Source organism: Emydura macquarii, unplaced genomic scaffold (assembly GCF_026122565.2).
Source record: "Emydura macquarii macquarii isolate MOO-44397 ecotype Brisbane River unplaced genomic scaffold, CSIRO-AGI_Emac_v2 contig_1253, whole genome shotgun sequence".
Classification (NCBI taxonomy): Eukaryota; Metazoa; Chordata; order Testudines; family Chelidae; genus Emydura; species Emydura macquarii.
This window is the reverse complement of record NW_027131390.1, coordinates 97009237-97585952: the sequence shown is the minus strand read 5'-3', so window position 1 is coordinate 97585952 and position 576716 is coordinate 97009237. Positions and strand designations below refer to the sequence as shown.

Sequence of the window (576716 nt, the reverse complement as noted above, 5' to 3'; positions counted from 1 at the left end):
GAATTAGTGAGGAAAGGTCTAAAATGGTGGGAATCTCTGAACACTTGACAAAGAAATGAGGGAGGGGTTGGAATTAGTTTTATGTGATAACATAAAGAAAGTAGGGTATTACCATAAAAGGCCACTATGTTGCTTTCTGAGATGCAAACATATTGGAGTAGGGCACTGTTTTAGAATGACAGGAACCCCTTTTGGAACAGGGTCTCTAGGCAGTGTTACAATCCAAACACAGTAATAATATTAGTCCTTCACACAGTTGTTTAAAATAAACTTGATTGTTCTATATGAGCATATTATAGCGTGCTGTTGCCAGCTGGACATCAAATATGATGTCTTTCAAATGGTTACCTTTATAGTCATAAAGAAAGAATAATAGTACTAGTTGACTGTGGCTTCCTTACGCAAACATTAATTAGGCTTCACAACCCCTCCGAAAACCTCAGGCTTGTCATACATTCTAACTTGAGTAATACAGAGTTTTGGTATCTAAAGAATTTTTTTTCCAGAAGTGACTGGTTAGAGTTGTCATAAGTACAGTCTGGTCAGTATTCAGCACGACAGAACTGAAGGGAGAATGGGGTGGAGGGAGCACAACAGAAACAAGGAAGGCAATAAGATCACAGGAGAACAGTGAGAAAATAAAATGCTACTTAACTTGGCTATGGGCTTTTTTCCGAATCCCTATACACCCTACTCAAGTTCAAGCAACTGTCAGTGTTGCAGATGTATCCTCTGAGGGACATATTTACTGTATCTGATATTTGTCTCAGCTGATTTTAAGCCATCAACTGAATGTTTTTGGGCATCACTCTGACGCATCTCTAGTAAAAAGGTGGGAGGTGGTGTCCCCATTGTGAATATCAGAAGCCGTCCTCTCTGCATCCCTTGTTAGCGGCATTGTTTACAAAGAAAAAGTGAGATGTTCAACTTTAGCTACGTTAAGAAGGCTCCCACTGTATTCAGGGCTGTTGGTAGCTGTGTACCTGCTGACGTTGGGTAGGAAAGATGGAAATGGGATGCATGTTCCCATCCCAGGAGGTTTGTGATAAGTTTACATAAAGTTTGGTTAGCTTCCAGACTCTGGGGCATGTATCTGAATGGAACGTTTAAAGATTTACCTACCATACACAGAGAGAGAAAAGTACTTATTTTTAAATGGCTTACTCTGGATTAAGGAAATGAGGAATTATATAAAAGCTCAGTGAGAGAGAAAACCGAGTTTAGGATCCTCCATCTTGAGTCGCCTCACAGTCCCAATGGATGGGTAGTCAGACTTCTAACATTTAAATATGCAGTGTATAGGATATGGGTTCATTGCTATGTATACCACAGTCAATTATATTGTGATTTTTCTGTTATGAGGAAATATGATTTCACTTATCAGTACAGTTTTGATGTTGCAGTCAAATGTCTTCATGAGCTCGACTTTCCAAACACCAACCCATATCTCAGTTTCTTTCTTCTCACTTATTTTGTATTATGGTATGAACTACCTTGATGGGTTCCCTTTAGCACACTAGACCAAATAATGGCAAGGTTTTGCACTGAGATTCCCTAGGCCTGGATAAAGAATCCCACCATTATCACATCCAAACCTTGGTAGCAGACGCACTCTGCCGATGCAGGGCTGTGGTTGTTCATTCAGCCAGTACACTATGACTCCTGGGAGGATACTTTACTAAGACCTGTGCTGTTCAACATATTTATAAATGATCTAGAAAGGGGGGGGGCGGTAAGCAGTGAGGTTGTAAAATTTGCAGATGATATAAAACTACTCAAGGTAAAGTCCAAGGCTGACTGCAAAGAGGGATAAAGGGCTCTCACTAAACTGAGTGACTGGGCAGCAACATGGAAGATGAAATTCAATGTTGATAAATGCAAGAAGTATGGGTTGGATGAATCGACTATAAAATGGATAGAGAATTGGCTAGAGCATAGGGCTCAACGAGTAGTGATCAGTGGCTCCATGTCTAGCTGGCAACCGGTCACAAGTGGAGTGCCCCAGGGGTCGGTCCTGGGGCCGGTTTTGTTCAACAACTTCATTAATGATCTGGAAGATGGGGTAGATTGCACCTTCAGCAGGTTTGCAGATGACACTAAGCTGGGGGAAGTGGTAGATACCCTGGAAGGTAGGGATAGAATACAGAAGGACCTAAACAAACTGGAGGATTGGGCCAAAAGAAATCTGATGAGGTTCAACAAAGAAAAGTGCAGAGTCCTCCACTTAGGAAGGAAGAACCCCATGCACAGCTACAGACTGGGGACCGATGAGCTAGGCAGCAGTTCTGCAGAAAAGGACCTGGGCGTAACAGTGGATAAAAAGCTGGATATGAGTCAGCAGTGTGCCCTGGTTGTCAAGAAGGGTAATAGGATATTGGGCTGCATTAGCAGGAGCATTGCCAGCAGGTCGCGAGAAATGATTATTCCCCTCTATTCGGCATTGATAAGGCCGCATTTAGAGTATTGTGTCCAGTTTTGGGCCCCCCACTACAAAAAGGATGTAGACAAGTTGGAGAGAGTCCAGCGGAGGGCAACAAAAATGATTAGGGAGCTGGAGCACAGGACTTATGAGGAGAGGCTGAGGAAACTGGGCTTGTTTAGTCTGCAAAAGAGAAGAATGAGGGGGGAGTTGATAGCAGCCTTTAACTACCTGAAAGGGGGTTCCAGGGAGAATGGGGCTAGGCTGTTCTCGGTGGTGGCAGATGACAGAACAAGGAGCAATGGTCTTAAGTTGCAGTGGGAGAGGCCTAGGTTGGATATTAGGAAAATCTTTTTCACTAGGAGTGTGGTGAAGCACTGGAATGGGTTACCTAGGGAGGTGGTGGAATCTCCATCTTTAGAGGATTTAAACTGAGGTTTGAGAAAGCCCTGGCTGGGTTGATATAGCTGAGGTTAGTCCTGCTCTGAGCAGGGGATTGGACTAGATGACCTCCTGAGGTCCCTTCCAACTCTAATATTCTATGCTTCTATGATTCTAAATTAATACACATATATAATATAATCCCAACTATACACACAAAATGATGGGGTTTAAATTAGCTGTTAGCACTCAAGAGAGAGATCTTGGTGTCATTGTGGATAGTTCACTGAAAACGTCTGCTCAATGGGCAGCAGCAGTCAAAAAAAAAAAAGCTAACAATGTTAGGAATCATTAGGAACGGGATAGATAATAAAGAAAATATCCTAATGCCTCTATATAAATCCATGGTATGCCCACACTTTGAATAGTGTGTGCAGATCTGGTCACCCCATCTCAAAAAAGTTATATTAAAATTGAAAAAGATACACAAAAGTCAACATAAATGATGAGGGGTATTGTTCCATATAAGGAAAGATTAAAAAGAATGGGACTGTTCACCTTAGAAAAGAGATGACTAAGAGGGGATATGTTAGAGATCTATAAAAATCATGAACTGGTGTGGAGAAAGTAAATAAGGAAGTGTTATTTACTCCTTCTCATAACACAAGAACTAGGGGTCACCAGATGAAATTAATAGTCGTCAGTTTAAAAAAAACCAAAATAAGTATTTCTTCACACAACGCACAGTCAACCTGTGGAACTTTTTGCCAGAGAAAGTCTATCCTTGCATAGACTTCCTGCAAGATGGTATAACAAGGAGCCTTTTAGAGTAGACCTGTCCCCAAATCCTATCCCTGTCCCTCTCTATGCCACACACCCTCCATCTGATTGGAGCTAGACTAGTTCTGTTCAGTTAGGGCACATGGAGAAGGAAGCAATGATTTGGCCATTTATGAATAATGAATAATGGTAGCACAGACAGCATGGTGTAATCATTGTGCATTATATAGTGAAACAAACACACACTACTCAATTTATTCCCTGAAAGAAAACATAAAACCAATAGCTCTCAACTTCAAAAACTGAATCACTCCGTAAAGTAAAACTTTCTTTTTAGCTTATAACTTTATCAAACACAGGTCTGGATCTCAAGGTTGAATTAAGGAGGGGGAAAATGCTTTCTATAAATATTTAAACATGACCTACAGTATATCTAAAGCCTATTTTGTCTTCCTTTGCTGTGATGTTATTTCATCACAGTAGACATCATTTTCATGCATCAAGACTACCCAAAAAAGGCAGAAATAGAGAAGTCACAGATTTCAAATGAAAGCAGCTTGAATAATTAGTCACTGAGGCTGAAATGAAATCAATAATGTAAATCAATGTGACTTCAGAACAGATAGCTTGCTGGAGCTAGCATATTGTATACAAACACTTGTCACACCTGGGATCATTAATGTAGATATTGGGTGACAACTGACATTAAGAAAATGCTGAATAAATTACCAAATACAATTCTTACTTACATTTTTTTAAAGCAGCCATTTGTTCCAGTGACAACTTCAGCAAATCTTTCCGAATAGCATTTGGTGTAATAAGAGGTAATTGATTTCAGCTACAAGAAGAGCTGCCAGAATTCTGTTCTCCTTCTTATGGACTAATTACTAAAAATTATGTTTCAGATCATCTTCCATTTCTATCTATCGCTTCCATCAAACAGTGTCCCTACTCAGTGTCCATACATGGTATTCCTTTACATCAGAATGTGATGTGGACATGTAACAAGAATGTTCAGTAGATATGAATAACTTTTGTTCAGATGAGGTGATCATATTCCTGCAAATACTGCCCTTCATGACCTAGAAACTGTATCTATGCACCATTATGAATATTTGTATAAGAAGCTTTCAACCTGCTGTGCGTGTGTGTGTAATATGTAGAGAGAGCACATGAGAGAACATATAGGACTTTGTGGTTGTGGGAATGACAGTAGCAGACATTGGAGATAGGCTACTGACTGAGAAAATAAGACATTTTAAAAGAAACAAAATTAAATATAATTGAATAGCAGTGAAGAGGGGATATGGCAATTTATACTCAAGGTGCAGCATGAGCTGGAGAAAGTGGAGAAAATCCTTAGACAACTCACCAATAAAAACAAAATGTTGAATTTGGCTGATAAGCTGTACAAATAATTTTAAACTGTCTCTAGTTGTCCTGGTGGTCGGCTTTTCTGAGTCTCCCTATGGCCTCTGAAAGAATATAAGCCAATTCAAGTACTAGACTTTCTCACACTTATTTTATCTTCCTGAACTGGGGAGCATTTGAGGCATACCATGGAAGTGACTGCTGGCTCTGCCATCATATAGGTCTAGTGATGAAGAATTCCAGATGACACACTGCCTTCTGGGATGTCAGCGAAACTGGACATTAAGGTTAATTATTGCATCAGATTTCATTAGCGTGGACTGCTGTGCTCATAGGGGAACCTCACTGTAGTTAACGGGAGCTCTCTATGGACATGGGGTGGCATGGTCTGAGCTAGTGGATCCCAGTGCACGATCAGAGCCTAAAGGTACTTGTTTGTCCTAGCGAAAAAGGGAAACATCATTGGCAAGAAAATGCAAAATTCTTTGTCCTTTTTTAAAAAAGGAACAATGATGGCAGAAAATATTTTAAGTAAGCCATTTTCATGAAAATGATAGTCAAATAATCTGTATTTTACAAAAAGTCATGGAACTCATGCCCATGACAAACTTACAACTTTATTTGTAGGGACAAACCAGTGATGCTCCTATGAATCATCATACACTACTGTCCTCTACTGTCCACAAGGTTTGAGGTTGCAAAGTGCGGTCAAGAGGACACACATATTTAAGTTCTTTGCTGGATAGAGGGCCAGAGTTTTCAATAATTGGCAGATCAAAACAAGGACACCCTGGGAAGAATGGGTGTGCTTTTATCTCTACAACATATGATATGTAAATGCCATGGGCCTTTCTATTTCCAGCCAATCCAATCTCCTACGCAGTTATGGATAATCTGACAGTGTTTCAGAAACAGGAGAAGAGAAGAGCAACGTCTCTGGCTGAAACACTGAATATTGTGAAATAAGATTAATGGACTGATGTTCCATCTATGAAACAACAGCAGGGATTTCCACCTACAAGACAACAACTGGCTGCATTTGGCAGAATAACAAAATGAAGAATTAGATAACTCTGTCAGATGCATAGAGCTGTGTGTCTGTGAGACATAACAGATCCATCTGTAGTTCAGGCAACATACCAGGAACTTTACTTTCTCTGGCTGAGAAAATTGATCCACTTTACAAATTCAACTTTGTAAATAGCCACAACTCCACCAACATCAGCGAAGTTGAACCTGCTTACACCATGGCTAACTTTAGTCCATAGTATTACAGAATTAAGGAGAAAAGCATGTTTGTTTCATTGATCTCCTGGCTTTAGAATACAGGCCACACTGTGATACTCCCCAAAATTTCTGCAGACCCTAATAGTGCTGAACATAGGGCTTGAGCTTCAGACTGACTTCTGCAAGATTGAATTCAACTGTGTTATGGTCGTTTTCACCATCTGAGGATCTGGCTCATACTTTTTGTTTTACTAAACCTAAAAAACTAGTCATTGACTACTTTATACTTGACACATCCTGCCTCATCCCATGTATCAATGATAAATAGATAAATAGAGGCCATTTTGTCTTCACTAGGATTGCTTTTATCTGGTCTCGTCTTCGTCATGGAACAGGCCAATCATCACAAGACATTATAGCTCTCATATTTAATTCTGAAGTCTATTTTCATTAGTTCTCTCACAGTGAGTATGTTAAAGAATTGAAACATAAATATAACTCCCATTTAAAAAATGATTTAACCCAGTATATTATAGTTAAATAATAATTCTAAATTACATATCAATTTACTCGAATCTAAGTATTTATACTCATCAGCATCACACTTCTCAAGCACCAACACAGAAGGAAATATCCAGTCACCTCCAAGACAATGCTAAGGTTTCTAAGCTTACTAAATATTACTGTTCAAAATACCATATTTATCTTTTGAGACGGCCACAAAAGGTAGCGTTTTCATTTTGTTTACCTATGAACTTTATCGTAGATATCCCAAAATATTTTATATTTCCCTAGATAACTGCAGATATTGGTGCACTAGAAATATACAATGGGTAGATTAGAAAGATATCACATTGTACTCGGAGATGAAGGCAGAATTAGTCTATAGACGTCCCTAAGCTTACTTGTGCAGAAATGTATTCTGAAGAAAAGGGTCCTTTGAAATACACAATATGAAGAAATTAATAGACAATTCTCATGCAAAAATAATGTTGAAAAGGATAATTAATGATGCAAATTACTATAGTTAGCACCCAACTAAATATGTTTAAACACTATACATATATTGCTCCTTCTTCCTTCACTCACAAAGATTTTGAGGCGCATTTCTGTTAAGTGATCTGGTAATCCCGCCCATTCCCAATTCCCATGCAACAATTAACCATTCACTGTCTCGGACCAACTTCAGCTGCTGACTCAACCTTAATTTTGCCTCTTTAGTTGTTTTAGACTAAGTTTCCAGGATGGGATAAAGGAGTCAAAATCATTCTTTATAACAGGAGCCTTGTTTCAACCTCAGTCATATAGAGTTGACATGTCACTCCATAATACATTTAAGATAGCACTGGCAGTTTTTCATAAGAGATGAAAACTGGGATTAAATTGTACCTATCAAATGATTGTGTGAAACCAGAGAGGACGGATGGCACTGTATGTATTGAGAATGAGAATTATCTAACAATCAGGTACATCAGAAATGCTAAATAATATATCTAGAAATCTGGTGGTTCTGTACATCCCCCTTGCTACGAACATTGCAAGATTTTACTTGAAATGCAAGATCTGCCATTCAGACATATAAAATTGATAAGATTCAAAAAATCTTGCCAAGGGTTTGAATAAATATCAGATGTATGGTGGGACATTCATTCTGTTGCTGAAGTTTTCTAAGTAGAATTTAAAGACGTTTTTTTCATTTCTAAAGGTCTTTGTTTCTGTGTTTTTGGGTTTTTTTCCTTTTATCTCCCCTCCTCCCGCCCTTGTGTCGTTTTTTTACATTTTTTTTCCCACTTTGCTACTCAAAAGGGGAAAAACAAATGAAAGAGAGGAGAGAATCAGGGAAAATATAAAAAACCTAGATACTGAACATGTTTTTTGAAAAATGAAAAAAATTGGATTTTCTTTTTTTTCCCTTGAAATACTTAAACATGTCATTGGAAACTTTAAAAAAACCCACCATTCTAAACAATTGGAATTTTAATCACCTCTGGTAATGAGCATATCTCAGCATCCAAGTGCAAACTTTGAATTCCAACTTTCTTATTCTATACCTAAAATGTGCAGATGAAATGTGATTTCTAAAATCCAGTGATCCACATAAGGGTTGAATAATGGAGGAGAATATAGACAAACCTGCCTTCTGATATGTTAAAATTATTGTGGACTATGGTCACTATGTGAAGAAAAGGGTCTTCAACATGTGAATAAAAGATTATTGTGGCCACTATGGCCATTTTGACCCATCTGATTAATTAAGAACCAATTCGATTTAGTAGGCAAAATCTCCATTTACACATTAGATCTTGCTGCATCTTACTCCATACCAGCTCTGTCATAGTTTTTTGTCTTGTTTTGTTTCCAGTAACTTAAATGGAGTTACTCCAGATTTACAGTGGTATGAAAGGAAAAACAAGTCCCTTTGTTTGTCAGTTTAGCAGCATTACTTCTCTGTAACGCTAATTCTGAGTTGGGGAAAACATGTGTTTAAATAATTATTTCCATCAGTTTAACTGTTTTCCTTTTGTTCAGCTGTAATTGTGAGACTGAAGAAATGTTTGCGAAGAGGAAGAAAAAAAGTTATGTAACATCACAAGTAGCAGAATAGTTCTACATTATATACATTAAAATAAAATAAAAAAACAGTTGTTGCTGTACCTAAAAATAATATTGATCATTCATTCTTGGGAATAGCTAGACACAGAAAAATTTTCATTACTTACCTACCTTAGAAAGTATGTGGAAATATCTTTCAGCCTATTGATGTTTGTAAGATACCAGTTATGATGATTCTTTATTTGCTTTTATTTAAATGCATGTATACGGGATGCTAATATTACCCACTGACAACATTATATGAAATATTTGTAAAAATAGTTGTTCATTGTGGGTGAAATTCTGGCTTCCTGAAGTAAGTGGTAAAACTTCAGCTGACTTCGGTGTACCTATTTCAACCAATGGGTATTCATTACTCTAAAGATGTTACAGAACAAAGGCTGAAGCCCAGGTTTTTAAAGGTATTTAGGTATTGCAATGGTGAGTGCTGCAATGCCTAACTGACTTAGGAGCCTAAATCTTATTTTTAAAAACGATTTAAGCCCTGAAGTCCCTAAATCCCTTTTGAACATGAGATTTGGGCTCCTAAATCATTAAGCATCGAAATATCGAGCACTGAAGTGCCTAAATACCTTTACAAATCTGGTCTCAAATCCTTACCTCTGTGTGTAATTCTAACTCACATGAGTAGTCTCACTGTCATCCATGGGAACACAAACATGAGTAAGAAATATATAGGGGTTGCATGGATCAAGTTCTGAGATTGACAATGCAATTAAGGTTTTTTTCCACCAAAAAAAAAAAAAGACATTTTACATAGGCCCTGGCTTTCAGAGGTGCCATAGCTCTGATTGATGACAGTTAAAATTGCTGGCACTCAGCATCTCTGAAAATCAGACCCATCGTGTCTTTCATTTTCAAGCCGTTATACAAATCTGTACATTATCTCTGTGAGATAGTGAAGTATTTTCCTCACTATTTTGCATATGGGAAACTGAGGCAGAAATGTTGACAGTGCCCCGACATCTCAGAATGCATCAGGTTCAGAGCCAGCTTTAGAACTCGGGGATTTCTGGCTCCCAAACCATGGCTCTAATCACTAGATATATCTACTCCACCCAAACAGAGATTTTTTTCCCCTTTCATGAGATGTAGATTTCAGGAGATCTGCCAGTTCCATTGCTTCCATTTGCACTCCAGAAAAAATATCTGCAGTTCATGCCAAAACCCCAAAATCATTTAATGCCAGCTGTGATGCTGTGTATAAGAAAGGATCACTGTCGTTACCACTGTTACATTTTGTACAAGATTTATGGAAATTGTGTATCTCAGTGGAAAAGTTATGATTTGCCAAATATGATTTTCCTATTTATATGCAAGTATCATCTTTGTATCTGAAGTTATGGATATTGACTATGTGCCTGTTGTCATGCTGGTTAGATTGGGGGGGGGGGGGGGCATTTACTGTATTCTGTAACATTAATATGTCAAAACCATAACGATTCATGTAAGATATGCCATGTCAGGTACTGTTAGAAAGGATGTAATGCGCTGAGTGAGATGATGATGCTTATGTTCATGTATTATATGTGAAATGGAAGTTATGGATGTATTTGACATTTCTGTATGTCAATTTGGGCTGGCTGGGAAGTACCCCAGACAGAGTGGTGGCAGAACAATAGCCTGCTTAATGGCCCATTAAGACATTCACCTATGCAAAGGGCCCAGGAAGAAACTAAAGGCATATCTGAAGAGTTACCAGGATTGGCCCATGTGACTCTGGACTCCATTTTAGTTCTTGTAATATTACACAAGACATCATGGCCAGGGCCAAAGGGTATATAAGGCCAAGCCACAGAATCCATTTTGTCTTTGTTCCTGTTCAGCTACAGACACATACCCACCTCTGGATTAATTCATTTGCAACTGAATCGAAGGACTTAGACCCATTAAGGTACTGGATGTGTATATCAGAGGAACTGTACAAGCCTGCAACTCCACAATTCTTCTAGAAACCTGATGTGTATGGACTTTCAATCATTTGTATGTATCTGATTGCTGTAATCCTTTAACATTTCTCTTATGGTTTCTTTCTTTCTTTTTGCAATAAACCTTTAGTTTAGTTACTAAAGGATTGGCTGGCAGCATGGTATTTTAGGTAAGATCCAAACTTATATTGAACTGGTACTGTGGCTGACCCCTTGGGATCAGAGGGAACCTATTTAGTAAAAAGCATAGACTTTAAATAATTGGTCTCTTTACTGGGCCTAGTGCTGATTTGGGAGCCAGAAGCTGAAATGCAGTAAAGGGGGCTGTGTGTATTTGTATACTGGCTTCTGTGGGGATTCAGAAGCGCAGTTTGTGGCTGTAAGGATATATGATATGATATGCTGATGTGACCCTGGACGCCATCTTAGAGTAACTTTTCACAAATCAGGGCTGTGGGCTTTGTTTGGGACAGTAAATTTCCATGCACATGGTAGAGGATATAAAAAGACATCTGAAACATCTCCATGTTACCTCTTTCCTGTTCCGATTCTCTGGACTGTAGATTTACAACAAAAAGGATCATCACTATGGACTGCGGACCGTCCAATCTTTCGGAAGTTACCAGAGAGACTGTCTATTCAATCACTGCTACAACCCTGATTTAAGGACTTTGAAATCATTTGTATGTATATGAGCTATTAACCATTTATAAATCTCTTCGTTTCTTTTATTAATAAATCTTTAGTAATTAAATAAGGATTGGCTGACAGCGTGATATTTGGTAAGATCTGAAATATATAGTGATCTGAGAGTATGTGTCTGATCCTATGGGATTAGTAAGAACCTCACATACAGTGAAATGGGTTTTCAAAAACCTCTCACTATATTAGATTGGGATGGCTGGATGGGAGCCAAGGGCTGGAATGCCTAAGGGAGACTATGTTTGGCTTCTGGTTAACCAGAGTGGTAATGCAGAAGATATTTTTTTTACTGATTTGGTGAATCTATTTATAAGAAAAAAAACACCTGTTTGGGGGATTGTCTGTACTGAGTATGGCATTTTCAGTGTGGCCCATCCCAGGCACCCAATCACACCAGCCAGTGACAGCGTGCTAGCTGTAACACCCTGATCACTTAGGCAATTGTATAACAGAGAAGATCACTGGCTTCCTTGGAATCAATTAACCTGTAATGCTGGAGATTGTTGGCACTTGGAGGCAATAGTTGGGCTAATTAAGTAATTAGCTGAATAAGGGGTAGATTTCAGCCAATAGAATGCTCTGTTACAACTCTTACTTTCCCATTTAAAGCTGTTTTAAGTGCACATTAGAATGACCCTGGGGCTCAGAGACAACCTATGTCTGCTGATAGTGGGGGCAGGCAGAGTGAGGGCAGCCAGCTTCAGCAGCGTTACTGAGCATGCTCAGTCCAAGTGAGCATGCTCAGTACAAGCCAAGCAGCAAATCTGGGCAGGGGAGCACATGACTCTGCATGTTTCCCCACGTGTCGCCTCTGATATAGTTGGTAACGTGTACTGATTTCAGAGTTCCATTTGTAACTAGATGAATCCAAAAGTATGCCAAAAGGCGGTATTTTGTATAGATAATGTAGAATGTTCTATGACTAATATTAGTTTTCTACTGTTGTATCATCCCTTCCTTATATATATGCCCCATGGCACCCACTGTCAAATTAATATGGTCATTCAATGTCTTATTACTTAATTGTTAATTTTTAAATGAGATCGTTTATTTTTACTACAGACCAAGCATGTAGAATTTATAATTGGTTTTCTCCCCAAAGGTAAAATAACTTGAAATAGGTGTAAAAATGGAATTAAATCAATATGTTTTATTCTGCTACATTGTTCTTGCTCCTATTCTATAATTAATAATATAAGAGGAATATAATATTAAAGGTATAAATCTTGCAGTCCTTGCTAAGGCAAAACTCCCATTGAGGTATATATATCACACAGATAGTAGTGTAATGTCTCTTTAAGTGGGTAGGTACTATAAAAAATGTCTTCTTTAACTAATCAGCATGAAGGCCCCAATTCAGAATGGTAATAAGCATGTAACATTAAGCATGTGAGTAATTTCATTAACTTCAGCAGGACTCTTACATGTGATGCTTAAGTTCTTTGCTGAACCAGAGCCCATAGCTGCAAGTTTCTTCACCAGTTATTACGCTATTTACCATCTCAGGAAAACATCTGTCAGCCTGCCAATTATTCACAAATGATTTGGATTTAGAGGAAAGAGAGCTCCTCGAACAAATTCAAGAGAGCTGAATACCTGCGGCCCCTATTTGCCACACTGAAATCTGCAGGTGCCCAGCAATTCTCAGGATTTGACTCCTAAACCTATTCCCGAAAACAACTTGCATCTCCCTCTCTGAGCTTCCCACATGACTCTTTCCTTTGTGAGTCCTTATTTACCTGTCCATCATACCTATTTGAAGTCCTTACTGGAGAATCTGCAAATAGGGTTCACCACACAAACACTACAAGATCTTTTTCTTGGTGCAGAGTTCCCTTTCCTCAAGTAGCTTAGGAAGGCAAGTAGGGTATCTTCTTCTCTCCTCTTCCTTCCTTGCAGAGGGCAAGACACCACCAGGATAATCAAATATTCAAGTTATCTGTATATTTGTAAGGCACCCATGCTCTGGTGAAGAGACATTATGGACCTGACTTTCAGAAATTCTGAGCACCCACACTCCCATGTTGAACTGCAGGTGCTTGGTTTCTCTACAAATCAGGCATCGTGCAGGCACTAAGAGCTGCAAATCAAGATACGGGGAGAAGGGAGTTTCTTTTCTCCATTTTGTAGATGGAAGCTAGGTATGAAGATGTGTTGAAAAACTGAAGAAAAAGGAAGTGACTGACTTGAAGAAGAGGTGATCTCATAGGGATATTAGCAGTTGCTGAGCTGTGTTCACAATTGGGGAAGGGAATCTAAACTGATGCTAAGGGAAAGTGCTAGTGCTCAAGCCTGTGGATGCTTTAGACTCCAGTCCAACAAAACACTTAAGCAAATGATTAACCTTAAAGCGTGTGAGTAATCCCATTGAATCCCACGGAACTTGCTTAAAGATAAGCATGTGCTTATGTGCTTTGCTGAGTCAAGGCCTTTACTTTTCTCTGTTTCATCTCATCTCATTATCTTTAAGTCTGCATTTAAACATGAGCCATCTATAAAAGGGGAGTTAATATACTTACCTAAAGAACGTCAAAGGCTAAATTTAGCTGATGTTTGTTTTAAAAAATATCCAAATTATTCAGAATATTCAAATTATTATACTGATTTGACTTGCCTGCTCAGGATAGTATTGAGTTTAGCCCAACATTTAATGATTGTATTTGGTTTTTGGAGGATTTGCACAGCACATAGAGTTCCAGGAAAGTGCAATGCTAACCACTATATGGAAAATGTCAAGGATGATTTGTTTAATTGTTCAAGGTTGAATGGACCAATTATAAGAACATTTTGTCTGCAAATGCAGAATGTTCATCCACCTTCAGGCACAGGCTAATAATGACTTTGTTTATAATATTGTTTTCTTTCACCATAAAGGAAAATTTGGATCACTGTTTTCCATATTCCCATTGGTTCATAACCTATTCTGCAATTAAATAGGTCTATAATTTAGCAGGTAAAATTCTACATAAATGCTTGATATTTTCTCTACAATAAAATGTCTGGGGCATAGTGGGGAAACTTTTCATAGTGCTGTGAGTATCTCAGCAACTGAATGTAATCAGGACTCGTATTATTTTGTTATATTGTCATTGTTAATATATTTTGCCTTGACAGCCATGTAGAGATAAAGTGTCCATTATTCATTGTATAAAGTAGACCTGATCCCTGCCAAAGATCCTACTATACAAAGCAATATCAGAAATGCATCTGGCAGCATTAGGATATGTGATCTTCTAAACAGTAAAATATATATTCTAGATTAAAGCTATATGCAGTTACTTAAAGGCTCAGTAAAAATTGTGACACTATATAACAATATATATATTTGAAACTCTATGACATTGGTCTATTTCTGCATTCATTTTTTCTATCATTAAAATGTCTAAGACACAGCTTTTGTTTACATACCTGAGGCAATGTAGTCTGGAAATTACAGGATTAGAAGTTAGGAGCTCTGATTTTGATTCCTGACTCTTCTAGATGAATGGGAAAGAAACTCATGTTAACATCTCTGAATACCTATGTTTTCTAGTTATAAAATGAACTATCAATGCTTAGCAATTATGCATGCTAGGTTCTTCAAATAAAAAAGGCCTTATGCATGCAAAGTATGGCAATGATACAATTAAAATAGAATTGCTCAGTGACAAAAAAGACCACCACCAAAAAAAAAAGCCCAACCCAACAACCAATTCATCCAATTAGTATAAAATACCCCCATGTCACAGCCCACTGCTCATGTATTACCAATACCAGTCAGATAGCTATAAGAAAAATTCCAGCCCAGCTGTTATGTGCAGTGCTTAAGACACAAAACTTTGAGCCAGCGGATGTGGGTTTTATTAAGTTTCCTGCCACTAACTTACTCTGATCTTGACTATAAAACTGAATTTCTCTGTTTTTCAGTTTCCTCACATGCAAAATATTAACAGTACTTCACAGAGTTATGGTGAGGCTTAATTCATTGATGTCTGAAATCTTTGGAAGGAAGGCAATAGAGAATCACAAGTATTTATTCTTACCTATACAGGACTGCTCCTACAAGATGTTTCATAAAGTTTCTTTCTGAATAAACATGATCTTTTCACTCTGACGGGAAAAGAAAGCAACCTTTCATGACTGTGCAAGAGCTTAGCACTGGTACCTGTGTAACTCCTATTTTAAAATACATCTGCAATGGAGAATCCACCAGGGTGTATCTGATCATGCCAAGGTTCCCTAAGTGACTTGAGTTCCCGAGAACATGAGCCTTTGACTCCATTCTTCAAGGTATAGGACAGACATGGCTAGAACCAGCTCCTCCAGGAACATCTTCTCCTAATGAAACTGATAAAGCTAGTCAGTATCAAAATATTGTGTAGAATTTTTTTAAGGTATGCACAATATGAATACATATTCACATTACAGCAATTGCTATAATGTGCTATAGAAAGTAGTTGGAAAACAAGGAGACACTATAACAAGGTGATTGCAACAAATACATTGCAAAGGGGATTAAACGGAAGCAGAATACTATCAAATACATGAATTCCATTTCACACTGTGCATAGAACATATGTAACTGTAAAAGTTTAAAGCATACTGCATTTGGCAAGTAAAGATTTCCATTGTACAGAGCTCTTTCAAAACAAATATATGTATGTAAATTAACTGAGACTGACAGTTTTTAAAAAAATTCAAGATAGATTTTAGATAATCAATTTTGTTTGATTATAGCAAAAGGGGTATCATTCAGATAATGTCTTAACTGACCTCCGGTAGCTCTATTAATTCACATAGTCTCTTCTTTAAATCTGGTATTTAAACATCTTATATTAAATGTTAAAGGTTATACAAACAGATGTAAAATAAAGAAAAAAAAACATTGCAGAAACCTTTCTTTACAGGCAATAAAGAATTTGGATAATTTCACTATTAAATTTCATTTACCAGACCCTTAGGAAATTTAAAAAGTCATCACATTTTTGTGCACTTTTTATGGCTTCTGACATTTGTAATGAAAAAAGAATATAATCCAATAGCTTGGGAGGAGATAATCAACTGTTGAGGTCAACTAAGACTTCCACCTCCCACTTCTCTTTATTCACAGATTTTCTGGATGATAGGAAGAGGATTTTCATCAAACAGCAATTTTTATGGGATTAGTACAGTCAGCTTTCAGCTCACCAGCCTCTCGCATTGGACCAAGTTGCTATTTTTCTTGTCTGCTCATCTGTTTACTCTCACGGTGTCTCAAAAACCATTTGGAGAAATTCTGATAATTTGCAGAATGCTAAAAGGACCTTATGTCATATATTTATTTAGTGGATTTATTAGTAAATGACTAGGAGGTAAAGGTCAATTGGTTTTCTTTTGTGAAGGATTTCCATTTGCACACATAGTCTATAAATGATCATCTATTTTATGCAACTACATCTTTTTAAAGGGATTAAAATTACTATATCTATTTATTATTACTTGTCAGCTTGTTACCTTTCAGGCCAGTAGGGCTATCAACATTGGATTCTGTGGGGCATTTTGCCCTCTCTTGGGAAATTCCAATTCTTTAATGCTTCATGTTTTTTAGTTTCATTATTTTAACAGCAGAGTGTAGCCTGTAATCAATAAAAGATGCTTTTATCTTAATCATAGATCTTTTATTCATAAATATGCAGCTTTCCAGCCTCCTAGGACACTTCATGGTTTTTCAGAGTATGGCAAAAATGGAATGACGTCCAATTAGGCTCTGATTCAGAAAAGCACTTAAGCACATGCTTAAGTCCATTGTCTTTAATGAGAGCTAAGTAGGTGATTTTGTGTTTTCCTGTACTGGGGTTTAAACACTTAAAACACTGTCAGATAGGTGACAGGTTAGATTAATATTGAAAGAACAGGCTGCTGATGCCTTAAAAGTTATAGAAGTTCCAGTCGGTGTCAGCAGTGTTTGAGGTGAGATCATGTTTATTATAGAAGTGCTGGGGCTCCATTATAATTAAGATTGCATCATGACTTCTGCTTAAAGGTCGACCTTTCTTAATCTTCTAAAATCAACATAGACAGAAGGCTACAGAATATAGGTAGTGACCCAAATTTGTAGTCATTTCTGGGATGCCAAAGATATAAGCCCCCTCAAAACAACCAATTTTTTAAAAAAAGTTTCTAGGTGAGCTTTTATTTGCTCAAAGCAAACGATCAAGTTTTTGAGAAGTTATGGGTCAACATGACTTGACTCTTTCAAGTCTTACCTTGAACAGTAAATATCGGTAAACTTTGATTAAGGCAGTACACACACAAACCTTTAATGATGTTAGATGAACTCCTTTGGATGAGAGTGACTGGGTTGTAAAAGAAGGTGAACTCTTTGCAACTGTGGGGTTGACAGAGTAAAAGTTAGGTGTGTTAATGGGGTGTATTGGAGTGTTGCTGAAAGAGGACATAGTTAAGATTGCATCGGTTCGGGTGCTGTGCTATTCCTCAACGGAATACTGTGCCCCTGTGTGGTGTCGTTTGCTTCACACTAACTTGGTCGATGTCAAATTGAATTTGACCATGTGTATCAGTTCAGGAACCCTGCACCCCTACTCCTATACCATGGCTACCAGTTCTCAGCAACAGAGCCCCTCCACACATTTGTCACAGGGAATCTACAGCCAAATGGATGGAAAAGCTGTGTGCCAATCCAGGTCTCCCACTGTATGTGGACTTTTTCAGTCACCCCAGAGCCCGACTTACATCAAGGTGTCCATTGTGGTCTCAACTGCCAATTTGGAATTTGTCAGCAGCAACCCTATGTGTGGTGAATGGTTGGCTAAAGAGCTTTAGAATGGTTTCCTTGTCGCTGATCTGACCGTTCGAGTGCCTGGATTTGACTTGTCATGTTATCTTTGGATTCTGCTGAATGGGATCCAACTTAGCCAAGGAACATGCGCAGCCAACCTCTACACTTGGAGTCTGTGCGATGACCCACTTTGTCCCTGTGGCCTCCATCAGCCAATGGCACATGTTGACAAGTGTCAACTGATTAGATTTCATGGTGGACTTGTGCTGATGAAGCTGCTGTTGAGTGGCTTGGCAAGCACTGCAAACACTAGAAGGAGAACTCTGCATTTCCAGAATTTCAGAAGTTTAAGTTTTGCTCCGAGTTCTGCAAAGGGATGACATATCATCAAGTACTTTTAACTCTGTTAACGTAGGGTTTTTTTGCCATTTAATTATACTTATGTTTTGTTAATAACAGTCATATCAGATCATGATAAAAAATTCCCAAGTGTAACATAAGCAATGATAGTTGGAGTGGAAAGACTTTAAGCTAACTACAAATGAGAAGGGTGATAATTGGGCAATGAGGATACAAACACTCATATATGTAAATAAGCCTGGACGAATCATGTGTAGGTCTTCCTACCTAGCTGTTAAACCATTTATCTTTTTTGACAGAATTACAGGTCTGGTTTATAAAGGCAACTGTGTTGATATACTATACTTAGATTTCCCCAAGGCATTTGACTTAAGTACCACATGACATCTTGATTAAAAACTTGCATTATATGGAATTGACAAGGCATATTGGAGAGATCAAAAACTGTCTCACTGACAGATCTCACAATATAGTTGTTAATGGGGAGATATCAATGAGCAGATTGTTTCGATGTGGGGGTTCTGCAGTGATAAGTTCATGGTCCAAAACTGTTTTATATTTTTATCGGCATTCTAGACAGTGATGCAAAATCTTTGCTGGTTAGTTTTTCAGATTACACAAACCGTTGGAAGTAAATAATGAGGAACACAGGTTGCTATGAGGCAGTGATCTGAGTCATCTGGTTAAACAATTGCAAGCCAAGACAATGCATTTTAATACAGCCAAATTCAAGGTAATACATTTGGGAACCAAGAATGCTGGTTATACCTACAGAATGGGAGACTCTGTCTTGGAAAACAGTGACCTAGAGAAGGATATAGGTGTTTTCAGAGATAATCATTTCAACATGAGCAATCAGTGCAATGCTGTGGTGAAAAGGAGTAATGCGATCCTTGGATTGTATAAAAAGGGGACTACTAAATAGAAGTAGGGAAGTGATCTTGCCTCTGTACATAGCTGATAAGACCGCTACCGGAATACTGTGACCAGTTGTGGTCCACATGTCAAGAAGGTTGTGAAAATACTGAAGAAGGTTCAAAGGAGGGCCCCAAATGATTCGCAGTCTTGAAAACAAGCCTTACAATGTCAGGCTTATGGAGCTCACGTTATTCAGCTTAATGAAGAAAAGCTTGAGAGGCAACTTAATCCCTGTTTATAGATACCTACTTGTGGAAAAGATGTCTGATAGCAAGATGGTTTTAACCTTGCTGAAAAAAGTGTAAGAAAAGGCTAGAAGCTGAAGTTAGATAAATGCAACCTTCAAATAAGATGCAATTTCCTAACTGTGAGGGTAACTAAACATTGGAACAGATTGTCAGGGAGGTGGTGGATTTACCATTGCTTGGAGTCTTTAAAACAAGAATAGATACCTTCTTAAAGATAAGGTTTAATTCAGTTTCTGGAAGAAATTCTGTGGTCTGTGTTAGCGAGGGGTCTGGCCAGAATGATGTTGTGGTTCCTGCTGTCCTTGGAATCGAAGAGTCTCCCTATTCATGCCCTTCCTTCTTCAGTATTGTCATCAGCGTGCTCATAATACAAGCACATTTTATTAAGATAATGACTATAATCAAGTCTCATGGTTCAGGGCTTCAGTTAGTAACTTGCAGGGGAAAAGAATGACTCTTTTCTCCTGATGCACAACTGGGTAGATGTATTCTGGTTTTTTGGGTGTGTTTTTTCCCTTTCCTCTGAAGTAGATTGGCCAAATCCGAAGACTGTAAAGGACCAGGGTATAGGCGGTCTGCCCTAGTGGACACCAGCCCCTGCGAGCATGGATCAGTGTAATCACTAGAGCCAGAATCAGTAGGCAAGAATCAGGCTGGGGTCAGAGATCAGAGACCAGAAAGCAAGGTGAAGTCTGGCATCACAACAATGCAAAAGCCTGTGTGGTTACCCAGAGAACTTCCTGGGGCACCCTCCAGGGTTAAATAGTGAGCATGGGCCAATCAAAAGGCTGCAGGGTGCTGTCACTCTGGTCTCATTGAGCGGTATTCCCTGTACCACCTACTCTCCACAGGGCTCCTTGGATGTGGCTATCTAAGGCCTCCCAGTAGTGATGTGGGAACACCAACTGTCTCAGATTCCACACACCCAGGTTCTAGTCTCATATATCCTTACAGAGCCAGGACAACTAAACCAGTGCTCTGAGGTGGTACAGAAGTTCCTCTTTTTAGATGCCTCATTGGTGTGTCTTGCTCATATGCTCAAGATCATACTGATCACCAGATTTGGGGGTGGAAAGAATTTTCCACAGGTCAGATTAGCTGTGTTAACCAATATCCAATAGAAGACTTGGGTGAACCATACTCCCAGAATGCTTTGCACTTATGGTAAGCTTTATTATGGAAATATACTAGTAGGTAAACTTTCAATAACCCCTATTCTTTGTATGTGTAGGAACTGTCTGAAACAAGATGCATGTTCTGTTAAGAGAAGTTATATGTGAATTGTTGCTAGGTACCATTAGGACAAAACAATTCATGTCACTCTAGTCTGATGCTATTTGTACTGTATGGTTTATTAACATCTGGAATGTTGTGTATGGTTGGTATAGCCGTCTCTCTATTTTGAAAAATAGATAAAAATAGATATGAAACTAGATAAGATAAGGTGAGTAAGGTGTATTAATCTTCTACTTGTCCTAAACAAGTACAGTATAAATATAAATCAATTCTGGGACAGATTAACTGCTACAAGACTGTCTTCCAGAGATTGGTATGTATGAACTTTTCTGTTTGTGCTGATCTATCTTTAAGTAACTGATTGAGCTGAGTTAGCCAATGTTTCATTCATCAATAATTTAAACTGAACCCTAACATCGGGGCCTTGGTCTTTCCACCTTCCACTGCAACATGGGGCATGGCTCATCTGCTGGGATCCGTTGAGCATATCTCACCTAATCAATTTTCTGCCTTTACAGGGGTCTCACGCACTGATGACTGAAATACTTTAGTCTAACTGATGTTTTGGGGCTTAAAATAGGGGTATCTGAGTGGAAAATTAATGGCCTGTTATACAGGAAGCCAAACTAGATAATCTCATGATCTCTTCTGGCTTTATACTGTATGAACCTAGGAAACATACGAATTCCTATGAGCAAAATAATGGCCTCCCATGAGCAAAGTAGATGCATGGAACACTGAGATCAAAATAATTTTTGTAATAATCTTTTCAGTAAAGACTGATTCAGGAAAGCAGTTGCTTAGCTTTTAAGTATGAAAATAATCACATCCCTATACAGCAAATCACTTAAGAACATGCTTAATGTTCCCATGTATTTAAGCATGTGTTTAAATGTGTTTTGCTGAACTGGGGTTAAAGTTAAAGTCATTCCTAGGTGAACACATCCAGTGTTTCGATGCCTACATGTGTATGATAGTCCGAACTCCTACAACGCTTGTCTTTACAGGTTGTAATGTGGGGGTCATGGTTAGTGACACTAACCAGTCTTTGTGCACCAGTGTGGGATAGGTAAAAAAGCAGCTGGAAAAAAATGAGCCATAGAAATATTGAATGATTTGCACAAGGTCATACAGTAAATCTCTGACAACGTAGGGAATAGAACCCAAGAGTCCAGGCTTGCAATCAATCTTCTTACCACCAAAAGGTGCAAACTTGGATAATTTCTTCTCTATATTATGAAGAGATGTGGAAAATCCTATGCGTATGTAGAAGTTAAAATTTAAACATTTCCTTAATAACTAAAAATAGTTTAAAGAGATGATTTTGTGCTTTTATTTTATAGCAGCTATTTAGCAATGCAAAGGGACACTAAACATCCACTGATGCTTTTTCAATGAGATTTGGTGTTTTGGTGCCTTTGAAAATCACACCCCAACCAATGAAATAATGCATTAAGTCCTTGATTCAGGAAAGCACTTAAGCACATACTTAACTTGAACAAAAGAAATTTCCCTCCATTAATCAGTTATAATTATTATTTGCACCATTGAAACTATTTTTTCCAGTGTATTTAAGTTGATTTTTTTAAATAATTTTTTTTAAATAAATAAAAGAAAACTATTATAATGCAATATCTATACATGAATGTAAAGATCAACTACTGTCCTCACAGTGCTAAGAAAATACAAGGTGTCTTCTAGACAGTGACTGAACAATGCTGCTTTCAAAGTAAAACCACTTTTGCTTAGAGGGAAAATCCGCAAGTGAGATTTAAGAAAAATCACAAAGTCCTAGGTTTTCAAGTGAGAAAAATACCTGCCATTTTCTTTTTCTTCAAACCAGGAACGAGGTTCTTACTCGGGCCAAATGGATCAAATTGTGTCTTTGCATTAAAAAGGAATCTGTGTAATCTGGATACTGAATTTTCTCTTAGTTTCAGGAGCTTTTAAATTGAACTCTACCATTTTCACTTCCTCAAAAATTCAGAAAAATCTTTATTCTCTAAATTTTCCATACAGTTTAAAATGATTTGTTATAGAATTGTTCTCCACCTGTCTAAATCAACTGTTTTTCACAGAGCCCAAAAGTCCAGCTCAACTGAAGTTTAAACCACCTTTCCCCCCTCCCACTTCTGGCAGTATTAATCTACTAACATTAAGTGTTGCACAGAGTTACGGTTAGTGTATTGTATAGCAAACCCCATCCCCAGTCTCAAACATTGCATCCACACACAATAAAAGCAGACATTTATTTATACTTTCTCCATTACACGCAGCCTGAGAGGGACACAAATGCACTTAGTTATTCGTTCATTAATAATTGGTAATATAAATAAGAATATAAAACCTTCAACAATGTGACTTTAACCCTGATGAAGCTTGGAAAGCTGAATGGAGTTCACAAGAAGTCACAAATAACACCTTGTGAAAGACCCAACACAGAATATTCCTGACTTCAATCCACCACGAAGCTTATGGGCAACCTTAAACCTCATCCACACAAACCATGGCAGATGCAGAAACTTGATGCACAAATGGAAAATTAAAAACTCTCCAGTGTATGACTGTGCTCACCCAGAACAGACCCTGGAACATATAACAACTCCATGACCATTCACGAATATGAAGGAGGCATCACAGCTATACACTCTACTATTCCTGATGCAATTACTTGGTTTAACCATCTAAATGGTTGCGCTACATTTACATTAGCCATACGATGAAAATAGGTTTATTTTTAGTAACCATAACTGTTTCACAACAATTTTTGTGTATTTTTTAACATATACAGTCCATTTGATGGTATTGGATAGAAATCTGCCATCCAGCCTAAAAACTATAACATATATCCAAAAACACAGGGTATGTGAAATCCTTCTGAGGTAAGTGATTTCAAAAAGTCTCTCCTATCTTCTATAGAGATCATCTCTCACTCAGATGGTTAGCATACCTTTTATTTTACTATACTACCAAAATTAAACTTACTCTTTCAGCAAAACAATAAATTTAACAGATGGTTTTCCGTTATTGTTTTACGTGGGGAGCTCTCTAAGTTTTTAAGACAGTATACAAGTAGTCCCAGCATGCAGCTCAAATAAACAAAACATGCTCATTCCTATAAAGAACAACAAATGTAGTGATTGCTTCCAATGTCATTACCATAATCACACTGAAAATTCCATCCCACCCAAAAATAGAAGGGAAGAGAAAGACAGGACAGATGTCTTAATTGTTAGGTTAGTAGCATTTTCCAGGTACCACTGAAAATCACTAATTTATAATGTTTTCCTCCCAGCGATTGCCAGATAGAGACGTGCTTCTTATCGTCATGAGGGACTCAGCAGGAATACATCTATCCAATTTTATCCCATCCTCCTTTAGTACCATAGAAACAATAATATAATGCAAGGTACTCAACTAAAATAGTAGATTAGTACTATAATTCCAGTTAATTTTACAGTCAAAAAATTAATGAAAGAAATTAGATTTCTTATAATCAAACAAATGGGCCAGGTCTTCAGCTGCACAGAGGGAGATGAGGAAGGCACACATAGCTCACTAATTTTGGGGCCGGTTCTACATTGGTCCTGGCATAAATTAGAGGAGCCTGGGGGGTGCGCTAAGGTACATGTGCTAGGGGTCCCGAGTAATATGTGCAGCACACACATTCTTGTGCACATTACTAAATGCAGGGAGGTATTAAACTGTATTGCCAATTCCACACATTCAAAAACCATGTCAGGCCTCAAAAATTGGCTTCAAATCATGAGATTTTTAAAAAGATAAATTTTGGGCTGGTTTTAGTTTTCTTCTGCTTTCTGAGCCTATACGATGCATTTACGTCCATTTTAAAACTTTTTTCCTCTACCACAAGGACTTAAAACATACTGATTTTAAATGAAATCTGAGATTCTCACCAAATCACATGAATCCAGGAGGCAGGGGCTTTAAGAAAAACATCAAATATAATGAATTTGCAATAGTATGTTTGTCTGAAGTTCAGTGTCTCCAGGAACTCCTCGAGGGACAACAAAACCTTGCATTGCCCCCAATCTGGGCCAGTACCTTCTAAACACAATCTGGCCCCATATGTGCTATGCAGTTAAAACAGGCACACGCTTTTTATGGTGCTTTCTGAAATTACCAGGCCACCTCCAGTGCTTGGACATGATGTAATAATTGATGGGTGGGGAAGAAACTGGAAACTATTTCACTTAGGAATTTTATAGAAAAGACTGAGTATTGCAATCCTTGAAAACTGGGAACAGTGTTAAAAAAAGCATTTTTGACAGAAAATAATGGAATATAGTCGTTTCCCAGAAAATTGTCTATGTAACTTTTATTAACCTAATGTTCCCTTCATTAATTCACCACCTCAGATTCAGTTTGATCAGTTTCCATGTTAGTGCCTGAAGTTGATACATTTCACAATATGCATTGTGTCCTCACGGTTAGTTAAGTTATACGTATGTCTACATGTGACAGGGTGTACCAGGCCCTTTGCTGGAGACCTCACGGTCCTATCACACCCCACCCCAGAAAAGATGCAGTGATAATCAGGATACAATCTTACAGAAGTACCTTTATACACTGTCTACTCTATTTCACAGCCCTCAAAATCTGGTTTCTAACACATATCGAGGTGCAGGCTAGTAATATTTTAAACAAATCCAGAGGGGTAGCCATGTTAGTCTGTATACAGCAAAAACAACGAGAGTCCTGTAGCACCTTAAAGATTAACAAATTTATCATGAAACAACCATCTGGCGAAGTGGGTTGCAGCCCATAAAAGCTTATGCCCACAGAAATTTGTTAGTCTTTAAGGTGCTGCAGGACTCTCGTTGTTTTTATTGTAAACAGAGATTTCTAACCCTCCGTTTTCCTGTGTGAGAGAGGGATAATGGCATCAAATAGCGAGTACAGAGGCACATGTTGTTTTCAAACCTCCATTAACCACAGAAAATCCTCCCAGCTGACCTTATGGAATTCCAGTAGTATACGTACATTTCATTCTCTATTCGATCAGTTTTAGCTCTAAGGCTTTCATTATCCTAGCTAAAGCTGCAGTTTGTATTCTGACTTCAAAATCATCGATTTTTTTCTGTGTAGCTATAAATTGTGACCCCGCCATCTGAAAACTAATCAGACCAAATTTTGGCTCAGAGGTTCAGCCACTTTGCAGAGCGACTTGACTCAATCTGCCATAGGAAGCATCTCAAGATGTAGCTGGAGGAAAGGAAGGCATGGCTGAAACTCAGCCAGACCCAAAGATCAAGGCCATGATGCTACTGCAATTACTGTTTCTCATAAGGAGTCAAGTCTCTGGGTTGTTCGCATATTGCTTTTCACTAACGTATCAGAGAACTCCATTAAATATTTTATATTGGTCAGGGCTTAAAGTGGTAGTGTTACAGCTGACATAATTGCTTATGCTGTCAGGAGTTAGAACTGAAGAATTGACTATTTTAAAACAGCCTTCTTTTCTGTCCCTATAGTGTGATAAGGATTTTCAAAAACAAAACGAGGGGAGAAGATGGCCACTTTAAAATTAAAAGTATAATAAACGGTTGGGGAAATCTCCAGCACAGGACCCCAGACACCTCCACAGTCTAGGCATGAAACTGGCCCATTAAAAATCTCTCCCCCCAAAAAAGTTAATGGTAATCACCACTCTGAAGAAAGGGGAAGTGGCCAGCATGATGCTGCACTCTGGTTATCCCTAGCTACTCATCCTGGAACAGCCCCTTAGAATCATTGCAGGTGGGGGGAACCTTCAAGCAGCCCTGTGAAGCTGATCTAAATTGTGCCAGGGCTTGAACCATCCCCAGGTCTGGTTTGACAAAGTCCTGGCTGGGATGATTTAGTTGGGGTTGGTCCTGCTTTGAGCAGGGAGTTGAACTAAATGGCCTCCTGAGGTCCTTCCATCCCTAATTTTCCATGATTCAAGACAGCCCTAGGATTGCTGAATGGGGTTTTAGGCTAGCAGAAATTTACCTTTGATCTTTCTTTCTCTCACTCATGCACTCATCAGGTGGTGCTAAGGCACAGCCGAGGAATAAGCCATACATTTCTAAATGTCATTGAATTAACACCCCCAACCCCCACCAGAAATACTAAAGTATAGTCAGCGTAATATGTACAGAAGACTGTTTAAGTGGGAAAGACCAAAAATCAGTCTCAGAAGGTAAACAAGCAACAGGGTTGTCCCTACTTTTCCCCCACACTCCCTGCTCAAGTCACAATTTTCCAAACAACTTATATTCCAGGAAGGATGACTGCTGAGATCAGACTCCTAGATAAAGAGGAGTCAAAAAAAGCTTTAAAAAAAAAGCCAAAATAGTGAGTGATGGGAAAGAAAAGAACGCTTTAAAAAAAATCTTCTTAGCAAGCCTAATTAGCACTGTACTGTGCCTTCACCTGTGTATGGTTGAATTTCCTTCTGTGAGTCTGGTCCTGCTCCCCATGAAGTCTGTGGTTTTGTCCTTGATGCCAGTAAAGCAAGGTTGTTTCTTCCAGTGGGTAGTTACACACCCACACACAAAGTGTCACAAAGTTGCTATTTGGTAGATGATTCATTCTGAATAACATATACAGTCCACATTTGCATCTACTGCAGGAACCAAACTTCTGAGGTTTGGAAGAATTATTTTCTGTTGTTGTTAATACTGAACTAGAAAATGCAGGGCTTAATGTCCTGCAAGAGTGCAGAACATGAAGCCTGATTTCTGACTCCAAGGATTTCAGCTACATTTGGTGAAGCTTCATATTTCAAAGCAAAATGTGAGTTGCTTTTTCATTCAATTATTCCCAAAAGATATCAGATTCACTCCTTATTCTGTTTTTGGGGAGGAGGGGGAAACCTTTTATCTCCAAATATCACTGTGTTAATACCATACAATTTAGAATCTCAGGGCTTTGCTTTGTTTTTCTTTCTTTCTTGGCTATGCTGCAGAGTGCCAGCTTCAGAGAGAAACTAGACTAACACGTACTTTTTATCCTCATAATGCCATAAGATAATTATAACATTCCACATCTTATATCAAAGTCTAACTGCCCAGCGGGGCCTTATCTTCTACAAAGAAATTCATTTTAAAAATCCAGTGGCATATCAAACAGAGCAGGGTTATTTATTTATTGTTTTAAGTATTGAATCTCAAAAATCATGTCCAGAAGACAAAAATAATTAATGGCTTGTTTTAGTATAATTTATAAAGGAAAAAAAGTCAGAGAAAAAATATGTTTTTTTAAAATCTAGGATCTTCCGCTTTGCTTTGGCAGTGGCACTGTGGAAGAAGAGAATAGCTGACATTTATGAAAAATATAACCTCTAACGATACATTTTATGGTTTATGATTTTAGGCTCTCATCCTTGAGTATGCATAATGTTTTGGATCATCGTTGTTTTGACATCAAACCAAGATTGATATGAGATTTTATGTATAGTATTTTGTCACCTCCACAGTGCAACATTAAAATAGGATCAATTCAAACATTTACCACTGTACTTTATTATCTCTTGTGTAATGAATATCTGGATAACTGGGAACTCAGAATCTTTCATATTAAGATTTATGAATTGGATAAAATTACTTTCTGCAACATGAATTTCTGTGAGATTGGGATTTTGTTATAGGCTGAAAAGCGTCAGAATTTATAAAGTATATAAACCATATGTAAACTAAGAACAACACTTTTTCACATTATGCATTAATATAAAAACTCTGTTCCTCTTCTGTGTCTATGCTGGTATTTAGTCTAACTTAGTCCAGTGTAGAAAAATCCTAAAAATAAACTCTGCACCAACTTCTGCTCTGTTACACCTCTTCTGGTCTATTGAAGTAGAACTCCCTGACCTCTCTGAGTTCACCAAGTCATCATCTCATTTAGATCCATTTCATTTTTCCAGTGTCAGTAACCTTCTTTTATGAACAAGAATCTCTGTATCTTATGGCAATGCTGAATTTTCAAAAGATAATTGCACCTTTCTCAAGTCTATAACTAAAACTGGTGTATTCTTCTCAACCACTTTTGTACCCCAGAAGTGAGATCCTAGCCACACTGAAGTTAAGGGCAAAACTCTCATTGACTTCAGCAAGACTAGAAATTCACCCTAGAACTCTTCTGCTCTCTTCATTACTTCCTTTCAGTTTAAATACCTTGATTAGTCATATCTCATTGACCAGATGGGGCACTTGAGTACTGAATAATTAGAGGCTTGATATTTGAAGCCATTCAGCATACACACCTCCCCCTGATTTCAGTGACGGTGTGTGGGTACTTTGTAACTTTGAATATCAGGCCAGACATCAGTGACTTAAAAGGAGTCCACAGAACATAAATTAAAAAGCTTCTAGGGTCTTTCCACACAAGATAACTCCTTCTTTATAGATCTGCTAAATATTTTTTAATCAACTTAATTGCAAAATATCACGATATGAAAAATGATTCAACTAATATTATGTAGTTAGCTCTAGTCCTGACACAGTACAGATTTGGTACCTGCCATGACTTGACTATATGCATCTTATGTGCTGCAACTCTAATATCACAGTCAGCAACCCTGAAAGGACACTATTTTTTCCCCCAGCTGTGTTTCTTCACCCAGAAGTCATACCAGTTAGTGAGGGGGTCTTAGTTACATATGTCCCATTGTTTCCCCCTAGTTCATTGGCCCAATAAAAGTTAACAGACCTCCAGCCAAAACAAAAAAAAAGGGGGGGGGGGGTAGATTTTTCTTTGGCAGCATTTCAGGTATAGTAGGGGATTTAAAAATTATTTTCATTTGTAAATCATGTTTCTGCTGTGAAGAACACTCACAGCCAGAGCAATGACAATTTAGATTTAAGCTAGGGTAGCTTTCTGCTTCTAAAAGTTCAGTGCTGCATACGCTGGTGGATGTGAGGTGGAACGTTCTTTCAGAGGAGGTATTGTGGGTGATCTCTGGAGAAGGTGCACTCACTCTCACATTTTATTTGACAGCGAGTTCTGCTGCTCTCCCAGGTTTTTATGTATTTTCTTGTATGTGTTTTAAAGAAAAAACAGACAAACAGGCTGTCTCAGGTCTGTTGATTTCCTCCTGAAACAGCTGGCTGAGCTCAAAGCCAGTTTCTGTACCCTGCACAATCTTCCAGACGTGTCTGTGCTGCTGAAGTCAAGAGATGCTTTTAATTGGCTAGGGTTTCTATTTTGTTGCACTTATTTTATTATACAAAAACCTCTTGCCTGAAGTTTCCTATAGCTTTGTCACACCATCCTCTGGAGGCCTGGATCAGGGCCTTAATTCCTTTGGCTCTATCTGAAAATGGCCAATTAGCCTGCACTTCGCTCATTTGGCTTCAAGTCCCACATTATCAGATTTTATTTTCTTCACAGAAGTTAAGATGCCCATTTTTGACAGTAATCATAAATCTGTATCCAAAACATAAACCAGACCTGAGCCTTCACTATAATAATTAATCATCTTATATCTGCAGCTATCTGTGTTTTCTTGTTTCAGCTTGAATAAGACAGAATTACTGATATACTCTCCTGGAAACAATGCTTTATGTAATACTTTATTTCTAGCTTTGACAAAACCAGGGAAGTTTATTGCAGGATTTCTTGCAAGCTTGATCTCCTGCAATTTCCAGTTGAAAAGATACATCTAAACTACTGATTGCTCAGCTAAACTGATTTTCCTCTTCAGCATTAGTCTTCACATTCTCAGAGGATTGTCTATTATTCAGATCTCCCGACTTCATGCTCTGATTCTAATTTCCTTGCCAGGTTGTGACACAGATTTCCTGTATCTTGGACAAATAAAATAAAAAATAAATATTGAGTTTGTGTCACTATCTCTAAAATGTTCATAACATTTGGAAAATTCTTTAAAATCCTTGGAGGGAAGGCTGAGAAGGAACTGGGAAATATTATGGTAATATTGACCATAACTTCACTTTTTCCTTCCTTTGTCAGCCACCTGTTCATTTCCCGGGACTACATTTTATAGAGCAACTTTTGACATGAGTTTTCAATTCAATATGGCAGTGAAAAAAGGGTCACTGCAGTTTTGGGCTGCACCCAGAGGCACACTAAGGTAATAGTCACTGTACTGTAACCATAGCAGGAGCTGGATTTGCTTGCAACAAGATAAATGTGGTATGTGGGGATATAACTTGGACTAAATGAATTGATATGAAGAAAGGAAAGTCTTGGATGAATGCATAGCACACATGTCATTCTATAAATAATATGTAACAACCAGCTAATCTTCCCTTCAACAAGATGGACTGAGATCTAGCAAAGGAAGTGGTGGAAGCCTGCAGTTGGGACTCTTAAAACTGAAGTGGGCAAAATGCATTGTAGGGAGCACGGTTGCATTAGGAGGAAAATATACTGGGTGATATCATAGGTCTTTTTCATCTCCAACATCTATGATTATGCTACCTTTAGTTGTTCCTCCTTCAAAGTGAAGTGCATCTTTCAAGAATTCCCTGTTGAGCCCAATGCCTGACTTCCTTCCAGACAAACTACAGTAAGGAGCATACCAAAGGAAGAGCTTTCATTTGGTCATGGGATTAGGCACTTACTTTACAAAAAGTAACTGCCGAATATGTTCCAAGACTGATCCAAGAAAGTTGGGAGATGTACTTTTAACCAAGAACATTGTTACACTGTGAGTTATTAAAGGGAGTTCAGAATAGTAATTGGAAATTACTGTTTACAAATAGAGTTTAATATGGGGGGCAGTCTATCACTAGGCAAGTGCTTTGACAGGCTTCACAGGGCAAAAAAAATTAGGTTGCATTAGCATTTGGTGTTTGACAGTCTAGATAGTTTGTCTTTATTGGTGATAAGGACATGTGTAATTAAGCAAAATGTGCTATATTGTATTTTGTCAGATGTCTAAATAATGACATCCACCCACAGACAATTTCTTTTCTTGGATCTGTTTTGATGTAAGGTACATGCAGTTTTAACTCCTGATAAAAAGACAGTCTGTAAACTGTAACTTTTTAATTACCTGAACCAAATCCCAGTATGAAATAACATTTTTTTCAGCATAGGATAAGGAGCATTTCCATCTTTAAATACCTAGATACTGTGAAGAGCAATGAATGGGCACTTTTTGTTATACATCACAGCAGAAAGAAGGTTCATCTTGTGGCTAAGGCGCTGGGTTGGGATTCAGGCGGTCTGGGTTCAACTGCTGGTGCTTTCATAGATTTTCTTTGTGAACTTGGGTAAGTCACACAGGTCCTTTCCAAGTACCCATTGAAGTCAATGGGTGCTCCATCAGGCTCTTAATTTTTCTTTGACTCCATTTCTCATATGTAAAATGTAAACATTTTTTCCCCAGTCTTTGACTGTCATGTCCATTTTGGTTTGTAAGTACTTTGGGGCAGGGACTGTCTCTTTCTATATGCATGTACAGCACCTTTTAACAATAAGCCTCAATCTTGATTGGGTCTTCTAGGCACTTCAGTAATACTACTAATAATAACAAATGTCACTGTTCTGTGCTAGTTCTTCTCCTAGAGGTGAGTTTCACCATATGTGAATCAATATAACTTATTGATTGCTCACAAATTATTTGTAATGGTTGTTGCTTTCTAAGTTTGCTATTCATATCCCACCACCAGCAACAGTGTTTGGTTATCTAAGTCATCACATGATAGTCTCCCTGCTTTCTGAATCCACAAAAAGTTTTCAAAATGACTGCATGAACACTTCTGGAATGAATACATAGTTCCTTCCCAGACACACACAAATGTGCTTGCAAGGAAAATAAATGGGGTCAAGAATATTTCATTAATCGAGTCAAGCATGCTAAAGTCAATTCTTGATTGGAATCACATTCATACATACTTTTTTCTGAAGCATTTACTTCTTGGAATGCTGGGTAAATTTTTGAACCTACTATAAAAACAGAATGAAATGATACAGAATGTATGAAAGGGCAACAAAGTTTCTAAAACAATGACAGAGTAAGATCTACCAAGAGAGATGAAAAATTAATATATACAGTTTAGAGCAAAGATACATAATGCGAATATACTTTTAAAGGGCAAGAAGTTACAGAAGGTTGTTTGTGGTAGTAGAATAGTACAATAATAACAAAGAGTAAAGGCCTGAAACTAAGGGAAAGTAAAATTTTAACTATGGTAGATCTGATAAAAAAAAATCCAATGGTGTAGCAAAGTCAGTTAGAGAGAGAATAATTTTTCAAGAAATGTAATTAAGGCATCAGCACTAGAAGTGAGCAAAGACAGTATTGAGAAGCACTTAGGAAATTAAAGCAACTCCTGCACTAATAACACAGGAGATGAACTAGTTGACTTAGGAAGAGACCTTTTCCAATTATACTATCTAAAGCTGTAAAGTCACAATATAGTTATGCAACTAGGCATTCTTCCACTCTTAATAAGATGCAAACACTTCTATGAAGGAGTTGTTAATAGGGGAAGAGAAGCAACAGATGATGAGACAAATCCTGCTGACTTAGGCTCTGATCCATTGCTGAAGTTAAGGCAAAGACTGCCTTTGACTTAAATGAACCTTATATATGGCCTACAGTCTGACCAGCTGCAAGGAGAAGACTTAAATGTGTAAGAACGGTAGGATTTGGCCCATTGTCTCCTGATCCACTAAGGCTAACAGCTTTCAAACCCAGGTATGTTTCTTTGAACATTTACTTTTGTTTTAAACAACTAAGAGTGGTGGTGTTAGAATACGGAAATTGCCCCCTCCCCTGGGGAAAGCTCTTGCAAGGGCCTGTCACAGTGCTGTTCAAAGGAATGCACAGATTGTAATTCATGTGTCCCAGGGACATAGAACACACCATTGTGTTGGAAAACATACTACATCACCCCATCAGCAGAGCGAACACTGCATGCTCTCCATGTGCCACCCAGGCAGGGCTTGTGCTTGTACGACATAGGCCCTCTCCTGCCTTGTCGGAGAAGCTGGATTTGGCTCTACAGCAACCTCCACTCGGTCCAGTGGCTAAAGTGAGAGGAAGGATGGTTTTCTGGCTCAGGCTCTAGACTGAGTATCAGAAGACCTGGGTTTATTATCCAGCTCTGAAACAGACTTCCTACGTGACCCTGGGAAAGTCATTTGATCTCTCTGCTTCAGTTCCCTGTCTGTAAAATGGGGATATTAACACCACCTTTCTTCCATCCTTTGAATTCATTGTCTATTTAGACTGTAAGTTCTTTGGGGCCAGGACTGTTTCTTGTCATATAGATGTACAGTGCCTAGCACAATGGAGAACCAGTTTTCACTGAGCCCTTTAAGTGCAATATTAAAATCATCATTAATAATAATAAATACAGCAGTTTGGGCCTAAATCAGCAATTCTAAATAGTTCTGGAATTATTTTAATAAAAGTGAAAAATTATTGAAATCTTGTCCTCCGCCAACAGCCACTTGCTTTCTTCGCTCCTTTTTCTCATCATGCATTTCTGAATAAATCATGGAACAAAGCAAAGATGGAGAAGAGAGGACATCAGTTCCAAGAAAAGCAAAAGTCGCATCATCTGATGCAAATCCTGCATCAGTGGGGAAAGAGGAAAATCATATAAAAGATGGAAATAGTAGTAATTAATCAGCAGAAACTAATGGTCTCCTTCATATTTCTCCTTTTCCAGCAGCAGTATCAGTGTATGCTGCTGATAGCTACAAAATGATGTGCATTAGTTCATACCAGAAAGTGAACATGCCTACTTGTGGTGACTGTGGGAGGTTCTGGATGTTTGGAAAAATGCAAATACAGTGTCCATCTTTAAAAAAGAGAAGGAGAAGGAGCTCATTTCCTGTAAAAATCATGAAGCAGGTCCTCAATGAATACATTTTGAAGCACTTGGAGGAGAGGAAGGTGGTTGGGAACACTCGGCATGGATTCACCAAGGACAAGTCATGCCTGACCAACCTGATTGCCTTCTACGATGACATGAATGGCTCTTTGGATGTGGGGAAAATGGTGGCTGTGATATACCTTGACTTTAACCAAACTTTTGGTACAATTTCCTACAGTAGCAAGTTACAGAAGTATGGGTTTGTTGGATGAATGGACTATAAGGTGGAGAGAAAGCAGGCTAGATCATCAGGCTCAACAGGTAGTGATCAACAGCTCGATGTCTAGTTGGCAGCCAGTATCAAGCAGAATGCCCCATGAGTCAGTCCTGGGGCCGGTTTTATTCAACATCTTCATTAATCATCTGGAGAATGGGGTGGAGTGCACCCTCAGCAAGTTTGCTGATGCCACTAAGCTGAGGGGAGTGGTAGATATGTGGGATGGTTGAGATAAGGATACAGAGTGACCTAGACAAATTGGAGGATTGGGCCAAAAGAAATCTGATGAGGTTTAAGAAGGACAAATGCAGAGTCCTGCACTCTAGGATGAAAGAATCCCATGCACTGGTACAAATTGGGGACTGACTGGCTAAGCAGCAGAAAAAGACCTGGGGGTTACAGTACAGTAGACAAAAAGTTGGATATGAGTCAATAGTGTGTCTTGTTGCCAAGAAGGCTAATGGAATATTGGGCTGCATTAGTAGAAACATTGCCAGCAGATCGATGGAAGTGATTATTTCCTTCTATTCAGCATTGGTGAGACCACATTTGGATTATTTTGTCCAGTTTTGGGCCCCCCACTACAGGAAGGATTTGAACAAATTGGAGAGAGTCCAGCAGAAGGCAATGAAAATGATTAGGGGGCTGGAGCACATGACTTCTGAGGATAGGCTAAGGGAACTGGGCTTATTTAGTCTGCAGAATGGGAAAGTGAGGGCGGATTTGATAGTGGCCTTCAACTACGTGAAGGGGGGGTTCCAGGGAGGATGGAGCTAGTTCTCAGTGGTGGCAGATGACAGAACAAGGAGCAGTGGTCTCAAGTTGCAGTGGGGGAGGTCTAGATTGGATATTAGGAAATAACTTTTTCACTAGGAGGGTGGTAAAGCACTGGATTACCTAGGGAGGTGGTGGAATATCCATCTTGAGAGGTTTTTAAGGCCCGGCTTGACACAGCCCTTGCAGAGATGGTTTAGTTGGGGTTGGTCCTGCTTTGAGCAGGGGGTGGACTAGATGACCTCCTGAGGTCTCTTCTATGAATCTATGATATAATATTTATCATCTGACCCATTTGCTCCAGGATGACAGGGAACATTTTCTAGATTTCAGTCAATACAAGAACAGCATTTTCTGTAATAGTATCTGCCCAGCATAGTGATCTTTGCCTCTGTGTCCTATATGCAACTGTTGTCTTTCCACTCATTCCTTCTACATTCACACTGTCCCTCTTCCATGATTATATATAATCTGGTTGATTGAGCCTCCCAGCCATGTCAGCCCTGGACTTCTTGTTCTGAATATTAGCAAGTGGGATGTACTGATTCTTCATGGCATGGCTCCATAGTTGGTGGTAGTTCCTCCTTTCTGCTGTGTTTCAGCCAGCTTTTCGAATGGGACAAGAATCCTCCAAATCATCAGTTATGACACCATCATTGTCCTTGTATTTAATACACACTGAGATGGATGTCTTCCTGAGAGTGTCACCAGTGCAGTTCACATGCTTGCATCTGTGCACGAAATTGTGTGCATTGTTTATGCAAAGATACCTTTTTTATGCAATGAGATGAACAGATCTTTTAATTCAAATTAATATAGTCTGTGTTTTGATAGAGATACAGGAGAGTGAATAGAGAAAGAGAGGGTGTATGGAGAGAAGAGAAGTATCTTATTTACTTCTTACAAGTTTTTCCTAACATAATACATATCTCAGAAACCCAGAGGTCATTTATTGTGAATGTAATGAACACATTCATATCCAGCAAGGGTAATAAATATTGCAAATTAAGTTGAATAATGACTATACTGTCTATTTCATTTCTACATGAGAAGCACACATGGGACTTACTGTAAGTCAGTATTTATAATTCAATATATGGCATAAGTCTCATTCAAAGATGGAATTGCAGAAATGTCAGAAACACATTAATTTACTGTTACTGCCTGAGGAAAAATAAAATAATAAAAAAAATGCACACAACCAATGTACACAGAATTTATAATGGGCATTTTAATAATGAAACTATCTTTTCTTTTCAGACTTTACTCTTTTTTTTTTTTTTTTTTGGTAGGAACGTCTTGGGATTTTAGAAGGCAAAGGCAGAAAGGAAATGAGGTACAGCAGTTGCCTTGAAAGATGCTATTTGACATGGTTTTAACTGGATTGATTTCCTCAGATATGCTTTAGCTTGAATGAATCTTGAAAAATATTTCTATAAAGAACAACTGTAGAGTCAAAAATGGAATCACATCTTGTTGTGGTAGATTAGAATGGGGAAACAAAGTAGTCTCTGCCATAAGCGAGCATCTACTAATCCTGTTCTCAAATGAGTTTCAGGCAACTGACGTAACTCAGTGTACCCAACTCAGATTCCAAGATTTGTGGTGACATAAATGGAGCACATAAAAGCATACAGCCACTGTTCAAACTAGTTAGTTATGTTAAGCAGGTCTGTGGCAAGCTGGTTGACTTTCACTGGAGCAACAGAACTAACAGAAAAAGAAAATGTGGTGAACAGTGCTATTGTGAATTAAACTAATTAGTAGGGAGGAAGCATAGAGAGGGAAGGCCTTAGCTAAAAATCTAAGGAAGATAGATGCTTTCAGAAAATCTAGTTGCCTTATTTATCCCATCAAATATGTGCATCTGAATCACTTCCATGGCAGATTTGTGGTATGTCACTGATCAGCTAGTTAGTCCACAGATGTCCTTCTCCTGTTTTTAAAAATTTCTGTTATCTTGTGTATGTTATGTAGTGAAACCTTTACTCAGGACCACACTTAATTGGCTATTCTCTGTGTTAAGAAATCACACTAAGTATTCCCATGGTTTCCTATACACCTGATTACACCTGGACTGTTCCATTGTTTTGAAGAAGCCTGGCTGGCCAACCTCAGAGGTAGATGAATCCTGTTGGGTTCCAGAATCCTTTTGGGAATAGGGCTATCCTGTATTTGGACAGGTGCACAGTTATGTTGGTGAGAAACTACAACAATCAGTTGTCCAAGTCACAGATGCCATATTCCTTAAGTATCTCTATCCTTCATATTCTCAGTTCCCCATAGTTTACCTGTGACAGTTAGAACCAGGGTATTGGATTTCATAAATTGACTACACGGAGTTATGCAAGCTGTGGATTTGGCCTTAGTGTTTTCATTGGATCCAAATCACCTGTTTCTGGTCTTTTTGGGATGTCTGGTTCAGTTGCTGTGGGGGAAACAGAGTACATGAATTAACTTCTGGTAAATATTCCATGCATATATGTGAAGTGCTTCTAGATACTATGGCGATGGATGTCTTGTAAGAGTTCAGAATAATAAATAGTAACATTTACATTTATGGGAACACATCTGCAACAAAAATGCAGAGTTTTCCCATTTTCAACGAAATCACCAAAGATATGGTGATTATTGAATTAATAAAATGAAGACATCCCTCTCATATTACACACTAGGGGGAGTGCATGGCAGAATACACAGGTAATTTAAGCATTCCTCATAAATTACACTGAATCAATAAAAGCATACGTACAAGAAAATAAAGACTTTCAATATTCCTATTCCAAAGATTTAACTTCTCCAAGATGGATATCTATCTTTTGATTCATGACAGCCACCATAACTTTGGAAGACATTTCTAAAGAAGATGAAAATTTGATCAAGGATATTATGGTCGTAGGCTTTGCTTTTTTTTTTTTTTTTAAGAATTAGGACAATTGAAGAGGCATTGGTAGCAACTCAGTGTCTCCTGTTCTTTGCCTGTGATACACTAGTCTCCTCGGAACTGAAATGCTTTAGTCTAACCCAATTTACTGGGTTCAATATAAGGGCAACTGGGTGAACTTTAATGTCGTGTGATATACAGGAGATCAGATTAGGTGAGCCAATTGTCCTTTCTGGCCTTCAGCTCTCTAAATCCTATGGAAAGTGGTAAATTCAGTCCCGCTGATAGAAGAATACCAGAGTGCAAAGGGGATTGCAAAGTTCATTCAGAAGTACCATTGTAGGAGCTGCATACACCAGCTGAATTTGCACCCTACTCTATTTTACAATAAAACGTCTGGCCTACTTCCGGAGCTATGAGCAAGGAGTGCTCAGTACAGCTCAGGATAGTCATGGGGGTTGCAAATATGGCATTTAAGTCACCTTTGCTGTTCTTCCAGTTACGGACTAAGCTCTTGTAGGCTAGTTTCCCAGCACTGTTTAGAATAGCTTCAAGGCTTCTCTAAGTAGTCACTTGCCAGCAGTCGCAAGGAGCTAATGCAGCCCTTGAGGATCACTGGAATATAGGCATGCCTTTGCCATGGCCCTTCCCCCAGCCATGCCCTTTGATTGTCTGAAGGGATTGACAGGAGTGCGGGCCAAAGAGTTGATTCGTTGGGATGATGGTGGCTGGTTACCTGAACTTTAGGACAGCTGTGTGCCTGGTTAGTGTTGCAAAGATGCTCTAAAACAACAAAGGAGCTGGTCTCCTGCTTCTGTTTCTAAAGAAGGAGCAGGAAAGTTGGTCTGAAATGGAGACAGCCAGATGTGTCCATTCCTTTGGCTAGTTTTAGGAAGCTTCTTTTTGAAGGACAGTTTGAAAGACTTCTTTTGTGTATTTTTTTTATACATGGGATAATAGTCTTTCCTTGAAGATATGTTGGCCATGCAGAAAAGTGAGCAAGCATTTATTAAAGACATTCTCTAGAGCACCTGTGGTCAAATCAGGGCTTGTCAGTCTTATGCCTTTCCAACCATAAAGCCAAGTGCAGTCAATCTTCCTGGAATCCAGAATCTGAGACTTAAAGAAATTTGACAACTGATTGATGACAGATACATGTTTGAATTTGGAAACCCAATTACATCCTTCCATTTCAAAGTAGAGGTCATTCCAGTCAACATGACTGAATTGCCATATTTTTCAATTCATTCTGAAAGGGTTGTATAAGATTCTGGTTTTCAGTAAAGGCTAACCCACAGTGACAGCCCTTATGGTAGAGGCTGAATTCCTTCCACACAGTTCAGTGGAACATGACAATGGCCTCAGTTGTCTGCATTGAGTTAGTGGCTGAAACACCGTTGAAATCTGATGCAGCTGCACCATTTTACACCAACATAGAATTTGACCCACCGATTGTCAGAATCAAGCGAGGGATGACAGGAATCAGCATCTCCAATATTTCATCCAACTCATTTAGGCACCTCTTTAGGGGCATTATGTCTTGAAAGGAAATGCTGTGATTTAATCTGCGACACTGCAGACAGGAATATTTCCTGATTCAGTAATAGCTGCTGACTACAATGTTGCCCCTTTTTGACCCGAGCAGCTAGTCAAACTTCAAGGCACTGAAGATGTTCCAGTTAGAAGTAGAAATTGATGGAGTCTGGTATTTTCTTTAATGCAATCTTGTTTGTTTACAAGAAATGTACAAAGTTCTATGTCTCTAAATGCTGAAGAAACCAAGAACAAAAGAAGACATTTCTTAGCTTACAGCCCCGAAGCTTCTTCAGCCAACATCAGACCCAAAAGATCTCTTTCTGTATTTTTCCAGGACCATACAGTGCTTACAGACTCTTGTTTGGATTTCTTGCTCTCCCTCTCTGTTTCTAGTCTGGTCTCAGTTTCTGTGTGTTCTTTCTTCACATGCGCACTCACACAACCCACCCTCCTACCCAAAACAATATTAATCTAAAAGCTCATAGGTGGGTTCACACACACATACACCTTTTATATTATCTGGGAGCTTTTGCTTGCAGTTATGTTAGTTGAATGGTGAGTTCACACCTATCAATCTCAAAGAGATTTGAACTCAACTAAACAAGGTTTCACTAGCTCATAATAATGTTTTTTCTCCTTCCTAAACTTCTTAAGATCCTGTTGTCAACAGAATGGACTGAGAGGTTAGTGCTCTAGGATGCACTCCTACGTGGCATCATCTCTGGATTTTGTTGCTATTCATTTTTTGCCATGTTTACATTGTGCTGGAGTGCTAAAATTTACAAAAACAAATCAGGAAAGTAGTGGAGGAGAACAAATACACATCTGAGGAATATGAGGAAAGAGTAGATTGTTCTGGCCCAGTGTAAGGGAGGACCACAGCTGTTATTTCCGGTTTCTCCAGGAAATTCGATGTGGCCACCAAGTGTGCTACTCTGTAAAGAGTAGGGCTGTTGTTTTATCACAGACATTTTTAAGAAGTCACAGGTTGCTCATGACCAAAATTAATGGGCCAAAGTAAAAAAAGCCAGGAATTATTCTACTCATATTTGCACTAGTGTAAATTAGGAGTAACGCCACTGAATGGAGCTACCTCAATGGAAAACCAGTGTATATAAAGGGAGAGGCACGTTAGTTAGTTATTATGGACATTGTTTTGCACCTTAATAAACTTTAACTCCACATTTTGGTGCAGATAACTAGAACTGTGCTTGTGCCATAAGAACAAGGATTTGCCAGACCATAACAAATCTTTATAAGCCCTTCCTATTCTAACTTTTATGTCTGCCTGGGCAAGGGAGAAATTTCATCAGTCTTGAAAGAATGAATGCTCTCCATGAGATGTCACTGTTCTGTAGCACTGGTCTAGTCTTGTGTGCTGGTGCAATATTGTTGCTGAGCTCTTGCTCTGTATTAGACTCACATGCAACCTAGGATTAACAATCTGACAGCTCTCAAGATTCCCAATGGGCAATGCATGAGCATTTACCAATCCATTTACCCATAACACATTACTTATACACAATACTCATAACACAATATCCATACACACAACCACCAGCTGTTAAAAGCCTTGGATACAGCTTGAAAAACATAATCCATGTTTATTATGACAGCCATATGCAGCCCTAGTCTCTAACTGCACTTTGTCACTCATGGACAATGGGATCGTGACTCAATGGGTGAGCATGACCCTACTGCAGACATAGAGGGCAGGATTTGGGAACCTTGCAGGGTTGACGGGAAGGGAGTTTGGATTGCCTGTAAGCCACACAGCTTTGCGGGGATAGATCTATGATTATATGGATCCACCCATTATTGAATTCCATAGAAGTAAATTTATTATCCTTGTTTAACGCTTATATTGTGGTAGCACCTAGAGGCTAGCCAGGCCAGGGCCCTTTTGTGCGAAGCATGTACAAAAATACAGTGAATAATAAACCCTTCCCCAAGAGCTTACAATTGAAAAGACATAACAAGTGGATGGGACGTACAGCTGGATGGGATGGGAGAGTGGGGGAAAATGGGGTTAAAATATATAACAGAGTGCATGTAGTTCTTAAGCAATCAGGAACAGTAATGCAACTCCCCACAGGCCTACCCACTATCAGTTGGCAGTACCTTGACCACAGAAAGGAGCTACTGCAGCCATGAAGTTACAGCAGTGGCTGCAGAACAGCTCCATGTCTACTGTGGCTGGTGAGGTGAGGATTCTATTCTTCTCCTGAAGCATCTCAGTCTGCAGCTCTGCCATTTAGGTAAATGCCAGTTCCAGGATTCGGCCCTTAATAACTGTTATCTTACCTGGAAGTCCCTTCTTCTTCTTCTTCGTCGTCTTCTTCTACTCCTGAATAATTAAACTTGTCAGTTTGTTGATAAGCCTTTAAGCATTTAATGGTCTCCAAAAATCATGTTAAGAATTCTACATCCAAGTTAATTACTGAAATAGTCAATGGGGAAAACATTTAGAAAAAGAGCAGGGAAAATTTAAAAATTAAAAAGGTTTTTTAGAGTTTTGATCCAATATTAATTTACACATCTGCCACAAGATTCAGTCAAAAGAGGAGATGTGCAAAATTAAAGGGCGATGAAATTATATTAAATTTTTGTATTTTTTCTTCAAGTTTTAAAATAAATTCCAGGCCACCCTGGTGGCTTCACGGTAACGCTGCTTGCTGCAGCACAAGAGAACTGGCTTTAGGAAAAATACCATCAATTTTCAGACTTGGGAATTTAAGCTTAAAAGGAAGTTTCATAATTGGATGCTGGAGTTGGCATTTAGACCTAATCCCTTGGGTTACTTTCACTTCGTGGACGGACAGGTCCTCAGCAGGTATAAAATTGGCATCAGAGTGAAATGAAGGAATTAAGGACTCTGAAGTCAATGGAGAATGCTGGTGTATACAAGCTGAAGAGCTGACCCAGAGACTTCTTTCCATATGCCATGATTATACAACAAGAGTAGCAAGCAGAATTGGGTACAACTAGTCTATAAACTGTCCTTCCCACCCAGCCCCCCCTCACACCAGAAACACCCAGATGGTGCCATTGTGAAAACTACACTAAACAGTTTATCTAGAAATAATTATATTATATAAAACCTTAAGCGAGTCTCAGAATATTGCAGTTATTTGGATAATCAAGCACAATGTCAGAAGCTTCTCTTCAGCCTACAAAACATCAGAGAGATACCTAGGAACCTGACATGCTTCCACTTCCTTTCTCTGCATAACAACTCTACCTCCACCTCCACCCACTATAACAGGCCTTGGCCACTCCATTATTTGATCATCCACAAAAGATTTCAATAGCTGTGGGACTTCAGAAATGCACACTGCAGTGTGAATGTTAGGAAAGTCCAACTGTTCTGCTAAGGTTAAAGGGAACTGTTCTAGCAGGGGTCAGTGAAGAGACTACAGACACTAACTGCTAGCTGGTGTCACTGAATGGTTTATTCACCTAGAAGACCTGTCACACTAGGGGGTGAGTAATCTCTTGGTTTTCCTCTGAAGAAAATCAGCTGGGAGTCAGGGGGTCTCAGTTAACGTGATGGTGGGGTGCAAAGTCAGACCACATTTCCCTGAATTTAGACGGGGAAAAAAGATGATTTAAACTGGGATAGCTGGAAGTCTGAATCTGATTTTTCTTTAGTGTGTGTATGTAAGATTGTTCTATTCTTCCTCTATTATTTTATTAATACATATATTTGTATTGATACAGGGTAATAGCCATCTACATGTGCTGCTTTTCCCTCAGTTGAAATCATAATCCTCTCCAATGATATAATTTCTATAACAGCTTATTGTGTTGGCATAAAATAGAAGATAATATACAAATGACATATATATTTGTACCTTCAATCTCAGCCCTGGGCAGAATGTATCTACGTGTGTTGAATGTGTGTAGAATGTATCTATGTGTGTTGTTTAATGCAAAGTATGTTATATAAGATGTTTTTTGGAATGCACGTGGCATAGTGAACCTTATTATTATAGTAGTATGTTTGTTGCAATGTCATATGCATGGTTATGAAGCTCTGCTAGTAATATTCCCAAATATGTGCCTCATGGCTTGAGGCAGATCTAGGCAAAACACTAAAAGCAGGGAGGTAGTTCACACCTCACTAAGGATGCATAAAATAAACCAGCTCTTCCAGGAACAATGGACTAGCCTAAGCATCGATAAGGGGCAGAAGCCATGCTGGACACTATCTGTCATCTGATCCGGAGACAGGGGGCAAAGTATCATGTTAAAAGAAGAGATGTTTTGAAATCGCTCTCTCTCTTCCACTTCCTTCTACAAAGAACATCAAGCACCTGAAGTACTGTCCACAGGGGGAGGGTCTGGCTGAAGGAGATAGCCAGCCTGTGGTGAGCATTATCTGACTTCGTAAAGTTACTGAAAGTGTTAAGCTTAATTTAGAATGCAATTTGCTTTTACTTCATCCTGATCAATCTGACTTATTTTCCTCTGACTTATAATCATTTAAAATCTTTCTGTACTTAATAAATTTGTTTGTTTGTTTTATCTAAAGCAGGGCGTTTAGTTTAAGGTGTGTCAGAGACTCCGTTTGAAGTGGCAAAGCTGGTGCATATCAATTTCTTTGATAAATTGATGAACATATGATCTTGCAGAGTCCAATGGGCAGCACTGAACACTGTAAAACGGCAGTTCCTAGGGTCGCATCTGGGACTGGGGATATTATCTGGGGTCCTACCATTGCATAATCCCATGAGTGGCTGTCTAGAGGCTCTCACTCACTCACTGAGTGGGAGGGGGAAGGTAACTCGCTTGCTGGTGGCTATGCGTGAGCTGCCCAGGAGTGGGGGTTCACACAGCAAAGCAGAGAGAAACACGCTCCAGGAGTGGGGGTTTGGGGTGACACCACAACATACCAGTCCAGATTGCACAGGGGGAAATCACAGCAGAGTATGTGGGATTGTGCAATTTTACTTTTATGTTTCTTGTGTTTGGAAATAATTATGCTGTATGCACCGTCTTTTGAATTTACATTTGTATAATTAAATATTAAGGAAAAACAATGACCTGGAAGAAAAACTCTATAGCCCCATTACCTTATTATTTGTTAATGTTGTTAAGTTCTTTGCAAAGGGTATCTGCCTTCTCTTTAACAAATATGTACTGTAGCTAATTAACTCAGATAAGAATGTTTCCTTCATAGACAATCAGTCTTCAATGTCTGATACAAAAATCCTTTTGCTCATTAAAAAAAAAATAATCCAAAGGTCCAGGTCATCTTTCTGGATGCATAAGAGAGACTCTTCATTGACTGTGCCTGAATGTGTCTATGTGCCTTTCTGGCAAAGTTTGTTTTGGTTTATTCATGTATTCAGTAAAATATCATTATATGCAATGTCCTTTATCCATTATCTCAGTATGAAAGGTTTAGGGTTAGCAATGTTTGCCCTCAAAACAGGAAACCCTCACAGCCTTTTCTCTAGGCTTCCAACAACTTTGATAAGTTTTTTAGGGCATAAGGTAATTTTAAGAACTCAGAATCTTCTTCCATTGCCAGGGTTTTAGAATTTCACCCTATACCAAAATGTCACTTTTTCACTTAAATCATCACCTTTAAGATTTACAGACCTGGGGATACAAATGTATTCATTTTTAAGCAAAGGGTGGAATTTGAATATACTGCTTCACATTAAAATATGCAAAGGCTTAACTAGATGGCATAATCTACCCTTCTCCTTTATGAAAAAAAAAATCATTCTGAGCAGAATTACTTTACTCTTAGCATTCTCTGTGCTATACACAAATTACCAGTATAATTTCTGCCATAGATATTAATCATTTTGAAAATTTAATCTCTTGGAAAGTCCTGCTTACAGTACACTAAATTGCATTTTCCAAAGGAAAATGAGGGAATAACTTTTTTTCCTGTTTAGACTGCATTATCCTGTTGATTTTTAGTTTACTCATACAGTGACCAGATGTCCAGATTTTATAGGGACAGTCCCAATATTTGGGGCTTTGTCTTATATAAGCACCTATTACCCTCCACCCCTTGTCCAGATTTTTCAACTTGCCATCTGGTCTCCCTAGTTACCCAGAACATCTCAAGAAAGATTGCTTTTTCCTTAGCGTATCTCATAGTTGATATCAAGTGTTACTTTCCCACACCATTCAGTGAACTAGCTAGTAAAGTAAACCCTATATTTAAAATTCTATCATATGTGTTATGACAGTGTGACATGCTATTCATTTGCTTAGCACAGTTACATCTTAACAAGGAATGACCCTGCATGGGAACAGTCATATTAGTAGCAGAAAAAAGAATTCCTAGAAATTAGGAGAGGTCATTTATCTTGTAAAGTAAGTAGAGTTCTTCAATAGAGTTTATACTTATGACTGCTCCATGTGAGAATTTACATGCGCCTATGCATTGTTGACCAGTGATATTTTTGTTAGTAATATCTGTGGGTTCATACCTGCACCATATGCCTCCTCATGCCCCATGTCACTCCAGTTCCTTCTCAACTTCAGACCATGGTAAGATTCCAAAGCAGAAGTGATGGAGTACCTATAGGGGCAAAAGATCTTGAAGAACCCCAGTTACTGTACAAGGTAAGTAACCTCTCCTCCTTCTTTGAGTTATTGTCCCTTTGGGTACTTCACCCAAGCAGTACTTTAATGAGGAAGAGGGTTCTAAGGAAGCAGATTTAGTACAGAGTGAAGAATAGCTTCACCAAACGCCATGTCTACTCTGGAGGTATGTATTAAGGCACAATACTGGGAAAAAGTGTGACTGGAGGACCAGGTGCCTGTGTTACAAATGTCTTTGGTGAGTACCTTTCTCAGGAAGGCTATGGACATGAATTGAGCCTTAGTGAAATGAGCATTCTTTTTTGGGGGAGGGGGACTCCAGAGGACTTGTAGCATGCCAGAATATACCCCAAAACCCATTTAGATAGACTCTAAGTAGAAACAGAGTGACCCATAATCCTCTTGGTAAAGACAATGAAGAGCCAGGGGGAATCCTGACGGGTTTAGTTCCATGCAGGTAGAAGACCAGAGCTCTTCTTATATCCCGAATATTGAGGCTGGGCTTTTCTTTTGACGAATGAAGCTTGGGATAAACGACCTTTAGTTGGGTGTCCTAATTGATACAGAACTTTGATGCAACTTTAGGGAGGAAATGAGGATAGAGATGCAGGGTAACATTGTCAGGATAGAACACTGTGCTCCCTGAGGAAAAGCAAAACAAAACAAAAAACCCTGTCAGTTCCCCCAATCCCTGGGAGCTCGCTGACTGAGGTTTAAAAAGATTCGAAAGGAGTTAATGGGTTTTACGAGAGTACAGCACATCCATCTGATACAGACACCACGCTTTATTTACCTATTGTATTACAAATTGCTAAGCATAGATTAGATAAATGATAATACAGCTACAAAATTCTAGCTCACCAAACCGGTGTTACACTCTCCAGATGGATCGTGATGGACAGTCAAGGTGCCACTCCTGCTCTGTACCTTCCTTTAGTACAGGATGAAGTCAGTCTTCAGACTTCAGAAGGCTCTCTTCATCCCTCCGCAATCAGACTGGCTAATATTTATATGCTTCTTCTTTTTCATTAAAACTTGAAGCACCAATAGCAGTGGAGCCAATTTCCTTATTGCAAGCGGGTCAGTGGAAAGGGAGGGAGAGGAAGGAAACAGCACACCCTGACCACTTCCTATGTACCTACTGCCTTCACATTTAAATGTCCTTAAAAGTGATCCACAATTTATCTAGGTTTAGTGGTGAAGCTCATTGTTTAGGTGTCTGGAATATCTTGTGGTTAAGGTTTTTCAGAAATTTGTACTATTTTTCGGACACCCCAAAAGGTCACGTCCGTTTACCATTTTTCTTATGCTCTCTTGCTGGCGAAGCTGCTAATGCCCCTCTACAAAGCATTTCAAACTGCATTTGCTTTTCTTGCATTTCTTGTTGTATGTGTCTGCGCAGGTGGAAGCTAGACAAATTCAGACTAGAGATAAGGTGTGAACTTTTAACAGCGAGAATAATGAACCATTGGAACAGTTTACCAAAGGTCATGGTGGATTCTCCATGTCTGGCCATTTTTAAATCAAAATTGGATGAAGTTTTTTTAAAATATATATTCTAGGAATTATTTTGTGGAAATTCTATGGCCTGTGCCATACAGGGGGTCAGACTAGATGAGCATAATGGTCCCTTCTGGCCGAAGAATCTATTAAGCAGGTGCCACAAAAGTGGCCTTTTTAATTGTACCTAGTGCAGAAGCCCTAGACACTTTTAATCGTTTCTAGGATACTTGAAGCTAGTGTTCCCAGAAAGACTGAAACCTATGAAAGATTCCTCCTCTACAAAGCACAGAAGACACAAGAAAGTACTGATGATTATGTTACATTCTTGAAGTTAAAGAGCCAGTCTTTCAATTTTGGTCATTCTAGTGATTCTCTGATTATAGACAGGCTAGTGGTGGTCTGAAAAGTATGTGAGACTTTGCACAGAGACTCTGAAATAACACTAGAAATACTTGCCCAAATCTGAAAAGTAACAGAGCAGGCAAAATTGCAGGTGCTGACTTTATGTAAGGAGGAAAGTCAAGAAGCCATACATGAGTCAGAATAAGAAAGATTGGCATGAAAGGAACTCACATGAGGAAATCTGACAACGCAGTTGGTGGATGGCCAAAACATTGTAACAGACAACAGCATGGGAAAGATGTAAGTGATGTGAAGAACAACACACTATGCAACTTTCAGTGAACTTTGATCATGGATAAATTCCCATAAGAACATAACCTGATGTTCTTTGTTCATTGAGGCTGTGATTGTAAAGTTGTCTTGTCATATCACACAACTTTATTTAGAATCTGATACATGCATTGCAGTTTTAGCCTTATCTGTAGCTATAATTACAGGGTGTGGAATTAATTGCACATAGTGCATGTACATACATTAGAAATTATTTGCAACAGTTCTTAAGAGCTAACACATCCACTTTTTGTATGGCTGGCTATGCATGAATTTACATGCACATTCCTTTCCCACGTTTTACCCATGTATGTAGCACATAGAAGTTTGAAAATGTACCTCATAGAATCATGTTAAACCGTAGAACAAGGCAGACTGTTCAGCTTATCAGGGAGAGGCTCAGCAAGGGCAGGAAGAGGAATAGCGTCTCTGGGCTGGGACCACGGAGAAAAAGTGAGACAAAGCAGGAGGAGGCAGGGGCCTCTGGGCGGAGCATGGGCAGCACCATGCCTAGGTGTTTGGGGAGGCTTAGCGTTCCCTGGCCTATGATACCTGCCTCCCATGCCCTTACTTCCCCTGATTAGTACATTAGTCCACAATTAGTTCTATTGTTTTCAGTGGGACAACTCCCACAATAATATGCTGCTCAGCATTAGAAAATGAGTCAGAATCTTGCAGTCCTTTAAGAAAAGGAGAAAGCCATTCAGCCAAATGAAGCTGAGAAAGTGAGAGGTTATATTAATCAGATCCAACGATTCCCTCCACCTCCAGACACATCAGTGAGGAACAAATCTGTTTCTTTTTTTCCTTGTTCTTTTTCTAGTGATCCCTCCAAATCAGTGATATGGAACCTTGCCAATTAGAAATGCCCATAGTTACACTGACAAATTCTTACTTATTCTGCTATTGACAATGCTGTGTTAAGAAAGAGAAACAATTTTACTAGAGTTTTTTGTTGTTATATTTTTTAGGGTTCTGTCCTGCTCTTGCCAGCATTTACAAAAGCTTTGAATGTTTCTGCCACTACTTTTGATAGTACATCAACAGTTTGCAAACTTATCCCTGTTAGCACTGGAATATTTCAGTGAGTTTATAATAGCCTTGATTAATGTTCTGGTTCTCTATAACCCTCAGGAGATCCTGGTCTTGCTCACAAATGGCTTATTTATAACACTGTTATTTGAAATCCTGAATTTATTTAAAACAAGAATGCAAAGCTTATTTAATTGAGGTCTACATTACTTCCTGTAAATCATACAGTATAATCCAATACTTATGTGCTTCTAACACATTACAAGATTGTTGGGAATTCATTTGGTATTTTTAGTCTGGAATTTCTACTAAATCAGGTAACTGGAAGATCAAACTACAAGAGTGAAAATAATTACAATGTAAATACAATATAGTTAATGTATATGAATTATAAATGTTATATATGTAAACTATGAAACCAAAGGTTTAATAAGAAATTCTGCAATATGCTATCAAAAGGTATAGCTACAGTATAATTACACTATAACTGCAGTGTTACTACAATGTAATTAGTCTTTCTATTGTAAAAAGTATTCCAAAATTAGAGAGGTGAACATGTAGGCAACAGTACATTAGCAAAATAAACCAAACATAAATATAAATAATTCTTTAGTAGCGATTCCTGAACATACAACTGATGGTGGCTACCTTACATGAAAGTGAAAGTAATGCCTAATTTACTAGAATGAATTGTTATCTGGATTTTAGTCAGGAAGCTACATGCCTTGATTAAAGTTAGACAGATGCTTAAATACTTTCCACTGTATGCAAAATGAGTTCTGTAGGTGAAAACCAGTTGTGGACCAAATCTATTCATCCTTCACGAAGTCTGAGTGGTTGGGCTCCTGGAGGGGATTGCACAGTGTCTGAGAAAGTGAAATCCAGCCCCTAACACAGGACCGGGATGTGGAGCTCCTGCACAGCCCTTCTGTCTGGTATTCTGGGGATTACAATAGATGCTGAAGTCCTTCAGAGTCAATCATGCAGGGTACAAGGGCACCACTGAGGTTCTATTGACTTGCCCTTGACCATTCTCCATTGTGTCCCTGCACTGAGACCTTCACCTTGGTGTATAAGGATTACTCAGAACCCCTGTGCAGCTGGTCCACTAGCAGAACACAAGCACAGTCCATGAACCTGCCACTCTACCATGTCCAGGAATACTCATTGAAGTCAATGACAGTTTTATGTGTACATCTATCAGCAGAATCTCAGCTGATGTCCCAATCCAACAAGATACTGCAGCCACCATCAAAGTGAGTCTCAGATATGCCAATTCTAGAATTTTAATGATAAATCTTAATATGCCATTAACATCTATATGTGCAGGAAAACAATTTGTGTCTGGTATGGCAAATCATGGTAATAGGAAGCAGAGTCCACATGAGTAAAAACCTGATGTGAAAGGCTTCCTGAATTTGCATATCTTTATTTGCTAAATAAGCAAACAGTAATGTCTTGGAAAGTTTCCTTCCAGCTGAGATGGGGCTATTAGAGGCATTTTAGTGTGGATGCCCACCAACAGCATATGTGTTCAGCAAAGTAAATATTTTAATTAATTTAATTCTGAAATATATTAATAAATTAATAAATCCAGGAAGCACTCTGAAATACTACCCATAAATATATATTCTTTGCAATTACATTTAGCAACCACACATTCACATATTTCCAGGATCCTGCAAGAGGAGAAATTACTATCCTCTGAATTCTCCATGTATACTGCACTCATAGCACCTTAACCGCTTAACTTTAAGCTATTGAGATCTTGCAGTTTGTGACATCCACAGCAGAACTGTGCAAAGATATTGGCTTTCTTTGCATAAATTTCACCAGAAAGAAAAGGAAAATGCTGAGGCTCCATACTGGAGACAGTAACTTATTATTAGGGAGAGCACTTTATTTAATTTAAATCAGGTTACAAAAAATGCAGCCAAATTAAACAACACCAATTTTGCCCCTTGAAAAAGTCATTGCACTATGATTCTACAATTAATATCTTGTGAAAAGAAATAGAATTGATTTTGGCAAATACTGACATTTTTTCTTTTTTTCTTTTTTTTTTTTTTTTTGTCTGACTTGACGTGCACATCCTGTTTGTCATGTTGCTTCATTGAGGGGTTGAGAAAGACCAGGTCTTATCCCTAATAGAGATGCAGGCTTCAATCCAGCAGATATATGTACATACTTAACTTCATGCTCTGTGATAGCTCCCCTTGACTTCAATATGACTGCACACAGTGCATAAAGTTAAGTACCTGAGGAAGTCTTTGTTGAATTGGAGCCTTATATTTTTGAAGGTCTGTAACTGGGTTTTAGCAGATTTAACCCTAGAAGTACTGTCCTTATTTAAAGTATATTACATAGGCAGGCATCAGGAGCTAATGTTCTGTACTGGACCATAGGATGAGAACTCTTTTGTTGTAGAGATGTAGTAAAAAATCTACATAATTGAATAAATATGGCTGAATGGCCGGCCTATTGAGGCAACTTAAGGGGCAAATTTTATCCCATAGGAATTGACAGAGGATGCTGATGGATCATGGAGATGAGAGGGAGTATTTTTGTCTGATGGCCTAATCTTGCTACCATTGGGTCAATGGCAAAACACTCATTGACTTCAGCATAAGGGTCTTAAGAGAAACAACTCATCAATGTTCTGATGGGAAGATCACCTTTAAAAGAATGGCTAGGTGCATGTGAAAGTTTGCATAGGCAAGGAGTCATAAAAGTAATCTGCCTCACTGCATCCTACGTCATAAGGAATTTAAAGCAACCATTGATTTAACTGCAGCTGCTTCCGCTGCATTCTTTCTTGACACGTTGACCTCTCTTCCATTTATATTACAATCTATTTTATGCAAAAAGTCAATAGTTAGCTACAAGTATTGAATAGACCAATTTAAAGGGATGCTGTCAAGGCTGACAGATCTAAAATTTACCTAGTGTATTTAAATATAAATACAGTGACATATCTCTCGCTTTCTCTCTGGCTCTGTCCCATATAATATATAAAAGCTTGTGTAATTTCTTTAACATTGATTTCAATGGGGCTGTGCCAATTTACACTATCTGATAATCTGACCTCATGTTCAGGTATCTTCAATGAGAATATTTCCATTGACTTCAGTGGATGTCAGATTATACTCATAGACAGGTTTCTTAGCTTTGGCCACTGGAACACAATAAACAGAGGATTCTTTCAGGTTTTCTTTGCAACTGAGGGTCAATATTATAGGGCTGGATTGTATTATTAACACACTGTTCCATGTTGGTGTAGGTGTGGAGCTGTACTGTCCCTGTGGGAATAACCTATTGTCTCCCTGTCCTCCCATCTCCTTTGCAATGGTTGAAGGAAAAAACCCTTGGGATCAGAGGAGCACAGGGACTACAGTTGTGCTTTGTACATGCACAGTGGTGGGGGAAGGGGACTGGAAGGTGGGGCCCAATACACTTTTTTTCTCCCATATCTCCTTTTCACAAACATACAATCTAGCCCATGATCAATCTTATCGTTGTGTTATATTAGTTCATTTGCATGCCATGTTTTCATACCAGTGAAAATGAGGTAGAATATGAGGCTAAAATATGAAACGAACACCTTAAAAATTAGTTAGACAAGTAAGATGTCTTCAAGTCACCAGAGCCTGATGAAAATCATGCTAGAATACTCAAGGAGCTACTGAAGAGAAATCTGAACCATTGGTAATTATCTTTAAAAAGTCATGGAAGATGGGAGAGATTCCAGAGGACTGGAAAAGGGCAAATATAGTTCCAATCTATAAAAGGAATAAGGACTATCCAGGGAATTACAGAACTGTCATCTTAACTTCAGGACCCAGAAAGATAACTAAGCAATCAATTTGCAAACACTTAGAAAGTAATAAGGTGATAAGTAACAGTCAGCGTGGATTTGTCAAGAATAAATCATGTCAAACCAACCTTCTTAGCTTTTTTTGACAGGTAAGAAGCCTTGGGGGTAGAGGGAAATGGTAGATGTGGTATATCTTGAGTATAGTAAGGCTTTTGATACTGTCTCACATGGCAGTCTCATAAACAAACTAGGAAAATACAGCCTAGATGGAACTACTATAAGGTGAGTGCATAACTGGGATAACTGTTCCCAGAGAGTAGTTATCAGTGGTTCACACTCAAGTTGGACGGGCATATCAAGTAGGGGCCCATGGGGATCAATTCTGGGTCTGATTCTGTTCAATATCTTCATTAGTGATTTAGATAATGGCATAGAGAGTACACATAAAGTTTGTGGACAAAACCAAACTTGGAGGGGTTGCAAGTGCTTTTAGAGGATAGGATTAAAATTCAAAATGATCTGGACAAATTGGAGAAATGGTCTGAAGTAAATAGGATGAAATTCTGTAAGGACAAAAGCATAGTACTCTACTTAGAAAGGAACATTCAGTTGCACAGATTCAAAATGGGACATGACACCCCAGGAAAGAGTACTGTAGAAAGGGATCTAGTGGTCACAGTGAAACACAAGCTAAATATGAGTCAACAGTGTCACACTGTTGCAAAAAAAGCAAACATCATCCTGGGATGTATTAGCAGCAATGTTGTAAGCAAGACATGAGAAGTAATTCTTCCACTCCATCCGCGCTGATTAGACCTCAACTGGAGTATTGTGTCCAGTTCTAGACACCACATTTCAGGAAAGATGTGGACATATTGGAGAAAGTCCAGAGAAGAGCAACAAAAATGATTAAAGGCCTAGGAAACATGACCTATAAGGAAAGATTGAAAAAACTGGGTTTGTTTAGTCTGGAGAAGGAGAAGACTGAGAGAGGACATAACAGTTTTCAATACATAAAATACGTTTCAATATGTTGTTACATGGAGGAGGGAGAAAAAAATTTCTCTTTAACCTCTGAGAATAGGACAAGAAGCAATGGGCTTAAATTGCAGCAAGGATGGTTTCCACAGTGAGAAAAGACTGGCAAAAATCAGTTGCAGCCTCTACTAAGGCAGTGATAAAGGACCAGAACTTTTCACAGATTTATAAGTTTAAAGCCAGAAGGGACCATTAGATCATCTAGTCTGACCTCCTGTATAACACACGTCAGACACAAGTGTTTGGGCTCAATAAAGGGGTAAACTGGGTGAAATTTAATGGGTTGATATACAGGAGGTATAACCCTGTATTCGGCTAACGTATATCTTCCAGAAAGGCATCTAGTCTTGAGTTGAAGACTCAAAAGATGGATAAACCACCACTTTCCTTGTTAGTTTGTACCAGTGATTAATCACCCTCATTTTAAATGGGGTTTAGTTTCTAATTTAAATCTGTTTAGCTTCAATCAATGCCTTTCTAAACTAGAATAATGATATCTGTAGTACCTGGTATTTTCTCCCCATAATCAAGACACTTCTCAATCTTCTTTTTGATAGTCTCTTTCAGTGTCTCTCTGTAAGGCATTTTCTCCAGCCTTCAGATAATTTTTGTGACACTTTTCTGCTCCCTCTCCAATTTTTCAACATCTTTTTAAAAATCTGGACATCAGAACTGGACACAGTTTGCACCAGAAATTAGTCACCTCTGGAAAGAAAAAGGGGGCATGACCAAGACAGCTGTGGGATGCAATTCTGATTCTATGCATTCTCACAGCAGCCTCCTTCAATGCAATACCTACTCTGGCTGCAAATGTAATGCCTCCCATCCTCCACAAAAACTATGTGGAAAGAACTATGGCATCCTCCTAATATTGTGATCCATAAGAAATATGGTTACTTGTACCTAAAACATATATATGGGTCATTGAGGTCCAGTATCCATGAGGTGAACTTGACAGGAGTGTGTGCATATATTCGAAAGTGATAAATTGAGAAGCTGGAGTTAAGCTCCTGCCCAAGACATTCCGTTGTGCAAAAACAACTGATGGAAGGTGATGGGTGGCCTACCTGGGACTTCTTGCTGGAAATTGTGGGTGAAGGGCCAAGGCCTTAAAAGGTAATCATAACAACAAGATGGGAAAGATGACAAAGAAAAGCCTTAAAAGGCGAACACAACAGCAGGATAGATGATGCGTTGGAACAGGCTATAGAGAATGGACTAAAACATCTGTACTTTGGAGTCTAACATCAAACCAGAGCCCCCACTTTCAAGAGGCATGTAGTGCCGGCTCTCCATGCCTTAAGACTGGGTCGGACCCCAACTGGCCATCAGGACTTCATCCTGCCTTCGGACTTCGGTGCAGTATATTTGTGGTGTGAATGTGGAGTGAGTGAGTTTACATTGTAATCAATAAAGTTAATCAAAGTATTATTCACCAACACTGTGTCCAGTGTTTGGTCTTTTTAGCCTTCCCCCCCATCCCATAGGGGGGGCTCTCTATCTCAAGCCTAACAGATTGTGGAGAATGCATCAGGGGGAGACCTATAAAGCTATAGGGTGTAGTGGACTTGAGACAGGGTCTCATAGTGTTGGGAAGAGTCAAAAGGGAGATTCCCTTATTTTGGAATTTTGTGAGACAGAGTTTCACAGAGTTGTGGAGTCTACAGGGTTACTCCCAGGTGAGTGTAACAAGAGCATGCTGCATGGCGTTATTGGAAATAATGTTCAAAAAGGGGGAAGACATAGGGGAAATGCCCCAATGGGCTAAAGTGAAAGCCCCTTCTCTGTTAGAGAAGGAGATCATTGCATTTGGGACATGTCTGTCGAATGAGGGTGCAGTGGACTCTGGGATAATAATGGATACGCTGGAAGAGATGTGTGAAAAATATGTACAGCTATAGGAGCCTAATGCCAGTAATTAGCAAGCAGCTGTAGTATGGTAGTATATGGCAGGATACAAAGAAGGTGTGTGTGGAGTTACAAGCTTTGTAAGGGAAATCTAAAATCTGTCAGGAAAATTTGGAGCGGGAATTGAGGAAAGCACAAGTAATGCAAACTCACTTGGAATAATTAGAAAAACAAAATAAGGGACTGGAAAAAAGAGGGATAGAAAGAGAGAGGACTAAGTTAGAAAAGGAGAAACTGGGAAACCAGGTAGTAGGAATGAAAGAATTGATTTGAGAATTGACTAGTAAAAAAGAGGGTGAGGCTAGAAGCACCTCTCACAGCTGGTGTCAGAAAAGTATCGTAACATTAAAGAAACAGTTGAAATTGAGGGGACTACAGGTGGTGGCTGTATGCCAAAATGAAGGAGATGTGGATTGGGACCCTAGTGAGAGGTGGGATGGGGATATATGGTATGGAAATGATTTGGAAGATCCAAATCAGGGGAATAGGGAGCCAGACTAGCCTCGAGACAGGCCTTATAGTAAATTAAGCATGGTTTTAAGGTTAATAGAGAAAATGCTCAACTTGTACAGAGAAAGGTAAATTATTTAGGAGTGACCCTAGGGGAACAAGGAATCCAAGTAGACCAGCAAAAGGTAAAATCATTGTTAAATTTGCCAAGACCGGAGCATTGAGGGTAATGCTGGGAGGGTTCAATTATTTGAGAAAGAATATATAGAATTTTGCCATTATAACTGGGCCCCTTTGGTGCTTATTGAAAAAGAAAGCAAAGTGGCATTTGGGAACTGAACAAGAAGAAGCTTTTGTGTTTTAAAGCAAGCCTTGGTGTGTGCTCCAGCGCTGAAGTTCCCTGAAATAGACAAACCATTTGTAGTAAAATTGGCAACCACCCAACAAGGACTTGCAGCTGTGTTAATGCAAAAAAATGATGAGGGTAAGCTGATTCTGGTAGCATATGATTCTAGAAGATTAACCCTCATGGAGCAGCAATTTGGAATCTATGAGAAAGAATGTTTGACTTCTGTGTGGAGGCATTTGCATTAACTATGGATACAGATGCCCCACTTCCCTTTAAAGTATATTTTGTCAGGAAAATAACAGGGAAAAGAGGTATTAAACACTAGGATGGCCCAATGGACCTTGATGTTAACCAGTAGAGATGTGATATATGAAAATAGTAAACAAGTAATGATGCTGCCATATGCCCTTTTGGCTGAGGGAGAGGAACATGAATGTAACTACTGACCAATGTGTACTGTGTGAAAACATAACATAAAAGGGGCCAATAGAGCCATGTAAATATAATGTAACAGAAGTTATTAATGGAAGTATTATATATCGAGGTCCCATATTCCTGATAGATAAGATCATTTGGGATCCTAAAGATATAAATTGGTCCTTTGATTTGGGATTACATTGGGAACAATGGGAAAAGCTGATTGATGAGAGCAAAGGGATATCATAATATGTGAAAGTAGTATCTAAATCTGCCCAGTTGGGCAAGATAAATATTCTATTGCACAATGGTCAAATAATAAAATTGGGAAAGGAAGGAGAAAAATTAATAGTCCATCATTGGTATGATATCTTTAAGGGATGGTTCCCAAGTGTGAATGCCTTCCTAAATCTAAGGTTATACCCCCATTATTGTACTATTTGCATTAATGATACTACTATCCATGATTATGCTGCACTTATACTGTCAGATAAGGAAACACCAAAAAGCTTTGGAACATGTAATATATAAAGCTGAAATACTCACTGTAGTGTAGGATGATACAGTAATTAATGTTATTAATCACGTATCAAAGGGGGGACTGTTGGGATCCATAAGAAACTAACTAAAATATATATATACGGGCCATTGAGGCCCAGTATGCATGAGGTGAACTTGACAGAAGTGTGTGAGTATATTCAAAAGTGATAAATTGAGAAGCTGGAGTTAAGGTCCTGCCCAAGACATTCCCTTGTGCGAAAACAACTGATGAAAGGTGATGACGACCTGCCCAGGTCTTTTCATGTGTATATCCAAAACAGCTGGTGAAAGATGATGGCGGCCTGCACAAGACTTTTTGCTAGAAATTGTGGGTGAAGGGCCACGGCCTTAAAAGGTAAGCATAACAACAAGGTGGAAAAGATGGGAAAGAAAGATTTTAAAAGGCGCAGGATGGATAACCCGACGGAATGGGCTACAAAGAATGGACTAAAACATTTTTACGTTGGAGTCTAACATCGAACCAAAGCCCTGACTTTGAGGACGCGTGCCGTGCCAGCTCTCCATGCCTTAAGACTGGATTGGACCCCGACTGGCCATCAGACTTCATCCTATCTTCGGACTTTGGTGCAGTATATTTGTGGTATGAATGTGGAGTGAGTGAGTTTACACTGTAATCAATAAAGTTAATTAAAGTATTATTCGCCAACACTTTGTCCAGTGTTTGGTCTTTTTAGCCTTCTCCACTATCCCGGAGGGAGGCTCTCTATCTCGAGCCTAACACTAAGAGGCTGGGGTCTTGCAGGGACAGAGAGATGTAATTTATAACTCTCTGTGCCCCTCATGAATCTGTCCACAAGTGTTATAAAACCTAGAGATAAAATATTTAGATCTTTAAGATGCTGAAACATGTATCTCGATATGATGGAATGTGGCTCGAGAGAGATTAAATCTCATATTTGTAGTTGGTGGTACATAAAAAATATTTGTGTTTGTCATATTCTCAGTCCCTGCTAATGCCTTCTCATGGTCCTTTTTCCCCCAAAGAACTTAAATCTAATTTTGTACACAGTGCAATGAGTCAGCATAAAAAAACATCAGGGAGGGAACAGGAAGGGCTACTACAATAAGATCATGTAGCTAGTGAGTTTTAGGTGGGTCCAAACCATCTATTGAGGCTGCTTTTATAATCATGTGGGAAGTACTTAAAAGCTTCCTGGTTTTGCACCACTTTTGTATAGCAGTGTTGTTGATGATCAGATTAATTCTTGCCATTGAGGTAAGTTCTATTTTAAGGCATGTAGATAGAGTACTCAAGCAGATGGGAAGAGTCATCTATTCTTCAATGGCAGGCCATATTGTGCCTGAGTCCCAGCATGTAATATAATGCTGTCATCCCCAAACACATCTCAGTGAAGTGGCTAGATGATAAATCTTTCAAATGAAGAGATTTCAAGCCACCTCTTATCTTTATATAGTTGCATTTTTCTTGGACATGTTTGGTGCTTTTGCCTTTCCAGAGGAAGTTTTATACATATGATCTGTCTTCTTTTTTTCCCCTCAATATGTTAAGTGGAAAAAGAATTGGCAGCACTTGAAAAGGACATAGCATGCATAGGTGGGGGGGGAGTATATATCGTTAATAGATTAATCCTGTCCCACAGCAACAGGAAAAGAGGTCTTCCTGTTGACAAGGATTCCACTTAGTATTCTGAAGCAATGGGAATGTTATTCTGAAAGATGTCTTTTCAACTGGGCACACTTCCTCATCCAAGTACCAAAAGTCTGTTGGGGAAGAGTTTCATCTGAAAGTCATCAGGTAGCATCTCTTTTATTTATATTGCCAGTGGGGCTGCCTGGAAATTTTGCAGTTTGATTTAAGAGCCAAGCTTTCCCCATGCTGTTAGCAAAGAATCTGATAAAATGAATAGTGCTGCTTTTGGTGAAGAAATAATGGTCAAAATTAATCTGCAAAAAGGGGAGGCTTTCTGTCTGTATGGACTGATTATGATCCCAAATAAATAGGCATGGAACCAAAGGGCAACAGGTTCATTCAAAAATGTATGGTGTTAAACAAAGGAAACAGAGGTAGCCCTATCTCCTGCTCTCATTTAAATAAATAATTTGGTATAATAATCATTGCTAAGGGTCAGATTGTGATACCGTCATTCTGTTTGAATAGTACCTTGCACCAGGAGTGGTCTCACAGAAGTCACTGACACTGCTTGTGTAGTAAGGAGTTGTTCGTTGTGACTAAAGGTACTGGAATCCATCCCATGCCAACTTGACCTCCAAAATTCGTTCTAAAGTGAAGTCTTCCAGAATCTGGAGTATAAAGTTCTCAGATCCTTAGCCAAAGGCTTTCTCTGGACTGATATTGAGGAGAACAGCCTCCAAGTTGTTTGCCTGAGATAGCAAATAATATATAGGGATCTTCGAATATCGCAGTTGACTGCTTAATTCTAAATGAATGTAGGTCAAGCCATGTGAATGATTAAGAAGGATGAGTGGAGCCAGCAAATGTGCATATGGCTATCGCTATGATTTTTCTTATTCACTTTAAGAGCGATGTAAGACAGAAGGAAGTACTTTTTCAATGGCCCTCTCCCTTTTTTACAGGAAACAGCTAGCACTGGATAATTTAGGGGAAGAGGAGCTGTGAATGCCAATATACTCACATCAGATGAGGGAGCATCAGGATTTTTCGTCTTCTTAATGGAGAAAGTGATTTTTCTATGGCTGAGATCTTTGATGGCCTTAGGACCTTTGGTTCTGACAGTTCATCTGTATCTGCTGTTCTTTCCATGCCTGTGAGGTGCTAGGTACCCCTTGGTAGTTGTTAATTGGTGATTAACTATGGAACAAACTATAAAAGAAAGTGGTGGACTCCCTATGCCTTGAAGTCTTCAAATCAAGAGTGGATGTCTTTCTGGAAGGTATGCTTTAGTCAAGCAGAAGTTATTGGGGTCAATACATCAGTAACTGAGTGAAATTCTATGGCCTGTGCTATACAAGATGTTAGACTATCAAATGGTCCCATTTAGCCTTAAAATCTATAAATTTATTAAAGCAGCTGAAAGTCATCAACCACCACGTCAATCTGTCTAGAGTAACTCATGAGCCAACTTCAGGCTAGACTGTCAAGGAACAGAGCACAACCCCAAACTGGTTGTATGTTCTATAATTAGATTTTACCAAATAAGTAACAAGTGTGAACACCTAAAGCACTATCGCAGCCTTAATGTTGAGTCACAGACAGTCCCCTTGGGCATTCTGGTCTATCTTGACACACAAGCAAGCCTGCCTTTGTGATAGATGGTCCTTAAACAAAAAATCACATCAATATTCAGGTTACTCCCAGTCCCAAAAAACCAATTCCTTACCCCAGGTTAATTGTTCCTTAGATCTCTCACCAAAGACAACACTTCTAGCCAATCATGTAGTAAACTAACTAAAGATTTATTAACTAGTTACAAAGAAATGAGAGATATTTACAAGGTTAAAGCAGGTAAACATACATACACAAATGAGTTGCAGTATTAGGTTTTAAAAGGTAATAGATGCTGCTGTAATAGGCAAGCTATCAATGTCCTCTAGGGCTAACTCAAGCTAAGCAGCTTGGGGATCCCTTGCTTATGCTTTGAATTATTATTGTCTCTAAATTCCAGGTAGCAAAGTGATAATTCCTCCCTGACAGGGATTTTAATTCCCTTCCCCCAGCATTCAAGTTATGATGAGACAAGGGCCTGTGCATATCCCCTCTCCATGGGAGTGGTGGGGGGGGCCGTCAACCAAGTCTTTTCTTTACTGATGTTCCATGTGGTTCATCTGGCATCTATAGGCCTTCTTTTGTTGGGCAGGAGATGAAACCTCTTGTGGTAAACTAGTATTTCATACTTGGTAATGCTACTCTCCTGACTGTGGGGGTTTATAGTCTTAGCAAACATTGTTATAGTTACAGAGCAAACACTTAACTATTACTTAATAACATGGAATACAGATATTATAAGTAAGATGAATATGTGCAGACTGGTTTCCAGCTATGCATTTGTCAGTGTCCAGTGAGGCCTAGGGGCCTTGCTATGAGCTGGCACCAAGTCTGTCAGCATCACACCTCTTTTGCAGGATCAGGGCCCCTGTTATATCAGTGCTCACTCCTGTGGAAATGCTTATTGCTGTCACGATCAGAGGATTATGGCTTCGATAAGTAATGAAGAGAAGATGGACATGATCATGCCCTCTTTTGATATTCATGTTCATAGTCCTAAACAGATCTGACCAAAATTTTGTATCAGTGTTTATTGGAACAAAATGGCACTTTTTCTCATGAAAATTTCTGTTTTCACCAAAACTATGAGGTGTTTTGATGGAAAAGTGAAAACTTTAAAAGAAAGTTTGGTTTTGGTTTTGGTTTGTTTTTTTGACAGAAACCTGGAAATTTCCACTAACAAATGTGCTTTCCTAAAAATGTTCATGGAAAATAAAATAAAATTTCCAACCAGCTGTAGTAACAAATCATTTTTCTTCCCTTATTTATTTATTTATTTTAAGAAACAAAAGCTTTGTCCCTTATTCTCACTCTCATCAGCAATCCAGATATAAACCTTCTTTACAACAATTTTGAAAAAGGTGGTCTTTTGACTGACCTCAGTTCACCTACCCAATTCAAACAGATCTTCTCCCCCATGTGCTTCCTCTTTCTACAGCTCACTGGTATTTTCTTATCATGTAGTTATGTTCTGGACCATATGCAGGATAATTACCCCCTTACAGTCATCCTGCCTATTTCAGGAATCTTGGAATCCCATCTATAAAATCTTCCCTTAGCCTGGCTTTTTATCCTGATTTTTCCCTACACTGGCAACTCGTCAGCTCAGGCAGGTGGGGCACAACCTAATCAAACATTGCCAAAACCGACAAAATACATTTTGCACATTTATTTTTACTCACGTGATAAATTTGTACAGATTTAAGGGCAAACTGTGATTTAATTTAAATGTCACAACTCACTCTCTTAGTCGTGAAGCATCACACCAGAAAAACGTAATGCTGCACGAGGCTCAAATCTTTGTATAGTTAATAGTGCCTAGTCACCATGGCGATTTACCACACCCTGGAGTCACTATAAAGGGCATTGCTGTGGTAACCACATCTTGGAGAGGCTACAGTGGGATTGTAGCAATTACCCCTGGGCTGCAGGGGGCTTGCAGGGAGCAGGGATAGGGGGCTACATCCTATGCCTCCCCAGCTTCCTTCGTCATGGGGCGGGCCCATGCATATGCATGAGGAGCCACTGCCAAGCACCAGGCCTGCCTCATGCTTTGCCCCCCCGCACCAGCCTGAGTAATAGCTGCATTGCTATAGTGGCTCCAGCTCCCAGGTCTGCTTGCTGCTTCTTCACTATAAATAAGGTGAGCTTTGAATAGCTATTAAATGATCATCTGTCAAAAAAGTCACGCGATACCACTGTTTCAATCCCAGTGTCTGCTTTCATCTGTCATTGTCTTTTCAGATCCAGTGCAAAGTACAGGAAGGTGAGAGACTCCCATATTTGGAGTCTTTTTGTTTTAAATAGCAATTTAAAACAAAAAGTCAGCTATGTAACTGGGAGAAAGGTTTTATACCGTCAAAAAATAGAATAAATTAGTCTTTAGCTCCTAATGGTATTGTTGGAATTATAAGAACTTGTATTACAGCTCTGTGGGATAAATCCTTCTCCCAGTTTTACCAGTGCAAATCCAGAATAACTCTTCTTAAATCAATGTAATTATTTTGGGTTTAAATTGGTGCAATTGAGAGCAGAATTTTGCCTGTTAGGGATAATTTTACAAAAACTGAAATAATATTTTTCCTTTTGTAGCTGACAGTGCTTATCTCCCTTAAGGCCCCAGTGAAGTCACTAAAGCCTCTTGTTCCAAGTCCCCAAACTCCAGAGGAATGTCATTATAATGCTGCACATCGGCTGTTAAATCTGTAATTGAAAGAACTTTTGGTGCACTAAAAATGAGATTCACGGGCATGGAGAAATCTGATGGGATATTATAATACAGCCCCTTTGAAATGTAGAAGGATCTCTGCACAGTAGAAGCTTTCTGCACAGTATGTGACACTGGTGCAAATTATAGATTAAGGGAAATTGGTATTAAATGTGTATAATAATGATGATTGATTCAGAGGAAATGTACATGAAGGGCCAGGTGTGAAAGTGGCATAGCTCCACTGAAGGCTGAATCACATAGTAAAACTTTCACTATAAAGGGCCAATCAGGTCCAACTTCATTGTAGTTGCAACCATTTACCCCAGATCTGAATTTGATCCAAAATTTGTAATAACACAGTTAGGATTTAGATATCAGGAAGATACTTAAAATATGTGTCTAATTTTAAACGTTACTAGTCTGACTGAAGCCAATAACATTATTCGCACCATTCGTTAGGCATGTGCTTAAGTACTTTGCTGAATCAGGCTTTGTATAATGATTATTCTATGCAGACCTATATTTTTAGGGAAGAGAACACACTTTATTTACTACATTATACACTGCATTTTAGGAGATGATGACTTCTTTTTTTACTTTCCATTTGGTGAATCAGTCAATGCCCAGTGATTGAGAGGATTGATTTTTATGTACAGAAAAACGTAATACATATAAGACTTTAACAAAGTTATTTCCTGCTTTCATTGTACTATGAATGACTTTCTGAAGTGGCACTCAGATACCACTGTGAAATGTGTATGAGGTGGGGAAAAGATACATTAATAAACATTTCAGGTAGTTAAAGTCATTTACGTCTAGATCCTCAGCTGCTGTAAATCAGTTTAGTTCCACTGAAGGAAATAGTGCAATGCTGCATCTGGGCCCTGGAGCTATAGCAGAAGTAGAGGATAAATTGATTCAGTCTGGCTCCTTGTGAGAATTGATGGCACAAATTGGTGAATGGTATTGGGCTTTTCAGTTTTCCCCCTATTCCACTTCCCTCCCTCTGTTGCTCTTTTAGACGTTATCTTTAAAACATAAAATGTACAGAGACAATAGAATTGCCACACTGGCTCAGTGCAACAGTCTTTTTTGTCCAATATCTTGTCTGTCACAGTAGCCAGCACCAGATGCTTCAAAAGAATGTGCAATGAACTCTGTAAGTGAACAATTATGGAATAATTTGGCTATCACGGATGTTCCTAGCCCCTTCCATTCATTGGTGGTTGATTTAGGTTTTGAAATATGAGTGTTTATTTCCTTTAAAAGGGAGGTGTGGGTTTTAGAGTATGATTGAAGCTAGGGCTTTACATTACTGGAATTCCTCTTACATCAGCAGAGTTCCTCCTGCTTTAAATAAGGATAACCAAGAGCGAAATCAGAATATATTTCTCTTACGTTTGATCTGCTGCTATTGTGATGGCTACCGTTTTAGTTGACAGCAGGGATTGAATTGGAGTTCCCAAGAGGTAAAAGCATGTGCTAAGGAGATAGGTGCTGTAGATGGTGTTAGTGGCCCTCCCTCAGTTCTTGGTTTGCTGACAGAAACAGAAGTCCAGAGTCCAGCAGCAGACAATACTATGGGTTTATGGAGGGTAATCAAGCAAGAATCCCAATTCTTCACACTAGTAATTTTTCTTCTTCTCACCTTACTTCCTTTTTGACCTCAGTTTTTATAGTGTATCTTAACCAATCATTTTCTTAAAAATATTACAAGAGAGTTCTTTAACCAATCCTAACATATTGTAACATAATTCTCTAACCAATCATACCCCATCACCTTAGCTGATTACAATTAGTTATGGGACAGACAGAAACAATCAAAGAATCAGACAGAAATGATCAGAACAGTGGGTACCATAATGACCAAACAATACAAAGTGTAGATTCTACAACCACAACTGTTTAAACTGCATTTAGAAACCAGACACAATGCTATAAAACAATGTTTTCTTTAAACATTCTAGAATCCTCCCTTTATCTGAAGGTGTTAGACTGGATCGCCTTCTTAACAGCTGGCTATTGCCTTGTTTTAATGTAATTTGTTTGGAATGTGTGGATGTGACCACACACTTCCACCACACGCTTCCACCCACACCTAATGCTAACTTGCACAGTGGACAGTAGCAGGGTGTGCTGTTCTCATTTTCCCAACCTGACCAGATCCACAGTCCTGGGAATCTGAGTGGGGGCATATGGGTTGTCTAACCCTTTCTTATGCACCTTCATGCCTATTGAAACCAGGCCACAAGCTGACCCTAAGTAAGCATGGTATATAATCAGCTTGCACCTTAATAGCTTGAATAATGGGGAAAAATGCATCTAGCTGAAGAGAAGAAAAATATGTATCAGTTTGAGTGGAGTTTTAAAAATGATTATGTTAATTAGAGCTGCAAATCCTAGTAAATAAGCACTTCTTGGCTCACTTACCTCCTTCAGTTATCTCCCAACCCCCCCTCCCACCCAAAAAAATAACAAACAACAACATAGCTTCATGGTTTTGAGCTGAACAAAAACTTTTCAGTAGCAGTCTTCTAATTCAGTAATCTTAATCCCAATTTGACTATTCAGTTATTACAACATACCACTTTGAACTCTATCAGCAGCACTAATTAAAGCATGAGAAAGTATTGGAATTTAAATAACAAGTAAAACAAACCCTTTTAACAACTGTTTAAGTAATGCTCTGTGAACACTCCAAGACCATGAGTAAATTAATTTTATATTGAAAGTGTTTCAGAATGCTACATTATTGAAAATCGTAACACTTTCAAAGAAATGCAAATTGTGGTTTTAAGTGACACTGTGTTTTAGAGACAATAGGCCAGCTCCTCAGCTGGTGTAAATTGGTGTAGTTCCATCAACTTTAACGTTCTTCAATGTTAACATCAGCTGAGGATCTGGATGAACATTTACTTTTGGTCCTAATTAAATTTCAAATATATGATTTCATCACAAATTACAGCATTTTCCCAAAGATTTTACTTCAAAGATTTTGCTTAAACTCCAAAGGATATCTCTGGAATTTGTCTTTTTGTCTATTTGTTTGCTTGTTTGTTTTTCATTTTCCATATACTTTCATTGCTTCCTCACCAGCTGTCTTGTTGTATGTTTTCTGGTCAAATGCAATCAAATCATATTGCATTACTCAGCTATATATCTCCCTTTATATTAATACATATTCTCTTTACAAACAGATTCATTTTTTAATCTACATCTTAAATTGCTTTTCTTCTAACATTTCTACCACTTCTGTGGCTACATACCTTTTTAACCCTTTTTTCTCAGGCAGATTTCTGTTGTGCTTTGCTAAAGAGTGGATTCTTCTCTTAGAGTCTAAGAAATATTCTTTCAGGCACCTTTAAGTTTCCTAAATTTATTTTTTGCCTATTTTCCTTTCAACCATTTATATCTTCATTCTCTTTGAGCAGATCTTTTACTAAAGCTTACTATGACTATGCTTAAGTCATTTCTAATAAATATGAATACATTTAATTTTGTTATGTATCCTATCAGCTGACTTAAAATCAAAATATTTTTGTTTGTTTTATTTTGTTTTGCATGTCCTGCTCCTAATCCCCCACTTCTGGAGCCCATCTTACTCTGCTTTGCTGTGTAAGCTCCTAGTCCTGGGCAATTCACGCACAACCTTCAGCAAGCAAGTTGTTTCCAACTCAGTGAGTGAGTACCTCTAGCCAGCCACTCATGGGATTATGCAATGGTAAGACTCCAGCAAATATCTCCAGTCCCAGATGCAACCCTGGGAACTGCCATCTTACAATGTCCAGTGTTGCCCAATGAACACTGCAAGCTCATATGTTCGTCAATTTATCAAAGAAATTGATATGCACTAGCTTTGTCACTTCAAATTGAGTCTCTAACACACCTTAAACCAAATGCACTGCTTTAGATAAAACAAACAAATGTATTAAGTACAGAAAGATTTTAAGTGATTATAAGTCAGAGGAAAACAGGTCAGATTTGATCAAGAGAAAACAAAAGGCAGATTGCATTCTAAACTAAGCTTAACTCTTTCAGCCACCTTACAAAGTCAAATGATTCTCACCACAGGCTGGCTGGTCTGCCTCCAGCTAGGCCTTCCACCTGTGATCAGCGCTTTAGTTGCATGGTGGTGTTTGTAGATGGAAGTGGGATAGTGAGATTGCAGAATGTCACTCCTTTTTAAAATGTTCCTTCTCTCCTCTGGGGCTTTTCCCCCCTCTTCAGGGTCAGGTAACAAACAATGTCCTTGTATGGCTTCATCCACATCCTGAGTCAGTGAGCATCCCCTTATCATGGTTCCTTTGTTGTTGCTCAGGCTAGTTCTTTGTTCCTGGAAGAACTGGTTTGTTTTATGCATGCCTTAGTGAGGTGTGAATTGCTTCTCAGCTCTGTAGAGTTTTGCCTAGATCTGTCTCAAGCCATAAAACACATATTTGGGAATATTACATAGCGAAGCCTCATACCCATATACATGACATTACAACAAACATATTACTGTAACAATAATGTTCAAGCATCCCATGAGCATTCCAAAAACATCTTACATGACATACTTTGCAATACACAATACACAATTACACTATAAGGGTGATCATGGGGGGTGCAGTATATCATACAGGGTCAATCCCTAAATTTGATAGATACCATTAAAATTGACAACACATTATGTGGAAAAGGGAAAGTTCGGAAACAGAAGAGAAAACTAGTCTAAAGAAAATGTTGTTTACAATGGCCCAGCTCATCTTCTATGTTTCAGATATGTGTGAGAGACTATGGAAGAAGGGTTTTACCATGATTAGTGCCAGGAATTGGATGTCAGAGACTGGGCTTCTTGTCCACTTTCTCTACCACCTGAAGAGGTGCTCTCTCCAAGCTTTTCAATCTGTGGACTACTGTGTAAGACACAGAACCTTTCAATGACTGCCTCCATGCCAATATTCCCATGCCCATATCATTTTGTTCAAAATATCTCATTTTGATGGCCATAAGATAGGGCTCAGAACCACTGCAATAGACAAATCTGTCTCTCCAAATTAACAATTTCATTTTCCCATATGTTCTTTGAAGAAGATCATCAATAACAACGTAACTTAGTTAATGTAACATTTAGTTGATGCATACTCCTCTGATTTTGAATCACTAGGGCCTGATCCAATCCTCACTGAAGTCAGTGTGGATGGATTCATATGGATTACAGTGGAGTTAGGATCATGCATTAAAGCCAACCAATTTTTTTTTTATTCAAACTGTGGAAGAATTCATATACTTCAACAAATAAGAGAAAATAAAAAATTGCTTTGGATTTTCTCTGCCCTTGGTCATGAGGACAGCATGTACATTTTGCCTTAAATAATCAACCTTTGGTCTGCAAGGTCATTGTTGTACACAGCTATAATATCCCTGACCAGCACTAAAGCTTTTGGTAGTTATGTAATTAGACCCCTGGTAATCTTAATTAGTTTTAATCTATAGCTTTTAGAAATTCTGTGGCATTTTTGAACTCACAAATATCATAGCTGTTGCTGCACCAATTCTGCCATGACCACCCCTCGCCCCACTCCCCTACCCATTCAGTGCTAACAGTCAACCCACGACCTGACCTTATTAGAGTATGCCTATGCGATCGGCTGTGCCTTGGGCTCCCACATCATATATGGGAAACAAAACTTAACTGACCATATATGGGAAACAAAACTTAACATCAACTAGGAAACGAAACCTATTGCACGTATCCCCCGGCCAATCTGGTGCTGGCATGAAGCCCATAAAAGGGGTCCTACCCAAGCCCCTGCTGAGAGCCTTCCCGAACTACCAGCTTGATCACTTGGTCTGGACTCTCCCGCTCCCGTGTGTCCCCCCCGAGCGCGAATTGTTTGTTAGCCGGCCGAGTTTGAGTTTTTGCATTTACTATGCTGTGTCCCCTTCTCGTCTGGATGGTAAGGAGTTAACTGTCAGGCCGTGTTCTGCAGCTAGCTGACTGTTTAACATTCCTTCGTATCAGTCTGTGCCTTACAGTTAACTGTCTGTTTAACATTCCATCGTATTAGCTTGTGTATTGTAGTTAATTGTTTGTTTAAATGTGTATAAATAGTTAAAATTCTATATTATTTCTGTTGTCTTATAATAAAATCCAATTAATTACTAACCGACTCATTATTAACTCTCGGGGATCATTAACCTGTCGGAACAATAGCAAGCGTCTTTCAAATCTGTACATAGTTCTTTTCACTCCTCATTAAAGTTCAAGCCATAAAATCTATTGGTCTTCCTTAATTTTTTATCATGTGGGACTCTACTGCACTCGAACCATATGGTGATGTATAATTGGTTAGCCACAATGGGCTTTCAGGAGTCATAACACACTGCTCTAGTATTATCTAACAGCTGTCAATTCTGTTTATGAAAGGCAAGCTCACATTCCTGCTATCTGTTCCGTGGACTGACCCTCTCAAACAATTCTTGTAATAGTTTTTAAGGTACTTGGATGATTTTCTACAAGAATCAATTATAATATGGTTGACCTGCAAGAGAGAGTGAGTTTGGCTGTATTTAATGTCAAATTGTAATGCCCTTTCCCTGGTGAGTCATATATTTCAGTATCTGAGCACAGGATCTTAGTAGCCACTACTGTCTTGAGATACTCCAAAATGGTATAAAACATGCCCTTAGTAGATTCACCCAGTACTCAAACTAAATATGTCCACAAATGAATTAGGTCATGTGGTGCAGGCCATTTCATGATTAAAATGCTACTGATTCTAATGAACAGATTCCTGAAAAATGTAGCCTGTTATGGAGTTGAATAGAATCCCTTAAAAGTCATGGAGCAGCTTTTGGTACTTGTAAAGTTCTGTAGGAGAACTTAATGTCAAGGAATTTTGCCTATTAGAGAGTGATAAATAGAAACACTTGCCACCTCCCCTCTCCCTTTTAGCACTTGCAGAGGGCCTTATGATGACTTCCTGCCAGGTACTTAGCTGAATCAGAGGTGGGGTGCAGGTGACAATGGGCACATTTTTTTCATATAACGTAATAGATATTAGTTTCATCAGCACTTTGATTACTGTCTCCTAAAAGAACTAGATCTTTGTACATAACTGGAGGAGAGGAATGAGAATAAAGGCCTGGATTCTTAAAGATGAAATTGTTTGCTTTAAAACTATTTATAGAGACTTCAGTCTGTTAATATCCACCTACCAGTCATGCGTTAGCGTTTACTCCAGGAGTCCCAATGCATTCATATGAAATAGGCACAGTTTGAACTAATTCCTACCAAATAATACAAACTTACTCTTTTTTTCCCTGCAACCAAGAGGAGCAACTAGATATATAGTCCTGATTACTATACCTGATAATAAAGACATAATACACTTAGCACTTACAACGTTTCCTTCTTTTGCACATCAAAGAGCTTTACAGATGTTATAACTCCTTGGGGAGATAGATATTATCAGCCCCAATTTACAACTGGAAAATCTGATAAATAGATCAGTGAAGTGATACAACAAACTATTCCTGAAGCCCGCAAAGCTGTACAGCAAGGCATTGGCAGGGCCGGGAATGAAATTTAGTCATCCTGCCAACAATTAGCCATGCCTCAAGACCCAGCTTTGTGTGTCTTTTATTTATCATGTAATAGTCACTTGTTTTCAGGAGACTGTTTTCCACCAACTAAGTTTTAGGCAGCAGTGGAGTGCTTTCCAGGCATAACTGTGACAGATAATGCAGTAAACTGTTTCTGGCATGAAAAAGAGCAGTCAGTTTGTTGTCTTATCAGAATGCTCACAGATATGCCATCTCCACGGATTTTAATATTTATTCATTCCCTCCCCTTTCTATCAGTGTTTACCAACCATATGCCTAACAAATCATCCTCAGCAGACATAAACGTCGCAATGCCCTCTTCAAAAAAAATGGGGAGCAACTGGGGGCTTGGAGTCTACAGCCCAAAATGACATTCCTGATTTTAAAAACAAATGTAATTCACTCTTAAAATCTGAGACATTAAGCCTACATTTCCCATCACACCAACAGTTTTGGTGAATCATTGCTATGTCTTCTTTTTCCCCATATCCCTGTGCTCTTGATCCCATCAGAGACCTGTACTGTTGTTGACATGGTTCCTGGCTGAAGCAATAGGCCACATACTTTATTTATGCTGACTGGCTGTGTGACAACTTTTTCCCCTACTAGTTCCAGTGGAGGTTTTTTGTGCGATATGATATGCCAGGATGGCCAACTTACTGACTCGCTGAGCTGCATACAACAATCTTCAGATGTTTGAGAGCCAGGGTGCACCTGCCGGGCCTTAGTGCTTCAGCCCTGTGGCGGGGTTTGGAGCTTCTACCCCGTGGGGAATGCCTGCCAGGGCTCAGCGCTACTGCCCCATGGGGCACATCTGCTGAAGCCCCAGACCACAGCAGGTGCTTCCCATGGGGCAGAAGCCCCGAGACCCTCCTCCTTGCAGTACTGAAACCCTGGCAGGTGCACCCCATGAGGCAGAAACCCTGAGCCCTGGCAGGTGACTCCCGTGGAGCAGAAGTCCCTAACCCCACCATCCCATCACGGGGCTGAAGCCCCAAACTCCCCACCCTAGTTTAGTAGGTGTAGAAGAGGAGGTGGGGGTGGGGATTGAGGGCTCCGCTTTATCTGTGAAAGAGCTACATGTGACTCTGAAGCCACAGTTTGGCAACCCCAGTTATATGATGTCCAGATATAGTAGTTAAATCATTCTTACACAGCAACTCTCCATCCCCACAAAAAAAAAATCTACTTTGCATAGATGTCCAAAACAACCTCTTTTGTTGTGCCTCATTTCTGTACCCTGTTAGAAAAAGTTTTAAGGTAGTATAATCAAAAATAGCTACATTTGTCCCTCCCCCCCACCCCATGGTGAAACTGGAAATTCTATGCAATTATCAGTGGCTTGGACTGGCGGTAGCTCATTAAAATTAGAGTGAATTGTCACACCATTTATCTTTTGGTCTTTCTGCTATAAAAATGTCTAAGCTGACGGGCCTATCACAGAAAAGAAGAGAAATAAACTTTTTGACAGCTCACTTTCAATTATCCTTATTCAAAATATATCTCATAGGGTTTTTGTTTTTAATCTTTCAGCTCTTCCTGCTAAATTATCTTGGCCATATGCAAAATAATTTCAACTTTCGAAAGTTGCATTTAGGTTAACTGATTGCTTCTGTTGTTTAGCAACAGTGTGTTTCAAAGGTTTATTGTTATATTTAAAGTTAATTACCTACATATTCATAAGTGACCCTGGTGTATGGATGTCTTAATTTGTGGGTGCCAACTTGAGACACCTTTCTCCAGTGTGAATTTCAGAAAGTGTTAAGTGCCTACCCTTTGAATATTCCCACTTTTGAAAACTTAGTTCTTAATTAATATGACCAGCTCATTTGAGTTTAGCTTAATTAGGACAGCTGACCATACTTGTGAGGATACTGTTCCTTTAAAACTGCAGTAGGAAGTCAAGCAGATGTGGAACCAGGGAAGATACTAAGCAAAAGTTCTTTGTAAGAGAAAGAATGAGTGTAGAGTGTAGTTTTAGGGCTAATACTGTTTCCATTGGTCTAATAAGCTTCTTTGTCTGGTGTTAGAAGAAAATGACTTTGCTATACCATTTGTCTCATGAACCATCAAAAGTAAGAAGATAAGAGAATGCCAACGTTCAGGCCTCAGCAATTTGGGAAGTGTTCAGACTGAGGATTGCCACAACAGAGTCTAAACCACGAAGAGTAAGGTTACCTTAGCAGTGAAAGGGGAACAGAAATCACAATGCCATTGCCCTTTAAAAGCTGGATGGGTATTTCATTCCAACTGCAGCTCTCTGCTATGTTTGGGTGGTTGTTATGGGGATCAAGGTGGGCATGTGTATATCAGTTAGCATTTAATTATTTCTGCACATCCACCTAATACAACAGATGCCACAGCCTGCTCTCGGTTCTGCTCAGCATTTACAGAGCCCAGCATTCCAGTATGTAGGGTGACCCTTCAAACTCTCTAGCCTCCTCTCATCTTTTTACACAAGTATAATAGCAGGTGTCAGTAAGAAGGACACATAAGAGATCATTGCACGGTATTTTTCCATTTCACTTCTGCGACATTTTTACTCAGGGATTTCAGTGTTTTTAGAGGCATTTTTGCAGTGTTTTTCTTTTCCTCCTGGTTATAGGCTTCTTCTATTTTCATATTATGCAACTTGCATTGATCCTACCCACAGACTACCATGTCATTTGGACTCCTGTTCCAGACTTAGCACCTTTTTCCTGGTCAAGTTTGAATTTGGTGGTAGGTGATACGCAGTTTTCCCTAGAGGAGAAGCTTAAATGTAGTGTCTGAATCACTTGGTTTCCATTTGAGTCCTGCCCACTTAATGATCAGGGCTTATTAACCCAATGAGAAGACTGGCAATGGAGGAAGATAATGAGGATATCTCGTGGCATATACCAGTGAGCATTGCTACTGTAACCATGAGGTAAATGAGCTATAAAAAAGCAATGTTTGATTTTTTGATTGCATTATAGCAGACATCATGTCTGGGAATGTTCCAGGAGGGGACATATGAGGTTTTATATGGGCATGGTCACAGAAAGAATGTTATGTTCAATCTCTAAGGAATGCACTGGGATCCTATTACAGCAACATCTGGATACAATTCAAAGTGTTGATTTTTGTCATTGTTAGTTAAGCAATGCCATAAATGTGCACAACGCTTTACAGACAAGTTAACAACAAGGTTCCTGCTCTGTGAGGTTTTATATGGACTTGGTCATAGAAAGAACATTATGTTCAATCTCTAAGGATCGTACTGGGCTCCTATTACATCAACATCTGGATGCAATTCAAAGTGTTGATTTTTGTCATTGTTAGTTAAGCAATGCCATAAATGTGCTTGAAGCTTTATAGACAAATAAACAACAGTATCCTTGCTCTGAAGATCTGAGGCCTTATCTTCAATGCATACTTAACTCTGGTTCAACCACCTCGCAGGGTCCCAGACTTCAGACTCCCGCCCATGCCCTAACATCTACACAGTGATTTTTACTCCATAGCCCGATCCCCAGGAGCCTGAGTCAACTGACTTGGGTGAGCCCTGAGTTTTTTATTCCTGTGTAGACATACACATAGAAAAGAAGTCATCACACCCTGAGATATGGGGCAAACTCTGAGTTTGTTTATCCTGAATACTGCTAACTCAAGATAACGGCAACGAAAATGTGCAATCACAGCCAATCACACAAATCAATACATGTTAGTTTTCCTGTCCTTTCCACAAAACCCGTGGGCAATTATTAATGTATACTACCTTGCTATCTACCTGTGCTTTGGCCCTTGAATAGAAGTGGTCTACCTTTATATGCCTTTAGTCAGTTCCTCAGTTCTAACTTGTCTGCATTTTCTTTAGCTTCACTCCTCTCAACTGTTTGATACAGAAGAATGATGCCCAGATGTGAGTGTGCAACCACCTGACCAAATGATCACACAAGAATTTCAGTACAGTTTTGGGCTGATGTGTGCAATATCCATGACTTTTACTCCTGAAAGAGGAGCCTGTATGAGGGTATGTCTAAGCAGCTGTAATTAATCACTGGAACAATTTATCATGGTGGATGCTCCATCACTGACAATTTTAAAATCAAGAGCGGCTGTTTTTCTAAAAGATATGAATTATCTAGGAATTATTTTGGGGAAATTCTATGGCCTGTCAGACAGGAGGTCAGACAAGATGATGATAATGGTCCCATCTGGCCTTAGAATCTTTGAATCTATGTTTGAGAGACTATTCAGGCTCATTAGTAAGTTTGGGAGAATTCAATTTTTTTACTATATAATTTTGATGAATAATATTAGTATTGCTTTTTAAGCATTTTTATAGTTTTTATTGAGGTAAATTTTTACTTTTGCATGAATTCTGGACAGGTCAGACAATGTGAGAGGTTAGATGCTAATTATCTAATGACAGTAAACACTGAGATTAAAAAAGTTACAACTCTTAGAATATAAACTGTCAACATCAAATGGTACAATATATAAAGTAAATATCCTTAGATCAAACTCTAATGCATCCTCAGACAGCATTTTTCTTACTTTGTCTATCTGTAATTTTGATTAGCAGCAATGGAAATATTTCTTTTATCAGTTTGTGTGAGTAGGTGAAATCAATGTTTACCAATAAAAATTGAATCCTGCCAAAGCCTATTAATGAGCCAAGGGGCAAAACCATAAGGTACATGAGCCCCATGGATTCTCCTCAATGTTACTTTCTCCTATAATTATGATTCCCAACAATGCTTGGAGGAGCCGGTCAATGAACCAGTCTTTTAGCCATAGAATCTCACGCCAATAGCATCAGCTCCATTTTACACCTGCTCCATGCAGGAGAAAGAGAAGCCAATATCCTCAAAAAATTTTCTTTTAGTTACATGGTTTAATGATTTGTCTTTTGTTGACACATATCTGAACCATGTTCAGGCAGCTGGTATGCCACATTTTTAGCATAGCTGAGTTTCAATAAAGGTAAAGAAGGCATCTTTATTTCTTTAATGTGTATATAAACACTACATTTGATTTCCAGGCAGCAGCGCAGTGGTCCATACAACACTACTAATCAGCCCCAGTGTGCTCACCATGTAACTCCAGAAGGCAAGTGCACAAGGTGTCCTTTTTGGCCTTTGCTGTTATAGATTCAGTGCCACTAATAGGTCCCTTTGTTGGCTGTCTCTAAGCAGACGCCAAAACAATAATTGTCAGCAATCCATCCCATCCCATAATATTCTCCTCACATATATTGAGAAGCACACAACATCCCTCCAGCATATGTAGGCATTAAACACACTGCAGTGCAAACCAGTTAGTAAACAGCACCATCTTGCTTTCAGTCACCCAAAAGCATATTTCACCACCATCCTGCACTTGCTTAGCATGTAGTCAATCTACCTCTTATCTGGTTACTGCATATAAGGGTAAGTCATCATTAAGCAGGGAAGCAAAGAATAGGCTTAGTCACTTAAAATTACAGTTGGCATGAACACCTTATTGATTGTATTGTTAGATGGCAACAATTTACCAGCTTGCCCACATTGAAAAGCAGGACATCTGAATGGCATCATATACCTGGCCAGTGCATCCAATGTAGATGTTCATCAATATGCCATGGTGGGCTATTGTTGTATACATAATGAAAGAGTATCAGCCTTTCCTGTTAATGTACCTGCTTGCTTGAAATGACAGGTGTAAGTTGGGTATATGCATGCAATCAATCAATGCGGGAAGCCTATCCATTCATATTTCAATTATTTAAAATAATTATTCAAAATAAGCACCTTAATTATTGCAGGAATATGTCCAATTTTTACAATACTGGGGGACAAACTGAGTTCTTGGGAAGCCAAGTGGAAAGAGATGTCAGAGGGAATCCCAACACATCTCCACCACCTCCTGGTTCACGTCTCTGTGTTTCTGTTTATAAACGGCTACCTACGTCTTCCCTGGACCAAAAACAGCCTCTGAAACTCACCACTGTCTATTGTCATCAGCTTCTTCTACAGAGGCATCAAAAACCAACACTGCCTCCAATAAAAGCAGCAGTTATTCAGCTGAGCAGATGTGACCCAGGGACCTCTTGATGACAATTGGCAAGGGCACAGGTGGGTCTGGTCTCTACATAATAGTTCATCAAAAGGTATCATATAAGGTCTCTATTGAAAGTCAATGTCACACTGATAATCATAATCATTGTGAAAGTATGTACAGTCAATAGGTGAGTAGTTATGTGTTTTTACTGAAAATAATGCTCTTAAGATCTGTGAGTTGGAGCTGGTCACCAGAAAGTAATAAAATTTTCTTTCAGGTGAAAGCTGGTACTCTAGCTGGCTGGCTAGATCAGTAAATTGAGTATTGTATACTTCATGGTGGATGCTTATTTACAGTCTGAGCAAAATGCTGATCAAGAGATTGTGAAGTCTTCAGGAGAGATTCTCCACAAGAAAAAAAAAGCCAAGCAGCAGAGGTACCTATTTACAACTTAAGACAGTGGATTGTTGCAATTGTTCAGACACCCAGGTATCCTTAATCTAGGCGACAAGCTGCCAGCATACTTGCCTTACGAAAGGAGGATCTGATTGTTTAACGCTGGAATGAAGACTTTGGGTGTGCTAACCTTTATGAGACAGGAGAGGTTGTGTTAATTTAGTCTCTAGAAAGTGTGTAATGATTTTATTTTATATTTAATAATTTCTTTTAATTCATTCTATTTGCGTCTCTGGCCTCCATTAAAGAAACTTATACTTGTTTTCACTATAAAGTGTTTACGTGCTGAGGTTAATTTCACGGTTATTCCCGATCTGTACTGGCAAACTGAGGTGTTCTGTTCCTTTGAGTATAGCACATCTGTGATTTCTGTGTGAGTGTCCAGTGGAACAGGTGTTGGATGCTCCAGGGGGGACGTGTGGAGTGTTCAGGGATTAGAGTGTCCCTTTCAGTTACCTGTGGGGGCTAAGCGGAGAGAGCTTGTGTTGCCTGTGGAGTCATAGATTTCAAGAGAAGAAGGGACCATTGTGATTATCTAGTCCAGGGGTGGCCAACCAGTCAGAGACGAAGCATCAAAAATAGATGTAGATATCACAAAGAGCCACATGTCTCTCTTACCCTCCGCCGAAAATTCACTCTGATGTGTCAATTTTGGTGGCAGCTGGTCGATTTCACTTCTCTTACCCTCCACTGAAAATTCATCTAATGCGTCAATTTCGGAGGCAACTGGTCAATTTCACTTACAGTCTCAAAGAGCTGCAAATAGCCGCATGGAAAGAGCCACTTGCAGCTCGCGAACCACATTTAAATAAGCAAAGAGCCGCAGGTGGCTCGCGAGCCATGGGTTGGCCACCCCGATCTAGTCTGATCGCCTGTATAGCACACCATGAAACTTGGTAAATTGTTTCAATGGTTAATTGCTCTCACACTTAACAATTTACACCTTATTTCCATTCTGAAGGATCATGTTATACTTATCTCTGCCAGATTGAGGAGCTCATTATGAAATACTTGTTCCCAATGTAGGTATTTATAGACTATAATCAATTCACCCCTTCACCTGCTCTTTGTTAAGCTAAATAGATTGAACGCTTTGAGTCTGTCACTACAAGGCATGTTTTCTAATCCTTTAATCATTCTTGTGGCTCTTCTCTGAACCCTCTCCAATCCATCAACATCTTTTGAATTGTGGGCCCCAGAACTAGACACACGATTCCAGCAGTGGTCACACCAGTGCCAAATACAAAGGTAAAAATCTTGACTCCTACTCCAGATTCCTGTTTATGGATCCCAGGAGCACATTAGCTCTTTTGGCCGTGTTACCCAGGGAGTTCACGTTCAGCTGATTACCTGCAATTACCTCCCAAATATTTTTCAGAGTCTCTGCTTCCCAGCATAGAGTTTCCCATCCTGTATGTGTGGCCTACATTCTTTCTTCCCAGATGTATACATTTACATTTAGCCATATTAAAACACATATTGTTTGCTTGTGCTCAATTTACTAAGTGATCTAGATTGTTCTGTGTGACTGACCCATCCTCTGCATTATTTACCACGTCCTCAATTTTAGTGTCATCAGCAAACTTTATCAATGATGATTTTATATTATTATATTATCAGGTCAGTGATAAAGTGATAGGGCCAAGAACCAATCCTTGTGGGACCCCATCAGAAACAGAACCACTCAGTGATGATTCCCAATTCACAGTTACATTTTGAGACCTGTATTCGAGCCAATTTTTAATCCATTTACCTTATGTCATATTAATTTTATATTGTTCTAGGTGGTTTTTTAAAATCAAATTGTCCTTCATTACCAAGTCAAACACCTGGCAGCCACAGATAAGGTTTCCTCACACTAAGGACAGGGGGTAGAAAGGTGCCTCATAACCCTGGGTACCTGCCAGAAGTTTTACAGCAGTAGCCATCCATTTGGCCCGTAGCCACACTCCACCACATCTTCTTGGGTCCTGCAAGGAAATGCATTTCTCAAGCTTACAGCATGTCCTCCCATAGCTCCAAAGACAAGTCGTCCCACAAGTCCTTGTGAATGCCAGCATAGAGTAACACAGTTGGTGGTGGTGCTATGATAGCTATATTGCCCAGATAGCTGTATTGCTTGTCATGGCCACATACCACAACAGTGTGGACACAGTGCATGACAGCAGCATTCTTATTTCAACAATGTGGTTGCACCACAGTGGGTTATCCTATGGTGCAGTAATGAACCCATTGTTGCTTAACATGTGGTCAGCATGCAGTGAAGCCAGGCCCTAGAGTTAGGGGGCTCAGTCTTCCAAGGTATTGGATAATTTCAGCACAACCTTAACTCCCATGAACTCAATGGGATTTTAATATAACTTGTGCTACAATGTGTCTGTGCTCACAGAGGCAATAATGTTAGACGCTTCCTTTTGAAATCCATAAAACTGAAATGTTCTTACTTCACTTTCCATCACGGCGCACCTCAATATGGATTTGTCAGGGCAAGAGCTATGAGAATAGCACAAAACATTGTCCATGAATGTGATCTTGTATTTATAAATCAGTTCACTTCAGCTATGTCTGTGTCATGTAGGTATTCACTTTCCACCAATTATTGAGTGAGTTTCACTTACTAAGCAATGTTTACACAATGCAAACTTCCCAGTCACTGTAATTAGTACATAAAGAAACTGAGTTTTAAAGGCACAAAGTACTTTCACTAGGATTGCTTGCACATTCATCCAATCAGATGACAGAATCAATGTGTGGCTTTTCTGGCTAATCAGAGCTAAGCAATGCACCTCAGTTATCAAATATTTCCATTGACAAAAAGAAAAAAAAATAAAATTATTGAACAAATAAGCTATAGGACCAATATCTGCTCTTGGGCATTCCATGAACAAAAAAAGACACCTTAGAGCTATTGGATAATGTATTTGTTGCATAAGTTTCACCCAACTCCAATAAACAGTCAAGAAGCTGATAGTCTCAACTAAATTACAGAGAGTGTTACAAAATATGTTTGGTTGTAAAATTTAAAAAGAACGCAGCTCAGAAAAGGGAGATTTTTTATTAATGTTCACATTCTACTATAGTAATTATTGTCTCCTTTAGGTGATTATTTCCCTGTTCTGTAGGCCAATAGGATGTAGAGAGATTTTTAAAATGTGACGCATGACATACATCAATGTTACTATGGCCAATCTCCACAATGAATTTGTATAGGATAGTTCTGAGACTTCAGTAAAAAGAATGTACTTCCCAATGTTTATGGCAGGCTGCCTGGTCTACCTCCAGCTTGCAATATGTTTAATTAAGTAGCAGACTTAAAATGGGCCAATCCCTTGAATTCTTACTCAGGCAAAACTTCCATTGAAGCAAGTGTATTGGGTGTTTAAATTGAATAACAATAACTCTTCAGAACTATTTATTGTATTCCTAATTAGAGGCAGCAATATAGTCACCCAAAGCAGTGAAAAGACTGAGGTACTTATATTAACATAGCATCTAAGGACCTTACATTGTGTTTACGGTCTCGATCCACACCCTTGTGAGCTAGGGCAGTGCTATTATCCCCATTTAACAGATGGGGAAGTGAGGCACAGAGAGACCAAAGGTATTTAAGCACCTACCTCTCAAAGTCTGTGGCAGAGCAGGGCATTGAGCTCCAGGCCCAGGCTGGCACCCTAACCACTGGACCGGACATTCTGTCAAAGGCCTAAACCACTAAGGCCTGCAAAATGTTGCTGCCAAAGCTGAAAACATGCTGAGGCTTGGTTTAATGTACATGTGTACACAGAGGTTTAGCTCCTTATAGATATTTTGGTTGGTCAATTTATTTAATGAGAGAAGGCTTTGTGTAAGATTTTCTGCACTCCTGAGTGTTAATCAGGTTGAAGTCACTGAGGCTACTCCTGGGGTAAGGTGCCATCCAAAGCCAGCAAGGGTATCAGACTCTGTGCCCTTGAAATAAAGATATTACTCAATAGGCTAAACTATAATTTTATAATTGGTCCTTAGTCAGAGGCAGCACATAGCTGCATCACCTCATGAGTGACTCAGAAAATAAATTTTGATGGAAGGAGTTGCAATTCCTCCCCTGCTTCCCCTGTGCTCTTGGGAGAGAGTTAGGTCACTAAGTCCTTACTCCTTCTTATTCCCCTGTGCAGCTGAGTCTGGGCTGTGACAGTCTGTGAGTAAGGGTGGCAGAGCCATGGTCTAAGGATGACACTGGGAACCCTTTTCTCATTCAGGTGAGCAGTTATTTAAGCAAGTAGGCCTACCGACGTCGTGAGCCTTGAATCATGGTCATCGATGTGAGCAAGGGATTCATAGACTGGGTCTAAATCAGTAAGGTGATGCCCTAATGTAGCCTAACGTAGGTGGGGAGTTATGTCACTTATAACAGTGTAAATCAGGAGCAATTCCACATCAGTGACGTGAAAACCAGAATAAGTGAGGTATCTGGTCCCATTCCTTCACCTCTAGTCATCCATTCTACTTTGCTCTGCATGCAGAGATACTTTCATTAAAAGTAAAAACTCATACATTTGTTTTCCAAGGTCAAAGAAGACATTCTATCAAAATGCAAAATGAACTAATTCAGCCATTGCTAATGAACAGTCTCACAAAGCAAAAAAATAAACTTTGCCTATCTCATTTAATTTATGCTGTTTTGTTTCCATCCTTGACTACACTCAGAAAACAACTTTACTCATCCTCCAAAGTATTTAAATGTTATGAGCGGCAATAACTAAAACAAAAACAAATAAACATTGCTAATTGCTTGACAAAACATTTTAAATAAGTAAGCAAATAAAGAAAACAATCCGAATTCACTAATGTTTACAGCTTCTGGACCAGCTACTCAATATGCATTTTAACATGGCCAAATGTACAGGATGGCTTATGCTATCCTGGGAAGAAGAAACTGAAAAATTTAAGGAACTCAAACTGTTTAGCTTAACAAAAAGAAGGGTTCCCCCCCTCCCCCCCACACACACACAATCTGTAAGACCTACATGAGGAGTAGCACTGTGTTAAGAGAGTTCTTCAACCTAGGAGGGAAATGTATAACAAATTCCATTGATTGGATGTTGAAGCTAGATACATCCAGATTAGAAATAAGGTGTAAATTGTTAACAGTGAAGGTAATTAATCATTAGAACAGTTTACCAAATGGTTGTGGTGGATTTTCCATTACTGGCAATTTTGTGATCAAGAGTGGATTTTTTCTCTAAAAGCTATGCTCTAGTTCAAACAGAAATTAATTCAGGGAATTCTTATGGTCTGTGTTATAGAGGAAATCAGATTAGATAATCACAGTTGTCCCTTCTGTCTTTATAATCTATGAATCTATGAATTTTCCTTTGGGGTGCATTTGAAAAACTCCCATGAACTGAAAGTAGTGGCAGTCAAATGCACATTTCTGAGTACAGAATTTGTCCTTTTCCATATACAGGCAAACCTTGTTCTTCTTGACTTCTAGGGGTATCAAGAACCTTTGCAAAATTAAGGTTTAGTTTAAATGGATTTTGGCTTTGATACTAATGATAGCTCCAGGACCAGATAGAAATTCCAGATAACGGAGTCTTGAAGTTTGCAACTCAGAGTAATTAACTAATGCAGCCACTTCATCCACTTGTGTCTCAATTTTCAGAGCTTTTTCCTCCTTCTGGTTTTGTCAAGCATTTTTTCTTTATCCCCGCAGACCTACTTCTACAAATGAATTATCCTTAAATTAGCAAGAAAAAAGAGGACACATAAGGCTTCTTTCTCTGTAATTACAGCGGAAATCCTTTTATAGTGAAGTTGCTTATTTTATCACAGCAGAATTTTTACACACCCTGAACAGGGATGATTTTAAACTGCTGTTGGCAGTCTCAGAATAGAAGTCAAGGACTAACTAGACTTCTAGGGTGGGAGTTCCTCCAGGTCAGGGTTGAAGTGTGTACTGTAATGTTAGAACATTTAATATTGGCCACGAAATAGTCATTAAATAGTAAACCAAAATTGGTATGTCACTAATTGCACTATACGTGAGACCAGTCCTTTCACTGAAAAGCAGGGGTAAGAGTCACCCATTTAGTAAGAAGTGTGCATTGATATTTCATACATAGAGGAATTTTCTTGTGCTTCATATGCAGTGGAGCCAAAGTGTTCTTCACTGCTATCTTTGTGAAGCATACTGATTATTCTGCCATTTTTAATGCCTTTAATCCAAGATCCATTTCTCATTTTGCACCTGTGATGCGCTTCTATTTTTACTAGCATATTAATAGCACCGGTAAGCTCGTGTCAGTCTGAAAGGCTGTGGATTATCAAAGTCTACTTTCTGTGTGCAATAGCTTTCCTGAAATACCATTTTTTTTCTTTTTTTGACCCAGGAAAACATGTATCGAAAGGCAGCAATTAAAAAATACCTCTTTTGCTTTCTTGCAAACAATATGAGTTTGCCTCTGGGGATTGTGTCTATGCACAGGGATAGCAAATGGTTCAGCTCTGACTCACCCCTAAGTAAGAATTAGAAACAGTACACACAGCAGTTACATTTTCTCTAGAGATTTAGCTTATTATCAATTAAAATGTTTTGTCAATGAAACTGGGACTGTTTCTTTCTTGTGAAACCATAGAAAGAAACTCCAGTGTATGTACATTGCACCTGTAAGGCTCTTTTATATGTATTGCACCATTAAGAATAAACCACCCACTCCTCTAGTATGACAGCAGAAGAGTGTTAATTCAAAATGGCTGTTGTTGAAGAGCGAGTTGCACATAATATGCTCTTTCTTGGAGCCTTGAGGTGGGATTTTTAAACATGCTACACAGTTGGTAGTTTTATCGTGGACTTCAATGGGAGTAGCACTTGGCCTGTGAAGATCTGAACACCATAAGCCATTTGCGGTGCACAACAACTTTTATTGGTCCTACAAAACCTCAAAGCAATACATGCAATACAATGCATATTCTTGAGCATCACCTACAGGCACATATTCTATTCACTAGCTACACATATACATACATCGCTCTTCTGCAGAGCACTCTTATAACAAAGGCAAAGCCAAATGGTTGTGAAAATCCCATCCTAAAAATCTGTCCCTTTTTTCTGTTGTTGCCTTTAATCTCAAATAAATCATCCAGACTGAAAATACATACTGGTTTTTTGATTTGAAGAAGCACAACATGAACAAAATTATGATTTTCTTGACCATGAAAATCCTAAAAGTCCCATCTTTTTTAAACATGTGATAAAGCTGGATGCTGTCTATTTAGTTGTCCTCTTTTTGTCCTTCTTGAATGATTATTTGTATTATCTATTTCTTTGTAGGCATACAATCACTAAAAATGGTCATATATCCTTATACTTTAGGCAGCCCAGATGTCATTTTAAAATACATATAAAATAATACTGGAGCTAAAGTACAGCGCGACAGTTCAATATAAATCACCACCAGAAAGTCAAGCAACTTCAAACTCAAATCCCCATCTCCTTCCAACCATTCCCCATCTTTACAATCTCCTCACTGTTGTAATAATTGGGCCTAAAATTTACCTTAATTATAAGCTCAAATGTAAACAGTGAGTAAAAGTTCATGAGTGTCATAACTTATAATAATAAATGCTGATGGGAAAATTTGCAAAAGGGAGGCATTGTCAAACATGCAATCTACTAAGGACCATTGTGGCAGCCAGAGTGACCATGGTTGATGGTTTTGTGCCCAGCACTATGAATTGAAATTCCCAGATCTGGCTCAATCCTGCAAATCCATGAATCTCTGGGACGACCCCATGGGCAGTACCAGACAGGGTCAGGATATGCACCACTTTGCACTTTGAAGGAGAGTGTTTTTTGTCCTTCCTGGCAACAGACCAAAGTGTAGTTCAATGACCCTTTTGAATATAATGAGCGATTGAAGGAAGGCCAGATCTTTTGTGACATTTCGCACAATGTCAATCCACCTTTGCTCAGGATTTGATGCTGACAGCACATATGGAATGCCTCTATCAGCTCCAAGTCTGTCTGTCTGTAAGAGGGTCCAGGTTTCTGACCTGTATAGCAGTACAGGTAGTGCACAAGTTTCATAGCTCTGAACTTCATCTCAGTGCAAAGACTTTTTGTATCCATACGAAAGAAATGGACTTCATGCGGAAGTGGCAAAATCTAGTCGTCGAAGAGCATCTAGTCTCTGTGATTGTTTGAATGCAGCTTGCAGTCTAAGTAGATGAACTCGTCAATGCTCTCCACAGTCCTTGATCCCACTTGCACTGGAAGACAAAAAGACTGAATTAATGTAAACAGAAAGGGTCTACTGATACCACCAAAGGCTGTGTTAAGATTATGACTGGTAAATTAGAGGAGTAGATGAGCAGAAATCAATAACCCAAACTTATGTTGGAAATTAGGGCTAATAGGTGGACAAAATAATTCCATAGCCTTTTTGAGACTCTTTAAACAGCGACTTGGGGGAGGGAAAAGGGGGGGGACAGAGAAAAATCTGTTACAATCACTGCAGCTGTGGTGGAAAGATTCGTGCTGTGACACCAGACCTTGATACTCTAGTTGGGATACTTGACCATCATCACTACACCAGTGAGGACCCCAACCCAATACATGTGAGATCCTGCTCTCTCTTCCCCTTCCTCATGAGTCCCATCTTTCTCCTGTCCTCTCTCTCTCTTTCTCTCCACCTGATTCTTAAATCAACTGTACAGCATGATAAGATGAAATGGTCCATCCAGCCCTACTCAACCTCAGAAGGACCAGGGAAGGAGAGGGACTTGAACAGAACAGCCAGAAGATGTCCCTGAGTGGGGCAGTGAACTATGGTCCAGAGCAACACCTGTAGTGGCCAATCTGGTAATCCCAAGGCATCTGTCTGTGACTGATCAGCGGCCCTGTATCCTAAAAACATGAAAAAAGTCATATTTCCCCATCTTTAGTCTCCTATCTCTTCTCACTTCTGTGTCTGTCTGTTTTGTCTAAAGCAGGAACATGATTATCATTCCCAGTTCAGAATTAAACAGCACTAACCCTCCCTTCCACATTAAAAAGGACAGTTTTACTGAATCAGAGATGCTAGTCAATATTCACTGTCTCCAAAAAAGGGGCTTTTGATAGGTTTTGATTGTTTTGCATTAACAATAAATTTCAGTTTCAACGCTCTGTACCTCATTGTGATTCTTTTCTTTTATGTGTTTTACTTGATATATGTCTAATCTTTGGCATGCATTTTATAGTGTTTGCCTTAGCATGAAGCAGGCTAAACTTGTTTAAATCTGTTTCATGTTGGACATTGTTAACACTGTTACCCCATATATTTAATCTAAATTAATACACCACCTTCTTTCAACCTCAAAATTTCTGAGGAAAAGGACTAGCTTTCCAGCATGTCTCAGAGAACATTGATCCTGTGGTTAGGACACTAGCCAAGGACTTTGGAAATGGAGACCAAGGAGAGTTGCCTGCTTCTCCCCAGACTTCCTGTGTGCCATTGGGTAAATCATTTAGTCCTTCTGACCCCCATCTGTAAAATGGGACTAATGAATCCTACCTCCAGGGAGTTGTGAGGCTAAATACATTACGGATTGGATGGTGGATTGTGAGACATGGTAGCCATATAAATAGTGATAGTTAGATACAAGCTTGTCGGATTTGGGCCATTTCAGACCGACAAGAGGGACTACATTCCAAAACTGCAGGCTCCCTGCCCCAGAGAATACCCTACTAGTAATAGTAAGCCCTTCTTGTTTATATACCAGCAGGGCTTCAGAGCGCTGGCTAAATAATGGCACACTCTATTTCCATATGTACACACTTTGTTCAAATGCCACAATATGTGTCTAGTTTGCTTTGGCCTGCAGTAAAAAGGATGCTTTAAAGTCCACTTTAAAGTCTATGTTTTAATAATTTGTTTGCCTCACTTTACTGAATAGCACTTATCTATTATGAGGTAATGCACTTGAAAACATCAAGATTTTGCTCTAATAATGTTTTAACACTGTTTAACAGCATGATGGAAGATCCAGTTTGCTGAATGCTTCAGTGTTTTTTCTCTATATTTTTTATGGAATGGGAAACATTTCCAGTTATTTAATGTCATATTACCTTCCAGTTTGTCTCATCTAGTTTTGATTTATTGTATGAATCTTTGCCAGAGCTGCCGATTCTCTATAAATCATACCATGCAAATCAATAAAGTGAAATTGAACAAATCAAGGTACTAAACAATATTTCGTTACCTAGATTTTTTCTGTTTCATTTAAATTTAATTAAAATCTAAGTTTAATTAAATGTAGTTATTTCTACTACTGCATTCCCAATGACTAATTCACAGCTCTTTTCTTCCTATCAGGTCTGTTTCATTTTTGTTTACAACATTGTCATAATTTATCACAATCAAACTCACCAGGCCAGACCTCTGGCATTTGTTAAAGAAGCCTCATGGCTGCCCAGAACCCCAAGCAACTATTCTGGTAACTGGGGACCTCTGGAGTGGTAGGGATAGATCAAACACACACTTCAAACATGTCCTCTGTGTTATTTGCAGTGAAAGTGTCATAAGCATCAAGAGGGCAGCTCTATACCACCTGCAAAGTCAGAGAGAAAAGACTTAGCCTGAAATAAGATTGATTGGGTTTATACTACTTTCTCTCCTGTTCTATGAAGCCTTCTCTGATGCACTGTAGTGTTTGAAATAGAAGATTTATGTTTTTAAAAAAATGATTAGAGCAGTTTGGATACAGGATGTCTGAGAAATCACAAGTTTACAGATTGATCATTTGAACAAGAAGGAATTCAATTGACCCCCTTGTGCCAGTTTTGTTGCTCTTTTTATTACAAGACTATATTAACTACTCATTTTGCATTCTTTTTACCACCCCCTTTCCCCACCCTTTTACATAAGTAATCTGTACTTACACAAGTAGGCCCAAAGCATTTTAGAGGCTTAATCATATGAGTAATCCTTACTCACGTGAATAAAGGATGAGCCAAAGTCATTAAAATAATGTTAGAGAATTGTTGGGCCAGAACCTGGGTTGTAGCTGAACTGCAGAGAGTGAAGATTCCGAACGTGGGTACAGAGGTAAACTAAAGGTACCCATTTCTAGTTGATGCCCTGTGCAAAGCTGGTCTCCTTTCTCTGTGTTAGAATAGCTAGAGGGCAGCTCTAAAGACTGCAAAGACCTAGAGAGGCTGACAATAATTCAATGTGGACACACGGCCACGCCCTCTTTCCCTGCTCCACCAGGCCACATTTGAATCACTGCCAGTAAAATTAAAAGAGGAAAACCTTGGCTCTTTTTAAAGATCCTGTTATTATTTTATTCATTCTGAAGTGGTCTTATTAGTCTTATTAGTTAAAGCTTTGGCCCACATGAGACTTGAATTAAATTTTATACAATCTGTAGTAAATTAGTTGCTCAGTCATTTTTTCTACCAGAAAGGGGACAACCGTTCTCCTTCCAAACACAACACATCATCTTCAGTTAATGGTTTCTTTTCGAGAGGAAACTTGAACAATAACTAAGCTATGGTTCTAACACCTTCCTCAGCATAGAGAACATTCCCAGGTGAAAGGATGCATGATCAGAATCATAGAATCATAGAATATTAGAGTTGGAAGGGACCTCAGGAGGTCATCTAGTCCAACCCCCTGCTCAAAGCAGGACTAACCTCAGCTATATCATCCCAGCCAGGGCTTTGTCAAGCCTCAGCTTAAAAACCTCTAAGGATGGAGATTCCACCACCTCCCTAGGTAACCCATTCCAGTGCTTCACCACCCTCCTAGTGAAAAACTTTTTCCTAATGTCCAACCTAGACCTCCCGCCCTGCAACTTGAGACCGTTGCTCCTTGTTCTGTCATCTGCCATCAGAATACATGTTCCTCCCCTCCTGGACAGTCATCTGCTAGGTCACACTTTGTGGTTATGGAGAACTGCAATGATTTACAGCAGCCATAAAGTAGATGAGTAGGTAGATGTGGGATAATTTTCCCCCGCACATTGGTCTCATCTTGATCTCTAATAATAATAGAGATATTAACATCACTTTTAGCACCAAGGCCTTTCTGACTAACCTTCTGATTGTTTCTTTTCTAGAATTTAGTGTCACTTTTTAATACCCTATCTGCCCCTTGGTTGTGAAACCTTATTATATTGTGGTCACTATTATTTAGTGGCTCAGTTACTTCTTGAATTAGCTCTTGCTCATGAAAGCAACGGCCTTCATGCACCTGTCCTTGGCATACGACATGGTTTGGTGAGATAGCTTGCTTTTGAAAATGTTAAAAATGGCATGAAAATAGTGTGTTTATTGCCAGTTATGCTCACCAACTGCAAGTTTCGCATACATCTAATGGAACAGACCAGCAAACCCTGTTTACTGAATATCAGGCTCCTACCAGGATCAATCTTGGCACCTTGCTGTTCAATATTTTTAGTAGTAACATGCCATCAACCAAGTCATGGAAATTTGGATATATGGATAATCTTGCACTTGCTATCCAAGCAAGCGCTTTCACCCAAACAGAACATAAGCTCACAGAAGAGCTGGAAAAAAAATGGAGGCATACAACTATTTATGGTGACTCTCAAAAAACAGCTGACTCAGCATTCCCTGTGAGCAACCAACATGCTAAGCAGCACCTGAATGTTACCTCCTGTGACATCAAACTCAAGCAAGAGGATTTCCTGAAATACCTTGGAGTGGTTCTGGATTGCAGCCTTACATTTCACCAGCATCTGAAGAATACTGCTACCAAACCAAAAGCTAGGAACAATATAATCCACAAATTAGCCAGGACCAGTTGGAGAGCAGATGCTCACACCTTTACGGCAATCACCATGAGCCACTTCATCTTATCAGCAGTTGAATAATGTGTCAGTATGGGCAAGTTACATACGTATGAAACTTGTTGATGTGCAATTCAGCACTGCTGTGAGTATTGTCAGAGGAGTGCTGACAGTCTGGCTCCCCGTTCTCGTGCATATTTTACCACCATCCCTATGAAGAGAAGCACCAGAATGCATCTGTACAATAATGATTCCAGATTTTCCCATCTATGAAGATCCCCAACTCACCCGAGATGCCACCGTAAGTCCAGGAACCCCTTCTGGTTAGTGGCCAAAGCTCTGAAAACCTCTGGACTGTCACTAAAAAATACGTGGTGGAGGCTGTGGGAAAACAGCAGGGTCAAGAATCAAGATCTACTGACCAACCTGCTGGCTTCACCATGCTATGTAAAATATGGAGTACAGCAGAACACATCAGAATCTCACATGAATGCTGTAACTCCAAGTGGGGGTTACAAGGCGAATAAACTTAAATCCTTTTCTTTGCACCATCTTCTCAAGCATGTATTAAGACGCTGAAGTGTCTTCTGCCTAGCTTGACTTGTTCATGGACGGGGAAGAATTTCGGAAGTGTTAATTTGTGGTGACTTTAAAATAATGCACTGGACTCAATTAAAGCAGTATCTGGAACTACGAAGTTTACAGGTGAAGTCCTGGCCCCACTGAAGTGAATGGCAAAAAAATCTCTTCATTTCAGTGGGACCAGGATTTCATTCAAGATGTCCTAATTCTTGGAATAATTTGTTATAGGGATAATTTAAAACATGTCAGTGTGGGAAGAGGTTGGAAATTTCAGACTGAAGAAAATTTTCTATGAAGCACAAACCTCACAGCAACCTTCTACTGCTCTTCTCTGCCACAAGGATGAAAGTGTTCAAGAATGAAAGGGGAAGGAATGTACTAAGAATATGAGCATGATGGTTTGCTGTAAAATATGTGCACTGAAGATTTTTTTAATCTTTGTTCAGAGTGGTGACAACTGCCAAGACATATAAAGTTCCTCGGGAGCAAATGGCTGGGGTCAGGTTAAGATGAGAGGAAAACCAAGAGCAAAGCTGTAACCTTCAGACTTTAACTTCAAACTTTAATGTTTCCTTTCTCTCTTTAGGACTACAGTTGAGACACTGTGTAATATTTCTGTACAAAGAGTAGTACTCTCTAGTTCTACTTTTAATGAGTCTTAGTTTTACCTTAAATTTTTGGGAGAGAGCCTCAACTGGCGTAACTCATTTTTGCTTCATTGACAGCAGTTGAGTTATACTTATTTACATCAGCTGAGGATCTGGTTCTTTGTAGACGCTAAGGATCTTAGTGTGCAGAATTTATCTGGTAGTTTACAAAACCAAGGCCATTATATTTAGATACTGTAGAGATTATAAAGACAGAGGACACTTGTGGTTGAGGTGAATGCAAGACTGTCTTTAGTTCCTGTTTGTACACAACCTTACCGTCTCCTCTTATGCGTCCTAGCGGCCCATCTTGAGTAGTGGCCCTAAATGTTCACAACTAACATTGCTGTTACTTATAGGTAGCATTTAATCTATACTCCCAGTTAGCTGCTTGGCTACACTAAGGCTCTTTTAAAAGCACTCCTGATAGCTGTAGCAGAGGTACCTGAATTCTCCATTACATTGCATTGGAGCTGCCACAGGTATAGTGCAAAACAAATTCATTTAAACAGCCTTAGTGATATGTGAGTCTTCAAAGGCAGTAGACATCTCAGCCATGACTAATCTCTAACTACCAACAATGAACAGAAAAACATAGGGAAATTTCCTATTTCCTGGCCTGCTCCTTGGGCAGTATGACATCATGCTGACTGGGAATGGTGCGTTTGTCCATATATGGAGTTCATCCAAAACTGTGACTGAGCCCTGAAATAGGTGGATGCCAGCTTTCACTCTGGCCTCTTAGTCTGCAGCACAAAGAAATATAGTTTATATAGTGGGAAAATTTGGGTAATCATAATAGTTAATATTCCACAACACTTTGCACAGTTAAATTTTGTGAGGTAAATATGTCAGTTTCCTTAATAGTGGTTTTACAATGCTGTGAGCATATTGGCTTGTTTCACACATTATAACATAAGCAAATGGAAGTCGTAGTGGTTAGATGCTCTTTTTATTGTGTTATAATATAAAATGTCAAAACCAAATGCTCTGATATATTTAAAATTTTATGATGTGATAAAGGTAAATGCTTAGAAACTAAATTACGTCTAGCTAAATTCTCTCTTTAATTTCATCAGATATAGTGGCTCCGCTTCTCCAGTCTGGGTCAGTGCAAGCGCAGTGATTTGGCAGTAAAAATATGGCTTTAAACCTAAGTAGGCTCAAATGAGGACAGCTGGAGACATGGGAGAGCATCAGTAAAAGTCAGCTCATCCTAAAGGGTTCTCTGATGTACTGGGCCAAATCTTGACCACCCAACTCACATGGCATTAGTGGAGCTGAATACATTAAGAAAAGTAAAATTTCAACCACTCAGTGTAAATTGTACTCTGATTCATTCTGCATAATTTTTGTTTGGGCAGAAAAATCATGTGTGATATGCGCAGTATATGAGCCAATAAGTCTCTCCAAGTTTGAGTGACAATAAGCCACCCAACAACTTAGTGTTTCACATAAAACATCTTTTGCCTTTTCGCTCAGCAAATGAACTATCACTTTTTCTATAAACTCTCCAAATTCCCATCAGAGTTTGTACACTGTTAGCGTACAGTTCACTGACATCCCAAAGTTTCTGTCTGTTCTCCTTTAGCATACTTGGACTGGGAAAGTACACTGGGCAAACATCATTAAATGATTTCCATGCCTTCAAAGGGAAGAACTTGAGCCTTTCTCCATTAGTTTGAAAAAGAGAGCAACACATTACTTCTGTACAGTTGAAATGTTGTTACTTGACCTTCCATATTAGCATTAGAATGAGCGTTCCGGAGAACTTTAGGCCTCATTCAAACCCATCGAATTCAATGGAAAGATTCCCACTGACTTCAGTGGGCTTTGAATCCAGGCCTTTGATAACCACCGTGACTTTTTATTTTGAAACTACTGTTTTTGATTACTTACAAAAAGAAATGGGTCTGCGTTTGCAACTGAAATTAAACTAAGTCCCTGACTCAACAAAAAGCATATGTCAAAGTTTAAGTCAAAGGAACTAAGCATGTCCCTAAAGTTTGGTAAATGTTTCATAGCCTGGTAGAGGTAACTCACATATGAATGATATATAGGCATCTTTGAGTGCTCTTCCCCAAAACTGACATAACTACAGTTTTTCACAATTTATCAAATTGGTTAGGCTTCTCTCTAACATCAGTGAGTTTTTAAATGTAAATATATTTAAAATACTTAATTATAAAGGTCAACATATTTTTAAATTAACAGCTTGCTAGAAACTAATCACCTCCTTTCAGGCACAGCCATTCACCCAGAGTGATCCCTAGTATATTTTCTTTGTCTTGTAAAATAATGAGTTTAGATCTAGGTGACAGGTCATATTGGAAATTTCTGTTTTATCACTATCTCAATGCTCATTCTATGGGTATTTGCCGTGGTCACCATATTTAATCTATAACTGAAGTTTTCATTATTTATGGTCTAACAGAACTTTGCAATTTCATGGTGTAAGCATTTTTAAATTATTCCATATTGTAAATGTCACTTCATTCACATGAAGAGTCACATAAATTAGATGGTCTAGTTCTTGTGGAGAACTTCGTGAAAATAACATTTTTCACCTCTGGAGATGAGAGTTTAACATCTTTCAAAACTTCATAATTTTAGAAGAAAAATGTAAAGGTGTAATGCAAAAAAACCAAGAAACAATCTAATCAGAGCAAAGACGATTATTGTTGGAAGTAATTATTTCCATTAGAGTAGTGGCTAAAAGCCCCACCTGAGACTGGAACCCAAATGTGGTAAGCACTGTACAATCAAGTAGCAAAAGAAAGACCCAGGCCAGAAGACCTTGCTATCTAAATGGACAAGACAAAAAAAGGGTGAAGACGGGTAGGATTATTATCCCATTTTACAGATAGGGAACCAAGGCACAGTGGCTCAAAAGTTAGATGTCTAATTACCTTGGAGGATCTGGACCAGAGAAATTAAATGATTTGCCCAAGATCACACAGGCGGTTTGTGATAAAATTGAATTTACCTCTCTCTGTCCCTAATCAATTCCTGAACCACAGTTCACCATACAAGGCTGCAGAGATAATATTATCATCTTGCCACTCAATCAAGTTTGGGTCGGGTTTTTGTTACACTTTTAAAAATAAAATAGTACATATGATTGGCATATGCTGAAGCAAATCTACTACTATAAGGCCCACACCATTGCACTCAATGAAATTACTCTAGCAAACAATGGCGTGACACATTGGTGACTCAGGTTCCTGTTATGAATTTGCTTCTGGAACCAGACCTCTTTAAAGTGTGTGTCACTTGAAATGGAAGGTCTGAAGCTCCTGTCTCTTACACTTCTCATGTCCCGTACACTAGTGTAAACCAGAAGTAACTCCGCTTGTCAGTGGAGTCATATAGGAGTGACATTGGTGTTACGTAAGCTAATCAGGCCCACAGTCTGTAACAGCCAGGGGCACACGTAGCACCTTTTTCAAAGAGAGCCACAATAGGTGCTTCCTTTCAGTCTTCTAGTAAAGTAGCTGATTTCAACAAGAGATGGCATAATATTGTGAGGGTCCTGGCCACATCAGTCTCAAGTTTCTGTCAACCACCTAGAGACATGTTGCTCTCTAATTTATCAGTTTGTTCCAGCACCAATTCATCTGAAACCTCAATTTCTGACAGGACCTTTTCTCTATTACCTGAAAAGATTAGGTCTGGAAGCAGGTTGAGACTTGAGAATATGGCCATCCATCTTTATCATCAAGTTATAAGCTCAGGATTTTTGTTGATTTTTATTATTTAATTATTTAATTATTTAACTCTATACCGTAGTGACAATTAAGTGAACTGTCTACTGTCCCTTCCGTGCCAAACCCTTTTTCAGTCCAAGCTCCCCTTGTGCTCATTCTGCCTGGATCCTATCTCCTTTTCAGACCTAAATATCATGGCTGAATGCCATGTGTAAGTTAGGGCTTAGTCCTTTGGCAGCATATTACATAAAGCATCTGTTCCCTAACTCTTTCACCTCCTCAGCTGATCCCGGTTCCCGTGTGAGCAGAGCTGAGCTCACACAGGTTTTACAGAGGAGCTGCAGTCAATAGGCAGTGGAGAAGATGCTATCACAATTTTTTTTTCCAACATCCCAATGTCCGTTCTTTTATGCCAGTCAGCAAAACAAAGGAAAGAGGAGTGCATGGACCCAAATAAATCTTAATGCATCTTTCTGATTACACTATAGCTTTAAATATCTGCTCCTATGCCCTCCTACTCCCATAGTACATGAGCACTTTGTGTTCATTAATGAATGTGTCCTCACAAAATATTCCAATGAGATAGGGAAACATTATCACCCCATTAACAGATGAATATCTCAGGCAATGGTCAGATTTAAGTCGACAGGAAACTTTCCATTGACTTCACTGGGCTTTGAATCAGTACCTCGGAGTTTTTTGTGTTAGACCTCAGAACTGATCTCACGTCCCTAGAGTCCCAATCTATTAGCTTTAACATGAGACCATGCTTCCTTCTCACGCTGTATCCTGTTATTGTTTTATAAATTAGTATATTGTTAATGACTATAGTTATCATTTTCTTAATTAAAAGAAGTTTGCATTTTTCACATAACAGCATTGTCCTAAAGAGATTTCTCATGCAGCAATAGCAATGGATACAACAATGCATTCATTTTGCAGTAGCATCAGCAGTGTAACTATTGTATGCTGTACTGGTGGTACCAGAGTCATCTTCAAACTCAGTAGAGGTTATTGTGATATGATATGCATCTCTTTAATAGTCATGTGTCTCAGCTAATACATTGCAGCATATAGTCTTAGCCATTTAAATGGAACACTGGTAATTTGGACAATCAATTTTGTTGGATAACCTCAGCGAAAGAATTTTTACTCCTATTAAATTGACTGCGGTTTTTTTTTTTTTTTTTTTTTTTTTTTGCTTTAATGGAACAATTGTAATTGCTCAAGCCACTTTGTTGGGATATTTTTTCAGCCTTAATTGCCCTGTCATTTACAATTAGGGACGTTAATATGGCTGTTAAATGTCACAGATAGCTTACAGCTTTTGCGCTCTGCCTGGCTTTCAGTGTAGCAATCAGGAACTGTCCAGGTATATGTTGTTGGGTTTTTTTTAATGTTTTGATAGGTTTTAAACTATGTTCAATGGCACTTTAATCAATTTTATGCTATAATAAAGGGCACATGAAACATGACCAAGCTGCTGTTGAATGAACTAAGCTTCAGTGACATTTGGTGGTCATGCGTGGTAACATTTGCACAGACTTCATTTAGATAAGGTGGTAGGTTAAATAGGGCAAAACTGAATCTAGTATGGCATCTCTAATAAGTCATTTTTTTGTGACCTGGAAGTCAGAAATGTCTAAAAACCTAGGCCCCTGATCTTTGTAGCCATACACTCAGCAAATGATATTCAGCAGTAGCAAATGCCTATAGCTAGCAGAGAGACATTTAATATTTTACACACATTTTTCTTCTTTCTAGTAGTGAATTATTTTATTTCCCTTCAGTAGGACCAGTGGCAGCTCCAGACTGATATATTTTACTATGACATCAGAGGGCACCACCAATAGGATGGACTAAGTGAGGGCATTGCCTATACCATCAGTTCAAAGTAAATATACATCTGTACTTGCTGGACTCGTACTCGACTTAGGGGGGGGGGCTTCAACTATGTGAACTGGAACCACGTTCAAAGGATAAAATCAATGTTTTTGTGTCAATGGGGCATGGGGTATGATACCACAGGCAATAATAATTCCAAAGGGTCAGAGATGGACTGAAACATCAAAAAGCTCTTACAAATTTCCTCCTCAGAGCAAAACCTAAAATGGGAGCTAACTAAAAATTGAGCAGTTCTGCTAGCTCCAATAACTTTTAGGCATTGAGCTGTGGAAAGCCTATGCCTGTACCCCTATAAAAGTATCCTTGAAGCTGACAATTGTATTATAAATTGAATTGCTCTCCTAATTGCTTGGTAGGTATATTTTATAATGCAGCTTTGTACTTCAGTATTTTGTGATACATCCCTCTTATCTTCCCAGGGTTCCAAACTCACACTATGACAGCCACAGAGAAACTAAGAATGATATGCTGAATAGCTATCAATTAATTCTCATTTGTTTAAATTAGCTATTAGGATGAGTTAGACTTTAAGATTTATATTCCAGGATAATATTTCACATTAAAAACATGGTTATCACTCAATTTATTTAGGGTGAAGTCTTCAAGTCCTCAAATTGACTGTTATTCATAAAAATATCTCTCTAAATTGAGTTACCAGTATTGGGTTTTTTTTTTTTCTTTTTTTCTTTCTTATGGAGAGAAAAGGTCTGTTACTGTAGATATCCTTAAACCATCAGTTCTTTAGTACTGCAAGAGTGGTGAACAGGGATTTTTCTGTCTCTTATATAGTAAAAGACTGACAAACACAGACACTTATTGACGGGATCCAAAGACTCTTTACTCTATGACACTTATAAAAAGCTCTCAGGCCTGGTATATACCATGCGCTGTTCACAGACTCCCTAGGGGCGTAGAAACCTACAGCCATCCATGCATGGACTGACAATTTGCCCTCCCCAAAGGCAATGAATCCAATAACAGTATAAGGAGCATTATAAGGTTCCTCAGTGGATTCAGAGTTAGAACAGAAAGAATTGTGGGCCAGATTTTGCTTGCAATTACACCAATGTAAACGCAAAACACCTCTACTGTCTTCATTTGAATTACTCTGGATTTTGATTATCACTTATTTGCATTTCATGATTCTCGTTCTCTCTCGCTCTCATACACACACACACACAAACACACACACAGTTAGAGTGAGTCCATGCCCCAAAGAGTTTATGAGCTAAATTAAGACAAAATGCACCAAGTTGGTGTGGAAAGGGAAGACAAAGACAATATTGACAGGAAGGCCAGGTTATATACATTGGCTACATGCACTATATGCAGATTTGAGAGATGTTTTATTTACACTGTCTCTATCACCTATTATCTTCATCGGGGTGGGGCGGGGTGAGGGGGTGGAAGAAGAGGTTTGTGCCCCCTGCACGAGAGGCTGGTTGGTAGGGGAGTCCAGGCCCTCCTGCTCCACTGGTTGCTGACCCAAGACCCCATGAAAGGCAGTGGTAGCAAACACCCCAGAGTACTTCAGGACTGCCTGTAGCCTAATCTATAGCTTATGTATTAATTTATGTAATTACTTAATAATCCCCAGTTATCACTTTGACAGGCTCTTGGCCCAAGATCAGGCCCAGTATTATTCAAATTATTATATAGTTGCGAACCCTGAGTGCACAGTTGCAACAGTTAGACTATAGTAACTCTTCTATATTTACAGATAGGTTTTTTTTAAATACATTTTGCACAGTTACAGACACCCCAACTCAGTAAGGCAGATGGAGCGATGATAGAATGTACATCCGCACTTACATATACTCACACCTTGTAGAACAACCTGAAATGTTAGCCATCATCTTCCACACCACCATCATCTTCCACACCACCATCTTCTTTCCCCTCATCACCAGTGGCCATCATTCTAGCTCCTTTCCAGGATTACATCTTCTTCTCCTACTGCTCCAAAACTGGAATGTAACTGTTATAATATGATACGCTGATGCCACTACGTTTGATACATATTCAGTAGGGAATTTTTCCCTTTTCCTTATTTGTATTTTTTCACCTAACTGTTCTTCTCCTATAGGTTAGTATATCAATGATCTCAACTTATCATGATATACATCAATTCGTTACCATGACCCTTTTGTGGTTAGGTATCTGCGGATGTAACTCATGTATGTCAATTCGTTGTCATGACACTCTTGTGCTTGGATCATGTACTTGTGGTTAGAAATGCACCCTAAACACTCTATTTTTAGCTCCCCAAAACTTGGGGTTTTCCGTTGAGCCATTTATCTGTCTAAAGTTTAGCTGTACAAACTATGCTAACTTGCTGAAGCCAATGTCTTGCAGTATACGTCCTCTAGGTACTGTACATTGCTGAGGAATATAATGGAAAACAATGAATATAATAAAGGCAAGCTAGCCCTATGGGCTCCATGCCTCTCTAGGCCTCTTCCTACCAGCTACTTCCCCAGTCCCGGGCATGATCAAAAGGCTCTCAAATGATCAACCAGAAATTAGAGTGCATGGTTACCTAGTCCTAGGGAAAGGTTAGCTCCTTCCCCACCACACCCATCCCTGCAGTTTGCAGACTTTTCCCACCACCCATCCTCTAGGGTCTGGAGAAGCTGTGGTTTTCAAACCTTTCCCCCTGCATCCAGGACTCTTGAACCCATGGGGACAAGCATCTTGAAGAACTCCCAATTTTGTACAAGGTGTGTAACCTCTCCTTTCTTTGCTTACAGTTCAAAGACCCTTTTTAGCTAGCACTTAGCCCAAAAACTCTCTCTCTTTTTCTCTAGGCTTTTTTCCTCAGGGCCACATTCCCAGTGCTTGTGCTGGCTGTGTCTTTGGCTTTCCGCTGCATCTCTCTCAGCTTCTGTGGTGTTTTTTCTGCTTCACTGACAAACCACTGCAATATAAACAATCCCCCTGCATTAGTAAAGGGATCACAGTGGAACTCCATTTATCTGCATGATTCAGTTTCTATTCCAGTCAGTGGTCTTGTTTTGGGTAAGGCCTCCATTTGTTTCATAAAAGCTTAATTGTTTCTTCCATTTATCCCAAATATGGGGTAACTGCTACATCCACCAGTTTCAGCGCGGTTTAACAAAACACAAATAAATAATAATAATGCTATCCCATTCAAACTTATGCTCTCCATATATCTCTTATTGTCCACCAGCAACGCCCACCTGGCTTGGTACTTTTTTCTAGTTCACCATTCACACATCTGTATGTGGCACATTGCCCAGTATACCCATTTCTGTACATAGGATGCATATATGCAACTCTTGCAGCTGCTTAGATCGCACCATATCTCAAAAATTATGTTTGACAAAGATATGGTGGTTGTGGTGGCAAATGGTTTTTCTCTTCTGGAGCTTAGGTCCCTTCTTAGGCAGTATGTTGGAAATGGGACTGGGTCAGGCGATGTCTGTGCCATCTGTGATCTGCTGAATTTCTTTTTATTCCCCAGGCATGTGGATACAGAGGAAGCCGAGGGCAGAGACTTTCAATCCTTGAGGGTACAAGGACTCAGCAGCGAACTCACTGAAGATCTTGAGCCCCATTGAAAAGAAGGTCCTCAATGGTATTCTGGCTATCTCTTGGGATTTGTGACAACTGCAGCCAAGAGGTACAGCATATGACAATCCTTGCAGACATAAAGCAAGCTGCCATGGCAGCTGCATCCAGGGAGGCTTGTAACAAAGTTCTTGCTAGTAACTGACCCGCTACAATGATCACCTGAAATTGCTCTTGAGGTAGATGGTCAATAAAAGACAAACTTACCATAGCTGGTGTGGTTATATTTTCTTATCAGCGCTTGAGAGCTGGCTATTCTAAACTGAAACAGCACAGATGAGCAACCAAAAAGAGCCAGGAATTTTTTGGTCTTTATCGTCTGGTGGTGACCTTAAAGGATGTTGCTTACTACTCTCATTCACAGCACTGATAACCATGGTGCTGGCTGAGCAAACAGAGATTCTGAACCATTAGCAGGAACATAGGACTTTTTAATCTGCCCTTTTACAAGTTGGTGGTCTGGTGGCCAGGGTTTGCTGTATTGTTTTTGGGAGGGTCAAGTAAAGCCTATGAGCAAGGCTACCTGACCTGACTTTGCAGTATGGGGAAATGTCCAAAAGTTCATGATGGGTCTCATAGACCTCCTCCAAAGAAATATGGAGGGAGTCAGCAGCCCTCTTCATAAGATCCTGAAACAGTTGAAATTATCCATCTATGGCAGGGGCATGAGGTGTCACTGCCTCATCTGCAGTGTTAGTCTGTGGTGTAGTTTCCTCATCAGCCTTTTTCTCCTGTGCCTTGAAATATTCCTCCTGAGGTGGAAACTGATGCAGAGGAACACGTGATGTCTGCCTCTTGCATTCCCCATGGGTGTAGCTGGGTGCGCTGGAGATTTGTTTGCTGGTACGCATCCCAGGGGTGCCAATATAGCGATGTGGGGGGTCATAAAGGTAAGGAGGGGGCATCCAAGATTGGTCATACCAGGAGCAATGTTTTTCTCTCAGAAAAGATGTCAGGAAAGGTAGTTCTGAGCTAGTAAGCAAGCACATTTTGAATGGAAATCTGAGGGAGAGTGGAGATATCTTGCTCATATCTTGCCCAAGGGAGGAGCTGACAGGGGTTGTGTTGAGGCAGGTTGATTGTTTGTTTTTTTTTTAAGTGGGTACTGGGGAACAAAGTGGTACCAGAGAATGATGCCGTATTGATGACAGATGAGGGTTTGGGACTGACATTCTTTCCATACTCATTAGCAAGGGGGTAAATGTGTAACCTCAGATTCAGCCAAGACCAACAAGTCCCTGGAGAATTTAAACTCCTGCAGGTGACTCTGCAGAGAAATTCAGAAAGGTTTGGCAGTGAGAGGTAACAAGGAAAAGCCTGGCTTTGATGGCACCAGTACTTGATACAGAGTCCTTAGAGTGCCTAGGACCACAATCATGGCTGGGTGGTACCAGGGCTGGTTTTGGTACTAAGTGGTGCTGGTACCATGTAACTTAGAAGAACCTGCAGCCTTAGACATGGAGGGGCCCTTGGGACTGAGAGAACTTGTAGCGTCAGCAGTACACTTTCTAACAACCAGTGTTTATGGTGACCCAGGCCTCTTAGCATCAACTTCTCTCTGAGGGGATCTAGAACGCCTCTTTCTGGAAAGTCTAGTGGGTGAGTGGGCAGCAGAAGTTCACAAGGCACTGGAAGACCACTATACAGGAGGCTGTATCAGGTCTCATATTTGAGGCAGGTCAAAGGGAGCACGCCGTCATGAGACACCAAGGCTTATCTCAACTGTTTATTTGAGGACAACTCTCAAATCCGGAACAAATTTTACACTTGGCTGGGCCTGGGTGTTTCCTATTCAGCAGATACAGTGTGAGTGGCCATCACTAACTGGGGTAGGAGCCCAACAACGGCAGCAATATTTAAATCCAGGGGATTTAGGCATAATCCAAGCATAAACTCTGTAAAAAGAAGGAAAGACCCCTGACAGGCAGGGGAGAAGTAGGAATTTTTTGACGTTCCCTCAAAAGAAAATGACTAGAAGTAAAAGGGCTAACTAAAACCTAAACAACAGAAGTTAAACTAGAAAACTATTCCCTCAGGGAAACTAGTGAAGAACAGGGCCCTGCAAGATGCTGCATCTCACTCCAAGGCAGTTGGGAAGAAAACAAGAGCACTTTGTCTTACACTTCCTTATGTACTTTTGGACAGGACACAAGGATTGTTAGGGCACGTGGACTGAACCGTCACTGCTACCAAAAGTCTCTGATCAAAGGTGCATGGGCATGAGCACCTGAAATGGGGCACCCCTCATCACCTTCCTTGAAGAACTGTCTCCTCCTGTTTTATTCCTGCTGCATTCAAGGAAACAGGACCGTCTACAGTATTTGTAAACATACAGGATTGCATCGAAGAAATACCTGATTCCAATATCAGTTTTTTTATTCCTAACCAACCCACGCTGATGCGGAATTTTGACTAGCTGCTGAGGTTAAAAAAAAAGGGGTAACCAGGGTGTGGTAGCAACCAAAAGCTCCAATCGAGATAGAGGTGCTCAGCATGCTGTGTGTTGTACAAGACAGGAAGACATGGCCCCTGCCCCAATGAGCACAATCTGAAACAAGGGCGTATAACAAAGACTACGAGGAAATGGTGAAAAGAGAAACACAGTAACATAGGCTAACTATGCACCCTGCTTGATGGTTCCAAATCGTACTGAAATATTTTAAAGGGATAAACGTAAGCTGCCTCTTAGGTCAGCTATCGTTAGTTATGTGAGTCCTTTGCCTACAAATCAGTCTTTACTTACGAACCAGCAACAAATCAAAACAAAAAACTCAATGGCAGCAAGAGTTTTCATTTGTCAATATCAGTGTGTGTGGATGTCAATATAACATTACAAATTTTAAATGACAAACTTTAATGTTAGGGTTTTGACACAAATGGGCAAAGGTCAGGAAATTCAAAGTTAAGTCTCTCTCCTAACCTCCTGCTATTATCAAAGTGATATGCATTGATGAGGCAGTTCCAGCTTTATCCTGACATTTCCTGGTCTTTTGGGGTGTAATCTTAATGTTATGTAGACAGTTAATTATTTGAAGTTGAGTCTTTGATGTCAATAGGAAACAAATCTTTCCAGAAAAAATATAAAACACATCTTTTGCCTGAGAGGTTCCTAAAATATACCACTATTGATGTGACTTTTCATTGAGAATACCTCACAACCTGATACACATTAAACTATTTAAGCAGTCTAGGAGGCTATGGTCTAGATGAACAGGGGAAATGTGCACTCACCCCCTTGTGGGCAGAGCCAGGACATCTGCGCCCACCCCACTGGAAGCAGAAGAGTGGGACAGGAAGAGGAATTATAAAAGGGAAGCCCTCTAGCTCAGTTTAGCTGGAGATGCTGGAAAAGGATGTCTCTCCCACACTGCCGGAGCTTGAGCCCAAGATGCTGGAGCTGCCTGTCACCTACCGTCTGGGACACTGAGAACTGTTGGGGTTCTGCTAGCTTTTTACACTGGGGAGACTGATGATCTCGAACCCCAAGTACCCCATCGGGGGAAAGTAGGAAGTAGCCCAGGGACACCTGACCTTAGTTCAATTGGTGTGTCCTGATACTAGGGCAGCATGTTTCAGCTGGGACACCACTGACCCAGTGGCACAACCCTCTGACATTGATAGGGCCCTAAGCTCGGACCCAGTGGAATAGGGTGGACCTGGGTCTCCCTATCCCATTCCCCGCTGCCGACCTCAGCCCTGTGGGGCAGCTATCTCACTGTAGGCCAGGAAGCCAAATTACTGGCTGGGCCCTGCCACTAGACCAGAGCCCCTTGGACTATTTGGTGTTCTGCCCTGACCAAGGGCCTGAGTCTGTTGGTGCTCCACCCAACCTGAGTGCCTGAGCCCCTAGACTATCTACAGCTCTGCCCTGCCTGAGGGTCTGAGCCCATAGACTTCCTATTAGCTTGGCCCCACTTGTAGGCCAGAGTCTCGAACTAGCTAATTCCCCATTTTCGAGGCTGTCTCTTTAGGTGCAACAGCGAGAGGGTGTGTCCTCCCTCCCAGACAGGAGAATATGTGTATTTTCAAATATACATATATATATTTTAAAATGAACATTTTGATTTTCTTTCATTGGTAAAAGTAACCAACTTTTTTTTTTGCTTTAAAGAGCAGCTGTTAAAGCAATAATACTTTGTACTTCTCTAGTACTCTCCATTAGAACATCTTAAAGTTGTTCATGAAAATTAGTGAATTAAGCTTCACAACAACGCTACTGAGGCTGGTAGTATTAAGGCAGTATTATCCCTGTTTGCAGAATAGGGAGTGGCAGATCTGAAGGCTTAAGTGATTTTGTACATTCATACAATAAGTTTCTGGCAGTGGGAGTTATGGATCTTAGATCTCCCCAGGCTTTCCTAGTTCTGTGCTTTCACCACAAAATCATCAGTCATTAAAAAACATCCTTGCTATAATTAACTAAATGAAACTGACAAACATAATTTTCTTTCTTTTACATTCTTGAGAATATATGTTTCTTAAATGGTATCCAGTCTTACATGTTCAGATACTTATGGGTGTGAATACAAACATTCATGGATCAGATCTTAAGCTGATGTAAAGATGTCATAGCATCATTGAAGTCAATGGAGTCATGTCAGTGGACTTCAATGGTGCTGTGTCAATGTATGTTAGCTGAGGAACTGACTCAAGATGTATAACTCTTGGGAGTTATTTCCATCTATAAATCCCATAAGCCAGATTTTCAGCCATGTTCCAGCTTGTATGCAGACTCTCATTCCCCACATAGGAGAATCCCTGGAGGACTAGAGGATCCCCAATGACACCAGCTGCCTGACCAACCCATTGGTGCCATAGGCAACTGGAGTAATGTAGACCAGCCATGAGGGCTTGTAAAAGAATTTGTTCAGACTCTGAGAGCTTGGGCTCTTCATTTCTGCCTGGAGTAAGATTCAAGGTTTACAACAGACGTGCTGACACATGTGAACACATGACTAATGAAATGTCATTTTTTAAATATTATGATTTATGAGCAAGACATGGGAACATAATTACCGGTCTAGGTGGAATTACAGATTCACCCTTTAATGCACAGTTATGTGGCAAGAGTCAGGTGGCATCAATTTCCCCCCAATTGTGGAAATGTGTGCATACGATCTTCACAGTTACCTGCAGGGCTCCAAAGAACTTGGACCCGTCCTTCACCTCCCTGATGGATGAGCACAGTGGCAATCCTCTTTATTTACAGATCCTAGATTGGAATTCTTGAGGTTTAGTGCCTCAAGGGCATTCCCAGTGAAATTCCTTGCCTCAAATTCACAGTACTCAATCAGTTTGCCAGGGCTTGGGTTTGCTGACCATCAGAACACATTTCAAGGCTACTTTTTTCACTAAAACATTTGATTAATATTATGTCAAAAAAGAAAAGGGGGTAGAAGGGAGTTTATGTGGTGGGTGGGTCTGGATAACAAGGTGGATGATTGTTTGCTCCTGTTCTAGGCAGTACACTTTTATTGTTTCAATTTATGTAAATATAGCCAGCTGCTGTAGAGGTGAGCACATAAATCACTGTACAAATAAACCTCTTTGGATATGTGTGTGTGTTTTTATAGTAACTAGATTTTTCACCTATTATGCTTGAAAAGATGTAGCCAATCCCTTTCCCAAAATATGATTTAACCCTACGTAAAATTATTGTACATAATATTCTGATGTGATTAGGAGTAAGATTATGAGGAAAATTGAATTGTACAAATTACAAATACAATACGCAGATTCTCGGAGTGGGTTAATATTTTATGATTGTTTCATATTTTATAAAATATGAACATTAAAGTTATTTACCTTTTGCAATCCCATTTAGCCCAGGAAGTAGAAACACCAGCCAAAAAAGGAAAAGTGCAGAACCAGTCTGAAGAAACTGTATAATTAATTATCTTACCTTTTCAAAGCAAAGCTTCAGCTAACTTGTCCATATACATTATGTTTCAGTCTTTAATTACATGATCATATGCTGAGCTCTACCCTCAACTGGTGTAAATTTGAGTAGCTCCACTGACTTTAATGGAAGTATTAAATGGATGGAACAAAAGGAACAAAAGGAAATATTTCTTCACACAACGCACAGTCAACCTGTGGAACTCTTCACCAGAAGATGACTCCAAGACCTCTTTCTTGTATGATAACAGCTAATTTAGACCCCGTCATTATATATGTATAGTTGGGATTATGTTTTCCAGTGTGCATTACTTTGCATTTATCAACATTGTTTCTATCTGTCTTTTTGCTGACTAAGTTTTCTAAGATCTATTTGTAACTCTTCACAGTCTGCTTTGGACTTAACTGTCTTGAGTAGTTTTGCCACCTCACTGTTTACTCCTTTTTCCAGATAATTTATGAATATGTTGAACAGTACTGGTCTCAGTACAGATCCCCGGGGGACACCACTATTTACGTCTCTCCTTTCTGAAAAGTGACCATTTATTCCTACCCTTCATTTCCTATCTTTTACCCAGTTATTGATTCAAGAGAGGACCTTCCTTCTTATCCCAGGACAGCTTACTTTGCTTAAGAGCTTTTGGTAAGAGACTTTGTCAAAGGCTTTCTGAAAATCTAGGTACACTGGATCACCCTTGTCCACATGCCTGTTGATCCCCACAAATCATTCTAGTAGATTGAGACATGATTTCCCTTTACTAAAACCAAGTTGACTCTTCGCTAACAAATCATGTTCGTCTGTGTCTGATAATTCTGTTCTTTACTGTAGTTTCAACAAATTTACCTGGTTCTGAAGTTAGGCTTACCAGCCTGTAATTGCCAGGATCATCTCTGGAGCCTTTTTAAAAAATTGGTGTCACATTAGCTATCCTCCAGTCATCTGATACAGAAGATGATTTAAATGATAGGTTACATACCTCAGTTAGTAGTTCAGCAATTTCACATTTGAATTCCTTCAGAACTCTTAGGTAAATACCATCTGGTCCTGGTGACTCATTACTGTTTAATTTATCAATTTGTTCCAAAATCACCTCTAATGACACCTCAGTTCCTCAGAACAGTTCCTCAAACTTGTCACATAAAAAAGAATGGCTCCAGTTTGGGAATCTCCCTCACGTCCTCAGGCATGAAGACCAATACAAAGAATTCATTTAGCTTCTCTGCAATGTCCTATTCTTCCTTGAGTGTTCCTTTAGCATCACAATTGTCCAGTGGCCCCACTGGTTGTTTAGCAAGCTTCCTGCTTCTGATGTACTTACATTTTTTTTTGCTGTTACTCTTTGAGTTTTGGCTAGCTGTTCTTGAAATTCTTTTTTGGCCTTCCTAATTATATTTTTATGCTTCACTTGCCAGAGTTTATGCTCCTTTCCATTTTCCTCAATAGGATTTAACTTCCATTTTTTAAAAGACACCTTTTTACCTCTAACTGCTTCTTTTACTTTTACAAATGTGGTTGTGGCCAAATGGCCTAGGAGTTGAAGGCATATATGTGCTGATATGTGCGGACTGGTTGTCACTGAGGAGCTTAGTGAGAAACCTGTTCGTTGATAGTGACTCTCTGGCTTTCAAAGAGAAAGAGGTGGGCACCAATGAAGTCCAACCATTGAATGGGTTTTAAAGTCAGTTTTTGTATATTTATCTGTAACCCTAGATTTTGGAAAAGGAACATTATCCTGTGAGTAACTTCAACAGCTTCTGCCTGAGTCTGAGCTTTTATCAGACAGTCATTCAGGTAGGGAAATATTATTACCCCTTGCTTGCACAGGTATGCAGCTACTACTGTGAGAATTTTGGAGAAAACTTTTGGTGCTATAGAAAGGCCGAAGGGTAGTACCTTGTATTGGTAATAGTCTATTCTCAAGGTAAATCTGAGAAATCTCCTGTGAGTGTGATGAATTGTTATGTGGAAGTAGGCGTCTTGATGTTCGAGAGCTGAGAACCAGTCCCCCCAATTCCAGTGCTGGTATTATCATTGCCAGTGTGACCATCCTGAATGACTGGAGCCTCACTCGTGGAGCTTTCTGAGATCTAAGATGGGTATCCATCTTTCCTTTTTTGCTTTGGGTTCAAAAGTAGTGGGAGTAAAAACTCTTCTCTCTATGTTGTGGAGGAACTTGTTCCATGGTACCTAGATGTAGAAGGTGGTTTACTTCTTGATGTAAAAGGTTTTCGTGAGAAGGGGCCCTAAAGAGAAATGGGGAAGGGGATTGGGTGTGGGGGATGGAGGTAAACAGGATGAAGTAGCCTGAACATATAATCTCTAGGGCCAACTTGTCTGTAGTAATGGAGGCCTGCACTTGGTGTAGATGGTGTCCAAAGTGAGTGATGTTCGGTGTTTCCAGCATTGTTGGAAAGGGAGGTTGTTCAAACCCTCGACCAAACCCTCAAAACTGTTACTTCATGGATGGCTATTGCGATGTTGAGTTTTGTGGCTGAGGTGGTCATTGTCTCTGAGGTCTCTGTCTTTGTGGTTCATACTGCCATTGTGGTTGGCTGTATTGGTTGTATCTGCATTGGTATGGCTGATAGCTGTGTTGCTTTCTCTTTGTTGCAGTGTGGAAATACCCAGTATTCAGAGGTGAACCCATGAATCTTTCATAGTGTGGAGGACTATTGTCCATCTTTACATCAAATAATTTTTGTCTGTCCAAGGGGAGACCCTCCCCCGAGGGCTGTAACTCCTTTGGTAGGACTGAGCAGTGGAGACAGGAATCCCTGCACAGAACAACTGTGGTGGCTGTTGATCTCGCAGTGCTGTTGGCCACATACAGGGACACCTGAAGCGCGGTTCTAATCACAAGACGTCCTTCACTGATGAGTGATCTAAAATACTCTCTCTTGTCCACTAGAATGTCATTAATAAATTCCATCAACTTGGTGTAATTCTCATGGTCATACTTGGCCAGTAGTTGTAGGTGGCTACCCAGAACTGCAAGGTTGCTGACAAATATACTTTGTGGCCAAATCGGTTGAGTCTCTTCCATTCTTTGTCCTGGGATGTGGATCTATATTGGGGTTGTTTCCCACCTTGGTTCACTGCCTTCACTATAAGAGAATTGGGTGCAGGGTGGGGGGAAAAAGGAAATCCATGCTGTTAAAGGGTACATAATAATTTGTTGTCAGCCCTCTTACATGTGCGTTACTGGGGTTTGCCAGATGGTTTTGGCCAGTTCCATCAGTACATCACTGGCGGACAGCACAATTTTTGAAGGGGTGGATGTTTGGAGGATCTCCAGGAGTTTGTGCTGAGTTCCAGAAACGTCCACAAGTGGGATCTCTAGACCCTCAGTCACCCTTTTGAATAACTCCTGAAACTGCTTGAAGTCATCTGCAGTCATGGGGAGGTGGGGAAGGGGCAAGGGAGACATTATGGCATCATCTGGGGAAAGTGAAGAATTATGAGTGGGTGGTGTAATTTCCTGATCTATACTCGCCTGCCTCTCTTTGGTCATTTCATGTGGTGGTGCTGAAGTAGGTGGTTTTGACAATGGTGGTGATCTAATCCTGTCCCTCTGTAGAGGTTTGTTATAATGCCTTATATAGGCAGACCAGGCATCCCAATGGGACCATTGCATGGGTGGAGGGTGTCCATACCACAATTGCATGTCCTGATTGTATTGGGACCTTAATCTTATGGGTCCAGAGGTTTGTATAGGTGAGGCACGGTGGGAGGAGAAGATGGCCTCTTCCTCTTCCTCACTGGAGAATGGAGGGGCTTTCAGTGAGGTAGATTGTTCCAGTGCCGGGTGCACTAGGGAACCATTGGTGCTGAACAGTGGTGACTCAGGTGTTGAGAATATTAATAGATTATTCTGCTGGAGGACGTCAGTGCTGAGCTTTTGACGGTGCAGCAGATGGTGCTGAAGGTTATGTCGGTGTTGATGGTGTTGTCGGTGCCGTTGACAACGCTGAGGATGCTGTTGGAGCGGGAGGAGGTGGCATAGCCTGTATTTGGGGGGGGGGGGGTCTCGGTGCCATTTCCTTCAGTGGTATTGATGGTGCCATAGTAGAGGACATAGGCTTATTTTTGCCTCTTGATGTTGTACCAGAGCGCTGGGGTGTGGCAGGTGCCACTGAGCAGGTGGTGCCAGAGGATCCCAGTGTCTCATAGGCACTTAGCCGTGGTGCGGTTGGTATCAACGAACATGATCTGGTTGACAAGCATTTCTTTTTGGCCAGCTCTCGCTGAGGCAAGGTTGCAGCTCATTTCTTTGATGATTTTCTTAAGGAATGAGCCTTCATGGAATTGGAGGATGAGGTTTCCAGGGATCTTTGTCTGGAACGAGTCTGCTGGATGGGGTCTGAAGGCAGGGGCAGCGACTGTTCCATCAGTCTGAGTTTGAGTCAGTGGACCCTGGCCCTCCTGGCTCGAGCTTTCAGATTGCTGCAGTGAGTGCATTTTGGGGGTATGTGTGACTCACCCAAGCATCGGATGCACTGTGACTGTCCATCCGATGCTGGTATGGCGTCCCTGCAGGATGAGCAGCATTTGAATCCTGGTGAACCAGGCATAAGGGGGTAAATGGCGGTTCATTCCAGGGTAGAATCCTAACTATTCTACGAAGGAAAAGAAAAAAACATTAAACTGTGGAAGAACAGGGAAGGTAAGTAACTAAAACTTATATTAAGTAAATTCTTCAACACTAACTTAACACTAAAACAAGCGAATGATTTGGGACTGCTGGGAGCTCCATCTCAGACCAAAGGTAGTTGAGAAGGAACTGAGGGGGGTCTGGTCACACACTCAGAACAAGGCACCAACGCACTGAGACACCCAACCGGGCACTGCTGCTGAAAATTTCTGGTCAAGGGCACAGGGACATGCCAATACCTGAAGTGGACCACCCACAGGGACATCACTTGAAGAAGAACTATGTACGTTCTTGGAGGATAGGTCCAGCAATGGCTATAAGCCAGGATGGGCAGGGATGCAAAACCATGCTCTGAAGTGTCCCTAACTTCTATTTGCCAGAAGCTGGGAATGGGCGACAGGGGATCACACTTGATGATTACTTGTTCTGTTCATTCCTCCTGAAGCACCTGGCATTGGCCCCTGTCAGTAGACAGGATTTTGGGCTAGATGGACCATTTGTCTGACTCATTATGGCCGTTTTATTGTAATAAGATGTGAATTTATGCATTTCACAACAGTTGTGAAGATAGCTCACTATATTTTCAGTAGGGACGCTGCATTAGAAATGTCCCAGGTTGGTCAGTGTACAGTTAATGAAAGAACTTTTCAGTGTTTGTATTTTATTCTCACTGTTAAATACACAGGTCCCTGCCTCATCTACTCGATAATGTCCAACACTGCAGTGACTGACTAAGAAGCCTTCTGCACCATTCTCTACATAACCCCTTCTTCATTCACTCCCCAAGAAACAGAATGAATCAGGCAGGGTTCATGCAAAAAAAAATGTGATCATGTAAATAAAGACCACTGTAAGGCATACATACAGGTGGCACAGTTAAGGTTGTACAGGTATGTCCTTATTTAGCATTTCCTGATTTATTTGAGTGAATCATTAACCATAACGTTCTTTTAATAGTGTTTTTTAAAATACAGATGTTCCTAGCTTTTAAAAAAAGAAAATACAAATAAAAGAATAAAAACTCCATTATGGGGAGTTGTTCTCTAAAAAGAAGTGGAATGTTGTGTTGCTTATTCAATAAGTGAAGACCTCCTGTCGAGTTCTGTCTCACAATTTTGAGCCCTGTCCCATTCAATGAACATATATTACTATATCACAAAGGAAGACAGCCTTTTCATTTCATTCTCACTGTAATGCATTGAGCTAGGTAATAGACTTGCCACCTAGCACTATTTCTACAAATGCAGAGCCAGTTTCCAATATCCATACTCATATTAAATAACATCTTCCTCCACATATAGTCCCATAAAGTGAACAAGGGTAAGCGTGAAGTAAGGCGCTACCCAGCATGAGTAACAGAATCTAGTCCATAGGAAGTTACATGATGTGCCTGTGTGGTTGTGCTCTTGGTTTATGTTCCAAGCTTCAGAGTTCTTTTTGTATGGAAAGTATAAGAATAGCTAAGGATTCTCTCTCAGTAGCGACACAGCTGGATTCCTTTGAAAAAGCTTTCTGATCAGATGGTCCTGATGGCTTTTATACGCCTTCCTTTAATAATGTTGCTCCCACTTCAATTCAAGGGGCATGTGCTTGAACTATATATTCGGCTGCTAAATCCAGGCTATGCAGGATGGTTACAAATACTCATTTTGAATGCCTGGAAAGCCTGTTCAAATTTCTTTGTCCACTCTACTTTTTTTCATTTATTCTGTTTTGATTAATTCATGGAAGGGTGCTGCCAGTGTTCAAACATGTGGAATAAACCTCCTCCATCACCTTATAACGACTAAAAAGGATCTTGTTTTTTCATTTGTGGTGCTTGTCTAAGGGTATGTCTACACTGACCGGCGGCAAAGTTGCTGCTGTCAGTTCGACTTATCTGAATCGATTGAGCAGTCAGTGTAGACCCACTCAATCGATCATGAAGCCGACGTACTAAAACCACCTCCTCAAGTGGCAGTGCAGTGAAAACGGCATGCAGAAGAGAAGCACAGCAGTCGACGGGAGTTACATACTCTGCGTAGCTTGTGTAACTCCCGTCGAGTGCCGCCAAATCGCCGGGTAAGTGTAGACCAAGTATCTGATAACGTGTACATTTTCCATGTGAGGTTTCACAAGACCATCTTTTGGAATGTATCTCTAGTATTTAACCTCTTTGTGCATACTTAAACAGCCCTTTGGGCATACTGTTAACCTCACTTCTTGGAACCTTGGACTATTTTCTCTACCTGCTCAAGATGCTCAGCCCTGGTGGTATTATAAAGGAGTATGCTATTCAAATAGGCTGTTGCCTACAATTTGCAATCCATAAAAAGTACCCATTAACTTCTGGAACGTAGCCAGTGTTCCATGTTGTCCAAAAGGAAGGACAGTGAACTGGTGGAAATCATTAGTAATTTTAAATGCAGTGTATTCCTTTGATTTCTGCAACAATGGCACTTAGAAGTAACCTTTGCCTAAGTCACTTATGTCAAGAGTTGAGTTTATGTAGCAGTTCCTATTTTTAATCACTTTATCCATGCAAAGTATGGTAGTCAGATCAAATGTTAATACTGCATTGGAAGCTATACAGAATCATATTGTTCCATCTTTCTCTCATATCAAAGTTATTAGTTTAGTCCAGACTCTATTTGAAGGTTTATTTACTCCCACAGAGAGCATTGCCTACATTTCCTCTTGTAAGTCTACTGTCACTTTCTGTGGTACACAATTACGCTGCTTACTAATCTGAGTGGAGTCTTTTGAAGTGATTTTGCACTAACATGGTTCTCCCTTGTCTCACCATAAACAATGTTAAAAACTTGAACAGGATTTACTGTCTGGCTCTTTTCCTGTTGATTCTGTAACGTCCAGGAAAAAGCTGCACTACACCATCTCTGAATGACACAAATCCATTTCTGTATAATCACAATCCTTCAGAATTTCCAGAATCCTCAGCTTCCTCTAGGAGTCTATCCAGGGTTCTATTGATTTGTGTAGCATATTATATTTCAGATGTGATTGGTGAGTATACTAGCAGGCACAGCTCCTCATATGTCTTCCTTAAGAATTCAGAAGGGCCCTATCATTTTATCAAAACTTAGATTTCTTGAGACATTAACAGGAGCAAAACATTTTGCTGCAGTGTAAACTCTCTCTCTCTTGCTTTAGGGTTATATTGGAACTTCCAATTTCTCTGAACCATTTTACAGTTTTGGGCTAAGTCTTTCATTTCTGCTAGCTGGTGTTTCATGTGGAATACGTAGGTAGCTCACTCCAATAGTTTGATCAAACACCCTAGGTTTTTTTCAGGATAGATCAATAAGGATTTCTACAGGACCATCAATGTGTGGGTTATGGGTGTTATTTTTATCCTTCTTATACAAAGTTCCTGAAGTAGGCATTGCATAACTTAAAAATTAGTCTTCGTTTCAGGTATAATCTCCTCAACTATCCAAGAGGACAGTTGCACTAAGTGACTTAGTTCCTGGGGGCTTTTTATGTTTCAAGTGGAAAAATCCCTGCGTATAGGGTACTGTAGATGTTTACCACCAAAATACTGTAACCTTCTAACCAACTTCACTCTAAGAACATCTCTAACTCTGACTGTTCAAGAGAATGGTATTTCAGTTACTGGTAGCATTAGGAAAGATGCATAGCTTATCTATATCAAGTACTTATAGGGCCCCTCTTAATCCTCACAACTGCCCTAGGAGATAGGGAAGTACTATTGCCACATCTTACAGATAAAGAACAACCTAGATCCTCAAAGGTATTTAGGCTTCTAACTCCCATTGAATAGCTTTTAAAATCTAGGCATAAGTGACTTTGCCAAGGTTACATAGGAAGTCTGTATCAGACCAAGGGTTAAACCCAGGTCTCTGCTGTCCTAGGCTAGTGCTCAGAATCACTTTATGCTGTGGGCTCTGGGCAGTTGTTGATACATACAAGACCAATAATATACTTTAGCTAAATTGTTATTTTTCTCCAACAGATTCCCTGTGTGACTTTAAACCAGTCATTTAATATCTCTTAGAAACTGTTCCAAAGGTGTAAAATGGGGATAATATTATTTTTCTCCCACTCTCTGTCTCTCTTTATTTAATTGTAAAATATTTGAAACATGAACTGTACATTACTAAGAGTTGTAAGTAAAGCTCTGAGCAAAACAGGCCCTCGTCTTAGTTAAGTTCTTTAGGCACTAATCTAATATAAATAAGAACAAGGGGCATTCAATAAAATTGAAAGGCAGCAAATTATGCAGAATTAATCCATGAAACTCATTAGCACAAGATGTTATTGAGCATAACAGATTAGTAGTGTTCAAAAACTATTGGACATATAGACAAGAAGAATATAGAGTTAGAATAGTAAAGATTCATTGTGTCAAAAACAACAGTACACAAAAAAAAATACAGGTCAGCGCCTCAACTAGTATAAATTTGCATAGCTCCACTGACACCATTGCAGATTTTGTCTATAGGTCCGCTCTTCAACTAGTATATATTTGCATAACTCCACTGACTCCACTGGGGATTTTGTCTTACGTGTTTTGGAAGAGATATAAACACTTGCTTCAGGACATGATAACCTCTAAGCAACGGGGGTAAAGAAGAAATATTCCTTGAAGGCAGGGTATTCCATAAGTCTTAACAGCAGTGTTATTTGTACCTTCTTGTAAACAAGATTCCAGTCTGATGTACTATAGCAGTGGTTTTCAACCTGTGGTCTGTGGACCCCTATGTCTAAGATTTCCAAAGGGGTACACATTCCCATTCGACATTTTTTAGGGATCTGCAAATGAAAAAGGGTTGAAAACCACTGTACTATAGCATTTCTTAGGTTTCTAAGCCTTCCTCTTCATGACTTTCTGTTCATCTTAGCAGTCTGTAGCCTTATGAAAGGGGGTTTATTGTTTGTTTGAATATGCTCTTTTATCATTACATATTTCACGAGGTCTTCAGCAATGGGAATGTCACAATTAAAACAGGAACTGCATATTCCATTTACGTACTCAAGGGCTACAACAATAATTCAAGAAATTTTGGTTGATTCAATCATATATAAAGGCAGAAATTTGTCTTTGGCAGAAAAGTCTTGACCCTAGCATAAATGGAAAGAATGGGTCAGATCCTCAGGTGGTATAAAGCACTACAGCTCCCTTGATTTCAGTGGAACTATTCTGATTTATACCACCTGAGGATCTGGCATAGCAAATTTAATAGCACTGTATTCTTCAGGTATAAGTCTTCTCCAATAACATAGGCACTTACCTCAATCACCAAAGCAGTACTGACGTAGGATTCTGATAGCTTGTTGGTAGAAGCCAAGGTGTAACACCTGATGGAGTCAGGTCTGATACTTAACCTCCTTGAAATCAATTAAAGAAAAGAGGAGTGTTCCTATGTGCATAAAAGGGTTTTCTATGGAAGTAGCTCCAGTTATCAATGCCTGGAAAGTGCTCTTTTTCCCAGAAGTGACTGGCAGTCAGCAGGAGTCACTCAAAAGCAGACATAAATGGATAGTGCTTCTAGATGTCTAAAAGATACTGATAGAGGGAATACAGGGTTGCTTCTCCCTTGTCTTCCCCCCCCCCCCCCAGCCATTATTCTAGTTTTCAGTGACTTTCGATATGCCTAATACATCTGCAGTGAAGGATTTTCAGTTAAATATCAAGAGTCTTCTGCATTTGATTACTTCAGCCAAATCAAAACCAACACTACCCAATCTCCTTTCTGGAAGTCTTTGGCTCAGGACCAAATGAAAGCCCTTCTGTCTTAGAAGGCACAGACACTAAACTACATGAATACATTGGATTATATTTTCAAACTGAGTCTCAGAGCAGAGTGAGTCATTCTCACTTCTCTGACGTATGAGTAGGCCCACATATACCTGCAATAATAACCTGGGGTGCTTGACTTTAAAAGAAAAAAAAAACCAATCATCATGAGACCAGGCTGCAGGTAGCATACACTGGTCAGGTTTCTCCTAAACAATCCACTTGCCTGACTGCATTTAATATTAAAGACTATATTTCTAATTAATCAGGCCAGATTGTGATATCTATTATGCCGTATTATTCAGGAAAAAACTCCTCTGACATAAATGGTATTGCTCCCGATTTCATTGTACAGTTCAGATCACAATCTGACCCAAGATTCTTATAGGTCTTGCAAGTCCCAGTGTTATAGCCAGGAGAGAGATCAGGAACAAGTTTTGAAGACTGAGCTACATAAACTGTTGGAAAGCAAATGGATAGATTCTGATTTTTCTAGGCCTACCCTAAATAGCAGTCTAAAAACAGGCCATGTTGTAAAAGGCAAATTAATCTAGTAGTAGTTTTTCTGACCTTACAATATTTCCAAAGAAATGACTGTAAGCTCTTTTGACCATTCTTTTGTTCATGTGTACAGTAACTAGTACAATAGGGTTATAGTTCCTGACCTTGGCCTTTAAGTGCTACAGGAATACAGGTAACTGATAATGCATTAGTTACCTACAGGCTTCTATTTAAATAACAATATCTGGATCTGCCAATAGAATTAGTGAAAGGAAGTGAACATTGTACAACCTAGCATAATTCTGAAGATGTTGATAAGATTAAAAACTAAATCTGATCAAAGATAATAGTAGCCAAAAAAAAGTGTGTGTTTGTTTTAGGTATATTCAGAGACTGGATGTATAATCACCGATGCAAAACCAAACTTGATCTAGTGGATAATTATTTCAATTCTAAACCTGTAAACCTTCTCCCAAGGTCTGATGCTTACCTTATGTCTAGTGTTAGAATATTTTAAAGAACAGTCAATGGTAATGTATGTATTTGTGATTTAGTAAGAAAAATATTGAATGTGTTAAAAATGAACATCAGAATGCATGCCTACTCTCTCACAGATGTTCAGAGGGCATGATCAATTCAGAGGGCATATGCAGACTGATGGCATGTGAAGGCATAGTGGGGTCCCCAGTTATGAGCGCATATAATGAGTGCACTTGTTTGTGCATGCAGATGCAGGCTTTATGTGTGGACTTACTGTGTGGAAGCCTGGCCCTACTGAAATCAAATTCCCATTGACGTCAGTGTGGTCAGGATTTCACCCATTGTGTTCAATTAGGAAAATTCGATTCATGGTAGTATATCAGAGGAGTTTTTGTAAAATGAGGAAGGACATAATCAGGGTAAATTTATAAGAACAAATCCCAACTGTTTAATAAGTTGAAATGCTGCTCCTGTAGCATAAGCAGAATTGGTAGGTCTGTGTTAGATTCCTTGCTTGTTGCTGCTGAAGAAATTGATGCTCTCAGATTTTTCATGACGTCTTTCCCTAGTGCATAAAAGAGTTTCCATATCCTCTACTGCAGATATACTCAGACTTTGCAGTCGCATTGGGACCCAGACAAGATGTCATTGCACATTAAAAGTGTATTAAACTAATTGAAAATAGATAAAAATTGCTAATAAAACAATGTAAATACTGAACATTAATATTCAAATATTTGACAAATATTTAAGTGCTCCATAAACGCACATCTTTCAAACAACTTAATTATCTGCACCATAAAAAAAACTCTAGCAGTTAAAGAAGAAAATATTCTAGTGGAAAATACTGATTAAAAAGCTTCAGATGAATTTTCTTGTACCTTAAAAAACAATTTTCATTCTTCATAAAATATGCAAATCTTTGCATTTTAAATAGTATGTTACTTTCCAAAAATTATTTTGATTACTTTCAGTTTAATCTTGCAAGAAATGAGACCCTAATCATGTAGAAAAGCATTAATAAATAATATCCAGAGAAAAAATTGCATCTGTATTTATGTGAGTTGCACAGTATTTGTCAAGAGACTTCAGATACGTTCTGCAAGATACCTAATATTAAATGAACATGTTTGATTTCAATCACTGAAGATAATATTCTGATGACCTATGTTGACTGGCATGTTTCTTTAATTTTGTCAATTTCTAATGCTATAATTCACCTTGACAAATAAATGGATGTATTTCAGAGTCTCCATCTGAATAAAATTACAAAACTTCATTTGTCAGGAGCTTCCTTGGCCATGGATGGAAAATACTTCATTTCTTCGTAACACTGTTGAATTTAAATCCTTCTTATAACAGGCTTAATGGACAGTTGTGGAATATCACATAAAAACTGACCAGACCATTCCAGTTACCTGCTACCTCATGGAAATTTGAGCAAAGATTTCTTTGTTAGAGTGAAGTATTACTCAATGGCATTACATTGTTAATAAAATTTCTTTATCTGAAACTATAATTTAATATTTATGTATCTAATTTACATCTGACAAAGTAGCATATTCTAAAATTAGAGTGTAACCAGCAAACTATTAACTACTATAAACAATACCAAAACACAACCCAAACATTTCTTATGGAAATGATACATTTTAGACTAGGGAAGTATTTCAATTGTAGACATTGTTTAAAACACAGCTGTTAATTATGGCTTGAAAAATTGTTCAAGCATACAAAGATTTTCTGCTTAGGAAGTCTTGTGTATATACATAAAGACCAATAGTGCACTCCCAAAAATCCTCTTATTGGTTACTAACAGGTACAATGATAATAATAATAATAATAATTAATAATAATAAATGGCTGAAATTAAAACAAACAAAAAAATCAAATCAGTTTCTATACTGATGTTATATGATCCACTGGACAATATTTTCCCTTTAAACAGAAACTATAGAAAATATCACATCCTTTATTAATTCAATGTTTTCTTATGCTTAATAGACAGGGAAGGAATTGCACTTATTGTAATGTTACAGTAAAGTGTTAGATTGCAACTCACCTTTTAAAATATTAGTGGCCTTAATATTTATGATTGATTGTCCATAATGCAAAGATTGATATAGATGTGTATTTAAATTAAAAACAGAGCAACTACTTACAGAACAAACAGTGAGGCTTAACATAATAAACATGCACTAACTCTACACTTATGCAAAACTAAGTTCGTCCAGGAAACTGTAACCAACTGTTGTCCTTCCACAAAGGTATAGGTTTTGTCTCTCGGTAATATGGTTGGACTTTGTATTCAAATTCCAGTTTATTAGCTCAGAGTCTCTAAATGTGCTGTTCCACTGTTATATCTTTTAGCTGCCCTTAAGCTTCCACAGAATCTGCAATCTCACAGTCACTTTTATTTAATGTTTTATTGAGCTCCAAAGTAAGTCTCCTTCAGTATTGTACAAATAGGCTTCCTTATTCATCCTCTTCAGGTTCCTGTGGTAAAATTGGTGCTTCCTCCTTTAAACAAGCACTAAAAAACCCAAGGATTGTGCTGTAAAGGTGATATTTACTTTTCTCAGATGCAATGTTATGACCTTCATCTGGGTAGATCTAGTGGAGGAAAAGGAGAAAGTAAATAGTCATAAAAATCAGTTCATATATTTAGGGCTTTAATTTTCTCAGTCTGATTTTCAAAGCATTTTAGTTGACAACAGGAGGAGGATGTTAAAACATTTTGATGGTATCAAGGAAATTATAAATTTCAAAGCAAAATTCATTTTGATTGGGATTCAAAACCAGCACTAAATGACTGCACTGTGATCTTTAGGAGTAGAAAACTATTCTCAGACATTGTGTTCAGAAAAACATTTCTGGTTGGGATTTTCAGTGCAGCCAAAGGAAGTTAGATGCCTGACATCGAATGAATTTCAGTGGGATTTGGGCACATCACTCCCTTTGGTTCCAATCCCAGTCTCTAAGTATTCAATGAAAGACCTTTTCATATGTGCTACTAATTATTTCTCTACCTTGTGCAAAGCCCAGCACTCCCCTCATGGTGAACCTAAATAATCACTGTTGCCAACCCCCAAATCAATGGGAGCTTTTCCTGTGCAAGGACAGAGAAGGGACTTCAAGATCTGAGAGGAAAATCCAGGCCCCAGAGCTCTGCCTGAGTAACCATAGGCTAGTTGCTATGGAGATGCACAGTGACATGGACAGGAATTCCCACCCCCGCCCCCATTTCCTCAGAGTACAATGTCCACAGAACTTCTCCATTCTGGTGCTTGGGGTATTACATGCAGGGCCTTTACCTGTGGATGGATGGGAGGAATATAATCATGTATTACTTGTTTCCAGTAAAAGGCACAATGTGCTAGGTACTTTATAAAAATAGAGCACAAGCTAGGTCCCCAAAATCCCTTGCCCTCTGCCCTTCCCCCTCTGTTTCTGCAGAGGGGTTTGCCCATGGACTCCTTTACTCTTAGGGCATCAGAATTGACTGGTGGCATTGTACAGGGCCCTCTGCAGCCATGGAGGAGGGGATTAGATCCTCGGTAAAGAAAGTGAATGCTCTAGATCAGGGGTTCCCAAACTCTTCCATGATATGAGACACATCTTCACAGTCTTTCATGGACACCTCCCATCCATTCCATTTCTAGTCTTGCAGATCACCACCCTCTCAGATACGATCATGTAGACTGCATCCTATGCATTCCCACAGACCAGGTCCCGTCCCACTTGGGAGCCTTTGTACCACTTTCCCTTTGTCAATCACAACAGTGAGGCCCACCTCTACTGATCCTCCCCATTTCTGATTCTATACATCCCTGTGGTAACTACAGCATTTTTTTACATGGACAAGTAACATGAGGGTTTGTGATGTATCGGAGCAGCAGGAGTATTTGAATGAATGAGCCAAGAACACGTTAAACATCCAATAGACTTTAATGCAGCCAGTGCCTGCCTTCTCTAGAGCTGGTGACCAGCAGCTCCACCCCACAAACTAACACTTTGTTCCACATTCCATTCCCCTAGCTGCTCTTGTAAACGACACCCATCTGCAGCCCAGACAGTGGGCATGAGGAAGCCCAGTACAGCTGCCTTTTAATGCAATTTAACTGGTGAAAATAAGGAGAAAAACCAGTATCAGATGACCAGTACCATATGGATCATCAGTGACCACAACCCACAGTTTGAAAACCTCTGCGCTGAGTGGCATACATTTGGACTTTAATAAAGCATTTTATATGGGAGAAAATGGTTTGGATCCACTCTGTTGTCAATTGTAATCCAGCCAAAGGACAGACACCAAAGATAAACGGTCATGTTCTAACTTGGTCGAAGGGGTCCAGTGGAAGTGTCACAAGGATCCTCCTTGACTTCTTTACTAACTATCAGGAAAAGGAGTTAGATAGCTTTCTAACTGCAGTCACTGATGATCCTACTGTATGCTAGTGGGACACAAGTTATACAAAGAACCCTACATAGATAAGAAATATAGGTAAGAAAGAGCAAAATGAGATTAAACACTGAACAATACACCTGAGAGACACCTGAGCATTACATACCTGCATAGTGTAATTAACTCCAGCTTTTATTAGATGTTTAATTAGTTCTGCTGAGTGTTGGAAATGGACTTTAGCTATGAGACAATAACATCTACATATTAGTGAACAACATTATTATAGTACTTATCTATTAATTTTACTTATTTATTTATTTTCCTTGTAAATAACTTCAACCAAAAAGTTTCTTTATTTGGCAAGCGGCTACCAGATTTGCAGGTGGCTAGAGTCTATCTACACTGCAATCAGAAGTGTGACCGCAGCACATTTAGACACTCCCAAGCTTTGATCTAGCTAGCTAGAATAAAAATAGCCATGAAGCTAAAGAAGCATGACCTAGCTGGTTGAGTACATACTCGGGGTCCATCCTAGGCAGGCTTGTATAACCCGAACTGTTGCCTGTGTTGTCGTGGATTCATTGCTATTGTTATTGGAGTTACTTAGTTCAAGACTAACTCAAGTATGCCTACATGTGCTGCAGTCACATCAATGATTGCAGTGTAGACATTCCCTTTCTGACGGCATCTGAGGTGCATACCATAGAAATTAACAACAGTGCTGCAGTGATGGACAGCACTGCAATACAGTATACTTTCTGGGCACTAAGTGGGGATTCTTGTTTTTCCTCCATTGTTTACCAAGGACTGAGACAGTTTAAAGGTGAGTAGCATTGGTGTGTTCAAATGCAATGAATGTTTGTCAGTGTATTAAATGGAAGCATGCATGTCAGATTTTCTATTGTTTGCACAGGATTGTAAGAGACTGTGCTCATTTAGGTAAGGCGCCTTTTGTAATGTTATTTCAATAACCTAAACGTGTTGTGGTACAAACATGCAGCCCTGTGACCATGCTTCCATTCATTCAGAGCATACATGAAACTAGGGATCAGTAAGTATCCGATGGGCTAGACTATATTATGAGGCGCCGTCCAGGGGAAGGGGACTACATAAACTGCTCAAACCCAGGAGTGCTCCCTGGAAGGCACTATACTGCACAGATACCTCTTATGGGCATAATTCCTTCCCTACTTCCCCCTTGCCCCGGGAGATGGAGGGGTAGTACTTTGCTGCTGGCCTGTACCAGCAGCAAATTCCAACTCTCCCATGCCAGTTCCGCTGGGCTGACCAGCACGTTGGCTCTGTCCACTTCCACTTTTCCCCACTCACCTGCTCTGAGAGGAGGAGAATAAATGTGTGTGCTATCTAGGTATCCTGTGCAAGGCATAAAATGCATTTTTACTCTCCTACATGGGCTTGGAATCCAAGTGATTATCTACTCCTTTACCACGCATAGCATAACATACTAAAAGAAAATTTCATGTCAACTAGCACTGGCCAAATAATTTCCATTTCAGGTGCTTACTTAAGGATTCTCCATTGTTACATTTTAATTAATTAGCCAAAAGAGGTAATTTACTGGCAGATATTGTTTGTCACTGATTATGCTGACATTTATTATACTTCCAACTGTAAAATCAGGCTTAATTTAAAAGACCATTAAAAATGTATGTCACCTTATTAGTAATTGATACAGTGCCTTTCACTAGCAACATCATGCTTCATACGATTTAAACAAATTAGAACTTACAGCAGCTAAGAGTTACAAATATGTAGCAAAGGAAAATGTAATCCATTTAGATTTAAAATTGACAACTGAAACTGACAATCAGATCTCTTTGGATGAACAATTCTACTAGAAGGGAGACAAAGATTAACGGTATAAAAATGTCCATGCTTCTATGTGCATAATCCTTCTTTGAGCATCTGTGTATTACAATCTGCGACTGCAAATTTAATTACATTTATAAATACTTACTATCAGCTGTCCCATGAACTATTAGCAAATTCTCTTCTTTTAAACCATGAATATTGTGCAGTACACTGGATGCCTATTAAAAAAGAACATATACAACGTAATTGCAGTATATTTTAAAAGCCCAACCATTATTTTAAGTTATTTGTTAAACTAACTTACCTGATACATATTTTCCTCTTTAGATGGAATGCCGAGATATCTTTCTGAAAAAGCTGATGCTACATAAGGAAAACAGGGAATTCAGAATTAGTCAAGATTGATTCCATTTTTAAAAATCTTATGGCTTAAGTCATAAAGATGGCAAGCATCTTCATCTTGAAAGAGGTTAATAGACTTTAAGCCTAAGAGGGAGCATTATAATCATCTAGTCTGAGTTCTGCATAATACAGGCCACAGAACTTTACCCAGCAGTTCCTGCACTGAGCCCATTATTTTGTGATTGAATTAAAGAATGGTGAAATCCTGGCCCTATTAAAGTCAATTAGAGTTTGCCATTGACTTAAATGGAGCCAAGATTTCACCTCATAAAAAGACATCTAATATTGACTTAGGTTGGGATTTTTAAAGGGGCCTAAGGAATTTAGATACCCAACTTCCACTGATTTTTATGGAAAATTCAATACCTAAATCCCTTAGCATCTTGAAAAATCTTGAAGATCTCTAAGTGAAAGAGAATCTACTATATCCTTTGCTTTACACTGCTCCAGTCATTAATTACCCTCATTTTAAAAATGGAAACATATGTCCAGTTTTCCTAGCTTCAATACAGTTCCATTACACTACCTGACTTTAGTTAACCTGAGTTACAGTTCTGCTGTATAGATATTTTAAACAAATCTCTCAATAAAAAGGGCAGGATGGGAAATACTCACCATACAACTTCATGTCTGTAATTGGTGCAATAACGGCTCCACATTTAAAAAGTCTTTCATTGGATTTCAGGATCATTGATGCAATGTACCCACCATATCCCTATCAAACCAGATAATATGATTTGCTGTTTGTTTGTTTGCTGTTGTTCATTGTTCCTTAATATAGACGAAGTTAAAGAGTATCATACTACTTTTGTCATGTCATTCCACAGTATTTACACCTGCAACTATTGCTTTAGGATGAATTAAAAACCTACGAATGAAGAGTGGAAAAAAAGGTGTGGTAATTCTGTCTTGCTATGAAGCCTGAGGCTTTAAAAATATATTATAATTTATCATTTGTTTAATAATAAGAATAAGAAGAGGTATATTTTAATTGAAGCTACCATAATCTCATTGTGCAGACTATCCCATAACCTGCCGAAGAACTGGCCAGTGATACAAACAGGAGAACTGAAGGTAAGGGTGTCAGAGACAGGGCTTAGATGGGAGAATTTTTGTTTACATTTTAATATATTTTGTGAAGATTTTTTACTTATTGCTGGGTACACAGTGAAGATGTGTTGCTGCTGTACATTGACTCTAAGGAAGAAGAGAGAGCCGAGTGTCACTTGTCCTCTCTCTAAAACGTCAGTCTTTACAGATGTATTTCCATTCCCTTCAATGGGGATTTCTTCCTGAAGCACTGTCACACTCCCTTTAGAGAGGGTCAGAGTCTCTGGTATATGACAACTACTTTGCCCTACAGAAACTAACTCTAAAGCGGCCTTAAATGGAGCAGAAATCACCCATGTGAATGGGAGACTCTCTGGCAATATGTCCTGCCATGAGAGCTCTTCTGCCCTTGCCAAAAGGGTATGCGCCTAGAAGAAAGGTGGCCAGGCCAGTGAGCTCACTGCTCTGCATTTCCGTGACTATAGCAGCATGTGTTCTGCACTGCAGTGCAGGGAAAACTGCTTGCACAGAGCAGCAGCAAGATCAGAGAGTCCAAAGATGAGGTTTAAGCCCCCTCTTCACATCTCACCACCCTGAAATACACTTTGTGCAGAGTGTCTAAAATCCATCCTCCATTGGAGGAGAGGGGTAATATGCAAAGAAAAGTGTGAAAGTGAGTCTTCTTATTTGCGACTGTCCACCAGAGTTTTGTTTCCAATGAATCTGACAATCTATATGAAATACTCGTAGGCTAACTCCAGAGTCTTAGGCTATGTCTACACTGATGGCTGCAAAGTCGCCACCGTCAGATCGACTTATCTGGATCGACTGAGCAGTCAGTGAAGACCCGCTCAGTCGATCCAGAAGTCGACGTACTAAAACCACCTCCTCAAGTGGCATAGCGCTGCGTCGACAGGAATACGGTTCTCGTTGGCGCAGTGCAGTGAAGACGGCACACAGAAGAGAAGCACAGAAGTCGACGGGAGTTATGCAAGTTCTTTGTGTACTTTGCGTAACTCCCGTTGACTGCCACCGAATTGCCGAGGTAAGTGTAGACCAAGCCCCAAAAGATGGAGTTCAAGGTCTTGCTGTCCAACTTTAAAGCTTTTACCACATTCATTGTGTTTCTCTTAGAAGGGCTGTTATCTTTTCTCTCTCGATTATTGATGAAAAATTGACCTTCTGAATATGGATTTTTTTTTTTTGCATGATAATTCTCTGCAAAAAATAATCCAGCAGAAGGGGCACTGAACAATGAAAAAGGAATGGAGATAGTGCGCCGGGGTTCATCTAGGCTTTTCTATATCTAACCCTATCCTTTTCTTCAGTTCTAAAATGGTTAATTAAAAAAAAAGTTCACCTTTCTGGAATTCCTGGAGCATTTTTAAAACATTGTGGAACTTTACTTAAGGAAAAATAGACAAATAAGGAAGTGTGTTCTTGGACTCAGAAATTATTGTCAGTGCTAGCCGGATACACAGAAGGAACTATAGAATAAGGCTGTCAGGCTCCTTTGAAAAATCCCATAGTTAGGTGCCCAATTCCCCTAGTAATCCTAGCCTCAATTGCTAAAAACAACACAAAATTGCCTACACACAGTACAAGATTTTGGCTAAGAAAGAATGTTGATGTGGGTGCCAATACCTTGTACAATTCAAAGAGCTGAAGGGAACAGTAACTTTTTTCTGCCTCTCGGTTCTCTTTGTCTTGCCACTTATTTAATATTCTGTTTGTACCTTTCATAGTAGTTTCACAGCACAATTTTAGTGCTAGAACAGATATTGCCAACTTATTCACTATTTATACCATGTCTTCATTAAGAACCTGGTTTAGTTCTCTTGGGATTTTTTTTCTTTGGGTTTCTGCCCTTGCTTCCAGCCAGGATTCCCAAGACATACATATAACATGAATAGTTTCCCTCAGTGGCTATACAATATTTAGTTGGTATTTTATGATTTAAGAATCTGGACTTCTTGTTCTTAGGTTTAATTTCTGTGGCTTCAACTTTACTGCCAAATTTTCCACAAGTTGGTTAGCTAGGCAGTCGTGCTTTCAAGCTTATTTTCAATTTCCATGACAGAAAGTTATAAACTATATATCACCACAGTTTAACATGTAATAGTTCAAAGAGACTCTTCTGAGGTGCTTCATCGGTAGGATTTGTAATTTCCCTAGAGGTGAGCAAGATAGTTTTGGTGGGCTGCCTGAAAGACAGTAGTGTGTGTTTTTTACATTTTGCCCTCTTGACATTCCAACTGTTTTTATTATTCTTGCTAGTAGTTTATATTGCAGAATTTGCCAAGACATTGTTCTCAGTAGCTCAAACGCCTGTTATAACATTCAAGTATGCTAGAGAGCTCCAGGACAATGTGTGTACCCCCAGCTGTGTTGAGATCAGCATAGATAATGCAAGGACACACAATTCTCAGCCTTCCAGCAAAGGGTATTTTGTATTTTTTTCCTTAGTCAGATCATCAAAAATACAGTGCATATATAAAAAAAGATGTTCTTAGTCAACGTTTCATATGGTAGAAGGCAAAAGATGTTTAATTGGCTCTAAAAGAAATACAGTGGAGTCAAATATGATTAGTAATATTTAGCAGTTTTTCTATTTCTAAATGGCTATTTGGGTATTTTGAATATTTTTATTAGTGATGGGTGAACCTCAGAAGCTTTGAAATTTGTAAGTTAAATTGACTGAGGAGAAACACTCCCAAATTCACAACTGCTCTGAAGTTTATCTAATTTGCCAATATTTCCTCTTTACTGTCTCACTTTCAAAATCTTCACTGTGTACCACACTGTTCTTTCAGCCAACATATGCACAAGTTCTTCCAGCAATAATGTTTTTGAAAGGACATCACAGTTGTCCTCCAGTGGACAGAAACATGTACACAGCACCAACAGTGTTCATGGCCCTATGTAGAGATGTAAAAGCCTGCTCAAATATATGCTATTTTGTAGTTCTCGCATCATCTCATTGTTGGTTTAGAAAGATGATACTTATGTCTTCTACCGTTCCTCTTACTGAAGCAGTAAAGGACAAGGGACATTTTTGAGCAATATCAATTAAAGATTTAAGGAATATAAAGAAAATGTATTACTTAAACCAGAAGCAACTGAATTAGCTGACTACTGTGTTTGTGTGACTGCATGCCATGCTATAGGACAATTTCTGGCCCACTTGGAGTGAGATGTGTGTGTATATATGATGAAAGATAAAGGTTTATATTCCTGTGTGCATGTATTGGATACAGTGGTGCTAGGCACATTAAAAATGGCCAAGAGAGATGTGCACCGCTGTCCTCTAGTGAATGGAATCAGTCATGCTTATATTTCATTAATTGGAAATAGAACTGGTTGACACTCAGAATTTCCATTCTTCTGGAAATTCTGATATTTCAAAAAGGTTTTTGTTCCATTTTAGAACAAAACCTAGAAATTTTCTTCAAAGGAAATTACAAAAAAATTAATTTAGGGGAAAAATATCAAACAATTTCACTTTGTTTGTTTCCTGAAACAAAATGAAGCAGCTGACTGCCCTGACTCTCACAGAATCATGAGGCTGACCCAGTCCACCACGGACTAACTAAAATATTTCCATAAAACATTTCACTTTGATGAATCTGCATTTTCTAACTAAACATTTTGCCAGAAAATTCCCATGCAGTTCTAGTTGAAAATGTTCTCTTTTCCGTAATCGGCCTGACAAACACAATGTAAACTCAGATGCTATGACAGTGATATTTTCTTTTTTTTTAGCTCAAGTGGTACAGTAGGAGCTCATGTGTTTGGAGAGGAAAATCTTGTTGCATGTGGAACAATAGTAACAGTCAGCAATTTATTTTCACTAGGCTGCACAAACATTAACCAAGGGTATGTCTATACATACAGCTCTGCAGCGGTGCAGCTTTAGATACAGCTGCATCACTGCAGCGCATCTGTGAAGACACTCTAAAAAGCCCACCTACTTAAGCAGCAGACACTATGTCAGTGGGAGAAGCATTCCCACTGACATAGTATTATGCACATGAGCCCTTATGTTGGTGTAACTTATGTCACTCGGGTGGTGGAATATTCTCACCCCCGAGTGACATAAGTTTTGTCGGCATAGGCTGTAGTGTAGACATAGCCTAAGTCCCACAATGCTAGCTCAGAGGAAGTACTAGTATCCCCATCTGACAGACAGCCAAAGTGAGACACAGAGTTTAAATGGCTTGCCTACGGCCACACAGCAAGACAGTAGCGGAGTGGAGATTAGAATTTAGGGGTTTCATAGTGAATGCATAGTGCTTCAATAACTGATGACCGTGGCGCCTGTATATGTGAGCAGCCATGGTCTGTGTTTGCTTTCACTGTGAGATTTTAAAACATTAAAGACACAAAATATTGACATTTTCGAGGTAATAGTTTAAAAATAAATATCACTAAGGAACAAATGTCAGTTTCCAAAAGATACAACTTTTTTGTGTTCAACTTCTAAAAGCTTGTTTTAAGCAAGATAATTAAGATTCTCTTTAACTTTTTGCTAAAGGTTAAACCTTTGCCTGAGTCTGTATGATGCCAGAGGCAACAGCATACAATACAGTTAACAGCTGACAAAACAGCAAAGAGGAGACTTCTAACAGATGGCAGAAAAAGGGATGCTATTCATAACACTCTAGGATCTTATCTCAAATAACTCAAAAGGCTAAAAATGTCTGCATATAAATCATGTATTAAAGGGACACTGTCAACTTAAATGTGGAATAGAATTAAAATAATGCAAGAAATGAGCTTTTGCAGAAACTAAGACCAAAAGAAATGCTTCCACACATTTATTTTAAAAACTTCCAATGAAAAAAACAGTCTTTTCTCAACAATTACATTTCCCCTGCAGTATCTGAAAGGCAAATATTGCAGCACTAAGAACTTTAAAGTGACTTTACACAAAAATGAAACTGACTTGTTAATGTTAATTGTTCAATATGAGAAAATATAAGTAAACAAAGACCTTAAAAAAAATGACAAGCAAATATTATTTTAATTTTTTCATTTTTAGTAACTGGAATTGTTATTATCAAAATAGGTACAGAAAACTGTTTGCAACAAGTGATTTTAAAATTGACAGTGTCCTCTTAATGAAATCAGGAAGATACCTCCTGTGATTTTTGCAAGTTACCTTTCCAAATATACTCAGTCGTTTAGGATCTATGAAAGGTTGTTTCAGTAAGGATCTGAAAGAAAAAAGGAAATGTTACATTCTGGAAAGTCAAATGTGTGGAGTGGTTTATTTGTAGAAGAAAGAATTGTGATAAACTGTAAGTGACATGCAGATTTTAAGATTTCAAATAAAAACAATAAAGATATTATTACAGTGAAGTCTTGATGTTTGTTTTGAGATCCTTATTCTACACAATGGAGGCCTTGTGTTTTGGCAATGATCATAATTATGAATCTTTCCACATAGGTAATTCATTAACTGTGCTTCCAGAAGAATAATATACAGAACAGATTACAAACCTGGGGTAAAATTGTAAATTTGTATCTGCTTCTGAATAAGCATCAAGAGAGAAAGAAAACAGAGCCCCTCCCAAAAAATGCCCCCTCCCCAGAAACCAGATAAAACACAGAGTAACAACTCTGAACTCATGAACACAAAACTCTGTTTTAGAAAAACCCTTAGAATTAAGATGTGAAGCAAATTAGAACACTCATTAGAGCTCCATGTTCCAAAGGATGCATCATCCACTCATTTGGGGATGTGGCCATGGCTCGTCATCCTCCCTGAAAATCTGCCCATGTGTGGCAGCAAGTGAAGAGTGGAGAAGAACAGCAGGAAGAAGCATGATGCTTCTTTTAACAGCCTGTGAGGCACTTGGTGAAGATCTCTGCTTGCATATGAAGAAAAGAGTGCTTCCACTCAACCTCGACAGCTTTGCCACTCCACTAACATTTCAGAACATTTGACCTCTAGTCAGTTCATGTCTTCATTGTCTTCAGGGATTACAGATGACTTTGAGAAATGTAAAACATGCCATTCTCAAATTGTCTGAACAATACATGAGCATGCTTAGTACATGAATGTAGGTAATAATCAATCCATCTCTAAAATACCATGCAATCAATGAGATTAACATATCTAGCAGTAGTTCCTTAATAAAAAGTGATATCAAATATGTTTATATGTAAATATATAGTAAAAGCCTGATTCTCTTCTTGATTAAATTGGTATAAATTTGCATTTACTTTGTTGCAGGTAATGGAGTTACACATGCTAAGACTGCATCTGACGAAGTGGGTTTCGGCCCACGAAAGCTTATGCCCAAATAAATGTGTTAGTCTTTAAGGTGCCACAGGACTCTCATTGAGATGCTAAAACTGATGATACAAGTGGGAAGGTAATAAGCCCTTTGGCCAAATTCTGCTCACATTTACATCATTGTAACTCTGGTGATTTAGTGGAATCACTCCAGATCTACAGTGGTTTAAGTGAGAGCAGAATCTGACCCTATGTGTCAAAGACATTATATTTCAGTTGTAATGAAGCAATGCATATCATGCCATGAGTCATTTTTCTAAAGAAGCTAGAAAAAATGTAAACTAGATTAGATTACATATTTAGATTAGGCCCGGAAGGACACCTTTATCAAAGAGGAACACCAATACAAAACATTTTTCCCTTTGCTTTTTTATTCGTTAAATCACACTTTGGAATGAAAAGCCTAATGTTTCAAAATGTGATACTGCACTAAAGACAAGCATGAACATATTTCATTCTGCAAAGGAAAAACAGCGATAGCTGGAAATTTGGTTAGATACATCTACTTATCAAGGTAAAAATGGATTAAAATAGAAGAAAAATTTGCACATACGTACTCTACAGCTGCTATTTGGTCCTTCACTTCCACTGAACCTAAGCAATGATGGACTTCCTGTAGAATTTTAAGGCCTTGAAATCCACTCCCTCTGCCATCAAATCGAGCTACGATGACATTATCAGAGTTGACAAGTACCGAATCCCAGTCAATGTGAAACTTATCTGTAACCAACTGGCTGCCTGGAGCTTCATCACTGAAAATACCAACACACCAGACACAAACACAGACTATTGACAATGTGATACACTTTGCAGTTCCTCAATATTTTATTTAATCTAGACAGCAGAGTTCAGTCAGTTTGTGCAACCCAGTTGAATTATTGTCAGTTTAATCTATACCATCACCTTAACCAGTGTTGTTATCCCTCATGGCAGCAGTAAGCATAATAATTTCTTGAACTGCACAAAGCAAACCCACTATGACTATAATGCTATGCAGTAAGTGGGATACTTGGATAATCTTTGCAGAAAAGAGAAAGGAAAATGAACCACGTGCTTTTCACAGGGTGATCCTGAAATTAACATTCTGCCTTCTGGTTATTTGAATTCTGAAAATTCCATTTTAGAATTTGTTAAGATGCTGTAGAGTGACAGAAGGGAAAACTCATTTAGCATCCTGATAATAACTGAACAAGAAATAATATACTTCTGAGAATGACGTTTTCCTAGGGAAACACCCATCCCCCCAAAAACATCTGCATTATCTCATCCTAGAATGGATTTTTGTGAAGTAGACCATAGTGGGGAATTAAGTACATTTTGAGGGAAGTTATTTTTCACTGGCAATGTTTCGAGCAACAAAAAGATGCAGGCATGAGTTGTAAGTTGTTTTTGTTATTGTTTTTCAGTCATAAAATAAAGGTTTTACAGCAGAAAAGGTGGAAAGGAATGGGAGGAAGGAGGTTTCTAGAAGGCCAATAAACATTTTACATTGAAGGTAAGTTTATTTTTTTCATTCCAATGAAAACAAAATGTCAGTTTTAAAAAGGAGCCTTGTCAATTTTTTTCCCCAAAGATAAACACAGAATAAGAAAGCAGGCTACCATGAAGTTGTACAACATGCAAAATGCCTCTGTGCAGACTTCATCTGCCAGTTGAATGCAAATTAAAATGTAAAAGTGCTTGTGCAGGCTTTATGGAAATTAGATTGGACAGTGTATATGGGAATATTCTAGGGTGAAAGAAAGATGGAAGCAGAAATTTTTATTTTGCTGAAGAAACCTAAGCTTGAAAGAGTTATAGAAATAGGAAAAAAAATGATACACAGCCCTCTCAATCACTGATGTGTCCTGGGTATTGCTGTCTGATGATTCAGTTTTATTTTTGCTGTGGGTAATATTCAGTTCAGCTGCAAAGTAATCTTTCAAACAACTTATTAATTAGATGTACATGATAAATAAATCTGTTTTCAATTTTACATAGGACCCACCATATTTATGTAACTATAATTTCAGGAAGAGCTCTGGATAAATTATTTTTGGATGGTATGTCAATAAGTTACGTTTGTTTTTTCATTCTTTTGTGTCTCGAGTAAACAACTGAATTTATAAAAGAAAACAACAGCATATTTTAAAGAGGCGTTAGATAGACACTGCACCTAGCCATAACTGCAGTGTGTAATCAGATTCATTATTTCACACTTCACAATTAGAGGTGGGCTTGAGCTCCAAAATTTGCATTGCAATCCAATCTTTCCCAAAGTACAACAGCATTTAGATCTGGGGTCCTGATTTAGCTCCATCTCTGCATACAATCAACTTCTGTTCTTTGTTAACCTGTTCATATGCAGAGCACTGTAGAAGCACTCAGTACATTCCATTGCTATGCCTTTTTACAATATGCAAGTGTCTTCCTTCCATGACCCTGACTGGTATGGAAGGGAATCGGGACCAAGACCCACGGCTATCAGTGCAAGCCTCCTACCTGAGCATGGGTAGACACAAGTGAATTCTCTAATAGGCAAAGCATTACACATATTTCACAGCCAGCAAAATCAAAACACACACTCAGAAGGGCAATATCCAATTACATGCCTTTCTCTGTCTTCTAGGAACTTCATTTTGCAGTGGTGCTGGTGTATTTTCAACAACGAAACAAGAGCAGTGGGATTCGAGTGAAGGAGTTATCTAATAATTCTTAACTTTATTTTTTCTATTTGTACAGGAGCAGCATCTGAATCTGCTCATTTTTATAAAGTTCAGATCTACCAAGTCTGCATCTTAGGCACTAACAACATGCATCTTATGGGTCTGCAGTTGTAGCAAGGCTGAGAATGATTCAGAAACACTGCTGAAGTTCACCATTGAGGTGCCATTTAAATAGACAGAAGCTATCAATAATATACCAATATCATTGACCTTAGTGGGTAATTTGTAGGCATCTTGCAATTCAGTCACATACACCTCAGCCTGTCTGGAGAAAGAGGCAGCTCATCATCTATTACAAAGGAGAAGAATCTTTTCAACAGGGATCTGAAGCTAAAGCTTTGGCTCTCATTAGAGCCTGGAGGGGAATATGAAGTGCTTATCACAGTGGCTATTAATATTATTATTTACTAATATTATCATAGTGGCTAGGAGCCCTAGTCATGGACTTCTGCCACACACTGCAAACTCCCTCCCAATACAAGCTCACCAATCTGAGTCAGAATATGAAAAAGTATCATAGTAGCAAATATGAAATAGTGAGGGAAACTGCAGCTCAGAGGATAAATTCTATTTATTGAATGCAAAATTATATCACTGGCAAAAGAGTCACTAATGGTGAAAATGCATCAAAGGAAAAAAGAACATTTTGCAAAACTGACATGGGGGGCAAAATTCATCACACATTCATTTTGTGTGAACAACTTCTCACTTGGCCCTGCTACCAACCACACCCTTCATCAACAGTGTGAGATCAAGACACCCATAACAATCCCAAGCAGTGGTTCCACAGAATGCCAAGCACTCCACGTTATCCCCATTCATAATTCCTGCCAGAGCCTGTCATATCTAAAAAGCAGACAATCCATTTGCAACTGTGCAAACCAATGCATTTGCCACTGGGGGAAAAACTCCCCCTGAAAAGATCACATTATCAAAATAGAATCCAGGTGATAGACTGAAATGAAATAAAGATAGTAATGCAAAAGCAGCATGAGTATTCTTTAAACAGCCATAAAAATATGAAAGGCCAGATTGTGGCTTTTAAGCCACAGCTGTGAGTATTGAAGATGCAGAGCTGCCCTGCACAAAAAAAAACAAAAAACAAAAAAACCCAGAAAAGAGGTTGTGGTTCCACGCTGTGCTGTTCCTAGCACTCATGCAGGGAGGGAGATATCCTCATCCATTGCTCCCCTTGCTGTGTCATCCCCATTCAGGGGGTTTACAGGAGGATTGAGCCATAGCTCATCTTCTCCCCATTCCATTTTTGGAGTCCTGGTCCCTGAAAAGGAGCCAAACAGCCCTTGTATTTCCCCATAGCACGGGGAACACCAGGGAAGCTGTTGTCAGTGAAACAACTGGGGAAAGCTGCTTGCTTGTCCCCCTGCTCCTGTATGGCCTGTATTGGGCTGTGGGACAAAACAAAATGATTAGAAAAAGGGGAAACTCCTAGAAGACTGAAAAGAGCAAGGTTTTCACAAGACTTCCACAAAACAGCAACCCAAAAAGGACAGCAGATCATCTTCATTCCAAAGGGGAAAGAATGAAAAGAACTAGTTGGCAGGACAGCATGCAAATGCACAAGAGTTATGTAGATTTTATTTATAATGATCCCTCCAAAATTGACCCTCAGAATAACTTCAAATACAGCCAGATGAAAAAGATTTCTGGGATTTCCTGCTTCTGAACAGGGTGTAATAAAAAGATGGAATCTACCATATATTTGTATTTTGTACACATGTGGCAATGCACTGTTCTATCACTTGCAACAGACACCAATTAAAACGAACAATGTCCTCTACAACAAATGAAAATTCCACAAGAGATCCATTAATGCAAGAGTGCTGTCATGCCAGGGGTCTTAGGTAAATATCCATAGTTACATTTTACCTCCCTAAATTCCTGCTACTGTTTAAAGGTGATATGACATTCTTCATTGTTGGACTTGCCCTGTTAAAACAATTGCCCATTTCCACCCTATGGTCTGGAATCCTGGTATCAGATTCATGTGATGCTCAGTTGGCTTGAGTGAGGTCTAGATCTGGCACCATTTCAGAGTTTCCTCTACATTACTGAAGTATAAGCAAACATATAAAATATGCAAAGCTTCTAGGAGAGTTAAGCTATTTGATGGCTCTTAATGAATATACAGTCTGATGATTTTTTTCTCCAAATTTAGAAGAATCTCTCTACTCATTCAGTTACTATATCCTCTTAAGAGTTTGTACAGTTTTAAATGACATTAAATAATGAATGCTGACATTTAAGATGCATTATCTACAGATTTTGAAAGAATGAGGTTAATTATGTTCAAGAAGAAATAAAGAATGATTATCACCTCTCATTTTATTACCCATATTAAATGCCTTAGTCTATACCACTTAATCATTTCCTGTGTATTACCAAGGACTGTATTATCCAACTTTTTTAATGAATAAGGTGAACCATAATGAAAAAAAATCAAGAACCTGAAATTTAAACTTTGATACTAGTTATATAGAAAAGAGATAATAACTACTCTTTAAGGCAATTATTGTACACCTTTCTAATCTATAGGCTACAGCGCATGTGTTATGATTTTAAGGAAACTACATGTGAAATGTATTAGTGGTTTAGGAGGAACAAATGGAAGAATGGGCAGTGTTATAATCTATTTAGTATTTTATGGCCTATGCATCACAATTCATGAGAGAGACATAGAGCTAGCACTGTGTAAGGCCTGTGTATCTGCTAAATAGCCAGGTGTTCTGACCCCGTATAAATTTGAACAATACTGCTATGCACTTCTGTCTAATGGTCTCAATATACTTTACAACTATTAATGAATTAAGCTTCATACCACCCTTAGGATGAAAGTGAGTCTTACTATAATTTCACATCTAGGGAAATTTAGGCCCTGATCCTAGAATAGACTCTCTGAGGCTGGGCCTTGTGATGTGTGCAACTTTACTGAATTCAGTGGAATTCTGTGCAGATTCAGGGGTTGTCCAGCATGGAGTCAGATTCAGGACCAGGGCCTTAAACACTCTGGCCCAAAGTTTCAAACCTGGTTGCCTAAATTTAGAAATCTTAATTTAGGCACCCAAGTTAAGCCCGAGAAATTGAGTGATTTGACCAAGTTGCACTGGAAATCTGTGACAGCAGAAATAATGATTTCCAGTGTATTTATTACTTGAGCTGTGATTTTGGGACAGGAGATCTACTGAGCCATGCACCGTACAAACACAGCATAAAATATGGTCCCTACTCCCAAAAATTTACAATCTAATTCGGAGTCATAGTCCAACATATTTTTTCTGCGCCAGTAATGAAAGCCATCAATACCAAGAATAGCTGGACCAGGCACTGGGTATATGCACGACATACAGAGCTATAATCTTCTGCAGAAGCCACAGCTGCGACAGCACAATGGCTGGAGTTCCTGGGAGGCTTTACACATACCCTTCCGAAGTAGTAAGACTGTGAAGAATCAGCATCCTGTGTGCACTTAATTGTGCATCTAAAATGGCTGAAACCCTGGCCCTAGAGGTCCAATAAATCAGCTGACTCTTGCCTTCCCTCACAATTGTGCCTTTCCCAATCCTCTTTCTTTCCTCTCCCTTTTCCTTAATTCACTTGTATATTGCTATGCTGTTGGTATAAACACTTTAAACTGATTCATGTCTACAGAGGAAATATGCTAATGACATCTCAGTTATTCAAACTGGATCAGGAGAAGTCATTTGCTTTGCAAAGAAACAGATAACACTAAACATTGTTATTGAGGATTACAGTGAACATTCCTTTTTTTGCCTTGCAATTCCTAGATAGCTTGGTGGTTAGATCACCCCTTTGAGACCATGGACAAGGAAATAAGTGTAGCTGTTCAGCAGTACTAATGGTTCCTCTGGTGATCTACCGCTAAAATAACCTCTGTATGGACACTCCTAATGTATGTGCAGAAGGGACAAAGTGACTCTAAGTCAGTCACAGAAGTACCACTTTCAGAAGGTAGAATGTCTGGGAAACGACATCACACAATCAGCCAATCAGTGTTACCTGAAACAGCCTGATGTCCTTCCTGGAAGTACAGTACTGCTTTTTGGAGGTGGTACTTCTGGTAATGAAAAGAAGCAAGATGTCAATTTTGAGTTGTACGGGTGGACAAGATACCCAGCTTGCATATAGGCTTCCAACCACACTTGTCCTCAGGGAGTGGAGCGATCCAAAGTCTGTATGCAAATCCTGGGCTCAGTCCTTCAACTGTCTCACAGACAGAATCTACATTGACTTCAGTTGAAGTTCTGCATTCTCAGGTCCCATTTTGGCTCATCACTAATTCTAAAGAGATTAATTTGGCAATCTCAGTGCAGAGTTCGTCGCAAGCTGGGCTGAGAAATACCACCTCTTTCTCTTCAGTTGATGGCAGAGGTGAGCCACATTAAATGAGCTATAGAAGGTTTCTCCTGTCAGATTTTCACTATTGACTTTTCATTACCATGTAAAGGGGGATTTCTAAAAATAACTCCAGTTAACACTAAAACCGAAAATTCAGCACTGCAAAACAAGGAGTTTCACGGAAGAGAAGTGGAAGTTCAATATTACAGAGGTAGAAAAACCAAACAATTGTATTTGTCACTGAGATCCTTTTCCTCCCATTTGCAAATACCACAAAATAATCACTTTATAGGCACAACCGTCTGATCTCATTAAGGTATCACTGCAGCCTGTTCACTGGAGACCTTTAGATCTCTAATCCTGACACCATGCACATCTGGAATTCAAACCCTGCTTCAGTACCACTGAAACTTCTGCAAAAGAAAACTTTTTAAAACTATCTCCAGACATCTGTCTTTATAAATGTCAATAATGTTCAGTCATAGTAGCACCTTCTCTTTTGCCTTAATTTTTTATTAACTTGTAGCACAAAAATTAAATATATGTTGAAGATCATTTATTTACTCAGCTTTTTAAGTCACTTTTTAAGGGAGTTACATGAAAGTCCCCGAGTTCCCTTATTTACAGAAAAACAAGTTTTTGAAACTGCATATGATACCAATTGTGCTGGTGTCAAATGATTTTATCCCTTGACCCTCAAGAACAACTGCCTATAATACAAATATGATCCACCATATGCACTAGCAAGTACTAGAGAAAGAAATACATATATAATTTCTATCCTCTCCTCACTGAAGAAGATGCCACGTTTTACATCAGCCATTGAAAATAGAGATACATCCACTAGTCTAGCTGAAATATAGTCCAGGAGCCCAGTTTTCAAATGTAGGCTCCTAAATGGAATGTCCAAATGACATATTGGGCATTGAAATCAGCATTTACTGTCTGTTACCTATTAATGCATAAGAACTGATCTGGATGCTTAAGCGCAGAAATTCTGGACAACTTATTTAGGGGCTCTTGCTTGCAAATTAGGCCTTCAGTGTATCACTAAAAGTATCTTTGGAGATTTTCATTAAACAGAAGACACTAGTTTAATGTATCTTGTTGTACTGCTCACCAGGGATTACATTTTCAATATGCTGCATGGGGATTTAGCTGTGTAGCCCCATTCATTTTAATATGAGTCACATTGTTAATTCCCTACATACAGTACTGATGGAATATCTACCCCAAGGCTGTAAATATTACAAAGCTGCCAATGCTGTAAGCAAGTGGCATAACACAGACATGAGACACATGGTTTCCATGTTCGTTAACCAGAATATGAAATCCAGTCTGTGGGGCTCCAAGGGAGAATACATAGCCTGGGTACTGAAGAATATCAGGATGAACCCCTGAGTTGGACTTTTCTAACATGACTCCTTTTAACCAATGATAAACCAGTTAGTAATCACTGATAGCTGAGAAAAAGAAATATGGCTAATTAGACATTCAGGGACAAATTATGGCTGCTCCAGTGTGGGTATGTGGAAAGAGGAGATTGTGTGTACTGGGAATCCCTACTTTAGGTCTCCTGCATGAGACAGTCATGACTACGGCACACTGACTCCCTGGGCAAAAATGGAGGGTGGCTTATGCTGATGTATTAATCACTGCTGACATATCAGGGTGGGTTGGAGGTGTGATCATTGCCCTGCTTCCCTCCCCATGCCTCCCCACCATCACTTGCGTCCTCCTTCGCTCACCCCCTCGCCACTGTTCATCATGTCCCTCCCTGCCCCATTCAGTCCCTCCCCACAGCTGTCACTCACCGCTTGGGGGAAAGCGGAGTGTGGAAGGGATGAAGGGGGACGAGTGCGAGGTGAAGGATGCGGTGGCAAGTGGGCTGAGTGGGGGAGGGGGCAGGGCCTAGGGTGGAGCAGGGATGGACTGGGGGTGGTGTCCCAGGTGGAAGAGGTGGGACAGAACTGCTCTACCCTGGGGCCTGGAATTGCTGTCGGTGGGCCTGCCCCCCCCCACACATCTAATGCATGAGTAAACAGAAGGAGGCTGGCTCTGAAAGAAACAAAGCTAACTTTATTTCTGTAGACATAGCATGAACTGCCAGTGACTGCGTCAGTCCTCCTGTAGTCTTTCCACTGACTTCCGTGGGCCGTGTCTCAAGCCCATAATGCCTTCAGCCACCGGTGCTCTGGTATTTTATCTTCTTTCTGCTATTCCTAAAGCACGTGGGCTCTGGAAGTCTTAACTGACCCTAGGCAGTACCTATTTCTGTCAGTGATAGAAGAAAAAAATTATACATCTTGGATCAGCGTCTCTGCTGATGTAAACAGTCATGGCTCCACTGAACCCAGTGGAGCTACTTTAGCTTACACCAGGCAAAGATCTGGCCCCGCATGTATAGCTATATATAACTTGAACCATGTTCATATTGACAAGCTCACAAACCAGGATTTTTATCAGACAAAACATAAAACAGCTTCTTCCTGATGAAAAAAGCTTTTGGTTTATCAACTCGACGGCTGTGTTATAAGGAAAGTGATATTTTCCCTACAGTCACCCCCCGCCCCCCCCACACACACATATTTTACAAGTGCAAATATAGAAATAAATCCTCTCTTTATACCCCCATTTACCTACTTTTATTTTTTTTAGTGATCCTAAATAGATACTTACATTATTAACAGCACAGCATACTGGTTTCGATCTGTGAAATCCTTTGGAAATGACAACTGTAAAGGAAGTTCTTTTAAGAAAAGAGCAAAACATTAAAGTCTGGTAGATGCAAAATAGTAAGATTTGAATAAAGTTTTTTCTGTGTTAAAGGAACATTTTGCTAACTTTACCATAGTCCTCAATGTGAAGCATTTTAATTTCAGTTTGGAAAATCTTTTTCTTTAAAATAGTTTCTTTCAACACCGCATTATTTTCCAATATGTAAAATTCTGTAGAAAACAAATAGGAGGAATCAGGGTGGAAGATACAATGCATCACCATACAAGAGAGAAATCAAGATACCGATAATTAAAGAAAAATTAACAAATATGCAATGCTAAATCTTTGAATCATTTCTTTCTTTTAATAAGTTTTATAATGCACCTACTTTCTTTCTTTAAATGTGTTTTATAATGCACGACCAGCTTAATTCACAATGTGCAAGGGAGTGTTAATGATTTTCTATTCTCTGTTCTGGCTTCAACAAGGTTTGTTTTCATTAAACACCAGGAGCTAAATTTTGGCTTGTGTTACATGGGTAGAAGGGGATAGTGATACCCATCCACTTACCCTCGCAACTCACTCCATTTAGGATCCAGGCACAATGTAGATATTAGCATTCCTGATACACAATGAGAGTGTGGATGGTTTTGTGGGAGATGCTACTATACAGAGCAATGCTCTGTGTGTCCAAGAGGGCAGGCATGCAGCCCTGCCAAAATGGATGCCTGACAGTAGGCAATGGGAGAGGGATGAGAGAGCACATGATGCACCTATCACCAGCAGAAGTAAGGACAGCCTCTGTCTGTCTAGTGCAAGAAAATTATCTAGAACACCTTTACTTGGTTACTACCTTTCTGTATTCCTCCCTCTCCCATACTTCAATGAGGAGCCAGGGCACAGTTTGGCTTAAAAACTGAAGCCAGATTTGAAGCAACCCTTTTGCATTTGGATGAAAGATCTTACTGTTCTTGTTTTATCCTCCAATCTCACACCCTTAATGTGGATTTTTGAAATCATATATCCTCATTTGGGGCAACAAGGGATAATCTAACTAGAACCTTAATTCTGGGCAGTCAACCAAAATGTTATAATTATAGTCTTAGCCTATAATAATTTGAAGTAATCTTTAATCGCACTCTTATTCTTTTATTAATAGAGAGGGATTATTTAATCTTGCATTGAAATATTACAAATAAATTATCTCTCATTATTGGGGTTTTGTTGTTGCCAATGGTAAGCACTCTCTCTCTAGACCTACTGCCTTGTCTTCTTTCCATAATGTTCTACATAAGTCCCTCTCACATTTATCCTTTGATTCCTCACAAACAGGAATTTTAGAAACAAATAATAAAAAGCCAAATTCTACTCTCAGAAATACTGAGTAGCTCCACTGAAGTTAATGAATTTATATTGAGTCCACCTTTTAGGGGTTCCGCAGTATAAAGTTTGACAACTACTGTAAACAGTAATATTGAAAATATGAAGGAGAAAGGGAAGTTGTTAGCGTCTCCTTAATTAAGTGTATTAGTACTGTTTTCAACATGTTTTAACTCTATTATGTATTTCAAAGGTCTGATCAGTATGACACTTTGAAGATGTAGGGCCAGATCCTCTGCTGTGGCTGAGCTGTGCATGGCCCAGACTAGAGCAGAGTGGACAACGATGGCTTCAATATACAGCACAGGCACCTGGCACTAGTTAGTCCAGCCTCAAGATGCTCTAACTTGTGTTGAGAGTCCAGGCCAGTGCACATTATCTCCCAGATTCCTGGGCTTCAAGCCATCTTTGTAGCCGTGGGATCTGGTCTAACTAGCGCCCGGTGCCTGTGCTGTAGATTGCCAAAATGGAGGGATGTCCACACCCCCTAGCCACATCCTTATGCTGGATGGATCTAGAGGGACTGGCTATCGTTGCCATAATGGATCCTATGCTACTAGAAGTTTATGGCTGGTTTGCATTGTCAGAGCAGCAAAGCAGGCAAGGAGCAGCAGAGGATCTGGTCCATAACATACAGCATAATTAGCAAAACTTGAAATGTAGAGGTCATGGACCTGATCTCAGAAGACTCTATTCTTGGAATGCCTATTTAAAATAGAAGTGGAGGCACTCTGGATTTGGACCAGTATACTAAGAGCAGGACTTAGTTCATTGTATGTAGGTCATATTTGATGATCAGCACTGGGAGGTCTGTACCTTAATCCAAAATAATTGGATTATAATTTTAGAAACATTTTTAAGACTACAGAAGACAAGCCATAATAGAAACATAATTTACATAGTGAGTGAAAGGGATGAAGAACATCCTGCCACCTAATTAACTCAAGTGTAAATAGTAGATGAAAGATATGCATCTAGCATAACATGAATCTGAGAAATCCTGGGAATGTTCTAGTCAGTTGATTAAATGTTTTCTCTTCTTATCACTTCCAGCCATGTTAATTAAGACAGGTTTATGGAAATGAATTACATAATTTTTCTTGTACTTGTGCTGAAACAAAGACTACAATAAGGAATTTCTCTGAAATGGGGCTTACTCACTTCCAGGATTACTTGTACTGTGCACGCTAACAACTGGAACTCCCGGCCCTATGTTTGTGGAGGAAAAAAGTACAAAAAATAATTGAAGTAGAAACTGTTTATACGTTGTCCTGTACTTCAACCAATAGCAAGGATCTCTGTATTTGAAGGAAGGTGAACACAGAGATGACAATAATCACTTTCTGATGCAAATCTACAAAAGTGTAGCAAAAATATCATATAATTGCAAATAGCTCCATAATTAAGAAACAACTTTGGTATCCCATTTCTGTCAGAGAAAAAGTATCACAGTTAAATGTAGATTTAACATATTATAGTGTTTTTATTTACTGTATTAGTAGTAGTGCCCAAAGACAGAAAGCACCAGGATCAGAACCCCATTTTAGTAGATGCTGTGTAAACACACAGGAAAACATGAGACCAAATTCTGCTGTCAGTTAGCTTGGTGTGAAACTCAAAACAGCTCCACTGATTTAAATTACTCATGCTCTTCAATGGTGCAATTGACAGCAGAATCTGATCTGCAGTCCATTGTCTGAAGAGTTTACAGCCTAAAAAGACAAAGATGAAGAGTGGAAGAAAAAGGGGAAATGGTTTTAACCAATGCACGTGGCATATATGTCTAAAAGATACATCCTGAAACAGGAAAGAGCCAACAAAGAAGGTAAGAGGGTCTTGTATTAAGGAATGGAACTCAGTAGATTTAGGTTCTGTTCTTGGATTCACCAATGACTTCCTGTGGGACTTTGGGCAAGTTTAGTGTAAAAAAAAAAATTCTGCAAAAAATCTAAATGTTTAGTTTCGATATTTTTAAAATGAGGTATTTTGATTTTTTTTATTTGAAATTATTTTTTGTTTCAAAACCTATTTCAATTTTACTTCTGAAATTAAAATTTAAAAAAAACTCAAAAGCAAAACATTTTCTTTGACCTGAAATGATTTTGTTTTACTTTTCAGTTTACCAAAAATTAGAAAAAATGTCACTTTGGATTGACCTCAATGATTATTTCCCCCACTCAAGTCTCTGGAAGTGCTTGGGAGATGAAAAGGGATGGGATAATGAGACTGCGCTCCGGACTGAGGACAAACAGGAAGTAGAAGTTAGCCTATAAAATGTGCTCATAGGCAGACAGAAGGTGAAAGAACTGAAACTTGTAATGATCAAGCTAAAACAGCAGCCCCCTGGGAGTTTAGCAGAGATTTCATTTTGTTGCAGATTTAGCAGGGCCTTTTGTTTGTTTAAAAATGTGTGTACAGGTTGGGGGATGAGGGGGTATTTGTCTGTTCAAGGTGGTTTACCTCAAAGTCTGGAAAATAAACAAGTGAAAAGCTTTTGTTGTTGGAATGTGCTGCTGACTCTGCCATCTTAGAAATGCTGTGCCCCCAATACAATCATTTTGCACTGCTCTAGGGGTCCCTTGGGGACCACAGTGCTGCCATAACTAGACATCTGGGGATTCCCAGGTGGAGTAAAAAAGACTGTACTCCACTTTCACACAGGGACTGTGCTGGAGATATACCTAGAGAAGAGGCATGTGTAATCCCAAACTCTAATTTATATTGGGAATGGGGAGAACACAAAGGTGGTGTGAACTCATCTCTGCCCCCCCCCTGCTCTATGTTCCCCTTGGGGCTTGCACCAAGTACATTGTCATGCTCAAGGTTTGAACTCATAGAACCTGATTTGCAGACATGCTAAGCATGAATAGGGCCCATTAACCTCTATTGGAGATATGGGATCTCTTTATCTCTGAAAGTCAGAGCCCCTAATGGCCAGTCCTACTGCTGGTATAGTAAATGTTAAAGCTGGGAGCAGAGTTAAGGGCATTCTCATTTCAGGTTAAATACATTTTGCTAAATCATAAGAACAAAGGCTACATCACCCAGCACCTCTTTGTACCATGCTGGGGAAGTGGTTCAGTACTGACTGAGAAGTAAAGATGACTTGCCCATATCACTTCCTGTACCAAGAAGGGATTTCCCAGGTCATCTCCAAATCAAGAACTAACCAGGGAGAATCCTGCTTAAACCATGAGGTGTGAGCAGCACACTGGTATGCAGCCTTTACTCTTGAATAAGGGCTGCAGCATTGTGCTCAAAAGGAGGTAGCATGTCTAGAGCCCATATATAGATATGGGAAACTTATGGTATGGGAAACGTATGGTTTAAACCCACTCTGAATCCACCCTTTTGAAGCTATGCTCTGGGGAGGAAAGCACATTGTCTGAGAACCTGCTCCTGGACATTCCAGATCAAAGATCCCTGAACTGTGTAAAGGGTGGATTAAACATCTTATGAAGGTGCTTGTTCTGAGCTGAAGCTGTGATGACCACGAAGGAAATCCCTTGGGTGGGGTATGGAAAGACTGCATCTGCCATAACGTTTGTTAGAGTTGGCGTGATGTCTGGTAGGCTTGTTAGCATGTGTGTAGGTTGTTTTAATGTTTTTAATATGTTTTTTTCTGCAATGCTTTCATTTTAAGAATAAAATACGCTTGCATAAAAAGAACTGCGTGGCAACTCCATTATCAGTTTCTGAAGAGAAAGCAAGCATGTGTGCTTGGGCAACCTGTCTCCGTTGGGAATAATGTAGTGAAGGCAGGGAACTATGCAGCCTGGAATAACCCTGGTCAAGGGGGAGTGAGACATGAATCTCCACCCAAGAAAGGCAATGGCTGGGGAGCTGGAAGCCTGAGAGTGGGTGCCCTTGCTAGATCACTGATGGGAAACACAGGTGCAGTTGCCCTGATCTGTGATAGAGTGTGCATGCATGTATATTATATGTATAATATACATATGCACATATGCTTATTTCTGCATAGATAGTACACACATATATTTATTTATTTACAGTTGTGTTTATGAAAATATCACTTATTTTATGCAATATACATTTTTCCTATTTGTATTAACATATTCTATTTTCAAACCTCATGGATGTTTGGGGTTTTTTTGTGAAACAGAAATACACAGCTGCAGAGAGAAGTAGCTGTATGTTAAAAGAAGTGGACTGCTCAAATGTATTGTTGGATGGATTCCATCATTTTCTACATGCTGCTAGATGGGCAGCAAAACAGATGCTCATAAAAATGTAGGCTCCAACCTGCTATTAATTACAGGATTGGGGGCCTACCAGTCCCTGTAACTAGATTATAATAATACATGTTCTGTTTGTCTCATCTCCTTTCCATGATCCTTTCCTACTGCTTGTTTACATCCATTGCAGTCTTGTCTGGATTTGGAGTGTAAAACTCTCAAGACAGTGACTGTCTCTTACTCTGTGTTTGTATAGTGCCTAGTACAATAGGGTCTTAATACTGGTTGGGGCAAATTTGCTCTACAGGAATAAAACTAATAATAAATAAATGAGTTCTGTTTTTTAACATTCCATTGATAAAAAGGGCTCTGCTTACAGGGGTTGAACCATACCATACTTTTGGTAAATACATTCGTGTCTAAATGCACAAGCGTATTAATGAATTAATGCTTATATAAAGCAAGTCTTTAGTTGTGATCTAGAATTAACTGCACAGGATTAATCCACTACATATAATGCAAAGGTCAATTTATTTGTCAAATAACCATTGCTCTGAATTACAATAGTGTCACTTTAAAATTCCATATTTCCAGCACAGTCACTACCTTGCAACATGAATTCTAATGACTGCAAAAAGAAAAAAGAAATCCATTCCTTCCTAAAAGGATACAAGAAGTTTTAAAAGGCCAGGAGCGTAGGAGCTACGAATCATATATTTTTACAAAGATGGTCTTAGGCTCCAAACCTCCAATGAGTTCTCCAGAGGGGAACTCTGTGCCTGCACAGACATAGTTATTGAGTTTGTTGCTAGATTAGGGTCTAAACCACTATTCAGAAGAAGATATTAATAGAAATATAAATAAAGCACTACTTTAAGTAATTTATATTGTGAACAATATATTTGACTTACCTTTACAATGTAGTAAAAAATGCTTGTTCATAGGACTAAACTTTGCACTGAAGTATGTGCACTGATCTTTCATGAAGTTGCATGAAAGACACTGGCGGTTCAATAATCCAACAGTTGATACACTGAGAACAAAATTGGTTATAAACATCAGAAGAGTTTTATTTGATAATATAACAAACTCCTTAAGTGACGCCATAGTCCCACTAGACAATAATAAAGTTTCTTCTGATCTCCACTCTTCTCTTGCTAAAAAAATATTAATTTTTTGCCAGTTTTATACCCAATATGACAAGCTTTTGGTTGCTCCATTAGGCGACAACTCTGCAAGCTCTTCTGGGTGGGAGGTCTCCTAAACCTGCATGAAGCAGCTTACAGGACTAGGACCTTAATTATTAAAAGTACTCTGGAGTGAGACTAAAAATCAGAATTTAATGAGAATTAGGGCCTCATGGAATTGTAGCTTTTAGAACTGGGGTTTCTGCATGGGTGAGGCAGTCTGCCCACATATTTTAGGTTGAAGGATTGGGGCCTTTGTAAATATAATTTTAGCCAATTGGAGAAAGCTTTCTATACAGTACGCCAGTCTGAAGAATACATGTGCACTATGCCATTGCATTTAGAGTTTGCCTAATTTTTTATTTTTATAATATATTCACATAAATATGATTGGCAATTTTTGAGTATAAGTAAATTCTCTGTAGTAATAAGCAGGCTGATTCCTCACTCTTTGCACTTTCTCCAGTTATTTATCTCTGTGCAAAGTGGGTATAAAACCTTATCACTCAGATTTGACAGTAAAGCTCATCAAAAAGAAAGGGAAATACTCTGGGGGAATTTGGTTTTTTTCAAATTCCACCTTTCTCAGTTTTTCCTCAAAATCTGAAATATTCAACATTTCATTGCATTTTTCAAATGGCAAAAATTTCAACCAGTTCTCTAGTTAATTTGGGGGAAAATGGTTAAAATATTTCAAAATATTGTTAAACTTTTCTCAGTATTTTTTCTGCATGTTGTTTATGTTTCAACTTTCATAAAAAAGCTTCATTTTGAAAAATTCTGACTGATTCTGCTTGGCAGCATTTTACACCTTGACTCCACTCATTTTGTTCAAGTGCAGGTGACTAAACAAGCTGCAAGACAGCAATAGGTCTGGTGAACAGAATCTCTTTCTAGTTTATAGTACTTGTGTTCGAGCTATTGTTAATTTTACTCTGTGTATTACTTACCTGTGTAGCTGTCTTCCTCTTGGGGAATCTTCAGTGCTTAAAAAATAACTGCCCAAGAAAGACAAATAAAATTTAACTCGCTTTCCCTGATCTATGTAATATTAGGAGCAGTGAAGAAGCCCAAATCCATGCAAAGCCCATTATGCGACAAATAGAGTTGAATGAAATCTTTTGTGCTTTTTTTTTTTTTTTTGTGAAATGTTTTGAAAATTCATGTTAGTCCCGCCAAACTGTTTCAGAAAAAATACAAAAAACAAAAAAACCCTTTTAAAAATAATTCTGAAAAAGTCTACATATTTCAATTTTTCAGTTCAAAATGACATTTTGTTTCAAAATTTCCTTTAATTTTATTTTAAAAAAACAATTAAAGGTTTTAAAAATGCTGGAAATCAAAATGTTTTGTTTCAATTCAGGTCAAACAAAATGTTTTCCCCCATCTTTTTGCTTCACTGAAATTTTTGAAAAACGCTTTCAGCTTGAACCAAAACATTTTTGGGTTTTTTTTGAATTGCCAATGAGCCAAAAAAATACATTATTCACCCAGCTCAAATTACAAATTGAGCCCTGGTGTGCAGAAAACTCCACATCTGGGCTGATGTATGTTTTCATACCAAAACAATGCTGATCTCTTGGAGGCACATTATGGCTGCCTCTCTGTGGGCATAAGACACAACAAGCCTCTTATCTCAAAGTCTCTTTGCAGAGGGGCAGCCCTAATTTGGCTATCTGTGCTCTCCAACTGTAGAGATGGCAGCTAGTGCAGTGAGCAGTTCTTTAAAGCCAGGGCATGTCTGGGTAGGACAAGGGCTGATGTGTCTTCTGCAACCACAATGGGAGCCCTATGTGGGCCCACTCAGAGGGCACCTGAGATGAGCTCTTCAGAAAGTTCCTGCTTGGGGTCATCATAATCCACATAAAGGGCAGAGGTCCTCAGAAATTCCACACTGGTGGTTGAATCACTGTACCTCCCACCCCAAAGCTTCCTGAAAGCCCAGGCTGTGTAGCCTGCCAGTACCAGCTCTGTAGATCCTTCTCAATATTTCCTTCTCCACATTTCCCCATCTATGCCCCGAACAGCATCTAGAGAAAGTTTCTTTTTCAAAAGCCATATCAGGATCTGTCTGTAACTGCATTCCCCAATAATCCTGGAGACAAGGGTACTGATTCTAATCTCACACAGGGTCTACCACTGCTCCTGAAACAGTGGAGATCAGCGTCAGGCACATTATATTCATTTCTGCCTTATACAGATATAAATAAGGCCTGATCCAAAACCCATTGTAGTCAGCTAGACTCGTTCTATTGACTTCAGTGTGTTTTGTATCAGGCTCATGCTGTCTCCAGGCACTGCCATTCAGTCAGTGCATTTCCTTCCCATTTAGGAACCTTAATATGGTCCCTGGTTTGGCTTCGACCAGGTTTAAATAAAAAATGGTTAAAACACAGTGATTTTGGCTGAGTTCTCCTCTATTTCCTGATTTGAGTTTTTGTACCTATTTGAACAAGAACATCCAAGTGAAACTTGGAAGGTTGGAATGCCCACAAACTGAAACCAAAGAATAAGTTTGTACAATCCCTGTGAACTCAAACCTCTGAGTTTTATCAAGTCTAATAATTTTGACAGGCTTTCTCTCTTGGATTCCAAGGGAAAAATACATGGAAGGATTATTATCTCAGATAACTAATGGGGATATGCTGTGTGATCTACTGACTCACTCTGTTGATTAAATAAGAGGAATTAAACGACAGCATGGAGATAATAATCTTTCCAGTACTTTGGCAGATCAAATGTATGAAATTGCTCTTTGTACTATTAGTTATAATTTATGTCTGTGCTTGCAAATGAAAAAAATATTGTTATTAATTTTACATACACTATTTCCAGTCAAATGGATTCCATCTCAATAATTCAGATATTTTATCTGAACAGACAAAGAAAACTAATACTCACATCTTTTGAGTATTTTCATCATATGCCAGGATTTTGATAACTTCCCAATTTCCTGATGTCAAGTGTCTCACACTCATTTGTTCGGTTCTAGCCTGCGGAGAAATGGTAAGTATTGACTTTCATCTTATGTCTTACGTTTTTCTTTCCCTAACAGGATTGTCAGCACATATCATTACTGATTACAGCTCTTTAATCTTTTAATGTACAACATAACTCACTTAAATCTCAAAATCCACATGCACTGAAAGGCACGGACTGTAAGGATCCTTTCCTTCTCAATATATTAACTTTTCAAAGGTAGTAAAATCACGTCAGTTTCTATTGCAATGTTTTTTTTTTCAATTACCCATATGCAATATCAACAATAGAGGTTCTGTCTAGGTTGCCATATCTTTAATTTTGATGCAAATTTGAAGTCAGCTAGAGGATATCACAATACATGCAGAAAATTTCACTACATTACAAAAAATTTTTAAACTAACAAATAAATGTTTTTGCTTCCTGACACGTGGATAAAGGTGCAGTTGGTCAAAGGGGAGCTGAAAATCAAGGATCAGATCCTTATACAGAGTAAATTACAGCAATTTACACCAGCTGAGGAACTGACCCCAAAGTTGCAATAAGCCAAATATATATAAATATCACCTGTGCTATTGAAGATTATCTTTTCCTTTACTGGCTGGAGTGGCACAAAGGGCCTTAGCCTGGCCCGATGCATTCAAAGTGCTGTACAAATATTAGCCAGTTACTGCTCAGAATTTACTATATGCTTGTACAGAGCAGAGCACAGTAGGACCCTGATCTGGTCTAGGCCTCCAGGAATTAATAAATACAAATAAACAACACCAACACCACCCTGTGAGGTAGGCAGATAAGTCAGTGTTTTTATCTCCATTGTTATTAGCCTGCTAGGAGTCAAGGAAAATAACCGGCTACTAGTGGAAGTACTCACCCTTTCATGCAGTAGTGCAATGGTTGCTACCTTAACCAATACATTGGGGTTTGAGCTAGGAACCTCTAGAGCTCAGTGAATATATAACTTGAGGTAAAACCAACTTCTCAAGATTCACAATCTCTGTGTATCAAGTGCAGAAAGAGGCACGCAACTGACATTGGCCATTAGGTTATATACATCATCTGGCACAGAGGAAGCTCATCCCAAACGTCTGTGAGCCCACCTCCTGGTGTAGAGGTAAGTTCCTTGTCTAGGCTGTTCAAGGTTGAGAGTACAAATTTCACTGCTGCTGTGCCAGAAGATGTGCTAATTCGAAGAGTAGCTTGTTGGGCTAGTGGCATGAGTCATGCTTTGTGGTAGAGCATTCTTGGGTTCAAATCCTAGAAAAGCTCCTGTAAAGTCTAAACAGTGTGCTATACCTTTAACTTTTGAAAGGTATGCTTTAGTCAAACACAGGTTTTTGGCTCAATAAAGGGATGACTGGGTGAAATTTAATGGTATGTGTCTTACAGGAGGTCAAAATAAATGAGCTCTTCTGGCCTCAAATGCTATGAATCTGAGATCCACAACATTTCAAATCCCAGACAAGTCCCCAATTTATGCATCAGCCATTAACTTGACCAACCCAAGGGATTCACTTGGGGATGCACAGAGCTAGAAGCATTAGTGGCTAATGAGCCAGGGTTTCCAGGTGAGAGATGTAACAGATTCACAACCTCTGTGGCTTGGGCAAAGAAGGGGACACATAACTCACACTGAGCTAGAGTAACAACTTGGGTAGAAAAGCAGAGGACAAAGCCTTTGTCTTCTCATATTTCTTTATAATACCCAGCACTACAACAACAGCTAGGAAGCTGAAAAACGCTTATGGGCAAATTCAGCCTGAGCGATGTGCCTGTTAATGACAACAGAGCAGAACGTGGTCCCTAGAATCCACCTGTGTTAACTGCCATTTAAACTGACTGACTATCAGAGCCTAAACTTCCAGCCACTAGAATTACAGTGCCTTACCATTGAGAAAATAGAAAAGACTGCTCAGGAAAGAATTGTAAGGTGTGTGTAAGTTATTTCAGTATTTCCTATAGGCCCCAGCTGAGGTCAGGGCCACATTGTGCTAGGTGGTGTGTGTACACACACACACACACACACACACACACAAAATGAAATATTCCATTTTAATGGGGCACTGGTATTAGTTGGGACCTCTAGAAACTATTGAAATACAAATTGATGAAGATGATAATAAATAATAAGTGAGTGTTTCCTATCTGCAGAGGTGGTAGGGGCCAGAGGACTTTTCATTTATCACAAAGTTCCATCCACGAAGCGTGGAAGGGAATTTTTAAGTACTGAAATCACAGATTCAAAAATAGGCTGTGGTTTATATTGCTGATAAATATTAAACAATATGGCTATTTTTCAAGATTGCAGTTGTAATACATCATTTATTATGCTTGCTGGCAAATTTTGCCCCAAACCATTTCAGTTCCTTTTAAATTATCATACTGTGGTTGAAAATAAGAGCCATTGTATATTTGGGGTGGGGGGCAAACTAACTAAGAATTTCCAATGGACATATCACTCCTGGTTCAGTCCAATTTTTGAATTAATTTATTTTTAAACATGATATAAATATGATGTAAATTACTAGAGATATTTGGGAACATAGCACTCCTCAGATGGAGTGCTTTACATTCAGCAAGTAAATAAATTGTGGTAGGTTTATTTCTTTTTTAAACAGTGCCCCAAAGAGATTAAAATAGATGCTTTTGATAACCTGATTTGGTTATATATTTGACATTTTATGTATTATCTTTTCCAAAATGTAGCATTAATAAGATTGATTTAAGATGACCTAAGCAAAACCATCATATCTCGCTAGTTGTACTTAATTTGGATAATCAAACCCCAATGATTAATTGAAATAGAAGTGAACTGATCATTAAAGTTTAATTCTGTGTTATTAGACTTTTATGTTGGGGACAATAAAACTGCTTAACCTCTCCCAAGTCTGCAATGCTTACTTCTGTTTAACACTAGCCAGTGAAAGATCTTAAGTGGGAAATTATACATAAAAATTCCATTGTTTACTGCAAATGTTCATGGTGGAATTTGGTTGTCAAGGTGCTGGATACCAACCACCTATTTACAATTCTGCTAAGCCAACTGTTATACTTCTGTGGCTCTCACAAAGTGTGACAAATATCTGATGTGACAAAAGACTTTATGTGCAATGGTTAATATAATTTTTATGTCTCCATGTTTACTTTAGAAATAATGGACAATCAGATTAATGCAGTGTGCAAAGCACAGCATATAAACACATTTCCTGTCCTTTATTGCCCCATATCAGCCCCATTACCATACAGAGTGTTGCTTAGTGATGAATAATGTTCAGTAGATGGAATATCTGGTTTCCTCTTATATATGTAGATAAAAAACAAACTAACTCCAGGGAGCAGCTATATACTAAAAAAACCCAAATTCATCACTGGTGTAAGGTAGTACAATTCCACTGAAGTCCGAGTTCGATATATTTATATTAGTGGTGATTTTGGCCCCAACAGTCAGAGGTATTTGCCACTTTGGAGTTGAATATTATGTCCCTATTCTGCTGAATAGGGATGAACTGCTAAGCATTTAAACGCATGCTTAACTTTAAGCACATGTTTAAGTTCCATTGAAGTCAATCCTTAAAGTTGAGCACGTGCTTAAGTTCTTTGACAAAGAGAATGGATTTCAGCATGTGCTTATATGCTTCATTGAATTGGGGCCTGAGTTTCCCAAAAACTTTGGTCGGGTCAAATGAAACAGCCTACAAGTTTACTGCAAACTTGTTATCACTAATTTTGATACACTGTACCTCAAAATAACGCTCTGTACCCACATATTCACCACTTGTATATGGTTATGGTATTTTATACAAAGTATGCCTTGTGAGATATCATTTGAAAAGTCATGACTTGCTGAAACTCACTATCTTGTTAAAATGTGTGTGTCATCATTATATGTGGAGTTATGAGATTCTGCTATATATTTGTTACTGAAACATGTTGTGAGTCTGGAAATTATCCACAGACCAATTTCTTGGAAATAACAAAGGAACTGTGGAGAAAAGCTTTACATTTCAAAGCTTCACGTACACAAAAGATGTAAGCAAGAATTTGCAATTCATATGAAAGACTGAATGTTGGACATGAAGCAAGGATTTTGTCAGCATCTGGAGGAAAGTATAAAATAAGGGACAGTGACATCATCAATCCACTTCTTCTCCCCCACCTATACTGAAGGCAACAAGATCATTTGGAAGACAGAAATATCATTGAACTGGGAGCTGTGGTCCTAACTAGAAAAGCTTTCCAGTAAGCACAGACTGCTGTAGGTTTGCGGAGAAGAGAAACCTTATTGCTTCAAGTTTGACTTAGCTTGCTGTTTGTATCTTTTTGTAACCAATTCTGATCTTCTATGTCTATACCACTTATAATCACTTAAAATCTATCTGTCTGTAGTTAATAAACTTATTTTAATGTTTTGTCTAAGACAATATGTTTTTTATTGAAGTTTGGATAATTTACTTGGGTTATAAAGGCTAGTGGATATTCGTACCCTTTGATGGTATGACAAACTAATTAATGAGCTTATTCTGATCAAAGGGGTCTCGAGCAGTGTAAAATGCACATTTCTGGGGTGCAAGGCTGGGACTAGGGATAGTGGGTGTTGCTCTATACATAACTCAAGAGTGGCTGGGCATAGCAGTCTGGTAGTTGTCTGGGGGATGACCTGCATGCTAGACACTGGGGTGAGTGAGCCGAGTGGCAGTTCACACAGTACAGCAGGGCATAGTGCACAGTAAATGGGAGAGTTTAGGGGAAACAACGATCCAACAGTCCAGATTTACCCCAGGATATGTCACACTAACATTTAGTGTGATATTACAGGACATTTTTTCCTATATTTTGTTATTTATTTCAATTTTTTTTTAATGCTACACAGCACTAAATAATGGGAAAGAGGCCTAAATAGGACTTCCTTGATTGTTAGTGTAATATTCTCTGATTTTCATGCACATCACTGGTTTATTGGAAGATGGAGGTTTGACACATACACTTATGTTTCCCATTCTAAAATCTTAGTGACAGATGGATTAAGGTAAAACTACTCTTTCCTTCTCGCACATTGCTTCATACGTGAGATCAACATGAATATTGTCAAAAGGGTTTAAACCCAAGGAGCGTTGACCTCATGGATGGCTGCTATTTTAGCTCCATAAGGCTCCTTCAAAAATTGCAGCCTAAATAGTATGCAACATGCCCACCTCTCTCCTTGTATTCTACTGAGATCAGCAAAGACGCTTGAATTAGCAGCTTCCTGATTTAAGTGGGAGCTGCAGGAATTCTCAGTTCTAGAACTTAGGCTCAGATTCTCAAAGAGTTTTAGGTGCCTAACTCCTAATGATTTCAATTGGAATTAGATGCCGAAATCCGTTTGAGGATCTGAGGCTTACTTTCTGCAGTAGTTCACCACAGTGCAAATCTGCTGGAACTTCCGGCCACACTACAAAAGCTCATCCTTTCTCCCAGGCTCTTCCCTGGAAGGAGGGGATAACCTAAAGAAGTCAAAGTGACTGGAAATGTAACACTGGGAAGTGGCAGAGTCCTAGTTTGCGTGAACTTTGCAGGGTTTCAGATTTGGACATTGGTCCCCATGTATGTCTCATCAATTACATTTCATGAGTGTGCCCAGAGTTCTGGATGGACAATTAAAAAAAATAAAATAAATATATAAATAAAGTGAAATTGGCATCCTAAAGATTTCCTTGATTTCTGTATTCATGTGGAACTTATTACATTAATGCTGAGCATTATCTTGCTACAGAGGACTTGGAAAGCAAACCATGTCTATGACTAGTTCTAGACGCAGGTAGAGAGAATGACTGCCAGGTGCTGTGTGAATGCCTTCTGTTGGCAGATCTATTGAGTATCCTTGGCATCAGCTTATGGAGAGATAGTTCATCCACCCTTCTAGTGTGACCAGTTAGCAAGTGTAAAAAATCGGGACGGGGGGCTAGGGGTAATAGGCACCTATATAAAAAGAAAGCTCCTACGCCCTAGTCACCCTACACTGTCCTGGCTACATGGTGCTGCAAATGGGTCCTACAGAAGATCTGTGATCACAATAGAGAAAGGGCCATCCCCATGACATACATGCGGAGGCTCTCAAGTCTGTATTTAGGGCCGACTTTTGTTTGTGTAAGGCATCACCAATATGCCTGGGGGATTATACAACTACTCCCAAAAATATGAATTGAAGCAAAAACTTACCTGAACAATAAGCATGGCTATATGGTGGAATTCACCCCGGCCACCTTGTTTCACTGGGACAATCATGAAGAACTTACTTCCATCTTTGGAGAAAACTGGCTCCTCATTCTATAAACATAAAATGGTTTCAGTTGTCTCAAACTGTGCATTAAACCCTCCATCACATAATCAGCTTGGATATCTAAATCTGTAGTTGTCATTTCTTACAAGAAAGTTACAGAGATGTCCTTCCACTTTCAGCATAACCATGTCTATATACCGTGCTAAAAATAGTAGAACTAAAATAGCTATAGCTCAAAGGGTTCTGAGATACGGTTCAATTCATCAGCTATAAATTCAGAGGCTTTTAAAAAACTCTTTTGCCTTAACATTTGAAATCTCACAAAAACTGGCTCTCTGTTGTCCCCTTTCGCTAGGGTTGGAAATACTACAGAGTTTCCTATACAGGATATGTATAATAAAAGAAACAAGTTTTATTGATGATGATGACAAATGTGGTCTATTGCCTCAATTCAGCAAAGCAAACTTGGCTTTAAGAGGACTTAAGTCATGGTTTCTGAATTTGAATGGACAGAAGCACATGTAAGTGCTTTGATTAATTAGTGCCCTATCATTAATTGTTGAACTGGTGTAAGTAACTTTGCTTGTTATGTATCTCCTAGTCCATTATCATATGGAAATGTTAAAGGGACACTGCCTACCATAAAATCATAATTTTTAATGATTTTTTTACATACACCTTACATGATGGAACCTGAAATGTGTTTTAAATAAATATTTTTATCCATTTTTTAAATCAGTTGGATGTTTTTATCTGAAGCTGTGAAAGTGGAACCATTTGCTGACTTTTTGATCTACATACAATTCATGTGCATGAACTTTGTTTTATTATTCTCAAGCATTCCTCTGGAGCCCTACATGCTCTCTCTCTTCTACTCTTTTGCATCAGGTTCTAACAGGATGTAAAAAAAGGAGTAAAAACACATTTTTATCTGAAAAGTCAGCTGATCTTAGTGCACACAGAGGTCAGATTTGCAATGCAAGAATATGTATGTTAGATATATTATATGTTAGATTAATATGGGTGTCCTAAAAAGTGACAATTTTATTTTAACAAAAATGCAATTTTACATTTCATTAAAGAAAATAATCGAATAACAAGATAAAAGTAACAATACAAGCAGCTATGCATTACACATTTAAGGCATCATTCAGACAGTACCTGTTTAGAAAGCCACACTTCAGAGGTAATCTCATATTTCTAAAAGAGAAGAATTATCTTTGTGAAATATTTACAGACCCCCAAAAATCCTTACATCCATCAAAATGACTCTTTACATTTAATTTTTGTTTCCTGTGTTACAGAGCTGTAGCCTTCCCATTGCCATTATCCCTAAAAATGTACAAATAATTAAAAAGTTATAACAAATGATAATTTAATTGTAAAGGCAGCTGCCTTTCTGAATTCCCAGCAGAACTAGGACCATAAGATCTTTCAAAACCCTTTTTTTATTAGTTATCATCAAGCAGCTTCGAATACGCAGTTGTATTTGGTTCTTAAGTCTAGGCATCACTTGACAACTGGAAATGTTTAGGCCCTTCAACAACATTGGGTAAACAGCCAGTACCAGATTCCTATCATTAGTTTTTAGCTGAACATGCTTTTCATGGGCCATAATTTAGCTTAGTTCCATGGGTAATAGTTTAATGAATACATCAAAAGCTTAGTATCTACAATATCATGCTTCATATTGGGCCATTGCCTCTACACCATACCACACCATTATGTACTCCATATATCTACTGGTAAAATAATACAGGGCAGATGTGCAGCTGGTATGAATTGTCATAGCTCCACTGAAGTCATGACAATTGACACCAGCTGAGGATCTTCCCCTGTAAGTGTGGTCCCTCAACTGAAATTCAAGTGGCTATCATAGTTTGATAATTTGTTTTGATATACATCTTTTTGGAACTGCAAATGAACTCTTGAGATATTTACAAACATTGTATATGCACTAGCACTGAAATGGTAATATGTGCTGTAAAACATTCTTGCACTGAGGATTTTTCAGTTCAATTAGAAAGACATGAGTCTAGTCCCACTGTGACTGAAGTCAATGGCTGAACTTTCCCTCAGTTGAATGGGAGCTGATACAGTGAGAAATATCTGTGTTATTTTTTATTGTGCATACCTCTGTGTTTGTTTCTGTGGGCTACTTGATATGGAGGTAGATCTAAAGGAGGTTTTAAGAGGGAAACCAATAGGAAACAAAACAATGGCAAAGATAAGGTGCTATCATAGCTATCTAAGCCTCTATCGAGGCTGCATTGCTTTACTCTTCCAAAGGCTAAGCTTAGCACATACAAGGGGATCGTAAATCTTAAAGATGCTGACCTCAGAAAACAGGCGGGAGGAAGGTGTCAGCTACTGCAGGTTGACACAGATTTACTGAAAGTCAAAATCTGCAGCAAGCAGGCTGTAACTTGCTTCCCAAAGAGAACAAAGGGCATGAAGGCTAAGATATGTCTACATAAGAGCTCCTGGTGAATGCTAAGTGTAGGTAAGACAGTATTTATATAGGTCTCTTTGTTGTTTTTAATGCACTTCTCTGAGTGCTGTGAACCTTTTGGAAAATAAATCCTACTTTGTTCTGAAGAAGTTGCTTCTGTGTTACTGCATTTTATTGCTGCCCACAAGCTCCTGAAGGGAAACTCTTGCAGGTGACAAGTGCATTGGGCCTGCTAGGTATCACAGTTGGCAACAGAAACCCATTCAGAGAGTAGTTGGATCATCGGGTTTCACCCCAAGGAGAAGAGGAGGTGTTGGCACTGAAAGGAATGCATTCAAGGGACTGGACACAGCTACCTAGAGACCATGGCAGGTGAAGGCTGCACCTTTTATGTTTGAGATTCACATGTTTGAGATTATGATGGCAATCAAATGGAATGAAATAAATATTCTTGAGAGGTGCTACAGAGCATTTAGTGTATATGTGTTATACACTATTCTTTTTTTTTTTCTTGTACATGATCCAATCACCACAACAGCATCGAACTTCCGTTACCTGTCACTCTCTGTGGCACATCTGGTGGTGTACATTCACAGATATTTCTGAAGGCACCCGTCCATATATAAAGTAAGTATAAAGTGAGATGGGTGATGGGTACTTGTGTTTTTGGAAATAGAGATTCAAGGTAATCACAGCACCACAGCTCCTAGTCCTGCTTTTATTGACTCATAGACTTTAAGGTCAGAAGGAATCATTATAATCATCTGGTCTGACATCCTGCAAAACACACGCCACAGAACCTCACCCACACACTCCTGTAATAGACCACTAACTTATGATTGAGTTACTGAAGTCCTCAAATCATGGTTTAAAGACTTCAAGGTACAGAGAATCCACCAGCAAGTGACCTATGCCCCATTCTGTAAAGGAAGGAGAAAAACTCCCAGGGCCTCTGCCAATCTGCCTGGGGGGAAATTCCTTCCCGACCCCAAATATGGTGATCAGCTAAACCCTGAGCATGTGGGCAAAACTCACCAGCCAGGAACCCGGATAGAATTACCTGTAGTAACTCAGAACCTACCCCATCTAACATCCCATCACAGACCACTGGGCATATTTACCACTCGTAGTCAAAGATCAGTCAATTGCCAGATTAGGCTGTCCCATTATAATATCTTCTCCATACATTTATCAAGCTCAGTCTTGAAGCCAGCTAGGTTTTTTGCCCTCACTGCTCCCCTACAAAGGCTATTCCAGAACTCCACTCCTCTGATGGTTAGAAACCTTCATCTAATTTCAAGTCAAACTTTGTGATGGCCAGTTTATATCCATTTGTTCTTGTCCACATTGGTGCTGAACTTAAATAACTCCTCTCCCTCCCTGGTATTTATCCCTCTGATGTATAGCAATCATATCTCCTGTCAGCCTTCTTTTGGTTAGGCTAAACAAGCCAAGATCTTTGAACTTAAGGGGATTTTTACCATCGTCTTCAATTCCAGCAGGACCCTCCAGGTGTGCAGACGTGTTTGTGTGAGGGGACAACAAGGAACTGTTTCCTGAACCTTTGTGATTTTTTTTTCTATTTTGAAATGCTGCCACGTTCTATCACCATACAGATGCTGTTGTCAGAATCAGCAGCAAAAGTATTAAAATAAGAATTCATTTTGGTGAGAGCTGCCACTTTTTAGAGCTGTGTTATCATTGCTAAATTACAGGATTAAAAAGGGCAAAGGTCACTTCTTAGCAATGGCTTTTTCTCCCTGCAGGAAATTTGGAAACAAAAATGATCTTCTTCATTTAAGGTTCTGAACAGTAACTGCTCTTCACACACACTTATGGATCCATGACAGTCACATTCTTCCTGATGAGGAATGGACGTGATTTCCTTTGAAGCCCAGGAAAGCCTATCCTGAGTCTCCCCAGAAATGTCAATTTCAATAAAAATAAATTATGTTACTTTAATCATAAAATATATTGTTTATGTACGATGAGCCTCCAAGGACTATCAAAAATGATGCATCTTTCTTTTAAATCAACGCCAGCCATTATAGATACTAAGGTCTGGAATGTATGTAGGGAGAAAGAACAGTGGCTGGACAGATGAGACTACCTGAAGGGATATGTGTTGCCTCTGCATTAGCTATATGTATAATGCTTGATTTTCAGAGGTGCTGATCAACTGTAACTCCCACTGAAGTTAATGAATGAACAAAGCACAGGAACTTTGAAAATTAGGTCCCTGGATTTTAGTGATTGCATGAAATCATTTCATCGTAAAATCTGGAATTCTATCACTTCATTATCTCCATGTTATTTACTTATTTTTAATTAGTAATTAATTAGTAAAGACATTCTGAAGATCCAACTCCAAACATCTTTTTCTGGTCATAAGGATAAGTATCAGGAATATAATCCAGGAAAGAAAGCAACAAGGAAATACGACTTACCTTACTACAAGCCCCAGTCGTGGTCTCACAAACCGTAAGGATGGAAATGTTCTGTGGTCTGTTTAACCATCTCACCACAGTCTTGGTATTGCTTACCCACTTCACCATAGTGATGTAGTATTCTCTGAGGTAAACATAAGTTTTAAAATATAGTGGTTTATATAAGGTTATGTAATGTTTGAAATTATAGCAGTATGTGGACCAAATCTGGGAAACAAAGCTTGTACTGAATTGCGCCATGTGAAAACATGAGTATGGAGGGATGGAATCAGGTACACAAATGACAAATATATTAGATAAGGGATGCTACTACTAGGAATATTGGTTACGGCATGTTGCTCCTCTGGGAAGTTTCTGTTCCTTTAGCAGTTATATTGCAATCTTTTAAGTAGCTTTGCACGTTTCAAGAGCTTTTGTCCCACATGACCATATGCAATAAATCATTCAACGAAGATTTTAACTGTATAAAATACAGATTGTAAATATGTCAAATTCCTGCCATATTTAAAATAAGTTTTCCAAAAATATATAGTGTCCATTTTGGCGCTGATCCAGCAAAGCACATAAACATGAGCTTATCTTTGTGTAAGTGAGTAAGGTCTTTTACGAGAGAGAAGACACTAGTGGTTAGAGCAAAGTCCTGTAAATTAGATACTGAAGGCTAATCAGGACTGTGCCATTAATTCATGGTCAGAATAAAAGGAGAATAAATTTACTATATTCTTGTTTGTCTGTTAAGTGTTAGAAGCAAATAAATTAAAGTAAAACCTACTTAGAAAACAGATGTTGCACCTGAACTTTCCTAAACTAATCACGTGTTTATGAATGTGTTTGCTTTTTAAAAATAGTCTGCAGACTGCAGTGTTTCTTTGCTGTGCCAGATGTTTTCTTTCCTGGACAGACAGCAGACATAAAACTAAGAGAAACAACATTCTGCACAAACACACAGTCCATCCCTCAAAAAAATAATAGTTACAAGGTTTCTGGGATCATTTTAAAATGCCACCTATACACTGTAAGTATTCTTTGCTGGGGCTGAATGAAGAGAAAAGTCAGACGCAGTATCACTGTTAGTCAACTTTCACTGTAGCAAATAACTTGTAATACCAGACAAACTGTCTGTCCCCAGACATGTTTGGCTCAGCAAAAGAGTCCAACACACAGATTTTAATAGCACAGAATATCTACCTACCTCTTCCTGAAACCCTGTTATGCTGTCAAACTAAAGATGTTACTAGGAAGGCCTGTTGCAGCTTGTCATCACAAAGAAACTTGGAATGCTTGCTTCAGTTCACTGCTTATGACAGTTAGCAGCTTCCCCCGTCCAGTTGAGAAACGCTCAACACTGGGCTTAAAGAAAGTGTCTAGAAATTCAGTCCCACATTAAACCAAGGGTGTTAGCTTGTGCTTAATTAGGTTTTTAATGTAGTTTTGATGGAAGCTTCATTACCTGTCAACAGTAGATATTTAATTATAGAGTCAAAAGACATTTTACTACATCATGGATGGCCAATTCATGTCCTGAAAGGGAAAGTTGTGTGGGATTTTTGATGCTGCACACAAAGGACAAGGGACCCAGGAATGAAATGCAGATGCACCAGGTCTGAATTTGACCCCATGTTTATGGGCATGTGATCGAATAACTAAATCTGCACTCCTTGCCTGGGACTACCCATCCCTGCTATTCCACCTGACTCAAGGCGATATGGATGTTCTTCCAGACCAGGGTTACATTCTCTGCTCCACTGAATATTCAATTATTTATACAAAGTGGCACAGCTTTTCATCCCAGCCTCCTTATCCAACCAGTCCTAGTCTCCCCTTATGGTTCCTTGTCCAATATATCTCTTCCCTCCTCTCACCCCACCACACTGGCTCCAGTCCTAGTCTCCCTCCTCAGGCTCCATATCCAATCGCGGTATCCCACCCTCCTCCCAACCCATCTCCTTGTCTCCGTTTTCTCCTTCCCTGGATTCTTGTCCTAAATCATGTCCAGTATTCCAGCTCCTGTCAAATTAGTCTTCCCTGCCATCTGCCCCTGTCCCCTGCCTCCCTTCACTGGTTACTCAACCCAGTTTCCTTCCCTCCCACAGCTCCTCATCTAATCTATGTTCTTTCTCCCCGCCAACTAGACCCCTGTTCCTTTTGCCATTTCCCTCACTGGTTCTCAGTGCCAGCCTCCTTGTTCCACCAGTTTTAACTACATCTCTCCCCCAGCTCCCAGTCCCAGCCTCCACATCCCTCCTGGCTCCTAGTCACTGCTTCCCCTCTCCCTCTTCCCCTGGCTCCCAGTTAAAGCACGCATCCACTCCAGCTCACAGTCTTCTTGCCCAGCCAGTCCCAGACTCCTTGTCCCAATCTTCTACTCCTTCCCCTGCAGTCTGGCTTTTGTCCCCTCTGCATTTGAAGCAGACAGCTTCATCTCCCACTCTGCCTGGGTGCCGGAGAATGGGGTGGAGGTCATTGAGAGCACAGGAGAGACTGGTTCCCTGCTCTTCGTTCCAGTGCTTGGCCCCACCCTGGCCCACGGCAGCTCAGACCAGCCATTAGAGAGAAAGTCTGGCTTTGCCCCCACGGCTCTGGGCTAGAGCATGCTTAGTTGTTCTGCAGGGATGATGCATCTACAGTCTGGTCACATGTTGGAGTTGTGGGGGAGTGCACATGCTCAATCACTCTGTGGGGATAGTGCACACACAGTCTGGTTAACATTAGAAGCTGAGAGAGGCTTGAGCACGCATAGTGAGTAAAGACTGTTCATAGTTTTAGCTGCTAAAATTGAAAGGGACTCTACAAAGCTTGTGCAAACTGCCATTTTTCAGAGGTTTATAAACTGGCCAAATTTGGGCAGATTTCACGGGGACAGTAAAAGTCACATCCCAGACACAAAGGCCACCCCTCTTCCAGATGTCAAGTCTGTACTCTAAAGCATGGGGGCATTAGAGATGTTGAAAGAAAAGGTCACCAGAATTTTTTTATATGGGGGAAAACAATGTATTGTCCCTAGTCTCATTATCCGAAATGGCTCTGCCATTTTGGCTGAAATTTTATATATCTCAGCCTCAGGTAGACACGTGCCATGTAAACCTTCAGCCTGAATGGTTAAAGTTTGACAAAGTTATAAGCAACTGAAAACAGGGTCTTATAATGGGAAGTGTTGGGCAACATAGACAGGACTAACATATAGATATAAATATACACATACATATATATTCACACATATATATTCTCTCTCTCTCTCACACACACACACACACACACACACACAATAATCCATCCTTCTCAGATACGCTCAGTTGAAAGCGTTCTTTTGTATTTTCTTACAATTTTTTCCTTTAATTTGGTGGTCTAAATTGAGACACTATTTTATGTCCATAGCATAATGATTTGCTATTACATTAATTATCATTTAAAAATGTATGATCCTCCTATCTCACTTGTGAGTTTGGGGAACCTAGTGAATGAGAAGATATGTACATTATCTTACTGCCTGCTATGCTAAGTGCTTAGCAAAGTCAACAGAGACAGTAATCTGAACAAAGAAAAGGGATTTGCATTGAATTACACAGGATGCACAGTTACATTCACAATCTAAATTTGCCTGAAGAGTGGATACTGAGATTTGAATTAGAATAGTTGGAAAACAATGTTTTGAGCTTTAAAATAGGAATCCATCCAAGAAAAAAATCCAATTTTGCAAATTCAGACAATTTGCTATAATGAAGTCATTGTAATCTAATTTAAAGCCAATGGATAGGTTGTGAAACATACCTACCTTTTAGAGTAGTAGGAGGTTTCTGATACTTAACACTTCTGGCAATGGAATGATGGTGTACATCTAGCCTTGGTGACTATAGGAATAGTTGTGGATTTGGTTGAATAAGTACAGTGTGTGCTAGCTTGAAAAAGCTATGCTATGTTGCTCTGTTAGTTTGCTGGCAGATTGTCTGCTAAGAAAGGTAAACACTAGATTCTTGCCCTATGAATAACTTTCTAAAATATTTATTGTGTTTTTAAATTATTTATATTGCTGTGTATTAGAAAGAGGCACGATGTGAATTTATGAGTACTAATGGGAAATTTTTGCACTTGTGGACACTAGTGCAAAAGTTAATACTTTTCAACTAGAAATGAATCCTGCAAGGTAACCAAACTCATTAAAATTGGATATTGTTGCATGCTATATTGAAAGAAGGCTGGTATTTTGGTTAAGTAAAAAGACTGGGACTCAGGAGATACAGTTTGATGGATCTACCACAGACTTTTTGAATGACTTTGAACAAGTCACATAGGCCCAGATTCTCAAAGGTATTTAGTTAGGCATCTAAATGTCTTTGAGGAACTGGGCCTTAGGGCCTGATTTTCAGAAACGATAGGCAACTGTTGCTCCCATTAACTGTAGCTGGAGTTGTGGACGCTAATTATCTCTTATCTTAATATGTTTGTTCCCCATCTGCAAAATGGGGGAAATAATACTTCCTATCTTCCAGACTGTGTCTTTTTTGGCACTTAGATGCTAAACTCTTTGGGGAATGGGCTGTCTTTTACTATGTGTTCGTACTGTGCCTAGAACAATAAATCCCCAATCTCAGCATGGACCCCTGGGTACCACCCTAATAATAAAAACATCCTTAGTATTAAATAATAAAATTAATTAATAATAATTTAAATAGGAAATTAATGATAGATGAGGGCTTAAGGACTTGAAAGCATTAAATGGGACAGGTCAGATGACCATAATGTCTATGATTGAATTACAATACTTTAGTTCTTTGTATTTTTATAACATGTTCCATCCACCAACTATGCTGATATTAATGGATTACTCCTTTATAACAACCCTGTGAGGTAGGCATTCTTATTACCATTTTACAGATTAGGGGAGAGAGGGTGGAATTGATCATCCCATCCCATAAGAAGTTTATAAGCAGAGCTCAGGCTAGAGCTAGAGCTGTGGAAATAATTAATTTGTTGCTTTGCTGGTAGTTCTGAAAAATCGGGGGAGGGAGAGACGAGGAGGGAGAATCAATGAAATGAAAAGTGAAAAAAAATAATAATAATTTCAGGGCAAACAAAATGTTATTCAACCTGAAACAAAATATTTCATATTGATTTCTAAGCAAAGAATCATTTCAAATTGAAAAATTGAAAGGTTTAATTTTGAAAATGTTAAAATGAAACATTTTGATTTTTGTTTTTAATTAAACAATTTGACAAATTCCACACAAATTTCCAAAATGTTTCAGTTGAACCGAATCTGCATTTATAGATGAAAAAACATTTCAGCCAAAATATTTTGCTCAGTTCTAAATAGAACCTAGTTTTCTTCACAACTGATCCGGTGATTTCACCATAAAATCATCCTTCCTATCACTGGTTATGTAGCCCAAGGTCCAGTGTGCTTCAACAGCAGTAGTGGGAAAGGTGCTGGCTAAGAAAAAGAGGCATCCCCGAAGGCCGAGCTCCGCTTACCTCAATCCATACTACTAGGCCCTTGGAGCTAGTGTGCATCGACTTTCTCACCCTGGAACAATCCCAAGGGGGCATCGAGAAAATTCTTGTAGTCACTGACCACTTCACCCGGTACGCTCAGGCATACCCTACTCGTGACCAGCGGGCATCTACTGTAGCCAAGGTGATATAGAAACAGTTAATCTGCCACTATAGCATCCCTGAGAGGATACATACAGACCAGGGGTGAAATTTCTAAAGTAATCTCCTGGTCCAGCTCTGGAAACTGTTGGGGACTTCAAAGAGCAGAACTACACCCTATCACCCTCAAGGGAATGGGACCACTGAGCAGTTCAATCGAACACTCATGAATATGCTGGGAATCAAAAGATCAACTGGACGGACTATGTTGAGTCCATGACCCATGCCTATAACTGCACCCGGCACGAATCCACTGGGTTTTCCCCATTCTTCTTAATGTTTGGTCGACACCCAAGGCTGAAAGTAGACCTGGCCCTGGGCTTTCCCCACCGAGGAGATGAGGGTGTAGAGGAGGAGGAGTATATCTCCCGGCCGAGGGAATGCCTAGAGAGAGCATATTGTCAGGCTTGCACGTGCGTCTGAAGCTGCCAAACTTCACCAGAAACAGTACTATGACTGCAAGACACAGGAAGCGCCACTCGCTCCTGGAGATAGGGTGCTCGTGGCCAGGGAGAAGAAAGGGAGACAGAAACTGGGAGACAGATGGGAATCCTTTCCCTACATTGTGATTAGAAAACAAGGGGACCTGCCTGTCTATGGTGTATAGTTGGAATCAGGAGGAGGGGAATGGGTGATACACTGTAAAACAGGGTTACTTACCAGTAACTGTTGTTCTTCGAGATGTATTGCTCATATCCATTCCATTACAGGTGTGTGCGCGCCCCGTGCACAGATTCCCGGAACTTTTTTCCCTTAGCTAGCTCCGTAGGGTCGTCTCCGGCGCCCCCTGGAGTACCGCGCTCATGCCGTGGTACATAGGGCACTGCCGACCCTGCGGGCCCTCAGTCCCTTCTTTCTGCCGACTCCAACAGTGGGGACGGAGGGTGGGTTTGGAATGGATATGAGCAACACATCTCGAAGAACAACAGTTACTGGTAAGTAACCCTGTTTTCTCTCTGAGTGATTGCTCATATCCATTCCATTATAGGTGATTAAACAGCCATACCTTGGAGGTAGGTAGGAGTCAACGGTGAGTTGCTCTCATCAGGACGGCCCTGCCGAAGCCCGCGTCCTCTCTCGCCTGCTGCACGATGGCGTAGTGGGATGTGAAGGTGTGGACTGACGACCAGGTTGCTGCTTTGCAGATGTCCTGCAGGGGCACTCCTCCCAGGAAGGCCGCAGATGAGGCCTGGGCTCTGGTTGAGTGCACTGTCACAGCTCCTGGAAGCGGCACCTTCACCCGCTCGTAGCAGGTTTTAATACAGGCGGTAATCCAGGTGGAGATGCGCTGGGTGGAGACAGGTGAGCCCTTCATCCGGTCCGCCACTGCCACGAACAGCTGCGTTGACCTCTGGAATGGCCTGGTCTGCTCTATGTAGAAGGCCAAGACTCGTCTGACATCCAGCGAGTGCCATCTCCGCTCCTCCTCCGAACTGTGTGGTTTGGGAAAGAACACGGGGAGGAAGATATTCTGCTTATAATAGAACTGAGACACCACCTTAGGTAGGAAGGCTGGGTGGGGCCTCAGCTGGACCTTATCTTTATAAAAGACAGCGTAGGGGGCTCCGAGGTTAAAGCCCTGAGTTCGGAGACCCTCCTGGCCGATGTAATGGCCACTAGGAAGGCTACCTTGCAGGAGAGGACGAGCAGCGGGCATGTAGCCATGGGCTCGAAGGGGGGGTCCTGTCAACATGATGAGGACCAGGTTTAAATCCCAGGGAGGCACTGGGTCACGGACCTCTCCCTCCCTTTGAGGAACCTAGCTGACATGGGGTGAGAGAACAGGGTACACCCTTCCATCAGCTGGTGAAAAGCCGAGATAGCTGCCAGGTGCACCTTTAGGCACGCCAGTGCTAAACCCTGGAGCTTCAGGTGGAGCAAGTACTCCAAGATCGCCTGTATGGGCGAACCGTCCAACAGGTAAACCGTTTCCACTTGGCCCGGTACACAACCTGAGTGGAAGCAGAATCTGTTGGACCTGCGCCAAGCAGGCTCTCTCTCCCTCCGTCAGCCACAGTCTCCCCATGCCGTCAGGTGGAGGGAGTCCAGGTCCGGGTGCAGCAGGTGACCCTGGTCCTGCGAGAGCAAGTCGTGACGTCTCGGGAGCGGGATCGGCTTGTCGATGGACAGGTCGAGCAGCATGCTGTACCAGTGCTGCTGCGGCCAATCCGGCGCGATCAGTATCACGTCCGCTCGGTCCCTCTTGATTTTCAAGAGGACCTTGGGCAGGAGCGGAATGAGGGGAAACATATACATGAGGGGCCCTGTCCAGTCTAGAAGCAACGTGTCAGAGACGGAGCCCGGCTCACGACCCCAGAGCGAGCAGAAACTCGGGCACTTCCTGTTCCAGGACGATGCGAACAGGTCCAGTTGGGGATCCCCCCATTTCCGGAAGAACGAAGTCACCACCTCCGGGTGCAGTGACCAGTCGTGGTGGGGTAAGAACGACCTGCTGAGGCGGTCCGCCTCGTCGTTCCTGACCCCTGGGAGGTGAGAGGCCGACATGTGAAAATCGTGTCTCACGGCCAAGTCCCAAAGTTCGGTAGCCTCCTGGCAAAGAGCCGAGGAGCGCGCTCCCCCCTGCCTGTTTATGTAAAACATGGCCGCTGTGTTGTCCATAAGGACCTGAACCATCCTGCCCCTCAGGAATTTGATGAAGACCTTGCAGGCCAAGCGGACTGCCCTGAGCTCCTTGACGTTTATATGGAGAGCTCTTCCGTGTGGTGACCGTAGCCCCTGGGTGCTCAGGTCCTTGCTGATGTGAGCCCCCCAACCCTCGTCTGAGGAGTCCGTTATTAGAGTCACTGAGGGGGCCAAGTCCCGGAAGGGGACTCCCTGCATAACCTCCCCGGGGTCCCTCCACCAAACCAGGGAGGACTGTACCTGGGCGGGAACTGTGACCACCTTGTTGAGCTGGTGTCTGGCCGGTGCATAGACTGAGGCCAGCCACCTTTGGAGGGCCTGAGCTTGAGGCGAACCAGCCTCACCACGTAAGTACATGCTGCCATATGTCCCAACAGCTGGAGGCAATGACTGGCTGTCGTCGTGGGGGACCTGTTCAGATTGGTGATTATGGCTGAGATGGCCTCGAACTGAGCCTGCGGGAGGAAGGCTCTGGCCTGCGTGGCATCCAAGATAGCCCCTATAAACTCTATGCGCTGCACCGGGGTGAGAGTATACTTCTGCTCGTTGATGAGCAGCCCCAGTCTGGTGCATGTGGCGCAGGTAAGAGCCAGGCTGTTCCTCACATGGGCCCTGGACTTGCCCCGGATCAGCCAGTCGTCCAGGTAGGGGAATATCTGGACCCCCTTGCGGCGCAGGTGGGCCGCTACCACTGCCATGCATTTTGTAAACACCCTTGGCGCGGACGAAAGGCCAAAGGGTAGGGCCGAAAACTGGTAGTGGCACCCAGCTACCATAAACCTTAAAAATTTTCTGTGACCTGGAAGGATAGTGATGTGAAAATACGCGTCCTTCAGGTCAAAGGCGGCATACCAATCCCCTGGATCTAGGGTAGGAATGATGGAGGCCAGGGAGACCATATGGAACCTGGTGCGCCTGAGAAACTTGTTCAGACAGCGGAGGTCCAGAATCGGCCTCAGGCCCCCCTTGGCCTTGGGAATCAGGAAGTACCTTGAGTATAGTTCCCTTCCCTGTTCCTGTGGAGGAACCTCCTCCACAGCCCCGAGCGTAAGGAGGGAGTTGATCTCCTGCATGAGGAGTTGGTCGTGAGAGGGGTCTCTGAAGAGGGACTGGGTAGGGGGAAGGTTGGGTGGGAAGGCTGTAAACTGCAAAGCGTAGCCCCGGAGGACTATGCGAAGGACCCACTGGTCCGTAGTAACAGGCTCCCATTTGGCGTAGTATGGCCGAAGTTTGTGGGAGAATAATTTGGAGTGATCCAGGGGGGAAGAAGAGGTGCCACCCTCGTGCACCCCGTCAAAACTTCTTATGGGGGGCACTGCCCTTGTTTGGGCCTTGCTGGGACCCTGCAGGGGGCCTCTGCCGATCCCGGCGGTTGGGCACCCGGTAACGCTCCCGACCCCTTCTGGGCAGAGCGGGTCTGGGTGGCAGCCTTGGTGGGGGCTGCGGCTGCCTCTGGGGCTGAGGGTGGCCTGGCGCCTCGAGGCCTGAGGGGTGTATAGCCCTAGGGATCTCAGGGTGGCTCGTGAGTCCTTCAGGGCGTGGAGCTTTTCGTCTGTCCTCTCGGAAAAGAGGCCGGCGCATTCAAATGGGAGGTCCTGAATTGACTGCTGGACCTCCAAAGACAGACCAGATGCTTGCAGCCAGGAGCAGCGGCGCATGGCAATGGCTGACGCTATTGCCCTGCTGGCAGCATCCGCTGTGTCACTGGCTGACTGAAGTGCCGCCTTAGCCATCGCCACTCCCTCCTGCGACACAGTGGCAAAGTCAGTGGCCTAGTCCGGGGGCAACCCCGAGGAAAACCTCTTCAAGGAAGACCAGAGGTTTAAATTGTACCTGCCAAGGAGGGCCTGATGATTAGTGACCCTCAGCTGTAGGGCCGCTGTAGAATACATTTTACGCCCGAAGAGGTCCAGCTTTTTGCTGTCCTTGTCTTTCGGGGTATTGCCTTGGCCCCCCTGGCGATCCCGCTAGTTTACTGCATCCACCATGAGGGAACCCGGGGCAGGATGCATGTACAGGAACTCGAACCCCTCCTTGGGGACATAGTATTTGCGCTCCGCACCTTTTGAGGTGGGAGCTACCGAGGAGGAGGTCTGCCAGAGGGTCTTAGCAATCTTCATCACCCTCTCATGAACGGGGAGGGCCAACCTAGATGGGCCTGCTGTGTCCGAGACCCCAAAGAGGGGGTCCTCCTCCTCCGAGAGCTCCTTAATCTCCAGGCCCAGATTGTCTGCCACTCTCCTCAAGAGGTCCTGCTGGGCCTGGAAGTCAAAGAGGGGGGCCTTGCAGTCCCTGGCCGGTGCCTCATCAGGGGAGGAGGAGGAAGATTGAGGAAGGACCCCTGTAGAAGGACCTTCCTCTGGATCAGACCCTTCCTCCGAAGGGTTACCCTCCTGTGCCCTGACAGGAGGGGGCACTGGTTGGGCCGCCGAGGACTGAACCAAGGCAGTCCCTTGACCCATCTGAACACCCCAAGGCCCCCAATATGGCCATTGCCAGGGGCCTTGAGGCCATGCAGGTGCCGACGTGGGAACCTGCTGGGTCATCTCCAGGCGTCCCCCCTTGGACCCAGAGCCACTTGAACGGTGCTTATGGGCCCTGGGAGGGGAGCGGCTCCGGGACGATGAAGACCTCTGGTGCCGGCGCCTATGGTGTCCATGAGGGGAAGAGCTGCTGGAGGAGCTGTAGCTGGAACGACCCCTCCCTCGAGAAGACTTGCGGCGACACTTCCCAGATCTGGAACGGGAGCAGTGTCACCTGCGCCGTTGCGATGCTGATCGGGAGCGCGACAAGTCCCTCGGTGCCGAGGCGCTCAGTGCCGGAGCAAGCGGTGCCGGAACAGGCGGTGCCGATGCACTCGGTGCCGGAGCAGATGGTGCCAAGGCAGACAGTGCTGATGTACTCGGTGCCGAGGTAGTCGGCGGTGCGAAGGCAGGCAACGCTGGGGATCGGTACTGAGCTGGGCTCCGCACCGGAGTACCGGAGCCCACACTAAGGTCCCCACTCGAGGTGGAACTGTAGCGCCTTTGCCTCGAGCATTTGCCCCTGGACTGTCCTCGGTGCCGCGGTGCTGGGGAGCTCAACAACCTGGAGTCGGAGCTAGGAGGGGAGCCCGCACTCTCTACCCTCCTTGACCGTCTGGGGGGAGATCTCGACTCCCGTCTCCTCCACCCACCGGGGCCACCCAACGCGGGTTTACCCCGAGACACCGGTCCCGGAGCCCTCGGCCGAGGGGGGGATGGAAGCATAGGCAGACCCATGAGGGCGCATGCCACAGCAAAAGCCTCCGGTGTCGACGGCCCTTGCAGAGGCGCTCCCCCACCCCCAGGAGTCGGGGGAGGCTCTCTGCGAGGAGATGCCGGTGCCGGAGTACTCTCCATGGCACGTGGCTGGGGCATCTCCTGCTGCACCCCCTGCTTTCCCGGTAGCAGGGGAGAGTCCATGGGAGCGGCTTCCCGCCGCTTCTTCTTCTTTGGCATCGCAAGTGGAGCTGGTGCCGGTGCCGAGGACAGTGCCGGTGCCGAGGACGGTGCCGGTGGGGAGCTCCGCACCGACGAGAGAGTCGGTGCCGCAGGTGAACGCAAAGGCTCAGAATCCGGCCAGAGCGCGGACTCCATCAGGATTGCCTTCAGCCTTGTGTCCCTTTCTTTCTGGGTCCTTGGCTTGAAGGACCTGCAGATCCTGCACTTCTCCTTTCTGTGTTGCTCCCCGAGGCATCGGAGGCAACGGTCGTGAGGGTCACTCACTGGAAAGGACTTCGCACACGCGGTGCAGGCTTTAAAGCCTGTAGAGCCAGGCATGGCTCAATTCTAGCCCCTAAGGGCACTATCTACTTAACTACTTGCTAACTACCGTTTAACAATAAACTAGAACTCAGACAGTAACAGCTAAAACTAAGGGATGCTACTTGCGTTTGCATGCAAGAGGCAGATGTTCCGGTAACCGTCACAGGCGGAAAGAAGGAACTGAGGGCCCGCAGGGTCGGCAGCGCCCTATGTACCACGGCATGAGTGCAGTACTCCAGGGGGTGCCGGAGACGACCCTACGGAGCTAGCTAAGGGAAAAAAGTTCCGGGAATCTGTGAACGGGGCGCGCGCACACCTATAATGGAATGGATATGAGCAATCACTCAAAGAGAGAACAAAATGACACCATGTCTGTTCCTATGTATTGGGGGAGCCAAACTAGAACTCGAGAGAAATTTCCCATTGGGGTCAGGGATAGGAAAGGAACTTACTGGGGGCTCTATAGATAGACCAGGCTGCTATAAGGGAAAGCAAACCAGTAGGAGGATGACACACACAGGAGTACATGGAACATGAGGGATGGGCAGTACAGTGAAGGGAAGCCAGGGCCACAGTGTATTGAGTAACCAGACCCAGACCCAAACCCAGACCATTTTGATTCAGAACCTCACTACTCTGACCTGGAGGACCCTGACCATACCATGAGGACCACAGACCAGACTGACCAGATGGAGAAGAGTCCGAATGAACTTCATTGGATTGGAGAATGGCAGACAGAGTGGGACAAGGCTGAAGAAGTGCTCAGAGACAGTTCCCCAGCTCCTCGACGCTCAACCAGACAGTGAAGGGCACCTGTCCGGCTCAATCTGGAACAGTGGGCTGCCTAATGGTAGAGTGCCAGAGACTGGGGGTTTTGCCATGCTGTTGTGGGGCGACATGCAGCAGGAGGCTCTCGGAAACACTTAAAAAGGGTTGGAATACAATATTCAACCCAAGAGGTTGTTGACTAGGGAAAGGGACGAGAGTTCCAGTGTGCTTCAACAGCAGCAGTGGGAACTACAAGTTGTGGACCACAAATTGTGGCATTTTGGGAGAACTTCCTGGCTCCTGCCAGGAAGCACGCTCTGCCCCCCCAGCAGGGAGTTTCTGCACTGACTGAGGCTGGGAACACATGGCAGACAAGCAGGGAGGAGGCCGATGGACTGCAATCCTGTTATACGTTTCCTTGCAGGAAGGACCAAAAGGAGCTTAAAGAGCACCTTGAGAGGAGTTTAAATGAGACAAAAGGGCAATGCTGGCTTGTTTGTTTTGGGGTTCAGTTATCGTGGGAGTTAGGATTGATTTGTAAGGGGATTGCATTATACAAAGTACCCTCTGCTCTCCCAGGAGAGAGTTTCTGCATTGACTGAGGCTGGGAACATGTGGCAGACAAGCAGGGAGAAGGCTGTAATCCTGTTATGTGTTTCCTTGCAGAATAAAACCTTGTTCTTGGTGATCGGTCTGAATGGGTCTGGTCTGAGTGAATACACACTGACACACAATGCAGAGCACACAGAGGAATGGGTCTGGTCTGAGTGAATACACACTGACACACAATGCAGAGCACACAGAGGAATGGGTCTGGTCTGAGTGAATACACACTGACACACAATGCAGAGCACACAGAGGAGCCTCAGGTCCAGTTTCCCAAAGCTGTGTAAAAAGTCACAAGGCAGACTTTCCCTATCTTGAACACCCTCGTGCTGGATTAGTAGACAGGAGGGGTTACACCATCAAATAATCTTTCTGTTCCAAACCAAGGATTAGGCAAAGAGACTGACATAAATATAAAAACAACCCCTTCCCACAAATATCCAACTTCCCCATCACCCGGATTTAGAAACAGGAAATACGTGTATAAATGCCTCTGATGATGTGGAAATACTGAGAACAATGAAGGAAGTTGTGGAGACTGGTAACAGTGTTATTACATTTTATCTGCATTTACATAAATCCAATTTTTCAAGTGATTATAACTAGATTAGAAAAAAACTGGAGAGGTTGAAATTTGTCATACAAAGTCTCAGCCTGGAAGTACTTGATTATATGCTTTAGCAGGTAAATACAAAACCTGCTTATATAAAATTATATACAAATCAGACATTTAGCATTCTGTCAGGCATTTAAAATTATATTGGTATTTAAAGAAAAAAATAAAAAGGAGCAAACTGATTTAATTTCTTGCAGTATTTTTTAAAAGTCCAATTATCCAAGGTAGGATCATTAGCTCTCCCCAGACCAGAAGGGAATGAGAGTGCCATAGAGACTGAACATCCAGCTCAACTAGGTTAAGAAAAGGAGTGGGTGATCCCAAAAAAGGAAACAAATTAAATAGCTGAGATATTCTGGGCCTAGTGCACAGGTCCAGCTCAAGTCCAAGACTCTAATAAACCCATGTAAGACCCCTTACGGCATAGCTCTATTCTAAAGTGTGATTATTTAACAACAGCGTTATGTGGTTTTGTTTATTGCTACTCAGTGATTTCCAGGTCAAATTTACCTGGCAAATAAAGGATGGTTCATTGGTTTTTTTCCCTCCCCTAATTGCCAGTCCTAAAACTCAATCTGGGATTTGAAAGTGTAGCTGTGGTCTTTCCTACTTCCATGTCACCATTTATTGAGATTCCCCAACTGCTCTCTTGGACTTGAGCTGCTCTCAGTTACACCTTCTCTACCTGACAGTGCAATTGACATCTGTCTTCAAAGACTGCAGAGGTATGGGGCAACTGAGATTTGGCCTTACAATTGGAACAAAGGACCTGATCCTAGTCCCATTAAAATCAAAGGCAAAACACTGTTCCATGGACAGAACTGGGTCTTTAGTCTGTGTATTACACAGACATTCCTCTTCGTATTTATGCGGTCCCAAGAAATTGAGAGACATACAATGTAATAAAAGCTATGTCATTGAAGAAGAACAGATCTAATTACACATTTTCAATAGAAACACTGAATGACACGATTTTTGCAGTTACTTTTCAGAACACAGCCACACTTTAAGAATAAGATTGTTGGCACTGGGTCTCCAGGCCCTTTGTACCACTTTAGCGGTGCAAAGGGGTCATTAGGTTACCCTAGATGCACATCTGGGACCCACTTGCGTAGGCAAATCCCAGTCTCATATTGTCAGTCTATACCACCCCGTAAGGGGAATGTCCAGAACACCTTAGCAATTCTGGACTGGTAGAAGGCTCCAATGGGGCTTTTGCAATCAGAATAGGTTATAGCAGCCCTGAAGCTGTTCTCACTTATGCTAGAGATCTAACAAGATTGTAGATGCTCTCTAAATCAGGGACATGCTTTGTCACCCTCTCAAGTCCTGCACTGAGCATGGTTCAGCTGGACTCAAGGATCTGAACCTAAATTCCTAACTGTAAACGAGGCTTTAGGGAGCACAGAGAAGTGTATTTCACCTTTAGTGGTTAATGCATGCACAATATCTATTTTCAGAAAGATTTTAACCCTGAAAGTTCTATTAAAAATCCCTAAAGGTGAACCAAACTCCAGAGAATTTTTAAAGGCCTGCATTACCTTTTTTTCACAAACACTCATTACAAATGGGACTGCAAAACACTGATTGCTGGAACAAGCTAATACAAAAAGGTCAGAATCATTAAACAACCATTCTGGATTCTGCCTTAGAAAAGGCCTGCCCAACCCCCTGGCTGCTCTACATGTTTTATGTGCACATACAACTCAGACTGACAAACATACAGATTACTTAAATGCAGAGTTGCAGATCACAACTCTCAAATGATGCTTGTCCCATACCCATGTAAACATTCTATTTTTGATAACCTAAGGCATTATGTTTTCATAGGTAAAATAAAAATAAAAATTGATTTTTCCAGGTTTGCACAGCCTTGCTCAGGTTTCCATGATGCAACAGCAGAATGGTTTTTTTTTAACTGAATGTATCCCAAAGCAAACAGAGGATGCTAATGTTAGTCTTATTAAAGCTACAGGCAGCATCACACCAAAGACTCAAACTCTGGGAGTGAGCCTCTGTAGGACCACACAGGACAGTCTGTGAATTCAGTTGTTACAGTTCATGATGGAAAGAAAGACTGAACAATGTCAATATTCATTCAGTTAATTCAATTTTGTTTTAGTCTGAGAGAAATACATCACTTAAGGAAAAGAATGAATTCACAAAACCTACAGCAAAACTGGTAAATGTATGTGCTGCTGCTTTTTCTTTTCTTGAAGATTGCTCCATTGTTTTTAAATGATACTTTCTCTGGCCCCTTGTAACATTTAAAGAACTATTTTAATCCATTTCATTTAAGTGTTTGTTCTCCAGGTTTTTTATGGAGCTCATTTAGAGAGGCATGTGCTATCGCTTTCACCAGTGAGCAGTTAGCAACCAGTGGGAGAGATTGTTCACATTCGGTATGTGTTCATGCCTTTCATAAAAGGCTCCACTTTCAGAGAGAAGATACATTTTCAGGAAGCACAATTCAAAATGATTCCTGTTATCGAAACTGTAAGTGTTCATGCCAGCATGCACAACTGACAGGGCCCGATTCACCACTGAATTACTACCATACGGCTCTGGTGAAACTCTACCGAGGTCAATGAAGTTATACCACTATGTAACTGTTACACAGTGATGACTCAGGCTCATAGTGTTAATATTATGGCCATTTTGGAGAACAGTTAAGAACTGTAAAGGTGTAAGGCTTTGTAGAAACTGCACAAACAGCAAAATGTATTCCCCTGTTTTGGACTAGTGGTAGTATAATTCTTGATCTTGTTTACCACATTTTAGCTGGAGATCTCAAACTATTTTAATAATATAAATAACCCTCAAACAAACAGATCTATGGTGGAAGGCAAGGTGTTGATACACAGTGAGCGCTTCCCTCTCCTCTAGAACGCAGTCAACTCTGCTCAATGCACTAAATAATATTACTCAACAATTTAGGGCGGGAAGTGAATTGGAATATCATGGCTAACTGAAGCTGCAATGAGAATTTAGGCTGGCAAAATATAGTTACATAAATTGGAATTTGACTAGAAGACTTTAATTAAAACTCTCCTATCCTTAAAGAAAGTTCCAAAGAATCTTTAATAAGCTGGTCAGGAGCTCAGCATTAAGCCTTATGCAAAAGACAGTAACTTCGGCAGGACAATTCCTTGCAGAATTCTATTTTGTTCTATTCGGGTTTTTATACTGCGCTCACCACCATGGGGGCAAAGAGTTTTCCAGTTAAACTGAACAGTTGTGTTTGTGTATAAAGGAAGAGACGGTCTCAGAGGTAGCTGTGAGTTTCACAAAACATTTAAATTACACACCTTGATTTAAAGCTGTCTGGTGGCATGAGTTCCAGTGTATGCGTTGGTCCATAGAGATTGACTACAAACAGCTTTATTGTTGGGTTTGTTTGACCTGCCTTTGAAAAGAAAAAAGTAGAAGTTTTACCATGTCATGTAGAGGCACTAGAAATAATGACAGCTAAATGTACTGAGGGAATACACATATCTTAATGTTTTTTCAGAACCTGAAAACCCTTAAAATGACTTTCAATTGAAAACAATAACATTCCTTCCCACTTTCTATCATGAATCACTCAGTCACAGCAGCCACACACTTGAAAATGTAGCTCAAAATCCACAGTACTGATCACATAATATCTATCAAGCTGCCATTCACTGCAGACAGATACCATGATGCAAAATTATTGACCAGTCAAGTGACACTAATTGGGGAAGTATTTTTTGAGTTCTGTATATTGATGGAACTCCCATTAACATTTTATCAGAATCATGCATGTTCATCAAAAGCAGAACATACCCCGGGATGTTTCGGATTTAGGACTGTTTACACAGCACAGCAAAGCATTTTAGAGGGATGTGATTTGTAGAGCACTCAGATGTGATGTGCTGTAACTACCCTCTGCAGATCCTGATGGTATGCTCTAAAAGGTATCTAGTTTGCATTAATGTAGCGTGCCAGGAGGATTTACATGGAGCATTTACAATGCAACACCTTACAGTGCTTTAAAATCCACACACCTCGGGAGTGTTTTGCTGCACCGTGTAGACTAGCCCTAAGCTTCCAGAACATAAGACTATGAGAAACTGTAGCATGAATATGCTTACACCCCAAGAAAGCACAGTTGGCATTCCTTCTTGTTGGGTAGTCAGAAGTCCAGTTTAAATGAACTTTATAGCAATGATCTAGTAATAAATCTAATATTCAAATGTGTAGATTCATACTATTGAACAGCCAAGGAAGAACTGCTAGGATCTGTCATGTCTCTAAAGACTGCTGCTGACAAAAAGCTGAACAACCAAAGAGAGCTTGGACTAGATGAACTCCTGAGGTCCCTTCCAACTCTAATCTTCTGTGATTCTATTATTCTAGAGTGATAAATAAGATTCATGGTGGTGGATGAGTTGTCTGGGGGAGTAAAGAAGGTAGGTCAGATGGTATCCTGAACCTTAATGATACAGATATTATTCAAATCACTGCCTATCATGCTGACCAATATTGTCTTATTGTTTCTTTGTGCTCCTCCATTGACTGTTGTAGTCACATGTTGTCTTTTGTCTTATATTTAGATTGTGAGTTATTTGGGGAAGAGAACATCTTTTTACTCTGTGTTTGTACAGCACCAGCACAGTGGAGTCCTGATTCATGACTGGGTCTTGAAGGCACTAACACGACACACAAATAAATAAATAAATAAATAATACTAGACTAAAATTTTATAAGATTTTGTAAAACATAATATAATAATAATAATAATAATAATATCTATTTATAGTTTGCCAGGTTCTGAGTAGCTCTGAAATGGTCAGCTAATTTGGAGTAATAATTGGATTCCTGCTTGCACCTTCCAGGAATTTAAAATTATATCATCTTTTTATTTTTACAGAATAAAATGGTTTTTTTAGATCTGAGATCAAACTAGTAGGTATCTATGTTGGTTCACTCCATAGCTCCTAGAACGGTTAAAATATTACGTCATGGCTTACTCTTGACCCTGTGTCTCAAACAGAAAAAATTTACAGTCAATAATTCTCCTTAAAATAGCATCTTTAATTTAATCGTGCTGGATAATCATCTTGTTGAAAAAAGGATACAGATAATTTAAGGTTAATAGCAGGGAGCTGGGGAGAACAAATCTCCACTGGGAAATCCTGGTTGGATTTCTTCCCAATTTTTTTCTTTAGGGTGAGGGGAAGGGTCATAAACCAAGGCCATAAAGACTGAGGATCCAAAGGAAGTCAAGACCCTCTTTATGAAGTGCCATACTTGAGTCCACTGCAGCTCCAAAGTTCCTCTACAGGCTTCTCCCATCTCTATTCTCTGGCAACATACCCCCAATAAAGCTTCTCCAGATGGTGACTGCCACCAGGGTCTCCTTACTCCCTTCAGGTGGGTTGTGTGTCGGGGGAGGAAGCCAGAAAAGTAATGTCAACTTTGGCTCTGCAGGACCAGTGGGAAGATGCTGTAAAACCCCTTAATCCTGCTCTACTCCCATCTTCTCCAACCCCTTTTCATTATGCAGATTCTAGGACCCACAGTGGGTTTTCCAAGGGGTCCCTGGGAAGCAGAGGAAGGGGCAATGCTGCTGCAGAGGAGGCAGACTTCCTGTTCATGCAAAATGATTTGTGGATCAAGAAAAAATTATCAAACCCACAATTTTTACCACTACTAGTTAAAAACTAGCTTGTGGGCGTTGGACTCATTTTAGGGATATTTACAGACCCGGTGTGGTCTTTAAAAGATGCCTCACTGAAATACCAACACAAATTTTCTTTGCAAATTGCACTTATCACATTGCTAGCTCAAACCCCATGTCTGCACATATCTGAGTGGTGAGGACAGGAGACAGACACATGTATGTTTGAGCCAGTGACAGGCAAACATGAAGTTTAGAGGATCACTTCAGTTGAGTTGCTAGAAGTTCACGTGTCTGCAAAATAAGAGACTGATCTTTGAAACACAAAAGGACGTGGGTAACTTCCTCATATGAGTAGGCTCCATTGATTGCAAAGGGATGACAGATGTGAATAATGATGCGTAGGTGTATAATTGAAGGATCTGGTCTTGGGTGGAATTATTTTGTGTGAGGTTTTGAGTTTGTCCAGCTTTCAGTCAGGCCACAAATGCCACTAGAGTGGCCTTTCCACATTTCTGTCTCTGGCAAGAACTTGGAATTGAAACAGCAGTGAGAATGCAAATATATGCAAAAACATTACTCAGGTTTTTTTTTAAATACAAAAATGGTTCACTCTACATCTATCTCTGTCAATGGTTTATATTGTCCATTATATGCATCTAGGTGGAAAATATAATGCACATTTATTTCCATGCATGTCAGCCTACACGTCCTTATTCTGTTACCCTTACTCATACTGAGTAATGCTTACTCCTTTGCATTCCATGGGATTATTGCCATGAGTAATTACTACTGTGTGTGAGTAAGGATTGCAGACTGAGATTTTAAGTCAACAGGTCACAGTTTCTGCATGAAGTAAAATGAAATCTTGTGATAAACAACAGCTTTATCTATCCATGTTGCCTAACCAGGAGCTTCATTAATAATTAATGATATTTCACTGGCAGCTAAATTAACATTGAATAGACACATTAAAGGAAGACAATGTTTTCATTAATGAGGTTACTGAAATAACATTGTGCATCTCTTTTCTGCCGAATTGCTAATGTTTTGAGATTTTTCACTGCTTTGCAGAGCTTATTATAATGTTTTTAAAGAGTTCCTTGTATATTTTTTTCTTTGTTGATTAATTTCTTTTTGCCAGTAAATCTGACAGAACTCTGTGACTGGGGCTTCTATGTACTATGATACTACAAACATTAATGCTCATTCTAGAATGCTGTTTCTTAAGAAAATCATAGGTATTTTTAAGGTCTGATTTTAAACATCTTCCTTTAAAGATAGTGGGTCAACTCTAACTGATTTCAACTGGAAAAGGATCCAGGGTAAAATTTGAGTTGGGAAAATCAATGGGACTTAGACTTCTAAGTCTTTAAGTAATTTTTTAAAATGAGACTTAATTATTTTTGAAAATTAGACCCAAATCTTTAATTTATACACTTGAAATATTGCTGCTTTCTTCAAGGTTTTAAAATTTAACATTTTTATGAGATTCCCCACCCACTGTTCAGTATGCTATTTTGGTGTTTCGGCAATCATTGCACAACCTTCATAGAAGACAGCTCCCAGTCTACATATTTGTATTTTACTGTACAGGATCCAACAAAGGAGAAGCGAAAACCAAATCAATAAAGAAAAACATCCCCTTAAAAAGGCTTCCAAATCAATGCCCTTAGTTTTCTTATTTTTCTAGGATGCAAGTGGGCCTTCTCCATTTCCCTTATGCAGCAGATTGGGGAAGCAGTAACTTAACCAAATTTCTAAGGCTGTTATTTCAGTACAACCAAACTTATAGCTAGAAAACAAAGTCACCAGGGCCTAGATCAGGCTAGTGAGAGGGGGCCTACAGCCTATAGCAACCAGCATGGCTTCCAGTCCCTTCTCTTTCCTCCTCAGCTTTCTTTTCCTATTTATGAATAGCCTCAGCCTCCAGGCAGAGTAGGGTGCTTCTTGATTGTGCCCAGGCTCTTTCGAATGTAAGCTGCACATTGTCCCTTAAAGGGGCTGTATACCTCACTAGCATTTTGTTACCCCTCTCAGAGTTAAAAAATAAGCCAGTTTTGTATATATGAGTCTGATTCTCTGCTCATGGTTATAAATCTGGTATAACTCCACTGAAGTCAATGGGGTTAGACAAATTCTTATGCTTCATCCATCTATAAACCTGTAGCTAAACACCCACTGCAATCTGCAGCTGTTCAAAGGCTATGCTGACAGCATTCTTTCTTGACTCCTGATCATTTCATTCTTCATTCAAAAGCTGTACCGTATCCCAATCATAAATTAGCATGAATCAGACTGTACATCCTATCCAGACCTAATGGTTTCTGTGCAGCAAAAAGTTTTATAACCCTCTTTGAAATAGCATAACTGAATGCTATTCCCTGTACGGCCACATCAACACAAACAGCTTCTTTTACCATTTAGAAATAGTCCTTCAGCAATGCAGAATACTATCAGTTGGTTCACTGAACCATGCACAAGGACTGAAGATTGCACTTAGACTTTACTTACCTTAGGATATGGATACTGCTTTCCTTTGGGATACAGACCGCCAGTAAATCGAGGAATAACCATATTTGGTACCAAAGTGTCATTTATCATCAGGAATGCCAACCTTTCTCCATCTGGGGACCACCAGTGCGCAATGTGAGAGTGAAGAAGCTCCTCTGAAAGAGAAGCATATTCTTGGGAATCCATAAAAGTAGCTATTAAGTGATTTAGATTACCAATTCATTCATTTGCATTTTATATTGTTTCTATGCTTTCTTGCAATGCAGCTGTTGTAATTATAAAGAAATATTGAAAATTATCCTGGATTGATATTGCCTGAATATCAAGGCACATTACAGGCCAAATTATGTGTTTTTACTCAGCTGAGTATTCCCAATGATATCAATGGAATTACCTGCATAAGTAAGATGATTATAATTGCCTTATATTTTGCTCTAGCGTCATTCTATCCTGTTTTTTATGTTTCATTCTTTTTTTAATGATCTGCACCAATTAAATGTAAAGGTATTTTTAGCACTAGTTGCATTCAATCCAGTTATTTATGATTTATTCTTTAATTTGGGGAAAACATTTCAGTTTTATTGAATCCCATTTTGCAGGAAATATTTGATTTTTGGATTTTATTCTGTTTTGGAATGGATTTTTTTTTCTTCAAATTACTGAATTCCCTGCCAGATAAAAAATCCAGTTCATGCCAGCACTAGATCTGACTAATTTAGCTCTTTTTCTTTCTGCTTGTGATCAGACTTTGATTTTTTTTAACTAGCACATTTGCTACTTGTATTTTTTTCAGTGTGTGTACACAAATTTCAGATGTGTGTCTGGAAACCCAAATCTGGGGTATTCCCAAGATGTCCATTTGGAATATTCACTAATTGCTGTTCATCTGTGATCGATTATCTGAGTTATATAATATTTTTTCTGCTCCCTGATTGGATAATTGAAACCTTTTTATAAAGGAAAATAATAGATAATAAATGGGAACAGCAATGGCGTATAGCAAAGATTTTTTTTTGTTCTAAAACACTACTGTTTGCATTTAAAAATGGGTATTCACACAAAGAACAGACACTCCTAAATATTTCTGTAAAGCAAAACCCAGGAACATGAGTATTTGTGAATTGCAAATGAAAAAGCCACACAAAGAAGGTCAAAATGCATGGCTAATCAGAATTTATCAGAATGTCCATTAACATAATGGTGCAGTATTCAATCAGCTATATGTCTGATGCTACCACACAATATTTCGTCTACATCTACGGCTTGTAAAGTGCCGCTTAAATTAACAAGTTACCTAGGAAAGAAGAAAAAAGTCAATAATACCGTAAAACAGCCACGTTGTTTCTCTGGGATTCGTGCCTGGAAAGGCGCCCATGTGCACCCTCTTACCACTCTTAAAGAGATGGGTGTGGGAGGGATGGGGAATCAGTGTCTTTCATGGTACCATAACCTAATCCTAGGAATCCTGAAGACCTCTCTCTGGGAGCAGGACCTGCAACAGAGCTATGGGGCAGAGGATGGATTGCCTGGGAGTGGGTGGAATCACTTCACAGAGGCCTCACAGAGCTCACTGTCTCAGGCTCCTCCCCTCCCCAAGGCTGTATAACCTTTGCTGGATATTATCTAATCCACAGAGTCCCCTCTGTGGGTGCGGGAGTCCCTCACAAAGTGGCTTCCTGTGGCTGTACTGACAGGGATTAACGAGGAGGAACGGAAGCAGTAAACTGGAAATACAGGACCTCTACATCCATGTGCCTGGCTTCCTTAATATTACATTGAGGAAAGGTTGTGGCCTTGCTGAAAATCAACCTCCACATTTTTTTTGGAGAGGTTAATGGGCCTGATTTCCAAACCTACTTATCCACTTGCATGCAAAACTGCACATGTGGATAGCCCAGATGTCGCTCCCTTCCCTCCACCCCAGTTTAAACGGTAATCAGCTGTTTAAAACGTTTAAATAGCTGATTACCATTTAAATGGTTAACCTTTTACATCCCTAGTGGATACAAACATGTATTTGCCAGTGCAAACAGTCACGTCCCAGTGAGTTTTGGGAATGGAAATTCTAACTCCTCTGAGAGCACATGCTGGAATTTTATAGTGCACCTTCAAAGTGTGGGCACATGTATGTGCACACGTTATTTTACATACACACATGTAAACCTCAGATAGAGTACCAGCAGGAAATGTAACCTTAATATATGTGATTTCAGCTAGTTACTTATCTTTCTTCCTTACCATTTTTATTTCTCATCCAGTCTCTTAATGCTTATGTAAGAAAGTAATCTGTAGTGTCAACAATTCTGTTTATCTTTAATAAAAATTTAGTTTCTAAAAATGCACAGCAAACTTTTTTTATAACGGATCATTTTCTGAGATGCACAATCAAGTTGAAATTGAAAAACACCCCATTGGAATGGCATGAATGACAGAAATTCGTTTTTTTATTCTTCTGTTACTGTATACAAATACAGAGGCCCTTTGCAGTCAATATACTTATTATACTATGCTAATTTTAACATATTTATTTCTCAAACAGTATCTGGTCTTAACAATAATCCAGCTTTCCATAAGGATCTATGATAGCCTTAGAATCTCCGAGTTCACTCCCTATTAACTAAGAGCCAGATTTTGTAATCCTTACTTACACTGAGTGTTTCCTTAGCAATAAATTAAATGACGGGCCAGCACAGTCATAGGAACAAGATCATGCTAAAAGGCCAGTGTTACATGCTAGAGCTCCGAAGTTTGTCTGTTATCAACTTCACCCCAGTCCCGCCAGAAATCTGACTCTCTTTCCCCAATTTCACTCATCACACACCACTATCTCTTAGCCTTGTGAATTGGTTCACTCACTACTATGCTACCCACAAGTATATATGAGTAACCTTTACCCATGTTTAGTATAGTACAATTGACTTCACCGGGGCTTCTCTTATGCTAGACTTTGCCTAGTCATTAGGTGGAGCCTCCCTCTCCCTCTCATACGGCCCAAATAAATGTCAGGCAGAACTGCAGTCAGTGGCTGATCCTTAATTTCTCCCCACGGTGCATGCTGCCCACAAAGGGGTGGAGACCTGGCAGAGCCAGAGCTGGTCAGCTGCCTGGGGTGGAAGGTGGGAAGGAATATACTGCACTCCCAAAAGGGGTGCAGTGTGAATCCTGAGATCTCCAGAAGTCATTCAGAATTACCTTTGGCACAGTGCAGCTCCACACTGCCCCCAATCCAGGGTATGTCACATAGGCTCCCCTCTTGTGAGTATGTGCTATTCATCCTAAGGTTAGCAGAATTTGGCCCAAAGTTGCCTAACAAAGTGTTGAATAACCATGAATGTGACCTGAGCAATACTTTGTTTTAGCAAAAATGTCATCTTCTATGTCAAATTTAATTAACTTTATATGCTTAAATACTCCAATTTATATGCAATCGTATTAGATTTGCAGTATCTGACGTGCATTTAAAATGATCTTCCATGCGAAAGATGCCTCTTCTCTCTAGTTTTGAACTTCACTGACCTATTAAAATACTTACAAAACATTAATGGAATCCGTTAAAACCTTGAGGTGGGTAATCTTTTGAATACAGGCATTTAAACTTCTATAGAATGCAAATTACCATTCTTATTTCAGAGAGTCCATTTGAGCTGGGGTTTTCGAAGAAGCCTAAGTGTATGTCTACACAGCAACTAGACACCGGTGTCTGGACCATGCCAGCCAAGTGTGACTTGGACTGCAGGGCTGTTTTATTGCTGTGTAGACTCTCTGGGACCCTCCCACTTCACTTCTAGGGTCCTAGAGCTCAGGATCCAAAGTCTACACAGCTGTGAAACAGCCCCGCAGCCTGAGCCGCCATTGCTGCTTCCCCCTTCCTCTCCCAGAGTCCAAGTCAGCACAGCATTCTTCGCTGTGTAGACATACCCAAAGGGAATGATGTGCTCAAACCGCTTTGAAATTCCCAGTCTCACTGTACTGCACCACTGCACTCCAAAAATACTCTGATCCCTGCCCTATATTTAACTCTCATGGAAAACTTTACATTTATATATATATATGGTGTTTAATATATTTGGATGTTTTTTAAACTGATATTTACATGTTAAGGCATTTGCAGCATAAAAAGCCATATGAGCTGGAACTGAAATGTTTGGTGTTAATGTCATAATCTTTTTCTTGTGTTGGAGAAATTGAAAATGAGAGTAGATTTATTTAAGTTAAACATACTTGGAGTGCAGAGAGAAATGCGACATATTATGGTGCAGTTGAAAGCTGCAGAAACTCTAGGAAGTTATGGAGTTTTGTGCCGAGGCAGGTTGGCGTATATAACAGTAAGGATCGTTTGCCATCTGGAGCAATTTCTTTAAAATGCACAGGTGTAACCTATGTTGATCTTAAATGAAGGGGAAACTCCAAGTTCATGCAGTTTTGGAATAAGAAAGAGAGTTGCTCATTTAGGCTCTCCAAACACTCAGTTGGACTTAAGCATGTTGCTTAAAGCTGTGCATAACCTTGGAGCTTTGCTGAAAGAACTGGATTCTCCTACACACAAACTGAAGTGAGGAGATAAAAAAAAGTCACCAACTAGTCCCCATCCTAGGGCTTTCTAATGTTCTTTTCTCATTCCTTCATGAGGATAACTATGTCATAGTACATTTTATATCAACATTATTTAAAAAAAACCAAAAACATTCAGCTAAATTCTGCCCTGATTTACGATTAGTGTAAATCCAAAGTAACTCTAATGTCTTCAGTTGAGTTATTCTAGATTTACATCAATGTAGGTAGGATCAGAATTAGACCTACTGGACAAAATTCTGCCCTTATTTACATACATGCACCCTAATTGATAAGGGCGCTTCCCATATGTAACACAATTTGGCCCTTTCAGGTTCTGCAAGTATTGCATATTGTTTTGGATGAACAGTCTCTATATACAACAAAATGAGTAATGCATATGTCTGTGTGTATCATGCCAGAATATTAGTATTCCATGGGATATATCATTATATAATAAATGTGAAAGACTAGCCTTAAGATGCATCAGACAAATTAGTAGACTTTTAGAAATTATTCATTATTGTGGAATATTTAATTTTAGAATTGTTGTATTGAAGGAGGTGATGGGTTATGTTTCCATACAGATCGAGTGAGCAAAATATACAGAATATTCATAAAGCCACTGACTGAAATCCTGGCTGCACTGAAGTCAATGAAAAAACTCCCATTCACTTCAATAGCGACAAGATTTCACCTTCTGTTCATATACATTAACTAATCTTACTCATAAAATAAAGGCTGTCTGGGTTGACAATAACCTCTCCCACTCTACAAAATATAACTATATGCAAACCAAGTTGTGAGTCAGTATAAAATATGAGCAAAGATCTGAAGGCAATTTTGCAAGAAAATAAGAAGAGAAAAAGCAAAACAACTTCAGATAGCATTGTCCTGGAATGAATAGTTTTCTCTTGTAGGCTTTGTACAAGAATCTTTCCCCTGTATTAATAAACAGCTATATTTGTCCACCTTACCTTCATATAGCCAGTCTGCAATTCCATTAAAAATGATTCCTTCTTTTCCTGAGGACGTCAGTCGCAATGAGCTACTCTTTACATCAGGTTGATAGTAGATGTTATTTTCAAAAATATAAATCTAGATTAGGTAAAAGGAATAAAAGGGGAAAATAACAAGTTGGTAGACATAAATAAATATATTCATGCCAGTGATAGAAATACAATTTCCACAGTTTCAGAACAGTCTAAAGAATAATTCATCATAATTTTCATTGAAATCTCTTTAGACATTCTGGTATTGTCAATTTCTAAGAAACTTTTAACACTCATGCTGACCTGAATACTTTCTTTTTAACTATTATACCAACTCAAATATTTCTACTCCCTTCAGCAAACTTTCCCACAATCTCCAGACCCACACAGGTTGTAAAAAGGCTAAAAAGCCAGTTTTTTTTTTTTTACAATGATCTAGATTATGAAATATTTTGTTAATCCGATTTTTATCCCGCACAAATATCTTGATTTCCATGTATGAAAATAGATATAGCTCTATAGCTATAGATTATAAATATAAATTACAGACACAGATCACTGGTGTAACATTACACATGTGAAAGAAGTAAAAGAAGAATGAGACCAAAGAGCTGAACACTGTTTGAGTCTCTCTATGCTCTTATACTGTGCACGTCATAGGTATCTGAACTTCTTACAGAAAGCACACCATAATAATGACGCTCCTAATGTCAAGTTTGGCTTCCTTATTCTTTCCCTGTAGGTATCTGCAAAGACTTTTATTTCTTTTTACTTATTTTTCTTCTCTCCATTATTTTCACCCCCACCCTTCAACGGCAAGAAAGTAGGGAGAACACAGGCAGAAATTAGAATATTTTGGCAAGTGGCTGAACTTTAACTTCAAATAAGATATCTTCTGCCAGTAATTTGTCCTGGCAGCCGTGAATGGGGAGAAGGCTCCAACTGCCTTAAGCTGTCAGTGGTTTTCTCCTTCCTCAATGCTAAAATATAGCGCACTCTAACATGTCCTGGATTTAACCCAGTTGAGGAAGGAGAAGCAGGAAGAGGCCTGCAACTGTTCTTTTATAATATCGTCCTTTGCTATATCCCAGCCTACCCCAGCATTTTTTATTAGAGCTGAGATTGATCTCTCAGAAAAGAGAGCTGCCATGGGCTGACAGGGGCCATGACTCATCTGGAGGGAGGGATCCACCTTTCTGAAGCCTGTTAATGGCCAGCCCCCTCTTTCTGTCCACATCCCTCATCTTGTATCTTATTCCTTTGTTGTAGTGACATTCAGGGAAAGCTACGTGACAGAAGTGAGTCTTACACGTTGCTCTGATAACAGAGAGTTTTGAGGCTGTTTTCATCTTATTCATTCTCACTCCATTGCTGTTGCTAGTGGTAAACCACAATGATATTTAGTTCAGCCTCCTGGTTTATTCTGATGTATCTAGGAAGTAGATGAAGGAGCTAGTGGGTAAACAGCTGGGAAGGGGCAGAAGGGTCTAACCACTTTTTATGTACTCTAAGGCTAAGTTTCAGGTTTAGAATGCTATGGCACTAAGATGTGCAAGGAAGAAGGAAACAGACCAGGAAAGAAGAAATAGAACAGACAGTGAACCTGGTAGGTTTATATGATGAGGGTTTATAATGGAAACAATGACACAACCCTAAGTATAGCACTGTGTACTTCAACTACTACAGAACACTCGTCCAAGTAAGCACATCAAACCTGTCTTCTACTCTCTATACTAACTTCCCAAAAGTTTTTGAATCAATTTGATTAATAAGTCTCAGTCCTGTATTTCAAAGGTCTCCACAGCCTGGGCCCAGATATCTAAAAATTTGCCTAAAGCTCTGAGATGAAGACCATAGTTGACAGCTCTGTTCCTCTGGCACAATGGAACTCTCTACAAGAAGGGTAAAGCTCATCTGGGTGGGAGACAAAGAACTTTCTCAGGGACTGGTCTGAGACTATGGAACGAACTCCCTGAGGAACTAAGGACCGTCACAAACCGCACCACTCTCTACTCCCAGAGTAAGCCACATTTCTTTGACCTTGGTTTCTCTTGCATAAATAAATAGCAACGTGCATATTTATTTAAAAAAATTAACGAAACAAGACGCTCTACTGCACATGCTTCTTCCCTTGGGAAGAGGAAGAGAGAACAACCAACATGTGACTGATGTTAGTCACATTACTTCACACACTTCTGGAAGGCACTCAGATATGCTGTTGATAAGCATGGCATAAGAACCTGTATAGAACAGAACAGAATACAATAGAATTCTACTTCCTTTCTCCTATTAGACAGGGTCCTCCTCTCTGCTTTCAAATTCTTCTTTGGGAATGATCTATCCCTGGCTCCCTCTTTCCCACCTGATATTAATAACAAACACACACCACTGAAACTAACTAACAAACAAACAAAAAGAAAAGGAAAATGTGGAATTACAGCTGATGTGAATTCCTGTAATAAAACTTCTGCTAAGCGGATTTTCCCAATTCTTTAATTTTTCTGTTCTCCCTCCCTCTCACCTGTTGTCAACATTCAGATTTGCCCTAATTGTAAACTCCTCAAGGTTTATCATCTTGTTTATTTTTACAGTGCCATAGCCAGGTATGTGTTTGCCAAGCAAACAATAATAAATAATATTAACAACAACAATTAATAAGAACGTGTATGCACCATAATAGGTTTACAGGCAGGAAAATGCAGATAACATAGCAACAGAAAAACAATGCACAATAGAAGTTTTGATGCAAACATCGCTCAGTGGTTGCTAAATTGCAGTAAATGCATTTCCATAAATCATCTAAAAGGAATTTATCATATGCTCTCGTGAGAGAAATACCAATCTAAGGTTAAGTATTGTTGACCTTATCACTGCTTTCCTCTCCTATTCCCAATTATCAGTTGAAACAGATTTCCCTAAGCATCCTTACACTACAGACCTTTGTTGATATTTAATAATATCTGTATCAGGATTTCTACTTTATAAAGCAATAAGATGAAGAGTTTCATACCACGAGCACTGAAGCATGATTTAGCTATTATTAGGAACAAAGGGTGACTTGGGACAACGTTACTTTATGGTCAGAAATTCAAAACCCCACGTGAATTCAAACTTGAAGTAAAACTAATTGATGAAATGTTTTATGGTTTCAGCAGACACATAAATTATGTAAAAATATTGACCAGTAATTAAATTTATATTTGAAGAACTGAGATTGGATGCCATTCAGAATTGCTATGAACCTGAAAAATATGACCCAACTTTAAAGCCCGGAGAAGATATGGAGTAAGAATTTTGATGATGACAACTTTTTGAAGAAGGCAATGATAGACACTGTAATCAGTGTATATTTCTAAAAAAAAATAATGAGAACTTAATGTTTTTTCTGGAATAAAGAAATGAACATAAGGAATGTTAGGCAAGGTGGCTTACTTAGTTTTTTTTAAGGAAGCCTATACGAAATAATATCATTTTGTCAAATGGCTGCTCTTTAAGACAGTTAAAAGCATTTATTTATCCCAGGATAGATCCCCAGGCAATGTAAATGGGTGTGGCTCCAATATCTAGCACTGTTTCCAATGGAGCTATTTACACCAGCTGAAGATCTATCTCAGTATAAAGAAATGCTTTTAAACTGGCTAAAAGAACAGTAACTTGGAAAAATGATTTTATTTCATTCAGGCTTCTTTGATCAACAAGTTCAATCTTGTCCATTATTGTAGAACAATAATAAAGACAACCTATTAACTGTATTTCTATTTTTCTTACCATTTAGGTTGTTTCTGTCTCAGACTGTGAAAACATCTTCAATGTCTGGGCGCTGTTCTGAAAAGCTTTCATTTAAACACTGCTCTGTCAGTCAGAATGCAGGATTAAGAACTACTTTTATAAACGAACCATAAAAAGGGTCTTTAATCTTGTTACTACGATTTAGTATGTGTTGCTAGTTACATATGATACATTGCACGTAAGTAAATACCTCACAAGGAATATCCAGTTGTTGGTTCCATTGATCACATAGTTATTAATTCTTACTCATTAATTATTTAACGAAGTGCCCCCATCCCCATCCTCCCTCACCACACAACCAACCCTCTGTTCATCGTTCAAACATTCCCACAAATGTCATAGTGTAATCGCTCATCACCAATCCCCCATTCCTCTTCATTGCTCCTGATGTTAGACTCTCACAGTCGTGAAATCTGTGCCTATCTTGTTCCCTCGGGAAATTCTTTCTCCCCATTGCACATGAGGGAGTGGAGCTGCTGGGGACCTGCACCCTCCCTCCACCCACTTGCTCACTGCTAGACTCCAGGCCCTAGGGATGACTTTACTTGTTAGCTAAAAATGATGAGACTGTGTTACCCTTCACACTGAATGCAATACAGATATTAACATATTAAGCAGGATTTAAACCCATGACTTTGAAGATCTAAAATCAACAACCTAGCCTAAACATGCTGCCTTCTACCATCCCCTCCACTGCCTAGGCTGTGCAATGCTGTGCAGGAATCAGTCCCAAGAAATACCTTGGAATAAATCACCATTAAGTTCAGTCATTCAACCCCAGCCTGTAACGTTGAGCACTTGTTATAATTCATCTGGTGTCATTTTGAGTTATAGGGGCCCATAAAACGTGTTTGAAGCCAAAGAAATTACTCTATGCAGATTTCTTACACATATGTAAGAAACCAAAACCGCAGTCATTAGCTTTAAGATTTTTCACACTGAGAGCATTTATTTTTACAGATCAATTGACCACATTCCACCCCTTGAAAACAAGGCCTTTGAATGAAAATGTTCATATCTGCTAGCACAGCAAAGCAGATAGCATAATTACAACAACATTAGCATTAAATCAATTAGTAGTAACCTTAACGTGGAAGCTGATAACATAGGTCTTAATCATGGCTTTGCTATAAGCCTTGAACAAAGCTACATTGGTATGGTGTCCCAGGAACAGTCAATGACTCTAGAAGCCAGGGTCTACCGCCTGTTTTTTTTTCTAGTCTGTGGGGGAAGTGCATTGTGCCAGGTCTAAAGTACCCTGCCTAGTGCAGCATAATTCTCCTGACATGCCCCACATGACCACTTGTGGAACTAGCAGCTGGCACAATTGAGCAAGTTAGTGCTTTATTCCCCTTTGTTCAGCTACACAAGCCAGCCACAATCTAGCCGACAGTTATGATTATAGTAAGAATAGTAATGTAATTTCCTAGGACAACTGAAGGCTGGAAAATGAATGTAATGCAGATTATTTTTTGTTCATTGATGCACTGCATAATATAATAAAGTAAGTGTATATAATACTCAGCAACAATGGATAAAACCATCTGCAATGTGTCTTGCAACCAACTGACACTGATCATCAGCTAAGTGTCTTGGTAATGTGCTTCTTTAAAATAGTTCCAGCAATTGAAAGCAGGCGTGATGAATGCAATCAAATGGGAATCCACTTCCTTATAATTTCAAAGTAAAATTGAGTTCTAACTGTATGGGAATGAACGTATTAATTTGCTTCCTGACTGTATAATTATGCAAGTGTGAACTGCCATTTGGAGAGCAAGAGTACTGGGAATTATTTTGCGTGGCATGAATGCCACAGCAAAGAGTAGATGTGGGTAGCAATACTGAAAATCTCAAGCATTCAAAAATCATAAACCAGTAAGGTGATCAGGTAACAAGTATGAAAAATCATGATGAGGGTTGGAGGTAATAGGTGTCTATATAAGACAAAGCCCTGAATATCGGGACTATCCCTATAAAATCAGGATATCTGGTCACTCTATGAACCAGGCCCCAGAAAAGCATGATATTGGCTTAAAAAAACAAGACATTTTGTTTTCTTTTGCTTTGCTCTTTGGATTTTGAGAATTTACATTGGAACTGTGCAGGAAACAGTTTTCCTGTCCCACAAAATTTTTGAGATTTCAAAAAATTCTCCTGTCCCGAATTGATACAAAAAGGTGAAATCTCAAATACTTGTGCAAACAAAATATCTGAAAATAAATTTGGTTTGGGTCAATCAAAATGTTTCATGTAAATAACATCAACATATTTTGTTTAGATTTTGACCACTTTTTCTTTTTAAAAATATTCTAATTAGGTTACATTTTGAAATGAAAAGTCATTTAGAACTAGAAGCCCAGAATGTTTTGTTTTGAAATGTTGAAACACACACATTTCAACAATTTCGACATATTTTTCAAAGTGTTTTTTACTTGAAAAATTTGTAAAAACCAATGCTTTCCCACAAAAAAATTTCAGTTTTGATCAATCAGCATCTTCTGTTAAAAAATATTTTGTTGCAAAATCCCTGACCAGTTCTACTTTACGTTGCATACAAGTCACATTTTCAAGCTTTCCTCTGCAAACACAAGGTCTGGAAACCTCTTTTATTATTGTTATTACTTATTATTATTTGCATTGCTGTAGCACCTAGGAGTCCCAGTCATGCACCAGGGCCCCATTGTGTTAGGAGCTGTACATTTTTTTAAATAAGAAACTCAGATTCTCATTTAATCACAAGCCTCCATGAGGTGAGGCTTGAAGAAAAACATGAAATATCACAAGACTCATGATAAAATCATGAGAGTTGGCAACTCTAGTAGTTGGTAGACTACACCGTAATCTGAGGTCTGACTGTAGCATAGGTAGATATGCCCATGCTAGCTTTATCCATGCTAACTTTACCCATGCTAACACAGCTAATAATATCAGTGTAAATGTGATGCCATGGGCTAGAAATGGAAATATGTATCTAGGGTCCCTGGAGGGCTGTACAGCCAGTGCCTCCATGTCTATACAGATATTTTTAGCCATAGTACCTAAATTATAGCTAGCAGACCTATTTCTACCCTTACTGCATAGCCAAACCCTCACTTAGCGAAGATTTGGGGGGCAGGGACTACCTTATTGTTCTGTGCAGCACCTAGCACAATGGGGTTCCGGTCCATGACTAGGGTTCCTAAGTGCTATAGGAACACAAATACATACATAAATAATAAAAGGCAAGCCAATCCTGCAAACATACACATGCTTCATTTTACTTATGTGAATCGTCGGGACTATTCAAAGTAGTAAAATTAAGCATGTGTAAGTGTTTCTAGAAGCAGGGCCTTGGTGCATACTCCCTCCTTTACTCAAAAGGGTCATGTCATGTATTTTAACATCGTCCCTTGGAGTATTATCTCTAGAAGGGTTTGTGGGTATTGCTGACGTTCACATCACTAGGCGTATATTGACGGGTTTTTCTTAATACATCCTCATGTCCAATAATTAATATTATGGTTTTACAGGCATACACTGAACACTAAAACTTGCTGACCACAAGTACTGCACCGTTCAAAATTATTAGAAGAGGAATTGCTAAAAGTATATCAGAGAGATATTCTCATAAATTCATCAATGGCTTTTTGCCTAAAATGCTTTCCCAGCTTTTAGGCATGATGATAAGAAAATAAATTGAAAAAGGCACCAGGTGGAACCAGGCTACGCTATCTCACCTGAAAATTGCATTACTATTTTTTTAATGGCTTCACACCATCCCCTTTAGTATTTTTGGGCATATAACACTGAGTGAATAAAAGTTCAATGTGTGTAAATATCAAACTCTAGCCTCAAAGTTGCACAACCTATTATTTTATTAGAGTGTTATTTGGCAAACCTATTGATTTTCAAATGTAATAAGCCAACAAAATCTATAAAGTGTTTAATTAAATCTTTGCCCTTAATGAAATGCATCTTTAGGAATAATTTGGATTAGTAAGAAATTAATTTCTGATAATCAAATTTATTTTAATTTACTGTGAAGAATTGAAGATTCTGTTAACTTTAATGTTTTATATGTGACACTAATGCTTTTCCCCCTTCTGCTGCATCTTGTTCAGCTCCTAAAAAAATCTCCGTTAATCCCTCAAGTAAATTATCTTCTTTCAAAACACTTGTTTTACGGCTGTTTTATGTTGGTTTGTAAAATGTTTCTCAATATCTAATTATAAAACATTCTAAGGCCTAATTCCTTTGTGCAGTCCACCCAGTCCAGATAGTTAGGGCGAGGTAACAGGCAGTTGTGCAAAGGTGGAAAAATCTTCTCTTACAGCTGTGAAGGCTAATCTAGTGATAATACCTGGAGTAGCTCCTGTGCCTTCTTAATTACTTCCACCAGTGCAGGAGGAAAGAGAGGCTCCATGTAGAGGTAGAATCTCCAAACATACCCCCAACCCCTCTTTCAGTTCTGCAGCTGCCCTGCCTGCAGCCCCCTGTGTATTTCAGAGCAGGGTGTTTGTATAGAGCTGGATTTTGTGCTATGGTGAGGATGTACACCTTTCTCCTAGTTGCACTGTCAGCAGCTCCTTTTTCCCACCCTGTGGCCACAGAGGACAGGGCTGGATTTACCCTGAAGAGATCTGCACGTGTTTCAGAGACATGTCTGTGCTGCAAAGTTTGAATCTGCCTTTAGAAACAAATCCAAACTTGCTTGAAGTGCAAGGGTGCTCCATTTCAGCCCACTATAGATGTACATACAGCTCCATGCGTACTCCTTACATTACTTATCTCATTCACTTCATCGGGATGATGGACATCAGCAAAGGTTCCAACATCAGGCACAGAGTGCAAAGTTAAGCTGCAGAGAAGAATTTCCCAAAAATTAAGGGTGAGGGGTTGGAACTAGTGCTTTAGTTTAGACCTACTTCTAATACTTTCGCTTTGGTCTAGAGTGTAATAAATAAATAAATAAATAAATAAAGGTTCTGATAATAATCAAATAGAATTCTAGCTAGCACATCCTTTAAGATTATCTGAGTATTTATCATAACGTCACTGGAAAACTAACCCTGATCACAGATGGATTAACATAACAGGATATCCTATTCAAAGATAATGGGTGAATTTTTCTAATGACTTTTCCATAGTTTGTCTTTGACCAATTTGCATGACTTCATAATTGATCACAACAGGACAAGGAGAGTGCATCGTCAAAGATAATAAAAATAGACACTGCAAGCTGTGAGGGTCAGTGGGTTCTGCAACAACAATTTACTCTGTGCACACTAGTTTTAATAGCCTCCTGAAAAGATAATAATACCAATTGCCAGTGTCTTGTTTTGGGGAGTCAACAGCAGTCCAGACCCATGAAAACAGAGGTTTTTCACATGCTACAAAATATAAAATATGTTAGTACCTCTGGCATACTTACAATGCTGAAAAATAGTGACATTGTGGTTAGTGAGACTGGGAAGATTGATTAAATTTCTCCATACCCTGGACTTGTTTGTGCTCAGCTAAAGTCCACTGTAAAAGTTTATTTTTTCCCAAAAAATAATTTTTTCTGTGTTCTTAGCCTCCGTGTGTTAAAGTAAATCACTGTTATAAAATTAGGGAGGGGTAATTATGTTAGAAAGTATGTCTGACTACCTCCCAAAATTAAAAGGAAACGGATCACAAAAAACCAGTTTACAAGCACATTTAAATTTTATTATTTTATTTAAGAATTTGTGTTCTCTGTACATAGCACCATGCAAGATCCATGTGAGAATTTCAACATTTGCCACTAATCTTTAAAGTTAATCACACTCATGTATATCTACAGTGCAATTGGAAGGTGTGACTTCAGCACTTGTAGACATATCTGAGTAGGGTGACCAGATAGCAAGTGTGAAAAATTGGGAAAGGGATAATAGGCACCTGTGTATGACAAAGTCTGAAATATCAGGGCTGTCCCCAGGGCCATATTATCCATTAGGCACAATAGGCACAGTGTCTAGGGCCTATGAAACTTTCAGGGCCTACAAAAAAAATTTTTTATATATATTTTTTTATTTTTATTTAAAAAACTATTTATTAATAGCTTAAAATCAAATCAGTTATTTCAGTCGGGGGGCCTACGAAGGCAAGTGTGCCTAGGGCTTACGAAGGTCTTTAAACAGCCCTGGCTGTCCCTATAAAATCAGGACATCTGGTCACCCTATACCTGAGCTATCTTTGATCTAGCTTACAATGGAAGAGAGGAGCCTCAATACCTTTGAGGAACTGGGCCCATATGCTGAAATCATAGAGAATTTGTGGGCAATTGGCATGCCAGTGATCTGTACCTAGCTCAATCTCTCAGCATAAGGTGGGAGAAGGGTACAGAAGCAAGAGGTAACTGCAGCCCAAGGTTACAGCAGCCACAGTGCAGCTCCCTTAGTGTTTCATTGTCTGAAGGAAGAGATTTCCTCACTGACTCCCACAGAACTCCCCATGCCCAGTTCTTATTTGGGCGACTTGCTGACCAAGACTTACACTTATGTCTTTCTTGCCAGGAAGAACTCATACATTTCTAACTTCAAACTCAAGTACTTCTCTAGCTCCTCACAACACCCCTGTGAGATGGGGTGAATAGATAGAGCCTGTAACAGGGTGGTTTACCTCCTTATGGGCCAGGAGGGTGGGAAAAAGCAAGCTTTGTTCTGGAATAGTGCCCAGCAGGCAGGTGCTGGGAATCCGCCAAGCCAACTGGCTAGGACCAAGTGATTGGGGCTAATGACTACCAGCCGAAGGATATAAAGGCAAATAGGTCCTGTGGACCCTCACAGACTGGAAGAGATCCTCTTTAGTAAGTTGCTGAAGGCCAAAGGACACTACAAGATAGGTGGGGAACGGGAAAGGGGAATATTACTTTACGATGTTATTCCATGTTTACTTTATTTTATGTTGAAGAATAAACTGAGCCCAGATGCACGGGCTATAAAGTTGGAAGTGGCCATTTCATTGTGACAGTCTAGTGATTGAGTCCACCAGCTTACAGAAATCTAACGGACCACTGGCATTATACAAATAATACATGATAAACAAAGGCAGCATTATTTGTTGTCACACACCAGCATTGTGCTTGATGTTGTAGGAGATACAAAGACACAGTTGTTTCACAATATCCCATCCTGAAGGGTAAACTCATGTGCTTAACTTTGTCTTCAATGCCCCAATTCTGCAATGACATGTGAACAACAAGAATAGAACAAACACTGGGAGATCCAGATGAATATTTTTCTTTTGTTTCAATAAAAATGGAAGTAGTAGTAGTGACGTATTTAAATGGCTTTGCATCTGAAGGCATCATGGAAGAAATGGAATGTCTAAAAAGAAGGTGGGATCACTGGGAAAGAAAGGAAAGTGGGAAAGGGATACAAAAGGAATATGAGCCTGACACCATTAGCTGAGTGAAGAGGACAAAGTGCAATGTGGTAAGAAACAAGCAGAGACTGAGAGGCAAAGTTGGAGTTGTGCATAGCTTTGGTAACTAGTGCAGTTATCTTACCTTTGATTCAACAGATGAGATGCAAGAATAGGAGAATCAATAGGGAATAACATTGTTCAAGAGGAAGGATAGGAAGATTATTTTGGTTGCTGGATTCTGGGTAGACTGGAAGCAAGCAAGATGGAAACAGGGAAGCCAGAGAGAAAGGGGTTGTTGTAGTTAAGGTGGGAAATAAACCCGGCAGAGGAAAATGTTTTAACTGCAAGGACAGTAGGAAGTTGGTCAGGTTTTCTTTATGTATTCTAGAGAAAAATAATAGACCCAACAAATTTTGCAAAAAATAAAATTCCCTATAAGTTATAAAGAGATCATTTAAGAGAGCTACATCACATTTAATTGTGACTACTACATTATTACTGCTATTTAATATTACTATTTCAAAAGCATCTAGAGGACCCAAATGAGGTCAGGGCCCCACTGGACTTAGCACTATACAATCATAATAAAAAATAAGATATTACACTCAAAACAGATAAGACAAATAAGGGAGATGAAAGGAAATGAGCTACCAAGTGGCTAAGTGACTTGACCAAGGTCTCACAGCAGGTGAGTGCAGAACTTAGAACAGGACCAGGCGTTCAGACTCCAGTTCAGCATCTTATCCACAGGCCCATGTTGCCTCTCTTTTTGCTCCTTACAGGATGAAAGCTTCACTGCGCTGCAGCTGTCTGGAACAAGTGTGGCCATTTACATCCTGCATGCATTCCCTGGTTAACCTACACCATTATAATTGCTGATGAGTACAGCTGAGCTACAAGTCCATCACATCCTAAGTATACTGTAAGTTCCACCTCTTTTTCTGGTGATACTCCCATATAATTAGTTAGATAATTAATTTTTCAAAAGTTTCAAGATGTTTTTCTCTCTGGGCCTGTCTCATTTGTTCTTTTTCGTGTTTAACCATATAATATTAATAACGGCCATATCCTGCATTCCTTTGATAGAACAAATGAAGCCTGCAGAGCCCACACATGCTAACACACTTCAACAAAAACAGTTTTCATATAAATAAAATAAAGATCCCATATTTTAAATATTTACAAGTCAAACCTTTTATCGTGTGCCTTGGATACAAGACAACTCTATCTAGACCTATAACCACTTTTGAGGCATCGACCTAGGAGCAAACTGGAACAAAACGTTTAGTTTCTAAGGCACATACAATTTTGATTGAAAAAGATCTTGATAAGAAAACAACCCAAATGAAAAGACGGAAGAGAAATCTGGACAAAGAAATTGATCTGGTTGATGGGTCTCCATATGGGAAAGGGCACATACATCTTCAATTTGTGCAGCTCATAACAAATTTTGTTATTAATTATTCTATAGATGGCATTTGACTCCAGTTAACATCCCTCATATTTTTGCTACCAGGGAGGCACTCTGTTGGAACGGTTATGGGGAAAGGGAAGCATATTTGCACATGTGGTAATTGTGTGCAGGAATTAGATAGTTTTGGGAGAAAATTATTAAAGAGGTTCATCTTATAACAAAATGCTGCCTTCTAGAGATCCCCTGACCTGCTTATTTAATGCTTCAGTAACGGATCTGCATTTTAAACAGAAAATTAATTTCTTTTTTATTGTTAGCAGCAAGACTTTGTATTGTATATTATTACAAAAATGTGACTTTTCGTTCCATGGAATTGTGGTAGTGTAAAAGATGGTCTGCCCTTGTAATGAGAAAGTTTCCACACAAGAGAAGCTCCAAAAAGAGAATTTAGTAACCCCTTTTTAAGAGTGCTCAGAAGAGGAGGGATCCTCAGCCAGCAAGCCAGAATCTTTAGCCAGGTTCTTTGAATATTAACCTGATCCTGAATAAGTAATAAGTAATGTACGATGTAGTATGTTAACACTTGATTGTAACTTTACCTAATAACATTTTTTTTTAAATCCAAAAACCAAAAATCAACATCACCCACCTCACATTAAAAACAAGCAGAAGAACAAAAATATTCTTGGTTTGCCAGTGCATTTTATCAGTCTAGCTTGAAAGGTCTTTTGGAAAGAAATCGTGACTTCTTCAAAGTCTTCTACTGTGGTGAGCCCATGGTTGGCACGTAGGGCCAGACTGTGGCTCAATTTGCATACCTGGGTAGGGGAGTAAGGTCATTGCTCCAGGACCTGTAACAAGAGCATGTTCCACTGCTATGTTCCACCTGCTGGCTGAACATAGGGGTGGAAAAGGGCAGGGAATGGGCAGAGCCTTGATTTCCCCACACACAAACACACAACATGTACAGCTACAATACGTATAAGGATGCTGTAGGTTACATCCCTCTGGAGTAGTGGACAAGTGAAGAAACAGGTTGTGACTCTGAGTCACAATCCGCTTCCAAGGCCATGACTGTGACAGCACATCAACATGCTGCTCCATGTACAGCGCTCATGGCAAACCCACAACTGACCCCTAAAAGTAAGTAAGTAACAGATAAGGATCTAGTAAATGGCATGGGTCCTGTTTGTTTCAAGTGGAATTTTTGGGAGAATAGAAGGGAGCCTAAATTCCCATCTAATTAGTAGGGTTCTGCATGGATGATACAAAAGTAGCAAATTATTTCTGGAGGCTTCTGACATAGTTCAGCCCATTCCCAGTTTCTGGTTTAGACATGTGGTACGGAAAATGGCATAGAAAGTTCACTGATGGAAAGGTCTGTGTTTCTCTTGATTTACAAATAATATTTTGAACCAACTGTCCTCAAATTCCAGGCAAAATTAAAATCAGGCCTCTGGAGCTCTATGACACCTGCAAATGTCACTTTGCAAACCTTGCAGTAAAGATGGTGAAATTGGTTCTAATCTGTGCAATGTTACTTAATTTTCCATCATTTTCTAACTCACGGTTTCGAAAAATTCTGCAAATTGCTCTAACTGGAAAAACCAAAGATTAGTTTCTATTGGTTAACACAAAAGTTGTCTGGTCAAGCAGCAGTAACCAGACATTACAGTTACAAACACGTTTATAAAGACCTAACTTGGCATTTTCTTTCACACCTTATGTTTTCCCACAGCTCTAATAGACACATACTTGTTTCTAAACAGAGATGATTCACTGATTTTTTTGCCCTCACTTATGGCATATACTTTTTGTCTGCTCTCCTGCCCCAAGGTTCTGTCAGTGGAGTACCGTGGGTCTCCAGGGCCCGGGGGCCACGCCTGCATTTATACCTCCCACCAGGCCTCCCACCAGATGATGCACACACACACACACACACTGCACACACACCCACACACACACACACGGTCTGTACCTGAAGGAGGACACACACACACACACACACACGCTGCTTACCTCCTCCTGCATGGAGGCCTTTTGTGCACTCATTGTGGCGGTGGAGCCCAACTGTGGCCGGGCTCTGCCGCCCCTCATCCCCCCACACTTACCTGCTGCGTAGCGTCCAGTCCCGCAACCCGGCACCAGTTTGGGCAGAGCGGCCTCAGCCCCTGGCTTGGGGGGCAGTTGGGTGCTGGGCCGGCCCTTCATGATGCACAGGGGTGGGAGGCACAGGAGTCCCTGAGGAGCGGCTGCTCCCCTCCTTCCCCGCCCAATGACCCTCTCAGTATGACTCTGGGTCCTGTTAAGAGAATTCATTCATTTCTACCTTGATGGCTTCACTTACCACTATCCAATGGACTCTGTAATATGTATGTTACTGCTTCTTAATTACATAGAGATCTGACAAGAGAGCCCTGCTAAATGGCTGCTCCATCTGATATCTATCTAACCAGGTCAGGTGTGTGCTTGGTGATGTATTTACAATCTAACCTCCTTCCAGTGCATTTAGGTAAATCTGGGGATCAAATCCACCCAGCATATCTTGTTCTCTTAGCCTTCCTGGCAACATTATGGCCCCTAATGTCAAAACCTACACTTTGGACCTCTCAATTTTTAAGTATCAACTGTAGTAATTAAAAATATACAACCCAAATAATATTCTACATTACTAGACACACAGTCCCTGATTGCTTAGGGCCACCTATTCTAGCAAAGTTATTTGGAATTTTTCCAGTGACTAAAATCTTTGATTTAAACACATTTTTAGGCTCCTAGGCCCTGATCCAGTAAAGCACTTAAAGTGCTTAATGGCTTTGCTAGATTGGGGTCTGGAGGATGACAATTTCATTTTGCAGCAACTTTCAAGATTTCAAAATTTGCTTTAATTCCACATTGGAAAGAAAACAAGCTCTATCAAATGTTCTTGCAAAAACAGAATTGTGTCGAAATGGCCTTTTTTGTACTGAAACCTGAGCTTCTCAATTTGGGGAGGGGTGGGTGGCCTGGTGTCCAGGGCACACTGGCCTGGGAGAGACTCAGGTTGATGGCCCAGCTCTACCTGATTCAGAACAGAGGTTTTCATACCAAAATCACAGAGCAGGGATTTGAACCTGGATCTGTCCCAGGTTAGTACCCTAACCACCAGACTATAGAGTGAGGCAATCTTGCTCTCCTCCCAGCCCTCCCAAGAAATTTAATTTAGTCAAAAATGTTCTGACCAGCGCTACTACTGAAGAGCACAGAGCAGTCAGGACCTCTAATGAATCTTGTGTGTCTGTGAAGTTTTGTTCTAACTCCATCTTCTTGTTTCTCATAGGCGTATGAAGCAGAGTCTCTTCGCCACCTGTTTCTTGCACCCTATTGGATGCTAACTGTGGGTGAGTTTTCAACCCAGTGGCCATTTCACCATTTCCATAAACATGAACGTAGTGCACAGCAGCATACCTGGTATACATGCAGTCATGCTGAGAAACCAAATTACTTGGTATTGCCTTTTGGAAATCTGCATCTCTACTGACAAGACAAAGGGCCAGTATGTGATATGATTGCTCAGACTGACTAGAAACGTACACTGAAAGAAGCCCCATTGAAATTGGTTGGGCTACTCACAACGTTAAGTGTTACTGTATATCCCTGTCCCGCACTCTTTCTCTGTCTAGTATACTTCGATTGTGAGCTCTCTAGGGCAGGGACTGAGAGCTGCATTTTGTGGTCTTCTATGTCTGCTTTGCACCTCTCTGGCCTTGCAAAATGGCCATGTCAAGAGGATGGCAGTGGAGAATTCTCTTTATGTAGGGAATATAAATAAAGGTGGGAAAAAGCAGTTAACTGGTTTGAATGGATATTCTGTTAAAGTGTTTGCTAAGGATCACACACTGTGCCGCATAACTGAAGGGAAATAAAGTTTGAAAGGTTTAAAAACTTTCCTAACCTCATCAGAATTAGAAAAAAAAGAAAAGATATTTTTTACATCAATGAAAATGTCAAATAAGGATACCAATGTAAAGTGAAGAAGTTTTCTTATGTTATGCTTAGGTATCTTTATAATAATCATTATCATTATAATAATAATGTTTCTTTGCTTGCTTCTTTGCTAAAAATTTACTATTCTTCTGATCTGCTTTGCTAACTGCCAGGTAGTGGCAGAAAAGTATATTACAATAAGGGATAGAAATGTATTACAAACCAAAATTGTTTTTTTACATGTGTACATACACACACACACACACACACACACACGTGTATATATTTATTTATATAATATATATATTTTATATATTAGTCAAAATATATTTGTGTGTGTATTTGTGCATGCATGCATATATATACACACAGAATGGTGAAGTATAAAGGTTTTATAAGCACGAATTTGGAATGGTCATAGTACTTATGAGTGGCTTTGACAATTGTGAGTTACGCAGGCCTTTCCAAACAAAATCATAGAATCATAGAGTTGGAAGGGACATCAGGAGGTCATCTAGTCCAACCCCCTGCTCAGAGCAGGACTAACCTCAGCTAAATAATCCTAGCGAGGGTTTTGTCAAGCCACAGCTTAAAAACCTCTAAAGATGGAGATTCCACCACCTCCCTAGGTAACCCATTCCAGTGCTTCACCACCCTCCTAGTGAAAAACTTTTTCCTAATGTCCAACCTAGACCTCCCCCACTGCAACTTGAGACCGTTGCTCCTTGTCCTGTCATCTGCCACCACTGAGAACAGCCTAGCTCCATCCTCCCTGGAACCGCCTTTCAGGTAGTTAAAGGCTGCTATCAAATTCCCCCTCATTCTTCTCTTCTGTAGACTAAACAAGCCTAGTTCCTTCAGCCTCTCCTCGTAAGTCTTGTGCTCCAGCCCCCTAATCATTTTTGTTGCCCTCCGCTGCACTCTCTCTAACTTCTCCACATCCTTGTTGAAGTGGGGGGCCCAAAACTGGACACAATACTCCAAATGCGGCCTCACCAATGCCGAATATAGGGGAATGATCACTTCCCGTGATCTGCTGGCAATGATCCTCCTAATGCAGCCCAATATGCTATTAGCCTTCTTGGCAACCAGGGCACACTGCTGACTCATATCCAGCTTCTTATCCACTTTTACCCCCAGTCCTTTTCTGCAGAACTGCTGCCTAGCTCATCGGTCCCCAGTCTGTAGCTGTGCATGGGATTCTTCCGTCCTAGGTGCAGGATTCTGCACTTGTCCTTGTTGAACCTCATCAGATTTCTTTTGGCCCAATCCTCCAGTTTGTTTAGGTCACTCTGTATCCTATCCCTATCTTCCAGGGTATCTACCACATCTCCCAGCTTAGTGTCATCTGCAAACTTGCTGAGGGTGCAATCTACCCCATCCTCCAGATCATTGATGAAGATGTTGAACAAAACCGGCCCCAGGACCAACCCCTGGGGCACTCCGCTTGTGACCGGCTGCCAGCTAGACATGGAGCCATTGATCACTACTCGTTGAGCCCTATAAGCTGATAAGTTCTTTATTTCACACATTCTGTACTGATCATATTCATTACAGGATAATTATTTTAGAAAAGTTTTTGAGCACTTTAGAAAACTGCGTTGGGAATTGGCTATATGTTATATCCCTTTCCCCTACTCTTTCTCTGTCTAATCTACTTCTATTCTGAGCTCTCTAGGGCAGAGACTGTGAGCTGCAGTCCCTGGTCTGCTATGGCTGCTTTGTACCTCTCAGATAGTGCAAAATGGCCATGTCCAGAGGATGGCAGTGGAGAATTCTTTTATGTAGAAAGTTCCAGAGGGGTAGCCGTGTTAGTCTGTACACAGCAAAAACAACTAGAACCCTGTAGCACCTTAAAGATTAACAAACTTCTGCGGGCATAAGCTTTTGTGGGCTGCAACCCACTTCGTCAGATGCATGAAATGGAAATCACAGATAGGAGATATATATATACATCCAAGAGTAAGAAACAACAATGGGGAGGGCAAGTTCTAACAAAGTCAATTCAATTAGAGGAGATGAGGCCTATTCACAACCTTTGATTAGAAGGTGAGAATGTGTGAACAGTGACAATTACTTCTTGTAATGAGATTACCATTCCAAGTCCCTGTTCAGACCCAGTCTGACTGAATCAAGTTTGCATATGAGTTCCAGCTCTGCAGTTTCTCGCTGCAGTCTGTTTTTGAAGTTTTTTTGTAGAAGCATGGCAACTTTCAAGTCAGCTACAGAGTGTCCTGGGAGATTGAAGTGCTCTCCGACTGGTTTATGAATGTTACCATTTTTTTATGTCTGATTTGTGTCCATTTATTCTTTTGCGTAGTGACAGTCCGGTTTGGCCAATGTACATGGCAGAGGGGCACTGCTGGCATATGATGGCATATAGTACATTAGTAGATGTGCAGGTGAATGAGCTCCTGATGGTGTGGCTGATGTGGTTAGGACCTGTGATGGTGTCACTAGAGTCGATGTGCGGGCAGAGCCGGCAACGGGGTTTGTTGCAGGGATAGGTTCCTGGGTTAGTGTTCTTGTTGTATGGTGTATGGATGCTGGTGAGTATTTGCTTCCGGTTGGGGGGCTGTCTGTAAGCAAGGATAGGCCTGCCTCCCACGGCTTGAGAGAGTGAGCGATCATCTGCCAGGATAGGTTGTAGATCCTGAATGATGTGTTGAAGAGATGTATATATATACCTCCTACCTGTGATTTCCATTTCATGCATCTGACAAAGTGGGTTGGAGCCCACGGAAGCTTATGCCCGCAGAAATTTGTTAGTCTTTAAGGTGCTACAGGATTCTTGTTGTTTTTACTCTTTATGAAGGCAAACTCTCACCAGATGGTGTAAAACTTCAAGAGATAGCATAGACCCATCCAGAGACAGCCGCCTCCCCTTACTCCTGCTCTGGCATCAGAGGCATATCAGGGAAGGAGAAAGGCATGGTGGGAGTTGATTGGCTGGAATCTTGGTGGAATGGAGTTTACCATCTTACACCAGTGGCATGAACTAGTACAGTCCCTCAGCATCTCTAACTTAAGCTGGGGTTGAGCAGTGCTGGATCAGGGAGTCATAAACCGAGTTAGGCTGCAGGGGAGAATCTACTCTTGGGTTTCTTGTCCATATGGAAAACACCTGACATTCTGTGAATTATACAGAAAATAAATAGTAGTTAATAATAATGGCAACCAGCTGTTACTATATTCATTTTTTAATGGAGCTAATTTTCTAAACATTATGATTAACAAAAGGAATTTCACAAGGGGAGATTTTTTAATTAAAACACAAGTTTTTTTTATATTTTTTGCGGGTGGGGTGGGGAGTTAATTCAATAGCTGTTGATTAGTTTGACAAATGCGGTACTTGAAACATTTATTTTTCAAGTGTTACAAAGAATTGTTTTGTCTGTCAATTAAAATATACTGGAGTAGGGGCTCAGATAATATGCTGATGTGAGTGATATCAGAAGAAGAACAGAATAAAATACACAATCACTTCTTCCCTATTCATTATTACTATGCTACTCTAATGCAACTGTCTCACAGTAGTGTTCTAGCATTATCATTTTTTAAAAATGACTGCAAATTAGCTACATGACCGTTACATCTCAGTAGATATTTAATTAGTTTACAAATCTGCTGTATGAAATAATGAACACTAATCACAACACAGCTGCTAAATGTCCATCGTAGGGCTGTAGCTATGCTGACATAAATAGGTACTGTACAATATCTGGGGCTATCCCATGTCGTTTCAGGCTCATGCAAACATACACACCCTAAATCTTTGTAATCGCACAGGACATAGCAAAATTACACCATTGCCATAGCCAGAACATCAGTTTGATGCCTGGGTCTATCTCCTTCCTCAGTGAGTGGCAGGCCTCTTTTGAAGAACTTTACTTGATGTCTGATGGTCTCAGTACAGTGGCAGATTTCTTTGATGGACTGTATCGCTCAACCATTGGGCCACTCTGGTGTTTGCTTAGTGAATTGCTAACAGCCCCCCTTATTCACAATACTGAATACTCTGGCATATACACAACCTCCACGCTTCCTGTCTTCACTGGTGACAATGGTTTACAGCTGACCTGTGACTGAGGAAGCATCAGGAAAGAAGGAAGAGTGTTAGATAAGGATGTGTCACTCTTACATCATAGAGAGTCTTCACATATCTGGGTTGCAGCTAAATAATTAGTTCTTTCCCTCTGCCATAGACTGGAGTATCTCTGGTAATTATAAGGCTTTTCTCAGTATGATATCAAGCCCTGATCTATGACCAGACTAATAAATCTGGTGGGGAAGGAAAAGGAATGATATCTGGGGCAAACTGTGTAGTACCATAGTGACAGTGTCAGAGGAGGAGAAACATTCTCCATCTTCTTTGACAGAATTTAACCTAATGTCAAACAATAAGACAGAAAGTGAATCCCGACAACATGGAAGCTATCATACTGTGTCAGGGATTTGTCTAGATGAAGGTACAAACCCCTACATGTTCTACTTGGGATTTAGTGCTGCCCTTTTCCAGTTTGGCACACAGCTCCTGAGAGCCTGCTAGAACTCTCATTGCTTCTAGAAATAGACAGAAACAGAAGCTGGAAGTGCTTTTCCAATCTGTGACTGACCAGGAGACCGTGAGCCCTCCTTTCATTTTCCATGACCTTGTTACTATGTGGCCATTTTCCACACCCTGGTCACCTCCAGGCTGTGTCACTCTGGGTACATCTACAGAAAAACAAAAAAACCCACCCCATACACAACCCAAACCAAACTAAAAAAAAACAGAGGCAGTTAGTCTCAGAGGCCAGGTCAACTCACTTGGGCTCATGCTATAAGTCTAAAAATAGCAATGTAGATGTTCCTGGAGCCCAGGTTCTGAGACCCTCCCTCCCCCACCAGCTAGGTTTCAGAGTCTGGGCTCCAGCCCATGTGGGAATATTGACACTGCTATTTTTAGCCCTTTATCGTGAACCTGAGTCAGTTGACCCAGGTTCTGAAGCTTGATGCCGTGGGGATTGTTTTGCAGTGTAGACATACCCTCTCATGTGACATGTCTTGTTCTATGGCAAAACTCCTAGTGACCTCAGTGGTAGCTGACTTAGCACCTGCTAGGATCAGGGTCAGATTCATCACGGCCCCATTTGGACAACCTTTACTCCTGTAAGTGTCTCTCTGCTCCTCTGAGTAATCCCACTGGAGTCAAAACGACTACTCAGTAAATCCTCGCCAGTGTGAGTCAGGTGTTGCACAGTGGGGCCCTCTCTATACATTGTAATTTACAAATCATTCCACAGGTTGGCATCACATTAAAACACTGTTTTTTAATTTTTAATTTTTAGCATTAATTCAAAACCACACTTTTTATCCTGCTCTCATTCTTACCGTCATTTGCCTCATTATGATCAGGATTAAAAAGGAAGGATGAAAAAGAGCTTTGCTATTTCAGGGATGTGATTCTAGGTTATTTTAGCTAAGAATGCAGCACATCAAGAAGAGCAAACGATTTTGAAAAATAAGAATGAAAATAGCACATTTAATATATTTATTTAGGAATTTACTTCATTACCATTAATTAAGATCCCACTGGATCATGAACTACGCTAGATTTTTTTTTTTTTTTTGCAAATAGAAGCGTTTTTGCCAAGAGGGTTTATCAAATCTCTCCCAGTACTAATTATGATGAAATAAAGTTATGTAAGCAAATCTCTTCCAAAAGATGAATTTACCAGATTGTATGTTAATTGTACTTTGAACCTGGGTTTACTTGGTTGAGTAAATTAAGCTTTCAACAATGCTAGAGCAGTAAGGCACTAATTCAGCATCCATTAAGCACATGTCTAACTGCAAGTGTGTGAGTAGTCCCACTGCCTTCTCATTGGCTAAAGTCAGGTACATGCTTTTTCTTATAATGGGATCATAATTGAAAATAGATATGATTTCTGTAGACTTGTTTGAGATGGTGCTTATTATTGTGTAGGAAAAACCTGCTTTTAAAAGGTCAAATTTAGGAGAAAAAGGAAATTATAAAGAATCTCTCATATTAATACAGTGACACAAAGAACAGCTGGAAGACCTATGAGCTTTTGTAGTTTGGCAACAGATACATGCAAATCACTGTCAGGAAGGAAGGAAGAATAAACCTACATGCATTACAGCTATGACAAACACAGTTGAACACAGAACAGAGGAGCAGAAGTCTTTGAAAGTGGTAGAAAGGCACATGAAAATAGGATGGGTTTATCTGTTTGTTTGTTTTTAAAATAAAATCCTAGGCGTAAAACGTCTGTTCGCTTTGGGAACCCTCTTATAGCTTGATGATTGAGATGGCAATTTTTTTCAGTTTTCTAATATTTAGAATATTTTCTAAACATTGGAAGAGGCAAAGGTGAATAGACAATTAATATACAGGCAACAAATTGTTCTTTCTACATACAAGATAATGGGATTTTTTATATTCTGCTGACCTGAATTACCTTAAGGACCATAACAGCTCATCTCCAAGAATGCTTCTGTTTGATAAGGCTGGATTTTGCTGAGGGCACCAAATTCTGACAGAAAAGCTATTAGGCTTCTACAAAACAGTCATTTTAGTATCCTGGATAACCAAACCATGTTCTTTATTTCTGTTATATTAATGTATGTATTTGTTTATGCATATATAGTTATGGGTAAATCGATACATCTTTATTTTTGCTGATCCCTTCTGAATATATCATTCAAGATCCCTTCAAAACCACTTACTATTATGAGAACAATGACCTTGTCAAAGTAATCAATAACATGAAATGCCTATAATAAATACAAATATGAACTGACATAAATATATGAACATGGAATAAACAGAAAATAAAGTCACATAAAATAAAACCAGCTATGCAATTCAAAGCAAAAGGAACCTTGATTGAAATATGCAGATAAAATATGTTGAATTTTAGCAAAAAGCTGTCAAGTTAAACAGTTTGAAATGTGCCTCAGAGGGAACTCTTGTGGAAACCAAGCCAATGATTAATTAGAAGAACAGTCCAAATCTACAGAGGCAAGGCAGAAAAATGTGATGCCTTTAATGCAGAACTGAGCATACTCTGGAGACAATGGGCTAGATTACCAAAGGGATTTGGGCTTGTCTACATGGATCAGTAATGTGCACTACACAGGGGTGTGATTTCTAAAGCACACTAAGGTGTTGCACACTAACTAGTTTGTGTAGACCCTGTGTCATGACTGGGGCTTCAGCAATCAACCCTAGTGGTTGGAGCAGTAGTCAGCAGTTGAGGCCAGGGATCAGAGCCAGAGTCAGGAGTTGGAGACCAGGGACAGGGATCAAGGGACAGGGACAAGGCAGGAACCAAGAACAGGTCAGGGATGCAGGAACCAGGGTCAAGTCAAGAGAGCACGGCTCAGCACGGCTCAGCAGTCAGGTGAGAAGGCAGACTCCAATGTAGCAGCCAGCCAGGAATTCACCCAGTTGCATGGACAATTTCCTGTGCCTCTTTCTGTCTTAAATAGTGCAGCCAGACCAACCGGTTGGGCTGGGCACTCCTCCAGTCAGGACACCCATGGGACATGTCTCTGGTAGGGCCAGGGTTCCATTAGCCACTCAGCCCACCAGTTAGTGACAAGTGGGTGGCTGGTGGCTGGGATGCAAGGATTGCCTGGGGACTAGACAGTCCGAGTTGAAGACCCATACATCCTCATATCACCCTCTCCCATAGGGTGCCTTCAGGTCATCCGGGAGCCCAGGTTTTCAGGGTGATCACAAGGAAGACTTTCATCAGTTCGGGGGCAGGACATTCTCTCCAGGTTCTCAGGAGCATTCCTCGGGCCTCTAGCTCTCCCAATCGATCAACTACCAAAGTTTTCCTTGTTTGACCTTAGAATCGAGGACTTCATGGACAACATACTCACCATGACCCTGGATGTGTATTGGTGGTGGGGTCTGATGAGGAAATGGGTCTTTTAGATATAGCTTTAGGAGTGACACATCAAAAGAGGGTGCAATCTAAAGGATTGAGGCAGCTCAAAGGTAACAGGGTTGATTTGTTGACAGATCCGATAGGGGAAGAGGATGGTCTGTCTATGTGGAAATGTTTAGCTGATAGCCATAGCTGGCCCATAGAGAATGTGGAACCCTTGTGCTGTCATTGGTTTGCATATCACTTCTCATCTTCTTTTGCTTCTTTAAGGGGGTTCTTTAGCTTCCTTTGGGTCTGGCAGATCTGCTGTATCCAGTCTGAGACTTCTGGGTTGGAGGAGGTTATGGGTAACTCCAAATGGATTGGGAACAAAACTTGTAATTTGTGAAGAAAGGGCTTTGCCCAGTAGAGAGATATTCTGTGTTGTTATATGTGAACTCCAGATAAGGTAAGAGAGAGAGCTAGTTGTTCTGGTGATGACTGATCTAATACCAGAGGTACTGTTCTAGTATTTGTTTTACTGTCTCTAGCTAGCCATTCATATTGGGATGGTAGGCAGACATGGGGCAGGAGTGAACCCCTAATATTCAGAAGGCTTCATGCCAGAAATGAGAGATGAATTGTGGACCATGATCGGAGGTGATTGGATCTGGGAGCACATTAAAGCAGACAACCTGGTTCACCCATAGCCAGGTTATTTTCTCAGAGGAGGGCAGGCAGGTGCAGGGGACAAAGTGAGCCATCTTTGTGAGATGGTCCACAGCCATCAAAATCATCATATACTATTGGACTCAGGTAGCTCCATGATGAAGTCTAATGCAATAGTATATGAGGAGATTTTGAAAGACCAGTAAATGGGCCAGAGACCACTTGCTAGTGTAATATTGATTATCATACTTGTTGCTAACAGCAGCCGAAATTGTTAGGCCTTTCTGCAGGCCTGACAACTTTGTCATGACTAAGCCAGGAGGGAAAGGAGCCTCTTGCTCAACCTTTGCCTGACCCTGCACCTCTCCCTGATGCTTTGCTGGACATGCTGGGATCTGTCTCAGGAAAAAGACCAAGAAGCTTATTTATGCATGCCTTCTGGGAGATGTTTTTCCGGGCCTCAAGACATGCAGATTCTGCAGGAACACATCTAGTTAATTAGTACTCTGAGGCAATCTCTTGATTAGCTTTTGAAAATGCATTCCCAACAAGTATTTTCTTGACGTGTTATTGTCTATTAACAAGGATAAACGGGGGGGAAAAGTTTGGACTCTTTGGAATCTCTTCTTAGACACAACTTTGGGATCCTCCTCTGACAGCTGGAAGACCAGGCCAGCTGGAAAGCTGCTGCTGTTTCCAGTTGAAAGCCGCCCCAACCTTTGGTACATTTTTAGGGTTGGCAGTGTTTTCCTAACCTGTTACAGACGTGTGTAAATGCTTGAGCCTAAGTAAAGTATAGCTTTAAAGTAAGAGCACTCTTGTGCTATACTGTTTCTACCAGTCCATCTATCAACTGCATGGTCATGTCTTCCTTTGGTTTATTTCCTGACACCACCTTGCACAGAGTAAAGTTACCAGAACTTTGGGTTGGCAGAACCCTGGGTAACAATAGCTGCCTGGGTTCTAGGTGAAGTTTGTAAGGGTTGAAGGAGTCCAAGGGGTTTACTGCGTGGTGCCTTGCTGTAGGTGCATACAGTACAGGAGGTGACATATACCTGTGTTGTCATTTGCATTCAGGGCCACCAAAAGAAACAAAATGCTAAGTGTTGGGTCTTGCCCCACCAGAGGAAATCATGGCATGGTTCCAGGACTGCAACTCGTAGGAATCTCGGGAAATGTATATGCATCCCTTCATGAAAGTTAGCCCATTTCAGATGTCATGTGAGTCCTTGTTATAGCTTACTATTCATTAGGGGCAGTCCATGTGGTAGAGGATGCATGGATTAGGGCGGGCAGTTCCTGGTAAAGCCAAGATCTACAACCAGGAAGTTATAGGGCTTAAGATCTCTTGATTAGGCCCCTTTGAGTTAACATCATATTCTCCCTCTTGGAATGGAGCATTAGCCTTGTCATTCTGTGGTCCCAGGGAGTAAGAGATAAAGTCAAATGAAAAAAGAATAGGGACCACTGAAGTTGTCCCCCTATATACCATAATACCTAAAACTAAGGACATTTGGACTGGTGTCTTCATTGTTAATAGAGATAAAAGTAGCATTTTGAAACATGACCTCCATGACAATTTTCCAAGTGAATGGCTATATGATATTAATGTACATTAATTGATTACGTAAAAGTTTGTTCTCCCAAACTGTTTGCAAACATTTTCAATTTTACCACAAAAACGTCACAAGTCAAATAACAGCTGTTCCTCTGAGGTCTTGTCCTAGTCTATATAAAATAATGTACTCTAGGTAAGTAACAGGAAACTGAAATAATTCACAACCAAAGAAACAGCTACTGCAGTAACTTCAAAACAATGGCAGGATGATCTCATTTTCTCACTGTTGATAAAAACCTAACCTTGGCATTCTGCACTAGCAACATGTAACATGCTAATCCCTTAGGCAATCCTAAAAATAGTAAATAACAGTATCTGAGCCTTGTTGTATTATTTTCACAAGGTGATAGGGTGGTACTGTAGGTATGAATTCACTGTGGCCACATTCTTTAGTACAATAAGCGTTCCTAGCCTAGTATACTAGTCCATGAGCAAACATTTCCCCAGTGATTCTTTTCTTTCAGACCATGTTTCTCCCCTATCTGAAGCCTCTATTGACTTCCCATCCCCTGCTGACCTAAATTTAAGATTCTTTTAAGATTTTGACATGGTGTATGTTGTGTCTTGTAAGAATCAAGCACAGTGCTGGTGCTCAACAAATAACAAAAACAGCAGCAACATGTTAATCTGCCTCATGGCCAGTTCATATAGAACAGGTGATCCAAGCCCATCCAACTCCCACACTTCACTTTGATTTAACCCAGATCCCTTGGTTAATCCACAGACAAGTGCTGGTTTGTGGCATGTATATGCCTTTTGTTGCTTGTTCTTGCGTGGTAGTTGGCTAACTGATCATGGACATGCATTCCTGCAGTGTTGTGTATTGTATCTGGATAGGTGAAGATCATTTTAGGATTGGCAGTGTAGCTCCTGTTTAATGGGTGTGAGTTTGTGTAGACTGTTGAGCCTTGTGTGTGTGTGATTTCTGTGTCTACATATGTTTGTTACATTAACATTGTTCCCCACCATTTTACAGTGAATGCCTCTGTTGGCAGTAAGTGCTTTGCAGCTGTAATGAGTCTGTGTGGCAATAAGTCATGATCAAGGGGTTTTTTTTTTGTTTTTTTTTTTTAATATGCACTCTTTGACTCAGACTCTTTGAGTCTGAATTAGCATGTGGACCAGGTGTATCTGTTGTTATCTAGGTAGACCCTGCTGTACCTTATCACTGGCATATTTGGCAGCCCAGGTCTCCATACTATTTGCGTCGATTAGTTAGGTGAATACAAACACTTATTTTGGGTGGTTGTACTGATGTCCAATCTTGATGCAAAGCTGCTGCTGTTTGGCTATATTCTCTTTATCTAATGTAACTGGTGCCTGCTTTACACAACATCATTATCTGCAGCCCACTCATGCAGCCGTCTGATATCGTACAGTCAAAGATGCTTATAACTGGGCCTCACCATGTACCATGTGCCCTTAAATGGACAGGCTCTCCTAAAATCTGTTCTTCTAGAATTATCTGTGCCATCCTTCCTCCACTAAAGAGGCAGCTGTTACTTCTCACAGGATTAACATCAATTTATGCATACATGCTCCTCCTACTTTTCATATTTGCAAGGAATGCTGGGGGGTGGAGTAGGTCAAGGGCACTTATGGCATAGGCCTTCTTTTGACATACGCCCTTTTGTTCCTTCTCCCAACAAGCACAAATGCAAACCACATTTTCTTCTTACTGGAAAGCACAGAAGCGCCTTGCTAATGTGGCTTTGCAGCTGGGACAAAAAACTTGGTGCAATTTGGGATGCACAAGGATTATGGGTTTTAATGGAAGTTATTCTTCTTTTCTAATTCAGCAGACAATATGATAGCATAAAGGCCACAGTGCTGAAGACATTTAGAAAGCACATTGTTAATTAACATTATCAGAGCTGATTAATGTAATCTTATAAATTGCATTATAAATTATGGTCAATATTTTCAAACTTGGGTGATTAAAGTTAGGCACCTAAATAAGTGGTCTAATTTTCAGAGGTGCAGAAGTTCAAACAGCTCTCACAGAAGCCTGCTAGGCACCTATGTTTGAAAAGGTCCATATTTCCAGTGACAATCTAGGTGAAATATATTCCTTGTTGTTACTTTTCTAACTCTTAATTTTTAAATGTGCCACTCTCGTTTTGATGTACTTTAGGACCACACAATGTTGATTTAGCAGCAATCAGCACTTACAGTTTTTTGGTTATGCTCTAACACATTAATCTACTGTATCACACAGCACTGAAAATGTTCCTATGAACTGCAGTTAAAAAAATAATATGGCATGCTTAATTCCTACTAAGTTTTACACACACGTTACCTCCTTGTCAAGCATGCACATGCTGCAGAGCTAAGTAAATAACTTTATGTATTTGTTATTGTCAATCTTGTCGCTAGGCACTGGTTATTGATAAAGTGGTGTGGTTAATTATTAAAGAATGCCAAGCATGTTCCAGATGAATGTAATTACTTCTGGCTTCCCGCCCCCAGGTGCTTAATGTGATGGATTCCAACCAGAGGCATATTTTCCATTCCCACCATCTTGATTAATGACAGAAGCAACAGGTTATCCTCTCCAAGTGGCCAACTTATAACCACTCTGCATGCAGAATTCTTACTGAAGTTCTGCTCATGAAGGGGCTGCAGGATCATGCCTAAAGGCAGTAATGGGACTATTAGCTCATTGAGACTAGGACTGTGATATTTCTTCATTCTGACAACTGAGTTTTCCTTCTTATTCTTAAACCTTTGTCTTCTATGCCCCCACTCACATAAGAGACCCAAAAATACAGATTAACATCAGTGCTGCTTCTTGAACAAAGATTTTTTTCTTTCCTTATTTCATGGCATTTTGTAAAACTTAATATTTATTTGTAAAATATGTTAAGATTCTTGGATGAAAGGCAAAGTCTTGTTGTTATTATTATGGATTCTATGCAACCTGACTTTTATAATAATTTTCACACAGAAACTGAAACCAACACATTTTACCCAAGATTTTCACAGATTTTGCACCTGAAAACTTTTTTCATCTGCAACCCAGTCTTCTTATAGTGCTTGGCAAAAAGACCATGATCCAGCAAATTACTTAAGCATGTGTTCAATTTTAAAACATATGCTTAAATCCATCCACATGCACATACCTAAGTGCTTTGTTGAATAGGAACAGACTTAACATACGTTTATGAATCAGGGCCAAAACCAACAATAATCCAGAATCTGAATAAATCTATAATAACAGAAACTTCCCTTTGTACTTTTTGGTCAGAAATCTATCTGGGTTGGAGTATTAACACACTATATTACAATACTACTTTTAGCATAACATTTTTAATTACTGTTCTTACCAGTTGCTCTCCTTGTACTCCCCATGCTGCATACTGTAAAACTGAATCCTCCACTTCTGGAGGGTTTAACTCCCAAACTTCCCTTGAAAAAATGTAAACATTTTTACTTGAACACATTAACACAACCTCATTTTTTTAAACAATGAAAATCATATTGTATAGAAAAAAAATTACTTACCTCGTATGTATGTTATAAATCACATATGAAGCCGTATAAGAATAATGAAAAACCTGTAACAAGAAAGAAAGACGGTGCTGCATGACAACTATAAATACTGGATCTAAGTGTGAAGGATAAATCACCAATATTTATAGTCAATATTTATAGTATTATAATCTTCTTTATAGCCAATGAATGAAAAACTTGGATTCCTATTGTGCTGAAAACTAACAGCAAAACACATAATAGGAAACACAGACTTCCTCATATTTAACATTTGAAAGGTGTGAAATAACATTACTTGTTTTCAATTTAGTGAACTGAATTAGCAGACATCTCTGCACTATGCAATGCTAAAATAAGACCACCAGATCTAACGCTGCTGCAGTGGGCAGTGGACAATAATACCTTCCTTTCAGTTCAGAAATCGTAAAAAGTGGCTTGACTTTTCTGTGACTCACTTTCCCTCGCTGTGAAATAGGAATAATGCCACTTCTGGGCAGTGCTTTGAGATCTATAGATGAGAAGTGCTATTTAATAGCTAAATCTAATAATAATAAAACAATAATGAGAATGCAAAGGGAATATGGAAGAAAGGGACACCTGAAAATGTGGATATCACTAATGGAGCAATCTCTCTCAAAGAATAATGTGTTAATGCAACAGGGGTGTTGCTTTGGGGGGAGTGGAATAACTCACAACGTACTGAATTTTAAAAATAAAATAGGAATATAATTAGAAATGCAACGTCCTATGAAGTACCCAAATCCCCCAAAAGCATTTCCCCAAATGGATTAACAGAGAGACTGATCTAAGGGTGTCAACCACATTTTAAAATTTTGTTTTTCCCATGTATCCTTTGAATTCCAAACATATAAGCACTTCCCCCAAGGAAACTACAAAAATTACTAAGCTCCCTCCACATTCACACACATCAACATATAACAATTAACGGTATTTATTGAACATTAGTAAAATATTAAAATTGTTCAATCCAATGAGACCCTCAAACCCTTCACAACTCTTACCCACCCTTCCTACCTTATTGGGCCTTTGAATACTAGTACATTGTAAGTAAATAATATAAGCTGATGTCTCAAGGAAATCTTTACTGATATACTATTTGGAAGCAATTGTACAGACAGATTTACATATTATTCTATATTATCCCCACATTCTTAATTTCTAAGGATATCTGATTGGGAATGGAATTGTTGCCATTTTACGGCCCAGTTCTGTCACCTTTCCTGACATGGAGAAATACTACTCTACGACTAGTCCCATAGAAAACAACCACCCTATCAGTTTTGATGTTTGGAGAGTCTATATCATGGGAGATGAATATGGAATTAAGAGTTGACGAACATCTAAAAAACAAGGGCTGTTTTCACAAAACAAAACAAAATTAGGCAAGAGGATACTGAGAAACGTGCACAATGTAAGAGGACACTTTAAATATAATTGGAAATAACTTAAAATGTTTTAATAATGACATAACTTTTATATCAAACACACTTTATTTCATTTATGAGAGTTCTGTATATTTTCACAATAAGAAACAGAAAAAGTAAAGTGTTAACCAGAGTGTATATTAGGAAGACATATTGATGTGCGAAGTTATTTTGATAGGTTTAACTACCAACTATTATTACATAAAAAGTGAGGGATATTTTATACTCCATTTAATTCCTTCTCATTTTTTTACTTAAAAATCTTGATCTAAATATTTATGAAAGTATCAGTGACTCCAGAATGATTCCTACAGCTGGAAGACACTGACATTATAGAAGGTTACTTACAAAGGAATTTTGTCATTTTTCTTGAATCTTTCATGATGGCTTAATTTAAAAAAAGGAGCACTATTGATAAATAACTAATAAGAAGACGGGTAGTTCACAGTAGTTGCAACAGGCAGGCACTCTAAAAAACAATCACTGTCTAGAATCAAACATGCAAGCAATTTCACTCTCTGAACTCTCATTGCTATAATGTGAGTTATATCCTCAGACATGCTCCAACTGCTTTGTACTGTCGTGGAAGCCTAATGCTAGATTACCCAGCCCCGCTAAGATTTCACTGATGTTTGGGTATCTTCTGGTGGCACAGAGATGATGCCGTGGCTCCTAGGCCATTCTTCTCTTGACCCCTAGCACATAGGGAGTGGTCAGGGAAAAGAGGGCACGGCCATGGACATCCCTATTCCTTTTTGGAGACAAGATCAATTAGCTTAAATCAGAGGAGCTCTGAGGTTGGCTTTATTTATGCTGCAGACTGGATTGGCAATCAGACAGATCCGGGACCTGAGGGATGAAATGATAGCTTAACTCTAACTTGGTTCTCTCCCACCAGCCTCACATCAAGCTCAGCCCAGACAGACCAGAGAATCTGACCCTGTATATTCATAGCTTCTTTTGTGAAGGTTGTGTTTCATCACCTGCTTTGTAAGATTTAATTCTAAATGGTCTGATTTTTCCCTTTCACCTCTGCATCCCCAAACATTTCTTATATTCCCTGCCATCTAGTAATTACAGTAGAGACCACAAAACATGCTCAAAGACCACATCATAGCTAACTTTTCAAAGATAGCCTGAGTTACCTTAGCTGTAATTCTAACTGAAGTGAAGTTCACTAGTATCTGATGAAAGTAGAGCATACGGAAAAAAAGAAGGGAAGAACATAATGAGAGCAGAGAAAGGAATGTCCTGCTAAGTATAGGGAGGAGAGTGAATGTTTGGGAAAGCAGGGAATGCCTCTTGCAGATGGTTCAGAGCGGGAGGGGCAATGTAACCATACTTGCTGTGTTTTGCTGTTTGCCAGAGGCTGGGAATGACCGACAGGATGGATCACTTGGTGATTACCTGTTCTATTAATTTCCTTTGAAACACCTGGCATTGGCCACTGTCGAAAGACAGGATACTGGGCTAGATGGACTATCGGTCTGTCATGGCCAGTATGGCCATTCTTATGTTTTAAAAAGTTGAATGCAGTAGGATTCAGTATGAATGGAGTAATTGATGGTTCAGTAGGATCACCATCTGCACCGTCATGATCAAGTCTTTATCTTTTATCAGATTATTCACTGCAGGAAAATGAAGAAAGGACAGTGGCCTGGCATTATTCAACAATATTCTTGTATCTTTCAGAGAGGTCACTGTGAGGACATTGCAGTGGAAACATGAAAGTAGATGTCCCAGTATGGGATGTATGCTTGCTAAGTCTCACTGGTCTATGGCAAATAAATAACATTGGACTTATCTGTTGTGATAGATTAGAAAATGTTCCCCACATCGGCGGACAGTGTTGATTTAGGAGCTCTGAAATAGCCTTTTAGATAAGATAGACAGCATATGACCCCTCTGAATATTTTCTTTATTTTTTCTCCCAGCACTGGACATTGAGTAAGCTGTGAATTCTACATGTAACGGCTAATGCATATTGCATAGTTCTTCTCAACAACAGCCCTTCAGAATCTTCCATCGATTTGTAAACTGAATACAGACTTTCATCTGAGTGTGTTCAACAGTGAAAACAGTGTTGGAAAATATTCCTCTGCATTTGTGTATGAGAAATCAACCTAAGAAACTGACCCAAAAGAAAAAGTAGCTTTAAGACAAATAGCTCCAGTCAAAACATCTTGGAATAACAATCTATTATTCAGCAAAGAGTCAATAATAAAAAAACTTATCAATCATGATCTGAACCTTCAGTTGATATATTGTCCTAGTTTTTAGCAATGTCCTTTTATTTTCTGTCTGTCAAAGTATGTCTTAGTCTTGCTGGGGTTCTTAAAAATGAAATATTGTCAGGGAGCTCGATGCACAATTTAGCAAGATGTAAGAAAACGAAGTATAATATATGCCCAGCTGCCAAATGTGCAGTTTCATGGCTCCACTAATTCTGTAATGTACTCCAGGAAATAGTCAGTCGAAAGGAGTGATTTAGAACACATTTCTCAGCAGTGGAGTTTTCGGCCAAAATACAGCCCAGAAAACCCAACTAATAACACCATCTGTGAGGTGGTGAGTGTTCTCAGCTCCCATCGAAATCGATGGGAAATGACAGAACTCGAACTGCACAAGATTAGGCTTTCAAGGTGTTTGGGGAATCCAAATACTATTTAACTGTATATTCTAACCCTATTCTCTACAATATAACCTGATAATATTATTTAAGGCCTTATTTACTTTGAGAAGCATTTGATTTAAATGAAACTACTTGCAAGGCACTTGGGATGAGTAAGAGTGGAAGAATCTGGCTCTATAAAAATAAATATGTTAAAATGAGCATTACCTGATGTGCTCTGCATTATTTCCTCCAGTCGTATTAAAATTTAGCTAGCGCTTCCAAGTGAATGAGACAGGTGTCTGATATGTATTATCCCACTATTGATTTTTGTTTATTATATGTGGATTTAACCTAATCCAACAAGAAAAATGCCTACCCTGGCTTCTAAATGCTCTTCCCAGTAATTAAAATTGCAATGCAAATATCATTAGAAAATTAAACCAGCAGCATATTCCAACATGACCACTGCCACTTATTTCCACAGGGACACTATGGCATGGAGAGAAAACAAGGTTACTTACCAGTAACTGTTGTTCTTCGAGATGTGTTGCTCATATCCATTCCAATTTAGGTGTGTGCGCGCCCCGTGCACAGATTCCCGGAACCTTTTTCCCTTAGCCTGCCCGCAGGGCCAGCTCAGGCGCCCCCTGGAGTGCCGCGCTCATGTCGCGGTATAAAGGGCACTGCTGGCCACGCGGGTCCCCAGTCCCTTCTTTCTGCCGATTCCGACAGCGGGGACGAGGGGTGGGTTTGGAATGGATATGAGCAACACATCTCGAAGAACAACAGTTACTGGTAAGTAACCTTGTTTTCTCTCTTCGAGTGATTGCTCATATGCATTCCAATTTAGGTGATTGAGTAGCCATACCCATGGAGGCGGGTAGGAGTCACTGACGAGCAGCTCTACTCAATACGGCTCTGCCAACAGCTGCGTCGTCTCTAGTCTGTTGGACAATGGCATAATGGGTCGTAAAGGTATGAACCGATGACCAGATGGCAGCCCTGCAGATGTCCTGCAGTGGCACGTTCTCTAGAAAGGCTGCCGAAGAGGCCTGAGCCCTAGTCGAATGTGCTGTCACCATTCCTGGTAAAGGCACTTTCGCTTGCTCATAACACGCCTTAATGCAAGACGTGATCCAAGAAGAGATTCGCTGGGCGGAGACGGGAGAGCCCTTCATCCTGTCCGCCACAGCCATTACGATTTACAAAAGGGTCTGGTCCTCTCCAGGTAGTGAGCCAGTGCCCTCCTGACATCCAGCGAATGCCATCTCTGCTCCTCTTCCGACCCGTGGGGTTTTGGGAAGAACACAGGGAGGAAAATGTCTTGGTTACAGTGGAATTGGGATACCACCTTAGGGAGGAAGGCTGGGTGAGGCCTTAACCTAACCTTATCTTTGTAAAAGACCGTATAGGGGGGCTCCGAAGTAAGAGCTTTTATCTCCGAGACCCTTCTAGCTGAAGTGATGGCCACCAAGAACGCTACCTTCCAGGAGAGAAGTAACAGGGAGCACGTGGCCATGGGTTCAAAGGGAGGTCCTGTGAGCATGGTGAGGACCAGGTTCAAGTCCCGGGGGAGGGTAGGGTCTCGCACCTGGGGAAACATCCTCTCCACCCCCTTCAAGAATCTAACCGACATGGGGTGGGAAAATAGTGACCTCCCTTGCAGTGGCTGGTGAAAAGCCGAAATGGCTGCCAGGTGAACCTTTAGGGATGCCAGGGCTAATCCCTGAGATTTTAGATACAGGAGATACTCCAGGATTACTTGTATAGGTGAGCAGGCTGGTGCGATACCTTTAGCCTCTGCCCACCCCGTAAAACGCCTCCACTTAGCCCAGTATGTAACCTGAGTGGAGGGTTTTCTGCTACCAAGCAGAATCTGCTGGACCTGCAATGAACAAGCTTTTTCACTTTCCGTCAACCAGAGAGCCTCCAGGCTGTTAGATGGAGGGAATCCAGGTCCGGGTGCAACAGGCGCCCCTGGTCCTGGGAGAGCAGGTCGTATCGCCTGGGGAGTGTAATCGGAGTGGCGATAGATAGGTGAAGCAGTGTACTGTACCAGTACTGCCTCGGCCACGCTGGGGCAATCAATATGACATTCGCTTTGTCCCTCTTGACTTTGAGGAGGACCTGAGGGATGAGCGGAATGGGAGGAAACGCATACATCAGGGCCCCTCCCCACTCCAGTAGGAACGCGTCGGAAAGGGAGTCTGGCTCTCGACCTCGAAGTGAGCAGTAATTGGGACATTTCCTGTTCAGCGACGACGCGAACAGGTCCAGTTGGGGAACACCCCACCTTTGGAAGATTAAAGCCGCCACCTCCTGGTGCAGCGACCACTCGTGCCTGGGGGAGAACGACCGACTGAGGCGGTCCACCTCGTCGTTCCTGCTCCCCGGGAGGTGATAGGCAATGAAAATGAAAATCGTGTCTCACTGCAAACTCCCAAAGACGCGTGGCTTCCCGGCATAGGGCCGAAGAACGCGCTCCCCCTTGCCTGTTCATATAGAACATGGCTGCTGTATTGTCTGTGAGGATCCGTACTGCCCTGCCCTTCAGGAATCTGAGGAAGGTTTTGCAGGCCAAACGGACCGCCCTTAGCTCTCAGACGTTGATGTGTAGGGCTTTCTCCATCGGTGACCATATCCCTTGGGTACCCAGATTGCCGCTGATGTGAGCTCCCCACCCCACATCCGAGGCATCTGTGATAAGGGTTACTGACGGAGCCAGATCTCTGAATGGGACTCCTTTGAGCACCTCCCTCGGGATCATCCACCAACGAAGGGAGGACAGCACCTGTGGGAGATTCGTGACCACCTTTGTCAGTACATGTGTGGAGGGAACATAGACTGAAGCTAACCAGGCCTGCAAGGGTCTTAGCTTGAGGCGAGCTAGCCTTACTACATAGGTGGAGGCTGCCATATGTCCCAACAGCTGTAGGCAGCGCCTAGCTGTCGTCATTGGGGACCTATGCAACTCTGCAATGATGGAACCCATTGTCTCGAAGCGCGATCGAGGCAGGAAAGCTCCAGCCTGAAGCGCATCAAGCGTGGCTCCGATAAAGTCAATGCGCTGTACTGGGGTAAGCGTGGATTTCAGTTCATTGATGACAAGCCCCAGTCTGGTGCATGTGGCGCAGACCAACTCCAGGCCGTCTTGCACCTGAGACCTGGATCTGCCCTTAATGAGCCAGTCATCCAGGTATGGGAAGAGCTGTACTCCATTACGGTGTAAGTAGGCCGCCACTACAGCCATGCACTTTGTAAAGACTCTCGGGGCTGACCATAGACCAAACTGGAGGGCCGTAAATTGATAGTGGCCTCCTTCAATCATGAATCTCAAGAATCTCCTATGCCTTGGCAAAATGGAGATATGAAAGTAGGCGTCCTTTAGGTCCAGGGCCGCATACCAATCCCCTGGGTCTAGTAACGGAATTATGGAGGCTAGGGACACCATACGGAACTTGATATGTCTGATATATCTATTCAGATGGCGGAGGTCCAGGATCAGTCTTAGGCCGCCCTTGGCCTTGGGGATCAAGAAATATCTGGAATAGAACCCCTTTCCTTTCTCTGACTCCGGGACCTCCTCAATGGCACCTAGGTTCAGGAGTGAACGTGCCTCTTGAATGAGAAGCTGTTTATGCACAGGATCTCTCAAAGGGGCTGTAATGGGCGGGGAGTCCGGGGGACGAGCTGTAAGCTGAAGGGCGTAACCCTTAAGGACCACCCCTAGGACCCAACGGTCCGAAGTAATGGATTCCCAAGCCTGATAATAAGGCCGAAGCCTATTTCGAAAGGGTGGGTCAAGCTCCCGGGGCAAAGGAAGAGCGCCACCCTCACAGCCACCGTCAAAAACGTTTATTACCGTTTCCACTCCCGGTTTTTGCGCCATGCTGCGCCCGCGCAGGGGAGCCCTGCCGACCACGGCGGTTGGGGCCCTGAAGCGCTCCCTTCTCCGTCTCTGCTGAGTAGCCCTGGGGGCCTGTCTTGGCGGGGGAGGTGGCTGCCTTTGCGGCTGTGGGCGAGACTGGCGTCTCGATGCCTGTGGGGTGTATAACCCTAGCGACCTCAGGGTGGCCCTTGAATCTTTCAGGGCATGTAATTTTTCGTCCATCCTCTCAGAGAAGAGTGCGGAACCTTCAAATGGGAGGTCTTGGATAGCCTGCTGGACCTCGACCGACAACCCTGAAGCCTGCAGCCAGGAACATCGGCGCATTACTATGGCGGAGGCCATTGCCCTGCCCGCGGTATCTGCCGCGTCGCTGTCAGATTGCAGTGCCGCTCAGGCCACCGTCTCCCCTTCCTGAGCCAGTGTGGCCAGGTCAGCCGCCTGATCAGCCGGAAGCGCTGAAATCAGGCGCTGCATCGAACCCCATAGGTTCTGATTATATCTTCCTAAGAGGGCCTGATGGTTTGCCACTCTTAATTGTAGAGCCGCCGTGGAATAAACTTTGCGGCCAAAGAGATCTAATTTCCTCCCCTCCTTATCCTTGGGGGTACTGCCTTGACCCCCCTGGCGGTCTCTTTGTTCGCCGCATCCACCACTAGGGTTCCTGGGAGGGGATGATTGTACAGGAACTCAAAATTTTCCTTAGGCACATAATATTTTCTCTCTGTTCCCTTTGATGTTGGGGGAACAGAGGAGGGCGTTTGCCAAAGTGCCTTCACAATTTTCATGACCCTCTCGTGTACCGGAAGGGCCACCCGGGAGGGGCCTGAGGAGCCCGAAGAGGGGGTCCTCCTCCTCTGACATTTCCTTAAGCGGTATCCCCAAATTGGAGGCTACCCGCTTAAGGAGGTCTTGATGCACCCGGAAATCGAACAGGGGCGCCCTATGATCCCTGGACGTCCCTTGGTCAGGCGATGAAGAGGAGGACAAGGGAACAGGGCCTGTAGAGGGACCTTCCTCTAGATGTGACTCCCTATCAGAGGGGAGTTGAGGAGCCAGCTGTGAAGGAGGAGGCGGGGGCTGTGCCACCCCAGAGTGGAGTGACTCAGCGGCCTGACCCGGCTGAGCAGACCAAGGTCCCCAATATGGCCATTGCCACGGTCCCTGCGGCCACCCTGGCATAGGTGGCTGCTGGGTGTCCCCGTACTGTCTCTTATGAGAGGAACCCCCGATCGTCTCTTGTGACCTCTCGGCGGGGAACGGCTCTGGGACGAATAGTAGGATCGGTGCCGACGTCTACGATGACCCCTCGAAGAGGAACGGCTAGAGGAGCTAGTGGACCTCCTGCGCCGGCGACCCGACCGTTTGAAGCGGCGCTTCCCACTACAGGGCTGAGAGCGGCGGCTTGACTTGCTGCGTGCCGGTGAAGTCGAACGGGAACGCACCGGTTTACACGGTGCCAAAGTCAGCGGTGCCGAAGTCGGAAGCCCCGGTGCCGCGTAGGCCGCATACATCTGTGCCGGTGGGTACGGTGGTATTGACGGTACCACTCCCCCCGGTGCCGGCAGCCCCGGAGGTACCATGGCCTGGCCCATTAAAGTAGACCATGGAACGGAGACGTAAGACGCCGTCGATGAGGCTGGCATCGCCACCGGTGCCGGCATGGTCTGCGCCGCAGTCGGTGCCAGTGGAGACGGTGCCGCTGCTGTCTGGGTTAAGAGGGCCTCAGGATGGGCACCACTCAGTGATCAGTGCCTTGACCTGCCCCGTACTGAAGAGCTCGAGCCCGAGCTGTAGGAGGCGTCTGAGTCCTCACTAGCGCTCCTGCGCTGGCTCTTGGTGCCTCCTGACCGCCCCCGGTGCCGCGGTGCCGAGGCGCTCGACGACTTAGAGTCGGAGCCCGGAGGGGATGCACTCTCCACCCTCCGTGGCCGTCTGGGTGAGCATGGAGAGCGATGTTTCCTCCACCCACCGGGGCTACCCAGCGCGGATTTGCCCCGGGACGCTAGTCCCGCATCCCTCGGCCGAGGGGGGGACGGAGGCGTTGGCAAAGCTAAGAGAGCCTTTGCCGCGACGAACGCCTCCGGCGTCGACGGCCCCTGCAGGGGCGCTCCCCCACTTCCAGGAGTCGGGGGAGGCTCCCTGTGGGGAGACACCAGTGCCGGAGGGACCTCTACGGCATGTGGCTGGGGTGTCTCGTGAGGGTCTCCTTGCGTGCGTGGTCGCAGGGAGGAGTCCATGGAGGCGGTGCCGGACCGCTTGGCTTTCTTCGGCACCGAGGTCTTCGGTGCCGCTGTGGGTGCCAGCGGTGCGCTCTGCACCGAGCGTCCGCTCGGTGCCGGTGATCTTGATGGCTCTGAAGCCGGACGGAGTGCCGACTCCATGAGCAAGACCTTCAGCCTGGCTTCCCTTTCTTTTTGGGTGCGGGGCTTGAAGGATTTGCAAATCTTGCACTTTTCTTTGCGGTGCTGCTCTCCGAGGCACCGGAGGCAGCAGTCATGAGGGTCACTCACTGCAAATTGCTTGGAGCAGAAGGAACAGCTCTTGAAACCAGCCGAGCCCGGCATGGTTTCCGACTTGCAAGCCCCTAAGGGCAAGCAACTTCAAATTGGAGTGTCGACGAATTAACTAAATCTAAATAACAATACTGAAGCTCGAAGCTAAAGTAGATAAAGGCTAAGGACTGCTGCTTGCACTAGCAAGGGCAGAAGTTCCAGCAACCGTCAGAGGCGGAAAGAAGGAACTGGGGACCCGCGTGGCCAGCAGTGCCCTTTATACCGCGACATGAGCGCGGCACTCCAGGGGGCGCCTGAGCTGGCCCTGTGGGCAGGCTAAGGGAAAAAGGTTGCGGGAATCTGTGCACGGGGCGCGCACACACCTAAATTGGAATGCATATGAGCAATCACTCGAAGAGAGAAAGGCAGTTTCTGAAGTAAAGAGGCACTAAGCTATGAAGGTCTTTATTATAGTTCAGTAGGTTATTAGATCTTTTATAGGTAATATTTACACTTCTGGGCACACTAAGGTAAATTCTAGGAGGCTAGCCAGATAATTTCTACCTTAAAGAGAATAGTTAATTTTGTTTAGTTATAGAAAGCATTTATTGCCAGAGCATCTGCATGTCTCCCAATTAATAAAATCACAAATCTGAAAATAACGGTCTCCCTCATAGAGAGCATGGCCAAATGACTGATGCTATTGTTGCAGTGTTACAACCTTTGGTTGTTAGACTGTTCAACTGAGAGAACTAAACTTTCTTGAGCTCAGTTCACAAAAGAAAAATAATTTAAAACTAAAAGATTTTTGTTTCTTACATAGTCATCATTACTACAGCATGTATTACAAAATGAATAGGAATTAAAAAACCTAAAGAGAATGAAAACACTGTAAAAGGGAAAAATAACATTCTTTAAAAGTGATCTTAAAATACATACACTTCTTCATTCAGCCATGAACACTCACCATTGAAAGACACATAATAAAGAAGTAAGAAAGCTATGCTGTTGTCATATTGGCTTGGTTATTGTCATATACAGGGAATGTTGGTTGCAATCATTGATGTGGCTTGTAGAAGTAGTGACAGAGCGACTTTGTTTTCACCAATTTTTGTTACAATTAAACATTCAATTTTTTGATCATTTCCTTATGTGCAATTTCAAAGATTTTTAAGGGCAAAGTGTTCATTATAATCATCTAGTATGACTTCCTGCATGCATCACCCAGTAATTCCGGTATCTGGTCAAGAATAAATTTCACAACATTCTAAGAAATTTACTTTTATTAGACAAAGGAAAAATATTATTTCATGTTTTGACACTGGGAGAGAAGGCAATTGGAAGAAAATAGAAATCTCCAACATATGCAGTGAACTACAAATAATACACAAGTACACAGTAACAGGTCAGAGAGAGTGGAAGAGGAGTAAAATAAAAGACAGTGGCATGGGACTGGCATGAAAGAAATACCATCAAAGGGATGCTGAAATTGTTGAATATATTGTACTAGTACGCTTATTGTGCAATCGGATCAAGACCAAGTGACACAGCAAGCAAATTGTGATTGTGACAAATAACTTTGTTTCCCTTTGGGTATAAAACAAGAAAAAAAAAGCAGATATTTATCACTCCTCTAAAGTAAGCACATTTTACAAGGCTCATTATCTATGCTAAGTGTTTTACACCCAGAAGATTATATTCTGCTCTTACTTTTCTTGTTGTATTTACAGGTGGGAGTCCAGTGTAAATTACTCCAGATTTACACCAATGCAAATGAGAGCAGAGTACAGGCAAAACAACAAGGTCCAAAATAAATATGAGAGACATTTCTAGATCCCTAGTTCACTTATTAAAAATATTCATTTCACTCACTCCCTTGGGAGATGAACTGGAGATACCAAACCCACTGGAGGACAGGACAAATTCATTCCTTGTGTCTCTCTACTGAAATCAGCTCAATTACACAAGGGGGTGAAGCTGGCCCTTGCTTTATAGAGTCAAGATTCCAAACAGAAATTTCCCCCCACCCTTCTGCTATCAAAAATAAATCAACATTCACATAACAAATTTCCATTTCTTATATGCTTTATGTTACCTTAAGGATATGTGACTTTTCTCAGATTACAGTGCAAAGAAAATGGAATCAGTACCTAATGCACCAAGACAGAGCTTTCAGAAGGCAATAAAAATGATATATCCCATTTTTTTCCTTTGTGTTAAAAGATGTGTGGTTTTTCCATTAGTAAAACTCATGATGAAGTTAATAAGCTGAAATTAGTAGCAGCATGTCCATTGCCAAAGGCAAGGTACAGCTGATAGCTGAATCCTTATTCCATTTCGCAATCTATTTTTTAAATAAATTAGTAATGTCATCAATAGCTGCACTGAAGTTAAAATTCACCTTCTCTTGAAACTGCATTATAATTCCGGCTCCTTTTTAAACTTACACCATTTGCTTGCCCAACCTGACTCCATGGCCCTCTTCAGCACCGGACGTAATATTAAAGAAGGTTTACAAAAACCTGAATTTAGTGGTGCCAATGTTGGAGTTTAGTATGAACCTATAATGGGTTATTTGGGAGCACAGAATACAATGTCAAGTGAAAAGTGAGCTTTGCCATTTTAACTTCAGAGCTGTAGGCATATTAAAATAATATGGATCAACTCTTTGGATGCGGATGAAGAGCTTTAAGAGACAACCCGCTGAATCAATAAAGGCTCAATTTTAGGTATCTATAAAAATGATGGGCCCTGATTCAGCTAGGTACTTGAACACATGACTAACTTTAACCACCTGAGTAGTCCCATTGGGTTCTATTAAGTATTCAGGTGAGAAAATGCTTAAGTTCTTGTTGAACTGGGGCCTTGGACACCAATCTAACACTAATCTAACAATATAGCACTGAAGCGTGTGCTTAAATGTAATCACCCACTGACTTCAATTATAACAACACATGCTTTGCTGGATCAGAGCCATGATCAGTAGAACGTGATTGTGTTTTGTTAACTGTGATAACTGAAAGTGTTATTCAGCAGGAATTTGGATCCCATCTTGTAACTCTTATTCATATGAGTAGCCCTTTCTTTCATCAATACTAACATTGGGGATAATGGGGCTTCTCTGAACAACACAGTTGACACAGTCAGTGACACACAACCAGGTTCTGTTGATCATGGCCTGCTCCAAGGCCCATTGAAGTCAATGAGAATCTTTCCAATGACTGCAGTAAGAGCTGGATCTGGCTCTCTGTGACCAAAGAGCCAAAGACTCTACAATATCATTATTTTTTAAAAGAGGATTTTGATATTTTTCTCTCTGAACACCATTATTCCCACTCAGTTTTGAGTCTCATCACATTTATTCTGATCTCTTGAAACTGACAAAAACCCATCAGATTTTGTCAGTAGAATTATCATCTTACTTTGCTGAAAAAAATCACACACATTCAGGATGGTTTGGATCCATTCTATCTATGCCCAGCAACCACCAGACCATCTGCATTCCCTGAATTCAGTAAATTCACTCATCAATAAGTTATTGACAACCTAAAGGAGTTTCAACCCAAGAATTTTGGCTCTCACCCATGCCCTTCTTGGCAGGTGAAAGAGAGATATGAACAACTGATGCCACTCCTGACTGAAAAAGCTAACATCATTCAGAGAAGGAATTTCCCCTTCTCCTTCAAATAGTCTGGCCAGCAATGGATACATCACTTCTAGCCCACTACTGCCCAGTGTCAAACCTCTCATTCCTAAGCAAGCTCATAGAGAAGTTTGCCAATTCCTCTAAAAGACCTGGTAAAACCTGGATTCAGGCCAGGATATGGGACTGAAACCATTTTAGTGGCACTGATGGATGATTCTATCCTATCAATGGACAGAGGACAGACATCCATTCTCATCCTCTTGGACATCTCTGCAGCATTCAACACTGTAGACCATGAGATACTGCTTTTTCACCTGAGAGGAGTGGCAGAATATTGCATTAAAATGGTTTGAGTCCTTCCTGGAGGGACACATTCAATGAGCAGTAATAACAAACTGCACCTCTACCACTACACCTCTGCCTTGTGGAATACAACAAGATTCAGTTCCCTTTCTAGTCCTTTTCTATGTCTACATACAACTGCTAGGTGAACTGGTGAGATGACATAGACTCAAATGCCAGGAAAATGCAGATGATTCACAGCTCTACCCATCCTTCATCACAACTACCACCAAGATGGCACAGTGTTTGGATGAGTTCAGCTCACGGATGAGGAACAGCAGGCTACGACTGAATCTAAGCAACACAGAGTTGATGCTGATTGTCAGAGGAAATATTTTGAACAGTCTGCAGCCATGGTAAAGTCTTCTTTGGTGGAAAGTACACATGCACAGTTGATCAATTTGGTCCATAGTTCAGAAGTACTCTTGGATTCCGCACTGTCAGTAAGCTCTCAAATAGTAGCATCTGCAAGTAATACTTTTTTTCATCTTCAGTTAGCTGGGAGACTGTCCCATCCTGACACACAATGATCTGGCCTCATTTATTCATGCCTGCATCACTTCTGAGCTGGACTATGGCAATATAATATACCTGGGCATGAAACTTTCAGCACTTAGAAACCTTCAACTATCGCAAAATGCTGCAGCACATCTCCTCCTCAACACAGGCTACTATGAGCCCAGCAAATCTGTCCTTCGCTTTCTATATTGGCTTCCCATAGAATTTTGAATCAAGTTAAGGTCTCAGATCTTATCTGCATGCTCCATGGTCTAGGCCCAGGAGACCTAAAAGACCACCTAAAACACGGGAATGAAGATTAGTGTCAACAAACCCTACCAAAACAAGACACTCCACCGCAGATGCTTCTTCCCCACGGAGAGAATGAGAGAACAAAGAATATGTAACAAATGTGTAGCCACATTGCTTAATGCACCACAAGATGGTGTTTGGTTACTACAATGATGAGTGCAGTATATAAATCCATAGTATCAATATCTATCTCTCTAATCTATCTCGCAATTGTGGCCTTTTTTGATGCAGTATCTTTTTTAAAACTCTGTATACACTTATAAAGAGTTAATCCAAACTGGTTTGCTGTGTTTGCAGCAATGAAGTTAAATGACAAGGTCATAACTTTGCAAAGCATGTATTTATTTGATTCAATCAACATCAATTACTTGTCATGATTGATAACAACCATTGTATATCATTGGTCATAATTTATGGATAGTATTAACATTTTTGAGTATGAAATATTGCCAGCCATAACAACTATATGCTGCCAATCCAAAATAAATATAAGAGAGAGTCATTTCTAGACACCTAATTTATCTACAAGAAAAAAGGCTGTCAACTAAGTCTAAAAAAAAAGGTACATCTAGAAAATCTGCTGGAGCCTCAACTAGTCTATATATCATTTTTCACTACGATTAATTACCTAAAAAAAAAAAGATATCTACTGTAGAGTGTTAATAACTTCACAATCAATTAAACTCATCTCAACTAACCAGCAGTATAAAAATGATAAAAACTACAGTTGAGAATAGCTGTGGAAACTTCATGTTTACTGTCAGTTTAAAAACTAAGATAGACCATTCTATATTTGGAGACGGAGCTCAATCATTTTTGAATACATAACAATTCAAGATGAGTGAATTATTCAAAATAGAATGTTTCACTTTACTATTTTTGAAAGCCTAATACATCACTGTCATTTGAAATTCTATTAGTTGCACTATAATGTAAAATATGTTTGTTTTTGAATCTTGTATGAAATGACTTAATACAAAAAAAAATTATGGAACTGATTCTGTCATCACTCACCTTACTCCCTTATGAATCAGGTATGACTCCACTGAAATCAATGTTACACTGGTGCAAAACTGGCGCAAGATCAAAATCAGGCTTCACATCATTCCACATAACACTACCTTCCTGTCTATGAGATATAATACTTTATACTGTAGCGTCAGATTCTAGTGAGATATTTTAAATATACTTTAAAAGTTGACTTCATTTTAAAAATATTTTTTTATTATATAAAGACTGTTTTCTTCTCTTGTACAAACACCCTACTCCTCAATATGCCATTCATGTACAATGGGCCAAGTTCTGATTTGGAACAGAAGAGGAGAAACATGAGGAAATCTGGGAAATTAGGTCCCATGACAAAACCATTAATTTATCTCCATTTCAGATGGAAACCTCCAGTTCAGGTGGTTATAGAATGTGCTAGCAGTGGCTTAGGAGATACTTGATACTGATACTTTTAATCATGCTCCCTCTCCCCCTTTCCTCCATCCCCAAAATGATCTATGTGGGTCCCACTCCATGGAAGCATCCTTTAGGGAAGAGGTAGTTTGGACATGTTTTTAAATTCTTGAGATTTACATTACTTGAGTCAAACCCAGATTTTAAGTTACTGCCCCACAGTGGTTACAACGAATAGCCACACTGCCCTTGCGGGAGCTCCAAGAGAGATTGGGGCTTCTGAGTCACAATTCTCCCCAAGGCATTTTAGGATGGTTCAGCCTTCTCCTGAGGTACGCGCAGCCTGCTCTCTGTGTTAGTGCAGATGGGGATTGGAGCCAAGGCCTACTCTCCTTCTCAGCCTACAGGGCAATGTGTTACCCAGGCTTTGCAAGTTGTACACTTTCAAACCGATTGCTGTAAAGGAGTTTGTGTGCAGGCAGAGAGAATGTTGCATTGGTTTGAGTGAGCACACTGCTTTTCGGTATTATTTGCAGAAGTGTGCATTAGCCTTCCTAGGCAAAACATTTTTCCCATGTGTGTAAATAATGTCACACTCACATTAAAATAGAAATCTTTTTTCTTCCAGGCTATATATACTAATATGTACCCTGCATATGGAATAAAACGCCTGGTTTTTGTAGCACAGAATTGAACTGCAACTGTTCTGAAATGATCATATACAAAAGGAAATCAGGATATTTGATGAGACAATTTGGTGAAAAAAGGCACTGGTCTCAATGTCATATTTTCCCTTCCAGCTGATCTTGCTCATACAGACATCAGTGGAAACAGTAAATTAGTAAAAATCAGCTGCTCCTATAATACCTGTTTATAAATGTCATGGTAAGGAGAAGAAGAGACCCAATGGAGCTGATAAATGGAACAACAGCAAGAAGCCTGTGCCATGGGCGACTGAAAAATATGATGGACAGAGGAAGAAAGGAAATAAGGCCAGTGGAAGAAAACATTTGAACCAGAAGGTATGTATTAGTAAACAAGGTAGAGGAAGGGAGAAAAGGAGCCAGAGCTACACATACCAAGAAGGGAAAACCAGACAAGGTCACAGAAGAAAAAATAAATATAGAAAGAAGCTGAATAGAGGTAAATAAAGGCTGTGAATGAAGGGAAGGGAAAAATCAATAGGATCAAAGAATAGCACACCGGAGAGAAAGGGAAGTAACCTCAAAGGGGATGAAGAAATGAGCAGCAGGGAAGGAGAGGAATAAGGAGGTTGAGGCACGTGGGTGGGGTTGTAACTGAAAAAAACATGCACAGAAAAGAGCTGCTGTGACCTATGAAGAAAAGCTACATGGAACACACTGGTTCGGGTCCTGCCTTTGTGGAGGATAAAAGGAGCAAACGGAAGAGGAGAACAACCTGCCCCGGGAATCTGACTCTGACTGGAAAGCTCCAGTATTTGAATATCTGAGCTTTGGCAATGAGATACTGGATATTGGTTTCCTTATGTGGCATCAATACTATTAATTGCTCTGCTTGGAGATCTGTTTGGAGTGCTGAGGGAGAGAGCAGGTGTGTTGTACGGTCTATATCCTATGGTGGTGTGACATTCCACCAGTGCAATCTGGACTGGTGAATTGCTGTCACCCTAATCCTTCACTCTTGGAGCCCATCTTACCCTGCTTTGCTGTGAGAACCCACATTCCTGGGCAGTTCACACACAGCCTATAGCATGTAAATTGTTCCCAATTTAGTGAGTGAGTACTTCTAGCCAGGCACTCATGGGATTATGCAATGGTATGCCAATCAATATCCCCAGTCCCAGATGCAACCCTAAGAACTGCCATTTTAAAATGTTTAGTGTTGCCCACTGAACACTGCAAGCTCATATGTTCATTAATTTATCAAAGAATTTGATATGTACCAGCCTTGTCACTTCAAATGGAGTCTCTAACACACCTTAAACCAAATGCACTGTCTTAGGTAAAATAAACAAACAAATTTATTAAAGTACAGAAGGATTTTAAATGATTGTAAATCAGAGGAAAGCAAGTCAGGTGTAGTCAAAATAAACAAAAGCCAAACACATTCTAAACTAAGCTCAACACTTTCATTTGCAACCTTACAACCTCAGATGATTCTCACCACAGGCTGGCTGGATTCCTTTCCATCCAGATTCTCCTCCTGGGTCAGAACTTCAGTTGCTTGGTTGTGTTTGTAGATGGAGGTGGAAGAGACAGAGAATGGCAAAATGTCTCCCCTTATTAAAGTGTTCCTTTTCCCCTCTGGGGCTTAATCCCCCACTCACCCCTTTCAGGGTCAGGTGACAAACAATGTCCCTCTATAGTTCCCTCCATGTCCTGACTCAGTGAGATCCTTTGCTGATTCCTTTGTTGATGACTGCGCCAGTCCTTTGTTCCTGGAATGCAGAGCTGGGTTTGTTGTATACAAGGCTTAATGAGGTGTGAAGTGCCCCTCTGCTCAGAAGAGTCTTGCTTGGATATGTTTTAAGTCATGAGACACATCTTTGGGATTATCACATAGTGAGGCCTCATAACCATATACATGACATTGCAACAAACATATCACTATAACAATAATGGTCAGCATGCCATGAGCATTCCAAAAACATCTTACATGATACACTTTGCATTAAACAATACACAATTACACTATAAGGGTGATCATGAGGGGGTGCAGTGTGTCACAGGTGATTGTGAAGTGTAAGTTTTTCTTCCTTTGTTACTAACTCAGTTACTTCAGAAGGGAAAGGGCAAAGTTTACTGGCAAATCACTAACCTTCTGAGAGCACTTCTTAATGATGCTGGACCCATGGTGTGCCTTAAACAGAGATATAAATTATCCCTATTTTAGACCTATAATTATCTCCACTCCTCACAAACCTGCCCATCCTCACATTTTTTGGAAAGTTATTTACATAAAAAACACTGAAGCAAATTATTAATGATCTAAAAAACATTCTTTATGCTCAAGAAATTATCATTGTTAATACAGATACCAAAGGTGAGTGCTTTACAGACATATAGAGGTAGATTATGTCTAGTCACCATGCCATGTAATGGGTGTGACACAAATATTCACCTCACCTTGCACTTTCTATATACAGCCAGGCACAAATGGAGTCCCTTGTTGTACCTTCCAAGGGCACTAGGATGCCCAGAGTTGCCTTACGCGGTGCAGCAGGAAGTGTGCATGCTTGTGAGCGTATGTTTATTCTGCATGAGACTTCACAGTGGTCCTGCATTACCTGCATGGATCTCTATGAGGTTACTTTATATCAGAGCCTATTATTCTGCCTTGGTTCTTATGTGTTTAGTTGCTGGCCTGTCACCAGAGCTCTGCCTTTATGAAGTTCAGGTTCTGTGTACAGCTTTCCTTACAACTTCTGCAAGCCAAGAGGATCTCCCTTCCTATCCTGTCAGTCATATTGTTATGGTCCACCCACCCACTGGTTTAGGATGTACACCTATTTCACTGTGCCCTCTAGAACCCCATTTTTGACTTAGATCATCAAAATGATTTACTTACACACTTAGGTTCAGATTCTGCTCTGATTTGCATTGTATTTTATACCAGCACAAATTCTATTGTCTTCACTGGAATTATACCTGCTCTATGCCAGTGTGAAAAGAGAATTAGGCCCATAGGAATAAATTACACCACTCTAACTGAAGATAGATTTAGATCTTAGTGTTAAACTTCCTTCTTGCTCATGCCCCATCCAACTCCCTTAGCTCTGTGATTTAGGAGTCCCCTACTTCCTTCCTATAGGGCTTGATTCTTTGGTGCCACTGCTTCAGTTAACTGGATCAAATTGTTTTCCTTCTGTCTCGTTATCTCTCTATCCCACTATAAAATGGAGCTAAAATACCTCCTTTTCTATGTGGTCTATAACAATCAAGCTAAGAGCCAGTTCCCTACACCAGCACTTCCCATTAATAGTCCTTCCTTGTTGCTTCTCCTAGTCCACTGGGTCTACCTACATTAATTTTCTCCTATTGTAATATATTTCAAAAGCAGCCACTGTTGTGTCTGTTTTATATTATTATAGCTCCTTTGATGAGGGCAACATGGAGTAGCCTTTTGTACAAAAGAAAAGACTTCTTCATGATGAAGTGATTAAGAGGTCATGATAAAAGAGTTATTCATTGAGTACAAGGGACTACTTCATGTTGACCTCAAAAGAACTATAACAAAGTAATGAATACTTCACACCAAACTCAACTCTCTAGGAAACATCTAATCTGGTGCTATATTTGCAGACAATAAATAGAATTAAAGATTCCATGCATGCTGGTGGTTGACCACCTTCACGGAGGCACTCATTTATTGCCCAGTACCCCAGCTAACAACCTATAACGTACAAAACATGGAGAAGATTTGTTCCTGATTTAAAAGAACACAGAAATTGGACAAAAAGGAGTGTCTTCATGTTTTTTCAACAAAGTGACCTCAAACATCTGTGCATTTGATTTCTTCAATTCCATACAAAATGATGAGTTCTTAGGTATGTTACATTGTAGATGGCCCATGGAGCATGAGACAAACTCAGCTTAAAGCATAATGTGCAACAAGGGCAACTTACCTAGCAGTGCTTAAAACATTTCTCTAGGACACTCTAACATAGAGGCCTCGACTCTAATCTACTTCAAGGCATTTCAACCCTTTGTATATAAGTTTTTTAAAAGATTCTTCAGTCTATCTGCAGCACAGCAGCTGCTAACCACTGTTCTCCAGGGATTCCCATATTCAACATTCCCTCTTTCAACACTTCTCCTTTGTATGGGCAGGTGTGCACTGTTCGGAGATGCATGCGTAAGGCAGCCAGCAGATTTCCCCTTCTTGTGAATGAACTTTTAGTTTAGTTTGCAGGGAAAAGGTTGCCAGCCATTTGTGTGGGCTAGCGGGGCCAGTAAAGCAGTGAAGGTCTCTTCTTAGAAAGAGTGACAGAGGGGTGGATTCCTCACGCATAACAGCCCATGTAGAAAACAGCTGTCTAGTCCATATAAAAAACAACAATAAGAGAACCTTGAAACTGGTCACCTCAATACTTTAACCTCACCTTTATCTCTGTTTCCTTGGCGCATCAAGCAGCGGAATAAAGTTTTCGATTATATGATCACATAATACTTACGCTGCATCCTAACTGATGTCAGATTGCAGGGTGGGCTATACATTTTGGGTTACGCCACTTTGCCTTCTGGCAAATGTCAGCTCTGCTTTGTTTAAGGATCAAGCCTGGCACCTTTGAAGCAGTGGACTGGTTCAGCCTGATTTTTTTTCTTTTTTTATGGCTGCCTTGGAAGGATATGACTTGAGAGGGAAGAGGGAAATAACAGCTTTTAAAAGCAGGGTTTTCCTCCCTGCTTCAAGAGGTTGGTGGGTGGGAGTGACAGATAATAGATTTTGTCTGAAGCAATTTTCTCCTTATTTTATTGCTTTGAACCAATTTTTGTGTTATTTGGTGGTAATTGGTATGGATTTTTATATCTGTTTCTGTTGTTTTGCCTTTGTACTATGTTCCTACTATATCTTTTCTTGTTACTTTTAAAAAAAGGAAATTACTTCCACTTTTATATACACACTAAATATAATGTATCCAGGAGAGCTATTTTCTGTGGATGTTCTGGTAATACACCCACAGAACATCACACAGTACTTGTCACATTGAGCTAGGTCCTAATACTTAAATAATGGCAGAGCAGCTTTTGTCTCCTTAATGCTCTCATACAGGAAGCAGGAATTATTTGACAGACAATGCTTCCTAACTGCAAGTAAGTGTACTAATATGGGTATAGTGAGGGTTGCTTGTGAGAATGCCTGTCCCGGGGGGGGGGGGGGGGAGGGAGGGAGGGAGGGAGAGAAGTGTGGGGGAAGAAGTGTGGGGAGAGGGTGTGTCTGAAGTGTAATTCTTTCATCTACCTCTACTCTGGTGGTGCAATCCCTTCAATTGCCACCAAGGCTCCTGGAGCCTGAACAGAGGTAATAAAATCCGATATAGTTTGCTTCTTCCAAGACTGCTTTTTCTAAGACATTTTTAAAGGGCATCAGCAACACTGCCATTCATCTTCTGCATTGTCATCCTGTCTTGTCAATGTAGATAAAGGTGACTTCAATTTTCAGAGTATGAGTTTCAGCAAAACTGTCTTCATTTTGCTATGCATCTCCATTAGCTGGTGCTGAGTGTTATATCAAAAGAGTAGGTAATAGGCATTTCAGCTCAACTGAAAAACAATGCAGATAGTATTGTCTTTATTAATAGGTCTTTTCCGAGAATTAGTTTTATTTGTACTTGTAGACCTTTGCTCCCTTGTGTTTCAACATTTTATGATTTTGTTGATATATTTATAGAATAGAGAATGTCAGTTCACCAGTTCCTGTTTCCATCAAGTGGCATTGGTTCCAAGTGCAATACTGCATCCCTTTAGGTGCATCTAAACTCGAGGTGATACTTCATGCCTGTGTGCTGGCTGAATCTGTTGTTGGACTCCAGGCCTGTCATTTCATGCTGGAGTAAGCAGTTTGGGTTTTAAGCTACCAATGTTTAAAATAACTAACCAGTGTTTTCTTAGGCCTCTTCCCAAGCTTGCTCTGCTGAGTGGGTTGTCTTGCATTTATGGGAGAGTAAATCATTTTGAGGATTATACTTGACAAAGTAATTTCTAATCATCCGGGTGTTAAACCTACAGTGTACAATATTCACGATCTTGGACATTTACCAGTTTACTAAGTACAACATTTTTCTTATGTAGGTTAAGCACTTCTATCAACCAGTTATGCTACACTAAGTCACGGACTTCAGTGTAATCGATTGAAGTCACTCATTCCGGAACACCGCATGGACTACAAGTTGATTTTCAAAACCTTCTGACACTGAATATTTGTTGATCTTCTGCTATAAGCCCATAATCATTTGTGAGAAAGTCAGTGATTTGAGCTAGGGCAGAGTCAAACATTTAGTACATGGTTGATAAACATGATGGGTCAATAGTTCTTGGCCTCTTGTATTTCATTATCTTCAGGGACTATATATTAAGATATTTTATAAGATACTTTCACTGAAATCTTTTAGCAGCGCTTTCAAGGTTAAGCACATTTTAGTGATAACATTTAGCACCGCAGTAAACCAGAGTGAAATGGCTAACCATACATCTACAATGGTTTGAGCTTTTTTTACATTTTTTTCTTTTACATTTTACATTCTTTTCCTTTAGTGGAGAGTTTTCTTAACCCCTGTTTACTTATATATCATGAGACAAAAGCAGATAGCTTTTTGGAGCCCTCAGATATGAACCATATACAGCAGCTGTAGTTTTGTGTGTAATTTGCACAATAAAAGTGCTTAAATTGTTTCTCACTCAAAACAGTTATTACACATACAAATTCTGCTTCCAAGAAAGATCTGCATATAGTCCTGGAACCTTAAAACTTCAGCTGTCCTGTGGGAGAATTCCTGCCCTATGGATTCTAAACTACAGTGAGCCCTTGCTTTCCTTTATTGTTAAAATAGGCCCTCCCAGCTTGTAGGGCAGTGGAATTTAAGACTGCAGTTTAAATGAATAGTGGGAATCAGAGGGGGAAAGTATATTATTTATCATATAGGTTTAGAGAGTGAATGGGGCCTGATTCAAAGCCTATTGATGTAAATAGAAAATCTGCTACTGATTTCCTTTGGATAAGAATGTTATCATACCAGATACAAATATAAAAAACAAACATACATAGAAATAAAAGGAAACAGAACAAAATGGGAAGCATTAAAGAGGCACTGATGCTGCTGCCTCTGGAAATGTTAGTAACCACATGGTCATTCTGTGAGGAATAAAACAAACAAATCAGAGGAAAGTAAAACCCAATATAAATGTTTTATATCATATTCTGAAGCTTGCTAGAGTCAGGCTCTGGCTATTCATCCAAGGAACAGAATTTCAAAGGAAAGGTCTTCCAACAGAGAAAGTCTGACCCCAGTTATGGTATTGACAGAAAGTGTTTCCCATCTGAGATTAACTGCAGGAAAAGCATACAGGGTAAGAATTCCTGAGATAAGGAGGTGCTGCACTGTGCATTGTGACAGGGCCAGACCGCAGGGCTATGAAAGGGTACTGGAAGGCATGTATATTAGCCCCAGGCTCCATAAAGCCCTCTTCCCTGGGTAACCCAGCTGGGGCTAATTGAAGACAGTTGGGCCAATTAGGCCACCTGGAGCCTATCAAAGAAGCTGCCCCGGCAGTTAAAAGCCTCCATTTCAGGCAGGCCAAGTAGGCTGAAAGGGAGTTAACAGCCAGAGGAGAGGAGGCAGAGCAAAGCAAAGCAAGCAAAGCAGAGCGAAGAGGAGTGAAGTGAAGCAAAGCGGAGCGGAGCGGAGAGGAGCTGCCCTGCCCTGCCCTGCCCTGCCGCCACTATAGCTGCAGGGCTTGGGACTATCATCCACGGCCGCTACCATACCGAGACAGAGAGGCTCCAGCCGGGGAAGACACCACAACCCTTCACGCCGGTACGAGGGAGCAGTCTACAGGCCGGGGGGGCCACGGACAGGCGGCCCAGGGAAGGTAGTAGGTCTCCAGGACTAAGCAGGGTGAGACCACTCCTTACAGGGTCCCTGGGTCGGGGGCCCGGGGAAGAGGGCGGGACCGGGTCCCCCCCCCCCCTGCACTCCCGTCCCCGCCGCACCACTGGCACAGCCGCTGAAGCGCAGGATCCACAGGGCAGGACAGGCGCACCCTGCCACACTGGTGTCAGAAGTGGGATTCAGCATGCGCAGCGGCTAGAGAGAGGGAGAAGGAGAGAGAGAAAAAAAAAAAAAAAAAAAAAAAAAAAAAAACCCCAGGAGGGTGGGGGACTTTTCCTTTCTTCCCCTCCTCACCACAATGGATGACGTGGTAAAGGCACTCATACAAGCCACGGCGGCCCAGCAGGAGGCCACCCGGGCCCAGATGGCCACCCAGCAAGAATCACTGCGGCTTCAGCAAGAGACTAATCAGTTGTTGATCAGCCAGGCCAACCAGGACCGGGCCCTTTTGCGAGAAGTAGTGGCCCAGCTGAGGACCCTGGCCTCTCAAACCCCAGGGCCGGATGGGGCGCGAACACTACGTGCCACCGGCTATCTGCAGAAGATGACTGGGGAGGACGATTTGGAGGCGTACCTCCTTACTTTTGAGCGGGTTGCCGCACGTGAGGCTTGGCCCCAGGCTCAGTGGGCTGGTATTCTCGCCCCCTTCCTGAGTGGAGAAGCCCAGAAGGCCTATTATGACCTACCCGCGGCGGCGGCGGCGGACTATGCCCAGTTAAAAGCAGAAATCCTGGCTCGGTCGGGGTAACGACAGCCGTGCGGGCCCAGAGGTACCACGACTGGAAATTCCAGGAGGGCAAGGCTCCGCGGTCGCAACTATTTGACCTCGTCCACCTCGCCCAGAAGTGGCTGCAACCAGAGGTCCACCGGCCGGAGAAGGTCCTGGAGATCCTGGTTATCGACCGGTATATGAGGGGGCTGCCGGCCGACCTCCGCGCTTGGGTAGGGCAGAATGACCCCTCATCTTATGACGACTTGGTTGCACTAGTAGAGAGGCAGGTAACGGCCAGGGGTCTCACCCGGCCAGTCGGAGGGGACTTGCCCCGGGTCAGACGACCCGCCCCAGTTCTGGGGGTCCGGACGCCCGAGAACCCGGCAGGGACCAGGTGGAAAGCGAAGGGGACTGAGGGCCCACCGGAGGCCACCAAGGGACGGGGTGATGCGGGCAAGGAGGACAGAGCTAGACCCCCTAGCCCAAAGAACAAAGGGGTGTCCAGAGCCCCCTACCGCTGCTATGCGTGTGGGGAGTGGGGACACATAGCTGCCCAATGTCCCAACACCGAAGAACCCATGCAGTGCAACCTGGGAACCTGGCCGGACTCCTGTAGCCTAATCCACCTCGTAGGGGTTGCCCTAACCCCCCACAGATACACGAGGCCGGTGAAGCTGAACGGAGTCAAGACCCTGGCACTGGTGGATTCTGGGAGTGCCATTACGCTCATCTCGGGAAGATTGGTGAAGCACAGCCAATTAGCACAAGCTAAACGCACGGGGGTGACATGTGTCCATGGGTCCGTAAGCTACTACCCCACCATCCCAGTGAACATTGAAGTTCAGGGGGTGTCACCAGAGTGACAGCAGGAGTGGTCCCTAGGCTCCCATACCCAGTTCTTATAGGAAGAGACTTTCCGGGCTTTGGGACCCTCCTTCCCCCAGAGGGGCCCGGGGGAGGGGAGGAACCTGAAACCCCCGGGCGGGCCCTCCCCTGTGAGGACCACCCCCCGATGTTCTCTGAGATTGCCCAGGATCTATTTCTAGCCCCAGGGAAGGGCTGAAAGACCCGGGCCGAAAGGAGGGCGGCTAAGGCTTTGGGCACAAGAATCCTGGCCCAGGGGCTAAAGCCCGCCATGGTAGGCAGACAGACCCGGGCGACAGCTAGAGAAACAGCCCAGAGCGAAGAAGGCCCTGAAGCGGACACTGAGCCGAGTCGCACAGAACCGGAAGCTGGGGTAGAAACCGGTCCCTTGGAGCTGGGACAACTAGGAACAGTGCGAGAGAACTTCGGTCGAGACCAGGCCGGTGACCCAAGATATGTCAACGCCAGGACAGAAGTGGCCGAGATCGATGGAGTCCCAGTGGAGGGAAGAGCTCGAGGCCCGGGGCCCTACTTTCTGGTAAAGGGGGACCTGCTGTATAGGGCCACGGAGATAAGCGGGGAGCGGGTGTTACAGCTCCTGGTGCCGCGGAAGCATCAAAATGCCGTGCTGAGCTTAGCCCACAGCCACCTCTTTGGGGGGCACTTGGGTGTAGAAAAGACCCTGGCCCGAATCCTGAGGAGGTTCTTTTGGCCAGGTATACACGAGGAAGTTCGGCGCTATTGCGCCACCTGCCCCGAATGCCAATTACACAGCCCCCAGCCTCATTTGCGGGCCCCTTTAGTGCCCCTACCCATCATTGAAATCCCATTCGAGCGTATTGCTATGGACCTAGTGGGGCCCTTGGAGAAAACAGCCAGGGGGCACCAACACATACTCGTTGTCCTCGATTATGCTACCAGGTATCCAGAAGCCGTTCCCTTGCGGAATACCACTTCTAAAGCGATCGCAACAGAGTTAGTGAAGATTTTCGCCCGGGTGGGGCTGCCCAAAGAGATACTAACGGATCAAGGGACCCCATTTATGTCGAAGCTAATGAAGGACTTGTGCACTCTCCTACGGGTGCGGGCCCTACGGACCTCCGTCTATCACCCCCAGACGGATGGTCTGGTGGAGAGGTTTAATAGGACTCTCAAGGCCATGATCAAGAAGGTGGTGAGCCGAGATGGCAAGGACTGGGATACCCTGTTGCCGTACCTTATGTTCGCCATTCGCGAGGTTCCCCAGGCCTCCACGGGGTTCTCCCCTTCGAACTACTGTACGGGCGTCACCCCCGGGGCATCTTGGACATAGCCAGAGAAACCTGGGAGGAGGAGCCCACCCCGGGAAGGAATGTTATTGATCATGTACTCCAGATGAGGGATCGGATAGCCCGAGTGACCCCCATTGTGCGGGAACATTTAGAGAAAGCCCAGAGGGCCCAACAGGTCCACTATAATCGCCACGCCATGGTTCGACGATTCCAGCCAGGAGACCAGGTGATGATCCTCGTACCTACCGCTGAGAGCAAACTGTTGGCCCAGTGGCAGGGGCCCTATGAGGTGGTCGAGCCTGTGGGAGAGACCAACTATAAAGTACGGCAACCAGGGCGCCGGAAGCAAGAGCAGATCTACCACATTAACTTATTAAAACCATGGAGGGCCCGAGAAGCATGTATGACCTTCACCCAGGAGGTAAGCGCGCCTGAACAAGTGAAGATATCCCCTGATCTAACGCCAAACCAAAAGGCCGAGGCAGCAGAGATGGTAGCCCGGAACCAAGATGTCTTCACGACTAGCCCAGGCCGAACAACGGAGGTCTTTCACCACATCGTCACCAGCCCTGGGGCGAGGGTTACGATGAGACCCTATCGAGTACCCGAGGCCAAAAGAAAGGAGATTAAGGCTGAGGTCAAAAAGATGTTGGAGATGGGGGTCATAGAAGAGTCCCATAGTCAGTGGTGTAGCCCAATTGTGCTAGTACCGAAGCCAGACGGCACTACGAGATTCTGCAACGACTTCCGCCGGCTAAACGAGGTATCTCGGTTCGACGCATACCCCATGCCTCGTATAGATGAGCTTGTGGACCAAGTGGGCAAGGCCCGATTTCTGACTACCTTAGATCTGACCAAGGGATACTGGCAAATCCCACTAGCTACAGAGGCAAAGGAAAAGACGGCATTTTCAACACCAGATGGATTGTTCCAGTATACGGTCCTTCCCTTCGGATTACATGGGGCCCCAGCCACCTTCCAGCGCCTAATGGACAAGCTGTTACGCCCTCATGCTGACTATGCCGCTGCGTATCTGGACGACATAGTCATTCATACCCCAGATTGGGAGACACATCTGAGGAAGGTGGAAGGGGTACTGCACACTTTGAGGCGGGCTGGCCTCACCGCAAATCCCGCCAAATGTGCCATTGGTCTAGCCGAGGCTAGATACCTCGGATACATCGTAGGGCGGGGCACAGTAAGACCCCAGCTCAACAAACTGGAAGCCATCCAGGATTGGCCTCGGCCCAACCGAAAGAAGCAGGTCCGAGCATTTTTAGGGGTGGTAGGGTACTACCGACGGTTCATCCCCCATTTCGCCTCCAGAGCCAGCCCCCTGACGGACCTTATCAAGGCCCGGGGCCCGGACATGGTACGATGGACCGCAGGGGCAGAGGAAGCCTTCGCAGACTTACGGACGGCCCTCTGCAATAACCCCGTACTCCTTGCTCCTGACTTTACAAAGGAATTTATTCTGCAGACCGACGCCTCAGAAGTGGGGCTGGGGGCGGTCCTGTCGCAGATGGTAGGTGACGAAGAACATCCCATTATGTACCTCAGTAGGAAGCTCCTCCCAAGGGAGCAGAGGTATGCAGTAGTGGAGAGGGAGTGCCTCGCCGTCAAGTGGGCTATGGAGGCACTCCGTTACTACCTGCTGGGACGCCACTTTACGCTGGTGACCGATCACGCGCCCCTCCAGTGGATGCAGCGGAACAGGGAGAAAAATGCGCGGGTGACCCGGTGGTTCTTGTCCCTCCAACCTTTCCGGTTCACCATACAGCACAGGGCAGGACGTCGCCACGGGAATGCTGATGGTCTGTCCCGGGTCCACTGTCTGACGTCCCAAGTTGCCCAACCCTGGGGGCTTGAGCAGGGGGAGGATGTGTGACAGGGCCAGACCGCAGGGCTATGAAAGGGTACTGGAAGGCATGTATATTAGCCCCAGGCTCCATAAAGCCCTCTTCCCTGGGTAACCCAGCTGGGGCTAATTGAAGACAGTTGGGCCAATTAGGCCACCTGGAGCCTATCAAAGAAGCTGCCCCGGCAGTTAAAAGCCTCCATTTCAGGCAGGCCAAGTAGGCTGAAAGGGAGTTAACAGCCAGAGGAGAGGAGGCAGAGCAAAGCAAAGCAAGCAAAGCAGAGCGAAGAGGAGTGAAGTGAAGCAAAGCGGAGCGGAGCGGAGAGGAGCTGCCCTGCCCTGCCCTGCCCTGCCGCCACTATAGCTGCAGGGCTTGGGACTATCATCCACGGCCGCTACCATACCGAGACAGAGAGGCTCCAGCCGGGGAAGACACCACAACCCTTCACGCCGGTACGAGGGAGCAGTCTACAGGCCGGGGGGCCACGGACAGGCGGCCCAGGGAAGGTAGTAGGTCTCCAGGACTAAGCAGGGTGAGACCACTCCTTACAGGGTCCCTGGGTCGGGGGCCCGGGGAAGAGGGCGGGACCGGGTCCCCCCTCCCCCTGCACTCCCCTCCCCGCCGCACCACTGGCACAGCCGCTGAAGCGCAGGATCCACAGGGCAGGACAGGCGCACCCTGCCACAGCATGTATTTAGAGAGCCTTACCAAGACCCCAATCCAAAACCAATTTATAGGAGTCCTTAGACTGACTTCAGTGGGTCCCAACTCCTTGATTTGCCACCAGAAGCAAACAAGAAGCCAATTTAAAGACATACCAATGAGCACACAAATTCATGTACTCCTAGAGGTTTGCCCTACACAGGCGGTGGGAATGTAGAACTTTTCATTGTGAAGACACAAACATTACAATAGTGAGCAAAGGATGGATTGAAGGGTTCATTCATTCATAGGAATAAGCAAATTATTCCTATTCAACCATCCAGCAGCAGCGGTCACACCTAAGAAATACCAGTATAATTAGTGCAAAAAGGAAGCCTTTGTCTGCAGTTTTAGCTGCTGGCTTAAATATCAAACAGCCATTTGTAATATGCATTATCATTTAATATATTCCCTTTGACCAAACATTTTGGGGGACTTAGTGCCGGGTTTACAAGTATTTCAGTGCCACAAGTTGCAGTTACGCACCTAGTGAGATTTACAATAGTGCCCAAGTGAGTTAGGCACCTAACTCCCATTGAAATCAGTGAAAGTTAGCCACTAATTTGCTTAGGAACTTTTCAAAGTTCACTTGTCTGCATCTTTAGAAGTCTAAATACCTTAAAAAATCTGGCTCTTTTGAAAATTTCCCCTTAAACTTTCCGAACACCCTTAATGCCCCCGTAACTGAAATGTAAGGACACCCCAACAATTAGACATTGAATATCTCCCACACTTGTTTTAAATTTTGACTTTTTATTCCTCTCACGTACTTGAAGGAAGGAATTACCAGTGTAACTCCATATTTGACATTTAATTCCGCTTTCGTAATTCAATGGGGAGAATTAAATGATTAAACCACAAAGGGATTATATATGTAATGAAGAAAAACATACCATTAATTCTTTTTTTAATTTCAATTGTGGGAGTTGTAAAAATTGTTAAGGACCTTTATTTGACAAATGACTTAGTAAAAAAGTCACACTTGTGCCCTTTTAAAAAAAAAGGGACTTAAATCAAATTAATCTCCTTGGGGTTCCCGGTAAGCAATGGCTAGCTCATTTTAATCCACTGCCCAGGTCCTCAGGCAGGGTAAATCATTCTAGTTCTATTGACTTCAGTGGAGTATGTCAGTTTATATCTGCTGAGGATCCGGCTCCATATCTTCTTCTTTTTAACGCATTTGCTTGGTTTGGTCTGTTACTGTTTATTTTTTTATAAAACTATTTATTTGTGAAATAATAAATTCCCAGGGCCAGATCCCAGGATAAACTGGCGTAGTTTATTTGTGTCTGGTCTGTGTCTTCCTAGTCAAATCCTATAAGCAACTTAAAAACTCTCCCTCTCCCCCCATGCCAACTTCTTGTCCAATTAGCAGGGTCATTGCAGAATCTTTGTTAGTGGTAACCAACAGCAGACAGAAAAACTCTAACTTGGCGCTCTCAGACTTTTTTTTTTTAAACTTATAAGTAAATTTGATTTGGAGTCAGAGATGGACAATAAATATGAAACCACATGCTGCCATTTGCACAGTCTCTTTTCAGAGCTTACTTTAGGGTTAAGCTTCCCTTATCGCAGTGGTTCTTAACCTTTCCAAACTACTGTACCCCTGAAGCCTGAGTCCCACCCCCACGGGGCTGAGGCATGTAACTTAGTTTCATGGCGCCCCTGTGGCTCCAGGCAATTGCCTTTCTTGCCACCCCCAATACCAGCTCTGCACTTGCGACCCCTCTAAACCCCCAGGTTAAGAAACACTGCTTATCATATACCATACCCAAATAGTACAGGCTTTGCATGGTGGAGGGAAGGCTCCCTGGATATGGAGACACAATTGCAAATCATCCTTTCAGCAGCGGCAGAACAGCTCTGCAGCATGAGTTTCAGTGTCAGGTTGAGTTAAGTAGCCATTTGGACAGCCTTTTAAAGTCCTGATCCTGCTCTGATTGAAATAAATGACAAAACTTCCACTGACTTCAGTCATGCAGGAACAGACCTTAACTTCACTCACAAATACAGGCAGCAATTTCAGGCACATTGTTAAGTGTGGACCTCTGACCTTTCTTTAAACAATAAAAAGGACCATATGTTTTCAACAGTATCTGTGTGGTGTGCTAATTATGTGCATTTCCCACCCCAATTAGATTTGCTGAGTGTTAAACAAACACAAAGAGAAATGGACTTTACATTGAAACTCTGGGTGGTCTGATAATACTTTAAGAACAGGTGTTTGTTAAAAAGCTTTGTATTTAAATTGTTCATTTTCCATGTTATTATTAACCATGCTAACTAGCAAGAGTCCAGCACGGTGTAAGCACAATGCTACAATGTAGCATATAATATATACAAGTCTCTGTGCGCTACTTCTAGTTTATTTGCACTGCTTGCAATATGCTTTATTGTGAATGTATTTGAAGGTTTAGAAATTAAATAAAACCCATTAAGATTTTTTTTCTATGGACTGATCTCTGTCTCTTCGAATTTTTCTGAAATTTTTTTCTATTCAAGTTATGACACAGTGCTACTGAAAGACACTTAAACACTGCTTGATAGCAAACATCTGACCGAGACTATTTTTGGAACTAGGTACAGTAGGACATGCTACCAGTGACTAGTTTTGACAGTAGGAATTTTTATTCTGTCCCATCATTAAGTGATGGGCTAGCTATAGCTTTCCCCAAAATGTCAGCTGCATGGTGGTAGAAGAAGTTGTTTTCACTTGGTTGGTGTTTTTCCAAAAGTAAAACAACATGCATGGGAAAATATATTTAGGTCTCATACTGAATGAGCATGTTGCTAACTTCAACCCAGAAGAACCTGGATATTTCAGCATTCAATGGCAGCACTTTTTAAGCCTCCATCTGTATTAACTGTCATATACGGTTTATACAATTTGAATGATTCTGTAATAGTAATTGTGTTAATGACAAAATGCAAAACATAATTCTTTAATCTTCCATTTGCTGCCAACGTAGCTAATCTGACCACAGACCTTCTCAAGCAATTAGGCTTCTCCTCATTGTAACACTGAACTACAAAGATGCGATACAATAAGACTAAATCTACTGAGCTCATCCATTTTACTGCATACTAATAATGCTACACATACTACTTTTATATTTTCTTGAAGATTTTTTATTACAGAAGCAAATGTATTTCATAAATATAAAGAAATTTGATGTAAGGAAAAGCAATGGCTTGATTTTAGAGTGCTCTTACATTTTAGAAATAACTTGTGAGGTATTACTATCCTTCCAGCATTGTCAGAAAGACTTCTGTCTAATCAAATTAGTAAATAAATAATCAGTCAGACATACTAGCTGAACTGCCATGAACAGAATGACAACAAAAAAATATTTGAAAAAATAGAGTTATATTGTGAAGAGAATACAAATATAACTGGCATTAAATATTCTGTAAGAGGACTTTTCACATCTAATTCCTTTATATTTTACTTCAGCTATAAAATTTGCACTGTAATAAAAGGAAATAGGGATTAATTAGTGTGATTTACTGAATTTCAGTTTGAAATGCTGATATTGTATCTATATCACAAATTGGCACCTTTAAATAGGATGATTGCCAACAAACTTAAATTAAGAATTTCAATTGAAAATAAACTTTATTTTCAAATACATCTCACAGTTTATTCCTGAATGAATAAGGGAAGGGAAATGCTGTTTGTTTTATGATCTTTCAGATTCCCTGGTCTAGCACAAAGATCAAGTTCTCCTTTATTGTTTCCCTCTACTTGATGTACTTAATCATGAAGAACTAGTTTATTTGTGACTGTGTCAGAGTTTATTTAATATTGCCTAATCTGTACTTTCTCGACTCAGTATTACAAGATATAGTAAAACACCAGGATGTCAAGACTCTTTCACATAATGTTCAATAGTACCTGATGTGCATCCTGATTCACAGGTAGGTGGGGGTGGGAGGGTGAGGTGTGTTTCTATATTAGCAAAGAAAACACACAATCCACAAGATTTGCTGGTCTCTAAGGTGTGTGTAACTAGATCAGCTCTGGTCCTATTATGGAATTAGAAGAGCCTCTGCATTGAAACAGACAATGTGCGGGCTTGGGTGACCAGACAGGAGTGACTTCAGTATCTAAAGTATCCAAGCCAGGACAAAGCAATGTTATGTTTGGCTTCCTTTGCTTTCTTGGACTTCTTCACACTATCTCCCCACACATTCAATAGGGTTTGTGTCATACAGGAAAAAACAATTGAGTTGGCATATCAAACTAGATAATGGTCCATCTAGATCGGTGTTCTACCTGCCCCAATCGTCTATAATCAATGCTTCAGAAGAATGCTGGGAAAGTCTTGCTCACACTAAATACACTTCATTTTCTAACTATTTCCAGTCCATTATTGGGACGAGAAAGCAAAGGAAGCAAACCAAGCTGTGGGGTAGCCAGTTATAATGTGTACAAAGTGTAATTTCCAAGCTACGCTGCTGTCCGTTTGTACATGCATTGGGATGTGTCATCATAGTAGGCATCTATGGTCAGACAGTGCCTGGTGGGGACGTGCTGTGGGGTGGGGCAAGTAGTAGGCTCTAATATATGTGAGCGTAACAGGTGGCACAACAGATGGCAGCTTCACCTGAGTAACCCAAGCTGTCAGATGTCTGTATATGCTCCTTTCTACCAGCAAATATCTGAATTTGCATATCTACTTTCAGCTGCAACATTCTGGTTGTTCGAATGGAGACTGTGTTAAAAATCAGCCCCCATGTTTTCCATTGGACTGCACAAACACCCCATTCTTTCTCAGACAAAATCCCCACTGAAGTAATTTATGATATACATAATAAATTATAGTAACAACTTAATGATCAGGTACACCAGAAGGAGCTTTACTTGAGCCAGAACATCATGACGGGGCTCATTCAACAACGAATCTGTACAAAACTCTATGAGGAAGGGAAATAAGTATAATCTTAATGTTACAGAAGGGGAACTATGACAAAGAAGTGAATGCCTGTCCAAGGCTACCCAGAGCGTGATTAGCAGAGCTGGGACTAAAATTCAGGAGTTCTTTGCTCTTGCCCTCATACTTAGTTTTTGAGGCCAACATGTCTCTGGAATTATTTTACTACTATACCTTAAAAACAAATCAAAACACATACAGACAGAGCTACAGGAATATCAACATGATATGCAGCTTATCTTCCACCTGTGAGCATTGATAATTCTGCCTTCATTTTCATCCCTTTCTTTTTTATGTTACATATTGTATCATTTGCTAATCTATTTGCCCTTTCCATGCCATTGGAACATTCCAACTATTACATAGCCACTAATTAGAAACTTTTATCTTCTTTTTGTATCACTAGGAAATGATTCTAAATGCAGTTATCTGTAATTTCTCCTTATTTCTCCAAACCACAATGAAAATGTCTTTATGGAGGTTTTATCCTAACAAAACCATAAAAACAACAAACACATGAATATTTAAATTGTTTTATGCTTGTTTCTAGAGCTAATAAAAGTATCATCTAGTGATTTCATTTTAAAATGAGGAAAATAGCTGGGAATGGTACTAGCTGTTTTACCCCTCTAATACTATGTACTAGCTCCATGGGGAGTTCACATAGCTCTCACTGGTTAACCAGAACTCTCGAGAATTTAGAGTCATGGAACAGAATCATAGAATATTCAGGTTGGAAGGGACCTCAGGAGGTCATCTAGTCCAACCCTCTGCTCAAAGCAGGATCACTCCTGACCAAATCATCCCAGCCAGGGCTTTGTGAAGCCAGGTCTTGAAAACCTCTAACGATGGAGATTCCACTACCTCCATAGGTAACCCATTCCAGTGCTTCACCACCTTCCTAGTGAAAAAGATAGAATTTATTTTCCCTTCCCTATTTTGTCAGAATATAGAAAAGAAAATAAAGAGTTAAATAAAAAGCACACTGAGCTTAGTTTAAAAATAAATAAAAAGATAAATAATGATGAATACGAACAATAACTGACAATAAAGATGTTTAAATTATAAAGCTTTTAGGATTCTCCATTGCCCTGTACCTTGTATAACCTTTTACCCCAGTGCAAACTAGCTATAAAACACTAGCCCACTACCCAATCAAAATGGTGGCATTTTACACTATCAATTTTTGACCATTTAAACAGACAATACTTATTTCCCCTGAAGCTCATTCTTTTTTAAATTGCACAGCTCATGAACATTTTACAGAGATGTGCTCACTTGCATTCAAAGAAAAACATGTTTAATGACTCAAGATAAATTGTAACTGTAGTTTAAGGGTTTGATTAAACGAAGTATGCATAATGTTTCTTTAAAAGCCAAACAACTAGGTATGCTAGTTAGGTATTGTGACACGATATATCCAAAAAGGCAAGACACAGACAAGTGTGACCATAAATATGTGATCCCGATGCTTTAATGGCCTAAACATAGCTCAGGTATTATAGTTACTGTGCCATGTCTGAACACTTGAGTAGAGCTTAGCTTTCATAAAATTCATAGATTTTAAAGCCATAAAGGACCATTATGATCATCTAGTCTGACCTCCTGCAAAACACAGTCCCTAGAATTTCACCCAGTGATTCATGCATCAAGCCCATAACTTCTGGTTGAGCTAGGTCATATCTTTTAGAAAGACATCCAGTCTTGATTTGTTGTTATTTTATCTTGCATTCTCAGAGTCCTGAATCACTCCATACACAGCAAGTCTCTGCTTCTAAAGTTGGCAGTGATCGTTTGTGAATTAAAGACTAAGCTGAATGTTTTGTAACATTAACAGATCCCATGAAGTTTGGTAATCCTTAAAATATGGCACGCTCATTTATATTTACATTTTCAAAGCCCTCCCTACTGATTCCATTTCTCCACCTGCAGAATAACCCAAATTAATGAACAAACTTTTTTTTTTTACATTTCTAATTTTTATCCACTTATGAGTCACATACCAATGTTATTTTTTTGGGTAGCCCTCAAACTTCATTAGGAACCTTGGTGCGTGGGGAAACCCCTGTACTGTACTGGCAAATATTTCTGTAGCCCTACACCAATAAAATTCAGCTCAATTCTTAATGGAATGACAGCATTCTACGTGCTACACAAATCTGGTCTTTGAAGGCTGGGAGTTAATTACATTTTGGAAGGACTCTTGGAGATTTGCTCCCTCATTACCCACCCAAACACAACTCACTGGAAAGGGGATGGGAAGTAGGCAGACACATTACACCCCCTCCTTTCCTACTGACACTACTCAGCAGCTGGACAGCCACATGGGAGGAAGGGATACACTTAACCTCTTAAAGAAATGTTGCAGATTGCTCTCTCTAGTGTAATCAGGGAGCTCACTAAGGCTCCCTGCGTAGTGTTCAAATCAACACTGCCTCTGCTACCATCTCACTGATATTAGCCCTTGTTATTTCCCTAACTGCAAAATGAAACCACAGGATTACATTTTAACCCCATCAAACCTTAACTATTAATTTTTTTCCCAATACATTCCTACAGCTGCTGCAGTATTTAAATATGGTCATTCTTCCAAAATCGGCAGGACTAATCAGACAGTAAAGGCTTCATACGGTTGAACTCTTAAATTCATCTGCAAATCTCAGTAGCAGCAGTGTGCTCTCCATTCTATTCTCCGAGTCTTTGATGAAGATATGAAACTGAACCATCAAGATTTGACATCACTCTTGAAGCCTTGCCCTATTTGACATAAAACTATCAATAATTATTTTGTTTATGAACCTCCAGTTAATTATGTATCCATACCACCCTATTCCAAAGAATCCCATGTGGAAAGATGCCAAATGCCTGACTGACATCCAAATGTATCTCTATATTCCCTTGTCCGCCCAAATTATTATTGTAACTTAAAGGATATTTTTAACCTGATAACACTTTTGTGAATGCATTACCATGTTATCTTCAAGCTGCCTGCAGTTTGATTGCCTTATTATTGGCTCTAGTAAATTACCCCATTTGAGGTTAAACTAACAAGTCTATCATTTTCAGGATCTGTGTCTGTTTTCCATTTCTGTGTTTGTCTGTATCCTTCTGTTTCTTTTCATCTTTGTACACGTCTCATCTCCGCTTTCTGATTCAGTCTCTTTTCTCTTCAGTGTCTTTGCCTTTCTTTTTAATCTTCTGTTTGGCTCTGTGTCTACATTCACCTCTCTAATTCCTTTTCTCTTTTTTTCCCCTTATTCTCTCTATTTTCTTCTTTTTTCAGGATTCCTAGAGAAGAAGGGTAAGACTATTCCCACACTGAAATGCAGCACCAGCTGTCTGGAAAATGACAAGGATGGTATGATCTTACTCAGTTTCCCTAAGAGTAAGTCCTACAAGTAAAACATTTCAGGCTCAAGGATGATGCTGTTCTTTAGTTTACAACTGCTAGTATTTGCTTTTGGCAGACAAGTATAAGGAATACAAAGTAAAACACATTGGTTTGACAGATTGCCATTTTCCCTTTTCTTCATCAACAGTATGAACCCACAGATTGGGCAATGAGGGAATGGGCAATGAGGGATTGGGCAATGAGGGAATCCTGTCAGCTGTAGAACCCTTTGATATTTTTTCAAAGAAACATTTTTTCCATCAGAAAAAGCCCATTCGTTGAAACCGATTTCTTTTTCCAGGAAAGGCTCGGTTTCAATACATTTCTCTAATAGAAAAAAAAATCAAAATTTTGAAAACTATCAACATTTCAAAATTGTCAACATTTAAATGAAAAATTAAAATGTTCTATTCTGAGACAACTTTTTGTTTCACAATTTAAACTAGTTATAGTTAATAATAATAATAAAAAATAAATGTGGTTGAAAGTGACAGAAAATGTTTTGACTGACCCAAACCAAATTTAGGGGGAATGAGATTTTGACTTTTCACCCTGATTCATGATGGGGAAAATTTTTCCGTATCTCAAAAAAGTTTAAGGATCAGGAAAACCATTTCCGGACCAGATCTTGTTAAGGGCCTGAGTCAGGTATAATGCCAAGGGAGCTGGGACATCTTCTGAAAGATCTGATTTGCTGTGAGAAATCCCCAGACATCTATGGCTGATCTAGTTTCCCAGATCTCCAGATCCATGACTTATATAACCTCCACTGGGAGGAAAACTCTATCTACTGAAGTTGACAATGCTGCAGAATTTTCTCATTTAATTGAGGCCCTACAATAAGACCAAATCCTTGCGGTGACTAAGCTCCCAGAACTAATGGAGCAAAGTAGTATTTTGATTTGTTGTTTAACTCCACCTCAGAAACTTTCTATTTTTCAAATAGATATAGAATTACTAGAATAGCAGGTATGAAAAATTAGGAGAGAAGGTGGGGTGTAATAAGTGCCTATATAAGAAAAAGCCCCGAATATCAGGATTGTCCCTATAAAACTGGGACATCTGGTCACCCTAAATAGATACCCCGATTGTCCTCTCACTTACTTTACACTAGTTCTGTAACTTCGTTACTCCACTGACTTCAATAGTTACCCCTGATTTAGGCACTAAGGCACTTCTTTACAGCCGATGTCTAAATCAGAGGACAAGAGGAGAATCAAGATCTCTGCTGAGAAAAAGAAGGTCATACTGGCCTTCAGTACTCAGCTTTCCTTTCCTTTGATGGATTTTGATTTCCTCCTAACCCTGTTTCACTCTCTCAGGCTAATTGTTCACTTGGAAATTTCAATCCCATTTATTTTTATAATTTACTACTAATTTACTATTACTTACTAATTTAGTACTACAGTTTTATTATTTATGAACCATTATTAAACAAATGCAATTAGAGTCTGCATTGCATTTGTTTCATGTGCCAGAGGATATGGCAAAAAGTGTGTATTCGTCACTATATAACAGTAAAAATCTGGATACAAGCATGCCTACTGCATCCAGAAAAAACATTTCAATATAAAAAAAACCAATAGAAAAAAAAAGGGAAAAAATTAAAAATCTGAATTTTATATTTCTGATGAATTATTATATCAACATGGTATGCACAGAAAATTTCTGATCATGCAGTTTTAAGGCCTTCCCCATAATTGTTAATGGTTTTATCTTGTTTTTCAAAGTCTAAGTTTTCACTAACACTATTAAAATTATTTAAAACTATTAAAAATAGTTTATAGCTCTTCCAATTATGAAGCTGATTTTTGCTATGTAGCCAGCACATTCTTGGGCCCAGTCCTGTAGCTGCTCCACAAAGGCAGGTTCCTACTCCCTTGTGGAGCCCCATTGAAATCAGGGCTGTTCTTCAAGGGAAATAGACCATTGAAATCAGTGGCAAGGTTGTGACTTGACCTTAATATGGCAATGCAGGAGGTAACCGATGCTTAGAAGGCTAACCTCTTTTCCCCCAAAAAATCCACAATACTGACCAAATTCTACCACTTTGGGTTGGAGGTGCATAAGAAGCAGATAGAGAAGTGACGCCAGCATTGCGTTAAGTTCTGTTCATTCTCTCTGAAGCACCTGACACTAGATAGCAAGACAGTAGGCAGAATACTGGGCTGGATGGATCATTGGTCTGACCCAGTATGTTCTTATGTACAAGATATAAGATGATTCAGGGCTCACACTATGTCTCCTACAAAAAAACCCACCATCTAATGTTTACAGAAAACATCAGCATTTATGCTACTTTCCTGGGCACCTGGCCACACCTTCTAGCTAACAGATCACATCTTGTGGTGACAGGGCAGTGCAAGAGTGGGTCAGCCCAACTAGAACTCCATAGAGCGCTGGAAGCCTGACAACTGTTGCACGGAGATGGATGGATGGAGGTTGCAAGGAAGAGCCTCACGTTATCCTTTACTCCTACTTGCTCACTTGTGCAGAAGAGTGCACGATCTGGCCCCAGCTGAGTGATACTGTCAATTCAATAGGGAAAGGTGTGTGTGCTTTAAACCTCAAGCAAAATTGTTCTATGTTACAAGCTAATAAAAATCTCAGTGCAGCAATGGAGAATCTCATAAAGCCTATATAAATCTCAACTTGTTTTGTGTGATCTTTCACACAGAAAAAAAGTCAAATTGGTTTATTTCAACACTGTATCTTAAAAAAAAAATCAGGCTGAGACTTTGTCTGCCAAGTTTCAGGGTGCGCTAGATTTTGTTATGAAAAGGTTTATTTTAAAAAAAAAAACCCTCCTCAAAAACAGGGTTTTCATGGAAACACTGACAAAGCCATAATTATAGTGGCAATAGTGGGTGCCGCTCTAAAATACTATATTTCTTCCCCTTGAAGATATTAATTTACCTTTTGAAATGTTCATTGCTAAGATTAAGATTGGGTTTTTGAAATGTGTTCAGAGGCAATTTATGCATGAGCAAAAATATATTCTCTCCTAAAAGTACAGAATGCTAATTTAAAATGATCTATCTGCCATAATGTACATCAATCATCTGCTGAAAAGTTAAGCAAGTTCTCACTCCCTCCCCCCACCCCCATGACACTGAGTAACATCAGGCTATTCTTATGCACTGCGAATACAGCCATAGATTTCTAAATTTATAAGGGTTCTATTTCCATTTTTATTGAGGAAAAAAAATCGCTACACAGATTTGATATGACCATTTCAAAAACTTATTCTTTGTAGAAACACAAATATACATTTACAAGCACTATCCTAAAATGTTGAACATAACCCACAAAAACTGTCTTCATACCCTCCAGGGAAATCATTTCTCTATGCTATGGGTTCACAACCTGTTTTGAATTATGCCCCCCTAATCTTCCTTTTTTTACTTGGAGCTCTTCCTCTCCCTTACAAAATGGGACTTTCCAAAGTAATCCAGATGACACTGGGCAATTAATACATTGATTCCAATACAGGGGATTCTACTTTAAATAAATCAATTCTTTGATCTTGAGGTCTAACTGTGAACAGGCTTTTAAACTCACATACCTTAATATCCACAAAGTTTTCAGGGCAGTATTTCTCAATTTCAGCACTGAAGAATGCTGAAGGGTTTTGTGACACTGTGCACTGCCAGGTTGCAATGTCGCTCACTCAAATATGGCTCAGCCATCCGTCCATCATGGCAGAGGGGCAGCTGGGCCAAATTTGAATGAGAGGCACTGTGACCCTAGAATTGAGTAGGAAGGCTCACCATGCTCCCTCAGAGAGTTCAACATCCCTCCTCTTCCCCTCCCATCTCCCACGAGAACTGCTGCTGTATACTATGCCTGCCTGCATTTTCAGGGCTTTTTTTTTTCTTGGTGCTAGAAAGAGGATCCCATTAATTTTAAATGCATAATGAGACAACAAAATATATAGCATATACTTATATCATGTAGGCTGAAATCCTGTTAGCTCTCATAAACCAGAAATATTAAGGCAAGTCACTATTTGGATGGGAGACCTCCTAAGGGAACCCTAAAAAGTGAAGGAAGTTGTTTTGGTTTTTCAGTAGGTGGGACTCTTCTTTAGGACTATATTTGAAGCAATAGCCCAATATGTTGTTGAGGAATGTCATGCTTCTGGAGGTGCCGTCTTCTGCATGATGTAAAACCAAGCTCTGGCCATTTGTGGTCAAGAATCAGATGGTACTTTTTTGTTCTGTTTAGTTGAGAGGAGGGGGCGTTAATCTCAGTGTCTTTGCTAAAATCCTTTTAAATGTTTCACATTCTGACTACCTAAATCCCCCCCCCTCAACTTTTTGGAGTTAGTGCCTGTATTCATCCCTAAAAACCCACCCTAAAGTGTTGTGTAGCACTTCCTTGGGCTGTTAAATGCCAACTGTGTACACCCCAGAAGTGGTTGCACTTTAGTAGTGGATGTTTAGCAGTGGTTTGTACAGTTATTTTACAACCTTCAGGTGAATGTGGTACATACCTTATGTGACTTGTCCAAAATCATAGGGTAAGTTAGAAGCGCTAGACTGTGCTCCTATCAAGTTATTGGTCATTGGTAAAAAGTCTGACAAAAAAACAATGAGTACAGGGCAAAAGCCCCATTCATACTCAACCAATATGATAATTTAGTGGCTGAGGAAGCATCATGTACAGCCCTTACCAGCACATGATGACCAACTGTGGAGGTGAGCCATGCTCTAAAGCCGTTCACTTTAAATTACATTGGGAATTTTGAACGCTTTTTTTGTATTAAACCAATGTTTTGTGGGTCAGCATGCTTCCCATTGATGCAAAACTGGTGTGTTTTCACTGGACTTTGTGGAGTTACCTCTGGTTCAAACCATTGTGTCAGAGGAGAATCAGACCAATTGAGCTTAGGAATCTCGCGTATTTCACTCCCTGGGTAGGTTGAGGATGGGAGAGACAGAGAGGCAATCCTTAGCCTCGCACTTTGCAGCATTCATTATATCTCAAAATATTTTAGTGGGCAATAAGAATGGTGTTCTCTTGCTAACCGTGAGGATAGTGTTGCTCTTACAAAGGAGACAAATGAGAAAATGTAGTGAAAGGCAGATGAGAATGAGGCTGGTGGGAGCATTGTGACCTTCTTTCTGGTTGCCTTGTTCTATGTTCTAGACCCTGCACATAATAGAAATCAATGCAATAAGGTTACTGACCCTACTCAGTTGCCTGTGAACCAATGTTGTAAACACAGAAGAGGAAGGTAAAGCTTAGTTTTGTGCCAAATATTTCAACTGACAGCAATGTTTCAACATCAGTTATACTACTTACATCTAAATTCAAATTAGATGTTATCTGCTGATAGATTATTAATCAAACAGAAATATTCAACTGAAGTTTCCCCTTATAATTAAACTTTCACTTTGCATAATATGCCATTTGCACAGTATCTGCCGAAGCAATCGCTGCTATATAAAAGAAATGTCAACTTCAAAGTTACTATCTCTTACAAATTATAAATTCTAACTTTGTACATTATGGTTATATGTAGTAGACTCTTAAAATAATTTAAATTTGGATGAACTATATTTTTGATTCAATCAAGTGGACATTTTCCCCTTAATAGCTCAAGATAAAACAGTTTATTTAAAACATTTAGAAAAAAGATTTTTAAAAAAAGATATAAAACCATCTGTAAAAAATCAAAATATCTAATAATCTACAGTTAATAAATAGTAATGATAATAGAATGTGAACAGAATAAATGTTAAGATTCACATAGAGTTTTGTCCTTAATGCACCTGGAACAAAAGTTATGTGCCTTAAAAAGCAGGGCACTTTTTAAGAAGTGCTGAAAAATGGTAAATGGTACCTAGAGGGCTCAGCATCTCTGAAAATCATGTTTCCTTGTTAGGTTCCAAAATATAAATTTAGGTGCCTGACTTTAGACACCCAGATTCAAAATGTTGGTCACCACTTTTTGCTAACTCTGGCTTCAGCCACAAATAATTTTAAAAAATGTTTTTAAAAAAGTGTTAGAAATGGAGCCCCCTGGACCACGGAAGAGAGGAATGCCAAAGACCCGTTGGAAGGATATGCTGAAGAGAGACATGGAAAGTGTTGGACTTAAGATAGAAGATACACAAGATCGTATCGGATGGAGAAGGATCATAATGAACCTTTTTGGCGACCCTGCTTAGTGCGGGAAAAGTTGTAAGAAGAAGAAGAAGATGGAGTTTTTCCATTAATTCTTTCCCTTACTGTTGGTTGGCTTCTGCAAAAAAGGTGTCTTTTAAATCACATTTTGAAACTGATCAGGGTTGGGGGGCTACTTCTAGCCTCTTCTAATAAGAAGTTCCATAAGTGAAGGAACCTAAGAAATCGTAGAGTCAAATGAAGTAAAAATCTTGAATGAACCAAACTGTACCATACAATCTCTATGGATAGTAATTCCATGCTTGAATAATAAAAGTATAGCAGTAGGAATATACTACTGACCACCTGACCAGGATGGTGATAGTGACTGAAATGCTCAGGGAGATTAGAAAGGCTATACAAATAAAAAACTCAGTAATAATAGGGAATTTCAACTATCCCCATATTGATCGGGCACATGTCACCTCAGGATGAGATGCAGAGATAAAGTTTTTGGATACCTTAAGTGACTGCTTCTAGGAGCAGCCAGTCCTGGAATCCACAAGAGGACAGGCAATTCTTGATTTAATCCTAAATGGAACACAGAATCTGGGCCAAGAGGTGAATATAGCTGAACCGCTTGGTAATGGTGACCATAAGATAATAAAATTTAACATCCCTATGGTGGGGAAAACATGGTACCTACCATGGTAGCATTTAATTTCAGAAAGAGGAACTACACAAAAATGAGGAAGTTAGTTAAACAGAAATTAAAAGATACAGTGCCAAAAGTGAAATCCCTGAAAGCTGCATGGAAGCTTTTAAAAGACACCACACTAGAGGCTCAATTTAAATGTATACCCCAAATTAATAAACATAGTAAGAGGACCAAAAAAGTGCCACTGTGGCTAAACAGCAAAATAAAAGAAGCAGTTAGAGGCAAAAAAAAAAAAATCCTTTGAAAAGTGGAAGTTAAATCCTACTGAGGAAAATAGAAAGGAGCATAAACTTTGGAAAGTGAAGTGTAAAGACATAATTAGGAAGGCCAAAAAAGAATTTGAAGAACAGCTAGCCAAAGACTCAAAAAGTAACAGCAAAAGTTTTCTTAAGAACGTCAGAAGCAAGAAGCCTGCTAAACAATCAATTGGACCATTGGACAATTAAAATGCTAAAGGAGTACTCAAGGAAGATAAGGCTATTGCGGAAAAACTAAATGAATTCTTTGCATTGGTCTTCCAGGCTGAGGATGTGATGGAGATTCCCAGACCAGAGCCATTCTTTTTAGGTGACGAATCTGAGGAACTGTCCCAGATTGAAGTGTCATTAGAGGATGTTTTGGAACAAATTGATAAATTAAACAGAATAAGTTACCAGGACCAGATGGTCCCAAGAGTTCTGAAGGAATTCAAATGTGAAATTGCTGAACTACTAACTGTGGTACGTAACCTTTCATTAAAGTCAGCTTCCGTACCAGATAACTGGAGGATAGCTAATGTGACATCAATTTTTTAAAAAGGCTCCAGAGATGATCCTGGCAATTAGAGGCCGGTAAGACTAACTTCAGTACCAGGTAAACTGGTTGAAACTATAATAAAGAACAGAATTATCAGATACATAGATGAACACACTTTGTTGGGGAAGAATCAATACGGTTTTCATAAAGGGAACTCATGCTTCATCAATTTACTAGACTTCTTTGAGGGAGTCAACATGCATGTGGACAAGGGTGATCCAGTAGATATAGTATACTTAGATTTTCAGAAACCCTTTGACAAGATCCCTCACCAAAGGCTCTCAAGCAAAGTAAGCAGTCATGGGTAAGAGGGAAGGTCCTCTCCTGGACTTTATTAAAAGATAGGAAATGAAGGGTAGGAATAAATGGTCAGTTTTCAGAATGAAGAAAAGTAGATATTGGGGGTGTCCCCCAGAGGTCTGAACTGAGACCACTAACTGTTCAACATATTCATAAATGATCTGGAAAAGGAGGTAAAGAGGTGAGGTGGCAAAATTTACAGATGATACAAAACTACTCAAGGTAGTTAAGTCCAAAGCAGATGTGAAGAGTTACAAAGGGATCTTACAAAATGGAGTGATGGCAACAAAATGGCAGATGAAATTTAATGTCAATAAATGCAAAGTAATGCACACAGGAAAACATAATCCCAGCTATACATATAAAATGATGGGGTCTAAATTAGCTGTTAGCACTCAAGCAAGAGATCTTGGAGTCATCGTGAATAGTTCTCTGAAAACATCCACTCAAGGTGCAGCGGCAGTCAAAAAAACTGACAGAGTGTTAGGAATTATTAGGAAAGGGATAGATAAGAAGACAGAAAATATTGTCTCTTTATAAATCCATGGTACGGCCACATCTTGAATACTACATGCAGATCTGATCACCCCATCTAAAAAAAATATATGGGAAATGCAATAGGTGCAGAAAAGGGCAACAAAAATGATTAGGGGGTATGGAAAAGCTTCCATATGAGGAGAGATTAATAAGACTGGCCTTGGAAAAGAGATGTCTAAGGGGGGATATGGGAGAGGTCTATAAAATCATGACTGGTGTGGAGAAAGTAAATAAGGAAGTGTTATTTACTCCTTCTCATAACACAAGAACTAAGGGTCACCAAATAAAATTAATAGGCAGCAGGTTTAAAACAAACAAAAGGAAGTATTTCTTCACACAACGCACAATCAACCTGTGGAACTCCTTACTACAGGGTGTTGTGGAGGCAGAGACTATAACTATATAGTCAAAAAAGAACTATATAAGTTCATGCAGGATAGGTCAATCAATGGCTATTAGCTAGATGGGCAGGGATTGCTGTTGACCAGAAGCTGGGAATGGGTGACGGGATGGATCACTTGATGATTACCTGTTCTGTTCATTCCCTCTGAAGCACCTGGCATTGGCCACTGTCAGAAGACAGAATACTGAGCTAGATGGACCATTGGTCTGATCCAGTATGGCCCTTCTTATGTTTGCCTAGGAGTGTTTACACCAAGTTCTAAGTTTCCTTTCTGAATGAGTGTACATATATGCATGTAGCTATACAATATAAAATGTCAAAGTGTAATTGCTGAGATGGCTAATTTAGAATGCTTGGGACTTCTAAGGGACTTCGGAGAATAACTTGTACTTCAAGTACACTTAAGCTTCTTCTGCAAATCCTTCCCTAAACTCCTTTGTTATAGAAAGATAGGGTCTAGTGTCGAAGAATTATTTGGTGCTATGTGCTTTACAAAGCACTGTGCACACATATGCAATATTTCACTATCGCTGACCAATTATGCTATATAAAACTATTATTTTTAAGAATAATTAGTATGAACCATTCATCTCACATTTTCTTCCTCATGTGAGATCCAATCCAGCCAGACACTTCAGCCAGTAAGTGCAGCTGCAGGAGCAGCCAAAACAGGGACTACTGCACTAGGGAATGCTGACCCCTGGAGCGTCCTGCAGCAGCGAGAGGTACCAGCAAGAGGTCTGATCTCCCCCCTGCTCCTGGGAGTGCTCCAGCAGCCCAGGGGAGATCAGATTTCATGGGAAAGGGCCAATTTCACGGTCTGTGACACATTTCTCATGGCTGGAAATTGGTAGGGCCCTGGCTCATAATCTCTTCCCCTCAGGTTCACTTCACACCTGCCCCTCTTGCCCTCTTCTGCTCTGAGCTGTCCCGCTTCACCAAGCCCAGATGAAAGAGATTGGGGGCCCGTGCATTATGGAAATTGCCGCCCCCACTTCCTTAGACCAGAGCCCATCTCAAGCTGCTGTCAGCTCTGCGTGGCAGAGTGCTGAACTCCTTCACAGGGGCCACTCAGCAAAGCGCCTCCACATCCCAATCCCACCCCACCACATACAGACTCCAGAATACCCCTCTTTCCCTACCCCACACACAGACCCCTGAATGCCCCCATGCATGTGTGTAGAGCTGGGCAGAGGAAGGGTTTTGCAAAGGATTTTGTGATTTTGAAATTTGGCTTAGGTTTGAATCAGAATGAAGCCTGGAGATTTCCTAACTCTGTGAGGGAAAATTAAAAAAAAAAATGTTTTGGGTTGATCAAAACGTTTTGTTTTGATTTCAACTTTCGAAATTTTATATTACAATATAGCACAACATACAAGATTTTAAAAATTGAAATGAAAAGTCACTCCAAATCAAAACAAAAAACCCCACCCCGTTTCATTCAAAAAGATGTTGAAAAAGCCAACACAGGGCATTTCAGCATTGTTGAGACTTTTTGTTTGTTTTCCTCCAAAACAAAACTTGGCAAAATCGACATGATTTCATTTTGACCGAACTACGTTATCTAATGAAAAATGACTCTGTCAAAGATATTCCAAGCTGTGCTACTTGTGTGATCCGTGGAATGCCTGTTACAACTGTGTAGCCCTTACATACACTGAGGGACACACAGGTACTGCTCCCTCACTACTCAGGCATTCAAGGTGCACAGCACTCCTGCCTTGTGCTGAGCACCCTCAATTGCCACTGAAGTCGGTAGGATGTGAGGGTACTCAGAACTTCATATGAGTGCTCAGCAGATTGCAAAACTGAGCCCTCAGTGACCCAAAAGGGAGAGGAGGGTTGGAAGAAGCATGGCCATATCCCTTGTCTCCCTTTATGTTGGCCCACAGTAGGACGGCAGTATGGAGGACAGCGTCTAAATGCCACAATTTTGTCTTGTATATATAGAAAGTCAGAAAGCCTCCCTTTAGATTTAAGAACAGAGTGAGAATTTTGGCTCATAAAATAGGACCTGTGCATTCCTATTAAACCAAAGGCAAATTTTGATCCAATAGGGTTTGTCTATTTACTGTATGTACTGTGTTATAAACACAGTCATTTGGATTTACTCAGCTGTAAAAGGAACACGGAACACCGTAAGAAATTACTTTTTTGCAAAGTTATTAGCACTACCACTATAAAGTAAGTTAATCACTGCAATGTATTTACTCTGCAAACCATTGTTAATCAAACCAAGGGTAACACCTAGTCATCCTGATTAATTTTATTTATTTCTTCCTCTCTGGAAACAAATGCTTTTGGGACTCAGGACAGATCTCTGAAGGAACCTGATGAAGTATACTTACAAAAGCACTTCCAATAGTGTTTGTTTTTTAAGGTTTTTTTTTTCTACTTGCTAAACACAACATATTGTTTGCATCACATATCTAACTTAGAAGACTGGTACAGAATGGAAAACATGCCAGATTCTTTGCTTTCAGTTTTGGCAGCGTTAGTTTAAGATTATTTCTGAAATGTTAACGTTTAGATCACACACTCAGTACTACTTGTTAAACTAAGGCTTCTTAAATTAAGATTTAGTTTAATGGCCTTCCACTCACTTGGATAATCACAATAATGGCTGCACTGTGGATCAACTTCTTATGACAAACTTCTGCTGTTATTTTTTCCCCATAATCACTTAATTTTTTTTGTACAGCGTCTCTTCTATATTGAACACTGTGACACATGGTGCAAATCAAAGTGTGTAACTCCTGAATGGGACTAAGAACAGACTTCAAGAAGACATGGATTCCTGAATAGAAAACTTGGCAAAATTTTTCAACCTACTCTATTTTCAGTGAAAAACAGAGATTCAGGTTGACCAAAATATTCTGTGAATTCCCATGGAGTTCACTGAATTGTTTCAGATGGGAAAAAAAGTAAAAAAACCAAAAAAGTTAAAACATTTAATTTTTTTACATTTTCAAAATGAAACATTTATTTTTTTCACTCAAAACAACTTTTCCTTTGATTTTTTTTTTAAATTTCAAATGCAAGAATATTTTTAAAATCTAACAAAAATTATTTCTTTTGGCTCAAACAAGACATTGAGTTTCACCCAAAATTTTTGTTTTTTAAATACTTTTCAGTTCGCCCCCCTCCCTTCCCCAAAATAAATAAATAAATAAATAAAATGGTTTCAGGCTGAATTAAAACATTTTTTTCCAGACCTCCCAGAGAACAAAAAAATCAACACACATTATTTACATAGCTCTTTTCCTGAGTAGTTTGAGCTATAATGCACCCAGCATCCACAAAGGCTTTGCATGGATCGGAAAGACAGATACTTGTGGTTGACTAGAATCCACTGATATCAATCACTTTGTGAAAACATCATCACAGGGCAAGAAGGCTAATGTAAACAGTCTATTGTTAAACCGAAAAAAGTAACAAGCTGTATTGGAGTACAGAGGGCAGAAGATCTGACTAGATTATTAAAATATGGAGTCTGAATCTCCATTGCTCTGCACCTTATGTAGCCATTTACATCAGTGAGAATAGACTTTAAATTGCTATCTATCAGAATTGTAGCAGCTTATGCCCATTTTACACTGATTTTTTAGCTCCACATATTCTACTGTCCTCAACTTCTCACTTTTCCCCTAGATTTTCCTTCAGGAAGATCTAATCCCACAATAATCCAGAACAGTTTTGCAGCCATAATGGTCAAAAGTCTCTTTAGTCCTTTGTCTGTATGCTGTTCATTAAAGGCTTGATTCAACACAAGAGAAGTTATGCTACTGAGCCCAAAGGGAGCAGGAATAGACCCTTAGGGTGTGTCTACACAGCAAAGAAAAACCCGCAGCTGGCCCATGCCAGCCGACTCGGGCTCATGGGGCTGTTTCATTGCTGTGTAGACTTCCTTGCTCAGGCTGGAGCCCAAGCTCGGGACCCTCCCATCACGCAGGTGTAGACAGTCTTAAACTGTGCAATCACATTAAAATCAAGGGCATAATTTGATTCAGTTTTGGGTTTGACTTTTTGCTGTACTGTGTTATAAAGAGTCATTTACAAATAATTAACAAATTATTAACAAATAATAATAAAAATATGATTAAAGAGCAATCAGGCTCTGAGTCAATCTCACATTTCAAAGATGCCATCACAGAATATAACTGGACTATGCACATTCACTGCAACTGAAAATAATATTTCCAGAGATCAAGAAAATTTGCCGTACTTTGGGACTGACAGCAGTTGTCCTATATCCAAGACAGAATGTGCCTGGAATGTGCAGAACATACTTTCCTCCTCCCCGCAATCACCAGATGAGAGAAGAACTTTCCTTAATAGCAAAAAGGACAAACTGTCTGGTGAGCCTATTCTGCCACACACTTCAGTTTCTTTTATTTGACAATATATTTACATATTATAATGTAAACAAATATATTAAGAATACTCCCCGTTCCCCATTCTTGAAAGAGGCGATTCACTTCAGCTGATCTCAGTGAACCATGCTTAAAAGATCTGCAACGCATTCTCAGGCAGTTTTGTGCTAGCTATGATGCAGTCACAGATCTAGTAGTTCCCGTAGACAGGTATGCATTGTTTTCTTTGCATATATGACAGAAGAATATTTGATCTGTTACAAATGAAGGAGATAACTGTAAAAAGCCATTCTGTGTTGCTATACTTCCTACTGATGATGTAACTGTGAACAGTGTAAAAAGGAAAAAAAAAACAAAAACAAAAAACACTTATGCTTTCCAAAGTTCAACTGCCACCTAAAACTCACTGTATTGCTGCTTATGTACATATATTTTATGCACACACACAGAGTTTATTTTTTTAGACTTTGTATTGATAGACAGACAGACAGGTAGTTTAGACTAAGTAATGTGCATGGGAGTTTGGAAAGGTCTTTCAACTTCACTGCTAATACTTCACTAGAGATGTACGTATGAACGGCTCTTGAAATTCTGCCAGTCATGCTCACTGCAGAAGTTGTAATGCTAGTGTTAAAGAAAAAAATGAAAAAAGAGGATTGAGAATAATGCAGAGAAACCAGCATATTTCATGCTATAGTTAGCTTAAAGCTGGGGGGGGGAACAAAAACCCACGTGTATTCTTCTTCTGTGGTCCAGCAAGGGCACTCACTCTAATGCTTCCACCTCCGCAGCGGTCCTCTCTCTTGGGCAGAGACATGCCTCTCTCTTTTCTGACCCAGGTATTTCTAACCTGCACAGCTCCCTGCCTATGCTGTGAATTCCCCAGCAAAGTCAGGTTGCCTAAGCAGGACAGTTTTACTTCTCTGCTCAGAACCAGTAAACGGTGTAATCGCCACAGTTAAGCTACCACACAGAGCTCACTCTAAAAAAGCACATTTATTCTCAAGGTGAAAGCAGTACAGAGAAAATATTAAAAACAGTCAAAGAACTTGCACACATGCTAATAAGCTTTCCAGAGATCACCCTCTGACTCCAGCAAAGTCTCTGGCTAGCATACCAGCCCTTCCACCCCACCAAGGGGTTTTCCTGTTGTCACATGTTCATAACAGCTGTTAGCTCAGAACATGCACTCCCATGAATCCAAGAGTCACTGCTTTATACCATCTTTGGATCTTTGATCTGTTCTCATGTAACAGGTGATCATCAGACAAAAAGTCCCCACCTCCTTCCAAAGCTTCAAAGGCTGAATCTGAATCCTTGCATAACCGGGGAAGATGTTTTTGTATACTCCTCCTCCAAGAGATTTCCTGCTTAACTAACAGTTCATTCATGTCTTAGCCCATTGTTTAAAAGAGTTCTTTCAAGCTTATAACATTTCCCAAAGTTTACATTAATCATGTCTCCTAGGCAAGTTACACACACTCCCACAATAACAGAAACATATGCATTTTAATACACTGAATTCCTAAAATAATTACATTTCAATTTAATTGAATAAAGTTTGTTCGGAATATTGGAAGCAGTTGCCCTCTCAGTCACACCAAATCCAGACTTTGTTGCACTTGTACATACACCCCTGTCCACAGCATGTTTCCGAGTTACTAGTAAGGTCATATTTGTGCGGTCATACCACTGTTTGAAAGTCCACATGAAATACCAATGACAGGATCTATTTCCTCTATGAAACAGATATCAAAGACAAACATAAATGGTAAGGGTGCCGAAAAAAAAAAATACAATGGAGAAAAGAGAGTGAAAACTATTTTCCAGTATTGAAAATGTATGTGTATCAGAAGTATTTGATGTTTTAGCAAGAAGTACACCCAAAAGTCACATTTCCCAAGGAGTCTCTTCTCTCAGCATAGACCTGCCAAGCTAGCTCTCAACACTACTACAGAGGTGGCCAGATAGCTCTGTAGCTTCACTTAAAATAAAGACTAAACAAACTAGGAGCCATACAAAAATGATCCCAGTTATGCATTTTAAGTTTGATTTAACTTGAAAGCCACCAGCTGCTTGCAAAATGTTATTGAGTGCAATGGCAGACCTGGAAGAGAGGACGCAGTATTTCTCTTTGAAGTCCAGCCTCCGCATCTACAGAGAGTTTATAAGAGGATGGACTGATTTCAAGTTCAAATTTTGTTGTTGCTGTTATTATTAAAAGCTATCTGGGAGCTCCTCATTTTTTTAAAAGATAGAAACAAGCCTGAAGAATGAGCTTCACTGAATATGCCCAGAAAGTAGAACTATTAGATAATAAATAATAATAAACCAATAAAATACTGGCACGGTTATATTAATATCAAGCAACATTCAATCTGAAAACTTTTTTTACTACTGCCTTAGAAAACGATTTCCAGTCAGATGAGCAAGTGTGGCTTAGAAAATTTTCACGCTACCAAATTAAAATGATATTTAAACATGGATAGGGTGGCTAGTGCAGCAGAGAAATGTTAAATCAGTCACATCCCTAAGGCAAAGAAACTGAATAAGTTTCAACAAACAGAGCTTCTGTGGAATTACTCCTGTGGGGGAAAAGGGAAACACGGCATCTAAATTGAAACAGGCAACAACTATACATGTCCCAAGACCCATGGAGCAATTCTGTGAATATTGGGGTGTCCACACGAAAGCTGGGGCATTCATGGAAAGACCAAGTACCATCATATAATCTCTTTTTCCATCAGATTTCTCTATGCAGCACATCTCACTGAGGAGCTATGTGCACATAGGTTCTCTATCATCAAATGCCCAGAAATTATACCTGAATATTCAGATGGAGAATGCCACAACCAGTACTGTCTTATGAAAATAAATCCCTACAGGTTAGAAGAGGGATGATGTTGCAGAATACGGTGCTCCTCTAGGTCCTCCTAACTGTGGACTAGGGTTTAGGGAGAGTGAAGAGGCTTTTCCTTAGACACCCTTCCCCAGCCACTTTTTACCAAATATCACACTTTTTATCTGCTTAAATTCAGCAATTTTCCTACTTTCCGTAAGTTTTTCGATGGGCATCTCTCTAAACCCTGCATCTCTCTAAACTAATGCTGATTTACCAGCATTGGGTCTTGATAAATTTATAATTGGGATTATATGTCAGGCGATTATATGACTGTAACAGCAGGAGACTGGACTCAGTGACCCAGGAGGTCCCTTCCTAAGTCATTGTACTTCTCAAAATAAGTACAGCCTCTACAAATATCTAAAAATACAAAACCCATTTACAGAAACACGGCCAAGCTATTTACTTGGGATTTCTCTTTGTACAAAAACACTGAAGAAAAACCCAGTCTCTGTTTGGCGCAGAGATCTCTTCCATGGGCACCATGCTGCATTCTGTGCTTAGTTACCAACATTCTTGGAATCTTCCTGCATTGAATCTAGATGCGCTGGACCTGATCTGAAGCCCACTGAACTCAAGAGGAGCCTTTCCTGACTTTACTGGTTTTGAATCAGGTCCTTAAATAGCAAAGGTGGCAAAAAAGACAGCAAGGAGAAAGGAGATAACACCTCTTTCCTCTCAAACACAAACTTAACCAGAAGTGATCAATGCATTGTCATTTCAAGGCCAGACTATTGCAACACACTGTACTTAGGGTTGAACATGAAAAAAATATAGAAACTTTAGCTGGTCTAATGTTAAGCAGTTCATCTCCTGACTAAAACAAATCAGCAAAAGCATCACACACCAGAGGTTTGCTCTTTACATAACCTCCCTCTCCACTTCCATGTCTGCTTTAGACTTTCTGATCCTGATTTTCAAAACTCGCAGGGTGAAATCATAGCCTCACTGAAGTCAGTATGAGTTTCTCCCTTGACTTCAATCAAGATTTCACTATGAATGAACTAAAGCTTAGCTACCCCAGGAATAGCTCTCATCTCTCTTTCCATCTCTTTGAGTTACTGAGACTACCACAGTCAACAGGGATGGTGTAGCTGACACATAACTCCCAGGTATTAAGTATGATAACTTCCAGGTATTAAGTACAAGCTGATTTTGGTGGTTGACCCTGAGCTGTGGAACTCCCTTTCACATTAGATGAATTTGTGTTTCACTTCTTTTAGAATACAACGCAAGAAAGGCACCTTCACATTTGGCTTCCATCTACGAAGTAGGCAGCAAGAAGACCCTTCTTTTTTCTTTGATATCTTCCTCTTAGAATTATAACTTAAGACTGCAAGGCCAGAGAAGACAATTCTTAGACAGCAATGATGCTTCTTTAAATTCTAGCATTTGGCTCTTCTAAGCTAAGAGGGTATTAGCAACTTTAAAACAGCTGTTGTGTAACAAGGAGCTATGTGGGTTGGGGATGCTAGTCACAACAACAGAACAAATCATTTTAAGGGTTTCTTCAAATTTCAGTTACTTAATTTTTGACACAGACAGTAATTTCCATAGCAACACAAGTATTCTGTTAAACAAATTTTTAAATACTGCAGACATCAGTATAATTACCCTACTTTGGTTTACATTGTTTTGAGGGCAAACAATGTGTTTTAACACAAACAGTTTTTTCTTCTAATTTTCATGTTTATCTAACAGTTTTAAGCTGTTTTATTTTATTCATGAATTCCTTTATCTTTGCTAAATTGTATTTCTCTGTAGCAGAAGATATACATTGTGGAGGAAGAAGGGAAAAGGAAGATATGAAGGAAAGTTAGAGTGCATCTCATATCACTTGTTTCCTGTAGGATCACTTGGGCATTGCTATGAAGTGAAAGCATTGCTAAATAATAGCTGCTCATTCCTTAATTAACAAGGCTCAGCGCGGAATTTGGAGGAGAATATGTGATCAATCATTCTTTCCATATGACCATGCCTGAATTCTGCATGGAGCCATATCTTCACTTAATCCCCACATATGTGACACTACAGTTTAGATAAATCAGAAAATGGTCCGGTCCAGTCCAGTCAAGGTATGTACAGTAAATGCACTCCAAAAGCTCAGCTGCATTCAATATTCTTAACTCAGTTTCTATGCTCCTCTATATTTCTCCCTAGAATAGAGATTTCCACAGTACACTAAAGCAGATGCTCATTCTTCTCATCTTTCTTTCGAGTAGACATTAAAAAAAACCCAAAAACAAAAAACCCTTTTATTTAGAACAATACTCTTCTTAAATTCATGCACCCTTTTCCTCACATGAGTAATACTACTAACTTCATCAGATACCTGAAAATACGATAGTTTCTTTGTGGTGGAAAGCTAATGTCCATATCAAAGTTCTCTAGTTTATTACAGGTAGTTTATTTCCTTGAGTATGTCAGTGGATAGAGGGGTCTTTAACCAGTGTATCAACATCTACTTTTCATTCTGTCATTTTATTTTGTTGCATTGTATAAATTTTTTTTTCAATAGGCATTTTTAAAAAAAATTTGATTTCAATTTTTAAATCTTTAAATGGGAAAATAAGGAAGAGGTGCACAGTCATATAAGACACACAACAGCTCAGGGCACAGATTGTAATGATGCCTGATCCACCCTTTCTTTAATGTAATTCTTTTTTCCATTTTTTTAACTTAATGAAATGCTGCCCTCCTTATATCATGCTTTGTGGAAGGCTGCTCCTTAGTCTAAACAAAACCCTATCAAAGAACTGATTCTAAACACATTATCATAGCAGATGACATGTCTGGATGGGCAAAAACATTTAGGGGAAGAAGAAAAAAAGTCCTTTTCTCCCATCATTGAAACCTACCTCTATTTTATATATATATATATTATGAAGTTTAGGAAATTCTTTTATTTCTGTGAACCTTTGCACTTGGTGGTTTCAACTAAAGAAGTGTTGAAAACCACAAAAACCCTGTTCTCATGAGATTTCTTACCATTCTTCAGACTCAGCAGGGCTCAGAAATGCTTTGGAATTGAACTTTAAACCTTTCTGAAAGTCATTCTTCATTAAAATCTTCATGTATGGACACGTGGAGTTGCATTGTGAAATGAACAGGCAGCTGTTGAGAACAGCCATGTTCCAAAGTATGTACTTTTTAAATAAAAGGCTGATGTTCTGAATTCACAGAACACAGAGAAGGAAATGAAGATGCTCTCTGAGCATATTCAGAAACTGGAAAACGAGAGTGACAGACCTGGAAAGTTCTGTAGCCATCCTAGATGGCATGATTTCAGTTGCAATTAAGAGCAAACAAGACTCTTCTGGCAGAATAGATAACCTGGAGAACAAGACCGAGATTAGAAAATGTATGAACTTTCATTGGTCCGGAGGTAGCAAAGTTTAGGGAATTGGTCAATCTTTTTCTAAGAAACAGTCCAGATTATGGAAATACAATTTAGGCAGAGAGGGATCTTTCTCTTTCTTTTTGGGAGGAATATTCACTTTTTATTGAGAATTTTTGTAAATACAAACCAAAAATATACATATACATGTTTGCAATTCAGAATTTATATATTCAATGAAACAAACTCATCCCTGATGTAAACTCACAAAGCTGTTAATGGTCCTGAAGTTAGACTTATAAAAATTGTAAACTCCTTAATTCTTCAAAGATGATACAAAAGGACTTGTATAGCTTCATTATCCACCATTCAAAAAAATTCCATCAGACTTAGGTTAACAATACTTTTGTTGTGACTGATTTGCAATTACCTTCAGTTAGCTAGGTAAAGTAGGCTAGATTTAATCCTTCATCCAAAACCAGCTGGCCAACATAATAAAAGCGAAGCTAGTTTTATAAAAACCCTATAGTACTATTAGTGGACAGATAGATGCCTTCTTTTTATTTCTTGCACATCTGAGGGCTGTTGCTGAGAAAATAAGCACAATTCTCCAGGAGAGATTTTAGATGGACAAGGCAGCAAGATTGGACCCTTAAAAGTGACATTTTATTAGATTAAACTGAAAGAGCGCAATTGTTGTAGAATGTAAGGGAAAATATAACATGTGGAAGACTCCAAGAGATGAAGAATGATTAAATTATGGAAACTTGGAGACAATAAAAATAATTCTGTTTATTCCATCCAGGACTAATTGAAAGATTTAAGATAAAACATTTGATACAGTATGTCGGTCCTCTTTGAGGTTATAAGAGTTTTTGTGTGGATTTTATAAATGTAGCCTCCAATTGATAAGTAACTCTTAATTTGCAGGAAGTGAGAATTACATATTACGCCCTCCAAATAAAAACTGGGATTCTTAAAGATCTTTCATTGATCCAAAAAGACCACACCATATTGTAGAACTGAGGTTAGATTTTTTTTTTCAGACCACACTCAGGTATGAAGGGAAGGACGGAATATATACGGTCTTGCCTGGGGCAGAAGGCCATGGATATTTTTGATTGGCTAGAATCCACTGATATCAATCACTTTGTGAAAACATCATCATAATTCAAAAAGGCTGAATTTAAAATGCATATATTAAACAGAAAACAAGTAATAAACTGTAGTTAAGTATAGAGGACAGAAGATCTGACAAGATTTTTAAGATTTAGGGTCTGATTCTCCATTGCTCTGCACCTTATGTAGACATTTACACCAGTGCTTTTTTTTTTTTTTTTTTTTTTTTTTTTAACTTTAAGTGATAATTTCTAGAAGGGGGCTGAACTTTTTTGCTAAAACTTTAGATGGGATACTTCAGATGGAAAACTTTAGATGGGATAAGAGGTATTTTACTGTTAGGTTTCCTTTTTTAAAAAAGTTGTTGCTTTCGTTTAGTAAGAGTTAAACTCTTTTAGGTCATCAAGATTTCTGACTGAAGGGATTGTAATGCAAGATGATGTTATCTCCTTTTGACTTGGTTTTTGATATCAGTCTCTCATTTTTCTTTATTATATTACTGAGCAAAATCAGTAGTAGCAATATGCATTTAAATGACTGCATTCTCTGACAGGCTTACGTATTCAGTATACTCATAGCTAAGTTTTCTGTGGATCTAATTACCGTGTCTGATATGTAGCATATGCAATGCTGCACCTCATTTCTTTGTAAAAGTTATAATGTGGCTTCACTTAATCCTTATTGATGCCTTAATCTCATAGTGCCCTTCTTTCCCCCACAGTGCTTGCTCTTTTCACCCCAATAATAAAGCACATTTGGGTGATGTTTGGATCCAACAATGAACGCTGCCATAGTCCTGCTTTTGTGCTATTCATATGCATATTATTTTTCAAGTAGGCAGAGTTCCCAAAGGGAGAATAATTCTCTATAAGGATATCACAAATTAAACTTCATAATCACTTTTGTATAAGAATGTTTATCTTGTAATTTAAATGGGTCACTGTAAAAACTTTGTTAAATGAGAACAGGAAAAAAATACTCCATAATGCTACTAATGAACATGCTTAAAATATCAAGTCCCAGCATATAGGAAAGGTAAAAGGGTAACTAGAAAAAGGCCTTGTGACTGCTACTCCTGTATACTGCAATAGCATCTAGAGCCTCTGACAGCCATTTGTTTGGGACCCTTCTAAAGCCTCCTCCATCAATCTCTGCACTGTTTATGCAGGGCCAGTCAAGAAGACCCTTTCCCAAACAAAGCAAAGGGGTGCCCATTTCATCCACACCTCACACAGGCCCAGTACAGAGTTTAAACAGCACCCAAGGACTTTCACTGGCCCTCCTCAGAATGGGTGAATTTCACCCTAAGTACATTCTGAAATAAATCAGATCTGTCTTCTGTTAATGCATCCTATGTTAGCAATGCTCCTTGCACTCCTTGTAACCAATCGAAGGATGTTTCTCATTAAGTATAAATTAATTCTCAGAGAGCCTGACATTGCAAAAATGTAATGATCTTAAACAGTGAACTTCAGAATACTATATTATCTTTAATCAAATTCAAATACCTCATTCACTTAGTGTATTAATTGACAAGTTTTTTCATAGAATCATAAAAAAATGTTACACGCATCTTTCAATCTTATCAAATCAATTCTGGGAAAATTTTACTCACAGCCACACATGGCAGATCTTAATACTCTCAGTCTGTTTTCCTATATCCTTGCAACTGCTATGGACATTAATAGGTGATCCATGCATTCAGGGAGAGTAAGACTTTGGAGAAAAGAAGATAATTTTGTTCCATCTGCAGTGTGGAGGAAAATTTTGCTGTTCTTGCAAAACATGTGTACTGATATGTATATATACTGATGTCCATAAATTAGACAAAGTGCAAATAAGGGCTCAGACTCCCATGACTGGCTGTTTAGATCTGGTATAACTTTGGGGACAAGATATGAGGCAGAAGGGGTGTAAACAGGGTTGTAAATTATCTTTGGAACTTCCTGAACCTTGGATTGTTGGCCTGGTCCCAAAACACAGCTTAGAGAAGCCTACAGCCTGCTTTAAATTGTGTTGGCTGTTCCAGTTATTGCCGTTTTTCTCTAGCCTTGCCCTCATGCTAGGCGAGATGTGTATTACATGGGGATTTCCTTTATATATCACAGGAATGCACAAGTAACCAGTTAAAGTAGCTTGAAGGCTGCTTTGCTCCACCAGGGTGGCACAAAGCAGCTTTAGTAGAATTCAAATGTGCCCCAATGGGTTCAATACAATACAATATTTCTTGGGCACCCACTGAAATGAAACTCTGAGGAACACCACGAATGCAAGACTGGGCTCAAATAATGAAAATGAAGAATGAACTGGATGCTTTTTGATTTTAATGAAAATTAGCTCTTCCTATTTTTTGCTGCTTTAAATATAAATCATTTCCATGTTCCGTGCCCGAGAATAGAATAAATAAATAAAAAACAAACAAAAATAGAACTAAAGCTTTAAAATGGAAAAAATAAATCTTTTTCCTCCCCCATTATTGAAAGAGACCTTAGTGTTATAGCTTGCCATTCACAACGTTGCCGTTAAAACTGCATGAGCACTTTGTTTTAAGGTGTTTTTATGATTCCAGTAACTTCATCCTAGACCACAACTTGGCACAAGAGGGCATTTTGTTATTGTTTTATTTATATATTTTACTTTCAAAAATCAATAAACAAATATTGTCCCCTTACAACAGAATAAAATATTGAATTTACTACTCTGTAGTAAATAAATAGAAGGCAGGATGATGCTGTACATCAGTGCACTAGGTAGCCTCGCAGGGATCACTGTGCCACTGCAAATTTTTGTTACCATATCCATGGGTGAAGAAGCCACCTTTACTAAATCAGCAGAAGATGAAGAAGAGAAAAATGCCCTTGAGCAATCCAGGAGACCCACAATACTTTACAATAAAATCCAACGGGGAGTTCATAAGGTTGGCGAGAATATCCATTAGCACAACAGTGCCAAAAAGGAGCAGGGAGTAGTTTAATCTTGGTAACACCACTAAATAACATACTCATTAATTTCTATAGAACAAGAGTCACTGTAACTCACCTTTTATTCCACCATAGAAAGTTAAGTCTAGTAGTTAAAGCTAAAAAGCCAAAGCAATATCTGCTATCCATTAGGTTAGATTTCATCGCCATCCTCCAAACTGGAGTTCTATAGTAAGAAATTACACGAGGCCAAGGATTTCTCATTAAAGTTTATCAAGCACTTTTTGATCCTCAGATGGAAGCAACTGCAGAAGTGTCACTTACTTGATTATTACTGATTGTTTATTTAGGATGGTAGTCACATTGTTCTAGCTGCTCAGTTCATCTTGCTAGATTAATGTCTCCTTTTAGAAAAGCATCACATCTGTTTTGCAGCTATGTGTGGATTTTTACGGACATGCCATCTTACATTCTGCATGGAAGTCTACTACCATTTCAGCTCTAATTTCAGAGTTGTTTACTCTAGTTTGGTAAATTTAGGTCATTCTGAACATATTGATTTGACTCAACTATCCATGACAATACTCTTTTCTTCATCATCAAACCTCAGCTTTGGGGGTGAAGAAACCCTTAGTACAAGCTTTTTGGCATGTTTGTTTTATTCGATGCTGCTGGGAGCTCCTCCTCCAGTTAGGGTGACCAGATGTCCCGATTTTATAGTGACTGTTCTGATATTCAGGGCTTTTTCTTATATAGGCGCCTATTACCCCCTCCATCCCCGCCCCGATTTTCACACTTGCTATCTGGTTACTCTACCTCCAGCCCACATGGATCAGTTTAAAAAAAAAGGAGGGAGCACTTTAGCCTAGTGCGCCTGAAGCTGAGGGATTCTTTTAAATTCTGGGTTCAGTGAGCTGTGCCCTCTCTCACTGATGCTGCTATCACAACTTCCCAGCTTCAGCCACAGGATTATCTGTTACTCCAGGGGACTGATTGCTATCTCAGATACCTTTTTCCTCACATACACTTCTTGTTAGTTCCCTTTGTTTATGAACGGTTATAAACAGTGGATATATTTAAGGGTTTTGTTTTAAAAATACAGTCAGCACATTATAGTCTGAATAGGGCAGGAGTGGTGGTCAGTGATGGAGATTGAATTGGAAGAAGAGAATCTTGCGGATTTTATGGAGGAGAGTCAAGATGTATGGCACAAAGGGATCAGGGAGGACATTCCTAAAGGTACAATTTGAGGTGGAAAACTCCTCATAGGTCATCTCTTCCAGCCTCTTGTAAATGATGAATTGTTCCATTTTACAAAACATTTTCTTCTGTGAACTTTGTCCATCTTGGTTCTAAAAGTTTCCATCAATTGGGCTTCCAATACTTTCCCTGAAACTTCACAGACTAATAGAACTTGCTGCCAGCAGAACTGTTACAATATCCCCTTGCGTTTCCTCTCACCTCAAGTTGTACTATCTTTAGCTCTTTTAATCTTTCTTTATAAGCCAGTCTCCCCAGCCTCCTGCTCATTAAAGTTGTTCTTCTCAGAACCCTCTTCAATTTGTCATTGTCTTTTGGATATGCCCAGAACTAAATGCAACATTATTCTAGAAGAGGTCATGCGAAACCAACACAGGAAAATAAGCTATTATTTTCCAGTTCCATGACATGATGCCTCTCTGTTCTTAAATTGAATGGATTCATGTTTGGTGCCATGTTGCACTACATATTCATTTCCATTTATTGTCCACTATGAAGTCTCTTTCATCAATATACCTGCTCAGATCTCTTCCTCTCTCCTCAGTATATATGGAGGAAGCAGCAGTTTTTCCAACATGAATCTTATGGTCAGATTTTCAGCTGATGCAAGTCACTATGGATCCATTTAAATCAATTGAGCTATATTGATTTACACCAGCTGAGGTTCTGGCCCACTGTTTTTTGTTTCTTTTTATCCAGGTTTTCTAAATCATTTTATAGTATTTCTCTGTCCATACTATTATTATCAATGACTCCTTACAATTTAGTATGATCCACAGTTATCACAAACATGCTGCTTACTCCTTCTTACAAATCATTAAAGATATTACATAAGACCAGATGCTAACCGGGGCTCCACCTACCCTCATTATTTGGGATATTCAACACTTTTATTTGAAAGAAGTTGGATTTTTTTAAAAAAAATATTTGCAGGTTGACTTTACATTAGACATCACAATTCTGAATGGTCCCAGTTTGGCTTTGAGAAACACTCCGCAACTCTCATTTACCTCAATGGGAGTGTTGCATGGAATACTGAGGTACTCTGCATTTTCCTAGACTGTGCATTACTGTGAAATTTAGCAGGAAAAAACTATAGGTGAACATACATATGTACTATATATATATATATATATATATCCATTTTCAACAGATCAGTCTGTTAAACTGCAGCATTCTCCAGTTCATCCATTCAGAATGAAACAGATTCAGCATATCTGAATGCCTCAGATATCAAGGGGAAGAGGATTATTCAGCACAGGACTGATTTTTTTTTTAAATGTGCCTATTTTAGGACCCAAACCTGCTAACGTTTACGCACATAAGTAACTTAGTAAAGTTACTTGCATGCATGCCTGCATGATAGGGCCCTTCTTGGTTTGTGTCCAGACCTATTAATTCCTATTCATGTGATGCCCTGATATGGACTACACTAGCAATGTTATACTCAGTATGCAGCCCAAATGAAAAGTAGAACCTCGTATAAAGTGGTCAGGGAAATCCTACTTTTCTGTCCTCCTTGCTTTAGAAAGTGTTGTATAGATTTAAAACTGTGCAGAACAATTATTATTTTGTACCCTATGATATAGGGAGATGGCAAAACTATATGATATTTTATAAAAAAGAAAGAAAGAAAGACTCCATAGCATTTACAAATACATACCAGCTCCATGCTCCTGTGGAGTTCTATGATTGATGTCAAATCCCTAGTTTTATGAATGTCAGGACATCAGTGGAACAAGAGCCACTAAGTTTAGACATCCAGAGTTACAAAAGAGGAAAACAAATCATATGAGTAAATAAAGAGTGTGTTCTTCCTGTTATGCACTTGTGAATTAAAGCAATATCCCCCCCAATGTAATCTTGTCATTTAATATGCTACTGAGTCCAAACTATTGTGAGAAAAGTTTCATTTGAGTTTACTAAGCTCTTCGTTAGCATACAGATGGCTGGTTGGTAACACATTTTCTTCCAATAACTTACGTTAATGAAGTTCAGGACACCACTCTCCAGTAATGTATGCACTGACATTTTTGGAAAAGATATTTCTCAGTGAACAAACGTGCTCTGTTTTTCTCTGATTTGAGAATAGGAGTTTTTTCAGCCCTTTGTACCTTTGAGTATTCACTTTGTAGGGGTACATTACAAAAAAGAATGTTTGAGTAAAGGAGATATATCCCAGATCTATGAATCTTAGAGAGTCTATTCATGTATGACATGCTCTCTCTATATTTTATATATATATATATATATATATATATATATATATATATATATATATATATATATATACACATATACACACAATAAAATCGTTCTTTGTCATTATTTTTGGATTAATTAGAAATACACTGCACTAACTAATGCCATTCCCAGAGGGTCCTTTTTTCCTCATCTCCCTTATTTTAGGAAAGCATAAAGCTGACCCACTTCAGCTTAGTCACTTCTGTCTGCCTTAATATGAATAGATCATTTGCAACTATGTGATTTTCTGCAAATCAAGTATCAATAGCTAAAATTCTGGTCTTACTGATGTCACCCACAGAGACAACTATTTTGGGGATGTTAAAATCTCATTTGATTCTCCCTCATGAAATGTTTATTTCCACAATTCCTTCGTCTGTATACTCAGTGTTAGTCAGGAATACATGAGTACATAGGATCATACATCAGCAAGACTGACTTGATTTTTTCCCCATTGGTATTCTTTTGGTTTAGGAATAGTTAGAGTAAGCTTAAAGCATGGCAGATTGATAACCGTCCATGTTCTGGGGGGCCTATTCATTTAATCCATTATTTGACAAAACAACAATGGGGTGAGCTGGCTACACAATTACCAGACATATCTAGTCTTGAGCAGCCTGGGCCTTCAGTAACTGAAGATGCTTTAGTGATCTATATTTAGAAAGTACTTTTAAATATCAGGATTATATTAAAATCCACATTCATTTAGTTACAGATTCCTAGATTCTAGATTTTAAGGCAAGAAGGGACCATTAGATGATTCAGCCTGACTTACTATACAAGATAGGCCATGGAGTTTCACCCAGATACTCCCAATAATTTGTGTTGGACAAGGACATATCTTCCAGAACATATTGAACTGAAGATGTCAGGAGAGTGAGAATCTATTACATCTCTTGATAGTTTATTCCAATAGCTAATCACCCTCACTGCTAAAAAGTCGTGCCTTATTTCTAATTTGAATTTGTCTGGCCTCACTTTTCAGTCATTGGTCCTTGTTCAGTATGTTTTCCCTATTAAGGTCCTTATGCATTATGTCAAGTCATTTCTCGATCTTCTTTTTGATGAGCTACCCAGATTTTGGTCCTTCTATCTCTCACTATAAGGCAGTTTTTCCAGAACTAAAAAAAAATTTTTTTTTAAAGCTGGGTAGCAGATTGCGAAATCTAAACAAAACATCAAATTATTTTTTATAAAATATTTTCATGTCTAGTTTAATAAAACAATAAGCATAATGGCACAGATGCAATTGGATATGCCATTTTGTGTAGCAAACTACAACTAGTTTTTACTAGATTTACTCAATAACTCCTTTTCAATCAATGTCCTGAACCAATTAGTATCCATTACTCTTGAAGCATAATAAGGATCCATGAAGATATATGACTCTCAATAACCATAATATTTTATGCTAATTTAATATACTATTATACATATCTTCTCAAGGTTAAAAAGGAAAAAAAAACTTCAACCATTTCTGAAAGATATAGTCTCTGAGATGACTCTCAGTTCCATTATTTAAGATATATACATTAGCCACTATCAGCATAATTATACATTTTTAATACTTCATTGGGGCTGAAGTGGTGGAAGTGATGGCAGAATGTAGCTGCCAGCGTTTATCATTAACTGTACTTGACTTTTCTTGTGCTACATATGATTTAGGACTGCAAGAGCACATATTGCAAGCCACTCATCTCAGAATCCACGATCAAACATCAATGATGGACATGGTGTTGTATATCGTATAATCTCAAATTAATTTTTTTTTTAAAAGTCAGTGGAAAACCATGTATTATGCATAGATCCAGGAAAAAGCACAAATGAGCATAATGAAAAAAATCTCAGCAGAAGAAGTATATTGAAACAACTCCCTCACTAATCACATTGTCAGGATGGCAATTTTAGCATCATAGCAGCTGGGGAAAATGGATTAAATACAACATATAAACGCTATACAATTTACAGTGAAATAAAAGGAGGCCATTTTACATGTAGGCAGGCTTTTTAAAATAATGAATCTTACGATTCTCTGTTACCCCTCTTCTTACTGAAAATATGTTGGTAGGTGCAAGAATTCTCCCCCCAGGTTTCTTTCCTTAGGAACACAACACTGCATATGCTTTCTACTGGGCACGGTGCTTATAACAGGAAAAAAACCACTTATGTTGATTTGATAATTCCTGTGAGTGATCTCACTCAGTGCTTAAGTGTACACCGGATCAGATCTTAATTCTGCAGTGAAGTAATGCAGCAATTGAAATTACTGGTTTCATAAATTCAGTATGATCAGCTCATCCTAGGGTCAACACGGATGGTGGGAAAATAACAATAAAGAATGTGTTGAAGCAAAATTGTGTCTGATGGTTGGATTAAGGGACTGTAAATTCTGGTTCTGGTTCTGACTTCTGCCATTGGGTTACTGTGCATCCTTGTCCAAGTCACTTTAGTTTTTTCTACTCCTCAGTTTTTTCCATTGTAAAATGTGTATAAATAAAAATAAGTAAAATTAATGCAGATGATATTTTTCAAATGGATGATTTAGGGATTGCTTTAAAAGTAATTTGAATTCCTGAGTTTAAAAAACAGTGTGTGCATGCAATATTTTATATATTAAAACAACTAGTAAAAGGGACAGACATCGTTAAAATAAATCTATTTAAGTTTAACTAATGCAGATTTTAATTTTTCTCTACTAAGAAAATATCTTTAAAATACAAATATTTTGGAATCCTTTATTCCATCTTGGTACAGTAGACAGGGAATCAAGGAAGGAAATTTTGAGTACTGGTAAACAGTGTGCCAAGAATCTCTCCTAAAATATAGTCTGCTATGTTTGGTCCCAAGAGAAGTACGTATTATTTTACAATATTTCGACAATATAATATTTCAATAGCAATTTACAGGATCCTTTAAAAGTAAAAACAAGTCACACACTTTGCCCTGAAAAGCTTTCAAGATACAGAAGCCAAAACAAACTATCATAAGACAAGACATAGCACAAAAGTACTGGGGAAGGAGAGTGGGCATTATTAATAATGAAAAGGTCAGAGACAAGAGAGTAGCTTGAAGTTGGACTGAGTGCGGATTACTTTAAAATGGAGTAATAACATTGTGTTTGATGAGGAACAGAAATGAATGAGAGGAAAGAGAAAGTCTTTAAAGATAAGGGAGAGAAAGAGAATTAGAGAGGGAGAGAGCAATTAATAACTGGAGCAGAGAAGGGAAGGGGTCAATGGGACAGAAAGCAGAAGAGAGATTTCATGGATCAAAAGGAAGAAAATAAAATGGAGATGATGGGGTCAGAGGCCAGAGAAGTGGGGAAAAGAAACAATAAGGAAGAGTAAGATCTGGCCAGATGTTTTCATTGTTGAGGTACTTGGAATTAAAGGGAGTTATAGAAAATGTGGTGAAATCTTGGCAATAACTCCCCATATAAAATGAGAAACAACCATGCAAGACAAATAGGGGTATGTGGCAGGCAAAGACTGCTACAAGCTGCCAGGAAATATAATGTTAACAATAGGATGTTGCTGGATCTTAGAATGGATATATGCAAGGGCTACCTGATGGATTCTTTATCTTGGCTCTTTGAGTTAATTCTACATTCCCATCCATCCGCCTATTCCATCCACAGAATGTTAAGAAGTTGTGAGACTTCTGTGAAGAACTACTGTTTAAAAATCTACATGAATACTATTCAAAATATAACTTTTTCCAAAAATGTTGGAAATGTTTTTTCTATCTTTGGAATATTGTATAAATAGAACATAAATTTCGACAAGCTACAAGTACTTCAATGCAAAGTCCATAGTTAGCATTTTCACTTTCCCAGCAGTGTTTACTGTATGATGATTTTAATTTCATCTGCTGAGATCCTGAAAAAGCAATTAGGCCATTGCAGAAACAGATGTTTTGAAGATTGCCACAGCTGAGAGTTCGGGCAAAATTTTGCTGATGAGAACTGTGCTCAACACAGAAGTTTCTTGCTTCATATCTGCCCATTTTGTGGGGAAGGCCTGTTTTTCATGTATTTTCTTGCAGGTGTTTCAGACTAAGTTTTTATAAACACTGTCAATTATTCAAGATTAATTTTTACATGTTCTGATATATAGACACATGCTTTAAGTATTTTTATGACTTCTATAAGTACCTTGTCTGGCTATCCAGTCCAGAATAGGTTCCTCATTATTTTTAACATAGACCTACTAATAATATACATCAGCATGATAGATTTCCAAAGTACAGACTTGGCATTATAAAAGTATTTGAGAGTACATAAAATGATATCAAGATCATTTCACTTACCATTGAAACACACCCAGTCTGATGTGTAAAGTGACTGCTGTTGAGGTAAGCATAATGTAATTACCCAAGTTGGAATTTGGCCAGGAAACATTATTCTCTTAAGAAAAGTGCTATGGGACCTTTAATTTTGGAAAGCAGCCTCTAGTAACTAAAATATGACTGGGAGTCAGGAAATCAGGGACTATTCCTGTCTATGCCATAAGGCTGATCTGTAATTTGAGCAAGTCATTTTAGCACTTACGTATCTCAATGTGCATATATATAAATTGGGCTTAACAATACATGATTGAAACATTCTGAATTTGAAAATTTTATGATGAAAGAGAAAGATTTTTTTCACTAAAATTTCATTAAAATATTCAACCAAGTAAGAGTTACCCCAGAAAATCCATATTCAATGTTTTTTTCAATGAAAAAGGGACACATTTCTACCAAAAAAACTCCCAAACCCTTTTCTGACTATCTCTAATATTTAACTGTTTGTAGGGATACAGTGAGGTATAAATTATGAATTCATGCAAGTCACTTGGAGATCTTTGGATGACAGGTACTATGCAAAGTATCTTTAGTGACCAGAAATGGACAAAATCTCAGTTTTACACGTTATCCTGAATACAACATATCAAGCAGCACAGCTCATTGTGGCATTCGGGTTGAAGCGCATCAGGAGGGGAAAGACTGCTATTTTCTGCAAAATAGAGGCGTCTCTTAGTAGCATCCTATCTAAATAATGACCTGCCCCAATCTTGCTTAGCCTGTGAGGTACAACAGTATGACAGCACAAGTATGGGTCCAACCCAAAAATGTGTGTCCAATACAAATTTGTCATTTTTAAAAGACAGAATCCTGAATTTTAATCCATTCTCACATATGTGCCAAATTTCATGTGTAAAAATAGATTATTAGATTAAAACATCAATGCTTAAATGACATTACGGATGTGATGCAAACCACCAAAAAGGTGTTAAATTATTGTGTGTGATCTATCCTTGAAATCAAGGACAATTTGATAAATAAAAGGTACATTTAATACCATGTCCCCATTGACTGTGATCTTTGTTATAGATGTACTAAAACTTCCATTACTGGAGGTGGTGGGCACTGAAAAAAGGCTTACTGAGACAAAAATAAAATAGCAGAGATGTCATGTGTCTCTTTTATATGGACAGATGCCAGTCAATTTTGTTAAATACAGCTCTGCAGTCATACTGATTGAGAAGCTGAAGGCAGTGTTAGAGGACTGAAGGATTAAAAAGAATTCAAGATGGTAAGAAATGGGTCAGTGTCTATCTAGGATTAAATTAGATATACATGATTTGTGAGGCATGTGACAACACCAAATAGTAAACAGTAGGAAAGAATAATAGTAAAGCAATAATTGGGCTTGATTTTAACTTTACATCTGTGTGGTGCACTGAAAACTGTGTTAAAATTGTAGGATGTCACTTTAAATTTCAGTTATTTTTTCCTAATTCTGCTTGGAGGCTGTTTACAGACGTGAGCAATCTGGGCCTAAAAGCAATGCAGCAGTCAGTTCTGCAGACAAAGAGCCTAGAGTAGATGGGGTGAGTTGTGCCTCTCTGTTTTAGGGAACAGCCTGCTTTGTCTCTCTCTATTTTGGCATTCTTATCATTCTGAATTCTAAAAAACAAAGTAGTGTTACACTGCAACCTTCCAGCAAGAGTATTTCTCTAACTTCTCTGTGTGCATGCTGTAAGCATAAAACCCCGACCAGTGCATAAACAAGGATTAGCCCCAAGATTCATTGCAACTCAGGGACACATCTGGTACAAGCCAACAGTTCATTATTACCTCAACCCCTACCTCATATCCTGCTGGCTCAGATACTCAAGCTGGTAAGAATAGGGGCTGCAGCAAAAGGCTCGGCAGTTTTCCACTTATTCCTTGTCTATCAGCTCTGGGGAGGAAGAACTTAGGCAAATAGATTACTCCTACCTACCCAATCCCAAGTATGAATGAAGGGAGTCAGGTGGAGTGGATTTAATTCCTCTGATTCACCGATTGCGCATGTCGTTCAAGACGCAATCTAACCCGACAGAAATGGAAGGAAGCATGAAGTTCTTGTCTGCATAAGGAGAGCAGGAAGGGTCTCAAAAGACGTAAGAACAAATGACCCTGATAGTGATAAGAGCCCACATGAATTCTTATTTCAGCATCCAGGAGAAACAGCTGAAGGTCACATTCAGGAAGAATGGGATGCATTTTGCTGGAGGAAAACGTAATTCTAAAGTATCTTTATGATAATGGCACTATAGACAGGCAATTAGGATCATTACAAGTTGACAGTGCCCCAGAGCCAAATGAATTACATCCCCAAATTCTAAAGAAAATAGCAAGGAACACAGTAAGCTGTCAAAATTTTTTTTTGTCAAGGCTGTCTCTAAGGACATGGAGCACCACAGAAAGTAAGAGGACTAATGTTCACAGAGGAGCTAGCAAACTACAGATTCAGTTGTTGACTTCCAGCACAGATGAGACACTGGAAACACTGATAAACTTATCCATACAGCATGTTGTGCATGTCTCATTGCCCTCCCCCGCCAACTGCTGCCCTCCCACCCCAGAGATGGCTGTGTTACAGTGCTGCTGTACATGTACAAAGTCAGATCCAAAGTCCATTGATTATAATGGGTTATATGAGTTAGCAAAGCACTTCGGGATTATCATGCAGGGGTCAGTCCTGGATTTGGTATTATTCAATATTTTAATTAATGACTTGTATAATGGAATGGAGAGTATGCTTATAAAATTTGCAGATGACACCAAGTGGAGAGGGATTGCAAGCACTTTGGGGGACAGGATTAGAATTCAAAACAACCTTGACAAATTGGATTAGTCTGAATTCAACAAGATGAAATTCAATAAAGATAAGTGCAAAGTACTTTACTTAGGAAGGAAAAATTAAAGGCCCAACTTCGAAATGGCTAGGCAGTAGTACGACTGAAAAGGAGTTGAGGGTTATAGTGGATCAAAAATTAAATAGGAGACAACAATGTGATGCAGTTTAAAAAAAGGCTAATATTATTCTGGGGTGTATTAATAGGAGTGTTGCATTTAAGACACAGGAAGTAATTGTCCCATTTTACTCAGAACAGATGATGCCTCAGCTGGTGTCATCATCAAACATACACCATTTACTAAAACAGAGTAATCATGTTTGATGATATCGCAGCATGCATCAAGCAGTGAACTTCCCAGATATAGCTTAATCCTGCAAGTCCACAAATCTCTGGGGTGGTGCTAGGTACGGTCAGGGTGTGCACCCCTTCACGAGTTGATGCAAAGTCTGAGAGCACATGTTGACATGGCTGAAGAGCGATGCAACGCTGCTTTGGAATATAGTGAGCGACTAAAGGAAGGCAAGATCTTTGCAAGATTGTGACATTTTACACAAAGTCACACTTTATGCTCAGTATTTGGCACTGACAGCACATATGGAATTCCTTTAGCCACTCCAAGTCTGCCCGTAAGAAGGTCCAGATTTCGGATCTATATAGCAATATAGGAAATATACAGGTTTGATAGATCCTGAACTTTGTGGCACTTTTATGGCACTTTATACTCATAAATTTTGAGCATGGAAGAGTTCCTGTCATCACACATCATAGCCTTATTTTAAACTTCCTCCCTCGTTTTTATAAGAGCTGCCATTTTGATAACCTTCATTTTACTAGAGAAGGAAGGGTATGTCACTTCCTCCAAGGCAGTACTTCCAACCTACACTCTACCTCTGCTAGAATAAGATTTTTTCAGAGGACAGAACTAGCTCACACCACCCAGACTCCTACCTTGGGGCCTGATCCAATTCCATTGATATTATTAACAGCTTGAATGGGCCCCAAGACACTGGCTGATCACTGCCTCGTTTTTCACACTTCACCAGTGCAATCAGAAAAAAGTCCTGTGGGTGCTGTTGCCCTGCCTGTGATTTCTACGTTCCATCACAAATGGCCATATGTGAAATACTGATAGCCTTGCATTTAAAATACTGAAAATTATCCCTATTTTGCCTAAAGTTTTGAATGAGTGACTGCATAATACATGGCACGTACCGTGATACTGAATTGTACTGGTTACTGACCTAGATCCAGGCTGCGGCACAGCCTGTGTGTCAGCTCAAGGGAGTAAGGAGACATAAGGTGCTTCCTTATTCCCATTGTACTAGTGTGCTCAGCTGCCACCTCCAGGCTCCACCCAGTTGCTATATCCCTGCCTCATGCAAATGAGTGGGAAGCAGTGGGACACAGTCTGGATTAAAGGCTTGATTCTGAAGGATCATCCCCTACCACAAAACACTACTTCTGCTATGGACAATTCTGAGCAATAGGCAGCTACATATCCAGTTGGGCAACAAAGTCAGTTTGCCCTGGTTCCTTAACAATGGACTACCCCAAAGCTCAGTATTTGCACCGACGCTTTTCAATTTTTAAAAAGCAACATGCCTCCAATGAAGTTGCACAAATTTGCCTATGCAGATGATCTTGTCCTGACAATGCAAGCACACCTTCAGTGACATTGAGTCCACCTTGAAGGAGATCTAAATACCATGAAGGGATATTTCTGGAAATGGAGGCTCAAGCCAAATCCTTAAAAAACAACAGTCACTGCATTCCATCTTGAAAACAGAAATGCTAAGTGCATCCTGAAAGTGACTTTCTGCAGCAACACTGTGCACCATGACCCCACTATGACCTATCTAAGATGAAGCTGGATCACACACTCACCTTCCACAACCATCTGAAGAAGATAGCTGCCAAGACAAAGACAAGGGTCAACCTGGTCCACAAACCGGCAAGCACAAGTTGCGGGGGGCATCAGCATCAGTGCTACAGACATCAGAGACGGCCCTTGTGTACTCCATAGCTGAGTACTGTGCACTAGTATAGACCAGAAGTAGACATACTCAACTTGTTGATGTCCAGCTGAACACTGCAATGTGGTGGAATCACTGGAATCCTCAAGTCAACCCCAACACCTTGGCTGTCAGTGCTGTTGCACGTTGCTACCCCATCCACTCGCCGCAATGCCATAATCCTTTGGGAATTCCAGAGGATCATGGAAAACGAACATCTTCCCCTTCACCAGGACCTTAACATCCCTCACCACTGGTTGAAGTCACATAAGCTATTTTGGACCCTGGTATTTAACCTTCAACAATGCAACTTCAACCCTGATGAGGCTCGTAAAAGACGCAACACAGAACATCCGTGGCTTCGATCTCCCACAAAGCCTATGGGCAAACCTAAACCACATCCGCACAAACTATGGCAGATGTGGATACTTGTTGCTCAAATGGAAAATTAAAGACTCTCCAGTGTGTAACTGTGATAATCTAGAATAGACCATGGGCCATACCAAAACTCAATGCCCTTTCACAAATACAAAGGAGGCATCACAGCAATACACTCTGTTACTCCAGATGCAATTATCTGGATTAACCATTTGAATGTAAAATTATAGTTGTTGCTCTACATTTATATCAGCCATACAAAGAAGAAGAAGTGTGCCAGAACCCCCAGGGAGACCAAGAGGGAGATTCAGACTCAGGGATTAACAATCTCACTTACAAGATGCTACATGGGCAGCAAAAAATGTTGTCTTTCCATGAGCTGCCACAATCTTATCCGCATAGGAGGAGCTAACTCTGCCCTCAGATATGTATTACTGCATGACATAGAAAAATCCATTATTTAATGTTTTTAACATTTGTTTGTGTTTCCTTGTTTTTTTGTTTCCTTGAAATTCCTTAAGAATAATAGATTTTAAAACTCAAAAGAATCTCAAGTGAAGTGTTTTTGGCAATAATATACCTACTCTGCCTGGGTATAAAATAACAACAGAATAGGCAACAGAAATGTGACAGAATCAAATTAAAATGTATTTAAGAAGTTATTATACATTTTAAGTGAATATTTTTCTAAAATGTCATTTTTTTATCCAATAGGCAAAGGAATCTTTCATGGAATAAGGAAAATTTATTTCTTACCTTTCTGTAGCTTGTAATTATTTAATAAATAATTTGCAGAGTCTAACACCACAACAGCAAAACTGGATACTTTAACCAGTTGTAGTGCAGAGTCTCAAATTCTACTTTAAAGCCATCTATCTAATTCTCACATTTAAATTATACAATTGAAATACAACAGATTGTTTGCAACTGTGCTGAAGAGGCCTGTCTGAGAAGCTTATTCATGTCCTTTGGGGAATTAGACTATCATTCAATATGTCAACTGGTGATGTTGGGACTAGTTTTGAATTCTGTGATTTAGGAAACACTTCTGAACCTGAGTTTAGGAGATTGTGAAGTATTTTTTCTCTTTTTGGGGTGAGAGAGTGGCTATATGTTGTAATTGTTGTCAAATGAGGAATTGTGATTCCCACCCTCCCCACTTTATGGCCTTGATTCTATAATGAGATCCACACAGGCATGCCCTTGAGCACAAACAGAGCCCCAGTGACATGAATGAAGCCTGGTACATGTGCAGGGCTCTGCCCATATGGATCAGTTTGAAGGACTGAGGTCTATATTTGCAAAGATTATCAAGACATAGCCCTCATCAGGGTGATGGGGTTTTTATTATTATTATTTTCTTGGATTATGTACAGTGAGTTCAGCTGAAAATGGACATTATGCCTTTGCTTTCTCCATAATGCCTTTAGAAAGATGAGCAACTTCCTTGAATTAAAAAGTTTTTACATCTCCACAAATACACACAGAGAATGGAGATATTGAGACTTTTTTTAATTCCAGGAGACTGCTCACATACACACATAGACATCTAAGTGTTTGCAGAAGCAGGGTCAAAATGAACCTAAAAAGAAAAAGATAATGGTGTGGTTGATGTTAACCTGAATGGCTTGGACATTGAATATTGGACACCATGATTCAACATTTCTTGAATATGGACGTTTGGATTCTGGAAGCACATTTGCCATTATGTCCGCTTGAGCATTTAAAAAAAAAACACACGTATATTAACAAAATTTATTTCTTTTAAGCAAAAATATTAATCTGTGGCAGTTTTGATCTTATTTATTAATGGATGAATACATGCCAGTGAAGTTTGGGATTTTCTTCCAAGTTTCTTTTTATTGATGGCCTTTGGCCAAGATGCATAAAGGACTTCAATTTGACAAAATGATAGCAATTGTATTTTTAGCTATTGCTTTTTTCTTTTGCATAGGCTTCTATTTTGTCAGAGACTTATCATTAGTTAATTTCTAATGTAATATTTTCTGAAATACACATAAAATGTGAAAAAGGGCAGTGCTCCACAACTGACAGATTTGGCTTAACTTTTTTTTTTTTTTTTTTAAGATTCTCAAAAAAAACACCTCTCTCTTTACTATTAATATATGTTCATCATACAGAGATTAATAGTCAATGAGCACATTGAAATTAAGCTTCAGACATCACAGAACTCTGGGATTCTGCAGTGTAATACTATTTTTAGGTGTTTTATAAAATTACAGACCTTCACATGTCAGAGTAGATTTAAAATAATAGGGCAGCAACTATGTGTTAGATGTGTTGTATTTAACATAGTGATTTCCTCTTTTAATTTAAAAGATCTTAGAATTTGGTGTCCGTCACCATTAATTTATAAATCTAATTCATAATACCTCTAACAAAACAAGGTTAAATTCCCATTTGGGGTTAAGTTCATGACATACTAATTTGGTGGCGAGATGAAGAATCAGAATGCTGTGATCAATGACTATTTTAAGATTAAATTATCAATGCCAATGGCATCTTGTGTAAATGTTTAATAAGAAAGAGATAGCATATATGACATTTCTCAGTCACGATACTGTCATTACAGAATTTTAGAAATAGGCTATAATGAAAAATGAAATATACTGAAACAAAAAGACCATATTCTAAAGTGGATTTTCTAAATGTATGGAACAGTATGCAGTTCTTAAAGAGACTATTTGCAAGATGTACCTGTGATAATGTTTGTGTCTGCATGCAGAGAAAAGGGCTAGGAGACAATAGTTTTAAAAAATGGATTTTGAAGATAGATTTGAAAGTATTAATTATGGTGCCTATTAATTCCTATATCATAAAATTGTCTATATTGTATTTTCATTACAATGCTTTAATTATAATAAACCAGATCACTAGCTGCTGTAAAAGTGGAACTTCACAGAAGTCACTGATTTACACTAGTTGAGGATCTAGACCAACATTTTGGTTGAGAATCAGTGAGAAGCTTAATTTGACAATGGTTTGTGAACAGGATTACAGTTTATTGTTGAATTAAAGTATGTAAGGAATGGCCTTTGAGGCTGTAATATTTAGGGATGGGAATGAAGGGATTAGTATACCTCCAGAGTACTCAGCAGAAGGAAATATTAATTTCCTGCAGTTGCACGTGGTGAGCATTGGCAGACCTCAGTCTTTCCAAATTCTCACCATTAAATTTCTTTTCAAATTTCTCAAAACATCATACAGTTAATGTACTGTTGCTTATTAGTTTGTATAGTACATAATTATTGTATGTATAGTATAGTACACCATTACAGTGCACTGTGGTTTTAATTTTTAAAAAACTCCTATATTGTAAGTGCACGTGCATTCACAGGGGGGGCATATCTTGTACATGAACTTACTTCTTTTATACTCCGTATCTTACTTCTGGGTGTGACAAATAAATACAGTAATCATCTTGGCCTTTATGGAATTATGCAGTGGCAAAAATGAGCAAGCCACTGCTCTTGAATATCCTGCCTAACAGCCAGGAAGAAAAGCAGCCCCTGCACTCAGAAGAATTCAGTTACTTCCTTAGAAGAGCCATAAAAGAGCTAGGACCACGGCTTAACATCTCTACATAACAGCCGGCCATCTAAAGATGTAGCTATGTACACGGCCTCTCCACAAATGGGAATACCCTTTGGAGTTCCTACTATGGAGGTGTTCCAAATCACACCTTATTATGACTTGTGCCTAAATCTAGCCCCGTGCAATTAACAAAAGCCATAGCACAGTTAAAACCATAGAAACAGAAAAGAGTAAATATTTTTTAAAAGATGTATAAATTGGAGGTCACAGTTTTGATTGATCAATATATTCACCATATATTCCCAATTTTGGATTGTGGTCCCACTAAAAATGTGACCCAAAATGAATGGATAAAATCATAATAATCAATAGTAAACTTTGTCATGGTTGCAATCATTTAATACAATCTCCAATTAGAACTCCTAACATTACTTGCCCTGTTGATTTATTCAGGCTGCCCAGCCTGATTTCATTTTTATAAACTCATTTCTCCATTCCATTTTGCTGAAGAAGAGTTTCTTTGACAGACTTCTATTTGATGAAAATGTCACAAGTACCTCATCTTCTAAAAATATGTGTGTTGCAACATAACTGCAAAATCAGTTCTTTATCTAATACACCTCCACTACCTCCTGTAACACAGCTAGTAGGGACAACGGGTTATAAGGGGAGAGAATGATTTTGTATAGTTTTTACAATTCATAATAATAAACTATAATAAATTCAATAGATTTTTTCATGGACTATGATGGACAGAACCTTTAGTTAAAAGGGACATTTCTGGGGCATTTCTGGGCATTACCATTATATAAAACAGACAAAAATGGCATGATGTGGACAGTTTGATATGAGGAGCTAGAATTTTATTCCCTATAACATAATTGTTCAGAAGATGAAGGAAACTGCTTATTTAGTTAAACAAGGAGTGAAAGACTTTTTTGTCTGTGTACAGCCTCAGCAGAGTGGGCCCCAATTGTAGCAAGCACTTCTGGGCACTACCATATTACAATGTTATCTGTTTCCAACAGATCCCTCTCTATATCTCTGTCTACATTAGGGAATATTGCACCAGTGCAACTATACTGATATAATTAGAGCAATGCAAACACCTAATGGAGATGTGACACCCTGGTACAAAGTGGGGCTTGTCCAATTGCAGTTTACTTCAGTATGTTACTAAATTAAGTTGTATCAGTGCACCATGTCTATATTAACTTAAATCCACTTGTTATACTAATGCAAATTTCTTCAGAGTCGGTAGGGTCTGTAACAATTATTTGTTACAATAAAATGTCTTAGTAGCCAACTACAATATTTAAATAAATACTTCCCTGATAGATGCAACTACTCACAAGGGGCTAGAGTGTACACCCTTTACTCACGTTGAGTAATGCTTGACACCTCCCAAAGTCCACTGAAGTCAACGAGACTGTCTGAGAAGTAATATACAACTCAACCAAAGCATGTTGTATACAATCTGCCCCAAAAACAAACTTGCTGCTAATATTAATTTGTCCTGAATGCAAAGTGATTTTAACTAAAATGATCTCAAACTCTTTAAAAATGTATGTCAAGCAGTGCCTTATTTGTATGGTGTAATCATATGTTTGCCAATTTTTGCCACTTCCGTGGCTCCGCTCATTTAAGTGTGAAATCTATAGACATCACTGCAGAATAAGAGAAGTAATCTCCGCTGACAAGACTCATGTTTGAGACCATCTCTTCCTTTGGTTTATGTCACTCTATCTTTCCCTGACTCCGTTAGTAAAGCCTCTTATTCCTTCCTCCACATTTCTGTTGTTGTTTCATAGTTTTATTTACTTCTTCTAGGCTGATAACTTAGATGACTTGTTCATCATAGTTAAAGAAACTGGGGGAGATGGGTGCGGGTGGGGGGAATCACGGCTCTGTAATGACAAAAAATATAGAAAGTCTGAATTTTAAACGAAAAAAATCCCACAATCCTCCATATACGCTAGAGTTTATGTCACTGGTAGTTTGTACAATATGCCATATTCTGGCTTATAATTACAGAATGACTTTCCTAGCAATTTCCTTCACTCTAATGGAATTCATCATTATAATAAATGTGAATAGCCTTATTTAAAGAATACTCAGTGTTCAATAGATACTCCAGAATACCAATAGTGAATTTAAAAAAAATGATGTAGGCTACTGAACACACCAATGTTGAGTAATGCCCAAAAATAATCGATTTTATCCTGGAATTTCAGTCAGGCATGAACAATTATTCTTCTGATCATACTATTCAGACTTAGTCGAATTGTCAATACTATTGAATAGAAATACTTGTTCTGTAAATAAATATTTTGTTTAAAACATAAATGCCCTAGAGTTCATTTTTAGTGAACAGCAGCAAAGCATATCACACATGAGTTTCACTTCCAAAACAACTTTGTAAAGACAAGACGTAAAACATTAATTCTAATTTCTCAAGTTCTGTTTGTGCCAATTCTGAATCAGGAGGAAAAAAACACTTACTATATTATATACCAAGTTATTATTACAACATTTTGACAGCAGAAGCAATTTCCATTCTGGTTTGTTTCAAAGACTGTGGGGCAAAGTGTATTCTCAGTGGTGTAAATCCAGTGTAACTTCAGTAACTCAATTTACCGCAGTTGGCTGTTAAAAGCTATGGGAAAAGGATATTAACGTTTTCATATATGAGACTATAAAGTTAATGGAGAAGCACAATCCATTTAACAGTTCAAAGAATCAGTGTCATGTGGGGCATATGACAAAGCCCTCCGATGTTTGCAAGTTCAAGATTTATCGTTTGGATCTCAGAAACATGTTGAATAATCTAGTTTTTTGGCCAATAAAGAAAATGTATTGCTGGATCACTGTGAATATGTAGGGATCAAAGGCATGCCACATCATATTATATGTAGGATCCATAATAATAATAAGTATAATATTCACTATGCATAGAGGAAGAATTGGGCCCATAGTAAACCACAGTATGCTCCCAATATGTTCTCAACATAAATAATATTCCCCTTCCATTGTTTAAAATAGTCTCTACCTTCATATTTTTTCATGTCTCTTATTCACCAAAGCCTATTTTTCATTATTGGTTGCATTACCTAATTGAGGTCCAATCCTGGAAACACTTAATACCGGCCATGCTTACTAATGCCAGTAGACCCATTAGTCAACGAGACAACTCATGGGAGCAAGTATTACACTGATATTAAATGCTTGCAGGATTGGAAATCTCTTCAGGTAGATACCTCATCTTTTTATACGTCTGTAAAATATCATGCACGTCTTTGGTGCTACAAAACTAATGTGGTCATTTAAAAAAATCAAATATACATAATAAATAAGCAGTATACCAACATAACATTCAGTATAGCTATTATTATTTATGAAATCCCTTCTACACAGTTACAACTTTAAGTTAAAAATCCAAAAAAAAATCTTTAAAGGCCAGATCCTCAGCTGGGGTAAATTGGTGTAGCCCATTTAATTCCAATGACCAGCTGAAAATCCGGCCTTTCATGTACAAATTGTTGCAATATCTATTAGCAAAATAACAACTGTGGAATCTCTAAGTGAAGCATAGGAAGGAACTTCTTCATTTTTAATAATTCTATTCATTTTCATTAGCTACAGATGCACGTGAGTAATAAAATTCCAGTCCGGATTGATTCTGATAACCCTGAAGTTCAGTGAGTTTCTGATCTTTTTGGGAGGTGGGGATAGAAATAGGAACAAGTGGTAAAATTTAAATCTGGATCTGGGGGTTAAAGTCAAACCTCACGATGTTCAGGAGCATCTATCTGCTCTCCAGATTTTGTTCAAGTAGAAACACATCATCATGCTCTGAGGGTCCACAAACACATACTTGAGTATCATACAAATTTGAAGGAATTTGCCTTTGATGCAGACAGTGGCAAAATGAGATAAGGCATGCATGGAATTAAGTGGAGGGCTGCAACTATTATTAAACTTTCACATAGGGGAGGCTGCTACCCACCTATCACCCATATGCTCCTATACAGGCATTTAATTGGTTCCAGTGTGGGGGTTACAGGGCTCCTTACCATATAATCTATAACTCAGGTAGTCTCTCCTTAGCCTATCCCCAGGACTCAGCTCTCTCTGAGTCCTAACACCCTGCTTCCATGAGAGGGGAAGAGGGTACAGAAGGTGAGGAGCTCAGTCCACGAGAGACACAAAGTCTGACCTCGGCCCATGAAGGCCACAAAGTCTCACCCATGAGCCTAAGGCCTATCACCAAAATCCCAGGCCTATTATCTCATGGAACCATTCATTTTATTCCTTTAAGCACACAGGAAACCGGCCACAAATTGCAACAAATAAACAAGTCAACCAAATACCTCAGTTAGGTACTAAGCACATTCTCACTTAACCCACTGTGGCTTGAAGGTGCAGTGAGGAAGGCAAAAAAAAAACCCCTTCTCTGGTTTTTTGCCTAACGGCTCATGGCAGAAACAACTCCATCCTGACCCCCAAACAGGCGACCTGCTAGACCCATAGAATCCATCAGGTCGAGTTCCTGTTCTTAGTTCAGGGTGGGTAGGGTGGTGCTGCTGGAATGGAATCAAAAGAGGCTCCAGGTGGCCCTCGCACTGAGTTAAATTCTGGGAGCTAGAAAATGCTGGATAATCAGCAACCCTTCCCTATGGTCAAAGACTCCCGGGGAAGGAGCAATCTATTCTGCCTTAATGAGTGTCTCCCTTCCTTGCTGCTGAGACTGTCCCCTTTCACCATGGACCCCAGCAAGTTCCCCTGCACATTAAGGCAGGTGGGCAGCATTTTGGAGAGGGTAGAATTGATGATGCAATGCTGATTTCAGTTCCTTATTTCATATACAGTACTCCAAAAATGAGTGGTATGAGGTGAATTCATGGGGCATCTTTGTTAATTATAATTTTACCAACCCACAGCTAGTGTCCCTTGGGAAATAATACTATATGGTCAGATTTCCACAACAAAAGCATGGCATCATTTTGTTGAAAACACCTGTATCTTTTTGATATCTGGCATTGTTTATGCTAACTCTGAATAACTCTAGATAGAGAAAACAATCAGCAAACTGATTTTTTTTCCCTCTGTCAATTTCAGCAGAACAATTACCATAATTAATTTCACAGACCAAGAAGATAAGATTACTGACATAACTGAACATTTAACTGCCAAGTAATAGGTAGGAAGATTATCTCATAATGCATAACAGATAACCATAATTTAAGGCTTTAATGCATTTTTTTTTCTCCTGGATTCATCTAATCTGCAAATAAGCTCTTGTACATCCTTTGGAGTGCACTCCAAAAGCTAATATTATACGCAAACTGAAAAAGCTCGATGAGTGTGCCACTTCTCTCAATTTACCCTCAGTTCTTTGTAGACTGTGGTCAGCTCTGTTATTATTCTCTAAAAATAGATATAATAACAGTGGAGTGATGATAAGCAACCCTGCACAGCAGATAAGCAACTTCAATCTCTGGTGATTTCTCTTCTTCAGCTATCTTGCTGTGCTTGAGTCATTACGTTATTTGATGCATTAAACTACAACTTTTCAGAAAGTGTTTCGAAATATTGTTCATTCACATATAACAATGAATTAAAAAAACAGTTAGTGTCATGACTCAGCTTCCTTCACTTCTTTTTGCACAGGCTTGCATTCTCCTTCATCCTGCACTTACCCTAACCGATTATTAAAAATCACCACTTCTGGTGCATGGCTTCCGACAGAACAATGAATTAGATGCTGGATAAGTGATGTAGCACTCTATCACAACAGCAGCATCTGGAGACTTCATGCCCAGTCATCCACCATTTACTGTGCTATAAACTAGCATTGTTTTACACACATTCCCCAGCCAGACAAGTTTACAGTCGAAAGCCCTGATCCAGGCAAGCACATGCTTAAATTACACAGATTCATGAATGGGGATGGACCTAAGTTCATACCATAAGTGTTTTCTTGAATCAGGGACTAAAATGGGCAAATGTAACTTAGTTCAAAAAAGGTAAGTTGTAGATTATTAGTGGTAAAGAAAAGTTTATAGGTAATGTTCTTACAATAAATTGGCATTAAGAAAGCATTTGAGGGAGGAGAGAGAGCATCTGACAGACAAAAAGGGATCAGAAGCAAAGGATCACAAAGTCATAACAAAGGGAAAAGGGAGATGTAAGGTGATATGCCTAGACAGTTGTGAGGAAAGGAGAAGGGAATTTGCTCCAATTCACTAGCTCACTCTTCAATGTCAAGCTGTGTTCTGAAGAGGAAGTGGCGAGACCATGCCTTTGGGATCAAATCCAAAGCCTACTGACATATTTGGAAAGTCTCAATCACTTCAGTGGACTTCGGATCAACCCCTCATGGTGTAACCCTGCTCTGGGGAGCAATGAAGATCCCCACAACCCTCTGGAAAAACTTCCTGATCTCCCTAGGGCTCAGGATGTGATTGTGCATAAACCATGCCATCCTTTAGGGGCAGTGCAGAACGGAAGGTGGAATAAGGATGTCCAGTTTTTCTTGTTTGTAAGCAGAACTTTACCTACCTTCTGGCAGCTGTTAATATTGACATGTACTGGAGTTAAAAAAAGAAAAGTTGAAATGACAGATTTCAGTCATGTCACTTATTGAAAGCAACACTGAGGGAATTGCTTCTCTAAAACTCCCCACTGGCTTCCTTATAAAGCCTCCACCCTTTCCAAATATCACATCACCTGCTCCAGACCTTGGCTGAGAACGATGACCTTAATAGCAAATAAAAGATTTACCATTCCCAATCTGTCTCATTCTATTTACAATAAATACGTCTCCCTGTTGCTGTGCTTTCTTTCCATGGAACGCACAGGACAATGGTCTGATTACTGCCATGTTTTTCATTCTCACTGAAAATTCAGGGCACTTCTATTCCTTAAACTAGCTCTTAGCCTGTTGGTTTGCTACCTGATAAAGCAGGAACCATTTTCAGGGATGTTGGTTGAATAACATGAGCTTTTGGCAGTCTGAGCTGCACTCAGCTGAGCCACATGAGCTTTTGGCAAAGTCAAGGAATTTTGGAGAACAGGGGAGAGAGAACTGGAAAAACGTGAAGCTATACGGTAGTGAATATGGTGAAATCACTCTCCTTTCTTCACCACCATCACTTCCACAGATACCAGCTCACTATTTTTACTCCTAACCCCTAAGGTGACTGTACCTGTCAGTTTCATTTAATGTCAGGTCACTTTATGTAGTGTGCTGTCATGTAGATGGAGACTCATCTGTGTCCAAAAATCAATACACCATAATGTAAAGATAATTTCATAACACAACTGTCTTGCACATGATAAAGGCTTTTATTTTGCCGCACCCCAAGATTAGAGAGCAATGCTAAACCAGCTGCTGTGGCACACATAAAATAGCTTTGTTCCTTTGATTAGGCATGATGTAAATGATTCATTCAATTATTACTTTTGTATTCAAAGATGGCTTAATTTCATGCAGATTTATGTCCCATTATGCATAAAGGACAGTCTTAATTGTGCTGAAACAACTGCAAATTTAATTAAAGTGTGCCATTCCAAGCATAAAATAGATTAGAGAAAATGCTGACTATGGCAAAATAAATATTCAACTATTTAATTTAACTCAACATTTGTTTTTAATCCAAACATCAAAATAACTTTCTAATTACAATTTCATGACAAATGTCTTGAACAAACATTTTGTCTCTACTTTACTTCAATCTGTTCAATTGAATTATATCAGCTTCTTTACGAAACTGTTGATTTAAAAATCTGCACCAGCTGTATTACTATGTCACAATAGAACACAGATTAACGTATGTAAACTATTACTGTCATTTAAAAAAATCCTATTACCCAAATATTTACGAATAGCTTAAATCCATTCAAATGGGTTACAATTCAGTTAAATGACTGATAACCCATAATGGGTAAGAGAAGTGTACTGTGGTCAATAGAGATATACTTATTTACACTAGCTAAGGATCTGGCCCTTAATGTGTAAAACAAGTCAATTGTGGTTCTCAGTAATGAATGCCATTGAAATCTCTTCACTTATTCTCCAGAGTGATATCTTCCGTTATCAGAAGCAAATACTTCTGTATACATTTTTTAATGGCATCAACTAAGGAAGAATCTTGTCTGATCTTGCTCTCACTGAAATCAGTTTGGAACTTCCACTGAATATGCATTATACTTTATTTTCTATTTGGAAAGATTCTGAAGTCTATAATTTAAATCTATGAAATATAATTAATTGCATGAGGGCAAATCCAAACACTGTTACCCACACATGGATTTCCTTGGGACAGCCCTCAATAGTCTTGGGGATCTCTGTTTGGGAAAAGGGAGTGCGGGGGGAGAATGAACATCATGTCTTCTAACTCTTTTTGACATCATCTCTTCTCTTCACAACTGATCCCTCTTAGAGGGGAGTTCCAATGGCAGGTTACTATCAGCAGTAACAGAGCTATGCTGGCAGGGGGGCCAGGCAAAACCCTTGATGACATAATGGATTGGGGCCCCATGGAGCTGGCAGCCATTGACCCTGGATATAGGTGCAACTTGCTTCCTGGGCATCTTTGTAGGGTTCAGCTAACACTGGGCTGCTTGTACGCAGAAGCAAACCCCTCTCTCCTTACAGAAGAAGTCAGAGAGGGAATAACATGAAGCAAATACTGCAGAAGCAACAGAGGAGAAACGCTGAAGTATGACAACATTAGAAACAAAATTAATATTTTAAATAAATTAAGTAGCCTCTGGGCAGCCTGACTGAAAGTCCAATGAAGTTAGGTGGCTGAGCTCAATACCTTTGGAACAGGCCTGACAGCCAGATGACTATTGTGAATATTTGCTGGACATGGTTAATGTGGTGTTGACAGTGTTTTTACCTCTGTGCTGTTTTCTATCATTTTTTTACTAAATGATTTTACTTGCATGAATTTTCAAGGAAATAACTTTTAATCAAGTAATGGAATAATGTCTAATTTGTAACCACTAGCACATTTGCACTGGAATTCGGGTCACAGTCACATACCTATTGTCAAGGAACGGAAAAACAAGGTTATGTACCAGTAACTGATGTTCTTTGAGATGTGGTGCTCGTGTCCATTCCACTATAGGTGAGTGCACGACTCTGTGCACGGTTACCCGGACCTTTTTTCCCCTTAGCAGATCCTGTAGGGCCGGCTCCAGCGCCACCTGGAGCCCCGCGCACATGCCGCAGTATATGAAGCGGTGCTGGCCCTACACCCCCTCAGTCCCTTCTTTCTGCCAACTCCGGCAGTGGGGACGGGGGGTGGGTTGTGGAATGGACATGAGCAACACATCTCGAAGAACATCAGTTACTGGTAAGTAACCTTGTTTTCTTCTTCGAGTGCTTGCTCATGTCCATTCCACTATAGGTGACTAACAAGCAATACCTTTGGAGGTGGGTCGGAGTTACCGGTGAGCTGCCCTCAGCACAGCTCTGCCGAACACCACATCCTCTCTCGCCTGCTGGACGATGGCGTAGTGGGACGTGAAGGTATGCACCAACGACCAGGTGGCAGCTTTGCAGATGTCCTGCAGGGGCACTCTCTCCAGGAAGGCCTCAGATGAGGCTTGAGCTCTGGCTGAGTGCGCTGTGATGGTTCCCGGAAACAGCACCTTTGTTTGTTCGTAGCAGAACTGGATGTATAATGTAATTCACGAGGAGATGCGCTGGGTGGAGACAGGTGAGCCTTTCATCCGGTTGGCCACTGCGACAAAGAGCTGTGTCGATTTCTGGAACGGCTTTGTACGCTTGATGTAGAAGGCCTCACGTCCAGCAAATGCCATCTCCTCTCCTCCTCCAAACCGTGAGGTTTGGGGAAAAACACAGGGAGAAAAATATCTTGGTTACAATGAAATTGGGAAACCACCTTGGGCAGGAAGGCTGGATGTGGCCTCAACTGCACCTTATCCTTATAGAATACTGTATAAGAGGGCTTCAAAGTCAAGGCCCTAATCTCAGAGACCCTCCTAGCTGAGGTAATGGCCATCAGGAAGGCGACCTTCCATGAAAGCATGAGCAGAGGGCATGAAGCCATGGGTTCAAAGGGGGGACCCTGTGAGTCTCGAGAGGACCAGGTTGAGATCCCAGGGAGGCACCAGGTCACGGACCTGCGGATAAAGCCTCTCCATCCCCTTGAGGAACCTGACCGACATGGGATGAGAGAACAGCAATCTCCCCTCTAGCGGCTGATGGAAGGCCGAAATGGCTGCCAGGTGAACCTTCAGCAAGGCCAGTGCCAGACCCTGGACCTTTAGCTGGAACAGGTACTCCAGGATCACCTGTATAGGTGAGAGGCTAGGCGGAGTACCCCAGGACTCCACCCAATAGGTAAATCGTCTCCACTTAGCCCGATACACGACCTGTGTAGAAGGCTTCCTGCTGCCAAGCAGGACTTATTGGACCTGCACCAAGCAGGCTCCTTCTCCCTCCATCAGCCACAGAGTCTCCAGGCCGTGAGATGTAGGGAGTCCAAGTCTGAGTGCAACAGGCGACTATGGTCCTGGGATAGAAGGTCCTGCTGCCTCGGGAGCTCCAGGGGTGGGGCATTCAAAAGGTCCAGCAGCATGCTGAACCAGTGCTGCCTCGGGCAGGCTGGAGCAATGAGTATAAAGTTCGCCCTGTCCCTCTTCATTTTCAGCAGGGCCTTGGGTATGAGCGGAATGGGCGGGAATGCATACATGAGGGCCCCCGTCTAGTCCATGAGGAACGCGTCGGAAATTGACCCAGTGTCGCGACCCTGGAGTGAGCAGAACCTCGGACACTTCATGTTCCAGGCTGACGTGAATAGGCCCAGTTGGGGAACGCCCCACTTCTGGAAGATCGTAGCCACCACCTCTGGGTGCAATGACCAGTCGTGGTGGGGTAGTAACGACCTGCTGAGGCGATCCGCCTCATCGTTCCTCACTCCCGGGAGGTGAGAGGCAGTCAAGTGGAAATCGTGCCTCACATGAAAGTCCCACAGATGGATAGCTTCCTTGCAGAGGGCCGAGGAGCACACGCCCCCCTGCCTGTTTATGTAAAACATGGCTGCAGTGATGTCCGTCAGCACCTGCACCACTCTGCCTGTCAGGAATCGGAGGAACACCTTGCACGCTAGGCAAATGGCCCTCAGCTCCTTCATGTTGATGTGCAGGATCCTCTCCTCCCCCGACCAGAGCCCCTGAGTGCCTAGGTTGGCGCTGATGTGGGCTCCCCATCCCACATCCGAGGCATCAGAGATCAGGGTGACCGACGGGACCAGTTCCCTGAATGGAACGCCCTTCATCACTGCTCTGGGAGTCCACCATCAGTTCAGGGAAGCTAAGATGGATGGGGGAACTGTGACCACCTGGTTCAATGTCTCACTACATACGTGTGCCATGTGGCTCCTCAGTGCCTGGCTGTTGTCGTGGGGGATTGGTGAAGCTGGGATGATAGATGTAGGAATAAAATTGTAATTGTAACCCTGTAGCTTAATTCATAGCTTTTAATTGTAATTGTAACCCTGTAGATTAATTCATATCTTTTAATTCATACCCTTATTTGTGTCAACTGGTTATTATTGATATCATGTAACATTTGAACTTCTCTCAGTCATACTCCATATTGTGAATGTAAAATCCCATTTTGACCTATGTACTCCATCTTGTGTAAAAACCCCATTTTGACCCTATGTACTCCATCTTGTGTCAAACCCTTTCTAAACCTTTAGATGAATAAGATAGTTATCTGAACAAGGTATGAATGGAGGGTGTATGTGTGTGTGAGTCAGACCCAAACTGCCAGCTTGTCTTGATGAAGTTGTCCTGATGAAGTGTGAAGTCCATCCTAGGCTGAAGAGTGTGAACATAGCCCCAAAAAGCAAAGAAGGATCCACCCCAGAAAAACTTAATCAAACTTAATCAAAGACATCAAAGAACAAGTGAAAGTCACGTCTGCTATTGTACCAGCAATCAAGTTGACACAGCAGAACTGAAAAACCTATAAAAGACTGGGTGAGATTTCAAGGCTTTGGGGGAAAAACAGCTGAAGGAAGGACCCTGCTCTCCTTGTGCCCAGCTTCCCTGGCCAGGTAGACCATCACCTTGAAACGTGGCTGATGGCAGGTGTGTGTGTGTGTGTGTGTGTGTGTGTGTGTAGGTTTAAGGTTATTACTTTAGTTTTTGTCAATAAATGGCCCTGGGAAATTTTGCACAACATAGAGACCATCACCTTGAAACGTGGCTGAGGCAGGAAGGCCCAATCCAGAATGAATCTATGTGTTGCACTCGGGTTAGTGTGGACTTCTGTTCGTTTATGAGCAGTCCCAGACTGCTGCACATGGAGCAAGTGAGGGTCATACTCTCCTGCACTTGGGACCTGGACCTGCCCCAATCAGCCAATCGTCTAGGTAAGGAAAAATTTGCACCCCCTTTTGTCTCAGGTGGGCAGCCACTACCGCCATGCACTTAGTGAACACCCGAAGACAGGCCAAAGGATAGGACTGTAAACTGGCAGTGGGAGCCAGCCACCATGAAATGGAGAAAACGCCTGTGTCTGGGGAGTATAGAGACAGGGAAGCATGCGTCCTTGAGGTCGAGGGCAGCATATCAGTCTCCTGGATCCAGGGAAGGGATTATGGACGCTAGGGAGACCATGTGAAACCTAAGTCCTTTAACATATTTGTTTAGATGATGCAGGTCTAATATAGGTCTCAGACCCCCCCCTTCACCTTGGGGATGAGGAAGTACCTCAAATAGAACCCCTTCCCCCTTAAGGGACCGTTTCCACTGCTCCTATGTTGAGGAGGGTGTCCACTTCCTGCAAGAGGAGTTGCTCATCAGAGGGGTCCCTGAAGAGGGATGGAGGAGGAGGGTTGTTTGGGGAGTAGATGTAAACTGTAGGGCATAGCCTCCTGAGACTATCCCAAGGACACAACGGTCCGAAGTGATCTTTGCCCATTCGGGATAGAAGGACCTTAACCTGTTTAGGAAGGGGCGGGGCGGATCCAGGAGAGCAGTCAGGGCGCCACCCTCAGGCACACCATCAAAATTGTCTCCTCTGGTTGCCTGACCTCCTGGAGGGACCCTGCTGGGGAGCTGAGGACGAGATGGGGGCTGATTTCTCCTTCTAAACCCCCTATTCCTATCCTATTTCTATAGGGTTGAAAAGGCCTGGGCGGAGACCTTGGCTCCTGCTGCACCTGGGGCCATGACTGACGCCTGGAAAACTGGAGCGTGTAAAGGCCCAGGGAGTGAAGCGTGGCCCTGGAGTCCTTCAGACCGTGCAAGTTCGCATCGGTCTGCTCGGAGAATAGGGCCGACCCATCAAAGGGGAGGTCCTGAATAGACTGCTACACCTCCTGGGACAGGCCCGAGGATTGCAGCCACGAGCACCTTCTCATACAGATGGTGGAGGCTATGGCCCTGCCCGCTGAGTCAGCACCGTCACAGGACGTCCGGAGTGCTGCCCTAGCTACCATGGTCCCTTCCGCAACAATGATGCTAAAGTCTGCAGCCTGGTCCTGGGGCAGGGCCTCAGTGAACTGCCTCAGGGAGTCCCACAAGTTAAAATTATATCTACCCAGGAGGGCCTAATGGTTGGCAATCCTGAACTGCAGGCTTGCCGTGGAATAAAGCTTTCTCCCAAACAAGTCCAGCTTCTTATTATCTTTGTTCTTGGGAATGGATCCTGGCTGACCTTGCCTGTCTCGGTGGTTAGCCACATCTACCACCAGGGTTCCTGGGGCAGGGTGAGTGAACAAACACTCAAACCCTTCGGCTGGGACATAATATTTTTTCTCGGCCACCTTTGACGTAGGGGCAACCGTGGAAGGGGTTTGCCACAGGGCCTTTACAATCTTAAGGACCCTTTCGTGGACTGGGAGGGCCACTTTCACTGGGACAGCTGCCACCAGCACATTAAAGAGCTATCTTCGGCCTCTTCTAACTCCTTCATCTCCAGCCCCAAGTTGGAGGCCACCCTCTTGAGCAACTGGTGCACCCTGAAATCCTCCAGTGGCGCCAAGTGGTCCCAGGAGACTGCCTTGTCCAGGGAGGAGGAAGAGGACTGCTGAGGCGCATCCTGCGGGTGCACCCCCTCCTGGCGAAGGGTTGAACCCGCTGAGGGTCCCTCCATGAGGTCCGACTCCTCGTCCGAGGAGTGGTGTCTATGGGCCTTCTCCTGTGCCAGAGGCACGGACTGCACCCTTGATGACATAATGGATTGGGGCCCCAGCCCCATCTGGATGCCCCATGGGGCCCAATAAGGCCATTGTTGCAGCCATTGACCCTGGGGCCCACCCGGGGCTGAGTGCACCACAGGCTGTGATGCTTTGTGGGGGCGTCGGCTCTCCTGACAACTGTCTCCCCTGGGAGACCCCAAGTCACTGGACTGGCGGTGACGTGTACGTCCTCGGTCCCAGGCGCCCTTCTGGGCTGGGGACCGCCCTCTCGACGCCTAAGACCTGGAGGACAATGAGGACTTCCTCCGTCGCTGCGAGCAGTGCTGATGAACGGAGGTGCGCTCTGAAGAGCTAGAGGTACCGGAGAGTCGTCTCGGTACTGATGATTTCTGCTGCCACTTGCCTTGCGGCCCTGCAGACACCTTCAGTGATCGAGGTCGGGGCCGCTCCAAACTCCTCGGTGCCGAGCCGGACTCCAGCGACCAGGTTCCGCATTGTGGACTGCGCAGTGCCGGGTCCTCCGATGGTGACCGGGTTCCGTGCCGCCTTGGTGCAGGCAAACTCCTCGGTGCCAAGGATCTGGAATGGGAGATGTCCAAGCGCCACCTGGCAGACCTCGACCGGTGCCGCCTCCTGGCATGCACTGCCTCCGGTGCCGGGTATCGGTCAGCACCGAGAGGGAGACTCCACGTCCTGTGCTGGAGTAGGTCGGCTCGACAACGCCGACCTGGAGCAACTGCTGGGGGAGCGGCTCTGCTCTACCCTCGGAGACCGTCCAGCGGGAGATATTCCTTCCCATACTGGGGATCTCCATTGACATTCAGGGGGACCCAGCGCGGGTTTCCCCCGTGACACCGGCACCTTCTCCTTCGGCGGAGTGGGGGCAGAGGTGGCGTAGGCAAGGTCAACAAGGCTCTTGCCACCTGAAAAGCCTCCGGTGTCGACGGCGTCGGCAGGGGCACTCTCCCACTCCCAGGAGACGGGAGAGGCTCCCTGACTGGAGATGCAGGCACCGGAGAAGACTCAATGGGCCGGGTCCAGTGCATCTCCGTACTCGACCCTGCCCATACCGATGGCACAGGGGAGTGTCCGCATTCTGAACGCTGCTTCTTCCTCTTCGGTGCCAGCAATGTTGCTCGGTGCCGAGTCGAGGCCGGTGCCAGCGGTGCGCTCTGCACCGAGGTCACGCTCGGTGCCGAGGTGGAGCGGGCCGGCTCGGACGCCGGGTAGAGCGCTGCCTCCATCAACAGGGCTTTCTACCGGATCTCTCGGTCCTTCTGAGTCCTCGGTTTAAAAGCCCTGCGGATCTCACACTTTCCTGTGGGCTTCCGCCAAGCACTTAAGACAGTGGTCATGGGAGTCGCTTAGCGGGAAGGCCTTCCCACAGGAGGCGCACAGCTTGAAGCCCGGCAACCAGGGCATGGCCCGGCCGCTCTAAGTCCCCGCAGGGACTTGCCTTGTCTAACTACACTTAACAACTACTTAACTAACTAAAGCTAACTTAGAATATCAAAAAAGTCCAAACAAGAGGAATAGTACTTGCTGCGAGCAAGGCTAGTTCCAGCAATCGTCACGGGCGGAAAGAAGGAACTGAGGGGGGTGTAGGGCCAGCAGCGCCTCATATACCGCGGCATGTGCGTGGGGCTCCAGGTGGCGCTGGAGCCGGCCCTATGGGATCTGTTAAGGGGAAAAAAGTTCCGGGTAACCGTGCACAGAGGCGTGCACACACCTACAGTGGAATGGACATGAGCAAGCACTTGAAGAACATACAGTGTGACTTATGTCCAAATAAGGCCTGAAAGTTTATGCAGAAATTAATTTAAAAAGAAAATCATGATCTGTCAGAACAATTAATGAACAGAAAAAGCCACCAAAATCTAAAAAGCTAGGAAGTATTTCCAAACTCTGTTCATCACTTGTTTTCATGCTCAACGGCTCATATGCGTTAGCACAGGGAATGGCTACCTACCATTCATTCTCTGCCTTTAAATATTAGACTTTAAACTGAAGTTCAGTACTGTACACAAAACAGTAATGACAAACAGAGAGAGGTTCCTTCTGTAAAATGGTGAATTCAATGGGATTTGAGAGCTCTGAGTAGCTCACTAAATCAGGCCTAAATAAGGGGTAACATTTATTCTTGGTGCTACTCCACTGAAGTTCTCCACATAACATAGGTAATATAGCATTGTTATTATTTCATGTTTCTCCATATCAGAAACATATTACTTAAAAGCAGTTTAGTAAGATGGCATACATATAAACCAACGTTCAGAATTTTTTCCACACAACAAGGAACAGTTAAGAAGGAAAATCAGAAGGAGCAAAGAAATATTTTGACCAGGAATCAAACTTGAATTTTTATATCTACTGTGTAAAATCCTACGACACAAACAACATATATGTCAGCGATCGTATTTAGCAATTTTTAACTTGACAAATATTTAGAAAGAAAGAAAGAAAGAAAGAAAGAAAGAAAAGGTATGCAAAACCCATTGGAAAAAACTGTCATTACTTCAGTAGGCTTTAAATCAGATCCAAATAAATAACAGTTTTTTAAGAAATTACTATTTTTCCTTTACTTCACACCACTGTAGTATGTTCTATTAGCTGTCAACATATTTTTCAGGTGGAAGACATAATCATTAAGGTACAGGTCTAGAGATCAATAAAGCAATGTTACCAGTGTGCCTGTCAGGCTTTTATTCTGACCTGGAAATAAATATTTTGTTATCTCAAGAAATTCAGCACAATAAACACAAGTAATTTAAGGTAAGTTACCAACATGAGTCTTATAAAAATAAGTAATAACAATCAATATGTTTCTATCTCTGAATGTTGATTTCTGAAATTAAGGGAAGCCTAAAGCTTCAACAAGGTGGAATTTGTAACGTAAAGTGTTTATCGTCCCAAAACTTAAAAAGAAAAAAAAATCTGAATAGTGATTTCATGCATCAGTCTATCAAAGTCTTTTGAATAATGGGAATGCCAATACACCTTTTATATGAAATATGTGCTTAAGACAAAATCCTGACTTCCAGGAGTGTATCACATTTAAACCCTTCTTTCACTTGCATATGCCAAGAGTCAATATTTTAGATAACCAGATTATGCTTTACTGTTTGCCAATACAGTGACATGCTACAGCCTTGACTACCCAAATATCATGAGCAACATACATTTGGATATAGTCTGAGATATTTTCAATGGCCCAAATCCTAGCATTTCTGAAGACAATGGCAAAACTCCCATGACATGAATGGGTCTAGAGTTTGGCCCTATATAATTAACAGATAACATGATCTGTTTGGATAGCAGGGAGGATTAGATAATTGAGCTTTGGATAATCAACGGTGAATTTGCATTCATTTTTCTTTACAAATTATAAACTGTGGGTCAGATCCTTAGCTGGTATAAATCAGCGTAACACTATTTCAAAGGTTTATACCAGCTGAGGATCTGGCCCTATATATTTAATTAATTAATTTATTTAAATATTCTGCCATCAGTTTTGTTTACAGTACTGGGGAGAAAAAAATGAACCATATTTTGTGTCAAATTATATTAAATGCAATCATTAGGTAAATCAGAAATGATAAAACATTTTAAAGTGCGAAATGATGAGATAACTGAATGTATGAATAGTTTGCCTACCTGTTTGACATCATATGCAAGAAGAACAAATCTTAAATCTGGTGAAACTGAATGTCTTGATGCTTTGAAAGTTACCTAAAAACAAGTAATAATATGGGTAAGTAATACATGTAAGGTCATTTTTCCAAAGATTCTGACAATCACTTAAGACCTTTACAACTGCAAGATAATTCCTACTACAAACGACTGAATTATTTGTACAGAAGAAGGGCTATATTAATTCTCAGTGTAATTCTACTGACATTAGTAGACTGCAACAGATAAATTTGGCTGCTATAATATCAACAAATTAAAAAGCCAGTGAGACTTGATCATGATAGTAATATCATGCTCAGCAATATCTGTTTGAAGAAGAGCAGCTATAACTAGCACACTTACAAAGGAGGAAAAAACGAAGCTTCTGCTGGTATACACTTCATGGACAATTATGAAAGAAACACATCATTGGTTAAGCTTAAAGATAATGTACAGAAAAAAATGGATAAGCACATCACAGTAATGGAGCGTTGTGTCTCTAGTTGCTTCTCTTTTATCTTTATGAGCATAAACCTTCACTAAAGGAAATGTCTTTATTTTACAAGAAATAAGAAGAAAACAAGAAGAAAAATCCCTAGTGGAAAGTAAAGTGAAACAAAAAGCAGCATTAGAAAACTACCATAGCTTTATATATAGCAAAGACTACATGACAGCCAATTGAATTCAGGGCTGTAATTTAATCAAGGGGTAACACTGATGTCAGAAAGAATTTAATGCATCTGATGTAGCAGGAGGATCAGTGTGTGCCTGAAGAAATAGGGACACTGAAGAAAAATATTTTATGTTAATTTGGAGACATTTGCAATCTATGGAAGGAGAGGGTCAAAAACCAAGTAGTAAAGATACAAACAAGATGGAACTAATATTAGCAGCATCACTGGAAAACTGGTCATAGGATTATAACAAAGGTATAGTGTTGGGGGGCAGGAATAGTAGCCCAGAATTGGGTTTAACGACAATCAAAAGGTATTTCACGGATACTACTACTCACAAAGGACCTGTTCATATGTGCCCTACTGCACCTGTGCTGACAAACTTGGAGTATGCAAGGACAGCTAACCTGGGGCCTTATTAAACACCACATTAAGACTAGCTAATGATTTATACCCTCAGATGAGTATATGCATATCTCCCGCTAAATTCAGAGGAAATTACATGCTTGAATCTGAAGGCAGAATTTTAACCCATGCAAAACAAACAGTTAGAACCAAGTTTGCCAAAGAAATCACTGGGAAAACTTAGCTTTTGAAACAACCCCTCCCTAGTAAATATATTATTTTAATGTTGAGCACGACATTTCTACAAGTTGCAGAAGGAAAAAAGAAATATAAGAAACAGCCACCAGAGAAAGAGAAAGGAAAAAGATTGTGGGTTTAGAAATATTTTTGTGCTTGTTCTAAACAAGAGATTCCTATCCCCCAACCTAGCCTTTATCGATTGACTGTCATGCAGTCAAGACAGATCATGTCTATGACATTCTGCTTATTTGGCAAACCACTGAGAATATTTTTAGATGTCGAGTTCTTCATTCTGGCAATGGCGATGTATTAATTATTGCCACACTAACGCAGTCTTCTGCAATATATAACCTGGGAAGTTTTCCAAATTCATTTTCGAGCAACGAGGTTTCCTGTATTTAGTGAGAGTCTTCAGTCAGTGATTATGCCACTGCAACACTAATGATGCACTCAGAGTAAGCACCTGGACAGCTCAGCTGCAGAATGTTGGCACTTGTAAGGCAACACCAGTAAGATCAAGTTTCTTATTTTCCACTAGAAGATCATCTCAAGTATCTAGGGATTTATAATTGGGTGCGATATGCTGAAGATGTCCTGGCTCACCTTGCACTCACCTGCACACTTTTGTATAGTTCAGGAAGTGTTTCATGTGTAAGTGGAGTGTCAGTAAATTAGAGTCACCTGATTGCAGGTAACACTTTTGGCAGATCATTTCCCTCCTTCTGATACAACGACAATGTTGTTACTAACAGAAGTTAAAAATATGGAATATTTTTATGTTCCACAAGCAGAAAAATTAATATTAGGCCAGCAGAAAACATAGCATACATCCATTGCCATGATTCTTAGGTAAGACTTTCAAAATTCACTTTAAAAAAAAAAAAAGAAATGCAATGAATGCATTTAACAGGGTTGCAATCAGTGAAGGTCCCGTTTAAATTCCAATAGTGTTTGGATGCCTAATTTCCTTAGGCTTTTTTGAAAATTTCAGCCTCACATATTTTGGCAGTCGTATCATAAGTTTGGCAATACATTAAGAAATGTAGTCAGTGTTAATTTTCACCATTTTATCCACAGAAAACAGCTCTCCAAGGGAAAAAAAAGTTAGTACCTGCATTTCTCTTCATGCCGAAGAGGAAAAATATGCCAGGCTCAGACTCTGTAGAACCAATAAAGTGAAAGAAAGGCAGAAAGAGCAGGTGTTCCACATGCTGCTCCCCAAGGTCCTTCCTTGCCCATATGATAGACATCTGACTTCCCTTATGGGCGAGAGGATGTCACCTGGTGTCATTAAGCTGGTGTCGAGTTTAGGATAAGGGCCTGATTCAAAACCAGTGAGGTCATTGGGAGATCCTATAATTGAAGCTGCTCCCAGTCTCTACATGACTTTAAAAGTGTTTTGAAATGAGACCCTCAGAAGAGAAATACAGTTTGTTTGTTTGTTGGGGGTTTCTAGTCAACACTTTGAACTCCTGACCTCCAATATTTTCTCTTCTTTTCTAGGGGAGGGATTTTCTGGTTTTGGCGTTGTGGTGGGGGAAGCATCTTCATTAACCTGGAACTTTAGATCTTTTAACCATAGTGAAAAACTGAGGGTTAACCCTCTCAGATAACTTCTTTTTTTTTTTCAGAAATCTGATGCAATTAAGTTTTCTGGCCAGTTTTGCTACCATGTGCACGTACACTACCTTTCTGACTGCTGCCTGTGCCAGAAACAGTTGTGCCTCCCATAGGTAGCCACAGCTTTATGCAGTCTCCATGGGTATGTCTATGCTGCAGTCGGGAGGTGTGATTACAGCACATGTAGACATACCTGAGCTAGCTGGATCTAGCTAGACAGCTGTATAGCCATGGCACCCAACTTGGCGACACAGGCCTGCTGCTCAATGATGTACCCCAGGCTCCTGGGCAGGCTTGTACTCCGGAAGCTAGCCTGTGCCCCATCCCTGTTGCTGCAGCTACGCTGCTCGTTAGTCAAGCCAGCTTTGATTTAGATAGGTAAAATGTAGTTTGATCATGCCTACCTGGACTTCAGACACACCACCTCATTGCAGCATAGACATACCCTGTTAGCTACATAACTGCCACTCGTGTAGTGTTTACATTGCATAATGCTGCAACGTTTTCACCCAAACATGAGACCTCAAAGGTTGTATATCGTCTTTTCTCCCCCTAAACTTACAAGGCTGCCATGTGTTTCACGAACAAGCTGAATTTGACAGAATTTTATTTTTTTCAAAGTTGTGAAAGCAACAGACTATGGATCTGATCTTGCATTCCTTGCTGAGGAAACCCTCCCCTCCGCCTGCAGGATCGTAACCAGCTGTATAAGATGAGCAGTAGATTGCATTCCTAGCCTCCTTTGAAAAAAACACCTCATGTGATACGGGTTTTAATTCTTTGTCTGACAATGACACATGACAATGTGACACTCCAGGGACAATCTATAGCCTCCTCTCTGCTCCCAATAATGCACTTGACAACCATGACCACTGGTATTACTACTAGCACAGATCACAAGGATGGTACCCAAATGGAGACAGACTGATACAGCACGTTTCAGTAAACCTCTGTCCTTTCCCTCTCTAGCCTTCCCTTCTTGATGGAATTCCAGGTTTGGTTTTTTGAAGTTAAAAGAGGGAAGGAGAAAGGTGAAGACTGTTCTTTGAAAGAGTGCGACAGAAAGCAAAAGAGTCTGAGAGAGACTTAAGCAGAAAAGGGAAAGAGAGAATACGGCAGAAAGATAATTCTTTCCTCCATCTTTTAGTAAATATTAAAAATTTCTAGCTCGGTGTATAATTAGGAACAGATCTTCAAAGATACAAAGGGCAGATAGTTGCTTCTCCTTTGTGCTTTTTAAAGCTTCCCCATTATTTGCAAGCATGACTTATTTTGAATAAAATCTTTGGTGGTGATCACAACAAATTCATGGATGTTGACCATTGTGATGAGTTACGAAAGCTGTTCTAGAACTTTTACCCAGGGACCCTTACAATTTTATTTCTGAACCACTCACTCCTTCAGATTTTCCCGTATTTTTGTGCATTGCTGCACTGCACTAATAAACCATGACACAAAAGAAGATTTATGGAGGTTATTTAACATTTAGAAATGCATATGAGAAAGAGAGAGATAATATTCTAATGTTCATAGCAACATATTCATAACACATTTGTGTCATTAAAACATTGCATATTACTAGTAATATTTATGTGGTCTATAGTGTTGTTTAATGTATTTACTATTATTCACTCCTATTAATCTCTTGTGGAAAGCTCTTAAATAAAACAGAACCATGTAAGCCGCTCTTGCAATTAAATCTATGTTAATCAACAAAGACGTATGATTGCACTAAGATGTACTGAGTTTCCAGTCAAGAGAGAGGAAGGGAACAATAAAAGAAAGCTCGTTGTGAACAATTCTATGAGAAATATCACAAAACATTCACTGCCAAAAGCTCCATTCAAACTACAATTCTAATTCTGTGCTTTTGGCTGCAAGGCCTCTCTCTCTGCAGGGCTTTCGCAGCTGGGTTGCCACAGAGCCTAATCATGATTCATGAGCCAAAACTACTTCTGCTCTGCTCACCCATCTGACACCATACAGCTAATTAGCAGGCAGCAAAAAGTAATCGCTCTCTATCAGTCCATGTTTGAAAGATGGTCCATAGTAATATGATACTCAAAGCACGATACACTCTGGAGTACATCAAATGGGAAGTCCCTGATAACTTCTGCAATTTAAACAGATTAACCGGATGAGGCCCATGACAGAGGTTCTTTTAAAACTGAAATTAAGCCTGCTTGAAAAGGCAGAGGTTTGAGGGCTGGGGTGGGTGGATTTTAAACAGCAAGGGTAAACATCAGAGCATGAGATACATAGCTAGGGGACCCTATTAAAAATATGGGAAGGGATCAAACGAGAAAATATTTTTGGGATAATTAAATATGCATGGTGAGGCAACTGCATAAATCCAAATTATTTTATTCTATATTTCTAAAATGAGTCATATAAGGTTCAAGGAAAGTAGAGCCCCTGCATTAATTTGATGTGGCATTGTCTTGAAAGTTTGCTGGACAGTAAGCACCACTTGGAATGATTCACTTTTCTTCACACCAGTCTTGTGAGCACAAATTTGCAAGCTAAAAATGCACCAATGCAACAGGACGTTTCTCAGCAAGGCAGACCTTTCTGATGTAGACCAGTGGCTAATGCTGCAACACTGTAAGATGACGGTAAGATCCATACGATGGGAGAGAATTCTCCATTGACATAATAAAACCACCTCCACAAGCAGCAGTATGTGGAGAGAGAAGCTCTCCCACCAATATAGCACTGTGCACACTACCACTTATATCACTCAGGGGTGTGGTTTTTTCCACGTCACCGAGCGATATAAATTTTGCCAACGTAAGTGGTAGTGTAGACATGGCCTAAGTCTCCTCCTTAGCAACTAATGTCCTTCGTTATTAGGTCTGAAGCTCAAACCCATCACCCACAAGATTACAAGTACCTTGTGCCACGTATTTACATGTGGCTTTTAGAGTTTGTAAATCTAATCAACACTCCTGCAGCTTAAATGTGATTCAGAAAAGCAAGTTTTCATAGCAGGGATAACTCCAGAACTAGGGTTACCATATTTCAGGTAAAGAGGACACTGTCTTGGGGAGAGGGGTTGCTGGAGGGAGGGTACAGATGCAGGAGTTGGAGGGGCTACCTACAGTGGGAGGGGGGGCAGTTTCACTCCCTGTCACAATGGCAAGGTGGCTAGTGCAGGGTAAAGCGACCAACATCAGTCACACTTCCTGCAGGACCTCCTCCCCGGGGCTGAGAGCCAGGGCTTGGGTGGGCAGGATCCAGCAGCTGTGGCTGCAGTGGAATGGATTTATGAGCTGCGGATGCAGGAGAGGAATCAATCGAAAAGCGGAACAAGTGGGGCTCTTTCTGAGTGGCAACTGCTCTGCAAAAATCCTGGACATTTACTGTTATTTGAAAAATCCTTCCGGATAGAGAATGGTACCCAAAAACGGGAGGCAATGTCAGGGAAAACCCGGACGTATGGTAACCCTCTCCACAACTAGATTGGCAGGCAAGTTTTCATAGCAGGGATGCATGGGAACCACAAAGGGCCCCTGAAACCTCTTTTCCAGTTCAACCCGTTTCCTTCCTCCCAACCACGCTGCCAGAACTGACCCTACAGCTTCAGTTAGTGGTGAGTGGAGAGACGAACTCTTTCTTCCAAGCAGAAATGTTGGGGGGAAATGAATTACTTCTTCCATCTGCCCTGCTCCCTCCAGCCAGAAGGCTATAAGGTGTGGGAAGAGAAAAAGGAAACGCCATGCCAGCAGTAAAGGAAGCTTTCCTCCTCGCACCCCATAGATGCTTGTTTGCTGAGTAATCTGATGCTGTTTGAGCTAAACTATTTGATTTAGTGGCTACAGCAGAGAACAGAGTCCAGATTCCTGAGGGCACCCCAGATTGCTATTGCCTCACGCTGTGAGCTATGTTTCTGTGATTAGTGTGTGATGCTCGATAACAATATCATTACTCTATTTGCATTACAATAATAAACACAAGGCATTTCCTTGTAAAATATAGATAGTTCCTTAGCATTATTCGTGAGCCATATGTTCTGTCCTTGCTAAGACTCTCATATCTGCATTTCCTGTCCTCTGAGGCAATGGAAGGTGAAAACTCATGGTCTGTAGGTCTGTGCTGAGGCTAGAGAGAGCTAAAGAACTTTCCTTTCTCTATTACTCCCTTCACACTCTGCGCAGAATGCAACTATTTTCCTACCTGGAATACAAGTGATTTGATGGCCTTTCCTGCTGTTGAAGCCTGCCTCTGGTCACAAAGAGAAGGATTGATTTAACTGAGCAATAGAGAATGTGTGGGTAGAGATGCATAAATTACACCCTCCCTCCCCCTTTTCTACTGCTGTCATCCTGGAAGGTTAAGACATTTCCACTGCAGTCACAAGACACCCCCAATCAGCTAACATGTGGCTGGAGATGGGGTAGTGAGCAAGGAACTGATGGGTCTTAAAGCACCAACCCCTATTTTATTCATGTTCCTAACATCTTCCCGCATCCTTAATCATGGCACATAGCAGTTCTTGAGAATTAATACATTTGTCATATTTTCAGTCTCTAATATTTAGTGGTCTTTTTGAGGGGTAGGAGTGCAAGGAGGAAAATTTTTGACATTGGTTGTTTTCAGTGGCAATGAATTGGGAAATGGATTATGAACCACTGGGTCTCTCTATATTTTTTCTTCATTTTTGCAATACCCTGCATTGTTTTTTATTTTGGGTTTACAGAATATATTTTGAACTAGGTGAGGGATGCTGTGCTGACAGGATGGTGAGGGATGAGGGCAAGATGAGAGGCCAGGCATGCATTTCACGAGCTCAAGCAAGCGTGCAGCCCCCCATTCTTGTTCCTTCATGCAGCCATCTCTGAAATTGCATTTATGATTGGATTACTAACAGTTAATCCATCTATTGATTAAGTTTTAAAAGAAACGACAGTAAAAAGAGTCTGTAAAAAAGGGAGAAAAAAGCATGTCAGAAAAATGGCAACCTTATTTAGACAAAAATGTGATATGAATCCAACATAATTTTGGAATTATAGTGTGTAATAAAAATAAAGATTTGCTGCTGACTGCTAAACAATTGGTGAGAAGCTTACATTCCATGGTAATAGGAACATTACCTAGATAACAGAAAATGCACTGCCATCACACATTAATACAGCATCACAATGTAAACTCAAGATGCCATGTTGTGTTTGGTTTCTAGTCTCTTTGACTCCATGCACTATTGAAGTTGCTTAGCTTCCAAATGTTAACATTTGCATATCACCAGTTTAGAGTATTAACTATTTATTGGCCAGCTAGACATGGCAACTATTCACTGGTTAACTCTGACAGGTACGCTAAAGTTGAAAGATATACTTTAGAAAATGCATCTAATCAATAAAACAGAGATGCTAATAAGCTATTTATGGAGCTTCTTGAAATGGTTTTGTAATTTTTTTTCCTATCAATACATTTTGTTAACCATTAGATTGTTTTGCTAATGGATTGATTATATAAAGTATTCAGTCTTCTCTGCTCATTATTGGAGAGGACAAATGGCTTAATTATACTAAAATGTAGTAATTTCTAAAACAATCTTTGAATAAATCCACACAAGACCAAGAAAAAAACCAACCTGCTGTTTTCTGTAGAGACTTTTAAAAGGCATTCTCTATGGAGGAGAAAGAGTTTAAAAGAAAAACACCAGAACTTCTTAATAAATTCCGGCATCATTACACCTTGTTTAATGCACATAACATAGAACTTACTAATGAGCCCAGAGTCTGCCTGTTTGTGCTGACTGAGTTTTGCTGGGCAGATACACATGGAGAGGGTTCGCAGTGAATGTCTTTCAAAGGCTTTTCAGAAAGCTTTGCCTCTGAATTTTAGACAGAAAATGACACTAAGTAGGATAAAATAAAACTTATTTTTCACAAAATGGCAGTCTCCAAGGAAAAAGGAAAGAACCTCTGAGCTGCACACTGGAGGTGTGTGTGCTTCAGGGAATTAGTAATAAGGTAAGATGATATTCACTTATAAGATGCTGGTTCAATAGCCAATTTAGACAGTAACCAAGAGCCATGACTATCTCTTTGGTTGTGTCTGTGAAAGAAGTTTATCATGGCAGGCTGATTTCTAACAGGCAATCATCAACCGCACTAAGAAAAACCATTCCCTTATTTGCTGTTTGAACGGAGAGAGGGAATGAAAAATGGACTAATGTTTCACATTGAGAGGTAGCTTCTTCAGGATGGGATGATGTGTGGAAACTTGCATTGTCAATGTCTGCGTTGTGGTGTGCGTGTGTTTTTAATGAACACAAGACAGCTCTGTAGGGTATTAAACAAGCACCATTTTTATTTGTGTATTAACAATTAAGCCAGGGCTCGACAAACCCCGGATGCCAGGTCACCATGGCGCCTAGAAATCTAAGTCTGGCACCTAGTATTTCTCTGGCGGGAGCGGCCTCCGTGCTTCGACCAGGGTGCCGCTGCGCCCATGTGGCAGGGCTGGGAGGGGGGAGCGCTGCGGCTGCTGCACTCCAGCCAGGGCGCCCCGCTGCTGAGCCCACGTTGTCTGGCTCCTTAATTTTTGGGCTGGCTCCTAGCTCCAAAACAAATTTGTCGAGCCCTGGATTAAGCAGATATGACAATGACAGGGGAAGTATGATTAATTATTCAGGTGGTTAGCCTTGGAAGAGTACATCTAGCAGTTTGGATCTTGGAGAAACAGGAGCATTTCTGAGGGTAGAGCTTGAGGGTATGGCAGAGATGGTTTTCAACTCTGCCGTCTGCCTCTGTTATGTTATGACCCCATATTAGGGTTGTTGGCTGAGTATTTGTGACACTGAGCCAGGTAGGGTTAAGCAACCACAGGCTGAGTGACCTCAAGATTAACCTTTTAAAAAACATAATAGAGAAGCACTGAAATGGTAAACAGAGCCATTTCTTGTAAATAGCTAAGAAAGCTATGTTAGATAGACCAGAGTGTTTGAAATGCAAACCTATATTGTTAGAGAATTAAAGGTAAAGACTAATTGTATTTGTCTGTGTTTACCTATATCTCGTTAAATGTTAACAATGTAACCAGATTAGCTCATGGATGCTCATGTCCTTTCATGTCTTAATTACATTATATTATGCTAAAGGATGGTTCAGTTAACCTTAAAATCAAAGGTGTAAGATAGTGCAGGAAATAATATCACTTACATTGTCTTCAACTTAAATTGTCTGTGCCATAATGTGCCTTGACAGTTTGAATGGATAATTGCCTTATGTTACTTAATACTACTAGTTTACCCGTGTATAGATAGGAAATAGGAATTGACTTCAAAACAACTCTGTATATTACCTATTCTTCATTCAAGGAATGCCTGCTGCAAATTCTTATGGAATGATTTGAACAAATTCTGCACATGATCTGGTTGTGGACTATAATTTATGGAATTGATTCTGGAAGAACTTTCTGCAAATCAGCAGCTCACCATCTCTACTATGAAACTGATCTAAGAACTTTACTCAGATCTGTCTGTATAATGATCTTTAACCACAATAACTCTTTCTTTTCTCTTTTAATAAATCTTAGATTAGTTAATAAAAATTGGCTGTGAGCGTGTATTTGGGTAAGCTCTGAAATATTCATTGTCCTGGTGAGAAATGTGTCTGATCTCTTGGGATTGGTAGAGCTATATATATGGTGGAAAGATGTTAAGTAGTCCTCATCATATTTGACTTGGCTGTCTGGGTGGGAGCCCACGGCTGCATTACCAAAGGGAAACTGTATTTTGGGGCTTCTTGGTAACCACTAAGGTATTGTAGAAGCTGTTTTGTTGCTGGCTTGGTGAGTCTAATTATTAGAATAAGCCACCAATTTGGGGGCTTGTCTGCTCCATTCTTTGCAGTTTGCCCTGATTGAGCAATCTCAGTGAGGCCCTCCAGGCACTATGGTCACAGTATTCATAACAGACAGAAAATTTTCAGGTATAGCAAAATTCCACTTTGCTGTTATACCTATCAAGTCATTTTATGGCTTCTGACCCATTTAGCATTTTCATTCCACTTATGTGTGACTGTGGGTAGAATCTACTTCATTTGTGCTTTTAACTTTTTATTATGCTCACATACTGTATTCAGACAAACTCCTTGTGGAAAAGAAACAGGTCATATCTCTATTCTTTGCCTCTGTTACATATACAGACCTGTTGGACAGCTGATTAGGTATTATGCACCTTTCATCAGTTGCCAACTTTTAATTAAGAGTGTGTGTCTAGTGCCTTGAACTCAGTCTGGGTGATGAGAGGTTGAACTGGTCCCTTCTAATGCAAACCCAGAAAAGAACAACTTTCTGAAAAAGAGGTGGCATTTGCAGTGTTCATCTGGCAGTCCACATCAATCCATTGTAAAATCTGGTGTTTTGCCATATGGAAAGGGAGCATTTTTACTCAAGTGGATGAAAAGAGACATTTGTAACTGGTACTATCAGCCTTTCTCAGTGCCAGGTTGTGCCTTGAGCCCTGGGGAGGTATGTAAGGTGCACCATTCCTGAAACGGACCCTGGAGAGACTGGTTTCACAAATGCACCCCTGAGAAATTCTCTGCCTTCTTTCCCCTCTCAATCTGGAAGTCTGTTACATTTTCTGCTGGCCTATACCACCAGCAAATGCAGACCCCATCTCTGAACTCGCATAGAGAGTCCTTTGCTTCTGTGGATTGGCTCATTCCCACGAGCTCCTGTTCTCCTACCTCTAATTGAAATGTTTAAAAGAGGCAGGTGGTTGGGGCCTGGTGACCATGAAAGAGGGAATGCTCCTGAGGTAGGGGAGAAAGGACGTTGAATTACAATGAAATATGGGGAGCAAACAAACCCAAGGTAACTGGGTTGCACATCAGCAAAGGCATCACATGACAGACCAGGAAGGAGATAATCCCTTGCCATGTGGCTCTGTTAAAAATGAATCTTGAATTCAGTCCTGGGCACCTTGGTCTCCTAAAACTGAACTGAATTCAGAAACCAACAATATAAAAGATCGAAGGACTGTAGGGACAGATTTGTGAGGAAGAATTGAACAGCATGAAATATGCACTGTATGACTTGAGGAAGTGAGGATTACAGGGACAGGATATAAATGGTATCATTGGGCATAAGGGGATGAAATAGAACAAAGGAAAATTTAGGCTAAATATCAAGAAGTATCCTAAGAATTATTATTATTATTTAGGTAGCACCCTACTACATGCAAGGCATTTTACAAGAAATCAAGAAGGACTGGCCTCTTATCAAGGAGTACACAATTTAAATTCAGAGCGACAGGTAAATAAAAAGAGGTTAGTCATAGGAATGAGAAATATATACTTTTTTCTTTACTATTAAAGCTGCTTAGATCTGCAGTAATGTCAACAAAATGGAAAAACACTGAGGGATTTTTTCCTAAAAAATTTCCACATTTTTCAACCAACTATAGGGCTTTTAATTTTGAATTTTTTAAACTTCAAATTTTGACCAAAAACACAGAGGGAAAACATCGAAATGTTTTATTAAAATTTCTCCGCATTTTATGATCAACTCTACTTATTATACCTATCAGCTAAATTCACTGTCAGCAGCACAAGAGAAGTGAGCCTTCAAGAGCCTCTGTCAGACTCTAGATTGACCAAGCACGTGAGAATATACTGGATTGAAAATCTTGCATTAACAGTGGAATAAGTAGTGTTTTCCATCTCTACTATAATCTATTCTAAATAGATTCTATACCATCTTTATGCACTATATTCCTTGTCTGTTATAGACAAACCCCAAATAATTATTAACTGGATGCCATTTAAAAGTGACACACATACAATTTTAATGAGTAAAATAAGTATACATTACTTACAAAAGTTGTATTTTCCAATAATAATGTGGTTGTATTTGTTTCTACGTTCAATTTAACAACATGTCCATTCCTATTTTTATACACCACTTCTGTATCTGCAACAGTAAAAGCATTTACAATTAGCAAAAACACTGAGTATTTAATACATCTGCAGAAACAACAGGTACATTTAATAAACAAAATAGTTGTAAGACATATTGATACATTAAAATGTGTGCAAACAGACTGAGATATGAACCTGATTCATAATATCTAATTTGGTTGCTTGTGTTGAGATCATTAAATGGATCGAACTGTTTACGCCCCAAATCCTGTTCATCTCATTCAAAGGGAATGATTGTAAAAATGGCGCCACATTTCTCTGCGTACAGAGAATCCACCACACCTGTGAACAAAGCAAGTACAATTACCCACGTCTCAAGGCAGAAAACTCCTGCTCACGTGAATATCCTTGTATCACAAGTAGATTAATTAAAAACGATAGTGACTCACGTGATGAAGAGCTCTTCAAATGGGTAAGGTTTTGCAGGACAAAACCTGGACATCCTACTTCTCATATGAATGTTTTTATTACACTTCTGTTCCTTTCTTTTAAATGTATCTGCTGCTCTATCAGTATCATTATCACTACAGGTGATGGGCAGCAGATGTATTTAAAGGAAAAGGACAGAAGTGTAATAAAAGCATTTAGGTTCTCTCTCACTTGATTCATTTATAAACACTGAAGGAATCTCCCGCTACTGCGGTCATAAATTGCAGTCAGACTATATCTTACATCTTTCTGTTCTGTATTCCATTTAGGAGTAGATAATGCAACATGAGTAAATCAAAGGAATGAGTTACACTACGTTAACAGAAAAGGATTAAGACATAGCTATGATCTGATCTGTTATGGTATGTTTACTTGTAACATACATAAAAAACACTTCATGTTAAAGTCTGCCATGTGAGTAAATCATCTCTCGATGACTTGTCCTACTTTTAAGTTACTATAATAAAAGAATAATTTATACAAATACATTCAAATTACAGACAAAACTACAATATATAAAATTACATTTACTGAGATTATTATGAAAGCATATGGGTTAAGAAAGATATGTCAGCCTTAACTTTCAACCCCAAGGTCTAACATATCTTCAGCATTACTAAGAGATGCCACATAAACACAAAGGATTAGATTCTCACCCCCTCATTAAAGTTGATGGGAGTTTTGCTATTGTCTTCAATATTCACCCTTAGTTTTGTATTTTTATTTTTAAAGAAAAACTAAGGCTGCAATACATTTCCGGAAACCGTTTCATCTAAGTTTTTTAATACTTTAGGGTATAACCCGATGAAGTTTTTGGGTAAAATCACACGGCTAGATTTTGACAAGCCCTAACACTTCTGCAAAAAACTAGAAAGACCCTAGCTTCCTGGCTTTGATTAAATCTTTCCTGTAGATATGATATTTAATCAAGTATAAGTCTTTTGTTATAAAAATCTGGAAAGCAGGACTTATAATGAAAGTTCTTAAGTAAACCTATAGGAAAGGGTAAGAATGATGCTGAAAAAGAAAAAAAAGAACATCACTAACTCACTATAATGTCTGAGAAACTCATCACAGATTACTGAATTTTATGAACCAGCAAGCAAACGTGACTTAGAAAAAAATCAAGGTTACAGCATCAGAAAATATGCTTTATTTATTCATTTAGAGAAATGGAGTTTGGTTTTGACTGTACAGAAATTCAGAGTGAATACTGGTGCATGTGCTCTAGTTTTGTAAAATTAACGAAGTTTAATTAGGAAACCTCACTAATCTAATATCAAATCTTGATTGAGGTGGGATAGAGTTTTGGTCAAGATTATTGTATCTGTGGTTCAGAAGTGAAAATGAGCAAGGTGGTGAAGTGAAGAATTAATAGCTGTAGTTTTAAAAAAAGAACATGATACATTTTTAATAAGAGGCAATGCTTTGCATACAACTATTGTTCACAGCTTCCTTGCAAGCCAGTAATACCTTCATAATAAACTGGCATGCAAACATTTTAAATTATTTTTTGTTATTTATATTTTAGTAGCACTGAAAAGCCCCAACCAAGACTAGATCTAGACCTGGTGCATGGCTTGATGAGCTTACAATGTATATAGACAAGTCACACACTGGATGGGAAAAGGATTCCTCAGTCCAGCTGCTGTAATGCATTTAAAAAAACCCAAAACTTTGATGTTCCATTAACAACCACCTCATAGAGTCCTGGTCCATGACTAGAAATTCCAAACCCTATTACAACACCACCTAACAACAACAACATTGGGATGTACACCTGATACTATGTGAATCTTCCTTCCTTTAATTAACCATTTCACTCCTGCCTCACATACCACATACATTAGGCAAAATGTACTTTGAAGGCCAGGCTTTGTGGCCCAATTCAAGGAAGACTTCAGCACATGAATTTCACTCATGTTAAGTAGCCTCACTGAAGTTAAAACTACTCATGTGAGCAAAGCTATGCCAGTGCGTAAGTGTTTGCAGGATCAAAGACACAAAATATTGACCCAGAAGTCCATGTAGCCATAGATACATGACATGTGAGCCAGCTGTGAAACAGTCAACTGTCTAAATGAAGATTAATGTAAGAGTTTGTTTTTATTTTTAAAGTTGGAGGAGAATGTTATCCTAGTGGTTGGCAAAGAGAACTAGAAGTCAGAAGCTCTTGGACTGACCATTTCTGGTTATTGACTTCATCTCAGTCTTCCATCTGCATATTGGATACAATTATACTTTAGTGGGCAAGCATTCATTAAATGAATGTCTATTAAGTGCTTTGAGATCTTCAGATAGCATGATGCATAAAAAACTGCATAAGTGTTGAGTGTAAGTATAGTAATCATGGGAAATCATCAGTAATTTTATATGAAAATGCCAATCCAATGAATGACACTATGTATGATAAAGAATATTGATCAGACTAGGTAATGGAGCAGTTGATGGCCACTCAACATAATGATGATATTTTGATTGGTAGCTGAAATGTAAGAGGGAGATGGAAGAGAGGACAATAAGATCACACAGACGTGTAGTTTAGTTATTATTAGGGGGCTACTAAATTCCTGGTCGTGAAAAATGTATCACGGACTGTGAAATGTGGTCTTTTTGTGCGCAGCCAGCAGCTGCCACTGCTCGGCCACCCAGCTCTAAAGGCAGCACACAAGTAAGGCTGGCAATACTGCAACCCGCGCTACAATAGCCTTGTGACCCCCTTTTGGACTGGGACCCGCAGTTTCAGAAATGCTGAGTCTTAAGAGCTTTACATGTTTATATTTTGCGATTTTTAAATACATGTTCATGCTTTGTTAGAACACTGTGAAATTTAAGATTTAAATGTCTGAGGCCATAAAATTCAAGATTTTTTAAAATGTTCTGACTGAAATTTACAAAAATGGACTGTGAATTTGGTAGGCCCTCATTATTGCATAGTGTTATGGTTCCTGATGGGTATTTTTTCAGATAAGGGCTAGATTATCATAGTTCTCATACAGCTGTGCAGGAGAGTAAGGATACCAATTGTATTCTGACCACAGGGGGACAGCAGAGGATAGGTGCTTGATATCGACCATAGGAAGTGGCTACGGAGGAGGGGCAGAAGGGAGAAGAGCTCTGGCTCCATCCCGAAACTCACTAGCCAAAGCAGCTGGCTGGGTGAAAAGGAGGGAGGTAAGCTGCTCCTTCTAAAAGTAACTTACTTGCCTGTCAGAATAAGAAAGGAGCATGGGAGTCACAATTCATTCTCCTTAGATATGCAGCAACGTGCCACTCCTTACTCTGGCAGACGGTCAAGGTAGCATCTAGACCAAACCAACTAAAAATCACTATCCCCAGGGGTTCCTCAATCAAACCATCATTGGCTAGCAGATTTCTGGTAGACATCATGGCAGGAGTAGGCCTAACTGGGAAAACTGAAGAGGGATATGGCTTTAAAGACCAATTTGCATAGAACATTCTGTGTATACAGTAGAACCTCAGAGTTACAAACACCTCGGGAATGGAGATTGATCGTAACTCTGAAATGTTTGTAACTCTGAACACAATATTATGGTTGTTCTTTCAAAAGTTTACAACTAAACATTGACTTAATACAGTTCTGAAACTTTATTGTGCAGAAGAAAAATGCTGCTTTCCCCCCCCTTTTTTTTTTTTAAGTACTTTATGTTTAACGCAGTGCTGTATTGTAATTGTTTTTTGTTTTTGTTTTTTTGGTCTCTGTTGCTGTGATTGCATACTTTGGCTCAAAATGAGGTGTGTGGTTGACTGGTCGCTTTGTAACTCTGGTGTTAGTAACTCTGAGGTTCTATTGTAGTCGGACACCATGGAAGAAAACATACAGGTGTTTGTGGGAAAAGCCAATGACATCACTGTTGGAGCAAAGGTAGGCTGGGTAGATACAACAAGAAAAATTAAGGGGAAGAGACTTGAAGGTGTAGATAAGAAGTTAGAACTTGATACAAGGGTAAACATAGAGGGATTCAAAGGAATGAGGGGAGCGACATGGTTAGAGAGACAAGCTAAGAAGATGGTCTTTTTTTCAGGAGAAACTCATTCCTTCTTAATTATAGCCATAATTTCAAAACTGACGGTGGGTGGGCAGATAGTGTGGAACCCTATCAAAATCAGCAGAACTCCATTCACGTGCACAGTTCTGAATGCACTGATCTAATTGCAGGAGCTGGCCCTTTGACACTATTTTGTCTTGCAAAGAATCCTGGCAATTCTGACTGCCAGCTGAATAGTTAGACAATTCAAATATTTCAAATGTAACTGTTAATAACAAAATACATGTATGACCATCTCAATAAATTCACTTGACGCATTACTGACATCAGTAATGTAAGTGTTGCACAATATTATTTGATCCTATATACTACAATGGGAAACTACAGGTTATTTTACCATCATGTGAAAACCAATATGTCACATGTAAATGTTTAAATTGAGTAACTACATAATCACACGGTTGTAACTTTTTAAGAGGCAGAATTATTCCCTGTTGAACCAGTCTCAGAACAGACTTTGGGAAACAAGTGTTGTACTGCTTTGTTTCTGCATTTATAATAATAATATTCAGCACTTATACAACATATTTCAACTTCAGAGCACTTTACAAATGTTAACTAGCCATCTGTGGCAATTCTGATAAATGGAGCAAACCTCTTTTACATACTCATGAGAGCATTTTACTAAATACTCCATGAAAAACAGTATTTTAAAAGTTCATATGAGGTGAACAAACACAAGATATGTTTTAAACAGTGCCAAAAACTAGAAGGGGGGCAGAAATATTAGTGTATGAGGTCTGATGAAACTTCTTTACCATAATCCATTCATGCTAATGTACAGTTTCCAAGCTCTGTCAAGCTATAGCCTCCACCGAACGACCCTAGGCTCTGTTATTTAAAATGTTATATTATTTGTTAGTTTCTCCTCCTTCTACACATATTCTGCCCAAATCTTCCTCTACCCAGTATTTGTTCATTTTAAAAACATATAAACTCAGCACAGCTCCAAGAGGTGATTGGCCCGCTTCTTCAGATATCAGCCCATACCCTTTGGGGTGCCTGCCCTATGTGGACCTGAACGGCCACAGGAATTCCAAGTTTTCTCTGTACCACTGTCCAGGGGCAAAGTGCATCAAGTACAAGAGGGCAGAAAGTCCATTGGTCATTTATGAAGTTCTGATGCCCATGGTGACAGAGGTGTGACTCAGTTCTACTAATTCAAAAGTGGGGTGGGGAGGAGTTCAGCTTTACATATGCAACTGCTGCAGATGGGTGCCTGAGTGCTGTAACTAACTCAAGGGCAGGCTGTTAAGAATAAGTTAAAAAGAAGAACGGCATGTCGCAAATACTGTACCATCCAAAAAAGGAGAAAACAAACAACCCCATCCTCAGTATTGCCCCCACCAAAACACACACACACACACACACACACACACACACACACACACACACACACACAGAATCAGGATCCACAGTCTAAAAATATTGTGATATGAACTCACTGAACAGCTCCTATTTTCAACTGGACAATACTCATCCTTGTTATTGTCCTATATGGAGCATGATGTGCTCCCCTAATAACACTGAAGTCAGTTCGGTAAGCAAGAAACTTAAAAAGGAGTGGGAAAGGAGGTGGTATGTGACTGATGATTTACTCCCTCAACAATTGGCTATGGGGAGGATCATGCAGTGACAGAGTTTAAGCCAGGAAGATGCTTTGCTAGTCCCAGAAATGCTGCCCAGTTATAAAAGTTCCTTCCCCCTTTCTACAGGAAGTAATACTGTGGCTTTGTACACACTGACAGCGGCAAATTCACCGCCGTCAGATCAATCTTTCTGAATCAATTAAGCAGTCAGTAATGACTTGCTCAATCAATCAGGAAGTCGATACACTAAAACAACCCCCTCAAGTGGCGTAGCACTGTGTCGAAGGGAACGCATTTCCCGTCGGCGAAGCACAGTGAAGACGCCACGCACAACTGAAGTTAAGAAGTCGACGTAGCTTGTGTAACTCCTGTCGACTGCTGCCGAATTCTCAGGTAAGTGTAGAGTTACTTGGGGCTGGGTTTCAAAACAATGGGAGCATAGGAAGGCAGATGAAGCACCCCACGGTGTTTAGAGACAAAGGGTGAAATCCTGGCCCACTGAAGCCAATGGCAAAACCCACTTATTTTAACAGAGACAGGATCTGACCCTAAATATATGTTTTTGCTATACTTGCATCTGCATTTTCCTATTTTTATATTTAAATTAAAGTAAAAAAAAAGATTAAAAAAATTCATTGGCACTACAGCAAGATTTACAACCTGCATCTAGCTCAGTAGCAGGAGATATACCCCATTTGGGGGGAAAGGAAGGAATGGATTATGTAAAAAACGGATGCATTCAATGACTGGGCATTCATTTGAAAAGCAAATGAAGCAGATCCTTCATAAAATGTGATGTTATGAGACAGAAAGAAGAATTTTCAAGATTATGAACAATTTGTAGCAAATGCTAACAATATTCCTGTCTCTGCTGGAAGAGCTGATTGCAAAACCATTTTAGGGAACAGTGGTTGGGGAAGGTTTAAGCCATTAAATCCAACTGGAATTCACGTAAGCAATTTAAATTATATTTTTGGATGCATATTTCAATATCATGAATTTAACCCTCACGTAGTGATGCAATTGCAAAATATACAAAGGCACAGCCCCAGTATTTCTAAACTGTGGAAGCATTTTTTACATTCATAAAATTTTAGCAAGGCCTTGTTAATCATTTATGCATTAGTGCCCATGTTTCCTTTTGTGCCATGCAGCTAAAGCTTTGAGATGAGTCTGGAACGAGATGGCAGTGAATTGACAGTATGACAAATGAGGTTCACCACTTCTAAAGGTTCTGCTTTTGTTATTGGTAGGAGGCACATGTCTACTGTGTGCCTGGTCTGATATGTATTGTTCTATAACACGTCTCAGACAAAATATCACCAAATGCCAAGAAATAGATGTAAAAAACCCTCCATATTCTTTCAACACACACATATGCTGGCCCCTTTAAAAAATCACTCTCGCCCTTACTGCTTTCTCTATACTGTTATACTTCTTAGATATTATCAACCTAATTTTCTGGCACCCGCAGTTCCCATTGGCTTTACTTGACATTGTGAATGCTCAGCCCCTGTTTGAAAATCAGTCCTTGTTTAATTCTACTTAAAAACAACTTGCCGTTTGGAGAAAAAACGGGCCATATTCTTTCTGAGTTATACCTCTATCGCCTGAAATGAAGAAGTCACTGGAATTATGCCAGTGTAAAAGTATAGTTTGAGCCAATATCTATATTTAGTTATTTTAGATATAAATAATAAACTAAAATCAAGAGATGAAATTAATTGATTTTTAGATAATTAGTGCTGAATCCAATTTCGTATTTCACTATGTTCAAGCAACTTCCACTATTTCAAGTTACTCATGTAAGTGTAAGTGTCACTGATATTCCAAAATCAGTCTAATAACTAGAATTCTTAGATGAAATTGTTTCTACACGGCTATATTTTGGAGTATTTTGCCAAGCAATGTGGACCTGGACCTTACAAACAGCCATTTGCCCCTCTCTGGGATAGGGCGCTTCTCACTGAAAAATGTCATGGCTGTGTGTAGAAAGTGCAAGTTTGAAAACCCTTCTTACTTCCCAGGTTGACTGAGGATGAGTATGACTCTGCAGAGGAAGTACTCTTGGAAAACTATTGCTGCTGGCCAGTAATTTCACCTCCTTCATTCAATATTGATCCTCATTCTTGGAAACTAGCCAGCAGTGCACCTTTTGGGAGAAAAGTTGAGAAATATTAATTAAGAGCCAGATTCTGCCCTTCATACTCATGCTGAATAGAAGTGAATAAGGGCATCAGAATCCAGCCCTAGACTGTAGCACTCCTTTACCAAAGCAGTTGTCCAATTAAGCTTCTGAGTTGTAATTTCCAGCTAGGGAACTGTAGGCACACTGGCACAGGCAGTGACAAGGGCTAGCCACCCTAGTACATATCTAGGGTGTGAAGCGGCAGGCTGAGTCGCCATATGTGCTACTGCGGTTACCCTATTTTATTTTTAAATTAGGGCAGCTCTATTTAAGCTAGCACATGTACATCTACCCTTGCTGCAAATTACACCTCCAGCTGCAGTGTAGACATAGTCAGAGTCTAAACAATAGCACTGTATCATTAATGCATGTAGTCACTTTGCACATTCTCCTTTTCCAGGTCTCCCAGAATTAACACTCATAGTTCTTTCTCCAAGTTGAAATCCACATTTACTGATATCTGTGCAATTGCCCTCATTTACACAGGGCTGAATTTGGATCCTAAAGATATAAAGCAAGGAGAAATTCCACAAATATATCAGTTATTTCTCTCTCAGAACCAATATTTTTCTCATTGTTATTATAGCTGTCCCTTGAAGCTCCGACTGAATTTAGGGCCCCGTTGAGCTAGAAACTGTACAAACGTATCATGAGAGTCAATCCTTGCCCAAGAGACTTTATAATACTAGAAAGGACAGACAAAGGGATGAAGGGAAACAAATACACAGAGGGGAAATGATTTGCCTGAGTTCACACAGCAGGACACTAGCGGAGCTAGGAATAGTACCCATGCTTCCTGACTTTTCAGTCCAGTGTCCTACTTACTAGACCACAACATGCCTTCTCTGTTCATTCAGTACTTTTACCATTTGGAGCTTGTCCCTTTTAATTCTCTATGTCCTTCTGCAGGTCCTGGTTTGTGCTTGACAGGAAAAACCCAGAGACAAGTCTAATCTAATAAGTACATAAGTCTACCAATTTTTCAGAGATTCAAAGGGATTCCCAGATTACCATAAACTGTTAGACAAAACTTGCTAGCTGTGCATTGCAACTGGAAAAGCTGAGATTGAGCCAGACGTGAGCCAATTGTGGACATACAAAGGTAAATTACTGCTAAAGTGAAAACGACTTTGGAAGAACATACAGCAAGATTTGGATTATTTGGGGATAACAAGGAAGCTTTCACAATAAATAATTTGGAAGAGTAATACGGACATGTTCTCAATTTGTGTAAATCTGTTTGGTTCCATTGACTTCAATGGAGGTATGGCAATTTACACTGGACAGGCTCTGACCCATTATGACTAATAGTTGATTAATGTTGATAGTTAATAGGCAAGAAGAGGAATGGTTTTGTAATAAAGACACTGGACAGGGACTCAGTGAATATAGGCTTAATTCCTGGCTCCACTTCACATTTCTTATACAACATGGAAAATCCTAGCCCAAGAGACTTGCCCCAAAGGAAGGCAAGAGAGGACTGGAGCATAAGAAGCTAGAGAAGACTGCAGTAGCACAACCAAAGGAGGAGGAAATGGCTCCTTCACAGGGTGGAACTGATTGCTGGTTACTTCTAGCAGCAGGCAGTGATCATCCCTGCTCCCAATCCAGCAATCATTCATAGATGTAAAAAAATGGCATGTTGCCTTGGCAACCAAGGATGAGGAATCTCCCCCAAAGTTGGAGGAGGAAGAGAAGCCATGTACTCTCAAGGCTGGGAGGACTGTGGCCACCACTCCCAAGAGTAAATAAAATGTGCTGGTGGTTGGTGACTCCCTTCTAAAGGGGATGGAGGCATCCACCTGCTGGCCTGACATGGCATCCGGGGAGGTGTGCTCCCTGCCACAGGCCCATAGCCAAGACATTACAGAAGGATTACCAAGGATCATCTGGCCCTCTGACTACTACATCATGATGCTCATCCATGTTGCACTAATGATACTGCAAGGCATGACCCTGAGCAGATCAGAAGTGACAACCAAGCTCTGGGAGTGAGGTTGAAGGAATTGGGGGTGCAGGTGGTGTTCTCATCAATCCTTCTGTTCAAGAGGCCCAGGCAGAGACAGACACATCCTGGAGATGAATGCATGGCTGAGCAGATGGTGTCACCAGGAGGGCTTTAGCTTCTTCAACTATGGGATCCTGTTCTGAGAAGAAGGACTGCTGAGCAGAGATGAGGTCCACCTAACAAGGAAGGTGAAGAGTATCTTGAGACACAGACTGGACAACGCAATGAGGCGGGCGTTAAACTAGGTTGAATGGAGGAAGGAGAAAAAAGCCCAAAATCTGGGTAGAACAAGGGCATTCATAGCAGAGACAACAGAGAGACAAGAAGGAACATAGAGGCAAAAATCAAACAAACATCTTAACTGTCTGTATACTAATGCAAGACATATGGGGAATAAATGGGAAGAATTAGAAATGATAGTGAATAATCACAATTATGACAACTGGCATCACAGAAACATGGTGGGATAATTCACGACTGGAATATTGTTATTAAAGTCTACAGCTTGTTCAGGAAGGATAGGTGGGGGAAAAAGGGAGGAAGTATTGCCTTGTATATTAAAGATCTATATACTTGCATTGAGGTACAGACAGAAGTGGGAGGCAGACCTGTTATAAGTCTCTGGGTAAGGACAAAAGGGTGATGTCATATGGAAGGGGTCTACAATAGACCACCTAACCAGGAAGAGAGGGATAAAGCTTTTTTTAAACAACTGACAGTCATCCAAAGCACAGGACTTGGTGGTGATGAGGGGCTTCAACTACCCAGACATCTGTTGGGAAAATAATACAGCAAGGCACAGATTGTCCAACAAGTTAAGAGAAAGCACTGGAGACAACTTTTTATGACAGAAGGAGGAGAAAGCAACTAGGGGAAAGGCTGTTTCAGATTTCATTCTGACAAATAGGTAGGACTTGGTTGAAAATGTGAAGGTGGAAGGCAGCTTGGGTGGAAGTGATCATGAAATGAGAGAGTTCATGATTCTAAAGAGTGGTAGGAGGTAAAACAGCGGAATAAAGACAATGGACGTCAAGGAGTCAAACTTTAGTGAACATAGAAAACTGGCAGGTAAGATCCCCAGGGAAGCAAGTCTAAGGGAAAAAAAGAGTCCAGGAACATTGACACTTTTGTAAACAGACATTATTAAGGGTGCAAGAGCAAATTATTCCAGCATAGCAAAGACTGGAAGTATGGTTAGAGACCACCCTGGTTTAACCAAGAAATCTTTAGTGATCTGAAAATCAAAAGAATCATACAAAATGTGGAAGCTTGGTCAAATTACAAAAAATTAATATAAAACACAACACAAGCATGGACAAAATTAGAAAAGCATAAAACAAATTCAATTATCTAGGAAAAATAGGGTAACATGAAAACGTTTTATAAATATATTAGAAGCAAGAGGAGGCCAAGAACAGTGTAGGTTAGCAGTGATCGGATGACTAACATAATGAACATCAATGTAAATGGAGTAGGATCTGAAACTAAAATAGGGAAAGAATAAATTAAGAATTACTTAGACAAGTTAAAAAGATGTCTTCAAGTTGGCAGGGCCTGATGAAATACATCTTAGAATATTTAAGAAACTAGCTGAAGAGATCTCTGAGCTATATTTGAGAACTTGTGGAACATAGGAGAGATCTCAGGTACTATATTTGCCCTTTTCCAGTCCTCTATCTATAATAAGGATAATCCAGAGAATTATAGACCAGTCACCTTAACTTCAGCACCCAGAAAATAATGGAGCAAATAATCAAACAATCAGTTTGAAAGAAACTAGAAGATAATGAAGTCATAAGTAACAGTCAACATGGATTTGTCATGAACAAATCATGTCATACCAACCTGATATCCTTCTTTTACATGGTAGCAAGACTTGTGGAAGGGAGGGAAGCAATAGATGTGTTATATCTTGACTTTAGTTAGGCTGTTGATACTGTCTCACATGACCTTCTCAGAAACAAACTAGGAAAATATATCCTAGATGAATCTACTATAAGGTGTGTGCACATCTGGTTGGAAAACCATTCTCAGACAGTAGTTATCAATGGGTCCTGGGTCCAGGTTCTATTCAATATCTTCAAAAATGATTTGGATAATGGCAGAGAGAGTGCACATAAAATTTTCAGACAATACCAAGTTGGAGGGGTTGCAAGTGCTTTGAAGGACAGGATTAGAATTCAAAATTATTTTGATAAACTAGAGAAATAGTCTGAAATAAATAAGATGAAATTCAATAAGAAGAAATACAAAGTACTACACTTAGGAAGGAATAATCAACTGCACAAATACAAACTGGGAAATGACTGCCTAGGAAGGTGTTTTGCAGAACCAAACCAAATATGAGTCAAACCAAATATGAGTCAATGTAACATTGTCACAAGAAAAGCAAACATAATTCTGGGATGTATTAGCAGTATTGTAAGCAAGACTTGAGAGGTAATTATTCCATTCTACTCAGCACTGATAAGGCCTCAACTGGAGTACTGTGTCCAGTTCTCGGCACCACATTTCTGAAAAGATGTGGACAAATTGGAGAAAGTCCAGAGAAGAGCAACAAAAAGATTAAAGGGCTAGAAAATATGACCTAAAAGGAAAGATTGAAAATATTGTGTATGTTTGGTTTGGAGAAGAGAAGAATGTGTGGGGACGTAACAGTCCTCAAAAATATAAAACGTTGTTATAAAGAGGAGGATGATAAATTGTTCTCCTTAACCACTGAGGACAGGAAAAGAATGAATGGATTTAAAATGCAGCAAGGAAGATTTAGGTTAGACATTAGGAAAAACTTTGTAACTGTCAGGGTAGTTAAGCACTGGAACAAATTGCTTAAGGAAATTATGGAATCTCTGTCACTGAAGATTTTTAAGAACAGGTTAGACAAACACCTGTAAGGGATGGTCTACATAATACTTAATCCTGCCTCAGGGCAGGGGACTGAACTAGATGACCCATCAAGGTCACTCCATTCTTATATTTCTATGATTTCTATAATACAGGGGTCAGGCAATCAAATCCCATTAAAAATCCTTTCAACATTCTAGCCTTCATCTGCTAAATGGGGACAATATAAAAGATCTATTTTCTCTATTTTGACTGTAAGCTCTCTGGGGCACAGACTCTGTCATATTAAAGGTATGGGTACCTCGGTGTAGGTACAGTGCTTAGCACAGTGGGACCTTCGCTACTGTGATACTGCTAATAGAATTAAATTAAAGATTGTTATAACTTTTTCTGACAGTTTGTTAAAATAAAATGCAGCTTTACAGTATACACTGCAGTGTTTGGGGAACAGGGTCCTTAATTTTTCATATTTTTATTGATATGAACATAAGAGGAGTTGATACATTGCTGTCAACAAAAGTCAATCAGGTGGTGCTCCACAAAATATTATTAGAACTGCAGATGGCATTTCAGAAAATTGATTATAGAAAACGCCATGTTAATTAAAATAGAAAATGTTTTCTAATTTAATAAACAGGAGATGCTAGACAAATATTTGTCTAATTAAGTGTTTGTTAATTAAATAAAACAGTCATTTACAAAGGTATTAAAGATACAGATGAAATTTCAAGATTGCTAAATATGTTAGCCATCAAATAAACTAGAGGTTTCCACTGCCCTTTCTAAATTTTAGATTCATGTTAATAATTTTTATTAAAAATATATTTGTTTTGCCATTAGATTTAACCTTTGAAAGACTATGCTCATAGGAGAATTTTTTATTCATTATATATAAAGTTCCCTATTCCAAATACTTTACTATCTGTTAGCTTCATCCTGCTGTGAGCTGTCTCACTGAAGTCAAACAGATCCTAACTCTGGGACAGACTATTCTTTACCCTCTTGCACAGAGGCTTTTGCTTCTCCTTTTCTTGTGCTTCCTCACAGGTTTGGGACAATCAGAGAGCAGGTCAGGCTACTGCCCCCAGCTTGGCTTTCAGAGGTGGTTTGACACTGAGAAGGGAGCGACTGCCCCAAAAGCAGCATGGTGGTGTTTGCATGGTGGTGTTTATATAGCCCTTCTTGTTCCACCCCATCATGCTTTCTTGGACTCCAAGAGGGATCATACTGCGCCATCCACAATACAGGCTGGTAACCAAATGCCACAATTTGATCTTGGTTGTATTGGTCTTCCATTTCCAGAACACTAAGCAAAGGTTTTCCATTCCTCTGCCAATCCACAGGTATCTTCCAAGTCTTCACTGACTGCGAGTTTTAACCATTATGCATCCTCCACCACACAATTGTACAGTAGTAGAATGCAGCAGTTGTTCTAGGAAGTGCTGATAATCCAGCTCCAGTACTTCAGAAGGGACAGGCTAGAGAGACAGCCCAGAGAAGATCAACTAAACTGATTAGGGACTGATTTGTGAGGAACGATTAAAAGAACTAAATATATATAGTACAGTTTGACAAGTGAAGAGTACATAACCATCCATAAATATCAAATGGTGTGGATGTTAAGGTGGGTGATGAATTGCTCCATGTGGAACCTGGAAATTTAACTAGGAGTTATGGGACGAAATTAACAGAGAAAAATGTAGACTCAGTGGGACATATCCTCAGCAGGCTCCATTGACATTACCGGAATTTGTAACTTTTTCATAACCTATTCCAATTTGGTGTTGGACACGCTGCTGCTGCTGCTGGTTTCCCCACTTCTGTAACCAAACAAAACCATCCCAACTGGTGTTTTGTAATTACTCCTCCCTTTGGGGGGCTGGCTGTTAACATAAAACAGTTCAGCTTAAAACTAGAAATTCCCAGCCTTTTTCTACAGGGTCACCAGTTCACTACCCCCCGCTGAGGGATTTTGGTCCTGCATCTTGCTGCAGGTAACTACCGCAAAGCTCTTTCCTCTAGCTGGTACAGAGAACTCCTTTTCCAGTCTCTGCTGGAACCTCACCAGGTCTCTAGCTGGCAGCTAAGGAGACTTTTGCAGATCAGCTCATATAACCCTCCAGCTTCTCTGAGCATCTCCCTGAACTCAGGCTCCCTGAATTCAGGCTGCCCATTGTATGTCCCAGCGAGTCACATGATCTCACCATATGGCCCTTGGACTCAATATTGTCCCCTACAGAGGTGGGCTACAAATGGCACAGGTGCTGCTGTGCCACAACCCCCTTAAAGGACCATCTCACTCTGTGACAGAGATCACTGATTTACACCAATGGCAGATCTGGTCCAAAGTCAGGGAAGTACAAGTAAGATGAACTAGGTGATGGAATAGGCTCCCATGAGACATGTGGGAAGCTTCCTTCATTTGGGACTTTTAGAATTCAACTGGACAAAGCAGCAGAAGGTGAACAGAAAAGAAAAAAAAAAAGAAGGATTTGATTATGCCCCCTTTCTTTATTTTACACACACAGACACACAAAGCTTACTTTGTAGTTGTGTCATTACTTGGAGATAAATGTTAATGATATTCATTCCTACTACAGAGTGAAACATTTAATCTAATTTCATGTTGTTAAATGCCAGGATAGCAGACCCTACTGTAGTCCACTCCAGTTTGTTTGAAACACATTCAGCAGTAAGCCAGTACCCAAAAAGAAAAAAAGGACCAGAACTGTTTCTCCATAAACATGGAGTTATCTTGCCAGACCACATCATTAAAATGCTGTTATGCCAACCAAGCCCAAGCCCACTGGGCTTTTATTCCTGGAGGCTTTCTAGCAACTATATTTTTACTTAGTTGTTTACTCTGTTACAACATCATGGGAACTCTCAATCAGCAAATGTAACTTGCTAAAATTTCTAGGACTTTGAAGAGAAAAACTGAGAGCTTTTATATTGGTAATCAGCTTTGCCTCCCCAGGTTGTAAAATCACATTAATAGCCTACAGGACATGAAAGTAGATGAAATCTTCAACACCACAAAAGGTTTCAATTCTTTCAAAATTTCATAGTAGAACTTTACTTCGAACTGAAAATGGACTTTAATTTTATTTAGACAACTGGTAATAGACATTTAATGCTGTCTCCACTTCTTAACACACTCCGCAAACTGTGGATTTAAAAAAAAAAAGGATGGCAATTTTTTATAAGTCACTTTAGGGCAAGATTGTTACTTGCAAACATGCCTGAGCAGAGAAGTTGTAGAGGAGTGCAAGGTGCTTAAGTCTTCTGTGCAGGCTACCCAGTTTGCTGGTCAGAGCACAGTGGCGACACCAAACAGAGCAAGGCTGATACTCCCCAAACCTGCTATGTCGGAGGGTAGGAAAGACTGGACTGTAGTGAAGAACAGGCCTTAAGTGCACCCCACAATGCACTGGCCAACATTGCTGAAACAGTGGAAGGAGGGTGTAATATACTGTTGCCCTAGGTAAGTAGTACATTATTTTAACCTTGGAGCAAGTGGGGAAGAAATTATGACACTCAATCACAATTCCCTTCCCCGTCTTTTCCTGAAGGAGATGGTAAAATTCCAATCAAGTGCTTATGAGATGGTTCCAGTTAGTAGCAGGAGAGACAGAATCTGTTTCTCCAAAGAAAAGGTACAGCATGAGCAGTGGTGGTCGCAAGTACTCCAGTGCAACCTGACCAATGTGCCTCAATCTGGACCTGGAAGGTATTCAGTCTCCATGCACATTTAGTATTTGGCCTTTCTGCAGGAATGAAAACAGTCTGGATCCAGATTATTTGCTACATAAACAGTTTGTCGACGGTTAGTCTTGGGACAAAAAACAATACGTAATATATAACACCAAGTGCCACTGTTAAATGTAAATCTGGATTTTATTTCACAGTTATTATGTATATACTATCCATATATCTATATAAATTGATTCTTGATTTAGACTGGAATCACTGACAGTGTTTGTTTCCAAGCGCTGAGGAAAACAAAGTCCTAGTCCTGAAAAATATTTAGTCTAAAATAGTTTCTGCAACCCTAAATATTTTCTTCTGATTTATAAGCAACAAAAGTTATATTAAAATGCCTTAACTCAGTAAGATGTTGAGAATTAGATAGCTATGGACTGATTCTGAATAAATAATTAATTAACTTCAGTCAAGTCATTGGACTGACTAGAGTATAAATGGTGTGAGATTAGGACAGGGCCTATGGAACAATTGGCATGTTGAAACAAACAGCCCCTACTTATTCATTTTAATAGTTATATTTCATGTCTGTATTTCATGTTCAATCACATATAGAGGTTGTTGGGAATTTTTCAACTAAACGTGTTTGTCAAAAGATACAGACTTGTCAAAACCAAAACTGTTCTTGGGAAAGGGTCAGTTTTCAACAAATTTTTCATTTCAAAAACTTATTTCCAAGTTTTGAAATTATCAACAAGACCTTTTCTGACATTTGCAAAATGAAAGTGTCAATTTTTTTTTGTTCATTTAAAAATGTAAGCTAATTGTAGTAAAATAAATTAAAAATAAGAAAAGTCAAAATCAAAACAAAATGTTTCATTTGACCTGAACCAGAACTTATTTTGATTTGTGAGTTCATGAAAATTTTGAGATTTTAACTATTTATTCCAATCTGAGATGGGAAAATTTTTTTGAAATCTCCAAATGTTTTCTAGAACTGTTTCCTGCCCAACGCTACTCAGATACCTTCCATCTGACTCTGGACTGTCTTTTAGCAGGATCCTTGTAGCCTATTTTACTGTACTGTAATTGGCCAAAGATAACCCTAAAGGGTTTTGATACCAGCTTTCAGTTCACAGTGATAGCCGATTAATGTTTCATTATAGTGCCAAAAGCTGCTAGATGTACAGCATTTTAGAGAGTATTACATTATTCCTAAATTATGATGAGAGCTAGAGCATAAGTAATGCAATAACTATCCAGATATTTGCATCACCTAAAACATAGCACAATGTTTCAAAGTAACCACATCTTTAGTGCTAATGATTTGAGGAGGCACTCATATCCCTTACCATAACTCATTACTTCCACAAAGTCCCTCTCTAATTTAACGAAACTAACCAGTGTGACAAAAAGTAATGAGCTGCATCATCCCTGTCCCTAACCTACTATGAAATAATACACACACACACACACACACACAACCACACACGCACACATCCAAATCCTGTAGTCATTTACCATTGTGCAAGAAAAGCTCATTCTGAAAGCAATGAGATTTTTGACTACAGGCTGCAGGATTTGGTTGGCCCTTAGTCATAAAGGAGACAACAAAATAAAAGACAAGAACCGTATTCCAAAATGATGGGGCTATAATATGAACTCATCAGGAGGATATTAAATTCTGTCAAATCCTATTCTGAATAACTCAGTATTGCTGCCATCACCAGTATATGCAGAGGTCAGCCCCATTCACAAGATGTCTTCTGTCATCATCTATGCGCAGGAGGTAATTCAAGGAAGATATTAAAAAATCTCCCCATCCCTGTAGCATATCTGTAATGTAGAATTTGTATAGTAACATATGAATTCTTCCCAGTTTCCCTAAAATCCTAATTGTGGGATCTAAGTAGAAGGGTCATGTCAGCTGTAAGGGGTGGGTAATTTTATGACCCTCATAGGTAGTGAATATTTCATTATACATACATTTGTTTTCCAGAATTTTCTGCTTTTGTGACAGCTGCCATCTTGGCCAACATATGGGGATTGAAACCTTCACAGCTAAAAGCATGAGTTGCTACATCTTGAACTAAAGAGCTAACCACTGCTAAAGAGCTAAAGACTGCAACTGACTCTCATCACCTAACACATACTGAGCCGTGTCTTACATTTACAATATTTTTAAGTAAAATAAACAGTATTGTGGGTATGGACTTGACATGGCATTTCCTATATTTATAAAAAGGTATGCAAAATTAAATTTAAAATGTATATTGTGGTGAGGTATTTATACCATACCCTGGATGACAGTACAATATATTATTGGGGATACAGATTGGATGGTGGAAAAGACTGGTAACAGAATGTGAAAGTTTTCCTGTCTAATCCACTGCTTCAAATGATGCTCAGGTTGGTAGTAACTTAAAGTCGATACCATCAGGTGGTCTATATGAAACAAATCGGTGGCCTTGTGAATTTCCACTGAAACATAACCATCCTGCATCTATTTTGCTAATAACTATACAACTTAAGTCTCTATGGTTGTCAATTCACTAACTTTCATGAGAACTAAATTGAAAGGACTGCTGACTTTGAACCATTTAAAAAATATTTTTTGTGCAATATAGATGTTTCTAATTTTAAAATATTTAAGACGTTTTTTTGGATGATGCATCAGATGCAAGAAATTCAATAAGCAGGTATAGCCCCAAATCAGGAAGATAGAGAAGCATGTGCCTAACTTTCAGCCCATCGACCCCAACAGGTCTGCTCACATTAAAATTAGACACTTTTGGTGAAATTGTGGCCCCACTGAAGTTAATGGGAATTTTGCTTCAGATTTCAGAGGAGCCATGATTTCCCCCCTTATGTCTAGCACAGCAAAAGGATATGTGATTTACAAGGATTTTTTTTAAATGTGCTATTCATCTATAAACAAAAATATTTAAGTTATTATTAATGTAAATTTTTTTTTGGCAATTTGCGGTTCACACTTTGAATTATTTAACCAGCTCCTAGAAAACTTGCAGGTGTCTCAGTCTAACTAATGAGAAAAAACAAATTGATTAAATGAGACTTGTTACTCCTCAAGAATTAGTACACAAGCAGAAGCATACACAATTTATATTAAAAAGCTGATTCATGTTTTTGTTGGTATCTTTTTATTAATCTAATATTTGAAATGGTTTCAAGTCATTTCTTTTGACCATGGAATTCTTAAAACCAAAGGGAAAGATTTTTCAAACCAAAGATAGTCGTTAGGCACCTAACTCACACTGACTTTCAATTAAAGAGACAAGGTGGATGAGGAATCTAATATCCCAGGTACTGACATGCTATAATTACACCACATACAACAATGGAAGATAATGACTCTCAGTGGACACTAACAGCCTAATAGTCATTTGTGTCTTTGAAAATCTCCCCCAAAACGTTCAACTCAGGGTGCCTAAATTTAGGGTACTAAATCTATATTCAGGTGCCTCAGTAACAGTTCTCACAACCCCTTTGGAGCCAATAGGAATTGTAGGTTCTCTGCACTATTGAAAATCAAACAATCGTTATTTAGGTGCCTAGTAAATATAGATTAAGGAACCAAATTTTAAGCACTCATGTTTGATAATATTAGCCTACAGGTCTCTACTGACCAACTCAAAACGGGATGGTATTATTCATACTTGACCTAGGATCACATCACCATTACATCGGTGATCTGCTGAAGAACGATGAGTACATAGGAGAGAGAAAACAGCAACATACCATAGCAATGGAGCTTCAGTGGGAGTTCCACAAGAATAAGTAGTACAGGAAATAGGGACTACCGGGTGCAATTATAGGTATTATAGGTAACCATCGTTTTCTTTAAACTCAAAACAAAAACTGAAGGCCCACTCCTGTAAGTAATCCTTACCATGCATAAGTAGACCCATAGAAATCAATCGGCCCCTGAACAGTGGTTTGTTGAACTGAGTGCTAATGTTTCAGAGCAGTCAACAACATACGAGTATGTTGTATATATCGCAAGTATATGTCGCCGTGTTATGTCGACAGGAAAGAGCTCTGCCGCTGACATAATAAAACCATCTAAACGAGGGACAGTAGTCAGGTAGGACATAGCTCTGTCTACACTAGCACTTATGCTGACAAAATGTATGTTGCTCAGCGGGGTGTTTTTTTCATGCCCCTGAGCAACAAATGTTTTGCCAACATAAGAGCCAATATAGACAAGCCTTTAGTCACTATCTTAAAGAAAATTATCTTGTTGTGCTTTATTTTATAAAAGCAGAAGTGCCGCTTAACTCCTCCAAAATTACAAAGATGACCTTAAAGTAAGGTAACATTTTGTGAAGATAATCTAGGCAATGAATTAATTTGCAATAAAATGTGGTTGAACTGCAGTATTACAACAAGAAAAATCAAGGTAATGCTGAACAGTTTCAATCTTTTGTCTGCAAGCTAGCAATTGCTCTTGAATAGTATAAGCATCTGGTGGTAATTCGATTACTTGCTACCAACGTTTGTTGGTTATGAGAATTTCAAAAGGAATGAGAACACATTGATTCAGTAAAACTCCTGGTGCAATGTGTAAGTGACACAAGTAGAGCGTCTCAATACACTATTCATATATTGTTTTCAAAGCATGGGTATTAGGAATGATGAAGCCAGATTCATCCCACTGACTTTTATTGAGAAATACACTTACATAATAACTTTAGCATCAAATAGTTTAGGCCATTTGCCTCTTATTCTTCATTGTGACACCTTGTCCCTTTGACCAGCATTACTGGTTTTATTTCAGTCTTCTAGCTTTGTTTATCTACCATTCAGAATGTGCACAAAGCATCATTTTATCATTTAAACAGAAATTTCATTTATAATTTTATATAAATATAATATAATACATATAATGTATGTTCAACAGTTGATAGTTTCATATATTTAGGGGCTTTTTCTAAAAGAAATCTCAACCCAGCTTTTGTGTGTGTGTTTGTGTCAGTTTTGAACCCGCAAATAACTGCGACAGCAATACAATTTAGGTGTATATATTGGCACATAGACAAAGAATAGGTAGGAAAGACTGACTGGATAGGAGACAGATCACTGACAGACAGTTTTGGGAGCAGAGCCGATCAGACTATTTTTTAATGAATACTGTTTATTACAAACATAGTCCCCATCATTTGTGAACTGATCCAGAATTCTGAAATAAGGATGTTAGGCCAACATGGAAAGTAAATATGCACCAAGTAAATACAGGATTCAGTATCAAACTCCTAGAGAATATTATATATTCTCTTCACAATTTTACCTCTTCACCTTTCTGAATTCAGTCTGTGTCCAAGAGGTAGTCTCATTTTGGGCTCCAATCCAAAGTTACATCTAAACTTACCAAGTATGCTGCATGCATTCTTGTACCTCCCCAGCAACTGCTGCCCACACCATCAACTAATTTATTGTTTGCTAAAGCACTATACCACTCAAGGACTAAGCAAAAAGTGTCAAATAGCTTGTCAATCAGGCTATAGTGCCCTTGACTGCTGCATATTTTCACCTGGAATTGGGATGGATGTAAATTTACATAATTGTTAACATTATAAAACTATTTAACTTTTTTCACTAAGATATTATGGGTTGCTAAAATATTACAATATTTGTCTATTTATTTTCCTTCTCATATATGTTATGGGCTAGATTCTCAGCTGCTATAAATTAATTTCAATAGATTGATGCCATTTAAAAGGAGCAGAGAATCTGACTATATATATTACAAATATAGTATGCATAACAAAGATACAGATATTACATTTTATAGAGTTCACTATAAAAAAAACCTAGGGGATTTCAGTTACTTTTGTCTCTTCTTTCGTTTGTCCCTAAAAATTGTAGAATTCTCTACCAAATTCATATAAAAAACATCAGATTCATGTTGTAATGCTACAAATGCTATCAACATGTAGACAAACTCTGGGAAACATTTCATTGCCCAGACATCAACCAGTTTGGCAATTACAAGAATCATTAATAAATAAAATAGAAACAGCCCTGTTTTCTTCATTTATTGTGTAGAAAATTTATCCAATCTCAAATACACCTTTTCAACCACTTCATTTAAAAAAAAAAACAAATAAAAAAACCACCCAAACTTGTCATAGCCTTTTTCTCAAATGAACTGAAAGAAGAAGAAAAAGTTTGGTCCATTTGAACGGACATTGTTTGGTCAATATAACAGAAAAGCCAAGGTTTCTATGATGTATGGACATGTCTCCCTTTTAAATGAAAGTTCTGTAGAGTTTGTTGTGCATTTTATATAGTAGGAGAGTCAAACAGTTATGTCAAGATCAATGGAATCTATGTTTCCAACAGTGATCAAATGCTTTAGACAAATAAATCTTAACATTTTGATAGCAGGTACTCTTTTAAACCCCTGTGTATAGATGAGAGAGTAGATCTCTGTGTGTTTAGATGAGAATATAGATCAATGTTTAAATATTGTAGGGTAATTTCCTCCTACTCCTTTTATAAACATAGAAGGCACTACCATTATCGGAAATACTGGGTTTCTGATTCACAAGTTCCGGTAAGTGGAGTGAATCCTCTATTACCTTCCATCTCTCAACCACATAATCCGAAGTCATAGAAGCAGAATGGCTCCCACGGCCACTGCTAGGCCTGACGATTTCATTCTGTTGGCAAGAGGCTCTGCTCCAAGCCGAAGACTTCATTCTTAGTACATTGCAATGAGGTACAGCCAATCTCACCCCACCCTCTATTTTCACATGTGCCAACCATTCAAGCATTTGTAAAACAGAGAATACAGTTTTTTATACTTTGCGTGCAAGCATTTCGCTAAAGCACCAAAATTAAAAAGACTGCATATGATGAAACTTAAAGATAAAATCTGTTCTCTTGTACAACATTAGCTCCCCCACACCAAAATGTTCAGTGGTGGACAGTGACTTTTCAGCAAGACTGCTATACGATTACTATTGGGATTCACAGGACTAAATCTAAGCTCATTTCAGTGAGAATTCAGGGATAGTTGTTATTACTCTGAAGATGCATTGTAGTGTTGGGTTTCAGGGGCAGCTGGTTCCCAGCCAGGATCCTAGGCAACCCAGCAGATGCAATGAGACTCCTCCAAAATGGTTGTGCTTCCTGATTGGCTATGGAGGTCAACGGTGCTTGAGCCTTGCAGTGGATGCTTATCATTCCTGCAGCTGTGCTTACCCTCCTCTCACTTCCGCTTCCTGTCCTTGTTTGAAGCCCTGTTCCTGCCTTGCTCCTGCCCCAGACTGTACCTGCTTCATTCTGGTTTCTGACTCCTGGCTCTGACTTAGGCTTTGGCTTCTGACTCTGGTTCTGACCTTCAGCTTGGCCCCTCAACCCTGACTCTGGCTTCATCTTTGGACCGGTACCTGATTCCTGGATCTACACTTGTGATTACCCGAACTACCACACAAACCATCAGGCGAAGTCCTACTCTACCCACCAGGTAGGCTGCCTATGCCCTGGCAACTTACAGTTGATCCACTGCAGATCATGAGTGGGTCCCACGAACAATGATGAAGATTCTCAAGATGGATCAATCATCTTAAATTAATTAATTCAGGTAGTATGATTTTTAACTCCCGCACTTTCCCTGCGTAGAGTACAAATACTCAGGTTTTATGCAGGTTGAGTGAATTTCCTCCTAAATATTCAAAATAAAAACCAATCATATACACTTATTTATTTAAAAATTGATGAGTCCCTGTTATTAGAATGATGGGCTCCATTGTGTTTTTAAGGCATCACCCTTCATTGGATGCAGAACTGTCCTACCCCAGGAGAAGAATCAGAGGAATCATGGCTTCCTTAGGCCACAATTACACTCTGAGTTCAGGGCTGAAAATGTGTGGCAATTATACCAGTCACTCAAAATGAGGAAAGGCATCTTGTTCCCCCACCTCCTCCCACTTAAGCACTTGTATTAGGTTCAAGCACACTCTGGCACTATATAAGTACCAAGATGATCAGTTGTACTATTCTCCTGTGCAGGGAGTAAGTTAGTTAGTCCCCCACTACGCCTCTGGCATTTAGGGCAGAGATGAAGCTCCTCCACTCCTGTATGTTTCTGGCAAGTCTTTCAATGGCTCCCCAGCTGTGCCCCAGATTTTCCAACTTAGCTTCCACAGCTCTTTGCCATGTTGTTTTCGGGTGGCTTTGTTTTCGCTTGCCTTCAGGTGTCCATCTTATTGCTATTCCGGTGATGGAATAAAATTCCATCCAAAACCCATGGCCAAACTATTTCCAGCGCCTTCTGGTAATGATGGTGCTCATACCTTCTTGGCTGCACTGTATGACTAGATCTTGATTCAAAATTGTTCTGGGCCAAAAGATATGGAGGATTTTTCTGAGGCAGGTTGTATGAAATTAAGACAGCTTGGACATGTCATACTTTGCCATTGCCCAGCACTCTGCACTATAAAGTAGTGTTGAAAGTGCAGGGAGTTAGGAGTCCACTAATTCCTGTTTGGGGAATACCAGTATTACTGGTCTGCCCCCATTTGGAAAGACATGCTTTGTGAAGTTTCTACTCCCTGCCTCTCAACAGCTGGACAGGGAGTAGGAAGACAGAGACAAGAAATAGGCAGTGCCTTGACTCTCTCCACTCCCAAAACACTAGCCAATACAAAGGGAAAAGAAATTTGCTCTGCCAAGAGCAGTAGCAGAAGACCTACCTGCTGCTTCAAGGAAGGGACCAGGGAGGGACTTGTGGCTTTCAGAGCAATGATTCCATTCCTGCACTGCTATGCCCTGCCCCTCACTATGGGCTAAGAGCAATGGTTCAGACTAGCTCTTAATTAACATACACTTACTGATTTCAAAGGTAGTATGAACTCACTATATACAAATTTTTAAAAAGGTATTAGGGCTCTATGAGCATAGTAATGGTCTATGCTCATTTCCAGCTGTGAAAGCACGGCTGTGTGTCTGCCTGACTGGCTTTTACAGTCTTCAGAAGGCAAAACACTTCTCAGATGGAATATTACAAATGGATGGGAAAAGCACAAGTAGCTAATAAATAAATAATTTACATTTAAATTCTTTACGACATTAGCCATTGACACCAGGAAACCTTTGAGGAGCAATAAGAAAGAAAACTATTATTAGATGCATTTAAAAATAAGAACATAAATTTCAGCTTCCATATTTTCACATAAGATAGGGGGGAAAAAGACCCTTGATACACACTTTCTATACTCAAAGGTAATTTGCTCTCTTTGTACACCGCTGGTACAGAGTACCAGTAAAGGTTTATTATTGATCCTGGTTATCTAAACACTATCTCTAATTAATTTTCAGGTTTCTATTATAAGGATTCTAGTGCACTCATTTTTTGCTTGAAAAGTGGAGCAGACGGCTGATAACATAGATGCCTTGGGAACAAGAAAACAGCTTACAATTAACATGTACCAATTACGTTAAATGTTTACACTATATAGTATCTACCACTATAAACTGTTTTCTTACAATATCCCACTTAATCAGATTATTCCCATACATTATTATAACTACTACTGGACAAAAAGTATGAGCAATAATTACCAAAATGGTAAATATAAGGTACTTCATGTAGTTTAAAATAGGAACTCCCACTTCCTTATAACCGAAGACATTTTCCAAATCCTGTTTAAAAAAAAATAAGTGACAGAACCCTTTGGGGGAATCATATACTTCTAAAATAATAAACATTTAAAGTAATATAAACAATGAAGTGGCTTTAAAATGCTTTAAAAATAGATCTTTCTTTTTGAAGTTCTTATATTGTCTCACAGATATAATAGTATCCCTATACTATCCTTTCAATATGCTCCACTAACATCAATCACGTCTTATAATAATGTAAAAGATGACTTCAGATGTGACATATCATTGCAATAATGCATCAGTATGAGAAACTTCAAATAAAGGTTATTTTAAGAAAACACTGTTTTTAAAACAAAGAAATCAAGTGAACAGATAGAGCTGCTCTCTCTCATGGTTTATGAAGTGGATAGGTTTCTTTATTCCACATACTCTGAAAAATTTACTACCTCAACAGATGTTTTGCATTTTCATGTCTTGTGTTTAGGCAGATGAAGACATTAGATGTGGGCAGGATGTACATTGCCATTCACCTATGAAATCATGACTTCAACCGTATTTGTGTGTATCTTGGGTGTGCAGTAGCAAGCTACTAAATAAGTGGTGTCCAGTGTAATGGTATGATAAGCAAAACAACTTAATATTGTATTGTTATTTACAATATGTTTCTCTGTTTATATTTTGGAACTGATTTCTGTTTTAAGTTAAATCAATCAATCATTTCATTAACAAGTCACTTTAAAGCAGGGGTTCTCAAACCAGGGGTTGCGACTCTTCAGAGGGTCCCGAGGGTATTATGAGGGGGTCACAAGCTGTCAGCCACTGCACATCCCAAAGCTCTAGCTGTCAGTCCCCTTGCATGTTGAGGCTGACAGCTCTGAAGGCAGCGCCACCTCCAGCAGCAGCGCAGAAGTAAAAGTGGCATGGCATGTGGGAGGGATCCTCACTTTTTTTTTTTTTTGGGGGGGGGGGGGAGGGGGGGAGTGGTGGGGGATCATCACAACCTGAAATATTTTCAAAGCGGGTCTCAGCAAAAAAATGTTTAAGAACCCCTGCTTTATTTTTGAGAACTGCTGCTATATTAACAAATACATTAAAGCATAGAAATTCCCACTTCCTGAGACCTGAAGAAATTTTCTCAATCCTGTTAAAAAAAAGCATACATCTACACTGCATACATTAATAACAGCACCAAAACACTCAGAGTAAGTAAACCACTGCATTAGACAACAAGTAAACTAGGCACTATACTTATATAAGACCACTTTCTGCAGAACTTACACCATACGTCTCCTCAAAGTATTATGCCTTTCATCAACGGCACCTTCAGCTATAAATAATAGATGCCTAGCTTTCTATCTGCTGGTTCAGAAAAAAGTCTCCATTACAGCCATAATGAATGGCTTAGGTTTGGAAGCAGCAATACATATCCTTTATATTACACTTTAGTCTATGATTACTCATAGTATCATCAACACTGATGAAAGTGCATTCTGAGTCCACTTTTGCTAGATGGTAGCAGAAAATCTGAAGGCTAGCAGGATTAAAGCAGGACAATATTTTTCATTTCAACAGCAAATAAATGGCCACTATTTCTTTTATGATTATTATGATAGATTTATGTATGCTTCTACATGACAGACAGATAATTTTCCATAACACAAGCAGGTGTGTCATATTCAGAATTCTCAAGTTCAGAGACACAGCTAAAGGTATGTCTTCATTGCACACTCCTTTTGACAGTGGGTAGAGTACTATATGGACCCCTACCACAGGTATAAATAGCAATGAAGATGGTGAAAAACTCTTAAGGTAAGTAAAGACACACGTGAACGCTGTGGGTATGTACCTTACATGGCTCTCTGCATGCCTAATCAGTCTCTCCCTGTCTACACTACTATTTTTAGCAGTGTAGCATCCCACTGCCTCCCTCTTGTGAGAGCATTTCCCTGCCACCAAGAATTGCGAACGCCTTTTTCGCTACCTCCCCACTACCAGAGCCTTTCACTGCCGCTTGTAGCTACACACCACGGTGGATGCAGCCTGCTTTTCACCGCAGCATGCAGCTACCCATCCCCTATATGCCACGTTGTGTGGACCATTAATGAACAAGAAAAAAGGCCATTGCATCCGATTTGCTCAACTCTAGTTCTTTCCCCAGTAACGCAATATATGTGATAGCGGAGAGCGTGCAGTGTACAAGTTGTAGAGTGAGGCAGCATAAGAAAGACATTCCTCCTCTTTGGACCATAAAAGAAGCGCAGGAGGAGGAGGATACATCTGTGGTTCCTGGGCCCCAATGCTGCAGCCTTGTCCTGTGCTGAAAAACTGAATGCCAAGGTGGTGAGCCATCAATTCTAGAGGAAATCGGAGACCTTGCCATTCGGGAGTGAAAAAAATAAAATCTAGTCTGTGTTCTACAAATAATTTTTGCCAATCAGGTTATTAAAAGTTAGACTACCATTCCAAACAATAGCTTCTTTCTTTTGGTTACTATTTCATTTCATTCCCTCCAGATTTGGTTCACTCAGCTCCAGACCATTTCCAACCAAACCACAGATTTCTTGTTAATTGGGTAATAACAATTTAATGGATTAATTTGAATACTTAAATCTCAATTCTGTTTCATGGAAAAAAAAGCACAATCAGATAATGGATTTATAGATATGAAGGCCAGAAAAGGACCATTATGACCATGTAGCCTGACCGCTTGCATAACACAACACTAATAAACCAGAAGATTTAAGAAAGAGAAACCTTCTTCTAAAGGGTCAGCAACAAACTAGACTTATATGTACAAAACAAATACCCACCATTAAACATAACAACAATTGCTCAGGATGTACATATCTCTATATCTCAGTACCATACAGGTATTATTAAAGTGGATTTAGTTTACAGAAGAGCTAAACTCAATAGAACATCCTGAAGAACTGACATAACGAATGATTTAAATGTGTGTAGGCATGTGGCTCGACCCAGCAGGGGGGTTGCAGCTGTTCCTCGGGCCCAGGCTCCGAGGAAGGCCACAGTGCTTTGCTACAGCGTGCTATAGCTGGTCAAAAAATGGAAAATGTTGTGTGTAATCTTCACTCATCTGCAAAGTGTGTAGATTGAATAGAATTATATCAATTGAATGATGCTAACACAGGGCTAGAATAACAGTTTTCAAATACTTCAAACACCAAGTACAGGAAATTGCTTAACACAGTCTAAGTAAGCATAATTTTGAAAAAAGAAAGAATAAAAGTTTGAAAAGGAAAATTTATGCTGGATATCTAATTCTTAATATCATAGACTATTAGAATGGGGAAAAATCTTCAAGAGGAATTAACAGAAGCCTTATTGGTTGGGTTATTTAAATGTAGATTGAACAAAGCTTTTGGAGTATGCTGGAGGGAATCCTCTTGCATTGCTGAGAAACAGAACTAGAGTTGAGCAAATCACATGCAATTAATATATATATTTTTAATGGATTAATTTTGCCTTTTTTCTTGTTCATTTATGGTCCACACAATGATTTGAAAATTTCTGATTAATTTGCTACAAAATACTATTGATGAATTTCTTCAGCATATATTTTTTCTCAGAAAACAAGCTGTCAGAGAAATTCCTAATTTATGCTATTTTTTTAAGAAGTCACTTGGTATTGTTTCCACTCCCTGACCGAATGACTCCTGTCAATAGCCAAAATAGTGAAAATTGGAAATCGCAAATGCTACAGTCACACATATCATTCAAAATGTACATTCAATCAATATTCAAACACCAGAGATGTGGCTATTTAGAGGCGCTCCAGGCTGATAAAACTTGAGCATGCAACATTCACAGAAAGCGAGTAAGCCGCTAATGTGGCTGAAATAATTTTCACTTTCAAAAATCACATGAATACTTACAGAGAAACATTTCACTGCCTCTTCCACTTTCAGATGAGCTGACAAGTCCTCCCTATCTCACATGCCTATTATTCAACGAGTTGATAGTTTATCTGAGGGTGTGTCTACATTGCAGCTGAGACATGCTTCCCAGCATGATTAGAGAGATACACACTAGATCTGCCGGAGATTGTGTGCTTAAAATAGCACTGTGGCTACAGTAGCTTGGGCTGGCTGCCCAAATACGTACCCTGGGGGTTGGGTGTGATTGCAGTGGGGCGGTTAGCTTAAGTCAGTGCGGTCACACTGCAATTTTTAGCACACTATTTCCAGCTGGTCTAGCGTGTATCTGTCTCATAGTGCTGGGAAGCATGCTAGCTGCATCAGAGCTAGCAAGTATCTGTCTACCCACATCTGGAAACATGCTCCTAGCTGCCGTGTAGACATACTCTGAAATATATGGTCTTCTCTAAGTCATTCACAGGTCCTGATTTTGTAGCGAGCCCCCAGGTTGGTCAATAGGAATCACGTGGATGCTGGGGTCTGCATGCATGGAGCTCATTACAGAATCAAGCCCCCCAGACATGAACAGATGAAAACAGGTGGCTACAGAAGTACACAATTCACATGCAGAGGATAAATAAATGGTGGTTTTATCTCTCTTTTAATCATACAACAGTCACTTTGACAAAAAATATGGTTGTAAATTATAGAAAGCGTGGTGAACTCCATTTACTAGAGCTAAACATTGAAAATGTGCGTTTCTTGCAGAAGCAATACCACATCAAATGTGGAACTTCTATCACCCAAGTTTCTGCAGTCTTGCCATGACTTTATCTTCATTATTTTCTATATGCAACATTTTGCATAGTGCTACCCATCATGTGTTCATTGTATTTTGCCTTCAAAGGATACATTCAATCAACTTAATATGGTATTTGATATGGTCAGGCTGCCTACCCATTAAATAAGGCCATTTGGAGGTGTTTAATACACGTCTTTATCACTTGATGTCTAGTTCTAACTGCACACTGTATTTTTTAGCACAAATTACTTCATTATTGATGTAAACTTGAAGCAAAAGCTATATAAATTAAATAAAAGGCATACAACGTAGTGATTAAACTTGTCTTGAAAAAGAACACTGCACCTAACCTAATGAAGTATGCTTCTCTTATGTGGTGACACTTTCTGAGGCATAGTCAACAGATACTGGGTATCCCAAGACAGACAAATATAACCGCTTACTGTTTGTGTTTCAGCTCTGGCATTCTGAAATGCTGAGGACATTACTTGAAACAGTTTGGTAAACTATAGGATTTAGTCAGCCTAGCTGCTTTGTGCATATAGTAATTTGCATAATTTTGTTTATGATGCTTCGCACTAATTTTTCTTTCAGTGGAATGCAATGCCTTTTTTATGACACACACAGCAGGAATATAGATACAACTTCATATTCAGGTTTGTTTTTTTTTAAAGAAAGAGTTTAGCGATGACAATAACAGAAGTAGTGCTATTATGCTGTACATTTAAATTCCTGTTTTCATTTTTATAGATGCCCTAAAACAAACCAAATAATGGGGGTGCCTGACATTTCCCCCAAGTTCATACTGGTGACTGGAGATTCCTGGTGTTTTCATGGCTCCTATTGTTATTGATTGGGTATGCACATAGACTGTCTTTAAAAATCTCCCGTGAGACCCCCCCCCCACACACACACACAATGCATAGATGAGTAACAGACTACAAAAGGGCGGGGGGGGGGAGGAGAGGGAAAAAGGACATGTGGACTCACATCACAGAGAGAGACTTTTTTTTTAAGAGCAAGAGTCTTCATAATTTTATAAGTCTTCACACAGGGATGAATTTAGGCTTGACAGAATTCAATTTTTATTTTGTTATTATTTTGAAGGATAAGATAAATGTTTATTTTAAGAATTTTTTTAAATTTTATCTATTCAAAATTTTACAGTCTATATAAATATATCTATAAATGGCAACATCCTCTGTTGGATTTTCTTTGACAAGTAAAGCTTTCGGAGCATGATCTTGTCCTCACTGATAGGTATAAACGTGTAGCCACATCATTTCTAAAAACAGATCTTGCAAATGCAGTGCTCAAAATGCAAAGGTCCAGATTTTTAAAGGTATTTAGGCTGGTCTGAGTTTCAAAAGGCACTTTGGTATTTAGGAGCCAACATCTCATTGATTGTCATTTGGATTTTGGCTCCTAAATGCATAATCCCTTTTGGAAATGAGATTTACTCCTAAATCAGTTAGGCATTGCAAACCTGAGTGCTGCAATGCCTAAATACCTTTAAAAATCTGGGCCAAAGTGCTGGATACAGTGTTTTTAATGACTTTGACTCAGGTCCACAGACATGAGGAAGGAAAGGCCAAAACCTTAATAATGACTCAATCCTACACACACAACACTCCCCAGGGGAACACTTACTTACCGGGAATAGTTCTGTTGGCTTCAGTGGCATTCCACCCAGTAGTATATGTTTGCAACAAAGTCCTAAATGTTTTAATTATTTTTCATATAATTCCTACACTGAGCTAATTTTCAGACTTTGTAGCTGAGGACGATTTAAGTAGATTATTACAGCTCATGTTTGAACTGTACCAAACAACCAGCAGCATGTCCAAAAATTTTAACAGCATGAATATTCACACAAAGGACACTGCTTCGGTCAATCATTTTAAAATGCTATGTTCTATTAGATTCTCTGACTGCTTGAGAGCATTACATTACAGCATGTTTTGGTTTTATCTTAAGAAAGCATCAGCAAGGCATAGGATCAACGTGTAGCTCTTTTTTGTATAACTAGACCCACTGTCTTCATAAAATTAACAGTTGCAGATGTGGGCCCTCACAGTCTGATCCAGCTCCTACTAAAGTCAATGAAAAGACTCCCATTCAATTCACTGGAAGATGGATCAGGCCCATGTTTCCTCACGAGGCAGAGAGTGGCTCAGAAGAATTTATTAAGAAAGAAAAGATGTAATAAATGCCCAAGTATGATCACCCCCAGAAACTGAAATGTGCTATTGTCCAGCTATGCCGGAATAAGGACAGGAGACACTGGATGTGTTTGAATTAGGCCGCAATTTTATTATTAACTGTCTGGGAGTAACAGCAGATAAAAGGGTACAGTGCAGGTAACTCCATGATCATTTCAGTATCTACCCAGGGGTTTCTGTCAGCCCCTCTGCCCCCACTTTTTCATCCAGACAACCTGGGGCTGAGACCTTACCATCCCTGCCGCCCTCCCCAGATGAGAGTTAAGGTGGGCTATAAAGGAGGAGGCGCTGGCTCCCTGCTGTACCAGACATAGGAACTCTGTACTCCCCATTTCCATTCCTTTAACACATACCTCCTTTAAATCTTTAACCCAACTAATTATCTGATCACTCCATTCCTTTCCTCTGGAGTACCTGCACTGGACATCTGACACAAGGAGGTGCTGGCAATAAGATTGGCTGCCTCCCCTCCAAACCCAGCCAGGTTGCCAGACATCTACTAATGCCTCTTTTAATAAGCGGCCAAAACATGTCAGCCTACAAGTCTGACAGGTGAACCCCATCCTCCCTGAATAATTCTGGTGCCTCCACATGCTATGCTGGGATGAGAAATTACCGACCTCCCCGCTGGCCCCCATGAATTTGTCCTGCTCCCTATTGACATACCCCCTAGCCTTGTCAGCCCAGGGAGCACCACAGCTCTCTGTCACGCACGGCATTGCAGCATGTCTGACCACACATTTCTTACTCCTGGGAAAAGTTCTAAGATCTGCCCCAACGCCCTCTTAGGTCTAAGCATTAAGGTTGCCCCTTTACGTATTCCCAAATCATTTTCCCTAAATTGCACCACAATTATATCTGGTGCCCGCTCACGGACACCCACAGCATACAGAAGGGGCAACAGCTGATCCCACAACCAGCTCCTTTTTCCATGCTCAGGACTACTTCCTCAGCGAGCCTCAGCTGTGAACCCTCAGACAACCCGGAAGCCCGTCTGTGCACCCAGTAAACAATACTGTATGCGTAGATCTACACCACAGTAAATTCACTGGGAACTAGATCAGGTGCTAATAATACAACAAAATGTGTGGCTGAGAAGACTTTATTAAGAAAGAAATAGGATGCAATAAATGCTAAAGAATGATTATCCATAGAAACTGAAAGGTGCTATTTATTAGACATTAGAGCTATTTGGAATAAATATTGGAACAGCAAGTAGAAAAAGATTATATGCAAAAATAGGTTTCTCTGAACAAGGACATGGAATATTTTTGATGGTCTGTTTAATAGAAGTCTTATATGGATGGTAAAATCAGTCAAGAAAACATATGAGGAATGCATATTTGAAAAGGACCCGATTCTTAGAGGCACTGAGCACTTCTTGGGGAGTGTTGATGGCCTTGCTACTAGGAATTAAGGTACCATACCTATTAGTATACACAAAAAAGGAGCTAAGTATGTGATCCCACAGGAACTAAGAAGTGGCCCATTTTTTAAAGTTCATCCTTACTATTAATAAAAACAAATGGGACCCTGGAGTGAGCAAAATGAAGGTTGTGGCTGCTATGGATGGAAATTTGTCTGAAATAAAAGAAAAAAAAATAATTTCGCCTATTTGTAAATAGAATCAAACACTCTTCCCTCCCTGAATGTTATAAAATGCTATTCACTAATCTCTGAAAACAGACTGAAGAGTGTGCTAAATTAAGATCCATGCATAATTCATAGGAGTTTCCTCTGTTTGTAGCAGAGTTTTTCAAGCCAGGTTTATTTCTCCAGGTAAATAATTTATGTTACCTTTGTTTCTAGGAAATAATGTGCTCACTCTCCAGAGAAATACTAGCTGCACTTAGGGCACATGTGCACCTTCCTAAGAATTCAAACCAAACTGTCCAAAAGGTGGTCACTTATTTGATCCCATTGCCAGAAATGAGCACTACTGTTTTTCTTGTTTTTGTGTTTAGTGGATTGGTTTTTGTGTTTTATAGGGAGCCACTGAAAACCCTAGAGATGAATAAACAATTCAGATAAACACATACTGATTTGCTTTAGCTGTAAAATATGAAAATAACTATAAATATGCAAAAGTAAAACAGATCACAGCATATGAGATATACCAGCCCCGTAACTGACATATTAGATCTCTGGAAAAATGAAGAGCAGCAACAATTGAACTACCTACATTTGCAGCTGGGGTCCTGTTGTCTGGAGGAAGTGTGTTAAGTCAATGCAGCTGGTGTTTGTGCTAAGGAACAATCTCCAACACATGCACTGTCCTTTTATTATCCCACTCTGAGGATACAGTCCAAGAGCAGGGATACTCTGTTCTTCTCTGCTCCAAGACTGGAGTCCCTGTATGCCATCATGTATAACCATATCACATAAGGGAGAAAATAATCTTTCATGAAGTCCTATACCTCTAACTTTGAGATGACAATACAGGAATGATCCAACCCTGCATACCAGCAGTGTCCTATCTGCATAAAGGCAGTAAATATAGACTGACAGCTTAATACATGTTGAGACATGATGCTTTTTAGGGCATTATAAAGTTTTAAAACATAGAATGGTAGGATTAGAAGGGACCTCAAGAGGTCTTCTAGTCCAGTCACCTGCACTTATGGCAGGATCAATCATTATCTAGACCATCCCTGACAGGTGCTTGTCTAACCTGCTCTTAAACATCTCCAATGATGGAGATTCCACAACTTCCCTAGGTAATTTATTACAGTCCATAACTATCCTGACAGTTAGAAAGCTTTTCCTAATGTCCAATCTAAACTGCCTTTGCTGCAATTTAAACCCATTGTTTCTTGTCCTATCCTCAGAGGTTAAAGAGAACAATTTTTCTCCCTCCTCCTTTATGTACTTGAAAACTGTTATCATGCCCCCCCGCCGCCCGGCCCCCCGAGTCTTCTCTTCTACAAATTAAACAAACCCAGTTTTTTCAATTTTCCCTCATCAATCATATTTTCTAGCCTTTTAATAATAATTTTTATTGCTCTTCTCTGGACTTTCTCCAATTTGTCCACATCTTTCCTGAAAATGATGCGCCCAGAACTGGACACAGCACTCCAGTTGAGGCCTAATCAGTGCACAGTAGACTTTCTCGTGTCTTGCTTACAACACTCCTGCTAATACATCCCTGAATGTTTGCTTTTTTTGTAATATTGTTACATTGTTGACACATATTTAGCTTGTGATCTACTATGACCCTCAGATCCCCTTCCGTGGTACTCCTTCCTAGGCAGGATTTCCCATTTTGTAATTGTTCCTTCCTAAGTGGAATACTTTGCATTTGTCCTTACTGAATTTCATCCTATTTCTTTCAGACCATTTCTCCAGTTTGTCCAGATCATTTTGAATTTTAATTCTGTTCTCCAAAGCACTTGCATCCCCTCCAAGCTTGGTATCATCCACAAACTTTGTAAGTGTACTCTATGCCATTATCTAAATCTTTGATGAAGATATTGAACGGAACCAGAACCAACTGATCCCTGAGGGACCCCTCTCGATAAGTCCTTCCAGCTATACTGTGAACCACTGATAACTACTCTCTGGTTGCACCCACCTTATAACAACTTCATCTAGGTTATATTTCCCTTGTTTGTTTATGAGAAGGCCATGTGAGACAGTTTCAGAAGCATTATTAGAGTCAAGGTATACCACATCTACTGCTTTCCCCTCATCCACAAGGCTTATTATCCTGCCAAAGAAAGCTATCAGGTTGGTTTGACACTATTTGTTTTTTTACAAATCCATGCTGTTACTTGTCACCTTATTATCTTCTAGGTGTTTGCAAACTGATTGCTTAATTATTTGTTCCATTATCTTTCCGGGTATTGAAGTTAAACCGACTAGTCTGTAATTCCTTGGCTTGTCCTTTTGGCACTATATTTGCCCTTTTCCAATCCTCTAGAATCTCTCCCTTCTTCTATGACTTTTCTAAGATAATTGCCAATGGCTCAGATATCTCCTCAATCAGCTCCTTGAGTATTTCAGGATGTATTTCATTAGGCTCTGGTGATTTGAAGATGTCTAACTTGTCTAAGTAATTTTTAACTTGTTCTTTCCCTATTTTAGCCTCTGATCCTACCTCATTTTCACCAGTAGTCATTAAGTTACATGTCCAATCACAACTACAGTTTTCAATGAAAACAAACAAAAAAGCCATTTAGCACTTCTGCCATTTCCGTATTTTCTGTTATTGTTTCCCCCACCTTATTGAGTAACGGCCTTACACTGTCCTTGATCTTCCTCTTTCTTCTAATGTACTTGTAGAAGATTTTCTTGTTACCCTTTGTATCTCTAACTAGTTTAATCTCATTTTGTGCCTTGGCCTTTCTAATTTTGTCTCTACATACTTGTGTTATTTGTTTATATTAACCTTTTATGATTTGACCGAGTTTCCACTTTTTGTATGACTCTTTGTTTGAGTTTCATTGAAGATCTCTTGGTTAAGCCAGTGTGGTCTCTTGCCATACTTCCTATCTTTCCTGTGATAGTGTCCTTAATAATGTCTCTTTGAAAAACTGCCAGCGCTCTTGAACTGTTTGCCCTCTTAGACTTGCTTCCCATGATAACTTACCTACTAACTCCCTGAGTTTGCTAAAGTCTGCCTTCCTGAAATGCATTATCTTTATTGTGCTGTTTTCCCTCCTACCATTCCTTACATGGATTCCAAAGACGAATTATCCTGCCCAGGTGAATAATGAGGTTGGAATATCAAACAAATGGGGAGGAGGGGAAATCCTTTTCCTAAATTATCTAATATATCCCAAAAGATACAGGAGGCCCCCTACTTCCTTCAAGCATGAGAGTCCAGCAGAGGGCAACAAAAATGATTAGGGGGTTGGGGCACATGACTTAGGAGAAGAGGCTGAGGGAACTGGCCCTATTTAGTCTGCAGAAGAGAATAGTGAAGGGGAATTTGATAGCAGCCTTCAACCATCTGAAGGAGGCTTCCAGGGAAGAAGGAGGTAGGCTGTTCTCAGTGGTGGTGGATGACAGGAGGAGGAGGAATGGTTTCAAGTGGCAGTAGGGGAGGTCTAGGTTGGATATTAGAAAAAACGTTTTTACTAGGAGGGTGGTGAAGCACTGGAATGGGTTACCTAGGGAGGTGGAGAAATCTCCATCTTTGGAGATTTTTAAGGCCAGGCTTGACAAAGCCCTGGCTGGGATGATTTATTTGTAGTTGGTCCTGCTTTGAGCAACACGTTGGATTAGATGACCTCCTGAGGTCAATTTTTATCCTAATCCTCTATGATTCTATGATTTAACCTTGGTGTAGAATGGATTGATCTCATCTTAAGCAGAGCTGAAGGAATAATTTATAATATGTGTTCCCTTCATGCTCAGACTTTCTTCCTGAATTTCTATAAGAGCAAGAGGAGACCTGAAACATCAGGTGGGATTAAGCTATCATATATAGTAGGTGAGACAAGTGCCCCCAAACTACCAGCCTCATGCAGATGCTCTGACATGAAAGAGGAGGGTCCACACTCAATCCTGCCATTTGTTTACAAGTGCTACAGATGATCAATATGGCTACTACGCATTTTTTATTACTACCTAGCAGTCTCAGGTCACGTGTCTAGCATGCATGTCCCATTATGTAGTATCTTTGATTAGGCCTCCACAGCTAAAGCCCTCTTTCATAACACAACAGAGAGTATGTTAATTAAGTGTGCAGATGATCCAAAACAGGGAGGCATTTTCATTAATGACTTGGATAACAGAGTGGAGACTATGCTTATAAAATTTTCAGATGATCCAAGCTAGGAAGGGTTGCAAACACTTTGGAAGACAGGATTCAAGTTCAAAATGACCTTGATGAATTGGACAATCTGTCTGAAATCAAGATGAAATTCAGTAAAGACAGGTGAAAAGTGTTATGTTCATGAAGGAAAAAATCAAATGTATAACTACAAAATGGGGAATAACTAGCTAGGTAGTAATGCCGCACAAAAGAATCTGGAGGTTATATTTAATCACAAGTTAAATATGAGCCAACAATGTGATGCAGTTGCGAAAAACATTATTATCGTTCTAGGGTGTCGTAAGAAGGGCCTTGTTTTCCTTTCAAAAAATTTATTGGAATCCACCAATGTCGGTGACATTTTATTTCAGTTTCCTATCACCAATATCACCATATTCCCCCCATGCTCCCACCTATTTACAATCTTTGCCAAGTTTTAGGCCCTCTCAGCTAGACCTGTGGGGAATAGAGGTCTTCCTACTCTGAGCCCTTTGTGTGACTAGTCCCAGCTAGCCCTGTTCCTCTCTCTCTCTCTCCCCCTTGCACTTCCTTCCTGTGCCTCTTCTATCAGCCCTGGGTGGATGAGGCCAACTGAATCTTTATCCCACCCAGCCCACTAGTCTGCTTGGATCATTACCCCACTCAGCTCCTTTTGTGGCACTAATTAGCCTCACCTAATCACTTCCGGCACTATGTCACAGGTGTATTAATGGCAGTGTTGTTTCCAAAGCCATGTCTACACATACAAGCTTAAAGTGACACAGCTGCACCAATACAACTGTGCCGCTTTAAAAGCGTTCATGTAGCTGCATTATGCTGAGAGGAGAGCGCTCTCCCATCGACATCATAAAACCAGCTCAGTGAGTGGCGGTAGATATGTTGGCACATGAGCGGTCATGCTGGCAAAACTTATGTCACTCGAGTGTTTTCTCACATCCCTGAGCGACAAAAGTTTTGCCAATATATGTGCTAGTGTAGATATGACCTTAGACACAGGGGTTACTTGCTCCTTTGTACTTGGCACCGGTGAGCCCTCTGTTGGAGTATTGTGTCCAAGTTTTTTGCATCACACGTGAAGGATGTGGACAAGCTGGAGAGGGTCCAGAGAAAAGTAACAAAAATGATACAAGGTTTAAAAGATTTAGAAAACCTGACCTATAAGGAAACAAACAAATTGGCCATGTTTTAGTCTTGAGAAAAGAAAACTGAGAGGGAACCCTAATGACAGTCTTCAGATATGTAAATAGCTGTTATAAAGAGGACTGTGATTAATTGTGTTCTGTGTCTACGGAAGGTAGGATAAGAAGTAATGGGCTTAATCTGCAGAAAGGAGATTTAGGTTAGATATTGGAAAAAAATTTCCAACTATAAGGGTAGTTAAATACTGAAATATGTTACCAAATGAGGTTGTGGAATCCCTGTCATTGGAGGTTTTTAAGAACAGGTTAGACAAATACCTGACAAGGATGGTCTACGAATACCTATTTTAGCATAAGGGGATGGACTAGATGACCTCTCCAGGTCCCTTCCAGCCCTATGTTTCTATGATTCTTTGAAGAATAAGATTAAAGTACAGTACAATCTTAGCAACATGGACAATAAACTAAGACCAATTATATGAAAATCAGTAATAAAAGTGTAAAGCTAGTTTGTGGTGGAATGATGAAATGCACACATGGGAAAAGCAAATCTGTGGAAGGAGTTCAGTCTGAAGGTTAGTTTTTTGTTATTTAAGTTAACAATAAAAGCAAAGTGAAAGAAAAAAGTAAATCTAGATAATATCCAGGGGATGTATACTGCAATAGGAGCAACTGGGATTACAACCTATTTAAGCAGTCTTAACAATAACTTTTTAAGGAATGACATTTATTAACTATACATTTTATAATCAGCTGTTTGCAAAATCATTGTGTATGTACCTTGTCAGTAGTGCCTCAGAAGCTCAAAGAGATGGAATCTAATAATGCAAATTCCCTTCTCTCCCATATGCTTTTTTGTGTAAGTTTAAACTTCACTATATTTATCTCCCCAAAATGATGTCTTCTAAACTTGACATCCCAGGGATTCGCCACAGGGCTTGCAGAGTGCACTTCACTACTAGATGTAAAAAATTTGGTCTCTCACTGGAAATAATATCTGGATGATCATCAGTAACAACAATATCAGCTAGTTCAGAATACAGCCAGGTGAGACAGACTTTTACCAGCAAGAAAAAGAAGGATGGATTTAGATATTGATCATTTGGAATTAGGTTCAACGCCATGGTAATTTCAGGTTATAAACAAAGACTGATTAAACTCAAACCTCTCTATCTATAGTTTACAGTTTGATTTTGGAATTTTAAAAAAATTAAATTTTTCTACTTCCAAACATTCTCCCCTTGGATTACAGAAAGACTATGGTTATAAATAGGCTTTATTGAGTCCGTTGCCATTTCAGAAATTTGTCATTTGTATTAAAAATGTCTCCCTCTACAGGCTTCAGATGTATAAGAATGGGGGACAGATCTTTAGCTGATGTAATTCCGTGTTGCTTCACTGTCTTCAGTGGAGCTCTTTAGAGTTACACCACCTGAGAACCTGACCTATTTGTTTGTTTTTTAAGGGTATGCATGATGGTCTAACTATTATGGTCAGCACTTTTACAAGACTATGATAAATTTTGTACAAAGTATGCCTTGTGAGGTATCATTTGAAAAGTCATAATCTGCTGAATATCATTGTCCTGGTGAAACATGTGCCCCATTGTATGTAAAGTTACAAGGTTCTACTATATGATCGTTACTGAAATATGCTGTAATTCTTTTTCTCAGATTCAAAAACACACTAGCATCTCTGACAGGTGTTAAAGGTTCATCACTTACTTACGCTGCCATTCTCCAGCAATGGGAAGGTGTGAATTAGAAATTTACATTGCATCACAGGAACATTTCAATCATCACGTCCATAGTGGACTACATGTCACCTTGACTCAGCAAGGATGTTTCTAGCACAAGAGATTGAGTTATAAAACGGGGAGGAAAACACTTGACTTCACCCTCTCCTCCTTCCATCTCTCTGCTCGTGACATCAACAGCTCTCAAAGAACTGAACTAAGTGGTAGTGGTTCCAGGCTGAAGAGAGACCCAGCCTGTACAGCATATAGGTGAGACAAAACCCTTTATTAAGGACAATTAACTTTTTAAGTTAGTTATTAGTCTGGTATTATTATTTTATTTTATTTTGTAACCAATCCTGACTTTTATGCATCAATGCTTGTAGTCACTTAAAATCTATCTTTCAGTATTTAATACATTTATCTTATTGTTTTATTTTAACCAGTTTGTTTTTGGATTAAAGTGTGTGGGAAACTCCATTTGGGATAACAAGTTTGGTGCATTATCATTTTACTTGGATGAAGTGACAGACTTTCTATGAGCTTGCATTGTTCAGTAGCGTGCTGGACAGTACAAGATGCACATTTCTGGGGGAACAAGGCATGGACTAAGAATTTGCAGGTGTTGCCCTGTATGTAATTTCTTGAGTGACAGATCAGCCTGCTCATGTATTTAGCTGGGAGTAAATCTACTGCTCAAGACTGTGTGAGCAGGCTAAGTGCTGATGTTCTGACAGCACAGCGGTGTAAAAGGCACACCAGGCTTGAGAGTTAAGGGGATACCGCTGTTCACCAGTCCAGATTGTACCCTGGGGAATGCAACAGTATGACCAGTCAGGATTCCATGAACTAAAAAAGAAGTAGTTTGACCGTTTTTATTAATAATTCCATTAGCTGCAGGATATCCTTTTGAAGTAGAAAAAACAGTTTAATTGGAAAATTGTCAGTATATTTCTCTAAAATGCAGGGCTTCACTGCGTGCTGAGAGCCAGCACAGATTCTGTGCACCATTCATCATGAACTCTTGAACAGGGCTTAAGCAACACAGAGTGCTTGCGATGACATTCTACAAGGTGGTGGATTTCACCCTTAAAAGCAATAGTGTCTAAGAGGTGGTAATAATTAATTGTCATATACATTTCTCAGCATAATCATGTTTAAAGGTACTTCTTCACTTCAGATAGGAACTAGAAACTGACACACTGGATCAAACCAATGTCCCTCTAACCCAGCAGTCTGTCCCCAGCTGTGGCCAGCACCAGATGCTTTAGATGAAGGTGTAAGAACACAGCACTAGGAAAATATACCTTGCAACAGATGTCATGCTGGTCTCTGTAACTTAGAGATTGGATTTAGCCTTGAAACATGAGGTTTAATACCCATAACAAATATTTTATAATAATTAATTATGATCAGTCTAAATATTCTTAATATCCAAATAAATTTTTTTAATCTTGTTGAGCCCTGGTATGGAGAAAATGAAATGTTCCAAGTGAGTTTGTGTAAACAACATTGGAGCAAGATTATGTGAATCAGAAATTAAAATGTGCATTTTTCTTTGCATTTGCTTTAGGAAACCCAAAGTCCTCCAGGGAGTATCATGAATCCACATAATGTTCCTGACTAGCACATTGTACACTTGGATCTCAAATTTAATTGACAACACTGAGAAAACCACATGTAACTAGACAACTCCCAAGTGTCTACACACATGCATATGTAGAAAGCAAAAGGTATTCCTCCTCTAAGGTTGGCATTAAGCTTGCACTCAAACAACTAAGTAATGGATTCTGCCATATTACACTGGCAAGTGTGTTTCTTTTTATTTGTTTATTTTTGTTACTACCTGCTTCAGACAAGCCATTCTTCTTTTTAGGGACGGTCCAAGCAGAAATGTGCATGAAACACATGAATCTGAAGAGCAGCCCTTTTAGAAGCAAGGCATGAGACCTCATGATGAGCGCAACGGACAGCGGAAAATGCTGATTTGTCTATTACAGGAGTGGGTAGGTGAGGCTCTGTGACTTGCATTGTGCAGGCAGTCAGATTAGATCATCATAATGATCCCTTCTGACCTTTAAGTCTATGAAACATTCTGTTGGAAAAATGTCAATTTTGAGTACATTTTAAAATGAAACCTGGCAGGTTTCCTGTGAGACCGTCCACTTCTCCAGCTCCTCGGCAGTCCACGTAGCAGGGTGCCAGTGATCAAGCCCAGGCCCCCAAAATTCCCACATTCCTGAGCAGCTTGCCAGTTTTACTGCTGCAGAACTTGAAAGCCCAAAAGACCCGGGAATTGGGGCTGGAAATTTAAATGCAATTTTTTGAAAATATCCTTTCTGTGGAAAACTTTACATATCTGACTTTTCATTCCAATTCAGAATTAATTATTTCCCCCCCCCCCAGAAATACAAATTTTTTTGCTGGAGGGAAATTCCAGTTCCCACACAGCTCTGCTGAAGTCCCTTCATTCAGAAGCCTCTAGAAGCCCATGAAATAAAGCCAAATTTCAGAGATCTATCCTACATACTTGACAGTACCTTAGTATATAAAATTAAATCATTTTATGGAATTAATTTTAGTTATATTATTTTGGAAATCAGTAATGAGAACTCTTTACATTGATTTTTTATTCTTTGAAGAATATTTATAGAGACTGTTTTGTTAAAACAATGATTGATTGCAATTAAATTATAGCAAAGATTAGATGTACTCTTTGATTATGAACATATATGAATTGTTTATCTCCTTACAGCAGAGCTCCATTAACTTGCTCACATGACGGGGAAACCTACTGAAAATTAGAACATGACTGATAATACTTATTGTCCAAAGCTACATTTTGCTTGGCTAGTTGAGCCTTTCCATTGAAATCACAACCTACCCCCAACTTCCAATGTACACTGAAATACATGAACACCCCCCCCTCCCCCATATGCCCATTATGCTAAATGTGGGAAGGAGGACAGCTGATCGGATGATGGTGGAAAAAAAGAGGAGGCATCCTGTGAGTTTGGAAGGTGAAGAGAGGCATTTGGGAAGGTAAGTTTAAACTGCCCCTTCCCTAAGTGCCCCACTGCTATTTTTCGGAGCAGTCTGTGGCTGTCTGAGAACCCATATTCTAGTCAGCGTAAAAACAAATTTAAGAGCTATTAAAGCGTGGATTTTTTTATTTACTTTTATTACAGTGAGGAAGCTGAAATTGTATGTTAGAGCAGAAAGTACTGCTGAAAGAGCACCTGGCTTTCTGGGGAACAAAAAGAGGCAATCCAGGTCCAGATAGTTCAGGTCGTTTCAAAAAAAAAAAAAAAAAAAGAAAAGAAAAAGGATTAATAAAGATGAAGAAACCCTACTTGCAGCAGAGGGTACTTGCAGGACTTCAACAAAGCTCTATTGTTTTAAAAGACATGCAAAAAAATGTAGACCTACTCTAATACAATAAGATACTCCAGGGTGTGAATTAGTAGCTATACAATACTCCAGTAATGCATACCTTGTCATGGCTTATTGCTCCTTTACTTAATTTGGAGAAATAATGAGTATCTGAACAATAAAATTATAAGAGAAACGCATCACTAAATGTGCTTTTTTCCCCCATTTATTTTGGGAGCTGTATTTTATATTATGATAATAATTTATTATTTGTATTAGATACGACCTAATGTTCCTAATCAAAGAAGGTACTGCTACATGGACTTTAATGTATTTTATAATACTACTATTCTCTGCTATTAAACCTTTGCTGGGAAATAGGCACAGACCACTTTTTTTTTTTAAATGTATGTTTCAGTGAAATGTGGTTTACTGCACTAAGGAATCTAATCAGCAATAATTAGTTTTCAAGACTTTGGTAAGAACACAGAAGCTATGGAAAGTCACATATCTCAGACTTTGCAACCAGTGGAGCTGTTCAGAAGCAATGTACATTTAAGTACCTGGCCTCCAGCCGTGGTGAGTCATCATCCACTGAATTGTTGGCAACATTCCCTGAATAATCCTTTTACTTTTATAGACCTTGTTTTGGTTGCTTCCCATTTTAAGCTGTACCATAATTATTATATGGAAAGATGTCAATCATTATAAGAAAGTTTCTCTTACAGAAAACAAGAGTCTCTTGACCATGTTAAAAGGAAGAGTTATCTAATACTCAGTATATGATGCAGTAACGGAATATGAAATGCATGGATGGATGTTGATACTTGTGTAATAAATCCCTCTTGGGGCATAAGTCTTTACTGCTTGATGTATAGGATTACCTCCTCTTCATAGATTCACTGATTTTAAGGCTGGAAAGGACAACTAGATTACCTAATCTGATCTACTGTGTATCACCAGCCATTAAATTTTACCCAGCCATCCTTGTACTGAGCCCAATAACTTGTGTTTGGCTATAGTGTATCTTCCAAAAAGACATCCAATGTTGTTTTGAAGAAATCAAAGAATCTACCACTTCCCTTGGTAGATTTTCCCATGGTTAATCACTCTCACTATTAAAAAAACATGTTTAATTTCTAATTTGAATTTGTTTGGCTTTGGCTTATTGGCCACTGGTTTTTGTAATGCTTTTTCTCCATTAAATTAAAAAGCCCTTTAGAACATTGTATTTTCTCCTTGGAAAGTACTTAGACACCGTAATCAAGACACTCCCAATCTTTTTTTAATAAACTAAACAGGTGGAGCTCTTGAAGTCTCTCTCCACAAGGCATTTTCTCCAACCCCTAAATATATTTTGTGGGGCTTTTCTGCACCTTTCCCAATTTTTCAACATCATTTTTAAATATGGATACCAGAATTGGATACAGTAGTCCAGTATTGGTCTCACCAGTGCCATATACAGAGATAAAATCACTGTCCAACTCCTACTTACTACTCCACTATTTGTACTGCCAGGCATCACATTACCCCTTTTTAATCGCAGCATAGCATTGGGAACTCATTTTGAGTTGCTTGTTCACTATGACTTCTAAATTATTTTTAGAGTCACAAGATACAATCCCCCATTCTGTAAGTATGCCCTGCCCACTTTCTTCCTAGACATGTGACCTTGTATTTGGATGTTTAAAAATGTGTTTTGTTCAAATAGCCAAGCCTACCAAGTGATCCACATGATGCTGTATGACTGCCATGTCTTCATTATTATTTACCATTCCACCAATTTTTTTTCATCTACAGATTTTATCAGCAGTAACTTTATATATAGTGATATAACTGCATCTATTCATATAGATAGATAAAAATGTTGAGTAGCATCAGGCCCAATACCGATCCCTGCGGAATCCCACAAGACATCCTCAACTACTTTTTGAGACCCATCAATTAGCCAGTTCTTAATCCATTTAACATGTACTTCACTGATATTGTACAGTGCTAATTATTTAAATAAAATTTCATGAAGTACTAAATCAAATGCCTTACAATAGTCTAAGGCCTGGTCTACACTGTGTGGCTCCGTCAATGCAAGGAATGCAAGTTATCTTACATAAGTAATGTAACTGACGTCAATGTATCTTGCATCGAGTATCCATGCTGTCTTCACTATGCTATGTCAATGGGAGATGCTCTCCCGTCGACATAGCTCATGCTTCTTGTTCCGGTGGAGTACCAGAGTCGATGGGAAAAGAGCTCAGCAATCGATTGAGCATGTCTTCACCAGAACCCTTCCACCCCAACTTAGAAACTGTACATTTGTTTGCCTTGTGAATCAAATATACATTTATCCATGTGAATAATATCTTGTTCCTCTCATGTAATGTCTCATATCCTATAATAAGCCTTAAAAGATGTGAAGTGAAGAGCTTTAGATATAATCAAAGAATGTACAGATCATGTCCACTAGATTTAGAAGACCACCTAGGATTCTGTTTGTATTTTTGGTAAATGATTGTTGCATCGTAGAAGTAATAAGAACTGTATGACATTAGAAGAAAAAAGGAATGTTGAAATATATCATCAATTAACCAGGGCATAGCATTGAAATATTAAAAGTAATTTCTTAAAACGGGGGAGAGATCCCAAATCAATAGTCAGGACAAATTATGAAATATAATCTATTAAATTAATTAAGCCCTCTGACCAAAGGAAGCATCAACGCAATTTGTTATACACTGACACTGTCTATTGGATATCAAGAAAAGCAGCAGAGAAACTTAGAAAGCTGAAAGTTGAGAGTAAATTTCGCAAATGCCAACAGAAATCAGAAGGTGGCCCCCTCCAACGAGACCTGGAATTAAGGTATATAAAACTGAGATCACCATATGGGACCCCAGAGATGACTGAACCTACAACGTAACTATAGTATTGCCAGTGCAATGGATGTTCACACCAACTGTGTGGAAAGGACTCTTTCCCTATCCCAGGGTTAAGAGGATAAGAAGTGGTGAGATTTCATTTCAAAGACTGTATGACCCCCTTCTGTTATTTAACATAAATCTTGATTAAATCTACACTCTGTAGTGAGACATCATGTATTTTAGATTTTAACTGATGCTATATGCATGTCCTTCTTTATAAATCCCAACAAATTGGCATAAGAGAGATTTGAACCATAATTTAAAGCAATTGCTTTTGATATTCTGAACTTGTCTCTTTGGACCAATACATTCCAATAGTAGGGATCATGCTCTTAAAATTGTCTTAAAGACAAATATATTGTTACTCTCTGAAGGAATACTAGAGGGATGATAAATGTGATAGACACTAAAGAATGGACGATCATAAATAAACGTAATAAGAAATCTTGATGAATTGCATTGTTCTTTTGGTGTAATTGCTGAGCTTCTACCCTAGTGTTTGACAACGGCTTATAAGAATGTATTGGTGTGTACAGTACATAACTAGAACATCAGTTGTGTCGTCCATGCTTGATTGGCATGCTGTTGACTGTATATTGATATGGTTCTGAGTGAATTAATAAATTGCTGATTGGTTAAAAATAATAAAATGTCCTCATTTAAAAAAATATTCAAGGTAAAAACTGACCTTAAAAGAACCTAGCATTAAATTAGTAAGCTGATACTCTCTGGACTCAGTAAAAAGGGGTTATCTGACGGCAAACCTCATTTGTTAGATTTCGTCTTTAAAATTTAATTGGCACCTCAGCAAATTTGTAAAACTAGCCCTCTTTCATGCTTACAAAGCTACTAAAACAAATTATAGCTTAGTCTCTCAGAACACAATTTATGGTAGATGCAGTCCACATGTGCTTGTTTTTCTAAATACTACTTTAATTATTGTAGGTAAAATCTTCCATCCCAAACAAGGGAAGTGGAAAGACACAAAACAGATGCAGTGTACACAGAGATGGACAAGCAGGAGAGCCTCAGAAAGGCTTCTGGGTACCTTCAAGCTGCATGACTCCATCTGTTCCACCATAAAAAAGGGTTTGGGTTAGGACAAGTAAAGGTGTGTGGTTTGGGTGCGGGGACAAAGGATGTCAGCGCTAGGCCACATTCCTGGGGGGTTGGAAGTTGGGCCCAGGCTTTGGACACAGGCGCAGGATCCCTGACTTGGGCTAAAAAGGCCATGTACTACACAAGCAATAATCATGAGGAAACTACAACAACTTTCTAGCCTTGAAGTTAGGAAGGGGGGAGCAAATCAAAGTAACCTTCTAGCAGTGTCCGGAACAGGGCAGACCTGCCAAATAGGTACCATAGTAACGGGGTCGTAATACAGGCAGGCTATGTTCCCCCTTCCATTCCTCCCCTCACTACTTGGACAAAGAACGTGGTAAGAAGGGTGTTATTTCTTCTTTCCCAGACAGCATGTCTGTTAGCGAAGGCTAGAGATCTCTCCCACTGGTTCCTCCCTTGTCGTTAGTTCATTAAGGGAATTTATGGTCACTCCTGTTGTCAAGATAGTCAAACGAACAACAAAAATGCATATGCCACGAAGGTTAAATGGTAAACAACAGGGGCAGGTATAATTATATGCCTCCCTAGCCATTAATATTCACTTTATAACCATTTATATTACCAAATAGGGGGTTTATGGGGCACTGTAGAAGTGTGTGTATTTACACATTATTCTAGATAAAAAGTTGTAAAGTAGTGAACTCGGGGCTCTCTTTGTTGGTTGCGAAACAAAGAGGAACGAGCGGACTAGAAGCTGTAACCGAATAAACGCTCATCACTCCACCCGGCTCAATCTTTCCTCAATCGACCCTGCAACATGCGGCAAGTAGAATTATGAATGCACAGAACTACTATCAGACCTTCCTTCACACTGGGGGTAGAGAGGGACAGCAGTCATGGAGCTCTGATCTCAAAATTTTGGCCACCAACAGGCTCTGCCATGGATCCTCAGTAGCCTGGGAGCAGAAGGATTTGGTCCACTCTGATCTCTAGAGAACTCCCCCCTGCACATAGCCCTAGTAAATGGATTGTGGACAGGGATCAGGATTTAGCTTTGTGCATTTTGTATGTTCAAGCGTACACTAAAATGGAAAAGTTGTATAAAGAGGAAACACTGCCCAACATACCGTCAGTATGAAGGTAAGATTAATTAAGATTAAATTGCAGCACACATTTTTCTAGATGTTTAAGATTTGATTTCTATCCTTTTGCATCACAAAAGAATCCTTGTATAACCACAGGTAATTGTATCTGCACAGTAAGGCTGTACTAATAATTTTACAAAAGATACTTCTTACAGGGGGAAAATTTTTCATTCTGCAGAATTCTGAACTGATTTAAATTTCAGTGAAACTGCAAGTGCACACCTGTCTGCACATTCTGTTTCTTGAAATCTGTAAGGAGCTAGTCGGGAATTGAAGTCTTATTTTCAAAACAAAATAACTCCATCTATTTTAGGACTTATAGATCACATTTTAATTTAATGACAGTTGTTTAATGCCACATTAGCATCTGATTCATATGCTATATTCTAAAGTATTTTATTGGCATAAGCAAGAGTGTAAACATAAATTTTGTAAGAGCCAATTGTGCACGATGAGTATTTTTTACGTTCATAGCAAAAGCACATACTGGCATCTGAGCATTCCGATTCTGTCATTCTTTGCCTTGACATGGCACCAAGGGATGATAAAACTGACTCTTTTTTTCAAAAAGTTTATTATATCACTCATAAAACAGGGATTCAAAGTGTTGTCATATTTACTATTTTGATTGTCTTTCCAAAGATAAATGGGACAATTGTGGCTAATAATGGTGTCTCATCAAATACAAAATTTAATTTGTTTTTTGACCTGAAAGCCGTGAAATTATTTGGTATAAAAGAGAAATACAGAACATTTCATTTTTCCAGTGAATTTCCAGAGCGATCTTTATTATGTATCTCCTGACCTTAGAAACAGTAATCACATGAGAAAAGGAAAATGGTTCATTTGAAAAGTTTTATTTAAATATATATTTTACCTGATCAATAAGAATGGCTCCTCTGGAGCTGTTCTAGCTGGGTCAGGTACATAGCATTCCTTTAAAACAAACAAAAAGCAACCTCTCTCATCCCCTAAAATCACTATAATATTTTTAACAATGCATTTGCTGGAGAGATGGAGTCATGGATAAATATTACACATTATAATAATTCTGTTTGGTTTGTATTTACTTCAAGGGAGATAGTTTGGCTGCTTGGGTACATGCTATCTTGCTTTTAATCTTCCTAGAAAAATGAGTCACTGATCCTGCACTTTCTCACTAAGGGCATGATCACAGGGAAGTCAACTGGCAATCTTTCCATTGAATTCTATAGGTTTTATATCAGGGCCCTAACAAGTACGCATATATTCAGGTCATTAACAAGAAAATAAAATAGAAAAATAAACTATGGGGGGCTTGATTGTGCAAACCCTTTTTTATGTGAGCAATTATTCCTGCATAAGGACTACCTGAGTGAAGTGTGTCATATATTTACACATTAAGGGCTATTTGTTTACATATTGTTAAGGGTCTGAGTTTATCAGACATCAGTTATGAAATTCAATTTAATGTACTATTATTCCAACAGCTTCAACAAAGTCCTGTGATTATGGCACTAGCCTAGAACTTGGGAGGCCTGGGTTCAAGTTGGTCCAAGAAGGATTGCTAGGAATAGATGGGATCCACCTAACGAAGAGAGGGAAGAGTGTCTTCACAGACAGGCTTGCTAACCTAGTGAGGAGGGCTTTAAACTAGGTTCACTTGGGGGATGGAAATCTTAAGCCTGGAGGTAAGTGGGGAAATGGGATACCGAGAGGAAGCACAAGGAAGAGGGTGCAACAGGGGAAGCCTCCTGGCACAGTCAAGGAACTATGATGTGATTGGAATAACAGATACTTAATGGGGTAACTCACATGACTAGAGCACTGTCATGGATCGGTATAACTGTTCAGGAAGGACAAGCAGGGGAGAAAAGGTGGAGGAGTTGCACTTTATGTAAGAGAACAGTATGTTTCCTCAGAGCTCCAGTATGAAACTGAAAAAAACCCTGTTGAGATATTCTGGGTTAAGTTTAGAGGCAAGAGCAACAAGGGTGATGTCGTGGTGAGCATCTGCTATGGACCACCAGACCAGGAGGATGAGATAGATAAGGTTTTTTTCAGACAACTAAAGGAAGTTTCCAGATCACCGGCCCTGGTTCTCATGGGGGACTTCAATCACCCTGAAATCCAATGCACTGCTACAGACTGGGGACCAATTGGCTAAGCAGCAGTTCTGCAGAAAAGGAGCTGGACAAGAAGCTGGATACGAGTCAACAGTGTGCCCTTGTTGCTAAGAAGGCAACGGCGTATTGGGCTTCATTAGTAGGAGCACTGCCAGCAGATCAAGGGAAGTTTGGCATTGGTGAGGCCACAGCTGGAGTATTGTGTCCAGTTTTGGCCCCGCTCCCGCCCTACAGAAAGGATGTGGACAAATTGGAGAAAGTCCAGCGGAGGGCAACGAAAATGATCAGGGGGCTACAGCACATGACTTATGAGAAGAGGCTGAGGGAATTAGGCTTGTTTAGTCTGCAGAAGAGAATAGTGAGGGGGGATTTGATAGTAGGCCTTTAACTATCTGAAAGGGGGTTCCAAGAGGATGGAGCTAGGCTGTCTCAGTGGTGGCAGATGACAGAACAAGGAGCAATGGTCTCAAGTTGCAGTGGGGGAGGTCTAGATTGGATATTAGGAAAAACTTTTTCACTAGGCAGGTGGTGAAGAACTGGAATGGGTTGCCTAGGGAGGTGGTAGAATCTCCATCCTTAAAAGGTTTTAAGGCTGAGCTTGACAAAGGCCTGGCTGAGATGATTTAGTTGGGGTTGGTCCTTCTTTGAGCAGGGGGTTGGACTAGATGAGGTCCCTTCTATGATTCTATGAAGTCCTTAATCTGCCATAAATTTCCTGTGTGACATCACTTAGCCTTTCTGTGCCTCATTTCCTTGCATTTGAAATAGGCATTATAGTCCTTCCTTATCTCACATAAGTGTTGTGTGCCTTGCACTGAATGGTGCAAAGCAGCTGTAATACAGCTTGTGAACTGTCCTGTAGATGTCAAAGGGATAATTCACACAAGGAAAATTAGGCATGGGACTTAGTGTTTGCAAGATGGCGCCCTATGGGTAATTTTTTACAAAAAGTACTATTAGACAACATCCTAAATCTGCTTGATAATCCTTGAAAAATATCATGACCTTAAAAATAGAGGGTCTGACTGATATCACACCAAAGTAAATCAGGATTAACTCTATTTAAGTCAAATATAGACCGATGCAAAACTGGTGTTGGAAATCAGAATCCAGCTGTTCTGTACCATTCTATCGTTTTCTCTTGTTCTTCCCTGGTGGGCAGGAACATTAGCATTTCTGGATAAATAAAAGACTTGTGTGTGACATTAGAGTCACATCATTAACTGTGGATGTATTTCTGTAACCTAGCAATAATGCATCAATTAATAATATATTATGCAAGCATTCCCACAAAGTAAATCATGTATCTGCTTTTGTATAATAATCCAACACGATTTCTACATATTAGCCTTTCAGTTCATAACAGGGAAAATAAATTACTCGAGTTTACTCAGCCTGTTTGAGGGTTCCCTCTAACCTGGTCACCTCAGTAAAACAGCCATCACTAAAGTTTCAGTTTCCAGGCTCACCTTCTGCTGATGTTTCTACAGTTCATTCTCTTTATAATGATCAGTAGTATGGTTGATGCAGACTTGATTGAGAAATGATGATGGAAGGAAACTGATATGGCTGTGACCTCTGTGGGTGAATGATCTCAACAACCAATGCTAATGGCTTTGGAAATTGAAATCTTTTATTGCATTTTTTTTAAAACTTTGGGATACATGACAAAATAGTACACAAGTTAATACGGAGAAACTAATAGTACTTTATGCTATCCTCTTTTCATAAATGGCTTTGCAATAAATGCAATCTTCATGAAGTAACATATATCAAGACTTGGTTCCCTATTTTCCCATCATCTCTGCAGTGTGCAAGTGAGATGTTCTCAAAATGTAAGAGACAAATAACATGACTATGTCATTTATAGTATGCAAACTAGGAATTTTATTATTGAATCTAGTTGGAATTGCCTTTGCCTGAAAAGGGGTGCATACCTCAGCAATACAACACAGATCAAGACAAAAAGGATACAACCCCTTCAAGCATTTTGAATGTATTCTGTTGGAAAAAATAAGAACGTGATAAATAACATGTCACGTGTTTTGTTCATAGTGCTCTGCTTCAGCAAAGCACTTAAGCTCATGCTTTCAATGGCTAAGTAGTAATGGACATATTTAAACTTAAGGATGTCCTTTAGTACTTTCCTGGTTCAGGGCCTAATAGTCTTAAAATGTGCCCCACCCAAACGGCAAAGAACAATCAGCACGGTTTCAGGAGGAAGTGGGGATGGTCCAGTGGTTAGGGCACTGGCCTGGGAACGGGGAGACCAAAGTTCAATCCCCTGCTCCACCGCAGACTTCTTGTGTGTCTTTCGGCAAGGCTCATTAGGTGTATGTGCAATTGCAGCCCAGGAAGGACTACCCCTGCTATCTTTAATGTAGCTAGCATGGGTAACAACAGTAGTATATACATGGGGTCATGCACCAGCAACCAGAGTACAAGCCTGCTGGGTAGGCTGGGTAAGTACTCTGATTGCTAGCCGTTGCTGAAGCCTGTACTGCCATTTTCTGCACTACTACTGTTAACCCATGCTAGCTAGATTAAAGCCACAACTATGCTACAGCCGACAACCACACCTTCACTTACAATGTAGTCATACTCTGTCTCTCTGTGCCTCAGTTCCCTTCTGTAAAATGGGGATAATAGCACTTCCCTACTGGCAGGGAGGGGAAAGTTTGCAAAAATGTTGAGGCACTCCAATACTACTATTGTAATGATGTCCATATAAGTACCAAAGGTAGATTAAAGACTACAGACCAAGACCCCAATCCTCTCCTATAACGGGGCAGCATTGCACTATTCTGGCAGGCAAAGCTGCTCTTCAACTGATGTTGCCAGCCAAAAGAGAGTTTCCTTGCCTAAGGGAATCTCCAGGTACCATAGCGTGGCCTATAGCTATTCTTATTCTGTGACCCCTCACAGCACAGGAGGTGTGGCCGAAACATCCTTATCCTCTGGTGTGGTAATTCATCCAGCTACTGGAACAGCATCATAGGGCTGTCAGCGACTGGAACAAAATAAAGCAGCATGAGCTGTCCTGAGCACAACTCAACTGTATCTCAGGATCCAAGCCCAAATTGCCAAGTGTATGATCTTTCCCAGCCAAATGAACCAGTCCTATCAAATTACCAGCACGTCTATGTAGTCAACCTCACACAGACCTCTACAGAGGAAGATGCTGGGTTGTGAAACAATTCTGCCTATATGAATTTGGTTCTCTTTTTTGTTATTGTTTTATTTTACAAAAAACAAATTTTTTTTTTGAAAGATAAGAGATTTACACAGCACTTCAGCTCAGTCAGGATTTTGCTGGCAGCTGAGTATTTTCCAGTGAACATTTTCATTTTACAACCTGTTTTTCAAGGGTTTAAAAGCCAGATGTAAAAATGCATTAATCAGTGTCATTGAAACTTGCCCTATAGGGTGTCTCAGTTGCAGAGCAAATTATGTTTTATCAAATGTTTTAGATGAGTTTGGATCAAGATGTGAATATTTTGAAGTGTCTAATGCAAATACATAGCATCTATTTTTATTTTAGTAAGCAGCTTACTATATGTACACATCATTTCACACAGTTTACACTAAATAATGTTATTTAAAAATGAAAATAGACAGGCAGACAGGCTGTAGTGGTTCCAAATGACTTGGTTTAGAAGACTTTGCCAATGATCTAGTGGCTGAGGGCCCATCCAATCTGTAGCTACCATGCTTCTGTAACTGGTAGGTTACCAGGTAAAAAGGAATACTATTCAGAAGAGCAGTTTGTCTGTCACCATTCCACAGAGGGCTAAATTAAGGAGCACAGCTCCTTCTAAAAATGGAGGGAGAGCTCCCCATTTTCTGACTCTCCTGGACTTGTGGGGAGTGCTGCTCCCACAGAGCTCCCATCTCCTATTTCACTGCTAAGGTTAAGACACCTCAGAGCTGAGAAGTTTGTGTCTGGATGAGGAGATCCTGATCTTCCAGCCTTCATGTTAGTAAGTGAAGCAGCAGCACCACCTGATGGGAGGAGAGATGCCCTATCCCTTTTTTTTGGCTCCCTAGCCTCTGCCAGAGGAGTAAGGGACTCTGCCCTTATAGCTCATTTCCTCCTTCCCCCTTTCTGGAGGGAAATGACAATCAATTAAATACAATTAAATACAATTGATTACACTTGATACAAAATCTAATCTACAAAAAGGGTTTTTAAATCTTCTAAACTGCAGATTTACGGGCATTGGACCCCTTTATTTTGTTTTTACATCAATACAGAGCTTCCATCCTGGTCTAACACTCACAGAGAAACAATAAAATCCACATTTACATACACAGGATATATTTTTAGTTAGTGGTTTACCCAGACCACCTCAGGGAGGGAGCTCTGAGCTCAAGGGGTGTAGGTAGACCATGCAGACACAGCAATGGGAGAAGCAAGCCAATGGGACTTCAAAGATGACATCACTGACCCTTGTCACTAGTCTTAAGGTGATGAAGGCGTAAATTACTGTGTACTGAGGTCTCCATCCTAAAGAAAATGTTGTAATTGTCTACTGGTCTAGCAAATGTACGGAGGAAAAGGTGCTCATAAGCACTGTGGTACCTAACCATTCAGAACCAATCCAGGATACAAAAATCCTTGTTGCATATAGCTCCATTGGTCTTAGCTTTTTTAGTGATTTTACCTTTTTAATGTCTGTTATTTTATTTTATTAGGAGCAGAAATAAGGTTTGGGGGATGGGAATTATCAGGATCATTCATCTTACCTTTACTGAACATTGTTATTGCATTTGCATTTTGCCCATCTTTTTAATACCTTCCTATTTGTCTCTTGTACAGTAAGTTTATTAAGCTATGTCTCTAAATACACTATCCAGAGCAGTTGATGAATGTATTTTGGCTGAACCAAGCAGGTCTCCCAGACTCGGAGTTGTGCTTGACTTGTCAGACACCGACTGACACATTCATTCATCAATTTTATGAATGTGATTCAGTTAAAGCGTCTTGGTCTGGGAGAAATGACCTCTATGATGTCAATATAACATTAATAGCTTATCTAACAATCTTAAAAGCCTGATGGTACAACTACAAGTGTTAAAAGAATCACATGGTGGATACTTAATAGCCATAGCCCCAAAAAAACTAAATGGAAAAAAATAGTTCCTTTATTTAATACATGGGGTCAGACGAACAAAATTACTTAGTTTATCAATTTTAAAATAGCTGCTGGAAGAAATGGAACAGTGTTGACCTCCAGCCACCATTTGGTGATTTCTTTCTGGTTTTCTACAAACATTATCATTGCTATTAATGCTGAGGACTTCATTTTATAAATCACTTTGCTGAAGCGAGTGGTAGCATAGACCTGGCCTCAATCTTTTCTCTACAACTCTATCCTCCCCTCTGTACTGCAACTAGATTTTAAGGCCAGGTCTACGCTACCACTTACTGAGGGATAAACTTACATTTCTTAGGGGTATGAATAAGCCACTCTCTGAGGATGGCGTAACTTACGTCTCTAAGTGCCAGTGTGGACAGCGCTATGTCGGTGGGAGAGCTTTTCCCACCGACAGAGCTACCACCTCTTGGAAAGGTGGATTTATTATGCTGAGAGCTCTCTCTCTCTCTCTCTCATTGGCATAGAGCATCTTCACCAGATGCGCTACAGCAGCACAGCTGCATCAGTGCAGTTGCACTGATGCAGCACTTTAGAGTAGACAATCCCTTAATTTCAAGCTGTTTAGTCATACCTAATTTTATAGCATTTTTTCATATGGGTGTATTCTTATAGAATGAAAAATTCACTGTACTAATTAGGAATTTTCAGTAAAATAAAGTTCTAGTGTGTTATGAAACAAAAAAATGCTAGTCATATGAATAGTTTTTTGCATTGTATTGATACATTATAATGTCTAGCAGTGTAGGTTCATGAATCACAGCATTTCTCTAAATGATGCAAAACTCACTAATTAATATAAATCTCACTCACCCAATTTGTTTAAAGCTATATCTGTATATTTTGCCCTCTGAATCGCACATTAAAATTATAGCAAAGGAAAACATTCTCAAAGAACAGCTAGTACGTTTCTTCTGTTTGCTTTTTATTATTTGTAAAGAGCTCAGAGGCATAGCTCTCCACCATTTTGTTTGTTTTTGTTTTGATGTGTTTTAACTAGTTTTATCTCCTGTCCTCTGAAAGAGATATGGATAGGAAAATAGGAATATGCTGTTGCTCTCCCACAAATCATCAAGGTGAAATGCAGAAAAATTGTGCATCTTGCATCTTCTTACAGAAATAAAATTGAGTGTGACACCTCCACAGGCAACTCTACTAGCCCACCAAGCAACAGTATAGCAGTTCTGCAACTTCAGCCATTCTATCAGACTAGAAATCATAGTTCTCTTAAACAACACCACAATATAGTTAAAAACGTACAACTCTGCAGAGTAAGAAGAGCAGAGAAGCTATTTTCTTTTCAGATAGGATAAACATGTTTCCCTCTTAACAAAACATTTAATATCATTCTAACTGTTAACAAACTAAGCTATGGTGGACTAGATGGAACACAGAATCCATAATGGGTAATGGGGCCTTTCACTTACATCCGAAAAGTTCAGCTGCAGACCTGTTAATAATAGCCCTAAATCATTATTACTCTAGGATGGCATTTTAGAATTTGCTCACCACCTTTATCTGTCTAGGTTGTCAACACCTGTAAACGCAAGCACAGTTAATATTATTTACCACTTTCATTGGCCATGCCATGCCATAAGAAACAAGGAAGAGAATAGGCACCAAAGCTAATCACTTAAACCATCCGAGCTCCAGTGGCTAATACAGATGAACATCTCATGGATCAGACCCTAATGCTCAGAACAAGATGCTACTAAAATTTGCTCATCCATGAAATTCAAAGTTCCCCTTTGGGGCCACCATCTGAGGAACCAATGGCTGCTGGCAATACTGAGGGTGGGGAATGAGATCCTAGAGTCTGGCAAATCCTGTTAGACCCAAAGCTCTGGAGATGATCCCTCTACATCTTCTATCGGGGCAACCTCCTCCCATTCCAACAAAAGAATCTGAAGTAGAGTCTGCTGGGGAAACTCAGAAGGCGTCTGATCCTAAGTTTTCCATTGGCTCCCCTCAGGAAATATGGTGGATGTAATCAGAAATAAAAAAGTCATTTCCCCTGCTTAAAACAGCACATTACACACACAACTGATTGTGGGTATTAATCAATAAAAAACTAAAACAGTTGATCATCTTAAATTTGGTCATGCACATTTTATACAACTTACTCTATCGTGCAATTTTAAAGAGAACTTTCTTTAGCAACTCCTGCAATACATAATACATATGCTACTATACCTTGGAGACACAGTGAATTTAAAGAAACAAGCTCAACAATATGTAATGAGAATGTCTACCTTTAACATTTTAATAGAACATATTTTACTATAAGCATGCATAGACTACTATTTAACACCATCTAATTTCCTTTCATATCTATATAATGTGGGTATGTCTTTAAAATATTAATGGATTACTTCTGTTAGAAGAAGAGAAGAATTTGAAATGCAGTAATTAAACAAGTGGTGATTATAATGGATAATCCTTCATTGGCATAAATCAGCATAGCACCACTGACAGCAAGGAGTTATACAGGTATACAACAGCTGAGGATCTGGCCCAACGTATTTCTTGTGGCAATTCTTGTGTGTTACAATTTGGATTCTACTCTGAGACAACTGTAGAATGGATCAATAACACTAATATTTACTAATATTTTATTGACTAACGTCTTATGACATTCTAACTATGTGGGTTCAATAAAGGACATAAAAAGATCTAATTAAAATTAGATTTTAAAATTGTTTTGAATATGAACTTCGGTTGGAAACAAATTCATTATGCTTCAGATATTTCAACTTTCAATCATTCTACTGAGGTTTGATTATAAGCTGCCGTGCATCTTCTGTTGCCACATGCCAAAGCCAAGTGAGTATAAAACACTATTGAATCAGAATGGTCGAGTTTTACACCCACTTTGAGAAAGTAATAATTACTACAAAAAGTTCACAGAGAATCAGATCACAAAGCTACTCATCATCTTGATCTGAAATATTCTCAATTCACACGGTCCCTGCTTTTATTTATTTATTTTACTGCTGTTGGTCAGGTCACTGTGACCTAAAAACTTATAGCCAAAATGCTTCTTGAACAACAGAAAACCTTTCATGTTTTTGTCTATGGGACCGATTCTCCAATTTTGTACTGTTTTAATACCACTGAAATCAGTGTTGGTCATCTTGTCTGTCTTTCAAATATGGAATTACTAACCTGGCAATTAGTATTATGCTAATTTCCATAGATTGTTCCTTCTGCAATTAAAGTGGCTGTTTAGTTCTAGGACACTTCTTACTAGAAGAATGGATCACTGCTCCTCAGAGTTCCCTTTCCATTACACAAGTATGAAGCAGCACAGACGTGAAGCAGACAAAGCCACTCTGATATATCAGAGGGAGTAAGAGGATCAGTACTGTGGTGGATCAGTAACTGGTTAAAACATAGGAAATGAAGGGTAGGAATAAACAGTCAGTTTTCACAAAGGAGAGTGGTAAATAATGGGGTTCCCGAAGGATCTGCACTGTGATCAGTGATCTTCAACATGTTGACAAATGACCTAGAAAAGGGGGTAAACAGTGAGATAGTCTGCAGATGATACAAACTTGTTCAAGATGGTTAAGTCCAAAGCTGACTGTGAAAATTACAAAGGTGTCTCACAAAACTGGGTGATTGGGCAACAAAATGGCGGTTGAAATTCAATGCTAATCAGTGCAAAGTCGTGCAAACTGGAAAACTTAATCCTATCTATACATACAAATTCATGTGGTCTAAATTAGTTGTTACTGCTCAAGAAAGAGATCTTGGAGTCATCGTGGATAGTTTTCTGAAAACATCCACTGAATGTAAAGCAGCAGTCAAAAAAGATAACAGCATGTAAGCAACCATTAGGAAAAGGATAGATAATAAGTCACAAAATATCATAATGCCACTAAATAAATCCATTGTATGCTCACATCTTGAATACTCCATGCAGTTCTGGTCACCCCCATCTCAAAAAAAGTCATTAGAACTGGAAAAGATAGAATAGGGGTATGGAACGACTTCCATATGAGAAGAGATTAAAAAGACTCGGACTGTTCATCTTAGAAAAGAGATAAATAAGTGGGAATATAATAGAGGTCTATAAGAACATGAATGATGTCAAGAAAGTGAATAGGGAAGTGTTATTTACTCCTTCACAAGAACCAGGGGCCACCCAATGAAATTTATAGGCAGCAAGTTTAAAACAAACATAAGGAAGTACTTCTTCATACAATGCACAGTCGACCTGTGGAACTTGTTGCCAGGGGATGTTGTGAAGGCAAGAAGAATAAGTGGGTTCAAAAAAGAATTAGATTAGTTCATGGAGGATAGATCCATGAACAGCAATTAGCCAAGATGGTCAAGGGTGCAACCCCATGATCTGGGTGTCCCTAAACTTCTGATTGCCAGAAGGTGGGACTGGATGATAGGAAATGGACCACTTGATAATTGCTCTGGTTTGTTCATTCCCTCTGAAGCATCTGTCAGAAGACAGGGCACTGGGCTAGATGGACAATTGGTATGACCCAGCATGGCCATTCTTCTGTTCTTATCACTTCAACTAAGTCAATTTGTTTCTTTAACTTTCAATTTAAGCCACATTTGTCTGGGGAAAAGTCTCCTGCAAAGCTGCACATGCTTAACTTTATTCAAACAAGTAATCCAATCGACTTCAATGAGTCTACGCACATATGTAAGTATTTGCCAGATTAGGTACACAATGTTCACTCAGTTACTTTCTTGCTCCCTGAGAGAGAAAAAACATGAAGCATAGTTTCTGATTTGTTGTGGGAATAGGGAAAAAGAACATATTTAACAATAATTATTAAGAGGTTTTGTATTATAGTTGTTTCCAGTGACCCCAGTCTGATTTTGCTAGGTGACATATCTACACATAGTAGAAGATGGCTGCTATTCTAAAGATTTTGCAACCTCTGCAATGCACGGCTATATTTGTGTCAGAGCAATATATAACAAACTTCAGATTTTTGGATGAAAAATTATTGCAGAATAGTTTTACTGTAAGACAGTGTTTCTCAACCTTTTAAGTAGCAAGTACCCCCTAAGTTCTGAAAATGTTAATAAGTATCCCAACGCTCAATTTTCCATGGGACTTTATATTTACAGACTAATGGGAGCCATATGTTGGAAGAAGGGCTGAGTATATAAGGCCGTGATATGACAGATGTCAGATCTAGTTGGGTAGGGTTACCACCTTTACACCGGGGTGCACAACTCAGGTATGTACATGGGCTAGAGGTGATGTTGGCCAAAGGGAGGAGGCTTTGAGTGGCAGGCCAATGCTGGGGGATATAAAGCGCCGCGCATAATTTTTTGCCTCTTCCAGAAGCTGGGGGCTGCCGCCCAGCTCCCAGCTGGGATCTGTGACCTGGCCCTGGCAGGAAGCAGGGGGCTGCTGCCCGCCTCCCCCAGAAGCTGGCAGCTACCGCTCACCTCCCAGCTAGGAGCTGTGATAGGGTGGGAAGCGCCCGCCTTCCCCAAAAGCCAGGGGCTGCCTCACGCCTCCCAGCTGGGAGCTGGGACTGGGTGGGAAGTGGGCTGCTGCCGCCAGGCTTCCCCAGACCACCTCCCCTTCGCTTTCTTTTTCCTGGGTACCCCCTGCCTATGTCTCACATACCACAGGTTGAGAAACTATGCTGTAAGAGCTTTAACAACCTGTTCCCTTTTAGCATAAAGCACTACCATCTTCACAGCAAAAATAATAATTTAAAGACTTCCCACTGCTGCAGTGAGGTTAAGCTTTTACATGGTGTGAAAAACAACCTCCTGGAGAATCACCTACCATGAAACTCATCACTCATCCAGTGTCTGAGCAGGATGCGCACCTAAGGGTTTCCCACTTACCCTAGTCACATTAAATGTGATGAAGTGAGGCTGTCATCACTGTTGTTTTCAATAGGCAAACATGCAGTGTGTTTCATTATGCTCTGAGGAACAGATCCAACACATTTACAGTCATTCATGACAGTTTTTAAGGACTGACCGCTCCCCCTTTGTCTCTTTCATCCACCTGCACTGTTGTGGTTCTTTTTCATGCTGCTCTGTACACCCGATAAAGCTTTCCATTGTATACAACGTGACTATCCTGTCCTTCAACAAATCTCTCCCTAAAATGCAATTCTTTTATCTTGCATTCCTTACCTAATCTCCACAACTATGCAATCCTCTTCCTATCTCACCTTTTATTATATCCACACAAAAAAAAGCTATATACCCATCCGCAATGCACATTTACAATAAGAAGCAAAACGCTAAACCCTGAAGATATACAAATGAAAGCTACAATCATGTAACTGGCTAAAGGTCTGATCCTGCACTACTTTGTAGCTGGGTAAAGTTATTCATATTTGCAGAATAGGGTTCTTGTATTGTAAACTCTCCTGGGCAGGGGACTTGTTTTTTTGTTTTTTGTTTATAAAACTATGAAACTATATAAAAAGTATATAAGCTGTTGCAACAGGAATGGTGGAACAGAATAGAAGGGCTATTCCCTTGACTCACCCTGTTAGGACCTGCATAAAGATGAAGTACTGTTGGCTCATTCTGTCAGGTTTATATATCAGCTCCACTTGGGATATTTGGTCAATTGAAGTGGTTCTCTGAGACAGAGAGAGAATTAGGACAGAGGAGGTTCTGAAGGGAAAGCTTGGAGACAGTCAAAGCTCAAGGAGAAGGTTAAGGTTTAGATTTATGTTGCAACATCAAGCCTGAAGAGGAGAGTTTGGACATTGTTCTGATAACAGGATAGAGACTCAGCTCATTCATAATTCGGGTGTCATTTTTATGGATAATTTCTGCTTGTAGAGTGAAGTCCTTCGAGTTTACTAACATGCACCAAGTCATGTGTTCATCCTATGACTATATAGACTACAACCGAAGAGCATGAATGAATGAAAAATGCTATTTATTAGCTCAAAGCTTCAGTGGAAAACATGATCCCTCACACTTCGATTTCATAGTGTCTAGGAATATCACAGAATAGAAGACTTGAGCCCAAGAGAGCTGGAGTAGAAAGGGTGTTCTGATCAGTGCTCTTAACTAGTCTGCGTTACTACTGTATGGTGTAGTGTGTACAAGAGGCTTGTGTAAGCCTAATGGAAGATGTATGCACACTATTACACATTTAAATGTTTTCACTGAAGTAAAATTGTCCAAATGTGTGAAATATATAGAATCCTTGCTTTGTTCTGTTTGTTGACTTGCTTACTAATTCACATGGTTCAGTAATTAAAAATTACCAGTCATTAGTGGGAATTAGCCAAGTTTCTTCTGTGATGTTTTGGGTCATTTTTGTCTTTGGTTGGACTAGACTTGCTAAGGGGAAAAATGGAATAAATGTAAGTTGAGAATTTGACAGAACTTCACCAGAGAGAATGACCATGATTCTTTGTGCCAATCTGTGCACTCCATTAAAGTCAGTGGAGTCATACAGATAAGATGCAAAACCAATGCGAGAGAATGATAATGCCCACAAAATTAACAAGAGATTCTGAAAGTAAAACATATCCTACCCTGACATGTTGTTTTATCCTATGGGTCTACAGTGGTGTTTACTCCTGCAAACAGAATGCTGTGTCTATTCTTGCCTAGAAACAGGTTGCTCTGACTTTGAGATTACTCACCAACCACAGGGAAGGGCTTTTTGCCTCTCTGCTACTAATATTACCTCCCTTTGGGGAAGTCATATATCCTGCAGAGCAGTTCTCCTAGGAATTACTTTATAGTATTAGAATCACAGAATCATTAGTGTTGTAGCAGAATTCCTGGAAGTACTGTCTATTTTAGCACATATGGCAGAGAGTATTTTATCTAGTTCTTTTGAGTTTTGTTTTCTAAACTCTGATTCATTTGGGTATAGCAATGTGTGTAGAAGAGTTTACAGCTCCTCGGGCAGCAACATCTTTTTATTTTTCCCACTTTTCTTTCAAGAACTTGTAAGGATTTCAAACTCCTGTGGCTTCTATTGATTTTTTTTTTTTAAAGCTTTGGCCCATTTCTTGTTTATACTTGATTTAAACTCCATCACTATCCCAAAGATAAAACACCATCTTGGGAAGGTACAGTACAGCTAGTAAAATTAATTTATTATAGCAGCACTCTTCAAGCTGCTCTAGTTAGGGTTCTGTCAGCATTTCTGCTATTAACAATTTAGACCATGACTACCTGTTCAGTACAGGCTAAACTTTGGCATTTAAACACTGAAACCCAACCATATTTGAAAATAAAAAGTCATTTGGTCACTTTAAAGTTATATAAGCATCAAAAATTACTTGTTCTTTTACATAGTGTTGAAAAATTATATAATTCAAAAGGTATTGGGGCGGGGTGGTTGGATTTGTTTTGACATTTAAAAACTAATAACCTCTAATCTGAATTTTTGCCTGGAGCTATTATGTTTCCTAAGAGTATTAATTTGAGGTTAAAAGTAGCTCTGATCCCACAACATGTAGCATGTGGTCACACTCCTCCATCTACACAAAGCTCCACTCAGTGGGTTTCTGTGGAGGCATGGCAGTACCCATTTACATAATACAATAAATGTCCTTATTATAACTGTCCATTACTAAATGAAAGGAACAAAACGGTTAATTAAGGATCAGTCCTTTAGCCCACAACAAGCTCTGCTAATGTGCAATTCTTCTAAAATACCTCTGAAATAAATTGATTTTGATTTTTTAATAATGTAAGAAAATGTTTCTAGAATCAGAAAACATTCCACAATTAGAAGAGGTTGTAAATCTCAAATATGACAAATATATCTGTGGATTTGTTTTTAATAAATAAATAAGTCTTTTTCACTAGGTTTATTTATTTTATTATGTTTATTTACACTGTGCCCTCCTAGCATTCTAGACCCATGTACATAAATAATAAAACATATATGCATTAAATCCAATGTCTAGCATATGAAATCCAACCAATTTACCTGAACTAGGTCTTTCTTAGCATGCAACAAGCCATTTTTTCCTCCAGAGGTGACCTGGAAGGAAAGATTTTTTTGGCAAGGTGACCTGGAGTTCAATAAATTCCAGTTTTAACATACCAGGTTCTGCAACTAAGGATCCTCCAATGAAAATGTCCTGAATCCCTCATCCTCATTCTTAAAATGAGTGGCCATTACCCTAAACACCTCAGCAGATCTCAGTTGTCATGGTATATCATGGAGAGAGAGGCACCCAAGATATAAATAATTTAAGGTTTGTGATTCTGTTTTAATTCAGGTTAATTGAGTAAATCAAATTAATTGGCAAACACAAATGCAAACATTAGTCCAGACACTCCAGAAACATTTGTAGCTTATCTTTCACAATTAAATAATTCAAGTTAAAAAGGACCACAACCACTAGTCTAGACACATCCCTAGGGTTTAATAGTCCATACTATCCATATATTAAGTGAATAATAGAACACTTCATTTCAGCAGCATCAACTGAAAAATCAAGCAATATTCTTAATCGTTCTCAAAAAAGAATTTTATGAACTGTGGGGCAATTCATTCCATTGTCTGATTAAAAAGAACTCATCACTGAAATCTATCCCAGGATTTTATATAGCATTCATCACCACAGAATGCTAGAACTGCATAGGTAAATCAGCATAACGAGGTCTGTGATGGACTTCATGGGCTAATCTATATTCATGATGGAGAGGCAGTGTTCTGCAATAGATAGGACACAGGAATGGGAGTGAAGAGATCTAAGTTCACTTCTAAGTATTACCATTGATTTTCTGGGTGACCTTGGGAAAAAAAACTCTCAACATCTCCATGCCTTAGCTTCCTACCAGGAGAGCGATGTAACCACCCTCCTTGGTAAAGCTATATAAATGGTAAGTATTATTATTATTATTGGCATTGGTATTTCTATATTTGCAAGAATAAGAAATTCCTGCTCCCAATGAAGTCAATAGGAGTTTTTTTCACTGAGTTCAAAGAGAGCTGGAGTGGCCCCTAACAAGACAACCACTTATTAGTTCAAATACAACTTATGCCATAGAAAGAAAATTAGTGCTTCTATAGAATATTTTCACAATAAATACCAAAATGCCCTCAGATAATAGAAGAGATAGGAATAAGTAAAATAAGGCCTAATGCTAAGAGTCTCATTGACTTAAGTGAGATTTGGATCACGCTCAAATTCCATTTCTTCATTCATCAACTTGTTTTCAGTATACACACCAAAAAGGGAGCTTTACCTTGGAGCCTGTGTACAGCAGTCAGTTTTGTAGGACATTTGAAGAACTTCTCTTCATGCATGCAATTTTAATGGTCCTCTCACTATCGTATTTAGATGCAAAGACAAAATAGAACTTCACTATGTAAAGTCAAAATAATTTATTTTTATTAAATAAATAGGCTTACCCAAAGATAGATATTTTGGGGTACAAAGACTCAACTAAAATCTCTCTAAATGATACTCATTATGGATATATGACCTCAATACGCGATTGCCCATAAGCTTAGCCATTTTGGTCTTACTAAATCCATTCTATAACTTTATTAAATTGCAATAAAAAAAAGTGAGGCACAGACAATACTGTGTCCTAATACTATAATTGATTCATCACAACCAAACAGAAGCCTAGAAATTTGTAATTAAGGCCAGCAACTCATTCTTTTCAACTCAGCTCCTGCCATTGCAGTAGTCTTTTTCTATTTCACAGTTATATTTCAAACCATCTGATTGCACCCATCGCAAGTCTCTACCATGAAAAACAGACCATGGTGTTAACAGCAGCAGATGACAGTGAGTGGTTTTCTACTGAGCAGGGTGTGAGACAAGGATGTATTTTTTTCCTCAAGCTTCTTTAACATATCTGCAGAATTTTATTATGAGAACGTGCCTTGGAAGGTTTTGAGAAAGTGGAAGGAGTTGGGATTTCCATTGGTGCACACCTCAGATATGCTCGTGACACGGCATTCTTTTTCCACAACCACTGATGCAATTAAACAAATGAAAATTCTGCTATGATGTCATCGATATTCAGATATGAATAAATGGATTTACTTATTAGAACATGAAAAAATGTCATCCTTACCTTTCAATTTTTTCCCCTTTTGTCAGTTCGTATCTCAGCTTTAATTTTATTTAAACATCCTTCTTCACAGCAATTACATCTCTCAATTTGTTACAATACAAATTACAAAGATATTCTCTTATCAGCATATTTTTCTGGCTTTGTCTTGGTTAATTGACCATTATAAAAGATGAAATAGAAAATTTACATTTTGAGAGTGTCTTTTGTTTGTAGTATAGAAGGAAATCTAAATCCCTATAAAGGCTTGTCCTTTTGCCATTATGCTAATTACATGTTTTCCACATAGAGTATTATATCAGCATGTTCACATAGCTGTAGTTAAGGATGTTGCAGCATTTTCATCATCAATCTTTTATTGAAGCAGTAGTTAAGTTGGCCATTAAAAATGTACTCTCTCTCTGTTGAAACTTGATGTACTAGGACTTACAAATCTTTTTCTCTCTAAACCCAGAAAACATGCATTACATTTTGTAATAAGCAACAGAATACAGAAAAAAAGAAACATTCATGACGGATTCAAAACGTCAGAAAGGTTGAATATGTATTATGAAAATAAAGGTCTTGTAAACGGTAAGAGAATCCTAAATAAAAGCAGGAATAGAGTAAAGTGAAATAATGAAACTTCATAAACTCAATCTAAAGTTTCCTTGGATAACTTTATTATAGTACTGGGGATACTGCAGAAGCAGGAAGACTCTTTTGTAGAGCTGGGTAAAATTTTTTGCCTGAAGCTATTTTTCTGTGAAAAATACAGATTCAGCAACTCTTATCTTTTACAAATGTGTTGGTTTTGCCTACTTCTTTTGCCCCCTTTCACTCCAAAAGCAAAACATTTCTGAAATAGCAAAATGTTTTGTTTTGACATTTTCAAAAGGAAACATTTTGATGTTTGGTTAAAAACAGCTTTCCATTTCAAGGTTTCCTTTAAAGTGTTCAAAATAGAAATAATGTTTTGATTTTGTTGAAACAATGTTTCATTTGACCCAACACTAATTTATATTTTCTTCTATTTCCAAAAATTTTGAAAAAAATGTGTTCTGTTTGAACCTAAATGTTATATTTCTTAATTGTCAACAGACTGAAAAATCTATTATTTTTTGAAGTTCTAGTGTTGAGTGACATGGAATTCCTGAACCAACCAAACAAAAAAATACCAGTCTCCGTCACTCTACCCCCACACTACTTCTTGGAGGACAGGTGAAATATATTACAGTCCTGGAACCTTGATAAGTAAGAAATGTTTGAATGTCACAAACACCAATTACCAATTCTCCTACACAGAGATTTGGGGTAGCCTAGATCCACCCATCCAACCTGTGGGCAGGCCTCCAAGCTATAGCATAGCACTGCTATGGATGCTACTCTAGGTTATAAACTTGAGTAGCAGGCACTGATGCTTCACACTCCAGTAGATGTATGCTCCATCACCCCCATCAATCTCCAACATCAGCATATATGGAACAGTGACAACTGGTTGGCCAAATACAGCAATATAAACACTGCCAACCACAAACGAAATCTTGGCATGTGTTCTCCCCTCCTTATATTAAAGGACAAAAAAATCTTCCTTTCACATCAAATAAGCAATGTCCCAGGCTTTGCAGTATCCTCTTTGCTTCATGGAGTGGCACTGTCTTAAATCCCCAGATACAGTGATCCCATAACACCTGTTACATCCACTACAGTGACTGCTTTAAATCCTACTTCACTATCTATCAAGGCAATCCTGGCAAACAATGATAGATGCTACCAGTTGGCTTCTATTATTCCAAGACATGTATAGTTGGTATCTTCTCGATCTTCTGCTATAAAGATCTTGTTACTATATAGAACTATAGCTGTATCCTTTAGCCATTTTCTGGCTGCCCTTGCTGCTCAGGGTTTTTTGATATGCCATTCCCCCATTGTGGGAGCTCTTTTTTGTAGTGTTCCTCTTTTTGGCTAACCATATGGCTGGATCAGTTTCTTCGGTTACATCTGTGTGGGGCAGGCTCTTCGTTTCTTCCATACCTACGGGTATCATCTTCCCAACATGTGTGGCTTCTACAGTTCACCCTCTGCTTAAAATTAGTTTGGAGAATGAATTGATACTTCCTTGTATTCTCACTTTAACAGACTAAGCCCTTTGGCCTTTTTAGTATCCGAACTAGAGCTACTGTCTGATAGCTTTGTATCTACATTCCCGCAAGTCTGTCCCTGATGAGTTCTTAACTTGTCTGTCCATAGCCACAGTGTTCAACAAGGTCATACAGGGCTGTTATAAAATTATACATTAATTCACTTTTCCATTGTCTATGTAAATGGTAACAGACTTGTTTCAAAATCACCACTGCAACAGAGCATGAAGCATCTGTTCAGTTCATCCTTGGCTGTTTTGAACCGTTTCACTGGGGCTGATGTGAGTTTTCTGGAACGTGTAACAACCTCCACCTCTGGTTCCATCATATCAATCAGGGCATCGACTGCCTTCTCCTCCAGCTGCTGAGACCAACTGGATTTTACAATCTCTGGAGAACTCTTATCCAGAACTGCCATTCTTCAGGTCAGTGGAAGTTGAATCTAGAAGGAGGTGGTATCGGAAAAAGTTGGCTGTGATATAGGCTGTCCAGCCAGCTGAACAACTGAGCAGGAACATGTGCAGTTTTTGTCTTCTTTCTAGCTCCTTGCACATCTTTTTAAGATACTTTTTTTTTGTGTTTAAGTTGCTATTGCTCTAAAGAGTAGGGTTTCTCTCTTGTCCATCTCTGGATGATGGGTCCATCCTCTTCCTGCCTGCATCTCTCTCTTTATCCCCTGAAATTTTCATCTTCTACTTTAGAAATATCAAAGTTCTTCCTCCTTCTCGTGTCTTCCAACAAGGATACAAGACACCAGGGTAGTTGGTAAGAAAGCAAATGGTTCATTTCTCACCAATGCAGTCCTTTTGTACCAGGATACAAAGAGAACACTAATGAGCCGTTGAAGGTTGCGGGTCTAAGCAATCCCACAACCCCTCCAATGTGGAAGAATAGAAATTTGGAATCCCTCCTCACATGCCTACATGAAATACTCAGATCTCGGATCAGTAGTTGAAGATTTGAAATGAGATCCACAGCCCAGAATTTTGGTTCACATAGATCCACAAGCAAGGAGGAAAATCCCCAAAGGAAGATTTCTGGATTCGTCCAGTGCCTGCAAGTGACACCAAAACTCATATGTTCTGGAATAGTGAAGATGACAAATAGTATATGTTTCCCCAACAAGTCTGCTGAATCTTTCTGATCTACCTGACACTTACACATAAAACTGCTTGCTCATTTCCTCTTATTGCATGCTGAATTTCTGTCATTTATGTATCTATTTATGGACTACAGAATTTACTGCCTGGGGTTTCCAGATGTTCCGTATTACACATGAATGTAAATTGCCCACATTGTTTGCTACCAATAGCTCATTGTTACTTTCCTCAGCCCTTTTACCAACATTATTTTCAATTTTCATTCAGAATTAAAACACAAAATCATGTGCCTGTTATCTATTGTTTTTAGTTTATCAGCGGTATCTACCCACAAAATTGAGGAAAATTTAAGAAAAGGCACAAGGAACATGATTCATACACACACGCTTTATGTATCTCAGTTTCATTCAGCTATTGCTGGATCTCAGGTTAACCTTGAAATTGATAACTTTAATGGAATAGTTATTCAACTGTCAGCTAAAGGTAAACAAAATAAAGACAGACAGGTGGTAGGCTAGATATCCCAGAAAGAACTAGATTTGAGCTGACTTGAACTATTTATATGTCACAATATGGTTTAAACTAAACAACTTACAAGTATTTACAAGATTTCATGACAATATGTCAGTCAGTGTTAAATAAAGCATCCACCAAAGGATTGCGAGCAGGATAGAAATTTCAAAACACTTGAATACCATAAGAATCTGAACCTTAACATAACATATCTCACATTTTCTTAAAGTGTTATAATTAATTGGAGTGCAGTCTCTTTGGAATGCACGTACATAACTCCCATTAACACTAATGGAAGTTAGACATATGCATCAAGGGAAGAATATACTTCTGTCTTTACAAAAGTAATCAGTGTGTCACAAAGCTGTATTTTTTCTTAAGTTATCACTCTCATTCTATGCAAGCTGAGTACAAAGGTCTGCATTTATTGAAATTTAAATTATGCACTTAGAAAAGATCTTTCTCCTGTTGGGGAAACTGACTATGGAGTTCACTATTATGTTAAAAAATAGTTCACTATTATGTTAAAAAAAAATCTTAAACCATTGCAACCACAAATGTAATAAAAATAATTACCCTTATAATTAAAGGCTGTTATTCCAAATTGTTTAAAAAATTCCATTATTCAAGGAACCTTTCACGGATATATCAGCACAGATGTAATCAGATGGATTTGATCTATGGCTTCTTCTTAAGTAGCTAGCTCAATTAGCATTACTGTTCTGTCTGCTAGTCAATTGATAATGTCTGTACAGATCATGCAGTTTTTCACATCCTTTATAAAAAAATAAATACATTTCTAAAACAAATCCAAATATATATTTTGATTGCTTGAATTTATACCATATAAAAAGAAGAGTCCTTTTATAGGGTGTCAAAATATTGCTAGTAATTTAGCCACAGCAATATGTTTATACCCTCTCAATAGGGAGTCCTGTAAGCAATGGCTGAAAAGAGACTAGAAGCAGTATTGAAAATGCTCTGATAGTTGCAGAGCTAGTTCAAACACAGCAATGACCTAAAAGCAAAACAAGAAATACACTACAGAATGGTCATCCCATGTGCCAAATCCAGCCCCTCACTCTGGCACAATAGGCCATAACCTTGGTGAAACTGGCCCCCCACAGATTCCCTCTATCTTAGATTCCCTCTGCTGCTTTTCAGTCCTACACCACTCTTCTTTATCCCCTGGTGAAAGGGTTGTTTTCAAGCGAAAGGTGGTGTGCCTGGTGCATCTCTATACGCCAGCAACTCCAGATGCTGGAATGGCCCTTAAAGGCAGCTGACTAGAGACACAAAGTAAAGTGACTTTGAAGATACTGAGCTTTAATCTGGCTTCAGGAATAAAGAGGTTTAAAGGCGGTTTAAAGAATAAAGGTGGTTTAATTACACCTTGGTCTCCGCTTCTGAGTTGTGCCAAGAATGCAGATGCAGCGGGAATCTGGACCTATACGTTCTCATCAATAAATTCATAGTTAAGAAAATAGTCTTGAGTCAGACCACTAACTCGAACCCAGGAACAGTAGGAATCCATGAAAAACAGATCACTCAAAAACAGGCAGGAGGCACAATGAGGGGAAGGGCACAATCCCAGTCATCTAAGCAAGAAATTAGGAACAACAGAATCCCAATTCTGGCTGTTCCGCTGACTTGCTGTGTGGTTTTGGGCAACACCTTTAGACTTTATTTTGATCCCACTTGCACTAGTAAATCAGGATTAGCAGTACTGAAATCAACAAAGTTACCTTGGTGTAAACTCAGAATCAAGTCCTCTGACTCACTTTTCCCCCTTTATCAAACAGATAATATTTATCTATCTCACAGGGGTCTTATGAGGATTAATCAGTCAATGCTTGTACCATGTTTTGAAAATAAAAAGTGCTATATAAATGCTAAGTATTTAATGTGTACTTATAGCAGAACAGGACAAAGAATGGGATGATAAAGGGGTGAAGTCATTTACAAGGGTGGGAAATTGAGAAATGCTCCCCCCCCTCCCCTTCCATCCTATACCCCATACATGCTTATATAAATTTAGTTGTATTGTGGGAAACAGATTAGATCTAGACCCCTGAATAGGAAAGAAAAACAACCATGGGTAGTTGCTGAGCTGATTGAAATAATGATACTACAAAGCAACAAATCTTCATGCAAAACTAATTATGGCCCAATTGAAGAGGCCTTTTTGAAACAGCTGAATATCCAGTAGTTGACAGGAAAGTCAGTGTAGCCACAATAAGAAATAACCAAACCACAGAAAACTTAACCTAAACCTGTACCAAACCTGCTTTGAATTTTGAAAGAGCTAGGCTAATAAAGGGATAAATAAGAGGCTGAATGAATTTGTCCAGAACAAATCATGCCAAACCAATCTAATTCCCTTCTTTGATAGGGATACTAGCCGAGTGGCTAGGGATGAAGCACTAGACACGATGTACCTTGATTTTAGTATGGCTCTTGACAGATCCACATGGTATTCTCATAAGCAAACTGTGAAACTTGGTCTGGATGAAAAGCTCCAGAGGGGTAGCCGTGTTAGTCTGTAGACAGCAAAAACAACGAAAGTCCTGTAACACCTTAAAGACTAACAAATTTCTGTGGGCATAAGCTTTCGTGGGCTGCAGCACACTTCATCAGATGCTGAAATTTGTTAGTCTTTAAGGTGCTACAGGACTCTCGTTGTTTTTGCTGTCTACAGACTAACACGGCTACCCCTCTGGAGCTTTTCAGTATAAGGTGGATACACAACTGATTGAAAGTCCATACTCAAAGAGTAGTTATCAATGGTTTGTTATCAAACATATCTAGTGGGGTGCTGCAAGGGTTAGTCCTGGGTCTGGTACTAGTCAATATTTTCATCAATGACTTGAATAATGGAGGGAAGAGTATGCGTATAAAATATGTGGATGATCCCAAGCTGGGAGAGTTTGCAAGCACTTTAGAGGACAGGATCATTATTCAAAATGATCTTGATGAATTCGAGAATTGCTCTGAGATCAATAAGATGAAATTCAATAAAGACAAGTGCAGAAAAATACACTCAGAAAAGAGAAATGAAATGCAGAAATACAAAACGTGGAATAACGGACTAAGGAGTGGTACAGCAGAAAACGATCTGGAAGTTATAATGGATCACAAATTGAATACGAGTCAACAATGTGATGCAGCTGCAAAAAAAGGCTAATCTCGCTCTGGGGTGTATTAACAGGAGTGTCACATGTAAGGCATAGGAGATAATTATCCCCTTCTACTTGGCACTGGTGAGGCTCAGCTGGAGTGCTGTATCCAGTTCTGGGCAACATACTAAGATGTGAACAAATAGGAGAGTCCAGAGGAGAGCAATAAAAATTATAAAGACTTAGAAAACATGATTTATGAGGAAAGAATAAAAAAAGGCATGTTTAGTCAAGTAAAGGAGACTAAGAATATGTTGGGCTGTTATAAAGAGTACAGTCATCAATTGCTCTCCCTGTCCATTGAAGGTAGGGCCAGAAGCGATCAGCTTAATCTGCAGCACAGGAGATTCATGTTATATATTAGGAGAAACTTTCCAACTAGAAGGAGAGTTAAGATCTGGAATAGGCTTCCAAGAGAGATTCTGAAAGTCACATCATTGAGATATTTTTAAAAAACAGGCTGCCCAAATACCTGTCAGGGATGGAATAGGTTTGCTTGGTCCTGCCTCAGCACAGAGGGCTGCACTTGATGACTTCTCAAGATCCCTCCCAGCCCTATATTTCTGCAATACTGCAATTCAATGAGTTACTGAGAAATACCTACAAAATGGCAAGGAGAAATTATGCTAGGTATAACACTATTTTTCAGAAGTCATCTCTGGAAAATCTTCTCTTGAAATGAAAAAATGCTCTCTCTCACGTCCCTCCATCTGCTCAAAGGTTAACTTTTTTTTGTTATGCCAAAAATTACACATAATTCACATAAACAAATCCAAGTATCTTCACACACACACGTTTTCAGAATATTACTTGGTTCAGGTGTGAAGAAAAGCATGCCTGTTCTCCATAAGTAGAATATAAAATACATTTTAAAATACATTTTGTTAGGGGAATAAAACCAAAATGAAAATTATGCTGACATCTAAAGGCATTTAGTCCCAAATGATGCACTGCCTACTCTCTTCCATTTTAATGTACTACTATCAGTGCATAAGGAAAAGACATTCTAGATCTTTTCAATAGGCCTGACCCACTAACTTTCAACAAGTAATTAAAAACACAATACAACAGTAGGAGGTATGTAGGTCTGTGGCTCTAACAAGAATATTGTTATTAATTAGTTGTATTATAGTAGCACATGTGGGCCAATCGGAATCAATAAAGTAATGAATAATAGGAAGATTGTATCATTGCTTGAATTTTGAGGAGACTTGAGCAGCTTAGTGCTTGCAAAAGGGAACAGACCAAAATGATATAATCAATATAAACCAGCTAAGTAGACCTTGAAACAATCTTACTGTGTGATATGACTCTTGCCTGCTGCAGGACTTAAGCGTCAGATTTAGAGACAGTTATCATCCTGACCTCCAGGTCCCATGCCAACAGATTCAGTATCTTTACCCTGGCTAAATGCCCAGTCTTGTCTAGGGACTGGCACACTGCCTTGGTTTCCCTGAATTTCTGCAAGCAGTCAAATTTCCCTGTGGTGTATTAACACTTAGCATTTCCAATCCCATACCCAAGGTTTTGGAAGCAAATTGCCCCCCTTCGGCTTTCACTCCCTATATAGATCCAGGAGTTAATATGGAGTACCAGTAAGTTATAAACAATACATAAAATGAGTAAATAACAAAAAACTAACATTAAAATGTATTACACATTAATAACTACACAGTATAGTTGAGATGAGCCTGAGAAGCAATGTTCTGAACCAACTCTACATTCAAACTTTTGGGATTGGACTTCCAGCCTGTCTTGAGTACCAGTGCAATCAAAATACACAAGGCATCACTATAGGATCATGGGAATTAGAATAAAAAGAGAATATTACAACAGAACAGGGAATGGCACTTCCACAGCTCTTTAGATAATCATGTCAAAGCAGAGAACAAAGATCAACTCATTAGAACATCGAGTTTGTTCCTGTACAAGGATATGAAACAATGCAATGTGTGGAAAAAGAAACAAATTAAATTGGTAAAATGGTAAAAATACACAAGAGATTATTGCGTGTAAAGCTGCACATAGAACAAGAGGAGAGGAATCAGTTGCCACCTTTGAGACATCTTCTAACTGATCTCAGTTCCTACAGCTCTCCAACCCTGAACAAAGAGCAAACTTCCCTGGAACCTATCAGGAATCTACAGAAAGGCCCCAAGTTACATTACCGTTTCTGCAGTTGCCCTCCATGCATGAAGTGAGATTGAAAAACTCAGGAGATGTGTAATAAGGTAGAGAGCCCTCCATCTGTAAACTGCCATTAGAGCAAGCCAGAAAATGGGATTTCCTTCCAACAGGAAATTCCAACATTTTGAAATGTGTTTTTGTTCTGAAGCAGAACAAAAAGCAAAGTTTCAAAATTTCTTGCAAAAAGGAAATTCCAAAACAACTGATAAGGAAATAGCTAAACTTTTCATTTGGATAATATTGAAACAATATTAATTTGCAGGTATATATACACAATTAAATATAATATTAAAATATAATATAAATGTCAAAATGCAATAGTAGTCAAAACAAAACATGTTGATCTTTTCCCATCAAAAATTTCCCACAAAACATTTCCATTTTGATTAAGCTGTATTTTCCAATAGAAAACTGTTCCATCAAAAAAAAAAAAAAAAAATATATATATATATATATATATATATATATATATATATATATATATATATATATGACCAACTGTAGTTGCCAGTCTGAATCCAATTCAGGTTGGTAGCACCTGAAAGTTATTAGTATCTGATTGCTGCTCAGTGACCTTTGTGAAATGAGCTGTTTCAATCTAGTCCTCAAAGGACAGATGTGCACATCATAAGAACCATCATCATGAAATAAGATACATCCTTATGGGCAGTCTCAGCACACAGCTCCAGGATTGAGAGGACATGGAGACTAAACTATCCTGTCACCCTGGAGAGAGCCACTCCTGGACAGAGTTAAAGCACATTAGTGGGGAAGCTTGCATTGCTTCTGTCCATGTAGTACTTCATAGATTCATAGATCCCCAGGCCAGAAGGGACCAGCATGATCATCTAGTCTGACCTGCATAACACAGTCCATACATGTTCTCCAAAATAATTCTTTTTGAACTACAGCACATCTTTTAAAAAAATCCAGTCAATTTAAAATGTGTCAGTGATAGCGTATCCAACACCACCTTAAGGTAAATGATTAGTTTACCTGTTTAAAATTTGCACTTTACTTCCGGTCTGCATTTGTCTAGCTTCAACTTTCAGCCACTGGATCATGTTATACCTTTCTCTGCTACATTAAAAAGCCAGTTATCAAATATTTGTTTCCACGTAGGTACTCACTGACTAATCAAATTACCCCTTAACCTTCTCTTAAACTAAATAGATTGGGTCTATCAATATAAGCCATATTTTCTAATCCTTTCATCACGCTTGTAGATCTTCTCTGAACCCACTCCAATTTATCAACATTCTTCTTGAATTGTGGGGACAAGAACTGGACATAGTATTCCAACAGCAATTGTGCTCATGTCAAATACAGAAATAATATAACCTCCCTACCCCTACTCAAGATTTCCATGTTTATGCATCAAGTATCACATTACCCTTTCTGGCCACAGTCTCTCAATGGGAATTTATGTTCAGCTGATAATCCATCATGATCCCCCAAATCTTTTTCAAAGTCACTGCTTCCCAAGATACAGACCCCCATCCTGTAAGGATGTCCTACAGTCTTTGTTCCTAGATATATACATTCACATTAAGCCATTCCAAAACACACAGTAGTTGCTTGCACCCAGCTTGTTAAGTGACCTGTTCTCTTTATTATTTAGAACTCCCCCAATTTTTATGTAATCTGCAAAATTTATCAGTGGCGCTTTTATGGTTTTCTTCTAAGTCATTCATAAAAATGTTAAACAGCGTAGGGCCAAGAACTGATCCTTCTAGGACCCCATTGGAGACACACCTGATTGATGATGATTCCCTTTTACAATTATATTTTTAAACCAATCAGCCTGCTTTTCATCCATTTAATGTGTGCCATATTGATTTTTTCTAGCTTTTTTTAATCAAACTATAGTGTGGTACCAAGTCAAATGCCTTGTGGAAGTCTTGTCCCTCTCCTTCCTTTATCAATTTTCTACAATTTCTAGTTTTCAATTTATATTCATTACTATTGACTTTCTTTTTCTACCATTGGTTATTTTTATATATAATTTTTTTTATAGCTGCCTTCACTTCCCATCTAAACCAGTTCTATTCTGTAACCAGCATTTCCTTCTTTCTTGATTGTGGGACTATATAGCTTTTCAGGCATCTACTAAAGTATTTTAAAATAATTCCCAATCATCATTCAGAAATTTCTGTTTAAATTCTTCATCACAGATGATTTGGCTCACAATTGTTTTCAGCTTTGTGAAATTTATCCTTTTAAACTACGAAGTATTATTATTATTACTGATCTGGGCTTATTTCTTTTCACACATTGCAAAAGTAATCAAGTCATAATCACCTGAACCTAAGCTACCATTAATGTTTTTTAGTTCTGTGATCAATTCCTTCTTATTTGTCCTCTGAGATCCAATACAGAATTCACCTATGTTGGATGCAATACTTTTTATGTTAGGAAATTGTCGTTTATAATTTTAGACATTCCAAGGATATTTTACCACTGGAAGCATGAGACCTCCAGCATATGTCATCAAACCGAAGTCCCCCATGATTATGCATGTTTGTTTGTCTCCTGTACATTATAGAGAGGTGCTTAATAAGAAGCCGATCATCCTGTTCCATGTGATATGGTGGTCTGTAGGAGGCAGCAACTAATACCCCATCTTGTGCTTTATCGGTTAGGACATTGATCCATAAGCATGCATGATTATTTTCTGAGTTTTCAGTGACCTGGAAACAAGTAATATCATTTTTGACAGAGTGTCACTCCTCTTCCCCTTTTGCCCAGTTGATCATTCCTAAATAGGCTATCACCTTTGATTTTTAACTTTCCAATCATGTGAATCATCCCACCAGGGTTCAATAATACCAACTAGATCGAATCTATGCTCATAAATGAGCAATTCTAATTCCTTTTATTAGTTATCTGGCTCCTGGCATCGGTGTATACACACAAAAAATTTCTTCTCTTCATGCCCTTTGGTTTTTTGATTAATTTTGTTCTCATTATCTTGATTTTATTCTAAATTAATGCTCATTCTTCCCTCTTTTTACCTTATATTTGCCCTACACAAAAGAGATTAAGCTTCCTCCTGTGTGTTGACTGACCCATATACAAGGTTCTTGACTCTCAGGTTGTCATTCCAGCACATTTTAAAACCATCAAACACATGATTTTTATTTTTAATTTAAAATTTAGAAATCATCAGTGTGAGCAAATTTTGGACATCAAAACAGCAGTAATGAATTTTTGGCTTAATTTAGCAACCTATGCTTCCAGTGCTGGAAGGGCTGTAGTGATGTGTATTACTAGAGTAGGCTGCTCTTACAAAACACACAGTTTAAAATTTCCCTTTAAAATACAAGTCAAATAAGATCTTGCCTTATCTCATCACAGTTTGACCTGTGGTGGTAAAAAAAATAAATATTCATTTTTTCCTGTTATGGGTCACCAAAAAAAGCCAAAAACCAAAAAAAGAAAACAAAAAAATTGGATTAAAGTCAAGTGCACTCAGCACAGAAGGACAACGCTTAAATTTAGGCCAAAACCCAATTGTTCTTCCCAATTCCATGTTTTAGCAATTTTATTTTAACAAAGTGCCCAGAATGTAATTATCTCCCTAGAGAGGATATGAGTTTGTACAGTTTCATTAATGGATGGAAATCAATCTACATTTATTTATTTGGCAAAGATGCATGGTTGCTATAATACTAGTTGGCAAATATCTCCCACAAATTGCATGGAAACTTTGTCAGATTGGAGAAGCAAACATGTATCAGTTGCCTTTTGTTCATTCACCTACACTGCCTTGTACAGTCTGCATGTGGGCCACATTCAACTTTTGCAATAGCAAATTAAAAAATGCAATTAAAGTCAGACAGTCAAAAATGTAATCAAATAAATGTATAGCTCTTCCTTATTTTGTTCTTGTTGTAATGAATGCATTCCCAAATTAGTGCTGTATGGTGGTTTTGAGCCACAGCCCTGAGTGAGGGGGAATAGCCACGCTGTACCAACCCTTTAAGAACTCTGAGAGGCACTGTGCCTTAGGGGGTGCAGGAAGAGGGATGAAGGCCGGACTAAGGTCCAGCCCCCCGTGTATTAGCTAGCAAGCTGACCATGTGAGAAGCAGAGCACAGGTTATCCCTCTCAAAGGGGAGAGCAGAAAACACACTCCTGCTCTTCATGCAGGCTAGATACCAGCACAGCATTTGGACCCTGGAGCCTAAAAAGGAGGAGACTCAGGTGGAAGTTATCACAACCTTTGTCAGAGAAGTGGGCTGAAGCTAAGGAAAGATAGTGATAAGAGTCCTCAGTGATAAGAGAATGAGCAGTGGAATCAATACCCAAGAAAGGTGTTAATCCTGGAGTATGGCAGACTGCCACCATTTCTCTTTTGCCCATTTTCTCTCCCTCTCTCACGTCCTTTCCCTTCTCTAGTTTCCCTCTCTTGAACTGTTGCTTTTCTTTCTGTTTATTATATATTTTGCACTGTTACTTGGTTTGCGCTCCTCCTCTCTGGAGATTAATAATAATAATATTAATAATTTTATTTATAAAGCAAATGGGATGCTGAACAACAATCATAAAACAATTCCTCATTAATAGAAAGAACATGTGTCTCTTTCTTCCTACCCATCTGTTAGGTGCTTTCTCTCATCCCTCCCATCTTACTCAACGCAACAGAAAAACATCTGTTGTGTGAAGGGGAGGGGGCCATATAAATCTGAAATAATTTATCTGCCCGCCCCCTCCCTTCCTCTCTTCTGTTCCACACACCCCAGTTTATTTGGCACTTATGTTGGAAACCCAAATTACTGGAAATGATATACTGAATAATCCTTTTGTATTGAGGGATGGGTGTTCGATGTATTAACTGAATAGCCTTTTCTGAACATACCAAAAGAAGAAATCCTTCCCAGCTACAGGAAGGGAGGTAATTAGCAAGGTCATTCAAGTATCACTAGTAATTTGTATACGAAGAATGACCTTAAGGTTGACACACATTATTGTATGTCTATGTTTCCTGATAACACCCTAAACAGGAGAGTCAGTTCACAAACCTAAAGAAAGCAACATCTTACAAAGAAACCTAAATAGATTGGGGACATAGGTGGATGAATGGTAAATAGTATTCAGGCACCTGAGCATTAAAAAAAAACAAAAAACCACACAATAATCAGAACAACAAAAAATGAAGAAAAGACTAGAAGGGCAATAGATGTGGATGTAATATAGAGTGATACCATGAATGTGGCATGTGTCTGAGCAGCACAGAGAAGATACATTATGCATTGCTATTCACCTTCTCTCATAATAGAATAAGAAAGGAACATTTAATGAAACTAAATTAAACAGATTTAAAATCAATAGAAGAAAATACTTTTTCACACAAAGCACAGTCAGCCTGTGGAACTCTCTGCCACATTGAGGCCAAGATCATAGCAGGATTCATAAAAGGATTGGACATTGACAGAAATCAAAAGTGATACTAAGAATTTACAGCAGAACAAGAACATCCAGAGTTATAATAGCAAGGATTAAGAGGGGGAAAAAGCATTGGTTTCGGAAGGAAAGCCACATGGAAGCCAACCTCCAAGTAATAGGCGTTAGGAAGAAATTTTCCCTGTTGGGGAAGGGGATTGAGGGGAAAGTAGTTCGCTCCCAATCCCAAAAGTGCTGTTGTTACGCACGCACGCACGCACGCACGCACGGACACACTCCTCTGTGGGGGCAGACTAATAGCTAATGAACAGAGATAAGTTCTCAGTTCACCCACTAAATACAGAGGCAGTGCCAAGTCATGCAGTAGGGGGAGCCATAGAGAACAGTCCAGTTCCTTTCCACTGGCTGAACACACAGTAACAGAAGAAAGATCCCACATGGGAGACAAGGAGGAGGCAGAGAGGACACTGAGGAAGATATTGTAAAGTCTACTGTATTGTAAGTGTAAGTATACTGTAAAGTCTACTGTAAAGTCTACTGTAAAGTCGACTGTATACTGTAAAGTCCACTGTATACTGTAAAATCTACTAAAAAGACTAGACCCAAAGGGGAGTGGTGGGGAATAAATGGGGGAAACAGTGTAATGGGATACAGGTGGCAGCAAACACAAGCATGAAAGCCAGGACAATGGGAAGCCTACAGAGCAGTGGGGGGGAAGGAGGGGCACAGGATACAATACTTGTGAGGACAGAAGTAGGGACAGGTAATGGGAAGGACAGAACTACGGAAGAAGACGACAGACCCAGAGATGGCAGGATGCAAATAAGGTAATCATTTCAGACAAATTCTGGGTTGAGGGTGTCAAAGTTGTGTCAGCATAGAGAACATTTTATGTGATTATATTATATCCTATAAAGTGTGTGTGGGGGGGGGCGGTAGTGAGCAGAAGACATAATGGAGTTTATAGACATATGAAAAGTCTGCAGGGGGAAATAAAGTCAGGGGGCAACTGCCCCATTGCTCCATAGCAAACGTCCTTGAACACAAGGAGATATGGAGCACACAGGCACTGGAGGAAAACGGGCTAACACGGGTGGGAGCGTCTAAGCAGATAGACCGACACTGACTCTGGGGTGGAAAACAAATGAGGAACAGCACTATACATAAAGCAAAAACAACAAGAGTCCTGTAGCACCTTAAAGACTAACAAATTCCTGCAGGCTTAAGCTTAGGCCCGCTGGCATTTGTTAGTCTTTAAGGTGCTACAGGACTCTAGTTTTTGCTGTATACAGACTAACACGGCTACCCCCCTGGAACGTTTCACTATGCATACACATGCACAAGAATATGCACACATACACTTAGGGTATGCAGGTATGTCTACACCTGAAATTTTAATTGTGTTTTAACATGCTTTTGTTAGCAACATGTAATAACTAATACTACTGCAAATTCTCCTGGAGACTAAACACCAATGTTTGTTGCTAATCATATTAACATGACTAGGAACAAGTGTGTGTGAACTGGGAGAAACATTTGTGTAGGAACTTTTGTAGAATACAGAATCGTGTTAGTTACACGTTGAAACAACTAAAAATTCAAGTATGGACAAGCCCTTTGATGCACAGAGACACACACTTTTATTATAGACATTTGGGATGTGGTAGTATTGGGTGGTGGATTCAGGAGGAGGAGACCGATACTCATCTATGGAGCCAGCTCTTTGTCTTCTGAAGCTTTGGTGTGAAAATTACTCCGCTCACTATCCAGTTCTCCCTCCTTGATGCAAACTTGCCCATAAATTAAATAGTGCTTTCCCAAGGAGTGTGGGTAACCGTAATAATGCAGCATATCCAGCTAAATAGTTTATATTAAAAGCTGTTTTCAGAGCCAAAAATTTAATTATACAAAAATGAAAGTCTCCATTTTTCATGGATATTGCTATGGTAACTGGAAAAGTAGCCTTAGTATTTTCACTGCACTCAAGAAAGCTTTGTTTCAACAAATATAGAGAAGTGAAATGTATTGAGGTGACTAGTCCACTCTCCTATAGGTTCATGTTTAGAGTGACTGTACTTAACCCTTGGATGTTAGATTGATGGACACAAAGATTTTTTTTGGAGAGCATAAGCCATTTTGCTACCTTTGTCATCCTGTTTTAGATACAACGCATCACATGATAGATAGTTACAAAATATTTCCCCAGGCAGCAGTATAAGTGTATTGATCAATTTGTTAATTCTTAATGCTTTCAGTTGTGAAATAAATCTAAAATCAATAAGAATATAAATTTTAAAAAGGATTAGGATGGGAGAATACTTGAGAACTTATCCTATTTTGACTATACTACTGAAATGTAATTTGATCTTCCATGACGTGAACAGGATGACTTTATTTTTCTTAATTTATTTTCCATTTAATGGGCCTTAGCCCATTCCTCGTTAACATTTGGATTAGTCCCTGTATAAGTGAATGCAAAGAGAAATAAGTTGTTGTAGTAGACGGGGAATCATCAGAAAGTAAAATTTAAGGTAGTCCATGCGAGAAACGTTCATAGAGGGAAATGGATTAAAGAAGAATGGGACAGAGAGAATATTTGCAATCAGTAGCAGAAATGATAAAGGGAAGAACGGAGGTACGTATAGCGTAAAAGAAGAGTCAACATCATTTGTGTGATCTATTTCTTTCTTTATACATCAAAGGTCACCCCCTGTAGCAATCTTTTGTTTGTGCAGAAAATATCTGCAAAGGGAAAGCTATTTCAAAATATGTGCTCTAGAAAGTCATTTGCAAATACAATGGTGACCCAAGTTAATGGCCCTGAATACATAGCACCATTTAATGCTTGTTAACAATCATTAATACTGGCACCACTATTGATGTAGCAATGGGTCTTAACATAGCTGGTCTCAGCAGAAATTATAGGAGATCTACTTTTGAGCATGCAAGTCTTGTGATTCCTTATAGCCATGCAGTAGTATGGGAAGGGAAAGAACTGTTGTGCATGCAGCAAAGCCCAACAATGTAGTTAGGGTGAGGGTAAGACTATGATAGCCATTGCCACTGAGTGATGTTATCCAGGGATTAGATTGCACACAGCCTATCAGTAAAAGTAATAATAATAGTAACGGTGCAAAGCTGTATTGCCCCAGGGGAGACACCAGGAAGAATTCTGCTGGGGGAAGCAGAATGGGAGCATAAAGGCCACAAAATCATTCAGCCGCAGGGTAGAGGACCAGAGAATGAATTCAACAGCTGCCCTTCTGCTTCCATCCTTACCTGCACCCCCACACACAGGGATTGTGTCCTCCACAAACTCTGTAAGCACTCCACTGGGAAGGAAACCCAGCATCTGTGGAAGCAAGATTTGCGCCGAGGGTTAGTAGTTCAGTGCGTGCATTTGTCGTGTTAAACGGCCATCACATGAAAGCTTTTTTTTTTTTTTTTTTTTTAAAGGCAAATATCTAAGTGAAAGATAAAATAATTCTTTGCAAGCGAGTAAGGCGAAGCCTCCAATTGCACATGCAAAAATATTCAACGGGGAGTGGGGTCTATAGGCACAACTATTTGAATAATCTCTCTGCTTCTTCAGTGGGTGCACTCATTTGCAGTACTATATAAAAACAAATCCTTACAATTTTATCCTCTTTTCAACGTTTAAAATGGTGGCATCATACACCCCTTGTTATTTATCTCGTAAACTTGTCATGTAAAGAGCAGACACAAGATGAAAGAACAACTGAAGTGAAAATTTATTCTTTAGTCTAACATAAAATACTATAGGCCCTGATATGGGGGGAGGAGGAGAAGGAAGGTGATTATGTAAACAAGACTTGAACAATACATAAAATGTAGCTGATAAACATCTTTAATTTACAGAAAAATGCTTTAAAGGTAACTTAAGCCAAAGAACATCATTAATTCTGTTTTAATGAAAACTATTTCTATAAAAAGTCTTAGCAACAGCATCTGACAGAGACATCCCTGGAGGTATCCTCTGCATGTCTTTTCAGAATCTTTGGGGACTTTTGAGCACTTGGTGTTGAGTTGCACACCAGGAGAAGAATTTTAGTTAAAAGGACTTCAATCTTCCATTGGCTCTCTAGTTTTCCCATTCACCGCTTTCACTGTCTAGGGAATCAGAACATCAAGCCCCCTCAGGTGGCTTCCATAGCTAAGCCCCTCATAATGAGTCAGAAGAACTGGTATGGCTTCCCCACCAATGGACTCAGATAAATTAATGTGACCAATCCTGGACATAGCTTTCAAAGATGCTAACTGGATGTCTCTTTGGCTTTCCATAACTCCTGGCCAAAGCACTATTTTAGATGCACCTAAGTTTTAGATACACAAACTCAGCTCCTACTTGTGCACAATGGCCACACTCTAGCCTGACCACTTTAACTTTCATTTCATTAAGGCAAGCAGAAGACTTTGCCCTCTTAATGGCATCTGTTAAAAATTATATGTGCAAAGCACACAAATATACTGTGCTACCAAGTGCGTGCCGAACTGTCCATTTAGCAATTCCAGCTCAGATCCACCTTTTTTTGGAAATTTAGAAATATTTGTTCTTTTCATTGCTCAGCAGGACAGTCTGATTTCTTGCACTCTGATCTGTCTCCACTGGCAGGCAGCCCTGCATGCTCATACTCAGATAAATAAAACTTATGCTTGCCTCAAATGTATTGGAAAAAGTTTCACTGCAAAAATTGCCAATGGCTTATCCACTGCTCTCATTTCCCTGGATTTACTGGACTATGAGAAAATGTAGTGTGGGTCACTCACTCTGTGGAATCTCTGAGTGGGCCATGCTTTTCATACTTATTTTTCATCTTAATTTTACTGCCCACAAGTCTGAGGCCAACATAAGAATGATCATACTGATCTTTGTGCACAATGTGTAACTCATCTTTGATTTGCTTTTATGATGCGTTTACAGATGAAAAACAGCCTACTCCTGGCATCACCTCAAACAGAAAACCTTCTCTGCATATTTGGCCATCTCTCTACATAGCTAAGCTATTAATGCAATACTACAAGAGGGTGATGCGCACACGTGAGGGATGTCTAAACTGTAGCTAGAAGCGTGCTTCCCATCACAGGTAGACAGATCCAGTAGTTCAGCTCGAGCGTAGGTTATCAAGGGGGGAGGCTCAGGCTAGCCATCGGACTACATACCCAGGAAGGTTAGGCAGCTTTGTACTCAGGCAACTAGCCTAAGCTGCCACCTGTGCTACCTCGGTCTACAGTGCTTTTTGTAGCAAGTTAGCTCGAGCCAGGTTAGCGCATGTCTACGTCTTCTGGTTAAGTACACACCCAGCTGCAGTGTAGACAGCCTTAGAAATAACTGCAGGGGAAGCCAGTATATCATCTACCTTTAAAGAGGCTATACAGATATAAAGAAGCAATGATGATGCAGTTTCAGCTAAGTCATTCCTTTGCATGCAGAATTAAACAGACACACAAATCTATGAAAAAAACCCACTGGAAATTCTGTTCCAGCACAGATGAACATTAGTCACAAACAAAAAGGATCTTGGTGTAAAACACAATGCGGGTTCCCATGAGTACAACCTAAATACAATTTAAAGATAGTGGGTCACATTCATCCTGGGATAAATCCACTCATTTCAATGGTGTTTCACCAAGGAAGAATAGGATCTATTCTTATCTCTCATGGGATAAGATTGACCTAGGAAACTATAGAAAGGTCTTTATACCAGAAATTGTTAGTAAAGGTTAGCAGAAAAAGGAAAGTCTTTCTCTAGTGGAGTAAACAGAGGAAAGTTTGGAAAAGAAAGCTTTAAAAATATATGAGCAATACAGGAGTTTGAGGTGAAAGTGTGAGGTGGACAAAATCAGGCACCTGCTCCTGTGATTTCACTCAGACACAGTGAAAACATTTCTGACCTAGGAGGATGGAATGAGCTAATCACTATCATCAGCGCTGCACAAAGGAGTTATATAACATAGCAAAAGGAAGGTCTGGAAAGTCTTTCCTCGGAAACATTTGTGTGTAAAATGGTTTGTTTTGGAAATGGTTTTTCCAAACAGGCTATGCCTGCCAATATTTGGGGCATACACAGGGATATTATACTGGGCAAGCACAGTAATAAACCTTATTCTAAAAATAAATCTTTAGTATAAAAAAAGGGTTCAGGGGATTGATTCGCTCCAGAAACTGTTTATCAAATTTGTGCATTTTAAATCTGCTCAGTTAGAGGAGGCAGAAAGCAGCACTTGCCAAGCAGGCACGGGTTGGGGTGGGGGGGATGACAAATCTATCACCATGGTATCTAAGCACCAGTTACCTATATAAATTTCCTCTGCAGAGGTGGTAGGGCCCAGACTTAGAAGAAAAGCTGTGGTTCTAGTGGGCCAGGGGGCTAAGCAGGATTCAAAAGGCCCACAAGCATTCCTAATCTTTTCCATGGAGCACAGCACTGTGGGGATTGCATGCGGAGAGCTGGGGTAGGGTGGACAGGGGCAAAAGATTACCAGCTGCATGCATCCCCCAAATAGTTCCCCTGCCAAGACAGGACATATTAGTGCCAGACATGCTATCCCGTGGTATGGGAGGGGATGGGAAGGGAGTGGAGGAGAGAAAGAGTCCTTACCTCATATGGAGCAAAACATTTCAGCACGTTTCAGTATAAGCACATGCCTCTGTCCATCCCTGTTCAACTCAGCACTTATGCACATACTTAAATGCTTTGCTGAATTAGAGTCTAAGTCTCCACACAAGATACCAGGGCACAGCCTGTGTACCCCAGCTGCAAACTAAGATTAGCATTCAGATCTAAGTGCATATGCCTATACATTTTGTTCTGAAATAAGAAAAACACATCAAATTATAATGGCACCATTCTCAGTATAATCTGGAGAATGATACTGAGGTGCCAGTGCTTCCTTTGCACATAGGAAGGGAAGGTGAAAAGTTAGATTTATTACTCAGACTGCAAAAATGTGAGCTAACTCTCCCTTTTGCAGAAAGAAGGAAAGCAAAAAGCGATGAATCTGTCCCATCAGAAGCCATAGCCCCACACCACTATAAGAGGGATGAGAATTACAGCAATTTGGAAAGGTCTGTGGTTGCTCTTATCACAGATGTGAATACTTACTTTACATATAACTATATATAAGTAACAGTTATTGTCATCATCTATTATTTGTATGATGGTAGCACATAGGCTCTCCATTCATGGATGCCATTATGCTAAATACTTCACAAACACAGAACAGAAACACAGCCCCAAAGGACTTTCAATCTAAACAAGAGACAATGTGGTAGATACAGACAAATGTGGGGGATCTAGCAATATAACAATTTACTTAGCAATATATAAAAACGGTTTGTGCAGAGACAGTTCCCTTTTATTGCTTTAATGGCCTAACCCATTTTAGCTTTAATTAATTAATAAATGTCATTATTCCCCTCTATTCGGCATTGGTGTGGCTACATTTGGAGTAGTGTGTCCAGTTTTGGGCACCCCACTACAGGAAGGACGTGGACAAATTGGAGAGAGTCCAGACGAGGGCAACAAAAACGATTAGGGGGCTGGGGCACGAGACTTCTGAGGAGAAGCTGAAGGAACTAAGCTTGTTTAGTCTACAGTAGAGAAGAGTGAGGGGGGATTTGATAGTAGGGGAGGTAGAGGTTGGATATTAGGAAACCCTTTTTTACTGCGAAGGTGATGAAGCACTGGAATGGAAGGTGGTGGAATATCCATCCTTGGAGGTCTTTAAGGCCTGGCTTGATAAAGCCCTGGCTGCGGATGATTTAGTTGGGGTTGGTCCTGCTTTGAGCAGAGGGTTGGACTACAGGACCTCCTGAGATCTTTTCCTGCCCTAATCTTCTATGATTCTATGAATTCACACAGTTTAAACCACAGTGACGCACTGTACTGTATGTACATTTACTTAGATTCAAGTTAATCAGGCTCTTACTTGCCATTTCAACTAGGTGTCCCCTTCGGTGGCAATGTGCTGTCAGATTTAAGTACTTTGTATCAGTCACTGGCAGCATTTTACATTTTCACTTTCTACTAAAAAACTGAAAATCAATAATGCTAAGGGAAGTTGCACATTCTTTTAGCATCTTCAAAGCTATGCCAGGCAACCTGGATTCTTCTTGGAACCACATGCTCTTTCAGCTGACTGTTCTGATGGCCAAGTTCAATATCACAATGGCTTTAAAAACAGCATAGGACATAGGATTTGCAATAAAAATACCTATTTAATAAAGTACTATGAGATTATTTTTAGAATAAATTTATCTTTCACAATTACTAAAACCAGAATATTTTTGTTCTGTACTGAACTGTTGTGGGGGGCGGGATGGGAGGAGGAGAATCATGGTGTATTTCTTCAAGTATTTTACACTATCTGTACGGTGAGCTATGAGCAAACTACTCACTTGTAGGAATTCGACTGATGTAACTTGAACATTTATCAATCAAATGTATAGAACAGGACAGAAGCAGAAAAATATACATAGGCGTTTAGTTATTGCTATTAGCATTGCAAGCACCATGAATAATAATCAACTGTACTGCATAGGCTGAAGGTGGATAGATTTTAGTTGCCTCTTTGCAAATTTTTGCCAAACTGGTTAATAAACCTGATCTGAAAAGAATGAAATCAAAGTAATGTTTTCTCAATCCTATAGTAAACTGAAACGCTTTTAAAATAAACACAAACACCTGTGTAAGATCCTTATGTAAGTATAAAAGATACAATACATTTTAAAGACAAAATGTTAGTTTCAATTTGTTCTCCTCATGTGCCAAGACAGTAATTCAGAGTTTTGTATTTCTCTAGCAAGAGAAATCATTTCATGGCAAGCAGGACAGACAGCAGCATTTCTTATGCTGCTTCATATGTCTGCACTGTTTTTAATCCTTGCACTGGAAACACAGGATCCTGATTCTAAGCAGAAGAGGAAATAAACTAAAATGAATTTGTTAAACACAAAAATCAGTACTTTTCCAAAAGCCTATTTACAAGTTCTGCTGTTGATTTAAGGCTAGATCCTGCAAACGAGATCTGTAAGTACCAAGAGGAGGTAATTTCTGAGAGCCGAGTTCTCTTAAGGCAAAACAATATTCAATAGCTGGAAGTTGAACATAGATATGTTCAGACTAGAAATAAGGTGGATATTTTAAAGTGAAGAGAATAATTTACCTCAGCTACAAGCTATGGCCTTGATTCAAGAATCTTTTGGCAAAATTCTATGGTTTGTATTATACAGGACATCAAATTAGATCATCATAATTGTCCCTTCTGGCCTTAAAATATATTCAGTGGTAAAAAAAATTACGTTAACACAGAGATAAGGTTGTTTGGTGATGTGTTGTCCTTTTGTAGAACATCAAATTAAACAAAATTCAAATTTATGAAAACCAGGAAATGCAAAGTTAAGGTTGCCTATGCCACCTTAATTCTGCCCTATTTAAGCAATGTATCAATACATGCCATTAACACACATACCTTTACTCTGCCAACTCCACAGTTGCTAAGGAATACCAGTTCTTCACCTCCTTTTACAATTCATTCACGTTCACCCACAGGACCAAAAAAACAGGTTGCCATGCCAATTTCCCTCTTGTTCCCCTGAAGCTGGCAATAGCCAATGGGAATTATTTGCATAAACTCCAAGTGCAGCCAAACAGTGCAGACAGTATTTAGGCCTGCTTAATAAAGGTATGTTGGGATAATGAGGACGTGCATGAATTACTTTGAGGTGTTTGACAGAGCTGAGGTTACGATATGGTAAAAACTGTTTTTTGCACAATCCAGTGTGTGAGAGCAAAGGGAAGAGCTGCATATGTAACTTCAGGATCCAGTATGAATCATTTCAATGCAGAGTTGTGTACGTTATATAATTAGCAGGGCACAGGGTTTTTACTACAAAGGGTATTGTCAGTAGAAAGCTGGGATGTGAGATCAGCCTAAGCATTTATTATCTGCATGCACTCCAGGTAAAGTGAGCGTGGTCAGGGCCAGGCGTAGCTGTATTGAATGGTGGAGGCAGTAGTTAGCTCTGCAGGGTGAAGGTGTGTTTGTGAGATCTGTGGATTACTCAGTGGTGTGTGACAACTGTGACTGTGATATGAGATCTGGGTTTTGAACCCTCTGATGTGTGTGATGAAAGAAAAGAGATGCATGAGTACCTTCAAGATATAGTATGCATCATTTCTCTGATTGTATGAGTTATGTCAGTAGCAGGATATAGGGCTTTTATTACAAAGGATATTATCAGCAGATTAAATAAGAGAGAATTCTAAAGTGAGATAGTACCCTGTGTAAGTATAAGGGCATTATAAAAAGCTGTGAAGTGGTTCTTAAACTGTACACATGTGGTATTCTTTTGGGGGAATTGGCTAAGTGTGTGAATAGACATCAGGATCTGGAACATCCTGAATCATATAGTGTCAAGGTCCAGAGGGAGTATGTGCTACGTACCTACTGAGGCATTGCTCGACAAGGGGAGAGGGAAGGTGATGTGGATACCTCTCCCCTCCCTCCCCCTTTTTTGCCCTTTAAGAGTTTTAGCTGGAATCCCGTGGGTGAGAGTGAATGGATTGTTAAAACTGGTGAAGAGCTTGTACATTTCAGCACTTGTGACGTTGGTGAGTAAAGGTATGTATGCTAATGAAGTGTATTGGGATATTGCTGGGTCTTTCCTGGTTTTATGAAGTTTGTTTTTTGCTCATCTGAGTGTTCTACAAGGGGATGACATGCCACCAAGCAACCTCAACTCTCCATTAACATTGAGTTTTGCCATTGTTTTTCCTAGTTTTCTGAACAGGAAAAGATATGTTGCTTGTAGGAGTTAGTAGTTATTTAAGCAGTTGTACATATGTCCTTCAGTTTGCATTCTGATTCAGCTTGCCCCCTCTGCCCCACCCTCCCCACACACATACCAGTTGCACCCCATTAGCTCTGCTTCAGCACACCTTCCCAACCATACCTCTGCATTCTCCCCCTTCCAACCTCATCTCCTTCCCATTACTGTACCCAGATCCATCCCCCTCACTCTCTGCAAAACAGGGAAAACACCTTCCTGTAGTCTTCACTCCCTGGCATACAAACATTTCCATTGCTGTTACTTCCCGCTTGACTGTAACCCAACTCTCACGCAATGACTGGAGCAAAGGACAACTATATTACAGTGGAATGGTGCTCCTGATTGTGTTTAAGAAAGTTTGGAGGGTGGAGTTTGTGGTAGGACTGGCAAGAGAAAACACAGACAGAGTTCTGCTCCAAAATACTGAGAGTCTTAAGTCTGAAAGATCCCCCAACCCCTGTCCAACAGGTGTAAACAGTGAGATGTCATAGCTTGTAATGTTTCACATTTTCCATTTAGACACGAACGCTCCAATTGCCCAATTAATGTTCTTCAAATACTTATTTAATACTTTAAATATTAATTAACATTAGCTTTAATATTGTCACTGTAGCAATTATTCACACACTCAGCCAAATCAGAGAAAACAATCATAGCTCTTGGACACAAATCTCTGATGTGGTCCAAATCTTCTCTTATACATTATATCAGGTATGCATCAGGAATAAGGCCCAGAGCATTTCTGCCCAAGTGAATCACCACAGTGTCTGGTAGATCACAACCTCTTAAATTACCGGTTAGATGATATATACTGGGAAAACATGATGCCAAAGCAGGCCACCTTTCTCCACCCAAATCAGCCTGTAGTCAGCAATCCCCATGTCATGTACTCCTTGCTGTCCTGAAGACTTCTGCAACCTCATTATCTTGGAACTGCCCAGACTCCACATGCTAGCAATCCTGGCAATGCACACACTTCTTTTCCCTCAGTGGTCAAGGTACCGCCACAGTCAGCTACCAGCCAAGCCAAGCCGGAAACACCACATCTGCCCTGAGATCAAGAAGTGACCCCACACTATCTCATCCACCCCAGGGCTAGTAAAATACAGGTTCTCTCAAACAAACCACCCAAATCCTTCCTACAACCTGTCTTCATTTCCCAACCAAACTCCTCTCCCTCTCCCTGCCTCCACCCTCCCCAAAGTCCTCTGTATTGGGCTCCTTCACACCCAAAATAAGAAAAATTTGGGGTAGACCAGCTGCTCACCATTCTGCTGTGTTCACCAGAAATTTCCCCATAAAATAAAAACACTTTATATTATAATAGCGACAATTTGTAGCAAGGAACATGAGACATTACATTTTTATTGTAAATGTGTACAAAAGTTTGGACTAGAAATGTCAGAGGAAAGGTATTCACCAGGGGCAAGAGAATGGCCTCAGCACATTTGCTCAAACTAACCCAGGCTCCATAAAGTGGCTGCATGAAAACCCTCTCATGGTTTATGTGGTACTGGTGCATCCAGACTGCACATCTATGCAAACAAAAAAGTGAACATGTTCTTAAATACTGTTTATGATTTGGGAACCAGTAGGTGTCATGCACTAGCTTGCATAAAAATTGATCAGTATCTGCAACCATTTTGATCCACCTCACCACAATAGTTTGAACTCTAGCTGTGCACCATTTAAAAAAAAAAAATCCCCCCCCCAATCAAAACAAAATCGGTATTTTTTTCAGGACTTAGCTCTGGAATCCTTGGCTTAAATGACTCCAAATTTGGTTCACCAACCCAACCCTGAACTCCCACAAGGATTGTAAACTTCAAGAAAAAACATGCAAGTATATGGATTTTAGAGCATTTAGAGTATGTGTAATGGGTCTACAAACCCCATACTGAGCAGAGGCAGAAGGGGGAGGGGAGCCTCTCCTGCCTACAGGCAAGAAGCTTGATCCCCCTCCCCCTGCAGCTGCCACAATGGCCAATGATGAGGGCAGGCACCCCAGCTGTAACCAATAGAAGAAACATGGCTTGCTATAGAAGGGGAGAGCTCAGAGAAGGAAGGGGAGACAGAAAGGCCTGGGACAGCGAAGGGGCAACACCCCTACCTCAAGCTGCCTCCAGAAACACACCTAGAGAAACTGAAGCAGATTGCCAGGGGCCAAGAACTGTCCTGACCAAGGGCTAACCAAAGAAAGGCAGTCAGGGCAGTAGAGACCCTTCAAAAGACCACATCAAGGATCAGTGATAGTATGTCTACACTTAAAATGCTACAGCGTCTGAGCTGTGCCACTATAGTGCTTCAGTATAGACACTATCTACGCCAACAGGAAGGGTTCTGCCATCGGCACAGGAAATCCACCTCCGCGAGAGGCAGCAGCTATGTCAAGAGAGGTTAGTGTGGCATCGCTATGTTTCTAAGGAGAGTGGATTTTTCACACCCCTGAGAGGTAGCTATGCCAATGTAAATTCCCAGGGCAGACCAGCCCTTGGAAGTGTCATCTTTTAAACAGGAAGGATAGACTGAGGATGAAGGGAAATGCTTCTCTACACAACCATCTGCAGCCTAGGAGGTTCTGAAAAGTGTGAAGTGGCCTTTTCATCTCAACGGGACGTTCTCAGATGAATGATATCACCCCATTCTTAAACAAATGGTCTGAGATATGCTAACTGCTCCATTCATCTCAGATCTGGCCTACACTAGAAAATTAAGTTGACCCAGCTGTTGCTCAGCAGTGTGAAAAATCCATACCCCTGAGTGATGAGAATTCTTCTGTCAACCTAGCTGCTGGCTTTCATGGAGGTGGATTACCTACGCTGACAGGAAAACCTCTCCCATCAGCAGAGGTCGTGTCTACCATGAACTGTTATGACAGCACAGCTTCAACACTGCCGCAGTACGGTTTTAAGTGTAGACAAGCCCAAAGCGTATGTTCCCATTCCACTCGAGTGCTTTAGAGCCTCTGAAATGCATTATGTATGCCAGTTCTGAGTTCCTCACCCAAAGGAGCAGCATTTCCCTAGATCCTGGCTCACATGGGGAAAGAGAGGTTGTAAGCCCCTCATCCCCGAACCCCGCTCACGTGAAGAGGGATAAGAAGCAGGGGGGATCCAACCCCTGTAGAGAAGCAAAGGCCTTCCAGATCCTGGCACACACACACACAGGAGGCAGTGAGCATGGCTCAGACACTCCAGAGGAACAAGGCCCCATATCCCAGCTCCTATGTTGCAGAGCCACTATTTGGATTTAAGAGCACTTCAAAAAGAGTTGAGGTTTAAAGCATATGAAATGGTGGGAATGGAAATCCTCCAGCTGTTCTCCTCCCCCCCATTATTGCTGCATGTGCACCATAAAAAAATGTACATTTTCTTAAATACCATATCCAGTCTAGGTCCCCCAAAGATTTAGTGGATGCCATGCACTATCTTGGGTAAAACTCAACAGATTGAGACCATTTGGACGCACATCACATCAATAGTTTGATCTCTAGTTCTGCACATAAATCCTGCCAAGAAAATAACTGAAAAATGGCCATTTTTTTCAGGGTTTATTTCTCTATAACCCCTAGCTCAAATGACCTCAAATTTGGGTCCCTATCCCTATCCTACACTCCTCTGAGGCACACCAATTTGAAAGGAATTGTCTAAGCCTCTCAATTTTAGAGGACTTAGAAATGTCAACTGTTAAACAGAAGTTGTGATGGAATCTCAACTGTGATGATGTTATGAAAAATGGATCCAGGCACAAGATCTAGCCCTTAAATTGTTCAGCATTACAATGTGTGCAATTGTTCTTCCCCAACAGGACCCCAGGAATGGTGTAAGCAATGTCTCCTGTTTCTCATCAACCCTCACCTCTAACAAAGACCTATCCGGTCCACCCTGCTTTTCAATATCTATAGGAGATGACAAAAGCTTCATTGCAACAATACATTGATGACACCCAGCTGTATATCTCATTTGCCATGTATATCCAACCACCACTTGGATGTTACAATGCAAAGAAGAGATCAGAACTTGGAAGAAGAAGATGTCTTTTAAAAAAACAAAAAAGGAAGAGGAGCCGCTAATTAGACCTCTCTCTTGTTTTGAATGTGAAAGTTATCTATTCATTTTAGTTATTAATTTTAGTTTAAAAAATAAAATATAGAAAAAAGAAGAGCTTATATGAAGAATTCTTGATGCTTCTGTTATATGTTAAAAATGCATAATCAACAAAACCTAGCAACTATCTCCACATTTCTTAGACAACAGCCCCTAGGAACCTACTCAATAAGTAAACAAAGCCCAACGCCTCCCCCCCCCCCATCAAATGGTAGCCCCTTCTTCCTCACAAAAGAGGCTGAAAATCTTAGGTTAGAGATGTCAGACAAACATTTTTTTGCTAAAGAATGTGTCACTGTACAAATTTCTGGGATTTATACAAATCTATTGCTAGTAAAGCATAAGTCCTAACACAAACTATTTGCAATAGATGGGAAAGTTAACAAAATTGAAAAATTTCAATAGAGAATGATGATGCCTGCATTTTCTGATAATACTAAAAACTAGCTTTCGTTAAGTGTTCTTCTTTAAGCTGGATCCCACATCCAAAGCAGCAGTTTTATCTAAAAAATCCTGCATGCTAAGCAAGCATTTATCATTTTAATATTTCCTCCAACAAAACCCCACTGCAGTCTGAAAGAGATATTCCTGAGTTTGCACTGCAGGATTGAGCCCAAAACAACAATACACAAGCATGTGCTCTATATATAAACAATATTTAATAGAACTCAAAGCCAATCCATGCCACTTTAATAAGTTATGTTCCCTGGATTTTAGAAAAACCATGAATATTTTATGTACCAGAACTATATTGTACACATTTTATTAAGATCTAGTAAGATAACTAGGCAAGAAATATTAAATATCTGATCAATAGTAGGGGAATTGTACTAACAATGAAAGTTGCAGCAAGGTTCACTTCCAACAAGCAACTATCTGCTTTAAGTAATCACTTTAGGCCAAAGCTGTTGCCAGTGCAATTTTTCTTAAGAGGAGGACAAAGTCCATAAGCAAATTTAATTGTGTATTTATATGCACGTGCAATTACTTGTGCAAGTAGAAGTAGAGACTACTCTGTCTCCATTAAGCCATTGATTTTTGCTGGTGTCTTGGGCAGTTTTTGAAGATAGGCTTCACTGTCTCTTATGTTATTTATTACTGCTGCACTGTTTGTATCCTTGAGTATTCTCTATATCACTGGTTCAATACAATGTAATTATCACTCAAATTTTTTTTTCTCAATTAGCTGCACTCATGTGCAGGCTGCTTACACCATGTGTTTACTGTGAATGGGAGAGTTATTCAGATTCATGCACAGGAAAAAGGTTTAATCAATATTCTATAGAAGAGCTTCATTTCATCATTGAGTAAGGCACAGATTGAACAAATATGGCAAAGCAAGGTGGAGAGGGAGGCAAAGCAAGACTTCTTTTCCTCTCTTGTGCATATAGTCAGGGCATAGAGGAACAGGGAATCCTAGCATTCCCATGAAGAAAGTTGCTCCAGGATAGTGCTAAGGCCAAGGGTTGGTCCCTCAAAGATGGAGAGCGACTGCATGCTTTACTTCATGAAAGAGCTCACCCTCTCCCTCTATTCCCCTGCCTGAAGCAAAACACACCTAGAAACTTCCACTTGGGAGATGCAATTCCACCTCAGTCTCCAGAGTAGACTGTCAAGTTAAATTCAGATAGTGCACTTTTATTGGGCAATCAGCGTTTCTGTTGCTTACTGATTCCCTTACTTAAGCCATATTTAGTATCTTTAAATATCTATCTTTTCAATGTGAAGGATAAACCATTCTGATTACACTTAACTTATAAACTCTACAACCACATTACAAGACTTCCTATTTTCATAACTCTTCTTTGAATACAATATTTTGCACTAGGCCTATTGTTATTCCTCAGATTATTACACCTTGAATACTACACAATTATGATGACACAAAGACAAGACAGGACACTGTGATATTTGCAAATTTCTTGCTAACAGAAAGAATGCGAAACATTTTATCTGATCAAGAAAAAAACATAATATTTCAATGAGATGACTTAAAGGCTTTTTCAGATGACATGAGTCTTAACACCATATATTATTTTTAGAACAATATGTACAATTCTTAAAGCATCTGAACAAACAAAATCTGAGATAAAATGCATAGGCATCAGCAAATTATTATAGCCGTACAAGTATGTTGAAGTTCAACCTGAATTGTGTTTGCAAATGTTGTGTGAGAGAACCATTTGAAAACCCTGAAGTTCAGATCTAAATAAACCTGTTCTTTCAATGGCCTGATTTTGTTATGAATCCACAGACAAGGTTCAGTTTCAAAAAAGACTTCCTGAATATTCCTATAAGTTCACACAGGTGATATGTAACTGCTGGTTCAGTTAAAAAATGCAATGCAACATGACCCAGGTGATCTGGATCAAACTCTATATGTAGCATTAACACAATGCCTAGATTACCAGATATTCAGATAGAGTACATATTAAAAATTAGTAACACACTGCAAACACGACAAAATTTCTAATGAATCAGCGCCTGTTCATGACTACAAAATGGAACCATGGCCAATTTCAAGAGCATTCAAAGTTTCAGATGAACCTTTCTCACAGCTTCACTAATGACATAGTGTCTCAATTCATCAAAATGTTTCTATCTACATTAAAATTACTTGATAATATATACACATACCATTAATCCATTTGGCTTCTGGATTATGAACTACAAACTCTTTTTTGAAGAGATCTTCTAAAGACAATCTGGTTTCTGATGAATTTGTAAGATCATCTAAAAATAAAGAAACAAAGCAGCATGATGTTACACGTTTCCAAAAAACTGATATTACATGCAATCATTATAAAATTGTTGGGATTATGAAGGCAGATCCTACAGCTCAAAACCAGATAATACTCATACTGAAGTCAATAATAATGACACCTATTTCAGATGTTACTAAATGACCGCAAATGAGAATATATTTTTAAAATGCCGACCCCCTGCAATCCTTCCTTACTTCCAGAAAGGAAACACCAGGAAATTCTCATTTTCTTTTGCTGAAACATCATTTATGGAAATAGCTGGTACTTCCAGAAATATTTCATTTAAAAAAAAATGTCATTAGGTAAATGAATACATTAATACATGAGATTAACGGGTATTGATAACTGAAAATCATTATTTCTTGTCAGGACACAAATCTCTAATTATATTTATCTGACAAGTCACTAGTTGCTTTAGACAAGCTTATAAGCACAGCACATGAAAGAGCTCATTGCTACCAGAACATGGGGTATACATTGCTTACATACAGTATCATTATTAGCCAACTACCAGTAGATTACAGCAATACTCCTCTATGGCACTGGGTTTTGTCTTCCTACATAACTGACTCCCCTCTGTCTGAATGTACCTTTTCTGTTGGGTTCAGATTTTGGCTTTGCATATTTCTGCTGATACGTATTTTCAATGACTTAAGAAAGTAAGTCTAGAATCACAATGGTCAAGTGGCAGAGTCTTCTCCCTTTGGTTCATCCAACATATTCCCTGCCTCAATAGAGAAAAAGAAGTATGCTCTGCAGCAGGAGCATCCCATAATACACTTAGGGTGCAAACCTGCTCCCACTGAAGTCAATAGGAGCTTTGCCACTGCCATTACTCTTGGAGTAAAAAAGAACTGATTCTAAGTCCTTTCAAATCAACTCCCAAATAAAGATCCTTGTTTTCTTAAATTTTGTCACTACTGCTTGCTTCAGCCACTTCTCCCAGTGGTATCCACAGCCTGCTGGCTGTTTTCAGGAAAAAACGTCTCTCTCCCCTGTGAGACAGAAGAGCCAGATGGCAGCAGGAGGGTCATAGAAGGGAGATATATAAGCCCCAGAATGTTCTGGGCCTGGTTCCCTGCAGACTGAGCAGGGGTTACTACAGCTTAATTAGGAGCACCTGAGGCCAAATAAGGCCCAGCTAAAGTCCTGATAAAAACCCCTGCTCCAGCCAGATGGGTGGGGGAGGAAGGAGATCTGGCAGTAGTGTTGCAATGAACCAGTGGAACCAGACCAAGAGCCACAAGAAAGATACAAGAGAACAGAGTGGGGGAAATAGCCCAGGGGAAAGAAATTCAGCTGTGAGCAGCATCAGCAGCACATAGCTGCTATTCATAGGGCTCCTGGTCTTGTGCCCGGAGTAGAGGGTGGTCCCAATTCCCTTCCCTCTCCCTGTGCACTACAGAGGCACCGATGTCCAGAGACCGGGGCAACAGGTGGTGCCCCGACCCATCACACAGAGTAAGCACGGGACCCACCATAGCAGAGAGGGCAATTTGTCACACCACACTTCCTTCTAAACTTACCCCTAACCAATTCAGAGTGAGACCTCTCATTATGCCATCCTTTTGTAATCTACACAGGTCTTTCCCCAAGGTCTCAATCCGCAGGAACCCTTTAAATACTTACTCTAATCAACTCTCTTCTCACTCTCCTTTTTCCAAGGCTAACCATGTTCCACTCTTAAAGCTTTTTCTCACAAAATAGACCTTCTAATCCCCAAATAAGACATGTTGACTTCTTGTGTACCTTTCCAAGAATTTGATAACCATTTTTAATTCAAAGCCCAGTACTGGACACAGTATTCCAAGTATAGTCTTACAAGGGCTTTACAGAGTAGAACTATTATCTCTCTTGATTTATACCTAATCCCTGTTTATACACCATGGGACCTTATTAGCCTTTCTTGCTGCTGATGCCACACACTGAGCCTCTACCATCAAACTACTGCATACTGTTACCATAGCCTCTCTTCTCCTCAGTTTCCATTAATATATTGTTTAAAGTATCCTTTGCTAACATTTTTCCTCTCCAGAAGCATCACCCTGCACTAATTACTATCAAATTCCATACCTTCCTTTCTGTTTGGCAGCAATCACCCCCCTCCACACACACCTGTGTTTCTCTAATCATCTGTAAATTTGGACACCATGCATCTCATTCCTATTTCTGAATCCTATATATAAAAATGTTAAATACAACTGGTGCTGTGAAAACTTACTTGCAACCTTCAGTTAGGCTCAAATTCCATTTATTATGACCCTATGGATCCTGTTAGTTTGCTAACTTTCAATTCAGTTTGCCAGTTTTACCAAGATGCCAAGTTATTTTTTAGCCAAACTCACTAGTTTCCTCTGAGAAATTTTATTAAATGCCTTATTAAAATCATTAAAAAATACAATGGACAGTATATGGAAGGGATACCTGAAAAGACAGCTGCACCCACTTTTCTCAGCATTTTGACAATTCGCATGCTTGCCAAGTAATTTTTGTTATAAATTGCATTTCATAATAACTTTAAATTGCATTTAGTATTTCTAAGCAGCCTTTTAAGCCATCTAGTTTAGAAAAATAGACATCTTCAGACAACTATGCTGTACAATGCTTGAAGAGTAAAACTCTCCTAATGCTATTTAAATAAAACCTAATGTGTGATCTTTTAGTCTAGATGTCCACTCTGTCAATCTCAAATTATGTAATTTTTTAGGGGAATGTTTGTTTGACATCAACAGACGCAGAAATATTCTTTTAAATTCCCAAAATGCTCATTTTATTCATGGCAAAACAAGCTGCTCATCATGTAAGCCATCAGAATCCTGCAATTCATACTTTTAATCTAAGTATAAATTTGTATGCATACAGTATAGTATATTTTCTGTCTGTTGTTAAAGACTCTCTTTTCTCCCTTAATGTTTATCATCACATTGCAGAATAGTCTACCATCTCTTTTCTATTTCCATTTTAAATTTTATTGAGTTATTCATTGAAGGGCCAACATTTCCCAGGTCTCCAATTAGCTTGATAGATTTTTGTATTTCCAGTTGAATATATATTCAACTGGAAACATAAAAATCCATATATATATTATGTAGATTACCAGAGCCAGACTTGAATTCAAGTGTTAAAAGATAAAGTGTTCCATTTTTGTAAACTGACAGCTGAACTGCTTAACAATTGGTGCACATTCATACACAAACAGCTAACTTGCTTTTTTTTTTTTTAGTGAATTAAAGACTTGGAAATGCAGAAATCGAGTAGAAATTCACTAATTTGCACTACTGGATAAGATCATGCTTTTGCAAATCACCAAGTAAATGAACAGACAATAACAAAGGAAGAATAGCGCCTCACAGAATTTACCTTGTACAGCTATTTTATAAGAGTAATTAGTTGTATTTTATAAGAGTAATTTAGTTGTAATTGTTTAGTTTAATACTTCAAATACTAAATGAACAATTTTTCCATATATAGCATCCTGCTTTCAAATATGGATTGAGAAGTGGACAGAGACCATGGTTTATTGTGTATAAATTACTGGGTGTATGGATGTGTAAAGTAGGAATTAGTGACGTTCTACTGTAATTGTTATGAATGAAAGAGACAGATTGATGAAAGGTAGGTGGTTGCTAATTTACATATCATTGATGGCCTATGGGAAATGAATTAATGGTCTCTATCTAGTTGTTAGTGTCCACATAAGAAAAACAACCTTTGCCACCACTTCTGATATTGAAGAAGTGAAGTTAAAGATTGCACAATGAGGGAGAGATCCAGTCTTGCAACGGATAATAATCCAAATTTAATATCTTCCTGAGGACTAACTCTATTTAAACAACAACAGAATATAAACCCCCATCATAAAAATTCTCCACAAATTTGGCTCATCCTCTAGTTTCCTCTGCCTCAGAAGACATTCACCTGTCAAATTCTCCTGAACTCAAAAAAGTTCACCTGTCAGTATGACTCAGTGGTAAATACCCTACTTCTCTATACACAATTTAAGTGCTTGACATCAATATATCTCAACGTAAGAGCCTACATCCCTACATAGGATCTTAGAGTCTGCTAATTTATTTCAAACAAATACACCAGCCTGCAGGCAGAACTACTGACATTCTTAAGGAGGAGCAAACCCTTCAGACTGTTGAGGTAGAATGGCAGTGCAGTGGGGAAGCCTCCATGGCCCTCATTATACCTGTTCTTGCACAGAAGCCTTTAGTGTCCAGTACTTCCAATCTAGCATTGCTCACTTTGGGTGTGAACAGTAGGAAAGAGTGAATCTGAATCCTCTAATGAGATCAATGATATGCAACATATTGCAAAACTTACGGGAATATGGTGAGATCATTATTAGTTTCACGTGAAGAACTGATCTCAGAAATTTTACCTGAGGATGATTTTTTTTTTAAAGTCACACAACCAAAAGGAATTTCAAATGTTTGAAGTGAAATAAAAACAACATAAAGGTAACAGAAATCTGTATGAAGCTGACTGAGAAACAGGTCTCCAATTGTGACTATCCTTCAATTCACCTGTTCAAACAGTGTAAAGGGGAAAAAGATGATTATATTATTTACAAGTTTGATCCCAAGATAATTTCCTTTTCTTTTCCTTTATTTTCTGGTCTCTTCCCCAAAGGTAACTGACAACTCTAAAAGTACTGGCTTCATATCTGGTTTGTGCAGAGGAAGGTCAGGCTGCTTCCCTGGAACCCCAGCTGTTCCTGAGGATTGTGAAGAAATTCAGTGTGGAAGTGTAGCCTTGTGGTCTGGTGCTTCCAGGTGGTGAATACCCCCATGGATACTTTGCGCCATTCCATGAACATGCTAATCTGCTGAATGAGCAAAGTGACAGTGTGACTCTTTTAATCTTAAACTCTTAGACCCAACTACAAAATAGACAACTAGTTTCCGCTTGTGTTTGTGACTCCTGATTCTAATTTACATAGAAAGTTTCAGTGGGAGACATCATACCCCAGTAAATAGGGCCTGACTTCCATTTCCCAGCTCTGCCCCTGACCAGCTGTGTGACACTGGGGTCACCTCTATGTCTTCACTTTCCCATCTGCAAACTGGGGATAATAATGTCTCTATAAAGCACTGATCTCTATGGATGAAAAGCCTTATATACAAGAAAAATATTATAACTACATGGAACAACTTGCATTCCTCAGTATTAGCTTGAGGAAAATACCCTAAAACCAGTCAAGAGCACCAAAATAAACATATTCTACATGCCTTGTATATCATCTAACCAACTACGATTCTTTTCCTCATTAATGACCTTAATATTACTCTATTTGGAATTTAACATAAATGCTATAATAAGACTTTTCAGACATTTAGGAACCAGTGAAGATTAATAGTATGAGCAAACAATGTAAAATGAACAAGTTCCTTCACTTTGAAGAAGTAAAAAATACAACTACAGGAGTCCGATTCTCTTTTAACGATAGGTAAGATATCATGATTTCTGCCTGTATTCCTCATTATCAATAGAATGAATATCTGCTTAAATTAGTTCTACAAATGCAAGTTTTATTTCATGTCATAATAAAAACCCTTGAAACTTGTATTAATAATTTTTCTTTGGTTTTAACATGGCTTATATCCTTTACAAAATAAAATGAAAAGACGATGTCTCTATTAATGTCAAGGTGGGTGAGGCAATGTCTTTTATTAGACCAATTTTTGTTAGTGAAAGAGAGGTTTCTAGCTTACACAGAACTCTACTATTTTATTTTTTAAAGTTTTTTATTAATGTCAATATTTGTATGCAACTAATGTCACAAATTCTTACAACCAATAACTTCTACAACATTTGTTCTTCTCTTCGGAACAATGAGTAGGATTTGAATTGCTGTTTTAAGCTTTAGAAACACACAGCATGTATTGTGGTGACTCCTGTTTAGTTCTAGGCAAGAGATTACATGCCCCACAATGTAATGGAATGTGCTAGTTAACTGCAAGCAAAAGCTATTATTTCTGTTGGACTTAGCAGTATGCATTATTATACTTAGCTGTTGTCTAGACAACATTACAAATGATAATGGGGAAAGGTTAAGAACTTGCTTGCCTGAGATGTACATTGTGAGGAAAACAAGTCCTGCCAAAGATATGCACAAGTTATATGGAGCTCACCAGATAGTCTAACTAAAAACCAAACTGACCACAATTATCAATAAAAAGCATAGAAGATAACTGATGGATGTTAGACTCTACAGAAGTGCCAAGTGTGGCAATGTTACCTTCTATCTGGGCTGCTATCCCTGTTTAAAAGTTTGCTATCCCAATAGAAAAAGGACTTCCTCTAAAAATATTTCTTGGATCAAATCAGAATCAAGAAAACTTGCAGCAAAATCAAACTTCTATATGTAGGAACTTGCAGTGTCCAGGACCTGCTTGAGAGGCAAATTTTTTTTTTTTTTGCAAATCAATTGTTAAATAGTTTCAGTTCTCTGTTTGATTTATTGTGTCTATATGATAGTGAGAGATGCATATACATTGGTGTGGTTGGATATAAACATTTCATGTTCAATATTAGCACATTTTAAACAGTGTTCTGTATATATACACCAAGGGATCTGAAATTACACCAGGCGACAACCACCTGTGACTTTCATTCATTTCACATATTTTGAAGCTAATGGGGATTTTGAGCAGGTATAAAATGGCAGATCCCAAGTGTGTGTCAATTAGGTCATTCTGTGCCTGCTTTGGGTACTGAAATTCAAGTAGCCAGAAGATAAAATGTGCAAAGGCAAGAGTTAATGTTAAGTCATTTTGAAGATTACATTATGAATCAAAATGCCTTCAGTAAGAAATATATATATATATATATAGAAAGTGAGAGAGAGAGATTACCTGGGGTTAAAAGAATGACAGACATGGTGATGAGTGAACATACAACTAGAATCACCAGCAGTGCAATTGCAATTCCCTTCCAATTCCTCTGCGGAGGGCTGTTACTTCCAAGCTCCTACAGAGATTAAAAAAAAGTTTCATAATTACATATAATCCTGAAGAAATGTATTAATACAAAAAATGATTCTGTGGATAGTTATCACACTATATGTGAGCTGATTAACATCCTTCCCCTCTCTGCAGCTCAAAGTTATTCAAAGTTATGTAATTCCTAGATCTTTTTAATAGTGATATCTTTTTAAACAATTTTATTTGCCTAAGAGACAATCAAACTGATCTTACACAAACTGTCCAAAATATGACTGGTGTTAATATGTGCTGAACATAAACTTCAGGACAATATCAATTGGCACTTTTACAAGGTAATTACAGAAATAAAATATGGTAATTTACTGTAATTCTACCTAAAATGGTATGGACCATAAAGGTTCAAATACACATGCTTTTAATATACAATGTTAAACTTATTATTTGTAATAGAAAGTATTTACAAAACTGCCAGAGGCACCAAATATTCCATCTTAAACTGAACAGCGTTTCTTCCTCTATACAGTAGTTCATCTGCAAACTGCTCCCTTATTACTCATAAAAATCAACAGTGGCTTGTTACAAAATTAAACGAATGCTTCTGTAATTACTATTCTATGTAAGCATATATTCTCCTTTGGTTACATGTGTAGCCTCTGTTAAAATTAGCCAAATGGGATTTAATTTGTCTACAGGAGTAATGCATGGTGTCTATTCTGTCTAGGATTATACTGCACCATCACTGGTACACCTAACTGCCTTACAGAATACCATCTTTACAATTTTTGCCTTTTATTTTTTGTAATTTCCTTTTGCACAGTTTAGCATCTGAGAAAATTTGAAGACCTTTTCTTCCACAGGTTTTGTCTTTTGAGGTATTTAAACTGACTTCCTTCTCTTTACTACATGTGCCTTGAACAATGGTGAAACATTATTCAAAGGCACAATGAGGAAGACAGACAAGCAGTCACTGTTACGTTATTAATGTAAATATTTGGACTAGATCTTACTCTTCATGAGTGCAACCCCACTTAACTGAAACCAAGTTGCATATATGTTAAATGAGATGGAATTTGACCCCAGAACTGTGTGTCTGATTCTTCACCAACAATTAACAATATTTAGTCCAGAGCATACGGACTAGCACAGTTCCCTTATGTGATGGTAAGGATTGCTATTCCCACTTTTTGTACCGTTTAATAGGTGCTAATGTGTAGGTGTCATTTTGTTGTATTTGCTGTGTAGAGAGCACACTTCATGTCACACAAAAATATTAAGATGGTCCTGTGAGTTTAATATTGGTGGACAGAATCCTTAACATTGAATTCCAGCATAGCCAACCATTTTTCTCCAACACCATCAGCAATTTAAAATTTAGAGAAATACATATTATCTTCGCACTTAAACAAAGATAAAGGACTAAGAGAAACAGAGTTGTAGTGAGGAAACTTGATATCAAATCACAGTGCTTTTTAAAGGTTAACTATCATTGCCTCACTGCCAAACAGTGACAGATTTACCGAGTCTCACAACTTAGTTTTCCTGCTTGCAGCAAAAATCAATGACAGAATCAGGGTATTTTTGTTTATTTACAAATGTACTAGATTCTGGTTTTTTAAGTGTGGGTGGGAAAAAAGAGCACAAGGGCAACCCCCTCTAGGCGAACTCTTAGGCCCAGCACTTCTGCCCTGAGTCAAGAGGCAGCTCACCTGCCTCAGTCTCTTCCAGGGACCAGCATAGACCTACAAGCCAAAACTGTCTACTGCTTCTTTTCTCCAGCTTCTTCTGACTCACTCCACCTGCGTAAATGCATACAGAAGCTGTTCATGGCCTCTGCTGTAGGTGCATGGCTTACCAGGAAAGTATGGGCCCTTAGCAACACAACACCGTTTCTGCGTGTGGAGATCGTATAGCTTTTCAGGTTTCCCTGGGGAGCTTCAGCTTGGGTTACTACATCAAGTTTCATTAAAGGAACCTGAATAATGAGACCAGAGTTGAACAGAGTTCTTGGGGAACCGAGTGAAAGAGGTCTTGGAGACTACCCCAACAATCAGCCCCTTTTGTAATACTATATAAAGTATTGTCATGATCCATACATTAATTGTGGCCCAACCCTACTGCCTTTGCTTATGTGAGAATCCTGCTGATTTTAATGAGACATTTTAGGTAAATAAGGGCCCCGGTTATCAGACCTTTCTTCTGGAAGTCATTATAGCAAGTAATACAAACTTTATTCAGCCATCAGATAATGGAACTTAATAACCATTCAACAGAGTGACTGCCAATTAAAATACGCATGCTAAGAAAGAAAAAAAAAGTAGCCATCCCCAGTGAATTGTGCATATCACTACTTCTAGGGAATGACATTAACAAACAGATGCTAGAAATCATGATCATGGTTCTTTGTACATAGGGTTGTAAACATTGTTTGGTTGGAAAGATGATGGTATTCAAAGCATCTTTCTTTGCTGAAACAAATATTGTTGCATAACAAAAGGAAACATTTTAAATATTCTTCTGCATTGTTTTGTAAGAGAAAGATCAATATAAACAAATTTAGAATGGAGGGACCCGGTGCTTCTTTCATGCCATTATAGAGCCGGAATGACTCCATTGAAGTCATTGACCTATAAAAAGCCATCTGAAAATCAGTAGAAGGACAAGGCACCAATTGATGCAGTAGAGGACAAGAAGTCCTGGCTGAAGAACCCCAACACTGATCCCCTAACTTCAGACAGATGATGTGGGATGAGAGTTCCAAATGCAAGGATATCGTTTATTCTTACTTGGAATTAAATTGGAATTAGCATATAATGAACTAACTGGACCACACAACTGTGGCCTCATATCACTGTTACCCTTGTTCTACCATTTTCCCTCCTGTGTTTATACATTTGTTTATTCTTTTCTCAAAATTAGGCACCAGTCCCCCCATATATTATAAATTTTAATAGTATTACAACATAACACTATATTATAAATTTTAATAGTATTACAACATAACACTATATTATACATTTTAATTATAATTATATAAATTATAAATGAGAGGAGAAGCAGGACAGAGGACTTAAGGCCTCATCCTCCAACCAGGCAGTCCATTCATTACACCTCCTTGGAACTCCTTCCACGATCATCCTGGCTGGTATGCTTTAGTTGGGGTTGGCCCTGCTGTCAGCAGGATGTTGGACTAGATGACCTCCTGAGGTCCCTTCCAACCCTAATCTTCTTTGATTGGGCTGTAAAATGTTTTGATATAAAGTAAAATTATTCCTATTCAGCAATAAGCCATATACAACCTCAGAAACTTTTTTTCATAGTTCATCTCAAAGTGTTCATAAGCAAGAGGCAATTACGTTTTTTTTTTTTTAGGACTATATGTCATTCATAAATCAAAACATGTCATTTTAGTCTGGGTAGGACAACCATGGAGACATATAAAATGATGCATGGTGAAGAGAGAAATTTAAGAGGGAGTCATAGGATGAAAGTCCTCTGATACTACAAAAGAGTCTCTTAAGTAAATGTGTGGCTTACAAAAACCATGAATAGACAGATGGGGTTTCAAGAGTTCTAGATAGGCTCTTATACCAAAATAGTGTGAAGAAAAATACCAGGTTGTTTTAAAAACCCTATTATAGATTTCACAGTAAAATTCTAATGAATCAGAAAATGGCCACTCATAGCATACCACCATCAAAAGGATTCTCATTATTTAAAATACCCTTTTTCCCCAGGATCATTTAATTGCATTCTCACCAGATACAATCCCTAAGTGGTATACATTTGAATGTAATTTGTGATTGAGTAAACAGTTAAAACACAGATACAAAGAGGTAAAATTCCAGTTAAAAAAATAATGTGCACCAGCCATTGAAAATCCTACTGTTTTCAGCCACCTTTCTGTCCAGTATACTGGGGGGCAAATTCTACTCTCAGTTGAATGTCGGACCTCATTAATATCAGTGGGTGGCATACATGTAATTATAAATGAAAGGATATTTTGGCCCTGAGATCCAGGACCTGATATCAGCCTAGTTTTGCCTTTACAGGATTCACAACATTTAATTTGTTTCTTGGTATCACTACGGAAGTTCCTATCTATACCTACCCTGTCTACTTTAATCTCAGCTGCAGTATCTCTAAGCAGTACAGGACATAGAAGTTATACAGTAGTGGTGGTGCTGGACTTCAGTAAGCATGCTCAGGGGAAAACACCTATCATAGATGTGAGAAATAATAGGCTTTGGGACAGCTAGTCTTCTTTTGATCAGAGAAGGAAAGTCCTAAAGCAGTTCGAACAAGCAACATTAAAAGTTAAATACATTGACCCAGGATAAAGAAATAACTCTTTCCCTCTCTCCAGAGCATCAGATCAGGCAGAATATTCAAAAGAAAAAAAATTGACTTTCTGAGTAAGATTTAGGCCCTGGGCTGGTGAACTGCAGATACTACATAGATACAAATTAATCCAGGAAATGCTTTTCTTTAAAAATGGATTCTTTGACTGTAGAAAACCAATATTTGTCCACAAGTTCAACATAAAGGCTTGTGAAAAGGTGGGATGAGGGTGGATTGAACCAATCCTATGAGAGAAACAAACAGATGCAGCCTCAAATGGTTCTACTTGCCAGTTAAATTTCCTGATAAATAGCTCAGCTGAGTGAAGCAGCCAAATTCATAACTTTTTGCTGTGTCAATGTCTGCATTTCATTTCTGTTGAACCGAGTCCTAAGGGGAAAGGGCATAACTTGCTGTCACATTGGCTTCACGAATACAGGTATTAGGAACAGTATCCTGGTGCTTGGTGGCTTTGTTTGCATCTCCTAGTATAGGTTACCTTCACAGCTATGTGATCATATAAAAAATAACACCTTCTAAAATTAAAACTTGTAGAGACAGGACATGACACAGAGATGACATGTTCAGGCTGCAGAAAGAACATGAGTCAGTTCAGGGCCTCAGTGCCCCTCTAAGATAAGTCCCATTCTCTTAGAAATAAAATCTTGCAAAACTGCAATGAAAGTCCTATATGGATGATATTTCAGGGGAAAAGTGATATAAACTGTTATTCCTAAAATACACAAGGAGAATATGCATACATTACTTCTTTCCAACTTTATTACATTCAACATTCAATAATGCTCCAGATGTTTCTGATCTGCACCAAGACCCAGCTTAATGTTAAATAATGCTGCAGATATTTATTATCTAATTTGACTTTGTACATTCCAGTACAGGAAGAAAGTTAATAAATATGAGATTTTTCTCCCTCTTCCTCCTTACTCTGGACTTCTCACCCAAAGTACCATAAGGATATATCTGTAACATACGACACTTTAAAACAGTCTAAATCTTCCTTCAAGATGATTATTATGATGGAGCCTGGGGTCAAACCACAAGAGAAATAACACATTCATGTGGTATCAAATACAGGAAATTAATCTCTTTAAATTCAATTCATATATAGATGTTTTGTTCATCTGGGATTTAAAATGTCAGGAGTTCATAATTTAGGAAAGCCATTTTCTTTGAAGTAGAATTGGGAACATACGTTAGGAAAGAGAATAATTTTACATTAATAGAATATTATTCAAAAACACATCTGTAGCAATTATTAGTTGTATAAACTCACAATCCCTCTTGTAATTAACACAGCCAGAAACAATTCAGAGCTTTCTTTTCAAAGGCTTCTAAGTTACACAATTTTTATTGTTAATCAATGTACATGAAAGCCTTTAAGGCATAACTTCCATTGCAAGCATGTATGAAACTGGCCAGGATACCGAAACAATAGCATTGCTTTAACATGCAGAGTTAACATAGTAACTTGGTATTATGAATCTTATTAGAAAACTGCATTTTTCCATCTTCTTAGAATTACCAGTAATTTTGAAAGTTCTGCCTTTCCCCTTCTCCTGTAATGACTACTACACAGTCTTGCCACCAACAATGGAATCTGATCTATAACAAAGGACAGGAAACTAAGGTTAGTTCCACAAAGGGAACTAATTTTAGTTGCCTACATCCAATTATATACTCAAAACTCCAGGATGCTGCCTAAATTGCCTAGGTAACTAAATTTCTGCTGGTGTGCATGCGCAAAGCTACTTAAACAGTTCAGCAAGATCCTCAGATTAGGCAATCCTCACCTCTCTCACCTCACTTCCTCCTTGTATAAAATATTTAACTATTTATTGCAGCAGGGAACTGGAACCTGGGTCTTCCACCTAAGTGCCCTAATCACTGGGCTATAGAGTCACTCTCTCTCTGGCCCAATGACTATTTAAATATTTTAGACAATAAGGAACAGCTCCAACAGGAAACACTGAGAAAGAATACCCTATAGACCGGCAGTAAGAACAGTTATCTAGACAATCAGAGACCTGGATTCAAGTCCCTGCTCCAAATCAGGCAGAGTAGATTTCCCACATCCTTGGTGACTGCTTTAACTACAGGATATACGGGGAAGAGGGACCACCTTGCAGTTTCTTTTTGGTTTTTCTTTTTTCCATGAAAAGACTGACTGACCTGAGAGACACCTAACTCCAGGAGGGGGTTCATGGCTATGAATCTTGAGACAGGGCAAGCATCTTTATGCAGTCCAGAGTTAGGTGCCTAATTCCCTTTGATGGATGGGGCTTAGGCCACATCCCTCCCCTCAGCATTCCCTACTGGATAGCTGTGGTGACGCCCGGCTCAGCACACTGGCTTTTTGTGAATCCCATTTTTTAGGCACCTAACTCTCCTCATGCATTGTATATGAGCCTGGGAGCCTAACGTGGATTCCACTAGGTGGTAGTATACCTAAATGGTACACATTGAACCTCTGAGTCTAACTTCCTTTTTTAGATCTAGCCCAAAAGTACTAAAGACTAAAATTATATGCAGTATTGTTGTAGCAATGTCGGTCCCAGGATAGTAGAGAGACAAGATGGGTGAGGTAATATCTTTTACTAGCCCAACTTCTGTTGGTGAGAAAGACAAGCTTTCGAGCTTACACAGAACTGAAGAAGAGTGTAAGCTTAAAAGATTGTCTCTCTCACCAATAGAAGTTGATCCAATAAAAGATATTACCTCACCCAACATGTCTCTCTAAAGATCAAAAGGTCATCTGCCTGTAAACTCTACTTCAGACCACAGCACTTGGTTTATAATGTTTCACAACAATCTTATAAATGTCTGCAGTGGCTAGTTGCATATCATGAGTTAATACAGAGCATACAGTCAAGGTAACGTTCAGAAACAAATGGGTATGCAGAAGAGCAATGCAAACCTTTCCAAGACTGTTGGGCCATGAAAACCTAAAGGTTTATGTCCTACTGGAAGTATTTTTCCCAAGGCTGAAACTCAGTATAAAGCTACAGGTAAAGGTTAGTTTCAATGAATTTATGTCTACTTGAACTGGATTAAACCAAGTCACTAATATGCCATAGCAGAAGGAGCACAAGGCCTCAGCTCTGATGTCAAAAGAATTCTGATGTCAGGGAAATAAAATATCCTTATAGAAAATGTTATGTCCAAGGCATAGACACAGAGAAGTTATATTTAAAAAAAAAATAAAGTACTCTTTCTGGAAGGTTGCAACATAATACCACTTTATTTCTAAGAAGCCAGAACCCTAACACACAAGACCCAAAAGCAGGAAGAGGCAAGTAACTGAGGTATTAGGATGCTGCCTGCCAGAATCAGTCTTTCAGAAATGCAACGACAGAGAATTTTGTGTCCCTGCTTCTTAACTAAAATGACGCACTTCTCCCTTGTGAAATGAGTGAAAATGTATTTTGCTGAGATGCACTGAACTTTCCGTAACATGGGATGGACGAAACTAATCCAGCACACAGGAGAGTTACCATATGGCTATCACTATGTAAACTCCATGAACCTAAAATTGATCAAAAGTAGTTTATTCTTAACGTTTGTGGCTAGCCAAATACGGGAAATTACATATAACATGGACAGAATGTTCACAGATGAAGGTAACTTCTGCTGGTTTGTGGATGCTATTCAAAGTCAAAGCTGGACTTGTTTACGCAGTACTACAGTATTCAGTCATAAAACCATGTCTATATGCACTGAAGTACACTCTTGATTTAGAGCCCCTTCAAGCAGAAGTTCCATCAGTGGGATGTTACAGCAGCACATGGTGACTGCCCCCTCCCTTTGACAGGGAAGCTTCAGGGAAAAGTGGGAGATGTCGTGCAAAAAGAGGCTTAGTCCACACAGCCAGGGAACATGGTGATTCAACACATTTCATTGCAGCCTCTGACAGTGGTGCATCTTTTGAAGCCTTCAGTGAATATATAGAAATATTGTTCCCTCCCTGCCTCCTGGAGGGAAATCATGAGTGAAAGCATGCAGCAGAACCACTGCCTACTCTTGGGGTATCATTAAAAGCAACTAAATATCAAGGCCCTAAAATTGAGACACCCCTCAAAATGCATTCAGAGAAAAATTTCTAATGGGGTTTCTTTCTAAGCATTTACAAACAAAACGACTTTGAATGAAAAACCCAGGTCTAAAGAAGAAATATTGACACTGAAGAATCATAGTTTTTCCATCACTCCCCCTCCCGCTTCTAACAGATCGAGGGTAGCACACAACAATATTTACTGAGACGTATAACAATGAAATATAAAATGAAGAATTTGCTAAATGGTACAGTTAAAAGCTTTTTTCGTTGTACTTTTAATGATTTTAATGATACTGAATGAACACAGATGACATGATACTTGGGCCATAGCTTTGCGGGCATAAATGTGGTTTTGCCAATTCTTCTTTTACACAGAACTGCTGATCTGTTTAAAATGATGTTATTGCTGACAGAACAAAGGTAACCTGTTGTGTTGGAAGAAGAAGAAGGTAAGAGATACACAAATATGTAATGATAAATCATTTAAAAAAACACCTTTTTTCGGAGAAAACCCCGGGCAGGATGACATAAAATTACATGACCCAGAAACTGCAAATCCAGCAGAAAAAATGTAGACATTAGGTAACTGAGGTTTGTGCATGGGTTATGGGTTATATATGGGTTATCTAAAATCCAAAGGATTGATTTGATGTGCTAAAAGCCAACTGGATAAAAAAAAAGATCTAAGTGAGCATGGGCCTAAACAGAAGAAACACCAGAAACTGAAAAACAAATACTGAAGGACCAGACCAAGGGACCAAAGAAGGTGGTGGATATCATGGAAGTTGCCTGAATGTAGTAACGTGGATCCATTTACCACTTCTCTCGTTGTATTGTTTAATACTGGCATAAATATATGTCCAGACATTAAACAGACAATAATTCCATCTGAAATTGTATAAATAAAGGCAATTGATTAAGGTTAAATTGGGCGGACTGGTGACTCAGTTTCCCAACTTTTACCGCCAACTGTAACCTTGTTCAAGGCAAATACTTCTGGGGCAGAATGGGCCAGGCTGGCAGAGGGAATTGTACTTTGCTATGCCAACAAGAATGAATGCGACTCTATAGCTTCAATGTATTCATGACATTAAGACTTCCAGAATCTACTTCATGAAACATTGCCATTTGCAGTCCATAAACATAGAAAGACATAATAAACATAATAAACTTAAAAAGACAGGTATACTCCTGCTGTAATTTAGGAATCGTAAAAGGTATGTCTGGTGTACATTTAATAAAAGGCTTTAGTCTTCATGGAGCTTCTGACTATACAGCTTGCCTTGTGATTGGTATTAAACATAATCTTCACTGATTTTGCAGGGCTGTTTGTGCAGGAAAATGAATATAGCAACAATTTTAAAACTTTGATTAAACTGATGGTATCTGTAGCTCTCTGACTGTTTTTGAATAATTCCATGGACTAGATAGCAAGGAAGAATAAAAAATCCACATCTATGAAGTGGTATGGTGTCGTTATAACCCATTTGCGTAAGTATCAATATGTCTCACACATCATGCTGCTTTTGTGATTCACAGTATTTAAGGATTCCATTGCTCTAGTTCTTGTCTGAATGATTATGGTCTCACAATTACTTGCGCTGGTCAATGTCTCTATTCATCAAAACAGCAGAGCTTTCTTTCAGAGTCATTGTGAAGTGTCAGTATTACAGAAGTCCATGATTCTCCCTCAACTGTGTGGATAGGAGCTTTTTTTTAAAAGGAGCAGCTTGTAAACTGATTATGCTGCTAGAAAAAGTGCATTGTGGGAACTTGGATGAGGGGTCGGGGGTTCTTTCTTTTCATATTTTTATTTCTCTGTGTTTGTGCTGGTAAGAGGAACACCTCTCACAGATGAACCAAATTATATATTATAAACCCTATTTTAGCTGAACTGAACTGAGGCGAGCCCTGGTCTCCACTTAAAATTTAGATTGACCTATTCATTTCAAAGCATGTTCCCCTTTGATTCCCAGTCTTCCTTTCATGACTCAGGATAATCAGGATATTCAGACATGGTTTGAATAAGCATCTTGGGCCAGATTTTCAAAGGTATTTAGGCACTTAAAGATGCAGCTAGGCAAAGACACTCAGGCAGGTTGCATGGCTAACTCCCATGTTTGAAAATTCCACTAGGCATCTATCTACAGCTTTAGGCACCTAAATTTGTGGTGATTTACAGGGCAGCAGGCCCTCAGGTAGTTCTGATTAACCATCACTTGTAGCTGCCAGAGAAACACTAGGGCTGAAGTGACTTGTGATACCATGGAATCTGGAAACCTAGTTCTAAAATCCATTTAGTGGAAGCTTAATTGGAATTGCTATGTTTGACTTCAACCAGATAAGGGCAGAGCTAGATACTATTAACATATCTAATAATGGAACTACTGTGCTAGAATTGGATAAAGTGACAGACTGATTAGGAGAGACTTTTTTTTTTTTTTTAATTACAACTCTTCAGGCCCAAACTGGAACACTCTAATTAGAGACAACATGAAATTAAGAAGAAAGCAGAAGAAGCTGAAGTATGTGCAAAAGCACTTTAAATAACAGTACATTTTCCAAAAGTTTTCAAGAGCAATTGTATTGCATCAGGAATTCTCAGACTGTTTAATCAGTTTTAAAAGATATTTTTGTCAATGGCTTTCCAGCTATTGTTAGAACCTGCATGAGACACTTTTAAATAAAAAGGCAATTTAGACTTAAGATGCCTCAATAACGTTTAGCATTTATATAGTGCTTTTTCGGATCAAAATATTTTAAATTAATCAGTCATCTTATTATTTATATTACAGTAGCACCTTGAGGTCCCAACACAGGAGTACCTCTGTATTAGGTATTGTGCATACACACTGTAGATGACTAAACTCTTCACTGTAGTGACTATCTAAATAGACAAGACTCAAAATGTGGAAGAAAGGAAGTATAATAATACCCATTTATTTCTAGGGATCTGAAATATAGAGGGATTAAAAGACTTCTAGGTCACACACAGAGTCTCTGTGGCAAACATACCTCTCAAGTGCCCCACATTGTGAAGGACATCCCACACTAAGCCCCAGTTTTTAAAGTTGCCCCACATAGCCATTGCAAAGTCCTGTAGGGGAGCAGTTCCTAGGAGGGGGCAGGGAGGTAATATTGACAGTGCTCTGCACCCAGTGCAGTCATGGGAGATAGGTGCACTGGCAAATATGGTTTAGGTGAGGAGCTGTTAGAAGCAGAGTCGCTGGTGGGTCAGTGTGGGTGCCAGCCAGGGCAGGGCAGGGCAGGGGAGGGAGGGGAGGAGGTCACTGGGTTGGATAGGAGGCTGGGCCTGCTGTTTTTTCTCATCCCAAAATAGACTGACAGCTGGGGAACCTTTTCAGCATGTGGGTGGGGCAGATCCTGGGGAGGGGAGCATTGCAAACACTCAGAAAGGAATTGTTGCTGGACTTGTTATTTTGACTAAAACACTCAACACACTGCACCCACACTGGAAACTTTTTGAAAAACTTCAAATCCTTTTTAATTTGACTTGGTGTCGAAGCCAAGTTGCATTAACAAAACGTGTTGAGGGATCCATTACCCTAGAGAAATCTCCTATGAGCTAAGAGATTTTTTACAGCACACATATGTGAAGAATAAGAAGTAAATTAACTTATTTCATTATAATAAATTCCCACGTTTGCACACACAAACAATATATATATAGTGACTTTATTCATCATCCCCTTAATCCCCTAGAGACCAGTGTTTAGAGCACTCACCAGGGATGTGGGAGACCCAGGTTCAATTTCCCACTGTGAATGAATCAGAGCAAGGATGAACTTGGGCTTCCCACCTCTCAGGAGAGTACTTGAAGCACTGGTCTATAGGGTATTCTGGTGTGGGTCTCAGTCTCTTGTCGAAGCTGTTCCACTTGTGTTAAATAATCATTGGGCCAGGGAAAAGAAGAGAGAGTGTGTAACTCTAGCCTGGTGGTTAGGACACGCACCTGGGAGGGGGGACACTTGTATACCAGTCCCTACGCTTCCTCCAGTGGTTTTATGAATGGCATTTCCAAATTTCTTTTCCTTTTAATAATTAAAAAAAAAGTTAAAAATGCCTGAAACAATTTCTTTTTGTTTTTGTTTCTTGTTTCCCTGAGGAAACTGAAAATGTTTTGGCTTGAGTTGATCCAAATTGATTGATTTCATTTGGCCACCAAACCAAAAAACTGATTATTCACCCAGCTCTACACACTGGAGCTCCTTTTTTACAACAATCCTGTGCCTAACAACTAGACCCCACTTTTCTCCGTAATTCTCTACCTACTTCAGACTAAAAAACATTTGGTTTTTAGTCATATTAGAATTGGATAGTGTGTTTTTCTAGACAAAGGAATACCATGAACATGTAAAATTTTGTTTCTTCTTTATGTTTCAGGGCAAAATGACCATATGGGAGATTTCAAGGTTAGGTTTTTGGTGTCAGATGACAAACAACTAATACCCAGAGCTGAAGAAGAACTTGGTTTTGCTTGAAGGCTTGTCTCTTTCACCAACACAGTGGGTCCAGAATAAGATATTATCTCACCCACCTTGTCTCTCTAATACACAGCTATTAATTTATGCTGAGATATATATCAAGTCTTACTAACCCAAGGTCCCATTGTACATATTGACCCAAAGAAGTCATGCTCCCATTTAGAAACAATATAGATGCTGGTAGCATTAAATGGCATGACATTTTTCACAAATATGTTGAACAGTGTGGTTCTGCTGAATCTTTTTCCCCCAGATGTACAATTAAAAAGCAATGGGAGCTATTGGGGAAAATATTCTTGGGGATTTGTTGGTCATTTTACAGGGTCCATTGATTTCAATGGGAGACGTGTAAATCCCACAATTTTTTCTGCAAGCTCTTCTTACTCTAATGGACAACGTTATATAAAACATTTTAAAAGCCTCTTTATCCATTATATATTTCATGTGGGAACGTGAGCAATGCAGTAAGTCAGTAGAACTTGACTGATTTAAGGATAACTGGAATGCTTCTTAGAGGGAATGTTTCATTACACAGGTCAAAAAACAGCTCTGTTCTCCTCTAGGTGTTATAATAGTTCTCTCATGCAGATATGCCCATCAGCACCTAGCCTAGGGCAAGCTTAATTAAAGTAAAAACCATTAAGATCTTAAAAGTGCTGTTTTGACTTGAACCAGAATAAGTTAAAATACTCAATTATTTAAAGTTTTGGGATATGTATTGTATTGCAGTATCTCTCCTAAACAGAAAGCTGCTTGAAAGTCAAATGTCACTATAGTCTAATTTTCCAGATTCCATATTAATGCAAACAAAACAGACCAAACAGATAACTAGGGCCAGCTTAAGAAATCCTTGGCCCTCTGTAAAACCACTCTATTAGATTCCTGGCCGCCAGGGTCAAATCTCTTCACTGCCTTCTTCCAACCATTTACTTCAAACTCCTACTGCTCTGACAGCTGGGAAGTTTCAGTCTCCTGGGGGAGACAAGGTGGGTGAGGTAATCTCTCTTATTGGATCAACTTCTGTTGGTGAGAGAGACAAGCTTTCAAGTTATGTAGAGCTCTTCTTCATGTCTGGGAAAGGTAGTTAGCGTGACATAGATAAACAGGAAGTGGAAGGGACTGCTTAGCATAAGTAGTTAACACATATTGTAAGAAACCTTTCAAAGTGAAATGTCCAGTTAACCTCCTCAGTCAAAGGACAAAAAGGGGGGGTAGTGAGTCACAGATTTTTGTAATAAGCTATAAATCCAGGGTCTTAATTAAGACCATGGGTTTTAGTGTCTAGCAAAGTTAGGAATTTAAGATCACAGGCTCATCTTTTGAAGGTATTGTGCAGACTTCCTTTTAGGACAAGGATTGAGAGGTCATATATGTAGCGATTGTTTTGTGAAAAGTCTGAATCATGGAATGGGCCACCCAAATACCCTGAGAGAACCTGTTTCAATACTGAAATAAACCCTCCAACTCCACACCCCGAACTGTCACCTACCACCCCACCCTAGAACCCATATGGGATATCACTGAACAATTACAACCCATACTCGATGATCACACCCTGAAAGAAATCTTTCCTGAACTCCCCCACCTGGCCTTCTAACAATCCCCCCAACCTTGACAAGCTCATCATCAGAAGCAAGCTCCCCACAGACCAGGACCCATCAACTCAAAAGCGACACCGGCCCTTGCCACAACAGATGCAAAACTACTCCATATATCTCCACTCCCCTGCAACACACCTTTCAAGATCCAGGGTCCTACACATACCTATCACAACATGTGGCCTACTGCACCCAATGCACTAAATGCCCAGTAACAACTATGTGGGTGAAACCAGACAATCATTATGTTCTCAAATGAACTCTCACAGAAAAATGATAAAAACAAAAATACCGTCTCACCTGTAGGCGAACATTTTTCACAAAATAATTACTCTATATCTGATCTCTCAGTCCCCATGCTCAAAAGAAACGTATCCAACACATTCAAAGATAAGCCTGCAAGGTTAAATTCATAACTTTGCTAGGCACTAGCAAAGTTGAACTAATGGAGCAAGTAATAGATCCAGACCTGATATTTGTGGAGGGAAGTAGAGGAATAGTAGACAGAAGTTTCTATAAAACAGGATGAATAGGAGAAGTGGTCAGGTGACACAGCCACAAAAACATACTGATTCTCCAGGGGATCCCAACTCCCATCAGAGAGTTTTCAGCCAGCATAAAGTGCATCACATGGCAGCAAGGCAATAGTTCACATGACAGCAGTCGATGGAGTGGGTCTTCATGACTTGTGGCCTTTTGCAGCTCTGGCAGCATATGTCTCAAATGGACCTGGGATAGCAGCAGCTTAAAGGTATATTCCCTTCTTGCTGCTCATTCACTTTAGAAGGTGTTACATGTGCACATGAAGAGGATAAACTATTTCAACTGAGTCTTTTCACATTTTGATCAAAAGAATGTGAGGATCCACTGGTAAAACTCAGCGCCGGGTCTAGTAGTTGCTATAACAGCTAATCACTGCAACTTTTCAGGCAGTAGATTCTTTATAGAGACAAATTTTTGTGTACATCAAAATACACACAAATCTCTTAATGACCTGAGCACATGCCCTCTTTATAATAGCGAGAATATTTAAAATACAGAGTCAGTTTGAACTTAGGACCTGTTCTTACACCACAAATGAGGCGACTACTGTTTTCTGAGCCACATCTTTCCTCAACAGTAATAAGCAGTGAGAACAAGCCACAGCAATGGTAAGGCAGGGTCAAGTCTCCTTCTGCAAAGTCCTCATAACAGTTTTAAACTTCATGATTAATAGGGAGATTGGAGGTGGCTGAATGAAGAATGAATTCATTTTTAGAGGCTCTATCGTTTTCTTAACAAGAGAATGAGGATGTTGCTGCCAAAGGAAATGATATTATTGGAGTTCCCCATGCATGCTATAATAGTTGCACTAATAAAAAGGAGAGCATCTCATTGCACATCTTATAAAATGTTGGCAGAAATCCATCCAAACAGAAAGGTTTGCCTGAGAGCAAGGAGTGAAAGGCATTGTTCATTTCCACCAAAGTAACGTCTCCTTCCTAAGCAATGTACCTGTTCTTGTGACAAATAAGGCAAATATTTAACAATATTATATATTTATTTTTGGTTTCTTGCCAATTATGAGATTTAGGAATTTATAATGAGAGATAGGTTGAACAGTTTTAGAGGATGGGCAGAGGGGAGGGGAGAGATTCTACCTGGGCAGAGGAGGGTATTTGATTGTCAAGTGGTGGAATGGTTTACTGATTTGGAAGCAAAGTTCAAATCAGCCTTGTCTTTGACTTTTCCCTTAATGCAGTGAAGATAATGGCTATCTGAAAGTCCAATATCCATTGTTGTTAATTTAAAAGCCTTGGTACTGAGCCTTGACATTCGGGCCAAATAATATTTTCAGACATACTCCCAACAAAGTCAATGGGAATTTTTTGTGCATAGCAGAGGGTCATATTTGACTCAATTGAAGATCTTTGGCTATGAGACAGATCGCACATTGTTAAGTTAACAATAATAAAAAAAAAGCAATAAAATATGCATATTGAAAGAAAATTCCATTTTTAACATTAAAGGGAGGATTGCTTCCCAGAATACTCTTTCCACAAGCTCCATGTTAATGTCTACTATAGCTGTCATTAAAAAGTCAACATTCAGAGAGGACACAGTGAGATAAGTAAAGAAATCAGAGGGAAGGTAAAAGGCTCATTTTCTTTTCTAATGACTGATATTTTGGAAGTTGTTTTTTGGTGGATATGAAGGTGCATGTACACCACAGAGGCCCTGAATGGGTTAACCAGGGCCTGAGAGATCAGTCATGTTATGTGGTTACACCCGGACTTGAAGTGACTTGAAGCCCCCCGATACAAAGGGTTAAGGATATTAAAAGCCCTGAGGCAAAGGTATGAGGACCACAGGGCCTGGAATTGGGGCTGACGACCTCATGTGAGGACAATGGAGTGTTTTATATTGGACATTGCCACCACAGAAGTGATAGATTAAATCGCGACCTTGTCAGAGGACAGTCATGGGACAGCTGAAGCAACCATTGGCAATGGATGCCAGATGGAGTGAGAACTGCTATCCCAATCTTGGCCAAAGGAGGTACTCCTATAGTGAGTTAATTCAACAGTGGGACACACCAATGTTTTCAGACTATACCCCAAAATGAACAGTTAGAATTCCAGGTTCCAGATCCCATTTGCAACAAGAGGCTGAAATAGATATTTAACAAACAACAGATTCATAGAATACTTCCACTAATATGCCAAACTGTAAATAATGGGCTAAATCCTCTGCTGGAGTAAATAAGTTCAGCTTCAATTAAGTCAATGGAATTGCCACTATTTTCACACCAGCAGAGAATTGTCTGCATTGTCACTCCAAATGGCATGAAAATCATTCCTGAGTAGTCTGCACGACTCAACTAATATTTGCTTGAAATGCTGACCTTTCATCTTTATTAATTAATCATGAATTCCTGAAGCTCTTTGGGTGCATTCCTACATTCATGCCAAAAATCATCTCTGCTCCTCTGACAAGCACATTTTTGCTAATCTTGCATTTCCTAACATACAAGCAACTTTCAGAAGCGGAAAAGAAAAGTGGACATTGTTCACAGAGAAGTGACAATGATTAGCAAATGGCTCTTAAAATTTGTGAAAAACTGCCAACAAGTATATCAGAGCTAATTCACAGTCTTTCACAACTGCAATAACTAATATATAATGTTTAAAAAAATGATCAGGTTATTACATCTGAATTTTTTCCTTCACATTTTTGAGGACTTTACACCTATATATTTTTCCTGTTTGCTATAGCTCATAGTACCATAAGTTCCTGATTCCCTGTTGAACAGCTATCACTGAATAATTAATTATAAGCAGGGCTCTAGTGTGTAAAATTTTTATTAGCTTTTTTGGCAGTAGGTACGCTCTGCAAGTTGTCAGGCTACAACTTTGGACTTTAGACTTCTGCATAGGGGTGTGAGTTTGGACACCACACCAAAATAAGACCAAAATACATTAGAACATTAAAAGTGACTATGCCTACCAAGTAATCAAGCGAAAGAGAAAATGTAGTATCTGACATTGTAACAATGACTTTTAGTTACAGTGGTATTTTAAAGAAGCAAGACTAGAGGATAAATAGAGCTCTCCAGAGATGTAGAGCCAAACCCCACAGCAACTTCTGTGGGCATGTAACGGCTGAAACAATGCAAATGCTGTGTTGTTACTGTGCAAAAACACAAGGAGGGAAAGCATAGATCATGTAGTGGACTCTGTATCCTCCCCCGCCCATTAGAGTGGGGAAGCGGTTTGTGGATGAGCCAAAGGAGCAGTGGTTTCATGGACAGTGGTCTGATGCAGATCCACTGATTCAAGCCCTGAACTCCTCTTCCCCACTGGTGGTAATGGATGCCACAGCACAGCTATGAAGGTATTGTGTGCCCAATACCTCTGAATCAGGGAAGATTCTCTCACACCTACCCTTGCAAAAAGCCTTTTACTCAGACTTGACTTATAGGATGACTTTGTAACCCATAGACCAATTTTTACTCTCAGGTACATGGGAACAATTCCTCTTAACAAAACAGGGCCTATAGGAACAAATCAGGCAGTAGCATGTGTCTACTGAAGTCAATGAAAAAAAAATTTCTATTGTCTCCAATGGCAGCAGGATTGGCCCCATAACTTACGTCAGACACTGATATGTGGAATGGATTTGGTAATCTTATCTGTTTATAAAGGATGTTTGTCCATAACTTCATTATTCGCAAAATTAACATGATGATTTAATGGTCTGATACCACCAGCATGATACTACAAAGGAAACTGAGGCAACAAGACTTATAGAAACATATTAAATGTTTCCTATTCTAGTACATAAAATCATTTCTCTCAATAGGTGGCATTATTCTTAAAATGCCTCAAAGAGAATGTGTAAAAATTGCCAGATTTTACTAAATGAGAATTTTATAACAATAATTTTTCTGACCAAGCAAAATACTTGTTGGTGATTATTTCATTATTTCCATTAGGAAAGGAGCATGAATGTACTACATTACAATTAATTATATGAAATATTAAATAAGGGAGCTCTGCAAAGTAACCTGTACACTAAGTTTTGCACCAAAATGAAGGTAGGAAATTTTGACTAGTTGGTCATTTTACAACCCAAAAGATTTTTCCCGGTATATTTAAACAAGCAAAAATCCAGGTTAGACAGAACCAAAATGTGAATTAAAAAAAAAAATCCTCAAGTGTGAAATTTTGAAAAACGTTACTATACAGTCAATATTTTATAATCTGAGGTACCTTGGACAAACAAAAACCCAACTAAAGCAGCAATTTACAGACCAGCAACACCACAATGGAACCCCATCTCTAAAAAACGCCTTCCTCACCTCAGACATCAGCTTTGCTACCTCCTCTGACTATATCTATGCCAACAGCCAATGCATTGCAAGACTGCATCATCAGAATTTTTTTGGTTTCTATGAATCCCCTGAAGTTTTTAATTGTATATTTAGGTACCGTTGCACAGCACAAGACAAGAGAAACCTTTTGTAGTCTTGGTAAGTGATTCGTTTTCATACTGCAACTTCCAAATATTGTTGGCATAAAGATCAAGAAAAGGGCATAAACGCTAATAGAATGAGATCTATTCTTGTTCTGTAATACAGCAGACAGCTACAATGATAACGGCTGCACCAATGTGATCTTACAGAGAGCAGGAAACCACATTATTCAGATTACAAATCAAGATACTGTAGAACAAAGGAGAAAATCAAATCAATGCCTTAACTGCCGGTACTAGATCAGGAAGTGCCCATGAACAATATTCAATACCTTTTCTCATGACCACACATTAAGTCCCTGATTTTTAGCTGGCCCTCCAACCACTTCCTAAGTTGAGGGTTCAATTATTTGTGCTATATCTCCACCCATTTCGATGCCGATCTACTTGATTTGCAGGATAAGTCAGGTAATTAGGCACCTGAATGGGAGAAACCAAAGATACAAACAACTGCACCCAAAACAAGGGAGGCTATTTTTTAAAAGTTAGGTCACACTATTAGAGGACCCACACGGCTGCAGCTACACTGCAGGTCACACTATGTTATATATGCACTGATAACCAATAGGTAAAGATGCATAAGAAACTCAATCTACACAGACACAGAACACAAGACTCATTCCACACAACATGCCTACCCACTCCCACCCCCCAGAGTTCCCCAACTCCACCTCCTCATATATTATCTTGCCTCTGAATAATACTTTCCAAGGATTCCAGGCATCCTCCACACCAATAATAAACTTACAGTAAGGCTCTCTATGCTCTCCTCTTCCAGGTTTATCCCTGAAACTCACCTCTCTCACAATATCTGTAAGAAATCGGCCAATAAATGATGTCTGGGCTGACAGGCAGATGGGGATAGCGGACACTTTATCTAAAATAAGCAAGTTTTTATAAAAATAGTAATTTTGACTCTCTCCATCCCCACCTTTCGCATGTCACCTGCTTTTTTAGATTATAAACTGTATGGGTCAGGGATCATGTCTCTGAACATGTCTGGACAGCGCTCACGATGATATCAGTAAAGGGTTACACTTCAGCACGGAGCTTCAAATTGCTACACATCCTGCAGGCTACTATGTAGTGCCACACTTACTGTTGACTTGCTCACACACAGACAAGAGCCACTGGCTGCCAGTACAGAATAGGGCTGTGTTCAATTTATTTCTTGTTGAGAGTTAAATAATTTCTTCTAAAATATTGCCACTCACCACTGAAATATTACAGCTGTCATAACAGGGCTCTGCTCCTGACTTCACCACAATATCAATACGAACGACAAGGACCAGAGCAAGAAAAACCTACTTGGAAAGACTATGGAACCTTTCCATGACTTAAGCAACATGGCCGATCTGAAACTCAAAAATTATAAGTGGACCCCAAAGCAAGAGGAAGAACCTGAAATGTGACTGGTGTGATGAATCTCAAATTCCTTTCTTCTTTTCTAGATCTTCAGTTTAAAATGAGATTCTTACTCAAATCTATATTTGAAAAAAAAGGGGCCACAGTTTGTTGCATCAAAGTAATGGAAAGTCGAGGAAGTAAAACCATAGGACATGAGACACATATTCAAAAGGTTCATGTGCAGTTAGCTCAACATCAACGTTTATTTTTAGCACATTTTTGACAGGTTTGATCAGAACTTATTAGTAGGTTTAGTGCTAAAAAAGCAAGTCAGTTGGTAATAGTGTTTAGTATCGAAAAGCAGATACTGAAGTGTTAGAATCATAGAATCATAGAATATTAGAGTTGGAAGGGACCTCAGGAGGTCATCTAGTCCAACCCCCTGCTCAAAGCAGGACTAACCTCTGCTATATCATGTTGCAGGCCTAGGTTGTCAATAAAGGATTCAATTGTTGTGTTCCTGTGTTTTAGTTACAGTATTGCGAACGTTTCATTTTGGATAAGTACCTGTTCAAGCTTGAAGAATAAATATGCATATGAAGCAAACTCTATCGTATGTGTTTCACTTCACAGAGTGTTCTTATGAGTTTTTTCCATTTCTATGATTTTCGTTTGTATCCATTTGTATGATCATGGTTCGTTTGGGTTGAACAACAACCCAGGTCTTCTCATTTGTTCTCAATGAGATGTTAACATGACCACCTGAAGCCTGGCAATTACTGCCTATAGTTCTTTTAACAATTCTTGAATGCATACCATCTTTCTTACTTGTTTACCATATATGAGCCAAATTCTGCTCTTAGTTACACTTGTGCAAACCTCTGGAGTTCAGTCACTTTTTTCTTTATCCATCCCTTCCACCAAATTGCACAATATTCTTATTAGTATTTAATACAACAGGAAACTCCTTCTCCTTAATCTATTTTTTTTTTAAACAACTGAGGCAAAATAGGCACTGATAGATTCAGCTATAATTGAATCTTTTGATATTGGATTCTCTTTCCCATTTAGCAGTGATCCTACATCCCCTTTCTTGTTTTCCTCTTACCCTTAGGTTGAGCTTTTATCTCTTAGTATTATTTCCTTCACCTTTTTCAAGCTGACTTCACCTCCTCCCATTTTCATCTCTACATGTTTTACCGATACCATCTAACTGCATCATATTACTTCCACTTTTCTCATTTTCTGTACATTTCAGTTTCACTATCCAGAATTACAAGCAGTCTTTTCATCTACAGTGACCATTAAAAATATAAAAAATGAGGCCAAAGCATTGATATATACTAAACAATTTTGTTATAGAAGAGAGTGTAGTAAAATGTTTATAGTAAAAATAATTATAGATCACATGAATTTCTGACAATGGATGAACATTCACATTAAACAGCCATTTTGGTTTTGAAGAAAAGATTAATTTTTAAATATGTATCAGTCTTTTCCCCACTTAAATGCTTATTTGAAGAGGAATATTGAATTCTGAAGTCTGTTCATGTTTAAATGACCATATTTAATCAAACAATGTTATGTTTAAGATTTACATCTCAGCATACAGGATTTCCACAAATAATATGGAGGAAAAACACATCTCACTCTGAGCATATGGTTGTTGCAGTTGAAACAATGAGAAGCAAATCTGGTTATCGCAATTGTATTTGCTTAACATATGGAGGTATATATCAAATGGAAAACTTTAGACCACTACCAATGTAAATATCTTATCTGGAAGTAGGATTGCGAGAATAATTGGAAAGGTCCTCAGATAACTGATATTATACTGCTGAAGCTGAATTTTACATACTGATTGAAACACAGATATTACAATGCAAACATTATGTACATCAGCTCCAACAATTCAAGAATCTCCATGATTTAATAACTAGCATATTTATATTGTTCACATATCAAAATGGATTGCTCAAAAGTAACTAGCACTAAGTCAGTGAAATAAAATCTATAGTAATTATTTACAGTTCCATTCAAGGTATAGCACCAGTAATAACCAAAGTCATACCAAAATGCCAATGCTTCTTTATGGATGAAAATATCATTTTTAAAAGAAGGATAACTGTGATGCTCATAGATCAGGTGCCAGCTCATGCCAAGAACCCTAGACCTCAAGTAAACACGACCAAACACATAGCTGGAAACCACTCTTACTCACTTGTGTGTTAATATTGCTAAAATAGGTATTAGACTGGTAACAATGTGTTTAATGTTCAGACATTATGGAATGATTATAAATTGCTGCATGCATTAATCTCACTTGTAATATCTGTAACCCAATGCTATAAGGCAGTGTTTCTCAACATTTTAAGTAGCAAGAACCCCCTAACTTCTGAAAATTTTAATAAGTACCCCACACTCAATTTTCCACAGGATTTTATATTTACAGACTAATGGGAGCCATATGTTGGAAGAAGGACTGAGTATATAAGGCCGCGATATGACAGATGTCAGATCTAGTGTGGGTAGGGTTACCACCTTTAAACCAGTGGTGCACAACTCAGGTATGTACATGGGCTAGAGGTGATGTTGGCCAAAAGTAGGAGGCTTTGAGCGGCATGCCAATGCTGGGGGATATAAACCACCGCACATAATTTTTTGCCTCTTCCAGAAGCTGGGGGCTGCTGCCCAGATCTCAGTTGGGAGCTGTGACCTGGCCCTGGCAGGAAGTAGGGGGCTGCTGCCTGCCTCCCCCGGAAGCTGGCAACTACCGCCCACCTCCCAGCTGGGAGCTGTGACAGCGGGAAGCACCTGCCTTCCCCAGAAGCCAGGGGCTGCCACATGCCTCCCAGCTGGGAGCTGGGACTGGGTGGGAAGTGGGTTGCTGCCATCAGGCTTCCACAGACGGCCTCCCCTTCACTCTGTTTTTCCCGGGTACCCCCTGCCTGTGTCTTGCGTACCCCTGTACCACAGGTTGAGAAACTATGCTATAAGGTAGTATTTACGTGTTTGCTCTTCAAGTATAGAAGTTTGCTCTGAAACTATAAATCCAGTAGGGAAAGAAACATCACCAAGTGTGAAATACTGGCTTGTATCCATGAGTAGTAGCCCATCAGGAAGGTTTATTGAATCCAAATGGGCCATTGTAAACTATCAAACAACAAGAACTCTGTTGATTTCTCCTGGCACACCCATGAAGAGGGGAACATGCAGAAAGGCTCATCCCACTATCTTGGACTCTAGGGAGATGGGGATAAAAATCCCTGACCAGAAGGAATTAGGGTCTTTTTTATGCTGTTTAGATTCTAAGGGGCAAAGATTCCCAGAGATAAACAAGAGATACCCAGAATTAATCTGAGTTAGCCCTAAAGGATTTATAGAGCTGGTATATTTCAGCAGCACTATCACCATCTGAAACCTAAGACTGCAATGCATTTGTGGGTATGTTTACCTGTTTTAACCTTGTAAATAACTCTCCGATTTCTTTTTCTTAGTTAATAAATCCTTAGTTATTTTACTAGCAGACTGGCTACAAGTGTCTTTCGTGTGAGAGCTAAGGTGCAAACTGACCTGGTGTAAGGGACTGGTCCTTTGGGACTGGGAGTAACCCGAATATTTTGTGATCTTTGCTGTAAAGTGATCATTTATCACAGAGTCGAGCTTGCCTGGGTAGCTAGATAGATCGCAATGCCCAAGGAGACTGCCTGTGACTCCATATTAAGGCTACAGAGTGCATGAGGAGTTCACTTGTTACTTGGTTAGTGAAACCTCAGTATAGAATTCACATAAAGTTCCAGATTTGTGCCCTGCTTCTTAACAATATGCTCTGACGTTGGAATTCTTGCTTGTATGCTACTCCAGACAGCATGACATTTGGCATAGTCTTGGCAGGACTCTCATGCCACAGGTCAACTGGGTTTATAGTTCATAACCCAGCACTGTTAAAAGTTTAAACTTGATATTTAGAGTTTTTAAGGGTTAAAGAACAGACCCAAAGAGTGGATCACAGTCATATGATGGCCTTGATACAAAAGACCTTGAATGGTTATGCCAGGAGAGGGGAATATTCTTTTTAAAAAAAGCTCCAGATCAGGAACAAAGAGTTTTGCTCATAAGTTTTAACCAGGCATCCAAGGACACTGAAGCCCCAGACACAGCAGGGGAACTGGCCTGATTGCAGGACTTGGCAGACCCAGGAAGAATGTAAGCATGAGAGAGTGATGGCAGAGCTGTGGATAAGGGAGTCTGAGGCAACCCAAGCAATGGTCACAGACAACGAACTGATTGAGGAGAAAGCCCACCAAAGACTCATAGAATAACTAAAAGCTGAGGAAATCACACATCCAAAACAGATGGAAACTCTTGCATTGCAGCTTAAAGTACTGGAGCAGCAAAAGGAGCTTCCTTAGTCAATGAATACATACCTCAGGGAGTGGGGAGAAGTCTGCCCAATTTATAAAGAGGCTGACTGTACAGAAAAGTTCATGTCCATCTTTGAGAGACTTTGGGGGATTCACAAGATCCCAGAGGATAAGTGGATGCCTATCTTCTTGACCAGATTAACTGGGGAAGCAAGACACATTTTTAAATAAGGATTGATAAGAAGGAGGGTAATGCTGTGGTGTACAAGAAATTTTAAGACAACATGTTGAAAAGGCTTAAGATTCGACAGAAGTACTGAAATCTTAAAATGTTTTAAAATATCGCTCATGTTGAATGTATGCATAAAATGTGTAAATTTTATAGGAAAATGGATAATGGGGATTGAGGCTGAAGGGTATTATGAAAAACTGAGCTGATGGCCAAGGAGCAATTGTTATGGGTAGTTAGAGATGAGGTGACGATGAGGTGACAAAAAAAAAACCTTCCACAATTTTACAGGCTACAGAAATTGCTGATGGTTATTTTGAACCAAGGGCCCATGGAGGTTGGGGGAGAGGTGCAAATCCCAGGGGAAAGGAAATCCCCGCCACTCTGGTTAATAGGCAGGAGGAGATTGGAAATAAACCTAACCCCAATGTTGACAAGAAATCCCACCAGATCTCAGGTTTTAAAACCCCCGACCCTAAAGGAAGGCATGTAGCCTGCCATCACTCTAGTGCTCCTGGCCCTATAAAACCAAAATTGCCCTCGATCCACAAGCCCCAATCTGAATGCTCCCAGAAGCAGCAGTAGAGAGAGTGCAGGACCTAGTGAGCTGTTAGGACTGAGTCTTGCAAAGGCAGTGAAAAATGTATTTAGGATGCTACGGTAAATGGCATAGATTGTAAGGGCTGAACAGATACAGTATCCCAAGTCACTTTGGTCACGGAAAGTTTTGTAAGGGAGGAAGACAAACTCCCTGGTAAAAATTTACATATATTAACTTTGGCTCAATTATCTGTAACTGTGTCTCTTGCTAAAGTCCTCCTAGAGTGGGAGGATATTAAGGGTGAGATTATTGTGGGCATAAGAATCTGCTCCCTACTGGTATTTTAGTAGGGAATAACATTTTAGCCATGTCTTAGCAGGTTAATGTTATAACTTGCAGACAGAAAGAGCATGACTCTATCGGACCTGTTTTGTCTGGGGACAGCAGAGGGGGATGGAACTCTGTCAGGGAAGGAAATGCACTCAGTCCTTTGTTGGCTGAAAGAAGCAGTTTGTCTTCAGAGGAGGGGTTTGAAAATTATGCTGCTTTTGCCAGAGTCTGCTCAGAATTTAAGTGAGATCCTTCCCTGCATCAGGAGAGGGTTGAGGCTCAGAATAATACTCCAGCTGAGGAAGGGAAGGGTAGATTTTTTTCTTGAAAGAGGTTTAGTTTTATAGAGAGGCTCCCTGGTGAGGTCTGCAAACAAGTGTTTGTGTCCTGCTTCTTAACTCTGCCTTGAGGTTCGTGCTCTCCTTTGTGAGCCACTCCAGACAGCGTGACAATAACATTTCAAGGATGCTTACAAGGAAATATTGATGATAATGCCCATCATCACAAGGAACACTTGAGTTGTTGGAATATAGAGGCGCAAAACTGGAAAAGACAATGACACCCTGAAAACTATTTTATACACAACAAACAGTGGCTCACCCATTTTGAAATTAAGAAGAATCAGAAACTAGAGTGAAACTAGGGTGAAAATTCTTGGACAAAACTTTTCTTCACTAAAATATTTAGGTCAACCAAAACGTTTTGCAAATTTATGTCAAACTTGCCAAGCTGTTTCTGAAAAAATTGAAAATTTCATTTTGACATTTTCAAAATCAAACCTTCTGCTTTTTTATTCAAAATTACTTCGTTTCAGAATTTACTTAAATATAATTTTTAATGTTTTGAAAAAAGGTTAAAGTAAAATATGAAACATTTACTTTCAGAATGAAATGTTTAGTTCTATCTGAAACAATTTTTTTTTCAATTTCCAGTCCACCAAAATATTTGACATTTTTTCATTTGGGTCAACAATTTTTTTCTGAATTTTGGTATATCCAGGAAAACAAAAAATCAGTTATTCACACAGTTCTATTAGATACATGACCTCCAGTTTAAAAATTAAATTAAGGTTCATTAGGATATCTTCATTTATATGCTATGAAAGGACAAATCTAAGATGTAAACCAAATCTGAACAACAAACAATTTACTTCTGCTGCACAAAGAATATTAAATATTATAGTATTACCATGCTATATTTAAGGTTTAGATGAAGATTAAATTCTATGACATTTGTATGTCTTAATTTCTCTAACAAGTTTATTTTGGATTAACTTTGGAGGTGAGATAATGGTATAGTTCCCCTCTCCCTAAGTCACTTATGATTTTATAGAAGTGTGTGGAAAAAATACATCTTTACCATAAATTTTGATTGAAATGGTTATAATTCAAAGAGATACTGAACAATTGTCTGCAAACTGGAATTGTTTTACTTCAGTGGAGATTATAAAATAAGAACTCTGAAGCAGTGGTTCTCAACCTTTTCAGATTACTGTACCCCTTTCAGGAGTCTGATTTGTCTTGCGTACCCCAAGTTTCACCTCGCTTTAAAACGACTTGCATACAAAATCAGACATAAAAATACAAAAGTGTCACAGCATGCTATTACTGAGAAATTGCTTACTTTCTCATTTTTACCATGTAATTATAAAATAAATTGACTGGAATATAAATATTGTATTAAATTTCAGTGTGATACTTAAGCCTGATTTTACTTGTAAACCGTCTCTGAAGCCTGAGCTCCTGGCAGCGGGGCTGAAGCATGTAACTTAGCTTTGTGGGGGCCCCCTGTGGCGTAGGGTACCGGACAGCTGCCCTGCCTGCCATCCCCTAATGTTGGCTCTGCACTTGGGCCCCTCCTAAATCCGTCCTGTGACCCCACTGTGGGCTGCAACCCCCAGGTTGAGAAACACTGATCTAAATGAGTTGATGCACCCCTGAAAGACTTCTGAGTAGCCTCCCGAGGGGTACATGTACCCCTGGTTCAGAACCACTGCTCTGAAGTTTTCAGGTGTTTGCAATTACTCAAGCTTAAATTTTCAATTTGGCAAATTTGCAGAGTGCTTTTGAATTTTCTATATAGTTTTTGTTTGTCTGATGTGTATTACTTAACGACTCATTGTTATGGGTGGATTAGTTAAAGAGTTAGTTGGGGTTGGTCCTGCTTTGAGCAGGGGGTTGGACTAGATGGTCTCCTGACGTCCCTTTCAACCCTAATCTTTGATTCTATGATGACACTGGGCCTGATCCAACATCCACTGAAGTCAGAACAAGTCTTTCTGGATCAGGCTGTTTATGATGCCTGAGTTAAGGTCTACTGAACTAAAGGTGCCTTAATTAATTTGCCACCGTTGAGGACTTAGTAAGTCAAGGGTGCAGTGAATAGCACTGTGTTTTAATTTCCTCACCATATTTTATTTATATATGTACATAAATACTATTTATAGCCATTCAATCTTTTAAAAAATGGGAAATTAAATGTTAGTCAATGCTAGATTTTGCATTAATGGGCCAAATTCTTATTTCTCCTAGCATACATCTGGAGTAAATCCAATTACTTGGCTGGTATTACAAATGTTACTCTGTATTTGAAACAGGACCAAACATTATACCTATGTGGAAACCAGTTCTAAAAACCTCAGTACAGAAAAGTCTAAGCGAAGGGGAATGATGCAGTGACAGAAAGCAGCAACTGGAAAGCTAAAGGGGACCAGCATCACCAAAGTGGCCAGAGAGGTAAACATGTCCAAAGCAGATAAGGAAGGAGTGTTTTGATCCCTGAGCTGCTTGCACTGATAGAACTTCTATGAAATCCATGTAAGGAATGAAATCTGCCCTCAACAAATGAAAATGGAGAGAGGCATTCTGAATATTGCTTCCCCTCCTTCAGAATGATATCCCTAGCAAGGTGTGAACTGCTCCATCTTTTGCCTGTTGGAGTGAATCTGCCCCAATGGAGTTATAGCAAAGAAGAATTTCCTCCAATTTCTCTAATGCAACCAAAAACAAAAACAAACAAACAAACTTGTCTAGCCCAAATATCACCGACATGAGCTGTTCAAAATTGTATTTATTTGAGTTTAAACTTGTTTTGTTTAGGGAATTTTAAGAATGATGTAATTTCTGCAAAATGCTTCATTCCAGGATTTCACCTCAGGTTGAAATTTTGATTTTTTTTTTTCTTAGTAAAGCATCTGAATTTTTCAAGGAATATTTTAAAAGGAAAATTTTTACTCTGTATGCCAGAACTTCCAGTACATTGGCAACATGATTTTAGTTATGATAATTATACTTTAGTGGAATGGTTCGAGGCAGTTTGAACTTACTCATTTGGGAATTCTGTAACTCCATAAAGGAAATACTATCACAGTCTCTCTCTTCCATCAATACACTTACTCTAGCAAGGCCATTTCAAGGACAAAATCTAATTATAATTTTGACATAGTTTTACCTTCAAAACTAAACATGAAAGTAATAATATAATATGCCTTCACTTCCCCTGTCTATTTTCTCTCTTTTAATTTTCCAATTTTAATGAAGTAAGGCACTCCAGGAGACAGTTGTCTATATATAAAAATAGACTCGCAGGCTTTACTCTTCAAATATGGCCTTTTAATTAAAATATATCAGATTGTTAAAAAATACATGTGATTTCAACATCTGAGAACTCTAAAATATAACTCAATTAATTGTAAGAGGCTACAAAGAGGAAAGTAATGGTAAAGATGGTCAAAATTAAGGATGGGCAATTTTACTCTCAAAGAGAAGTGAATATTGAGAGAAGTGAAGTGAGTGTAAAACACTACCATTCTGCTTCATTAGTATTTTATACATATTTTGTGCTTGTATAAGTGACTGCAAGAAATGCAGGGCAAGAAGGAATCAGTTCCAGAGTATTTTATTCAAAAATCTTCAGTTTTTACCAGATTGCAGAATGGATGAAAATTGCTGTTCTGATGTTGTTGAGATGCCCCCAAGAAAAGCTGGCATTGGGATTATGAAATAAAGTGTCTTTTTCCTTACAACCATGCATGTCCACTGACATCAATGGTGTAGAATGTGGGTGTACAGACGAAGATTAGCTCTCTTTTATCTCCAGCCAGATCAATGTTTCCACTCCACATAATATGCAATTTATATGTATATTAACAAAACACTACTTTACAATATTTAACTTGAAGTTTAAAAACTCATTCCAGCTACTCTCCTCCATCCCCTTATGTGCTTGAGAGAGGGGGGCTGTTGCAGGAGCCTTGGCGTAGGAAGGGCAGAGAGGAGGTGGCACAGAAGTCTGAAGGAGGGGCTGGATAGTAACAAGGATGAGGTGAGGGGGTGTTGTTGGCCAGGAGCACAGGCGATGGTGGAACAGGAGTCAGGGTGAGGCAGACAGAAGTAGAGGAGGAGAGAGACAGGTGGATCTATAACCACTAGAGCCACTCCTCTATAGAACCTGGAACTGAACCCAGGAGTGCTCATTCTCTACATTCCTTTGCTGTCAGCAAATAGCTGTGAAACAAATTGCAAAATGTCTCTTTCCATCCTGCTTCTAATGTCTGGGTGCACATATAGGATAACAGCTTAGTACTGCTACCAGTTACTTTGTTAGCTCAAGTGGGAAAATTATATGCGATAATGTAATTAGATAATGCATGTGCACAATGGGGCTGAATTTAAAGTTGCACAGGCTCCCTTAATCCTGGCACTTCCTAACTTGGAGTGCTTGACTTTGCAGCTTCAATGTTCCTTTAACATATTTTTGATGTAATTATATTACGTAGACTGGAGTACCACACACACACACAGAGTGCTAGGCACTTTCCAATCCACATGAAGATACAGTCCCCTGTCCCAAAGAGTGTACAATCTAAAGAGACTCTGACAAGCACTCTCTCTCTCTCCACAATTCAGCCTCCATCTTTCTCCCACACCAAATTACAGCCTCACAACTCGTACCCCTCATGCTCCACTCTCCACACAGAGAAGTAGTTCATCACTGAGTAACCAAAGTACATAGGTATGTAGACAACGTAGTCCTCTACAGTCTTGTAAATACAGGAAGGATCTAAGTGAGTCAGTAGCAGCTGTGAAGATGAATTCCGGAAAAGTATTCACTTGTGAGAGTAGCATGGAAGAAAGGGTAAAGACATTTTACCAAAACATTAAATGGCCAACAAAGCTGACTTAATTGGCAAAGCAGAGAGGACAGGAATGGGGTGATGCAATAAGAAAGAAGGGAGGATAAATAACAAGAGGCAGAGTAACGCACAGACAAGTCACAAGAAAGTTGAACTTGATAGGATGCAGAAGGAGAAGCCAGCAGAGAAAAAGATAATTATTTGGGGGAAATACATATATAAAAAGAGACAAGTAAAGAAGAGAAAGGAGGTTATAAGGTCAAGATGAAATGAGGGGAGGGTCATATACCTGATGCTTGGCGCTAGAAAGGGCTCATAAAGCTACAGACATTGAGTCAGAGGCTATGTATATACTGCACATCACTGGCAGCAACATGTAGGGTGCGTGTAGCTACACACCACGGTGAAAGCCAGGTTATACCCACACTGCAGAGTGTAGTTAAACATCAGTGAAAGGTTCTGGCAGCTGGGGAGATGTTGAAGCCTTTCCCTGCTGTCTCTTCCCTGACAGAACCTTTCCCCACTGCAAGAGTCTTTGGTGAGGAAAGGCTCCAGGATCAGGGAGCTGCTGGAGCCTTTCCCCTCTGCCACAGTGTAGATGGGGCAGGTGCTGCTTGGGCATGTGGAGAGGTGTGCAGGATACACAGGGTTCAGGTGTGTTTTTACTCTACTCACCATCTATACTACTATTTATAGCAGTGCTAGGAGGCATGTAGTATATGTGTACAGTACATATTCTATGTTCTCTACACACCACTGTAAGGAGTGTGCAATGTAGAGGTACCCTAAGAGATCCATGGGTTAGGACCATCACCAGCAAGTGCTATGTTCTACCTTAGGGACCAGGAAGCATTAGTAGGGTAGGGAGCCAGGCATGCCATCAGCAGTTTTGCAAGGAGGACCTTTGCTTTGTGGATGTCCTTTGTTAGGATTGCACCCTAATTCACCACTGCCAGAAGCATTATTTAATTACCTCTGAATTCTGTAACTCTGAACGGAGAAGTAACAAAGCACAAGTAGCCAAAATAGCCAGCAGCACTGTGGGTTTTAGCACAACAAAATATCACTTGGCATTTATATAGCACTGCTCAACTTCTTATCTTGAAATATTTTACAACGAAGGGAAATTCATTATCCTTATTAATACAGATCATCACTCTGCATCTCACTTTAAGTAATTTAACCAACATCATCTGATCCTCCAGTGTCAGAGCTAGGATTAGAAACCAGGTCTCTCTATTCCTAATAATATTGGACCACATTTCCACATGTATACTAACTCAACGAATATGCTGTCATGGGCTACTGCTTAATTAGAAGTCACAGTTGCCCCAGAGCTGGAGATATAAAACCACCACATGAAAGAATTTAGACTTTTTGTTTCACTGAGTTGACAAATGAAACACAATATACAAATGTAAAAAACTAGCCCCAAATAGTAGTTATAAAAAGGACAACTTGAAAAGGATTCAATTCTGTTCATGTGGAATTATGCGGTACTGGTAATATGTGCAGTACAATATCAGTTGAGTTCTGTCACATCATTAAACAAACAGTGACATTACTGTTCCTTAAGTGCTGCAGGGAAGTACAACTAGGCTGCTAATATGATTGGTTAGGAGCTAGGAAGAGAGTTAAAACAATCATCTTAAATGCATATAGCCTACACCAGTATAAATAAGAGTTATGTTCTTATTTACCAAAAGCTTAAGTTATGTGGATAACATTAAATATCTTGTTAGAGATTCCCCACTCTCAAACACAGCACAGAGGATAGCACACTCAGCATAACAAGAAACTAAAAGCAAGAGATAGAAGTGGGGAACAGGGGCGTGCCCAAAGGGGGGCAAGCGGGATCATGGGCTGCCCAAAAAATCTCCACGTGTCCCTGCAGCCCAGGGAAGGAGGAAGCAGCAGGGCAGCTGGCTGCCAGCTGAGTTCCTCCTCCCCCCCAGTCCTACAGCTGCAGCCTGCTGCTTGAGTTCCATGCATTGCCTCTGCCTCCACCCCCTAACTCATGTCAGCAGGTGGTCTGCAAAGCAGGGAAGCAGAAGCAGCAGTTGTAGGAGCAGGGGGAGGAGGAGCTCAGCCAGCAGCCTGCTGCTTCCTCCCTCCCTGGGAAATGGAGTGTCCCTGCCAGAGGGAGTCACTGCCTCCTCACTGCTGAGCATCCCCCTCGAACCCCCCGAGGCATCCCGAGAAATCTGGTGGTGGGGTGGATGTCATGAGAACCTTTCTTGGTGTGTGTTTAATGTGCCCCTCCAAAAACATTCAAGTTTAAATTCCTGCACATGCCCCTGGTGATGAATCAAAGGCAGGATTCATTAATAGGAGCTGTATACTCAGCTGATGTAAATCAGCAGAACTCCACTGACTTCACTACACCAGCTGAGGGTCTAACCCTATATTTTAACTGTAAGAACAAATCATTAGAGCAGGTTTTGGGGGTTTTTTGGGTGAAAGACTGATAAGAAATAGATATTGAGTGAATTATTTAATAGGCAATTGAGTACTATCTTCAGAAGAAATATTGGTAGAGCAAGTCTCCTGGCCTTTTTGTTTTGTTTTCACTAAACACCAAATAGTCTTGTAGACAAAAAGCGAGAAGGACAGGATGAAAAGAGCAAGAGAGTGAGAAAATGGCACTTACTGGGCCAGATTCTGATTGCATGTATACAGACAAAAGGACAGATTTACAGCACTGCAAAGGAGATCTGAACTTCTCCAATGAAAAGAAAAAAAGATAAGAGAATAAGAGTATAGACAAAGTAAGAACATTTGAAAAGCGAGACAGAGAGAGAGAGAGTCTGTGAGTAACTGTCGGCAGGATCTATGAGATCTTCTCACTCAACTCTGCACAGTGAGTGGAGCTGACTGGCAAAGAGTAAATGAGGCACCATCTTAAACAATATAGCGGCAAATGCATTGCCACTACATGCTTGAAAACTTCACAAAGTATGGTGCCTCCTGGAGATTCCATTGGGGCAATGTAGCTCTGTACTGCCTCCAGCATGAGACACTGCTTAAGGGAAAAGGAGAATGGAAAGTGGCTATGGCCATATGAAGTTATGATTTACTTTTTTTATTAATGAAACCACAAAGTGGGGCCAGAGCAAGGGGAGGGGGTGAAATCTATGTTATTCTGACAGATGGCACAGGGGGTGCATCATCTATGTGTACATAGCAGGCTTGGCAGAAAGATTATGCCTCCTGAGGCTAATCCCCTTCTGGTGCTTCCCCCCCCCCAAAATGGTGCAGCTCCCCAAGGCTGCCTACACAGTTCTTATGTAAATTACAATCTATCCTGAATATGCAAATTACAATCTGCATAGAAAGAACAGTCCTTTGTATTCCTCATCTTTTTTTTAATTGGAGGAAAGAGGCTGTTTTGCTTTTAATAGCATGCAGTAGGAAAGAAAATTCAAAATTATAAATGTTCTCCTATGACTTTGCCAGTAAAAGCATCTTCTTAATATCACATTTCTGTACACAGTACTTGAAAAGCGTAATAAAACTCCGTTCTCACAAATCTTTCTTCCATTAAGAAAAGCCATTTTACAAACATTTTTCTACCTTTGGTGTCACAAAAGATATAATCACTGTCTTATTGGCAATGTATCCACCCTTATACATCATTGCATTATCGAGTAATGCTCAGTGGTCTTGTTTTTTATTTAGTTCTTATCAAGGGAACAAAACAAAATATTTCATTGGCTACTGGTGCTATAAAGAAGAAATGTAAATCCCAGCTTATTACCTTGACAAACATAGGCGTATGACCATTTATTATTTTCCAAACATTTTAAAATGCAGAGTTCTAAGAAAGCTTCTGCAGGCTGACTCTGATTTTCAGTGGGATTGGACACCCCATATCCTGCTCTTGTTCGAGTCTTCTGGATTTCTGATAACAAAATAGTTTCAGTGTGACTGCACATTCTATCTCCTCAGTATAGTCTGCTAATTCCATGTTTAATAATTAGGCAAAAGTTAACAAATTCACACAGTATCATCTCAAGTTTCAGTATTTGCTTCGTGCCACACTCCATTACTCAGAAGAGTATCAACAGCATTCACTATACTTCAGATACCTATGTGGATCAATGCCAGCCTTATAAGGTATATTTGAACTGCCAATGAGATAATGATTAATTAAAGACACAGGAAGTTGATTAAAAAACAACAACTTTGGTACATTAAGTGTAAAAAAAAAAACTTATTCTAAGTAACTTGCTTCACACTTATCTAAGATACTTGTGTGTTGCCAGCCATTAAAAAGCAGCTTGTGGAAAAGTTTATAGAGAGTTATGGAGTCTCACAAGGTTCCCCTTCATTTTCTGATGGCAGACAAGTGAAACCAGCAAGTTTTTTTGCGTTTCTGAGTTCCTTCAAAAAGTAGATGCAAGTTACTCTACATCAGTCCCCTACTACAGGGTTAGTATCTCTGCTGACAGTAAGAGAAGAAAAAGTCAGAGGCAAACATTAAATATTAGGACAGTTTACACCTCATACTGCATACTTCCTCAGCAATAGTAACTGAGATCCACCATGAAAGGCTAATATGTAAAAAATCCAGCGGGCCCAATTCTGATCTCATTTGCAACAGTCTAAATCAGGAGCACCTCTGATGCCAATAGTTAAGACCAATGTACATGATGTCAAATTTCAGCCAGATTTCTCTTCAGGTGAGTATGTTGTTGAGATACTAATCACCAGATTGATGCAGTGGTGCTACCTGAAAAAAACCAGAGTTCTCAGGAAAGGACAGATTCCTTTCTCAGCAGCATTACTTCAACGCAGTTCAGGACTCAAGACTAAAATGTTAACAAACAACAGGATAGGCAATATAGAACAGATAAGTAGCAAAGAGCTCTTCTACCAGTCAAGGTCTTTGCTGATGGCAAGACACGCTGATTACAGTGGGCAGAGAAAATACAAATTGAATCCCAAGTTATGGCTCAATATAAATCATGATTTGAAGCTTTGCCCTTGATGATCCACACGAGGTTGCTAATGCTTTGGTTGAGTAAGTCCTGATACCTTTTAGGACTGAAGACCTTTACTTCTATGAGCTTCTTTATACGGTATATTAACCAAAAAAGCTTTTGAACTAGCCGGTTCCTTGTTTCTCCATTCAACCCCAAAAGACACGTCCATCTTCTTAAATTCTTTGGATCTCTGAAAATAAATGAAGTGCTCTTCTGGCAACCAGACAATAGAAAAATTCCTTTCTATCTGTGATTTAGGATTCTGGCAAAACAAAGATAAAATAATCTCTTGGATCCCTCCAAAAAATCTATATTCCATTTTGGGATTAATTCATGCCTGCTCAAAAGAATAATCTGTCCTCAAACTCCACTTTAATAGGGAGTGCTAGCAGCCCACTACTACACTGAACTGTGCATAACAATGATCATGTTTCAGTTAAACACTAATTTGTGTGGATACAACTGGAATTGGAGCTTTCATGAATACTTTACAGAACCATATACATTTAATGTACATAGTGCTAGCCTGGATTTCTTTTTTTTAAATGTTTATACTTGTCATTTTCAACAAATTTTAAAATATACACGAGATCCCAGGTGACATCCTGTAGAGTTGCCTTGGAAATCTCTTCCGATGGTCCTATCTCTGGCTATTGCTTGGACATAGAAAGCATTTCCCTCAAAACCTTTATCTAACCACTTCTGAAAATCATCATGACAAAATTTTCATACTTGGATGCCTAAAGTTAGGCATCAAATCTATACATAGGTACCATAATGAAATGTAGCTGCTTCTCACAAGTGCTGAACTCCTTTAGCTTCCAGTGCTCAGTATGTCTGATAATCAGGTCAATTTTATTAAACTGACTAAATATGGATTGTTATCTAATTTTAGGCACCCACCTTTGAAAATGTTGGCCGTAGTATTCTAGCAACCAAAAGTTCTCTAGAGTGCCAGCTTTTGCACTGCACCATCAGGAAAATACTAGACCAACCAAATCACAGGCTGTGGTTAGCGAGATTTCCTAGCTTTAAGAACATAGTTATCGCCTTTCTTGATGGGCCTCAGCACCATGCTGAAAGGAAGAATGTTCCTTGATTGGGGGACAGATAATTTTGCCTCCACCTTCACTTTTTCTCTTATTCTCCATTCCATTCCCTGCTTGCTCCCTATCCCTTCTCATTCCTGTACCTTACAGCTCTCTTTGTCTCCTGTGTTCCATTCGTTTTCATGCTGCCCTCTATGTCTGGAACAGTTTCCCTTTTCTCGCCTATCAAAACCTCTTCTTAAAACCCACCTCTTAAAAAAAATGCCTCGTACCAGTTTAACAGTAATCCCTGCTACAACCCTTACCTGAACCAAGTGTCTGGTCCTGCATTTGCTTCTTCTTACCTGAATAATAATTTCTATATGGTAGGCACTCTTTATGGTATCCATATTTATAAAGCATCACTATGTACATTTCCAGAGCTGTACAAATTATTTTTATTTATTAAATGTATTTTTAACAATAACTACTACTTCTGGATCTAACAAGAATATCTTCCTCTGTTGGCCATCTCTTAAACAAAGGAGCCTGGTTATCCTAAGTGCACTTCCTCCTGTTACAATGAAGCAGAAACTCCTTATTAGACTGGTTTACAACACAAGCCGATTCACTGCACTTTCACACAATGCAGTGGTAGGATTCCATGGTGTGTTCTACTCCAGAAACCAACAACTCATGTCTCTATTTGGCTTGCTAAAGTGTGAAGAAAATACCACCTAATTCATTCATACGCATTATTTACAATGACATTTTCTACAATTCTGTTAATGTGAACATAACATGTAGGTAAGATTAAGACATTTATAATATGATTTTTGTCACAAGTGCATCAGAAAAATATCATTCATAATTCAAAGAATCAAGTAGCCAGTTTCTGAGGTTGGTGACAAAAAACAAACAAAACCCCACAAAACACAAAATGACCTTGATCAATTTCAAAAGGTTCAACACAGTATAGCAATGTGTTTATATCAGCACAATATGATGACTGCATGGAAACTGTGCTTCATGCACATTTTAGAGAAAGACAATGTGAAAAAGTAACGAACAGTTTTCTCAAGGATAAAGTCTGAAAACACATAGAAGGTCCTGAATAGATACTCTGAGATCATTAGATATCTATCGTGAATTAGTTGTTTTATTTGGAAAGCAGTATAACTGTCATCTGCTATGAAGCTATCAAAGGTCAACTTGTTCCAGCATGATTTGAAGTCAGGCAATAAAAAACAAGTATTATAAGTTTCAGCTACTACCTATGTGACCGGTGCATTGTAAAAGCCACACCCCAACCCAACATTCCAATTACACAAAAATAAAAACCAGTGATTTGATTAATTTTTTTAAAAAAAATCTGAAAAACAGCAGAAATTAGGTCCCTTTGCCAAAGTTTAAAGATTTGAAATCAGCCTAGAGTACTCATCTATTTATTTTATGACATAGGCAATATAATCACTTTTTAACTAAATCTGAAATGCTCCATCCGGACACCTGAATATGAACTTTGAGATGTAAAATTTGGTAGAAATCACTAAATGACAATGCAGATAACAGTGGGGGGAAAGGTTTTGATTCTGGCCAAATGTCCTGGTTTTGGCAGGAAACTCCAGCTTTTTGGGGTCAGCCTACCACCTGCTGTTATGGCAAGAAAATATCCCTGGAAAGCTCTCCTCTGGTGCTCTACCTCCCCTCCATCTGACACAGGGAAAAACAAAATGGATTCAACACTTGTAATAGCATGTTACTGCTTTTGCTTTACAGCAGCCCACCAAGGTACCTGAGCATGGGTTCTTTCTTCCTATTCTTGGCCCTGACAGAAGGCTTGTCCAGCAGGTGTTCTGTTGGTTCCCCACCCCTTCATTATGTTTACCATTTTTCCCCTCCTTTCATGTACAGTCTGCCATTTAAACATCTCTGAAGCTGTTTAATCTGTAGTGATCGGTGTTGCCACCATCCCATTAGCATAATATTTCTTTTTGTCTTTTTCAAGGAAAGAACTCCCAACAAGCTCCCCCAAAACACATACATAGACTACTTGGGCTTCTCACTTATGTATTCCGGAGAATATGATTATTCCCCAGGTTCCTACTAGCCATAAGTCAAAAATGTTAAAGTGCTGCTAAATAACACATACAATATTAAGAGGCAAAGTAAAGTAGCAAATCAAGACATTTTATTTTTAACAATCCCTTACAAAAAAAATCTATTTTCTTAAGACATGTATCCCATATATGTTCCACCACGGTCACATGAAGAACATACACACAGTCATTTTTGGTTGATGGGTGTGAAATATCAACTATGTAAGGAAGGCATCTAGAAAACTCTTCAATCCTGCAACAGGAGACTGTATAGACTTAGATATTCCTCAAAGTGGAGTAGATGTCCTTTGCCAATGAAATGCAACTGGGCTATTGGGACATGATAGCATGTAGAACTGCACTCAACCTTGCAATGTTTTCCTGGTTATTACCGTGGATAATTATATCTTAGTTATGACATTTAAAAGAACAGACCTCTAATAATTAATTCAAATGAATATGAGTCACTCTTTAGTGGAACACAAACCATATTATGCAGAAGTTCGCCACATTTATGTTTAATTATTTATAACATTATATTTAATATTTTTAAAATTCTGAGAAATTCAGTTAATGCACACACACCCCTGAATGATAATAACTGACTATGATGGAAGACTGTTAATTAAAATGAACTACTAATGAGAAATCAACAGGTCTGCATTTGCCAGTCTGCAGGCAGAGAAGGTAATTTTGCCCTTCACTGCCACTATGGATAGTGTAGAAATTACATATCCATTACAAACAAGTAATAGTATGAAAAGAAATACTTGAATATCTTCCATCCAGTATAATGTTGAGTTATGCTGCACTGCACTTTTCTACTTTACAAGTTTGCACTGAACAATAATTCAACAGTACATGATTTAACAAGATGAAAGACCACAACCAGATATAATGTGATCCTTCAGGTAAGTATTTAGGGTTCTCACTGTGGTTTGTAGATAAGCTCTGTAATTGATAAAACCTTGCTTTGTTTTGTTTTTTGTTTAAGTATTTTAGCCATATTTTACTCTCTCTCTCCCTCCATCTATTGTAATATTTAACATTACACAATGCTGTTGTGAGTCCCAAGATAAAAAAAACACAGCATTGTTTTAAGGGCCAACATAAGTATAAAAATATAGGATACTAATTAGCTTTCTGACTGACTGTTATATTTGCATAGATTATATTTGCATGGATTCTCCTCACCCACTTTATGAGGGGGACAATATGACCATTTCAATAAGCCGACATAGTATAGTCTTTATTTTTGAAAGATATTTCAGATAGTGAAAGTCTAAATCAATACCCAGCCTTACAGAATATACTGTATGTAGCTATAATAAAATATATTGTTGAACCGGCCTGCTTCAGCCACTGCTACTGAACCGATCATAACAAAATCTGGTGCCCTGATACAAGCGTCACAGAGACAATGTGGGGGAGACAATATCGTTAGCTGGATTTACAGCAACACTGCATGCATAGTAGCACAACATTTAAGGTGACAAAATGTTTAGAATATTCAGTCAGCTTACAGACAGAAACAGGTGCAAGTTCTGTTGCCAATACTTGAACAGCTAATATCTTCCCATTCGGTGACGAAGCAGTCAACAAGTGTAGGTTCTGGTAGGCTGTATGTGGTCACCGTTCATAATGGTAATTAATGCCCTGCAGGTTGATGATTGCACAAAACAACCTTCTTAAGAAAAATGTGCTACAATATTCAAAACTGACAGCCTGAAATCCATTATTAGTGTCCTATGAAAACTTATAATTATTTGTATTACTGTAGCACCTAGGAACCCCAGTCATCAATCAAAACATTGTTGTGGTAGGGACTGTATAAAACAGAGAACAAAAGGATGGTCCCTGCCCCCAAAGAGCTTACACAACCTAAGTACAAGACTGGAAACAGAAGGATACAGACTGACCAAAGGGGGAGTACAAGGAAACAATGAGACAATATGGTCAGCACGATAGGTTGTGGTCTCAGCACACCAATAGCCTTTGCTTTTAATCCTAAAACACAGCCATTACAGACACCTTCCTATTACTAACACTGAGCATATTCCCATTTACACTGAAGACAGCAGAAAAGTTGCCTCTTACTTCAGGGGAAGCAGAAGTGAGCTCAAAAAACACAGTAAATAAAAGCAAAAGCAGTGGTTTGTGCCAATATCTTATTGCTGTTATACAGACACACAAGGGTTGTAACAAACTCTTGGAGGTCTAGTATTTATGCTGCGCTTTTTAGTCATACTCAGCACTTTTACAATGTTAATCATCTGTCTCAACGACCAGGTCTATCATAAGGCTTTGGGCATTCCTTTGATGCTCAATCTGGTGGTGGTGAGGAATTGCTGCAGGGACTGAATTTAAGATTTTTAAATAGAATACATACAGAGAAGGCAGCTGTGTAAAGGGTTTAGCAATATTGCTTATGGAAACATGTTCTAAACCATGATTTTTCTTAATCCCCAGTGACAGGTGGTATCAAAGCAATGTACCAACTTGTGGCTGGGTTTCCAGTGTGATACTGCGAAAGGAATCACTGAGTGAGTAGGTCCATGCCAGGATATTTGACAACATTCAAAAATCTTTCACTTGATCCATTTTTAATTAAGCTTTGTCAAATACAGAACTCTGGCAGAGCCTGACTGATTCCCACCACTGTCAAATGTGATGTTAGCACTGTTTATCCTCATCTAATTCTAATCATGGGTTTGAGAACAAAGGCTCGGCATTATGAATCAAATTTTTACAAAAGATGAACACAGGAATGAGCACACAAAATCATTGTTTTTCTTAATATATCTTATCAATTAATGGGTAGTAAGGGCATTTTATAGTTTACTAAGAAAGCACAGTCAAGCCTTTAGAGAGAAAAATGAACTATAATATCAATATTGACATAGGGCAGGATTATGCCTAGCCCTTACATCAATGCAAAAAATGGGCAAGGGGCTTGAGGACAAGAAAACATTTCCCACTTCACTTGCTAGCCAAACTGGAAATCAGTTTGCACAATGAGTGTAGGATCTAATCCCCGCTAATACCCCTGAAGAACAAGCCACTTCCACAAGACACTCCTAACCAGTTAAGAAAGTGCAGGGCCTTATTCCACCCTCCTTCCCCGTAAATGGCCAATAAAGATGCATATAGAAGAAAAACAACAGCCCAAAAAAATCTCTCTAAGGCATGATGCATCCTAGAGTTCCTCCTGTGGTGTTGCAATACCACATTGCCCCTAAAGTGGGTCTCTGCCTAAACTGCACAATCTGGTCCTTAAGACATTTTTAAAATATGCCTTATAGGGCCTGAAATCGCCATACTAGCAACAATTGGAAGAGAATGCTAACGGTGATTCTATTGCCAAGCAATATTTTACCCAAGATATTAAACTACACCTTTAATTATTTAATATACATTAATGATCTTGTTTCTCTTTTGATTTTATATTTGAAAAAAATATACCATGCATGTGGTGGTGTTGTATTGTCACATCCAAGTCTCAGGGGAAATGACTATTCTTGTGTGCCTGATGACAAGCTGTGGGAGATTTTTTTCAGGCAGGAAGAAGATTTTAAATTTTATTTGGTTCCTAAAACTAGGTCTGAACACCACAAATGCAGGAGGCCACTAACAGAAGAGATATGATAGATTCATTTTGTTCTTGGCTTTACTGCATCTTTCTCCAATCTCTCCCCAGACTTTGGAGGGAGGATAGCAGCTGTGCTTTAAATCTTCATGGTGATGACATGACAGCTTCCCACAAACCCAGCTTTACTGTTCTCTTTCAGAATGATTCTGAGGCTGAAAGGAGCACTGAAGTCAAAGGTCAATATTATTCTAATAAGGGTACATATTTTGACTAGACCAAAAAAGCTTGAATTTTGTGTTTATTTTCCACCATAGCTTCTGTAATTCATACATTGATATCTTCAATCAACTTTTCCCATTCATTCGTTTCTAGCATTTGTCTCTTGTCCTAAGACATAAATACCAATACTCCCTGTTGCATAGAGTAATGGTGCTTTCCACATTTAAAGTCATCTGTACAAGTAGATGTACACAGGATCCTATTCGGATTCCTGAGATGCACACATCCATATCATAGACTTCACAGGGCGTTACACAGATTTATAAAAGGGTTTAATTTAGCTTGAGGCCAGATTCTTCTCTCAATTGTAGCCAGTGTTCAGCTTCACTGAAGTTATCCAGATTTACTAGCTAAATCAAGAGAAGAATCTGGCGCAGAGACTGTAGCTGACCATTTAAAATCAACATTATATCGCACTGCCAAGAACTGTCAAGTTAGTCACCTTTGATTTTGATTGTGGTTGGTTTGTTTTTTCCAAATCCATATGTTTGTCCTTAACAAAAATATATTATTCCAAAATTTCACTGACAATCTAATCAGTTTTAATTTCCTCCATCCTGCATGTACCATTGCATTCTTTAATATTAATAATTAGTTGGGTAGCACCCAAGTATGCTAGGTACACTGTTTCTAATGTGAACGCATTACACTTAATATACTTTCAAGAAAAAGCAATGGTAAAAAGGGAATCAGTAGGATTCTCATCCCCCCGCCTGACTGATGGAAAATTGCCTACCTGACCAGATGGAAATCTCCACTCTTTACTTAGCTTCTGCTCTGCAGTTTCTTTTATTTTTTTGATAAACAAGCTACGTAATACTAACAAATTGGATATACAAAGAGGAAGAAATCTAAGTTCAGTGGACACCTCTCAAGTTCTGCTGCAGATGGACAGCTGGCCACTGGATGTTTGCAGTTATCCACTTGAGACCTCCTCAAGATCCTGGGTAAATATGAATCTGGGAGTAATTTGGGGTGTTCTACTAACCTGTTGTGAACATGTGTAAATGTTGGAGACTAAATAAAGTGAAAGCTATGAGTGAAAACACTTCTGTTTGTCTGCTTGCATCATCTATCAATTGGCCATATGGCCGTGTCCCCACTGATTTATTTCCTGCCACTACCTTGCAAAGAGTAAAGTTTCCAAGAACTTTGGGTTCAGCAAAACCCCAGGCAACAAAGGTGCAAACCTAATAAAGCGAAACATATGAAGGCTAAGTAATATTGGTGGGAAAACTGTATTTTCAAAAACAAATGGGATGTACAACATCTCAATGTATTATTCCATATGTATTACATGTAGATAAAAGTACAATATTAGGAATAGTAAATTAAACCAGGTGGTGAAACAAATAAAAACAACTTGAATAATATCTTGGGCCCAATGCCCTTTTTTACAAAATGCCACATCACCTGAGACTGCTCTCCAAGCTGCATTGCTGAGAAGGCACTAACAAGGATGTATGTTTTGCAAATCCCTCACATCAAAATCTCCTCTATCTCGTATAAGATATAGAAGCTGTTATGATAAAGCAACTGTTCAGACCAAAAGAAGAGATCTAGGAATTTTTATAATACATTTTCTAAAAAATATCTTACAAACTTTATAGAAATAGACTGCAATTGATTATTTATCCCTCTTCATTAGAGAATGGTAAACCAAAAAAACCTTGCAATAACTCTCTAAATCCTACAACGTAATCACTCTGCTGACAATTTTTTTTTTCTTTGAAGAAAAACAAAAATATAGATTGTGTCTTGAAGATGTACTCAGCAACAGGGTTGAACTCCAGGACAATGATTAAAGCCACATTCCTAGAAGGACAGAGCAATAGTGTAACTTCTTTGTGGTGATGGCAGATTCGTATTACATTCTGTCCTGATTTACACTCAGTGGTGACTAGTGAAAGCTGGGGCCACAGCTAAAAACATGCACCTCTCCCCCACAGATAATATCTTCAAAGTGAAAACTGGGACACTGCCATTTGGGGTGTCACAATGAAGCATATAGGGGAAGGTAGGTTGGTGGGGAAGTTAGTAGACTAATGATACACCCAATCCCACCCTTTCTGATTATACCAAGGGACACAGTGAGAAAGTACACAGCATTTCTCTCTCTATATCCCCTTGTTTTCCTAGCCCCCAGACCAGCTTTTAATGTACCCTCCTCTTGAACTTCACACCCACACACCCACAATTTCATTCACTGATTTAATTCCCTATATACTCAATCCTGGCAACCCAACCCAAAACACCCCCACTTCCACCATGTGCAATCCCACTTGTTTCAATGAGGTTTCATAGGATATAAATATACTCTTTCTCTGGGCACTGGTGGGCCGAAATCTGCTCTCAAATACAGTTCACCAGCTTAAATATGGACTACCCTTACTAACTCAGCCAGCGTACCTGAAGGAAGAATTTAGCCTGGAAGCTTTTTATGTAAAGTGATAATAGAGAAGCGTTTTCTACTGAAAGCTGATTAAAACACTGAAAGCAACATTAGTCTGTTATTCATATTTCAAAGAGAACAGTAATCCTTTTCTCTTTCCTTCCTAATGCCTCAAAATTACTACACTGATGAATTCAAACCTACTTTCATATGACAGCTAAAATATAAGGTAAGAGTTTACAGGTAATATTTTGGCAACAGCGTGGGCTTTGTTGGGTAAGAAAACGGATTCTATGCTTTAGTAGAAAACAATCATTTCAGTTAGAGGGGAAAAAAATAGAAATATACCACTGTTTATTCCAAGATCTCAATAAAGTTTCAGGAACTCAAGTTAAGCTCAGAAATGCCCCCCGTGATGCATACAATTATGTTGTTCATTAGAAAATTGGGTAACATAAAAAAAACAAGGTTACTTACCAGTAACTCATGTTCTTCAAGATGTGTTGCTCATGTCCATTCCACTATAGGTGTGTGCACGCCTCCATGAACGGTTACCTGGAACTTTTTTTCCCTTAGCAGATCCTGTAGGGCCGGCTCCGGCACCCCCCAGAGTCCCGCACACATGCCGCGGTATATGAGGTGCTGCCAGACCTAAGCCCCCTCAGTCCCTTCTTTCTGCCAACTCCGGCAGCGGGGACGAGGGGTGGGTTCTGGAATGGACATGAGCAACACATTCTGAAGAACATCAGTTACTGGTAAGTAACCTTGTTTTCTTCTTCAAGTGCTTGCTCAAGTCCATTCCACTATACGTGACTAACAAGCAATATCTTGGAGGTGGGTAGGAGTTACTGGTGAGCTGCCCTCAGCACCGCTCTGCCAAGTCCCGCATCCTCCCTCGCCTGGTGGATGATGGCATAGTGGAACATGAAGGTATGCACCGACGATCAGGTGGCAGCTTTGCAGATGTCCTGCATGGGCACTCTCTCCAGGAAGGCTGTAGATAAGGCTTGAGCTCTGGTTGAGTGTGCTGTAATGGTTCCGGGAAGCGGCACCTTCATCTGCTCATAGCAGAACTTGATGCATGATGTAATCCATGAGGAGATGCCCTGGGTGGAGACAGGGTGAGCCTTTCATCCGGTCGGCCACTGCGACAAAGAGCTGTGTTGATTTCTGGAACGGCTTTGGGCACTTGATGTAGAAGGCCAGGGTTCATCTCATGTCTCCTCTCCTCTCCTCCTCCAAACCGTGAGGTTTGGGAAAAAACACAAGGAGAAAAATATCTTGATTACAATGAAATTGGGAAACCACCTTGGGTAGGAAGGCCAGATGCAGCCTCAGCTGAACCTTGTCCTTATAGAATACTGTATAAGGGGGCTCCGAGGTCAAGGCCGTAATCTCGGAGACCCTCCTGGCTCAGGTAATGGCCACCAGGAAGGCTACCTTCCATGAAAGGATGAGCAGAGGGCATGAAGCCATGGGTTCTAAGTGGGGCCCCATGAGTCTCGAGAGGACCAGGCTGAGATCCCAGGGAGGCACCGGATCACTGACCTGCGGTTAAAGCTTCTCCACCCCCTTGAGGAACCTGACCAACATGGGATGGGAGAACAGCGATCTCCTCTCTAGCGGCAGATGGAAGACCAAAATGGCTGCCAGGTGAACCATCAACAAGCCCAATGCCAGATCCTGGAGCTTTAGTTGGAGCAAGTACTTCAGGATCACTTGTATAGGTGAGAGGCTGGGCGGAATACCCCGGGACTCCACCGACATTCAGGAGGACCCAATGTGGGTTTCCACCGTGACACCGGACCTTCTCCTTCGGCGGGGGGTGGGGTGGTGGGGGGTGGAATAGGCAAGGCCAACAAGGCTCTTGCCACCTGAAAAGCCTCCGGTGTTTACAGTGTCGGCAGGGGCACTCTCCCACTTCCAGGAGTCAGGGAGGCCCCCTGACTGGAGATGCAGGCACCGGAGAAGACTCGACAGGCCGGGTCCGATGCATCTCCGTACTCGACCCTGCCTGTACAGACGGTGCAGGGGAGTGTCCGCACTCCGAACGCTGCTTCTTCCTCTTCGGTGCCGGCGATGTTGCGTGGTGCCGAGTCGAGGGCGGTGCTGGCGGTGCGCTCTGTACCGAGGTCACGCTCAGTACTGAGGTGGAGCAGGCCAGCTCGGAGGCAGGGCAGAGCGCTGCCTCCATCAACAGGGCTTTCTACCGGATCTCTCAGTCCTTTTGAGTCTTTAGTTTAAAAGCCCTGCAGATCTTACACTTCTCATTTCTGTGGGCTTCCCCCAAGCACTTAAGGCAGCAGTCGTGGGGGTCGCTGAGCGGGAAGGCCTTCCCGCAGGAGGCACACGGCTTGAATCCTGGCAACCGGGACATAGCCCAGCCGCTCTAAGTCCCCGCAAGGACTTGCCTTGTCTAACTACACTTAACAGTTAACAACTACTTAACTAACTAAAACTAACTTAGAATATCAAACAAGTCCCAACAAAGGAACTAGTACTTGCTGAGAGCAAGGCTAGTTCTAGCAACCGTCACTGGCGGAAAGAAGGAACTGAGGGGGCATAGGGCTGGCAGCACTTTATATACCAGAGCATGTGCGCGGGGCTCCAGGGGGTGCCGGAGCCGGCCCTACAGTATCTGCTAAGGGGAAAAAAGTTCCGGGTAACTGTGCATGGAGGCGTGCACACACCTACAGTGGAATGGACATGAACAAGCACTCAAAAAAGAACAGAGAGATTATAGGCCACAACCAGTGTCCACAAATGTCAATCGGAATCTTCATTAATTTCAGTGGGCTGTGGATGAGGGCCTAAGACCGATCTCTTCAGAAAAAATACATGCAGGAAATATGACAAGCTTGCAAAAGGTAACGAAGCCTTGGTCAGAGCTGGAACTAAAATTCAGAAGAGGGTTCCTTCCTGGCTGCTTGTTCTCTGCACTTACCATTATAGAGCACTGCCTTGAATCATGTGGTTGATCTAAGCGGAGGAGTTTACTCAAGGAAAAATACTATTTTTAATTAAAAAATAAATAAAAAGAATCTTGCTCTTTAAGAAACGAGTTCTTTCATGGATCAGTGGTCTTTTTCTGAACAATTTTTTTTTGGTTAGTTTGGTTTTTTTTAAATACAAATGGCAAAGTTTCTTTAGCGTATGTGCATGTGCGCACATGTGCGTGTTCAGGATTGTAACACTAATATGTTGTCCAATACATTTCTATAAAGTTTGTGTTTCACAAAACTGGAAAAATACTAAAGTGGTTCCACTTTATTTTTAACTTTGTGGGAATTGTATGCTTGACTCTGCTATTGTGAACACTAGCATAACTCCATTAAATTGAGCAGAATTGCTCCAAATTTACAAGTGTAAGGGTGGAATCAGATGATCTGGTTTTTATTTTAGTCAACTTTATTATTATAACATCACAGCAGCAACACAAAGCTATTCCCATCCAAACCCCTGTTTCATTGTTATAATTTTCTTAAATATTTCCTTTATGGACTGAAGTTCTAAGGTTGCACTGCATCTCAAAAGGAACTGTTCTGGGTACATCTGAAGAAAATTCTTAGAATGTCTGAGTTATGCAACTATAACTTTTCATATTTAATTTTCAGAAACTGTTTTTGTGAGCAAAAACCAAAAATATTTTTATTTTATATTTGAGACTTGGCATCCAAATAACATGGTCATTGTTGCAAAAATCAACAGTTACCACACCACACCATTTGTGACTCCACACCTGTCATTATTTCAAGTATATGAATATTCTTTTTGGTTTTCTTCATTTGTAAAGATAAACAACCTATATTAAGGCAATGTTTAAACTGAGAACAAATGTGCAAAAGCTAGATCATTCAACAGTCATATTTAACACATCCATATTGAAGTTATATATTAAAGCATTCATTTAATATTCTTTACAGTGATGCAAAATGTTATGCAATATGCACAATATGGGAACTTGGACTTAATGAAATTCTTGAAGTCCATTAAAACGATCAACCTTAACATTATACAACCTTAACATAGTTCTTCACATAATAATCATAAAAACAAATAATCTAATAAAGCAGCAGGACATGCTGTATGCAGTGTGCTATGCACCAGTATCTCAGCAGCTCAAAATCACTTTTTCTGAGGCTGTATATATTGGTATACTTAAAGGATAAAACACCAGCACATTTCTATTGTTTGAAGGAAATGTAAAAGGTGAAGGTTAATTTTAACAACTTGATACTTAGCTGATTTGTGAGACATATGCTGAAAACAGAAGCTACAAAGCTGTATTCTCAAGTAATTGTCTGAAAATGCCAGGTCAGGGTAGTCCAGCAATTGGTTCCCATTAGTACATTATTATTTCAGTTTATAGCTTGATTTTCAGGGACATTGAGCATCCGAGATTCCTGCTGAATGTTGTGAGCGCTTAGCATCTGTGAAAATCTGGGCACTCATGCATCATCATCATCTCCACAACTTAAATGTGTTTGCAAAAACATTAAGGACTTGATTTTTAGCGCTGATGAACTTAGAGGGTTAAACAGCAGCTGGGAATCCATGGAATTTAAAGATTCCAAGGTCAGCAGAGACCCCTGCTATCATCTAGTCTTAACCTTCTACAACATAGGCCACTGAACTTTCCGAAAATAATCCCTAGAGTGTATCTTTTAGAAAAACAACTAATCTTGATTTAAAAATTACCAGTGATGAAGAATTCATCACACCCCCTGATAAGTTGTTCCAATAGTTAATTACTGCACTGTTAAAAAAAATTATACCTTATTTCCAGTTTGAAAACCTCAATTTCAACAAAGCTTTCACAGAAACAGACAGATTTCTGAAGGAAACCTGCCTGCCTCCCCACGCCTCGGCAGCCCCAGGAACAAAAACTCTTGAAATGTCAGAATTTCCCTTGGAAAGGAGATTGCAAAAAGCTCTAATTATAAGTGTTCCACCTCCCCTCCTGTTCATGATCATAAAACATATCTGTGACTGACTGCAGGTACTGACATGAAAAAGCTGTTTGGGTATTTAATATATTTTTATCTGTCCTTTAATGTGATTTAGCAAGTGGAAACCATGAGGAGTTATCACCATGTGTGTAGCCAACTCTCTATCCATGTACCATACTGCTTACCATGCTGCACTGAATTGGCTCAGTGTGTCTTTCAGTCTGTTGCATCTTTCTTATACTTTCATCTTATACTTCCATTGTAGGCTCATTGGGGCACAAAAAGTTGCCTCCAAGTTGTATGTCTGTACACGGTTTAGTACAATAAGCTTAGGCCCTTAGCCACTATAAATAATAATGATAAAGTAGTCCCTGGACTACAGTTTGAGAATGACTGATCTGAGGAAAATCATATTTCATCCTCACTATAATTGAACTTTCCTTGAACAAGTTTGTGCTGGTGATTTTTCTTTCCAGGATGAGTCCATTGCTCTCATAGAATGGCCTCTAACCTTCTCAAGTAGTTTTGCCAAGCCCTCTATTATCTTTCCTGACACAAAGCATTAGCTATCTGAATGTTTGCTCACTTTTGTAATTTGGAAGGGCTAGAATAGCACTGACGTCTTAACGGGCAACATCCTCATTCCCCAATTTCCACATCTACTCGCAGAGGTTACTGCAATCTCAGGCCTTCAGTTGTTTCCACAGGTCTTCATAAGCAGAGGAGACTATAAGGAGCACTGCTCAGGGAGTGACAGGAAGGTCATTAGCATAAGCCTCTTCTGAATCATTTCTGTAAATCCCCTTGATTGATACGCAACAGGCTTCTTGGTCCTTGGGCACATGCTGCTATGGGCACTAAAGGACAAGGTTTGCTGGGGGGAGGGGTGCGCATGATGGAGAAGGGTCAGCTGACTAAGCAGCATGTGACTGCCTGCTGGAGACTACATAAAGGCGTGCTCCTGGATCAATCCGGCAAAGATAATGGCTGGAGTTAAAACTCTGAAGGAAGTGCTTCCCTTAGGAAATAAGAGAAGACCTTGGGGGTCGTCAGGAAGGGCTACGTAGGTGGAAAATTGTACCAGCTCCTTTCCTAGCTGGTGGAAAGCAGGAGAGGTCTCTGTTACCTAATATTTGTACCATTTTACAAATGTTTTGCATCTTTTGTTATTAATAAAATCAGCCCTGAAGAATAACACATTGTCTATGTCTGGGAAGCAAAAAAACAAAAAACACCAAACCTAACTGGTGATTTTGTCCATTGGCTTATACTACCTTACTAACTAGGCTTTTACTCATCAGGATCATTCAGGTTGCTGAGGAACCAGGCAGTAATGGGTTAACATTTCACTTTATACCAGTTCAGTATCATGTAAGAACTGAGAAACTTTGGCAAAGCTGATTTCTGCAAACCCTTAGCAGAATGAATTAGTAAGAGTATTATCTGAGCAGCAGGTCTACTTGTAGCTTCATTAATTTCTATGAAAAATATCAGTATAATCTCCTACTGAATTTACACAGTGCATACCTCAAAAGGAAGACTTAAGTAAATCTTAACAGCAATAGCTACAGGTTTATGAGCATTTCTAGTGAGAAGCCCTTTTCCCTGAGAAAATATATACTTTTTTTTGTTTGTATTTTTTAAAATATCTATCATCACAGCATCATAAACTGCTTCACAGTTGTTAACTACCGAATACTCACAATACCCTTGTAAGGTAGGTATTATTAAACACCACAGAGATCCAATGAGCTACATACAATAGAACCTCAGCATTACAAACATCTCAGGAATGGAGGTTGTTTGTAACTCTGAACAAAACGTTATGGTTGTTCTTTCAAAAGTTTACAACTGAACATTAATTTAGTACAATTTTGAAACTTTACTATGCAGAAGAAAAATGTTGCTTTTAACCATCTTGATTTAAATGGAACAAGCACAGAAACAGTTTCCTTCTACTGACAAATCTTTGTTTCAAACTTCCGCCCCCCCCTTTTTTTTTTTAAAGTAGTTTACGTTGAGCACAGTATTGTGCTGTATTTGCCTGTTGTTTGTTTGGGGGGGGGGTTTTTTTGTTTGTTTGTTTTTTTTGTCTCTGCTGCTGCCTGACTGCATGCTTCTGGTTCTAAATGAGGTGTGTGGTTGACTGGTCAGTTCATAATGGTGAAGTTCATAACTCTGAGGTTCTACTGTACATCCAGGAGGGATGCACTTCACCACAACATGAGGATGGTTATAGCAAGCAATGTACATCTGCATGGACTACCATTAAAAGGTTAACAACCACCAATAGTCACCATATGATGGTAACTGACTGAGATACCGCTATGGACTATTTAATGGGAATGCACTGCACACAGTCAAGCTTTTTAAGTTTCATCAATGAAGCAATGTATCCCCATGAAAACCATTCACAATTACTAGCCAAATTAGGCTGAGATATTCCAATTGCTTCCTTTTCTAAATATATGGAAATACTGTAATAGCTCTTATTTCACTCTGCTGTAATTGTTGGCAAATGTTCTCTCTATTTACCTAGAGTTGTAAACCATACTCATTTCTGTATCAACTGACTTTTAAAAGATAACAGCATCTCTCAATTAAATTCCACTTTCATTCAAAGATCTCAAAATCCTTGGTAAATATGAATACAAATTATTATCCCTATTTCAGAGACAGGTAACTTGAATCATGACAGGGTTGCCACCAATTTAAAATATTTTGATGCTTCAATTTTAGGTACCGAAATTGAGATGGCTTGGGCCTGAAGAAAGTCACAATCGGTGTCTCAGTTCCCCAAATGAAAAAAAAAATTGAGATAAAATTACTTCCTTTCACCCGCCCTTTGTCTGTCTATTTAGATTTTAGGGCAGGGACTGTCTCTCACTTTGTGTTGTACAGCATCTGGCAAAATGGGGTCCTCATCTTAGTTGGAGCCTCTAAGCCCTATTAGAATATGAATACATTTTAACAAGTACTCCGACAGAATTTATTGCTCTTGTAGATAGATACAAAGCACAATGGACACCTGAATACTGAAACCCTCAGAATCAATGGTCACTTTTGAAGACAAAAAAACCCAACGTATGTCACACAATACCCAGTGACGGAGATGGGAAACTGAACCAAAGCCTCCATATTTCCTGTTCTGTGCTCAGACCAGAACCACCCCTGTAGCAAAAGATTCAGAAACTGCAAAATTCTTATTTTGTGAGCCTTGTGAGGGATGAATGTACCTAGTCCTCAAAACCATAATGGACTGTAGCTCTCTCTGTCTTCACTATTGGTAACAACTCACCCTCATATGGATTAATCTCAGGGCAGCATCCACAATTCTGCATTAACATGAGATGCGTAACACTTTAGTTGAAATTCTGGAAAGCTTTAAATTTCATACTTCACTGACATCAGGGGAAGCTCCATCTGGAATGCAATGCCTTTGGGCAATATCTTAAGAACCAAATAACCTTTGATTTCTCCCAATTGATCTTAAATCTTGGTAAGTTATTTTCAACCACTTCCAGGTGAGGGACAGACATCTCGGATTGTAGCGTCATCTACACACAGATATATTTTCTGATTCAATCCTTCGATATAAGGCAGGATCCAGATGCTAACATTCAGAGACTTTGTTGCAAGTAGGAACAGTAATGGAGACAGGGAAAAACCATGACATGTTACACACAATAGAGAAAATAATCAGAGCACATCCTGTTGATCCATTGGACAGGAATTACGGCCATTCCAGGGAGTTAATACCAAAATTATCTTCGCATGAAAAGATTACTCCCTATATATTGAGCAAAAACCTTTTCTGCATTCAAGAAGAGCAAAGCTATTAAATGTCATTTAGTATTTTTCATCCCTGTAGAAATGGGATGGAAAACCATAGTTGTTTAAGTAACAGTTATTGGGGGGTTTTTCAACAGGGCTAGTTGAAATTGGTGAAGGTTTTCCAGTGCACTCTCACAAATATGTTTTCCATTTCATTTTGCGTGGTTTTCAAATCCTCTAAATGGCATTGTCCACTGCATTAAAGGACTTTCACTCCTCAAATATCATCTCCACCCCAAAGTTGTAACATTCACTTCCAGCTTGAAATTGCTTAATTTTGCATATCTAAGTTACAAAAAGAGACATCTTTGGTCGTTTCAGCTTCTAAAGCATTGATAGGGAGAGACATAGCACCTAGATGCTATGGAGACGGGTGCCACAGATGAACCACAGACAGAGATGATAGGGAGGGACACAACACTTTTTCATAATAGACCATATATCCCAACACACAGACACACACCAAGTCATACGTATGGGATGCATGCAGTCTGGTTCCATCTTGAGGAGTCACATTGTCATGAGAGTATGAATCCTTGGTTTGGTGGTGGAACCAAAAAATCAATGCATACCTAGATTGATTTTTTTTTTTTTTTACTTTTTCTTGAGAAACAAAACAATAATTTTGTTCATATTTAACAAAATGTTTCAAATGACATATTGAAATGAAATGCAGAAATGGTTCATTTTAAAATTATCAAAACAAATTTTTAAAATGTTTTTGAAAAAAAAAAAATCCCTCGTTTTATATTTGTCCAAAAGTAAATTTTTCAGCAAATTTATTATTTCATGAAAAAAAAAAATCACCTGGCTCTAACTGGAATCTGTACAGGACTCTGCACAAAAACAAAACAGCCTCCCAAAATTTGAACTAGCTAAGTTCATGGAGGATAGGTCTATTAATGACTATTAACCAGATGGGCAGGGATTGCTGTTTGCCAGAAGCTGGGAATGAGCGACGGGATAGATCACCTGATGATTACCGGTTTTGTTCATTCCTTCTGAAGCACCTGGTATTGGCCACTTTCAGAGGACAAGATACTGGGCTAGATGGACCATTCGTCTGACCCGGTATAGCCATTCTTATGTTCAAAATAAAAAACAAAAAATAGACAATAAGAAAATTAGAAGCTAACAATGATAGGGTAACCTCAAATGATTCAAACGTCAGTACTCATCTGAATTCTCTAAATATATGGAGGGCCCCACCAGGTTCCATGGCCCTCTGGCATTCCTCTGCCCCCCTCAAATCCTGCAGTACTACCAGGTGCGTCTACTTGAAGGAGAGGACTAGTAGCTTGCTATCCCTTGCTCTCCTACACACTATGTTCAAGATCCCCTCGAGGGCTCTGAGGGACACATTCTGAGGCCAAGAAAAGAAGGATGATCCAGCAGTTAGGGCACCAGCCTAGGATTTGGCGACCCAGGTTCCAAGTCCCTACTCTGCTGCAGACTTCCTATGTGATATTGGACTAGTCACTTAGCCTCCCTGTGCCTCAGTTCCTCATCTGTAAAATAGGGAAAATAGTACTTCCTATCTCACCGGGATAAATACATTAAAAGACTGTGAGTCACTCAGATACTATGGTAATGTGAGTCATATACATACAGACAGATGTCGAAGCTGCTCATCCTCACTTTCTATGCGCCAACAAACACTACCCCTTTAAAAATGCTCAGAAAAAACAAAATTCAGTTTGAATTTTTCTTATTCACCTCCATTCTTCAGCATTTTCAAGTTCGGTTAGACTCAAATCGAATTTTTGTTTTTCAGTTTTTTGGAATTACCAGCTAACCAAAAAAGTAGTTATTCACCCAGCTCTTCTAATTATATGTATATGTGATGTAGCAGTTTTAAAGGTACTTTAAATAGTTTCACATGTACATACTGTGGTATAAGACCACTCCACATTAATGTTGCCCAAAAAAAAAAAAAAAAAAAAAAACCAGTTATATAAAACACCAGGAACAATTCAGGTGGGGCCACGCGCTTCCAGTCTTAGTTAAATCAATATATAAATCATCAGTGTGTGTATTTTATACAAATACATGACACAGACACAGAATTTCTATTTTCTGTAAGAATTTAAACACGACTATTTCCCTTTTCTGATGAACGTCTGGAGTAATTTTTCAAATAGGGATGCACTCAATCCAGGAAAGATGGTCAAGTTAATTTTTTTTTAATTGAAAAAAATACAAGAACATGAGAACAGATATACAAGAAAGAACGTGTTTTTACACACTGAAAATCTAAATGACTGAAAAACAAAGAGTGAATTACTATAGCTCAGAGTAACAAAAGCTTACACACTGATAAATTATGTAACGTGTGTTTTCCCATCCCCATTATTCTCTGCTCTTGCTGTAAAAACCTGCAGTTACTACACAGTATTTTGGCTTGGTCTATTATTTGCCAACATGAAAATAGATACTTGGATCCGTTTCTTAATCCTTTTGAGTTTTGTACATCTTGTTTGGCTCTGGCAAAACACAAAAAGTCTTAAATTGTTTATAAATCAGATATCTGACAGAAGAAGAAATGTTCTGCTCTAAATAAGTTCTCCAGGGGCTTAATACATCAAATTTCATCCCCCTCTTAAAAAAAAACCCACTCTGCACGGTCACTTGGGAAAATTGTGCTAGAATAATAGATTCAATGTTCTGTATTAAAAACTAGGCTCAACAATGTTCTACCAGCCACAAAAGGGGCATTACTGTCTGACGTTTCTGAACAAACTTCCCTTTATCGTAATTTAAATCAACTTTCATTTTTAATCTACATACATACAAGATTAAATCCTAGAAGCTTTAATTACTTTGAAAATCACTTACTGAATAATTTAATCTCATTGCATGGTTTCTTGTATACCAAGAACCGCAGGAAAGTCCTTAAGGGCAAAATCCTCTTGCTAAATCTATGGTCTGAATCTATGATCCCTAGTAGAAATAGAGACAACTTCATTTCAGTGCATAACTGTCCCTGGTACAAATGTTTCCATTTACTAAACAAAAGCTAGCTTTTCACCAGATCCACATGAGAGTGTATTTCAAAAAAGAGGGTATGGTTTAGCCAAAAAGGAACATTTTTGCTTTGACACATGCTCAATTCTAAATCTTTCTATGTCAGCTGCCTGGAAACAAGATCCTGTTGGGAACAAAAATATTCCACCTGTGTGGGTTTGTCTACACTGATTCCATTGTGTCAGGCTTCATGGATTGACGCAGCAGGATCGATTGAGCGGCCAATGGAGACCCACTCAATTGATCCCGGAGGTGCTCTCCATTCGATGCAGTAACTCCATTCCCCCAGAAAAGAGTAATGCTGTGTCAACTGGAGGGCACTTCCCGTCAGCACAGCGCAAAGACGACCCCGCAGTAAGGGAGCGTAAGTAGGTCAACGGGAGATACACATTCTAAAGCACGTAGTTTGCTTATCTCCCATCGACCCAGTGCGAAAGTGTAGACCACGCCAGAGGTAGTGAATCGCTTATATACCACAGCTACTAAACCCATGGAGCAGTTCTGCTAAAGAGACATTACTCCTATGCATGGCCAAATGCTTATCTGCTAAAGCCACCAAAACATAACAGATTTTTAGATTGGCCTTACTTGAAATGCTATTTTGCTTGTTCATGAGGCAGACATATTGGATTTCTTGTACTGAAATAGCTCAAGTGAGATACTGCAGATGAGGAAATGACTTCTTTCTTCCCTTTCCCAAAAGGTACATAGTAAGTTAGACCTTTATAATTGAATTCTTTGTGCTTTCAGAGAGAGAGAGAGAGCCAAGAAGTCTGGAGAGTGCTGGTAGCTAGAGCAGGGGTCCTTAACCAAGGACATGCACTTAATATAGTAAGTGCACCCCAGACATACAACTAGCAAATGGATGACCACTGGTCATGTGCAGGAAACGTGCAGATCCCCAAAGCTTTCCCACAGCCAGATCTGCAGCACTTGGACCCAAGGGGGTAAGCAGACTGAAGCTATGCAGAATTCTAAACATAAACCTCCCTGACAGGAAAGTTTCACACATCTAAGCATATAATCCTTTTGCAGAACTTGTTCTTCTTTACAGCATACATAAAATAACCTATTATTCTTTAACTATCATGACTAAGATTTACAATGTCCGATAAAAAGGGAAGAATGGATTTTTATCACTGTCAAGCAAAAAAAGAAATAGATATCACTGACAAAAATTGCTACTTTTTGTAGAACTCCATTTACAAAACATAATATCAACAATAGCAAGATCATTATATAATTAACTTGTATTTGGCTAAAAAAGCATATCTTTATTAAAAAAGCATTCAAGCTTGACTTGAACACATGAAGAGATGGAGAATTGACCACTTCCCTTGATGGTTGGTTCCACAGGTTAAATCGCCTTCACTTAAACTGTGCTTTATTTGAATTTGACTGGCTTCATCATCCAGCCATTGGTTCTTCTTATGCGTCTCTCCTCTATTAAACAGTCCTTAGTACCCAGTGTATAAATACCTTGATGGGAAAAAAAGTACTACCATGTCACCTCTCAACTTTCTTTTTGATAAAACTCAACAGATTGCTCTCACACACTTTAAGGCATTTTCTTCAGCCTTCAAATAATTTTTGTGGCTCTTTTCTTCTCTCTCTCCAATTTTTCAACACCCTTTAAAAATTGTGGACACTCTTCCTGTGTTTGTACAGCCAATGCTCACATTGTCCCATTCTGCCACAGCATCACATTGGGGGCTCATGGTAAGTTGTTTGTCCACTATGACTTCTAAATCCTTTTCAGAGTCACTGCTTTCCTGGATACATTTCCCCATGCTGTAGATATGGCCTGCGTTCCTTGTTCCCAGATGTATAACTTTGCATTTAGTTGTATTAAACTTCATTTTGCATGAAATGGCACAACCAAATGATCCACATCAGTCTATATGACTGTCCTGTCCTCATAAGTATTTCTCATTCAGCCACTCTTTGTGTCATCCTCAAATTTTATCAGCGTCATTTTATATTTACTTCAAGATTGAACATAAAAATGTTCAATAACATTGGGCCTTGTACCAATTCTTGCAGAATCCCACTAGAAATGTCCCCAGTCCATGATGATTCCCCATTGACAACTCCTTTTTGAAATGTCACTTAACCAGTTTTCAGCCCATTTACTATGAGTTCTATTGATATTAAATAGTTCTAATATTTTAATCAGAATATTATGCAGTACTAAGTCAAATGCCTTACAGAAGTTTAAGTATATTATATCTACACAGTTACCTTCATCAACCACACTTGTAATCTCAAAGAACAAAATCAGGTTGCTTTCTCAAGACCTATTTTTCACAAAACCATGTTGACTAGCATTAATTATTGCTATCTTGTAATTCTTGATCAATTGAGACTCATATTATTTTATTTATGTTAGGCTAACTGGCCTATAGTTTTGTCGTCTGGACTTTCTCCAGTATTCAAGATGTATTAATAATTAACATCAGCAGGCTATAGATTCTCAGTCAATTCTTTTGGGACTCTTGGATGCAAGTTATTTGGCCCTGATGATTTAAAAATGTATATCCCTAGTATATGTTGTCTAACATCCTCCTCAGTTATTAATGGACAGGAAAGCTTTTCATCATCTTCAAGTGATATGAGTATACCAACATTCTTTTGTTGCAGTAAGTACAATGGCATTAGGTAGATTTCTAGAATATATTAGTCTGACTATAAATTTTCATAGTATGATAAGAGTAATGGTGAAGGATTACAAATGATGGACTTGCCCCTGCAAACAGTTGTTCATACATGCAATCCCAATTAGGTCAGTGGACTGCTTTCTCCTTTGGTGTAAAACAGCTTTTTCCAGGCCTGTGTTCACCTCAATAAGACTCCTCAAATAAAGACTATTTGTCTGATTCAAGGTTTGAAAAAATTGTCTCCCATTCATTTTCAATAAATTTTTTAATGTATGGTGTTTTATTAGTGTAATAAAGCAAGTATGGCCCTTATTAAAGGTCATGGTTGATGTGTGTGTGTTAATTACACTTATATTATTTAGAAACTCTGATACCAAAATGATGGATTCCATTTGCGAAGACAAACAGACAGATAACATTATTAAAATACCTGAAAAAACTAATTTCAAGTTTTAATTTTGCCAAAACTTCCCCATCTCACCAATACTGTTTTAAGGAAACTTTGGTAAACCATAGCAAAAGGAGAGCATTACAGTTTCTGAACTACTCTGATCCGGCTCTTCCCCATTCACAGCTAAGAAATTTTAATCCCCTGCCCATAATTCCACCACATTCTGGGTAAATTTTCTTCAAGGATTAGATGATCACTTAAATGTTGGCTTAATAGTTAAGTATACTTTAAAAATTAAAATTACTTTAACGAAGTTATTTCAAGTGCATTATGTATTTTTTCAATTGATTTTCAATACGTGTATCTAACAGACTGTTGAAAAAGAAAAGTTGAAAGCTTACAAAGTGCTCTATAAAGTGGGAGGCATAGGGCCTTCTGTTCCAAGTTCCATTGAAGTCAGTGGAAAGACTACTATTGATATCAAAGATCTGTGCATCAGGCCCTCAATGAATATAGAATAATGAATGATAGGTATGTGCTTGGAGTCCCATTCTGCTTCCACTGAAGCCACCGGACATTGTTGGTATTGATTTCAGTGACAGCAGGAATGGGCTCAGTCTTCACCAAGGATGGTTGGAGAGGTAAGACCAAATAGAAGTTCTACTGAAAACAATACAACAAGCGCATTGTATAGGCAGTCAGCAGACTAATGACTATGCTATCTAATAAGGGATTGCAGAATTGGATAAGTAGATGGGAGTCAATGGTTCAACGTGTAACTACCACTTATGATTTAATAGTAGCTGCTTTCCCAGAACAAGGGATAAAGGAGGGGATAGCACAGAAAACAAACAAAGAAAGTACTCATCCTGCCATTCCTTTGATTTAAAAAAAAATAAAGTAATTATAATGTGAAATACTTCACAGCTTTTTCTGAGGCACAAAGTTTAAAGCCCAATCTTGCAAATGCTCATGTATGTCAGAAACTTTACACATGGGAGTAGTTTCCATTCAAACCACTGGGACTACTTAGATGTAAAGGTTCTCATGCACGTATGTATTTGCAGGATCAGGCACACAGATGTTGGTTTGAAAGTGGATGCTACAGAATACTGCACCAAACAAAAATCTTGGTCATGCTAACTGACAACCCACACCACTACAGTTGCTTTACGGTAACAGAATGAGCTACTACTATGCCTGAAACAACACAGCACCACCAAAGTGTGATACTGCAATAGTGAAAACTCTACCTTTATGGCAGACACTATGGATCACAAGATTTAATATTGTCCCAAAATTTAGTCTGTTCAGCAAAAACCTAGACCCTCCTTCAGGCAGTCAGCATGGAATAACTGTAAAAAAAATTCTACCTTTCCTGCATGCGTTTGGTATTATGACCATAATATATTTAGCACTTCTATAGCACTTTTCATTCAAGGATCTTAAAGCACATCAAAAACATAGCATCACAACTCCCCTCCCTGTGAGACAGCAAGGATTTATTATCTCTATTTAACTGATGGGAAACTGAGACTTGGAGAGATTAAAGACTGTAAGCCCCTTCCTTTTCTGGGTTTCTTGGGAGCAGGCAACACTCACCGGTGTGCAAGGGTGCCTAAGGTTGCTGACAACAAAGAAGATCCTAAGTATTCCAGTGATGATGTAGGATAGGTGGGAATCCTCTATCCACCCCTCTGCTGCAGTCCCTTTACTTTAAAACTGGTGGTGCCTCCACCTGGCTGGCCTCTGCACACACTCAATAGCGGGCCTTGGGAGCTTCCAGGACTAAACCTTTCTAACGATAATAATAATAATCTGTGATGTAGGTCTAACTTAACAATTGCAATTATGCAAACTAAACATCCAATATACTTAAATTAGAGTTAACACACTTTTATTTAACAAATTAAGGAAATATGGCATAACAGACTGAAATTAAACATCATTACTATTTTAAATCCACAGGGGCAGTTGAGTAAATCAATTAATAAATGTAGTATACAGTAATAAATGAAATTTGTCTAGCTGGCATTTACACTGCCACTATTTACCCCACCTCTGGAGTGTACACTCCTAGAGTTCAGAGCCCTAACCCCTTGCTTGTGTGGGCACGCTTGAAGATCTGAAGGAGACAGCACTCTGTTAGTTCAGTGTGTATCCGTTCAGCCCAGGTATCAAGCTGGAGATTTGGAGTTGGCCCAACCCAATGTCTGCAGTCCTGGCCCTGCTTGAAGGGACTCTCTCTCTGCCTCTCCTCAGGCCCAGTCAAAGTCTCTCTGCTGTGCCCCTTCCTTTACAAGCCCTGCCCCAAACAAAAGAGTGCGGGTGGGAGGGCACTCACACCATCTTCACTGCAGGCCCACCTCAGTCAGCTCCAGGCTCAATCCCTGCCCTGCTTGGGCAATGCCACCAACCTCCGAAGCTCCCTGCTTGATCAAACTCTAGCAGGTTCTCAGCAGCTGCTTCCAGACCCCAGCAGCAGCTTCCAGCCTCGGCTGCACTCCTCCCCAGCACCAAAATAAAGTCCCCACATGCTTTTCTCTGACTCCCTGGAAGGGAAAGAGTCTCTCTCCTTTTTCCCCAAGGCCTCAAGGGAGTTGTAGACTCCCAGGATCTTCCCAACTGTAAAACTCCCAATTAAGTCCCAAGGCCCCTGAAGTACAGGGTGCCTACAACACTAAAGTTGCAAAAGTGTCAACTTAATTTGAATGCCACAGTGTTTTAGTGGCCAATTCTAGATAAATCTCAAATTTGCCAGTAGAAATAAGGCACTCAAGTGGACACTTTGGGCAAGTCTCTGAGGCCAATATTTTTCAAACAGGAATGCTGTGGTAGAGTCAAGAATAGAATTCATGCTGCTGATTCCCAGGCTACCATCCTTTTTCCCTTGACAAATAATGGTGCACTTTTTAGACACATCAGCCCATGTACAAGTATTGAAAACCTAGTCACAATCATTGGGGTTAAACTCCTCTGCCAAAACAAAAATGTTTGATCTGTCTCAATGACCACATAGCATAATATGGCACAATTTAAAAACCTACATAAGACTTTTCTAAATGTTTTCTTATCCTTGTTTATATTCATTCTCTCACTTGCTCGCATATTCAGCTGTTCTTGAACGCAGGGATATCTCAGCCTCCCAATTAGGCGTCACATTAACTAAGCTAACTGACACTATCTTAATTATGAAGGCCACAACTGTTTGAACAAAAAGCCTTAAAGGAGGACTGTGCCAACAATATTTTTATTACATCAAAAAAAAATTTTCTTACATTTTTGAGGCTAAGATTCAAGGTGCAAAAAAAAAAAAAAATAGTTTCAATCTTTTTTTTTTTAATTCCGCAAGAACAATTGCTTTTAAATACATTTTCCTACACTGTTTGAAATGCATACATTTTGAGACCCACAAATACATAAGCAGATGTTTACATTTAAGTATTTAGCTAGTCCTGTTGACTTTGATGGGATTCTTCACTCGCATTAAGTACAGCACATAATTAAGTATGTGAATCATCAGACCCTTCACTGATTTTTCACTGTATGTAAGCCCCCCCATAAAATTGCATAATGTAAAGAAACAGCACAAATAATGAAGAGTAAAGGGAATTGTACAACTTCTGTTTTAGTACTTTTTAAAAGGTGTTAATAGCAGCAAACAAGTAGCTAAGAACAGTTGTTTGCTTAACGTTGTCAATTTTTATCTTGGCAGTGACCCTTTGGAAGGAAGAGATGGGAAAATCCAATAATAGGGCACTATTCATTACAGTCAAAAGTTGGAGACAGTTTAATCAGGCTGGCAAATATGAGTTCAGTTAATAGCAAAGGCTGACATGCCACTGGCATATCTGATACTTCACAAAGGGAAGGGCTCCGGCTCAGAAATGATACAAGGTTTATGGCAAATATATTTTATAGTTTCCTATAGAAAATGTATTTAATGTGATTGCAGGAAAACGTGGAAAAAAAATAGAGAAAATTATTTCTTACTTTTAGAACTAAAAAAAATAAAATGAAATGAAAAAACTCAATGAAAATGACATTTTAGTATGAGGAATATTTTTCTTTCTTTGTACGCTGAAAAATATTCCCATGTTGACATGATATATTACTCTGCACATGTTTCTTTTAGGAGGTATTCTTTATCTCAGAGTATATTCCATGAGATACAAGGTTGCCATGGCGAACATATTTTTTATTGAACAGAAAGGTAAATAAATAAAAGATGTGCCATGTGTTGGCATACAAGTCAATGCTGCTCAAAAGGTGTAGTAAATTACATCCTCTGAAGTTGTATAACTTTTGGTTTTCCTTTACCTCATGCTACATACGAGGAGAGCTAGAGGCAAGGAACTCTCCTTCCAAACTCTTGTGGCAAGATATCACCATTTAAAAGTTATTAAAGGCAAAACATTACATTATTGTAATGTAAATAAGTCTTATGTAACAATCACAGTGGTTGCAGTGAGTTTATTATTGACTGTTGTGCATTTAAAATCATAACCCTATCCTATATTAATGAAATTTTAAAAATTATTATTATTAGGGGGCAAATCCTGCCTCCTTCCCATGTCTACAGAAGACCCAGCTGAATAGAACGGCTGGAATGGGACATAATTCAGGAAGTTTGGGTAGGCGATCACTGTGACACAGGTGTTTACCTTGCATGGCTGCTTTCCATGCCCTCAAGCCTAACTACCTTCTCAGCGCAGTATTAGATGCATCACTTTTCAATGAAAGGATTAAACCACTAATGCTTCTGAGGCTATTGAAAGCCACTGGTGATATGTTTATTACATTCTTCATTGTCCTATCTTTTGAGGAGCCTTTTAACTCATCGAATCAAGCTAGTAATTCTTCACTGCAATAAAAGCTCAGAGCCCAGGTCAACTGGCTTGGCTCACAGGGCTCAGGCTGCACAGCTAAAAATTGCAGAGTAGACATGCAGGCTCGGGTTGGAGCCCAGGTGCTGGGACTCACACATCACACCGGGTTTCAGAGCCCAGGCTCTAGCACAATCTCAAACATTTACACTGCAATTTTTAGCCTCACAGCCTGCACCCCATGAACTTGAGTTACCTGAACCAGGCCAACCACAATGGTGCCATGGGCCTTTTATTGCAGTGTAGATGTATCCTAGGAATAAGGAAATGAGACTGGACTTATAAAGAGAAGAGACATAAGGAAAAGAGAGTGAAGAGACACAGATTACACAGAGACTGCGTGTCTGAGAGATGGGGAGTGGTCACTGTTGATACAGAAAGGAGGCGGTGGAGCTTATGTGCAAGATTGATAGAAAGCTGTGATGTAAAAGTACTGAGTTCAGGGTGGTGGGAAATCCAAAATGAAATGGGAGAGATACAAGAAAAGCTGGAAAGAGAGAGTAGAGAGGAAGTTTTGAGAATAACTCATACAGAGGTGGTAATTTATAATACAGTTTCAGATGAAATTGTCTAAAGAGAGAATATGGAGGGGGGAAAAGGAGATTGTCAGGGTTGTCTTCTTAGCTAACACCAACAGGAAGGGAAAGACTGTCATGGTACTCTGTATGGAGACAAGGATCAGTCCACCAGGATACATTTGTAGGATTAGGGCTTAAATGCCTTTTAGAGCCTACACCCTGTGCTCTTTTTCTCCTCCAGCTCTCACCAGCTCTCCCATAATGCAGGAAGATCATTAGGGTCTTCATGTCTTCAGCTCTGCTGAAGATATAAAGTAGTCTTCTTTCCCATCACCTGTGACAGGGCACAGAACAGGCATATTCCCCTTCCTATACACACCTAAAAGCAGACTTCACAAGAAATGAAGTCATGACTGCCTGTGACTATTTCCTTCTCCTGACATCTCAGCTTTTTCTGCAATAAAAATGTCTTATTGAGAGAAGGCTGACAAATTATCTTACATATTCCAAGAGGGGGAGAAAAGTTAAGATATAACCCTGGTAATTATACTTATTTCTGGGGAACAAGAATTCTGCAATCACTATATTTTGCATAAAATAGAGGTTAACTTCAAATTGAGCTATCTGCTTTAGAGATGTGGAATTTCTGGTGAGAGCTGTGACATGCATATTTCATGATAATATGTCATCTGAGAATGACAATTTTACAAACATAACAGTGCACTGGGAATTGATGAATATGCTGTAAAGAAAAGGGGGAGGGGATGTCATCAATTCAACCCAAACTGGCAACATCGTTCCTTTACCAAATACAGACAGGCCCTGATCCTGCTACCTGATCCATTTGTGCAGAACCTAGGACTCATACAATGCCCAAATGACTTCCCTGAGGCTCTGCATTGGCCCCGGAATCCACACAGACAGCAGATTGTTTAAGATGTGATTTAAAACATTTTGCATCTCTATCTCTCATCAAAATATTTTCCAAGCCATATAACTTTCAAGATTATTTGATAATTTATAATTCTACATTCCAACAGTATTTAATTTTGTAAAGTAATTTCTTCTTTTCCTTTTCCCCCACCCCATTATTAGTAGTAGTAGATATTTTGATATATAAATTTCCAAGAGGAAAAAAACTGACATATATTACACAAAAGTCATTAAATCAATTTTAATTGCATTCAGTTTTAAACCAGTCTTTGCTGGGCTTTCTATGGGATACTATAAAATAATACATTCATTATTTTTAATGAATTATAAATAAAATAATTAAAACAGCTAGCCCAAGAACAACTCTATAATATCTCAACTTAAAGGGACACTGTCAATAATAATCATATTTTTTTAAAAAATACCTCTCATCAACAATTAACTTTAAAACTAACAATTTAAAACACATCCAACCTACCTTTTACTATTAGATTTTTTATTGAGGTCCCAATTCTGCACCGAGATCTGCAGAGGTACAGGGATCTGCTTTTATGGAGCTCATGTTAAGATAATATAATGATGATAACATATGGGACAACCCACTTTCACAAAAAGTCTGATTAAAATTTTCATTTATAAAATCAGCCTGTGAGACATCAAATAATTTTTGATAAACTGATATATACTACAAGTTATTGTAGTGTAAATATGTGCTTTTACCAGTACCAATTAGTCATGTAAATAGTCCCTTTGGTTTCATTAGGGCTAAGAGTATTAACATTGGACTTCTATACACGAACTTCAACCACCACTGAAATACAGACACATCATCAGGGACAGAACACAGCATCTGCCTAACAGTGCACTAAAACTCTACAATATAGTTTGGATAAAAAAATAAAAAGCAAATTTTACAACTAATTTCCTTGCATAGCTACCCCCTCATTTCAGAATCTTTGACTTTGTAAGAGTCTATTACCTTGACTAGATTTAAATTTATATTTATGCTTGACAGCATCTAATTTCCCTATACAATCATTTATGCCTTGGAGCAAGAAGGCCTTTAGTACAAACATTCCTGCAGGATTTTTATTTTCTTGCTATTCACACTGTGGGATATTGCACGTTTCTTTCAAGAAAGAGCAGACAATCTTGCAAGCTAATTCCTATCCAGAAAACACACCTACTTGGAGAATATTGTTTTTTGTAGTACTTTTCTCTGTATTTACAGTAGTCATTTGGCCTACCTCTCCCTCCAGCAGAATTAGTTGTGGGCATGAGATTCAGCCCCTATGTCCTCAAGATAACTTCCCCTCACCCAGCTCTAGAGAGAAGCTCAAAATTCACTCTGGTAAATCCTTGGATAAGATTTTACTTAAGCCCAAATCTGGTCTCTGGAAGCCTCAGACCCCATGTATTTCAGCTACATTAACCTGGTCAATCAATGAGGTGCTCAAGGCAGAAAGGGGACAGAGGACCACATCATTCACTGTGTAGTCAGGTGACGAGGGGAGTATATACACACGCAGAATCAGACCCAGAATTAATGATCAGTCTCATTAGTGATGTTTGCTTGATTTAGTTCTCTGTACTCATTCAGCATTTAACTTATATAATAAAACAAGCTTAACATTTTCCCTATAGTATTTGGAAATCATACCCATATTGCAGAAGAATCTGCCTTAACCTTCATCTAGCTTCTTTTCAGGGAGTCTACAGAACACTTTTCCTTTTCAAACGAATGTCAATTGAAAATATTACCCTAGACACTCTCCAAAATTTTTAAAGGATAAAGATGACTAGAGAATGACAATTCCATGTCCATTGCAACTTTTGAGGTTTTGATGTTTGGTTTTGTTCTGCACTGGAACGATACCAAAATGTTTTGAATGCACAAAAACTGAAGTGCATCAAAATATCCATTTTGGCTCAAAGACTAAGCTTTTCAGTATGCATAGTCCAGCTTGGGATGTAGGAGGCCCAGCTTCAAGTCCCTGCTCCTCTGCCTAATTCAGAAAAAAATTATATCCCACATCAATTCTCAGTCAGATATGAGAGGGATTTGAAGTTTGGGTTCCCACACCCCAGGCCAGTGCCATAACCACTAAGCTAGAGAATGAGCCCCTCACTTTTGCTCACTCGCTTGCTCTCTCTCTCTCCCCCCTCCCTCCCACATCATGCCACACCATTCCTTCCCTCACACACAAAAAACAGATACATTTCCACAAAACATTTCCACTTCAATGAAACAGCATGTTCCAAGCAGCTCTATTAAAGTAACTTCTATTTTTTTTTAAATCACTAAGCAATTTTATACTTACTAATTGATTATCTTATATAAGTCTCAAAACGTCAGAGCGCTTTTATCTTGGTTTTGAATCACTCACTGTTTACAGAATCTTTATATAATAAGGTATGTTCAAGTTCCTAATGGTATTAAGAACAATTATGAAAGGTTTTCTAGCTTCAGCCATTGCTTCTCTAGGTCATCCAATGTCCTTCCTAATGGATAAATACTGTAATTTATCATCATCAGTCACCATCAGCATTATTCTTTTTACTATCATATATTCATGAACATTATTCAATACAGCTTAGTGGAGCATAAAAGAACTGTATGATTAAAGTGAAAAGGTGCAGAGTTTGAAACAGCACAGGTTTTATGATTACTGCTTGAACTGAGAAATGACGTAGGTCTTCTAATAGTGAGAAAGAGTTTGTCATCAAATTATAGCTACCTCTTGTCAGAAGACTTAAGGGCATCACTGGCAATGGACTTGAAGGCAGTTACTCACCTTCCTGTCTAACTCCTTCAGTGTAATATGAAAGAAGGGTTAATTATGAGCAGTATAAAGTAGGACATGCTAAAAGACTTACAGCAGATGAAACCTGATGCAAGGCCTAGGGAGATCAATGGAAAGACTTCCACTGACTTCAGTGGGATTAGGCCCGATACAGATTCAGGGATTAAATTCACACCTTTTACCAGCATGAAAATGCATATGAATATTTATTTCTCTGTACCACATCCATGAAAGTCTCTGAATGCCTTAAAATTTAATAAACAAAGCTAAAAAGGCCTTTCAGACAGTGGAATGTTACTATTAACAGCAATTTAGTTTGCTTAAACCCTTCCTTCTCCTTAATTATCAAAGTAGCTTGCCCTGTGCAATACCTTAACTTGGGAAGTTACCAAAAAGAGTCACAGAAATTGTATTTGAACATACATGGTGTATCAGATATTTTAAAGTTCCTAGGGCTAACTTAGACACTTTGTAAAAGAAAAAATTATTCCAGTGTGTAAGAACCATGCAACATCTGCTACACCACAGAAGTCCCATTTAAATATTGTGTGAAGAGGCAAATCCTAGTCCCACCTCTACAGAGGTGAAGAGCCCAACAAACAGAAGTGAAAGGCCCTCCAGCCTAATGACTATGGTCTTGAAGCTGCCTTCTTTAGGTTACAGAGCCTTTCCCTTTCGCCCTTTTCGAGTTGCATAGTGCACAGCCAGTCACTCAGTGTGGCTGCTGGGGCGAGGATTTGATCTTAAGTACTCAATGATTGGGCCCTCTGCAATAAGTATGTGAATTTTAGTCTAACCGATTTGTTTACCTATGGTCAATACGTTAAAGAGCCAATGGAAGGTTCACCTGCGGAAGATCTGTAGGACTAAGCTCTATATAGTTACTCAATTAAAAGTTTGCTTCCAAACTCCTGAATTTTTAACAGCACATTTTAAATACTCCTGGTATGAATTTAGCAAACACCCTGGATGCCTGGACACAAATAGCCTGTTTAGAACACACAGTCCTGCTCCTGCATGGGTCATGCTATTTAGGGCCCAATCCTGTTTGTCCTTCGCATGTAAGCGGTCCCACTGAAATCATGAGGAGTCGTCCTGTGGGGGAAGGCGATCAGGATATGGATCTGAAAAGGAAAATGTGCTTATTTTTCTCCAGCCCCAAACTTTATTTCGCCCCTTGTATAAAACCAGACTTGTGAATGAAGGATATGTGGCCACTTGTCAGGAGATGGACAATTCAAGGCAGAGTGAACTATTTGAATATTCACTTGCTCTGTGCATTCCCCTAATATCCGATTCCTGCAAAGTACACAGTAGAACCTCATAGTTATGAAAACCTTGGGACTAACGGTTGTTCATAACTCTGAAATGTTCATAACTCTGAACAAAACGTTATGGATGTTTTTTAAAAAGTTTACACCATTAACTTAATACAGCTTTAAAACTTTACCATGCAAAAGAAAAATGCTGCTTTTAACCATCTTAATTTAAATGAAGCGGTTTCCTTATCTTGTCAGATCTTTTTTTAAAACTTTCTTTTTAATTTTTTGATAGTTTAGGTTTAATATAGTAATGTTTGTTTGGGTTTTTTAGGGATTTTTGTGGGGTCTTTTTTGGTCTCTGCGGCCTGGTTGCGTACTTCCGGTTCTAAATGAGGTGAGGTTAACTGGGTCAGTTCATAACTCTGGTGTTTGTAACTCCTTGGTTCTACTGTAGTTCTAACCTTGTAGCAGGATTATTAATGCAACTTCAAATAAGCTTCTTGCGCTGCCATTCATGTACTTGACATGTAATATAGGTTTGTCATATTTCTCTCTGTGTTCAGCATGAAAATGGCATGGCTCACATCCGGTGTAAGAAACTGAATCTGAATCTAAATTTTCTTAACTGTTTCCAAAAAAATATTGTGGGGATAATAAAAGAGCTTTCTTTTTTCCCCTCTTCCTCATTTTTCCACCTTAGAAACCTGATGTATCTGGCTTTGTACTGACCCACAAAAATCAAAACATTTGATATATCGCAATAATATTACAAGTCAAAAATACAGCAAGCTACAAGAACATGGAGAAATGTAAAGTCACTTTTGATTTTGTACTGTAATAGCACTTCTTATTTCAGCCTTAAGCAAACTCAAAACACAAACACAGCATATGGAAAAAATGTCTAAGGCCTTGTCTACACTGGCACTTATTCCAACAAAACTTTTGTCGCTCAGGGGTGTGAAAAAAACACCCCCGAGTGACATAAATTTTCTGGCATAAACGCTTGTGCGGTCAGCACTATGTCAGTGGGAGGTGCTCTCCTGCAGACATAGCTACTGCCGCTTGTTTAGGTGGTTTTATTATGTCGGCAGCTACATAAGCACTCTTATAGCAGCACAGCTGTACCAATACAGCTGTGACACTAAGTTTTAAGTGTAGACTATCCCTAAGAAAATCATTACCTGGAGCTGGATACCTTTTACAACTGAGCACTAAATCTTACACGTTTTCAAGTTTGCTGAAACTGTGTTTAGTGTGTAATATGAGTTGAAGTTTCTCTGTGTATCTGAGCAGGAAAATACAATTGTGAGTGAACAGATAGTCTTTTTCAAGATCATTACTTATACACAGATACAATGGGAATACTTACAACAGATAGACGGATATCACATTAAAAGTAGGTCAATGCTCACTACCATCTCTTATGTCTACATGTACCACGTAACGTAAAAATTCACAAAATTCTGTATATTTTTGAAAAACAGAAAATAATTTTTAAAAATTAGAAATATGAAAACTAATCTAATGGGACTGTCCACCACAACACAAACTATGTGTTCCCCAAGGTCCTGATCCCGCAAAGAGATCCATGTGGGGGGATTCCTCTGTCCATGCTGAAACCCATTCAAGTGAATGGGGGTCTGGGCAGGCACAGGTGTCTGTCAATTCACTCCTCTTTGCAGGATCAGGGCCTAGTTTTGGGAAACCACTGTAACATGGTGAAGGAACACATGGAAGACATTAGACTATTTCACTTTTTATTCACTGAAAACTGAACCTTGATGAATACAGGGATAAAACTCCCTTGGAGGTCAAATTTATTTGAACTTAATAGGGTATTTTCTACATCTTAAATTTTCAGAACTTAGCCCTGAGAAAGGAAGACTTTAACTTTCTTGCCCTTTAATCCACTGCACTTTACAATAAAGGCAATACTCATACTCCCACTGACTTCAACAGGAGCTAGAGCAGGCTCTGCTTGTCTATATATTATACATTTAACTATAACTGTTGTGCTCAACCAATAATCACCTGTCTTAGTACAATAGCACACAATTAATTTTCACTTCCATATATCTATTTTAAAAATATATGAACTGAGTTGCAGTAATGGACTGTAGTTCAGAACTACTAGAGAAAATTTTAGCTTGCTGTGTTTTAAAACTGAATTTTAAAAAACAGTACTTAAGTTTGAGAGAATAATAGGGACACAGGGGAAAACAATTAGAAATTTCAAACATCTCTTTGCTTGTACACACAAAGAACAGCAAGCAGCACCAGGTGGCGTAGATTTGTTTTTGGTAAACAGACTGAAGCATCACAATGTTAATACGGAGAGGAATTATCTTAGTTTTTCATCTGCAAAGAAAGCAACATGCATCAACTGGCATGTCATACAGATTCTGTATGTTTTCCAAATTTGTTGTGGCTATTGACTATTAAACAACAAGGGAAGGGGTGGGGAGGATTATGATCACGAAGAACTATTATGGTCCGAGACCTTGGGCAGTTGTTAAAAACTACAGACTGACAAATGCCATTTGCTGTATTACACAGGTAGAACTCAGAAAGCTTAAATAATTTCTGAAGCAAGCTTTCAGGCAACAGATTTCAGCAGAAATAAAAGTAATTTTAAAAGTATTTTCCTCTATGCAGATAAAGTATGATAACATAAAAATGTAATTTTAGAAACAAACGGCAGCAATCATTTAACAAAGGGTTTGGAATGAATGTGGCTAATTTATCAAAGTTCTCTCTAAAAAACAGCAATAGTACTGCTTATTACAATCTTGCCTAAGGACCAACCACAAATGGGGCTCCGTTATACTAGGTCTTGTACAAAAACAAAAAGCAGTAGACAGTCTCTGCCCTGCATAGCCTGCAATTTAAAAATCAACAAGACAGACACACAATATGCATATAATGCAATCAATGAGTGTGACTGCTGCATGTGTAAACATACATGAGCCAGTTTTAATGTAGCTAGCTCATTTACCAATAGCAGAGAAGCTGAGACAGCACAGTTTCATTGCAGGCTGTACACCTGAGTAATAACTGAGGTAGCTAGGCAGCGCAGAAATCTATGCTGTCACAACTTCCCTGCTTCCAGTACACAAGCTAGACAAAATGATAGCTTGGGTATATCTACAAATCCTATAACTACACACCCAATTTCAGTGTAGACATACCCACAGTGTGGGGGAAAGAGGAATAACACAAACAGAATGAGTTTAGTTAGGAGGGAACAAGAGAATGGAAATAAAAGTGAAGGGAGAGGGGACATTGAAAGGAAGGGATTGAGGGGGAATGACATACAGTCATAGATGTTTTGCCCCAGAGGAAAGTTGGTTTACAAATACCATCTTGAGGAAATTGCTAGATGAGAAATTATACCAAATTTTTTTCTAAGTAAGTGACCATTAACATTTCAGTCAGTAAAGTAAGCCTTTATTTAACCAGGAGAGTCCCTCTAATAGCTGGTTGTAATTTACAGGGATAACTCAGGTCCCAATCCAGAAAACACTTAACTGCAGCAAACCCATTGACTTCAGTCTGACTGCTCACATAAGTAAAGGTACATCTGTGCTTAGGTGTTTGCAGAAGAGCCACGAGCAATTCCTTGCTTCAGCACAGATTTTCTGTGTGGCCTCAGGCAAGTCTCTTGGGCAAGGCTGACACTAGAAAACTGTAGGCAATTAACAGCCTATCTTATGAAAAGAGGCTGAAATAGCTTGGCTTCTTTAGCCTAGCAAAATGAAGGCTAAGGTTGGGGTAGAGAGGAAAAGATTTGATTGCTCTCTCTAAACACATGGAGGGCGGGGGAGGGATAAATACCAGGGAGGAAGAAGAGCTCTCTCAGCTAAAGGCCAGTGTTGGCACAAGAACAAATGGGTATAAAATGGCCATGAATAAATTTAGGAGGTAAATTAGAAGCAGCTTTCTAGCCATCAGAGAGGTGAGGTTCTGGCACAGTTTTCCAATGAGCACAATAGGGACAAACACCTTAACTACTCAGAACTTGTTAAATTTAAGAATTGAATTATATATCAGTGTTGACTGCAATGGCAGGCAAATGGACTCAATGACCCAGGACTCCTAAATTCCTGTTTGCTTGCATAACTATTCCAGCAAACCTTCCTAATACACACACAGCTTATACCAGCAAAGAGTGCTTTTGCCAGTATAGCGTATTGTGGTTCAGCAAGCAAAATAAACTATACCTTCAAAAGCACTTTTCTGCTGGTATAAGCTGCATCTACACAAGGGCTTTTGCTAGTATAGAAATGTGACAATAAATCCAACATTAATACACCAACAGCAGTTTCTAGTGTAGACCTGGACTTAGTCTCTGTGGACCTCAGTTCCCCATCTGTAAAGCAGGGATAGACCTATTTCCCTACCTTGCAAGGGTGTTCTGAGGAAAAATATGTTAAAGATTGTGATGTGCTCAGAAACGATTCTTACAGAGGCCATATGAAGTATCTAACACAGATACATGTGAGCAGACCCTTGAATCTTCAACAGCAATAGGCCCTTTTGGTAATTCAGCTGTGTGTTAATTTAAAATAAAGCCATAGTGAGTGGGTAGGTTCAACCATCTTTGATGTTGACAAGACCAGTCTCTTTCTAAACATAAGCAGATACAATGTTTTGTTGAAATTAGAGAGCCCTGCCAATGCCTATGATTGATCATATAGTAGCAACAAATGCCTGCACCAGCTGACTTGCTGTAAACTTTAATCATTCTGTACACATAATAGGAAGTGCTGACAGCAATAACCCAGTCATTCTGTCTCAAACTATTATAATAGATGCATTCAATTTATTCAGAATATTGAAAGCCTCCTCAAACAAGCCAAAATGGAATACTTTATTCAACATCACAAAAAAGAATATCAGAATGCATACACGTATGCCCAATCTTCCAAACATTGATGCACATGCTTAAATTTACTCATGCGAGTAGTCCCACTGAAGTCAACAGGATTGCTGACATACTTAAAGTTAAGCATATATAAATGTTTGCAGGATTGGGTCCTTATACTTAAATTAACACAAACTTGGAACATGACTTTTAAATATCAAAATGTGTTTTTTTCATCCAATACATTGTTTCTGTGATAGGATTTACAAATATATCCGTTAGTTTGACAATGAAACAAATGTGATTTATAATTTTTATCTTGGTTATGTTTTGAAATGTTAGTTTCAAACACAAAAATTGGGACATGTCAGGCTTGAAGGCATGGAAGGCAAATGTAATCTTACAAAGAATCTTTGTGATTTTGCAAATTTCAGGTGTTTTGTAGGCAATGCAAAATCATGATCAGCTGGACTCAGCTACACACCAAAGAGGTTAGGTGCACTATTTTCAGCATTTATATTCTGTTCTTTGCTCCCCTCTCCCTCCCACCATTTCAAACTCTGCAGTAACCATTTGGGGTCACAGGTTAGTGATCAGAGATTTCATGAAGGAGTGTTCACAAGACCAATCTTTTCTAATGTATTAGTACCATCACCCACGAGCACCAGTGAGATATAACAGTGAGCCTGTTAATAAAACTTAAGGTTTGTGATGCTGAAAGATTATTTCTGCTAACAGACATTCCCCTGGTTGGCCAAGGAATATATATATTGAAACTGCTTGCTATGCTGTCGTATTGTAACGAGACACATAGCATTCCAGACAGCCCCATTTATTAACATAACCACAGTGCGAAGGCTTTTAGCAGCATGAGTTTGAAAAGGCTGTATGAAATGCTGCTCTAACACTTGTAAGGCTAGTAAATAATCTTGCTCACCATCTACATCAAGCCAAACTGCTCACACATTTGCCAGGGGGATGAACAGACAGGGATGAGGAGAGTGCAGCGTTATATTATAACCGATGGGTGTTGAATTCCTACCGTATTAAAGACCCAGCCTTCCCCACAGTTCTAGGGATCTCGCTTTCTACCTCGGGAGCAGGAAGAGACCTTAACCGATTTCCCCAGCGCCCCATGTTTAAGGTTATCACATTCCTTTCATGCCCACTCCTAGCGCTTAGCAGCTAAAGGGACTAACATGGAAAGACTTGCACCGTTTCCCAGTGTATCCTGAGCGTACAGCACCATCTCTGGTCGTATCAGCCTGCTCCTGTCTGGAGTGCCATAACTGTCCACCGACGTGATAGCTGACAGCCTCCACTTAGAGCCACTAATTGATGTAAACGTGACACATCTATATAGAGACCGATCACTTCGTGTATTTGTGTGACTCCATGCAACTTGGGGAAGCAGGAGCACAAACTCCCGCCCGATTCTCGGGGTGGGGAGGAAGAGACGATGGAAATGAGCCAATCCAAACCGCTCGCCTTCGAATTACAGGAGCCCGGAAAGCGCAAGGACCCAAGTCCGCAGCCCTCGGCTGCTTTCTGAATTCCCCAGGACCCACCTGAAAGCAGCCACACCGCCCCGCAGCCGAGACACCCTGGGAGACCGTCTCAAATCCAGACTCCTTTAAACATAAATAACCCTCCCAGCACAGCCCCTGAATCTCCCTCCCGCTCTATCCTGCCCCTCTACGGCCAACAGGCGGCTGGCCCCGCTCCCTGCTCCGTTCGCACGCTGGGGAAAGGTCACTCGAACGCTTGGTCTCAGCTGCCGAGGATGCGTCCGAGGCGCCCCTCGCCTGCAGGAGAGCCAAGTGCTCCACTCGGGCGGCTGCATCCCCAGCACGGCAAGGGGCTGTATAGCTGCAACAGCAGCAGCAGCAGCCCACCTGCCCCAACACCCCGCAGCCTTGCCCTGCTCCCACAGAACTACTTTTACCCACCGCTTGCTGCAACTTCGTCTGGAGTCAGGGATGGAGACGCGGGGAGGGGGTGGGGGGGGAGCACGCGCATTTGAGGTCGATTTATCTCCAAGCGTCTAGGAGAAGAGGGGCGAGAGGAACCAACCCCCCCCCCCCCCCAGCGAGTAGTTCCTGCAAACTCTTACCTGGTCTTGCTGCGGAGGCTGGCTGCCCCTGCCGCTGCCCGGGTTCGGCGGCGCCTGCGGCTCCTTCATGGCTGTCATCGCAGCGAGCGGGCTCAGCGGGCGGCACTTCCTCTCGCGGCGACTTCAGCCTCGGGGACCGGGCACCGATTGCATGACACAAGCTTCCCTCCTCTCCCGGAGCTGGCAAAGCAGCAGCAGCAGCAAATGACCGGGGGGGGGGGAGGAAGGACCGAGCAGCAGCCGCCCCCCTCTCTTTCTCTCTCTCTCCCCAGCTAACGCAATGTCCCCTCCAGCTCCAGCCCAGCCGGTGGGGAGAGTGCACCGAGGGGAAGCGCCGCGCGCCCCGAGGCGAGCGAGGCGCTCGCGCTGGCGGGTCACTGGGCCGCCGGCAGCCGCAGACAGACGCCAAACACCTGGCTGCGCCGGGACGTGGCCGGCTCCCCCCGCCCCGGGAGGGGAGGGTCTGGCATTACCGCAGCGCGCGCGCCCCGCGCGGCGGCGGCGGCGGCGGCAGCGGCTCCCCGGGCCGCCCTTCTCCGCGGCCAGGCAGGTGCCGAGAGGAGAAGGAGCCGCGGGGGCGACAGTCCCGGCTCCCAGCCGCGTCCCGCCGCCGCGCGCCGCTCGCTGGAGCAAGTGAATTCGGCAGCGCGACGCGGCGCTGTCACTCACACACACACACACACACACATTCGGCGGGAGCAGCCCCCCGCGAGCCGGGAGGGGGGGGCGGGTCTCCCGCTCCGTGTCGTCCCCCCCCCAGCTGCAAACGCCTTCACCCGCCTTCTTCCTGGAAGCCCGGCCCGACCAAGCAGTGGTGCATCCTCTCTCTGCACCGCGCAGAGCAGCTGCTCCCGGGCTCTTTGGGATGGGTTGAGGCGTAGCTGGAGAGGAGGGGGGGCGGCTGTGGATTTGGCTGTAGCAGGGTCTGACAAGCTGCCTCCCTTCCCCCGAACGGGCAAAGTTTAAAACAAAGCAGCCAGAGGCGCTGCATTCCCATCCTCAGCCATTTCCAGTCCGAAATAAAGGAGGCGGATGATCCTGAGCAATTCTCAGGTTGCTTGTTGGATCCTTTAGCCAGTCACATCTAAGAATATCTAACTCGCCTCATGAGAGGGGCCTGTTCAGAGATATTTGGGTGTGGGTCAGTCCCTAACCCTTCCACAGGACTTATAGATAGGGTAACTTACACCCACCAAAGGCTTGGCCCCTCCTTCTGCTATTGGGACAGTATCAGGGGATAGAAGGGCTGAGGATCTGCACCCAGGGAATACACATGACTAGCATGAGAAACCTTGATGCTGCACAGGGACCTACATGCAGTTAGGCCAGCCTATTTGTAAGTGGCCACTGCGGCAGGGGTCCAAGTTTTTGGCTGTCCAACTTTGGACACAGGTGCCCAGCACTTACACCTCCCCCTACTGTACTGTAGGCATTTAACACCTCTGAAAATCAGGCCCAAGCTGCCTGGACATCCATGGTTTCAGCAGTGTTTTCCTCCATTCTACTTTAACTAATTAATCCACAGATTGGCCTCACTTTTCCACACTACCAAATTTAGCAGGGGGGACCCACAATGGTATATGAGATCCTTAGCTGCTTCTGCTTCAAGCCACATGTGAGAGAAACAGAAGTCTAGGGCAGAGACATCAGTTAGGAACCCAAAGACTTCATCATTCCCCACCAGACCCAAGGCAGTGGCTTCAGGAACAGGGATGAGGCCCAGCCAGCACCCCTAATCCCTCACCCAGCTGGGAGACAGCAGCATACTCTGTGAGACCATCAGCCACTACTTTTCACGGTTTTCACTCTGGACATTTGCTTCCTCTCTGTTCATTCCAACAGCTTCTCTCTCCCTTCCAAACCATCTCTGACTTCATTCTCTTCTCCATCCCTCCCCTCTCACTGCTCAATATTACCCTAACTTTCCTACCCCCATACCCCTATTAACTCTTTCCCTTCACCATCTGACCTCACCTCAGCCTCACTTTTGGTATACATGCACCCCATACAAAGAAAAAGAAAGAAGTGGAATCAACATGACATCTGCCAAACGCCATCCTTATTTCTTTGCCTTCATGTTGCATCCCTTCCCACTGATCCTTCCTCTAGGCTTTACAATCTTCAGGGCAGAGATTATTTGTCCGTACAGCACATAGCCCAATGGGACCTTCATTTTGATTATGGCCTCTAGGTGCTACTGTAATACAAATAATAAATCTTAAAAACCACACCTATGGAATCATGCCATTTACAGTCCATTTCTGGTAAACATTACTTGAACAATTATTTAACCCCTTTATTGGATAATGTAGTTTCTCTTCATTTTACAGTTTAAATTGTTCACGTTTTGTGTTTTTAAAAAGGGTTCCTTTAAGCTTGTTGTTTTGAATGTCATTCATGTTGCTGGAGTTCCACTATTAATCAGTCAGGCAAAGGATGCTGGCAGTCACAATATATTTAGTTTTAGCTGCAGCTTGCTGGATGTAGCTGTACTAATCAAAGCCTAATCACATGTATTCTGGCTTGCTTGGTTTTATCACTCAAGTAGTTTAAGATGTGCAGTGTCAGTTTTGTTAAAGGGCAGGGGAACTACTTGCTTAAGTCACAATTATTCTTTTGGGTAAAGGTTGCAGGATCAGGCCCTATGGCGTTTAGGCCGAATCTACAGGTTCTTGACATCAGTTGAAAGACTCCCAATTATATCATGCCCTTTATCTTTACTTTAAAAACACCCTTAAAAAGGTTGGTTCATGAGTCATGCTGTTGATGTTTTGAGGGTACAGAATAAATTGTCCCTTTTCAGTTCTGTCTATGTGACTGTCCTTTTATGACTCAAAATTCAGAAGTCCATGTCTAAGACACTACAGCAATATAAAGAATAAATGCATAAAATAATGATTTTACTGATCTGGATCAAACCTAAGAATGGCCATGCTGATCTATCAAGCCTAGTACTTTGTCTTCCAACAGTAACCAGTGCCAGATGCATCAGAAAGAGTGAACAGAGCAGAGCAATTAGCAAGTGATCCATTCTCTGTGGTCCAGACACAGAATCTGACAGTCAGCAGTTTAAGGACACCCAGAGCATGGGTTGCATCCCTGACCATCTCAGCTAATAGCACTGATAGACCTATCCTCCAGGAGCTTATCTAATTCTTCTTTGAACCCAGTTATACTTTTGGCCTTCACAACATCCCCTCTGGCAACAAGTTCCACAGGTTGGTTCAACTGAAGTCTAAGTATGTACTGCTTAGCCTGCTCAGTGGCATTGTCTCACTTTTAATTTCAGAATAATGTCAGCTCAGAGAAAGTTGCAGCTAACATACTGGGCCTTATTTTGATCTCAAATAGACCAATAGAACTCCACTGACTGCAGTGCAGTTACCCTTAATTTACACTGGTGTCTAAGACAACAGAATAGGATCTACTGATTGTAGATTAGCCCAGCCAGGTGCAATCTCAAGAAGATGGAAGGCCTGATTCTTTACTACTTGCCCAGCCATTATGATTAACACCTTTGCAAAGTGGATGTAAATTGCTACCACCATTTTCTACTTTGCAATGGTAGAAATGACTACACACATGGCAAGGAAGGGGAGAATCAGGCCTTCAGTCTGTGAATTGAATGTAAAATAGTTTTTATGGGTATCTTCTTTCTGCCATATGGCCCAGTATTGTATGTTGCCAAGAGCAATGTCTACGTTGCTCCAGGTATTTATTACACGCTCCTTTTAGTTGCATGCAAAATTGCAGGAAAGATTTAGGTGGGATGTTCCCCTGCATGTACCCTCTATTTGGCTAGCTACTGTTCTTTATTCTTCTATCCTCCTTCATGGAAGTCAATTTTCACTAATATTAGACATCCATACAATGCTTCATTGGTGTGTTATATTCCTCTGCTACTCACATCCATTTGCTGACTATCCTGCAGCTGAAAGCTAAGTTTACTCCACCGTGTAAGTCACTATGGAATTTTGCCCCTTGTTGAAATCAAGCCACAGTGGATGAATTAAAATAAAAACATTTCTTCTTGGTGGTGGTTTCTTATCAGTGGTAAGATGAGCAATGGATTGTAGACTGGCAATGTAGACTGTATTCAGCTCAGCGCCATTTAGGATTGTTAATATGTGATACTTAATACAGCCTTTTTTTAGCCAAAGATTCCAAGGCACTTTACAAATGTTGGAGCCTATTGTGCAATGATTACGCACACAAAACTTCCATTCAATTAAATGAAAGTTTTGCCAGCGTTAGGGCCAGGAATTGGATCACTCAGACCATAAGTGAAATTCTGGGCCTTTAAACATTGCACAGAAAGCCCACTGACAGGTCAGGGTACAGAGAGAAGAATACCTTGTCCAAATGAAGCTATATGGGGATCTGGTGAGAAAATGTAGTTGGAAGTTGGTCTGGACACCAGAGCTATCACTTCTATTATCACACAAACTGCATGGGAATTTTAAAGACCACCATTTTATAGCTCACCCACAAGCAGCAGTGCCCCCATTGTATTTTAGTACATCTTCTGAATCACCACCACCACCCCTACTTCCTATATATAGTCCTTATGTAGCCCAGATCTTCTCAGTTTATCAAATCCACTAAGATCACAGCTGGTTTAAGGGTTGATTTATTTTCCTTGTATCACTCCATTGAAATCACATCTTATTAATGTTCACCTTTCCTGACTCCTGTAATGCCACAGTACATTGGTAAAAAGAAATCTTGCAAATTATAAAAATAAATGTAAAATACATGAAAATAATGCAACCTCAAAAACCAATAAGCAAATCAAACAAGATAGCATTCAGCTAGTGTTTTTAAGTAGATCTGTGGACCTGCAAGAATTAAATAAAATAGTGCTTCAGATCCTCAACTGGTGTCAATCAGGGTAGCTCCATTCAACTCAGTGGAGCTACCATGATTTGTACCAGCTGAGGTTCTGGCTGAACGTATTTTTGTACAGCATGCTCTTAAATGATGACTCCTTTAGAACAATTGAACTATGTAGTTGAGGAAATGATCTTGCTGGTAGAATCAAAAAAACAAATTGTCCTCTGTATTAAAAAATATATTATATTCTAATAGCTGTTCTACTGAAAGCCTGTTTTCTTTGTGAATAAATTATAACCATGTTTTTCTCTTCTTACCTTGTTTTAGAAAAACAATCAATGCAAACATTGAGTTAATACAAATTAATGCAAATATATTCCAACAGGAAAAAAATCACAGAACTTATTAAATACATATGCAAATATTTCAGCACTAATGCAAACAGAGCCAAGCTATATTTCCAAATACCATACATTAAGCAATGCACAATCAGTGCACACCAGCATGTGTCTTTGAGAAGTGCTTGAAAGAATAATTTATTACAAAAGGACACAAATCATGGTTTCATCCCCATGACACCTGCTTCTCGTTACTGAATAATTTATAAATTCAGAAGTTATGCTATGTCACCTTCCAACACGAAAAGAGATGTACAAAGACACATGCAATATGATGGTCAAAGTGTCCCACGTTAATCATTTGAATCCCACATACTCCAAGTTCATCTAGGGCTGATTGTAGTCTCAGAGAAGTGCTGTGTCTATTATTGCTTGCCAGTGGGATTTCATTAGTTCATATCAGTTTTAGGTCTCTGTCAGAGCTAGTTAGAAAGAGTTCAACAAGTCGTGTGGGTTTTTTTTAAAGAAAAAAGGTTTTATTTTATGGGGTTTTTTTTCCAACCAGCTCTAATCTCTCATTGTTTCAGGCCTGGTCTACACTGTCAATGAAGGTCGACGTAACGCCACTTACATTGACCCCCTAAAGTATGTGTCTCCACTGGCACATAAGTTCCACCGATCTAAATCGCAGTAAAAGTCGACCTAATAAAACCACCTCCGTGAGTGGCGGAGTGCTGAAGTCAAATTCCATGCATCACATTTGCTTCATAGGCAGAGCACAATGTAAATCAACGCCATTGGCCTCTGGGGGGTATCCCATAATGCTCTGTTGTGATCGCTCTGGACATTTGTGCTCTGCTGTAACGAGGCCACATAAACAGGAAATAGCTCCTTCCTTCAAGCCCTGGGAAATTTTGAATTTCCATTTCCAGTTTGAACAGCATGGAGAGAGCTTTGTAGCTGAACTGCTCATGGCAACTGCACAGCCCAAACATGCTCCAGCATGGAGTTGACCAGAGGTCTTGGATCTCATTGGTCTATGGGGCAAAGAGTCTGTTCTGGCTAAGCTCTGAGCCAGCAAAAGAAATGTAGATATCTACGAGAAGATACCTCGCGCATGTTGGAGAAGGGGCACAACAGGGATGCGCAGCAGTGCCACGTTAAGATCAAAGAGCTGAGGCAGGTTTATCAGAAAACTAGGGAAGCTAACAGCCATTCTGGCTCCTTGCCCAAAATATGCTGCTTTTACGAGGAGCTGCATGCAATTCTCGGTGGTGACCCCACCACTGTGCCACCACGCAGCGTTGATACCTCTGCAGAATCCCAGTCCAGAACGAATGAGGAGGACTCTGTGGATGAGGAGGATGAGGAGAGCAGGATGCAGGAGAGCGGGGTATCCATTCTCCCTGAGAGCCAGGACCTGTTCATTACCCCAGAGCAGCCCTGCCACACACAGGACAGCGGGACAGATCGAGATGTCAGGGAAGGCACATCTGGTGAGTGTGTGTGGCAAATCTAATTTTTGCGGTTATGTCCCCAGTCCAGCTTCTTAAAAGGAGTTTGTGTTTTTGAGGGGATGGGCTTCCTGGGTGCTGCTAAATGTAAATGGAGGGTTACTCCCAGAACAGACTATTTATGTGCAGAAGTATGCTCTGAGATTCTCTGTGGATATCTCAAGGAAACTTTCATGTAGGTAATCTGTAATCCTTTGCAGAAGGTTTCTGGGGAGGGCAGCCTTATTTCTTTCACCACGGTAGGAGACTTTACCCCGCAACTCTGCTATTAAATGAGCAGGCATCATCGCGGAACACAGCATAGCAGCATGAGGGCCAGGCCTGTACCCCGGTGCTTGCAGCAAATCCTCCATTTCCACCTGTGTTACTGTCAGGAGACTGATATCACACATGGTCACTTAGGGAAGATGGCGCAAGTTTAAAATACCCGACCAATACAGTCACTCCGTGTTATTCCTCTGCCATGGCCAATGTCCCTGGGCATTTCCCCAAGACAATTCCTAGTACTGGTAGTGTTGCTACGGGCGTTATGGGTCAGGACACTGGTTGCCCTATGTTTTCTGCTGCTACACTTCACCCACACCATCCTCTAATCTGTTTTGCCCACATCCTCCCATACTGGTCCTTGGGATGTTACAGGGGAGCCCGGTGATCCCTCTCCTTGCTCAAGTCTGGATTGTGGATTTTAATGCTAATTAAATCTCTCCATAATGGATGCAAGGGCCCCTTGCTTACCATGTCTGGAACGCCACTGCAACCCATCTGCTACTTGCAGATTGGAATGTGGGTCTGGCTTAGTCTTGTGAACAGGAAGGGCTGTTCTTTTTACATTGTAACATTTCTTTTAATACTTTGGGTCAGCCAACGATGGCAACTTTGTGCTTTTCTTTTCTTACAGTTGACACTTCAGCCTTCAGCCCACCTTGCAGAACTCCTGCTAAAAGACTTTCCCAGATTAGGAAGCGGAAAAAAGAACGATGATATGACATGTTTAGCGAACTCATGAATGCCTCCATGGCTGCTGACACAGAGTTCAGAGCCTGGAGGATGTTCTTGTCTGAAAAACTAGACATGGACATGGAACACAGAAGATCAGCACAGGAGCAGGAGTGTGATACGCAACAGGAGATGTTGCGTATTATGAGGGATCAGACCAACATGCTGAGATGTCTGGTAGAGCTCCAGGAAGAGCAGTATCAGGACAGACTCCCCCTGCAGGCCATGCAAAACATTCCACCGCCTACCACTCTTATCAGCCCCCACCCTCAAGCATTCTAGGAGGAAGCTGAGTAGGGTGCAGTATGTGCTGCATTTCACACTGGTGAAGACGAGCAGAAGGACGCTACGGCCCCTTTAAGAACTGCATGCAACCACAGTTGCTTGCAAAGTGACACTTTACAATGTTAACTTATCCTCCTTCCCTCCATTGAAACAGGTCACAAATAAAACTTTGCAGCTTTAAAAAACATCTGTCTTTATTTATTCATAGCTTGGGTGGGGAAAGAAGGGGAGGGGGCTGCTGGTGCAAGGGTGGGGGATGGGAAAGAGAAAGGCACAGCATTACTGCAGTTCATTGCAAAACCGGTTTTTCAATGCTTCCTGTAGGCAAAGTGCTCCGCAGTTGGCTCTGAGCATAGTGCTAGAATCTGGCTGCTCAAAATTTGCGGCCAGCCTATCAGCCTCCGTGGATCAACCCTCGGGGAATTTTTCACCCTTTGTTTCACACAGATTATGGAGCACACAGCAGGCAGATATAACTGATGGGATGTTATTTTCACTGATGTCAAACCTAGTGAGTAGACATCTCCATCTGGCCTTTAAACACCCAAATGCACATTCCATCACCATTCTGCACTTGCTGAGCCTATAATTGAAATGCTCCTTCTCGCTGTCCAGGTGCCCGGTGTAGAGTTTCATCAGCCAAGGGAGCAAGTGGTAGGCAGGATCACTAAGATCACAAGATCACTATTGTCATTTCAACATCCCCAATGTTTATTTTTTAGACAGGGAAGAAAGTGCCCACCTGCATCTTATTGAACACACCAGAGTTCCTAAAGATGCGCACATCACCCACCTTTCCTGACCACCCCAGACTGATGTTGGTGAAACGTTCCTTGTAATCCACAAGGGCTTGCAACACCATTGAGAAGCATCCCTTCCGGTTTACGTACTCTGTGGCAAGGTGGTCAGGTGCTAGGATAGAGATATGCATGCCATCAATTGCCCCCCCACTGTTTGGGAACCCCATTGCAGCAAACCCATCCACTATGTCCTGCATGTTTCCCAAAGTCACTATCCTTTGTAGCAGAAGTCTATTAATGGCTCTGCACACTTGCACCACAACAGGTCCAACGGTGGATTTACCAACCCCGAATTGATTCCCAACTGACCGGTAGTAGTCTGTCGTTGCTAGCTTCCACAGAGTGATGGCCACTCGCTTCTCCGCTGTCAGAGCTGGTCTCAAGTGAGCATTCACATGCTTCAGGGCTGGGGAGAGCTCCATGCAAAGTTAAAAGAAAGTGGGCTTTTGCATATGAAAGTTCTGCAGCCACTGCTCATCATCCCACACCTTCATAATGATGTGGTTCCACCAGTCTGTGCTTGTTTCTCGAGACCAGAATCGGCATTCCACAGACTGAAGATGATGCATGACAGCCTGCAGCAAATGAGAATTGCTTCGCTCTATGGCTTGTAGCAGGGCAGCCTCCATAACATCACTATTTTCCATGCTGCGGCTCCTGTCTTGCCTTTGAAAATACTGCAGGATAAGCCATGAGGTATTTGTGATGCTCACAATGATAGTACAGAGCTAAGCGGACTTCATGCCTCTCCGGCAACGGCGCGTGCACGGCATAGAAAAAGAGCGTGAAAAAGTGTTTGCAGTTTGTTTGGGACAAGAAGGGAGGAGGAGGAAACATGTTGCATCATGGGGGGACGACAAGCTTCCCAAAAGCTTCTGTGGCTAATTGCACTGTGGGATAGCTAACCACAGTGCACTGCTTTGAACGTCAACTGAAGTGTGGCGAGTGGGGATGCAAGAGCCTGACACAAGAAGCGTGGTGTGATCATGCTCCTGCGACTTCTACAATTCGGTGGGTGAAAGTCGATTTAAAGTAAATCGACTTTACTCTGCAGTGTAGACATACCCTCAATATATGTATAATACCATTTCATCCTATAAGCAGGATAGGGGTCATACATATACTAACTACACAGCAGATACAGAGTGAAAAATCAAGGTGAATTTGCCAGTAGGGATGTGCTGCATAACTGCACCAAAACTCCAGGATTCTAGACTGGAATGTACCTCTTGCTCCTTCACAGCCTTGTAGGTGGGGATATTCATATCATCAACCCAAGATTAATTCAATTTCAATTTTTGCTTTGTCATTCACCTTTAATAAAAACATTCATCCATACATTTTCCAGGATGTGAACGACTGAAAATACTTTTGGGAGCAATGGCTGTGGCAGAAGATGACTGATGCAACTGTCCCCCCAGACAAAGATTTGGCTGCATCAGCCATTGGTTCAGGTGTGTAACTGAAGCAGCCATCCTCAGTTTTTAAACAGGGAGTCCAATGATTCCAATCCCTTCCCCCAACACTGGGATCAATGTCACAGCAGCATGGGAGTGACTGACATGCCTGCCTCCTTTTGCCCATCCACAAGTGCCACCGTGTTGCCCACTTGATCAGGTCAACCCATCAACAATTTGCCTCAATCTTCTATCCAGTAATTTGGTTTCCTGGATCAATACCACATTCAGCCAGTAAATAATAATACTGTACTTTTCTATAACACTGCTCATGTAAGGATCTCAAAGCACTTTACAGATAGCTGCCTTATACAACACATGCTAGGCTACTATAAACAGCCCACTTCCAGAAAGTGGTAAGGTGATTTGGCAAGTTTAAAATGGAGTTTGGGGGAAGGCAGTAGCAGGAAAACATGCCAGAGTTCAAAACTCTCCTTGTTCTGTAGCTGCTAGACCATTCTACCTACTCTGACACATGAGTTAATGTATTAGCCTTTTACCCATGGAGATCAACTACCATACACTATTTCATATTACTATGAAAAGTATTACTACAATACACTATTTTTGATCTTCTACTTGTGAAGCAGATTCACCCTTTTTTAAAATGCTTACTCACTATTTTGTTGGTTGAACAGGTATTTATCCACTCAAAAGGGAAATGCATTTATAAATTATATTTAAATTGTTTTCCAAAACCACCCAACTGAAATGTTTATGCAGCTGTGTTCATGCAAGAAGAGTGAACCAAATGTGTTCACATCTTTGCACTGGCGTGAGACATTAGCACAATTTCTATAGCAAGAAAAGGTTATGCTTAGAAGGTGGGAGTAAATTTCTGAGGCACAAATAGGAACATTTTCTTCTTAACTTTACTCTAACCCCTCCCCCCCACTTTATATGATGCCACACGTCAGGTGGAGGTTGTAGGGAAGTGTGTTTTCTGAACCTTCTGCCTCTTCGTATGTGGTAGTTCATAGGTAGGGTGACCAGATAGAAAGTGTGAAAAATCGGGATGGGGGCTGGAGGGTAAAAGAACACTTCTATAAGAAAAAGCCTTGAATATCAGGACTGTCCCTATAAAATTAGGACATCTTGTCACCCTATTCATAGGGTCACTGACAGAAGAACTGATGAGCCATGTACCTCAATTTGGAGGATGTGTGATGAAACTTCCTCTTAGGAGTAGGCATGTATATACCTAGCGATTGAAGGGAAACTCTGGAGTCCTTCAGGGTGTGCAAGGACTTGTCTCTCTGAAGAGGTGCAATTCAAAGGGAAAGTCCTTGATGGTATTGTGGACTTATGTAGGGAATCTTGAGGCATGTAACCATGACCCCCTGTGCATATAACCAACAGTAGCCATGGCTCTAGAGGAGGTTCAACAGTATCAACGGCAGATTGTTGAGTGGTTTTGGCTATTATTTTCCCTTTGTCTATCAGAGCTTGAAAACAGGCTCTGTCCTGTTGCAGAAGTATATTGGTAAACTCTTCAAACTTGGCACAGTTCAGGAAATCATATTTAGCCAGTAACGGCTGGTAATTGGCTATCCTGAACTGGAGGCTGGATGATGAAAAGACCTTTCTTTCCACTAGTTCCAAGTGTTTACCCTCTCTGTCCATGGGAGTGGATCTAGGATGTTGTTGTCTGGACCTTTCAGAAGCTGCCCGATCCACCAGTGAGTTGGGAGCTGGGTGAGAGAACAAAAATTCTACACCCTTAGTTATCACATAATAACATTTCTCTGCTCCCTTGGTGGCAGAAGCGCAAGTGGCAGGAGTGTGCCAAACTGTCCTGGGCAGCTCTAGAATAGTTTTATTCATGAGAGAGCTATCCTGTTAGATCCAGGGGCATGCACAATGTCCAGGAGTTTATGCTGGAAGTCCTGGATTTTTCTCCAGGGGAATCTGAAGTTCTCCAGTGACTCTGCGAAGAAGGTCTTGAAACTCCCTGAAGTCATTGGCATCCCTTATCTCCACCTCCCCAAAGTCACTGCCTCATCTGGGAATGATGATGGCAGTCTTGTTGGCTCTGGTAGAACTGCCAGTGCCAGAGTATAATACTGGGTCCTCCTCTATTGGATTTGAAGGTCGATCTGTGGATTCCTTTGGAAGGAAGGCAAGGGATTCTTTAATAGATTGGATGGCCTCTGCATGGGGTTGCTGGTCCCATCACCCCCAATATGTCCAGGAGGCTGGTTCGACAGATGGTTGTAGGGGTCCCCGTGGCACTTTGAAGTTGATAAGACAGAGATTGGTCCGGGGACAAGGTGGGCCTTTTAGGTAGCAGATAATGGTAATGTCAAAACGGTTCTTCTGATGGCTCAGACTCTCCCGAAAAGAAGGCTACTTGAGTTCTGGAGGCAGTACCAGCAGTCCCATCAAAGGGAAGGTACATTCTGTGTATGGAGGGGGTGATAAGCTCCGTCCCACAGCAATTTCTCTCTGTGGTGATATGATCTCTCTGGAAACTGAGGGTCCCGATAGAGGGGGGGATTTCTTACCTCAGACAGCAAATATGTCCTGTGGTCTGATCATGGCTTCAGACCTTCCCAGTGTAAGAGCGACTATACTTGTCTGGGCTGGTAGAGCCAGCAAGGAGGTTGGTAACCAATGGTGATTGGTCTTCATCAGTGTCGATGGATCCTGGCATGTGGAAGAGGACAGGGATGTTGGTAGCAATGGTACATAGTCCAGAGGCAATGGAGCCCAATGTTTCTGGGCTTTCTTATAATGCCTCTGGGACTTCATATGTCCTATGTCCTCAGGGGTAAAGCTGGGAGGCTTGCTTACTGCCAAGTTCAGGTTCTTTGAAGTAGACTTTGAGGAAGACTTGGTCTCATGCTTATGAGAGTGTTTCCTAGCTTCCCAACAAGGCCATACCCTGTGGGGGCAGATTCTCTCACACTGGAGTTGGACTTCGCAATGAAAGGAATGCTTCTTGCAGAATCAAGCCAATGTACAGAGGGGTTCCCTGGCCTGGGTCCAATTGGGGCCTTATGGCTTTCTCCATTAGGTTTTTACAGAGCCAGAGTTCCTGGGCTTCTTGAGTGCAGTTGGGTAACAAGTGCAGATACTGAACCTTGCCACAATATGAGCTTCCCCAAGGCAGTACAGGCAATGTTGGTGGTTGTCGATGTCCAAGAAAGCTCATGGGCAGGAGGCGCAGAATTTGAAGGCCTGGATCTTGGGCAAAAGGAGTATGAGGAATGGGGGGAAAAGGTTACCCCTGTAGACCAAACTAATAAAATTATTAAAACTGCAAATGGTGCTAAAACTGTTACACTATTAAGACTATTTACAATAAGATTAATCTTTTTTTGTAGCATGAAGCCAGAGCTGACTAAAGGTTCTGACACCGACCATGCGGTGTTAAGAAGAACTGGAGATATGGTTGGTCTGCCCCGCTCTTTATCACCTTGGTCAGAGGCATGAGATGAACCAGGGCACATGCATGGACCAACGGACACTACTTTCAAAATTCTCTGATTCTGGGCACATGCATAACCCACAGTGGAATACGATAAGGACCATCACTCGAAGAACAATCACCAAATACATGGCTGGCCTCCAAAAGATCCTTTTTAAGATTGGAGATGGAACCTGCAGCCTATGACATGGGGAAGGGACCAAGGTGGGAGACAAACTCCTGTTCCATTTCTCATGGAATAATCAGACTAGGATTTGCCTGAGGGTATGTCTACACTGCAATAAAACACTGTCAGCTGACCTGTGTCAGCTGACTCAGACTTGTGGGGATCAGGCTGGGGGCTATAAAATTGCAGTGCAGGTGTTTGGGCTTGGGCTGGAGCCCAGGCAAGCAGGGTGCATCACAGAGCCCGGGCTCCAGCCTGAGCACAAAGGTCTACACTGCAATTTTACAGCCATGCATCCGGCCACAGGCCAGCCATGGGTGTTTTACTGCAGTGTAGACATACCCCCAGAGTCCCCGTTTACATTGTCAATGAAAGCGGGGTGATCCAACAATAATGCAATCATGATGCAGATAGCTGCCTAGTGGGATTAACAAAATAGCCTAACCAGTGACTTTCAATGGCTGGTAGGCACCTAACTCACTTGGGCACTGTTGTAAAGCCTAGTAGGAACCTGTCTGCATCCTTAGATACCTAATTACCTTTACAAAATCTGGGCCTAAGTGCCTATCACTTTCAAAAATGGATCTTAGGCTCCTATGACACGTAAGGACCTTTGCAAATTTTATCTATAGTCCTTTGTTGTTTTTTATTATAAATACAGCCTATGAACTTACAATCCTTATCTGCTAAATAAGATTATAAATCTATTTCTTTTGAGAATTACATTTATATTTGACATTGAAATTTGAACATGTGCTTTTACTCTTCACTGAAAATTAAGAAAAAATATGTAACACAACACAATTTGTTTTTAAAGACAACTACTATAAAATATTCTGGCCTGAAGCTGCTATGAAGGGATATCATGTTTGTAGGGCTTTCCTAAAGGACAGAGCGAGTCAGGAAAAGTCAGGATCTGTTGAAAAGAAGTCCTCTTTTGGGGTTGCCAGGTGCCCAGTTTTTGACCAGAAAGTCTGGACGACAAGGGGACCTGGCAATGTCCTATCAGTTGTACTGACTGGACAGTAAAAGTCCAGTTACTGTGGGCGGGGGTGGAGTGGCAATCTAGTCCTGAAGCGGCAGATACCTTGGCCGCACTCTTAGGCAGCTCCGTGGCAGGGAAAGCTCGAACGGGCAGGGAAGAGGGCTGCTGGGCAGGAAGCGCAGAGGGAGACGGAAGGCTACCGTGCAAAAAGGGCTGCATCCTAGCTTGACGGTGGAGCTGCCTGGCTGCTCCCGTGGGGCCACAGTGCTCTTCTGATCTGCACTTCCAGGCACCCAGCTGCAGCTGGGGTTTACAAGTCCCTTAGGGCTGCTCATGCTGGAGTTGAGTGGGGAGAGAAGCGAACAATGGGAGGAGGAGGAGAGAGGAGCAAGCAGGGGACAGGGCCTGGGGGGAGAGGTGGGGCAGGGGTCCGGTTTTCAGAAATTAGAAAGTTGGCAACCCTAGAGAGGAGAATGACTGAAGATAGCAAGTCCACATTATGGCCTCATTAGGCTGAAAGTCTTTGCTTTCAGAAAGTCCTAAGTTGCTTTTGGAGACCTGTCCAAACTAAACATGAATTCCATGCTCTTACAGCACTACTTTTTAATATGTGATTTTGCAATATTGGGGATAATTTATTGTGTTTTCATAAACATTTTTGCAATATTGAAGACACTTATTCATTTAAAAATATTCCTAGAATCAGGACAGGAATTATCAAAGAAAAGTAGAGTAGTATTTTAAGACGTACAAATCAGCAGGGAAACTAATAACAGACCATATTCCTATAGGTTCTGAATCCAAAAGTAAAGCAACCCTGGAGTTTGCAAAACCAAAATCCAAAGTGCCTTGGATTGATCTATACATAGTATGTTGGTTGCTTGCTAGAAGACTACCATCAATTTTGTTTTGCTTTCATTTTTAATTGTCATGATTATGATGAAGCGTGTGAGTAGGAAACACAGTAGCTTTTGACTTCATATTTGTTTTAAGGCCAATGTAACTTTTCATAGCATTTTTGAGATCGGGAGTAATTTTATCATTTTGTTGAATAAAGAGGGTGACAAAGGGTAGGAAAGATACTTAAGGGCTCATGCAGCATGAAATGAGGAGTGTGATGTAGCTTTTAATATGAATTATCAACAAACCATGCAAAAGCTAATTAGCTGTGAAATATCTAAGAAAAAAAGTGGTGATGGTGGGAAAGCTAGTTCAGTTAGAAATATTGGGGACCATGTGGGATAAGAAATAAATGTTGTTTAGAACTTTGAGACTGCTTTTACCCTTGAAGAATGGGCAGAGGTCATAATTCTCTAAATCCACATGGGCCAAAACTGTTACTGCACAATGATATAACTTCAAGGATATAACTGCCCATTATAAAAAAGTGAAAACTGTCACTCTTCATTCGGTACACCCATTTTCTCAGAGCCAAAAATCTGCATAACCCTGGTGTCACACAAAGTTATTTTCTGAAAGCAATAGCCATGCAAAATGTTTGTACTGTAATTTCACAGGCTGCCTTACAGGCCACAACGTTTCGGGACACACTTTGATTTTAAGAAGACAGTGCTCAAAACAAGCAGCTTGATCTAACAAATTGAAAAATGTTTTTAACCCTGAAGAAATTTGAACAGCTAGCTATAGTAATCAAACATCATGATGGGTCTTATAAGTATCTTTGGAGGGGGGGAAATCTATGGCAATCTATAAGCTTTTCATCTTTCTTTCTCTAGCTCTCCCTCTTTTTCTCTCACTGAACATAGACTTATTTTTGACCCTTGGGTTCTAACATTGACAGTTACTTCCGTTTAGTCGATATTTATCTGTCTGATCAAAAGACCTTCAACAGACATCAATATCTGTTTTCTTCTATTGCAGAACGCAAAAAAAATGCAGCAATTGGAACACAGTATATTGCCTTCATTGCTATATAATGTTATATTAAAAATCACTTTTTATTGTACGCTTAAAGTGAACGTAATTACATACTGGAGAATTAGATGTTTCTCAGGATTTACAAGAATATTCCAAACTGTATCTTCCAGTGTGACTTTATTTTAAGAATAAGATCTTTTTATACATTTCTAATCTGGGTGTACAGTTTTCCCACTGGAGAAAAACCCTTGTATTTAACTCACAAAAAAGAGAAACATTCTCTATGAAAATCAGTCACTGTACGGCTCATACAGAAGTGTGGGGGGGAAGGGAGGGTGAATTCATTTTTTTTTTATCTAAAGGACAATGTCTCTGGAAATTATCAGCAATTCTAAGCATTCGCACAATCACTGCTAAAAGTGACATTATCAGTGACATGCCATTGACAAGAAGAATTGCAAAGCTTAAAGAAGACAAAGTAATTTGCAAAAGTACAGTAGGCCATCACACTGATGCCAAAATAGTTTTAGGTGATGGAAATTATCTGTATGTTTATGTATTAAGCACTTTGAAACTATTACAACTATGTGATTTTTTCTCCAAGGACTTGTCCTTGTTGACCATTAACTTAAAAAATAATAAATTATAATCATATAAAAAAAACGGGAATTTAATTAGGGGAAACAAACAGATACAGCCAGTGGTTCATTAAAAACTATCTCAGCTTGAGTGCACATTTTGTGAAGATCTTAATAATACTGTTTCATTAGAGTTTATAGTTTTAAAGCACGAGTGAAGCATTAGACAACTGTTAACAGTTGATTCACCTACTAGCATCATCTTAGAAGCTGAAGTGCATTTCAAATGTACAGTACTTGGGTTGTTTAAATTAGAAATGCAGACTTCAGGCTCATTCCTTAGGTGCAGTTTAGCATGCACCAGGCCTGGAAGATGATGAGGGTGTAATGCCAATTCTATTACTCTTGCAATCCTCTGGCTGCTGGGATGGCCCCTAGTGTAATTGAGTATCCTACAGCAGCAGTTCTCAACTTCGCAGAAGGCTGAGTGGTACGCGAGCCGTACCGCGCCGCCGAATCCACCACCAGAAGTGCCCACCCACCCAGCCCCAGGAAACCCTGCAGCTGAAAAGGGGCAAACGGCGGAAGGGTTTCGGCAGAGGGCATTGTTCCCCCCATGGAACCCACCGCCGCAAAACCCTGCCGCCGCCGAAAGTCCCCCCCCCACTGCCGCCGCGAAACCCCACCGCCACCGTAAGTCCCCCCCCCCCCTTTTTTTCCCCCGAGTGGTACTCGGGTCAGGTACAGTCAGGTCAAGTGGTACTCGGGGAAAAAAAAGGTTGAAAACCGCTGTCCTACAGTATCATCCTCTCTCCACCCACCTTAGTGTATCAATTCCTCATCCCCTTCACCTAAGTGGAGGCAGAATGGGTTGTGTAAAGATTCCCCCAGCATGGGAAAATCAACAGCTTATTTAAGGTGGGGATAGGGGGGATTTAGCCCATAGCAATTCAAACATTTTTTTAAAGTAAGAGCACTAACACATGTCCTTAGAAAAGGAATTCTAGGGTGCTTTGGGTCCTTAGAAAAGGAATTCTAGGGTGCTTTGAGTGTAGTTAGGGTTTACAAGTTTAGCAAAGCAATCAAATGCAGTCTGAGTGTTATAACGAGCATAGGTGGAAATTTGAACAGAGCTGCATTGCTGGAGTTCTTGAAAAAGGTGCTACATCACCTATGCTGCTGTTTTGTCTGTTCTTGGTCAAAGCATTATTATGAATAACATGCTTATTTTAATAAAAATATAAGAAGAATGAATATTCCTATTCTGCATCCTCATCTCTCTTTCAACAAGGAATGAGCCCACTGCAAAAGTTCAAAATACTTCTTAAATGCTTGGAAGTTCAGATATGAATTGGTAAAATGCACATCTTAAAGATTGGACTACCCACATGGGAGGCGATTGCTCAAATTTTGTTGTCAATTACACCAGTGCAACCAACCAAATGGCATTACACCCATGTCAATAGCAGCAGAATGTGACCCATTTTTATTAAGGATAACATTCATTTTTGCCCAGTTGTCAGGCAGCCAATGAGTGCAGCTGGGCCACAACAGAACCACCTAATTGGCTAAGGCAGTGAGAATTGCTTGCTCTTAAGCCCAGCAGTTGCAGAAAATCAGAGGCAGCTCAACACACACCACTGCGAATTCTCTGCCTCCCTGTGTTCACACACTCCAAGACTAGTTCCTGCCCTGCACCCAGCCTTGTTCCAGTCCTGTCCCAACCTTGTTCCTGCTTTGGAACCAGAGGCTGGGGGCTATAAAATTGCAGTGCAGGTGTTTGGGCTTGGGCTCTGGGACCAGTCACCCTGACATCAGTTAATCTATCGTAAGTTTCACCACCACTGACTGAGCCCATGCAAGTAGGCCAAGCTTGGTCCTGCCTCTGTGTTGTGGAGAAACAGCAGTGTCAAATGGTGGATTTATGCATGTACTATGGAAAGCCGGGACATTTTGCCTCAGGCTGTCCTGTGAAGGCCCAACCTGCACACTGGTCAGGAAAGGCCAAATCCCAGTCCTGATTGACAGGTCTGGGCTGAGTTTGCATCCTCCCCATCCCTCCAGTCCTCAACTATTTTTGTCCACTAGCATCCTGGCCATGACTAACCAGAGCCCAACATGCTTCCTATTCCCCCTTCATACTTCATAACCCCATGATACCTGAGGTCCACCTAGAAACACCGGTAGAGTTGGGGACATTTGCTCGAGGGTGTCAAAGAAACTTTCCAGTTTGGGCTTATTTTAGCCAACACTCTCCAATTATCCTTGGAATGTCCTGGTTCATGGCCCACATATCCAGTGGCAGACCAGCACAGTACACTTCAACTAGCTGCACTGCAAAAAGTCATGCCTCCCAAGACCCGACCATGGATTGTAAGTCTGCTGTGACTTAGTCTACATTTTGAGAGAGTCTGAATCTAAGACAATCACGCAGAGTCTTTCCTTTCTTCTTATACAGCCCCTTTGATGCCAGTCTGTAGCGAGGGGGCCTGGCCTCCCTCCCAGATGGACAGGGAGGGACAGCCTGATGCCCTGCATGGTCAAATACCAAGACTTCAACATGTTTGACAAGAAGAAAGTGGATACCTTGCTGCCCCATCATAGCTATGACTGCCCCACTGATCTTCAGCTGAGAGCAGAGGTCCCTTAGGCCGCATCTACTCTCTTGTGGAGCCCAAGCTACAGGCCCTCTTGGACTACCTTCAAGGGAGCATTCAGAAGGGGTTCATCCATCTCGCTGGCTGGAGCACTGATCTTTGTAAACAAGGAAGACAGATCCCTGTGGCCCTGCATGGACTACAGGGCACTAAAGGAGATCAGTGTTCACAACTGGTATCCTCTACTCCTGATTAATGAACTCTTTCAGAAGTTTTTCTCTGTCAGGATCTTCACAAAACTGGAGCTCCACAGAGCATATAAGTTGTTATGGATCCAAAAAAGAAATTATAAGATGACCATCTTTGGTACCTGGAATGGACACATCAAGTTTATGTTTATGTCATTTGGCCTTTGCAACACCCCCAGCAACCTTTCACCACCTCATCAATGATATCTTCTGGGAGATGTTAAGTCATTTGTCATCTCCCTGAACAAAATCCTCTTTTTTTTCTGAAAACAAGATGTTTCATGAACATCATCTATGCAATGTCCTAGAGAGGCTCCATGAACATCATCTTTATGAAAAGCCAGAAAAGTGCAAGTTTAACCAGGATATTGTTGATTTTCTCAGGCACATTATCTCCCCCAGAGGACTGACCATGGATCTGTGCAAGGTTGCAACCACATTTGACTGGGTTGTGCCCCAGGATGTCCATGGGACACAGCGATTCCCAGGGTTTGCCATTTTTACAGGTGATTTAGTAAAGAGTTTTCTAGCCTAGCTGCCCCCTATTATTTCTTCACAAGGAAACTCAGTTCGTCTAGTCTCCAGAGGCACAAACTGCCTTCAATTGGTTAAAAGAGAGATTCACTATGGCACCCATCCTGATCCATCCAACCCTCTCCCCGAAACCATCTATACTAGAGGCCAACACATCCAGCTTCAAGCCAGAGGAGGTCTTATCCCAGCCTGTGGGCCCTCATGACCAGCTACACCCATGCACTTTCTATATGACAGAGAAAGACTATGATATATGGAACAAGGAACTGCTAGGTATCAAAGCAGCATTTAAAGAATGGTGTCATCTACTGGAGGGGAGTAGGTATCCCATTCAGGTTCTGGAAGACCACAAAAACCTGGAATACCTCCAGACAGTGAGACATCTTGATCAATTTCAGATATTCTGGTCCCTCTTCTTAGCCTGGTTTAATTTTGTGGTCACCTATTGTCCAGGGCCCAGGAAAATGGAATGTCTGATGCCCTGTCCCAAAGAGATGAATACTGTGAGCCTGGCAGGAGAACTGCCTTCATAATTGTACAGGCATCCAGCCTTGTTTCAGACCTTGGGTGACATTGGTACCCAACCCATTGCCAAGTTCAGGCTACAAGATGACATTCTCTGTTACAAGGACTGTTTCTAACCCTGGCTTTAGGTCCCCAAGCTTTGCCATGATACTCCACTCACTGGCCACTTCAGCTATTTCTAAATTTGGAAGATAGTCTCAAAGACCTTCTAGTGGCCAGACCTGCATATCTCTGTCCATCAGTTAAAAAAATCCTGTGGCCTCTGCACCAAATGCCCACACTCAATGCTGCTTGGTCTTCTCCTGCTCCTGCCCACTCCATCTCAACTGTGGTCAACCATATTAATAGACTTTATTGTGGAGCTGTCATGTTCTGAGGGGCATATAGTGATTTTTAGGTGGTGAATCTTTTTACCAAAATGGCACACTTTGTCCCATTCTGCACCATCTCTATCACTCCAGAGAAGTCCATCTTTTCCTGAGGAACATTTTTGTTACTATGGACTACCAACAGATATGTCAGACTGAAGATCTCAGTTCATCTCCTATTTCTGGTGGAAAGACTCCTGGGCATAGAATCCTTCACCTCCTCTGATTATCACCCACACACTAATGGGCAAACAGAGCAGGTTAATCAGGTTCTTGAGCAATTCCTTTGCTATTTCATGAACTACCACCAAAATGACTGAGTTTCCTTGCTTCCCCAGGTTGAACTGGCATATATTAATGCCACCCATGCATCCACTTCTCAAAGTCCTTTTTTGCTTCCAACTATGGATTTCAGCCTTGCTTTCCCCAAGACATCCCCATGGGATCTCTGGCACCTGCCATCGCAGATGTGGCCTCCACCAAGTACGTCTAGAACTGAAGGAACACCTAGCATTTGCCAAGAAGACATACAAGCACCATGCTGATTAAGGCCGACAAGCCTTCCCCAATCTTGCCATTGGGGCAAGGTTTGGCTGTCCACCCAGAATCTTATGTCAACTTGCCTATTCACTAAATACTATCTGGGCCCATTTAGGATTCTGGAACAGATTAACCCAGTGGCATTCAAGTTGCAACTACCTGAATCACTCAGGATCCACCCTGTATTCCATGTGCCCCTCCTAAAACCCTTCACCAAGAACCTGTTCCCATCCTGTTCCATTCTGCCACCCCTTCATATCATCATAGAATCATAGAGTTGGAAGGGACCTCAGGAGGTCATCTAGTCCAACCCCCTGCTCAAAGCAGGACTAACCTCAGTTAAATAATCCCAGCGAGGATTATTATTATTATTATTATCATTATCCAGGGACAGAAAGAGTACTTTGTTAAACAGAGCTCGAACTCACAACGGGTCACATGGAAACTCCAAGTCTTAGACTGGAAAGGTTATGGCCCTGATAAACTATCATGAGAACCAGTGAAAAATATACATGCCCCGGATCTGCTGCGAGGTTTTCACCAAATCTACCCGGAGAAACCAGGCCTTGGGACACCTAGGAGGCATCCTCAAAGGGGGAAAGGGTACTGCTGATGCATCTTCTCAGTTCTCAGGCAGCCTATAAATGCAGCTGTGCCACAGCAGAACCTTCTGATCAGTTAAGGCAGTCAGGAAGTTTGTTCTTAAGCTCAACATCTGCAGAGGCTCAATAGCTGCTCATAGCATATACCTGCAGATTTTCTGCCTCTCTATGCCTACCTCACTCCAGGTTCTGCTTCTCCACCCTGCACCCAGCCTTGGAACTAGTGCTGCTCCTGGCTTTCTGACTCCAGGAATCCGGTTCAGACCTTCGGCTCTGATTCCTGGCACTGTGTTAACCGTCGACTTTGGCAATTGGACTCTGACCCCTAGGAATGATTCCTGCTCCAACCATTAGGTCTGACCATCTATGACCTGGTCTCCTGACACAAACTGAAGAGTTCTTAAAAGGTGTTATTTTCTTGTAGTCTTATACATGCTCATGAAGGAAAACCTGGTATAAGGCTATTCCTGGAGATGTTTTTATAATATTTCTGAGCCACATTTATGAGCTAAAACACACAAAACACTGAGCCCGATTCCCCATTGCCGTGCATCTTGTGCAGTCATTTACACCTCTGCTATTAGTCTAATGCATTCATTTTGTGCTTACCCTGTGTAAATGGCTACAAAAAAGTGCAACACAGTAAATACTCAGGCCTACAATACACAATTATCATTTCCTAAGCATTTTTTACAGGTTTAACATTGAAAAATATTATTGCTGGCAAAGAATTTTATTTCCAAAGAGGGAGGAGGAGGAGAATAAAACAAGCCATTTTTTGAGCACCACTTGCAGAGAATATCACGGATAGCAGTCAAAGAAGTCAACAATTCTATATTTCCATTTAGAGGAATGATTAATGCAGCTGGAACTTTATAAAAGGATTACTACCATGGTGGGGCTATGTGCACCAAAAGAAAAATGTCTTCCCTGGTACAAGCCACCACTGAAAAGAACCATGCTTGGGTGCAGAGGGAAGGTGTCTTAGCAGTGGCAAAGAAAAACGGAAACAAGAAAATTAAAATCAAGTGCACAACACCTTTCTATCTTATTGTGGAAATTACAATTTTAATTATTTCTTTTAAACAATGAGTCATGACATCTCTACATGTGCTGTCATATAACTAAGAAAGGAGGAAATTTCTTTAGGGAGTAAAAAGCTATCTTAGGAGGGATTACTTACTTATTTTTTAGCTGGCTGTATTTATTTAAGATAAGACAAATTAAAAGCAGCACAGTAACTACAGATCATCCTAGAAATAGCTAGACCTTCACAGACATCACTATGTATTCGTGCCTATCAAGTAAACCACAAGACGCACTAATCAAATATAGAAAGAATCAAGCACATTGTTACACGCTTTAAAAAGGACAGCCCATTGGGAATTCAACACGAGTGTTCCTGATGTGTCATCAGTTCCTAATTTCACCATTGCTTGCAAACAAATGCAGTAAGTCACCACTATTCAGATAATCTATTTTACTATTTCTATAACAGCAACATCCAAACTTGGCGGAGTCCAACATCCTTCCTGCAGGTAGGTTTTCCAGAAATGGGATACTGTGTATCAAAAGTGGTTTGCCAATTAAGAAAGAAGAAATCCCAAGGTTTTTAGGGAAATATAAATGAACTCAAAAAATGAAGAAAATAAAGAAGTCTTGACATCTTAGAATAAAGAGCCTTCCCAAACAATCCTCAAAACAGAATTTTGGCTAAAATGCACAACTACTGGGTCCCAGCTGGCACCATCAATAGTTCCAGAAAAGGACCTGAGCGGGAGAAAAAGAAAAAACAACAAAGAGCTACGTTTCCATGGGGCATTGGTTCAAAAGGAAGCCACATTAAACTGGGGCTTTCCTGCAGCCATTTTAAAATCACTCACCTAGCTACCCAGTAATGCAAATGCAAATCAGACCATGGTAGGACTCTTTTTCCTTGTCACTTCCCAGACAATTAAACCCTGGGCTTCCAAATTCACTTAAGGACAAATGTAAATCTGTTTAAAAAAATCAGTGACATTAAAAGGTAAAAGTGACTAAGAAAAGCAAAGGATACAAACATTCCCACCTCAGTTAAGTAAGTCCTTTCGATCAATCATAGGCTGAACTTGGATTGTTGTCCAAAATCCACATTATATTAAGTTAAAAATAAAAACCATTTGTCAAATGGATAGTTTAGATGATAATCCTAAACATTTGAACATTTATTATCCAAAAAGGAAAACGGGAAAAAAGAAAATGGTTCCTTGCTACTAATTTAGCACATATATTTTACACCCACGCAGAAAACCAGAGTCATCCATCCCTTGGTGTAAATGGTAAGGTTATGAACAACACAACAAAAATACATTTTACACATAGTATCCTATTTCCCTTGCATGTTCCTGAATGGCTGAAGGATGAGATTATAAGAGATATAATTAAAGGAAGAGGTTCAGGAAAAAAGGCAATCTTAATGGGCTTCTCATCCAAAAGCCCAAAACTTCATAAAACCTCATAGTGGACAGAACTTCAGTTAATAGTCGAATAAATTGTTATTAGATATATACAAAAGAACAATTATGTCCCCTGTCAAACACTAAGCTCGTCTCTTCGCCCCACGTGGTTTTTCAAAATCCCACCTCCACAGCAACCTACAAAAATAGATGCGTCTTGAAGCATATTCTGAAGGTCAATAAACTTAGACTATTTCAGACCAGTAGTAGAAGCTTGTTCCTAAACTGAGGGCCCCTCACAGAATCCTATACCGCCAATCCCTTCTCTTTTAAACGGAGGAGCCAGTTTGAATGCCTCCTCTAATCACAACGATGGCCTTATGGCATGAAAAGACAGGTGGTCTCTCAAGCTGCAAGGTTCCAGCCCATTTAGGGCTTTATAGATAGAAACCAGCACCTTCGATTCAATTCCAAAACCAACAGGAAGCCAGCACAGATCATGGAGTGTAAGTGATGTCCTGCTACCGAGATGCACCAAACAATAGGACCCACATTGTAGCAGACATTTGTCTCTTAAAAATCCGATATCATTACTGAATTCAGCATTAGTAACACAAGTAGAAACAATGAAAAATAATGAACACAGTTGCTTGATTTCAGGAACTATGACACTGAAACACTACAATCATAGCTCCAATATGAGGCCAGTTTCAAGCCCCTATCTAACTCCCACAGGCAAATGCTAACATTCTCAGGAAAATTTGTTTTCTTTCTTAAATTGTGCATTTGAAACCAGATGAAAACAAAGATATTTGTAGGAAAGAATCTGTTCTGCTCCATAACAAAAGTAAAGAAATATGTAAGTCTGAACTTTTAAAATAGCTCAGATTAATCACTGATGTAACTTCATTGATACCAGGAATAAATTTGGCCCATTGTTTTTGAAGTTTTAAAAATCATGGAAACGATTTTCTTCAGAAACCATTTAATATATATAGGACAAACATTATAATGTCTTTTCTATTATAAAGCACATAGAATTACAGAGGGCAAATCTCAAGTGTTCATACTTCAATGGTGAAGAATAGGTTGGTTTTTTTTGTAACTAAACCTAGAAGAAAAGGTAAGAAATGTTAACTCTGCCAATGTTAACTCTGTAAATGATGCAAGTCTATTTAAATGACAAGTGCCTCAGTTGAATGCTATGCATCTTTGTACACACACACACATACACCCCATATGTGACAGCACTGCATCCTTTTTTGCATTGGACAAGGCCTTTTCATGTCATACAGCATTAACACAACTTGCTACTTAGATTGCAAAGTCAGTTTATATTGTTAAAACACAAGAAAGCATAACAATGAGTATTTTCCATTATTGGTTCAAGGGTAAGGAACAAAAGTTGCATTGCTTTTTCATTCCAACAATACAGTACAAACAAGTTTAGATAAAAAGTAAATTCTTACATTTTTTGGAGATGTAATTACATGTATTCTTTTAGAAGTTCTTGACAGAATCTATGCAAGTTGAGCATAAATTCAATCATTTCTCTGCAATATAAACTTCTGCATTCTTTTAAACATAAGACTTTGGAAGAGAGGCTAGCTTTTTGAGTTTCTAAAAATATATATTTAATTTGGCTTTATTATTCAGCATTGAGATGCTCTGCGATAAGCACACTTCAAATGGATTTAAAAATATATATAAACAAACTACATAACTTAATGTCATTCCAACCATAAAATAGAGAAAACCTAGGAGATATCTAAAGAATATTAAACTGTATTTCAACTATTAGCTCGTAGCACCCTGTCATCAGCTGTGTTGGGTATCCCAGAGAAAACAAGTTCCATGTCATCGCATTATCACATATTGCCATGATGCTGAAGACACGTGGTATTGATCAAACTATTGATCAAACGAGCCAACTGTTAAAGGATTCTAATTAAGTATTTGAAACTGCTAGCCCATAAAATGGCTTTCAAGTGGCTGGTCATGTTACCAAGCAAATGCGCATCTCTGAAATCAAAATAATCTCAGACATCATTTAGATTTTACAGTTCAGACTGAACATAGTATATTTACACAAAGTGAAATTGTACACATATAGAACTATGGCATGTACTTTTCATTAAAAATAAGTATAACATGGTGATTGTGATGAAGCATATAAAAACCTGCAGTGGGCTTGGTTTTAAAACTGGGATTGGACTAAATCAAACTTTACAACTTGACCTCTGGGAAGAAGGCCTTAAAAACCAAATCCAGATCTGGAACTGAATTTAATAGCTGACTCCCATCTCTATCAGTCAGAGGAACCAAAACCCTGGATCTAGAGTCTCTCTGTCTCAGCAGGAAAGGTTTTCAAAACCAGGATCTTCATTCAAATTTAGTTTTGCAGTTCAGGCCCATGATGAATTAAAACTGGAGTTGGCTGAATGTGATTTTGTAATTTTGATGGTAATAGTTGTTTATTCTTAATGTTTTTTAAATTTTTATCAATTTAAATTTCCACACATGCAAAATTATGAGTTTTAACCTTCTTTTTTATTTTTTACCTATTTAAAGGCACATTTGCAGGAAATTGGGGAGGGGGGGGGGGAGGAGCCAGTCAGACAATATTTAATCACAGTTTTTGTTGAGTTTCTTAAAGATAAATGCTTTAAGTATTAAAAATCAAATTGCCAAAATATACAAAGTAAATATCCTTAAATCAAACTTTAAATTCTCCAGCAACATTTTTCTTATGTTGCCTATCTGTAAATTTAAATGATTATTGATAGAAATATTTTTCATTGGTTTGTGTGTGGACATAAAATTTATTTTACTGCCATTTACTGATTAAAAATCTGCCAAGCATAATTAAAATCTTATTTCTGAGCAGGAGAGTAACAGGCTGTCTATCTAACTAATATATTTATATGGTGTCCATTAACCACAGTATCTGAGTGCCTCACAAGCTAATGTATTTATTCTCTCAACACTCCTGCAAGTCAAGGAAACATGATTCCCACTTTACATATGGCAAAGTGATGCACAGAGAGACTAAGGCTCAGATCCTCAGAGAGAGCTAAATGCCTAACTCCTGTTGTTGATTTCAATGGCAAATACCTATGAGGATCTGGGCCTAAGACTTGAACAAGGTGATACAGGAAGACAGCAGCACAGCAATGATTTGAATGAAGATCTCAAGCCAAATCAGCTAGGGGAAGAACTTAATCAGAAAAATGTGAATGATAATTGAGAATCCTTTAAGAACATCTTAATGGAGGCCCAAAATGCCAAATCCGACTATTGATGAAGAAGGCATTGCTGGTTAAAAAGGCACCAATAAAAAAAAAGTTTACAATATATAACAAATAGAAGAAGGGGAAGTTGATAATAATGAATATAAATAAAGAGCTATGAATTGTACAAAACTGATAAGGGAAGCAAAAGGAAATAAAGAGAAATATATAACCAGCCTATTTAAGGACACTAAGAAGGGGTTAGTTTTTTTTGTTTTTTTGTTTTTAAACATATTAGGAACAAAAGGAATCTTGACAGTGGTATTGATCCATTACTAGATAGAAGTGACAGAACTATCAATAATGAGAAAAGGCAGAAGTGTTCAATACATATTTGTTCAATATTTAGGGAATAAAATAGATGACATAATCTCATCATTTGGTAATAACTCTTTCCATTCTATTAGTATCGAATGGCAAATGTTCACCAGAAACTACTAAAGTCAGACAGTTTTAAATTAGCAGGTCTATATAACTTGCACCCAAGGGTTATAAAAGAGTTGGCTGAGGAGCTTCCTGAACCATTAATGTTGATTTTCAATAAGTCTTGCAGCACAGGAGAAGTTCCAGAAGACAGGAAGAAAGCTAATGCTATGCCAATTTTTAAAAAGGGTCAGTGGGATGACCTGGGTAATTATAGGCCTGTCAGCCTAACATCAGTCCTGGGCAAGATAATGGAGTAGCTGATATGGGACTCTCTATTAATAAAGAATTAAATGAGGATAATGTAAATTAATGCAAATCAATATAGATTAATGGAAAATAGATCCTGTCAAATTAGCTTGATTTTTTTATGAGATTACAAATTTGACTGAAAGATAATAGTGTTGACTCAATCTGCTTAGAGTTTAAGGCGTTTGACTTAGTACCACACAATGATACTTTGACTAAAAGAACTAGAATGATATAAAGTTACCATGGCACATTAAATGGATTAAAAAGCTCTAATAGGTCTCAAAATATAATTGTAAAGGGGCAATCAGTCATCAAGCGAGTGTGTTTCCAGTGGCATCCTGCAGGGATTGGTTCTTGACCCTGTGCTATTTAACAACTTTATCAATGCCCTGGAAGGAAAAGTAAATCACTGATAAAGTTTGCAGATAACACAAAAATTGGGGAGTGGTAAATAATGAAAAGAACTGGTCACTGATTCAGAGCAATCTGGATCAGTTTGTAAACTGGATGCATGCCAAGAATATGCATTTTGATATGGCTAAATGAATACATATGGGAGCAAAATGCAGGGCATACTTATCATATGTGGGATTCTATCCTGGGCAGCAGTGAATCAGAAAAAGATTTGGGGGTCATTAAATAAGGCAATGCCCCAAAGAGGGAGCAGGGAAAGGTATTCCCTTTTTTGTGTTATGAGTAAAGAGGTCCCCCCGCTCTCTGCAGCGCAGAGCCACAGGGTCTCTGCTACTGCTGGCATCTCAAAACCAGGGGTCCCACTGCTCATCTTGAGGTATCCCTGTTGCCTGTGGTGACTTGGAGGCGCAGGGTCTCTCCTTCCCACTTTGCCGAGGATCCCGGCCACTAGCTCTGGCACACAGCAGCAGAGTCCCTGCACCCCATGGTGACTCGGGGGGGCCCCCGCCACTGCTGAGAGCTGCTGCCCCCTTTCTCTCACCCCCAGATCTGGTGCAAAAGTATTAGGCACCCTAGTCGAACCTTCAGCCTTGTGCCCCTTCCCCAATTAACTTTCAAAAATGGATATTGTGCATTAGTATGAATAAAAATTCTGCATTTATAATTATGGATTTATTTTACATGAAAAAGAGAGAATATTATGATACTTATAGGATATTCTCATTGACCTTTCTTCCCTATTGTGAAAGCCTGTTTGCTTATGCAGCTTCATTAATAGTTCATTTTTTGCTGCTCTCCAAATTTTGCCGCTCTAGGCGACCATCTAGTTTGCTTAATGGTTACACCGGCCCTGCCCACCCCCCAGTCCTCACAGCCCCTAGAAGCTGAAAAGGATAATTTCACAGAGGTTCTGGAAATCACAGAATCCATGACTTCCATGACAAAATCTTATCCTTATCAATAACTGTGGACTCTTACAGATCGTTGTAAGTATGAAAAGAAAACTTTAGTTTTCCAGCTGAATTTTACAAGGTATTTAAGGAGGTATTAATATGGAGGAAGGGAGGTACTGGAAGCTCTCTGTGAATAAGGCAGGAGAGCATGCAGAGGGATAGAAAGGGCATTGAAGTGAGCTACAGACTGCAAGGTGGGGGCAAACAGCTACAGGCTGGAAGGGCATCTTAGTATTTCCTACTGCCATTCCTATGACATTCCTATGGCTGGTGCCCTGTGCACGGATACCCCATGGCCAAGATGCCAGTGCTGGTGATTGTCCCATCCCCCACTCAATCCTAGCAGCTGGTGCATGTGCATCTGCCCTTCCCCCATGCAGGGTGTCTCCGCAATTCTTTTCCTACCTGCTCCTTGGTATCTACCCTGATCTTGTGCACCACAGACTGGCAGCTACTCCAGCCTCTCCTCTAAGTCCCGCTCCCATCTCTGCTCCTAGTGTAAATGTAGTGCTAGTGTAAATATTGTTAGGTTTCCATAGATACATTTTTAACAAATTATTATGTCCTTCCCGAAATTGATAGACTTTTATAGACTATAGACAAGGACTACACTAATTTATAGACAAAGACTACTATATGGTTGGGATAGAAATAGAAATAAGAAACCTTTTCCCTAGCCTATGACACCCACAGCAAATAATCCAGATTCTAACCCAAATCTGGAACCAGAGAGTTTTAAATATTGAGAGAGGCATGGAATACATAGGGTGGCCAGCAGTTCACTCAAGAAACTTTTCGGAAGTATTTAGAAATGAAAAATATACTATATATAACTGGCCCACTCTCTGCCATGGTACCAATAGCTTCAAGTTAGACATTACATTTTTCAGCTTTCTAGAAAAGTTGTTTTATGCAGAAAATCAACTTTAATTGGAGTGATGGCTTCTGGTTGGTTAGGAAAACCAAAGAAAACCCTATATATATCAACCTTTGCCAACAAGTTTCCTAACAAAGAAATGCCTTTATATGACATAGTGGGGAATAGAATGTGGATAGACAAATTACCCCCAGAAGAATGGGATTTGATTTGGAAAAGAGAACATATAACCTCAGTCTAGTAATCTTTAAAATCTTTCTTTCTCATGCTACCTCACATCAGTCAGGTTAAAATATATATGTAGATTGAATGAGGATAAATGTTGGAAAAATTGTGGTGAAAGAGGAGATTTTAAAACATATATAGTACAAACGTCTAGACAATAGAGTATTGGAATGTGATTTGTAACCAGAAATTACGAATTGTTCGATATTTATTACCAAATTATACTTTTGATATTCCTCTGGGGGCTTCCTAGTGGAAATGGAAAAAAGAAAAATAGTCCCAAATTAGAGGAATGGTTCAAAACAGAAAAAATCTGGCAGGTGGACGTTATGGAAAAATTAACTCATCAATTTTATATCCAGCAAAATAGGGGACAAATAAATATTTGGTTACCATGTAATCAATACTCAAAGTATATATTTGTCTGCAAAAAAGCACAGATGAGCTGTCCAATTTTTTTAATATTAATTTTTGATAGACAGGCCTGGTTTGATAAATATGAGTAAAGTCAAGCAATTCAATTTCATCTAGTAATCAGAAACACATCCTGGATGATGTAAAGAGGCTCACTCTAATATAATGCCCTGTTAAACAGTAAGATCCGATGATTAAATTCCTACATAATATTTCTCTAAACAAAAAAAATTAATTGTTACAAAAGTGAGCTTACTTTATTTTTCTTTTGTGTCAGGTATTTACATGATCTGTACTCCTGTTAAAATGTTCTAAATAAGTAGATTGTACATATATATATTTTAAAAAGAAAATGTCTGGCATAGCAGCAAACTGCAGCCATAAAATAAAATGTAATACTACATAACAATATTCAAATTGTGTCCATTTCAAAATATAAAGGAAAAGGTGCTTGGATGAATCTCATGCTCTGAGTCATAGCTCATTAGAACAAATCCTGTTTCTCTGTGTTTTTAGGAGTTTTTGAGCTGAGCCAAGTATCAGGTTTGCTATCTTGAAAAGACTCCCATAAGGTGTTAAAAAATCTACCCCAGGATGAGGTGTTTTTTTTTTAAATAGGCAAGAGTTGGAAGAGTTTGTTCTGCCACTCAGTCATATCAATCAATTCTTCACCTGTCCAAGGCCTAATAACTTGAGTGGTTTTTGGATTGTTTTTGAATAGCAGTGTGCCCATGAAATCACTTCAACAGAAATAAACTGGAACAGAAGTGTCTTTGTCCTGACCTAGGAGACACATTACCTGAAAGTAAAAGATGGGCAATGAGTGTCATATTAATTTTAGTGCATATTGAAACTGAAAAGGGGCAATCTCACAGAACGTAAGATGTATGAAGGTTTTGTGCAAGGTGTGACTGACTATAGCTAACCCTTAACATTATTTCTGAAGCCTAGAAATAGCTGTTTATTACTTTGTTTCGTGGGAGGCAAGAAACAAGTCAAGAGGAGGTCATCTTTACATTGCACTAACGAGACCGCCATGTCCTGTAATAAAATTTCCTTGCACGACTTGTATCTGGAATTTGATGGCTGTTTATGCAGAATTCCATTAAGCCTCTTGTAAGGATATTATTTATTACTGTATTACAATGGTGCCTTGGAAATTTAGTCGTGGACTACTTCCCAATTTTGGCTGGTGCTGTACAAATACAGATTGCAAGCTATGATCTAATATACTAACGTTAGACATTTAATTTGCATCCAAGAGTTTTAAAAGAGTGGTGGTCCCTGGATGGTTAATGTTGATTTTCAATAAGCCTTAGAGCATGGGGGAAGATCCACAAGACTGGAAAAAAGGCTGATGTGCCAATTTTTTAAAAAGGGTATACAGGAAGTCCCGAGTAATTATAGGCCTGTTGGCTTGATATCAATCCTGGGCAAGATAAAGGAGTCGCACATATGGGACTCAATTAATAAAGAATAAAGGAGGGTAATGTGATTAATGCAAATCAACAAAGGCTTATGGAAATAGATCTTGTCAAACTAACTTGATATAATTTTTTCATGAAATTACAAGTTTGACTGATAGAGGTAATAGTGATGACATAATATCCTGATACTTCTCTAAAACTGCATGACATTTTGATTTAAAAACCTAGAACAATATAAAATTAACATGGCATAAATGGATTAAAAAGCTCTAATAGAACACTTGTTGAAATATAAAAAACTCTGATAGGTCACAAAATGTAATTGCAAATAGGAAGTCAGCCAGCGAGAGGGTGTGCTCAGCAGATACTGCATGGATTGGTTTTTGACCCTATGCTATTTAATATTTTTATCAATTACTAGAAGAAAAGAAGATCATCATTGATAAAGGTTGCAGGTGACACAAAAATTGAGGGAGTGGTAAATAACGAAGAGGTCAAACATTCGGAAGAGCGTGGACTTGAAACTGCAAATCCTTACACAATAGTTGTATAAAATATTCCACAGAACCGTTTCCCATTGGAAAATGAAGTTGTGTCAAAATCAAAACATTTTTTAAATATAGTGATATTTTCAATGGAAAAGTCCCAAATGCATCATTATGATATTCTCATTTCATTCCAGTAATGTCAAAACATTTTTTTCAATATTATCAAAACTTTTCATTTCACTTTTATATTATACTATTATAATATATTTTATGTAACATTACATGTTATATTTATTTATATTATGTTTTGCTGTTATCAAAATGAAACATTTTACTTTATTGAAACAAAACGATTCAATATTATCATAATTAAAGGTTTCTGATGTTTACAAAACAAAGAATTTTCAGAATTTTCAATGAGAAAATTTGAAATTTCTACTATTCATTCTGATTTGGAATGAAAATTTTTAAAATGTCCAATTTTCTAACATCATGGAAATTCCATTTCTCAACCAGCTCTGTTACAGAAGTAGTCCTTCCTCATGCAAGTACTCCCTTGAAAATTTACTTAAGTTGTTAACTCTTTGGGGCAGTGACTATCTTTTGATTACATGTTCGTATAGTACCTAGCATAATGGAACCCCTACCTTTACTATGACCCCTATGTGCTATGACAATACAAATATTACGTAAGAATAATGGATAAGGTTTTACAGAATCTGGTCTCATTTGTAAATTTTAAAACCTCATATTAGGACCACTGTTTGGAATAAGTTATTTAGGATTGAGCAAAGGAATTGTTTCCATCAGAATAACATTCCAATAACGTACCCTTAAAACAGTGAATGAAGTTTCTGAAGGTGCAAGACCAGATTCTGATTTTAACCTGGTGAACTTCAGGAGCATCTCTGTTGATTCAATGCTGATACATTGGTAAAAGCACAAGGGTAATCTCACTGCAGGATCAGGATCTAAGTCAGTAGGTTTTCAAAATAAAATTGTCAAAATAGGTATACTTCATAATATAGAATTATTTGTGAAAAAATCCTATCCTTAACCTATTGGTAACACACATTAAATTCAGCAAAGTTGGGCACAACTCTTTGTGCCCTGAGTTTGGAATCCATGAAAAAGCATTTTATAACAGCCCCAAACACACTCATGAGAGTGATGCTATACCCTAGTACCCGCACCATAACCACTCATCCTTGACCATTTTCTGCAACCAGAAACAGCATTTACCTCCAGTTTGCTTGATGTGCATGCTTAGGCTCGGACTGGAGTCCAGGATCTAGGACCCTGCAAAGTGGGAGGATCCCACAGCTCACAGACTGCAGCCTGAACCCAAATGCCTACACCACAATTAAACAGTCCCTTAACCCAAGTCAGATAGCTCTGGCCAGCCACGAGTGTCTAATTGCAGTGTAGACACGCCTTCAGTGATTTGCCTAGGGTCACATAAGATGTTTGTGGTGGAGCAGGTATGGAGCCTGGGTCTTTCACAGCCCAGCTGGTGCTATAGCCACAGAACCATCCTTCTTCTCATCATCATTGCTCATTATGTACGCTGATACTTAGTGAGAAAATAAGTTAAATATTTAGCAAATATTACAATCTTTTATTGGAACTATTTTTTATATCTAGCTTATGTGTGTTTGTATGGCTATAGAATGATCACACAAAATGTTTGTTCCATTTGGAGAGAGATTCCTTATTTGGAGAAAATGGCTGGAGTGAATACTATCTCTCAAATCAAAAGAAATACTTCAAATTCTTGACCATATAGTCAGAGGGCAGAGGGGTTCCCCATATCTTCCAGTCTAATCTCCTGCATGTCACAGATCATTATATTTTGTATTGCAGAGAAGATCTTTGTAGTTTCCTTTTTCTGTTAAAATTGATAGAGACAATGACAGTCTGATTTTCAAAATACTAGAATCCCAAGGCTGTGACCCTAAATGTGTGTTCAGTTGCATGCCTAATTTGCTTGCTTAATTACCATGATTTTGTGTGCAATTTGCGTTAGTAAGAGCAAATTCCACCAGTTAGGCATCTAATTGGCTATTTGTGGGTACAACTGCAGTAATTGTACATACAGATTAAGTAAACAGTTGGATATGCCTTTTTTGGACACAGATATAAGCTTCTGATGTTTTAAAACATGAGCCCTTCAAAAGAAGAAAAAAATTAATAGAGAAAAAGAAGAAGAAGAAAGTGTTGCATTATCAGAGAAAGTCAATGGGCCAGATCCTCAGTTGGTGTTAATCAACACTGCACATTGACTTCAGGCAAGCTATGTCAATTTATACCATCTGAGAACCTTGCTGATAATGTTTCTTATACTGCGTCCTCAATGGGTCACTTGCTCTAACTGCTGCATATAATGCAAGGGAGACAAGATGGGTGAGAGAGACAAGTTTTCAAGCCACACAGAGCTCTTCTTCAGGTCTGAAGAAGATATTACCTCCCCCACCTTGTCTCTCTAGTATCCTGGTACCTACATGGCTACAACTACACTCCATATAATGCAGCTCCCTTGTGCCATGCTCTAAAGTTGGAACACTGATGCTGTACACATCTGTGAATATCAAACACAACGTCCTTTTGTTGTACTTGTTCCCCATTACTCTTACCTTTCCCTCGCCATACTCAGTCATTTTCATTTGTTCTAATCCTCTAAAAAATTTGACTGGCTCTCTCTAGGCGCAGAGTATCATAACCCTCAGTACCTGCACACACACACAATGCAAGGTTGGGTTTTTTTTACGTTCTGATTATTTTTACAACAAATTTTAGTCTCTGAACATGTTGTTAAACGGATGAGGAGGCGTGCTGCGATGATGGTATGATAGTGAACTGCCTAGGGCTGGGCATGCATGTAATCCTATAATACGGAGAAGGTAAATTCTCAGAGAGAATTCTTTATATAGTAGAGTAAACAGAAATGTTAGTTTTGAGATGATTCCATGGAACTATGGTGCTATATTAGAGAGAAACTGATAGAAAAAAGAAAAAAACAAACATTAAAGAGAATCCCTTTCAGTTCATTCAAAAGCATTGCTCTTTCCTTAGTTAAAAATCTGGGAAGTTAATTATCTTCCTACTCATTATAGCGGTTTCTAAACAAATTGACTTTTTTATATGAATTATATATTGCTGCCACAGGTCTTAGCAACCTCACAAGTGAATATCAACTTTAAGCCGCAGAGGACACAACTAATTATTTCTTTTTTCTTTTGTCCCCTTCCAAATGTAGCTTCCATTAATATGTAATAAAGATTTTGATTTGAGATGTCTTCAGCAATCTTCTACTGTTGTTCAGTGATCTCACTTATTTTAACAGTGTGTACTCAACACTATTACAAGGTTGTTCTTCAAGAGGCCATTCTTGCTGGGTAGCCCTCTTGTAACTGGATATAGAAGCAGCAATGAAGATTACAATAGCAATTGCCTTTAACAATAAGTTTTGACTGGCATATCAGAGCCTCCCAAAGTTGGTAAGAGCCATAATAAAGAAAGCTTAAGTCACTATTGCCTTTCTGTTTTTCAACCAATTATATTTGTCATGAACTTTTATTATTTATATTCTAGTAATCTGTGTGTGTGTGGTGGGGGGAGGGTGTTTGCAAGGTTACATTGTTCATTGTTGATGTAGCTAATTTAAGTCCCTGCTCCACATATCTAGATATCACAGTGCTGCGCACTATGTTATACAGGCAGCTTTGCTGAGCCAATAATAAAGCAGAAATATCATTTTTGGGCTAACTCAGATTCCACAGTAGATAACAGTAAGTCACATCTGAAGCATTTTGCTGAGGAAGGTAAGATTAACGGTGGTGCAATAATTAGTATCAAGGACAAAGGAGAATATTTTAAGAAGGATGTGAGCTGTGATTTACATTAGGGAGTTGTCTGATGGCAAAAAGGATAAATACTCAGCTGTTTTAAATTGTTGCAGCTGCATTGAAGCCAATGTGTATTGAAGCCAACTGTGCTATGGCATTTTACACCAGCAGAGCATCCGCCCCAAAGAGTGACTGACAATATTCAGAAATGCAGGATTCACTAATGAAAGTACAAATGAAAGGGCCAAATTCTGCTCTCAGATTCACATATGCAACTTCCATTGAAGTCAATAGGAACTGCACCTGTGTTTCTGACAGCAGAGTTGGCATACATTGTTTAGATAAATGGAATATATCACTGTGGACTACTGAATAAACCGTTTATGCCAGTGTGATAGCTTGGCCACCCCACTATCCATTTATGAGGGAAATTAAAATTACCTTATGGTTAGGGGGCAGCTGCCACAGGCTAGTGCTAATCCTCCTGTGACACAAATCCCAATACAAAATGAATGGCTTCTTTCACAAGAATCAAATGGAATGAGCAGATATTACCTAATGCTTCCATAGCCACTGTAAGGAGTCTGCAGTCAATCTTTCACTGCCCTTTTATCTCTGGGAGAGCCAGCTCTCCTTCCAGTTCAACTCCTAGAGCAAGTGACTCCCTAAACCTTCTCTGTTCTTATTGTTTCCTACATCCCTCCAGTAGGAAATCATAATAATCAACAGTAGCTGAGCCCAGCACCATTCCATCATAGCAGGGAAAGTAGGACTTCAGATTTTTTTAGTGTGTAGATTTTTTCTTGAAGACTGTAATATCAGGGAAAGGCAGTATTTCCTAGACATTGACCCTAATGGATTGTCTGCTAAAGTGCCATAGTAAATGCAGGTGTCTTGTTCTGAAGATAGACACACCTCTGCAGTCTCTTCAGTGAGGGAGCTGGGAAATGAGAGGAAGGATTGCCCAACGGTTAGGGAATGAGTCTAAAACATAGATTAATAGATTCCAAGGCCAGATCATGTAGTTTGACTTCCTGTCTAATATAGGCCAGGGAATTTCCCCAAAATAATTTCTAGAGGACAATTTTGAGGAAAAAAACCCAACCAATTTCAACTGAAAAATTATCAGTGATGGAGATTCCATGAGGACCTTTGGTAAACTGGTCTAATGGTAATTACTCTTACCATTAAAAATTGACTCCTTATTTCCAGTCTGAATTTGTCTAGCTTTAGTTTCTAGCTATTAGATCATGTTGTACCTTTCTCTTCTAGACTGAAGAGCCCACTATTAAATATTTGTTCCCAGATAGGTAGACACACTATAATCAAATCACCCCTTAACGTTTTCTTTGTTAAGCTAAATAGTGCTAAATGAATCAGAGTATCACTATAAGGCATGTTTTCTAATCCTTTAATCATTCTCATGGCTCTTCTTTGAACCCTCTCCAATTTATCAACATCCTTCTTGAATTGTGGGCACCAAAACTGGACACAATATTCCTGCAGCAGTTGTTCCATTGCCAGATATATAGTGGTTAAATAACCTCTTTTGTACTCAAGATTTCCTTGTATATACATCCCAGGATCACATTAGCTCTTTTGGCCACAGCACCACATTGGGAGGTCATATTCAGCTGATTATCCACCACAACCACCAAATCTTTTTCTGAGTCACTGTAGAGTCCTTCATCCTGTAAGCATGCCCTACTTTCTTTGTTCCTAGATCTATTCATTTAGCCATATTAAAATACATATTGTTTGCTTGTGTCCAGTTTACCCAGTGATCCAGACTGCTTTGACTAGTCCTCTTCATTATTTATCACTCCCTCGATTTCTGGGTCATCTGCAAGCCTTTTCAGTGATGACTTTATGTTTTCTTTAAGCTCATTGATAAAAAATGTTAAAGAGCAGAGGGCCAAAAATCCATCCCTGTAGGACCTCACTGGAAACACACCCTCTTGATGACTGATTCCCCATTTACAATTCCTTTGAGACCTATCAAAGCTTTCTAATCTATTTAATATGTGCCACGTTAATTTTATATCATTCTAGGTTTTTAATGAAAATATTGTGCTGTACCAATTCAAATATCTTTCAGAAGTCTAAGCATATTACATCAACACTATTAACTTTATCAAACTTGTAATTTCATGAAAAAAATATGAAGTTTATTTGATAGGATCTATTTTCCTTAAACCCATGTTGATTTGCATTAGGCATATTACCCTCTTTTAATTCTTTATTAATAGAGTCCCATATCAGTCACCACATTATCTTGCTTGGGATCAATGTCAAGCTAACAGGCTTATAATTATCCAGTACCTCCCACTTACCCTTTTTTTAAAATTGTCACATTAGCTTCCATCTAGCCTTCTGGGACTTCCCCAGTGCTGCAAGACTTATTGAAAATCAACATTAATGCTCGAAGGAGCTCTTCAGCCAGCTCTTTTAAAACTCTTGGATGCTAGTTATTTGGCCAGCTGATTTAAAAATGTCTACATTATTAGCTTCTGTTTAACAGCTTCCACGGATACTAGTAGAATAGAAAAAGTGTAAACATTACCGCATGATGAGACTATATCATGTTTTTCCCTGAATATAAAACAGAAATATGTATTTAACACTTCAGCCTTTTTATGTATTATTATTGATAATTCTACCATTTCTATATAGTAATGGACTAATACCACTGTCAGGATTATTTTTGCTCCTAATATATTTTCAAAATTCCTTCTTATTGTCCTTAACTCTGGTGGACATAGATTTCTCCTTGTCTCCCTTTGCTTCCCTTATCAGTTTTCTACAAATCCTAACTTCTGATTTATATTCATTACTATCTAAATGGAAAGACCTGGATATTTACTCTCACAAGATCCTGTGACTGTCCTATAGCTCTTTTAGGAAGATTTGTGCTACTCAGTGATATTGGTTTAATACATCCAATGTTTAAAGTAGACTGAAATAGGAAGGGGGAGCACTCAACACACCAGCCAAGGAGAAGGAGGAGGCAGCAGTGCTTATCCAAACCAGTATTCAAATATTAGGCAAGGTGTAGAAGTAGAACAGAGAAACAGAAAAAGAAGAAGAGATTTCAAATCAGAACAATTCTGAGTGACTCACCACTGCTAAATAAGGTACAGTAAATTCTCTCTCTTTCTCTTTTTTTTTTTTTTTAAGAAAGAAGATTTTGGTATTCTGGTCCCCTAAATCTACTTGTTGGTTCCAGAGAAAGACAGATTGATGAACTTAAGATACAGTGCCACATCACCCAGTCTCCTACAGCACACTATGTCTACAGCTTCCTTTATAGCAAATTCTTGTGTTTTATATTTTGAGAAATTGGCTAATAAACTTTAATAATTTTTTAAAAATGATTAGCCAGAGAGATGGAGAATTGTAAAAGTCTATACAATCCACTAAGATGCCAGCCGAATCTGTGGAAACAACAGTAATATTTTGAGGCGTTGAATTCAAGACTCTGGTAAATCTTAAGCCTCCTGATGAAATATTATGAGTAGGAGGAAAGCGGAACTTCAAAATTCAACTTATATCTGGAGCCTAGTCATCTGTGCTAGAGCACCAGTAAATCTGGTTTATATCTTTCTCTCACTGTCAATCAAGATTCAGTGACACTCAAACTTTTTGTATTGGTGACCCCTTTCACACAGCAAGCCTCTGAGTGCAACCCTATGACAGCCATGGGCACCCCCCATTGCCCTGGCTCCTTGGGGCACCCCCCATCACCTCTGGACTCTCCACTCCCCCTACGCCCTGCACTCTCCCTCTTCAACTCTAACCCTTGCACCCCACCTCCCCCCGTGCCCACCTGGGGAAATTGACCTGCATGCACAGAACGTCTGGAATTGCTGCTTGCTCCCCCCCCACCAACGCTGCTCCTGCCCAAAACAAAGGGACATGTAAACATTTCCTGAGTATTCTTATGAGTAGGTGGGTGTGTGAGAAACAGAAAGAGAGAAAGAAGCAGAAGAAACAGTACAGAAAATGGCCTAAATGTGTTCATTAAAACTGTTATTTGAACAACCACAAAAGACAATCAAATTCATAATATTTGTTCATGGTCAATTTATGACGAGGTCAAAATCTGACAAAAACATTGTTCTTAATAAATGAGATGGCCAGATCTAAAGGGAACCTGGAAAATGACTATTTTCAAGGCACTCATAAATAATATGCAATTAGAATTACTTTAGTAGAAGTGTATCCGTAACCTGGGCTACCCAGGGGTATAAGTGAAGAAGGCTTACACAGCTTGTGTTATTTCCTAACAGTTTATTCCTGTTTTAAAATAATTCCCAGTCAAAACAAAGTGTTCATCATCGGTATTAAATTTCTAGGTCTTGTGCTTGGAGTTTTCAACAGGAATGGAAAGAGTGGTAGCCCACTGGGAAGTGGGAAAATAATAGCCATCATAATGCTGTGAAGTGAACTGTAGACTGCTGATTCAAGGACATACGCAGCAGTCAGGTGAATTTAAAGCCACTATATTCACATCTGTACACAGCAGGAATCATGCAAGGCAATGGAGTAAGGAATATCTCTATGAATAAAATATAACGTAATGTTTTGTGCTTAGAGAAAGAGATCTATCTATCTTAAATCTTTAAAACTTGGCCACTGGCCAAAAGCTAAACTCTGTACTGCTTAAAACTTTTACTTATGTGCTAGTTTTAGTCTTACCTGGTCCACTTTCTGCTCAGTGCAGCTATCATGCAGATTAAAATATGTTGGCCTAATGTATGCTTTCTGTATGAAATGTAGCTAAAAGACCTGCAAGAGCATTGTTTTTGTAAAACCCTATTTACAGGCTGTTGAGTAATCACAAAAAATGTGTGTGGGTCAAAAACAAGTAGTATAATAAACAGACCTGAGACACAAAATTCAGATTCAGATTTCAAACCTTTCAAAGGCCTTGGTCCTGCAAATGCTTTTACCTATTCACGTAAGCAAATCATTGATTTCAGTCAGACGTCTCATGTGAGTCAAGTTCCCATTGACTTCATATGCGAGGTGGAGGCACTCAACACTTTGCAGGATTGGACTCCTTGGGTGAATAAACACAGTCATCTAACTAGCATTAATGGAAGCGTGTGGAATGAAAATGGCATTGCAATTACTGACTTATGTAAGAGCACGATTTCTCTTTCATAAATGACATTCCAAATCCCTGTGTAGGACACTGATTCTCCATTTCCATTCTTTTACTATTTGGTAAATTTCACCTTTGCTACAGGAGCAACATTTTTACTAGGTTAGGGTAAAGCTCACTGATAAATAAATTTGAGATGAGTCTCGGTTAGGTTTATTTATTTAATTATTTCAAACTCAGGGAGATGTCTAAGCAATTCCTATTAAAGAATATAGCTCTATTTCTCTTCAGATGTAAACTCCACTGACCACAATGGCAATTAGCACCAACAAAAAATGTGACACCATAGATTTTCAGTGTCAAACAGAATTTCAAGCTCAATTTATGTTCATGCCCTTGATAAATAAAATAAAATAAAATTTATGTCAAGAACGTTAGGTCCTCAATTCCAAATTATATGTATTGTTTAAGACTCATTACTAAATGTATTTGTAAATACAATGCGATTATAAAAGTGAGCAGTCTATGGTGGTTAAAAATCTATTATACATAATCTTAGAAGTCAAGAACCAAATCCTATCATGCATTTTTACTATGATTTATCATATTTGAATTAGATTATGTGGTTTAATATGGCAGTAAATAATCTATTGCCCTCTGGAAAGACTATGTCAGAAGTAAGGATTAATATTTGTTGTCATATATTTATATCGAACACTGATCAAAGACCAAAATATGGTCTAGCTCTTGTTGACTTCAGCTGAAAATAGCTAAATGACTACATTGTACATGAAAGCAAAATGTAGATAATATTTCTGAATGATGACCAAAGGCCAGAGAATATTGAAAAAGAATTAATAATATTTGCCATAACCAATGAGAATATAGTAATGCACAGATAGAGTAGAAATGTATGTCACATTTACGTGAGATTATCTTTTACAAACGGCTAATTATTTCTCATTATTCACTTTGAGTCTGTTGGGTTTTTTTTTTTTTTTTGGTTTTTTTTTTGAAACATCATAATTTTAATTTGATAGGTTATAAAAATAATAACCTGATTTGGAGATTCATTTAAAATGTTAATCATATGTATATTGTTAAGACTCCATGTGATCCAAATTAGAGCTATGACTATGTATGCAACAATAAGTAGTTTCGCATTTTGAAGGGTGCTTGATAATGACTTTGTTTAGGAAGAAAAAGTTTAATTTAGAAATTAGGATGGCATGATTAATAGATTTTATCAGGCCTCCTTCCTCCAGCCAGAGGTTACTCTAGGTTGCACCCCTTTAGGGCCTCTTTCTGATACTCCTACTCACATTGAGAAGGACTAGTACTACCTAGCTCTTAGTATAGTGCTTTTCATCAGCGGTAGCAAAATCTGCCCCTTCATTTCCTCCCATTGCAAAGAAACACTAAAAACATTAAGAAAAGCTTAAATACTAAAAGCTCATATTAAAAGTTATTTGCCACTCATGTTTTTATGAGTGAGAGAGAGAAAGATTCATTCTAATATTAAAAAGCCATTAAATATTTATTACGGGTGAATTTTTCTGCGTGGAATGGGACAATAATTTTGTGTTACATGAATCCTCAGATTTATGTTTGAGATTTGACACCAAAAAAGTCACATGATTTTGTAAACAGATACTCCATTTTCACTAAATACATTTTTGTGGTGAGCCAGTGAAGGGTACATATGTTCTTATATTTTCCCTCCTCTACCTTGCTGGGGTTTAAAAAGCTTGTGGAAATTAATATTTGACATCAGTCACAAAGCAGGACTGAATACAGAGGGCCTGATTCTCTGTCCACCTACACCTGTTAATTTGTTGAAACTGTTCATGGGAAAGACTTGATTGATGTACTTCAACTACTGCATATTAATATTAACTTTAATGTAATAGAAGCTAACGCTGAGAAATGATGATTTGATTCCTAATTCTGACCACACACTAGTTATATTCTGATGTAGCTTGATTTCAGGGCAGTTACTCCTGGTTTACATTTGAATAAGCAAGAACAGACCTGGGCCCAGGATGCATGGAAAAAACACAAGCAACAACGAATTAAAAAAAATTAGTGATTTGGTGTTAGCTCAAACAAATCTTTTAACCTCTGTACCTTGGTTTTGCCACCTGCAAACCACAAACAAATATTTACCTACCGCATTGGGCTGGTGAAAGACTTAATGAATTAATGCCTGAAAAATGCTTTTATACCCTTGATTAAAGGTGCTAGTAAGGTCCAGAGAATGTGAACACTTGTGTATGTGCTTGACTTTCTGCATGTGACTCCATTGGGACTGTTTACATGCAAGTGTTTGCAAGCCCAAAGCTTAGGTGGTTATCAAAGAGCACACAGAAAGTTTTTGGTAGAGCTGGGACCTGACCTCAATCTCCAAGGCACCAGATCAATGCCTTGACCACCACACCATCCAAGACTCATGTCTTTTAGGTGTTATAGTAGAGGCGGATCTGAGTGAGGCAAAAAGTAGGAACCTGGGAAACCACTTCAGGAAATGCATTCCATGTGTAGGAGGACAGCATGGAAACAAAAATAAGGCACAAAGCATTATTTGATTTCATTATAATTCAGACTCATGATTTATATTCATAACTCTTTATTGCTTGACATTATTTTTTCTGTGACAGGGATCTTTGTAAATAGCTACAGTCAGATCATAACATTTAAAAAAAAAGTTACTTCCTATAACAATTTTAAATGAAGAATGAAATAAGTAATATTTATTCCTCCATTTTCAGATGCCTTTTAACAGTTTGAAATGGAAGACTAGTATTGCTTTCTCTTATGCTGGTATAGATATTTTGCCACTAGTTCTGTTCTCAGTCACTCTACCACAGTCTACTACCTAATGTGCAAAGGACACACTGTTACGTAATAGACAAAAGAAATTTTTTTTATAGGCTGGGTGTCCTCAAGGAGAGAAAGAGGTTTAAGTGACTGGTTTTGTTGTTTTGCTAGCTTAGGGCCAGATCCAACCCCCAACATGAATCTTCCCACTGATTTCAATAGCATATCTAAACACATGGTCAGATCATTTTCCCAGATTTTCATGCTGAGTCCCCTCCACTCATGGTTCTCCCCCTGCCATTCAGAAAGGGTGCAAAGAATCAGCTACTTCTGCAGCGCAGGGAATTGTATGGGCAGAGGCTGCGGGGCACATAGCCAGCTCAGAGGACCCATTCCACATCTCATTCTGCAGTGAGAGGCACCTCTAGATGAAGGAGGAACCTCACAGGGGGGAATCTTCACAGCCTCCTTCTCTCCCTCTTTGGGTTGTACCATGAGAGGGGGTGATTTACCCCACTGCATTTAACAATTTTAAAATAGCTAATCACAATAATACTTTTATCATCTGCTGCCTTGGTGCAGTGTGTGTAACCTTTGGCTTCAATCAACATCTTGAACACTAAGCTTAGAAGTCTCAAAACATCCTCTCTGTAATGAAAATGTTATAAGTCAAAAGAACAGACTATCTGATTGTACGCAATGTTGTAATAGCCATGTCGGTCCCAAAACATTTGAGAGAGCCAAGGTGGATGAGGTAATATCTTCTATTTATTAAATTATTAATAAATAAAAGATATTATCTCATCCACAATATCTGATGTGAAAAGAGGACCGAAAGCTGCTGAGGTCCTGTAAATGGTTTGTGTTTGTGCAGATTTTTGGCAAATGTACTTTCATTTTGACGAAGTGATAGAGATGCATCTATTTTAGGCACATTGAGGGTGGAGGAAGAACATCGATATTTAATCTCACTCCCCAGGTATTCTTGGTTATTAAAGTTACTGCTGTGGTTGTGACTCTTGACCTTTACATCTTATGCATGTAAATATGTGTTTATAAATCTCATTTACATATGCTAAAAGAAACCTTGAAGACTGATAAGCCAAAGCACTGGAGAGAACAGCCAATGGACCATTGAAGTCTTAGGGCTCATTAATAAAAGCCACTGAAGTTAATGGGATCTGGATTGAGCCACATGCTTGATAGCTTTAGTATCATTGAGCCAAATTTTCAATCCATTGTAGTTATTAGGAGTTTTTCTATGGACTTCAATAGGTTCACGATTGGGCTGAGATCCTGCACAGGTTACTCATGTAGTTACTTATTTTTGTAAATTACTTATTGCAGTAAAGTTATAAAGATTACTCACACAAAGAAGGCGAGCAGGAGCTGGTCCTATGATTTTACTAGACATTATTAGGGTGGGCTGTGTAAGCTTGTGGTTAATACGATACATAAAAACGGCAGCATGTAAAATCAGTTAATATAGGACATTTTAAAGGAAAAAATACTAGCTGGGAGGTAGGCACCTAATTGTTATTTATGCCACTGAGAATCTCGCTTCTAGTTTACATAACTGTGCCACCTTTATGTTCAGAGTATATATTCCCTAGCTTTATTTCTGATGATGAATGCACCTTCCTCGTTTTCATTTTTCCCTCTAATTTGAAAAATATCATTCCTCCTCTTTTTCTGGAGACGTAATACCTGAAAGGTAATGGTACTAAGCTGAAGCAAGTTTTGCAGGGACTGATGTCAGGGATCATCTGCAGCAACTGGTTTGCCAACATCCTTCTCTGGATAGAATGTGCTATGACATTTCTTGAGGCTGTATGAAGACCACAAAATGTGAGGGAAGATGGCTGGCCAACAACTCCCACGTGTTGTGTTTACTGTTGACTATGATGTGACTTTAAAAGAATTTTCACTAAGATAAGATAATAATGGAAAATAAACACAGATTTGTGTGTAGTCTAGGTTTAAAATACTCATTCTAAATTGCTTGTAAACAATGAGTTGGGAAAATGGGCCACCTAACAACATTCCTAAGGTACCTAAATATGAAACAGATTGAATGTGAGGGTTTGAGACACATTTAATGAGTGAATGTTGATGCTTCCAGACCCACAGGCCAGATGGTCTTATTGCTACAAAGCCCAAGGATGGGGGGGAAAAAAGTAAAAGCCTCCAGGTGTCTACGGTACATTGCAATCTGTGATGCTATTCAGCAAATGACAAGTTTGATAAATTAAACTTGCAGGAGGCAAAGCCAAAAAAACAAAGAAAATATATAGTGAAGATGTAATTTATGCAGAGTATTATGGAAAAGAATAGCAATTAAAGCTGTCTTCCACAAAAAAAATTGCTGTTAATTTGTTTAATCCAAAGATATTTTAGTTTTTTCCTTCTGTTGCTAATCTGGAAAAAACTTGTTACTAGTAGCTCTATAAACTTCTGCAATTATTTTTCCTCTTTCTTTGGACCTATAGCACCTGATTTTGTATGTTTCAATTGTTAGATGCTTATTATGTAAATCTTGTGTCTGAAATATATGTGCCTGGTTATATTACATTATTTAAATTTATAATGTCTCCGATCCTGCCGTGATCTCCATGCAGGCATTCCCTGGTGCGTGTGCAGAACCTCCTTGAAGTAAAAGGGCATACAAAGCCCATTGCAAAATCAGAACCTTTGATGATAAAGCTGGATGAACAATACTTTTGCAATGTCGTATTTTTAATGCACTGCCAGCGCACACTGGTGCAGTTCAGTTGACCTCAATGCAGTTACACCAGGTTACATCAGGAATGATTTTGGCCCTTTATCTTTTTGAATTTGCAAGAAAAATAGCTATCACCTTTTCTGATTTAAGACAATGTTGCTGGAGCCATGACATGTCTAATTGAAAACAGTATAAATAGGATGCCCAGAGAACAAGAGTCTTATTTTATTTCCTCAATCGGGCAGGGAAACACACCATCTAACTTGTTAAAAATACCCAGGTGGGAAATGCTATTCCAATTTCAATGCTTTCAAGTTTCAGTAGAACCAAGTTTTACAGTGTCTTTTGTGTACTGTGTTTATTCTTTAGTAAAAAAAAAAGATTTTATTCCATGTCAATTACAGAACAAGGAATCTTCTGTTTTACAAAGCTTGTTATATTTTATTTCAAAATTTCAGAACATCTCTATTACTAGGAATTAAAGGCATTGTCCTAGGAATAGACACTAAGGCCCTAATCCTGCCATTGACAGCACCTAGCCAGACAGATGCAGGCTTGGGGATCACACTGACCTCACTCTATGCTGTCAATGGCAGGATCAGGGCGTAAATATAATAATTCCTGCTGCTCACTGGGCAAAGGCAGTCTCAGCAGCCTTGAGGAACTCTAGAAGCGGCTTTAGAAGAATCACCTTGGAAATTATCAGTTTGCTTTTTTTTTTTTTTAAACTATATGGGGGTGGAGGAGAAGCAAAAGCGGTCTTGTAAATGGCACAAACTGTCAGTCAGGCCGGAGGAGACTGAATGGAGCCAGATTATGATAGGCTTGACCTTCATTTTAGGAGACCGGGTTCCAAAGAAGGGGAATTAGAGATTACTTAACATTTCTTAACATCTGTAGAGAACCAGTGGTGTGAAAGCACTATGGAGGTGAGGGGGAAAACTACATTTGAAGTTCTAAGGAGTGAGTAATTACTGGAAAAAGTCAGGTTACTGGGGACGTAAGCATCTCACATGTTTTCAGAATGACAGAAATTGTACATTGAAAAGACTTTCAGGTTATGCTATTTAAAAATGAGGCACACTCCCTGAAAGACTCCAATTGGCAGAAAACTCAGCAGTCCATCTGCTTAACAACACAGGAAGCCATCACCCCCAGTGTTGTGCTGTCTGCACTGGCTTCCCACTGTCATCATACAGATGCCAATGCATCTGATTATTCAATGCTCTCCACAGGATTGGCTCTTGCTCAGTGCTTAATTTGTGCCAGGGCTAAGCCCTGGCATCTCTAGGCTTGGCAGTTCAGAGCGCTGGCACCTCTGGACTTGTCGCATCAGTTATGAAAGTAAAAAAATATTGCGTGAGTCCCGGCACCTCTTTCATTACAAATTAAGCACTGCTCTTGCTCCATGAGCATGACCTTTCCTAACAGCTAAGTTCCTCTGGAACAAATAGGGAGGCAGACTCAAAAGTGGAATAACTTTCACAGGAGCAATCCCATGGAACTCACTTCTTCAAAAGATCAAAACAATAATGGGACTAACCACTTTCAGACCTAAATATAAAACTTACTATTTTTTTACTTTGTACCCATAGAAAAGTTCTAGAAATCCTTCATTTAGGATACCTAAAACTAGACTGGATAAAGCACTAACCAATCCTGCCTTGGCACGGCGATAGATTGTGTAAAACAAGTCTTAGATTTACATTTTTTTTTTTAGATCTACTAAAGGTAACAGGCTGGTTTCTCCAGTCCTGACTGGCCCCTTGGCACTGCTCAAGTGGTACGTTTCTAGCATCCTACCAGAAACAGCCAGAGAAGAATTCCTCTTGCAGAGCTTAACTCCCTTCTGTATCCTGCACTAGCCACCCCTCCCAACCCACCACACCAGAGCACATCCCACGAATGTGCTCAGGGTAGGGGAATGATACAACTCAACTCCATTACATTTATTCTCCAATGGTGAAAGACTTCTTATGGAACTTCAGCAGCTTTTATGACAGACACAGGCCCATGCTGCATTAGAGAGCCATATCTAGCTCCCTGCTGCTTAGTGCTTCCTGTGCAACAAGCAGAGTCTGAATACAGGAGTGAACCAAACCCTTCGATACTAGTTTTTATTATTCTCTGAATATATACTTTGCATCACTTCCTTCTGACTTTATCCTCCGGGCTATTTATCATATAACAGCAAGTACAAACCACGGCTTCCATTACAATCAGCACAGCAAAACAAAAAGAGGGGAAAAAACCAGGGAAAGATAGTCACATTAAAAATGGTGCTACTTCTTCCTGAGTTATCCATCAGAAAAGTCTGATGACTAAAAAATTCAGCACATTCTCACAGCATATTTTTAGGAATCATGAAATTTACATATTCTATCAAGAGGTGAGTTATAAAAGTAGCATATATTTACTGTATAATGAACTTCGGTGAAGCTAGCTGTCACTGAAGAGAAGTCTTATATCAAAAGGAGCCTTGTAAATAGAATATCCTGTAGTAAAGATGCGGTATATCATTTCTTTAACTGTCACTAGTATTGAGAAGCTGCTTACCCACAGCTGTTTGGTGTGCTTTCTTATTGCTGTCTGCTGGCATGTGTTACATTTACCAATTAGCTCCACGTTCCAGCAGTGGTGGGTCTGTGGTTGTTATCCATCTCATTTACTCTCCTTCCAGTTGTAAAATCACTGACAAAGGACACAAAAAAAGTCCTCCTGTGCCACACGTTCTCTCTACAAAAGACCCAGTTATGCCACTTTCCTCAGAGCATGTCAGTTGTGACACCTACCCCTTTTTCATTTGTTTTAGATTTGATTGCTGTTTTGTCTTTGCAATTATCCTTCTTTAGCAACTGTTTTTGCTTCTGTGCACTGCTTTTCTGGCTACATTCCTCCTTTACAGAGGAGTTGCCTTTTTTTTTTTTTGTTCTGTTTTTTTGTTGTTGCTTTCTATGGTTCTTTTGCTGTATATTGAGTCGGCTGGCAGCTGCCTCAGCTGGGCATGGTATCACTAATTATGCTGATAGTCCCTTTAAAACTTCTAACAACCAATACCGGAATAATTATTATAAGTTCAATATCATATGCAGAACCTTTTTTCACATTACTATATCAGAGTGGGGCTTATTTTAACAATGAAACCCAAGTAGCTTTGTTGGAACCTATATGTTTGCCTCAAATTTTGACTATTCTTGTTGTTTATCCAACTTCATCAGGAGAATGAGCAAGAAAATTAAATCTCCTGGCAGGCAAACAGCCAGGAAGCAAGCTGAGTACCCTTTTCCTTTCTTATTCCACAATATTTCCCTTTTTTCAAGGAAAAGATAAAAGTTCTGGAGGCAAAAGACCCGTATCAGGAAAAATCACTTAGGAATATGGTTGCTTTGTGGTCACGGATATCAAAAAAGCCATTTGTGCTTTGGACATAACCTATATGAAAATAGTACTGTATTATCCTTGAACCCACTAGAAAGTATGTACTGCAGCACCACATATAGAAGCAAATGCAGTTGTGAAGCTTTGTTAGAATACTTGGTGGAACAAGGGATGAATAACTAAAGGTAACTACTTGTACTCCATCTAAAGTCATAAATACAGCCAGTTGGAAAATAGAATTTCAATCCCTTGGGAAACTGATTTGACATTTGTTTTCATTCAGAATAAGGCTATTCTATACTATACCAAGGAAACAGCCCAGTTCACAGCCAGTGCAAGATCAGGGGAATCCTACTCCACCTTTGCACCAAAACCTCCTGACTGTCACTGTGTGTTCCTCAGCTGCAGTAAGAGATGTGGGCCAAAGTGCTTTTAAGGTTCATGAAACAGCAGCAGTATGACCCAGAAGATATGACAAGAACACAGAAGCACCTCTGAGTTACAGGAAATTTGACTGATGCCTTAACTTTGAAAAATGCAAAGAGAAGGGTTAAGGGACATGATTTTTTAAAATGTACTATCACACATCATGCCTCAAATCACAAGTGTACATTAATTTGGTGGTCTTATCCTACTCTCCATTTGTTCATGTCAGAAAAATCACAAGCCAGTTTGATGCTATCTAAAACAACATGCAGACTCTACTCAGGAGAAACCCCAGGCTTAAACAGCAAAGAAATTGCAAAGTTGTGTGGGCAAATATGCAGAACCCTTGTTTGCATTATGCCTGGTTCCAGTGAGCGCTATTAATTCTTCACTCTCCTGAGTGCTAAAACAAGCTTTTTAATATTATTTATTTATTATTAAATTTGATATGACATATAAACATTTTAGAAGAAAAAGTTAATGAAAAGGAAAGACTGGAAGATCAAAATGTGCCCTTGCAGGTGGCACAATTCAGCTGACTTCACTGGGAATTACACTGAATTACTTCACAACTTTACTGGGCTTTCATTTCTCATACTGGGTGGGATTTTCAGAAGCCTCTAAGAGATGCAGGAGCTACGGTCCTCTGAAAGTCAATAGAATGTGGGTTTCTAAGTTATCCAGATGCTTTTGAAGATTCCACTCTGTGAAATGTTACGCTTTCAAATCATAATGGTCAAACGTAAATCTCACCAGTGAACATGATAAGTTTTCAATTCTAGTTACCATCATGAGCCTGTTTATGAAGGTAACAAAAGCCTTCCTATAACTTTGTCATCATCTTTCCCATTTTTTTCTTCTTACACCAGTAGCAGATTTTTCAGATGAGGGATTTAGGGGGGTAGAAAGTGGTAATTAAATAATCCATAGGTCTTGACAAGTATATTTACTGTTAGCTTGCAGTCAATACCATGTTTCTAGAAATTTGGGACTCACTTAATTTGCAGAAGACAAGCTATGAAATGATATAAATCTCATAAGCCATTGGTTCTCCTTTTCTGAGAGACTCTTCAAATATGCCATTTTAAATTAAGAATGTGACTCAGCATCTTTTGATGTCCATGTTCATGAGATCAGTAGCACTCAGATACTTCAGGTCAGTTTCTGATTCCCTTACTGATGCTGAAAAACTCCTATACTCTAAAATTGAACCCACTGATTTCAGTGGGAACACTTAACAATATTTTTTAACATGAATCAGGAACAGAAGCTGGTCTTTTGTATTTTAATCTTGTTGCTTTGTGTTTGCTTCCATATTTTTCAGGTGGTACTTCCCTTTACGTATTGTGAAAGTGTTCTGTGAACTATTGTGACAGCCAAATCAGCTTCAAATTCTAGACAACCAGAGGCTGGGGGAGAGGAAGGGGAAGGATTTGAATTTCAGAAAAGTTACCTCTAAGGAAAATTTCCTGCTAACTCTATAATGAGATTTGCTTTCTCCGTTTGTCACCTATATTCAACACCTTTTCATACCTAGACATTTTAAACTAAATATTTTAAATGCTCTGTTTAGTTCAGAGTCCTGATAACAGACTGCTGTTACTTAGAAATGGGAAAAAATTACTTCTGCTGCATGGCAGTGTAGGAGGCAGAATGCAATTGGGAAGAATCTGGATGACACAAAGAATGACTAGAGAAGCTATACTGATCACCATTAAATGTCACAGTGGTATCAGAAAGCCAGCATTTATTTCCTTATGCTGGGAATACGGAATAACTAGCATACAGATACTAATCTATGAGTAAATGTTGACTTTCTGGCAATAACCTCTTGACTAGCAATTACACACTTGCTGGATCAAAATGTTAGCAAATTAAGTTTGCACTGTGCATTAATGCATATCAGAGAATGGATGAAAGGCAGAAACAGCTTTGTACAGGACTTCTGTATCTCATCTCCTTCCAAAAGAAAGGTTACTCAATACAAGTTATTGTAATAGGATGTTGGGTTTTCCCATACAAGTACCTAAGTCCATAGCCCTGCTGGGGGTTGAAAGCAATGTTACTACTAGAAAAAAAACAAATTCCCTCTTCTGTTTTCTTTTGATAGCTGCAGGACCTTTTATTCCTGTCCAATTGCACATTCCCCAAGTTCCTTCTGTGAGCATGTGATTCACCAAAGTATGGGACTTCCTCACAAGGGAGAAATTTACTGCCATAAAATCTGTATATATATATATATCCATCAGCCACTGTAAATGGGCATAACTCCACAACACAGAATATATATAATCATACAGAAGTAAATTTGAAAGTAAAATTCCAAAGACCGTGAAATGCAGAGAAAACACTGCTTAAAATTATTCATATTTAGACAGAAACAGAAGTTGTAATAAATCATGGCACATTTATAATAGAGATCAAAGAACAATAAACTCATTTCAAGGCATACATATTATGACTCAGTAAAAATAATACAAAGTGACCAGGTGGCAAGTTATTATGAACTGCATCCTAAGCTAATTTGCTACCCACAAAAAATAAATTTAAAAGACAGGTTCCACGACAGACATTTTGTCTCTTTTTAGAGCTTATTTGATTCATGGGTCTGAAAAATTGAAAACAGAAGGATCATTTGTATTTTTAAGATTTATCCTTGCTACTCATGACTGCATAATCATATCCTTCTATTGTACGTACCTGGAGTCTTTATCAATTAATAAAGTAGTATAGCACTTATATATCAATTTCCAAAGGTGTGGGGCCATCCCTTTGGGAAGTCATGAACAAACCTTTAAAGAACTTTCCAAAATTTAAACCAAACCTCTGTTATGTTTGTGAAGAAAATCTTGAGAACATGAAGAGCGTAAACTATAAAGATATAGCTGCTTAAGTAAGAACGGCCATGCTGAATCAGACCAATGGTCCATTTAGCCCCGTATCCTGTCTTCCAACAGTGGCCAATGCCAGGTGCTTCTGAGGGAATGAATAGAACAGGTTATCATCAAGTGATCCATCCCATCAGCCATTCCCAGCCTCTGGCAAACAGCAATCCCTGCCTATTCTGACTAATAGCCATTGATGGACCTACCCTCCATAAATTTATCTAGTTCTTTTTTGAACTTCTTATAGTCTTGACCTTCACAACATTCTCTGGCAAGGAGTTTCACAGATTGACTGTATGTTCTGTGAAGAAATATTTCCTTTTGTTTTTTTTAAACCTGCTGCCTATTAATTTCATTTGGTGACCCCTACTTTTTGTGTTATAAAAAGGAGTAAATAACACTTCCTTATTTACTTTCTCCACACAGTTATGATTTTATAGACCTCTATGATATCCCCCCTTAGCCCCCGTCTTATCAATTTCTCCTCATATGGAAGCTGTTCCATACCCCTAATCATTTTAGTTGCCCTTTTCTGTACCTTTCCAATTCCAATATATATATTTTGAGATGGGGTAACCAGATCTGCATTCAGTATTCAAGATGTGGGCGTACCATGGACTTATAAAGAGGCAATATGATATTTTATTATCTATCCATTTCCTAATGATTCCCAACATTCCGTTAGCTTTTTTGACTGCCATTGCATACTGAGTGGATGTTTTCAGAGAACTATCCACAATCACTCCAAAATCTCTTTCTTGAGTGGTAACAGCTAATTTAGACCCGATCATTTTATATGTATAGTTGGGATTATGCTTTCCAATGTGCATTTCTTTGCATTTATCGACATTGAGTTTCATCTGCCATTTTGTTGCCCAATCATGCAGTTTTGTGAGATCCCTTTGTAACTCTTCGCAGTCTGCTTTGGACTTAATTAGCTTGAATAATTTTGTATCAGCTGCAAATTTTGCCCCCTCACTGTTTACCCCTTTTCCCAGATCATTTATGAATATGTTGAACCGTATTGGTTCTATTTACCTCTCGCCATTCTGAAAACTGACCATTTATTCCTACCCTGTGTTTCTTATCTTTTAAGCAGTTACTTATCCAGAAGAGGACATTCCCTCTGATCCCATCACCGCTTACTTTGCTTAAGAGCTTTTGGTGAGGGACCTCGTCAAAGGCTTTCTGAAAATCGAAGTACACTGTATCCACTGGATCACGTTTGTTGACACCGTCAAAGAATTCCAATAAATTGGTGACGCGTGATTTCCCTTTACTAAAACCATTTTGACTCTTCCTCAACAAATCATATTCAGCTATGTGTCTGATGATTTTTTCTTCACTATATTTCAGCCAATTTGCCTGGTACTGAAATTAGGCTTACCGGCCTGTAATTGCTAGGATCACCTCTGGAGCCTTTTTTAAAAATTGGTGTCACATTAGCTATCCTCCAGTCATGTGGTACAGACACTGATTTAAATGACAGGTCACATACCACTGCAGTTAGTAGTTCTGCAATTTCACATCTGAGTTCCTTCAGAACTCTTGGCTAGATACCATCTGGTCCTGGTGACTTACTACTGTTTAATTTATCAATTTGTTCTGTTGACTGTCTGAGTGTGAAGACAGTCTCAAACTGCAGCTCTGAGATGTGAGTGGCCCTATTCATTTTAATGGGAGTACAGTCAGCCATTTCTGAGGCTGGGCTTGGCGATCAGCTCCTTAGTCTATTGTCCCAGTGCCCCTTCAGAACCCACATTCTTGGGCAGTTGAGTTCACTCCTATATTCCTTTCAGGATCCAGTTACCTCCAGCCCGACACTGCTCCTCAGGTCCAGTTACAGGGCATTGACAGAAAGCAGAAATTCAGAGCCCCGCTCTCAGGACTGCAGTGTCTGTTTGCCCTACAAGAGTGTGAAGGAAGGGAAGGCTGGTCACTGCCTCTGGCCAGGCTCCGCAGCAGCCTCTCTTCTTGAGCAGATTCCCATCTTATTCTACCCCCAGCTTCACTTTTTTTAAGCTCCCTTTCTCCAGGTAATGCATGCTGTACAGGTGCTCCTAATTTACATTGCCTGAATACAGAGACACTTGTCAGGCTTGCTCTCAGTGGGATGGTGGCATGTCCCATCACACAGAGCTAACTCAGATGTCAATGATAATACTTTAAATTTCAACATTGTTAATGGTTTCACTATGTATCAAAGCATGTAAGAAAGGATATAAGTCCTTAACTGCTAACAGCAAAAAAGGAAATAAATAAAACCTTATCCCAGAGTTCTGACCCAAAAATAGAGAAGTGTCAGAGGCTTCATGTCTTCCACAAGAGATTTTACTATTTTTATTGGTTTTACATGGAAAACAATCAAATATCATGATGACAGGCACCATTATAAAACCCTTAGGTAGCTAGATCATATTATGGACACATACACCAGTGTTACCCAGAGTGCGAGTGTGCAAAGAACTAACCACAGGTGGGGACGATATACAGGCCTCATGCAGGCCTTCAGTATAGCCAGGATATGATTGATTTAATTTTCCTGAGGAGGCGATGGCTTGGTTTTTAAGAGTTTGGATAAGCACTGCTCTGTATGTAGATGTAAAATTATATTTTATATGGTATTAGTCAACGTACAGTGAAATGTTAATGATGTGCCAGTTAATATTAAGGCATATTTAATGTTTGGGTTTTTTTTAAAGTAGTAGGGGAATTTTTTTAAAAAAACCCTCATTTTCCCTCCCTTGCATTTCTGTGGATTTATCTGCATAGTAACTACGAGGAGGGGGTGGATGGTAAGGTCCCAGCAATGGGTTAGCTGGGGGACCTGGATGGAAAAAGATGGGTGCCCCTGAAAGCCCCCCTGAAGTTACTGAATGAACATGGCGTTACCTGCACTAAACACTTTTATCTGCTGGGTAGTCCCAGACTTCTAATAATAAATTTGCAGAGGGTTAAAACCATATGTAATGTCTCCTGTCCTTCTTTCGGTGTAGCCGGACACACAAATAAGGAAGCTATCTTTAAATTAGGATTGCTCAAACTTCAAAGCTAAAATTTGACAAACGTTTTTATAAAATTGACACAGTGGTCCACTTAAAAAAAATTACCTCTATTTTTGAGCATACGGTCTGATGCAAGTGCAATTATTTGACAATTCAAATGACAGCATTTAGATATCTAATTACCCAACAGTTCACATGAAACCTAATCCAAAACAAGTGAAGTCAATGAAAGTCTTTGCCTTGACTTCAGTGTGTTTTGCATCTAGGCCATACCTACTTTTCCTTTCAGCCAATCAGATTTTTTATCATTTGCATAGCCCTTTTCAGCAGGATTCCTTGCTTGTTTACTCCATCTGAGACCACTCCAATTTCTTAAACGGGAAGTAGAATTTATTTTATTTTATTTTTTAAGTTAGAGCAAACAAATGAAGTCAATGTTTCCATAGTCTTTCAGTCCAGCTCCTAACCATCATAAGTTACATAACTTGAGTATTTCATTCTTGTTACTGGGTTTGAAGGAACTTCAAAAGTCCAGATGGGTATCTGAATGTTGAGATCTGCAATCTGGGCAGTAAGCAATCTAGTAAGTCCAGTATTATCTAGTTTTAGCCAGGTTGGGGAAAAATAGTTTATTGGGATTTTTGTTTCAAGACTTGTCTCCAATCAGGAAATGCTGATACCCAAACTTTTAACAGCAAATTTAAAAAATTTAAAAAGTAAATCAAAAGTTTTGAGCTTCAACAGTTTAAATTTGGTTTAATTTGTGATTTGGAAAATTCTGATTGATAAGGGTTTTCCTGTTCCTGTCTACCATAGCTGTGTTGTCAAGGGTCTATATTATTTTTTTTTTTGTATCAAAATAATAGTGATTTTCTGTGTTAACTTTTGTTGTAAGCTAAAAAGCAATAACAGTAAACGTTTTATTGTCATAAAATTTGCCTGCTAATGAAAAATTAATTTGTACTTTTATTTATATGTTAAAAGACACAGGAAAAGGTATTTTTAGTAGTGTAGCAGTACTCCTGACACTCTAATTGTCTATTTACTCCAGAAAAATATCCATCCTTCTTAAAACTTCTCTCTACAATAGAAACGAATTCCAATTGGTGGCCATGTAACTCTGATAGCAACATGTGCCAGCTCACCCTTTTAATTGTGTAATTTTCATTTATTTTAGTGATAACAGAAGAGAGATGTTAATGTTTTGTAGCTGGGACACCTGTATGTTGTCAAACCTG

General features: G+C 39.8%; 1 protein-coding gene across 1 annotated transcript; it reads right to left on the bottom strand.

Annotated features, from left to right (window-relative positions):
* Window positions 1–120446: 120446 nt before the first annotated feature.
* DPP10 (dipeptidyl peptidase like 10) lies at window positions 120447–517927 on the bottom strand. The gene is made up of 26 exons (XM_067549556.1): window positions 517422–517927; window positions 439254–439368; window positions 432263–432358; window positions 331286–331380; window positions 318563–318637; window positions 221633–221685; window positions 221455–221536; window positions 191407–191527; window positions 185879–186033; window positions 181029–181126; window positions 163654–163777; window positions 159916–159954; window positions 158694–158801; window positions 152418–152509; window positions 150467–150514; window positions 149241–149362; window positions 145295–145342; window positions 142885–142983; window positions 142715–142784; window positions 133514–133708; window positions 131817–131871; window positions 126221–126320; window positions 125508–125566; window positions 125349–125421; window positions 123537–123610; window positions 120447–121578 (listed from the first exon to the last, which is right to left on the bottom strand). The coding sequence occupies exons 1-26, from the start codon at window positions 517497–517499 to the stop codon at window positions 121441–121443; spliced, it is 2412 nt and encodes an 803-aa protein (XP_067405657.1). The 5' UTR covers window positions 517500–517927; the 3' UTR covers window positions 120447–121440.
* Between the last annotated feature and the right edge of the window lie 58789 nt (window positions 517928–576716).

Excerpts from the sequence above, each read along its gene's own strand:
- DPP10 (XM_067549556.1), bottom strand. The coding sequence starts at position 517,499 with ATGACAGCCATGAAGGAGCCGCAGGCGCCGCCGAACCCGGGCAGCGGC. Across the intron at positions 163,778-181,028 it reads CCAGACAGCTTTAAATCAAG|AGAATACTACATCACTATGG; the intron begins GTGTGTAATTTA and ends TGTTTACCTCAG. Across the intron at positions 152,510-158,693 it reads TAGCCATGCTTATTGTTCAG|GCTAGAACCGAACAAATGAG; the intron begins GTAAGTTTTTGC and ends ATTTCTCCGCAG.